The sequence below is a fragment of the Antedon bifida genome, chromosome 7 (genome assembly GCF_963402885.1).
Source record: "Antedon bifida chromosome 7, ecAntBifi1.1, whole genome shotgun sequence".
Classification (NCBI taxonomy): domain Eukaryota; kingdom Metazoa; phylum Echinodermata; class Crinoidea; order Comatulida; family Antedonidae; genus Antedon; species Antedon bifida.
In genome coordinates, this window is record NC_136232.1 from 10225681 (window position 1) to 10716389 (window position 490709).

The 490709-nt window shown below is 33.5% G+C and overlaps 55 protein-coding genes and 1 pseudogene across 81 annotated transcripts; 26 read left to right on the forward strand and 30 right to left on the reverse strand.

Annotated features, from left to right (window-relative positions):
• Nucleotides 1–30155: 30155 nt before the first annotated feature.
• Nucleotides 30156–33669, reverse strand: LOC144847508 (FGFR1 oncogene partner 2 homolog). Of its 2 annotated transcripts, none has more exons than XM_078703909.1 (4): nt 33621–33669; nt 32796–32968; nt 31908–32153; nt 30156–31237 (listed from the first exon to the last, which is right to left on the reverse strand). In XM_078703909.1, the coding sequence occupies exons 2-4, from the start codon at nt 32928–32930 to the stop codon at nt 30965–30967; spliced, it is 654 nt and encodes a 217-aa protein (XP_078560035.1). In that variant the 5' UTR covers nt 32931–32968; nt 33621–33669; the 3' UTR covers nt 30156–30964. The 2 variants fall into 2 exon arrangements, with proteins under 2 accessions (XP_078560035.1, XP_078560034.1); XM_078703908.1 differs by having other exon boundaries at nt 30156–31240.
• Nucleotides 32331–41705, forward strand: LOC144847504 (CD9 antigen-like). Of its 2 annotated transcripts, none has more exons than XM_078703903.1 (6): nt 32331–32395; nt 37807–38022; nt 38116–38292; nt 38955–39080; nt 39220–39303; nt 41219–41705. In XM_078703903.1, the coding sequence occupies exons 2-6, from the start codon at nt 37939–37941 to the stop codon at nt 41393–41395; spliced, it is 648 nt and encodes a 215-aa protein (XP_078560029.1). In that variant the 5' UTR covers nt 32331–32395; nt 37807–37938; the 3' UTR covers nt 41396–41705. The 2 variants fall into 2 exon arrangements, with proteins under 2 accessions (XP_078560029.1, XP_078560028.1); XM_078703902.1 differs by lacking the exon at nt 32331–32395 and adding an exon at nt 34658–35045.
• On the forward strand, nt 39725–40570 carry LOC144848867 (uncharacterized). Its single transcript, XM_078705806.1, has 2 exons — nt 39725–39848; nt 40033–40570. Exons 1-2 carry the CDS (start codon nt 39775–39777, stop codon nt 40544–40546), a joined length of 588 nt encoding a protein of 195 aa, XP_078561932.1. The 5' UTR covers nt 39725–39774; the 3' UTR covers nt 40547–40570.
• A 2700-nt stretch (nt 41706–44405) lies between the features above and the next one.
• LOC144848230 (uncharacterized) lies at nt 44406–45209 on the forward strand. Its single transcript, XM_078704945.1, has 2 exons — nt 44406–44524; nt 44699–45209. Exons 1-2 carry the CDS (start codon nt 44451–44453, stop codon nt 45207–45209), a joined length of 585 nt encoding a protein of 194 aa, XP_078561071.1. The 5' UTR covers nt 44406–44450.
• A 1557-nt stretch (nt 45210–46766) lies between these two features.
• LOC144847784 (myosin-M heavy chain-like) lies at nt 46767–52752 on the forward strand. 2 transcript variants are annotated; one of them, XM_078704301.1, is made up of 11 exons: nt 46767–46916; nt 47226–47572; nt 47795–47979; nt 48288–48503; nt 49118–49236; nt 49489–49559; nt 49868–50034; nt 50385–50585; nt 50747–50965; nt 51274–51450; nt 51675–52752. In XM_078704301.1, exons 2-11 carry the CDS (start codon nt 47239–47241, stop codon nt 51954–51956), a joined length of 1971 nt encoding a protein of 656 aa, XP_078560427.1. In that variant the 5' UTR covers nt 46767–46916; nt 47226–47238; the 3' UTR covers nt 51957–52752. The 2 variants fall into 2 exon arrangements, with proteins under 2 accessions (XP_078560427.1, XP_078560428.1); XM_078704302.1 differs by having other exon boundaries at nt 46791–46854.
• A 176-nt stretch (nt 52753–52928) lies between these two features.
• On the forward strand, nt 52929–55065 carry LOC144847509 (peroxisomal membrane protein 4-like). Its single transcript, XM_078703910.1, has 4 exons — nt 52929–53034; nt 53512–53574; nt 53699–53897; nt 54355–55065. The coding sequence occupies exons 1-4, from the start codon at nt 52940–52942 to the stop codon at nt 54610–54612; spliced, it is 615 nt and encodes a 204-aa protein (XP_078560036.1). The 5' UTR covers nt 52929–52939; the 3' UTR covers nt 54613–55065.
• Nucleotides 55066–55417: 352 nt separating this feature from the next.
• Nucleotides 55418–74558, reverse strand: LOC144847507 (pleckstrin homology domain-containing family F member 2-like). The gene is made up of 9 exons (XM_078703907.1): nt 74316–74558; nt 73751–73815; nt 72612–72749; nt 68995–69058; nt 68347–68472; nt 67733–67839; nt 66959–67121; nt 59171–59271; nt 55418–58707 (listed from the first exon to the last, which is right to left on the reverse strand). The coding sequence occupies exons 1-9, from the start codon at nt 74329–74331 to the stop codon at nt 58669–58671; spliced, it is 819 nt and encodes a 272-aa protein (XP_078560033.1). The 5' UTR covers nt 74332–74558; the 3' UTR covers nt 55418–58668.
• A 79-nt stretch (nt 74559–74637) lies between these two features.
• LOC144847515 (ribonuclease kappa-B-like) lies at nt 74638–77042 on the forward strand. The gene is made up of 2 exons (XM_078703917.1): nt 74638–74902; nt 75227–77042. The coding sequence occupies exons 1-2, from the start codon at nt 74831–74833 to the stop codon at nt 75446–75448; spliced, it is 294 nt and encodes a 97-aa protein (XP_078560043.1). The 5' UTR covers nt 74638–74830; the 3' UTR covers nt 75449–77042.
• Nucleotides 77043–77140: 98 nt separating this feature from the next.
• LOC144847498 (sulfotransferase 1A1-like) lies at nt 77141–83269 on the reverse strand. 2 transcript variants are annotated; one of them, XM_078703894.1, is made up of 7 exons: nt 83243–83269; nt 80094–80224; nt 79524–79750; nt 79081–79204; nt 78634–78728; nt 78314–78497; nt 77141–77948 (listed from the first exon to the last, which is right to left on the reverse strand). In XM_078703894.1, the coding sequence occupies exons 1-7, from the start codon at nt 83257–83259 to the stop codon at nt 77836–77838; spliced, it is 891 nt and encodes a 296-aa protein (XP_078560020.1). In that variant the 5' UTR covers nt 83260–83269; the 3' UTR covers nt 77141–77835. The 2 variants fall into 2 exon arrangements, with proteins under 2 accessions (XP_078560020.1, XP_078560021.1); XM_078703895.1 differs by lacking the exon at nt 83243–83269 and having other exon boundaries at nt 78314–78473; nt 80094–80304.
• A 1545-nt stretch (nt 83270–84814) lies between these two features.
• Nucleotides 84815–88325, forward strand: LOC144847512 (microtubule-associated protein 1 light chain 3 beta-like). The gene is made up of 4 exons (XM_078703913.1): nt 84815–84953; nt 85905–85960; nt 86365–86471; nt 86972–88325. Exons 1-4 carry the CDS (start codon nt 84914–84916, stop codon nt 87129–87131), a joined length of 363 nt encoding a protein of 120 aa, XP_078560039.1. The 5' UTR covers nt 84815–84913; the 3' UTR covers nt 87132–88325.
• A 2841-nt stretch (nt 88326–91166) lies between these two features.
• LOC144847502 (sulfotransferase 1C3-like) lies at nt 91167–94052 on the forward strand. The gene is made up of 6 exons (XM_078703900.1): nt 91167–91387; nt 91844–92070; nt 92593–92716; nt 93043–93137; nt 93464–93638; nt 93881–94052. Exons 1-6 carry the CDS (start codon nt 91237–91239, stop codon nt 93988–93990), a joined length of 882 nt encoding a protein of 293 aa, XP_078560026.1. The 5' UTR covers nt 91167–91236; the 3' UTR covers nt 93991–94052.
• Nucleotides 94053–98012: 3960 nt separating this feature from the next.
• LOC144847482 (uncharacterized) lies at nt 98013–144298 on the forward strand. Of its 2 annotated transcripts, none has more exons than XM_078703871.1 (7): nt 98013–98119; nt 106338–106407; nt 124925–125040; nt 134677–135085; nt 138411–138518; nt 138802–138998; nt 139171–144298. In XM_078703871.1, the coding sequence occupies exons 4-7, from the start codon at nt 134824–134826 to the stop codon at nt 142585–142587; spliced, it is 3984 nt and encodes a 1327-aa protein (XP_078559997.1). In that variant the 5' UTR covers nt 98013–98119; nt 106338–106407; nt 124925–125040; nt 134677–134823; the 3' UTR covers nt 142588–144298. The 2 variants fall into 2 exon arrangements, with proteins under 2 accessions (XP_078559997.1, XP_078559998.1); XM_078703872.1 differs by lacking the exon at nt 98013–98119 and adding an exon at nt 98132–98321.
• Nucleotides 144299–149756: 5458 nt separating this feature from the next.
• On the reverse strand, nt 149757–153021 carry LOC144847495 (PIN2/TERF1-interacting telomerase inhibitor 1-like). 2 transcript variants are annotated; one of them, XM_078703891.1, is made up of 5 exons: nt 152855–153021; nt 152343–152465; nt 151921–152089; nt 150420–150552; nt 149757–150248 (listed from the first exon to the last, which is right to left on the reverse strand). In XM_078703891.1, exons 1-5 carry the CDS (start codon nt 152925–152927, stop codon nt 149799–149801), a joined length of 948 nt encoding a protein of 315 aa, XP_078560017.1. In that variant the 5' UTR covers nt 152928–153021; the 3' UTR covers nt 149757–149798. The 2 variants fall into 2 exon arrangements, with proteins under 2 accessions (XP_078560017.1, XP_078560016.1); XM_078703890.1 differs by having other exon boundaries at nt 149757–150278; nt 150438–150552; nt 152855–153020.
• Nucleotides 153022–153375: 354 nt separating this feature from the next.
• On the forward strand, nt 153376–158307 carry LOC144847486 (serine/threonine-protein kinase PLK1-like). Its single transcript, XM_078703880.1, has 12 exons — nt 153376–153568; nt 154245–154352; nt 154570–154686; nt 154828–155045; nt 155169–155264; nt 155387–155697; nt 155825–155914; nt 156017–156109; nt 156433–156586; nt 156890–157019; nt 157133–157249; nt 157393–158307. Exons 1-12 carry the CDS (start codon nt 153467–153469, stop codon nt 157624–157626), a joined length of 1770 nt encoding a protein of 589 aa, XP_078560006.1. The 5' UTR covers nt 153376–153466; the 3' UTR covers nt 157627–158307.
• A 49-nt stretch (nt 158308–158356) lies between these two features.
• On the reverse strand, nt 158357–160446 carry LOC144847488 (GPI alpha-1,6-mannosyltransferase 2-like). Its single transcript, XM_078703882.1, has 3 exons — nt 160374–160446; nt 158988–160103; nt 158357–158893 (listed from the first exon to the last, which is right to left on the reverse strand). Exons 1-3 carry the CDS (start codon nt 160443–160445, stop codon nt 158654–158656), a joined length of 1428 nt encoding a protein of 475 aa, XP_078560008.1. The 5' UTR covers nt 160446; the 3' UTR covers nt 158357–158653.
• A 209-nt stretch (nt 160447–160655) lies between these two features.
• LOC144847489 (transcriptional adapter 3-like) lies at nt 160656–164227 on the forward strand. The gene is made up of 8 exons (XM_078703883.1): nt 160656–160797; nt 161134–161312; nt 161427–161564; nt 161673–161925; nt 162031–162130; nt 162609–162726; nt 162896–163007; nt 163275–164227. The coding sequence occupies exons 1-8, from the start codon at nt 160713–160715 to the stop codon at nt 163619–163621; spliced, it is 1332 nt and encodes a 443-aa protein (XP_078560009.1). The 5' UTR covers nt 160656–160712; the 3' UTR covers nt 163622–164227.
• Nucleotides 164228–165395: 1168 nt separating this feature from the next.
• Nucleotides 165396–216209, reverse strand: LOC144847485 (uncharacterized). 3 transcript variants are annotated; one of them, XM_078703876.1, is made up of 24 exons: nt 215946–216209; nt 205931–206036; nt 205314–205383; nt 200553–200705; nt 196765–196824; nt 195276–195389; nt 193924–194004; nt 188578–188727; nt 187594–187674; nt 186268–186338; nt 183720–183837; nt 180910–181516; nt 180490–180584; nt 179773–179856; nt 177501–177579; nt 176744–176996; nt 174562–174629; nt 173900–173937; nt 172913–173014; nt 171139–171246; nt 170688–170776; nt 170113–170164; nt 169609–169749; nt 165396–169144 (listed from the first exon to the last, which is right to left on the reverse strand). In XM_078703876.1, the coding sequence occupies exons 1-24, from the start codon at nt 216058–216060 to the stop codon at nt 169004–169006; spliced, it is 2976 nt and encodes a 991-aa protein (XP_078560002.1). In that variant the 5' UTR covers nt 216061–216209; the 3' UTR covers nt 165396–169003. The 3 variants fall into 3 exon arrangements, with proteins under 3 accessions (XP_078560002.1, XP_078560004.1, XP_078560005.1); XM_078703878.1 differs by lacking the exon at nt 179773–179856; XM_078703879.1 differs by lacking the exon at nt 172913–173014.
• Nucleotides 216210–216520: 311 nt separating this feature from the next.
• Nucleotides 216521–219995, forward strand: LOC144847491 (NADH dehydrogenase [ubiquinone] 1 alpha subcomplex subunit 9, mitochondrial-like). Its single transcript, XM_078703886.1, has 10 exons — nt 216521–216622; nt 216999–217172; nt 217324–217421; nt 217617–217708; nt 218018–218159; nt 218384–218486; nt 218615–218682; nt 218982–219058; nt 219332–219494; nt 219603–219995. Exons 1-10 carry the CDS (start codon nt 216571–216573, stop codon nt 219771–219773), a joined length of 1140 nt encoding a protein of 379 aa, XP_078560012.1. The 5' UTR covers nt 216521–216570; the 3' UTR covers nt 219774–219995.
• On the reverse strand, nt 219859–224549 carry LOC144847493 (KRR1 small subunit processome component homolog). Its single transcript, XM_078703888.1, has 8 exons — nt 224503–224549; nt 223781–224006; nt 223421–223555; nt 222349–222615; nt 221775–221945; nt 220696–220773; nt 220426–220581; nt 219859–220314 (listed from the first exon to the last, which is right to left on the reverse strand). The coding sequence occupies exons 2-8, from the start codon at nt 223949–223951 to the stop codon at nt 220249–220251; spliced, it is 1044 nt and encodes a 347-aa protein (XP_078560014.1). The 5' UTR covers nt 223952–224006; nt 224503–224549; the 3' UTR covers nt 219859–220248.
• Nucleotides 223631–281789, reverse strand: LOC144847510 (small ribosomal subunit protein uS9). 2 transcript variants are annotated; one of them, XM_078703912.1, is made up of 7 exons: nt 281694–281789; nt 281532–281584; nt 280817–280918; nt 279253–279349; nt 279010–279057; nt 278269–278442; nt 223631–223640 (listed from the first exon to the last, which is right to left on the reverse strand). In XM_078703912.1, exons 2-6 carry the CDS (start codon nt 281580–281582, stop codon nt 278297–278299), a joined length of 444 nt encoding a protein of 147 aa, XP_078560038.1. In that variant the 5' UTR covers nt 281583–281584; nt 281694–281789; the 3' UTR covers nt 223631–223640; nt 278269–278296. The 2 variants fall into 2 exon arrangements, with proteins under 2 accessions (XP_078560038.1, XP_078560037.1); XM_078703911.1 differs by lacking the exon at nt 223631–223640 and having other exon boundaries at nt 278234–278442.
• LOC144847494 (uncharacterized) lies at nt 227898–230727 on the forward strand. Its single transcript, XM_078703889.1, has 6 exons — nt 227898–228234; nt 228656–228822; nt 229274–229452; nt 229648–229780; nt 229910–230039; nt 230407–230727. Exons 1-6 carry the CDS (start codon nt 227919–227921, stop codon nt 230493–230495), a joined length of 1014 nt encoding a protein of 337 aa, XP_078560015.1. The 5' UTR covers nt 227898–227918; the 3' UTR covers nt 230496–230727.
• LOC144847506 (amine sulfotransferase-like) lies at nt 230769–232897 on the reverse strand. The gene is made up of 6 exons (XM_078703906.1): nt 232621–232897; nt 232252–232466; nt 231812–231938; nt 231407–231504; nt 231088–231226; nt 230769–230887 (listed from the first exon to the last, which is right to left on the reverse strand). Exons 1-6 carry the CDS (start codon nt 232766–232768, stop codon nt 230769–230771), a joined length of 846 nt encoding a protein of 281 aa, XP_078560032.1. The 5' UTR covers nt 232769–232897.
• LOC144847500 (sulfotransferase 2A6-like) lies at nt 232993–236028 on the reverse strand. The gene is made up of 6 exons (XM_078703897.1): nt 235840–236028; nt 235475–235689; nt 235209–235335; nt 234853–234950; nt 234431–234608; nt 232993–233975 (listed from the first exon to the last, which is right to left on the reverse strand). The coding sequence occupies exons 1-6, from the start codon at nt 235985–235987 to the stop codon at nt 233857–233859; spliced, it is 885 nt and encodes a 294-aa protein (XP_078560023.1). The 5' UTR covers nt 235988–236028; the 3' UTR covers nt 232993–233856.
• Nucleotides 236621–237413, reverse strand: LOC144847516 (sulfotransferase 1C2A-like). The gene is made up of 3 exons (XM_078703918.1): nt 237396–237413; nt 236976–237154; nt 236621–236804 (listed from the first exon to the last, which is right to left on the reverse strand). Exons 2-3 carry the CDS (start codon nt 237052–237054, stop codon nt 236686–236688), a joined length of 198 nt encoding a protein of 65 aa, XP_078560044.1. The 5' UTR covers nt 237055–237154; nt 237396–237413; the 3' UTR covers nt 236621–236685.
• On the reverse strand, nt 237801–239024 carry LOC144847514 (amine sulfotransferase-like). The gene is made up of 3 exons (XM_078703915.1): nt 238860–239024; nt 238056–238271; nt 237801–237908 (listed from the first exon to the last, which is right to left on the reverse strand). The coding sequence occupies exons 1-2, from the start codon at nt 239005–239007 to the stop codon at nt 238069–238071; spliced, it is 351 nt and encodes a 116-aa protein (XP_078560041.1). The 5' UTR covers nt 239008–239024; the 3' UTR covers nt 237801–237908; nt 238056–238068.
• On the reverse strand, nt 239276–246509 carry LOC144847501 (amine sulfotransferase-like). Of its 2 annotated transcripts, none has more exons than XM_078703899.1 (6): nt 246227–246509; nt 245892–246106; nt 243223–243340; nt 242598–242695; nt 239648–239780; nt 239276–239460 (listed from the first exon to the last, which is right to left on the reverse strand). In XM_078703899.1, exons 1-6 carry the CDS (start codon nt 246372–246374, stop codon nt 239342–239344), a joined length of 831 nt encoding a protein of 276 aa, XP_078560025.1. In that variant the 5' UTR covers nt 246375–246509; the 3' UTR covers nt 239276–239341. The 2 variants fall into 2 exon arrangements, with proteins under 2 accessions (XP_078560025.1, XP_078560024.1); XM_078703898.1 differs by lacking the exons at nt 239276–239460; nt 239648–239780; nt 242598–242695; nt 243223–243340 and adding exons at nt 244614–244784; nt 244911–245085; nt 245291–245388; nt 245567–245693 and having other exon boundaries at nt 246227–246456.
• On the reverse strand, nt 247059–250779 carry LOC144847503 (amine sulfotransferase-like). Its single transcript, XM_078703901.1, has 7 exons — nt 250611–250779; nt 249255–249481; nt 248941–249155; nt 248446–248572; nt 248144–248241; nt 247784–247952; nt 247059–247660 (listed from the first exon to the last, which is right to left on the reverse strand). The coding sequence occupies exons 2-7, from the start codon at nt 249400–249402 to the stop codon at nt 247542–247544; spliced, it is 876 nt and encodes a 291-aa protein (XP_078560027.1). The 5' UTR covers nt 249403–249481; nt 250611–250779; the 3' UTR covers nt 247059–247541.
• LOC144847496 (amine sulfotransferase-like) lies at nt 253544–256607 on the reverse strand. 2 transcript variants are annotated; one of them, XM_078703892.1, is made up of 7 exons: nt 256263–256607; nt 255449–255675; nt 255120–255334; nt 254613–254736; nt 254309–254430; nt 253946–254114; nt 253544–253822 (listed from the first exon to the last, which is right to left on the reverse strand). In XM_078703892.1, the coding sequence occupies exons 2-7, from the start codon at nt 255594–255596 to the stop codon at nt 253704–253706; spliced, it is 897 nt and encodes a 298-aa protein (XP_078560018.1). In that variant the 5' UTR covers nt 255597–255675; nt 256263–256607; the 3' UTR covers nt 253544–253703. The 2 variants fall into 2 exon arrangements, with proteins under 2 accessions (XP_078560018.1, XP_078560019.1); XM_078703893.1 differs by having other exon boundaries at nt 254309–254406; nt 256263–256606.
• Nucleotides 256640–257711, reverse strand: LOC144847513 (sulfotransferase 2B1-like). Its single transcript, XM_078703914.1, has 3 exons — nt 257611–257711; nt 257343–257481; nt 256640–256977 (listed from the first exon to the last, which is right to left on the reverse strand). Exons 1-3 carry the CDS (start codon nt 257704–257706, stop codon nt 256859–256861), a joined length of 354 nt encoding a protein of 117 aa, XP_078560040.1. The 5' UTR covers nt 257707–257711; the 3' UTR covers nt 256640–256858.
• Nucleotides 257834–259456, reverse strand: LOC144848898 (amine sulfotransferase-like). The gene is made up of 3 exons (XM_078705850.1): nt 259309–259456; nt 258292–258509; nt 257834–257890 (listed from the first exon to the last, which is right to left on the reverse strand). Exons 1-3 carry the CDS (start codon nt 259454–259456, stop codon nt 257834–257836), a joined length of 423 nt encoding a protein of 140 aa, XP_078561976.1.
• Nucleotides 260328–263272, reverse strand: LOC144848309 (sulfotransferase 2B1-like). Its single transcript, XM_078705024.1, has 6 exons — nt 263064–263272; nt 262484–262701; nt 261652–261778; nt 261289–261386; nt 260993–261131; nt 260328–260563 (listed from the first exon to the last, which is right to left on the reverse strand). Exons 1-6 carry the CDS (start codon nt 263209–263211, stop codon nt 260445–260447), a joined length of 849 nt encoding a protein of 282 aa, XP_078561150.1. The 5' UTR covers nt 263212–263272; the 3' UTR covers nt 260328–260444.
• On the reverse strand, nt 266067–267627 carry LOC144848899 (uncharacterized). Its single transcript, XM_078705851.1, has one exon. It carries the CDS (start codon nt 266694–266696, stop codon nt 266067–266069), a length of 630 nt encoding a protein of 209 aa, XP_078561977.1. The 5' UTR covers nt 266697–267627.
• On the reverse strand, nt 267735–270259 carry LOC144847505 (amine sulfotransferase-like). Its single transcript, XM_078703905.1, has 6 exons — nt 270027–270259; nt 269640–269857; nt 268991–269117; nt 268747–268844; nt 268390–268528; nt 267735–267985 (listed from the first exon to the last, which is right to left on the reverse strand). Exons 1-6 carry the CDS (start codon nt 270172–270174, stop codon nt 267867–267869), a joined length of 849 nt encoding a protein of 282 aa, XP_078560031.1. The 5' UTR covers nt 270175–270259; the 3' UTR covers nt 267735–267866.
• Nucleotides 271443–277547, forward strand: LOC144847851 (myotrophin homolog). Its single transcript, XM_078704385.1, has 4 exons — nt 271443–271671; nt 274544–274657; nt 275378–275461; nt 276139–277547. The coding sequence occupies exons 1-4, from the start codon at nt 271603–271605 to the stop codon at nt 276235–276237; spliced, it is 366 nt and encodes a 121-aa protein (XP_078560511.1). The 5' UTR covers nt 271443–271602; the 3' UTR covers nt 276238–277547.
• Nucleotides 281790–281826: 37 nt separating the features above from the next.
• Nucleotides 281827–285203, forward strand: LOC144847492 (thymidylate synthase-like). The gene is made up of 8 exons (XM_078703887.1): nt 281827–281916; nt 282282–282676; nt 282765–282944; nt 283128–283298; nt 284037–284137; nt 284254–284400; nt 284511–284656; nt 284953–285203. The coding sequence occupies exons 2-7, from the start codon at nt 282307–282309 to the stop codon at nt 284646–284648; spliced, it is 1107 nt and encodes a 368-aa protein (XP_078560013.1). The 5' UTR covers nt 281827–281916; nt 282282–282306; the 3' UTR covers nt 284649–284656; nt 284953–285203.
• A 1121-nt stretch (nt 285204–286324) lies between these two features.
• On the reverse strand, nt 286325–293112 carry LOC144847483 (activating molecule in BECN1-regulated autophagy protein 1-like). Its single transcript, XM_078703873.1, has 13 exons — nt 292901–293112; nt 292186–292428; nt 291832–292004; nt 291501–291590; nt 290461–291317; nt 289992–290264; nt 289526–289709; nt 289285–289397; nt 289069–289179; nt 288392–288577; nt 287953–288053; nt 287640–287836; nt 286325–287499 (listed from the first exon to the last, which is right to left on the reverse strand). Exons 1-13 carry the CDS (start codon nt 293051–293053, stop codon nt 286938–286940), a joined length of 3243 nt encoding a protein of 1080 aa, XP_078559999.1. The 5' UTR covers nt 293054–293112; the 3' UTR covers nt 286325–286937.
• Nucleotides 293113–293398: 286 nt separating this feature from the next.
• On the forward strand, nt 293399–300134 carry LOC144847808 (autophagy-related protein 13-like). 2 transcript variants are annotated; one of them, XM_078704334.1, is made up of 12 exons: nt 293399–293509; nt 294422–294518; nt 294630–294710; nt 294955–295074; nt 295418–295649; nt 296238–296334; nt 296756–296860; nt 297164–297343; nt 297584–297743; nt 297870–297953; nt 298769–298885; nt 299183–300134. In XM_078704334.1, exons 2-12 carry the CDS (start codon nt 294447–294449, stop codon nt 299279–299281), a joined length of 1347 nt encoding a protein of 448 aa, XP_078560460.1. In that variant the 5' UTR covers nt 293399–293509; nt 294422–294446; the 3' UTR covers nt 299282–300134. The 2 variants fall into 2 exon arrangements, with proteins under 2 accessions (XP_078560460.1, XP_078560461.1); XM_078704335.1 differs by having other exon boundaries at nt 297587–297743.
• A 1369-nt stretch (nt 300135–301503) lies between these two features.
• On the forward strand, nt 301504–306593 carry LOC144848165 (uncharacterized). The gene is made up of 5 exons (XM_078704864.1): nt 301504–301942; nt 302237–302410; nt 305195–305352; nt 305441–305766; nt 306067–306593. The coding sequence occupies exons 1-5, from the start codon at nt 301559–301561 to the stop codon at nt 306564–306566; spliced, it is 1542 nt and encodes a 513-aa protein (XP_078560990.1). The 5' UTR covers nt 301504–301558; the 3' UTR covers nt 306567–306593.
• A 599-nt stretch (nt 306594–307192) lies between these two features.
• LOC144848166 (uncharacterized) lies at nt 307193–310086 on the reverse strand. The gene is made up of 3 exons (XM_078704865.1): nt 309476–310086; nt 308131–308264; nt 307193–307311 (listed from the first exon to the last, which is right to left on the reverse strand). The coding sequence occupies exons 1-2, from the start codon at nt 309936–309938 to the stop codon at nt 308152–308154; spliced, it is 576 nt and encodes a 191-aa protein (XP_078560991.1). The 5' UTR covers nt 309939–310086; the 3' UTR covers nt 307193–307311; nt 308131–308151.
• A 1731-nt stretch (nt 310087–311817) lies between these two features.
• On the reverse strand, nt 311818–315127 carry LOC144847713 (methylthioribulose-1-phosphate dehydratase-like). Its single transcript, XM_078704208.1, has 8 exons — nt 315003–315127; nt 314741–314832; nt 314496–314544; nt 314258–314375; nt 313623–313758; nt 312985–313045; nt 312529–312635; nt 311818–312046 (listed from the first exon to the last, which is right to left on the reverse strand). Exons 1-8 carry the CDS (start codon nt 315048–315050, stop codon nt 311947–311949), a joined length of 711 nt encoding a protein of 236 aa, XP_078560334.1. The 5' UTR covers nt 315051–315127; the 3' UTR covers nt 311818–311946.
• A 209-nt stretch (nt 315128–315336) lies between these two features.
• On the forward strand, nt 315337–321820 carry LOC144847490 (pyruvate dehydrogenase protein X component, mitochondrial-like). The gene is made up of 11 exons (XM_078703884.1): nt 315337–315465; nt 315848–315931; nt 316288–316388; nt 316777–316961; nt 317277–317375; nt 317730–317847; nt 318974–319045; nt 319451–319588; nt 320058–320216; nt 320493–320557; nt 320916–321820. Exons 2-11 carry the CDS (start codon nt 315859–315861, stop codon nt 321154–321156), a joined length of 1251 nt encoding a protein of 416 aa, XP_078560010.1. The 5' UTR covers nt 315337–315465; nt 315848–315858; the 3' UTR covers nt 321157–321820.
• Nucleotides 321821–323764: 1944 nt separating this feature from the next.
• On the forward strand, nt 323765–331189 carry LOC144847499 (very long chain fatty acid elongase 6 pseudogene; annotated as a pseudogene). Of its 2 annotated transcripts, XR_013613752.1 has the most exons (3): nt 323765–323870; nt 326710–327814; nt 327888–331189. The product of XR_013613752.1 is annotated as a very long chain fatty acid elongase 6 pseudogene, transcript variant X2 (transcript). The 2 variants fall into 2 exon arrangements; XR_013613751.1 differs by having other exon boundaries at nt 326710–331189.
• Nucleotides 331190–331699: 510 nt separating this feature from the next.
• LOC144847484 (myelin regulatory factor-like) lies at nt 331700–366687 on the forward strand. 2 transcript variants are annotated; one of them, XM_078703874.1, is made up of 22 exons: nt 331700–332063; nt 336028–336094; nt 337350–337532; nt 342092–342397; nt 346551–346657; nt 355093–355143; nt 355399–355564; nt 355704–355976; nt 356298–356499; nt 356758–356838; nt 357349–357468; nt 357752–358137; nt 358787–358963; nt 359466–359507; nt 359722–359837; nt 360500–360619; nt 361523–361702; nt 362009–362066; nt 362449–362523; nt 363384–363498; nt 363880–363954; nt 364178–366687. In XM_078703874.1, the coding sequence occupies exons 1-22, from the start codon at nt 332018–332020 to the stop codon at nt 364280–364282; spliced, it is 3051 nt and encodes a 1016-aa protein (XP_078560000.1). In that variant the 5' UTR covers nt 331700–332017; the 3' UTR covers nt 364283–366687. The 2 variants fall into 2 exon arrangements, with proteins under 2 accessions (XP_078560000.1, XP_078560001.1); XM_078703875.1 differs by having other exon boundaries at nt 361574–361702.
• Nucleotides 366688–371867: 5180 nt separating this feature from the next.
• On the forward strand, nt 371868–398060 carry LOC144848871 (signal peptide, CUB and EGF-like domain-containing protein 3). Its single transcript, XM_078705819.1, has 22 exons — nt 371868–372262; nt 376305–376952; nt 388543–388668; nt 388782–388907; nt 389105–389224; nt 389387–389509; nt 389598–389714; nt 390515–390649; nt 391000–391122; nt 391486–391602; nt 391805–391927; nt 392166–392375; nt 392802–392921; nt 393530–393688; nt 393797–394000; nt 394163–394327; nt 394461–394628; nt 395003–395164; nt 395292–395495; nt 395782–395934; nt 396335–396414; nt 396523–398060. Exons 1-22 carry the CDS (start codon nt 372181–372183, stop codon nt 396688–396690), a joined length of 3633 nt encoding a protein of 1210 aa, XP_078561945.1. The 5' UTR covers nt 371868–372180; the 3' UTR covers nt 396691–398060.
• A 910-nt stretch (nt 398061–398970) lies between these two features.
• On the forward strand, nt 398971–404669 carry LOC144848873 (uncharacterized). 4 transcript variants are annotated; one of them, XM_078705821.1, is made up of 9 exons: nt 398971–399076; nt 399833–399992; nt 400141–400306; nt 400586–400695; nt 401039–401205; nt 401469–401488; nt 401934–402070; nt 402174–402349; nt 402599–404669. In XM_078705821.1, exons 2-9 carry the CDS (start codon nt 399844–399846, stop codon nt 403693–403695), a joined length of 2022 nt encoding a protein of 673 aa, XP_078561947.1. In that variant the 5' UTR covers nt 398971–399076; nt 399833–399843; the 3' UTR covers nt 403696–404669. The 4 variants fall into 4 exon arrangements, with proteins under 4 accessions (XP_078561947.1, XP_078561946.1, XP_078561948.1 ...); XM_078705820.1 differs by having other exon boundaries at nt 398997–399076; nt 399837–399992; XM_078705822.1 differs by lacking the exon at nt 398971–399076 and adding an exon at nt 399214–399296 and having other exon boundaries at nt 399837–399992.
• A 610-nt stretch (nt 404670–405279) lies between these two features.
• On the forward strand, nt 405280–412352 carry LOC144848900 (uncharacterized). Its single transcript, XM_078705852.1, has 10 exons — nt 405280–405717; nt 405865–406038; nt 406508–406656; nt 407078–407400; nt 408028–408541; nt 409265–409703; nt 410142–410315; nt 410741–410889; nt 410990–411315; nt 411526–412352. The coding sequence occupies exons 1-10, from the start codon at nt 405343–405345 to the stop codon at nt 412026–412028; spliced, it is 3126 nt and encodes a 1041-aa protein (XP_078561978.1). The 5' UTR covers nt 405280–405342; the 3' UTR covers nt 412029–412352.
• Nucleotides 412353–412500: 148 nt separating this feature from the next.
• LOC144848901 (testis-expressed protein 11-like) lies at nt 412501–426406 on the forward strand. Its single transcript, XM_078705853.1, has 31 exons — nt 412501–412603; nt 413191–413268; nt 413346–413476; nt 413631–413719; nt 413881–413956; nt 414149–414179; nt 414282–414331; nt 414612–414725; nt 414879–414959; nt 415352–415437; nt 415545–415596; nt 415736–415831; nt 416000–416081; nt 416374–416455; nt 416608–416762; nt 417124–417203; nt 417485–417622; nt 418059–418161; nt 418297–418472; nt 418763–418848; nt 419003–419053; nt 419168–419205; nt 419341–419427; nt 419650–419720; nt 420047–420163; nt 420533–420758; nt 421458–421566; nt 421963–422083; nt 422388–422458; nt 423068–423161; nt 425889–426406. Exons 1-31 carry the CDS (start codon nt 412501–412503, stop codon nt 425898–425900), a joined length of 2886 nt encoding a protein of 961 aa, XP_078561979.1. The 3' UTR covers nt 425901–426406.
• On the reverse strand, nt 426035–428792 carry LOC144848902 (carbonic anhydrase 14-like). The gene is made up of 6 exons (XM_078705854.1): nt 428781–428792; nt 428634–428697; nt 427518–427685; nt 426819–426964; nt 426216–426382; nt 426035–426041 (listed from the first exon to the last, which is right to left on the reverse strand). Exons 1-6 carry the CDS (start codon nt 428790–428792, stop codon nt 426035–426037), a joined length of 564 nt encoding a protein of 187 aa, XP_078561980.1.
• Nucleotides 428793–430510: 1718 nt separating this feature from the next.
• Nucleotides 430511–434621, reverse strand: LOC144847598 (uncharacterized). Of its 3 annotated transcripts, none has more exons than XM_078704040.1 (12): nt 434440–434621; nt 434049–434119; nt 433850–433957; nt 433432–433597; nt 433013–433129; nt 432660–432783; nt 432452–432544; nt 431951–432174; nt 431552–431662; nt 431320–431376; nt 431126–431235; nt 430511–430904 (listed from the first exon to the last, which is right to left on the reverse strand). In XM_078704040.1, exons 1-12 carry the CDS (start codon nt 434456–434458, stop codon nt 430782–430784), a joined length of 1323 nt encoding a protein of 440 aa, XP_078560166.1. In that variant the 5' UTR covers nt 434459–434621; the 3' UTR covers nt 430511–430781. The 3 variants fall into 3 exon arrangements, with proteins under 3 accessions (XP_078560166.1, XP_078560165.1, XP_078560167.1); XM_078704039.1 differs by having other exon boundaries at nt 434049–434122; XM_078704041.1 differs by having other exon boundaries at nt 434049–434116; nt 434440–434478.
• A 140-nt stretch (nt 434622–434761) lies between these two features.
• Nucleotides 434762–445540, forward strand: LOC144847381 (DNA damage-binding protein 1-like). 2 transcript variants are annotated; one of them, XR_013613736.1, is made up of 23 exons: nt 434762–434890; nt 435562–435710; nt 435812–435928; nt 436159–436304; nt 436560–437016; nt 437129–437212; nt 437426–437542; nt 437665–437767; nt 438346–438530; nt 438716–438894; nt 439322–439485; nt 439626–439733; nt 439845–440052; nt 440452–440774; nt 441102–441266; nt 441548–441642; nt 441968–442135; nt 442290–442399; nt 442631–442800; nt 443077–443179; nt 443851–443974; nt 444274–444843; nt 444887–445540. XR_013613736.1 is itself a non-coding variant. In XM_078703694.1 (22 exons), exons 1-22 carry the CDS (start codon nt 434830–434832, stop codon nt 444352–444354), a joined length of 3417 nt encoding a protein of 1138 aa, XP_078559820.1. In that variant the 5' UTR covers nt 434762–434829; the 3' UTR covers nt 444355–445540. The 2 variants fall into 2 exon arrangements, 1 of the variants encoding a protein (XP_078559820.1); XM_078703694.1 differs by having other exon boundaries at nt 444274–445540.
• A 1520-nt stretch (nt 445541–447060) lies between these two features.
• On the reverse strand, nt 447061–452430 carry LOC144848200 (meiosis 1 arrest protein-like). Its single transcript, XM_078704912.1, has 12 exons — nt 452367–452430; nt 451654–451811; nt 451166–451339; nt 450700–450813; nt 449992–450127; nt 449696–449779; nt 449272–449360; nt 449063–449182; nt 448575–448688; nt 448155–448382; nt 447467–447595; nt 447061–447290 (listed from the first exon to the last, which is right to left on the reverse strand). Exons 1-12 carry the CDS (start codon nt 452416–452418, stop codon nt 447120–447122), a joined length of 1569 nt encoding a protein of 522 aa, XP_078561038.1. The 5' UTR covers nt 452419–452430; the 3' UTR covers nt 447061–447119.
• A 359-nt stretch (nt 452431–452789) lies between these two features.
• Nucleotides 452790–454422, reverse strand: LOC144848904 (uncharacterized). Its single transcript, XM_078705855.1, has 4 exons — nt 454216–454422; nt 453933–454108; nt 453321–453730; nt 452790–453055 (listed from the first exon to the last, which is right to left on the reverse strand). Exons 1-4 carry the CDS (start codon nt 454374–454376, stop codon nt 452828–452830), a joined length of 975 nt encoding a protein of 324 aa, XP_078561981.1. The 5' UTR covers nt 454377–454422; the 3' UTR covers nt 452790–452827.
• Nucleotides 454423–455274: 852 nt separating this feature from the next.
• LOC144848905 (uncharacterized) lies at nt 455275–456183 on the reverse strand. The gene is made up of 3 exons (XM_078705856.1): nt 455941–456183; nt 455652–455833; nt 455275–455450 (listed from the first exon to the last, which is right to left on the reverse strand). Exons 1-3 carry the CDS (start codon nt 456099–456101, stop codon nt 455275–455277), a joined length of 519 nt encoding a protein of 172 aa, XP_078561982.1. The 5' UTR covers nt 456102–456183.
• Nucleotides 456184–456358: 175 nt separating this feature from the next.
• LOC144847385 (uncharacterized) lies at nt 456359–468013 on the reverse strand. Of its 5 annotated transcripts, none has more exons than XM_078703704.1 (13): nt 467858–468013; nt 465370–465398; nt 464482–464552; nt 464120–464239; nt 463816–463948; nt 462469–462645; nt 460755–460883; nt 460385–460624; nt 459989–460047; nt 458798–459686; nt 457780–458180; nt 457380–457669; nt 456359–457222 (listed from the first exon to the last, which is right to left on the reverse strand). In XM_078703704.1, exons 3-13 carry the CDS (start codon nt 464533–464535, stop codon nt 457105–457107), a joined length of 2610 nt encoding a protein of 869 aa, XP_078559830.1. In that variant the 5' UTR covers nt 464536–464552; nt 465370–465398; nt 467858–468013; the 3' UTR covers nt 456359–457104. The 5 variants fall into 5 exon arrangements, with proteins under 5 accessions (XP_078559830.1, XP_078559829.1, XP_078559828.1 ...); XM_078703703.1 differs by having other exon boundaries at nt 465370–465564; XM_078703702.1 differs by having other exon boundaries at nt 465370–465839.
• Nucleotides 468014–469357: 1344 nt separating this feature from the next.
• On the forward strand, nt 469358–475575 carry LOC144848273 (uncharacterized). Of its 2 annotated transcripts, none has more exons than XM_078704985.1 (5): nt 469358–469552; nt 472246–472423; nt 473314–473444; nt 474043–474157; nt 474666–475575. In XM_078704985.1, the coding sequence occupies exons 2-5, from the start codon at nt 472291–472293 to the stop codon at nt 474710–474712; spliced, it is 426 nt and encodes a 141-aa protein (XP_078561111.1). In that variant the 5' UTR covers nt 469358–469552; nt 472246–472290; the 3' UTR covers nt 474713–475575. The 2 variants fall into 2 exon arrangements, with proteins under 2 accessions (XP_078561111.1, XP_078561112.1); XM_078704986.1 differs by having other exon boundaries at nt 474669–475575.
• Nucleotides 475576–475968: 393 nt separating this feature from the next.
• On the reverse strand, nt 475969–483455 carry LOC144848906 (uncharacterized). Its single transcript, XM_078705857.1, has 11 exons — nt 483145–483455; nt 481580–481688; nt 481081–481269; nt 480589–480752; nt 480122–480281; nt 479619–479767; nt 478573–478711; nt 478256–478456; nt 477110–477276; nt 476506–476719; nt 475969–476191 (listed from the first exon to the last, which is right to left on the reverse strand). The coding sequence occupies exons 1-11, from the start codon at nt 483453–483455 to the stop codon at nt 476159–476161; spliced, it is 1836 nt and encodes a 611-aa protein (XP_078561983.1). The 3' UTR covers nt 475969–476158.
• Between the last annotated feature and the right edge of the window lie 7254 nt (nt 483456–490709).

A 490709-nucleotide genomic window follows, 5' to 3' on the forward strand; every position in this document is an offset into this window, starting at 1 on the left:
TTGGTCTTTACTTTTACAAGAGGAGAATTATCAAGAAAGATGCCACGAATATAGGACAACAACAAACACAGCAGCAGAGTTTGGATCCAATTGGACATTATTATGATGATGCACAAATTGAATCGCAAGAACATCCTTATGAAACCCATATTGAACCACAGTATGACTATGCTGATTCTGGAGCTGTTTGAAACCTCTTGTTATGGTATGATGGTGTCAAGAAATCCATCACATCTTTCTGAATAAACTATTATATCTCATCTTTAATCATGTAAACTATAGTCGATCCTATACAATTGAATAATATTAAATAAACCACAGCTAGTTATAGACTATGATTATTAAACAGTTATGACTACATTATGTTTGTGGAAAAGGAACCGTTATAATGAATCTACAACTACTCGTTATCGTAACATATACGTCACGTAGGACAGAACATATTCGTTAAAATTAATAAATTAAAATTGTTAGGATATTTTTGCTATGATAAATCCACGTGTGTATGTATACTATACTTTTTACCAACGGCAGCATGAATATTATATATAATATAAACAACATAATTATAGGGCCTTTAAAGTTACAGTATTATAAATAATCTTTAGCTGACCGAATTTATTTGTATCGCATTTGCTGTTGTTGTGCAAAAAAGGCGAACTAATAAGGAAGTTAACGTCAACATAACAGAGAAATAACAATTCAATAAGGAAAGAGTTAAATATTTAAAATACTAAAGCAAATGGCAAGTCATTCAAACACACGTATGTACAATGAACTGTTTAAAGTCATACCATTCAGATTCAATACATTTTACGAAATGATTCATTATCATTATCGTTATCGTTTCTTTTTTTAATGTTCTTGTCTTTTGAACAACACACTACTGAAAATAAGAATAACATTTAGTAAATGTTTACTGTTAAAATCATAACGACATGGTGTCAGTGATATTTTAGTAACAATTTGTTTTAAATGTCCGAAAAAGAGAGGTGATTTTTGCAGTTATACGGAACTCATGGTATGGTACGATATGGTACTCAAAGATAATAATGTACCATAGCACCTACCGTACTGTAATAACACATCTCTGATTATTTTCAATAATAGAATATAATTCTGTCAGTATTAACAGTCACTTTAGGACTTTTATCTGTGTTTATTGTATTTTTGTATACAGTCTAGTTCAACAATAATTCTTTACAAGCATAATGAATAGTATTAGTAGGCCTACGTGGTACACATTCCTCTCTATTATTATATTTGACAAACTTGTCAACAACATGCTTTGTGAACTTGCAGGTACGTAAAAACGCCTACGACATTCAAAACATGATATAATAATTGATCCGATATAAATGCAAAACTATTCTACCCGGGTGACGCTTCTAAAATTGCAGATATCTCCGTACAGAGTATGAGTACTGTAATACGTTGTATGCTCCACCTATACTTTATGTTTCTCAAAGACTTTCATGTATCACTGCATATATACAGAATATGTTAAGGGCTCTGTCTAGAATAGGTATAGGCCTATTCTTGTAACAGATTGCACCCCTTCATGTCTGCCTATAAATAGTAATAATTAACTATCTATAAGGGATACAACGGAAACCCAGATTGCACCCCCTTTAAAGTAACAGTAATAATTAACTAAACTATCCATTATAAAGGGATACAATATTTTACGGGTGAACCATTTTACGGGATGTTTAGAATATTAGGTGTCCCCGTGACAGATGCACCCCTATATAGATGCACTCTGTTAGGGGGATACCTGTCATTCTAGAACCCTCGAGGTTCAATTTTCTGGTATTTGTCAAAAATAGATTGTTATTGTTATTCACCAAAAAAAAGAAAATGTTGTTTTAGGATGGTGGTTCAGTCCTCAAAAACATAAAATTGTCAATGCTCGTCGTGTAGGCCTACTAAACATGATTGATATATTGAAAGGATGATCAGTGTGATAAAAAATAATTACGATTTATAATGTTGTGGCCAGCTATGATTGCTATTACTTTAGATAGACATAAGAGAATGGAGAGAATACTAATATCGGTCCTTGTTTATAATTAATTCATGTGTTGTTTATTAAGTGAAATAATGAGTTGGCGCCACATTTTCCGCCTTTTTAACGCCTCACATACCTTTTTTGTTTAATGTATAGATGCTAATAACTTTAGATTTTTAAATGCGCCCTCTATGACTGTCAATAAGATTTATTTTCAAATTGTCATAGCGTCCTCTATTGTTTGGACATGCTTTTATAACCTCTCGATATTTCATTTTTCCAAGTTTAGTTGGAAGTCTTGTGTTTGAATAATAAGAATAAATACAAAAATAGGCCTAACGGAATCAACACACAGAATCAACATAATATAACATAAATAATTTGAAATGGAGGGACGTTTTGTAACACTGTTAGTTGGTGTTTTAAGGCTGCTTATAGTTACTTTAGTTGAAGATGAAACATTGGTTCTATAGCTCTTAGTCAGGCTGGAACAGGCCAATTAGAATGCTCAGTATCAAACATGACAAAATATACAATCTCATGGTATAGAGAAACAAGAAATGGTGACAGAACAATCATTTGCCGAGATGGAATGATGATACTGAACAACTTGGGAAGAGAACAAGAAGCATACAGCCACCATAATGATGTTAAAATAAGACAAGCACGTGGACGAGATCTTGGTTATTTTCTTAATGGTAATAATTTCACACGATTTAACAGTATTATTTTATTGATACATTTAGGGACTATATAGAATATAATATCGAATTGAATTGTTATTATATGCTGACTATAATTGTATTTTTTTTACAGACACTTTATAGGTTTAAGAATTTAGTAAACAAACAAAAGACTCACCTCATCTGTGAAAATTGCATTTTCGTTTTAAAGAATTTAAGTACTTCAAACGTATTACTTTATAACCATTTGTGGCATAATTTTATACCGACATGTTTATAAACTAATTACGATGCTAGAAGTACATATACTATGATTATTGTATCGTAAAGACCTAACATTTGAATTTTCGCTTAAAAGATAAAATAATACTTCAAATTTATTTTTATATAACCCATTTCTGCAATTCATTTTGAATTAATTTGAATGCATTAATGTAATATAATAATTTTATAAACCGATGCTTATATAACATTTATTACGATACTAATGCATATTAATATGATTATTGTATTAAATATTGTTTGTTTCAGAGCCCCAATTTGCATTTAGGCCTACTTTTCTTGCAAACAGATAGGCCTACTAACTCGAATGCTCTACCAAGTTATACACGCCAAAATAGACATAAGCTATTTCTTAATATGAATTTGGAATGTAGTGTTAAATCGTAAGTTTGGTATATAAGTTTAAAGTGTTAATTCATTTTAATACGGTAGGTAGGTCTATACATTTTGAAGAAAGGGAATTTGCTACCCAGTGATAATATTTATGTCAAACCTGTGGATATACTGATGATAATAAGATGATATATCGACCCAGAATTCTAAACGCATTGTTGCTCCAGTCTTTTCTATCGTGAAATTAGAATAACATTACTAAACACGCCATATCTATAAATATATGTTCTTTTATCATATAGAATAATTGATGATTTTTAGTTCGTAAATTTCATGCCGGTACTGTCCTCGTTGGAACGTTATTTCACAACTGGAACATTTTATTTGTAAACAGTTCGTTTCTGTACATGACACAATTTAAAGTTTCATGCTTCATCTGGCCAATTATGTTATTATATTTCCTATTATCAATTTGTTCTCATTCAGGACAACAGGCAAATAAAAGAAACTATATAGTGTCTCTATAGTGTCTTTAAAATCTGCAAAATCATGTATTTGTATATACACCGACATTTTAGTTTTGTTATAAAATAATAAATGCAAGTTAGATATTCTTGAGTTTTTAGTAAACACGTACCTTATTCAATGTATGATAACCCATGTGTGACCCATTTATTCCATTATTTGGCTTACGATAACAGAGCCACATTATGATTATTAAGTGTTTGTCTTTATATTAGAATTCCTGTTATTAAATTCCATAGGGCAAAAAAGTGCTTTCTCAATATTCTTAAACACGTACTGTAGGCCTAACTAGAAAATACATCAGTTTTTAATTCACAGTTGTTAATTTTTACAAACTCTCCATTTCTAGAGTATGGTGGCAAATGAAATGTTCACAACAAGTATGAAAAGAAATGCTGCAGTCGCGTGCTCAAATTTGAGTTAGTTTTTACCGACCGACCGACCAACCGACCGACATAGTGAGCTGTAGAGTCGCGTTGCACGCGACTAAAAACGAACCAACTTGTACTTGAATATTTCAGAAGTTTTGCAAAAGTACACATATTTCAAGTTCTTGCACATTAGGAAATTGATGTGGCAAACGCTAGCAACATCACTATTAGACCTTTTAGCCCAGATTGTCAATATAACTCTGCCTAACGTGTGCTTTATTTGCACTTTGTAAATTGCTACTTGTTATACTAAGAATACCTTTGTGTCCTGTGTTTTAAATTGTGTTCATTTTGAAATTTTTTCTTTTACAACCTATTTTTGATTTTGAGTATCGTATAGCTCGCTGTTATTGCCGTTTTAGCATTTTATTATTGTATTTTATATAGTTTGTATTTTATACTTCTCTTTCGGTAGGTTTTTGAAATAAATAAATAAAATGAACTGTAAGCGGAGGACGCTTTCGAAGTTTATTAGTTTATTAGTTATCATTTTGTTAAGGGAAGCAATCGCGCCGCCTATCACTCATTCCAACATTTTAGGCCCATACCATTTTGTCACTAACAATTACATTTCAGTTCTTCCTCTTGTTGTCAAGATGTATACTTTTGTATACGGCCACCGAACAATATCTGTATCAACCATAATAACTTTAAATATGATTGTCATAAGTGTATGTTTTAGCATAAGACCAATTTATATTACATATGATTATAATTATCATAAATTCAACCACTACATTTCAAATCTGCAAACAATATATTGTTATTTTACAAACAACAGTAATTTTAGTTGCTTTAAACATTTTTATTCATACGTACGTCATTTGCCAATAAACTAGACCTCTGTAGTTATTTCTGACATTATAGTATTATAATAATAAGTATTATACTATTATTTCCGTAGAGGCTTTTAACCTATTTCTGCAATTCATTTTCTTTCAATGTCCATAATAATGTTGCCATTATCGTATTATAATCTGCCATGTAAAGTAAGGCACGCCACTAGTATTCCTAACCCATGATACGCGACAGCTCACTTGAGCCGTAAGGATATAAACGAAATCCAATCAGTCGAGCCGTCGCTTGTCATTGGTCAAATTGTGCTTACGTAATATATGTATAATAACGATTTTACAATTTGTTGTTGATGGTTCTATAAGAAAAGTATAAATAATACAACACATACATAATATTCATTCAATTTGATTGGACACACTGAGTGAACATAATAATTATAATCCTAGATAATATTTAGTCAATCGACCTACTACAATGGAAGTTAATATAATGGAAGTTAATATAGTGGAAGTTCCAGAAAAACCACCTCACCCTGTGACAGTATATACAGGAATACCACATTATCCTATAAATGCTGAGTTTACGTTTTGCTCGAAAAACTACACGTTTTCAACTTATAATTACGGCCGTGGACAAGACGTTGAAATAAAAGAGTGTAGGGACTGGAAGCTGAAGAAATGTAAATCTTCAGATATTATATTTTGTCAAGAATTTACTATGGATGTTATAGACTCTTTTACAAATTTTGATAAGTACTTCAGTAAGGGAGTAAATGGATACACAGCAGTTTTGGTCAAGAAATTAAAGTTTTGTCAAAGTGAACAGTTACCGGTAAATGTTTTAGATGATATTTTACCAAACCACCAAGGCCGTCATTGTACAGTAAAATTGGATGATTTTATCGTTATTGCATGGCACGGCAAGTATAAAGACAAAAAAAAAAAAGACAGTTTTAAACTTCTTCAAAATGGCGCTACTAAGCTAGCAAATCAATACAATTTACAAGTTATCATCGGTGGAGATTTTAACTTACCAGCAAAGGATGCCAAACGCCTAATAGCGGAACGAAAAAGTCGTCAGTTCATCAACAATCCACCATATATAATCAGACCTAATGATTTTGATTATTTCTATGTTGTATTCCCTATATTTAAATGCTATAAAGCTACCCCTCTACCATCACCCCTTCAGATTGAGGACACTATTATAAAAGACATTCAGTGCTTATTTAAAGACGCTTAGGAAGTTTTAATGGACTTTGTCAATACGGCTCTTCGCATCTGGACGGTAGAAATTCTCCGGTTAAAATCCATTGAAAAAACACCACAGTGTATAAGCATGGGAAGTATAAATTTATCTAATTTATAGGTCCATGATATAAGCATAGTGACCGTGACTGCGGAAAAACGGTGATGACAAACACCTATGCTTATACACTGTACTGGTTTTTTTTCGATGAATATTGTTTTCAATCATACAGTGATGTAGACCAATCTTTTACGAACATTTTACAGTCATTTTTTTAGTCGTGACATAATACGTCACGTAGGACAAAAAATAAATTCGTTAAAATTAATAAATTAAAATTGTTAGGATATTTTTGCTATGATAAATTGATAAATCCAAGTGTGATGTATACTATACTTTTTACCAAGGAAGGGCATGCATGAATATTATGTAATATAAACAACAGTTAACGAATCTTTAGCTGACCAAATTTATTTGTATCGCATTGCTGTTACCTATTGTTACTGTTACTATTATTCTTTATGATGAATAAATAAACGGACAAAAATATCGAATGAATTGTTTGTGCAAATATGACGAACTAATAAGGAAGTTAACGTCAACATTCAATAACACACCTAATATAGTTCTATCAGTATTAACAGTCACTTTAGGACTTTATCTGTGTTTATTGTATTTTTGTAACAGTCTAGTTCAACAATAATTCTTTACAAGCATAATGAATAGCATTAGTAGGCCTAAGTGTTACACATTCCTCTCTATTATTATATTTTACAAACTAAAGTCATCTCCTTACATTAATGATATAACAAAGTGCTTGTTTTATATAGTAATTGTATTATAATATAGTAAATGTCTTTCAGGTATGAAGCGTCTCACATACACACAGAGCCAAAATAATACCTTGGACCTGCACTGTGTATGGACTCTAAACTTACGGTTTTCATTAAACACATCATTTTATGCTATCCGTTCTAAACTTCTTATTTTCAAACTTTTGCATTCCTCTCATTCATCTCATCGATTTTTGTCTTGGTGAAAAGGGAGGATATGTTATATTCCTCCCCTGAGTTTATAGCCTCTCTACCCGAACACGAACAGAATAGAATAATGAATACTGTCATAACTACGTTTTTAATCAATTTTTATCATCTTTTATTGTCATTTATATATTTTAGTTAATTTTATTTTCTTTAAATGTAAATGAAGGAAAATGTGGATTTTAACATTGAAAGCAATCATCTTATGTATATACAATGTAAACTATATCAATTTATGGTACCTGCTTTTAACAATGTATCACATAAATTAGCGAAAAAATATGTTTAAAAACAATATTTAAATGTACACACATGTATAAATATGTATTGTTATACTTATAACAGAGCATAATAAAAGTGGGACGAACTAAAGTCATGGTTATTTACAAGAAGCTTTGTGAACCAGGTACGTAAATACGCCTACGACATTCAAAACATGACATAACAATTGATCCGATATAAATGCAAAATTAGTATTCTACCCGGGTGACGCTTCTAAAATTACAGGTATCCCCGTAACAGAGTATGAGTACTGTAATACGTTGTATGCTCCACCTATATACTTTATGTTTTTCAACGATTTTCATGTATCACTACATACATACAGAATATGGGATACAATATTTTAATGACTCTGTCTAGAATAGGTATATTCTTGTGACAGATTGCACCCATGCCTGCCTATAAATAGTAATAATTAACTATCTATAAGGGATACAACGGGAACCCCTGTGACAGATTGCACCCCGCTATAATTTAACAGTAATAATTCACTAAACTATCCATTATAAAGGGATACAATATTTTACGGGTGAACCATTTTACGGGCTGTCTAGAATAGTAGGTATCCCCATAACAGATGCACCCCTATATAGATGCACTCTGTTACGGAGATATACCTGACATGTTTGGACATGCTTTTAAACTTCTCGATATTTCATATTTCCACGTTGGGATATCTGGTGTTATTTGAATAAGAAAAAAAAGACAAAAATAGTCATAACAGAATCAACACACAGAATCAGCATATAACATAATTAATTTGAAATGGAGAGACGTTTTGTAACACTGTTAGTTAGTTTGTTAAGGCTGCTTGTAGTTAATGCAGTTGAAGATGACTTAGGATTTAGTTCAAACATTGGTTCTATAGCTCTGTATGAGGGTGGAACAGGCCAACTAAAATGCTCAGTATCAGACATGATCAAATATACAATCTCATGGTATAGAGAAACAAGAAATTGTGACAGAACAATCATTTACAGTGATGGAATGTTGATACTGAACAACTTGGGAAGAGAACAAGAAGCATACAGCAACCATAGTAGATATGATGTTCAAATAAAACAAGTAAAAGGACGAGATCTTGGCTATTTACTTAATGATAATAATTACACTTGTGAAGTTAGTCTCAAGTCTACAGGTGAGATAGTACGAATATCATCTGGTGTTATTGCGGTCAGTCTAATTACCGAAAACAACCGAAAATAACCGAAAACAACCAAAACAACCGAAAACAACCATAAACAACCGAAAACAAACCTTAATCACTTCAGTATTAACTTAAGTGACGAAAACCGGGGACGAAAACGCAAATTTAGGTAAAATCATTCTTTGTTTTTGAAAAGACGAAATGTGTTTTGTAAGTAAATGTAGTCTACGGTGTATTTCATTGAATTCGTACGATTTTGAGTTGTATTTTGTGCACACTACCATTTCGTATGGTCTTCCTTGGCTTTTGCGCGCGCGGTTTTCTCTTTGTATGGTCTTAGCTTTAGAAATAATAGACATTAACAAAAATATTATACAAATTTGTTTTCGGTATTTAGATTTTTTTATTTTGTTTTCGGTTTGTTTTCGGTTTATTTTCGGTTGTTTACGGTTGTTTTCGGTTGTTTGTGGTTGTTTTCGGTTGTTTTCGGTTGTTTTCGGTTGTTTTCCAATCTGTGAGTCAAGTGACTTTTCAACAGATTTCATTGGTTCAAATATTAAGATGTCCTGCTATTCTGAACCTGGTAATCCAATTATCACTGGATTTGGTCAAAGTGTGAAGCTACAGTGGTTAAAAAATAAAAAATATCAAGAAAGATACAATTATGTCCTCTGGACAACAGCAAATACAGCTGCAGAGTTTTGATCAAATTGGACGTCACGCATAATATTGTATCGCAAACACATCATTATGAAGGTCATATTGTACCAGTGTATGACAATGCACAATGGCACATAATACCGTACCTGACGAACCACACTACATCACCATGGCACATAATACCGTACCTGACGAACCACACTACATCACCATGGCACATAGTACCGTACCTGACGAATCACAATGGCACATAATACCGTACCTGGACGAACCACACTACATCACAATGGCACATAATACCGTACCTGACGAACCATTTAAAACACTACATCACAATGGCACATAATACCGTACCTGACGAACCATTTCAAACACTACATCACAATGGCACATAATCCAGTAAGTACTATTTGTACGATTGGTGAGAAAAGCTACAAGCTTACAACTTGGAATGGTAATGATAATACCATACCTGACGAATCACAATGGCACATAATACCGTACCTGGACGAACCACACTACATCACAATGGCACATAATACCGTACCTGACGAACCATTTAAAACACTACATCACAATGGCACATAATACCGTACCTGACGAACCATTTCAAACACTACATCACAATGGCACATAATCCAGTAAGTACTATTTGTACGATTGGTGAGAAAAGCTACAAGCTTAGAACTTGGAATGGTAGTTATGAAGACGACGAAGAGAAAATAAATTACTGTCAGCGTTCAGATATTATATTTTGTCAAGATTTTACTAAAGCTATGAAGCATTCTATCACACACTACCTTGAGTATTATGATCCGGTACTCTATAGCCTAAGCAGAAGAAGACTCCCTATGGCATTATGCATAAATGGAACGACGTATCCTTTTAACGGAGATACATTGATAACATCACATTATCCTTTAAAAGTGATGCAATTATCAGACAATGAGAGTCGACTTTGGCCTGTAAAGCTGGAAAAGGAAATCATTATCTCATGGAATAGCACATTTTATCGACCACGACAATCACCAGAAGAAAACTTTAAAGATCTTCAGGACTATGCATTTTACCTTGCTGAGAAATTTAAGTTGCCAGTCATCATTGGCGGAGACTTCAACTTAGAAGCAGACGAAGCCAGAATTAACATGATGGATCCACCAGAGGGCCTTGATCGGTACATTCGAAGTCCAGTGAACATCTTTGACAATATGGATAATCATGATTACTTTTATTTTGTGGTTCCAGCGGGAATAAAATTTAAATGCGAAGGAGCAAGTGCACGGCGACCAACAGCACCTCAGCAGATGAGACAGGTGAAGCAAACAAAACACTAGGACGGACCTTGTGTGCGTAAAGAAAATAGAAGAAGAATAGCTCTTATTCGAATTTTTAGTATTCTTAGAATTTTATCATCTTTAAAATAGTGTAATACTTTAATAGCATAAACATTTTGAATTTGATTCAACAGTTTTAAAACTTTTTTTACTGATTATATACTAGAAGATGTTATTTTATTTGTTAGTGTTTTAAAGTTTAATTTTCATATTTTTAGACATTGGCCAGAACTGTTAATTTAAAGTATTATTTATGTGTTTAGAATAGGGTTGTTATCCATGATTCTTGCAATTATCGCAAATAATTGTTTGCACTTTTAGTTTATTTTACAAAAGGGTTTGTATCTATATAAACTTTAAAACGTCTAGATATCAAAGTAACATTGAAATAATTAGTTTATTTTTTTTAATTGTTAAATTAGCTAGGTTTTTGTTGGGTCTAATGATTATTAAGTTGAAACGTTTATAATTTAATCCTGTTATAAATAGATCTTTGACTTTTATTTTAATAGATGATGAGTATTATAATGTAAGGATACTACGGAATGTGGTGTAGCGGGTTCAATGAGCAGTATCGCCTGTGGCTTAGTAGAACTTCTCTGTTTCCTTAAAAAGTGTAAAATTAATTGTTGGCAATAGGCATTCAATGTATTAATTAGCATTCAACATATCTCGTGTTATTTAGATGATTGGTAATAAATTTTATTATAGCTACGTACGAACTATAAATTCATCATGTTGGTATTTGTTGTTGCACTGACAGTAATTGCATTTGTTTATGAACAACCAATCAACAAAGAGATCGGGATGCAGAGCTCCTCTTCGTTTTGCCATTCAGGTTGTTCATTTCTGTTTATTTCTTGAAACAATCAACCAGATGGTTTGTAAAGCTCTACAAGTACAGTAGGCCTATACCGGCGATGTTTTGAGTGCATATTCCGAAGTAGGCCCATGTACAGGATATTAAAATGACCCTGAACATCCATGGACGTAAACATAATTTTGATTTTGTTATTGATGTTTTTGTCGCTTCAGTGTCACACCACTCATTACTCGCACCCGTAACGTTCTAAGGGTGTAAATTAGTTTGCTGTAACTTAGGGAATACCACATCGTTTTAGTAAACAAACAAATATAGGCCTATAGGTGGCCTATTTGAATACCGTTTTGAATATGATATAGTAATAAGTTCCATTAGGTATGAAAAACCGCACAAACCGGAGAAAATAATTAAGGTTATGAAATTAAGTACCGTACTAATTACTAACTAACTAATTAATAAACTTCATGACGAGCAAACAGTGTCCTTAGCTCAGATAGAATTTCGATGTTGAAATTAGAATAACAGTCTACTGTTGAAATAAAAACACAATATCTAAAAGATTTTTACGCTTCATTGGAATGGAATATATGTGTTATAAATAGTTTTGAATTTGCTAGAATTGGCACCATAGCATATTATTATAACTTACTTTTGTCAGTGACAATAGATGATGGCTGTTTGTGCACTTACTAAAAATACCAACGAATCATTGAAAACAAGGAAGTTCATACCTTTAATTTAAAAATGTCAAAATCAAGTCCCCGTGATTGTATTTATGATATGATAATTAGTAATAAACAAATACTGTGAATCCATGAGAAGACGTACACATTTGGAAGTTATCCATGTTCAGGTGACAAAATGACCTCATCTGCCTGCACAATGCCTTCTATAACTCTGTTATGCAAGGTTTCCGTTTCGTATGGAAACACCAATAATAAAATAACGGTGTCTAAAATAATAAGGAAATAATAACATGAAAACAATATTTAAAATATAAGTTTACCCAAAAAAGAAAACAGAATCAACATACAATTCGAAATGGAAAGACGTTTTGTAACACTGTTAGTTGCTGTTTTAAGGCTTTGTATAGTTAATTCAGTTGAAGATGACCTAGGGTTTAGTGCAAAGACAGGCTCTATAGGTCTGAGTGATGGTGGAACAAACCAACTAAAATGCTCAGTATCAAACATGACCAAATATACAATCTCATGGTATAGAGAAACAAGAATTGGTGACAGAACAATCATTAACAGAGATGGAATGTTGATACTGAACAACTTGGGCAGAGAACAAGAAGCATACAGCAACCATAGTAGATATGATGTTCAAATAACACAAGTACATGGACGAGATCTTGGTTATTTACTTAATGGCAATAATTACACATGTGAAGTAAGTCTGAAGTCTACAGGTGAGGTAGTACGAATATCATCTGGTGTTATTGTACTTGCTAAATATACACCATCATTGATTTACCCAATATGTGAGTCAAGTTACTTTTCAACAGATTTAATTGGTTCAAATATTACGATGTCCTGCTATTCTGAACCTGGTAATCCAAGTACTACTGGACTTGGTGAAAGTGTACAGCTACAGTGGTTAAAAAATAAAAAAACAGTTCAAGATGTTGTGCAGGAAGATACAACTACTTTTACTTACTTAAATTACACATTTACACTAACAGTTGATGATTTAAATAGTACATTCATATGTAATAATGGCGTTAACAGTTGTAACTTGACAAGCACCTATGATCAACAGAAAAGCACGATCTCAACAACTGATTTACAAACTCAGCCTACAGATTTACCGTCTTCTAGTTGCTTAAACTTACCAATCATTATTACTGTTAGCATTGTAAATGTTGTATTTTCAACTGTTTGTCTTCTTGTTGGTCTTTACTATTGTAAGAGGAGAATCATCAAGAAAGACGTAACGAATAGTGCTTCTGGACAACAGCAAATACAACAGCAGAGTTTGGATCCAATTGGACATTATTATGATGATGCACAAATTGAATCGCAGGAACATCATTATGAAACCCATATTGAACCACAGTATGACTATGCTGATTCTGGAGCTGTTTGAATCCTCTTGTTATGATATCAACAAATCCATCACATCTTTCTGAATAAACTATACCTAACTATTAGCTATTGTCGATCCTATACAAAATTGAATAATTGAATAAACCACAGCTAGTTCGATTATGATTAAACAGTTATGACTACATATGTTTGTGGAAAAGGAACCGTTATAATGAATCACGATTATTCTCTGTCGTGACATACACGCAGGACAGAAAACAGATTTGTTAAAATTAATAAATTAAAATTGTTAGGAAATTTTTGCTATGATAAATTGATAAATACAAGTGTGTATGTATACTTTTTACCAAGGGCAGCATAAATATTATGTGTATATAAACAACATAATTATTGGGCCGTTAACTTTTAAAGTTACAGTATTATAAATAATCTTTAGCTGACCGAATTTATTTGTATCGCATTGCTGTTACCTATGTTACTGTTACTATTATTCTTTATGATGAATAAATAAACGAACTAAAATATCGAATAAATTGTTTGTGCAAAAAAGGCAAACTAATAAGGAAGTTAACGTCAGGATAACAGGGAAATAACAATTCAATAAGGAAAGAGTTAAATATTTAAAATACTAAAGCAAAAGGAAAGTCATTCAAACACACGTATGTACAATGAACTGTTTAAAGTCATACCATTCAGATTCAATACAGTTTACGAAATGATTCATTATCATTATCATTATTGTTTTTTCTTAATGTTCTTTTCTTTTGAACACACTACTGAAAATAAGAATAAACATGGAGTAAATACTTACTGTCTAAAACATAACGACATGGTGTCAGTGATATTGTTTTAAAGATTTTATTTTTAATGTTTTCTTGAACTCGAAAAAAGAGGGGTGATTTTGGCAGTAGTGAAGAACTCAATTGATAATAATGTACCATAGCACCTATCGTACTGTAATAACACATCTCTGATTATTTTCAATAATAGAATATAATTCTGTCAGTATTAACAGTCACTTTAGGACTTTTATTTGTGTTTATTGTATTTTTGTATACAGTCTAGTTCAATAATAATTCTTTACAAGCATAATGAATAGTATTAGTGGGCCTAAGTGGTACACATTCCTCTATATTATTAGGCCCTATATTCGACAAACTAAAGTAATGGTTATTTACAAAAGGTTTGTGAACACACAGGTACGTAAATACGCCTACGACATTCAAAACATGACATAATAATTGATCCGATATAAATGCAAAACTATTCTACCCAGGTGACGCTTCTAAAATTGCAGATATCTCCGAACAGAGTATGGGTATTGTAATACGTTGTATGCTCCGCCTAATTTTAAGGGCTGGCTCTGTCTAGAATATTAAGTATATTATTGTGACAGATTGCACCCCTGCCTGCCAATAAATAGTAATAATTAACTATCTATAGGCCTAAGGGATACAACGGGAACCCTTGTGACAGATTGTACTCCCTATAATTTAACAGTAATAATTCACTAAACTATCCATTACAAACGGATTTTACGGGTGAACCATTTTACGGGCTGTCTAGAATATTAGGTATCATCCCCGTGACAGATGCACCCGGCCCTATATAGATGCACTCTGTTATTACGTACGTGGATACCTGACATTTTAGAACCCTTTTTGGTATTTGTCAAAAATAAATGTGTTTGATATTCACCAAAGAAAAGAAAATGTTGATGATGGAGGTTCAGTCCTCAAAAAACATCAAAAATGTCAATGCTCGTCGTGTAGGCCTACTAAACATGATTGATATTTTGAAAGGATGATCAGTGATCAAAAACAAATATCTCGATTGTTGTTGTGACCCTATGATTGCTATTACTTTAGATAGACATAAGAGAATGGAGAGCTGAATACTAATATCGGTCCTTGTTTATAATTAATTCATGCGTTGTTTTAATGAATTGGCATCGCATTTTCCGCCCTTTGGTAACGCCTGACATACCTTTTTTTTATTGTATAGATGCTAATAACTTTTTTAAAAGCGCCCACTATGACTTGATGAAGTTTTAAAATGTCATAGCGTCCTCTGTTGTTTGGACATGCTTTGATATTTCATTTTTTCAAGTTGAGAGGTTTTGTATTTGAATAAAGAAAAAGAAACAAATAGGCCTATTACAGAATCAACACACAGAATCAGCATACATAATGATTACTTGAAATGGAGGGACGTTTTGTAACACTGTTACTTGGTGTTTAAAGGCTGCTTATAGTTACTTCAGTTGAAGATGACTTAGGATTTAGTTCAAACATTGGTTCTCCTTGCTCTTAGTGAGGGTTGAACAGGCCAATTAAAATGCTCAGTATCAGACATGACCAAATATACAATCTCATGGTATAGAGAAACAAGAAATGGTGATACTGTACATTCATTTTTTAAATGTTAGGCTATAACGTATATTAGTTAAATCAAATATTACTGTTGTCTTAATCTTTCCAGGAAATTATGTTTAAAAACAATTTTTTAGAAAAACTGTTTACAATTGTGTTACTGTATATATGCAGAACAGAATGTTTGGAGACAACTAGAGACTCGCTCATTGTTATAATGTAGCGTCTTTGATCATCATCTGTATATAAAATATTTGTATGATAACCAAGAATAGGCCAATAGAATTCAATGAAGTTATATTGATAATATAATAACAATTTGGTTGTATATTCCTGGCAAAAGTATTATTGTTTTATAAATCTAAATGTATATATTAGGCCTATTCATATATGGGTAACAATTGTTCCTGTTATTGTAGAATAATTGATGTTTCAATTGTTTTGCATAAATATTGTTCTAAAACCAATGGTTTAAATGTTTTAATTTTCACAACTCAAATATTTCCGTGTTTTAAAGAATATTAAAAATAGGCTAACCCAAAAAAGAACACAGAATCAAATATAATTCGAAATGGAAGGACGTTTTGTAACACTGTTATTTGCTGTTTTAAGACTTTGTATAGTTAATTCAGTTGAAGATGACCTAGGATTTCGTGCAAACACAGGCTCTATAGGTCTGAGTGAGGGTTCAACAGGTCAACTAGAATGCTCAGTATCAAACATGACCAAATATTCAATATCATGGTATAGAGAAACAAGAAATGGTGACAAAACAATCATTTACAGAGATGGAATGTTGATACTGAACAACTTGGGAAGAGAACAAGAAGCATACAGCAACCATAGTACACTTGATGTTCAAATAAGTCAAGTACGTGGACGAGATCTTGGTTATTTACTAAATGGTAATAATTACACATGTGAAGCAAGTTTGAAGTCTACGGGTGAGGTAGTACGAATATCATCTGGTGTTATTGTACTTGCTAAATATACCCCATCATTGATTTACCCAATCTGTGAGTCAAGTGACTTTTTTACAGATTCCATTGGTTCAAATATTAAGATTTCTTGCTATTCTGAACCTGGTAATCCAATTACCACTGGGCTTGGTGAAAGTGTGAAGCTACAGTGGTTAAAAAATAACAAAACAATTCAAGATGTTGTGCAGAAAGATACTACTACTTTCACTTACTTAAATTACACGTTTACACTAACAGTTGATGATTTAAATAGTACATTTATGTGTAATAATGGCATTAACAGTTGTAAATTGACAAGCACACAGAAAAGCACGATCTCAACAAAACAACCTCAGCCTACAGATTCACCGTCTAGTGGCTTAGACTTAGCAATCATTATTATTGTCAGCATTGGAAATGTTGTATTCTCGGTAGTTTGCCTTTTTGTTGGTCTTTACTTTTGCAAAAGGAGAAACATCAAGAAAGATGCAACGAATAGTGCTTCTGGACAACAACAAATACAGCAGCAGAGTTTGGATCCAATTGGACATTATTATGACGACACACAAATTGAATCGCAGGAACATCATTATGAAACCCATATTGAACCACAGTATGACTATGCTGATTCTGGAGCTGTTTGAAACCTTTTGTTATGATGTCAACAAATCCATCACATCTTTCTGAATAAACTATACCTAACTATTATCTATTACTATAGTCGATCCTATACAGTTGAATAATTGAATAAACCACAACTAGTTAGATTGATTAAACAAATATGAATAAATACTTTTGTGGAAAAGTACCCGTTATAATGAATCTACAATCACTCTCTGTCGTGACATAATTCGTTAAAATTACTAAATTAAAATTGTTAGGATATTTTTGCTATAAAACATCCAAGTGTGTATGTATACTATACTCTTTACCAAGGGCAGCATGCATAGTATGTGTAAAACGAAATTAGGGCCATTAGCCTTTTAAAGTTACAGTATTATAAATAATCTTTAGCTGACCGAATTTATTTGTATCGCATTTCTGTTACTTATTGTTACTGTTACTATTATTCTTTATGATGAATAAATAAACGAACTAAAATATCGAATGAATTGTTTGTGCAAAAAAGACGAACAAATAAGGAAGTTAACGTCAGCATAACAGGGAAATAACAATTCAATAAGGAAAGAGTTAAATATTTAAAATACTAAAGCAAATGGCAAGTCATTCAAACACACCTATGTACAGTGAACTGTTTAAAGTCATACCATTCAGATTTAATACATGTTACGAAATGATTCATTATCATTATCATTATCGTTTTTTATTAATGTTCTTTTCTTTTGAACACATTACTGAAAATAGAATAACATTTAGTAAATGTTTACTGTTAAAATCATAACGCCATGGTGTCAATGATAAGTGAGTAAGTGGCCGAGCGGTTAAGACAGTGGAACCGTAATTACGTAGCCATAACATCGGCAGGAGTTCGAGGCTCACTCACTCCATGGTTCTGGTGGTAGAACGAGTCTTCTCGGATAAGGACTATAAACCGTAGGTCCAGTGTACACAACTAGCTCGTGTGCACTTTAAAGAACCTAGTACATCTTTCGAGACGAGTAGGGGGTTACCCCGGTGTATTAGTACATCACAGCCACTGATCACAAACTGGGCCCTCTGGGAGACCAGTCTTTGACTGAAGAGGTTACCCAGTATAAATATATATTTCAATCAATCAATCAATTTCAATCAATCAATTCAATTTCAATATTTCAATCAATTTCAAAAAATGTCCGAAAAAGAGAGGTGATTTTTGCAGTTATACGGAACTCATGGTATGGTACGATATGGTACTCAAAGATAATAATGTACCATAGCACCTACCGTACTGTAATAACACATCTCTGATTATTTTCAATAATAGAATATAATTCTGTCAGTATTAACAGTCACTTTAGGACTTTTATCTGTGTTTATTGTATTTTTGTATACAGTCTAGTTCAACAATAATTCTTTACAAGCATAATGAATAGTATTAGTAGGCCTAAGTGGTACACATTCCTCTCTATTATTATATTTGACAAACTTGTCAACAACATGCTTTGTGAACACGCAGGTACGTAAAAACGCCTACGACATTCAAAACATGATACAGTAATTGATCCGATATAAATGCAAAACTATTCTACCCGGGTGACGTTTCTAAAATTGCAGATATCTCCGTACAGAGTATGAGTACTGTAATACGTTGTATACTCCACCTATACTTTATGTTTTTCAAAGACTTTCATGTATCACTGTATATATACAGAATATGTTAAGGGCTCTGTCTAGAATAGGTATAGGCCTATTCTTGTAACAGATTGCACCCCCTCATGCCTGCCTATAAATAGTAATTGATAGATTGTTATTGCTATTCACCAAAAAAAGAAAATGTTGTTTTAGGATGGTGGTTCAGTCCTCAAAAACATAAAAAATGTTAATGCTCGTCGTGTAGGCCTACTAAACATGATTGATATTTTGAAAGGATGATCAGTGATTTATAATGACCTATGATTGCTATTACTTTAGATAGACATAAGAGAATGGAGAGAATACTAATATCTGTCCTTATTTATAATTAATTCATGCGTTGTTTAGTGAAGTGAAATAATGAGTTGGCACCACATTTTCCGCCTTTTCAAAGCCTCGCATACCTTTCTTATTTAATTCATAGATTCCAATAACTTGAGATTTTTAAAAGCGCCCTCTATGTCTGTCAATATGATGTATTTTCAAATTGCCATAGCGTCCTCTGGATGTCGGGATGTCTGGCATTTGAATAGTAAGAAAAAGGACACAATAGGCCTAACAGAATCAACACACAGAATCAGCATATAACATAAATAATTTTAAAAAAGAAGGGACGTTTTGTAACAATGTTAGTTGGTGTTTTAAGGCTGCTTATGAACTTATGAAGACGACATAGGATTTAGTGCAAAAGCGGGTTTTAGCTCTTAGTGAGGGTGTAACGGCTCAATACTCAGTATCAACATATACAATCTCATAGTATAGAGAAACAAGAAATAGTGACAGAGCTTTTGGTATTTGTCAAAAATAGATTGTTACTGTTATTCACCAAATAAAAGAAAGTGAGTTTCTTTGTACGGTGGTTCGTCGTCAAAAACATAAAACTGTCAATGCTTGTCTTGTACTAATTATAAATAACTCATAAGTGAGTGGATATGTGAAGGATGAGCATATCCCGATTTATTTTGTGGCCTGTGAATCTACTAAAGAACATCGGTCCTTGTTTACAATTAATTCATGCGTTGTTTTAATGAATTGGCATCGCATTTTCCGCCCTTTGGTAACGCCTGACATACCTTTTTTTTTATTGTATAGATGCTAATAACTTTTTTAAAAGCGCCCACTATGACTTGATGAAGTTTTAAAATGTCATAGCGTCCTCTGTTGTTTGGACATTGTTTGATATTTCATTTTTTCAAGTTGAGAGGTTTTGTAGTCGAATAAAGAAAAAGAAACAAATAGGCCTATTACAGAATCAACACACAGAATCAGCATACATAATGATTACTTGAAATGGAGGGACGTTTTGTAACACTGTTATTTGGCATGTATGCTTCAGAAACATGCTAAATATTAATAGGCCTTTTCTATATTATTAAACTAATCTCCAGAATGAGGGACTCAATATTTCATTAGAAAGATCAGTTTCATATTAAAGTGTAGTGTTAATTTATATAGGTACAGGCCTATCATTTTGAAGAAAGGTAATTTACTGCCCATCGATAATAATGTCAAACTCGTGGATAATTAAGATAAGATGATATTATTCTCGACCCAGAATTCTAATTAATAATAAAAATAAATTCGTGTGGATGTAATATAATATTATCCAAGTTGAGAATATAATAAAAACTTAAAATCAGAGCTCGAGATCTCAACTTGGATCATCCAGAAAATTATAAGAAGATAATATATAGGTATATTTATTTTAATAAATACACATTTTCATTTCATTTTCTTTCATTTTACTAATTACTTAAATAAAGTGGAGGAGCCTAAAGTTACTAAAGGTTGAAGTTAAAAAATACTGTAAATGACCACATCTTTTGCATAATTCCCAGCTATTGGTTATACGGTATATTTTGTTGGCTCAGCCAGTGGTACCAGATATTGTGAGCGAGCAAGGTTTTAATGACCACACGATTATATTCCAATATCAAATAATTTTTCAGAGTAGGCCGGTAAAGATAATAGTTATACTCATGTATAAAAATAATGAAATAAAGATCTGAGCAACAACAATCTAAAGCAAAGTTTATATTCGATAATTCTCGTTATATTATCATTTTCCCTTTGCGATTTGGTGGTTTACCGTTTTATAAACGTCATTACATGCTTCAGTACACGTTTAAACAACGGTTGTGTTTGAATAAGGAAATTAATCACAAAATATAACAGAATCAACATAAAACATAAATTTGAAATGGAGGGACGTTTTGTTACATTGTTGGGCTTTGTTGGTGTTTTAATGTTTCTTGTGGTTAATGCAGTTGAAAAGGACTTGGGATTTAGTGCAAAAACTGGTTCTATAGTTCTTAGTGATATTCACCAAAGAAAAGAAAATGTTGATGATGGAGGTTCAGTCCTCAAAAAACATCAAAAATGTCAATGCTCGTCGTGTAGGCCTACTAAACATGATTGATATTTTGAAAGGATGATCAGTGATCAAAAACAAATATCTCGATTGTTGTTGTGACCCTATGATTGCTATTACTTTAGATAGACATAAGAGAATGGAGAGCTGAATACTAATATCGGTCCTTGTTTATAATTAATTCATGCGTTGTTTTAATGAATTGGCATCGCATTTTCCGCCCTTTGGTAACGCCTGACATACCTTTTTTTTATTGTATAGATGCTAATAACTTTTTTAAAAGCGCCCACTATGACTTGATGAAGTTTTAAAATGTCATAGCGTCCTCTGTTGTTTGGACATGCTTTGATATTTCATTTTTTCAAGTTGAGAGGTTTTGTATTTGAATAAAGAAAAAGAAACAAATAGGCCTATTACAGAATCAACACACAGAATCAGCATACATAATGATTACTTGAAATGGAGGGACGTTTTGTAACACTGTTACTTGGTGTTTAAAGGCTGCTTATAGTTACTTCAGTTGAAGATGACTTAGGATTTAGTTCAAACATTGGTTCTCCTTGCTCTTAGTGAGGGTTGAACAGGCCAATTAAAATGCTCAGTATCAGACATGACCAAATATACAATCTCATGGTATAGAGAAACAAGAAATGGTGATACTGTACATTCATTTTTTAAATGTTAGGCTATAACGTATATTAGTTAAATCAAATATTACTGTTGTCTTAATCTTTCCAGGAAATTATGTTTAAAAACAATTTTTTAGAAAAACTGTTTACAATTGTGTTACTGTATATATGCAGAACAGAATGTTTGGAGACAACTAGAGACTCGCTCATTGTTATAATGTAGCGTCTTTGATCATCATCTGTATATAAAATATTTGTATGATAACCAAGAATAGGCCAATAGAATTCAATGAAGTTATATTGATAATATAATAACAATTTGGTTGTATATTCCTGGCAAAAGTATTATTGTTTTATAAATCTAAATGTATATATTAGGCCTATTCATATATGGGTAACAATTGTTCCTGTTATTGTAGAATAATTGATGTTTCAATTGTTTTGCATAAATATTGTTCTAAAACCAATGGTTTAAATGTTTTAATTTTCACAACTCAAATATTTCCGTGTTTTAAAGAATATTAAAAATAGGCTAACCCAAAAAAGAACACAGAATCAAATATAATTCGAAATGGAAGGACGTTTTGTAACACTGTTATTTGCTGTTTTAAGACTTTGTATAGTTAATTCAGTTGAAGATGACCTAGGATTTCGTGCAAACACAGGCTCTATAGGTCTGAGTGAGGGTTCAACAGGTCAACTAGAATGCTCAGTATCAAACATGACCAAATATTCAATATCATGGTATAGAGAAACAAGAAATGGTGACAAAACAATCATTTACAGAGATGGAATGTTGATACTGAACAACTTGGGAAGAGAACAAGAAGCATACAGCAACCATAGTACACTTGATGTTCAAATAAGTCAAGTACGTGGACGAGATCTTGGTTATTTACTAAATGGTAATAATTACACATGTGAAGCAAGTTTGAAGTCTACGGGTGAGGTAGTACGAATATCATCTGGTGTTATTGTACTTGCTAAATATACCCCATCATTGATTTACCCAATCTGTGAGTCAAGTGACTTTTTTACAGATTCCATTGGTTCAAATATTAAGATTTCTTGCTATTCTGAACCTGGTAATCCAATTACCACTGGGCTTGGTGAAAGTGTGAAGCTACAGTGGTTAAAAAATAACAAAACAATTCAAGATGTTGTGCAGAAAGATACTACTACTTTCACTTACTTAAATTACACGTTTACACTAACAGTTGATGATTTAAATAGTACATTTATGTGTAATAATGGCATTAACAGTTGTAAATTGACAAGCACACAGAAAAGCACGATCTCAACAAAACAACCTCAGCCTACAGATTCACCGTCTAGTGGCTTAGACTTAGCAATCATTATTATTGTCAGCATTGGAAATGTTGTATTCTCGGTAGTTTGCCTTTTTGTTGGTCTTTACTTTTGCAAAAGGAGAAACATCAAGAAAGATGCAACGAATAGTGCTTCTGGACAACAACAAATACAGCAGCAGAGTTTGGATCCAATTGGACATTATTATGACGACACACAAATTGAATCGCAGGAACATCATTATGAAACCCATATTGAACCACAGTATGACTATGCTGATTCTGGAGCTGTTTGAAACCTTTTGTTATGATGTCAACAAATCCATCACATCTTTCTGAATAAACTATACCTAACTATTATCTATTACTATAGTCGATCCTATACAGTTGAATAATTGAATAAACCACAACTAGTTAGATTGATTAAACAAATATGAATAAATACTTTTGTGGAAAAGTACCCGTTATAATGAATCTACAATCACTCTCTGTCGTGACATAATTCGTTAAAATTACTAAATTAAAATTGTTAGGATATTTTTGCTATAAAACATCCAAGTGTGTATGTATACTATACTCTTTACCAAGGGCAGCATGCATAGTATGTGTAAAACGAAATTAGGGCCATTAGCCTTTTAAAGTTACAGTATTATAAATAATCTTTAGCTGACCGAATTTATTTGTATCGCATTTCTGTTACTTATTGTTACTGTTACTATTATTCTTTATGATGAATAAATAAACGAACTAAAATATCGAATGAATTGTTTGTGCAAAAAAGACGAACAAATAAGGAAGTTAACGTCAGCATAACAGGGAAATAACAATTCAATAAGGAAAGAGTTAAATATTTAAAATACTAAAGCAAATGGCAAGTCATTCAAACACACCTATGTACAGTGAACTGTTTAAAGTCATACCATTCAGATTTAATACATGTTACGAAATGATTCATTATCATTATCATTATCGTTTTTTATTAATGTTCTTTTCTTTTGAACACATTACTGAAAATAGAATAACATTTAGTAAATGTTTACTGTTAAAATCATAACGCCATGGTGTCAATGATAAGTGAGTAAGTGGCCGAGCGGTTAAGACAGTGGAACCGTAATTACGTAGCCATAACATCGGCAGGAGTTCGAGGCTCACTCACTCCATGGTTCTGGTGGTAGAACGAGTCTTCTCGGATAAGGACTATAAACCGTAGGTCCAGTGTACACAACTAGCTCGTGTGCACTTTAAAGAACCTAGTACATCTTTCGAGACGAGTAGGGGGTTACCCCGGTGTATTAGTACATCACAGCCACTGATCACAAACTGGGCCCTCTGGGAGACCAGTCTTTGACTGAAGAGGTTACCCAGTATAAATATATATTTCAATCAATCAATCAATTTCAATCAATCAATTCAATTTCAATATTTCAATCAATTTCAAAAAATGTCCGAAAAAGAGAGGTGATTTTTGCAGTTATACGGAACTCATGGTATGGTACGATATGGTACTCAAAGATAATAATGTACCATAGCACCTACCGTACTGTAATAACACATCTCTGATTATTTTCAATAATAGAATATAATTCTGTCAGTATTAACAGTCACTTTAGGACTTTTATCTGTGTTTATTGTATTTTTGTATACAGTCTAGTTCAACAATAATTCTTTACAAGCATAATGAATAGTATTAGTAGGCCTAAGTGGTACACATTCCTCTCTATTATTATATTTGACAAACTTGTCAACAACATGCTTTGTGAACACGCAGGTACGTAAAAACGCCTACGACATTCAAAACATGATACAGTAATTGATCCGATATAAATGCAAAACTATTCTACCCGGGTGACGTTTCTAAAATTGCAGATATCTCCGTACAGAGTATGAGTACTGTAATACGTTGTATACTCCACCTATACTTTATGTTTTTCAAAGACTTTCATGTATCACTGTATATATACAGAATATGTTAAGGGCTCTGTCTAGAATAGGTATAGGCCTATTCTTGTAACAGATTGCACCCCCTCATGCCTGCCTATAAATAGTAATTGATAGATTGTTATTGCTATTCACCAAAAAAAGAAAATGTTGTTTTAGGATGGTGGTTCAGTCCTCAAAAACATAAAAAATGTTAATGCTCGTCGTGTAGGCCTACTAAACATGATTGATATTTTGAAAGGATGATCAGTGATTTATAATGACCTATGATTGCTATTACTTTAGATAGACATAAGAGAATGGAGAGAATACTAATATCTGTCCTTATTTATAATTAATTCATGCGTTGTTTAGTGAAGTGAAATAATGAGTTGGCACCACATTTTCCGCCTTTTCAAAGCCTCGCATACCTTTCTTATTTAATTCATAGATTCCAATAACTTGAGATTTTTAAAAGCGCCCTCTATGTCTGTCAATATGATGTATTTTCAAATTGCCATAGCGTCCTCTGGATGTCGGGATGTCTGGCATTTGAATAGTAAGAAAAAGGACACAATAGGCCTAACAGAATCAACACACAGAATCAGCATATAACATAAATAATTTTAAAAAAGAAGGGACGTTTTGTAACAATGTTAGTTGGTGTTTTAAGGCTGCTTATGAACTTATGAAGACGACATAGGATTTAGTGCAAAAGCGGGTTTTAGCTCTTAGTGAGGGTGTAACGGCTCAATACTCAGTATCAACATATACAATCTCATAGTATAGAGAAACAAGAAATAGTGACAGAGCTTTTGGTATTTGTCAAAAATAGATTGTTACTGTTATTCACCAAATAAAAGAAAGTGAGTTTCTTTGTACGGTGGTTCGTCGTCAAAAACATAAAACTGTCAATGCTTGTCTTGTACTAATTATAAATAACTCATAAGTGAGTGGATATGTGAAGGATGAGCATATCCCGATTTATTTTGTGGCCTGTGAATCTACTAAAGAACATCGGTCCTTGTTTACAATTAATTCATGCGTTGTTTTAATGAATTGGCATCGCATTTTCCGCCCTTTGGTAACGCCTGACATACCTTTTTTTTTATTGTATAGATGCTAATAACTTTTTTAAAAGCGCCCACTATGACTTGATGAAGTTTTAAAATGTCATAGCGTCCTCTGTTGTTTGGACATTGTTTGATATTTCATTTTTTCAAGTTGAGAGGTTTTGTAGTCGAATAAAGAAAAAGAAACAAATAGGCCTATTACAGAATCAACACACAGAATCAGCATACATAATGATTACTTGAAATGGAGGGACGTTTTGTAACACTGTTATTTGGCATGTATGCTTCAGAAACATGCTAAATATTAATAGGCCTTTTCTATATTATTAAACTAATCTCCAGAATGAGGGACTCAATATTTCATTAGAAAGATCAGTTTCATATTAAAGTGTAGTGTTAATTTATATAGGTACAGGCCTATCATTTTGAAGAAAGGTAATTTACTGCCCATCGATAATAATGTCAAACTCGTGGATAATTAAGATAAGATGATATTATTCTCGACCCAGAATTCTAATTAATAATAAAAATAAATTCGTGTGGATGTAATATAATATTATCCAAGTTGAGAATATAATAAAAACTTAAAATCAGAGCTCGAGATCTCAACTTGGATCATCCAGAAAATTATAAGAAGATAATATATAGGTATATTTATTTTAATAAATACACATTTTCATTTCATTTTCTTTCATTTTACTAATTACTTAAATAAAGTGGAGGAGCCTAAAGTTACTAAAGGTTGAAGTTAAAAAATACTGTAAATGACCACATCTTTTGCATAATTCCCAGCTATTGGTTATACGGTATATTTTGTTGGCTCAGCCAGTGGTACCAGATATTGTGAGCGAGCAAGGTTTTAATGACCACACGATTATATTCCAATATCAAATAATTTTTCAGAGTAGGCCGGTAAAGATAATAGTTATACTCATGTATAAAAATAATGAAATAAAGATCTGAGCAACAACAATCTAAAGCAAAGTTTATATTCGATAATTCTCGTTATATTATCATTTTCCCTTTGCGATTTGGTGGTTTACCGTTTTATAAACGTCATTACATGCTTCAGTACACGTTTAAACAACGGTTGTGTTTGAATAAGGAAATTAATCACAAAATATAACAGAATCAACATAAAACATAAATTTGAAATGGAGGGACGTTTTGTTACATTGTTGGGCTTTGTTGGTGTTTTAATGTTTCTTGTGGTTAATGCAGTTGAAAAGGACTTGGGATTTAGTGCAAAAACTGGTTCTATAGTTCTTAGTGAGGGTTCAACAGGTCAACTAAAATGCTCAGTATCAAACATGACAAAATATACAATCTCATGGTATAGAGAAACAAGAAATGGTGACAGAACCATCATTTACAGAGATGGAATGTTGATACTGAACAACTTGGGAAGAGAACAAGAAGCATACAGCAACCATAGTATACATGATGTTCAAATAAGACAAGTACGTGGACGAGATCTTGGTTATTTACTTAATGGTAATAATTACACTTGTGAAGTAAGTCTAAAGTCTACAGGTGAGATAGTACGAATATCATCTGGTGTTATTGTACTTGCTCGATATACCCCATCATTGATTTACCCAATTTGTGAGTCAAGTGACTTTTTAACAGATTTCATTGGTTCAAATATTACGATGTCTTGCTATTCTGAACCTGGTAATCCACAAATCTTCCGATTTGAAAGTGTGAAGCTACAGTGGTTAAAAAATAACAAAACAATTCAAGATGTTGTGCAGGAAGATACAACTACGTTCACTTACTTAAATTACACGTTTACACTAACAGTTGATGATTTAAATAGTACATTTATGTGTAATAATGGTATTAACAGTTGTAAATTGACAAGCACACAGAAAAGCACGATCTCACCTAAACAACCTCAGCTTACAGATTCACCGTCTGGCTTAGACTTAGCAATTATCATTATAGTTAGCATTGGAAATGTTGTATTCTCGGTAGTTTGCCTGTTTGTTGGTCTTTACTTTTGCAAAAGGAGAAACATCAAGAAAGATGCAATGATAGCTTCTGGACAACAGCAAATACAGCTGCAGAGTTTTGATCAAATTGGACGTTATGCAGTCACGCATGAAATCGTATCGCAAACACATCATTATGAAGACCATATTGAACCAGTGTATGACAATGTTGACTATGGAGCCAACACTTCTTGATGTACTGATGATAACAACTTCATGACTTCATTAATATAAACATTTTGTAAATAAACATAAATGTATGACCATGTTGATTAACACTTGTTGATGTAGTAACAACGAATGATCACAACTTCAATATAAACCGTGTGTAACAAAGACTAATACAAATAAATAAACATTATATCTTTGAAATAAATATTTAGTCATTTATACGCTAATTATAACTATACAAGGTACGATAAATTGTAAATGTAAAAATTAGGCGTATTGACTGCTGCTGACTCTTTTGAAGCTACCTAAAGTTATCTATTTTCACATAAAGGAAGTATAAATTAAAATGAATATTTGTACATTGCATTGCTGTTACTTATACTGTTGTTTGTTGGTAAAATAATAAAACGAACTAGAAATCAATGAATAGGTTGTTTATTTAGGTTGTTTTACCATGGAAGAATGAAGTAACTTCACACTTCCATGGTTTTACATAAATATTAACAGCGAAATAACAATTCAAAGGGATATAATAGTTAAATTGGCATGTCATTCTAACCCTGCATACCTACTGTGAAAAGTGTAATACAGTACGTCATACGAACGTTTCTTCACAATTGAGCATTATTATTATATTTATATCAATTTTATAAATCCAAAGGCAAATTACTGAAAAAATTACAAGGCTGTGAGTATCAGTGCGTGGCTGGATCTCAATGGAGATACAAAAAAAAAAGCGAAAGCTAGATCAAAACGATAAAGTAAAACGGCCAGAAAAATTAACAGAGCTTTCGGGCAACGCTAGTCCTTCATCAGTGCAATATCAATTTTATATATCTTATGTATTTTTATTGTTTTACTTTTATATGTTTGAAGTGTAGCATTGGAGAGCCAATTCAATAGTGCTTAGCACTCATGGCAATCTTAAGGGTGCTGCACCGTTGTCATATGTATATATATGTTTTTGCCTGAAAATTGAATAAAATAAAAACAAAATAAGATACTCTTATATACAGTAATTATGATTTGTCCTTTTATTGTCCAACTCTGAACTATGACGTAGTACTTAAATACATTTGAGAATAGGACTCGAAACCACACCACTGGCGCCTTTGTATCGCATTGCTGTTACTTTAGGCCTATATAATGTCTGTTGGTAAAATAAACGAAATGAAAATCAAAGAATACGTTGTTCATGACCACTGAGCTTGCGCTGATGACTAGGGTTAGATAATATATATGGTTAAATCATGGACCTATACATTTGTATAGGTCCGTGGTTAGATCAATATTATTCTTTAAAAAATAAAGTAAAATACCCAACCAGCAAGATTCAGATTAACCCCCTGGTTAAGGTATATGTATTTTGAGATATTTATTTTAAGACACGAGAGATGGCATCAATTTAAACAAAACCAAATGTTTTACGATTATCTCATCATGGTTTATTGATATCAAAATAATATATACAACACAAGGATGTTGAGACGTACAGAACAACACTTTATAAAGTTGCAACAATAAACTGACTACCATAACATAAATTATTATCTTATGGTCTCTCTGGGAAGCACACATAGATACAATAAGATAAGGCATTGACAGGCGAATTAGCCTATTATATAACACACATCCAAGGATGGGTAACACCATAGAGATATTATAGTTCACTATAATATCTCTATGGTAACACTGAAGATACATGGCGCATGTATGGCGCGCCAAACTGTCATTTATTATGCAGTCAAAACTGTAATGTATGTTCACTGGGATCATAGAGATATTATAGTTCACTATAATATCTCTATGCTGGGATACACAGATAGACCATAAAGATATTATAATATATACTATAATATCTCTATGGATAGACCCAATGATATGAGGCATAATTGACTAGGCGAATCAGCTTATTACATAACCAACACACAATAAGAAAAGGATTGGTAATAGAGTGAACATACATTGCCATAGACCTGTACATAAACGGGAGAGGTTATGCAGGGTTTATGTAACAAAATACCACAGATAATCACCTAATTTGTGACAGTACTCTGGTTGTGACCAAAATAACAAATTCCTAATATATCATTTGTGCAAGGTTTTTAAATGACCGCAGGAGATCATCTATTTTATATACATCACATACATTATCAGATATATACAATATATTAATTTATACATATAATACATGTATGTATAGAAACACAATGAATTCTTTCTGACGATTTTTACACAAAGTTTGTATTTGACGATTCATTATCATTATCGTTTTTTTCCTTAATGTTTTTATTATTGTCTTTAGAATTCTCATTTTCTTCTTCTTCTATTATCTTCGTGTGTTGACTGTGCATGCGTCTACTTATCTCCAACATCTCTCGCAATCCTTGGTTTTCTATTAACAGACGCGCCATCATTTCTTCCATGGCTGCAGCTGCTTTTTGGTCCAGGTCGTTGTCGGGTGTTACGGGTGAGGTTAACATTCCGTGAGGTTTCTCCTCACACTGCTGAAAAATAACGGTAACAAGCAATAAATGTTTTTTGTGTCAAAAACGATTTTAACTATGACGATTTGGTGCCAGCCAAAATCAAAGACTATTCTAAATCTAAAATCTATAATATAATTTAAAAATTAAGATGAATATGTGGAAAAGGTATGATAAGTAATCAAATAACCTTGCAATACTGTTACATTTAATGTTTTTTTATATGCATTTTTGTATGTTTACATTTTATGTGTAGTTTTGCTGTGAATTTGTCTACTTTCGATTCGTCATTTTTAATGTTTCAATCTTTGTAATACATTTTTAGACTTTTGTCTGCTTTTTGTAAATTTTTTATACCTGAATAAATAAGTAAATAAATAAAAAATCCAAAAACAAATAAAACAATAATATCACTTTAAAAAATGAAAGGGTTTGGGAAACTTCCATTAAAAGGCCTATGCACTAATTAACTTTGCACCATCACACCATTGACTTTTGATATGGATTTCTTCCAAACAATTAGGTTGCCCTACAACCGTACCTCTTACTACTACAGTACCCTAGGATCTGAGCAATTGACTTGACCAAAGAAGATTTCCTTACCATATTAGCCATTACCAGCTTGTTGTTAAAATTGTTATCTATAACTACAGTACTCATAAATAATAGTAAGAAAATGAACACCTACCATATTAGTTGATAATGCTGCAACTTGTTCTGTTCTATTAGCCATCACAAGCTTGCTAACTTGTTCTCTGTAACTACTCATAATAAGCTCAAGTGCTGATTGGTGTTCGTCTAATGCGAGTCGTAGATCTTTGTTCTCTCGTTGAAGTTCACGTATCTGTCGGTTCTCCTGCTGTATTCCCAGGATTAGCGACGATCTGGGCCGGTGCCGCGCGACTTGGTTCATCTCCTCTACTTCCTCTTGATACTATTCAAAGCACATTTATTTTTAAAAATGTACTCAATTTAGAATAACTTAATTCTTAATAAGCTTATTGTATGACTGCATTTTCATGGATGCCAGAAGGGAAGTGCGGGGTGGGTCGACCCAAAACAAGCTGGAGGCGCACGTTAGAGAAGGAAAAAGATGGATTAGGCTGGAGATCTTGGAATGAAGTTAAAGTTAAACCTGGATACAGAACTGACTGGAGAGACCATCTTGTAGGATAGGTAAGTAAGCTAGCTTATCTAATCAATGAATATGGAGAATATGGATAATATGTACACACACAAAAACAATATCATAACCAATACTAATCAAGGTAAATAAATATAATAATGTAAGGTTTCTGGACTGAAACATCTGTTAGGAATAAACTGCCAGTTCAAGCTTAAAGGTCCTTTCACACCTGCTCTGGTCCGGCTCCATCTCCATTCAAGGTCGCACGTACAGCATTAGCAAATTTTCGTGATTTAAACAAAATAAAACAACACGATTTTGTTTGCTATGCGTGGGAACAGGTACAAGTGTAAAAGACCCTTAAATTATTTCCCTTTCAGAGGTGTATATTGTGAATTTACAGTTACAATAGACAGACATTAAAGAATGTTAAACTCATTGTTGAAAAACCTGTTTCATGGCATCAATTTTTTTGTGTAATGTTGTTGTTTGCTCAATCAATGTGTCTGCTGCGTTGTCATGTTCTCTCAACCTCTCCACTAACCGCTTCGCATCATTCAACACTTGTTCTATTGTAAGACTCATTGTGAACTATGTTGTACAGTTTACAGTTTTATTAATTTCTGAAAAGTTAAAAAAGTAACATACTTATTACAATGATATATAAGGCCTAGCCTGACATAAATACTACTACTTACCATAACTAGGCTAGCTATAGATTAGTAGTAAGCTAACTGTAGAAGTAGGCCTGCCAGCCTACCAACCGAACTAAATAGGCTAGCTACTACTCTACCTACTACTACTCTAGGCTAGCTAGGCCTCTATCTATATAGTAGGCCTAGGCCAGGCCTTAGTCTATTATTATCATCCAGTAAAAATTTTAAATGTATTCAGTTCATTCAGATAAATAATTAATTGCAAAAAGTAGTATATTTATGTTCAAAAAGACAAAATGTTATGCATTCCAGTAAATAATATACGAATAAATAAATAGTAAGGGTATCTAAATTCCCTAGGCCACTACTTTAAGTTCCTCGTTAAATTAAAATCAAGCAACTGACCGGAACGGTTGAGTTTCCGTGGCTAACATTTCAAGAATTAAACGTCAAACTGACAACAGTATGAGGCCTAGCATTTGCTTCGAATTCAGTATAAATAATCTAATATTGTAATTGAAATGTCCAAATAATACTTTCTTCATATTGTATATTCAATGATTTCATGAGAATATTATCAAATTATGCAAAAATGTGTAAGTTATTAAAGAAAACTTACCAAAAACAAGAACAATATGGACACACTTTTTCTTCCGGCGTTCGGTGAATAATATGCAAATTTAGGTTGACCTCACTTCCGGGTCATCGTTTCTAATCGATTATGTTACAGCTAGACAAAAAGTATTTTATATTATTTTTCTAATGCAACATTTCACCAATATCCGCATGAGCTGGCATCCCTAATACTATTTTTAATTCATTTAAAACGTTCTATTCATTTGAATTATATTTTGAAATATATTGAGTAGACAACAGTACAGCTTGGTAGCTCTGGTAGATCTTATAGTCGATGCTGCGTTGTCAGGGTGTGTAAGTATTCCATTAAAAGTTATTGATTTAATCATGGACTAAAGAATATTGTTTGGTCCATGATTTAAGTAAGGCCTCTATTATATACTGAAACAGGAAAACATGTCTTATGTTGTTTATTGACGTAAACGATGATAATGAATGCAATATAGATGTTTTATGGATTGGATTGGTTTTTTACGTCACAACAAGTAGATGCCAATCAATATGAATGCGATTTCATTAATTAATCAATCAATCGATATTAGGCCAATTGAGATAAACATAGTAATGATAACATACACTGATATAAAGACACAATACCAAAGATCTATATCTAAATAGCTTATATATGTTATCACGATAACAAATTACATAGTGCCCGCGAACCCTGCATGTCGTCTGTTGATAACAGCTTTGGCGCGTAATAAAGTTTGTACATATTTTGAGCCCTAATCGATGACAAAATCTAATCTTAGTTATTGTTACATCAAGAACAGATGTTACAGTATGCGCGGTCATCAGACCCGACCCGATTAAAAAAAATCGCCTAATTTGAAAGACCCTCTCATCCTAAACAAACATCGAAGGATTTCGCATTCAGAAAAGCCACCTGGGAAAGTGATATGGTACCACACTATTTTAATTACACTGTCTTTTGTACGGAAGCTTCTAAGTGCCATCCACTTGGCGACTTGTCAAGATAATTTATAATGGTCATGTTTATGTCGACTTGATAAGATAAATTATCTTGACAAGTCGCCAAGTGGATGGCACTTAGAAGCTTCCGTACTATACGTGTTTTAAAGGACGATTCCTATTGGTCGAAAATTCACTTGTGCGCCGGGAACCATAGCAAGCTGGATGTTTTCATACTCGAGCGTTTGTGACATAGCGGGACTTAACACGCGAGAAGCAGTAGGCCCACAGGAATGTAAACACTGACACTAACGGGCACTGGGTTTGTAGGCGTGGAATATGTGGGACCTCTGAATTAGAATCCAATTCATAACCGTGGAATTATTGTATTATACTGATTTAAACAAAGACAAATATCGGAGTTGCTATGGCTGTAACCGGGGGATGCAATAATTGTGTAAAGTATCTTCTTTTCTTGTTCAATTTCGTTTTCTTGGTGAGTACACTCTTTCTTCAGATACTTCTCTATTTGTCTCACTCACTCATATATAATATGAATGTATTGCGATAAGCTTAATGTTACATGGCGTGTCTCAAGTATTAAATTGAATAACTTTATAGATTTACAATGAAATTAAAGTATCATAAGAATTCTGGATGGGAACCATCCAGAACTACCCATATCTTTATACGTTGAGTATATTGAATCGCGAGTAGGAGGCCCTACACAATACAATGGGGGAAAGTATATTTAAAATATGTTGGCATTGTTAAGCTGTTATAGTAGATATTAGTACCATATGCCATTTTTTTATAAAACAAATTACACAACGTAGATTGTTTGACACTGACCTATGACCTTTCAAAGACCTAATGGTAATTAACCAGCATTCATCACATGGTATCATTATGGAATTAATTGGTAATGTTTACATACGAATGTTTCAACAAAGTCGTAGTCATCACACTTTGTCGGTTAATTATTTCATAATTAATACGCTTTTCTTAAATTATTATTCAGTATTGACACAATGCGTGAGATCGTTAGGAGATAATTAAAATGTAATGTAATTAGCATACGGTCCACCAAAGTGCTGGCATGGTCCACTCATCACCAGTTCTATCAAACGTGACATGAGGAGGTTACCGTATCCAGCTTAGCAGAGAGTTGCATTCATTCATCAGTATCCGATACATACTTTAGAATATACTATACTTAAAAGTTAGTATACGAATATACTATACTTAAAGTTGTATACGAATATACTATACTTAAAGTTAGTATATGAATATACTATATGCTTAAAGTTAGTATACGAATATACTATACTTAAAGTTAGTATATGAATATACTATATGCTTAAAGTTAGTATACGAATATACTATACTTAAAGTTAGTATACGAATATATATATACTTAAAGTTAGTATACGAATATACTATACTTAAAGTTAGTATACGAATATACAATACTTAAAGTTAGTATACGAATATACTATACTTAAAGTTAGTATACGAATATACTATACTTAAAGTTAGTATACGAATATACTATACTTAAAGTTAGTATACGAATATACTATACTTAAAGTTAGTATACGAATATACTATACTTAAAGTTAGTATACGAATATACTATACTTAAAGTTAGTATACGAATATACTATACTTAAAGTTAGTATACGAATATACTATACTTAAAGTAAGTATACGAATATACTATACTTAAAGTTAGTATACGAATATACTATACTTAAAGTTAATATACGAATATACTATACTTAAAGTTAGTATACGAATATACAATACTTAAAATTAGTATACGAATATACTATATGCTTAAAGTTAGTATACTATGCTTAAAATTAGTATACGAATACTTAAAGTTCTATACAAATATATTACTAGTTAGTATATGACCACTTTATACTGAAAGGTAATATACGATAGGCCTACGAATACAATACTTACACTTAAATTAAGATATTTATACAATACACATTTTGTATTATGCGAATAGGCCTACTTAAAGTTAGTCTTAATGCTACTAAAGTTAGTATCCCAATATCATATTTAGCAAACGACTTTACTTAAAGTTAGTATACGAATGCTCTAACACGATACGATGGTGTTAGAATTAATTATCTGATTACACCATCAACATAGTTTGGAGCTAATTAAAATCAAATCAACGTGACCTGATATTATACGGTACTCTACGTAAATACTACGGAAATATGTGACATCTATACAACTGTGACTATTAGAAACTAAAACAATATTTCGAATTATAAACGACGTAATGGATACTGAAGACTAGTTAAAAGTCTATCAACATAATTGATAATACTGATTTGTAACTCGCACTATGCATGAAGGTAGCAGGTGCGGTGGTACTGAAACAAATCTGAGAAATCTAACCACCGAAAAATATTCGTATCATCATCATGCTTAGAGCTCTGTCTACACTATCAAACTTTATGTGACAAACAAATTTGTGATATGCCCATATATTGACATGATGATGTCATATCACTACCATATTTGGGCACATCACTACCATTTGAGCACATCAAACTTTTTTGTCAAACTAGTTTGATAGTGTAGACAAAGCTTAATGCTGATAATGAATGCAATCTAGATTTGTAGGGTATTTGATGTGTGGATGTTTTATACTGAGTTCTGATTGGTTGCGCAATTTTCACGTCACAAAAAGTACATCAAAATATACGCACATCAGTCACCGCTTCATTCGATTCGCGCGAATAAATTCGCTTAATCGAAAACAGGTACAATTTACGGATGCAAACGTTCCTGCACGGGTTCACTATCCTTTTCAATTGCACTAGACAAATCAAATTATTGGGCTTTATTTTATGTAAAGGTATTCATGATTCATTTTGTGTTATATCTATTATATTAATTATATAAATCTATTATTAAAAAGATAAAATGAATAGTATATATCTATGATGTATCATAACTGCACTGCTGTCATCACTTCTCGTGCACCTGTTTATTTTTATCTCTCGTTTCACCTGGTATGCTACTTGAAACAAAACTTGAATGTTTATTCATCTTTCCATTTTGTTAATTTTCATCGCCTAAGAAAACAAGCATTGGAAATTAAAGATTACTCCGTAATTAAAGTACTCCGATACAGACGTATGGAAGGCAGTCGTCGCCAAAATCAAACCATTTACGAAGATTTGTCATGGACACTTAAAGTTATATGATTTGTTAATGCTTTATTTCAGTGTTTTGGTGTTGGAATTGTAGCTGTTGGACTATGGCTTCGATTTGACCACCAAAATGACATCTACGTACAAGAGATTCAAGACCATGACAGACGAGCTGTTGATTATTACTTTATTGGCACGTACGTCACCATGGCAACAGGATGCGTAATAATGGCGGTTGGTTTTCTTGGTTGCTGCGGAGCAATGCAAGAAAGCATATGTATGCTCGTTTTTGTAAGTTACTAATAATTACATTGATCACGTGTTTCCAAAATTTCAACATGATCTAAACCGTTAATTGATTATCATATATTTCAAAAATTTCAGTATTTCATCGCTTTGTTGACCATATTTGGTTTGGAGATAGCCGGGTGTACGTGGTGTTATGTCAATCGGGAAGAAATAGGAGTTATGTTCAGTGACGAATTGAGTAAAATAATCAAAGAAAAATACAAAGAAAACGACATTGCTGCACAAAAAGGTGTTGACCTTTTGCAGGAGAAGGTGAGTTTAATATATGATATGACATCATCATGTCCATGTACGGGCACATCACACGTTTTTTGTCACATAACGTTTGATAGTGTAGACAGAGCTTAAAGGTACGGTGTCGTGCATGTGCACACGTGTATATGGGGACGTGACAACTCCTTTTTTTGGTATCTCCAATTCGTCATTTTCAATATAAATTGGACATCGTTTTATAAATTTACAATATTCTTAGTAAGAATGAAAGTCATATAGTTTCAATTCTAAATATAAACAATGTCAAAGCAATTTCTTAGCCCGTGTATTCACAAGGAAACCCTGTGAACTTTGATACAGTAATTAACGTTGAAAGTGAACCCAGCGGGTAGTAGATGAGGCACCTGACGCCAACGATGGACTGAGGCTACAAGCAAATACCATGTAAGGGTCATACCTACAATCTAGTCTAGGCCTACAAATCCATCTTTACAAATTCATCGTTGACACCACAAAATTAACACTATAGCCATGATGCGTGATAATGATACTGTATACGATCGAACGATTAGTTTCACTTTCAGCGCACGCTAAAATAGGAGGGATAGACCTACTTTTCCTGCTGTTACGAATGTTTTATCATTATTTATTTAATTATTTATAAAATTTTATTTAGATTATTTTAATATATTTGTTTTTAGTTAAAGTGTTGCGGTATCGATAGCTACATGGATTGGTTCGATTCGGGTCAAATGATTCCTGACTCCTGCAGCTGCAACACAACCGAAGACAAATCAGGTTGTTCTGATAGAGGATTTTATTTAAATGTAAGAAAATATAATGTGTTTCAATTGTATTTAACAGTGTTATATGAATACAAACGGAAACACAAGTTTAGTCATTTAGAGGCCTACATTTTATTTTTGTCGTATGCGAACACTCTTACTACTGTTTTATATGTTTTAGGGTTGTGGTAAAGAGATTGAAGAGGACGTTCTTACAAACATTTTTATCTTAGCCGGTATCGGAGTAGGGATCAGTTTCATTGAGGTATGATCATAGTATCATTCGATTCCTTCATGTAGATGTGCAGAAATAATGTAGGCCTATGTTCTATGAAAGTAGAAAGCAAATGAAAAAACGTTTTTACGAAAGTACTGTAAAATCGTGTGTTTTATGTTTTGTTATTCGACATCTAAACCAAGATAACACCATAAAAATAGAGTCAATAAATAAGTGCACACTTTTTTAACTCACAGCATAGCAACGCGAAGAGAGGAATATGGAGCGCGTCCTTCAGCCGTGTACCACCTACCTACATGATGGTATCATTGGTTACGATTCCATGCGCAGCGTGGTCCAATAGAAATCGACAATACTGCGCAGCTCCATGGTGACGAAACACGCGTACTACACAATACAAAAAGACATGACCATGGTGACAATGTTTATTTTACGTTTCACTGCGAAACTAGTAACAGTGTACTGAATTGTAAGCGTGCTTTTATCGAACCTAAAATCATGTTTGCCTTGTTATTGATTGTTAACGAAATTTTTTCTACGTTTTTGACGTACTCTGGTGCAAGTAGATACATGTAGGTATTTTCTTTTTATTAAAGAAATTAATCAATTGTCTTCTCCTTCGCCTCATATGGCTTGAAATTAAATCAAAACTTGAACTTGAAATAATGTTGCTTTACTGTATGAAGGTAGGCTTATAATAATATTATTAAATGAATAGGACAACTGTTATCTTAACTTTGATACTTTGATTTGTAGAGAACGGAACAAGTTTCCGACTGCTTCTGTCACCTTATCGCTCAGTGGCTCAAATTGGCTTACCACACCAGTTTCAGAATGGTACTCGGAAAATGCAAGAAAATGCCGAGAACTTACGGATGAAATCGAGCTGAACCGCAGCAAGGTTGAAAACCTTCAAAATAAAGTTGCCAAAGAGGAACAAACTGCCGAGCAAGATAAGAATGAAATTGCTGACTTGGAGAAGGAACAAGAAACTCTGGTGAAAACTCACCAAGAACGAATCCAGATTTTTGAAAAGCTGGAGGCAGATGTGGCGATCGTAAGAAAGAAAGCTAAAATGGGTGATGCAGAACTTACCAAACAGAAGGAGTTTGCTGCCAAATTGAAGGCAAAGGGAATGAAGAAGATGAATGAAGTCGATCAGTTGAAGGTGGAGATTGCTACCTACGAAAAACAAATGCAGAAGAGACTTCAATTGAAGAAGGAGCACGTGGAAAGACTGATGGATGCTCTCCAACACACTGACTCCTAAAATGCTGATACAAACAAGACTATTTTTTATATCATTTTTTGATCGAATGCTGCAATATCTGACAAATTAATTTAACCAATACTTACAATTTTCATAATGCTATAACAGTTGACACAGTTTTTACAATAAAAAATCAGCAGAATTTTACTTCTTTGTTTAAAAATTATTTCTTGTGTGATTTTCATCGATATAATTGTGTATGACGCTCAACTATACTATGCCTAAAGCTTGTTTCCTACTAGGACGCACCGCAAAGACGTAGACGCAACGAAAGTGAGATGATCACTTGCGTTTACCACCTTCGTTGCGTACTAGTGGGAACCATTAGCTAACAGATAAATTATGTACACAATATAATGACGTATGCTATATTTAAAATTTAAGTGACGTGTTTTGTTGTTGTAATGGTTTCTCATCTGACATTATGGTACATTTAAGGCCAATTTACACAGACGAGCGGTAACGGTAAGCGGAAAAACCGCGTATCTTGTCCCACATAGAATCTGTATCTAAGCGGAAACCGCCTCCTGTCCGCTCCGCGTTTTGTGTGTACAGTAAAATGATCATAAAGAATAACATTATATACTTCCATTACCGTAACCGATCGTCTGCGTAAATTGACATATGCGTACAAAAAACAGTCAACTGATTGTATTTATTTATTTACTCTAGATTTTGGGAATGCTGTTTTCTGTTGTGCTTTGTTGTGCAATATTTAAGTCATACGACCCAGAAGACGAGGAATACCGCTATATGGCCGCTATACGTCCATTCGCACGACGAAAACCCGAACAGAAACAATCGACGCCTCATGAAACCTCGTTTGGAATCGGTATTTTCCGGGATTGATCGACGGCTTACGTCATCATTGTGTATTGTGAATCCACTTGATTGACATTTTGAAATCGAAGTTTTCCGGGAGTTGATCGACCGTTGGTGGGGTGGGTTGGGGGGCAATATTCGATCGATTTTATTAACCTCGTTTGGAATCGGGGTATTACCGAAAATTTGAATCGATATTTCAGGAACTGATCATCGATAAATGATAAAATAAACAACAACTCCAACCTCATTGAATGGTTGGTTGAAATCAGTAGGTCTATTTTTCTGAATTTTCGTTGTTGTCCAAGGTGGTGTCGGCTACATTACCACGATATGCTACACATGTCCATGTATCTGAACTAATTTTGAAAAATATCATTGGGTGAGGGGTTGGGGGTGTTAGGCCCTATTTATTTTTTATATTACTTGTATAGAGGAGCATAAAAACAAACTATGTTTTTTGTGTAGGGTGTTGCCTAGGCAACAAACGGTCCACTTTAAAACTAAACTATTTCTGTTGCTGTTACATAATTGTAGTTGTAAAATAGAATTATATATTTTGTAATTCAAGGAAGTGAACAAAAAAATAAAGAAGTTGGTGTGTGTCTGTATTGGTTGACAAATAGTTTGATTCTTGTGAACTTTTCTGACTGATTTTAAATTATTAAAATACTTTTTCAATTGGCCTGTTTGTTTGCCGTCAACCGCCGAGTTTTTTAAATCTCCTGCCCACTTTTTGTTATCACCAACACCAATTGATATTTTCAATTTAACATCGCACTAAAAACGTTTATGGTTTTTATTCAATAGAATAATGATTGAGATAAATAATCCTAATTGATTGAAATAGAGTGTACCTTTTGTTGTACACAGTACAATGACATCCATTAATCAGACTATTGGTGGCGCTATACATCTCATATTTCAAATTTTATTGGTGGCGAATTTGAAAGTCAGACGACAAATATTTATTGTTGATTTTCACCAAAAATCTTGGCATTTTGGTACATGGTCTTATAGATATTTTATTAATGAACTTGTAAGAAACTAACAAGATTAAGATTTAGGTAATTTATTTGAATAATATTGTAATAGTACGTCTTATGTAGGTCTAGGCCTATCCGCATTTTGTGTGTTTGGTATTGTAATTCCAATTTATTTTTTATTTATTTTTTTATTTTATTTCATCTGGACTGAATGTACTTGATCATTACGGTGGCCCACAACTGTCACGCACACTATATAAATCATATTCACACAATTAAAGAAGGAATCACACAATTAAAGAAGAAATCACACAATTAAAGAAGAAGGAATCGCATATAAACAAAAGAAAGCATGAAAATATATAAAACGAAATGCACAAATAAAGAAGAAACGCGCAATTAAAGAAGAGCTAAGCACAATTAAAGAAGTCCGCAACAAATTCGAAAGCTCCTCGCACAATTAAAGAAGTTCGCAACAAAATCAAAAGCTCCTCGCACAATTAAAAAGTGGTATAAAATTCAATAAATATACTGTTATAATATAGGGGTGAAATATTTCACGGTAATACCTAATATTCTAGACAGTCCGTAAAATATTGTATCCCTTATAATAGATAATAGTTATTACTGTTATGTTATTGGGGTGCAATCTGTCACGGGGATAAATATTCTATACAGCTCGTAAAATATTGTATCCCTTAAATAATAATAGATAGTTATAGCATTTTAGGATTGCATACATCAATGCATCAATAACACAATAGGCCTGATTAAAAGCATGTATGAGAAAATAAAAACATTTAAACCACAGATGGCCAAAAAGTATTGAACAATTTCTGCAAAACAATTGAAACATCAATTATTTTACAGTAACAGGAGCGATGGTATATTCATACTTATAGATATTGTATGTTTGGTATTGTATTCCAATTTATAGAAAAGACCGGAAACGTAATGTAACGTAATGCCATGGGATTGGTACCATGGGTTTGTGAATATAGGGAAGATAAACATTTAATTTCATGTGTTTGACAGAAACCCGTGCTTCTAAAGAGACAGTGAAGCTCGATAGCTCGCAAGCCAAGTCACATAGGAAAGGTGTGAATTTATCCTCTGGGGACGAGAATATCCTTTCGCATTTTAACTTTTTTTTTTAAATTGCTAATTAATGAGATGTTCTCATCTTTATCTTTTCACTTATATATTTCATTTATATTGATTTATTGTTCAGTATTGTAATGCTTCAGACATAATACAGTCCACACTAAATATAATATGACAATAGCTCTGGATACAACCACTCTTTCTATTATACTATCAACTACATTAATATATGTTATTATTATTATGTATTGGAATAAAAATCGATGAAAGATTTTTCCTAGGAGCTTTGCCTATGCCGTTTATTATACAGGCCATTGGCCCGAATACATCAATATAAATGTATATAACAATAAAATAAACTTATGTGTGCGTTAAATAATGCTTTCTCTTTTTTTTATTCTTTACAACCGGTTATACAACTTAGTTATTTAGAGGCGATACATACTTCTATTTCGGTCGTACGCGCACACTGTTACTACTGCTTTATAATTATGTTTTAGGATTGAGGTAAAGAAATTGAAAATGACGTTCTTACAAACATTTTTATCTTAGCTGGTATCGGAGTTGGAATCAGTTTCATTGAGGTATGAATATTATATCATTCGATTCCTTCACGTAGCTGGATGTGCAGAAATATATGTATGTTCTGTGCACGTATGAAGCAAATGAAAAAAACGTTTTTACGAAAGTACTGCAAGATCGTATGTGAACGTGTATGTGTTTTATGTTTTGATGTAAAAATAGAGTCAATAAATACGTACACACTTGTTTTAACTCACATCATAGCAACGCGAAGAGAGGAATATGGCGCGCGTCCGTCAGTCGTGTACCTACATGACGATATCCTTGGTTACGATTCCAGGCGTAGTGTGGTCCAATAGAAAACGACAATACTGCGCCATGACCATGGTGACAATGTTTATTTTACACTTCACTGCGAAACTAGTAACAGTGTACTGAATTGTAAGCGTGCTTTTATCGAACCTAAAATCATGTTTGCCTTGTTATTGATTGTTAACGAAATTTTTTCTACGTTTTTGACGTACTCTGGTGCAAGTAGATACATGTAGGTATTTTCTTTTTATTAAAGAAATTAATCAATTGTCTTCTCCTTCGCCTCATATGGCTTGAAATTAAATCAAAACTTTGTTGAAATAATGGTGCTTTACTGTATGATGGTAGGCTTATAATAATATTATTAAATGAATAGGACAACTGTTATCTTAACTTTGATTTGTAGAGAACGAAACAAGTTTCCGACTGCTTCTGTCACCTTATCGCTCAGTGGCTCAAATTGGCTTACCACACCAGTTTCAGAATGGTACTCGGAAAATGCAAGAAAATGCCGAGAACTTACGGATGAAATCGAGCAGAACCGCAGCAAGGTTGAAAACCTTCAAAATAAAGTTGCCAAAGAGGAACAAACTGCCGAGCAAGATATGAATGAAATTGCTGACTTGGAGAAGGAACAAGAAACTCTGGTGAAAACCCACCAAGAACGAATCCAGATCTTTGAAAAGCTGGAGGCAGATGTGGCGATCGTAAGAAAGAAAGCTAAAATGGGTGACGCAGAACTTACCAAACAGAAGGAGTTTGCTGCCAAGTTGAAGGCAAAGGGAATGAAGAAGATGAATGAAGTCGATCAGTTGAAGGTGGAGATTGCTACCTACGAAAAACAAATGCAGAAGAGACTTCAATTGAAGAAGGAGAACGTGGAAAGACTGATAGATGCTCTTCAACACACAGACTAAAGCAGATACAAACAAGACTATTTATTATCATTCTGATCGAATTCTGCAATATCTTAATATATCATATTATTAATGTAAAACCAATACTTACAATTTTCATAATTCTATAACAGTTGACATAGTTTTTTCAAATAAATATCAGCAGAATTTTACTTCTTTGTTTTAACATTGAATTATTTCTTGTGTATTTTAAATGGTGTAGAGCTTTAATGATGGGAGAACATTTAACATTCGATTCTCCGCGTGACGAGGGGTTTTTACTGAATGGATGACGTCTTGCTTGGTTCCTCCAGGACGCAACGCAAGGACGTCGTCAACGCAAGCGAGTTGATCAATGATAAAGCTCACAACAGACCGAATAATCCGATCCATCGCTTTTAATTGGTCAAAAATCACTTGCGTTGCGCTTACGTCCTTGCGTTTCTTACTCGGAGAACCAAATTAACACATTAATGTATAATATTATATGTGCAGGCCTACAATTTCAATTGATGTATGTACACGTGCGCTTTCTTTGTGTGGCTATTATGTAATATTTAAGTGACGTATTTTGTTATTGTAATATGTTGCTCATCTGACATTTTATTACATTCTTTAATGCTTATAAAAAAAACAACTAATTGTATTTATTTATTTACTCTAGATTTTGGGAATGCTGTTTTCTGTTGTGCTTTGCTGTGCAATATTTAAGTCATACGACCCAGAAGACGAGGAATACCGCTATAATGGCTGCTATACGTCCATTCGCACGACGAAAACCCGAACAGAAACAATCGACGCCTCATGAAACCTCGTTTGGAATCGGTATTTTCCGGGATTGATCGAAGGCTTACGTCATCATTGTGTATCAATATTCGATCGATTATATTAACCTCGTTTGGAATCGAAGTTTTCCCGGAAATTTGAATCGATATTTCAGGAACTGATCGATAAATGATATAATAAACAACAACTCTAACCTTGATTGGTTGGTTGAAATCAGTAGGCCTATTTTTCTGAATTTTCGTTGTTGTCCGAGGTGGTAACCACGATATGCTACACTGTCCATTTCTCTGAACTAATTTTTAAAAGTATCATTGAGGGGGTGGTGGTGGTATTTATTGTTTATATTATTTGTATAAAGGAGCATAAAAACAAACTGTGTTTTTGTGTAGGGTGTTAACTGGGCAACGCACGGTCCAGTTTAAAACTAAAATATTTCTGTTGCTGTTACATTGTAGTTGTAAAATAGAATTATATATTTTGTAATTCAAGGAAGTGAACACAAAAAATAAAGGAGTTGGTGTGTCTGTAATGGTTGACAAATAGTTTGATTTTGTTTCTTGTGAACTTTTCTGATTGATTTTAAATTATTAAACTACTTTTTCAATTGGCCTGTTTGTTTGCCGTTAACCGCCGAGTTTTATCACCAATTGATATTTTCTTATTAAATAGATTGAATAGAATAATGATTGAGATATAATAATCCTAGTTGATTGAAATAGAGTGTACCTTTTGCATGTTGTACACAGTACACAATAAACATACATTAATCAGACTATTGGTGGCGCTATATATCTCATATTTCAAATTTTATTGGTGGCGAATTTGAAAGTCAGACGACAAATATTTATTGTTGATTTTCACCCAAAATCTTGGCATTTTGGTACATGGTCTTATGATATTTTATTAATGAACTTGTAAGAAACTAACCAGATTAAGATTTAGGTAAAATTGTAATAGTACGTCTTATATAGGCTAGGAGTCCTTATTTGCTAGGCTAAGATTTAAGAAATTTAATCACAGACAGATGGTGAAAGAAGGGAGGCTGTGCCGTGTGACGACAGGAGGTGACATCGGTCGCGTTTGACTCAGCTAGCCTACTACTAGGCCTATTGAAGATTTTGGTCGCCTAACATTGCTAGGCCTAGCTAGTTAGTAAGGAAATCGAGATTATTACCATAATTACAGTTCAATAACAATACATGGACACAAAATATCAACAGTTAATATAAATAAACCAAATTCATTTTCTAGAAATATACAAACAATGTCGCAGCATACACCATCAACGGCTGCATTTCAGAGGATGTCATTAAGAACGCCAAAGTCAACTGGAACAACCCCAAGATCGTCTGTGGTAAGGACAACAAGATCTACTGGGAGGACACCAAGATCTACTGGGAGAACGGCAAAATCTATCGGGAGAACGCCAAAATCATCAGGAAGAACGCCAAAATCATCAGGAAGAACCCCAAAATCATCAGGAAGAACCCCAAAATCATCAGGAAGAACCCTGAATGTATCTGGAAGAACTCCAAAATCATCTGGACAAACGCCAAAATCATCTGGAAAAACACCAAACAGTACAAGATCGAGAAGTGGTAAGAAATGTCAGTGAGTGTATTGTTAATAATAGAGGCACACAGGACGTTGACGAAGAGAATGCATTTGATTAATAATGATGAGAGAGTACTTAAGAGTAATATTCATCCTTTTTTTGTACAGTAATTATTTCAAGCAACAATCTCTCATCCCCAATTATATCAAATATACTCATGTTTCTAGCATCGTAATTATGTTCTAATTTGTTACCTGGACAATAGGTTTGAGGTCTGACCGGCAAAGGAGTCGAACTCCAGGATCAAATGCTATGCAGAGCTGCTTTGACTCCATCCTCCAGACCGGACCTGGGTCAGCTCGCAAGAGAAGAATCAAGAGAGAGAAAATTGTCAGTGAAATATTTGATTCAGAAAAGAAATATCAACAACAATTACGAATGGTTATACAGGTAATGGTATATAATTCTCCTTAAGGCAAACACAGGCAGCATCGTAAGACGAGTGGGAGGAAATTAAACATGTTTAAAGTTCTCGCAACGACCTAAAAACTACACCCGACGCTATCTCAAAACGACTCATCTTGTCTTGTCAGCACCGACGAGTCAAGATGTTTTATCGGGCCTCATCGTATGACGTTGTCTAAGTTCACCTTTAGGCCTTCAGGAAGGGTGCGGGTTCTTTAAAATTATTAGGAGTTTTTTTTTGGAACTACAGTACTTTAATTACTGGATAACCATGACAAATGTTGCTTTTTAAGAATTTTTACAACCCAATACGGAAGACAGGAATCCTACCAGAGGATGTGATTGACATCATCTTCAGCAACATCACTGCCATCAAGGCAGTCAATCAAGAACTTCTTATTCATCTGGAGACTTTCAGTGTTGGCAAAGCATTCCTCCTTCTGGCGCCGTACCTTAAACTGTATTCAACGTACGGCAACAGTTTTGACAGAGCGGCATCAACTCTTGAGGTGTGTGCGTTTGTTTCATTGCATTACTATTCAAACTATAAAGTACTGCTGTAATTTTTCTTTTCCAATTTCACAATTTTTTTCTTTCTTTATTTCGTATTTATATGGTGTTGGATTATTTTGTAATATCACAAACTTGTGTAAAAACAATCAATGTTGATTGAATGAGTTGTGCTGTAGTACATCAGTCTCGTGAATAAATAAAGTTTATATAAACCAATACAGGAGAACACCGCATTGCACATGCTTTATATTGTCTTACTGTTTTAATTAGAACTTTTAGAAGATGCGAAATTTGATTGGAAACGAGACTACCAAGGGAAGCAAACATACCACTACCACTTATATTCTTTCTTTCTTTTATTCAATTTTTCACACTTCAAAAATAATACAAGTTATGTGAAACAATGATAACAGGTATCATAGTGATAAACATTAAAATAATCAAACTAATTTAAACAAAATATATAGAGATACTTGTACAACAAAGAAGTGTGAAAGGAGGTCAAATAAGTATGATACTTTAAGCTTGACCCCCTAACAAGACTGAAGATTGATTAGCACATACACTGTAGATAGTCTAGATTAACTACCATTATGTACTCTTGCTTTAGGATTGGAGCCGAAAAAGTGAAGAGTTTGCGGAGTTCAAACGCATTCAAGAATCTAAACCTTCTTGTCGCAGTTTGAAATTGCATGCTTTGTTGATTACACCAGTACAGAGGATTCCAAGGTAAAGCCTTGTCTACACTATCAAACTTTTTTGTGACAAAAACATGTGATGTGCCCATATATGGACGTGATGATGTCATATCCCCACCATATTTAAGCGCATCACACTTTTTTTGTCAAACTAGTTTGATAGTGTAGACAGAGCTTAAGTACAATATAAAGATAAAGCCATATACCAAAAAAATATATATTTTTATCATTTTATTACCTGGTGTTGTACTTTCTAATTGTGTAAAATTAACATTATTTTCAGATATAAACTTTTGCTTGAAGAACTTTTGGAAAAAACTAGTGAAAGTCATAAGGATTATGAACAGTTAAAAGGTGAGTTTATAATCGTAGAGAGGCAACTAGGCTTGCTCTTTAGCTGTGATTGTGTTTGGAGTTGACTCTTGAGCTCTGTCTACACTATCAAACTAGTTTGACAAAAACAATGTGATGTGCCAACCCAAATATAGTAGTGATATTCCCAAATATACTAGTGGTATGACATCATCATGTCCATTTATGGGCACATCACATTTTTTGTCACATAAAGATTGATAGTGTAGACAGAGCTTAAGGCATATATAATTGAAGTGCATTGCATCACACTATAATAATACGCAATATTTTTGCTTTAAATTGTATAGAGGCAACACAACAAGTGAATACCATTGCGCACAACATCAATGAACAACTAAAAGAGCATGATAACTTTCAGAAGATGCTTAGCATTCAGAACTGTATGGTTGGAGAGACTGCACCAAAGATCTTAGCCCCAGGCAGACGCTTTATTAAGGAGGGAGCACTCAAAAAGGTATGCAAATTGTTATTTCATTAGAAATAAAGAATTGTTATGTCAGGTGGATATGTCTACATTATCAAACTAGTAGTGATATGCCCAAATATGGCAGTGATATGACATCATGTCCATATATAGACACATCACATTTTTTAGTCACATAAAGTTTGATAGTGTAGACATAGCTTTTGAAATAAACAATTATTATGCCAGGTAGATTTGTTAACCCCTGTCTGCACTATCAAACTTAGTGATATACCCAAATGTGGTAGTGATATGACATCATCATGTCCATATATGGGCATATCACATAAAGTTTGATAGTGTAGACAGAGGTTAATACAGTTTTGTACATGTTTTCATAGGTTTCCAAGAAAGGAGCCAAGTACCATGACAGGATGTTCTTCCTGTTCTCTGACATGTTAGTGTATGCCAAACCAACATTCCTAGAAAACACTGACAATGCTACAACGTTTACCTGTCGGTGCATCATTAACTTGTTAGATTGCTCGGTGGATTGCGTCTTGGGCGATCACAAGGTACCAGGAGCTGGCGCCCTCTTCAAAGTGAGTTACTTGTTACCTGCACCTCTGAAATATTTCGCAACCAACTTCTTGATACGAAAAATACAAAATTTCCTTATTGTCCAAAAAAATTGAAAGAGCATTGTTTGTGAAAGTATGTCACTTTAAAATATTAATTAATTTTTCTTAATTTGTGTTTTTAGATATCTTTTGATAATGACTCTTTGCTATTATTCCATGAGGATCAGAATATTGCATTGTCTTGGGTAGAAACAATAAAAAATGCCATATCGCGTGTGAAAAGAAATTCTGCTTCTTTACGCAAGACAATTAGTAGCTCAACTATTTCTCCGATGATCAAAAGAGGGCGTGTAAGAACCAGTCTTCGCTACCAAACAAAACGAAAGAGATCAGATAATGAAGTAAGTTTTTTTCCCTGCAAAGTATGATTTTTGTGAGATAATTTCCCAAATTATCATAGAATCTAAACCGTACTGGGTTTGATCAATAAATTAGCTTGCTCTCAAAACTAATCATGAAGAAATTTATCTGGCTGGTGCCAACTATAGAATGTTCCCCAAAGGGCGGATCTAACATTGTGTATAAGAGAGGGAGCGTGTATACTGATACTTTTATTGTCCAAATAAGCTGGAAATTACATATTCCAGAATATACTTCAAATGTAGCAGTTTTTAATAACTATTCTCTCTCTAATTGTTCACATTTACAGAATAATGCACCAATGCAAGACAGTCTATACCCAATGAGGAAATACCTACAGAGTTTGAAGTTGAATCAACCGCAGGATAGTCAACCGCAAGAAAACCAACCTCGAAAAAATCAACCACGGGAAACACCTTCAAAGCGCCCGCGACTTACCAGAAGTCAAGTTGAACAAAATCAGTCTGTAAGTTTATTCAGAATTTAAGAAATTGATTATTCATGAACCACATGTTTGTGATGTCATATCACTACCATATTTAAGCATACTACCACCATATTTGAGCACATCACATTTTTTTTTCAAACTAGTTTGATAGTGTAGACAGAGCTTTAGAAAAACAAAAATTATGTTTATTGTGTAATAGAAATTAAATATGATGTCAAATAAAATACTTTTTTTTAAAACAGAAAATAACTGAATTCAAATTCAGTGAGAATGATACAGTTTTCCAAACACCAGAAAAAACGATTGTTGACGAACAGCCCTTCTTCACCCCGGCAACCAGCATCGCGAAACGAGGAGAACGTAGAACAAGAAGCGCATCGCGGAACAGATCATTACACGGTGTCAAGCATGGGCGAGTAACGTCTGCTAAGAAAAAGCGACAGCAACGACGTGTGTCACGCCAGAAGGACATCCACGTTAAAAGTAATGACTCCAATCCTGAAACACTTTGCACAATTTTATAAATTAATTTGATTCATTTTGCACAAATGTTTACCACGTCTTTGATATATTTTAATAATAGAGCTATCACAACATTGATTTTATTGTAGGCATGAGCAAATACTTGTTACTTATTTTTTTAACAATACAATTAAATAATGATACAGTAATTGTGTTTCATATTTAATTAAGACAAATAAAATACTGATCAATAACATCAAATTTCTCTGTGATCAAATCTATAGATAATCTTCCTACATTAGGGCGCACCAGAAACATTTATTATTGTACTGTATATAAATGATTTGAATTTAACATAGATTTCTATTTGTATATAAACTCTTATGCACAAAAGAACCATTTTTAACTGAATCAATGAATTTGTTTACCAAAGAAATTAAATGAATTAAAGTAAAAAACATTATAATTAATATAATAATCATGATATATCTATCCCCTCTATCGAATGAAAACCAAAAACTATATTTAAAACTAGATATATTTTATTCCATGTGTAGTCTACTGTAGTGTGTGCAATGTAGTCTGTCTAAATTTGTCTTTACTTATGTTTTCCACCCTTTTCAATGTGTTTTATTACATGCAGTACTTCCATATAAGTTCAGATCAAAAAATAATTAAATGTTTTGTTCTTTGAACAATGTATATATATATATATATATGTGAAATTGTTTTTAATCACCTTTTAATTAGTTTATTTTGATACCGCACTGTTTATTTTATTTGCATATAATGCATTTCTGAATTTCTTTTTTTATAGAAATATTTTATTTTTGTTACTAAAATAACTAAATTCACTGTTAAATGCACTTTTATATAGCAAATAAATCTTGTAAGAAAAGTTAAAAGATAATTTGTAAATTTATGTTATGTTTTAATCAATTTTTATTAATTTTAACTGAATTGTGTATAAATCGTGTATGAAAAAATTGTTGTGATCTTTCTAAAAAGAGCTAGCGCGCCCCCAACTACTACCAACCTGTTCAAGATGGCAGCGCCCATGATCGCATTAAATAATCTCTTGGCTTCAGGCCAATATTCCTCAATTCTAAGCGTTATTAAAGGTTTTCGAAATGGAGTTGTGTAAGTAAATACTATGTTTTACATTTAACTATGCAATTTTTGATTTTTTTTTAAATTAAATGCCTCAAAATTGCAATCATTTTAACTAGGCCTATCAGGACGAGTTAGCAGACGGGGCAGAATAGCAACAAACTAGGCTATTTATGCTTCTGCTGGTGTAGGTCTAGACGCTAGTCTGCCTTTGCCTATAGCTAGGAATATTCTCGTATAAGTAGGCCATGATTCCCTATCGATGTAGAGTAGAATTAGTTACGAAACTAGATATTAGGCTTGTAAGGAAGGCCTAGAGTCTAGGCTAGACAATTAATGCCTGTTAATTGTTATTTTATTATGATATGAATAATTAATTAATAATAATATATTATTTCAATACGACTGACTACTACTACTACTAAGTTACTGTACTAAAGACTAAGAAGTAACTAAAGTACTGAACTTAGAGAGGATGTTAATACTGATGATGTCTTTATTTTTCAGTTATGGTGCTAAGATCCGATTTCCACATGCCTTGGTTATGACTTTTCTATTCAAGAGAGGCCCGTAAGTATACTATAATAAATTAGAAGATGCAAATATTACACAAAGGTGTATGTATGCGGTATTGATCACTGTTAAATTCTAAATAAAAACCATTAATATAATGCATTAAACCTTTTTTTTACAGACTGCTAGACAAAATAAGAGGAATACTACGAGCGACCTACACCCACTCCAGAAATCTGTCGTATTTTGTTTTTATATACAAAGCGTTAACAAGTTTGTTCCGTCAAATTGAAGAAAAGGAACGGGAAAGTCATTCATTCATAGCGGCATGTATTGGTGGTTATTTGGTGTTTGGTGAAAATAATAATATTAACAGTCAGGTAAGACACTGAAGCTCTGTCTACACTATCAAACTTTATGCGACAAAAAAATGTGATGTGCCCATATATGGACATGATGATGTCATATCACTACCATTATTTGAGCACATCACACTTTTTTGTCATTTGGATGTGCTTACTTACTCCTCCATTTCCTCGACACAGTTTTGGTGTCCAGGCGACGACCTATGACACATCAATGCATAGGTCATTGTGAATCAAGACCTTCCTAAAGCTTTGTCTACACTATCAAACTAGTTCGACAAAAAAAGTGTGATGTGCCCAAATATAGTGGTGATATGCTCAAATATGGTAGTGATATGATATCATCATGTCCATATATGGGCACATCACATTTTTCTGTCATGTATAGTTTGACAGAGCTTAAGATTCTAACAATCTTTTAAAATGCAATATATATGGATATTTATTAATAATTTCATAAATTCTTTTTCAGATAAATATGTACCTGTTGTCAAGGATTATCTTTGGACTTTGTCGATTATTGGTAAAGAAGAAAGTGGTGAACCCACCCCGTCGTGACCCCTTCCCCATGTTTGCTATGTTGGTGTGGGGTATTGTGTTATGGCTGTTTGAGTATCACCAGGAAGTCTTACAACCATCTCTACAGAATTCAATGACATACCTGTACCATGATTCTAACACCTGGCATAATATATGGGACTTTATCATTTACAACAAACCCTCTAAATAAATAACCTTTATACTGGAAGGTAAATAATCTGGAGGCTCAGGCTGGATAAAGTTGTTAAACTGTCACAGTAGAATCCCCACTGTGGGGACTCCTTTGGGCCCCAACAGTGTCCTCTTAATTGGGATTGATCATAGTCATAAAATATATATATTATATTGCATCTTGTTCCTTTCAAGCAAAAGTGTCCCCTTAATAGGGAGTGTCTCCAAGGAAATGTTCTACTGTATTACCAGTTGGAGATTATAAAATGTAATTTTCGGACCAGTTGATAATAATACATTGGTAATAAAATAGATCATTTAGATATATATTTAATACTGTAAATTAGCATATTTTTAATAATTTTGTATGCGCTGGTATTGGTTCAATGTATTTATGTAGGTTGATAGTCAACACAATTTGTATTTTGATGTAAAAATATTCTTAATGATTAAATCTGTCTTGTCAATCTGATTACAATTAGTTATGTCAGTTCTTGCTAAAGCTCTGTCTACACTATCAAACTAGTTTGACAAAAAAGGTGTGATGTGCCCAAATAAGGTAGTGATATGACGTCATCATGTCTGTATATGGGCACATCACATTTTTTTGACACATAAAGTTTGAAAGTGTAGACAGATCTTTGCAAATGCATTTTTCATGTCGCATTTTATGCACACAGTGAATTACAGCAGAGTGCAACTCCTAACCCAACATACAAAACACTAATTTTGACATCCTGGCGAGTATAAACTCCGGAGTTTTGCTAGGAATGCAGTAAAGTACGTACTTGACACCTCTAAATATCACCACTAAAGAACTAGAATTAAAATCCTTTTGGTCAACTTTATTTTGAATGTTTATCTTTGCTTTCAATTGTATGCATGCAATTATGAGACAAAGAAAAGCTTATTTCAAAAAAATATAATAGTGTAATACAGTATACACAACCTTGAATACTAGTTGTATGTGTTTTAACAAATTTAGTAGTAATTAACTATTATGATTTTACACAATTAGTTTTAACAATTAGTGATAATACCTCCAACCAATTTCCTCAATATCTTTTAATATAATTTTGCTACATTGAAGTTCTTTCTACTCTTGAATAGGGTTTGATTTCAGTCCTGGCAGGAATGTTCCTCTACCCTTTTATACCTGCCAACTATGCCTGAAAGTTAGCAGGTGTACCCTTTCAAATAATGGTATGTTCCTTTGGAGTATACATCCCATTCAATGAGGGAAAGTATCCAGAGTACAGACAGGTTTTGAACTCTGGCCTCATCACACCTCTTGCTCTATCATGACTAGTAGTTTACAGTTTGAATATAGTGTGTATGTATGTATTACTCTTGCACTTGCTTAATGTATTTTAGTATTGCATGCACTCCTATCTATTCATGCATAGTTGTGTTGAACCACTCGACCAAAAACACCTTGCTATTTATAATATATAAAACATTTCATACTCTTCTTATTCTAGCACTATTTAAACTGAAACAAAATTGAATAAAAGTTATAAATTTCAAGCTAGGCATCTGTTACCCTTGCAATTTCAACAGAACGCACAACTCAATCAGGTGCTGCATATGTCACTACCAATTAGCAACAGTGATTTGACTGTTAAACTCAATTTCAAATAAAAGTGACATTTTGCAAGAGTTAACAGCAGCCTAGTTTGAACTCGTTAATTCAGTTTTTTTGATATACATAATTAGCCCTTTCACATTTTAAACAATTTAACCCAAAATCAACCTAAACAAAAATAAATTATGAATATGCTAAAACAAATTGCGCTTTAAAAATATTGTCAACATCTTATGCCCCTAAAACCCATTTGTCCTTAACCAAAGGCGACCGATTTTAAGAGCGGTTACAGTTGACTGTATAATATGCTAAAATTGGATGGCGTAAACCACAATTTGTTTACTAATTCTTCCTCATGTAAACAAACGTTAAATGCAAAAATATATTCTAATTAAACAGGTTTCACCAATTATATCATACAAACATAAATTGATGAAATACATTATGAAATAATATTTTTATAATAAATAACATTTTTACTACTAAATATTGTATAACTATTACTCTAAACAATTATAGATATTGCCTTTAGGAATAATGTTTACAAAAAAAGAAATAGGACTAAATAATGACGATCTAAACATCTATTAACAAAGAAATTAATTCAGAAAATATTTTAATAACCCAAACATCTTGTATTGAACTGATGAACAGTTTTGTACAGTAAATGAAAGCACTCAGAAACTGAGTGAAAACTTGGCAAAATATATATATATATATATTCACTTGCACTGATGAAGGGCTAGTGTTGCCCGAAAGCTCTGCTAACTTTTCTGGCTGTTTACTTTATCGTTTTGATTTAGCTTTTCGCTTTTTTTATTTGTATCTCCATTGAGATCCAGCCACTGATACCCACAGCATTGTCATTTTTTTCAGTAATTTGCCTTTGGATTTGTATATATATTCAGAGATAGAGGGCTCACTGCTTGATATTTCAGCCCATGTTAAAAGAATACAGATAGTTCTTTTCCTATTTGTAAAGTTATCAATGAACCGATTTTCTTTAAATAAGTATATACCTATTCACACCGAAATATTCAGGATAACTTGAAAATTGTACATGTTAACAAACAAACAAAGCAAGTACTATACTTGGCAAACAAATCATTAATACTGTACCGTATTAAAGTGAGATGTAATATTGATAAAATGAAATTTTATGGTGTTAATTTGTATACAATGCACTAAATAGTAAATTCTTTTCAGTCTGAGAAAAGTACATAAAACAAAACCCAAATTAAAATAATTATAATATACTGTAATTGTAAAAATGTGTATGATGTACCACATTATTTTTATTATACATTTTTATACAAAAGAGGTAATAGAACTTTGTTTTATCAGAGTTTTTACAAGCACCCTTGTATTAATTTTGCACCCAGTTATAAAATAAAAATTGAAGTAACACTGGGGGATGGGCATATGGAGTAGCCATGGGAAGCGACCATAGGGAGTGACCCTGAGAAGTGGTCATAGGTATTTGCCTTGAGAAGTGGGAATAGGTATTTTCCCTGGGAAGTGACCATAGGGAGTAGCCCTGGGAAGTGACTGTAGGTATTTGCCCTGGGAAGTGACTATAGGGAGTAGCCCTGTGGAGTGACCATAGGGAGTATCCCTGGGAAGTGACCATAGGGAGTAGCCCTGGGAAGTGACCGTAGGAAGTAGCCCTGTGGAGTGACCGTAGGGAATAGCCCTGGGAAGTGACCATAGGGAGTAGTCCTGGGAAGTGACCATAGGGAGTATCCCTGAGAAGTGACTGTAGGAAGTAGCCCTGGGTAGTCACCGTAGAAAGTAGCCCTGGGTAGTCACCGTAGGGAGTAGCCCTGGGAGAGCAGATAAGACTACATGCATACAAAGGTATACAAATGTTTGAGTACAATTTTTGGATATGACAAACGTTTAACACTCCAATTGTCCAAAATGATACATTTACTTATACTAAGTAAAATTATTTTCACATTAAGTAGTACGCAGTAAATTCTACATATTTTTTATAAATTCCTTTGAATGAAATACTTAAAAGAATACAAGATCAATGTAAATAAATTTAAGGAAATATATATAATTTTTAAGTATTACTACATATTTCTTTTTGTCCGTTAAACTAACATATCAAATCTTATTAAACATTCCATTAAAAGTAGGAGAAATTTGAATATACTTACAACAGGAAGACACTCGTTTTAAAGTTTGTGAACTTGCAATTTCTAGTACAAAATCTTAAATATAGTATATAATAAAAGTAAGGCAATGCAAGTAACAACTGTTAACATGGTGGCTAGGATTACTATACTGTAGTAACCCTAGATGGTGCATACTAAAATAGTGTGTTTGTGTCAAGCTTACCATACTTAAGCATAAAGCTTAATGCAAACACATGAACATTGCTTAAGTATGTGCCAATCTGTGTGTGTGTGTTTCCTTTTTAAACGTGTTTTCTTGAGATACATGGTTCTGTACACTTTTGAACAATCTTTAAACGTTCTTCTGTCATTGGCCTTCATTATTAGTGCCCTCGTAGAAAGTTGGCTAAAATAAAAAAACACAAATTATTATTAATTACTCTATACCTACACAGGAGCATTCTATGACATCATAAACTGAAGAAAGCATGGACAAACATTGATGATGTCATGATGATGACATCATAAACTGAAAAAAGCATGGACAAACATTGTTAATGATGTCATGATGACATCATAAACTGAAGACAGCATGTGCAAACATTGATGATGGCAGGTAACCAACATGGATACTGTAAGTACAAAGATGTAATGAGAAATATAGAGGGTGGATGTCAAAAAATAAAACACTACTCTCTCAGGTATCCACTGTATCCATTCATCATCTCTCTATTTTGGAATATCATATTAAAATTAGGCTTGGTGGAAGGCCTTAAAGTATGGTAGATTTAGGATAGAAGAGAACTTTTTAAGGTGAGGTCCCCACCCAACAGCCCCGCCCATCACAATGTTATCCTTGTAAAGTATACCTGTTGAATTTCTGTTGAATTTTCCTGTTCATCTTCCATGTCATCATCGTCATCTTCGGATGAGTCGTGATCAAGAATAGGCTCACTTGCTGCTTTGCTACCTAAAAACATTAGAGAGAATGTCACTGCATGTTGAGAGAACAGTTTTACAATAGCCCACCCATCCATCATTTCTATGGGCTAGTGAAAAGTTACCTCCTGTTCTAACCACCTACCTCATTTAGATCTGATTTGCAATTTGTTAATGTTAGGTCAGGCTCATAACAACTATGAGCCCTTTCGGACGTAATAATTTACACATGTAATGGTCGCGTGTGGTGTAAATTTTGAGATACACCAGCTGTTTCAAAAACCCAACTCATGAGGTGGATTTTTCAATTACTCCTTAAACCACAAGCTGATTAACCACAAGATAAGGAGCAATTTGTCCTTACTAGTATAAAAAGATGCATAAAATATGACTGATGGGTAAATTTTTTCAGTTTACATGTGTAATTTTTTTGTAGTCCGAACAGTTCATCTGGTTAGTCGCAAGAGTAATTTAGGTTACACATGTAATTGAGTTTAAAGGGGGGTTCCGGGTTTAAAATGAATAGTAAAAAATGTAAAATATATTTGTTTGTCTCTTGAACGGTAAAAGTTTCAATTTATATAAGCGCCCAGTGAAGCAGAACGAAGGCTGTGAAATGAGGCCAGATTACAAGTGCAGCTACGGCGATATGACACTGTGTTACAGAATAGGAAATTCGTGAAATGGTCAATCTTCCGACGACTCGTTATCATTAACCATATCAATTACTTTTGTAAAATTATACTTATCTGATGTAATTTTAGTCGGTCTTCCCATTTATGAATTCAATTTTCTATGAAAATTTATCAAAACAGTGAAAACTTAGATATGTTTGCACTTTACGTTTGCCGATTTTCGCACTGACTTAGGGAAAGCCTTCAAAATCAATGAAGCGTAACGTATACATTCCTGCTGAGCGAGGGGAGCGAGACGATGATACACGTGCTCTCTCTGCCCATGCTTGGCATCGTCACGTGATAAACAGATACAGTATACAATACCAAACTGGTCGGGTCGAGTATACCCCGTTTATAATCACAACATAAACGATGTACAGTATTTGATTGAAGGTCGACTCGACCTACCGGAATGGTATAGATAACATAGCTCGAATGAGAGAGTTGGAATATTTGTAAACATAAGTATTGCTAATTTTAACAAGTGTAGCCTATAGTAAAAGGCCTGGTAGTATCAATTCGCATAGGGTCTACTACACTAGCTAGCTCAATTTTTAACTGGGCCGGATCGGCCAGGTCTCCTTCCTACTACCTACCTGGTCTACTTGCTTGATGCAGTATCTTATTTTTTGGAGAGTAAACTAGGCCTATTTTAGGCCTACTTAGACGATCGGGACACCATACGTGCGGACGGCGATCGGACCTTGTTTTGCCTTAATATTTACAGCCGATTTTGTAGAACGTTTTAGGTTTAGATTGTTTAGGAGTTTGGTTGATAGGATGGGTTTGGATCCACTGAGTTTTGTTATTTATGGGCCAATCGTTTAGTAGTAGGCTAGCTAGGCCCATGATGGGCCCCAATGTTTTAAAACGTAGGGTAGCCATCGTGGCATGGAATCCCTAGTCAGAATGGCTCTCACCCATGACAAAAAATGATTTAGGCTAGGCCTAGCCTAGTACTTGAAGCCGATATACGATCTGAACTATTCGAGGTATAAAAATAGTATAACTGTATATAATCTATATATAATCTGTACCATGGAGTAATCTGTACTAAATTTTGTATTTCATTAAATCAAATTACACAAACCAGTAGTGGTGTTAGTAGTCTATGAGTGCTAGCTTACCTGTATAAACCGACAATAGCCCGTGCTCTCCAGAGGGAGGGCTTAGATACGAAAGTGAAAAGTTCTTAGAACACCCCTGTATTATAATGGACCAGTCCGCAACCACGCCCTCATGTGGGAACGTACCAACGTACCACCGTCATCATTTTCCGCGTACTTGACTGCGGGGACGGCGGGAGGGAGTTTATACAGGTAAGCTAGCACTCATAGACTACTAACACCACTACTGGTTTGTGTAGTCTATATCGTGCCTAGCTTACCTGTATAAACCGACAATAGCCAGATTAGCACCGGACTAGAACTAGTCGGCGGTGGGAGTAAGTTAACAAAGAGCAGAGCAAGTGAAGTGTACATACCTATAGCCTAGGCTTTAGCACTGCTGCTGCTACTGGCGCCATGGTTGCAGAAATGTCCCTTAAATAATGCGCAGTAAACGTAGACTGTGTCCGCCACCATGCCGCTGTCATAATGTCTGATACAGAAACACCAGCGTACAACGCCCAGGATGTAGCAACACCCCGCACCTCATGCATATGTGCCGGCGGCGAAGTGCTGGACGACTCATAAGCGGCCCGAATCGCTGCCACGACCCAGTTAGCAATCGTGGATTTTGCGGCCGGCCGATACGGGGGCACCGATGTGACGAAAAAGTGAGATATACCCTCTCGCAACGTCTCTGTACGGTGGATGTAGAATTTGAGTGCTCTTACCGGGCACCAGAATTTGTCCTCTACTACCCCCGAGAATGCGGACATTGATGGAACGAACACAGCCGGCGGCGAAAAATTTAACGTCTGGGACTTGGCCAGAAAGTCCTTCCTGAATATTAACCGGACTCCGCCCCGCTCAAATCGTATATGGCCTGGCTCTAGCGTGAGCGCATGCAGCTCGCCTCGGCGTTTACATGAGGACAACGCCACCAGAAACGCTGTCTTAAGCGACAGATTGTATAACGAAGCCTTGCTCATTGGCTCGAACGGCGGACGCGTGAGTGCGGATAGAACGACGTTAACGTCCCAACGTGGGACTAAGACCTTAGACGGAGGTCGCTCTCTGAACATACCGCGTAACAAATGCGTGATTACTGCGGAAGTCGAAACCGTCGAGCCATCCTTAAATGGCGGAGTAATGGCCGCAATCGCGGACCGGTAGCCTGACACCGTGCGTACTTGTAAGCCTGATTCGTACAGGTAGTGCAAAAAGGCGCAGATCTGACCCAAGGATATCGCCTTAGGGTCTACGTTTTCTTGTCTGCACCAGCGAAAGAAGTGTCGTAGACGGCTGTTGTAGACGGTGAGAGTCGACTGTCTTCTAGATTTGGCCGCCAGGGCGGCTGGGCCGTCCGGAATGCCCGAGTTTCTGAGCTGATCCCTGACAATGGCCAAACAGTCAGGTTCAGGGATTGTAGGTTGATCGTCGAGAACCTCGCACGATTTTGCGTCAGTAGATCCGCGCGGACCGGAAGACGCAGCGGGTGATCGTAAAGAAGACTGGCCAGAAGCGGATACCACGCTTGACGAGGCCAGAACGGTGCGATCAACAGAACTCGGCATCGGAAGCGCTGAATGTGAGTCAGAACTATTGGTATGATCGATATTGGCGGGAACGCGTATGCCCATAAACCGTCCCACGACATGGACAGGGCATCCACCGCCCACGCACGTGCATCCCGGTATCGACTGCAGAACGTCGGGAGCTGCGTGTTCTCTGACGTCGCAAACAGATCTATGTGCGGCCGCCCGAAGTGGTCGAATATTTGGTTGGCTATGCTCGGCAACAGACGCCATTCGGTCGGGCGTAAGGCGAGTCGGGACAGCGTGTCCGCGACTACATTCTGGCTGCCCGGAATATGCGATGCAGTCAGCGTTATGCTGTGCGCGATGCACCAGTGTATGAGCGTCCATGTGTGATAGCAGAGAGTCGGAGACTTCGTGCCTCCTTGTCGGTTGATGTACGCGACCACGGTTGTGTTGTCCGAGCAGACATGGACGTGTGAATTTGTTATGTTTGGAAGTAGCGCTTTCAACGTTCGGTCTACTGCCCAAAGTTCTAATAGATTGATGTGGGCTAACGCCTCCTCGGCATTCCAAACGCCGGAGACGTGACTGTGGTTGGAGCAACCGCCCCAACCCGCTTCGGACGCGTCCGTTTCTATTCGGATGTCCGGAATCGATCTCTGAATTGATTTGCCCACTAACAATCGGTCGTCCGTTAGCCACCATTGGAAGTGCGTTATAATGAACGCCGACATCGGGACCACTTTGTCTAGCGAGTCTGAACCTGGCCGGTAGAAGGCTAACAGATGAAGTTGCAGCGGCCGCATCCGTAGCCGACAAAACGGAACTAGATCTACAAAGCTGGCTAGGAAACCTAGCGTTCTCAGCCAGTCGTATGCTGTCGGAGCGGAAGCAGTAATCAGGCCTTGTATAGCAGCAAGGGCTTTGATTACCCGTTTCTGTGAGGGGCACACTCTGCCCGACACGAGATCTATCTGCGCTCCGAGATAAATGGGATGTTGAGTCGGCACCAGGCACGACTTCTCCCGGTTCACTAAGAACCCCACACGTTCCGTTACGAGAAGGACGAAATTGAGACTGCTCACCAGCCGGTCCTTGGACTGAGCCACGATTAACCAGTCGTCTAGATACATGAATATGCGAATGCCGTGCTTGTGAAAGAACGCACCGAGCGCTCGGACGATGCGTGTGAACACGCGCGGAGCCGTTGATAGGCCGAACGGCATCACGACGAACTGGTAGAGACAATTGTTGATTCGAAACCGTAACCAACGCTGGTCTTCTTTTGCGATTGGTACGTGAAAATACGCATCTTTTAAATCTATCGATGCGGCCCAGTCTCCTCGTCTTAGCCCTAACAGGATCGATGAGACTGTCTCCATCCGAAACCTGCGGGGCCGAATAAATCGTTTGTTCAGACGTTTTAGATTTAGAATTGGTCGCCAGTCTCCCGAGGACTTTTCGGTTAAGAATACGGTTGATTCGTGGCCCGAGCCCGCATGATGTTCTTCGACCCTTACTACGGCTCCTTTTTGGAGCAACGCGGCAATCCCGTCCATAAGCGCTCGTTGCTTTATTGGATCTTTGGGGATTGTGGTCGGACGAGGACCTCCACACACTGGAGGGCTCGTAAATTCTATGCGGTAGCCGTAGCTTAGTGTGGAGAGAATCCAGCTGTCTACCATCAGCTTCTCCCACTCTCGGACGAACCGTAGGAGGCGACCTCCCACTGGTCCGGCCCCCGACGGCACGGACCTCGCCTGCACGTCACCGGTACCTGCGGTCACCACGACGCGAACCGCGGTCCCGACGTGCTCCCCTACCCGGCCTACCGCCACGCGCGGGGCGGGAATTACGGGGACGCGACGGCCCAGGAGTCTGCCCAACCTCAGACTGATTATGGACCGACGGCGGCGGATGTGAGATAGCGTGCGATGGCACCACCGGCAGTGGGGCTGGAGGCTTTGGACGCGAGTGCGAACGACTCGCTTGGCGTTTCGGGAAACGCGATCTCGTCTCGCGACGTGCCTCTCGCTCGCGAGCCCACTTGTCTTCCTTCTCGGCGAAATTCCCGAAGAAGAGATCCACAGCACCGAACGACTCGCTAGTTGTGAAGCGGCGGTAGTGCGCGGGCGCGATGTCCGTGGCCTGGAGGCAATTGACTCTCCGCGCGGCGGCTGAGGTCAATGCAATCGTCGCCTGTTGGTCCGCGACCAGGCCCGTAATCTGTTGAAGCAAGCAGATCACGTCCGCGTCAAGGTGCCGTGGATGGTCCGGATCCGCGAGGAACGACAGAAGGTAACCCGACATCGAGACTGTTCTTAATGTCTCGCGTGCGCCACGGTCGACCGCGATTAGCGCCTCCTCTGTCTTTGCGGCCGAAGGAGACAGAAATCTGCCGTTGGCGTCGAGACCTTGATCCTCGCGCGCACGTTCTTTCGCTGCATCCGGGATCGGTGGTGCCGATACGTAGCGTAGAAATTGGTCCTGCGGAAGCGGGAAGGCTGCTGCGAGGTCTTGCGGTGCAGCCCTACGGGTCTTAGGCTCCTTCGCTATAGCCTCTACCCTAGCGACAAGTTCGGGATCCAGCGGCGCAACTGGACAAGTCGCGACCCGCTTCAATGGAGCACGCACTCCAAAGGTAGAGTATCTCTTCGAAGCCGGCGCGGGCGTCGGAGCGTCATAAGCGAACTCTACACCAATGTACGAAAGTACAGCAGGAACCACACGATTTACTAGAGCCTGCAGTCCGTCTCCGCCCTGTGCAGCCTCGGAGCGGTCTTCACTAGGCAGTGAAGTCATGGTCATGTCACTGTCGTACCCACCGGCATCCGGCGATGGGTCCGTCCTTTCTCGACCTTGAAAGTACTGCGGAGGCAGTACTGGCACAGGGGGATAATTAAGCGAGGATGCCGAGGGCACAGCCTCCCTCGGTAGAGCTCGCACCGCTGCTGCGATTGCCTCCAGTACGGCCGGGGACAAACCTTCGTCCTGCGTACTACTCTGCGGTGGAGGCGCAGCGGCCGTTGCAGGCGCGTCCGGCAAAACTTCCGGCGCTTCGGTCTCTTCTACTAGCGGGGCCGGGGGCTCCACCTGAACCTCCGCGGGTGCGGGGTCTACCACCCGCGCACGCCCCGACGGACGAGGCAACGTCCGAAACCGCGAAGCCGTCCAATGAACACAAATGTCGCACGGCGACTCCTGACTGCAGGTGCGGCAGTGAATGCACAGCAAGTGGCGGTCCCACTTGACCATCGCACGCTGGCCCCTGCATTGCAAACACTCAGACTTAGGCATATCGGCGGACACAGCACGCAACCTAGCAAGATAAGGAACAATACAACCTTTGTTGTTGTCTCACGCAACAGTGCGTCCACGCCTCAGGTGAGGCAGGTGACAATGCAAATTCCTTTCCTTTGTGTTTGGTAGCGTGGCCGTTGAGCGGCCTAAAATCCAATAAAACTGGTATTTCCTTCTTTCAATCTTTCTTATTTCTCCCGAAATAAGGAAGACCCCGATTTGAAACGGATCCAAAACAAAAAACGATCTACAGTAGCAAACTATCCAAAGCTGTACTGCAACCGGCGTTCCTATAAGGCGTTCTAAGTAAGTAGGCTAGTATAGCATGTACAATGTACAACAAGGCTAACACTTAGCGTATCCTTTTCTCACACGTCGTAACGTTCTCACGTTACGAAAGAAAATGATGACGGTGGTACGTTGGTACGTTCCCACATGAGGGCGTGGTTGCGGACTGGTCCATTATAATACAGGGGTGTTCTAAGAACTTTTCACTTTCGTATCTAAGCCCTCCCTCTGGAGAGCACGGGCTATTGTCGGTTTATACAGGTAAGCTAGGCACGATATAGACAAATATATGCTACTACTGTTATTATTACACTTTAGGCCTAGCTTAGAAAATCTACAAAAAATGTATTTCACAATGATCGGGTGGTCGTGGTTTGACAGGGGAGAGAGATGTAAATTAGTTGCCAAACACAACGTACATGACGTCGCGAGTTTGGAATCCACTGATGACGTGATTTTGTGAATATCTCATGAATATTAATGAGCTTCCCTAAGCTGCTGAAAAACAGACTTTCCATGAATTTACCCTAAAATGTATATGAAATTTAATTTTTTAATTTCTCGTTATTACTTCTTCATTCTGACATGTCTATATTGTTATAATATTTTTTATTTAATAAATAAACGATATTTAAAAGCAATTTTAAACCCAGAATCCCCCTTTAAGTCTGAACACAGCCTATAGCTGAGTAGCCCAGTCGTAACCAACATAAATCAAGGAATAAATCAAGGGATGCCAAATAAAGCCAAAGTAAATTGTTATGCTCAGTAAAGTTAAATAGGTCAAAGGTTAAACTAAAGTAACATACCAGCTGGAGGATTAACAGCATCCATTTGTGAGGCCTTCCCTGTTGATAGTTGATCATAGCATGTGTCGCATACACGCAGGGGTCGAGATGATTGAGTCGGCAACAAAAACTTTTTAGTAGAGCATGTACCACAAACTACACGTCCACATTTCCTACAATGATGCTGCAATACAAGACAGAAAGTTGTAATTATAAAGCTCTGTCTACATTATCAAACTAGTTTGACAAAAAAAGTATGATGTGCCTAAATATGGCACTGATATTGCCAAATATGGTAGTGATATGACATAATCATGTCCATATATGGGCACATCACATTTTTTGTCCCATAAAGTTTGATAGTGTAGACAAGGTTTTAGGGAGATCACATTGCTGATCAAAAACTAATCTCACACAGCCTTATATTCTGCTAAGTTAAAGATGTATTGCAATGCAGCTGTATATGGAATTTTTAGCAAACCTACACATTTCAAAACATGCTACTAAACTGAGTATACTAACACATGAGCTGTTTAGCTATTTCCAGTGCTGAATAGGCAAATATGTAATATCCAATACAAGTATAGATAAGGTTAAGTTAATTTGCCACAATAGATATTTAACACTCTGTCTACACTATCAAACGTGACAAAAAAATGTGATGTGCCTATATATTGACATGATGATGTCATATCACTACCATATTTGGGAATATCACTACCACATTTGGGTACATCACATAAAGTTTGATAGTGTAGACAGAGCTTAACAGCATTTAGGCGATGATATACTCACTCTTCGATTCAGTGTTGTAAACTTTGTCTTATCACAGTTCATACACGACGAAGCATCTTGATCAGGAACCCAAACAGGACATAAATCTGTAGCTGGCTTCTTCCCACCTTAAACAATAAATTAGTAATGCTAGACTAGTAACATAATCTTGTAAGGCAGACATAAACACCTGTGTTTACATGTGTAATCATAGCTGATTGGCTAAGCATGCATTGTTTAAACCATGTATACTAAATGTACACATTCCTATATTTTGAGTCATGGTTTTAGATCTTATAACACAGATATATATTTAGGTTTAAGTTAGGTAATAGTTATAATTATATTACAAGTATTACAAGATCATCATCAACTTTCTTCTTATAGTGAGCTGGTTAGATGCTCTTAAGCTCTACACTATCAAACTTTATGTGACAAAAAAATGTGATGTGCCCATTATATCGACAAGATGTCATATCACTACCATATTTGGGCATATCACTACCACATTTAGGCACATCACGCTTTTTGTCAAACTAGTTTGATAGTGTAGACAAAGCTTTAAAATAGGTTGCATTGGGTGGAACAAACTATGCTGACTGACCCCCACCAACCTACTATATCAATCAACTTACTTTTAACTATAAGATCTGAAATACATTTATTGATGTGTGCCATCCATTCAGATTTTTCTGTGGCTGTTGCAGCGTACACTGAGAATGATTTATTAGTACTAATAATCTGCCAGCCGTTCCTCTGATCTGTAAACAAATATAAACAATCATCCATCTTTCATTTTCTATTTGTTACAAATTAATTTGATTGGTGTTTTACTGGCTTTCAGCACTTATGTAATAATATGCATTTGGACAATTGCTTTTAAAGCTGTTAGTGTTAACACAAATAACAAAATACTGTACATCTAATTTTTATTGTGACCCTAAAGCTCTGTCTACACTATCAAACTAGTTTGACAAAAAAAGTGTGATATGCCCAAATTATGGTAGTGATATGACATCATCTTGTTCATATACAGTATATGCACATCACATTTTTTTGTCACATAAAGTTTGATAGTGTAGACAAGGCTTTAATGTTCACAATCTTACAAACTAAATTGTCTTCCTTAGTGCATATTACAGAATACGCGATTGTCAATTTATGGATGTAACTAAATAAAAGTTTTGATTACATAGTGGTCGAGGCATATTTTTAATAGGTTCTTTTTAATTATATAGTGTACATTTCCCCGTAATTAATAAACTCTACTATTATGTACTTACTTCCCTCATCTTCAATAGATTTTAGTCGCACATCTTCCAGCGGTAAAATATGTTGTTTGTTATACTGCAAAACATAATAAACAATTAGGCTGTGACATATTTATAAATACTAAGGCTGGTATTCATGAAAGGGGACTAACTTTAGTCCTGGACTATCTCTGGATTTAGTCCTGGACTATTTTGAAATGGTATTCATGAAAGGGGACTATCTTTAGTCCTGGACTAAACCTGGACTAAACCTGGACTAAAACCGGCAAAAGATAGTCCACCCAAGGGGTAGGTTTAAGAAAGTTAGTCCTGGACTATCTCAAGAATAGCTCGAAAAAAATGGCGGCCTAAGGTAAGGTAGGTTACAAGTGTGACAACTTTAAAACCATATTTAAGAAACAAAATATTATTAATCATTTTTATTTGTATCAAATTAGTAAATATAACGTATATTTAATATAATAAAGTACTTTAGAAAGTAAAAAAATTATATTTAGTAAGTTAATTTAGTGTGTTTAATCTAGTGTTGTGAATCGGCCGAGAGTGCGAAGCTACTACAATTATTACACAAGGCGTACCAGCTTACCTTTTAGGCGGGACTGGTCTCTTGCCCCCTGGTAGCCGAGATGTAGTGTTATACACGGAAGAGTACAGTGGAGAACAGTCCACTCCGGTGTGTGGCTGCTGGTAGTGATAAACACACAGGCCAGCCTAGGAGGACTAAACGTACTTTAATTCCGTTGCTGTGTATGTGTGTGGCTACCCGGTGAGCAATCCCACAGTACTAGCTAGGCTAGTAGGGTTGAGCTTGACCCCTTGTGGCTCGTACCTCGTAATAGTAGCAATGAGGCTTAAACTATATATATACATAGGCCTATAACCTATTCAATCACAGTGAATACCTGTTGTTCCACCAATATTACCGTAGAACTGGCTTATATACCGCTCAGTCTAGGCCGGGAAGCTTACACAGGAGACCCTGCTGGCTATAGGCTAGTGTATATCTAACACCAGGGAACGTGCGTATGGCTGATAGTGATACAGCATAGGCCTAGGCCTAGTCACGATTTACGTCCGTTCCGTCCAATGTCATGCGTTCAAAGAGGCCGCTACGGCACCGGTCAGTAACGCACGTGACCTCGGGTCACACCTTGGGTCGACCCATTATTATATAAGGGAGTTTTCACTACACTAGGCCCAAAAGCTAGGCCCACAGTTTCAATTCTGACAGCGCTTGCCTAGGGCGATATTGCCTAGCAACCACCCTATACTGCTAGTGTTAAAATGATTTGTTGTTCATTAAGCGCACATTTAACTTTTTTTAAAGATGTAAATCACTTTATATATCTTAATTTGTAATATATTTTACATTGTTATAATTTTTGTTAAAAATGATGATAGATGGATATAGCCTAGCTAGCTATTAACTAGGCCGCAGTCTAGTATTTAGTAAGCCTAGCTAGCTAGTACCTAGTAGTAGCCTAGGCCTACTACTAATTAACTAGGCCTCTCTAGATTTTTATCATAATTATTCGAGTACAAAAATGAAGTGGAGTATTGTGACAAATTATCTAGGCTTGTAAGCCTACAGTCTTTATTGGCCAGGGCTAGCGATTGTCTATCGTCTACCGCTATTATCTGTACTGTCTTTCAGTTGTAAAGCTGTTTGGATGTAATTGAACATTATTTAAATTTTTTTTTTTTAGATACAATTGCTAACAAACCTGGATGGAGCACAATAATCATGCAGAGAGAAACAGGACTATCAAACAATTGTATACGTTTTAGCAAGTTGTACTTGTGTAGTAATAAATGAAAATAAGAAAATCCATATAAAAACCACATATGAAACTTTTTAAATTACTCTATTGTTTTATTCAAAAACAGTAAATAAATAAATTCAAATACCATATTATTACCAGATCACAGCATTCTGTCCAACTTTTATTTAGATAAATAATTCCTGACTGAAATATATATTATATACAATTGTCATCAAAATAAATAGTTTTGTTACTTAAAGATGGTCATCATGTGACTTGTCTTGAATTATTTATGTCCAATTCTCAATTCTGCAGTTTATACCTTTGCAACCACAGCTCCAACAATGAAAATAGTAGTATAGTCCTAATAACAGTATTTAATTTAATCAGTCTTTAAACAATGTTGATGCCTTGCTGACTTGAAAATCTGTGTAGATAAAAAAAAGGTAATTTACAATAAATATTGTGTTATCTCATTTTAAATCTTATGGAACACAGATCTTCAATTAAATAATGCATATGTTATTGTTATGCCTACTACCAGGAGAGACTACCCTGGTCAGTAGCTAGTAGAAGGCAGGCTATTGCTCTACTCTCTAGTCTAGTAGTAGGAACTAGATGGACAAGGTTGCAGCTAGCTAGGTTAGGCCTAGTTTTTTTTAATTTAATCATATAATATTATTATGAATCAACCTACTGTAACAGATCAATTAATAACAAATGATGCATCCATTTTTTTAAACAAAATATAAAAAAATACTACTACTAGGCCCAGTACTAGCCCTTTGGATAGTAGCACTACTACTAGTAGTAGCAGTAGTAGAAGGAGTCTGCCTATAATCCTCCTATATATAATATAGGTCTAGTAGTTAGCTAGGGCCTAGGCTAGTCTAGATCTAAAGAAAAGAGTAGACAGTAGTTACTACTGGAACTAGCCTAGGTAATAGGCCATATTTTTAGTGAAATTAGTGTTGGCCTAGGACTATAGGTAGAATAGTGGGTAGGAATACTAGGCCTAGATAGTAGTTGCGCCTAGGCTAGTCTAGGTAGGGAGAGGTAGGCTAGGCCAACAATGTCAAGGTAGGCCTACTACTACTAGGCTAGCTAGCTAGGCATATGCTAGGCCTGAAGTTCGCCTTAAAATTCAATTTCAAATAAAATTACACAAGAGTCTTCTTTAAATATTCAAGACTTACTTTGTTTTCCAATAATTTCATTTATGCTTCTGGTTTAATGGCAAAATTGGTTGTTTTATGTTACTATTTATTCATCAGGCATCTGTCACACGTGTACACGTACTGTGTGTGCAGAACCTATAATCTGACCTCTAGTTGAACTTGTGCAGGGTAAATTATACCCTGGACGCGTAGTACGCGAATGCAATGCTAGCGTGTTTAGAACAAGTTTAGAAGGAAACATCATGGACCACCTAGCTGCTGTAATTTTCCATGGCTTAATCCAGGACTAGTTAGTCCAGGTTTCATGAATACGATATCAAGGATAGTCCAGGATTATCCTTAGTCCTGGACTAGATAGTCCAGGACTAAGGATAGTCCAGGACTAAAGATAGTCCCCTTTCATGAATACCAGCCTAAATGTTTTAATTGCTGTTATTGAATAATGCTTATGTGTATACGAAAGAAGAGAGGGGGGGGGAGGTGCAGCGGAGAAGGTGCGGGTTTGACATGTCACCTTCCTAATCTAGACTGACTTAATATAAAGATGAACTACAAGATAGGTAGGAAAACAAAGAGTTGTTTATCACTCCTTGTTTAGTCTGGTGAGGTAGTTGTTGCTATTAATAGAACCTCTGGATACAAGCCTGATTATAAAACTAAAATCAAGCAACATGCTTTTTCTACTCACTTTTTTCTTATTTATTACAATATTTCCGTAAACTAGAATATCATGAAAGAGAAAAAATTGCCTTGCTTTCGCTCGCTTTCTACACATCTTTGTTAGGACGCCCTCACCAACTAGCACTCTGCCAGGAACGGCCAATGTCTACAAAAAATGAATCAAATATTAGCTGGATAGACAGACTATATTGCATTTGATTGAATATTGATGATATAGAATGAGTAGTGACTATTTCTATTATCTATTTTTTTAATAATTTTAATGTAAAGCTCTGTCTACACTATCAAACTTTATGTGACAAAAAAATGTGATGTGCCCATATATGGACATGATGTAATACCACTACCATATTTGGGTATATCGCTACCATATTTGGGTACATCACACTAGTTTGATAGTGTAGACAGAGCTTAACATTCTGCACATTCAAGACAAGCTTGGAATGTGCTTGTAAATTAAACTTGGATGTTTCTAATTTCCTATCATGAAGGTCAGAAGAATTATAGAAATTTATATTTATATTTTTTTATGTAAAAATATTAAAACCTAAGTTTAGTCAGGATACTGATAAGCATTTTAAATTTGCATACTTAAATATAATTTTTAGGTCATGATATAAAATATTTTATTAGAAACTACCACTTTATGATGCAGGAATATGCCAAAAATGTATTTCAATGCTTTTCTTTAATTTAAATTAAAGAAAAGCATTGAAATACATTTTTGGCATATTCCTGCATCATAAAGTGGTAGTTTCTAATAAAATATTTTATATCATGACCTAAAAATTATATTTAAGTATGCAAATTTAAAATGCTTATCAGTATCCTGACTAAACTTAGGTTTTAATATTTTTACATAAAAAAATATAAATATAAATTTCTATAATTCTTTAATTAATGTGCAGCGCATTGAGAGCTTGCTTATATGCGCTATATTAGAATGAACTATTAGTATTATTATTGTATGATACATTTATGTTTACTGTTTGCGTAACCCATGGTGAGAAACTTATATTATACTCATATTTTTTTCCTAAATACATAAATTATAAAGATATAATTTTATATTAAATAGACTAGAATAGAGTACTAAAACTACACAGTCTATGCTAAATGTATACTTAGCATAGCTACCATACTTACTTGTTTTGAGCCACCAAAGCATTGGTCTACATGTGTTATTCGACGTTGATTGGCTTCACTATTTACTATACAACAATGAAAAATAAAAATTATATAATTATTTTAATTTATTTTTACTGTAATTTATTATTTTATAATATCATTTTTGTTTAAAATTTATTTAAAATGATTGTTTTAATGCAGAATAAATGAAACTTGGCCTTGTTGGAATAAAATCTAGGTTAGTGCTTAATATCAATTGATATATTTTGCACAGGCATATAATAATAGGTCCCCTAGAATGCTAAGCCTTGTCTACGGGTAACCAACCCATCATAAACAGAGAAACTGTTGTGGGGCACAAACCAGCAATAGACCGTGAGAACTGTGTGTTTGTGGTAACAACTGTCGATCCAGCCTAAAGTTTACTACACAAATAAAAAGGTTACCTTCTTAGCTATCGCACCCAAGTATAAATAAATTAACACATGCTAACAATACATACATAAGACACGGTTGTTAACTATTGCCTTAATTTGGTTTCAATTATTAAACCCAGGAAGTCCAGAAAACTTCCTAAACTTACCCAGTCGGTCCACCATTTTGGAAAGTAATTATGCAGTCACGTGATTGAACTGATGTTTTTCTCTCAGTTTTCCATCCAACGTAAAGCAAATTCCTACTCTCAATATAGTTAATAAAATAGCACTTTCACAACTTCATTACACTCATATTTTAAAGCAAACTACTGTTTTATTATTCGTCTTTCTAAAGCTATCTTGTACAAAAATTGAAGGGTGTGATTAAAAAGGGAAGTTGCGGAAATTAGGGCAGAAGTAAAATCAATTACGTCACATACACTGGGGATGTCCATCATTGATGACGAAAAAAGAGAGAGGGAGGCTGACACAGTACTGTCACATGATCGACGTAAGGTCAATTTTCTCGAAAGATTTTTCGGTGGCCTAGCTCTGTTTGTGGTTCATGAAACGGCCTAAAAGAACGACCAAACATCTGGTAAACAAAATACAAGTGCAGATTTACATGCCTCATAGGCCAAATTAAGTTTTTGTTTATACAGCTAATTATTTTTTAAGGACAATGGCGAAGTTTTGTGGCCCAAAATTGTCGACGTGCTGTTTGATATTGAGTGTCTGGGGTGTTGTGATGCTGGTAAGTATAGTAAGCGTATGAAGGCTAGGCCTAGGCTAGAGATAATTGTATGTGTTGAGAGGGCTAGGTATAGTCTTGTATGCTTATGCTAGGCTAGACTTAGGGGCTTAGGACGTATGTAATTTGTACTAACTAGGCCTAGGCCTATTACCAATACCAGAACACAATTAAATGTGCCTAATCTAAAGTGAATCTTTAAAAATAATAATAAATAGGCCTAACCTTATAATTAGGAAATTAAGGTTTATGTATTGTTTGTTCCTTCAGGCGTGGAAGCGAATTTAAGATTTAGTTTCTAAAATGTCCTTTTCATGTTTTTTTCAGCTTTTACTTGGTATTTTCTTTGAAATGAATGCTGTAACCTTTATAGAAGACGTCAAAGTAGACTTGAATGGAACTGAAGAATTAACTAAGGAAAAACTAGAAGAAGCGTACCACAAGGTGGCGGTCAACTGCTTTATAGCCGCTGCCTTGTACGTCCTAACCTTTTTCGCATCGGCTCACCAATTTTACTCAAATCGAAAACCACAGTACCAGGTCAATTAAACAAGGATTAGTTTATTTACAGTATTGTGCATGTGTCTTCTTCCTCTTCCAATTTAAGACCACTTTCGGGCAGAAACATTTATGTTTTTTAATTTGAATAATTTCTACAACAGCCTCAGTAAAAGGATTGATAGCTTATGGTATTTTAATTTAGAAAGCACATGTTTTACTGATTGCGAGGAAAAAATGGCTAAAAAATCATTCAAATATTTTTGGTGATTATTTAAATTATAGTAATAGATGGTGCTTGGATAGGTGGCGCTGTTTGTTGTTTGAGTGTGACCAGATTTCTTTCATCAGGACGTTTAATGAATAAAGTAATGGATGGCCATATTAAAATACTGTTAATTAAGTAGCAATATTATGATATGCAGTTATGAATGGAACATTTTGTGGTTGAGTGGTATGCATTCAAATCCCATAAACTAATTGTGGTAAACTACTCTCTCACCGACCTCTAACAAAATCAAGTTCTGTTACTGAACATTTTCATTTTGTTGGATGTAAAAATTAAATATATATATATATGGGTTTATGTTGGGTAAAATCAAAATGTACAATTACCGTAATAATAAACGTTATAATTGTATGAATCTATTATGAAAATGTGTTTTGGTTTAGATTATTATGTTATTTTTTCTTATACAGCAGCAGAATGGTACTGTAATGGTACATTACTAGCCTACCCCACCATTGCACTCAACTAATTTTAAGACATTATGTTAGTCTATGCTTAAGATGATCCAAAACATTCCTTGTTCTGATGACTGATTAGTTATGTATTTTTTTTAGTTTTAGTTTTCTCCTTAAAACTATAAACATTTAGTATAGTCACTATGGTATGCAATCTATTAAACTATAATGTATATTTTGTGTAATAAATAGGTTGTAATAATTAAAATAGTACTGTATATCATTATTATGTAGGCCTATCGAGAGGGTTGTAACGTTAGACAAACCATCTGAATGTGTTTACCTCATTCCATGGTATTTGTAATTACAAAGTTTGTATAGAATGTTTGGTAAATTAATTATATAGCTATATATTTAAGTCGGATTTTAGTTTGAAATATGTTTAATGTAAACGTCATTGGTGAAAATGGTTTGTGATGTGAATGATACTTGTAATAGAGTGCTTGATGGGAACATTATTTTATTCACAACCATTGGTGAATTTACTATGTTACACCAATAACGCATAAAGGTTATATACAATGTTGCATTATACAGTAATTGTAGAGTTTAACCATGGACCTATACATTTTATAGGTCCATGGACCTATACATTTTATAGGTCCATGGTTTAACAATGCTGGGTGGATTAACCGAAAGTTGTATTGTGTTAGTAAACTCTTTATGATACTGCAATCTTTGAGTGGTTCTTTTAACAATAATACAATTCAGTCAGCAAGCCAGATGTGTTTCTGTAAAACTTTGGAACCCATGTTGAGACATCACAACATAAACATACTCAGTTCACTATGTTTTAACCTTGTCTCAGGTGAAATATAATAAATGTAATAATCTGCATAAGTATGTATTATACGATGAATCAAATAAAAAGCCAACACAGTGTTGGTTATATCCAGTATCATTTCTGTTTCTTTACAAAGTTTTATGCTATTTACATTTGTTTGTTTTTCACAGGAATAAGGATTAAAGAAAAAAACAACACTGTACAAGCAAAATACGGAATCCTCGCCACATGTTTATAATAGTATATATTATTACCTTTTTATGATTACATTTGTAATTCTAATAAAGTAGCAGGTACTCAAAATACTGAATCCCGTAATATTACGTAACAATATTTTTAAAAGATATATAATGTATATTGTATACAGTAGTCGTCATCATCATCACGAACGCTGAATTTGCAACATAGCGCATTTTCTATCATTTTTATGACACTACAGCTCACTATGTCGGTCGGTCAGTTGGTCAGTAAACACTAATTCAAATTTGAGCACGCGACTGCAGCCATGTATATGGCCTTGTTGCTGGTATTTAAAGATTGATTTGATTCATAATAATATTGTATATTTCACATGTATAATATGTTTTCCTTTTTTTTTCTATGTATCCATTCCAAAAAAAAACATCGAGTACTATGAAGAGTAACATCAACCGACCAATCCAATAACAATTGACTAACTACACCAACACGATATTACATTTCATATATTATTATATTATCATTATTTGTATTATTTTTTATGTGGTAGTCTTTTATTATCATTATTATTCCATTGTCGTTTTAATTTGCATGGCGAATGTAGGCCTAGATATAAAGTTTGAACGATCTCAAAATTGATCGAAACGTCGAGAAACTCTTCTTTTCAGTAATATACAGTACCGCAAACTTTAGGCCTATATCTAAATATCTTTTATAATTCATAATCAAATACAAGACCTGTGCCTTTCATTTTTTCTTCGTATATTTTATCGAATTCTTCACTCTGCGCAACCGTAAAATAATTCTTCCAATCTCCAACTTTTCCTAAAAGAGAATTCAGAACTATTGGCATTGTGAAAGTCGATTAAAAGATATCATAAAATTATTCTAAAGTGCGAATATCGGGTACAATAACAAATATCATTAAATTATTATTGGGCCTTAATATCTGTCTACACTATCAACCTTTATGTGACAAACAAATGTGATGTGCCCATATATGGACGTCATCATAGTTTGATAGTGTAGACAGAGCTTAACACATTGTAAATTTAACCACGTCCTTATTTCCACCACCCGAAAAAATGTGAATAATAATAGTTCATAATTTGATTCATGCAAACCAGTGGACGAATGTTTGCTGTGGTGTGTAACGTCACACCTTTACTTTGCTGTTAAATTATACCAACCTTTTCTCATAAATGGAGTCGATGCTTTAAAATTTACGCCTACAGTTGTGCTGTCTGAATAGTTTGTTTTTGGATTCTTTTTCATACTAACAAACGAGCAGTGATTCACGATTTCATCTAGTTTGCCATCAGGAATAGGCCAACCGAAGAATTCAGAAACCTTTACAATTACAGATGACAGATCCTAAAGTGTGACACAATCCGAATGTTATTATATTAGTAAAACAAGATAAGTTTGTATTTCATGAATAATTCTTGTATGTACATAATCTTTTTTATTATTTGGTGCAATTTATTTTTATATTTTTCATACGACCTACTTTTTGCATATCTTCGTATTTTATGAAAAGAACATTGTCGTCATTACGGCGACTCCACCAGTACAAATTAATGTCGAACCAACTTCCACGATGAGCTGAAGAAAAAAGAGAGAAATGGGTACAAAGCAACTTATTCGGTACTAAATCTTTATTATCTTTGGCATAAAATAACAGATTTGTCATCATGTTTGTTTACAGTATTTGAACTAGTGCCAACATTAATTCATTTCTTGTTTATATTATTCATTTCTCGTTGTTGTCACTGACCAATTATTGCGGTTTATATATTTTAATGGTACAGTAGTATTATTGTATATTGAAGCCGCCATGGCCATGTCCAAATCCCTCTGTACGCATGCGCGCGTATAAGCTGACACTTTCGATTCGCGCAAACAAATTTCCCATTGACAGGCAAACTACGCTCAAGTTAATTATCAATAGGCCTACCTTTATTGTTACAGAAGTCATGAAAAAACGAATCCCATTCGTAGGTCCGCAGATGAGAAACTATGTTACAGAAATGAAACAGAGACACGGCATTATCCTTTGCATTTCGTCCTACATAAACTACCTACAATTGGAAATAAATGAGAAACTTTAAATATATTGGTGCTGCCTTCTCCATGTGCTAATTTCATTCGACATAATTCATATTGTTTTGAATATTTTGTCGAAAAAGGCTACATCGCGAAGGTGTTCCTAAAATAATGGAGCACGTCTTATACTTTATATAAGTATAATTTAAAAAACGTTACTTTATATAATAATGGAGCGCTACACAAACTTTGACCACTTTTCATCCCAAACATTAAAACTGAATTGTGTGAGCTGTTTCGTGCTTGCTGATCTTAAAATAGACCCATAAATATAATAATGTTGCTTGTGACAACCTTTGCTTTGTTGGTCAACATCTGTTCTGGCATCTGGTGTTGTTGAAAATGAGTCTTGATTAGGCGGGGAGAAGGCAGACTATCTGCTATCTCATGAGGTCCAACAGCGCAATCTGGTATGTGTATATCAAGAAACAGAAATCTTTCTATGATGCTCTTGCTGTCTGCCTTTTTGAAGTCACAACCATAGAATAGAACAGACACTATCTCTTGCATCCACGTAGTTCCTGTCAAGAAATGTGAAGTCTTTGTTAATGTAGCGTCTACTGTCTAAGACTCTGTCTACACTATCAAACTAGTTTGACCAAAAAAAGTGTTATGTGCTCAAATATGAATGATCAAAGCATATTGATCGAAACGTTGAGAAACTTAACAGTTCTTTTCAGAACTATATACGTGGTGTACGGCAAACTTTATATCAACAATCTTATTATATTTCGTTACCGTCAAACCAAATTCTTCCCTCAAAAACCCATAATTCCCTAATTATTCAGTTCAGAGCTGCTTTCGTCGAATATTATTCAAAAGCTCGACAATATGGTATATCCGATTAGTTGTTATAGGCCTTACCTGCTTTAGTGTGTGTCACAACAATAATATCATCATTTCGAATTTCCATCTTTCTAACCGCTTTCAACAATTCGTCTGACGTCAAAGAAGAATGAAGTACCCCGTCAACCATCCTCTCGTCCTCAAATCGCTTATCCGTTACTGACATGTTTTTTAATGTAGTTGTCTTTACTTTACGTCGAATTTTCTTTCGTTCTTCGTTTAACCTACAAGTAGAGACCTGCTTTATTTTTGATTGATTACTGTTTTATTATTATGGATTATAATTAGGTGTCCTTATTGGATGTTTGCCGTAAACGTTAACCAAACCTCATATAATAGACTCTGGTCCGCAACAGACAGTAGTATATAGCCGGCCTGCATTGATTTGTTTCCAAAAATTCATGATTTAAAGCTCAGGTACAGGCATGAATTTTAATTACAATATTTGGTTAATTGTACATAATCAAATATTTGTAACAGAAATCAAGACGAAAAAACATGAATTTTCCTTAATATGGTAAAATACAAAATTTGGAAAAATTCTTCCATAAAAACCAGGAAGACTTTTTTTCAGTAGTTAGGTAGTTAACCTAATGTAATAACATGTCTGGTGACTCCCTAGAAGCTGAAAAAAGATGGTGGATATACGGTGGATAATTTTTGCTATAGCAAGAAAATAAAAATCTGAAGTTGAATAAAAATACCAGAAATGTAATATTCAAGTTATATTACCTATATTTAGTCATCTGATAACATTTTTTACCACATCATTTATTTTTCATAGCTTTTTAAAATGCCTCTCTATTTACAAAATTTGTGTACAAAAGAATAGAGATTTTACTGTGTAATTTGAACTATCCCCCCACTGATAAGAAAGTGCTTATTTTCAACAAGCTCGTGTAACAAAAATAAAATCCCAAAAATTATGAAACATAGGGGAAACTATAGATCAATAATTATTGGAATGTATAATCAATAGAAATTTTTTGCCCGCACCTGGCCTTTAAAGATCTGTCTACTATCTGTCTATTCTCTAAATATAGTAGTGAGACATAACCATGCCTATTATATGGGCACATTACATTTTGTTGTCACATCAAGTTTGATAGCGTAGACAGATCTTTATGTTTTGAGTTGCACGCAACGCAGTGATTGTATGGAGTAAAATAAAACTTCTCCAACAATTACGTTTAGATGATGATTACGATAGGTGGATTTATTCCGAAGGATTATTTTTTGTTTTGGAAAGTAGAATATTAGCCAGACAATAATCAATTGTATAATTGAAATGATTGATAATTAAATGTTTAAAGAAGAACTAACAACATGATGCAGCAGCAGACTTGAACATTTGGAAATGTTACTTCTAGACTATGTTGATCGCCCTCCTCATGAGGTGAATGATCAAAGTATATTGATCGAAACGTCGAGAAAATCAACAGTTCTTTTCAGAACTATATAGGCCTACGTGGTGTACCGCAAACTTTATACTTATATAACACTCTATAATTCAACATTTATTAGTTTCTATCAATGGTAAAACAATACAATAAAAAAGAATGATAATTTATATATCAACAATCTTAGTATATTTCGTTACGGTCAAACAAAACTCTTTACCTCCTTCTTCCCTCAAAAAGCCCATAATTCCCTAATAAGTAAGTTCAGAGCTGCTTTCGTCGAATATGTTAAAAAGCTCGGCAATAGGCTATATCCGACTAGTTTTATATAATATGCTCACCTTAGTGTGTGTCACAACAATAATATCTTTTCGAATTTCCATCTTTCTAACCGCTTTCAACAATTCGTCTGACGTTAAGCACTTTGATGTTTTTGTGTAACCAAGTTTCATTGAAATGCACAAAATGGTCTAAAACGTCTCCAAATACGATTTGAAGCTTCTAAGCAATTTGGTGCTTTTATGTTAACAAGTTTTTTTCGAAATGCTCAATATGGTCTAAAACGTCTCCAAATGGGATAATGAGCTATTGTACACTTTGATGTTTTGTGTGAAAACGTTTTGTCGAAATGCTCAAAATGGTCTAAAACGTTTCCAAATACGATATTAAGCTATTTTGTGCACTTTGATATTTTTGTGTGAAATGTTTTATCGAAATGCTCAAAATGGTCAAAACGGTTTCAAATGTGATTTTAAGCACTTTGATGTTTTTGTGTAACCAAGTTTCATCGAAATGCACAAAATGGTCTAAAACGTCTCCAAATGCGATTCTAAGCACTTTGGTGTTTTTATGTTAACAAGTTTTTTCGAAATGCTCAATATGGTCTAAAACGTCTCCAAATGGTATAACAAGCTATTCTGTACACTTTGATGTTTTGTGTGAAAAATTTTTGTCGAAATGCTCAAAATGGTCTAAAACGTTTCCAAATACGATATTAAGCTATTTTGTGCACTTTGATATTTTTGTGTGAAAAGTTTTATCGAAATGCTCAAAATGGTCTAAAACGGTTTCAATTGTGATTTTAAGCACTTTGACATTTTTGTCTCCAAATGCGATTTGAAGCACTTTGGTGTTTTTTCGAATAATAGGGAGGTTTCGCAACCTTACGAATACGATAACGAAAACGGATACGTCATACATTTGTGAAACTTTTGAGCTGATCCCCATTTCATATTCGTAAAGCGTATTCGTGTTGAGACGAATATCACCAGTCGTATTCGTAACTACAAAACGAGTATAGTTTTTGATCTATTTTGCACATTTTGCATTTGAATCAGGAATGATTCATGATTATAATATAATTATAGATTTATTGAAAGTAATTTACTAAAGTAATTTACTAAAATAGCAGTTTTTAAAGTCCTCACTCGCTTTGATGTTACGCTAGGCCTAGGCAGCCAAGCACCAAGCAACACGTACCTGCGCTTCACTCAAATTTACCGCAGTCATATTTTGGACGCGCCTCAATATTTCGTTGCCATGCGAAACAGATTTTTTTATGGCTTACGAAAACGAATACGTGTGCGTGACGTATCCGTTTTCGTTATCGTATTCGTAAGATTGCGAAACCTCTCTAATAAGCTATTCTGTACACTTTGATGTTTTGTGTGAAAAAATTTTGTCGAAATGCTCAAAATGGTCTAAAACGTTTCCAAATACGATATTAAGCTATTTTGTGCGTCAACCATCCTCTCATCCTCAAATCCTTTATCCGTTACCGACATGTTTTTGTCACTGAAAGCAATGGTCTTTACTTTACATTATTTGGTCATATTATTACCATTGGTCACATCACAGGTTTTTGTCAAACTAAGTTTGAAAGTGAAGAGAGCTTTAGAAGTGTAAATAAATCCGCAATCTGTTGTTGTCTTCATTGTGAGTCACAACCACAGTAGAGAATAGAGACCATCTCTTGTGAACATTGTACCTGGTAGAAGGTAGCCTAGACCATAATCCAACAGTTTTACGTCAGTGGCACTCAGCAGCCACGACTCGGCGGTAATGCATCCGAACAATTTAACATTACAAAATTTGAGAGAAAACAAAAACACAAAATGGGAAACAAAGCAAAGCAATGATATACAATTTAAATATATGAATATTTCACTATTATAGTGTAGCATACTGTTAATAAATATATACATTAAATTTCGTTTACAACGGGCAAACCCCTCTCTCTTCCCCATAAGCCGGGAAATGTTCCGGTTCATTCAGAGGCTTTCGTCAAATATATTAAAATCCTCGGTAAGGATCCGTCTTATAACATAGCTTACCTGCTTTAGTATTATGTCACAACAATAATATCATTCATTTCCCGTCAACCACTCTTCTTTCGTCCCCAAATAGTTTTTACAGTACGTTTGATCTGACGACGTTTCACTGTCACTTTGATACTTTATTTACATTGTTTACTTCTTTGTTGTTCCTCCAAAACTTTTCCAGTCCAATTGGCATGAGTTAAAATTTAAAACTAATTAGGCCTATTTTCCCCAAAAAATCATGCAGGTTACGTCACCAGCATCATGAACGTCCTTATGGAAACCAATTTGCTAAATTTTATTTTGCGTTGTGTTTTATAAGCAAAAAGTTCGTTTTATCACCTTTTTGTACGGGCTGAGTTTGAGGTCAATCAAGGCCGAGATAAAAATAAAAACAATAATAAAATTCTAGTGGCTCAAATAAAAATATAAAATCACAAGAATTAAAAGTTGCAATAAATATTAACAGTAATTTGTGTAATGATTTTATTTATTTTGTTGGAATTAATCATAATTATTGAATAAATTATAGAACGGTCGACAAGTAGACGGTTTCGGGTTCGAATCTCGGTTGGGAACTTTTTTCTCAGACTCCTCATCTTTATTATTTCATTAAATTTATCACCGGGCGGTTTAGAATTTATTCTTTACCTATATATTATGTATTTTATAAATATCTGATTCATTAATTCATGGTTTAAGGGCATTGTTTGAGGATAAAAAGATGGTCTAGTAGTTACGTCAGGCGATTGTAGCTAAAAATAGTACATTACGTAATAGTATATTACCCAAAAGGCTTTGCGCATATCCCCAAACATTTATATATTTTCATTTTTTTTAACGAAAAAAGAAGCTTTTTGATTTCTTTTTCGGAATAGTATTAAAAGGAATATTTTGAAATAGGTTAACTTTACATTATAACACCAAAATATAAAATAATTGTGAAATAGGACGTTGTAAATTATTTGTAACAGGGGGAGAATTTTATGCGTGATTAAAACGGAATAACCAAAACTTCCGGCAGGTTTTCAATACAGTGGTGTTTTCGTTGTTGCGTTGTTGAAGTTGACAATCAAATTCATGGGAATTCCTACATAAAAATTCACTAATAAACGTAGAGATGTTGACACAAAAGACATTTAAGGAAAGAAGAACTCTTGGTACAAGCAGTTTCTGTTTTTGATTACTTATAATACGAGATATATGTAGGATAGGTTTAGGCTTAGGCCTAGCAATGATGAAGAAGAAGGAAATGTTGTGATAGTGCAGTGGTTGTTGTGGTAATCCTGTATGTAGTCTAGGCTAGACCTGGTAGAGTAGTAGTACTAGTAGGCTCACAACAAATACACTGAAACATGTATTGATAATTCACAATGTACATGATAATGATATACAGTATGTAGGCTAGCTATATAATAAATGTGTGCCTGCAGCAGTGAAAACTGTGTGTTGTGTATGCCGCATGCAGCTCTCGTTTGGTTCTTTGTTCCATAAAAGCAGTGAAAATTAATTATTAAACATCTATCCCTATACAAATTTAGGTAAAAATATGCTTTCCATACATATACTGTATACGTAAGTAATAAATAATAATAGTATTAGACTGTCTGTGTTTATATTGCATATAATATAATATGTAATATTGCATTTTAAGCACCTACAAAATTATTATTTTTTTGTGTAACTATTTATTTATTTTAACAATTTTCTACGAGGGTGGTCCATCCAGCTGAAACTGATCATTAGTAGAGACCCTCACAAAAATACAATTTGACAAGAAATTTTAGCATACAAACATTATACTTAAGACTTGTTTTGTGATTTCAGCTGGACAATGTTCCTATTGCCTCACATTTTAATTCTTCTATTTGTTTTCATGTAACAAAGAATAAATATATCTAAAGCTCTGTCTGACCTATCAGACTAGTTTGACAAAAATGTGTGACATGCCCAAATACAAATATGATAGTGATATGACATCATCATGTCCATATATGGGCACATCACATATTTTGTCGCATAAATGTTGATAGTGTAGACATGACTTTTCTCTTTTTCTGTATTTAAACTGTTAACCTTATTATTATTTCTTTTTGTACAATCTTATGTAGACCAACGACGGAAAGATGTCGCTGAAATACGAGAAAAACATCCAAACAAAATTCCTGTGAGTACAAGTCGATTACGTACACACTATATTAACAGTCTGTTGTTAAATGTATGGTGCTAGAGTGAGGTTTTATCATCACCAAGATTCACTAACAATCTGTTTAGGATTGATGATGAAGTGAGATAAAGAAATATTGTAGAAGAAGCCTTATGTTTGGTGCCCTCAACACTCATGACCTCAAGTTTTTTTTATGATAGATGAATGTAATAGCTGCCTCCATATTTGCTTGAAAAGTTAGCAGATGACGCCATTGATGTGTTAGAAACTTGCTGGCAACCAAGATTTAGTATAATTTGCTATCCCCTGTCCACTCGCCCTTAATTACTATCAAAATAAGATAATACACTATAATTAATAGTTGTTTATTAAACTGATAACTGACATTATTATCTTGTTTGTAGGTAATTATTGAGCGGTATGAAAATGAAAAAAATCTACCGTTACTCGACAAGACAAAATTTTTAGTACCAGATCATGTGACAATGGGAGAACTTGTAAAAATAATCAGGTAGACCAATTTGGTTTCATTTTTTTACATAAATAAAACAACCTATAGTGAACAATGAGTAATGATGCCATGTTTGGTATATCTCGAAAAAAGTTGACCTCTTCAGTGTAGGAGTGTGTTCTACCAGAGAGCCCAGCATACTGAAAAAAGGTTACAAAGTTTAAAATACACTAAACACAAGAAATGTAAAAATCAATGTAAACTCACTAACGACAATAAAATCAGACTTTGCAAACTGTATGTGACAAAAAAATGTGATGTGCCCATATTTAGACATGATGGCATATTTAGGTATATCACTACCATATTTGGGCACATCACACTTTTTTTGTCAAACTAGTTTGATAGTGTAGACCATAGAGATAGTGAATTGATATCTCGATGTGTAGACAGAGCTTAGAAATGAATTTGGTACCTCGCCTAGTTGATTTAAGCGTACACTATAGCTACATATTTAAAATGAGTGAATAACACGGATAAATGTTTATTATTTTCGTCAGACGAAGGTTACAATTAAATCCAAACCAAGCCTTCTACCTGCTGGTGAATCAGAAGAGTATGGTAAGTGTATCAACGCCGATAGCGGAGGTTTACGGCCAGGAACAAGACGCAGACGGCTTTCTGTATTTAGTGTATGCCGCACAGGAAACATTCGGTTAATACTGATAAATGAACAAAATGTTAGATGCTTTCTTCAAGACAGAATGCCAATCAAAAACTGATTGAAAATTTTGTAACTTATTAATTTATTGAATTACCATAATATAAATATTTCATTCATAAATATATTTTATAAATTTAATTTTAAAAAGGTGGTTTTTCACATGAAATTAATAAAATTAAAATTAATCAAGTTGAAATAACGATTATGAATTTTGGAAGAATCCTATTGTGATATTATCACATTCAGTTATAATATTATTAATACTACACATATATACTACTACATACCAGATACAATAAAACATACATATTATCTCTAAACAAAGTAAATAAATATATTTTATCAATTTAATTTAAAAAATGTGATTTTTTTTCACATGAAATTAATAAAATTTAAAAATTGCACACCAAGTTGAAATAACGATTATGAATTTTGTCAGAATCCTAATCTGACATTATCACATTCAATTATAATATTAATAATACTAATATACATACCAGATACAATAAAACATACATATTATCTAAACAAGGACCACAGATAAGGGCTTCAGTGGGCTATTGATTTTAACCAAGGCAAAACATTTTACATTTGTGTTTAATTTGAGTGGGGTTAAGCCTTTACAGTGTTGTATTGTCTAAGGCCATTTAATTGACAGTATTCTCGCGGCATTATCTATTTGACATATACTGGTAACCAGCATAAGTTTAATCATGGACAATTCATGCATGGTATACCATACTTCTCCCTTGATTATTTTCTTCAATAAATTCTGTAAATATAAATATATGCAGACTGGTTTTTCAAATTGGTGACACCAAGGTAACACATAGTAATCTCCATCTAACGGAAGAAAAGTGTTGTCTGGTCTAGTTTTCCAATATGACGGAGTACTGTAATCGAATTATAGATAGTCTATCGTACTACTACTACTGTGTTCGTTTAATGGTCTATATGCTTCATAATAGTTTAGCTTTGAATAGCATACTGATCGTTTACTGATCACATAAATATGATAAATGTACCTTTTATTAATCACATAATAATAATTGTTGTCATTTTCAAATCCATAAGAAATAACATAAGAGATAAACTTCTGTTAATTACTAATTATTAGTTTTCGGTATCGTCATCTTGTCCTGTGACCTAGAACATGTACCTAAGTAAAGAAAAATATAAAGTACGATTTACATGTCATTGAAGGTGGGGTGGGGGGGATGTACCGTTTTTTTATTTGGTTGTTGCATTATCTTGTTTGGTATGTGTATTACTTATTATTGTATTACTTATTATCATCTTGTTTGGTATGTGTATTACTTATTATTGTATTACTTATTATCATCTTGTTTGGTATGTGTATTACTTATTATTGTATTACTTATTATCATCTTGTTTGGTATGTGTATTACTTATTATTGTATTACTTATTATCATCTTGTTTGGTATGTGTATTAATTGTGTTGTATTTTGCAGTTCAGTTTTGCTAATGTATTGTATGTGATATTAATCGTTTTATCTGTTTTCATTGATAATTAAGTCATTTTTAATTAAGTTTTAGTCAATACTTCTTTTCACTATAGTTTTTTGATCACTTTAAATATTTTTTAATAGTATAACATGACTTGTTTAACTTGTAATTATCATTACATTTAACATTCATTAATGGAGGCAGTCGCGCCAAGTTGTGAGGTAAAGAGGCAGAGTAATAGTTTGAAAAATTAGATTAGTGCAATGATTGGTAAAGACACAAATGACCGTTTTGAATTACAGGAACAGTAAATAGATTGGCAGCATGGTCTAAAGCTCTATCTACACTATCAAACTTTATGTGACAAAAAAATATGATGTGCCCATATATGGACACGATGATGTCATATCACTACCATATTTAGGCATATCACTACCATATTTGGGCACATCACACTTTTTTTTTCTTCAATCAATGAGATCACACATTTGTCACAATCGTATGCTCATAATGATGACGTAATAATACGCGCGTTCATTTTTAGTTGAAAGGTGTACAGTAGGTAAAATGAATGAATGATTGAAAATGACGTAGAATTGTACGGGGCGCCGTTCTATACAATACTACACTAAATGTCATAAACGGCTCCCCGTACCATGAAACATACGACATGTTACAGCTTTGCTAAAGATAGTATCTTTATTGATCGCAAATAGTAAATATTTATAACCAAGTCGAAGGATAGTAGTGGGTATAATATTTTGTAAATAAAATATGTTAGATTTGCATGAGTAAGAAAATAATTATTTGTCTAGTTTATTATAAAGATGTAATAAATAAAGATGTACCATCTGTATATGGATGCTATATTAATTGTTAATGACTGTATAATGGAGGCTAGATGTGTCTTATATTAAAGTTTGAAAAAAATGAATTCAAAGAGAATTTAGAGAAAACAAAACAGAAATGGAAACAGCGATTTTTAGTCGGGTGCAACACGACTCTACAGCTAGCTCACTATGTCGGTCAGTTGGTTGGTCTGTAAACACTTGAGCACGCGACTGTAATGGCCTTGTTAGAACCTACGTACAGTAATAGGCCTACTTTGAGTGTAGGCGAACTCTGTCCACAATGAAACTTAACCTTTATAATTTGGTACCAAAATCCGGGATTTGACTAAAATAATGATAAAATGGACTTTTGGAATTATAAACAGTTATTATTAATGTAGTTAATTCCTTCCTGCTGTATTCGGACAGCACCCGACTACTGGAACAACAAGCGAGCTGCAACACGCAGTTTGGCAAACGAGAAATACGTTGACAATTGAACAATGTATTTTAAACGAGCAATGGACAACATATTTTTTGACAAACGAAACGATAAAAAATCAGGGAAGAGTGTCTCTGACAAAACGTATTTTGGCCAACGAGGAATATACAACGTATCACTCCAAACATTTATTTTATGACTTATTTTCACTTTATTTTGAATTATTTTATATCACAAATCTACTATATAGGCCTAAGAGTTGTGATAACTTAACCACGTAAACCTCTTAGAAAGTAGGAAGCCTGTTTCCATTTCTCCCCTGACTGGGGGTCCATTGCTTCCGTTTAAGCCCTTCATTTCTTTTTAGCTTAGTCTGAACATGGACCTATAAATTAGTTTTATAATTTATAGGTCCATGGTCTGAACATGGAGAAATGGTCTGAATTAAGTCAACACACACAATCTCTCTTTCTTATCAATTTTCGTCAGTTCTTTACGTTCATCATCTCAGTGTATAGATCAGTTTCTCTTATACGTATTAAATAGGCTATTTAACGTGGATAATAAAACATGTTAAAAACAAGTTTCGCAAAGACTGCCTGCACAATTACAGATGTATCGAAATGATAAGATGCATGCACCTAATAAAAATAAACCCAGGGTTCCATTCACAAGTCACTTGTATGCTTTGGAACATTACTGTCTTGTAGTACTTTCAAAGTCCGATTGTTAATCAGTCATCGGAGTTAAATAGACGTGGTGGGTTGTTGCTGATTTAGATCTGATCAACTGTTTGAAGTTATAGAACTATATTATATTTTGTAGGTAAGTATAGAACTCTGGCAACGGTTAATCAAATAATATGAGCCGAGGCATAAGGCTTTAGTATAACACACCATGTACGCTCGAGTGTAACATATTCCAGAAATAATTTGAATTAGAAGTAGGCCTATAATACAAAACATAGAACCTTCCGTTCCGTATTAGGCCTATAGACTATAACTTTCTATTGTTTCGCAGACATAGGATACCGTACACTTTAATTCTTACCAGAAAAGGCCTAAAGCAATAGCACATAGCCTACACAGTAATGTTTTTGTCCACAGCACAGTAAAACATAGGGATGGACGGTCCCATGATTAGATCCATAATGTAGGGTATGATAGGACAAGGTGTCAGTGTGAGACTTTACCACATTTCAATTTCAAACGAAATGGGAAACACCAACTCATTATTAATATGCATTATGTGTGATAGTGATGAATGTGTTATTTTTATCTTAAATGTTTAGTATCGATCAATATTCCGTGGCAGTCGTCTGCGGTGGTGATCCTTTCAACTGGTTGCTATTCTGGTGAAACATGTCTGCAGTAACGAATAAACGGTTTGAAGATCAGAGAATGGTCGACGGGGTGCTCCACGCTTGTGTGACGTCAGACGAATTGTTGGAAGCGGTTAGAAAGATGGAGATTCGAAATGATGATATTATTGTTATGACACATCCTAAAGCAGGTATAGGAGATAAATATAGCGAGCGGGACGATACAAATAAAGAAGGGGCGGTTAACAGACGGTGTAACATTCTACGTCACTCATCACGTTACATAATACCGTCCCCTTCGTCTATAATAACGTTTATCAATTATAAAAAGAAACAACATACCCGTTCATCATCTAAACGTAATTGTTGGAGAGTACTCCATATATTCATTACGTTGTGCTTTGTCGTTGCATTGCGTTTAATAAAGCTTGGTTCCAACTAGGACGTAACGCAACAACGTAAGCAATTTAACCAATCACAATCGATGGATTATCCAAATTTTCGCTTGTGATTTGTCAACAACTAGCTTGCGTTGCGCTTCTTACGTCCTTGTGTTGCGTCCTAGTGTGAACCAATAGTGTGACTTAAGCATGTGAACTTATTACGGTTAGACGCTACATTAACAAAGACTTCACATTTCTTGACAGGAACTACGTGGATGCAAGAGATAGTGTCTGTTCTATTCTATGGTTGTGACTTCAAAAAGGCAGACAGCAAGAGCATCAGAGATCGATTTTTGTTTCTTGACATGCAAGAGTTAGATTCCGATGTTGGACCTCACGAAGTCGCTGATAGTCTGCCGTCTCCCCGCTTAATCAAGACTCATTTACCAAAACAACACATGCCAGAACAGATGTTGACCAATAAAGCAAAGGTAGGAATTTGTGTCTTGTGCATCAACAATGCATTGGCTTACAGTTTTACACGTTGTGTTGGATATCTACGCGCGCGCGTATGGTCAGGCAGGTATGTATCAATGGGTGGTAGGCCTATTGGCTCTGACGCGTCACACCTCTAATCCCAGTGAGTCGTTGAGCTGCAAAGGGATCAAGTACTAAGCGTACTAACAACAGGACACTGAGCTCGCCTTGCCAAGATAGGAACTCGTAACAGTCCTCTGATCTTATGTATGGCTGCGACAAATACCAATTATTGTACGGCACCGTACCTTACGGCATTCTCCACACGGCACGCGGTGTCTGTTAAGGTGCGTGGAACTGATCGTGTCGCGCACTGCCAAAGATAAACCTTTTGATCTCCGGAGCTCAGCATCCTATTGTTAGATTGCTTTAGTTACACTATCATGGCACATCACGTTGTTCCGTCAGCGTTTATTGAGTCTGAGCCCACCAAATAACAATTATTATTACATTTCTCACATTATATTTTGTATTAGGTTGTTTATGTAGGACGAAATCCAAAGGATAATGCAGTTTCTATGTTTAATTTCTCTAATGCAATTTCTTTTATGCGGACCTACGAATGGGATGATTTCTATACAGACTTCTGTAACGATAAAGGTATGTTACTTAACAATATACACTGGCGCATTTGATAAATAGAACAACGAAATAATACTTAATAGAAATACAAACGTCAGCGCCATAACTTTACGTAAATGTTACGGTACTTCTCCGTGTCAAGCCTTGTGTTTAACTAATGCTTGGTTCCCACTAGAGACGCAACACAAGGACGTATTGCAACGTAAGTGAGTTGACCAATCACAAGCGATGGATTATTCGAACTGTCGCTTGTCATTGGTCAACACGCTTGCGTTGCGCTTACGTCCTTGCGTTGGGTCCTAGTGGGAACCAAGCTTAAGTTTTATTTTGTTTTAATTTTTTAGCCCATGGTGGAAGTTGGTTTGAGCTCAATAAGCATTGGTGGAGTCGGCGCAATGATGACAATGTACTATTTTTAAAATATGAAGACATGCACAAAGTATGAGTTTATTAGGCCTATTGTAACGGTTTCAGAAATTATAATTTTCTGGTGACTATGGAAAGCCAAATCCGCCAAAAACTACATGATACATCTAACAATAATTCATTCGTAAAAAATTCAAACCATCCATCATCTAATATCTACACCATCCAATACAATATGTGACCATCTACCATCCCAATTACACTTTAGCTTTTAGCGAGCCCGAGGCCGGCTCGAGGCCGGCTCCGAGCCAAAAGTGCACAAGTGTAATCACTAGCCCAACAGAATGATGATTAAATTGATCTAGATCATGACGTAATGATAACTTGTTTTTATTTCAGGATCTGTCAACAGCAATTGTAAAGGTTTCTGAATTCTTCGGTTGGCCTATTCCTGATGGCAAACTAGATGAAGTCGTGAATCACTGCACGTTTGGAAGTATGAAAAAGAATCCAAAAACAAACTATTCAGACAGCGCAAGTTTAGATGTCAAATCGACGCCATTTATGAGAAAAGGTTGGTAGTAACTTTGCGAGGATGATTGTGACAGTAATAAAAATTAAATCAAATAAAAAATAAAAGAAAAAATATATACATAATACAGAAATAAAATAAAGAAAGAAAGTAAAAAGATGATTTTATACCATACCTAATAATTATTTACGTTTATGTGAAATCCGATAAAACTTTTCTACAAGATACCTCGATATTTTCGATTGTTTATTGACCATTAAAACGTTTTATCAATATTTGTCTAGGAAAAGTTGGAGATTGGAAGAATTATTTTACGGTTGCACAGAGTGAAGAATTCGATAAGATGTACGAAGAAAAAATGAAAGGCACGGGTCTTGTATTTGATTATGAATAATTATAAACTTTCGATATTTAATATTGAAACAAAACATTGTTTTAAATACTTTTACAAAAGTACTAACATTTATTACTAAAGTATTGTTTTTGGGGTTTTTTTTTTAAATGAAAATAAAGATATGCTATTTACTTTTTAGAGTCGACAAAGCATTGCATTTTAGTACATAAAACAACGTATTGTATTATTTTGCTTTTCGACTATTGTTTTGTGTGCTTAACCATAATGTATGGGGCGCCCTCATTTAGGATCAAAAGTTTTAAGATTCCCATGGACAAAATAGCACTAATATCAAACTTAAGCCAATCAGACTGTAGAAAAGTAGTTATGAATTAAAAACAAAAATAAGCCAATCAAAGGAACACCTCATGGTACCCTAAAACGTCACGTGATGTGTATAGGCTTGTAAAATCCCTTACGCCGTGTTGTTAGTGTGTAAAGTCGGGCTGAGCAGACGTCACATTTTCAAGAGTGCGTAATTTTCAAAGGATTTTTTTATTTTGTTTGAACTTAAAACATTTCATATTATTATTCATTTCTTCTTTTAATAATGTTTCTTATTATGTTATTTTGTATTGTTTGTAAATTTCTTTATGTTGAGAATAAACTTCGATATTATTTATAATTATCTGTAAATTATTAACTGAATAAACTCATTACAGTACAACCTTATTTTTCTTATTGTTATTTCTGTCATTCATATTTTCACAATTAAAGTTCAATAATATTGTTTATGTTTTTCATTGATTGTTACCGTATAGGCCTATTTAAAACAATTTAAGCACTGTCTACACTATCAAACTTTAGTGTTACAAAAAAATGTGATGTGCCCATATATGGACATGATGATGTCATATCACTACCATATTTTACCATATCACTACCGTACCGTATTTAAAAACATCACACTATGTTTTTCAAACTAGTTTGATAGTGTAGAGAGAGCTTAAGACATATTGTCAAACTCTATCATAAACGTGGCAAGCATATTCACATTACAATAATTTCTGATATTATTTTGGCTTTTATAAAATATACTAATTATCATTTCAATAAATAAATGTGTCAGTCAGTCTGAGTACGACGAGAGTTTGACCTCATAATGATCACCAATCGATTGATAAAACATCGATAATTGGTTTATGTTCTTAATTACATCATCACGTGACATGTTCGTTTCTCATGCTTCGGCGTTAAACATTCAATAATATTTGCTAGTAATGCGTCGCTGTTTCATACCAATAAAACACATTCATCGCTTAATGAGTCTGTACTTTATCACATAATTAATATGCTCACTGAGTGACGTAGTGATTACATTGTATAATGATGTATTATACGCCGTGCTAATTTATATAGCTTGCTTATGCTGGCATTCAATCAGACAAGATCGAGATTGATATAAAATCATGGACTTATAAATTTATATTCCATGATAAAACCATGGATCTAAGTTATAGGTCCATGATAAAACTGAGGACCAACACCCATGCGATACACAAACTCATACAATACTCCGACTGAACAGCATAATAACACACAATAATTCACATGTAACTCCCTTATAAAATCAGAACATTGAATTAAACTGTTTTGCCATACACATGCATGCTGTATAGTATACGGTACCTGGGCCAAACTATACCCTTTGAATATATCCGTTAAACGGGTATATAACTGGCACGAAAATTTTAATCGACACAAAATAAACTGCATCCATATACGTCATAAAAACAACTACTTACAACCCCTCCCCCTTCCCCCAACCCTGTTTGCGCGTACATAAACTGGAACGCGTTCGGCTAAAAATTGACACAGAACTACCCATGAATCACAACTTTAACTGTGAAGTTTATACAAAGGTTGTTGGCATCAGATAGTACAATTATGATTGGATGACATCAGCTAACTTCCCGAGTCTTCTTCCCTTTCCTGCGCGCTTTATTTTCATTTAGGCTAACAGAGTCCTTGATTCTACTCTAAGTAAAATATGTAGAGACGCACTTGCTGTATTAGTAGGCTTGTCGCTACTGTCCAATCACAACACGTGATTTTCTCGAGTGAAAGTCGAGGAACGCAAACATTTTCTTTTATCTTTATTATTATGATGGTTCTCCCAGTTTAGTTTATTTCAGTGGTATAACCGTTTTATTACATTTTTATACGAGCAATGGCTTTTCTAAATCAATTTAAAAAATTGAATTTGATCACGTGGATTGCACTACAAATACGCAATGTGAGGCAATGAAAGTCTGGAAGAAAACTATACTGATTAATAATTAAAATAGTAATGAACTAAATAAACAGTGAGTTCAATGTTTTGTAGTATTAATATTAAATTTGACTTGACCTGGAAGTGATTGAAGTTGTAAGTTGTAATCCATTCCTTGTCTTTCCGATAAAAGCGAAAGTTATGAAAAAAATAATATTTGTGAAGTACTTCTTAAAAGTGACGCGTACACATGCATACACACACAACAGGAGGAGAGAACAGTGTACAGCTATACTACCATCTGAATATTATTAATAATATTCAGATATTATTATTACATTAAAGCTCTGTCTGCACTATCAAATGTTATGGGCACATCACATTTTTGTTGTCACATAAAGTTTGATAGTATAGGCCTAGGCAGTGTGCACTTTGTAGTGTGTAGTTTCCACAAAATCTCATGGAAATCATAGTGTCTGTGGTAGGAGGCTAATGAAACATTTAACTTCGTAGATACATTATTATTTAGGCCTATATTGAAGATGAAATAAAATAAAATATGTAGAGGCGAATATAAACAAGGGCCTCGCTAATTAAAGTTAATTAACTAGTTACAAAACAATTTGTAATCTATATTTTTAAACATTTTCCATTAGTTTCAGTTGTCAATTGTGATTTTTAGACAGTGGGACAGAAATTGGCATATTTTAACTATTACAGTAATTTTAGGCCCTATATTCTATGTCAATTTTTGGATGGGAAATTTTAATATGGCATATGCCAATGTACAAAAACCTTTTTTTTTACACTCTCAATTATCTTGTACTCATTATTTCATTACTATATTTAAAACAAAAAAATTGATACAAAAATACATTTTTCGTATTCAGATTGGCTATTAATATTATAAATAGCATTGAAATGAAATGCACATTATTTGTAGTGCATGTCTTTGGGTAAGACGCGTTTGCATTAGGATGTGAAGAGAGGAAAATGCTATAAACCCAATTACTGAATTAAAATCAATTACACCATGAGTGATGAACTACGTTTTTATTTGGCCCACGTTCACTATCAGCTCGGCCATTATCTAAATCATTTAGAATAAGCAGGCTTACTTTTTTTTTAAGGGAATCCTTCCGCAATTGTTGTCACATTTTCAACCACCCCCTCCCCCACCCTCCTCCAACAACCCCCAATCCTTTATTTTTTTTTGGTTTTGGTTTTAGCTTATCCAAACAACTGTTTAAACACTATAAAAGAAAAATTGAATTTGGACTAACTTATAAATAATATTATATGAATCCACCGAGAGTGATTTTGAATCTACTTCATTTTCAGAATAATACACTAACCTATAATGAGTATCTCAATCACATGCTAACGCGGCATAGCCTACTGTGTCTCATAAAATAATTACTGAAGTCCAAAGTTGTGTTTCTGTTTGCTTCATCGTTTATAAATAGGTCTTTTATTTTTAGACGATTTCGGAATTCCATGACCTAAGGGATATAGCGAGTATCGAACTGAGTACAACTTAACGAGTGGCCACTCACCCTTCCTAAGCAAACGAGGGATTCTAAAGCTTCACAATGCATTCACCCCTGTAATCATTTACATTCATTTGTAATAGTTATAAAGCGGCGTTACATTCATATGCCTTTTATACACACAGACTCCCACAGTCTTCAAAAGAAGCCGCTATTATTTACGAAATTTGTTTACTTATTTACTGGTGTCAACGATAATTAACCTTCCTGTAATTGACCAATCAAGGATGGTATTACACCTCACGTGACCTCTGAGTGACCTTGCTTAGCATTTCTCTATCTAAAATGGCGGACCAGCTGCATTGTCTGAATTGAATTTTTAACGTAGGAAATGCAATCGAATCACACCAAAGGATGTATTTTGTAGGTACGTATTGTATTAGTAATATTTATGTAATTATTACGTAAATATCTCTTGTCCTGATAATGGAATGCCATAACGATACGCTATAAAATTGGTAGAAGATTTTGTCTCGAGTTTTCGCAGTATTGAAAGTATTGTTTACTGTGTGTGTGCGCGATGGCATGTTTGACCGAGGCTCAGCTAGCTCTAGGCTCAGTACACATTGGTAGGCTTTTATCATTTTCATTCTATCGTTTTGTTTCAACGATTTTTAATCGATCGAAAGATCAAGTAATAAAAAGGCAAAGTAGTCAACGCTCACAATTAATAAATTATCGGTGTTTTACCACGTATAAAAGTTAAAACATCGAACGAAATTGGTGGGTTTTTGAAATTTGGCAGGTAGCGATTGATGACGAAAACATACGCGAAACTGTCCCGCCGTTTGACTTGACTGATCGCTAACAATCAGCCAGCTATGGGCCTACAGAATTTGCATTTTATTTTATTCCATGTTGATCTGGTTTGCATAAGATAAAACATATTAATGGGATCATATATATTATTGTCTCTTTTTGTCATTTATTTATTTGTATTCTGTGATGATAATAAAAATAAGAGTAGACATCACAGAATTGAATGAATGAAAAATGTGTTACTTTGAAATTTAAGGAGTGATACAAGATATTTTGTAGGTAGGTGCAGGGGTATAACCCTGTGCAGACTAACTACACTATGTTAGTGTACAAGTTGACAAGTTGTCAAAAACTATTGAAAAGTTGTCTACATGTCACTTAACCTATCTTTATAATGTTTAGTAGTGAGTTTTTTTATTTGACAACGGCAACAAGGAGATGACCAAAATGCCAATCAGCCCAAGTCTACTATTTGTATTTGTTATCCTCTTGTATATTTTAATTGATGCATTGCATGTTTGGAAGCTGTCATTGCTACAAAATAGCAAAGAATTGACTTCAGTAGTAGTACTGTAGCAACAGTACAGTAGTTACTGTATATAATTACTAATTCAGTGAAGTACTGTAGTAGTGGAAGTACTTATCAGACAATAGGATACAGGATGTGGGATCTTGGGTGCATGCCCATTCATAGATTCTGGATAAGAGACTGAATCTTTGGTATTCCAGTATCCATGCAATGTCACCATTATTGTAAGACTACAATTTCATTTATATTTAATCTAGTAAATGATAATTAAGAGAAAATATAATTTTAGACCAGTGTTGTCACAGTATAAACTTTACACATGTTTACTGTTCTTTGACCTTTAACCTTTTCATTCATTCATTCATTTTATTTATACAAAGCAAATTTCAAAATATGTTGACAAAATATGAATCAAGTTAATATAAATGCATTGTATCTGGAGAAAACACAAATAAGCTCAAAGAGCTTTACGACAGGTTCCACCAGGAAAAAAGTTATATAAAAAAATTTGGATCAATGTTCATAGACAGAGACAAACAGGGGTTACAGACGGTACATACACTACGCAAGAGACAAAGTATGGACGAAGACAAGACAAACAAACAAAAAAATAAAAAAATAAAAAAATAAGGGTAAAAGAGGTGTTTGAAATAGGTCAAAATTTAGGTGAAATATTAAGTTGGTTTGTATTTTGATATTAGGTATTTTTTGTATTTTGATTTAAATATGATGAAACTATAATCAAATAAAGACTTGTTAAGGGAGTTCCATATTAAGGGGCCTGTGTGGATAATTGAATTTCGGGAAGAGTTTCGATTTAGGTTAGATTGGACGTATTTGTTTGAATTTCGGGTATTATATTTGTGAAGCTCGTTATTTTTTTGAAAAAATCTTTTTAAGGTATTAGGAAGTGTGTTATTGGAAAGTCGATACATGAAAAGGGCTGTCTGTAATTTGTTTATGTCAAAGATATTTAGGGTGTTTAGATCATGGAAAAGTGGTTTAGTATGAGAGAGATAATTTGATTGGGTACATATACGGACTGCCTTCTTTTGGAGTTTGAATAGTCTGTCAAGTTTAGTTGTTTCAGTACTAAGCCATGGACAAAGAGTTTGATGCTTTGAATCTGTTGCTGCCCAGACAGTGTTACAATAGAAGAGGTGAGGCAAGATGAGTGTGTTGTACAAAGAAGTGATGATTTTAGGAGGTAATGTAGATTTCAGTTTATTTAGTACACCAATGGTTTTGGAGATATTATTGGAGATTTTAGCTATATGAAGCTTCCAGTTTAATTTGTTGTCTATTTGAACGCCAAGAAATGATGTGCTTTCAACTTGTTTGATAGGGGTGTGATCGATGTATATATTTGCATTCGGATTGTTATTAGTTTTTTTGTTAGTGGAGAAGTGAATGTAGTTTGTTTTACTGATGTTAAGGGATAACTTATTTAGTTTGAACCAGTTTGAAACATTGCTGATTTCATTGTTGAAGGTTCTTGTAAGAGTGTTGAAATCAGGATGGGAAAGGAAGATATTGGTATCATCAGCAAATTGAACATATGAAAAAGAGTTTGAAGCATGAATTAAGTCATTAACATAGATTAAGAAGAGAAGGGGGCCCAGAATGGATCCTTGAGGAACGCCGCATGTAACAGGAAGAAGTTCAGAAAAGTGGGAGTTATAGGAAGTAAATTGCGTTCTATTATTCAGGTAGTTCGTAAGAAGAGAAAGTGGTATGCCTCGGATGCCATAATATTTAAGTTTTGATAGGAGGATTGTATGGTCAATTGTATCGAATGCCTTAGACAGATCAAGAAATAAGCCAATGGTGTGGTAGTTTTTAGACAAAGCGGAAGAAATTGTGTTTTGGGTATCTAAAAGTGCAAATTCAGTAGAATGATTAGGCCTGAAGCCGTATTGATTGCTTTGAAGAATGTTGTGAGAAGAGAGGAAGTTGTAGAGTCTGTTATAAATTAGCCGTTCAAGAATTTTAGAAAAACAAGATAATAAAGATATTGGGCGGTAGTTGGCAAAATAATGGGGATCGTCCTTTTTGAAGATTGGAATGACTTTGGCAGTTTTAAGAGATGACGGGAATGTACCAGAAGACAAAGAAAGATTGAAAATATGGGAGAGGGGTTTGATAATGAAAGGAGCAATATCTTTGATAACTTTGGGATCGATGTCATCAGGACCGGGGCTTTTTCCGTTTTTAAATTTGGAAGTGATTTCAAGAATTTCTTTACAAGATGTAGGAGAGAAAAAGATTGAGTTCTTAATTGGGTTCTTAAGATAGTCTGAAAAGTTACCAGAGTGAGCATGAATATTAGAAGCGAGGTTTGGGCCGATTTCTGCAAAGTAATGGTTAAATTTGGATGCAATGACTAGAGGATCAGTGAATTTAGTGTTATTATGTAAGAAGAAACTAGGGGTTTTTTTGTGGATGTTTTTGCCAAGAATATTGTTTATTGTTTGCCAAGTTTTTTTTATATTACTTTTATAATTGTTAAATTTGTTAGCAAAATGCTGTTTGCAAGATACCTTGATCAATCTAGTGAGTTTGTTTCGATATGTAACATAATTGGTTTTATTAGTTATATTAGGTAATTTGATGTATTTTTTATATAGTTTATTTCGAGTTTTAATTGATTTTATTATTCCTGTTGTAATCCAAGGTTTGTTTAGTTTCCGATTGTTAATTTTCTTTTTGGTCATAGGCAGGTTTGCATTATATAGTGAGGAAAATTTGTCAAAAAAAATATCATATGATTCGTTAGCAGAATCACTACGGTACACCTCATTCCAATTTGTGGAAATCAAATCGACTCCCAATGATGCAATAGATTTTTCGTTGATTTTCCTAGAATAGTAATTTTCTTTTGTGATGTTTTGTTTTTTACTATTTGGTTGGTGGGAGTTTTTTAGTATTTGGAAAACTGGAAAATGATCGGTAATGTCATTGTAAAGGATGCCTGGGGTGATTTGTTGGTCGAGGACGTTTGAAAAAATATTGTCGATTAGGGTAGACGATTTAGTTGTGATTCTAGTTGGCTTGTCAATAAGGGGGTAGAAGGAAGCTGAGTACATAATGTTTAGAAATTCGTTTGTGGGACCATGTATATTGTGCTTCATAAGATCGAGATTGAAGTCACCACAAATAAATGAATACTTGTTTTCTTTATTTAGAGTGTCTATAGATTTGGAGAGGTTATCAAGGAATGGATGGGTGGGGCTACTTGGTGGTCTATATACAATGCCTACTATACTGTTTTTTGGTTTCGTATCGACTTCTATAAAAAGAGATTCATATGTTGGGCTAGATGGTAGGCTTATGTCATTTCTAACTTTATAATTTAATTCGTTTGAAATGTAAAAGGCAACACCTCCACCTTTACCGTGCAGGCGATCGGATTGTACAGTAGTATAGCCATTGATATGAGTGAGGGGAGGGGGAGTATTATTATTGTCAAACCATGTTTCACTGAAGGCGATGATTGAGAATTTATGGTTTAATGTATGAAGATAATTTGTTATAGAGTTTATGTTTTTAGTTAGACTGCGGGAATTCATATGTATTATACTTAGATTGTTATCTATGTTACTTGTTTTGGCATTGAATGTATCGCTTAGATAGTATTCACATTTTTCGTTGGAGTTTGTTGTATCATTATCATAGTCAGTATCGTTGTTTATTTCAAATGGATTAATTTTTAAATTTTGGAGCTTTAAGAAATTTATGATGTGATCATTTTTAAGTTGATTTACTTCGTGTTTGAATTCGTCTTCCTCGATTATGTGATTGAAAGGAAATATTTCACTGAGACACTTATAGCAATAAAAATCGTTTGGGATATGTCTATATGGTTGAGATGTTGGAGAACAAATTGAGTGGGCGGGCATGTTACAAATAGCGCAGTTGATTTGTGTGTCGTTTACCCTTAAACACTTATTACAAAACATACATAACATTGATATACGTTGATATTGTAAAAGGAAAAAAAATAGTAATTACTAAATTAATGCATATGCATGTACACACATAAAATATATTGAAGATTTTAAATGTACGAGTTATCAGAAGAATGAGTAATATTGCTATAATCGCACATTCAATACATTAAATTGCATAATATGGAAGTTTTGAATTTAGGCATCTAGGTTGGTTGTTTACTATTAATTATACTATTTATTTATATATTTGTAGTACAGTGAATAAAAATTAATTAAATTACAATGAAACAAATATCGTAGTAGTAATAATTGTAATACGGTGTACGTGTTTCATAGAGTAAAATATTGATATTGATAGTAGTAAATATTGCTATGTAGGGCCTTGATAGTCAACAATAAATAGATATATACTATTAGTACAATCAATTATTTACCTTAGTTTCAATATCCAGTTACTACGAGTATTAAATAATACGATCAAATGCAATATTGCAATAAAAAATAGTAACAAAATGTTGGAAAAGTCATTAAAGATAGTACTAGTCGAATAATAATAGTACTACCTTAATTTTGAATAATTACAATGTGAACATGAATTTTCTTTTGGACACATAATATACAGTATAAACTACTTTGTATGTACAGTAGTTTCCCTCCAATTACAGACCATTTTTGTGTGATGTACAGTACTGTATAGTACAGTAAAAGTACTGTCAATTTACTATACAGTAACCAATTGTTAATCCTCTGGTCCTAAAAGTTTACAGTACTGCAGATTATTCATGACATTTTTCAATCACAATCAATTAGACCTACTGTCATTTAACAATTAAACACAATTATTTTTTCCCAGAAATAAAACATTATAATTAGAACCAAACAAGGAAATTAATTGTAAAGTAATTAATGTGAAAAAATAGTTTCATTAATATATCAAGCATAAAGTAGAGTATTGCTGACTGACATACAGTATATTCACTTATAATGCACTGTATGATTGAGTTGCACTACTTGTAACTAGCTTTTTAAAAGTTGCCCTAGTTAAAGACATAGTTTAAAACCAGTTATACAGTAAGTTTCTACAGTACAATGCAGTATTACATGTCATTCTAAAATAAACTAGAATATCCTCAAATCTAGTCAGCAATTTCACGAAAATTGATCGGCACCGAATGCATGAAAGAAGCATGGTTTGCATATAATTCTCATAAAATCTCTTTTCTGAAAGGTCACTACAGTGCCATAAGAGAGCAGCGTACCCTGCAAATTTTCTGTGGCAGCTCCAACCTCAGAAACCCCCTACAGTAAATCTAAATGGACAGCCATTAAAAGCTTGTTGAGGAATACCGAGTTATTTTGGGAGTCCCCTGAACTTTTTGTAAACACACCGGAACACACCCACTACTAAATAAAGGTTGATATACTATAGTAAGTACTACTAGTAAAAGGCTGAGTGAAATCTTAGTTAATAAGAATAGAGAGATGGCAATATTAGTGACCAGTGAAAAATGGCAACAGAGGATGATGACTTAGTACTGTAGAAGACTGAGAAAACTTTACTGTATACTGTAAGAATAGGGAGTACGTTATGACAACATGAAGTGAGTGACCAGTAGAAAATTGGTGAGGATGAAAGCTACAGTAGAAGGCTGAGAGTAGCGTTACATTAAAAGTCTATCGATACAGTATTCTTCAGGCTACTTACTGCACAGTGTGTAACACTAACGACTACTGTATGTGAGCTTGTTCACCATACTCACCTAATAGAAACCTTATCACAATACATTTTTAGAATTCTTCATTGTTACTTGATTTCCAGGAATTAAGTTGTCCTGTGTAACATCTTAATTAACCAACAAGATCTGGTTGGATAAATTTCTTAATTGACTGAGATATTAAATCAATTTAATTAATCTTAAAATTGATGCTAATTACTTAATTAAGTTGTTTTATGAATTGTTCACAACTCTTGGCATACTGCCATTAGATATAGTATAGTAGTAGTAGTGTAAATTATAGGTTTCATGTTTTATATAACTGCACTGGGTTGCATACTGTATGGATACTGTAAGTCAATCCAGGTACCTGATTAATATACTATACATAGGTGTAAAATATAGGCCAACCCCACTACCTTGTACATATGTACTTTAATCATCATATTATACTTCCCCGTACGTACCCATGTATTGTTAGACATGCAATTTTTAGGTGGATGAATTGGTGTAAAAAAAATAAAAAAATACAGTAAGCTCAATTACTGTAGATATTACACTACTATAAATTTATGTACAGTATGTTTTTGATTTTATATTCATGAAATGTGCTTACTTTGTTTTACAGTATATTTTACACAATAGTTTTCGTATTAAATATGTGTTAACACTGGATTACTGTATTTAAATAATTTTCTTATATCATATGTTGTGATATTATTAAAGCGTATTCATATTATTATCCATTCCCTTGGACAAATTCAAAAACCATAGAATTGAATAAACCAGAAGAAGCAGCTGTTGAAATACAAAATAATTGTATTGATCAATATTTATATCAAGCTTTGCATTTATTTATAGTACACAAAACACTGAATACCTACATTCATGTTAATGATATCTACAGTATTAAAACAGCAGGCCCTGCTATAACGTGTGCTTGGGCAAGTTACAGAACACTAAGTAATACCGAAATTCATTTGTTTTTAATGATACTGTTTTGTTATCAGGCAAGTTACACAAAAGTGTGACTCCAAATCATTGAACATTAATTGAATTGAATTCAGTTTGGTCCTGTTTCTGCTGCATAAAAATAACTGGTTAATAACCGTGTGAATAAATTAACCCCAACTTCTTGGGAGCAGAAACAGCATAAATTTTCAAGAACAGCAGCCTGAAAATAAAAACCCCAATCGATTCAGTGTTAGACACCATGGTGTCTAACACCGAATCGATTGGGTGTTTAACCGGTTATTGCTGTGCAACTTTTAGCTGCAACGCAAAATAACGTTTTTTTTTATTGACAGCTGCTGACCTTGTGTCATCTAAACTGCAGTAAAGTTTGAATTGACCGCCAGTGCCCATTGTATTTTGGGTACTGCTAACGATTTCGTTGATGACCACCCACTGATTTAAACGGTTATTTAGGAGCAAAAATTGATGCAGTCAATATAAAAATTATATTTTATTTTTAAACAAACGGCGCTATGCAGCAGAAACAGACCCTTTGAAACAGGCCTGCATCATAACTAGTGTAACTGTATCTAAAAGACCACTGTCTTGTGATGTCAGTTTACTGTACTACTGTATCTCTCTGTTCCTCTGTTAAATGCTCTTCATTTTATTTTTTAGATGCAGGTTTGATCAGTATTATCTTTCCTCTCCTGGATACCTTGATCTGTTAACATTCTAAACTCCTAATGTAAGTACACTAGTCCTTTTAATTAATTTGAAAATAATAGATAGATAACAAAATCAATGCCACTTATTATAATGTTCTTTACTCTCATTGCTTCGTCCTTCGGATGGGATGTTCAGCATGTTGTCCTGTGTACTGAACACACTAATTGTATTTGGTTGTAGGGAGTTTGTTGTGGTTTAGTAAAAGAACACAGTAGCACATGGTCTCCGTGGCTCTAATTATGTAACATGTTCATAAGAACATATTATTAATTTGTCTAGATTTTGTTTTTTTTAAAAATACATTTCTTATTTCCATGCACCTTTGTTACAGAAAAATAGTATAGATTTATCCTACTAATACCCTGTATATATCATTCAATATTTGTAATATTATTTAAAAGTACTGACAATGAGTACAATACTGTCTCAATGCTTACAGTAATTGGATTCACAAAATGCGCTTTAATGTATATTGGCGCATAATAATTACTACAAAATATTACTAATTTGTCAAAATCTATTCCGAACAATTGTACTCGACTAACAACAGCTTAATTTGTAGTTACAACAAGTCTTATATATTTAGTACAGATCAATTATCTGTTTACACACCCAATCAAATTAAACATAACAACAAAAGATAATATTTGCAGAAGAGAAATAATTATTATTTGAATTCATTAGCCATTTGGGAGTGATCATTGAATGAAACATCATCAAAAGAGAAAGATATCCTCTCCGCGGCACTACCACGTTAATTAATGCGTATCTGCTATTCCGTAGGGATGCGGTCTGTATCCCAGTAATGCTCATTGAATTCGTTCGTTGTTCCGAGGACACGCTTATTGCAAACCTTGCGTACTCAAAGAAATGTGCGTTAGTAGATTGGTTTCAGAATTATAAATGCTCGTCGTCGATTTAAATCATTTTAGTGCGCTGTGTATTAATATTACTAACTAATCATTAATAAATGAAACATTCAATAGTCTTTATTATTTGCATATTCCATAAGAAACGTACATTATTAAATTGGTTTTAGAATTAATGAACAGTACATCATTTCAAACAATCTTTTCACGGAAAATAATATTACTGTATACAGTAAAATGGTAAAGAATTTTATCATAATTGTTAGTTTAATGATCAAGAATTTATTTTATTTAAAAAGTAATGTAGTTTTTTAATGATTTTTGTGCTTTTGGTGTCTATTAAATAAATAAAACAACAGATCAATGAAATAATGGATGAACAATAGAATACAAAACAATGAATTCATTTACATACTGTAAGTACAGTATGTGGTAGTTTAAAAACAATGATTTTCCTGATATTTATATTACATGAAATACAATACTGTAGTTACTTTTTTAAAATCATCTTGATCAATTCTGTCTTTTGTAATCATTCGTCCTATTTTTTTCATTTGTTGAACATTCAATTTTTGTACCCAAAAAATAATAAACAAATTATTTGTATTTTTATTTGTGTGAAACGATGAGTTAGATATTTTATCAATACATTTATACAGTACTTCTATTTTTTTTCATCATTTTTTCATTTAATTTTTTCCCAAATATAATTTTACAAAATTATTCTATTTTTATTTGTGTAAATAGAAAAGTGACATGTATTATTATAACATTGTAATTTCTATTTGACTATTCACAGTAGACATGCTATAAAAACTGAAAACTTAAATTATGTTAAATATGTTTAGTTGCGATGCTTAGAATAGACATTTCCAATACAGATTCAGAATTGCTGTTTTACCGAATCTATAATGCATATCTGATCTTTATTTGTGTAGCAGTGACTCATCTAATATAAGAATATTATGGTAAGATAGGTCACTTTGATCTAGTTTTTTAAATGCATTTTATGCATGGATTTTGCTGTAGTTCAAATTCTGTGTTGGTTCTCAGTGGCTTAACAATTTAAGTATAAGCTTCCATAAATAATTAAATTATTCCATTAATTACTGAAAATTACATTTTTATTTTTAATTAGAAAAAAGTTAAAAATTAATGTGTTAAATAAATTTATTAAACAATTTATTTAAAATGTTTTTAGAAGAATACATTAGGTTGCTAATGTAATAATAATCTATACATTTCTTACAGAATTACATATAAATACTAAGTAACTATCCCAATGAAATAATATATTTTTTCAGCAGAGTTTTAATTGCTACTTATGTAGTTGATACTTAGTTTTTAAATCCTAGTTTTTAATTGTTACCGTTTGTTTATCATGTATAAATAGCTAATTAAAGTCAAATCAAATTGCATACAATTAATTACTATTAATCATGCAAAAATGTCATTAATTTCATTGGAAAATAAAAAAGAGTTAATAATTATCCAAATTTATAACTATAATAATAACCTATTTCAGTTAGACTTTTGTTACACACAAAAGCGAAGGATGTTTTTTAATCATTTTACATCGTTTTCATCTCATCTGAACAAACTTTATAGATTATAACATTAACAGCTTTTTGTTTACAATCTTAAAGCTCTGTCTACACTATCAAACTAGTTTGACAACAAGTTATGATGTGCCCAAATATGGTAGTGATACAGTATACCCAAATACTGTATGGAAGTGATATGACATAATACACTATCAAACTAGTTTTAGACAAAAAAAGTGTGATATGCCCAAACATGGTAGTGATATGCCCAAATATGGTAGTGACATGTCCATATGAGCACATCAAGTTCTGTGATACATAGATGTTTTGTACATTTCCTGGTTTTGAATTGATTTACAGTAGTCATCTTCTATAAAGTCTTCCAGTTGCATAATTTAATTTTAACTCAATAATCAGGTTGTCTCTCTTTTCTTCCTTCCTACTTACTTAACATTTACAGTTTGAATTCTTAAGTTCAGAAAAGCTGAATACTTGCTTCAAACTTTATGTGACAACAAAATGTGATGTGCCCATATATGGACATGATGCTGTCATATCACTATCATATTTAAACATATCACTAGCATTTTTGGGCACATCACACTTTTTTTGACAAACTAGTTTGATAGTGTAGACAAGGTTTTACAGACTTATAAAGCAATTTCTGTTAAGGGGTTTTCCCCTTTTATTTCAAATATTATAGGAAAAGGAAATCAATTAAAAAAGTTATTAATGAATGAATAAGATAATGAACAGAAGTACTGTAAGAATGTGTTGAGGTTTAAAAAAACCGCAAGCTTTGTGGTCTAGTGGTGTGAATGCCAAGCTACTGGAGGTTCGGATCTTATCCGAAAAGTACTTTTATTGTAATTTAGTGAATATACAAAGATGTGTAGGATTAGGACAAACCGTTTGTTCTACACTTTGTTTTGCAATTATTTCACAAATATAGAATTAAAAAGAAAGTCAACAAATTTAATTTGTAAGATTTGAATCAGCAGGTCGGAAGCATAAAAAGTCAGAAACTGTGCTGGATAGTCTTATGCATTGATTCACCTAGCTATACGTTGCAAGGGGAAATATGGGGCTTCCTATGCCTGTAAGGGTAAGGGCTATTAAGGTATGCAGTTCGTCAAAGTGTACTGTACAGTAAGCTGTGAGTACATCTGTGTATTGCTCATTTGTAGATTCCACTATCATGTCAATGAGCTAAAAGTATAGAAACTTGTTGAGTTTGTTTTAGTTACTGGCCTATTATTAATTTTGTTTAATTTATAAATAATGTTTACAGACTGTGCCATTACCCAATAGGAGTGTTCAACAGATTTTCTTCTTTTTCGTCCAGCTCTTTTGAGAGAGCTACTGTATGTTGGTTTATCCAGGTGAGCAGTTCTCAATAGAACACCATCACCTCCAACACCACTCTTGGTGTGTGTACTGTAGCTTTATCAGTTGCAAATGTGATATACGGTAACCATTTTAAAAATAAACGCTATAAATTCTTTTATGATGCGTCAGTTGGTTTAGCAATTATTTGTAACCAAAAAATGATGTTTTACCTAAAAAATAATTAGTTAACAAAAACGTTAACTAAAATTGACATACCAAGTTTGTAGTACACTACACGATTTAGGAACTTTTATGTTGGTTCGATGTTTTTTTTTTTTAGGTTTGCGGGGTTTAGCAATACCCATTTTATAATGATAATTGTCACTTTTACAAGACATAAGTCATTAAACAGCTTCCAATAATTCTTTATGAATAATCATTAAAGAAGATAAAAAATAGAGAGTTGAATGGCTGACAGATCAATTATTTCTTTACCATTTTACTGTATTTATCATGCAACAGTAGCGTCATACAATACAAAACAATAGCTTATTGTTATCTACAGTAATCCAACTATTGTTATTTCATAGGGTGTCTATCATTATACCTAATTGGTGATAATCAACAATTTATCATTTGTACTTAACAAGCTAATAAATACCCAAATGACTGCTGCTAAGTCTGAGCCTCAATAAAAGATTTTATACCGGAAGAATCAGGAAATATTCCAATGCAGATTGTCTCTGATGGCGATTTTTGTTCTATTTTTATCAAAACTACACTTCCTATAAGATTAAGATGGTCGTAAGATGGAACAAAAATGGAAAAATTTACTCTCTATTGCTAATGCATAACCTACAGTACATAATTGATAATTTTCTAAATGTATTTATTTAATGTATTTTCTCTGATTCAAATTGATACACTATAACATTCTATTTTTATAGATTTAATTTTTCAATTTTAAGGCCATGTGGTTTTTCAGTGTACATATTTCATGTACTTGTAATATTATTTCATTAACAATCGTTTAAGAAAACAAATAAATTTGTCTTGTTTTATATATAGCCAAACTTACTCAGCGTATTTAAACTGCAACCGCTCTCTTTCCCAATAAAAAAGTATGAAAAGAAATAGATTTATAAAAATCTTTAAAAAAATACTTTGCACAAGATTTGAATGTACCGTATGACCTTTGATTGCAACTAAGCATTGACCTCACCACCACCTCTCTGTTGAGCCTAGGTCACATGCTTTGTAATCTTTATTTTATAGGCCCATTGTTATTTACCACAAAATAACTGCTTATAAATCTGCTATTATTAAAATATTTTTTTGGTTTTCAATTTCTTCATACATCATTTTTATTTCCGTTTACAACAAGGCCTACCTGTATGTTCAACCGGAATGTAAACAAATAAAAAGTCGCTAAAACATAATTAATTGAACAAAATGATGGAACATTGATGGAGCTAATGTTGTGTTATCCTCAATGTCGAAAAAAGATTTTGGATTCATCGTCTAGACTCTCATGAGTCACCAGTCTTTGTTATATCAATGAATTGTCTTCGGTAAACTTTGGCGCCACCTAGTCTTCTTTTCCTAATATTTCCCTTAAATATTTAGTCATGTCATGTACGTTATTGCATTGTTTCACAGTTATCATTTTAACTTTTTTGGTTTTGCGATCCATATCGATTTAGTTGACTCATTCACCGGGGCGATGTTCTAGGAAATGCAGTGAGGAGTTGATCAGGTGTGTGTGTGTGCGCGAGAAAAAACATTTGAAATATCTGCAATAATGTTTTTGTTTAATTTAATTTGAAATAATTAAGGAATGTTATTTCCACTTTTGATAAAAAATGTAATTGTATAATTTCTATGATACTAATGAAGTCAATGATATCTTCAAATCTCTAAATGGGTGAAAATCCTATTTTTGTGTGATTTTCCATTTTGAATTGTTCATTGTATATATACAGGTATATAGAATTTTTTTGTCTGAAATAAAGTAATCAATCAATATAATAATACATAGTTTTCTATCTGATAATATAAATTAAACTGATTTTGGTTGTTGAATATATAATAATCTAACCATACATTACGGTGTTTTTTCATCTTCATGTTTTAAACTAAGCCAAGTACAATTATAGGTTTATGTCTAGACATCATTTTATCCCATAGATAATTTGATTTGATTCCATAGATAAAACGGTAAAAGGGAAAAAACTGTAGAAGGAAGGTTTGTTGGGCTGTTATAATCCACAGGAGGTGGCTCGTTGCTTAGACTGACTTGTAAGCAGTCGCCGCCTCCTTAGCCATTGTCTCATATGGAAGTGCTTGTTACTTGGCCTTGGTGGTATGTTGGTACAGGTAGAACTTGCCAATAGGCCAAGGATATTGAATAAAGACTAGGTACTGTACACATGGTAAAGCATGAGAATTTAATATATATGCAGCATCTTACCAATTGCACACAAATATTATACTGCCATTGGTATACCTTGTGTATTGTTGATATGCTGTAGATTGTAGTAGAAGACAAAGAGAGGATTTGCTCCTGTTTGGCGATGTGCAGTACAGTACATACTGCAGTACTGCTACAGATAAAAAGAAAGGGAAGTTTGAGATACATACATAGGTGGTAACATTTTATATAGGGCCTGTTACTACCGTAAGCAAGAGAATTACAGAATTAAACATATTTTTGAAAGTATGGTATTATTATCTTGTCCACAGGAACTTGTCCATAGGAACCGATTTTGAATATGGTTGTTAAGAACCCCTAATTCCAGTCCCTGACATCAAATAAATTTGTTTAATGGTTTCTGTGGAGCAGTTTTTAGCTGAGTAGTGAAATGCTTTTTTTTTTTATAAATTGTTTTTGTAGACAACCTGGTTTATTTGAAATTTTCCAATTGAAACAAAAAAATACTGGAAACATTCTAGGAGGTTCAAGAGTTTTTTTTTTGTGGATGCTTGATATTGATAACAATTATATTGATTTTTGTTGTTGATTTTTTAAAGAATTTAGCTATTTTTCTATAAGCAGAAGCTCTGTAATAGTTTAATACAGATTTATATTTATGAATTAAATGACAGATTTATAGTTGCTATATTTGTTCTATTCTTAAATTAAAGAATATTTTTACCTTCTTCATAATAGAATACTCCATGTGGTATATTCTCCTATGAACATATATAACAATGGTTGAATTTTCCAGTTATACATAGCTGTGGTCAGAAACACACAATTCCCTTATGTTTAGTTTGGCAAACAGAACTGATATTTCAAAAACAAATATTGTCTTGCACTTTTCTTGAAAGTTAGTTAAGGAAATAAACCAAAAATAATCACAATTTTTAGTGCATTTGTTTTAATATTAAAATCATTTTTTCCCTCTGATAATGTAAAATCATTTTTTTTTCCAATTCTATTTGAACAAACAAAAATTATTAATGTTTGGGTTTACTATGTATTATTAATGTTTATGAATTATAAAGCATTTTTATTTTCTGTGATATGAAAAATAATTTTGTGATCTGTTGAATTTATTTGAACCAGATGTTTTTAGAATAAAATAATTTCTTTATTTTTAAATTATTTATGTTTTTAGTACCTGTAATATTTAATCTTTTATTATTTACTAGGAAAGAATACCTGTCTCAAGATGGGTGGCGTCATTTTGGCCACCATGTTTTTAGATCCATGACAACAGATTCTTTTTTAATTTAAAAAATAAATTTAAAAACATACCGTCTTATGTCCATTTTGATTATTTTCATATCCCATGTGTGTATACAGTACAGATACAGATACAATAGAAACTTTTGAGTTTGAGTGAACTTTATTCTATCAATCATATTTTTTTAGTCATAATTAATAATGATAACCATAATAACGTGTAGTACAGGGATTTTTACCAAAAATATTAATTATAAATATTATTTACAATGATGAACATAAAATGCTCTGATGAATATTATATTAAATGTTTGTGATTTAATGTTATACTAACACACAGTATACACAGGTAAATAATAGTCATAATAATGATAAACATAATAACATGTAGTATACACATGTTTTTTACCAAAAAAATTTTAATTATAAAATATATACAGTGATTATTTATAGGGATGAACATTAAATGCTCTGATGTACATTATATTAAATGAAAAATAATTTTGTGATGTGTTGAATTTATTTGAACCAGACGTTTAAGAAATCTTATTTCGTATAATTTGAGGTTACTTTTTTAATTATTGCTTATGATCTTTGTCTTTATGATGTGAAGCGCCTTTGAGCATGAGTTTTCATGAAAAGGGCGCTATAGAAATCTGGTAAATAAATAAATAAACACACAGTACATAGAGGTAAATAACAGAAACATTCAATATGATGATTGTTACTGTCAGCCACACAACTCATCTCCGATACATTTGGTTATTTAAATTCATTTGCTTATTGTATGATACCTTAGAGATATTAATGTAAAAAACATTAACACGTAGATACAACTAAACGACTGTGTAATGTTACCAAACATACAGTTATAATGTGTTAAAGCTTTCTGACATCATCACGTTGGACATTATAGTCCACAGAGACCCTAAATTAAAATGTCATGTGATGGTTAAGGGTGTTTAAATTTCCCTTTTCTTAAGAGGATGTCACATTTGTCATTATATAAACAAAAGGAAGTCGTGGGCATCGCTAGATTCTTGTATTAACAAAAGACAAATTGGATTTTGGTGTTGATGTTTTGATTTCAATGCTGAATAAATAGTCTAATAGATAGAAATAAGACATTATCTCAAATAAAAGATACCTTAAATTAAAGACTAACTCAAATATTGAATTTTAAAGATATTTTCCAAATTAAAAGACCTCCCAATTAATTAAACCTCCAAATTTCAAACTACTTCAATTGACCCTTTTAGCTACAGACCCATTTAATTAAGCCTTCCTCAATCCAATTTTAAAGACCTCCCAATTAAAAATATAAAATATCTCTATAAAGGCCTCCTTAATTGAAGATACCTTCATTAAAAACCTCCCCGATCAAAGATACCCACCTCCAATAAAGGCCGCCCCAATTAAAGATACCTTCGTTAAAAACCTCCCCGATCAAAGATACCCACCTCCAATAAAGGCCTCCCCAATTAAAGATACCACCTCCATTAAAGACCTCTACAATTAAAGATACCACCTCCATTAAAGACCTCCCCAATTAAAGATGCCACCTCCATTAAAGACCTCCCCGATCAAAGATACCCACCTCCAATAAAGGCCTCCCCAATTAAAGATACCACCTCCATTAAAGACCTCCCAAATTAAAGATACCACCTCCATTAAAGACCTCCCCAATTAAAGATACCACCTCCAATAAAGACCTCCCTAATTAAAAATACCACCTCCATTAAAGACCTCCCCAATTAAAGATACCACCTCCATTAAAGACCTCCCCAATTAAAGATACCACCTCCATTAAAGACCTCCCCAATTAAAGATACCACCTCCATTAAAGACCTCCCTAATTAAAGATACCACCTCCAATAAAGACCTCCCCAATTAAAGATACCACCTCCATTAAAGACCTCCCTAATTAAAGATACCACCTCCAATAAAGACCTCCACAATTAAAGATACCACCTCCATTAAAGACCTTCCCAATTAAAGATACCACCTCCATTAAAGACCTTCCCAATTAAAGATGCCACCTCCATTAAAGACCTTCCCAATTAAAGATACCACCTCCAATAAAGACCTCCCCAATTAAAGATATCTAAAATTTAATTCTTCCAAATAAATTTTGAGTTTAATATTTAGGATGATCACACAATATTAGTAGTAAGTAAATTCCAAATACCTTTTTAAACATTTTAAATAATTAAAAAAAAAATAATAATAATGCAAGAACGATTCTGTTATAAACAATTAGAAACCAGTAGTTGCTTTGACAGTTAAATATTAGTTTCACAAGTTCAAGTTCCAAATGTGTTGATTATATTGTTCTTTTACGATGGTTTCCTTTGTGATAATCTGTACTGTAACAGCAATCCAATACATTCTGACCAATAACCAATAAGTGATCATTCTCTGATTATGCAGTTTAATAGTTTAACACATCTATAAATTAATAATAATATTTATACACATAGTCACTGCAATTAATAATTAATAACAGATTACATTGTCTATTACGTGACTAGCTTACCTGGATGAACCGACATTGGCCTTTTCCCCTTCAAGGGGAGAACATAACCGAAAAGTAACATTTTATTCATGAACTCCCCTCCAAGACAGTGGTATCGCCCATGCGCCACGCCCTCAGGTGGGCGGCAACGCCCATGCATACCTCACCATTTCTTTTCGAGACGTCGAAACGTTAACACGTTCCGACAACAGAGGAGAACAATAGAACCTATTGTGTTTGGACATACTTATAGTATTGTGCGAGACTGAGCCTAGCTCTGCCGTTGGAGTGGATTATACACGAAAGATCTGTTTTGTTGTGTGAGCAGCTACTGCTAGAAGCTAAAGCAACGCTACTCACGTTAAACATATCTGCCAACGAAGCTAAGTATCATAGTTTCGGCCGTTATCCGTGGGATTTCGGTCTGGTTTTTGTGTGCTAACTGAACATCGCTAGCCAAGACCCGGTGCCGGGTTTCCTTGGCCGATTGTTGTGGGCTATACGTGTGCTAGTCACCATGCCCAAGATGGCTTGTGTTGCGTGCGGGGGGCCTCGTGCCACGATAAAGTGGGATAAACATACGAAATGTTTATCCTGTAGGGATTGCAGCCAAGCCGATCCGTGTGAAGTGTGTGTCAGGTGGCCTCCGGCGCGATTCGCCGCTCTTCCAGCACGCGCTGAGAAGACCTCGCCTATACCTGAGTCTTCCGCGGAGGCTCCGCCGTTGCCCCCGATCCCGGTAATTCCGCCGCCGATCCCGGTAATTCCACCGCCAATCCCGGTAATTCCGCCGCCGATTCCAACTGTTACACCGCCGTATGTTGGTCAAAATACGTCAGGTCAAGCTCCTGCGGAGCAACAATTCGACTTGTCTCCCGCCTTTCTACAGGCGGTCGCGGCGGCCGTACGGGCGCTGCCTAAGGATGGCCCTCCGCCGGTGCCATACATGCAGCCACCTCCGACTGTCCTTCTTCCCACGCCGGAACCTGAGGACGTTGACATGGAGGACGATGAGACACTTGTGTCTTTCTCTGATTGCGACGACAGTGCGGGGGCACCCGGGCTCCAAACGTTGGTAAACCGTGTAGTACCGGCGGTGCTATCTTACCTCGGGGTAGACTACGCGTACAAGGAGGCTACGCCGCTTCCGGAGTACAAGCGCTTCACGACGTTCGGGGTACGCACTCCAGTGCGTCACGCGCGAACGAGCCCAATCGTTCCACTCGAGCCTGAACTGCTAGAACGATTGGAGAGCGTGGCCCGGGAACCGCCGCGACGGCCCGCGCCGGCCGAGTTTGCTACGGTATTCCCGGTCCCGCCGGCGCACTTTGAAGAAGTGCTTCGCTCCCCACCTATCCCGGATGCCGCGAAGGGGAGAGCGCGGGAGGACCAGGGTCTGGAATCGACTAGAACTGTTTTCCTTGACCCCACGGCTGCTAAAACCGAGGAGGCCCTCACTGCTTGTGATAAGGCAGCGCGTGAAACACTCCGCGTGCTCTCGATGGCGGGATACCTGCTCTCATTCTTGGCAGACCCGGAGCGGCCAAAAGAACTTGATCCGGGCGTGATCACGCTACTGCAGCAGATCACGGGACTTGCAGCCGACCAGCAAGCGTCAGTCGCATTAACAGCCAATGCCGCACGCCGAGTTAATTTGCTGCAAGCGACGGATATCGCGCCCGGCCATCATAAACGCTTTACTACCGTTGAGTCGTTTCGGTCTACGGACCTATTCTTTGGCACGTTCTCCCAGCGGGAGGATAAATGGGCGCGCGAACGAGAGGTTCGTAGGGAAACGCGCGCGCGCTTCCCTCAGAAGCGTGTTGCTTCTCAATCACGATCTCAAAGGGGCCCCCCGCGGGGGCCACCTCCGCCACCTCTCCAGCCGGCTCCGGTGCGTCCCACGCATCAACATGTACCACCTCAACCTGCTGCGCAGGCCACAGGTGCGTCTTCTTCACAGCCCTTTCGCGCTAACCCCACCCGCGGTGGGGCATCGAGGGGCCGTCGTCGCGATCGACGACGATACGCGCGGCGTCGATGATGCAAGGGGACGGTCCACTCCCAGCGGGGGGAGTGGACGGTCCACTCCCAGCGGGGGGAGTGGACGAGTGGGGGGTCGCCTCCGCGAGTTCGGAGGGGCGTGGGACTCACTCCTACAAGCGGACAGTTGGGTCTGCGCGACCGTACAGGAGGGCTACCGTATCGAATTTACAGCAACCCCGGTGCCGGGGACGATAAGCCACACTCGGATCCCGAGCGATCCACAGATGCGCGGCGCCCTCCTGGACGGCGTTTCCGACCTTTTACGCAAGGGCGCGGTCGTTCCGGTCGACGCTCGACACGCCCCACCAGGACACGAGTCTACGATGTTCCTGGCTCGCAAATCCTCCGGCGGATGGCGACCGATACTAAATCTCAAGAGTCTCAACAAGCGCTACATCCGACCAGCCAGATTCAGAATGGAGACGCTCTCCACGATTCTGCTTGGCCTGCGACGAGGAGACTGGGCAGCCTCAATAGATCTCAAGGATGCGTACTTCCATGTACCCATCTTCGAGGCCGATCAGCGGTGGCTGCGCTTCCGCATAAGCAACCAAATTTACCAATTCGTAGCACTCCCGTTCGGGCTGTCGACAGCCCCACGGGTCTTTACGCGTGTCGTTCGGGCGCTGGCAGCGTTCCTGCATCGACACGGTATCCGTATACACATGTACTTAGACGATTGGTTGGTTGTGGCCCAGTCACGAGATCAGTTGCTGCGCAACATAGATTTCGTCCTCGACGCCACGGAACGAGTAGGTTTCTTAATCAATCGGGACAAGTCGTGCCTGCTCCCGACTCAGTACCCGCAATACCTTGGAGCCCGGATCAATCTGAACACATGCGTGGCTCACCCGACCGCAGCGCGAGTGGTCTCGGCGCAGGCAGCTCTGGCCGGTCTGCTCGCGAGTTCGGCTCCAACGGTATTCGACTGGCTCAGGACTCTGGGCTTCCTCGCCAGCTTCGTCGACCTACTCCCATTCTGCCGTCTCAGAATGAGACCGTTGCAGATCCATCTGCTAGCGTTTTATCGACCCGCGTCAGACTCTATCGACAAAGTGGTGCCGGTGTCCCCATTCGTGGCGACACACATTCGTTGGTGGCTAAACACAAAAACTCTCACTGCCGGCCGGTCGTTCGTCAGGTCCACGCCAGACATACGAATTACTACCGATGCCTCCGAAACCGGATGGGGAGGACACTCGGAGACGCAGCACGCTTCCGGCCTCTGGTCTCACAGCGAGGCCCGTCACCACATCAACATTCTGGAGCTATGGGCGGTGCAGCGCACGCTAAAAGCTCTCAAAGCGTCAGTGCAGGGCCGTCATGTGCTCATTCGGTCCGACAGTACCACCGTCGTGGCCTACATAAACAGAGAGGGCGGCACGCGCTCGCCAACACTCTGCTGCCATACGTGGACATTAATTCATTGGTGCATCGCGCACAAAATAACATTAACAGCAGCCCATATAGCGGGCCGGCTAAACACAGTAGCGGACGCGCTATCAAGGCCTCTGCTTTGCCCGACGGAATGGCAACTCTCGCCGCGTATAGCCACCCTCATCTTCCACCACTTCGGGCGGCCGCTCGTAGACCTTTTTGCGACAGCGCGGAACACTCAGCTTCCGACCTACTGCAGCCGGTTCCAGGAAGCCCAAGCGTGGCAGATGGACGCCCTGTCCATCTCGTGGGACGGTCTCTGGGCGTATGCGTTCCCACCGATCTCTCTCCTCCCGCTCGTGTTGTCGCATGTTCATCGCCATCACTGCCGGGTGCTCCTAGTGGCTCCATACTGGACGCGCCAGTCATGGTTCCCACTCCTCTACAGCTTACTGTACGACCACCCCCTGCAACTACCGGTCCGTGCGGACCTTCTATCGCAGGGCAGAGCACATCTCTCACTAACAAACATCCGATCCCTGCGCCTGACTGCCTGGCCATTGTCAGGGATCGCCTCCGAGAGTCTGGCATACCAGATGGCCCGGCCGCCCTGGCGGCCAAGTCCCGACGAGAATCGACGCTAACAGTGTACAATAGCCGTCTGAAGCACTTCTTCCGGTGGTGCGCCGAGAAGAACACGGACCCCAGGACTGCGTCTCTGGGTCTTATCTGTGACTTTCTTTTTTACCTGTTCAATTCAGGGTTGCAACCCCGCACGATTGCAGGTTACCGGTCGGCCATCGCGGCCATATTGCCGGCGCTTCCCGACGGTTCGACGATCTCTAACTCTTCTGTCATCACGCACCTCTTGCGAGGCATGCATCATGAGCGTCCTCCTTCGTCGGTTCTCCTCCCGCGCTGGGACATCAACGTCGTACTCTCTGCACTCACCCGCGCCCCCTTCGAACCATTACATAATGCCTCTCTTTATAATCTCACCCTCAAAACGGCGTTCCTGGTTGCAGCGTCATCCTGTCGACGCCGGGGTGAGTTGCATGCTCTATCGCTAGAGCCCGGCCATATTAGGTTCGAACGCGGTGGCGTGCGGCTAACTTTTCGCAGGGGGTTTCTAGCAAAATCGCAGACGTTGCATCACTCGCCGCCCGCGATCTTCATCCCCACCATAGCTGCCTCTTCTTCTGTCCGCGAGGACAAACTCTGGTGCCCGGTGCGGGCCTTAAAGTTTTACGTCCATCGGACCAAGGACGTACGAGAAAAGCTCTCTCACCTCTTCTGCGTCACAGTCCCGCCATTCGGTCCGGCATCAAAGGCCACCATAGCTAGGTGGATCATCGCCGCGATCCAGGCAGGCTACTCGGCGTCTCAAACACCTCCACCTGCACACATGCATCAGGTGCGGGGTATGGCTGCGTCATGGGCCCTGTTCTCGGGTGTTCCGCTAGCAGACGTACTACAAGCAGCATGGTGGCGATCGCACACAACGTTCACAGCTTTCTACCTCCAAGACCTCGCTCAAAACATGGCACCAGTAGCACACGCTGTGCTGAAGCCACAGTAAACAGGTATGTTGATCAAATTACCTCTTCTTGTCAGCCCACCACCGACTAGATGCCTAGTCCGGTGCTATTCTGGCCTATGTCGGTTCATCCAGGTAAGCTAGTCACGTAATAGACTACACAAACCAAGAGTGGTGTTGGTAGTCTATGAGTGATAGCTTACCTGGATGAACAACCCTCCCTCCTCCCCACTTGACAAGCGTCTCGTGGAATGGTGAGGTATGCATGGGCGTTGCCGCCCACCTGAGGGCGTGGCGCATGGGCGATACCACTGTCTTGGAGGGGAGTTCATGAATAAAATGTTACTTTTCGGTTATGTTCTCCCCTTGAAGGGGAAAAGGCCAATGTCGGTTCATCCAGGTAAGCTATCACTCATAGACTACCAACACCACTCTTGGTTTGTGTAATTTATAGTAAGTCTGTCTAAACATGTTGAGGTTATTTATTTAGTGTCATCATCACACAGATAAAGCTGACTGTGTAGGATTACCTATTCAATTATCACTATAGTAATAATATACATTAGACAAGAGCAATATTAATCTAGTTGTATTGTATATTGTATACTGTAGTATGCACTTTAGGAGATCACTCAGTCCTGTTTTTAGAACAAAATAACAACAAAATGAGGATAGAATACATTTTAAAATACAAATTGGTATTTACACTGTATAAATGAATCTAAAGCTCTGTCTACACTATCAAACAAAATGTGATGTGCCCATATATGGACATGATGGTGTCATATCACTACCATATTTGGGCATATCACTACCATATTTGGGCACATCACACTAGTTTGATAGTGTACAGTAGACAGAGCTTAAGAAAATATAAAAACATTTTAGTCTGGGGAAAGAGTCGCTGGTTGAACTATAGAATAAAGTGTACACAAATTCTGATAATGCTGAAACAGATACGATAAATTGTTATAAACACTATAGACATCTTAATTGAAGGGACACTATTCTGATGGCAGAATAAAGGAAAAAAATACATTTTTAACATCGCTCCTTATTGAGTTGACCGTCTTTTCAACAATTTTAAGTTCTTGAGATTATCCAGTGTTTGTTTCAGAGGTAAACTCTGTTAAACGTTGACTAAGTTGAAAAGCGCAATTAAAATATCCATGTTTGTATTCTAATAGCGTGATAACAATGTAAAGAAGCGTATCCGCCGTGTTGCAATTGACTCTGGGTCCTTAAGATATAAACGTATAATGAAGTTGTCAACGTTCATGCATGAGACTCGTATGTTATGCAGATAAACTGTATTATTATGATTATTGTAAGTAGGAGTAACCAATTTCTATGGTGTACACTAGTAGTATTAGTACGGAATTCATTTAAGATGGCATACACTATATGCTTATCATATTTATATTTTATACAGGTAGGTGATATTATGATAAATTAACACTAACAGTTCAATTATTATTATATTCATAATTAATATTTTAAATATTTTATTCATTTTGGCTTATGGTTCATTGTGAATTTTGATTAATTTTTGTGCTTTTATTTTGAAGTAGGAAAAATTCCTAATGTTTATTTTATTATCACGGTAAATTATTAAGCATTTTCTATGTAAAAGACGAAATATAGGAATTCCCGAAGTGCCTCGTCATTGTAGCCTATATAGGATTAGTCACTCAAATTCTATTATTTTTAAATAGTTTTCATGTTTTTAGTTTAACTCGGTAGCTCAGTGTATTTTTGTATCAGTTATATCGTTCGGTATTATTTTTGATAGGTACACAGTTTATGACAACTTTGTATGTGAAGAAGCTGATATTGTTATTTGGGACTCCTTTCCTGTTCTTCACTTGGATCTTGGCTTATTGGCTGAATTTTAGGGATAAGCTTAGAAGATCACTTGTAGAGTAAATCTTTTTTAGAAATTCAGTTCATATACGTAATACATTCTTTACTATAGGGCCTATCACTAGAAAATAGTGTAAAGATACTGTATGTCTACACTATCAAACTTTATGTGACAAAAACAATTGATGTGCCCATATATGAACATGATATCACTACTATATTTGGGCATATCACTACCATATTTGGGCACATCACACTTTTTTGAGTAGTAGTAGACAGAGCTTTATGTTCACCAATAAAAAAAAAAAAGTGGCAGATTGTACTTGACATTGAATTTTAACTTTAGTATTTGAACATTATCCCTGAATCAAAGCCTGTTGCAGTGAAGAAGATAGAATTGTTAGGTCATAAGACAAAGTATGGTGTACCTTTAAATATAAAAGAACTTTTAATATTTATTAAGTCATCATCGCGATGACATATCTATGACCAGAATGTATGATTTAGTGACATAATGCGGGTAGTAATATTTGACTTTTCCCTCTCTCGTTTTATTGCTGATTTTTGTTGTGTTAAAGAGTAATGACCTACTCGTTTACATAACTCTTTGAAATGTCAATTAAGGATTACATTAAAACGTAAAGTAATCTGTACACATACATACACTAAATTTGAAATTGCAGAAAATTAAAAATAAAGAAGGGGACTTGATTTGACAATAAAAATTTGATCAAACAAACAAAAAACGATTAATGAGCCTGAAAATTTTTTACAAAGACAGTTTGATCAAGCAAACAAAAAACGACTATTAATGAGAAATGAAATCTACTATGGGGTAGGTACAGTAAATCTATATTGTTAATACGCACCAACCAGAAATTTGTTACCCTATCTTCTTGACCAGTACCATTCAAGCTCTGGGTCACATTCTATCTTCTTCACCGGTATTGTTCAAGCTCCGGGTCACGTTTGATTCCGAAGTTTTAGTCATTATAGCATACTGCACTATGTTAGAATGGACATTTTAAATGAAAAATATGTAATTTCTTTACAAAATGAACAAACGTCACAGCCAGTAAATCTCAATTAGACAAATACTGTATAGTAAGAACGTATAATAAAAAACATTTTGCAGCCGAAAATAGACTGAACTCTGCGAAAAATGTACTGAATCGTTAGTTAAATACAATTTAGTTACATTTGAAAGTGTTTTATCTTATTATTGAACTCAATTTGTTCGTATGTGGACATTAAATTCTCAGAATATCTGATTTATATATCTAGCAAGCTATACATTGTTTTGTTTGTTTAACCTCAAGCTTTGCCTTTGAGAGCACTAGACTGTTTACTTTAGCAAGGGGGAAGAATAAGGAATCTATTAGAGTCAATAAAAATGCTTTACTTTATTCAAGAGCATTTTTATTATATAAATATTATTCAATTGTATTACATTTAAATATTAACTCCAAGGGAAAAAAATATAATTTAACAAAAATTATTAAAAACGAGTTTACGATTTAAAGGTAAAACTTCAAATAATAATATTTCTTTTATTTTATCAACATATTTGCTGGCAAAAAATTGTAAAATCCATGTACAGTGCAGAGAATGTTTGAAAGTAACAATAATAATTTATTCACCAGACTTAAATCAAAATACAAATGAAAATATAATAATATGTCAATTTCATTTTTGCTACTGCAGTTTCTGATCATATGATTATATTTTTTCTGGTTTTATAGTTTTCTTGATATTTTTTCCTTTTCAGTTGCGTTCGTTGGACTATTCCATTCTTTCTGACATTATTTAATGCTTTTAGTTGCCATGACGACGATATAAATTACTATATAACAGGCAGAGTTTATATAATAATCATCATGTATGGTAAGTACAAAATATATTATTGTCATACAATATTATTTGATACATTTCTTGTGTTATTATTTCTCCTTTATCGACTGAGCCTATTTAAACAGCATTTATAATATAAGTCTGGTGTAAAGAGGCTATGTTATAATATAAGTCTGGTGCAAAGAGGCTACTTTAAGGTCATTTTGAGGTCAGTTAGATCCTATATTGATTATGTTTATGGAATGATTTTAGTTGAACCCTCGATATGAAACATAGTGACATTTGATATTTAGCGTACTTAGCAATATTGTATGGTTTGTTTGTATCATTAATTGTTAATTTATTTCCTCAACAGAAAATATTTGGTTTAATTACAACTAGATATTACCTTTAAAGCTTTTTTTGTGCCTTTCATTGGCTTTGTTAAAATGGGTTGTCATTTTTTGTAATCACTTTAGTGGAAGGTGCTACTCTAACTAATTCAAACAATACGATATTTAGTAATTACATTACTAATCAGAATATTAAAGTTCTTCGTCTTCATCAGTTTAACAATCAACAAATTGATTATTACGAAACTTGGAAGCCTACTAAAAAGCCTACTTTAAGTAGTGGCTGTGTATATAGTATTAGTACATCCGGGTAACCCCCTACTCATCTCAAAGGATGTACTACAGTTGATTCTTTTGAGCATTTTGTGTGCATTGGACGGTTTATAGTTCTTATCCACGAAGGATAGTTGATATTATTTGTATTTTAAATGTTTGATTGTTTTTGTATTGTTGTAATACAATTGTTAAATATTGTTCATTGAATTATTTCTAACTAATAATATTGTACTTTATGATTTGTAAGTTGGAAAAACATGTTCACTCAAAATTAAATTTTAATTTTTTTCATAATTGTTTGACTATTATCTCAATTAATGTTATTTTTGGTATGTACACACTAAAGGAAGAAAGCTTTAATAGCCTGGGCCCTAAATGGGTTTTACACCTTGAAATTTATGTTAGGCTGGCATGGTAGTACAGATAGAGTCCTGTACAAGTAGAATCAGCATAGCCTAAACCAAAAGCTACATTGCCACCAGTTTGTCACGCTCCAGTGAACATCAATACACAACTACAAATACAAGCAAACAGTATTAAAGAATCGTTGCATAGTTCTTTACCTTGCCACTTCATAGTATCAAATTTCATTTGTTTATTTGTTTCATTAATAATTTCAATGAGTGTCAATATTGCCATGGTTAGGTCAGTTCTCTGGTACTAGGTCAGAGGTCACGGATGTATGCTATTAAGACGCTAGCGTTAATGTAAACAAAAGTAGTTTGAATGATAGCTGTATTGCAAAATTTATTAAATGACTTTGTATTTCTTGTCGTTGATATCCTCCAGACAGGATTATGAAGAAAATACCCAGTGCATGGAAATTCTCCAAAACATGGAACAAATACCTCTATGCTTACAATAATGTATAGTGGTGATTGGCAGCCTGTAAATCTTGGTCCAAAATTGGATGGGCCCATCCATCGCTGACCAGCGTGATGACATCCCTGAATTACCGATATCATGGTGCCTGGGTATGACAATTTGGGAATTTGGTCGGATAATATTCCTGTACCTAAGCTTTAACAATTGTCTGAATAATATAATATTCTATATAATATTCAGACAATAATGGAATTTACCAAAGTCTTGTATTCAAATTAGCCTATAGATTATACTTGATGGGATTAGAATACATTCCAGTATGGGATTATATTGGAGCATGGGATTATACTCAATTTTATTTACTATACCACAAAGTTTTCGTCAAGACTCTCAGAAAGCAACTCTTCCTTTGCAGATACTATGATTACCAGGCTCCTGTGCTAGCTACTCTGTCCACACTATCAAACTTTATGTGACAAAAACATGTGATTTGCCCATATATGGACATGATGATGTCATATCACTACCATATTTAAGCATATCACTACCACATTTGGCACATCACACTTTTTTGTCAAACTCGTTTGATAGTGTAGACAGAGCTTTAGCAGAATTAGTTTCTTCTGTAAGTTCAAATTATTCCGTTTCATAATAAGACTTGATTATCCCATGAATCATCCTATCAGTTGAAATAAGGGGGAGCTAGTTGCTACCTATTAGTGATGATATCATAGATTTCCTATGCCTGAATCATATAAGGTATTGTATACTTAGCAAGAAGACATTCAGAATGTTAAAACAAACAAATTTGCTGAAGGGCTTAGTATGTGACGTTCATCATCAATTTAGCCTTCAAGATTTACACATTTTTCATTTGCATCTAAAGTACATATTCAAGGATTTGAAATAAAATTAAATTGTGTTTCTTTAGTTCAGTAAATGTACCAGCAATGATAATTTTCTTGTGGTGTTATATAATACAATGCACCAAAAGCAATTTCTAGTTTTAATTATATTCAAATGGACGGAAACTGTATCACGCGAAAGCTTATGTTTACTATGGCTGGAAAAATGGGTATTTGGAAACTTGAACTGCGTATGCGCAAACCCAAAACACTTCTGGGAGAAGAGACTCTATACTATGTAAGACCTGTTAATAAACAATAATCAAAACTGTTTTACGTCGAAAAGTCGAGCAGCATTTTTTTGTAAGAACTATTTCTTTTTACAATTATTGTTCTTGTGTCTTAATATAATTCATGAAATAGTGATTCTTGGTTTTTAAAATCAGTATTGTACTTGTGGCGTTTGGAGTAACTGTTACCAACATAATTTCTTTTTATCCTCAAAGCAACAATAGCACTTTCACATAGTTTATTACAATTTAAGCCTGCAGTTCAAACCATCATTAATAATAATAGGGTGCACAAATTATATAGCCAAAAATGAAAACCGATTTCTCTATTACTAGTCACCGAAATACATACAAACTTGAATCCAATCTGCCCCTTCCTAATCCCTGAATACCAGTTTTCAGTAGTTCGCTTTTATTTATATCGGAATCAGTTTGGGAATATATACTGCATCCTTGCATGGGGTTGCGATACAGAGGTCATGTAAATGTCAAAAGCTGGCCAGGTAATTTTGATGACCTTTTAAAATAGGAAGTCGGGAGTAATTGAATATTCTTTTTTGGCCTCATTTATCTGTAAATTGTATGCATGATTACCAATGCATAGTGCTACTATAATAATGTTTTTATGTTGAATGTTTTATGAAATGTACTTCTATCAATTTATTTTATTTTTCCGATAATAAAGAATTTATTGGGCAAAAAAAAAAAAATCACCCGTTAAAAGTATTGTACAGTATAAGAATACAATTATCTTTAACATTTTTATTAATGGAAAATATAATATTATGAAGTAGGTGAAGTGTAAAAGAAAAAAATATTAAAAATTACAGTATTAAATATTTTTTGTATCTTTATCAATTTGTCAAACAAGAGTTATTTTCAGCAAATTTTTAAATTGTCACATAGACATAGATAAAGTTTATTCGTAAAAAATTGAATATTTTTTAAATACCTTTTGTTCTGTCTCTTTATTGGGAGTTACTGTAGTATTCTGATATAACATCTACAACATTTATTGATTATATTTCATTTTAAAATTTAGTTGGTAAAAGTTTCTAATGAGATCTTTGTTTAGAAGAAATATTTTTTATAAACATTTTTCAATTTGACCACAGCACATTTTGATGCCTAGCGTGTGGTATTACTTGGAAATGAAGCAAAATGTATACTTGTGACTCAAAGGGAATTAATGGCGTATAAATATTTTCATACTTCCATTTGGTCATATGGACTTAATTTTCCAATTTGCAAAGGATATGCTAATGTTGAGATGATAAAAAAAGAAAGAAATCAAATTGAAAACCGTACGTATTAGAATAATTTCAGTTGCGTGATCGGATGTGTTTAGCAGGCTGCGGGTAAAACATTTAAAAAAAAAAAAAAGTTTTTTGTCAGAGAAAGAAACTCTTTAAAAAATATACAGTACTTGACACGGTATAAATAAATTAAAAGAAAGCAGAATGGAAGATACATCGCAATCATTTGATTAGTGATCACTTCCACTCTTGACTGAGCGAGGAAGGGTCAGCTAAGCGGCTTCCTTATTGACCTAGTGACAATTTCCACCCTTGATGTGAGCAGGGGTCAGGAAGGGTCAACTGGCTGACTTCCGTATAGACTTACTGACTGCACTGTATCTACAGTACCCCTAGAAGTGGGTAGGGTTTGAGCAGTGTCGGTTATTTTCACCCTTGGCATTTTCTTTGTCGGGATTTCAAAGCTTAATAGTTTAAAGATTGGAGGATAAAATGACGGTCTTTTTGATAAATTTATGTTTTTTTCTGACTTTCTTCTTTCTAAATTGAAGCAATTAAAGAATTTGTAATTTTGACATTTTATACTGTGGGTTTCTATTGTATGTTTACATTGCTTTACATTATACATGAGAATCAAAATATGTACTGTATTGCGTTATAAAAGAAACAACCTGATAAATATTCATATTCACATCACTTTTGTGGTTTATGTAAATTATTATTTCTTTTTTGGAAAAAATTTGTTTAAAAAAAAACCAACAAAAACTAGAATTAAAATGTATTGTAGCATTTAATTTTGGTTAAAATTCAGTATTTTTTCTCCCAATTTTTAAAAAAGAATTAAGCATCAATGTCACCTTATCGCATAATATAACACATTATTATTATTGGAAGCATTTTAGCAACGAACGTCATTGATCGAATGTTGACCTTTTAAAGCACAGTCCTACGCTTTCTCCCGTACCATATGCCAGATGTTTACACCATTAAAATAATGATAAATGCTAAAATTGATAAAGTATTGCTGAATAGAGAAAAATATCATGATAAGTATACTATACTACTGTGGAATGGGAGAAAGCGTGGTCAAAGGAAAATAATGCAAAAAGGTGGTTTGAGGCACATACTGTAGATAACTACCAGTATTAATTTAAAAAATAATAATAGTAATATACTGTACAGTAATCATCTCAACTAGATACAATACATGTTGGATAGAATTGAATGAAGTTACAGAATATTATAGGATTTTCCTTATGGTAATGGTATACAGTACATATGGTATACAGTTCTAGTGTGTATTATTTTGCTAATTTCGATTGAAAAATTAAGGAGAGAGTTTTAATTCAGAGTTCAGAAATCAAACATCAAACATCAAAAGTGCGACAGGCTATCTTGTATATCACAAATTAAATCCTGAGAATTTAGTTATAATTAGTTTAAAATATTCAGAAATATTTACTTTTCAGTACTTTTTACAAATCTTTGTGATTGGCTAAAAGTAAACTTACAAAAAATCTTTTTAAATAGATTTACTTTTTGAAAATTGTTTGTATAGGAACTAAAAGGCGGTATTACAGTATATACAGTAGTAAGGTTGACAAATGATAGAATTAATTCATTTGAAAGGCCTTCTAAACAACTAAAGCTCTATTTACACTATCAAACTAGTTAGACAAAAAAGTATCATGTGTCCAAATATGATAGTGATATGCCCAAATATGGTAGTGATATGACATCATCATGTCCATATGGGCACATCAAATTTTTTTGTCACATAAAGTTTGATAGTATAGACAGATAGACATCTTAATCTGTGGCAAAGATTTTGTTTTTGATAAGTCTGTCTCTTGGAATCATCAGCGTTTTTAGATCATTTTCCAGCACAGCATCTTTTGATGACAATAGCGACTGTTTGCTGCAATAATGATCACCATGCTGTATATAGTGATTTCATAATGTATGTCATGCTATTAAAGAATGCTGCGTATTCATCGTTTTGCAAAATGAACTCGTAATCAGACAGAAATTCGCAAACTAATTGTATCATTTCTTTTAGACTGCCAACATTTTTTTGGCCATCATTTATATTTTCTGTGATATGTTATGTTTCTTGCTACAATCCAATTTTTCTTTCGGCAAAATTCTTCCTGTTTCTTCTCATTTTTACCCGCTTTCTTTGTTATTTTTTACATTTCATCAGAATGAACAACTACTTTCCAATGTCAATTGATTTATTATTATTATTATTCCAAAAATCAATAATTGATAATATTTATATATATATTTCTTGTTCAATTTGGATTTATTTAATTGTTAAATGCAGAAAGCTGCTCAGCAACAAATAAAACACCTACTGTGTGCGTAACTCACATGACCTTTGACCTATAATTATTACAGAAATCATAAAGTAATTAATATTATTCATGTATGTTTGTATGCATATACAGCTCAGATGACCTTTGACCTATAATTATTACAGATCTCATCAAGTAATTAATATTATTCATGTATGTTTGTATGCATATACAGCTCAGATGACCTTTGACCTATAATTATTACAGAAATCATAAGTAATTATTGATATTATTCAGTAAATTTCTTGTTGCAAATGTACCCAAGCAATTAGGTCATATCGTCAGGTTTATACCATATATATTTTTTATCTCACGGGTAACAAAAGCTTAAAATGAATTGGACTTAATATGATGTGTACTACCTGGTCACTGGATTGATAATTATTACAAGAGAGACGGACGAAGACGACGGCTACGCTTTAGCACTTACAATAGTTGACATATATCGCATCTAAAAGTTGAAGGAATAAACAGTAGTAATTGTAATAAACCAAGTTGTTCTCAAATGCAATGTTCCGTCTTTAATAATAATTTGCAGTGTGAGCGCCAATTGAAATCCATGTAATCATTATCATTATTTATTTATTATTATTTATTTATTTATTTGAATTTACACCTTTAGATTGGTGGCACACTTATAGTACAAAATAACAAATAATATTTAACTTGTATAAATTACAATATTGATGAGTTGAGTTGAAGAATTTAGCACCCAATTATTACCAAAGATATCTGGGTCATGTATTGGGTCATTCAATCATGCTCATTAACCAATTACTGTTTTCTGTAGTCTCTATCAAGCTTTGAAAAATTAAATGTATTTTAATTTTAATTGAATCATTTAATTGGTTTATTTAAATTGTTAAATGTTTTAATATTAACTAATAACTGATCATTTAAGGCTCTTGACAACATATACAAAAAATACATTTAATCATCATAATTTTTATTGGTCCATCATCATCATAAAATATGTGAATATAAAAACGGCGTACAAACAAAAATACATACAATTTATACAAACATAAAATATTGCAATAAAATTTCTCCCCTAAAATAAAATACAATTTTATTATTTAACATTTATTATACTTGTTGTTACAACCAATTAAAATACCTCGTTCTCTGCCTGATTTTTTATCAGATTGTGCAATATTGTGTAGCAATTGTGTTACCTTTCTTGCCCTTTATTGGTGTATTAAGTGGATAATGTTTGTTAACCTATTGCAACAAGTAATAAGCAAAATACAGGTTATTATTACTTGATATACTGATCAATAGAGTATCAGCACAGCGTCCATTCATCAAAAATTAACCCTATTTAAGTACTAACCATACCGACTGCGTGGGTCTATGCCTCCGAACAAAACGTTAAGAAAACCTCAATATGTGTCAACAATGCAGCCATTGTGACAAGCACGATGGCAGGAATAGATTCAGTGTTGTGTAGTTTGTGTTTAGGTAAAAAGCGATTTACAAAGAATCAATTTTCAATAGAGGAGCTTTGTGAAAACAGCATTTAGTATTACTGACATTGCATATAAATTAATTGTATGATAATTGGTGTATCAGAATAGGTGTTCTCATAAAAGAAGTTTAAGCCTATCTATTAAAGCGACCTAGCTAACTGTTGTTAATTGAAATATCACCTACTGTAACAATTCACTGTATCATAATATATTATAGATCTCTTCTGTTGCTTTCTTTATTGTCGATTATATGGATTTTCAGCTTCCCTCCCCCCAATAAAAAAGCTTGGTTCCCACTAAAGATTCAAAGTTGTAACCGCAATATAAGTGATTTGACCAATCACAAGCTACGGTTAAAGTGATTTGACCAATCACAAGCGACGGTTAAAGTGATTTGACCAATCACAAGCGACGGTTTATTCAAATTGTCTCGTCTTTAGTGGGAAAGAAGCATAAACATAGTGGTGACCCAAATTCGAAAGTCTTGTTCTCGGAAAGCATTTTAAAGTTTGGGAGATTTCCAAAATGCTGTACTAAAAAAAAAAAATCTTGAATTGGATTTTGACAAAATGAGAGACTGACTTTCTTGTTTTCCAATTCATGTAATTTTTATATGAATAAATTTGAATTGATAAATTTTACTGGTACCATTAAATTGAATATGTCTGTACAAATAAAACAATAGATTTTTTCAAGGACAGACAGAATCTTTTCTAACAATTAAATATATCGTTAATCTGCAAACTGGGGTTACGACCCCACTGTACCCATGTTACATAGCGCCTAGTACAATGTCAGTATGTGTACAGTGTGTGCAGCAGCAGTACACAGCATAGTGCTGCACATACCATTTGTTGATATATCATATGCAAAAAACCAACACTATTGCAAAATTAACCGCTATGCATGACCTGCATGACTTTTGACCTCTGATAGATACTGTAATTGACAGAAATTATGATGATCTTATGTTGAATGTTTAGGTTTATATTATGAATGAACTAAGCCGCCAAGATACAAGTATAATGATAAAAGTAAAGAAATTATATGACACCTATAAAACAGATAACTACTGTCAACATCAATTATTAAATTGATATCAAGATAATTGTGATATCTTATTTAGTATTGTAAAAATTTAATTATACAAAAAAAGTAATTACTGTAGTTAGTCCATACTTACTGATATTTGTACCGGTAGTCGGTCATAACAACATATTGATTTTTTTTAAACACAAATTTTGAAAGAAAAAAATTCAGAAAGGCAGATACGGTATGCATTTAAAAAAAGTTTTATCCAAAAAATGATCATGGCATTAAATTGATATTATGTTTTTTAAAAAACTTTATTTAAAGTCACAGTTCATAACTAATATGCAAAGTGTTGAGCTGGTAAACTTGTACTTTTCTATCATTTTATTTGCTATGTAAATCAGCCTTCTTGCATTATTGACCATCAAATCAATATTATCCATATAAAAGGTTACCTTTAATAACAATACAAGCATTGTAGCATTGACCCAACAGCACTGTCTCCAATTACAAACTGACTGCACTTCATTTTTTATTAGAATATCAAACTGGTTATAATACTGTTATGTTTAGAGATTAATAATAAAAATGAAATGATTCTTTTATTCACGTTACCTGTCAAATTTACTAACCAATTATCCCATTTTCAAGCTTGAAATAATACTACAAAAACTTAAACCGTAGTAGTGATCTGGTACTTTAATAAGCCCATAGATATGGATATCATTTTTTTGATTGAGTGTTAAGCTCTGTCTACACTATCAAACTTTATGTAACAAAAAAATGTGATGTGGACATGATGATGTCATGTCACTACCATATTTGGGTATATCACTACCATATTTGAGCACATCACATTTTTTGCCAAACTAGTTTGATAGTGTAGACAGGGCTTAAGGGTTTACATTGGATTAATCAATCAATGTAATGAAAGTTATTAAATAGATTAAATAAAAACAATAATTAATAAATATTATTATTTTTCAGGTTGAATCCAATGGAATACTAGGAGTTACATACTGTATACAGTTGGAAAGTCCAAATTAATTTTTTTTTATATTTGAAAATGAGAAAAACAAAGTTGCTATTTAAATCTGAACAAATTGAATAGTGTGTCACCTAGCAACTATAAACATGGGGGAAGAACTGAAGAGGCTTACTGCTTTAGTAAATAACACGGAGAACAAAGTGAATAATGATAATATTATCACGGCAAGTGTCGGATTAAAACAAGAAAAAGACGATGAAAACGGACAACTTGCGAGTTTAATAAATACACATAGACCTTCACTGGAAAATAAAGGAGAAAAACGGAAAATTGATGAAATAAAGGAAGAAGGAACAGAAGATGATGATTCTGTTTTTTTACCAAATGATAGGAATAATGAAGATGGAGGTAATGTATTTTTCCACTTAAAAAAAATAATCCAGATTTAAATACTGATGTCTATTTCATGCCTAGCTTAACTGGATAAACCAACGTTGGCCTATTCTCTCCGAGAAGAGAGCTACAACTCGAATATATAAAACATTTATGAAACACCCCTGTCAGATAATGGTACATTCCATGAACCTCATGAAGCCCTCAAGTGGGAACATCCCAACACAATTTATTTTATTTATTTTAAGCGTCTATTTGGAATAGCCATGGCCTATCAAATTATGAGCCTTTTATATGATGTACAATAAAAGTCACGTTCTGGATTTTAAAAATCCCATCATAGTCCATCAATTTTAATCAACAAATTTTTAAAAAATAGGCAGACTTCAGGCATATGAGGTTTTTGTCTATTTAATAAAAAATTGTCCTTTCGCAACAAAATGAATGCAAGTTGAAATGTCGCTACGGGTAAGGAACAACAAAGCGTAGCATTTTGTAAATGGTTTACAAATGAATGAAAATGAATGAATTCCTTCTGTAATGAATGAATTTCTTCTGTAATGAATGAATTTCTTATGAAAATGGTTTATTAAAATTCATACATTAAATTCAGTTTTTATATTATTCAACTCTTAATTACCCCACTGTGAATTATTTGCAGATCAATTACTGTATGAAACATAAATGAAAAACTGTTTAAATAAACAAAGAAAACAAAAAGAATTGTGCAATATTTATTATACTGTATGAAGTATTCATGCATCCTCTTAGGTATCAACACTATCATGGCAATCATAAAAAGCACTGAACATCCAATTAATTTGTTGCTATTTCTTAGATTAGCTGTGCCAACGTGTAGATGCCGATCTAACTCAGCACCATTATCTCGTACTGTGACGACAACTGTAGCTTGGTCACGTGACTCGGGCACGTTTAGTCTCATGATCACCTGTAAATGCTACGATGTTTTAACAATCAATGTGGCAAATTTATTCCACCAATGATATGATATGTAAACTGTAAATAAATATATATAAATATTTGATTACATGATTAATTAGAAATATAATTTCTATTTTTTTTTAAATTTCCACAATATAATAACATACAGGATAATAAATACAATGAAGTTATCATGTGGGGAGGACGGTCATATAAGTTAGAAAGACTTTTAAGTTTGACCCACACCAAGATTTAACATTAAATATGAAAAAGAAAAAAAAATACATAAACTAATAATAAATAAAAGAAATGAAAGCTACGATTTCTATTTGAACCACTTTATCCGATCTTAACTGGTCTTATGAAATACAGTTATATAATATTTAAAGTTCATCATATCTTGAAAGTAAATAATTCATAACAACATTTACTGTATGTAATAATGTGATTATTATTGGTTAAATGAATCAAAATTTATATTTTTATATCTGCATCATTTCATCGGTAATTTGGTATCTTTTGTATATCTTCCTCCTAAGCGTTCCTTATTTTTGACTGGTTTCACACAGTAAGCCTTATTTACATTTCATCCAAATGATTCAAGTACACATCATGCTTCAACAATTGACATTAAACCATAAACATTGCAACATTTGATATTTAAAGCTTGAAAAACAAGGGCATAGTTCATGTTATGAATTCCTTTAAACAATGATGGATTTGATATCTGCTTTTTAACATTCATATTCTGTGATTTATATTATTTTTATTCAAAATATGATCAGCAATATATTTACAAGAATCATTTGGCATTTATTTTTTAGATATTACAATTATTGGAAAAGTTTTGTTTTTAAATAGTTTGTGAAATTGAACGCATATTGAATTTATCATAGAATCTAATAAATTAAAAATGTAGAAAAGTTAGTAAGGGATCATATCATGTAAATTATTGTACTGTAGTTACTGCAGTAACTCATCTTTCATTACAACAATGTGGGAAAGTGATGTGCCATTAATAGGGGTGTCCCAAAGGATGGGTTCTACTGTAATCATACTGTTGTCATGTGTACTGTAGTACTGTAAGTGTTGAAGTATTTTGTAACTTTCTGTAACGCCAGTTGTAACAGTAAAGAGTTTTCAACAAATATGTCCATTTAAAATTTAGTGTAATTTTTAAAAATGTGCACATCACATTGTGTTAGAACCTTATCTTATTGTACCTTTAAAATAATGTACTCGCACGTTGCTAATGTACTAAGCGCCATGAGCTCCACATGGGTGGGGGACAACGGCGCTATACAAGATATCATTTATTATTATTATTACCTTATATTAGAACTCTATCTTATTGAACCCTTAAAATGCTTAGTTTATTTAAATGCTACAATGAAATAAACAATCGTTTACAAGACAGATTGTTTATACAGTTCCATAATGTGATCACTAAGCATACTGTATTGTACAACACAAACGCACAAACTGATAAATGTCAAATTTAATATTTACAGTACAGATCCATTTGAAATATTTTAAGGATTTGTGTACCGTGTATATTTACTGACATGATACATTATGATTGTATATGCAGTAGCATTCTGTTAGACCAGTGCTGTGTATCATAATTAAAATTACAGTAAACTTATTGTTCACTATAATATTAATTTTTATTCATTCAAATATTATCAGTAAATCTACAATATATTCATTTAAATTATCTTTGTATAATTTCTATTCTTTCTATTTCTGCTGTAGTCTACAGATTAAATTATTTTTCTTAATTATATTTGGTTAAAACTTATTATTATTATTTATACTACAGATACCAATAAGTATCTTTACAGTACAGTTACTGTATCAGTATTATAATTATTTTTGTGACATTAAAATGTGTATGATATCGGTAAATATTGTTCCCACAACTCCTTGAATTATTCACGTCATTTCCCGCGGCACTCAGTCTTCCCAATGCGCGTAACCTTGGATGCAGAAAATAATAATGAATTATCTGTAATAACAGAGAATTGTAGATTATATATCAATGATGACATTGTCAACTTTTATTCCATGTTGATTTTGTTTTATTACATAATTATTGCAATTTTTTTCACGAAAATATTTTTGCATTTTATTATAATGACTGCACACTTAAAGTATAATAAATTTTGTATGTAGCAAAATTCAAGAAAATTGCCTATGATATAAATTTTGAAAATACATTGATTAGCATAGTTAATAACAAGAATTTTAAATTATCACATTTTTTAATTTACACTTGTCTAAGATTATTTGTAAAAGTTATAAAAACAAATTTCTCTACAGTCCAACTTAGAATTCATGTAAGTAATTTTATTACTTCAAGTTATTAAATAAATTGTATTATATTGTAATTTTCCAGATAAATCTCGGAATAAACGGAACCGGCCGACGGAACCAAAGCCAGGAGGCAATTGGGATTTAGTGGATCAAAAAACTGGGAAAAATGGGGAAAATAAATCAACTCCAGGTATGTTAAAGAAAATATCAGTAATTTGTATCATGTAAACATATTAGCTTATTATTTATAAAGACGTTGTACTGCTTCTTTCTGTACACTGCCTTTTTATTGCAAATTGAAACTAAAAATTTTTTTTTAAAAAAGCAACTTTTTAAACCCATATTTTCTGGCACACACAAAATGTTAATTCATCAAGGCTTAAATAGCATTATTAATTTTTACAGTAGAAGCATAATGTGGTATATAAGCCAAAAATAGTATTCTTAAATAAGCTTTATTTTTATTTGTGTAGATCATAATACAATGATGGGGTACCATCCTCGTGGTCAGAGGTTCGGTGACCACACCGGTAACCAACAAGAGGTGTTTGCATTCTCAACGTATTTAGCAAATCAGGCCGCACAATCCGTACTGACCGGCACGGCTAACTCTATCATAAACTACCATCAAACGCAGTCAGCGTCTCGCAAGTTCCTGCAAGCTGATCAGGTGAGATTTTTTTTTTTAATTTAAAAAAAAGAGAATTTGACAAATTTTCAATTGGACTAATGACCAAATTAATCCGATTCATTGATGGATTTATTGTTATTACATTTGAAAGTATAATGTTCTTTTTGTGTAGAAATATTATGATTAATTAATTTAAAATGTTTATTCTCAGGATGCACAGGATAAGACGCCGCCTTCGTCAGCAGATTCTGGTGTAGCACATACGTCAAGTAATAACAGTCCAGAGGATCAGTCAAGCTCACGACAAGGTACACCAATTCCACTAGGAACACCCGATCCTAAAAACCAGGAGATACTTCATAAACCATTAGATTGCATTGAACCTAAAGAATGCCGGACACCTAAAGGAAACACCAGTAATACACCGGAAGCAGGCAACAGCACACCATCAAACAATGTTCACGAAACGCCTGTTAGTAGTGTCCTAGAGACTTCTACGCCAACCCCACCTACAACAACGAAAAAGGTGAACAGGAAAAGGAAAGTGTCGACGAAAGGAGCCAATAAATTGTTGCAACAGCAGCAGCAGCAGCAGCAGCAACAACAGCATTATGGTCCGCACGTTAACCCACCCTTTCAAGGACACTTCCCACCGCAATACAACCCGATGTCAAACCCGTTCCACACCGATATGCAGATGCCGTTCCCGTCTAATCAAAGGATATCACCCGTCGGCGTTCCGCAACCGAGCACCACGGAAACGGAAGATCTTAGTCCAAGTGCATTATGGGAAAATCCACCGTCTAAGAAAATCCCTGGTCCCGGTCCTTGGAAACCGCATGCGACGGACATGATGCCAAACATGCAGAACTCAATGATGGGTCATCCAAGGATGAACACAGCTGGCAAAATGCTGCAGCGACCTCTAATGCGCCCTCAACAGTTTCATCAACCTCCGCACGGACCTATGGCAGTGAACTTGCCATTTGGACCTACGATGACAAATAGCGACGAAAATTTAACTCCGGATCAGTTGCGTCATAGGCAGGAAAAACTTAGGAAAATTACGGATATAAAAAGATTATTCAATTTACAAGAACCTGGTAACCCGATGATGCCACAAAGAATGATGTCACCAGGGCCTATGCCGACACCGGATATGATGATGATGCCGGATAATCCCATGATGGGAATGATGAGACCAACTGGTCCTGGTATGATGGAACCACCTCAGCGTATTATGATGTCTCCAACGGCAGGAATGGGTATGAGTCCGCAGCACATGCCCATGATGCCACAAGATGAATTGATGTCGCCTGAGCAACGGATGATGATGCAGCCTCCGATGAACAACGACTGGGAAAATGCCACGCCTGCACAAAAAGCTTGGGTGAAATTGCAACACGAGTTCTATCAAGAAAAACAACAAACTAAAATGATAACTAAACCAAATCTTATGAACTTAGGTGGTCCAAATATGCCTATGGACTCACACGATCCAATGGGAGATTTTGGATTGAACCAACCAGGGATGCCGGGGGCAGGTAATGTTCCACCTCCTCCACCATATCATGGACCACAAACTCAATTTGGACAGCGACAAAATATGTCTGGATCTTTTCCAATGTCTGGCGGAATGCCATCAAATAATATGCCACTATCGCCAAATCGTTTAATTATGCCTGGCAATAGGACTAATCGTAGCGGATCAATGCCAAATGTTCCGTCTCAAATGCCTTTCCCACGTTCACAAGGCAATATGGGCATGCCAATGTCACCCACACCTACGTTACAAAGTAATAATAGTGGGATTGATTCAAACATGACCGGTAGCATGATGGAACAGTCTCCGAGACCTGGACATTCTGGAACTCCAGGTCTTGAAAACTTCAACACAACAAGAAGTAATAATACTAACAATATAAATCCAATGTCACAGCCGAATGTTCCTAGTCCACAGATGTCAAAACCGAACACTAGCACGACGACGACCGGGATACCGACGCCGTTATCGAATACACCAGAAGCGAGTATGCCAAAAACAACCGCAGAATCAAACCAGCAAATGACGAAAACGTCGGATGCACAAATGGGACAACCTCAAAGACTTGTCAATTTTCCACCTAGCCAATTAAATCGCGACAAAGCTCCAAACTTCCCTCCACGAGGGGAGGAACAATTTGCATCAAATTTTTATCAGAAAGCTTTGGAGAAAAAACAATCTGGACGATTACAGCATTTTAATCAAAGTAATATAGGTGGTGGGCCGGATATGATGCCCTCACCACAACCAGGAATGATGTCAACACATGGAAATATGATGTCACCACAACCTGGTATGATGTCATCAAAAAGCGGTATGATTGCATTGGCCTCACCAGCTGGACAGACAATGGGAGGTCAAGGTGGCATGATGCCACAGCAAAGAATGAACCCTTCACAAGGACAAATGCGCATGATGCAGCAGGATTTAATGCCACCACATCACTTACAAACATCTCAGTCAAATATGATGTCATCACAATCAAATATGATGTCATCACAATCAAATATGATGTCATCACAATCAAATATGATGCCATCACAGTCTGGAACAATGAACTCACAATCAGACATGATGACATCATCGCAAGGAATGATGTCACCGATGGGCATGATGCAACCGCAACCAGGTTTTATGGGTAATCAAAGGAATATGGTTAGCCCTGGAAGTAACATGCCGTCGGCGATGAATATGCCCAATATGGGAAACCATGGACTTATGGGTAATCATGGCAATATGCCTGGTGGTATGGGTATGCCGGATATGGGCATGCCAAATATGGGTATGCCGAATGAAGGAAATATGGGGCATGGAATAATGCCTGATCATTCTATGGCTAACAGCTCATTACCAAATGATGTAATGAGTATGCAGCAACAAGGTAACGCTATTATGAGAAATGCTAATCGACCTATGAACTCTAGTAATAATCAAGTTCCTTTACCGGCAAGTTTACCTATAGATGCCTCTTCGCGTACGACGCCTAATATGCCAGGGCAGAAAATGAACAGTGCTGCCCCTAACACGCCTTCCTCCGGTGATGGACAAAATCCTTTAGCAATTTTACAAAATCGCTTTGAACCGCCCCTTTTACCCGACGGTAAGGGGCCGAAACAGACTTTGCAATATTTTCCAACACCAGATGCGCAAGCACAGTCAGGGAATCCGCACTTAAATCCTGGTTTGAATCCAGGACCAGTATCTCAAGCACCTTCTCAGGGACCAAAACAAATTCAGATGCCGTTTCCCATGGACATGGTCCGACCTGGAATACAAGGTATGAATCAAGGTTACGTGACTCAGAGAATGTCTGGGCCTAGGATGAGTCACGCGGACAGCATGTTTCAACAACAGATGGGAGGTATGCCCAGAGGTCAAATGCCTGGAATGTACAACATGCCGCGACAAATGCAGCCGGACATGTTCGGACCCGGCCCGCGACATCGAATGATGAACCCTAATATGATGGGGCAACAACCGATGGGTATGTTCAGCGACCCCATGATGGGAGGCCCTCAGGGTCCTGGCGGAATGATGCCAATGAACAATCCCATGATGCAATATCAAAACATGCCTAATATGTGAAGATTGTTAATATTGTATTACATGGATTCAACAAGAATGCTGCAAATAGTGAAGTCGCGTAAACGTGCGGTCTCCTGACGCCAAGAGTGAAATCGCGTAAATGTGCGGTCTCCTGACGCCAAGAGTGAAATCGCGTAAATGTGCGGTCTCTCGACGCCATTATATAAAGAGATGCACCCATGATGCATCCTGCTGAAGAAGATGGTTCCTTCCGAGTTGAATGGTAACAAGAGTCGTGAAGTCGAAGATGATTTAGCGAGTATATTTATTTGTGAATAGAAAATAGTCAATATTGTAAATGTTGACAGATTTGGCAGGTCAGGGGTTGAAGGTCATTTATTTCCGTTCACCTGAATGTCAAGTCAGTGGCATATGTCACATAATTTGTTTGTAATTTTTGTTATACTGTATAAAACTGTTGAAATGGCCCTCAGTAGAGTGCCTTCTATTACACTATTACAACATAATCCTCGGACATATTTTGTTGAAAATATTGAATTTTGTTGACCACAAAGAGACTTGTTTTGTAAAATTGTGACCAACACCCATTATGAATATCAAATGTGTTTTTTTTCTGCTGTGCCAATTTCATATCTTTTTTATTTAAATGAAAAAAAAACATACAATAGAATAGTTTATACCAGTTAGTTTTATTAGCATACATTGAGACAATGTTTGCGTACAATTCTAAGATTTATAAAATAGAGTCGATTTTTATTATCAGTCAAAATGTATGTACTATTTAAATGCAGAGATGTGTACAATGAACCAGTATGGACAGAACAGTGTAAGTAGTATGAATACAATAATTCACTATGAGTAAAATACAATTATATATTTTATTTCTGTATGGATACGCCTGTATCGTTTAGGCATCACATTGCCCACAATCAAAAGTATTTTTGTCCATTAAAACAAAAATTACATGATTCAAAATATTACTTGCATTAATCTAATTCATAGTTTCAAATTGATATTCTTTTTTTTTCAAACCTCATCCTCTAATTTATTTTTCTCATTTTCTCGCTATTCATTCTTTTAGTATTTATACAACAATTACCAGCCTATTTCTCTACTCAGGGGAATTTTACAATTTATTTAAAAATAAATGTTGAATATAATAATAATTCAAATTGTTTATTTAAATCGTAATTGTTCCAGATTGTTTTTTATTTTCTTTTTAATCGCTCTTGGTTTACCTTCCTTTGTTCACTTTGTAATTCTGATGATTTAAAATGAATATTTTTGTCATCTTACTGATGGATTATCTAACAAATTATGAACATAAACATTGTTAATATACACAATCATAGCAATATTATTCTTGCTCAACAATCCGCATATTTGCATTCAAAATGATTATGGACATTTTTTAAAAATAGTAATCACATTTGAATCTGCTGTCTCAGCTCTGCCTTCTTAACCTGTCGCGCATCAGCGATTTCTGCATCAAGACCAATCATGCTCAGTGAATTGATAATGTGCTTTAGTGGTGTAAGAATACTAAGACAGTAACATGTTCAGAGTATTGATATACAAATTAATTCTACACATTATTGTTAATACCTTTTTGTAAGGTCAATTCTAAGCACAATTTTATACAAATATTTTTACAAAAATTTAATTAACGCGAACAATTTATTCCGTACTCAATCATTTTAAAGTTAATGAATAATTAATGCATTGACATTTGAATCGTAATATTTTGAGAATGTGAACTAAATTTGATGACAATATTATTTTTGAAATATATTTAGCAATATTATAAATGATAATAATAATGACAGTGATATTCAGTAATGCAATAATGTTTAGCTAATAATTTAGCAATTATAATTAATCATGCATAAGACAATTTAATTTAATTACAAAATAATTTTAATTCAGAAATATTTAATTTCATAGCAATTAAATTAACGAAAATTATTAAGTCTGAAAATAAGAGATAATTAATAATTAAAATAACTGTGTCGATATTTAATTTATTGTACTATTATGGCTCAATAAAAACAATACCAAATTTTCTCCATAATATTAATAATAATATGTACAATATAGGACCAAAACAATTGTTCAAAAGCATTAACTTCTATAAAATTTATTTACTTTTAATTATTTTTTTAAATACAGTTTGATTTATAAATCAATTTACTATACACTCTTGATACCACAGCTTTGTCTAATAAAACATGCTTTATTTCTTCACTCACCCATCCTGTTCTTTCCCTCCTCCCTTGTTTTACTTTAGCCTTATGCCAAATGGTTTTGTATTGGTTACATGTATGAATTAAATATAATCACAATAGGACCTGTATCAAGGTTGACTATAGTGTTAAAACATATAGTTCTCTTTGTTCGTTTTGAAATGGAAGCGCCCCCTTAATATGGGTCTCCCAAAGAAGGTGTTCTACTGTATTATGTTGTGCAAATTAGATAATCAACGAGTTGATATTCGTCTTGACTGACAGAAAGGGCAACTGTTTATTTTTCTTGTACAAACATTTGATAATGCATAATGATAATGTTCACATTATAATACAATGTTAAACTACTTGCTTCTGTCACTGTCTGTCCGTCTTGGTTTCATTTCATTTTTAATATTATTTTTGTGAAAAATGTATCCAACAATTTCATATGAATAAATCGGAGAGTATACTGTTATGCTAATTTAAAATGTTATTTCTCCAATATGGTAGAACCTCTATTAAGGGGACAACTTTGGGGTGTTTCCTTAATAGTATTGTCCCATGAATAAGGGTTGGCTATTGTGTTAAAATATATATTTCTCATTTATGTTGTGGTGTCCCCTTAATAGAGGCGTCCTAAAGGAGGGGTTCAACTAAACATTTATTATCACCAAAAAATGAATTTACAATAATTATTTCTATGTACCAGAAATACACCGATTTTTGCTGATTTTTTTTATCATCAATGAATGTGACTTTATGCTAATTGAGAATTTGGCAGAACCTATCAAATGCATCGAATATGAATACATCAAACAATAGGATAATGTATTACTACTTATGTAGAAGTTGGCAAATGCATAGGTTATGAATAAATCATACGGTATGCTAATTTATGCTAATTTAAGGCATCATTTTTGTGAGTGATGTTGACATTCTAGGTACAAATCAGCATTATTTTAACGACGACATGTGACTTTCTGTCGGGATTAAGACAACTTACACAACATGTATACATTGTACATAGTGTTACATTTTAGATATTCAGATACTGTGTAAGCGTGTTTCATATAAAACGATAATTTAATTATGGTGGCGCAGTCCATGCATACTGCCAATGCTTTTGTTTAAAAAAACATCTTTTTAGTTACAACTATATTTTATTTGTAAGTGAATTATACAGATATACAAATTATACTACACTGTTTTGGGTTGAAAATATCAAATCCAGTTTACAAATATTGGTACAACTCAACGTTGCTTTCTTTCCTCTGTGTTTTGTTGGGGAACACAATGTCGTAGGCACAGCACTTCCTGTGTTATTGTATATTACATGCAGGGCAGGATGTAATTGTTCGGAAAGGGGGAGGGGATGTTATTTTTATGGGAAGTTGAAGCAGCAAACATAAAGCTCTGTCAAAAATATGTGATGTGCCCATATATGAACATGATAATGTCATATCACTACCATATTTAGGCATATCACTACCATATTTGGGCATATCACACTTTTTTTGTCAAAGTAGTTTGATAGTGTGGACAGAGCTTGAAGCTTGTAAATGTTTTCAACTCTTAGTACTTGTTCACACATAAAAAAGTGTGGCAGAAAAATATATAAAATTCACAGCCACCTGATTCTATATTTCACACTGTTTTTATGTGCATATATTATGCTGTGTGAAATATACAATCATTAAATAATGCTGTTTTTTGCGTTTAAGTTTCTTAAATTTTTATTTTTTACCTCTGAATGTTTCAGTATTTTCTTTCCATGTGAGATACCAAACCTCTCCCTGTATTCCCAAAATTCTACAGCAGGGGTGGGGATTTGGGGTCACACTGGGGTAAAGATGAACAAGTGTACTAGAAAATATTTGTATTTTGTTTTTAGAAAATTGGTATTACTCAAAATGTAAAAAGAGGGGTAATTGTTATATATTGTTGATAAGCATGTAGTAGATAGGTATTGTAGACTGTGCGAATTTACCTGTAAGATAAATGGAATCTTCTGAATGTAGTTATCGATAGGCTGTATAATATAATGTTAAAAATACCTATCAAATCATCACGTGATAATGTGTGGTTAAATTGTACAAAACCCTTTGTGCATCACAGAAATTGATGAGTAAAAATAGTTTTTTTTTTACATAAGTGCAACAATTCTGTCGTAGTTTTTGTGTAGAGAAGGAAATGATTCCCTAACTTATTGTTGTCAGCAGTGAAGCTGTTGATATGTTTTGTACTTATACCATTTGGAAATCATGTACATAATATTTTAATTTTGAAACATATGAGATGACTTGCGTGTGATTTGGTGTTTGCTTTGATGATACATGAAGTAACACATAATAATATATCATGACATACAAAAGAACGACACAAAGAATAATTTAAACTTGTCGCTGTTGACAGACAGAAGAACAGAGTTTGGTGGCAGCTTTACGACACAAGACCCTTAAGTCTACACTATCAAACTTGATGTGACAAAAACAATGTGATGTGCCCGTATATGGACATGATATTGTCATATCACTACCATATTATTTGGGCATATCACTACCATATTTAGGCACATCACACTTTTTTTGTAGTGTAGATAGAGCATTAGAGCAGATATGAAAGTCGTTGTCCATGTTGTGCACACTTGTGCTCATTTCAGCCCAGTAGACGCCAAGTTATTCTCCTACATTTACTTACATCAATGTCTAAATATAAATAGATAAAGATGAGAACAAAATATGCAGATGACCGTGGCTTTCATAGTATGGCCAATATGATAGAAAAGCAATAGTTCTTTCCAGGTAATATATAAAATCTCTCCTCTTATTCCCAAACTTGTACAGGGACATGGATTGGGGTAGAACACAATAATTGCCGATGTATGCAGAGAAATCAACCAAGAATGTTTTCACAAATGGAAATTATGGAGTATCGTGGTTTGCGTGTGTATTCTATGAATTGTAATTATACAAACTTGTGGCAGAAATTAGAGCAGACATTTAAAGGAAGTTGTAGAAGCAATGTTAAAATGGTTTACTTTTGGATGAAATCTATTTTGATAAGAATTACACAATTGAATGCGATTTGTGGATGAAACTTAATCTTTGTGTCGCACAAGCGTTATCAAACATCACAATTTGCTAGTTTACTTGTTCATCCATGTTATTTCATTACAAACATGTTTTTTTCATTTTCTTATCGCAACATTAAATTATTAAAGATGTATTGCCCCCTAAAAACATGAAAAATAAAGATTAATAAAATCAGACTTTAAATAGATTTAATCACTTTCGTAGAAAAAAAACTGAAAAAAAATAATGTTTTCACTTATAAAAAGACAAAGCAAACAAACAACTAAAAACCCATTGGCTGGCAGCAAATTTGACTATTTTTTGCTTTATAAATACAGTTTTTTAGGTATATTTGGTCAAAGTAGATAACTATTAGGTGACATTAAATTGGCATATTAAAAAAAAAATTTAAGAATTATTTTTTAAGGGGAACAATACATCTTTAAACATGGTCAAACAAACAAACCCTCGTTATTAAAATGAATTTCATTCAAATATCATTTTCCTATATTTTTTTGAGGTCATAATTTCCCCAATGATTGCAAAATCCAAATGTTACTGGTTTGGTTTCTGCCCCCAAATTGCAAACCATTATATATATAATGCGACATTTATATAGCGCTATTTTGTGAAGATCAGAGCACTGTGGACTTGGATGTTACACCTTTTCAACAAAATTCTTCTCCTCTAAGGGTCACATCGTGTCCCTGGCAGCCAACTACAGCGCCATTATGTCTGTCCACGACAAACAAAGGCACTGACCTCCACAAATATTTTGAGGATACTCCGCTTTCACAAAAGAAAAACGCATTGAGGTTTTAAAGACTATACATCAAGTCTCTACCTCCATTAATAGGATGTATATAATTAGTGTTCTGGTGCTAATGCCATTTCATACTAAAAAAAAAACTATACATTTTTAAAAACCCTATAAAAAGGATGTTGTAAGGCAACCTACAAGTATATTGAATGAAGTATAGAAACGATTTTAAGATTTATATTTATTTATAGATATAATATAAGCTAAAATATATAAGATAAGATACAAGATATATATTTATTCGTCCAATAATAGTTGTAAGGCGACCTATGAATATATTGGATTAAAAGTACAGAAGCGATTTTAAGGGGGTGAGTACGAAGCTGTATTAGCATCAGTGCTCTAACCAATTGCTGTATTTTACAGGATTCTCAAGATTGGGTTGAGAGAAAAACAAGTTGTCTCCGGAAAAACTGTCCATACGGAAATCATCTACCTCACTGGGGATACTAGTCTGGGTTCCAAGATGGAGTTTTGACTTAATATTAGTAAAAAGATAAATATTTTGGCACATATGGCGTTTCATACGTATACTACTTGAGCTTATAAACTGTATTTCAGGCAAAGCCTTGAAATAACTACAGACTTGGGGCAAGTCTACGGGATATGTTTACGCATTTTTCTATCTTCTCTACCAGAATACCAGTCGTCTTGGATATTTTCAATTTTAACAGCCACTTTAAGAAATCTTGGTTACTATAGTAACAGAATACAAATTAATATATCTGGTTGATTGCTGTAACCTAAGGTGGATAGGCAATTATTATAATGGTGTTTTTTTTTGTATTGTATACAAAGGGGAGAGAATATATTGGATAATTTGTATTTCCTAAATTGATCACTGATATAAAGAGCTTTATATTGCTACTATAGGTTTGCTTATTTTAATAAATGCCCCGACAATTAATATCAAGAAGTGATAAAATACAGTAAAATTGTATCAAAATGCTTGGTAAATTGTAGATCATGTCAATCAATGAATTCTACTACAAATGGAAATGCAATAATGCGGCGGGCATTTATTCGAGGGAGGCGCTTATTTATAATACGGTAAATGTAAATTTAATTCAATGTCTAAACACTTTCAAGAAATAATGATGCATAAAATATTTATTCAATTCAGATTAAAACTTTTTATTCTATAGAATGTTTAGCTTTCTTTGCTTTTTTCTTCTTTTTCTTTGGAATGTCTTCATTCATTTTTTCTTCCATTTCCTTTTCTTTCCTTTTCTTTTTCAAACTTTTCTTAGCAATTTTTTCCTCCTCGTCGTTTATCTCTCGTTCATTTTCAGACATATCATTCGTTTCGTTCTCTAAATGTTTTCGTTTCTTAGATTTCTTTTTCTTCTTTTTTATTACATTTACATCTACAGAATCCTCCTCTGATTGGCTAATTTGAAACGATGCTGTTTGTATTGCATCATCTGATTGGTCACTTTCATTCTTGTCATTTGACACTGTACTCCTTGCTTTTTGCATCAACATCATTTTCCTCTGAAAGTATTCTTGTACACTCTCTGTACGTGTGATGGTGGTTACTCCATAGTCTGGACAAGATGTCACACTCTCTGCATCATCATCATCGTCATCATCATCATCCTCTGAGTTTTGTATCTAAAAATTTAAAATACAACATTACACATTCAACTGTAAATTTAATGTTTAATTACAGGCTAGATCTGAACTATCTAACAAGTTCAAAATGAGCAGCTAGCATTCAAACCATTGAAGCTACGGCAGTAGTGCCACAAGAAGTTTATAGGTTATACTTACAGACTGAGATTGAGGAGTTACTGGTTCTGATTTGCTGACCCGCCTTCCCATAATGCAATCCATATCCTTTGAACTATAACCTGTAAGGTCTTTTCCTTTTGTAAACTTCATGTAACTGTGGGGGAAAATACAGTATATCCATAAACACAATGATTATACCATGCATGAAATTACTCTTTGGTCAATTTTCATAAATGTAGTTGTCGACCTCTTTAGCAAACCTGCTGAATAAATGATAAAATGTATTTTCTTTTCCAAGGATGGTGAGCATCATCATCTTTCTTATACAATCAACAGAGCATTACAAGTAATACAAACATTTCTTTTCAATAGTAAATAAAATTTCTTAACTTAAATCATGGGGAAATGAATTAAAATAGAAATCACACAAATAATATATTAAATATTTGATATTTTGCTATGTTATAATATCATTAATTTGAATATACTGTATATACTCTAATAAATGTCCTTTATTGTGGCTGAATTGGGTTATGACACACAGAGAAAATAAGAAATGTTATTTTAGCTTGCAGAAATATTATTAAATTTTAAAAGGATAGAGGTCGTGAGATATCAATCTAATTACAATGTTTTGATTATGCCTCATTGTTCTAATTATAGAATGTCACATTACTTGCTAAAAAAAGTGGTTTAGCTTTTGTCGATGGTCTTTTTAAAATAAACTTTTATATGTGATTTAATTGGAGTAGAATATTTCACAATCTAAATTTGCCTTTTTACCTTTCCCAGTCCATAACAGAATTCAAAGGTTTACATCCTAACTCACCCTAGGCATTTAGAAGTGAAACTAACAAGCTCACGTTAGCTAGTGCCAGTGATTCATAGTTCATCATTTCCCCACATTATTCATGTTTGATTACGATCTCTACCCCATTGGTGGCTGCTGTATCTTAGCAGGTCATCAAGGGGTCACACAGGGAATGTACCACCCACAAGTTTGTCTGCCGCTTCCTGACCTTTTACCTGCCCGACATTTATCTATTCCTTTCAATTGTAATGACATTGTTTTGGTTGTTGCCTGGGAACTGGATGCTTTTAATGTAGGCTAGTGTGCCATATTTTGTCAACAATGTGCAGGGTGCGTCCAGGGTAACGGTAGACGTCTAAAGGAATGTTAAATGAACAGTGCCCTCTATAATTTATTTTTCTTTATATTATTTTCTATTTTTACTTAGTCCACTTAAATAATAAAACACTTAAGAATATGTTTCCTATTTTGACTTTACCGCTGTCTTAATTCATCATCATCATCTCCCTTTACTGTGCAGAACCCTTTTCAAGTCATAAGATTATTATAATTATGGAAAGATGATATTTTTATAAAGATTTCTTTGATTCTACAAACACAATAATGTATGTATATGTACAAATAATTTCATGATGTGAAACAGGAGAAAAATATTCAGCCTCTTGTTGTGTATGTGATTGCTCAACTGTTAACTGTTATAAATAAACTTACTGCACTCTTTTCTTAGATTTCTTAGACTTTTTTTCAAGACTTGTAATAGATGTTTGTTTGGGTGTAGTATCGCCACTTGCGTGGCTTTCATTAAGATTAGCTAGAAGGCTGTTGAAGTCATCCTGGTGAGCTATCCACTTGTCTTCATGTGAAGTGCTGCAACCCAGACCTACAATTAAAAATAAAGATGTTTTATTTCATTTAAAATATATTAAATTATTAAATTATTATTATTAAATTTAAATTATATTTTGTCATCTATTGGTTGCTATTTGACCTGTTGTCTTGTGATGTGCTCATGGCATATATGGACATGACGATGTCATAACTACAATATTTGTGCACATCACACTTTTTTTGTCAAACTAGTTTGATGGTGTAGACAGAGATTAATCCTTTATCAATACAAACATTTCACTTGCCACGAGTATCATTTTTCAGCGTAACTTTGATGTGATCCTGGCAACCATCTTCATTTGCACCCAGTCCTTTTCCATCGGTCCAGCCCATTTTAACCATCATTCGCTTACCAAATTTGTCGGAATCTGAAGAAAATATTTATTTGTATGAAATTCTATATTAAATTTTAAAAAAAATTTTTACAAAATAATTGACAACAAACCAATACTCACTGAGCAATACATTTTTAATTTATGGTTTTGGCCTTTCTCCTGGTGGTTGTAGGGATTGACATTATTGAGTGAGACACTACTAGACTAGGCTAGCTGGTCTCCCTGCTGTAGGATTACTACTACTAGTCTGGTTAAGCCTAGGCCTAACTCTCGGGGTTTGATCCATCTATCTCGGCCGCCGACAATCGGCTAGTACTAGGCCTACTAGTACTACTCTAGAAGCTGCTAGGTAGGCATTTACCATCCATAATCATCATAGGCTATTACTTGTTATTATTAATAATTGGGTTTCTGCATCATACCATTTTTCCATGCTGTGTTCCTAGGATCAGATGAAAGTTTTTGACGACGACGGGGTTCAGCAAGCATAGCCATTTTGGGAAAATCTACACAAAAAATAACAAAACTTCTAAAATAAAACTTCTCAACACGTTTACATTACACACATGGATGACTTACAGCCTTGTAGATACAGACGTGTGTATTTGTACAACCACCAAAAGACGACTGGTGATTGTGGTTATAAATTATCAATCTTTTTTTTATAATTTAAACGCAAAAAGGTATTTTTTTGTTAATTAGCATTAAATACTATTCATTTACATATATTTTGGCAGTATACTATACCAAAACATGTAATATAATGCTGTTTTTTATATATTTTGCGCTAACAGTAAAATATTTAAAGGCCAGTCAAGGCCAAAGGTTATTTAAAATACATCCATTCAACCAATGAAAACAAACCTGGGCAATCACGATTAACCAATCAGGCAACGTACTTCTGTGGAAACCGCCGGTTTCAAAACAAGTGCTCTGCATAATGATCTTGATTGCCTGCGAGAGAGTGAGGCTGTGAAGGAACTTTGTTTTAAAATTATATTATTTCTATATTTTAGTTTAAAAACTACAACATAATGGCAAGCAAAAAAGAAGACCTTCGTGTTAAAGATGTTCCAGATATAATTGTTGATCCATCATCAAGAAAGCGGTATATGAAAGGAAGATTTCTTGGCAAGGTTTGTGCCTTCCCTTTTCAGATTCATTCAAATTTTAGGCAGGACGTAAGATGCATAGGAACAGGGTCATGTTGTCTCACTTGTTTAGTCTGCTGTGTGCATGTTAGGCCTAGGCCTAGAGGCTATATAAGACAATGCTTGCCTTATTGAAAAATATATATATTTGAATTTTAAATGTTGTTAATATAACAGTATAGGCCATAACAAAAAAAGGGCAAACATTTAAACCTGCATTATAGGCTAAATGGCAAATGCATTTGAATTTATTCGTTTAATTGAGAACAAAAAAACACTCAATTTGAGTGTTTTTTAAAGCTTTTGCATCCACCAGTTTTACTAGCCTAAATCAAGAATATAAGATGGTGAACTTAAACTGTTTTTTATTTCTATTTTTATTTTTTAAGTTATTTTTTCCTTTAACCTTTAACAAAATTATTTTAATGTAATGTTTTCTTCAGTTCTTTCAGTTCGTTCACAATCATGCTCATAATTATAATTGGCCTAGGCCTAGCCTGTTATAAATTCAAGTATTTAATAGGCCTAATCATTTATTAACAATGAACATTGTCTTGGTCCAAGAGCAAGACCTTTTAAATTTAGATTAGGCTAGCCTAGGTTAAATCGTCAATAAATTCATTTTTATTCTCATTCCTTTTACATGTGCATTGCTTTTCAGGGAGGTTTTGCAAAATGCTATGAACTAACCGATGTTGACACAAAACAAATTTATGCTGGAAAAATTGTTTCCAAAATGCTTTTGGTTAAACCTCATCAAAAGGAAAAGGTAAAGTTTTTTTCATAAAAGGCACCCTTATATTACACAGTAACTGTTTATTAATTGGATTCAGACATACAACAGATAACCTTCAAAAACACATTACACTACAGTATAAACATTGTAGAATTATTTCCCCATGTTATAATGAATATAAACTTTTATATATTTTTTTTAATGTAGCTAATAATATTAATATTAATATTTTTTATGTTTCATTCTCTAGATGACAATGGAAATAGCAATTCATCAAACTTTAAATCATCGCAATGTTGTTGGGTTCCATGGTTTCTTTGAAGATGACAGTAATGTGTACATACTTTTAGAGATTTGCAGAAGAAGAGTAAGTTTTTCACAAATTTGCTCAACCAATAAAAAATATCAAACAATTTCTACTACATAAATAATCAGTAATATAAAATTTATCTTCATTTACCTTTTTTTCTATTTAATAATAAAACCTGAAATTGTAATCTCTCTCTAGTCGTTAATGGAATTGCACAAACGTCGTAAAGCACTGACCGAACCAGAGGCTCGCTACTTTATGCACCAAACCATCACAGGTGTCCAGTATCTACATGAAACCAAAGTAATACACAGAGATCTCAAGTTAGGAAACCTGTTTATTGATGATGAAATGACTATTAAAATTGGTGACTTTGGCCTGGCTACAAAAATTGATTTTGAAGGTGAACGAAAAAAGTAAGTTGTTCGATTGTTAGTATTTATTATGATGCCTTCCATTCCCCAAGTGAAAGGTGGCCTATGTCACTAATTTACTAAAACACTACCACCAGGCCTAACTAGTCAATTTTTAACCTACAGGACACTATGTGGTACACCTAATTATATAGCACCAGAGGTTCTCGGAAAAAAAGGACACAGCTTTGAGGTTGATACATGGTCTTTAGGATGTATCATGTAAGTATGATATTGGCAATTGAAATTGTGTTATTGTTTCTAAACCGTTATCGAAAATCATGTATAAACAGACGCCATTTTCCATGAACGTAGGTTAAGACTTTATTACAATTACTTTTCAGGTACACACTGCTAGTTGGCAAGCCACCATTTGAAACCACCTGTTTAAAAGACACGTACATGAAAATCAAGAAAAACGACTACTACATCCCATCCAAGGTGTCCTCCCCAGCACGTTCCCTTATTCAACGACTACTCAAGAATGATCCTACCATGAGGCCCTCTGTTGGTGGATTGCTATGCGACGACTTCTTCCAGAGCGGATACCTGCCACCGAGGTTACCCACGTCATGTTTGACGATGGCGCCGCGCTTTGCCAACTGTACATCAAGTGCTCAAACGAGAAAACCACTCTTAGATCTCAATAATGCTGGTGAGATTAATTATTATTCTGATAATTTTCTGGTTGATTCAAAACTATTATAGCTTTATAAAATGTCTTGTTATGTTATGTTATGAAATCTGAAATCAAAATATGCATTCTTTTTTCTATTTAACAGAGGGTTCAAATAAAGAAGCTGTTTTAAAAGAAGGCCAGAAGTCTGTAAAACCCGACACCAAGAAGTCAAGTCGGCCAAAAGAAAATGAAGGTAAGCTTGTTAGGTAGAGGCAGTGATGTATTGTACACAATTTTGTTTTTTAATCTTTATTTGAATCTTTTTATCATAATGTTTATTTTTTTTTTTCTGTAGACGAGCCAAGTGACTATCACCTTGATAAACTACTATCACAACTCAATTCATTAGTTCATAGTAAACCAAGTGAAATAGCCGATCAAAAGATGGGTAAGTATTCTTTTAACCATCACTTGTACATGGTATCAGCAATTAACAGTACATCCAGTAAAGCCCTGTCTGCACTATCAAACTTTATGTATGTGATGTGCCCATATATGGACATGTCATATCACTACCATATTTGGGCATATCACTACCATATTTGGGCACAGCACACTTTTTTTGTCAAACTAGTTTGATAGTGTAGACATAGCTTCCAGATAGTAATCAAATAACATGTAAATCTTCACTTATTTCATACATAATGCCTTCTTGTCCTGAAATAAATTAGTCCAATACAATGTAATAACAATATTGATTTACTGTTTCAGATGATGCTGAAGATCCAGCAGCTATACCAATCCTATGGGTCAGCAAATGGGTAGATTACTCTGATAAATATGGCTTAGGATATCAACTGTGCGATGGCAGCGTTGGCGTACTATTCAATGATTCTACACGATTAATACTTAATTCAGATGGAGAGTAAGTCTGTTTGTGTAATTTTTAATTAGACACTTGAACTTGTTTTAAAGCTCTGTCTACACTATCAAACCTTATGTGACAACAAAATGTGATGTGCCCATATATGGACATGATGTCATATTACTACCATATTTGGGAACATCACACTTTCTTTGTCAAACTAGTTTGATAGTGTAAAAAGAGATTTAGGATGTTTCCTAACAATCTCTATGGCCTTCCAACTAAATTTTTCACAGGGTTTTTGTTTGTTATCAAAGAACCACATCATCCAGTAATTTATATATTGATTTCTTTGTGTTGTAGGAGTGTACAGTACATTGAGCGTGAAGGAGAAGAGTTCTTCCACACATTGAAAGCTTTTCCACATGATCTAACAAAGAAGATAACTCTGTTAAAATACTTCCGCAACTACATGACTGAACATCTTTTGAAGGTACTTAGTAGTATGATTGTTCATAACTTGTATTAAGCTAGACAGAGTTTGAGATGACTTGACACAAGAACAAAGGAGATTTTTCATTACAAATGATATGTACTTTCTTTCAGGCTGGAGGAAGTATGACACCACGTGAGGCCGACACCATGGCACGTCTACCTTGGCTAAGAGCTTGGTTCCGTACCCGCAGTGCAATTGTTCTACATCTCACAAATGGAACACTACAGGTAATCGACAAATTATTGATTATTGTTTGACTGCCTGTTTTTGTTGTTTTTTTTTTTAGTTTTTGATCAGTTTAAAAAGTTATATGTAGGTACATGATAGACACACGCATTTTGTTAACAGAATTGTTGTTTATTTCCCGCAGATTAACTTCTTCCAAGATCACACGAAAATCATTCTGTGCCCTCTCATGTCAGCTCTGACGTACATCGACGAAAAGCGCAATTTCCGTACGATGAGAATGAAGCAACTTGAAGAAGTCGGTTGCAGCAAGGAGCTGTTTAGTCACGTCAAGTACGCACGTAACATGGTTGAGCGACTCATGAGTTCACGATTCTCTGGCAAACCCAAAACATCAGCAGCTGCGCCAACCGTGTGAATTGTTAACACAGAGAGAGACATAGCCATTGTTGTACATAGAGATTATACAATATCGCCTTTCTATAGTAATAATACAGTATATGTAATTCCTCAATCAATTACATTATAGTAATTATACGAATACGAAGTGTTCGGTCCTTTGGCAAAACATACTGTAACTAATTGGCAAGAAATTATGGTTAACAGTTGATTGTCGGTAGGCCTATGGTACGCTTTATATGAATAAATCATGCATGTTCTCTTACTGCTCTTAAATTAACCGATGCGCAAATTTATATTACGCAAACTAAATGTTTGTACAGTATACATGAAATTGGCAAATAATAATTTTTAATAGATGTTTTATTTGCCCACCTTATAAATTATTATTATACGTAAGTGAGTTGCCACTATTTTTATCTAGCATTTTGTATTTTACATTTTTTATGATTTTTTTTTACTGTAGGGCATTCATTATAAGAAGGAATGGCTGTAAGCCTACAGTTGTTTTGTATGGGGTATGGGATGGGCTGCTGCGTTCTCAAACAACAGTATTTCATTACTGTTGATAGAGAAATTTGTATCATTATTGTATATAAACTATGTTAAATGTCAATGTTACAATGTACAGATCACTGTTTTTGAAATCTTATGTGTTATGATTATATTGATGTATTTAGAATAAATTGTAGATACTGAACTAATGTGATTTTTTTTATCATTTAAAATGCAAACATTGTATTGTAAAGCTCTGTCTACACTATTAAACTTTGACAAAAAGTGTGACCAAGTATGGTAGTGATATGACATCATCATGTCCATATATGGGCACATCACATTTTTTTGTCACATAAAGTTTGATAGTGTAGACAGAGCTTTAGAAGTGCATTGAATGAAAACTAAAGCTTCTTCTATTCCAACTCGGTTACTTGCGCAACTTGACGGTTTAAACTTGTTCAGTTTATGTCATTCATCAGTAACACAGATACCTTTTTTTAAAATGTAAAGTTTTTAATACTGTATCATTTTTGGTTTAAATAGATCAGTTAGGTCCATGGAAGAAAATTGCAATGCAATAACACACCAACAACACAATAACTTGTAAAATAAATTAAGATGAGTTTAGTGTTTGAATCATCTATAGCAAAATGTTTATAGAAACTAGAAATGGTATTGTGGTCATCTTTAGCAAGAGCTCTCCTTTGTAAATGTCCTTTTGTTTTTATAACTGAAGCAACGTACCAATAGAACGCTGGACAACAGGAGCAAATTAATCTTGTAGTAACCTGAAAGAAAATATTAAACATTTATGAAATCTTGACAAATGTTTTCATGAGCCAAATGTGAACAATGCAGCACAATTTAAAATGTATACACTACCTCAATATTAATACAAGTTGCTGCAAAAACAACTAAAGTAAACAGATGAACAACATATACAAAGACGCCCTCTGACATGTAACCAATGGTTACTGACGTCCTCTTGCGCAATTCAAGAAACTTGACTGTATTCCAATTCTTCCAACTGTACGTCCAAACAGCGCAGGTACATATTACTACCGTTGGAAAAGCGAGAATAAAATTTGGAATCTTTTTAAGTTGATAGTACTTCAGAAAACCAACATCCCAGTAATGGTTTTGGATGTACGAGTAAAGTAAAGGTGTTTGGTCATTACACCATGTTGGTGCGTTTTTCGTAATTGCTATATTCTTGCCAGAGATGTAGTCGGTTAAAAATGGTAGAATATTATCATAATCTGTACAAAAGTTTAAAAAACCATAGCATTGATAAAAAACAAAAGGCGATACAATTACAACTATACTCAATAGTATAATTAATCCATTTTTAAAACAAATTAAAATTGATTTAAATATTGAAAAATTATGTTTTATGCTTATGTAATGAATAGTTTGCCAAGTAATTTTATACAGGACGAAACCGCATGATACCATTCCGTTCGACCTGGTTAGAGTTGAAAGTGCAAAAGTCAAAGCTGAAGCAGCATACCATCCTTGTTCTATAAGTATCATTCCGTAGAATGTGAGTGCTGCGAATAAAGATTCCGTGTATGAAGACGAAAAGAACACAGAGGCTGGATTTATGCAGAATAGTAATGCGGTGTTATAAGCTAATTTAGCATCATTTAAAACAAGTTCACTCAGAATGTATATCCCATAAGCTGCAAGAGTAAATGATACGACATTAATGAGTGAAGCAGCAAGAAGTAAACAACTATACACCGAGAGAATTCCTTGCAACAGAAGTAGAACTGTGTTGGCAACCATCGACATAATCATTGGTAGCAACGGAAAGAAAGCGTATTGCCTTTCTATTATGTAGCCATTTTCGGCAATCGATAGAAAGTGAGCACCGTCCCATTTTCCAAATCCTCCGAGAAAAAATTGAACAATTTTGTCACCAAAGGATGATTTCTGTGATGATTTGTAGTGGAATGCATCCGCATCATGATCTGGTATTAGGTTATTGAAGACAATCTATCAAAAAATAACGATTTAGAATTAAAAATGATCGAAAATAATATAAATATTTAATAGCATTTAACAGAAAGGCCTCACTTATTATATATTTATGCAATTTAGGCTTACACAGTCACTCCATCATATTTCAACAACAACAAAAAAACCCACTCGCGTATAAACCTTGCTATCTATTAATTTAGACAGAATGCAATCAAATTATAATAACAATTATTATCATTATAATATATATAGGCAATTTCGAATAATTTAAATTAATAATCGTACTTGTAACACAATAATAAGGACCCTTGATACAAGAGCTGTTTTGATAACTTTACGTTTCATGGAGGCCGCCATGTTGAAGCAATTCCAATAATTTGATATTTATTTAAATGAAAAATACATTTTAATTAAAAATTGATAGAAAGTAACATAATATCTTAAATGTATATGACAAATATAATTATTATTTAATTAAAATATATATTTAAGACGCCGAAAATGTAACCAACTTTCTCAAGTCCGTACATATTTATGGGACAGGTTAAAGGTTATTAAAGAGCTTGGGTTTGTTGTGTTTTTGGTCGGAACCTTTGTTTATGTACCTTTATATTTTTGCAAATTATGGCTGATCAAAAAGACTGTCCTCTCCAATTTTCTGAATTTAAAGAAGTAGATCATTGTAAAACATGTCCAAGATATTCCTCTGGTAATTAGGTTGCTATGAACAATTATAAATACCTTTATCTAGACTACATTGAGAGTGAGAGTTAGGCTCTGCCTCGCCCTTTGCGAGCCGGGTGGTACACGTACACAGAACGTATTGATTGTACTCTCTCTGTGGTACACGTAATACGATGTTATGGGCCTAGCACACAATCATGAAATGATATTTTTAAAATGTTGTGGTACGCTAATACAAATATTTTCTTCCTGCAAGACTTCGTTCTGTGTAACCTTTGTTTGGTATTACACCTATTTTGTATTAAAATAATTTTATTCCTGCGAAAAGTTTTTTTTGAAAAAAAAGCGTTTGTTTTTTTAGTTCTTGGGAGACCAGATGAGGAAGGCATTGCAGTGGAGGAGATCGACACATTGCAGCTAGAACTGGAGACACTGTTGGCAGCTGTGAGCCTCCGGATGCAGCAACTCCACACAGAGACGCAGGTTTTGCAAGATTGGCAAGATAAAAAAGACGGCAAGAAGACTGGAAAACCGTTTGGTGTATGATTATCATATTGTTTAATGTCATTCATATTGTTGCCATGTTTAGAAAGTAGTACAGTAGGTGTGTCACACTTCATTTATGTATATTTAGTATATTTTTACTGTTTACAGAAAGAAGAATCCAGTCCTGGGAAGCGTGGTCGCGTTGATGAAAAGTTAGAAAAACCCATGAAAAAAGTTAAAGAATCTGGAAAACTTGGTGTTCCTATGCCTTCGGGTCCTGGTAGACCCAAAGCTAAAAATATTCAGGTTAGTATCGTTCCTATTAAATATTATCACTTTATAGCTCTGCAGGTAGCTTTAGATTATTTGAATGAATTTTCTTCTCTAAAATTTTATTTATTTATTCTTAAACAGCAAAAACTACAAGAATATGAATTCATAGATGAACCTCTTGAAATGCCACGAGTTCCACGGAATGACGTTCCCGACAGATTCTGGACGTCTGTGGAACCATATTGTGGAGACATTACTACTGAACATATGAAAACGTTACACGAGTTAATACAAGCTCACGAGAATGATGCAGAATACTTCAAAGTGCCCCCTCTAGGTAGACATTATTCTACACGGTGGGCTCAAGAAGATCTTCTAGAGGAACAGAAAGAAGGTGCAGTAGTATTCAATTTTTGGGAATTCTATATTTGAATTTGACTACTGATTGTGAGATCTTAGGTTTGTTTAGTGAATCATACATTTGTGGTTTTAATTAAAGGTGGACGGATTGCAGAAAAAAAGAAAAGTTTATCTGGTAACAACACAACTCCTTCACAAGGCAGAGAAGTAAAAGGCATGTTGAAAAGGGTAGAAGCACTGTAAGTACACAACACTAATGATCATAAACAAAGTAAATTATTCATCCTCTGTCTACACTATCAAACTAGTTTGATAAAAAAAGTGTGATGTGCCCAAATATGGTAGTGATATATCCAAATATGGTAGTGAGATAACATCATCATGTCCATATATTGCCACATCACATTTTTTTGTCACATAAAGTTTGATAGTTTGATAGAGCTTTAGTCTCAGATGTGCTGCTCTTGAGAGATAAGTGTTTAGCTGAACCATGTCTTTTATGCTGCATTATGCCCATAGAAAAGCAATGAGTATCCTACCTTCTAACAGCATCCCAAGAGAGTGTACGTACTCACACTTACCTCAATCAGATTATTGATGATTTCTATAATAAATGATATTGTAATTTAATTAAATTAGATTCCGAAATCTTTATTTGATCATCAGGATTCCTGATAAAGATCAAATGATTATGTTTACATTTTATTTTATTTGAAGACGTGAAAGGGAATCTGACGTGTGTCCGTTTGGCCCACTAACTCAAAGGTTGATATCAGCACTTGTAGATGAAAATATTATGATGCCAATTGAAGATATTATTATGGAAACAAACAAGGTTAGTGCAAAGTGAACTAGCCGACAGCAAAGTGATGCCAATATGGCATGGACTCCTTATAATGGGTGACTGCCATATATTAATTAATTAATTTTATGACAGATTAACCAAACTTTTGTTGCTGATTTTATTTGTAACTTAATTTTTGCCGGTTTTCTTTTTATTTCAGGTTGAGACACCAGTTGAAGCCAAAGAGTCACCAAAGCAGAATAACAGGCCGTTCTCAGTACCACACACGAGGGCGCTAGAAGCTAGGATTAGAGAGGAACTCTTCAACCAAGGTTAGTCATAATGATAAATAGCAAATTCTAATATTTTAGATTTGTGAACTTTCTAAAGCTCTGTCTACACTATCAAACTTAATGTGACAAAAAATGTGCCCATATATGGACATGATGTGATATAACTACCATATTTGGGCATATCACCACCATATTTCGGCACATCACATTTTTGTTGTCAAACTAGTTTGATAGTGTAGACAAAGCAAAGGTTTGGTAATTGAAAATGTAAAAATAAGTGTTATTGATGATGATTCATTTATTCAGGCTTATTAGACTTTGACGACAAAGCATCGGAAGGTGAAGAAGATGAAGTATTAGGGGAACTGCAAAAACGTCAAGCGGAGTTACGTGCCCTCTGTGATCGCAACCAAAGTCAGAAACAACGTCTTTACAAACTTGCTAAGGATCAAATGAAACGACAAGAACTACGACAGAAAATGCGAGGAGCCGACAACGAGGTGTTGGAGTGCTTTAGACGACTGATGGCTGCCAGACAAAAAAAACGATCACCGACTAAAAAAGAACGAGACCAAGCAGCGAGAGCGCTACGAGATAGAGATGCTGCAGTGCGCCAACTAGAGGCCATGGGACCTGAATTCTATTCCTGTTAGCACGCTGTCGAAAGAGAGTAGTAGTAAGTGAAGTATTAACAACACTAAATACAAACAACAAAAATAGTTGTAAACAAACTTCACATGTGTGCTAACTATTTACAGCAATAGTGATACTAAACTGATTTTACAAAAATGTAATGTAATGTGCCCATATATGGACATGATGATGCCATACCACTAACATATTTGGGCATATCACTACCATATTTGGGCACATCACACTTTTTTTGTCAAACTAGTTTGATCGTGTAGACAGAGCTTAAGAATGTTGTCATTGTATTGTATTCTGTAATACAATGAGAAGAGAAATCCCCTAATTTTATATTGCCATTGATTAAAAAGATGTTATATTGGATTTATTAATTAATGAGACAATGACCTTATTTGGTCTTGAATTGTGTATATTGTATAAAAAAAACCTGAAAGATTGTGGCAATGAATTAAAATACTTTTACTTTTATTGCCAGAAACTTTACAACAATACTAAATAATTGCACTCTGTGTAAACAAAAACAAAACAGTAACAATGAATTCAGATTTTTTCAATGCTTTTGTAAATATTTGTATATAATTAAATTGTAGTATTTACTAGAAGACATTCTACATTGTCATAATGTGCATGTTACCTCAATTATATATTATTATATACATATTTTAAAATATCCGTATTTGGCCATTTTTCAAAAAAATCCCTGTACTATGGCCAAAAAAACTTGTTACTACTGTATGACTCTATAAGATGATGATAATGCAATATATACGCATATATGACAATATTATTGCATAAAAATTGAATTTTAAAAAGTGGATATTTTGGCCATTTTTGAAAAAATCCCTGTAATATAGTACAGGGAAATTTTCGAAAACAGACCAAATTTCGACCTTTTTATTTTTTGATAAAACTGGTTACTATGACTCTATAAGATGATGATAACGCAATTATACGCATATATGACAATATTATTGCATAAAAATTGAATTTTAAAAAGTTGATATTTTGGCCATTTTTGAAAAAATCCATGTATTATAGTACATGAACATTTTTGAAAAATGACCAAATTTCGACCTTTTTATTTTTGATAAAACTGGTTACTATGACTCTATAATATGATGATAACGCAATATATTCGCATAATATTATTGCATAAAAATGGAATTTTAAAAAGTTGATATTTTGGCCATTTTTGAAAAAATACATGTATTATAGTACATGAAAATTTTTGAAAAATGACCAAATTTCGACCTTTTTATTTTTTTATAAAACTGGTTACTATGACTCTATAAGATGATGATAACGCAATATATACGCATATATGGCAATATCATTGCATAAAAATTGAATTTTAAAAAGTCGATATTTTGGCCATCTTTGAAAAAATCCCTGTACTATATAGTACAGGGAAATTTAGGAAGAATTACCAAATTTCAACCTTTTTATTTTTGGACAAAACTGGTTACTATGACTCTATAAGATGATGATAACGCAATATATACGCATATATGGCAATATCATTGCATAAAAATTGAATTTTAAAAAGTCGATATTTTGGCCATTTTTGAAAAAATCCCTGTACTATAGTACAGGGAAATTTACGAAAAATGACCAAAATTCGACCTTTTTATTTTTGGACAAAACTGGTTACTATGACTATAAGATGATGATAACGCAATATATACGCATATATGACAATATTATTGCATACAAATTGAATTTTAAAAAGTTGATTGATACGAATGAAATAAAATAACAAGAACATGCTAAGACATATCATATTTATATTTTATATTTATTGCGTTCACTCGGTTATATACACGGCAAGAATATAAGGGAAAGAACAACCCTTCTTTATAAAGTAATAATATACACATTGAGGATTTAAACAACCTCAAAATGGATGTTACAAAAAGAAACACTATATTTGATAGCAGCTTGCACTTTCACAACTTTCAAAACCTACCAACAAGTTTATTAATATAGTATTTTAACACTTTTATGGCGCCATATGAAAAAATATGTTTATTTATTAGAGGCTTAAAGATGGAGAAAACCCCTTTACTACAATGTTTAACTGAGAATAATCAAAGAATATTCTTCAATATCTGCTGATACTGACCAAAATCATAATTGATTATTCAGGACTTGCTGCCTGAACTTGATGGTGCAGCATTGAGATATGATGCTCACAGACAACCATTAATAGGAAACTTTCGATTTGTGACCAACCTACGACCTAGGACAAAGTTACATCATGTTCAGTCATGATTGGTGCCTATTGCGATCAGTAGATTCTAGGTCTAGGTGACAACAAAAGTCACAATTATGTAGTCCAAGCCGTCACAAATCTATAAGTACTTCCTAATTGTACAAATTAAGAATAATCAATAACTGTACTATGTACATTACAGTGATGACTAGAAGTACAAGCAATCCAAACTGCTCATATCATATACTATGCTTTTTACAATATTCTTATAAACTTTAATTCAGTTCATCACAATCACTTATGTATCCACTTGCGTCACATTAACATACAAACATTCACAATTTAAAAAATGCATAGATCAACATAGTTGGGTGGTTAAATTTACAAATAGCGCATTGTGTAGGTATCAGATACCTTGCTTAACCTCTCTATGTACAGAAAACATTGCTAAAATGATGATCTTTTAAACCCAAGAAAAGCTGGTGTTAGAGGGCTAAGGAGGACCAGGAGAGGAGGCGGGGGCAGCTTTCTTGCTGGCCACAGTATGACCCTAGACCATCTTTTCACGTCAGTATCTCTCAATAACAAATTTAGTATTAATTTTGTTAATTATTTTAGCAAATTTTAAGTACAGTATAACAAATCTTTGATTTATTATATAGTAAATGAAATATCTACTATAAATCTTTTATAGGACAGAGGTAAAGAAACTCCTTCGCATACAAATCTAAGCATGTAGCCGTAGGCCTACAAATGTGGCAACATTTTGTACATGAATAAACTTCAATTGAATAAAACATTATTTATTCATCCACCTACACCTGAATTACATACAATCATGTTTCAAAATATTACTATTTTAATCGTTATTTAAAATATTTAACAATCATTGATTTTTTCACATATATTAAATGACCATACTGTACAAACTTTCAGTACATAAAATCGATTTTTTACAACCTTCCAAAGATGTTCAATTCAAACATATTTGGTAATTTTGAATTTAATATTAGACACAATTGTTTAAAAGGAAGTATTTAAATAAGGGATACAGATTGTGTATACTGTTAAAAAATATTGCTATTGTTGAAAAAATAATTTAATTTAAAGATCACTGGTTTCAATTTCTGTAAACATCTGTTCAGTGGTGTTTAAAAAAAATCCAGCATAGGAATATTGCACTCCAAACATTTCAATCAAAAAATATTTATAAACACTATTTTAAATATAAAACAACTATAGTTAGAATACTTATCAATCAATCTGTAAAAACAGTTATATAATATTTCTATTTACGAATAAATTAAAAATTTGTTTAACTTAAATTATATAACGATATATAAATATGCCGCAAGCACTGAATTATAAAATACTGTACAAAAAGTTCAGTGTTTAACTGTGTCCTTTATTATAAAACCACTCTTGTCTCAATTAGATCATACATCCCCATATAAGGAAACAAGCAATCCATATAAGGAAAACAAGCAATCCATATATGGAAAGAAACAATCCATATGTGGAAACAAGCAATCCATATAAGGAAAAAGCAATCCATATAAGGAAAAAGCAATCCATATAAGGAAAAAGCAATCCATATAAGGAAAAAGCAATCCATATAAGGAAACAAGCAACCCATATAAGGAAAAGGAAACCAAATAAGGAAACAAGCAATCCATATAAGGAAAAAGCAATCCATATAAGGAAAAAGCAATCCATATAAGGAAAAAGCAATCCATATAAGGAAAAAGCAATCCATATAAGGAAAAAGCAATCCATATAAGGAAACAAGCAACCCATATAAGGAAACAAGCAACCCATATAAGGAAAAACCAATCCATATAAGGAAAAACCAATCCATATAAGGAAACAAGCAATCCATATAAGGAAACAAGCAACCCATATAAGGAAACAAGCAACCCATATAAGGAAAAACCAATCCATATAAGGAAAAACCAATCCATATAAGGAAACAAGCAATCCATATAAGGAAACAAGTAATCCATATAAGACAACTTTCAGGATAATATATCAAGAAAAAGTCTCATTAATTCTGATGATAAAAGAAAAATGAGAAATCCAAATTCATTTGGATCCCATTTATGGAATGTTCAAAATTGTTTTGAAAGTGTGATAACATACTAAAAGTCCAGTTGATTTTTTAATCATTATGACCAGAACTATTTCAAACACTGTACATATTTTGATAAATATAGGTAAAAGTGTGTCATGTGATCTTTAAAATGAGTTGAGATTATCAAGTCCTGAGTTGAAACATTCCAAAGAATAAATTAAATATAATATTTGTGCATCTCTATGAGACAACAGAATATATATTTTTCAATAAATATTTAAAATGTATTTACATACTGCTCCTGCAGTGCTTCACAAATTTTTACTTAAAATATACTTTTGATAAAATTGTTTTATCAGAAATTTGGTCGATCAACAACCATCTGATATTGTTAAAACTACTCAATTTCTACCATGAAAATTTACATTTTCAATATAACTATTGTAAAATACTTTAGAAAATAATTGCTACCACAAAATATGAACATTTCTTTGTAGTGCCAAGAAAATAGCGATTAAAAATGATGCCCTCTAGATGTTGTAGCGGCATCATTCGAATCATGTAATGCAATAATCACTGGAAAACATTACCACAGGAGGCATAGTAGAAAAACCGGCACAGAAAATATTACTTTTCAAAATGAGTAAATCGTGTAGTATTGTAGTGCGGGAACAATAGCTTTGTTTGTGCTATGGTCATCGCATGTGCTACATCTACTCTCTGAGCACTAATGCACTCATGTGTGGTGCTATGCTACACCCATGTATGGTGCTATGCTAAAACCATGTGTGGCGCTAAGCTACAACCATGTGTGGCGCTATGCCACAAAGCAGTTTATTCAACAAAATGCAAGTTGTAAAATTGCATCACATATTCCATTCCTGTATCTCAAACATCTTTTTTGAAAATGGTAAAATACTTTGTTGACAGGCTGGACCAAATGTATTACAGGTATGGACATGCACTTAACTTCTGACCTGAGCACCTTTCCATCAATAAAGACCTGTCTTCTTATAAATCATTCCCACTTTCAAAAGTTGTGCCAACTTTCTAAAGGAACAGCTTATAGCACCGAAATATGCATAAAATGATATAAAAGCAGCTTCATTTGTATATCTCATCACCCCACTGAAAATATTTGTGATGGATAGGAGCAAGGTAACAGTAGGGGTAGGAGCCTCGTTGCCCCTTACCCATACGAACTGTCACCCAGCCAGCTTCCACGTTTGACATTTGAATTGCAATCTGAATCAAAAGAAATAAACCGGTAAAGTTTTACTACTTTCAGTATCAGTATCTACTACATAAGGACCAATAATGAGTTGCTTAGCGGTTAAGGCAGGGGTGCCGCAAACTGTAGCCATACAATCGGCACAGCTTCAAGGATTCCCTCGACCGAACTTTAGATGTTAAAAAGTCTTTTTGCACGAGTACAACTTTAAACTGGAGGTCTAGTGTACATATTTGGCTTAACCCAGTGCATCATTTTCTTGAAGGAAGAAAAAATGTTAAGTTGAATTGAATTGAAATCAGTGAAGGTAGTTACAGTACAACATATTGTACTTTTGAATGCATCTAGCTGTATCCGTGTAGCATATTTATTTGAAGCTAATGTGCATTACCCTAGTATGCCAGACTGAATATTAATACTCTTTAGGACCTCTACAGTATCTATCTCTTTCTAGTTTGTACTAAAGTGCTACACCTACCTGATCACGTCTTAAGTTCAAGCCATCTGGTCTTTCAAGATTTCCTTTATGACATCTCGTCACCCTCAGAGCTCGTTCCCAGCGCTGGATGGGCTCGACGCAGAATGCAGGGAAAAATCCAACCTTATTATCCAATTCACCCTGATAACAATAATATTAAAAAAATGTTATTATCTGTAATTGTTATGTAGAACACAGTTTTTATTGCAAGTTTGGTGGTATACCAGTATGAATGCTACAGTAGGCTATAACTTCTCCTAATTTGGTAAACTTTCTACAATAGTACGCAAGTGCGTTTATGGTTTTAGAATTAGAGTTTTCAAAAGTGAAAATGATCTTGTTAGGTGCGCTACAAATTCTCTGTTACGATCTTCAAATATCTTCACTAAATGGCAGAAAATCCTATTTTCATGTGATTTTCTGTTTTGTATTGTTGTTGTATATATGGAATTTTTATTCTTAAATAAAGTGATCAATCAATAGTAAATAATAATATTGCAGTACCTTCCACCATTCTGAACTTGAAGAATCTAATAAATACACCTTATCTCCAGCCCTGAAAATAATATAAACATGAAAATATTAAACCAATGTTTATATAAATGTATAATTATTAATGTAATCAATCGGGTTTGTAAAATTGAAATTCAAAAATTAAATGTTCACTATAAATAATTAATATGGCTTCCAATTCCTACTAGTGTTAATCTCGCCAGCAGTTTAAACTAAATAATTTGGTATTTAAATAAATGGAAATTATAGTTACAATATATTTTGCAATTGTAAATGAAATATTTATTTGATTTCAATTCACAATCAACAGCGGACTGGAATACATAAAACACAAGACAAAAGAACATCGACAAGGTCCACATGAACAAATTACTAACATGTCTTAATTTTGGATTTAAATAATAAACAATTAAAGAATTAAGGCAAACATAATGGGGAAAAAAGATCTTTTATATCATTATATTTATTTTATTATTAAGGATACTTTCTAAGCACATGGAAACATTTACCCTAAAGTAATCAAATCACATGATGAAAAGGTCAAGTACATCAGAGTTAAAACTTACGAGAATGTCAGGTCCTCGGGCACCGATCCTTCAAAGTTATACAAAGCAATACATTCTGTTGCTAACGGCTGATTTGAAGACATTAAATCCTATAAATAAATAAAGTAATGAAACATACAGAAATGAAATAGAGAAATTACAAGTACTGTAGTAGTAGGAATAGATATTATTGGCTCAACAGTTCTCTCAATAAAGTATCAATCTAAAGCCTTGTCTACACTTAACTATCAAATTTATGTGACCAAAAAATGTAATGTGCCCATATATGGACATGATGATGTCATATCACTACCATATTTGGGCATATCACTACCATATTTGGGCAGACCACACTTTTTTTGTAAAACTAGTTTGATAGTGAAGACAGTGATTAAAGCGCTTTAGAAACACTGTATTAGGCACTATATAAGACTACCATTAATATTATTATTATTATTTATATATAGTTTACCTTGGAAGACACATTAAGGGAATTACTTGGTGACCTGCTAAGTGTCCTGTTTGACCCGTACCCATCGTAGCGACTTGCCGACAGGCTTGTACTTGCCCCTTGTTCTCCCTAAACAAATACAATAATAATACTTTGGATCAAAACAATGCTATATTATACTGGGTCAATAACGCAGATGGTAAAAATTGGTTTGAAAGAAATTAATTAATTTAATAGGGTATACTTTTATTATACATAATTGTTATACGTTTTGTTACCATTATTCTATGCTTATTATTTCTAAATAATACTGTATATTTTAATATTATATTTAGGTTGTTAAAAATAAAATAGAAACAGTAAACTAAAATAATTGATTGTGATTCTAAATTTAGTTGAATAGAATTTTACAAATTCAAATTAGTCTCAGTGTGTGAGTTTAGTTTATTATATTATCATATTTATATTAATCTTGAATGGTCGAGTTCATAGACAAATATAATTTACACTAAAATTAATAATCAACGGCTCACATAAATCATTTTTGATTGGCTAACTAGCATTGCTAATATTTGATTGACTTTCGAATGCTCATATAAAATTCCGGGAGCCACCAATGGACAGTTGACCAATGTGATGTTTGAAGCCGTGTGTTACATTAAAGCTTAGTTCCCACTTGAATGCAAAGATGTAGCCGCAACTCAAGTTAGTTGACCAATGACAAGTGACAGTTGGAGTGATCCATCTTATTGTGATTGGTCAAATCAGTGTGGAAACTAAGCTTAAAATAGACTTTTATAATGTCAACTGCTGTATCCATCACATTGCAGAATTGAGTTAAATTCACGAACAGTTTGATTGAGATGGTCAGTTTGATTGAGATGGTCAGTTTGATTGAGATGGTCAGTTTGATTGAGATGGTCAGTTAATTTTACAGCCATTGTCATTATGACCACTACACTAGAAATAAACTAAATAATGTTCTCAAGTGAAAAGGACAATTATTTCCAATAAGTACAAACTTAAATATACATAAGCCTATCAAATTACATTTTAGTGTATTGGCTGAAGTTTCTATGTAATATATAAACGTCTGTAAAGTGACGGTTAAAAGTGTTTTATTTGTTCACTGACAGATGTGCAAGATCTTTAAATGTCAAACGCTGAAATCAGATCTTTATTTTGTTGATTGGTATAGTTTCCTTAACCCCTATGATGTCACCTACTAAACATAAACAAGTCATTGTATTTTAGAGCTAAATACTTCATGGAAAGACAGAAATGTTTAAAATATCATATATATTTCGCCTCAGAGAGCTACGGAGATGGTATTTCTTTTATGAGACTCCTGCTCCTTCTGTTTTTGTTTTACCATATTTAAATGTATTGTGATTTTGAAAGACTAATTAAATAAAGAATGAATTAATGTATTTATGAGAACGAATGAAGCACATGATAAGCTTGAAATGTTATTACATTATATTTTAAAAGCTGCAAGTAGCACACAAATACAATTAATAATTTTAGAATTGCAAAATAATAACAAATTGAATTCATAGATATGCGAAGCAGAGTACAATTAAGAGTAAATCCATAATAAAAATTACTTACAAAAATGTAATTTTGGTTTATATTTGGTTTAAGACATTTTATTTTTTTTATCAAATTTTACACTAATTTGTAAGAGATGTCATGAAGCATAACAAATCCCCATTTCAGCAGGATTATCAATTGTGACACAAAATGTCTAAAATTGGAAAGATAATCTGTAAATAAGCCAGATAAATATATATACCTTAGGGTCACGGGACAAAACAACGTGACCAATGGGAGAACCTCTAAACATATACGCTTCGGAATCGTCAGCTTGATCAATTTCCGATTGTTGTCTACGAGGCTACAGAGACAACAAGAATACATGCAAAGAATAAAACAGAGCGCAAAGAGCAAGATGATACAGAAATAAAGATAACTGGAAACAATGCAGAATACTATGGCAATATAACATATACAGTACTTGACTTGACACTATCAAACTTTACGTGACAAAAAAATGTGATGTGCCCATATATGGACACGATGATGTCATATCACTACCATATTTAGGAATATTAATACCATATTTAGGTATATGATCACTACCATATTTTGGCACATTATATTTTTTTCGTAGACAGAGCTTTAGTTTAATGACATGGGGCTGATCCAATGTGTAATGTGTCTAAAACTCTGTCTACACTATCACGATCAAACTTTATGTGACAAAAAAATGTGGACATGATGATATAAATACCATATTTGGGCACATCACATTTTTTTTATCACATAAAGTTTGATAGTGTAGACAGAGCTTAACATTAGGTGATGATTGAATTTGTAGATGCAATTTTAGTTTAAGATTAAAACATGCATTTGGGCTAAATTTAAATAATTTATAATATAATAATTATACTTGATGCTAATTATAACACCTTTTTGACATTCATTTGTTTATATTATCATTTTATGGCCTGTTGGATCATATTAGAACTGGGGTTAGAATAGTTAAATACAGTATTAAAGATAAGCACAAGATCTATCAAACAAATATATTATTGACAAAGCTAAATATAGCAAAATATATAATTTCATGCACATATTATTATGAATAATAAATCATTAAAAATAAAACTCAAAAGATGTATTTGCGTCATATATGAAGGCTACACAAACATCATTAGCACGAGTACATTTATCATGCAACATTGAATGATTTAAAAAATACATAATCCTCCACACTCACTCTGTAACCATAGCAACCGCCTCCTCTTGCCGTAGCCTCTGAAAACAGAAACAAGTATTATAATATTTCATGTGTATTTTGTATTTATTATTATGCTATAATCAAAAGGAAATTGAAGGTGATTTATCAAATAATGTATCTAGAAAATTGTTTTAGCTTCGCAAACAGCTGCTCTGTTTCATTTTGAGTGATCATTGAGGAGACGCAACGTGGAATACAGTATACAAATTCAATTCGTTGCTTAAAAGGTGAAATAAATTCAAAGAAAAAAACTATCTGACAATTAAAGGTGAGAAACCTATCTATTATAAACAATTACTGCAATTAGTGTGCAAGAGTTTAAGTTGATACAAACATAAAATGAATCAAAGATATTTAACGCTGTTTGTCCCCAAAAAATATGAATAATAAAGATGAATAAAATCTAACTTTTTTTATTACTACTTTGCCCCACAAAAATAATGATTTGCATATGAAAAAAATAAAATAAATAGTTAAATGTAACCAGAAACTCATTGACATCCAGATGGGATTCTGTTCGAATATTTTTTCTTTAAATTGCAGTTTTATCAGGTAAATATTTTTTTTCGGTCCAATTTTTGGTCAACATGAATAACTATTACTACAAATGGGCGATTTAAAATTAATTTGTGAGTACTCACGAGGCTCCGCATCCAATGACATGCTTTTCCCGTAATTTTTCAGCATCTTGCGTCGAGACGAGGCCGGACTATCAACATTAGGAGAAACAAAAACAAAGTCAGACTCACCTTTTTTATATGTTTTCCATCTTTTAAATGTAACTGGTCTAAAAACCAGGGTTGACAATTATATTAGTTTATTAAATGATACAATATTAAGAATTATTATATTAAAAATTGTAAATAGAATGTTAGAATGAGAGGTCAGAGGTCATGCAAAGAATGAAGGGAAGGTGTTGAAAACAGAAGATGGATGAAAAGATGGATAAGGTTGCAAACAGATAAGTTCAAGATAAAGGAAAGAAGTTTTTACAGATGGTTCCCAAGTTCCATGAGCAATTTAAGTGGAAGATAAAAGAAAGAAAAGATGGTTTTCACATTAGAAGCAATAGGATAAATTGTAATGCTGAAAAGATGAATATCTATCAAAGTTGTTACTAAAAATAATTACTGAGTGATAATGATTAAGTGTTGATGGGTTTGATCCATGTATGATAATGATAATTAAAGATGACAATCTTTAATTATGATAGAGTAGAAGCTGCCTTTGAACTCTTCTATACAAGGAACACCCCTATAAAGGCCAATTTACATGGTAACCGTATGCGGAAAACTACCTATCCTGAGCATAAACTACCCATACGCTCAAAATTGTGTGTAAATGGTCATTAGAAATAACATAGATTCTATATTTTACTGTTACCGCTCATCTGTGTAAATTGGCCTTTAGGGGACACTTAGTTGGGTCCCAAGGGTGTCCACTTTAATAGAGGTCCTACTGTATACATAGCCTAGTACATTAATGAATATTGTTTTTTTTTCTTTGATATGAACATATGGTGACCAACACACAACACTTGTGTAATTTTGCTGTGATAATATCAGGGACATATCTTATACTCCTCACTCAATCAATCTAGACAACCTTTAGTGTTTTGTATTACACACAATGCTTTTTATACCATACTAATCACAATCTAATTAATGCATATACAAGTGTACACAATTATAGTGTAATCAAAACCTAAATGTAGGCTATAGTTTAAATATTTTGGTTAATTATCAACTTGTATAGCAGCAGTGATGGAAAGCCGGGAAAAATATGTATGAAAGATATGCTGTGACAAAACTGTGCTGAATTCTTGCTAGGACAGTGCATGTGATGGACGAATGTACTTATAGCAGCCAAAGACATACAGTACTATAAATAGAACCTTCAACAAAATTACTATATTGACATTATCACATTTTTATATATTCATTTATTATTGGGATAATCAATATATTTGGAATTATATTTTCAGTAAAATTAGTTGAATTCAATTGATTTAACAAATTGTATTTGTATTTTTTTTTAAATGTATGTATTTGTATATATGAATCCAAAGGCAAATTACTGAAAAATGACAATGCTGTGGGTATCAGTGGCTGGATCTCAATGGAGATACAAAATAAAATAAGCAAAAAGCTAAATTAAAACAATAAAGTAAAACAGCCCGAAAAAATTAGTTGAGCTTTCGGGCAACACTAGCCCTTAATCGGTGCAAGTAGCTTGTAGTATGTATTTGTATATATGTATACACTGTATTATATGTATACAATTGTATTTGTATATATGTATACAATTGTATATGTATTGTATAAAATAAATATTAATAATTTATGATTTATGATAGATACAAACTGTTTACAGTACGATATTTATTTTCAAAACATTTAATTGTAATGGTCTCATTTAAAATCTCCATTATAACCCGATAGCCTGACGGAATATACATGTTTCTAAATCTATTTATTTGTTTAAAATGTATTTGTGCTATTATTACTGATAAATTGATTTTGATGACTGTATTATGCTCAGCGCTAATGTCGCTAGTAATATTTCAAATGTAGTGAATATAGAACGCTCCATTGTTTTCCTTTCACATATAATTTATCTATGAAAAAATAGCAAATAAATAACATAAAATACAGAATATAGCTTAGGTTTATAGCAAGTTGTTTTTTTGATAAATAAATAGGTAATTTTCAAGCTTATTTTTGTTTATTTAGCCGTTCTCGATTGAAAACTTCTGGCCGTCATTGACTGAACTTGACATATGCATTGTGGTTAATTTAATAAAAAGATAACACAATATATTACCTATGAGGAGCCGACTTTGGAGTTGCGCCGGTGCTAGAACATCCAGGGCTCAACGAGTCACGACTACTGCTATCAGTGACTGTAGAGTAGTCAATGAGTTCACCTGGTGAGCTTGTAGTATGCCGATGGTTAGGACTAGTAGGGCTGGGTGATGATTTACGACGACTACTACCGCTACTAAATGTATCTGATGGATGGTTACGTACGGACATCCGAGAAGCGGACTTGATAGCTTCATACACAGGATCAATTTCTAGAAAAATAAACGAAAACTAATTTAAATATAACTATTCTATGTTTTTTTACAATAAAATTTAATGACAAAAAACAAGAAGATCGACGTTTCGGAACCATCATGGAACCATTTTCAAGATCAAGTGATCAAATTATACAAACACAACAAACACCAATGGGTGACAGGAAATACTAATTGATTGGTTAATTAACTAATTAAAGCCTACAATACTAAGAACTTAAGTATTAAGCTCCTCCTTCTTAATTAATAAATAAAAAAATAACCTACAGACAGTGGGGTGACGCACAGGGCAAAGGCCCCTGGTTTAGCACTACTAAGGGCCCTTCAAAGCTGGGCAGTTGCATTGGGCTGCTAATGCTCTGGGGGTCATTGAGCTCTGGGGCCTCTGGGTTTAGCCAGTGAGCGACTATACCATATTAAACATAACAGCAAAAAATAATAGTATAATGTCAAAAGATGGAACACATTAAAGAGATAAATGAAGAAGATGACTGTTCTTACCAATACGTGGTGTTTCATCCCGTGGTCCTTCTACTTCTGACGAGCTTTTCTGTCTTCTCAACAATTTTCGTTTTTCAGACTAAAGAACAACAAGATTTATTTTAATTCCATTTCAATTAACATTTCAGATGATCATTGTTTGTTCTGTGCACAAATTAGTTAAGGAACATTTTTTTTAAATTACAGAAAAATTGAGATGTAGACACAAGAATTTAGTTTGCTCTTTGCAGACTGTGCCACGGCTGTAGGATGTACAGAAATAAGAAAGTACATATTGAAATACAGTAGAATATGGTTTTTGAACACCCTTATTAAGGGGACATCTTTTACATGAAACAATTAAGAAGGACAATATTATATGCTTTAGGACTACAGCCAACACTTATTCAGGGGACACAAGGGACAATTTTTTTTTAAAGGTCACCACTTAATTGAGGTTCTAATGTAAATACAACTGACTAGTTATCCCCACTCATGATCTGGGTTCACCTATTAAATTTAATTTTTTTTATGTACCTTCATTATAATAAACCTATAAATCTTCCTAAACCTAATGCCAACGATAGAACACAGTGATCTGCGCATTATAACCCCACGCATTCTGTGTATGACTTGGTTGCAACGTGCCTTATCTAAAGCTTGTAATGATGCTGCGTGAGACCACATGCTATTACAGGCTTTAAAAGACATCATTTCTTCTACAAAAGCCAATTAAATTTGAGGCGTTATAGAAGCACACAGACATTTCTTATATTTTAAATGTGTGATTATTGAGAATAGTATGTATGCAGTCGAGTGTATACCTTTCAAAGAAATGAAAATATAAACATTTTTTTTTTAAGCAATATTTTTTTCTTTTAAATTTCAATAACCAACTTTCTAATTTGAGTTGTGTACCTTACAACATATTAGCTTCAATTTGTAGCACATTTACCAAAGTGACCTTTATGTGACCTGGATGACCTATGGGATCGATGGATTAACGTGAAAAATATAGTTTTGAATCAAACAAATTTCTTCAAAAACCACTAGTTCTGCGCAAAAATTTGTATCTATCTTTTTAAAAACATAAAACAAAATATTCAGGAAGAAGATGTAATCAAATCAAAGTATTTCAGAATATGTGTATACATAATGATGTATTGTATGAACAAGTGAGAATCAGAGCCTACAGCGTGGTAATCTAAACAACACGCACATAATGCAACTTGTACACCTCTTTTTGAACTTTTAACCAGAACACATCTTTGCCGGACACAGACAATCAATTATGCATGTCATATTGTCTGGAACAAAATGTTTGATTCTCATATTTTCTCGTATTTGATTTAAATTATTTATTTAGGTACTCTTATTGTCAATGACAAAAATAACCACCTTATGGTAATCCATCAATTTTTAATTACCACTACGAATAATTTATAAACATAAATAAATATAAAAAAATATTGAAGAAATCAAATAGAATAAACTGGTTTGTATATAAAGCAATGCAAGTAATTGTGTTAGAATAATATTATTATTTTTAGCATATTTCTGAGCAATATCCATAAAACAGATTTATAGGTGGATCAATTTTCAGGCACCAACTGAGAGGTAGAGAGCTATATTGAAAGTGTTTTGGTTACATAAGAATATGGTGAAAACAATCAACGGGAGATTTATAATGAAAACAACAGACGAATTATAGTGAAAGCAAACAACAAAATGATTTATGGTGAAAATAGCCGGGAGATTTCTACACGTGACTACGACAATTAAAGAGCATACTGATAAGCAAAGAAAACCGCTAAGCACGAATACAGTGAAATAAAAAACAAAGAAAATTAATATTCTGGAATTAAAAATTGTTTTTTTTTTAAATTTCTATTTTTTTTTAATTTCTCTAAATATTTTTCAGTATCAACTTATAAAACTAAGGTGTTCATTTGAGAATGAATTTGGTATTTAGTAAAATTTTAAGCTAAACATGGACGTTTTATGCAAATGAGTTTGCCACAGATCTGTAAACTCAAAATGCCTTGTTACAATCAGGTAAAAGTTACGCATTTCTTCGTGATTACACAAATGTATTATATTTTGTTTGAGTCTATTTTTTTTTCTTTAACAGCAATAACTTGCATGTGTATGTAATCTGTATACATCCAAAAAGTCATCATCTATCAATCTTATGAGTACATTCCAGAAGATTAATTCCCTACATGCAACGAATCTTAATGGATGAATGACGAGACGTATAAAATAGGATGTTAGACATATAATTGAACGCTACCCAGGATTTCTTTTCTCCATCGGTTTCCACTTCCGAGAGACTAGAGTGTTTGCGAAACAGCTTAAATTTCTGCCGATGCTCTTGCTAAATTTATAGGAAATGAAAAAATGATTAATGAAAAAGGGAAAAGGGTTAAAATGATACATGAACAATAATACTAATAAATTATAAATATCTATAAATCTAAAGTCTACAACAACATATTGAAGTTTGTAACCACAAAAGGGAGATATTAATATTAGGGGAACGTGTACAACAAATATCAAGCAGAAGCTACAATGAGAAATACGTCTTCTAAATGTAGTTAGTATTACATATATAATCAGTGGCTACTAAGCCCATATACTGCAAGACAAAATTAATGGGTGGGCCCATTTATGAAATGGTAAGCATATATGGGCAAAACAAAATTGGGAACAGCACCCTCTATTCAAGAAAATTGGATGAAGGTCCCAAAAACATATTGCACTTTCCAACGACCTAAAAATTATAATATACTTTAAAAGTTTTAAGTTCAAATACACGAATACCTTGTTTCTGCCATTAATAAGTTAGGGTTAGTTAAATGTTTAAAATGTTGTAAATTCTTTCACTGAATATATTAACTCTCTTTCCAACACCATTTGTCTACCCACACACACACACCACATAACAATGGTGCATTCTCAAATTGATATCATTTTTCTCAATCAATGTGATGATGTGTCAGTGACCTACCGGTGGCGCTCCGCGGCACGCAGGCACTATTTGTTGGCATTTGTGATGGATAGAAACTTTACAAAGCTTGCATCTCAGTCCTTGCTTGATCAACCCTATAAAACAAATAGTTCAATAACGGTTAGGAGGAAAATGGCAAACAGCTTTGGTCATTAAAGCTATCATGTTTTACATAGGCAAAACAATATAGAGTATCTTGTATTAATGGCCCATTGGGACCACTAAAGAATTTCCATCTGATAAAACCACATAAAACTCCAAGAAAGTAGGAAACCTTTTGCCATTTCCCAATCCACCCTCTGCCTGTTATCAATATACTGTTCTTTTTTTTATATTAAATTCATAGCATCACTATTATGTACAGTATGTTTCATTTCATTTATTTTGTCTCCATAAAATGTTTCAAACAAATCGTTTTACCTCTCAAAAGCCCACGGCACTGATCACAAAACGTTGGCTTCTTAAAGTTATAATCCTGGAAAATGTGCTGTCTGCCACCTTTTTCGAGTAACTCGGCAACTGAATCCTTTGATTCCGCTAGAGCACGCTCAAAAGAGCTTCTTTTCAATTTCAGATCATCTGTTTCTACATCTTTCTTTATCCCATCTTCTTTCTTTCGAATTTCAACATCTTTGTCAGTTTTTTTCACATCGTTTTCAGTTTTCTCCATATCTCTTTTTACGCTGAAACTGCTACGCCTTTCCGATTCTTTTTTAATGCCGATGCTTCCCCGTCTTACGCCGTAATCAATTTGTCCATTCATATCTTTTCTTCCTTCGTCAACTTCATTGCGCAATTTCTCTGTGTCTCGTGTACTGCGCCCTCCATTCTCCCTCTTGACGTGTTGATAATCGTCTTGTAAGTCGCGATTTGTAAAGTCTTCTACTTCTTTGCACGTCACCTCAAATTCTTTTCGTATGAGGTCATTCTGCATCTTACTTATATGGTTGGAGCTTTTTCGAACGTAGTCATTTTTTGGGAACCCATTTATTGTCTTCACTCCATTTCCATCAGAAAACAGTTCCAACTGTGAAAGTAAATAAATGTATATTTAGTTCTTCCTTCTAAAGCTCTGTCTACGCTATCAAACTAGATTGACAAAAAAGTATGATGTGCCCAAGTAATATGATTAAATATAGTAGTGATATGTCCAAATATGGTAGTGATATGACATCATCATGTCCATATATGGGCACATCACATTTATTTGTCACATAAAGTTTGATAGTGTAGACAAGGCTTTAAAGCAATGATTTCTTAAGCCCTGTCTACACTATCAAACTAGTTTTACAAAAAATGTGACGTGCCCAACTATGGTAGTGATATGCTTAAAAATATGGTAGTGATATGACATCATCATGTCCATATATGGGCACATCACATTTTTTGTAAAACTAGTTTGATAGTGTAGACAGGGCTTAAGAAATCATTGATTTAAAGCCTTGTCTACACTATCAAATTTTATGTGACAAATAAATGTGATGTGCCCATATATGGACATGATGATGTCATATCATGACATAAAGTTTGATAGTGTAGACAGAGCTTTTAGTAGTCTGTACCTACTGTACAAGTAATACATCAATGGCAGGATTTTAACTACAGACCCTTGGATTTGAAGTACAGTAGGTATAAGAACAAACAAACTACAAAGGCACTACTTAATTGAATCATATAATATTCATAGTAAATATGTAAAAATTTTCAAGAAAAAAATATATTAAATATGAAATATAATTAATAATATTTCAAGAAAAATATAGTAATATGACAATATTTGAACCAAGGAACCTATCTTGTTAACAACCCACTGTACCATGATACATTCTACTTAATATAAATCACATTCAATTCTAATACCATTAAGATAAACAAATATATATTCTTCTTTATATTAATGAAGTAACTAATTATAATTAGTAACTACTACAGTATTCACATCGGTGGTTCTCAGATAAAAACTAAAATTTTTCATGAATAAAATGCCATGTTTCCTTTATGCAATAATTCAAGTCAGCATTAATTCTGCATTTAGCTTAACACCAAGCCTTGGGCTAAAGCAATTCTGTCTCGTTTAATCTATCCTTACCCTGTATTAAAACTGAATACGGACCGACCATATAATTGCACACAGTGAATTAATTCATAGTAAATTAAGACGCAAGGATAGCTATCGTACGTAGTGTGCAATTTGTGACTGGAGTTTGTGGAGATTGTTGAACACTACTAATGAGGTGATTAAAGAAGTTGCACACACTCAGAGTGTGTTAACGATGCTTCGCCTGTTATCAGACATTTGGACCTATTGTAGGGTTTAACCTAAAGTTTCCCTCTCCCTAAAATCCATCAATAGGGCAGGAACAAATCTCTATGTAATAAATATATAACAACAGATAACAAAGAAACAAAAAGCAAAGCCTCTTGAATCAACCTTTTTTTTGCAGGTGATGTAGATTTTTTAATCTATACCTACTAATATTTTTATTTTTTTTACTTTAGCATTCGTTTCTCTAGTTATATAAAAAGTCATATATGATTAATTTAGACATTATTATATACCTCTCACTTGCATAAGCCTGTGGCATTTACCAACCTAATTGTTCTATTTGATAATTAATAAAAGCTTTAACGTGAGTGAAAAAGATAAAGACAACGTATGCATTAATAAAATTGAGAAAACCAATGACAGCAATGACGAAAGCACATAACAGGTGACAGAATGCTTGAATAAGCTACCGGTAATTACGTAAATAATGCGTCAACGTAAATGCATTGTCTAGTACTTCTGCTAAAATTAGCTGACGACATTTGACATTTAAATGTATTATACTGTTTGGTTGTTGTGAGTGCCTGCATCCTGTGAAATCACAGTGCAGTATTTATGAGTAGTTATTGCTATTATAGCCACACTTATCACCCGATTCTGTTTACTGTATCTCCACATATTGCATGATGTGTCCAGTATCATGGCAAATTCTATAACACAGTGTCACATGCATCATAATGTGGTGCGTGGTATTATTAGAGTTAGGATAGGCTTATGGCCTATGATACAGGTATCACATGTGATATTATGTAACACTGTATTTAATACAGAATATGCTTATGATACTGGAGAAACTATAGATACAAATCTACTGAACCACTTTGGAAATCAATGCCTTAGAATAAATAAATAAATATACGATGACTTTAAATGTCAGTTTGTAAGAAAGTATTATTAAACATACCTGAGTCTGTTTTGTCTTGATGATCATTTGAATTTTACGCATCTCATGTCGGACTTTATAAATATCCGTCTGATACTCACTGCTTCTTTTGATTATATTTGATCCTCTTCTGGTATTGCTGTTTAAAAACGAAAGAAATAGCAAATACATTCTAATTAAAGATTTTTTGTCCTTAAAAAAAAGTTTTGTAATGAATCACGTTCACAAACTTTACAATGCACTACAGACTGTTCTAGAAGTGTTAAACTCAATCATGTTCCATAGCGAGGAGATAGATATTAAAGACTAATGAATTTCCAGAAGGTGTACAAAAAGAAGTGGAGAGAAATTTAGTCATGGAGTTAAAGACGAGTATGATCAGACAGAAGAAGGTGAATTTAATCATAAGGTTATTGACTTTAAATGTAGCTAGAAAAAGTACAAAGATAATGTAAAGCTCTGTCTACACTATCAAAATTTATGTGACAAAAAAATGTGATGTGCCCATATGATGATTTCATATCACTACCATATTTGGGCACATCACACTTTTTTTAGTCAAACTAGTTTGATTGTGTAGACAGAGCTTAAGGTTTAGGGCATTGATGCTATGAATTATTACATAATAAAGCTTTTTTTTTAATATTCAAACTTAATTTAACCGCAAACTTTACAAAATAAATTTTTGTTAACCTTCCAGTGTAATTTATGACGTTGACGCTGATTACTCTAATGAACATTGAGAAATCTCAGTTTTACAAAACAGAATTAAATACAAAAAGCTATTAGTGTAATGATGCTTTAGAATGTTACAAGTCCCCAGTACATTACCCTGATCATTCTAGTAATACTGTAATTGCACAACTCCTTTAATCTAGACTTAATGTTTGCTAATGAATACATTCATTAAACTGTTTTTATTAAAAAAAACCAATTTCATTTTTGAATAAATCAATTTGATAAATTGATAAAATATGAAAAAAAGTAGCAAGTACAGTAGTACGTCAGAATTCTAAAATATTAAGATCTTTCTCTCTACGCAACAATACTTGATCACAACAAAATAAAACTATAATATATTAATATAAATTAATTATTCAGTATATATTACCAGGTAGTTCACAGTTCTTCTATGGCTACATTTACAGTAATATATTTATTAAATTATGAACCGATTTCTCAAGTCACGTTTTTTTCTGGTCCTTACTTAAAAATAATAAGCATACACTTACACTTACACAGCAAAGACGGGAATAAAGGTCTTTTATTGGAGGGACGCTGCATGGAACTATTTTACATGGTCCCTGAAAACCGAGTAACACTTTCGTGAAAGTGTGAAAACTACCCATGTATATCTAATTACATTTACCAAATAAGGATATTCAATGATGCGAAACACATATTATTTTTCAAAATGCTGTTATAACTGGATTTGTTCATTTCGCAAATAAAAAAAATAAAATAATGATATAATATATTCATAAAAATCAACTTCCAAAAATAATTTTCGAAAAGGTTCACTTTAAATGTTGTGTTTTAAATGTGTATAACGGAGGAATTACACACTCTATAATAGTACAGATATATTATTTTTTACCTCCATGATTAAAAAAAAAAAAAAATTGTATATGTTAATATACTTTAAAAACATTTATTTTGATGATCAAACTAAAATATATGACTACAACTTGACATACAATAGTACATCTAAAGGGCAACTCACACAGCGCCAAACGACGAGTCGTTTCGTCGCAAGAAAATAAAACATGTTTAAAGTTCTCCCGACAACCTAAAAACTACGGCGGACGCTATCTGAAGGCGTCTCGTCTAGTCGGGATTCAACTTAGACAGCACCGGCAAGTCTGTTTCATCGGGCCTTTTCGTTTGATGCTGTCTGAGTTGGCCTTTATATTGTTTAATTCAATGAAGAGTACAATTTATATAAGCTTCTTGTACACTATATTAGATGTTTAATTAGGTTTAATATACAATTTCTGAGAAATTTGATACCACCGATCATAATTTCTGTGCTAATTATGATTAATATCAAAATTACAATGTTGAAATTGTTTGTTATGTAAATATTTCATTATTTGTATATATATATTTTTTTTATTATTAACAGACTTGTAATAACCAAATTTATCACAAATACAATTAGACTTTTCAAATAATTTAAACTTAAATTTGTTATAATCAATTTAATTTTGAAAATCGAACTATATTATTTATTAAATGTTCGTGCAAGGCCTATTATCTTTGTATATCAGATATAAAATAGATGTAAAATCCCTAATGTCTTTTGCCTTCCAATTATGCTAAATTTGCATTGTAATGTCATTTGTTAAACTTTGTAATTGTTTCATTCCCATCTGAGCGTGTCAGAAATGCTTATTCTAACAAGCTGCAGTAAAGAATTACTACTCTATCAAACTAACAAAATGTGATGTGCCATATATAGACATGATGATGTCATATAACTACCATATTTGGGTACATCACATTTTTTTGGTCAAACTAGTTTGATAGTGTAGACAGAGCTTTAAAGATTAAATAAAGCAATTCTTACCTGTCACAATAACGTTTCTGTTTGTTTAACTTATCATTTAATTCACTTAGTTCATTTTCAAGATCATCAATCTAATATAGAAAGAAAAAAAAAACACCAAATTATTAATTAAAATTCTTCTTCTAAGGTGAGAAAACGAAGGAGCACATCAATTGTCATGGCAATAAAAGTGAATAAATGAAATGAAATTAAAAGGTCATCAAATATTAAGCATCTGTTTTGGTCACAAAAGATATTACCTTTTCTATACAATATCATTTATATTAATTTTTAGTAATCACTAATAAATAATAACTCACATTTTAAAATCATTTCCAGCATATTGACCTTTTGAATTCAGTTTATTGTAAATGTCAGTGCACGGAATAATACAATATTTGAAATTTAATATTAAGGCACACAATTACTGTAATGATTATCTTGAAAGGTCAGCAGTGAGTAAATGTCACAGCATTCATGTTTGTTATGACAACAAACACATTTTAAAATAATATCAACTGACGTTTGTATTTAAAGCTCTCTACACTATCAAAATGGTTTGACAAAAAAAGTGTGATGTGCCAAAATATGGTAATGATATGACATCATCATGTCCATATATGGTCACATCACATTTTTTTGTCACATAAAGTTTGATAGTGTAGACTGAGCTTTATAATGTTCACACTTTAAGCTCTGTCTAAACTATCAAACTAGTTTTAAAAAGTGTGATGTGCCTAAATATGGTACTGATATACGCAAGTATGGTAGTGATATTACATCATCATGTCCATATATGGGCACATCACATTTTTTGTCACATAAAGTTTGATAGTGTAGACAGACCTTTAGATATCCATGTTTCTCAGGGTTGGCTGAGAAGGCCGGAGATGGTAAAGTAAGTAGGAAAGGATAGGAAATGAGAGGAAGAGAAAATGAAGGAATAAAGAACGAAGGAATAAAGAGTAAAGCAGTAAATGAGAAAACGTAAAAACATGAAAATAGTAAGAATAGAGGGCCAAACCACACATAAATATGAAGGTCCCTATAAAGCAATATTGCTTACAGAAGATTACTGTAAATATTACATTATAAATGAATGAATTTAAGCTGCCAATGATGATGATAGGATATAAAATCAAGAGAGTTAAGAACAAAATACAATCTGTTGATATCATAATACAGTAGAACCACTCCTTTAGGCCACTCGTATTGGAACTAAATGAGGGGCCGATCCATATTATGGGGACACTCTGTGGGGTCCTCCTGAAGGTTTCCCCTAAAGATATGATCTCTACTGTATATATTTTCTTGTCAAATCTAAAATGCACTACTGCTGTAGCCTACCTCTTTTATTAAATGACCTTGTGTTTCTTGTAAACTCTGTTCTGTGGATGGATGGTGGATTAATTTACCTTGTGAAAAATCCTGAAAGCAAGAGACAAATTATGACATTTTAATCACTAAAAACACAATAGAAAGAGACCTTGAAACATAGGATGCAAGATTACGATGTATATGTCATTATATATGTATGCATACTGGTATAAGGATTGATTAAGAATAAATGAATATTAAAGATGTATTGTCCCCCAAAAACATGAAAAATGAATATTAATAAAATCAGACTTTAAATAGGCCATTTTGCAGTTTTAATAATTTCACTTCTGTAAAAAAAACAACAAAAATAATTATTTCACTTATAAAAAGACAAATTTTATTAACCAAAAACCATTATCTGACAGACAATTTAAGTATTTTTTGCTTTAAATTAGATTTTTTCAGGTAAATAATTTTTTTTCAATCCAGTTTTGGATATATTGGTATATTAAAAAAAAAATTGAAATGATGATGATATTGATGATAATGATATTAATGATGATGATATTGATGATAATGATATTAATGATGATGATATTGATGATAATGATATTTATGATGATATTGATGATGATGAGGATATTGATGATGATGATGAGGATATTGATGATGTTGATGATGATGATAATGATGATATTGATAATGTTGATGATTTTGATGATTTTGATTACAATCAATTGTGATGAATGTAATAATTATGATGACAAATTTGATAACAATAATGATGGAAAATAGTGCAGTAAATGATGATACCAAGATGAATCAATTTTAAGGCTATTAAGAAAAAATTATTTTTATATACACTCATTATGCCTAAACTATACTTATACTGCACCTTCACCATACACAGGCAGACATTGTCGTTTATACAAAAATGTTTCTATATGACTGATAGGTATATAACAATGTATCTAGTACTTTAAGAATATCAGAAAAAAAATTGTAACTTACACCTGTTACACTTGCCTCAGGTTTGGTAAACATATACTGGGCTATCTTAGGTTTATTGGCGGGGAACTGCATGTCCCCTATGTTCTCTTTGGCATCAACCGCTCTGGTTAAAGTTACTATAGCGTCCATTCTTCTTCCTTGATCACATAACTGTCAATAGGAAATATATAATTTGAAATATACTATGAATTATTAATATCGTTGACTCCTTTAGTTAGCAAGTAAACTATCAGTTAATTGGTACAATTCAGCCAATTTATGTCACGTGACAAACAAATATGTTCAATTGCAACTCAGAATGTATTAAATAAATAATGATATTCTAGTATGGGTTATGTAAATATAATACTTTATAATTATGTTTAAATGTAAAATTTTGTAAAAAAATTGAATAGGCTCGGATTTACGAGAGGTGTATAAATACAGTAGAACCTCAACTCCCGAGGGACACACCCTACGAAGGACACAACCTACGAAGGGGAGTTCCTGTAAAACACAATACTAAGCTGTCCATTTAATAGAGGTTTTACTGTATTTAATACAACAGTGACTAAAGCTCTGTCTACACTATCAAATATCGTAGTGATATGCCCAAATAAGGTAGTGATATGACATCATCATGTCCATATGGGCACACATCACATAAAGTTTGATAAAAAGAATTAATGCATGTATAGTATGTATAAAATTTGATATTAAATATATGAGAGAATAAATGGAGGAATGAGTGAATGAATGAGCAAGTAAATAAATGAAAGAAAGAATACCAAAATGACTGGACGAGTGATAAATGAATGAAGGAACCAATGAATGAAAGGATGGCTGAAACATTTGCACATGAATAAATAAAAAAAGCAAATTAACATATGAAACAAAATAACCGACATGTTAGATGTTTAGTATCTTTGTATAATAACACGGAGTCTATTCAACTTGACAATAGTTGCCGATCGATTGTCTCAATACACAATTATTCTTATTCTAATCAAAAATATTGTAAAAATTGATCTGTAACATGGTAAAAAAGTGCAAATGAACAAAATTTCATTTGTCAGTGTTGTACCAAGATGATGGATTAATCATATTATAATATATGTTTAAGAAGAAAAGAAGAATTGCTAAGCATCATTTTGTATGATCTGTTACCAGTTACTCAGACTTCTACAAAAAATGTAGAATATGATGGCTACCAAGTTTTAATACCATTACCGCATCCACCCCACACCTTGTGTTTTGTAAAAACACTTTATGTTCCCTGAAAACCTGCATTATCTGATATCCACCATACTCTACTCAATCTAATACTAAAATAGTATGGATGTACATTTCTATCTCATTCTAAAATCTTAAAAATCCAACAAATTATAGTTTGTCACTTACATATTTTGCATTGTAAAAACTTCAAATTACTAAACAAACAAACACATCATACTAGATATGCTGTCAGCGATTGTAATATTATACTCCAAAATACTAAACTTGAAATGAATATATCAAATTTAAAATGCGTACATTTAGTAGTAGTTTACAGATCTTATACTAGTGTTCGATGCACTGTGAACCCAGGCCTAGATGCCGAACACAGCCTGTAACTTATTGCAAGTGTTATTAAACTTCATTAAAGAGCATGTTATTAAATTGCATTCGATCACATGAACCAAAGGTATGTAGGTCATGCATCTTCCAGAGCTTTTACTTCATTATTTTTTTTTAAACGTTTTTTAGATTTGAGTAGTAGCTTCTGCATGCCAAGCACATTGTACAAAGACAGTTTTCAATATTTGGGGGGGGGGGGGCAGGTTTGTTCCTCCCATTTTGGAGAGGTGGTTCAAATTTACTAAAACAATGTTCTTCATCTTTATTATTAATATTATCATAAAATATGACAACAAAGAGACACTAATTTGTCATGTTTTATTATCTTTTTGGTATAAAAATGTTTCTTAAAATAAAAAGGTGAAGAGTACAGGTAATTCAATAATGATAATTTAATATAATAGAACAAAATAAGGATTAAATTGTCAATGATCATATTTTTGTTCCTATTATCTACAACAGGAATCAACCTCTGTGTCACTGACGATACTCAATTAGAACAGAGAGTAAACATCTCCCTGACTAGAATTAGTATTTAAAACAAATAATGTTTTATTTTATTGCTGTAGAATAACTGAAACTCACGAAATACGTAAAGGTCAGGCTTGATTTATTAGCCAGCAATTTCAATTTATCTCTTGCAATTGTTTTATATAAATTGTTAGCTTATTGACTTATCAATTGAGTTCAGCAAACCTTTGACTGCTATTCACACATGGTAATGTGCTATTTAATAGTGTTCTGTCCACATTGTGTGCTGATCACTAGTGTGTGCCTTCCACACAATGTTCTATTTAATAGTGTGCTGTCCACACTGTGCGCCGCCCACACTGTGCGCTGCCCACACTGTGCGCTGCCCACACTGTGTGCTGCCTATACTGTGCTCTGTCCACACTGTGCGCCGCCTACACTGTGCGCTGTCCACACTGTGCGCTTCCATATGGTGCGCTGTTTATGTATTGTGCTGTCCACACAGTTTGTTGTTTCTGTAATGTGCCGTTCACATAGTGTGATGTTTACTAGTATGCCATCCATACAATGTGCCCTCCACGCAGTGTGCCTTACACGCAGTATGCCGTTTTTTTACTTAATAAAAAGTAAAAAAAGTGGGGGACTGCACAGGCAATCATGTTCTACATCTAATATACAATATTTGAAATCCAGGTTTATATTTACCAAACAGCTCAGTAGTCATTTAAAAAAATCAAATCATAATCAAATTACTTAACTGTAGAAAATATATGATACCCTAGGTACAAAATCATCTGTCATTAATTTAGTGAAACATATCAAAGAGGATTAGGGCTGTAAATATGAGCAGACTTGCAAAACTAAAAATAACAAAGTTAATTACACGGGCTATTTAACAATATAATGATGGGATAGTAATCTACTGTATCAAAACCTTGTGGAGTTGACTTACTTATAATCTCAGAAAACATAACACATTAGAGAATCGAGAAGCTGACGAATAGCTTATGGTCAAAACAAAGGCTAAAAGAAACTGGAGGGTGTGCTGTGATGGTGTTTATGTGATATGACATGTGGGTGGATGTGATGTGATGTGTGGGTGAATGTGTGATGTGAGGATTACCACCCATCTGATACAGTTGGACAGTGATTTATTTACTATTGGTAATCCTTGGCCACATGTGCCTTAAAGACATAAGATAAAATAAAAAATGTGACGTGTGGGTGTGTTTGGGGGTTATTTACACGAGGTAACGTTCAACTATGTTCAAGGATTCTTCTTTAATGATGTCTCAGAAATATATTGCTTGAATTTTGCATTTTAATCTAAGATCTATCCAAAAGGCACAATTGATAAATAGATATAATAGAAAACAACAGTATTCATCCTAGAGGATAACCATTTATACCGTCTTTGAACAAACAAATGAAATGATGTCATGATCAATAAAGTCCAATTTACAGACGAGTGGTAATAATAATATAGAATAATAAATGAATTCCTTATGACCATTTATACACACACCGCGTACGGGCAGCTTCCGCTTAGGATAGATACAGATTCTACGTGGGACAAACTACGCGGTTTTCTGCTTACCGTTACCGTTCGTCTGTGTAAATTGGCTTTAAATTAAGAAAAAAAAAATTCATACGCTTCTTCATTTTCATCAGGCCTACTACTTAAACACAACCACTACAACAATTGTAATTATTAATGTTACTTGTCTGTCATCATGAAATATATAAACAAATTAATTTCTTAAAATATTATTCTTATATTATTATTTTATTCAATGTTAAACATGAAGGATGAACTTAATAGACCATAAAGCAAACATAAGACATTTTCAATTGTCATTTTAAGAAATTCATTTTGAATTCATTGACTAACAAACCTCATGGGATTTCTGCATTTACCTGAGACACTTCTTATAGAATTTATAAACCAACATGGTTGAAAATGAATAGCATGTTCATATTACAAAGAAATTTAAGTCATTTCAAAACTTTTTATTTTAATTTTAAAAACTGTATGTACAATTGTATGACCCACTATATGACCCCGGGAGAGGTGCGTCATTTAAAAATAATTATTGATGCAGGGTGTGTCAAAAAACTGATGGTACGTCACATCAATGAACAATGGTGTACGTGTCAATGTCCGTCACTTTACCACTCACCATATCATAAACATGGTCATAGTGCGTCAAAATGGGTGCGCCATGGTCACCTAAAGGTAAGTCATACAGGACGTGCATCATGGTATTCATATAATAGGTATGGTGCACATTGTACAAATGACGCACCTCTCCCAGGGTTCGTATAGTGGGTCATACAATTTACAAGTGCATAATGTTGAGCTCAGAATAGTGTTTTTCTGTACTTGATGCTTCAATGATTATATTAGAACTATCTACTCCTACGTGCCCTATATCAACTCACAACCAATGGCTCATCATTTGGTTGTGTATTGCTCATTCATTATCTGGGGTTTTATAGACAATTGTATCAAATAACTGCCTTTATTTTAGCTGTCGATAGAGTGTAATTAGACAATTTGTAGCCAATCGTCATTTGTTATCATAGCCGTCTTCCAGGCTTTCCCAATGCACCCTACAGACACACTTAAGCGCTTAATCACCATATCAGTACAGGCACAGTATAGCACATCTCTTATTTATATATTAACAACATACAGACTACAGTGACAACATGGATTGAAGCCCTTAGGGAAGCTGGTCTAATGGTATGGTGTTCTAAATTTGTCATACGGTTTGCAATCGTTGTAATGTTGCCCAGGATAGTTAAATAAACAATAACTGTCTGAAACCATAATTAGTTTAATTTGATAACATATCCATTAGTTGTAGGTCATGAAGAAGAAACTGTACAGTATGTGACAAATATACAGACATGTTTGTGATACATAAAGCTCTGTCTACACTATCAAACTAGCTTGACAAAAAAAGTGTGATGTGCCCAAATATGGTAGTGATTTGACATCATCATGCCCATATATGGGCACGTCACATTTTGTTGTCCAACTAGTGTATATGATAAATGTATGTAGATAATGTAGACAGAGCTTTACACAGGATAATTTATATATAAAACTACATGAGCTACACAATAAAGAAATTGTACAGCAAAAAATAAAATACAAAATTAGGTTTAAATACTCAAAATTCAGTTTGATTTAGCAATTTTCCAAAAGAAAGTATTAAGTAACGTTGTCAGATGGTTTCACTCCAGGAAGATAAAATAACAAATTTAACTTACCCTCGTTTGAATAATCTTGGCGTGCTTGATAATGGCATGTGCTGTGGAATCTACTACACTGGCTTGAATATTCTGCAAGTCCTGTCATATACAAAACCATACACAATATAATACCCACTTACGTACATTCTGTCCTATAACACAAATCTACATTGTCAAAATAATTACATTAATAATCCGACTTGAGTCAAATCTTTGAGTTACGACGACGACAAAGTTAAGATGACTCGTCAGCTGAAGCAAGTTGGATAAATCTCACCAAAGTGTACATAATCATGTATAGTATTAAAAAGTAACAAAAAATGACATTACCGTTAAATATCAAATACGAAAAATAATGAATTTACAAAATATCTCTACAAGAAATCGCAATAGTTTTCCATCCACATCAATTATTATTATCCGATATTACTCGGAGAATTTAGTTACCGAATGAAAACAACCAATAAAATACGACACTGTATATTGAGCGTACAATACAGCTAATAATGATAATATATAATAAAATCGACATAGTATAAATAATCGCTCAATATTGCAAGCAAAATAATAGTTGAAGGTTGGTATTAAAATTTGTAATTGTTGTTTGGTATAATATAAACGAACAATTGATTGTGATATAAACAACAAGGGACGGATTTTGTTATTATTAATATTTGTTTGTTGTACATTATATATACATACATAGGAAGATTGGAAGTGGAGTTAAAATTAATTTTAATCATCAACAAAAATATTATTTGATTATATTATTTAAATTAATTTTTCTATTTTACCATACAGGTATACATTTTTCAACAACAATTGATTTCATTTACTATTTTGATAATCAAAATAAACAAAAATGGGCTTATAACTAATTTTTTGTTCAGGTAGAGTAAAGCTCTGTCTACATTATCAAACTTTATATGACAAAAAAATGTGATGTGCCCAAATATGGACATGATGATGTTATATCACTACCATATTTAGGCTAGTTTGATAGTGTAGACAGAGCTTTATTATTATATTATTATATTATTATTTAGGTAAGTCTGTAATTAAACAAAAAATAATATTCTCAGTAATTTCAAGATGTTTTAAAGCTCAGTCTACACTATCAAACTTTATGTGACAAAAGAATGTGATGTGCCCATATGGACATAATGATGCCATATCACTATCATATTTGGGCATATCACCCCCATATATGGGCACATCACACATTTTTCTCAAACTAGTTTGATAGTGTAGACAGAGCTTTAGATATTTATTTAGATTGATAGATATTTTGGTTCATCTTGCAAGAAAAAAGGATAGGTACAAGCCTACTCATGTCAATAAAAAAAAATGAAATAAATATTCAAACTTACCTGAACTATATGAGGTAAAGCTAGCTCCTGTAGACTACTGTTGTACTCGTTGACTAGTGAAAGTTGCAAGACGTACGAATTATGTTTCTTATAACAGTCAAATAAGAATGGGTTCTGCTAGGAGAAGAAAATATGTATTAATGTGTCTAAGTGCATTTATGAACTGTGACAAGTACAAGGTGACAAATAGCATTACTCAGGTATGTGGTAAAGTACAGTATAAAGTTATATACTAATTAGCATGCAGGTGGATACTTGTAGCCAAGCAACCCCTACAATATTCATCCAGGTGAGCATATAAAATGCCAACTGCCCTTACATTTAAAAAAAAAATTATCAAAATTAAAAATTTGCTTTGAATAGGTAATTTAAGGATTTTATTCCAATGAAATCATATTTTCATATTCATTTTATGATTATTGCCGATAATCTATTTATTTATTTGTCAACGTTGTAAAAGGGTTGAAATGCCAACAGCTCTTACAATATGGTTATTTTAAATTAAATTGATAAAAAATTTCTTTTAATGAAAAATTTTCTTTTTATGATTCATTGTCTTCTTCTGTTGTTTTAGACTTCTCTCATTAAAATTATTTTAAAGATACAGCCTTGTGTCTCTCCTGCAGTTATAATTAACTGAGTGTTTAGTTGAAGAGGTCTAATCATATTTTCATATTTATTTTATGATTATTGCCCATAATCTATTTATGTATTTGTCAACGTTTTGAAAGGGTTGACAAAAAAGTACAATGATAAGCATTCCGGGGACCGTGCTTAAGATTCCAGCAATTCACCGTAATGTGTCGGTCTCGTTAATTCCTCTGCGACCGTGTGTACACTAGCCTCATTGGAAGCAATAAATGATTCACGTATGTGCTTTAAGTTTGCTTACGTGAGTAAACAGAGGTTAAAACCATTGACAGGTGTTCTGACCGACAACACACATATTTACATGCCAGCGTGTACGTCAATCGCTACAGTACATATTATGTAATAGTTATAAATTAATAATATGTTTATAGATCGTGGCACTTGTGCATTTTATGATTTATTAACGAGAATGTAATATAGGTTTTGAGTTGAAGGTCTTATAGTGAGTGTTTGGTAAAAATGATGACATAATGTATAGGTTTCCTATCAAATACTGTGTACCCATGATTTAGGACAGCTTGAAAACATGTTTAGAAATATTTTTACAGTATTATTTTTATTATTTGAAAAAGATAATGTCTCCAATAACCACACTAAGTGAGTAAAAATAACATTGGCAGGCATGGGTTCGAATCCCTAAAATGTACCATTCTAAAGAGGTGGAAGTTACCAATGCATAATAATCAGGTGAGTGAAAATGAGAAGATTCTGTACTTAACTAATACATAATATGAATTTTTGTGTATTCTTTTTTAAGAGCAAAACCATATAATTTATTTTAATTATTTGGTTTATATTAAAATATTATATAATTATTTATCAAATGTTAATTCTATACCTTAGTAGATCCTTGAGATTTTGTCATTCTCGTCCACGTTTCTGCATAATTTCTTTGACTCTAGAGATAAAATAAAAAAGAATATTGTTTAAAAGACTTGGATTATATTCGATTATCGCAGATGTTAAGTCATATCAAGGGAAAACTTTCTGTGGATTAAAAATACGTTATACACTTTGAAAAATAAAATATTAGAATTTATGAAAGCATTTCCAAACAAGAGGAGGAAATTTAAAATATATATCAAACTATAGAGGACGCTTTCACAAACAAATTTTAGACATCGGTACCTATCTAAAAAATTCTTGAAATTATCTTGAAATTATCTGGAAAGTCTGTATAGTGACCATTGTGATCAAACTTCAGAATTAATCCTTTAGTATTGAAAATATTATTAGATCAATTATTAAAATTATGTTCAAAATATAATGTTCTGAAAAAAATACTAAAATTAATAAAAAAAATATTAATGCATTAAAACCTACTGTAATATTTTGTACTTAAAACAACTGTAGTTCAAAATAGAAGAGAAATAATGTATAAGAATTTGACATTTAATATCCGTCCCCAACCCAAGTGCAACATTGATTACCAGTTGATAATCAGTGTCTTACTAAACAACAACATCTATCAGTCTTTGTCCAACCTAAAAAGCATGCAACCATTTGAGGTTATAATAGTAATACTTCAAAGTACAACTGACATTATCACACTGGTATTAAACCAATAAGTAAGAACATACAATACAAATTAGAAGATTGATGGCAATAAAACTTGGTTTTACAAGACAATTGGGCTTCAAATATTAAAATTAATTAATAACTTTATTTAAGCACAGAGGACCAGATCAACTCAACATCTCAGGGGCAGATCCAGCATCATAGATTAGGGGTGGGGCGGGGGGCTGTTAAATTTTAGAGGTTGCTAAAGCCTGTTCAGCCCCTTCACAAATCTGTGCCTGTATCATGTATCTTCTCAACCACCTCCTTCTCCCACCCCTACCAAATTCACCCTGTACACCATGGATATACCTCAGTAAGTGTTGATTGCTAGTGTGGAAGTGCTGATAAAAATAACGCAAAGTATGATTAAATTTTAAAAACTGTAAGATATTGAAAATAGCTTGAGGGCGCTATACAGCTTATCACCTTCAAGAAACCAATCTATATGTATGATTTGATAATCTGCCGGTAATACAGACACTTCATTAGAGGAGATTACCTTCGGTATAAGATCTTGAATTAATTGTCAACTATAACATCTTGCATGCGTCTAGCAGCTTAACACCACTAATGCATGCTTTGAAATTCTCGCTTGCAACTTGCAGGAAGTCCATTCAAGCTGTTAACGCACGTCATTTTGAATCTATACTCTAAAGGTCAAATGAACATTCTTATCTAATACAAATGTCAGCGAGCGACAGATTTGGTTATCTAGACATCAATTTACCAATACTTTTGCTCATCCGTAAAACCTTATTACGTCGACACAAATTCTATTTAATAACAGGTCATATTAACTTGAAATATGTATATAAATGATGACAGAATCAGATCTGCCGTATCTGATATATTTACCAATACTACAACTCTTCCGTAAACTCCTTTTACACAAACATACAAATTAAATTTTTCAAATCAAACGTTAGATGGCCGTGATTTTCTCGCGGACATTCATTCCAATACTGTACAGATCTTCAATAATCATTTTACACAAACAATAATTTACTAAGAACATAAAGCTCTTACATACTGTAACCCTTTTACACAAACATACAAATTAAATTTCCTTGTCAAATAAACTTGCTATACAAATGTTAGATGGCTGAGATTTTCTCTTGGACATTCATTCCAATACTGTACAGATCTTCAATAATCATTTTACACAAACACTAATTTACTAAGACATAAAGCCCTTTTACGCAAACATACAAATTAAATTTCCTTGTCAAATAAACTTGAAATACATTAGATGGCCGTGATTTTCTTTCGGACATTCTTTCCAATACTGTACAAACACTAATTTACCATTAGACATAAAGCTCTTACATAACCCTTTTACGCAAACATACAAATTCAATTTCCTTGTCAAATTAAACTTGAAATACAAATGTCAGATGACCGATTTACTTGGACGTTAATTGACCAATACTATCAGCACAATCTCTATTAATGCAATGATACAATTTTATTTTGTTATTCTTAAACTTGGAAGAACCTTTCATACACAGATTAAATTAAATCTTTCATTTATATACAGTTATTACAGGTAGGCCTACTATACTTTATATATTTTTAATTTCTTTTACTACAAGTTACAGTTAGAATGCTTTTCTATAGGTTGTTTATTTTTTGGCCTTTGCCTTTTCAATTGTTTCATCTTCATTTTTTTTCCTCTTCCTGTTTTCAATTGAAAGAATAAATGTTTAATTGAATTGAACTGTATGGTCAATTTATTTATCAAAAATGTTTTAGTAGATTCTAGACACACTGGGCTACAGCTTTATTCAAGTTAAATGTAGTATTAAACTGTATTGAGAAATTGTGATGTTTTAATTATTTTTATTTAAAGATATATTGTCCCCCTAAAAAAATATTTAACAAAACAAATGTTTGTTTGTTAAATATGCCATTTTAATGTCACATTAGTTATTCAATTTGACAAAAACTGGATTGAAAACAAATTTCCCTGAACAAAATTTTAAGCAAAAACATAACAGACATAAACATAAATTGTCTGTCAGACAATGGTTTTTGGTTAAAATTACCTGTTTCTTTTGTTTTTTTACAGAAGTGAAATAACTATTTTTTGGGTTTTTTTTACAGAAGTGAATAACTTTATTAAACTACAAAATGGCCTATTTGAAGTCTGATTTTTTATTAATCTTTTTCATGTTTTTGCAATATCTTTGCAAGGTACACCGGACCAATGGCTTTACCTCAACCTTCTCACAGATACTAGCGATAAAGACTCAATTTACAAGAGTGTGTGTTCCTATGTACTTAAGTATGTTGCGTACAGTTTCCATAGCAACTATACTTAACTAACACTCAACCATTAAGTTTACATGAGAATCATAATGAGAACAATTAATTTGAATGCCATCAATTTCCATGAAATACACAAAGCTAAAAGACATTACGACGACATTAAATTAGCCTCTAGCAAGTATCCTGTATTTAACAAAACATTGCCTACTAAAAACATGATAATAAAAAGAGTGGGATGAGTTCCCAGAAGTCTGTGTTCTTTAAAGTACTATGTTTAAAAAATGTTAGGTATTTTAAGATAATAAAAAATATATATATTTTTTTAAAACCTTCTTGTGAACTTTATTCAATCATAATAATTTTTTTAGTCATAATAATTATAACCATATTAACATGTACAGTAGTAGTATTATATAAAAAATTCATTGTGCAGGTGATCCCCAATATTGAGTCAACCAGTGGCCCTCAATCCTCATTCATAAATCTACCAATATATTCCAGATTTTTCCTAACTACAACTCTTTCTATTTTTGGTTTCTTTACCTAGACAAAGTGCTATTGACTCAAAACTCAATAGTAGATCTCCTATAACAGAGACACCTTTAAAAGACCAAAACAAAATTGTACTCTTTAAATACAGTAGGTGTTGGTTGTAGTGTTTCCCCTTGTTCAATACACAGGAAAGTGTCCCCTTAAACAGGAGTGTCTCATAAGAAACAATTATTGTTTGTATACCTCCCTAATTCTACTATGCTGCCAATGAAAAAAAGACACAAAAACTACTAATAATTTGCTTACCTTTAACAAGGCACTGTTCATTTCTTCAGTCTCTTCTTGTAGATCATCGTGATAACCTTTGACCCGGGTCACTAATTTTTGTCGTTCTGATACGATGTCTGAGAGGGGTTCAGCAACATACAAGAGGAGGGAATTTGCTATATCAAAGTTATTCTGTAAAATAAAAAGATTAAAATGACCATCATTTTATTCCATCAACTATCAGTTGTAAGCAATTTTAAATGTTTTAAATAACATAAATATAATAATATTTGTTTATGTTATTTCAATACAATTAGAAAATACTTTTAGTCCTATTACAATGCTCTGTTTGTGTTTTTTTTCACTTTTTGTGTTTGTTAACAGTTTTATTTTTATTTCTTTTTTATTTATTTCAGCTTCTATTTTATATTTATAAGGCATCCTGTAATTGGCTTCTCGCTGTTGGATGTTTTTTAAATAAAACTTTTGAACATAAAATAAATATCGGGAAAGATATTCTGAAGGGGCCTCATTTTACCCCCTTTTGATAATGAACGTGCCAAATTAAAACACACAAATCATCATTTTTTGTTTCTTTATGTAAAACCCACGCAACCTGTTTGATTGAAGAGACACTTTGTAAATGTTTACGAAGGGCACTATTGGAATTGTGTGTATGACATCATAATGTCTAATTAATTTAATCAAATTGATTTTATGGTGTCATTAAACTGGAATGAATATAAAAAGAATTATTTACACCTGTTATCTAAGCCTGCAGAATTTCTTTTCTTTGACATTTAAGATTTACCTGAATCATATAGCTATTATTACCCCATGCTTATCACCACAAGCTATTCATTTTGTTAAGTTTAAACTGGACTTTAAATCGATAATTTAAGGAACTATATGTTGAATGTGAACTGAAAACATTAATGTTTTACGAGGTACTGTAGATAACATTAAATCTTGAAACAACTTTTATGATAGAAATAAATCTTAAAGTACAGAAAACAATTACAGGGTTACTAATATGTTAATTAAATTATGAATTATTCATATGAATTATTACCATAATATCATGAATATTCATAGAGTATTCATATAGCTAAAACTTATAATATATATAACTAATTTCATTAATATGTTTCATTTAGTTTAATATACTATGAATTGTTCAGTATTTATATGCAGAATATAATAAAATATTCATTATTCGTTTATGTCGCTATTACATTCATGTTAATTGTAGACTGTAGATAAACATTTACTAATATTGTCTATGATTATACATTCAAATGTCGTGTTCTTGTTTTAAAATCATAAAATGAAGTTCATAATGTAATTTTCTAGTTTTATGTCTTTTTACAATGTCTAAGTTTGTCCTTTTCACCAGATATAAAATAACATTTGTTTTAGATACTATAGTTTTAGTTCTAACTGTGACAAAAAAAAATTCCAAGTAATATTCCAAGTGATCAAATTCATGCCTATTAGGTGTTGCAGGAAAAAAATGATGTAAATCTCTTGGGACATTGACTAGCATAGGCCTACTGTAAAAATGGCAATTTATTAGCCAACGCTATTCTGTTATAGAGGGCTCTCTTAACGGATGAGTAAATACATGTAGACTGTAATTATATATTATTATCATATTTTGATTGTGTTTGAGGAGAAAAAGAATATAACTATATATAGAGCTTATATATAATATTGTACTGTAACTTATTTTGTATTTTTTGGTATGCTACTAGAGTTAGAGTACCTGGTATTTGATAGACAAAAGGTAATAATAGATTAGAGTGGAGACTATTTGAAGCTTCTTTAACATGTAGTAACTATATCATATAATATATTATATTATAAATATGACAACTCTTTTCTATAGAACTTGCTTTAATTAACTAGCATAGATTTCATCTATGTACCCACTCACACTCATTTTTCTATTAACTATTCAATTTAGAATTATAACTACTGATTAAAAACAATTAACCATTAAAGTTCATTTCATATAATTTAATGATGATTTATAAAGTCTGATGATCTAAAAACTATGCATGACAAATTGGACATGATGCGAATGAGATTGGCGATAATTAACCCAATTCATTGTGTAGGCTTTGACATTTCCTACTTGTTCTCCATAAACAAATCCAGATTAAAAATAAATTATCTGTCATATAATTTCGCCCACAAATACACATTTGCTATAAATTTGAATATATTTGTTTATGATTAGATTTCCAGTGCGATATTGTTTGTAGTGCAATATTGTTTGTAGTGCAATATTGTCTGTAGTGCAATATTGTTTGTAGTGCAATATTGTTTGTAGTGCAATATTGTTTGTAGTGCAATATTGTCTGTAGTGCAATATTGTTTATAGTGCAATATTGTTTGTAGTGTAATATTGTTTGTAGTGTAATAGTGTCTGTAGTGTAATATTGTTTGTAGTGCAATATTGTCTGTAGTGCAATATTGTTTGTAGTGTAATATTGTTTGTAGTGCAATAGTGTCTGTAGTGTAATATTGTTTGTAGTGCAATATTGTCCGTAGTGCAATATTGTCTGTAGTATAATATTGTCTGTAGTGCAATATTGTCTGTAGTGCAATATTGTCTGTAGTGCAATATTGTTTGTAGTGCAATATTGTTTGTAGTGCAATATTGTTTGTAGTGCAATATTGTCTGTAGTGCAATATTGTCTGTAGTGCAATATTGTCTGTAGTGCAATATTGTTTGTAGTGTAATATTGTTTGTAGTGCAATATTGTTTGTAGTGCAATATTTTGTAGTGCAATATTTTGTAGTGCAATATTTTGTAGTGCAATATTGTTTGTAGTACCTTATTGTTTAGAGTACATTATTATTTGGAGTACAATATTGTTTGTAGTTATCGTATGATTTGAAGAACAAATTCAATAATTTTAAAACCAACAGACTAGTTGCAATCTCGTTTATAGAGAATGCTACAACAGTGCATCATGTGACCTCTGCCTTGCCCGAAAACTTACGTCATAATTACACTGAGTAATTTCTTATTTTCGTAAAAGCTGGCGGAGATGCATTCACCTTGGAAGAAAGGTCCTTATTAGCAAACACAGCTCTTTGTCTCTGCTATGTAATTACTCTGTTACAAATCTCAAGTACTTATTTTTTATTTAAGTAATGACGTCAAAAGATCACCCGCCTTATATCATCAAAGACTGGTGTATGTGTGCTTGAGGGAGATTCATCAACCAGCTTATTCCATGGGGAATAACACGGAAAAGATCACTTAAAGGTGTATGTAACAGCACTTTTAAATTTAATACTAAGCACAAACTAGAATATTTCATTTACAAATCTAACTCTACTTCAATTTATTTAATACTCTAATGGCAATAATTTAACAACCCATAAATTTTCAAGGAACATCAATAAGTCATAAAAAACATAGTTTTTAAGTGTTGTATTTGAACAACTGCAAAATGTCATTTACAAATCTAGTCCTAGTTACATTTTAATCATTCCCACGATGACAAATGTCCCAATTCTTGTAATCTCGCCGAGAGGGTGTTACAAACCGCTGTGACACACTTTATAAATAATCTAACACAAATCTAGACACCCATCAAGTCCATCAAAAAGATTTGCCAAATTGATAATCAACCACGCATTTTGTTTGGAGCAAACTGATCAATCAACGTATTTAGTGACATATGCATATCCTGTAGTTGTTGATACAGAAATCAAATCAAAATTGTAAACAAATTTGATAGTGCTACATCAAGCCAGACACAAAGATTTTCAACCGTATAGGTCTTTCTTTAGTGATGCAGAATATACTGTAGTTGTTATTACAAATATGATGAGTGATGCTTAGTTCATAAACATAAAATTAAGGTTGCAAGGTAGTGTAGTGGAGTTGTAGCTGGGTGGTTAACATGCTTGCCTTCGAATCCCAAGGTCCCTGGTTCAATCCTGACCTAGTAAATCAAGACTCTTTTAACTCCATTCCCTAAACCTCAAATGAGACTTTATAAGCAAGATAAATTATAAAATAGTTCATCCATCCTGTAATTGGTGAGTTTGTGCTCATGCCCAAATATGGTAGTGATGTACTTAAATATGGTAGTGATATGACATCATCGTGTCCATATGGGCACATCACATTTTGTTATCACATAAAGTTTGATAGTATAGACAGGGCTTTAGAGTTTCTTCCACAGTGGCCGACTATCATGACGATGACGATGACAATTTAAAATTTTGGTTAAATTTCTTCAATGAATATTTAATTTTCTTATTGACACATTGTGGATTTTAATGTGCGATATCAAATTATGATCATCGCAAAAATTGACTGAAAGAAATTAGCTACTACGCCATTGATCTCAAATGGACTGATTTTGAGTGTTGAAAGTAGCCAGATTTGAGCTATTATTACTGTAAACAATAAAATATGGTACAGTACTATTACTTGTTTCATTATTTCCAAACACATAAATTAACCATATGGAATGTAAGTTGTTGATATTTAACTCATTAGTGGATATTAGTGGATAATTGAGTATAATTAGAATTTTTGTGCTTTCACCATGATTTGTGTTAATCATCGTGGAATTAAAAGATAAATGATTTTACTTTTAATATATCATAATTCTAATCATGTCATATTATAATGTTTGAACATTTGACCCGGAAAACATCTGTTTTTGAGCAAACAGATTTATAATGTAGTCGATTGATTACTATAGCGTAGAAAATAGTGTTTAGTTTGTCGTAATGCTTGTATTTGTGCATGCTTGTATGGTGTTTTACCTGTACGGCAGCCTGGTATTCTTCTAACATGGCGTCCCAACATCTTAGTAAAGGCGTTCTTTCTTTCGATCTACAACAGAAAATAAAATGTGATGATTTCTGTTTAGTCACAATGGGCCTTATAGTAGTAGAGTAATTAGTTACATGTCACCAATGTTCAATGAATGAGTAATGAAGTAATTGTTATATAGAAACAAAGTATAAGCTATGAATAGCATGGAAGCTTCTATTCTTATCTAAGGATTTCAATGTTAATTCTTGATTCAGGTTTTGTTTTTTTAAAGTTTGTTTAATGGTTTTGAATTTAAAAAGCCCAAAAAAAATGAAGCCATCAAATTCAAAGTATGAGGATAGGTCAACTAAACCAGTGTTTGAACTAATATTAACTATAGCTACCAGTGATGTAGCCACGAGAAATAAAGTGTCCGGTTTCGCAAGAAACGGGAACAATCTCTGTTCAAGCCACTGGATTGTCAAAGGAATCTGTGAAAAAGTGGTCAGGTTGAAACCTTACCAACCGTACTGGTGGCTACGGTCCTGGCTACAGTAACTGTCATACCTTGTCATATGGCCAAACATGTATATTAATTTCAACTTATATTTTAACTTATACTGACCTGTCTTTGATTTTGTCATTACTCTGTCTAAACATATACACCACGTTCTGTAGACTATTCGCATGTTGTTTATAAAGATCGGAGATTTGTCGTGTAAATTCTGCAACTGTAAAAGGAGGAGCAATCATTAGGACCATAATTATACATAAACATTCAATCAATCAATCAAATAAAAGATTGTGTGTTCCCCGGCCCAGTGTGTCTGGTATGTGCCCCGGCCCGGTGTGTTCCCCGGCCCGGTGTGTTCCGGCCTGATGTGTGCGTGGGCCTGGTGTGTACCCCGGCCCAGTATGTTTAAAAACTCCTAAGTACAATCAACTTCATTGGTATTAAAGAGTTAGAAAATATTAAAGAAACACTATAATATTGAGTAATCTTTTAATGAATTCAAAAAGATAATTATCCCAGCAAGAAGTACATGATAGAATATCTAATTATTGCATGTAGCTAAAAATAAAAACAAGTAAAATTTATGTACTATAATTTGAATGAGTATTATCCTTAAATCACTTGACCACCTAGCCTACTAAGTTAAATTATACAGCATGTACATTGTGTGAGAATTCAAATGTTCACTGTCACTTGACCACCTAGCCTACTGAAGTTAAATTGTACATTGCGAGAATTCAAATGTTGTCACTTGACCACCTAGTCTACTGAAGTTAAATTAAATTAATTAAATACAGTGTACATTTTGATAATTCAAAAGTTTGTTGACATCATCTTGAGCCCCCTAGATTACTAATAATTTGCTACAGTAGTTGTCTATCCATAGATCTTCCGATTCTAAAATAGATTATGTAGGAGATGTCTGGTTGATTAACCAATTTATATGTCTGATCATGAACGATTGCTTTACTTATTGATTTGCGGACAAAAACAATGTCGTGGACTCAACATGACAGTCATAAATTTACACAATTCTTTGTCTGCGATCCGTAATAAATAAATAATATACAGGATACATAGAAAAATGTCAATATTTCTGTTTACTTTGCTTAAAATATAAGGAAATGTAGAGAAATATTGATTCAAAAAACATAGCTGTAGATGTGTAAGTAATAACTAATATGAACAAAAATGATAATAAATTTGGACTTAAATTCAACATACGATGCATAAAGTAATTTGGTAGTGCTGACTAAATGTAAAAATATTAAATAATAAAATTATAGTTTATCCATCTTGGAATTTGCGAGTTGCTCGCTGTTGGATGCTTGTGAAATAAAAAAAATAGTATTACTAATTTAATATCATAACAATTATAGAATTCATAGAAACTACATTAAAAAAAAATATTGTTGGTAAATTCTTGGATTCAGTGAGTCAGCTGCTCACCTCAAGTCTTAATGGTCTTTTACACCTGCTCTGGTTCTCAGTTCAAGTCATAGTAGTTTCTTTCAAGGGGCTATGTAGAGAGTCATGTTACTATAAAGCTCTGTCTACATTATCAAACTAGTTTGTCAAAAAAGTGTCATGTGCCCAAATATGATAGTGATATACCCAAATATGAAAGTGATATGACATCATCACATCACATTTTTTTGCCACATAATTTGATAGTGTAAACAGAGCTTAAAATGTTTTATTTTATAATAAACCTAGGATTGTTCTCAACTGAGTTTTAAAAAGTATATGATTAGAAACGTGGAGACAATCACAACAAAAGCAATTTTATAGAGTGTTTTAATCTTCAATCAATAATGCATATTATCTTTAATTTGAATGATTTTAAAGGTGTCACATCGTCCGCGTCGTCGCAGTTTAATGTCAAGGACTATGACAGATAGATACATGCCAATGAACTACAGCACTACTACAATTTCTATCAATGAAAATGTTACATCAATTTATTAATGAATAAATAAATAATTTACAGATATTAAAAGTCAATAATTTACGAACATCACTAATACTGGTTTTTTTTTTATATTCTGAACATGTACATACTGTATTATCATTTATAACCTCATTATTTTTACATTTTTATAAAAAATTTTTTGTATTTAAGCATTTGTATGCCTTAACAACATTCGATTGATTATCTTTGATAGCTGTACTTGAAAATAGATTTTAAAATAATGTATATCAACCGCACTTCAGCTAAAGTTTTCTCCTTTTTCTCTCTCTCTCTTTTGTTTCGTTTAGTTTATTTATTTGACCAGCATAAAATCAATACAATATATAAAAAAAAGAGATGAAAAAATGCTGGGCAGGGGCAGCTTAAGCAAACACATCGCTGTAACTCAAATGAATCAGCTACCCCTCTCTTAAAAAAAGTTAAAATTGGATTTTTTTGTTTTAACTTAGTTAAAGGACATTCCAATATCCAATCAGTAGGGTATTTTAACAATTATTTTGAGAATTTCATTTATAACCAGTTATATGAAATTGGTTCTGTTTCTGCTGCCAAAAATTGTGGGTAATTTATTCAAATAGATCAGTTATTTACTCGAAAACGAAACAAGCCCTTAGAGTAGTTAAACAATTCTTTATGTGTATACATTCCTTTCATATTAATAACAATATTAATTTCATTGAATATTGATCAGTTTTCAAGATAATTACAGTATTGGTTAAAACGCACACACGTAGGCGTAAAGTCCAGTTGTTGCAATTGTCAGCGATCGTGCTATTTTCATTTGTTTCAAACCTAAGGTTGGTTTTCGGTTACAAATATTTGCGTCTGGGAGGGCATTGTATTTCATGAATATTTTTTATTTAAACCTCAAACACAATAGATAGTTGACCGGGCTAAAAATAGTTTAATGACACGGTCTAAGAAGTCACTATGATTAAACTTACAGTACATTAACTAAATTGTGCGCATGATACTCAATATACTGTAGTCTGAAGGATTGTTCCTGAAAAAACATGAAATGTGAAGTCTTTGAATATGCCATTTTGCAGTTTTAATTACATTTTTTTTTAAACAATTTTTGTTCCCGATCCAATTTTCTAGTATTATGTGATATTAAAATGGCATTTAAAAATATTTAAATATTTTTTCAGGGGCACAATGTATCTTTATCAAGAATAGTAATTTTAAATTATGTTTCACAACTCTTTGTCCAAATACCACACAATGGAGTTATGTATAGGCTACATATTGTGTAATTAAACACATACTCTTTCGTCAAACGTAGTAGTTAATGGTGTCAGACTACATTCACTGTGTTAAACAATAGAACGCATAAATATCACTTAAAGAAGATCTTAAAACAGCATTTAATTTTATCGCGTAATCTAACACGAAACAAAATGCAATCAGCATCGCAATATTAATGTCATCTGAATGATTTGTATCATTATTAATTCATGTCAGCTGATCAGATGATAAGTATTAGCAATTTGAGACAAATATGAATTGTTAAGACCTGACACCGAACGTGAAGGTTTTTGAAATAGATTAGTTAATTGATTTTACACATTCTTTGCATGCTGAGCACGCTGTCAATGAATGATGATGTCATGCAAGGACTGCTGCAGTACTCTACTGTCTTTATGTTGCTAATCACAAAAGATGCAATAATTGAAAGGAGACAACATTATTGATGAAGACATGATATGATAGTGCTATCATAATGATGACAATTTGTTGATAATATTGATGATGATATAGTGTTATCACATCATAATGATAACAATTTGTTTATGATAATATTGATGATGATATAGTGTTATCACTATAATCACATCATAACGATGACACTTTGTTGATAATGATAGTGTTATTGCATAATAATGATGACAATTAATTTGTTGATGATAATATTGATGATGATATAGTGTTATTCCATAATAATGATGACAATTTGTTGATGATAATATTGATAATGATAGTGTTATCACATAATAATGACAATTTGTTAATGATAATATTGATGATATCAATAGCAGATCCAAGATTTCAAAAAAGGAAGAGCCTTAGAGGATTTATGTTTTAATAATGAATGAATTTAAGGTTTTATTGTTGACAATTTATTTCCTTTGAATTTACTTATATTTTTATCTTCATGTATTGCTAACTGGGTAAGAATGGAACACAGCCCCTTAGCTATAGAGATTCAGTTTTCTCTCTTTTTTATTTCATACGCATCTTACAGCGAGCACAAACTCGCCAATTACAGGATGGATAGACAATTTTATAATTTATCGTGCTTACAAACTAAGTTTCATTTGAGGCTTAGGGAGTGGAGTTACAATCCTGGCACTAGATTAGGATTGAACCCTGGACCTTGGGATTGGAAGGCGAGTTAAACACCAAGTTACAGCGCCAATGACTTATGCTTCTCATGTTTCCTAACAACCTACTCATACGTTGCCTTTGTTATTTCTATTTGGCTTGTTTGTAGTACAGTATATTTTTCTTGGCAATATTAAATAATAATAATATAAAAGATGATGGTTACCAATGATGGTAATTATGATATTATAAACTGGTAGATGACAGCAATATACTGTAGATTCTAATTCCAGAAATTACTTATTAACTTTATTTACAATCAACAGATCTATCGGTTCTATATCAACAATTGTTGAACTCGCCTAATAAACAGGTCATTAGTAAAGTCACATGGTCTAAAGTAGTTACATTTCCAATAAAATGGAATATTATTACAGTTATTGACTTTTAGATACATATATTATGTTCCACAGACCAATTATTATTTAAATAGTATAGTATTTAATGTCCCATAATATAATGGAGTAAATATGGAATTAAAGCGGATAATTACCGTAATACTGTAGCATTTAAAAAATATTTATATATATATATATAGCGGTCAAAAATCATCATGCCTGTATTTTAAAATTATGCTCATTTTATGAAAACATAACATAGGAATGATACCATTAATAACCTAAATCAAGCCGTTCTTATGTAACGCAATTTAAGGGGTCACCTCTACAGTTTTTTTCCTCTCATATTTAAAAATAGACGTTCTATTAATTCACTAGCCTGTGTAATTGCAACAATTTATTTATGAACTTTACTGTAAGTTCAAAGGGGCACATTGTTATTTTAGATTTAATATCTAGCAAGTAATTATAATTTATTGATCAACTAATCAATTAAAATCAATATCACCTTCTCAACTTGAATTGCAAATAAAGCAAGTTGTTATTGAATGGCGTAAAATGAGGGTTTTCCCTGCCCTTTTGTTGGGTCTTTGTTCGCTCATGGAAATTCGACCTGTTTTTGGTTGACAAACTCTTGTAGGTTAATTACTTGTATAATTAATAATTATTGGCTGGTAGAAAACGCAAATTTAAATTTCCATAATCATTTGTATGTGTTACTTTGAGGGTTAATAATGATACTTAAAATAAAACATATTAATAACCTGTACAGGAAACGTATTGATTATTGGAAAAATACTGTTGAAAGGGTATAATAAAAATGCAAATGTATTATGTAATTAGGTCAAAAAATGTACTCTCTATTGACTTGAGTATAATACTGTAACTAAAATTCTAAAATAAATTGTTCAAAAATTGAAGTGAAAAGGTTTTGATAATTAAAAATGAACACATTGTTATACATTCATTAATAATCAGTATAATAATATAACAATATTCAAATTATTTTATATTTCAAAATATTTTTTAACATTTTCTTTTTTATTTATTGTTTTATTCTTTATGTGATGATCGGAAATGGAGATTAAATGAATGACTGCTTATTAAAGACAAAATTTAATTGGCATATGGATAGTCCTAAATTTAATGACAATCAACTATGCTTGAGGCTGACCTATCTAATGTGCCAAAGATGACAGTGTGCACATGGCCTCTAGAATAACCAGAGCATGTCATTTGACGTCAAAACATGGCGCAAGTTGATTAATAAGCCACAATACATGACACGTAGTTGAGAGATAATGCCAAAAGACATGATAATGTCACGGTCTATTATTCAAATGGTAATGTGAACAATTTGGTTGATCAGTTTGGTTTAAGACGTTTGCCTTCCTAAATTCATTATATTAATATTCGTCTCCAGTCTATTACCCCTTTACATGGCCTTGCAAAACACTGGGTCGCACACCATACAAAACGCCCCAGTGGTTGAAAGAGGTAATATCCCCTGCCTGGCTTTAACCAATTAAACTAAAATCAACTAATCAACGATGCGCTCCTACAGTAGGTGGAACAAGTTTTCTCGGATAAGGACTATAAACTGTAGGTCCTGTGTACACAGTTTGCATGTGTGCACTTTAAAGAACCAGAGATGGGTTACCCCAATGAACTGGTTCAAAACACAGCCCCTGTATCAGTGGAATTACCACCCTATCTGATAGGACAGTGATTAATTTACTATTGGTAATCCTTGGCTATGTGCCTAAAGATGTAAAATAAAATAATAATAAATATATGCAATAATTAAAATAACTTTAAATTAATTAATCTATTACAAAATAGTTTAAATAATTATTGTAATATTTGCAATACATGGAGCTGTTTTCTTAGCCCGACCTACAACTCCGGGGCTCCCCTTCTTGATGTCATATCAGTATCTATATACAATATAGCCTGACCAAATGTCTTATAAAAACAATGCTTATGGAGGATATAACAGCTGTAAGAACAGAACATAAGCTTGAGCAATAGAGCTAAGCAGGTGACTTAGTTAATCTAAATCATACTGTGATCTGGTCACAAGGCACGCGACCACCACATTATTCTAAGTATATACTTACATACATTATGAAACCATTAAATAATTTAGCAAAGGTATTTTTTCAAATATTTTACTCAGATTACATTATACGAGTTCTGTAGTATGAATATAATAAAATAAAAGATACATCTGAAGTACCAAAATAATTTGAAATAATTATTTCTAAGAAATGGTACCAATAGAATCAATAATATTGATGTGTGGAACAACAAACAAACTGTACTATTGACAATACAGGTATTCCGTAATGATTAATAAAAATGGAACAATTATTATAATTTATTTATATTCTTAAATAATATCAATCAAAGGCAAATTATTGACAAATGGCAATGCTGTGGATATCAGTGGCTGAAATATACAAATATTATGGACAGAGGGAGGAGGGGTAGAGGCATTTATTTGAGGGGGGAGAGAGTTTAATTCTTGAGGGCATAGTTCATGGACTATACCATTTGTGGAAAGGGGGATTCAATGAAAACTTCTACTTTTCAAGTCTATCTAGCTCTTCGAGGAGAAAAGGCTATTGTTGGATTATCCAGGTAAGCTAGGCACGAAATAGATCTAAAATGATGTTTTATGGGGGTGTTTATTCAAATGAAGACAATTATTCAAAGTGGGCGTTTATTCGAATAAATATGGTATATATGGTATTCAATGATAAACTCATTCTTTCTATTAATGAGCTCATATGATGAAGTACGTAAATCCTGAATGACAAAGTCAGTTAAATTCTACTTGCTCTTATCAACTGCTTGTTCTGCTAAATCAGAATATTGTCTAATTAAAACCTCTGAATGCGTAGCGACGTAAACTTAAGTCTAGGAGATTTAAGCCCGCACTTAAATAGAACTTCATTAACGCAGCGTTAAAAATAGTAAACAAACGACGTTTGTTTCTTGTGTGCGTATCCAGTGTATCATATATTGTATGGATATTAAATGACCGTAGGGTAGCTTACAAATCAATGTTTGGTCAATAGCATTGTGTATTAATAGACAGAATAAAGCTTTTGAAATTAAGTATGAGAAACTACAGGGTACTCTTGTGCATTGGTCTCTATTGCAGTCTCCAATGTCAGGAGTCTATATAGAACTTTCGATGAGACACCAGCAATTTGCTATTAGTAGATTAATAATTGCTAGTTAAACATTTCAAAAGTAGTTACATTTTTTGACTGAAAAAAATTAATTTTTACTATAGCAAGCAAGGTACAGTACTTGAGGTTTGATTGGCATTTCTGAAAATTTTACTTTTTGTAGAATAATTTAATTTGTACAATTTTATTTTAAAATATTGCTTCATTTTTTAAATATTTTGTTTTGCTAGTTTGAATTTTTACAACTAACACATACTTGCTAGTTGAATAAAAAAGTCCTAGCCCTGGACTTGCAATTTGTGGATGGACAATGACACCCATCATCTCAAAGTAGACTTACATCTGTGTCAATATGGTAGTAGTTAGCATGAACTTAAACAAATTGGACGTAGTGACAGATATTGATCTGGTATCATCTTCATTGATATAGTAGTTTATAGTAATGGTCACTAATGTCCAGATATAACTGATTGTAAAAATAATAATAATTTATCATGACCAATTAATAAGTATACTCCCTTCAGATATAGTTGGCTATAAGGCATGACTTGAACTGATTATAAAAACAACAATGTATGACTACAAGAGGATTACTATAATTAATTTTAAAAACCAGACAGACAGATCTGTGGATGAATTAACATTGTTAGATGCCTAGAGTAGTAGTTGAGATGACAGTATGACAGTAGCTTGGTGGTAAACGTGCTTGCCTTCCAATCCCAAGGTTGGAAGCTTATATAAAATATTTTTTAAAAGGAAGAATACATATTTCTTAATCTAATACAAAGTTGATTTTAGGTCACTGTAGATGATGGAAGAATGACAATCTAGACAACTGATGAATAATAAATGGATATAACATGAATGAATGAAAGGTGCGCTATAAAATATTCTGTCCCATATTGACAGCTAAAACTCAAGACAGGAGCCATCAACAATCACATTTTTTGAAAATAATAATAATTGTCTTTTGTAATCATATTTGGATACGTTTGAGACCATTTGAACAATTTCAATAAAACTTTTCACACAAAAACATCAGAGCTAAGAATAGCCTCAAATCCGATTTGGAGAGGTTTTAGTCTTTAAATAAAATAAATTTTCTGTAAAGTGCTACGACCACAAGGCTCGAACAATGTGGAAATTACGTCATTTCATATGCTATGCGAAAGAGATGGGTTTTCACCAACTGTTTGAAAATCAATAGGCTTGTTTTGTAGTACCTATTTACAATAAACAAATTCACCTGAAATTCTGGACTTTTCATGCAAAAACAAGCATACAAAGCAAAATTTATTTTTTCCAAGAAAAAGTAAATAATGCATAGAATAATTGAATGTACAAATGGATGTGATGACAGACAATGAATGATTGATAGATTCATGTGCGTTACTTTTACATTTTGTCTGTTGCTCTATTAGGAACGTTGAAACGCATCGAAAATTGGTATCACGTATGGTATTGATGTATTACCCAAGTTTTACCTCGTATACGGAGGTTGCACAAACTGCCTATTATGAAACAAGGTCTTATACACAATACATTATCTTATGAACTATATTTAATAAAGGGAAATTGACAGACCTAGAATGCATCAGTAACAATCATAATTAATTATTTATTATGCTATTATAAACTAGATTATGGTGTATGAATAGAGAAGGATCGTGAATTTTATTAATTTATAAATTAATAACACTACTTAAAGCCATAAAACGTTCATATTCAAGAAAAAAATATATTGTAATAAAAGTACAAAAAAAACCATAAATAATTACAAAATGAAATGGTTTTACTAAACCTTGAAAAATAAAAAATAAAAATATCTTTTTTATTAATTATTGATACCATTCATTTTCATTCACTTAAATTAAATAACATTGTCAAAGAAATTGAAAGTGGTCTCATTGTATCCTCTGCATATTCAAGCAGGACGTTCCAGGTTCGAATCTCGGTTTGACTATATCACTGGGCCGGTTTTAGAATTTGTTTTGTGTATTTATATTTCAGTTTTCGATATTTTTATTATTATATTTATATTTTGTTTAAATTTTTAAAATGATTAATATGTATAGCAAGAATCTGGAAATAGATAAAAGAGAAAGCAAGAAAGATTTCAAGTCAATTACCATTTTTTACTTTCAATTTACTTATGATTTTCAAAACTGAGTAAGGCCAAAAAATGAGAGAGCAGACTATCCTGAAATCAAGACGCCGCCAAAGTTACTTACCGGTGCGAACGAGGTCCATTCCAGCCTCTCCATCTCGGTGGTCGAGAAGCGGCTCCCCACCATTCATCATCAGACAATTTGATGCTGAATTTATATCCTTTTCAAGAACTGGCATTGGCTACGAAACAACAGCTAGCAGTAGCCTTTATTATGTAGTTAATATTCAAAAATCATCATTTAATCTTTTGATTTGCACCGCGCGAATTAATTGCAATAGGGCACAGGCCAGAATCCAACCGTCTTCTTCTTCAGTTCCTCCGTGTGTTATTGCGTGTGAATCGAACTGTGAAAAAAGAGACCAACATTGACAATCAATACACAGGTCCGAGCTGTCAATCAACATCTGATGATGTCTACTTAGAAGATCATCATCTCATCAATTGTTTCCTATAAAAAAATAAAATACTTTTAAAGGATTTTTTTTTTAATTGGAAAAATTACAAGCAACCCCAAAAAAATCTATAAATCCCGAAATTTAAGTATCAGTGTAGTGCGGTATCAGTTTATGCTGAGCTGTTACTTAGTTTGGTGGTATAGAGAGTATAGAGGGCGCTATGCTCATTTTGATCATCATCACATTTTAATTTTCTTCTTCAATCGCGAGTCGTCGAGTTTCGAGAAGAAAATGGCGAATTTGACGGTTGCTCGAAATTTATGCTGCCGGGTGACAGTTTCTAGTATGTAAAACGGCAGTCAGTTTAAATATTATTAATCTAATCAACCATATTGTAGGGTGAAAAGTATAAAAAATTATATTTTGTAAAGTAGGGATCCGGGGCGGGCCTAAGCCTGAAAGCTAGGCCAGGCTGGTAGTATAGTAGTAGCTAGCCTACCTAGACAAGCTGGCTAGGCCAGGCTAGCTAGCTAGAGGACCTATCAGCCTAGGGCTAGGCTATTATAGGCCTAGCTAGCCTAGACTGGGAAAGCCATCCAGCCAGAAGAAGCTAGCCTACCCTAGGCCTATTTCTGCTTGTGTTTGGCTAGTCATCGCCTCATCATCATGATTAAATTAAATCGGTCTTATTTTTTTTAATGAAAATTCTTTTTTTTTAGATAAAATATCAAATTGTGTTGCTGGTGTTACGGTTGTGAGCCAGCGAAATGCAGGAACATACAATCCATCAGTTGTGCCGAGAGGTAGAGGTGGCCGTTCATCATTTAGCGGAATGTCCGTGGCTGTATTTGGAGCAAGCGGGTTTGTCGGCAGATATCTTATAAACAGGCTAGGTAAGATTCTAGCCTAAGTCTATAGTGATGAAAAGTTTAAATTTATTATCAAAACTAACACTACATGTCATCATTTCTTCTACTTACAATTGTGAATGAACTTCAGAGTGACAACAAACATCTATTTTATTGGTATTTATTGTTTTTTCAGGAAGAGAAGGAAGCCAAATCATAATCCCTCACCGCTGTGATCCTTATTACGTGCAACATATGAAATTAATGGGTGATTTGGGACAAATTAATTTCCAGGTAATCACATAACATAGCACCATTATGATCTATCCTGGGGTAAGGATATCCTCAAATTTGGAATACTATGCAAAACGGCCCATGCTACTAGAATAGGCTTTTTCATTCATTTGTTTGATCATATTGCTGACCTGTAATTAAAACATGATGTGCTCAGTGAAGATATTAAACAGTTTCTGTCTTTGCTTTTCATAGGAGTACACAGTAAAGGAGACAGAACGTATACGAGATATAGTAAAACATTGTAACGTTGTCATTAATTTACTAGGACAAGACTATGAAACAAGGTGAGGTTAAAAAGGTACCCCTGATAATAAGCATGTATCATGAATTGCTGCTATCATGTGTGCCTATGCCTTTCAAACTATAGAAGGTTCCCTGTTGTTTCTGATCTGGACCCTTCCTGGTTGAGTGCATCTTCTAAAGCTCTGTCTACACTATTAAACTTTATGTGGCAAAATAATAAATGATCTGCCCATATATGGACATGATGATGTCATATCACTACCACATTTAGGAATATCACTACCATATTTGGGCACTTCAAACTAGTTTGATAGTGTAGACAGAGCTTTATCTTTTACTTTGATTTTTAGAAACTTTCATTTTGAGGATATCCACATCAACGTAGCAGGAACGTTAGCCAAGATCTGCAAGGAAGAGGGCGTTGGAAGGCTCATTCACCTCTCGGCACTTTCTGCCGATATCACCTCACCATCAAAATTTCTCAGAACAAAAGTAAGTACTGGCTGCAGTTTTCACATTTTTTTTTCAGAGGACATGGGATAATGTACAGTGATATGTACACAATACAAACATACACAAATACATAAATTAGAAATAAACGACCAACCCACATGCAACTATACCCAAATGAGGTTCTGCACAGTATAGGAAGATGATGATATACTATATTGTGGTAATCTATTGTGCCTAATTGTTTTTTTTTTCATTCAACCCAGGCTGCGGGAGAGACCGTCGTAAGAAGAGAATTCCCAGAAGCCATTATTATAAAACCAGCTCAAATTTATGGATCTGAGGACAGATACTTTAATCATTTTGCAAGTATGTAATGATTTCCAGTGCATTAAATTACTAAACCAATGTCTTAATGTCACATCCAGAGGACAAGACTTTTATAAAGAATAGGCTGTTATATAAAAAATTAATATTTTAATTACATTTTGTTATAGATCAGAGATTTGCTGGTGGCGTACCTCTTTATTTCTCTGCATGGAAATCTGTTAAAAGACCAGTGTTTGTAAGTAACTTATTGCATCTTTTATATGTCAAAATTCATAAGGAAAATTGAGAAAGAAACTACATATAACAGTCACTTAGTAGAAATCTGCTACATGAGGAGTATCCTCACTCACAGTGGTATAACGCACAGGGCAAAGGCCTCTGGTTTATAGTATTCCCAAGGGGCCCTCCAACGCTGTGTAGTTGGACTGGGACATTTCACTCCTCATGCTCTGGGGTCTCTTAAGCTCTAGGGCCCTTGGGTTTAGCCAGTGAGCACTCATACCCGTTACTCAAAATGCATTGAATTATTTTCAGGTCACAGATGTTGCTCAAGGTATCTTGATGGCGTGCAAAGAAAAAGATGCTGAAGGAAAAACATATGAATTCTATGGGTAAGCTTGCATAGTGTGTGCAGTAGTTAGTTGCTGAGCTCCGGAGATCAAAGGGTTTATCTGTGGCTGTGACACGATCAGTTCCATGCCCTTAACAGACACTGCGCGCCTCAGAGAATATGTACCTAGTACAGTACGGTGTTTGTCGCAGTCAGACATAAGATCAAAGGATTGTTACGAGTTCGTATCTTGGCAAAGCGAGCGCAGTGGGCTAGTATTTTTGTAATAGTGTAGAGGCAATTAGCAACTTTTAATTTATCTTTTTTTTTTCAGGCCCAAGCCTTACTTCTTGAGTGATGTAATCGAATACATCTACAGAATAACGAGGCGACCATACATAAAGTATCCACTCCCTAAGTTTGTGCTTAAAGGAATAGCAAGAGGATTCGAACTGTACCCTTTCATCCCGTGGTTGACGAGAGATATGCTAGAAGTTGTAAGTGACATATGAAGCACTTATTAAGCTTATTAGTAAAAGTAAAAGAACAGTTGATATCAAAACATTTTGAAGAAACTAATAATTGTTGTATTTTTTAATTTACAGCAACACAGCGCTGAAATCCCGACAGAAGGCGTACCCGGACTCGAGGATCTCGGTATTACACCGAAAACGATGGAAATGAACGCAATCATTGGTTTAAGGCGCCACCGTGCTGACGCATCATACCACTTTGGAATAGATGATATCGAACCAGTACCTGTTGCAAAATCATAACAAAAACTTTTGTAGGAAAAAACCAAGTGTACTATTGCATGTTCTGACATTTGAGCGTGATTTCAACAAGAATGTAAACACAATATAAAACCAATAACAAATCTTTAATTCACGTTTCTGTACATAATAATAATAATTAAAAATGTAAGCAACACACCTGAAATTGATTGAAGTGAACAATAGATTGTGTTCTATACAATAAAAATCGAGTGTTCATTGTTATTGTAGTAGTTTCTGGTTTGTTTTATTTAAAATATATCCACAGGTTTTGAACATGCATTCAACTCTTTCGAAATCTAAAGCTCATTTTTTTGTAGGCTTGCATATCTACTCTGATATACAGTGATGCATATAAACATACTACAGAAGATATCTCCATTGCAAAGGTGTTTTAAAAACCCCTCTGCAAAATACTAGCCACAATCTACACATTAAGGACAAGACGTTCCTTTTAACCACTTTCTAGCAGACGATGTCATGATTTCGAAGACAAGGTCTTTTTCTTCATTGCTGATTTCGACTTCTGTAGATTACCTTTCTTCTAAAACAAAATCAAGATAGATTTAAAATTATTTTTGTTTCCAGTCGAGTGCATAATTCCAACAAGGTAAAATTTTAAAATATATGAACTATTCATAAAACGGAGACTTACTTTTGATTTGTTAATTTTAGCCTTTAAAGCATCAATATCAACATCATTACTTGGGCTAGGCTTCTCTTTTGTTTGTTTGACGGCTGGTTCTTTGGGGGCGACAAACGCTTTTAAGCGCTTCTCTTGTTTCTTGACGACTGCTTCAACCTGTTTCCTCTAAAATATGAAAAAAGACAAGTATCGTCACAATAGCCGAGTAATCCATGTCCATATATGGGCACATCACATTTTTTTGGCACATAAAGTTTAGGCTTAACACATCACATTTACCTTTTTCATTTCTCTTGCTTTTGCCTTTCTTTCATTTTCTTTCTGAAAGTATTCACCTGTTGATATTTCTTTATCCATCTAAAACGTAAGACCAGAGACAATTTGATAATTATCATATGAATTCATGACATTTAAAATATTACCTAACTAGAGGGTACTCCGAGAGTACAAACCTCCGCCTACTGTAAAATTCCCCTACATAAAATTCCCCTGAATATTTTTTTTTTACATTTTTTTTTTTAGTTCTAAGTGTAAATATGTTAACTGCACACTACAAAGTTGTGGATGACAGTGTGGTGTAATGGTTATGTATCCAGCCTCTCACAGTTGAGATCGCTGGTTCAAGTCCCACTGAGGTTTTTTTTTTTTTATTATTTTTTTATTTCTTTTTTTTTTTTTTTTGTGGACCTTGATCTTTGACCCTGACCCTTCAAAATTTAACCACAATTATATGATGTGTCATTGATCATTGTGGCTAAGTTTGGTGAGAATCGGATAAAAACTGTGGTCTCTAGGCAGTAAAATAGTTTTTTGTTTGTTGTGACCTTGACCTATGACCTTTTTCCCTCAAATTCGAACTCGTCCGAGCTTTTGGGGCATAGATCATTGTTGCCAAATTTGGTGAGACTCGGATAAAAACTGTGGCCTCCAGGCTGTTCACAGACAGACAGACACACACACAAACATACAGGGGTGAAAACATAACCTCCTTGGTGGAGGTAATAAAATGCGATGATAAACCAAGCAGCAGTGTGATAAATTCCCAAATTGTAGTTACAGAAGCTATTACTACATAGACTACCTGCAAACTAACGGTCGTTACATTAATTTTTTAGGATTATTCATTTATTAATTATTTAATTTACTCCTTATTCGCATGTAAAAGAATAGGAAATTACAAGGTATCCCCACAAATCGCGAAAAGGCACGATTTTCAAAAAAATTGTACATATTGAAAAATTTTTTTTTTAAATATGAAGTTTGAGGGATATTTTAAAATAACAGTTGAAATGTATGAAAACTAGAAATTTTCCGGGTTGAGCTCCACTTTAATAATGGAAACTAAACATTTAACTAACCTTGCTTTCTGGCTGCGGCGGAGGGAACGGTGTATACTCCTTCTTTGTCCGTTTCTTTGCTGGTTGTTTACGCTTCGCTAGATTCTTTGATTTGAATTTCGGAAGGAATCTATCCCATGATTCATTGCGTAAATTTTCATCTTTCATTAACTCTCGTTTGATCATCATTGTCTAAAAACAAAATACATACTGTGTTACATAACATATTTCTCTTTATTCATCTCATAAAAAAAATAAAAACTCAAAAAACAAACAAGGAGTAAAACATATTTATAAAGATGAAAGGGACCTACAGGGACATGCTGTAAAGTTTGTAAGCGAATTATTTAACCTGAGTCGCACATTCAAATTGGATTTTTTAGCAAGTGTTGTTAAGTTTACTAAGACCATGGTAAGTTCCTACTGGGCAGGCAGTGGTTGGTAAAAGTATCCATTAGACTTGGTTAATTTAAATTATTTGCTTATCATGGGCAGTATCATACTGGAAGTAATGTTAATACAGTGAGCAAAAGAGATACAACATAAATTAATATACATTAATTATAGATTTATAATAGAGAATGTAATAGTTTACCTTGATATTATAAATAGGATGCACGTTTTTCATTGTGTCAATGACCACTTTATTAACATCCCTCAAGCCCCTGTGAGGGCCAACTGCAGCTACAGTGTTACCCTGTACCATCACGTAACATTTTGTCAGCAGTTCAACAGCCTTCAATGTTGAGCCATTTGGACCAATCAAACGCTGTCGTCGTTTTACAAGTCGTTCACGATTTGGAACCATTCGACCGATCTTGATGACCTCTGCGGACATACCGTCTTCAAGAACTCTAATTGCCTGTTTTCAAAGTACATTTCAATTAAATAAAAGTTTCGGTATTAGAAATATTGATACAAACTGAACAACTAAAAAATTAGTTAAGAAAACATGATAAATGGTATGGGAAAAAGAGGAGAAAAATTTCAATTTCAAGATCTGTCTACACTATCAAATTAGTTTGACAAAAAAAGTGTGATGTGCCTATATATATATATATTAGTGATATGCCCAAATATGGTAGTGATATGACATCATCATGTCCATATATGGGCACATCACATTTTTTTGTCACATACAGTTTGATAGTGTAGACAGAGCTTTAGGGCCGTTACAATCCTAGGATGTCTTTCATTTTACCTGTTCATTTTTTTTTCTCTTTTGTGGGGGCAACCCACTTTTATTGCAATGATAAACAATATGGTGAAGGTTACAGTATATATGTCTATTTATCAATGAATATTTAAGTGATATTATACAGACAGACGTTAAAAAATTATATAAAATATTTTGATATTGTGTTGAAATCTAGATAAAACAAACATGTATACAGAGAAAATTTATATTACAGAGCTAAAACGATATAAAGATTGATATTCAGTATTAAAAAGAGATTCGATATAATATAAATATATATGATAAAATGGTATATTGCATTATAAGATTATGTTTTGTTTGAATACTTTGATAAAATTGTATAGTTTTACATTTTGAACATAATATTGCTTTTATTATTTATATGATAAAATAACAAACTAATAAATATTGCAAAGCTAAACCCAAACCGAAGTATGGGGATACGCCCTTGTCGCTAGCCAGGTTTTACCTGTTCATATGGCACACTCCTTGCCAGCAACTTCATCATATCTCTGGCTTTAATGATGATAAATGGATCCCATGTTTTTCTTGTTGTCTGTACTGTCATACTTCCTTCAATAACATCTAGATTAGCTTTGATTCCCTACAGAATAATTCAAACATTAATTGAAGTTAAACATTTTATTATCTTATTATTGTTAATTTAATTGAAATTACTCTGCCTATTCACATAGGAGTAATGCAAAATTTGTCAATTGTATGAACCACTATACGACCCCCCAAAATAATTATTTGTAAATGACACACCTCTCCTAGAGGTTGTATAGTGGGTCATAAAATTGACAAGTGCATAAAAACAATGACTTACATGTTCACTCAATGATTTCTGTACGAGTGGCCAGCAATCACGTAAATATTTTTCTCTGTATTTTGGAAAAAGTGTAGCGAATGAACTTTCTTCAAGTAGTCCTGTGGGATTGTCTTCTTTGGTAAAGGCCGTTTCTTTCCAATCTTTGGGAATCTCAAGTCCCTCATCCATTTTTAATGTAACAGTTTTAATAGGCCTAGTTGTTTATTAAGACGTGTATATGCAGCTGGTGAAATACAAAAAAAATATGCCATTCTTTATCTGTATTTATTATGAGTATACTGTAATCAATATATATAAAAAAAACTGTAATGACAAAATAAAATGTAGTCACTGTCTGTAGGTAATATTAATATAATATTTGTGTTTTGTCTTTTGTTTTTTGTGGGTTAGCCTAGCTAACAGGAAGGGTTTCTTAACTCAGTCTATAGTGTTCATCTACAGTAGGCTAGCTAGGCTCACGGTTAGATACATGCTATTGTACGGCTGATAGCACCCCCGACTCACAAATGCTCTAGTCTAGCCTACTCTGTCGTCGCCTCGCATACTTTTTCACCTCACTCTTTCATAAACGAAGGTAGTTACGACGGGTATTTTAGACTAAGAAATTAGGCTTAAAAGATGTGTTAGTGGACCTTATACTAGACAGTATACATACTACTACACATAATATAGTGAATGATTACAATTTAAACCCAAAAGAAAGCGAAAAAAAAACTCACGTCGTTTTAGTGGCAGCTGCCATCTTGAAAGAAAGTCGAGAAAAATATTATATCTAGCGCCCTCTATACACGTGTTTGAATTGCGCTGCTTAGTAGATATAAAAACGGAAACGCGTATACCTAGTGAAGACACACGCGCGTGTGCGTAAGGCGTTTCTATTAGAGATCTCTTAGCAACGGAATAAAAACATCCGTCCGTTTAATGTCTGACAGTATGTAGTCCATTGTTTTATAAAAGTGACACAGAGCGCATGGTATTGTACCGCTGGTAGTCTTACTAAGTAAAAGTTTTATTGCAATGAATGTTCATGGTAGGCATAATTTTTTATGGAGTTAATTGTATTAAGCGGTTCTTCTACTTATAACGTATTATTATCCTACTGTAGGACGGTGGTGAGGAGAATGTTAAGTTAAAAATAACTTTAATTCAACTTCAATTAACTGTAGGCCTTCTAATAGTAATAGGCCTAAGCTAGCCTGAACAGTATTTATGTGTCGTTAATTAAGCTAGGACCTTTCAACCCTCACACACAGAGATCTCTCATCTCACAAAATATGATGTGCCCATAGGCCTGGACACGATGATGTCATATCACTACCATATTTGGACACATTACACTTTTTTGTTACTAGACTAGTTTGATAGTGTAGACAAAGCTTAACGCAGATAATATATGTTTTTGTTTTAAATAGATACAGATAACGACGTAACTCATGGGTCTCATTCAAGACTTCCACGAACCAAAGTAGAGATCAAACGGAAATGGAAAAAGTCCACCTCCAGGCAGGTGGCACTGGATGAGGACTGTTTGCTGAAAATTACCAGAACGTTTGTGGACGAGAACAAAATCAAAGCGGCTGCTGTGCCGACGACGACGCGGACATTTCTGTTCAGAGATAATGGGGGTAAACTAGAACCGCTTACACACAAGGAAAAGGAAACGTCATTTCAAAAATGTTCAAATCGAAATGGTATGAACAAAATAAAGAAGGTAGGTTGTTAATATTCTTGGAATGCCTGAATGCAGATTTATAGTGTGTACTAGCAAAATGATAAGATATTCCCACTATTTACTATATTTTATTTTTTCCTTATAATATTTTTTTTTTGGTCAACATTTTGATTTATTAGTTTTCTTGTCATGTCGACAACTGCTTAGGTGGTCAATGCTTAAAGTAATTTTTACTTATTTTTATCTCCTTTCACACATTGTCTTCTTTTTTCTTTCATATATCTGTTCCTTTTGTTCAATGTGAGGAAAATAAATAAATGAAACAAACAAACAAAATATACAAAACTTTGCAGAATAAAAAAAAGTAGAAACAGAAAATACATCAAAATACGATTTTTTTTTCCTGTAATCATTGTTTTATTACAGGAAAGAGAATTCAAATTTCAACCACCGAATAATGTACTCGATCTAACACTGGACAATGAGGACATTTCTAACGATAATAACAGTAATGAAAGGAAAGGCACACAAGGTTAGTATAGGTGGTGGTCATATACTTTAGAAGTCTTTTTTTTTAATGGCATATCTTATCCCTTGATTTGTGTTGAAGTCATTGAAACCTAATTAAAACTTACAATCTACTAATCTAGACCGTAATGCCAGTAGTCAATCTGCTCGCCATCAGAATGGAAATGACGTCATGAATGATCCAAAAGCTGTAGCTAACACAACGACAGAGCCAGGACTGGTGATAACAAACATTGTCCATCTAAACGCATATTACAGATGTCTATCGTCACTGTCCAGAACAACGCGTTACAAGAAACGCTATGACAACGCGATTCATTGCGTAAGAAAAAAAAGTAAAAGTTTTCGTACAAAGTCTCCTTATTGGAACTGGATAAGACATGCTTTGGAAGACACAAAAGCAGACAAGAAGTTTATATGCCAACTGTTGCAATCTGTAAAAGATGGTGACGTTCGACTATCATCTAATTCTAAATCCCCGGATGCTCGAAAGACAAAATGCGTTTCTAAATGCCTATCAAAACGCGTTTGCTACAATCTCCACGACAATATAGAAATGATGTCAGTTGATGATATCCTAGACGCAGAAAGAAGTTGTAAAAGAAAAATTGCCGAACCTGTGAGATTACGTAACTCTTCTAAATGACGCGCTGCTTCTGTAGACAAATTTAATAAAGATTCTAATTAATATAACAGTATAGCTGAGTATAGTGATATGAAAAAAACTGTGAAATAAAACCTGTATTCATTTTGATACATCTATCTCGTTGTTGGTGTTATCAAATTGTCTTATTACTATTAGTTGGTTATTTTACTTGGGCACTTTAACGAACAAAAGATGGGTAACCTTTCCCAGACATCTTGACAACGTTGTCATCTGCCCGGCGATTTTATAAAAATTGAGACACGACCCATCTTCTAAAATGTTTAAATCCATAAATCGTGTGGTTTTCATTAGGGAAGAGCGAAATTAAGTTAAGATGTATTGTCCCTTGAAACACAAAAAATGAAGGTCAAAATATTCTAAATTTAAATTGGCCAAATCAAAGTAATATTAAAGTTATTCACTTTAAGTCGAAAATTCGAGCCAAAAACAACAAGTTTACGTAATTAACAGGTAAATTAGTTTGATACATTTCGTCTGGAAAATCGTCGCGAGCGAAAGTAAACAAAGATTTCAAACCACGAGTATGCATTATGCTAATTAGGATTGTTTACAACTCGTCACGGTTGAGAAGGTGTTTTCACAACAGATTGCGAGGAAGTGTTATGATTATGCATACAGAGTAGCCAAACAAGCGTTTTGATCGAAAACTTTGACTGGTCAGTTATTTTTGAACAAAAAAATGTCTGTATTTCAGTTAAATTATTTTTTTTTCGAATACTTTTTGGTGAAAGTTAATAACTATTATGATACTTCAAAATAACCCACTTTTTTTCGAAATATTTTATTTTTAGTCAAAGGGACAATACATCTTTAATTAAGCGTGGTTCCCACTAGAACGCAACGCAGCGACTTATCGACGCAAAGTGCTGTATTGCGTAATCACAAGTGGGAACCGACGACGCAATAGTGCTGCAAATATCGCAGATTTGATTTCACGAAGGCGGGGGCAAACTCAATTATTAGAAGGGCATTTGCGTAGGTAGCGTTACGTTGCGTCGCTAGTGGGAACCACGCTTTAAGCTGTAATTTCACTCTTCATGATCCCCGGCACTGTTAAAGCCTCTCTTAACAATACAGTATTATCATTTTGTAAAAGATATTATAATCGGTTGATGAACCGGAACAAGTTGTATGTACTACACCGAGATTACGTATCAACCAGGAAATAATAATAATACGATGAGATATGTTATATAGCATCGGTCTCATGTGTTCATGCTAGTTATGTTACTACAGAGTAGGCCTACTACTGAGGGATAACTGCCAACATGTTCAGGAAGGAACAGTTGGAAAGAGATCTCCAGCAGGTCTTTAAAGAAGGAAAGGAAGCAGGATTAGGAGCTGTAGAGATTCAGAGATGTGTTCAATCTGTAGTTGGTCGTCGTCGGCCTAGAAGGAAGCCATCGACAATTCTGAAGTGGTGTTTGCTCGCTTCTATTGTCCTGCTGGGTTTAGTTATGTTGTTGTGTTTATACTGTGGACCAGTTAAAATGTTTTTGAAAAGACACATGCAATATTGTGCATACTTGATAAATAGATGTATCAGATTGATGTCTCTCCCACTTTTAAAACAGTTAGGACCAGGTAAGTAAAAAGAGTAATGTGGTAATAATAGTTCATTCTTATATAGCGCATACAGTATATATTATATAAGCAAGCTCTCAATGCGCTGCACATTATTACCCCGGTCATTTTTTTTGATCAAACACGTATAGAAACATACTCCCATAATGCAGCTAGTAAACAGCGCAAAGTTGTGTCTTGATCTAACCGGTACCCATTTTATACACCTGGATGAAGAGAGGCAAATGTAAGTAAAGTGTCTTTCCTAAGGATACAAGCAATGCGGCGAGAGTTGGATTCGAACCGCGATCTCACGAGCAGTAATCCAACGTCCAACACACTGCCCACACGGCTGTGATGAACTACGAGTACAATAATAAGTGACAGTTTTAATCATTGATACTAGTGAAACTAATGGTTTTTATGATTATTAATATTAAAGGTTTTTATAAATCCGACTGTCTTATAAGAAATCCGTGGTTCGTGCAGGGGGATGACGTCTTCATTGATTGTCGTGGCTGTTCTGATGTAATTGCAATCAAACGTTTTAAAAGGTTACACGATTTTACAGGAAGGTTCTTTTATGGTGGAACTCCAATATTAGTTACAGTAAGTCAGCTTTTATTAATCAATCGATCATTCGATAGCTTAAGCTTGGTTCCACTAGGACGCAAAGCAAAGGCGTATGCGCAGCAGCTGACCAATCACAAGCGACAGTTCGGATAATCCATCGCTTGTGATTGATTAAATTGCTTACGTTGCGTTTACGTCGCTGCGTTACGTCCTAGTGGGAACCACGCTTTATATCTTTAAAGCGTGGTTCCCACTAGCGACGCAACGCAAGGACGTAACGCAACGCAAGTGAATTGACCAATCACAAGCGATGGCTTATTCGCTTGTGATTGCTAACTGTCTATAACTTCGCTTGTCATTGGTTAAAACGCTTGCGTTGCGTTTACGTCCTTGCGTTACGTTCTAGTGGGAACCAAGCTTTAATCGTAATTATGGTCAACGTCGCAAATTGCGCATTTACCAGATTATGTGAATAACTTTTTTCTAGGATACCGACGTAAGCAATGTTAGTTTTGATGATATAAAAACCCGATTTCATAAAGTATTTGGTGGAACAGAAAAACATGCAGGAGAGGTTCTGAGTAAAGATGATCGATGGAATACCATCAACGAAGTATTTGCAACTAAAGTGAGCAGTAAAGAGTTGTCTGGTTGCAACATTCAGTGGTAGGTCTTTAAGATATTTGTTTGTTTGAAGTCGAGATGAGAGGGTTGCCAAAAAACTCATTTCGTACGATATGACATAGACTTGCCCCAAGTCTGTAGTTATTTCGAGGCTTTTCGATGTTTCAAGCTCAAGTGTACACGTATGACATATGACGTATCACATGTCAGTACTATTATTTATTGTCTTTCTTTCAGGCATATTGACGAATTACGCGGCCATAACTTTATACGCAATATCACACCTGTCCCGTATTTCTTTCCTATAGAGGAAAATAATTCTATCGACAGAGTGATGCTTATTGACTCATCCGAACATGTTTACAAATTGGTAATTATGACGAATTAGGTTATCATTGTTATGTAAGACTTGTAATAGTATCGTCACCTTTTAATAATCAATATTTCATCAGCACTACTTTTAATTCAAATCTCGCTTGTTTACTTTACTTTCTCGCAGCCTACTTTACCATTTGAAAATGTCTGGCTAAGTCAAGTCCAGGGATCGAGAAAGATTAGCCTCCATCCTAAAGGCGTATGCGCAGAACAGTGCAAAGTTGTGCAAAAGAAAATTGACAGAGGAGAAACATGTAAGTAATAATTTCTGTCATTCTAAAGCTGGGTTCCCATTAGAACGTAACGCAATGACGTAGACGCAATCGAGTTGACCAATCACACGCGACAGTTCGAATAATCCATCGCCTGTGATTGGTCAAATAACTTTGCGTTGCTTTACGTCGTTGCGTTGCATCCTAAATGTGAATCAAGCAGGACCATCAAAGTATATTGATCTAAACGTCGAGAAATCTCAATAGTTCTTTTCAGACTTAATATAATCCTACGTGGTGTACCGCACACGTTATATCACCATATTGAATTGTTATAGATCAGGAAATTATCAGCATATTACATTCAATAGTATGTATTTTTTTAGATTTAATTATTACTTTATTACAGTATATTTCAATGCAGCATATTGGATGGCTTTCTCGCATAATGTTAATGGGGACAGACTCAGTATAAGTGTTGAAGGTTCGGTAATATGATGGCGCCAGCAATTATGCACATTATCAATGACGAGGATGCGCACGCGTCAATATGGAACGCCCACAATATTGTCACTCTTCACAGAATTAATATATACTGTAATATATTTTTTATATGTTTCCATTTAATACTGTTATAGTGAATACATTTAGGCATTCGAATTTCAATTATATTGTATTTTATTTACAATTGAAGTTCATTATCAATTAAATATGATATTCGTTACCGTCATACATTGTATTTTTACTAGAAACATCTCAATATAATATGTCTCAGATTTCAAATACTATCCGTTTTGCTAGCGCTGTTCCTTCCATTCTCTGGTTGCAAATTGCGTCAAAACGCTCATTTTGAGCGACAGTAAAACGAGTCTTCCAATCGCCAACGATACCTATAATAAATAATCATCGAGGAATTTCATTTAGCTTCTATGTTTATAAGATTTTCTTTTTGGATAGAAACGTTTGAGTAAGTACTTAAAGCTTTTTTCAAAAAAGAAATCTTTTATAAAAATATTCTAAATTAAATTTGAAGCAATGCCTAAAATGAATTGTGGTTACTATAATTTCGAAATGTTTTTTAATCAATTACCTTTGCCTTGAAAACACAAGACGTGTTTATTCGCTTTCATGTTAGAAAATGTTGTATTTTCCACAACTTTGTCCACTTGTTCCTCTGACAAAGGACGAGACAGAAACTCACAGATCCGAACAACACATCCTTTGTGATCCTGTAACAATTCAAAAAATTAATATTATTCATATAATACATTCTCTAGGAACATTCAGCATTTTATAAGAAGAACAATAATGTTATTTATTATCTTATTTTATCATGAAAGATGAGAAATGTATACATATAATCTGAATCTGATTAACGATGTCTTGGAATAGAAATTGAAAAAACTCACAAGTTCCATTTCTTCGTAGGTTAAGAACAAAAAGTTCTTTTTATTTCGATGATGTTCATAGTACGGCAGATTGAAATCAAACCAATTTCCATACAACACTGAAAATAAATAAACATATTATTTATATTATATTATTTATTTATATTATCAACATTCATACAACCACGGAGAATGACTGCAGCGTTGATGACGGATAATGTCCGAGGATTGTAACAAAGTTCACGTCAGCTAGTGGATTGGATCTTGATCTTTCTAATCTTGACACACTCTGTTTTATATTATCTTGTACATGATTATTATAATACACGCAATAGAGCTCGTATTAACTATTACATTAGGCTCAATTTTATATAAACATGCAGATTAGAGCTCCAACTCAAGTTCTACATGTTGAACTAAACTTACTGTCAGCCCTCAGAGATGCTTCAAAACAGCTATCCCACTGCTCGTACTCCTCAAGATTCTGTCTGTCTTTCAGAAAATTCCAGTAAGAAACAAGATTGTCTTTTGGATTTCGGATCACAAACACCACCTATTAAAATATTTACCTTTATCATCATTGATTATTCATTCGGACTTTATATTCATATAATTAAACAGTATAAACAGACAAAAGTTACTTAGGGGCCTACTAACCGTAAACAAAAAATCCGACAAAATCATGGAGTCCTGAGGTTTGTAACACTAATTGTTGGCCTATTGAGGGAACATAACAACATGCGTACAACACGTTGCACATGCGTATAACACGTTGCACATGCGTATAACACGTTGCACATGCGTACGCCACGTTGCACATGCGTACACCACATATATACTTTAAGATATCATTAGAGTAAACTGACCTTTCCTTTTCCTTCAAGTAACTGTTTTGGTAGAACGTCAACTGGTGCGTGGGACATTATAACTCTTGGTTTTTCTGTTGAGAAACTTTCATATTTCTTGAAATTATCACCAAGTTCGATAGGTCCAAGAGGATTACTTTCAGAATCTTTCTTAATCTTATCGCTGTTTCCCTCAAACAAAATATTTTCCACTAATGTTTGCGTCCAATGAATCCCTAAAATGAAATGAAAGCAATGAATAACAAGTCTATTTACATTAGGGCCTAAACAAACAAATCAAAATTCTTTTTCTTTTTTACCCCGGTAACGTTTTACAACTAGAACTAAACTAAAATGATTAAAAACAAACACAAAGAAACGAAAACTCACCAGATTTTGGATATGTAAGTACAAAAACATCATCCTCTCTTACTTTGAAATTGTGTATGTTATCAGGTGTGTCATCATGCACATGTGGCGGCCATGTAAAACCATTTATAACATTTAGACCTAGCAACGTTTTGGGGTTTTCTGTCATAGTAAGTTTGGCTGGCAGCAGTCGGTCTTGGAACAATGATGATATAGGCCTTATATATTATTGAGCATAGAGTTTAGGGTGACTCTGGTGCCCGCACATTTAGGTCGTAAATTTCCTATATCTACGAAATTAATTTTAATTGACGCTGACACAAGAACATATGCAAATAATTATAACGGTAAATAAACGCTTAATATTTATTGTCGACAATTTAATTTAACATATAGGCCCCAGGCCTACCCTGTGAAGAGTTTCATGGAAACACGCCCTTCATGACAAACAAAGAATTGGCCGTACTGTATTTTAATTGACACTGATACAGGGACAATATGCGAATAATGATAACGGTAAATAAACTCTTAGTATTTATTGTCGACAATTTAATTTAACATATAGGCCCCAGGCCTACCCTGTGAAGAGTTTCATGGAAACACGCCCTTCATGACAAACAAAGAATTGGCCGTACTGTATTTTAATTGACACTGATACAGGGACAATATGCGAATAATGATAACGGTAAATAAACGCTTAGTATTTATTGTCGACAATTTAATTTAACATATAGGCCCCAGGCCTACCCTGTGAAGAGTTTCATGGAAACACGCCCTTCATGACAAACAAAGAATTGGCCGTACTGTATTTTAATTGACACTGATACAGGGACAATATGCGAATAATGATAACGGTAAATAAACGCTTAGTATTTATTGTCAGTGAAGAGTTGTCATGGAAACACGCCCTTCATGGATTGGCCATATTGTATACTATTGTTGTTCTTTTCTGTATCTCCTCCAAAAAAAAACACGAATTGGAACCTTCTACCGAGTGCATCCGATATTAACCGAGTGACTTGGGCGGGAAAAAAATAATTCTCGCGGATCAGTATGATGTCACGAGGAATTGTCGTGTACAATTCATAATAATATCATTGCATTCAAATTTAACTCAATTTATCTTATTTCATCACAACGTTATGCGAGTATAAATCAATTCTTTGGCAAGATTAAACCGGATTTATAATTTCAATTAAAACTGAAATTATTTTCAATTTAAGCCTATACAGTATACCAAATATTTGTTTTTATATTTCAGATTTTAAACATAATCCGTTTTGCTAGCGCTGTTCCTTCCATTCTCTGGTTGTAAATTTCGTCAAAACGCTCATTTTGAGCGACAGTAAAACGAGTCTTCCAATCTCCAACGATACCTATAATAAATATGTTAAAACCATAGTTAATAAGTTGATAATAATGTATCATTAAACTGAAAACATGTATTTCTAATGACTATACGGTATGAAGCAACTTTTCTTTCCACACCTGTTTCTGTAAAATACTCTACGCCTACACCAAGTATAGTAGTATTGAATTATTTGCATATTTTCAATATATGTTACCGATACTTCTATAGGTTTTTTAATCTTAGTAATTAGTGTTAAATGTTCTGTATTTACTTATAAGAAAATCATCCAAGCAAAATGCATTATAGTGAGCTAATATAAGCATTGCATATACTATAATATTACCCATAAGCATGGTACGCTAAATAGTGTATATGAAAATGAATTTTTATCTCTTGCATATTATTTGGTTTCTCGGTTTGTACTGTACTTTGCCGTTTAATTAAAAATAAAGGTCATTTTCCGTTAAGAAAAACAATTACCTTTCCGAAACAAAGTGTATGTCCGTTTGCCTATATCCTCTTTTTGTTGAAAAAACGATTCAAGATTACTTGCTTTCATGTTAGAAAATGTTGTATTTTGCACAACTTTATCCACTTGTTCCTCTGACAAAGGACGAGACAGAAAATCACAGATCCGAACAACACATCCTTTGTGATCCTGCAACAATTTTAAACAGAAGCCATGTTGAATTTAAAATTCTGAATTATGGTATTCATTATTAGCACACTCTCGAGGAACTTATTCAACATTTTTATACAAAGAACAATAAATGTTGGTTATTTATTATCTTAAATTATCATGAAAGTTGGAAAAACAGATACAATTAATCGGAATCAGACTAGGCCTATATGTAGTGTATTTTGAAAGCAAAACTACATTTGAAATTACAAATAAAACTCACAAGTTTCATTTCTTCGTAAGTTAAGAACAAGAAGTTCTTTTTATTTCGATGATGTTCATAGTACGGCAGATTGAAATCAAACCAATTTCCATACAGCACTGAAAATAAATAAACTTTATACAGTACTAAAATTGCAAAGCGAAAGCTGCGAGTAGAATTATAGCACGACGTAGTTTTGATGACGCAGTGCACTCCTAAATGTCTATATTAGAACGCTTCTCATTGGATAACAAAAGATATCCCACGAACTATGTATACAAGCTATAGGCAGTCCCGAAAATAAATAGCTGCTACGCAGCATTTAATGATATTCATTTATAATATTTACATGTCACGGTGCTCAGAATAAAACTTACTGTCAGCCTTCAGAGATGCTTCAAAACAGCTATTCCATTCCTCATACTCCTTCAGATACTCTCTTTCTTTCAGAAAATTCCAGTAAGAAGCAAGAATGTCCTTTGGATTTCGTATCAGAAACACCACCTATTCAAATCATTTTAATTATGTAGAGGTTAGTAACAGATTGTAGGTTAGGGGAGGGAACACTGGTACAAACCAATTCAATGAAAACATTTCCACGATTGCGACTGGGAAAATATATATCAGATCTCTTTAAACTTACCTTTCCTTTTCCTTCAAATATCTGTTTCGGTAGAACGTCAACTCGAACGTGTGTCATCATTACTCTTGGTTTTTCTATCAAAAAACTTTCAAATTTCTTGTAATTATCACTAAATTCGAAAGGCCCCCGGGGATCGCTTCCATAATCTTCCTTAACTTTATCTTTGCTTCCCACACACACAATATTTCTCACTATTTCTAGCGTCCAATGAGTGCCTAAAAGGAAATCAAATCAACAAATAAGTCTGCTTTATAAATAATCCTCTATCCAATTTTGTGTCTTGCGGAGTATCGGTAACATTTCACAATTAAAATGAATTAAAGAATTAACATTAATCAAATTAGATAAAGAAACGAATAACTCACCAGATTTGGGATATGAAAGTACAAAAACATCATCCTCTCTTACTTCGAAATTGTGTAGTTTATCAGGTGTGTCATCATGCACATGTGGCGGCCATTTAAAGCCATTTATAATATTTACACCCAGGAAATCAGTGAGTTTGTCTGTCATGATGCGACGTGGTTGTCAACAACGCGCTTCAAAATATGAATACAAAAATGTACAAAAGGCAATCTACATAAACACAAAACCTGCCCACTTTATTATTCATGATATTCACATAAAATAAACCGTGCCGATCAAACGTTATAATCTCTTAATAATATTTTATGATCTAAAATAATTCATTTCAATGCAGATTATTAGATTTTCCTCATAAAATGTTAATATGGAAATAGGCTATTCAGTATATGTGTCGCATCGGAAGGGGAGGGGGAGAAGAAGGGGAGGGGAGATGAAGGGAATGAGAGATAAAGGGGAGGGGGAGATGAAGGGAAGGGGAGATGAAGGGAAGGGGAGATGAAGGGAGGGGAAGATGAAGAGGAGGGGAAGATGAAGGGGAGGGGGAGTAGATGAAGGGGAGGGGGAGTAGATGAAGGGGAGGGGGAGTAGATGAAGGGGAGGGGGATAGTGATGGACCTGGGAACTAAACTTATGACAGAGATCCAGAGCCAAAGGAGGAGAAAGAACAAGATAATGCAAGCAAGATTTATGTCAAACGGTGCATATTCCATAAACACATAATTTAAATTGAATTTAACTTAACTCAATTCATCTGATATGATCACAAAGTTACGCCTTTTACAACTAATGAATTATTTCTTATTTCTAAAATATAAGCCTATAAAATAGTTTTTAAAATGTTGATTTTAGGTTTCAAATATAATCCGTTTTGCTAGCGCCGATCCTTCCATTCTCTGGTTGTAAATTGCGTCAAAACGCTCATTTTGAGCGACAGTAAAACGAGTCTTCCAATCTCCAACAACACCTACATTATTATATAATAAATAAGTTATAAGCATTTAATAATAAAAATGTATTTCTATACATTAAATTGAAACTTGTTCTGCAAGGCTTTCTAAGCCTCTCACTCTTAAAATAATCGATTATTTGCAATTCATGAAAAGCCATTTTCCTTTCTAACATGAAATAAAATTACCTTTCCGCAACAAAGCATAAGTTCGTTCGCCTTTTTCTTTTTGTAGTTGAAAAAATGGGACACGATTAATCGCTTTCATGTTGGAAAATGTTGTATTTTGCACAACTTTATCCACTTGTTCCTCTGACAAAGGACGAGACAGAAAATCACAGATCCGAACAACACATCCTCTGTGATCACTGTAACAATTTCAAACATTAGCCATGTTGGATTTAAAATTCTGAATTATGGTGTTTAACAAATGTAATATCACTCTTCCATAAATGTTTCGCATTTGTATACGAATAACTAATTTTCATTCTTCATTATCGTAACTTTATCCTAAAAGTTTAGTTGAGAAATGTATAAAGTCAATCGAAATCAGTCTAACGTATATATCTTTTGAATAAAAGTTACACTAAAATAACCAACTATACTCACAAGTTTCATTTCTTTGTAGGTTAAGAACAAAAAGTTTTTTTTATTTCGGTGTTGTTCATAGTACGGCAGATTGAAATCAAACCAAGTCCCATACAGCACTTAAAATAAATAAACGTATATTAATGGTTAACTTATATAAATTCACTGAACGCGCACAACGATGTCGATGCGAATCTGTTGTTGTTATGACGTATGATGATGTCACTATGTTATCATAGATCATTGTATTTTGTATGACATTAAACGACATTAACGCGAGTGACATGGAGCAATTCCCACTTGTATAATTTAATATTAACTCGTGCTAACTTAGCTATTTAATATACAATAGGCCTACAACATAGGCTATGCCTACAGATATCGAACTGTAATCACATTCAACTTACCGTCAGCCTTTAGAAATGCTTCAAGACAGCTATCCCACTCCTCATACTCCTCCAAAATACTCCTTTCGGATAGAAAATGCCAAAAAGAAACAGCACTGTCCTTTGGATTTCGTATTACAAACACCACCTATAAAACCAGCCACAAATTATGGAATCCTGAGGTTAATTGAAAACTACTTTGCGGCGGTGAGGTTAACGATGAGGAAAGCGCGCGATATATACGACTAGAAGAAGAACAGATAGATAATGTAACATCTCATTACAATCAACTTACCTTTCCTTTTCCTTCAAAAAACCTGTCTTGGTAGTACGTCAACTCGAGTGTGTGTCATCATAACTCTTGGCTTTTCTGTCGAAAAACTGTCATATTTCTTGTAATTATCACCAAATTCGATAGGCCCCCGGGGATCGCTTCCATAATCTTTCTTAACTTTATCTTTGTTTCCTTCACACACAATATTCCTCACTATTTCTTGCGTCCAGTGAGTGCCTAAAATGAAATCACAGTAATAACTAACGGAAATCTGTTTTCCTAAACAAAGAAATCAACGTATTTATTTATTTATCAACCCGTTAATGACAATTAAAAAAAACAACGAAGATGATTCAAACACCACCGCGCACTGTTCCCCTGCAATTTAAGGCGCACGGCCCGCCTGGACAGTATTTACAAGTGCCATAGTGGTGTTTAGCGTCTATGCCTACCAAAAACCTAGTCTATCGGAAATAAATATGTCTTAATAGCTTTCTTAAATGCCGCAGTAGTGTCGGCCGAACGGATATTGTGAGGTAGGTTGTTCCAGTAATAAGGTACAACATAAGAAAAAGTCCGGCGATGTGAGGTTATAAGTGAGTTGATTGGTGCCAAATCCTGAAGCAGAGTATTATCATTTCCAGACCTTAAACCAGTGCGCCCAGAGCAATGCAACAGCAAGCAGGTTGATAGATAGTCTGGAACCAGGCGGTGGATGCACTTATAAACCATCATAAAGACTTTGAATTGACGATTTAGATCGGACCGGTTCGAGTTTTAGCCAGTACGTATTTCACAACCGAACAACTAAAATGAAAAACTCACCAGATTTTATATATGCAAGTACGAAAACATCATCCTCTCTTACTTCGGAATTGTGTATGTTATCAGGTGTGTCATCATGCACATGTGGCGGCCATTTAAAGCCATTTATAATATTTACACCTAGAAACTTTTTGGGTTGGTCTGTCATAGCGGTTTGCCCGGAAATACGGTAGGCCTACTCCGAACCAGTGTTGGTTTGCAACAACCTAGTATAGGCAATGATTATTACACTAGTATTATTTTATGATTTTCTTTTATTACAACACTGATTTATGACCAATGACAAGGGATAAACAAGGGATAAGCAAGCAAGATTCAGCAGGTCAAACGGTGCATTTTATTCAAAAATTCATTTATTCAATAAAATTATTATAACTACAATTCATCTGATGTTATTATCACGCATCTTTAAACTAATTCACTAGTTGTATTAAACTCTATTATTTCTAAATTTAAGTCTTATCAAATAGTTTTTTTGAATTTTAGGTTTCAAATATAATCCGTTTTGCTAAGACCGATCCTTCCATTCTCTGGTTGTAAATTGCGTCAAAACGCTCATTTTGAGCGACAGTAAAACGAGTCTTCCAATCTCCAACAACACCTAATACATAAGTTAAAGGCATTATAATACAGTATTTAAATTGAATTGAAAGTAATGCCTAATCGATGAATTACAGTTACTAATTTATAGATTTTTTTATGCGATATATTTACATCATTTTATTTTCTATATTAATACACAGTGACGATATATAAAAGATCATTTTCCTCTATATGAATAAAATTACCTTTCCGCATCTGTTTAAGATTGCTCGCTTTCATGTTAGAAAATGTTGTATTTTCCACAACTTTGTCCACTTGTTCCTCTGACAAAGGACGAGACAGAAAATCACAGATCCGAATAACACATCCTTTGTGATCCTGTAAGAATTTCAAACATGGCCGAATTTAAAATTCTGGATTATGGTTTGACAAAATGTAAACACAATGTAAATTTTCGAGATAACAAGAAAATAAAAAATATATATATAAATGAAGAACAATTTGTCATTTAATGTAACAAAAATCTGTACGGTGGAAACAGTGTTGTATGTGTCTATAGTTTACACGACTTGACTCAAACAACAAAACTCACCAGTTTCATTTCTTCGTAAGTTAAGAACAAAAAGTTATTTTTATGTCGATGATTTTCATAGTACGGCAGATTGAAATCAAACCAATTTCCATACATCACTGAAAATAAATAAACGTATATGTCTGCCTTATATTACTGATTTTTTGCCAACTCTCTCTTACGAAGGTTTCTACAGTTTGTGTTATTACGGCATGTGTTCTTTTACTCCAGACTCCAGACTACTCATGCTCCACTACAGTCTAATGCCGAGCTTGTGACAACTTTTTCTAATTCTATACGTGGCGCTCCACTTACTGTCAGACCTCAGAAATGCTTCAAAAAAGGTATCCCACTCCTCATATTCTTCCAAAACTTTTCTTTCTTTAACAAAATTCCAATAAGAAACAGCAATGTCCTTTGGATTTCGCATCACAAAAACGACCTATTTTATATCAACAAAATAACATCTTACTTTCATCAGCTATAACACAGTTACATAATTATTACTTACTTACTCTTATAAAAACGCACGAAGGAAAATTAAGCATTTAATTTAAAGCACCACCAATGAGTTCAATTGTCGCATTGTTGATTGGTTTGTACGCATGCGCATTTTTCTAACGCTCTAATTCTTTGTATAGTTGTTCTCAATTACTATAGGCATCAAGATATTAAATACTGTAGGCCTAGATAAAGTCTCATTACAGTAAACTTACCTTTCCTTTTCCTTCAAATATCTGTTTTGGTAGTACGTCAACTGGTGTGTGAGTCATTATAACTCTTGGCTTGTGTTTCGAAAAACTGTCGAATTTCTGGTAATTATCACCAAATTCAAGTTGTCCGGGAGGATTGCTTCCATAATCTTCCTTAAGTTTTTCTTTGTTTCCCTCGCACACATTATTTCTCACTAATTCTCGCGCCCACTTAGTTCCTAAATGGAAACAAGCAACAGTAGCTTGATCTTATTTGCGTCTCTTAGCAGCCGACGAATGAATTGGTTCGAGTATACCGGTACGTTTCATGACTAAAGTGAATTAAACAAGAAACAAAAACTTACCAGCTTTTGGATATGCAACTACAAAAACATCATCCTCTCTTATTTCTAAACTATTTAGTTTTTCAGGTGTGTCATCATGCACTTTCGGTGGCCATGTAAAGCCATTTATAACATTTAAACCCTGAAAGTCTTTGGGTTGGTCTGCCATAGTGTTGTGACGTTGTTTAAAAAGAAATTACATTGTACGTATAAGATCTATATATAGATTGGCATATCAGCCTATCCGATGTACATGAATAAACAAAATGTTATTGGTTGTAGGAAATTTTGTTCAAGCTGAAGTACCGTTTATTTTGGTCTATAATAGTCTATACAGGTCTAAAGCATAGCCAGTATACATGAATAATCACAACTTTTATGACAAAGAAATGTTGTCTCACGTTCAAACAACACAGAGATAGCATAACAACAGAAAGGTCACGCTGACGTATACGTTGGATCTTATCTTTGTAAATGTTTGAACAAAATGTTCAATATTAATGTCAACGTCCTCAGATTTACTCCGTCCTCTGGCAAGTGACCATCTTCATGTAAGCAACTTTTACCGATGCCTTTTTTCAATACTTTTATTGACAATAGCCACAATTAATAAGTTTTTTGTATTTCATCAACCAGCGTTTTGACTATATTCCCAATTACACGCCATGCATGTCTGACTAAAATTAGACATTTTATAAATCTACCTGTAGGTATCAATGCTTGTTTCACAACTTTTCGCAACGGTACATTGTATTCATAAAATAATTTCTATAATCTGATATAAACTTATCACGCATGTTTAAACTCATTAAATATAACATCTTTCTATCCCATTAGTAAGATGAACTCGTTGATTAAAGTTGCAGGCGGTAAAATAAGAAATAACCGACTGAAAACTGAAATTAAATATTCTCCAACAATTGCTTCATTTAAAGCTAGATGTAAATTTCTTTTTTTTCACAAAACTAAACGATTTCTTTTCTATTTAAGACTGGACCACAATGTAAAACAGGTTTTTCTTTTACCTGATTGTGTAATGCTAAATTGAATTAATTAATCATTTCTACTTCTAAAAATGTTGATTTCAGATCTCAAATACTATCCGTTTTGATAGCGTTTTTCCTTCCATGCTCAGGTTATAAATTGCGTCAAAACGCTCATTTTGAGCGACAGTAAAACGAGTCTTCCAATCTCCAACGACACCTACATTATTATATAATAAATCATTTAAAGGCATAATAATAACAAATGTTAATTGAATTGAAAGAAATCGAAGGATTGCGGTTACTATGATTTAGAAATGTTTTTATGCGACCTTATAATAGCTTTACACAATTTCATTTTCTATTTTAATACACAGTTGATGTTGAATTGCATATAAAAGGTTATAAAATTACCTTTCCGCAACAAAGTGAATATCCGTTTGCCTATTTCTTTTTTTTAGCTGGAAAACTGGATTTCTCGCTTTCATGTTAGAAAATGTTGTATTCTGCACAACTGTGTCCACTTGTTCCTCTGACAAAGGACGAGACAGAAAATCACAGATCCGAACAACACATCCTTTGTGATCCTGAAAAGAAAAACTCACAAGTTTCATTTCTTCGTAAGTTAAGAACAAAAAGTTCTTTTTATTTCGGTGATTTTCATAGTACGGCAGATTGAAATCAAACCAATTTCCAGTCAACACTGAAGAAAAATAAAGATAATATTAATATTTAAATTAACTATGACGCGTATGTCCATAAAAGATATGGTTGACGTCGATGAGAATGGCTGTAGGTGTGATGACGTAGCAAGTCACTATAGCATTTTGATAATTATCAATTGGATTGAAGCAAGGCAATCTAACAACAGGAAACTGAGCTCGCCTCGCCAACAGTACTTTTATCTTATGTTTGGTTGCGACAAATACAAACAGTAGGCTACTGTTGTAACATATTCTCTGCTGCGCGAGGTGTCTGTAGGGGCGTAGAAGTGATCGTGTCACAGCCACAGATAACCCCTTTGATCGCTGGAGCTCAGCATACTTTGGCGAGATCGCCTTGATGGGAGCATGTGGATATCTCCAATTGTCCAATAGGACCAACAACCTGTAGACTAATATGCAATTATCTCGGTATGCAATCGCAGTACAGTACTACGTAAACACTAGGCTACATCATCGAGCACCAAAACTCCACTAACTCGAGTTTCACATGTTGAACTAAACTTACCGTCAGGTCTCAGAGATGCTTCAAAACAGCTATCCCACTCCTCCAGATACTGTCTTTCTTTCACAAAATTCCAGTAAGAAACAAGATTGTCTTTTGGATTTCGTATCAGAAACACCACCTATTAAAATGATTTTACTTTTATCAGCCATTATCAGAATCCTGAGGGTTGTAACATACGCTAGCTATATGGATGGAAGAACCTACTTCTGAGCATAATAAACGTTGTAGGTCTACTAGTCTGGGTTCCAGGCGGAGTTTTCACTTAATATTAGTAAAAAGATAAATATTTTGGCACATATGGCGTTTCATACGTATACTACTTGAGCTTGAAGAAAAAATCGAAACGCCGACTGGTGGACTAACATAAAATAAGACAATACATACTTGGGGCAAGTTTATAGGCCTATGTGCATAGCCAGTAAACTTACAATGAGGACAGATTCAAGTTAGGCGACTGGGAAAATATTACGTATAATATCTATAAAGATCTCATTACAATAAACTTACCTTTCCGTTTCCTTCAAATACATGTTTTGGTAGAACGTCAACTGGTGCGTGGGTCAATATAACTCTTGGCTTTTCTGTCGAAAAACTGTCGAATTAATTTCTTGTGATTTTCACCAAATTCGAAAGGCCCCCGGGGATCGCTTCCATAATCTTCCTTAACTTTATAATTGTTTCCCTCACACACAATATTTCTCACTATTTCTAGCGTCCAATGAGTGCCTAAAAGGAAATCAAATCAACAAATAAGTCTGCTTTATAAATTATCTTCTATCCAATTTTGTGTCTTGCGTAGTATCGGAACATTTCACAATTAAAATGAACTAAAATTAATCAAATTAGATAAAGAAACGAATAACTAACCAGATTTGGGATATGAGAGTACAAAAACTTTGAAATTATGTAGTTTATCAGGTGTGTCATCATGCACATGTGGCGGCCATTTAAAGCCATTTATAACATTTACACACAGGAAATCAGTGAGTTTGTCTGTCATGATGCGACGTGGTCTGTATTTCAAAATATAAGTTAGAACGTACGCTTTTAGCCTATAGTCTAAATCATGCGAAATCTACATAACACAAAACGTGTACCCATTTAATGCATGTCATTAAACATTGACTGTAGAATAACACGACTGATATCTCTTAATATTTTATTCTCTAATATCTAATATTTATTTATATTCTTTTATTGTTGTATAGGCTATTTCAATGCATCATATTGGATAGCGTAGGATAGAGATCCAAAGGTGAAGGAATATACAAACAAGTAGTGAAATAAGATTCAGGTCAAACGGTGAAATTTATTCATAAATAATTTAAAGTGATATTAATACAACACAATTCATCTTATACAAAGTCACATAATTAATGTTTTTAAATTAAAACTCTATTATTTCTAAATTTATATTATCAAATAGTTTTTTAAATGTTGATTTTAGGTTTCAAATATAATCCGTTTTGCTAGCGCCGATCCTTCCATTCTCTGGTTGTAAATTGCGTCAAAACGCTCATTTTGAGCGACAGTAAAACGAGTCTTCCAATCTCCAACGATACCTATAAAATACGATAATATCATGTTACAGGATAGAGTACTTCGGGTGTTTTCACAAAGGTCCTTAGATACTTTACTTATAATGCTATAGGAAAAAAACATTTTCTTTCTACATAAAATAAAATTACCTTTCCGCAACAAAGGAAACGTTTTTTTTCCTATTTCTCCTTTTAGCTGAAACGATATTGGATTTTTCGCTTTCATGTTAGAAAATGATGTATTCTGGACAACTTTTTCTACATTTTCTTCTGACAAAGGACGAGACAGAAAATCAGAAATTCGAATAACACATCCTTTGTGATCCTAAAAGTTTGAAACATGACCGAATTTAAAATTCTGTAATATGGTTTAACAAATGTAAAAATGACAAGAAAATAAAACGTTTTATATATATTTTATAAACAATTAATGTTATTTATTTAATATTTAAAACATTCCTAACGGTTACATCCAATCCTATATTGGAATCGAACTAACAGTGTTTTAGTAATAACACAACAAAACTCACAAGTTTCATTTCTTCGTAGGTTAAGAACAAAAAGTTCTTTTTATTTCGGTGATGTTCATAGTACGACAGATTGTAGTCAAACCAATTTCCATTTAACACTGAAAATAAATAAACGTATTATGTCTGCCTTATATTACTCTACCTGATGAAGGAAGCTAGGCCTACAGGTACTTGAGCTACACAATGATCGGTCTCTAAAGTTTGTGTTTTACGTCACCGACTCCAGACTACAGTCTAGTGCTGAGCTTGTATTAACTTTTTCTAATTCACACTTACTGTCAGACCTCAGATATGCTTCAAAAAAGGTATCCCATTTCTCATATTCCTCCAAAAACTGTCTGTCTTTTATAAAATTCCAAAAAGATACGGCAATGTCCTTCGGATTTCGCATCACAAACAACACCTATTGTACCAAAAATTAAATCATGTTGGTTTATATATATATATTGGTATATAAGTACTCTAGGCGTTGTTTTCTGTTCTGATGAGAATAGTTTCTCGAAACATGTCTCAAGGAAGCCCTCCACATCACGTGGAGAAAACCTTCCTACGCTCCAATGCTTTGTTAGTTGTTCTCACCAAAGAGTACGCATACACTTACCTTTCCTTTTCCTTCAAATATCTGTTTTGGTAGAACGTCAACTGGCTCGTGGGACATCATAATTCTTGGTTTTTCTCTGGAAAAATTGTCATATTTCTTCCAATTATCAGCAAATTCAAGTTGTCCAGGGGGATTGCTTTCATAATCTTCCTTAACCTTTTCTTTGTTTCCATCACAGACAATATTTCTCACTAATTCTCGCGCCCAATTAGTTCCTAAAATGAAACCAGCAATAGACAACTTACACTAAAAATGATTTTATTTGTGCTTCTCTTTAGCTAAATCGGTTCGAGTTTAAGTACTATTTTCACAGCAAAAAAAAAACAAAAACTCACCAGCTTTTGGATATGTAAGTACAAAAACATCATCCTCTCTTATTTCGAAACTTTGTAGTTTTTCAGGTGTGTCATCAAGCACCTGCGGTGACCATGTAAAACCATTTATAACATTGACACCTAGAAAGGTTTTGGGTGTGTCTGCCATGCTGCGGCGTGGTTCGAATAGAAATTACAATTTATATTTTGGTATATAGCCTTGGCACACACAGGTCAAAATCATGCCAGTCTACATGAAGTAAACAAAACGATATTGACAAGTTGTAGGAAATGTTGGCTCACGTTCAAACACAGATATCAATAACAATGAAAGGTCACGGCAACGTCGTTCACGTTTGATTTTTCATATCTTTTGTGCGTCATCAAATTTGTTTAATTATTTATAATCTCTTTTACTGATATGATTTCTAAATTTCCTTAATTTTGCTTTTGAGCTATAATAGCGGTCGTTAGAACCTCTAACTGAGACATTTTAGAAATGTGCCTGTAGATAATTATAGAAGCTTGGTTTCCGATATGACGCAGTGAAAGACGTACGCGCAACGCAAATAATTGGCCAATCGCAAACGAGTATAGATGATCCGTCGTTTGTGATTGAACAAGAACATTTAAATATAATATTACAAGGCCATTATTAAACTACCGAGGTGTTTTAATGTTCTTCCGGGTTTGTTAACACAGAGAGCACACTATGTTCCTATAATCATAATGTTGCGAATTGTTTATCATCTGGATTGAGCTGATCAGACTTCGTCATAAGTTGACACTGTTGTGCGTTGATCGACTGGTCTCCAACACAGCCACTACGAGGTGTTCAGAGTCGCTCTTTAAAACTAGTCGAACATAGTCAAAACTACTGATACTTTTACAACAATATGTAATTTTTTAAACACTTTTTTTTCAGTGTTTAACATTGTTGGCATATATATTTATATAGCTTATAGGTATTTAAACATCTCTAAATGTTTATCTGTTTTTATGTTTAATTGTATTGAAGTTTTGTACCACTTTAACCTTCCTAGTGTTTAGGCTATTCTTTTGCAGTACTTGTATTAATTTGTTATATATTGTTATTGACATTTTTTTACCAAAATTAATGAATACAAGGAATAATAAAATAGCAATTCTTGTAGCGTAATTGTTTATTATTTAATTATTGCTGTAATCGTATATTTCTGACAGAAAATCATCAGAGCTTGCATAACAGTTCAACGTATTTTTTTCACTGTATCAATGGTTCCAATTTTCTTTTCTTTTCTGCTAGCTGTGTATAATTTTTGGTAAGGAGAATGGCGATAAAAAAAAGGCCTCCGTTTTAGGTTTCAAATACAATCCGCTTTGCTAACGCTGATCCTTCCATTCTCTGGTTGTAAATTGCGTCAAAACGCTCATTTTGAGCGACAGTAAAACGAGTCTTCCAATCTCCAACGACACCTAAAAAATGCGATAATATTTGTTACAGATAGAGTACTTCGGGTGTTTTCACAAAGGTCCTTACATACTTTACTTAAAATGCTGTAGGAAAAAACATTTTCTTTCTACATAAAATAAAATTACCTTTCCGCAACAAAGGAAACGTTCTTATTTCTCCTTTTATCTGAAACGATATTGGATTTTTCACTTTCATGTTAGAAAATGATGTATTCTGCACAACTTTTTCTACATTTTCTTCTGACAAAGGACGAGACAGAAAATCAGAAATTCGAATAACACATCCCTTGTGATCCTAAAAGTTTGAAACATGATCGAATTTAGAATTCTGTAATAATGGTTTAACAAATGTAAAAATGACAAGAAAATAAAACGTTTTATATTTATAAACAATTAGTTAATATTTAAAACAGTCATTAAGGTTACATCTAAGCCTATATTGGAATCGAACTAACGGTGTTTTAGTAAAAACACAACAAAACTCACAAGTTTCATTTCTTCGTAGGTTAAGAACAAAAAGTTCTTTTTATTTCGGTGATGTTCATAGTACGACAGATTGAAATCTAACCAATTTCCATACAACACTGAAAGTAAATAAACGTATGTCTGCCTTATATTACTCTACCTGATGAAGGAAGCTAGGCCTACAGGTACTTGGGCTACACAATGCTAAGTCTCTACAGTTTGTGATATTACGGCATCATGTATTCTTTTGAGCCGAGTAACCGACTCCAGACTACAGTCTATAGTGCTGAGCTTGTGATAACTTTTTTCTAATTCACACTTACTGTCAGACCTCAGATATGCTTCAAAAAATGTATCCCATTTCTCATATTCCTCCAATAACTTTCTTTCTTTTATAAAATTCCAAAAAGAAACGGCAATGTCCTTCGGATTTCGCATCACAAACAACACCTATTGTTGTACCAAAAATTCGTCATTATGCATCCATAATAGAGAATCATGCCTCACTCTGAACATTAAGCAATTAAACCACCGACAAACTTGATTTTCCCTATCTTGTGTATCGTGAAAGCTAGTCTATGAGTCCTACCTTTTATTTGAACTTAATATAAGATAAATAAATATTTTGGCACACATGGCGTTTCATACCTATATTACTTGAGCTCGGAATATTTGCAGATTGGTGAACTCACAAACAAAATTAAATACAGATTGTTGGCATGTCTACGCAGACATGCGCAATGTTTTTACACTCCAATGCTTTAGTTTTTCTCCATAAGATTTGATCACTGCAGAGTAGGCTCTCACTACACAATTACCTTTCCTTTTCCTTCAAATATCTGTTTTGGTAGAACGTCAACTGGCTCGTGGGACATCATAATTCTTGGTTTTTCTCTCGAAAAATTGTCATATTTCTTCCAATTATCAGCAAATTCAAGTTGTCCAGGGGGATTGCTTTCATAATCTTCCTTAACCTTTTCTTTGTTTCCCTCGCAGACAATATTTCTCACTAATTCTCGCGCCCAATTAGTTCCTAAAATGAAACAATGAAGCAATAGACAACTTACACTAAAAATGATTTTATTTGCGCTTCGAGTTTTAGTACCTTTCACAGAAAAAAACGAAAACTTACCAGCTTTTGGATATGTAAGTACAAAAACATCATCATCTCTTATTTGGAAACTTTGTAGTTTTTCAGGGGTGTCATCAAGCACCTGCGGTGGCCATGTGAAGCCATTTATAACATTTACACCTCGAAAGGTATTGGGTTTGTCTGCCATGGTGCGGCGTGTTTCGAATATAAATGTAATGTATACTTTGGTCTAGCCTTGGCACACACAGGTCAAAGTTCATGCCAGTCTACATGAGTAAACGAAACGATATTGGCAAGTTGTAGGAAATGTTGGCTTACGTTCAAACACAGATATCAACAACAATGAAAGGTCACGGCAAAGTCGTTCACGTTTGATTTTGCATATCTTGTTTGAACGAAGTGCTCATCAAATTTATTTAATTATTTATAATCTTTTTTACTGATATGTTTTCTAAATTTCCTTAATTTTGCTTTTGTTTTTAGAAATTTGTCTGTAGATACAATTATAGAAGCTTGGTTTCCGATATAACGCAGTGAAAGACGTACCCGCAACGCAAATAATTGGCCAATCGCAAACGAGTATAGATGATCCGTCGTTTGTGATTGAACAAGAATATTTAAATACTAGAGGGTACTCCGAGAGTACAAACCTCCGCCTACTGTAAAATTCCCCTACATAAAATGCCCCCTGAATATTTTTTTTTTACATTTTTTTTATTAGTTCTAAGTGTAAATATGTTAACTGCACACTACAAATGTGTGGATGACAGTGTGGTGTAATGGTTATGTATCCAGCCTCTCACAGTTGAGATCGCTGGTTCAAGTCCCACTGAGGTTTTTTTTTTTTTATTATTTTTTTATTTCTTTTTTTTTAGTTTTTTGTGGACCTTGCTCTTTGACACTGACCCTTCAAAATTTAACCACAATTATATGATGTGTCATTGATCATTGTGGCTAAGTTTGGTGAGAATCGGATAAAAACTGTGGTCTCTAGGCAGTAAAATAGTTTTTTGTTAGTTGTGACCTTGACCTATGACCTTTTCCCCTCAAATTCGAACTCGTCCGAGCTTTTGGGGCATAGATCATTGTTGCCAAATTTGGTGAGAATCGGATAAAAACTGTGGCCTCCAGGCTGTTCACAGACACACACACAAACACAAACACACACACAACAGGGGTGAAAACATAACCTCCTTGGCGGAGGTAATAATATTACAAGGCCATTGTTAAACTACCGAGATGTTTTAATGTTCTTCCGGGTTTGTTAACACAGAGAGCACACTATGTTCCTATAATCATAATGTTGCGAATTGTTTACCCCTTATGTATCAATTTCATCTGGATTCAGTGTAGTAATAAATAATTGTTCATAAATATATAAACCATTAAACTTACAGCACTTTCAAGACAGAATTGTTGAGCTGATCAGACTTCGTCATACGTTGACACTGTTGTGCGTTGATCGACTGGCCTCCAACACAGCCACTCCGAGGTGTTCAGAGTCGCTCTTTAAAACTAGTCGAACATAGTCAAAACTACTGATACTTTTACAACAATATGTAATTTTTAAACACTTTTTTTTCAGTGTTTAACATTGTTGGCATATATATTTATATAGCTTATAGGTATTTAAACATCTCTAAATGTTTATCTGTTTTTATGTTTAATTGTATTGAAGTTTTGTACCACTTTAACTTCCTAGTGTTTAGGCTATTCTTTTACAGTACTTGTATTAATTTGTTATATATTGTTATTGACATTTTTTTACCAAAATTAATGAATACAAGGAATAATAAAATAGCATTTCTTGTAGCGTAATTGTCTATTATTTAATTATTGCTGTAATCGTATATTTCTGACAGAAAATCATCAGAGCTTGGATAACAGTTCAACGTATGTTTTTCACTGTATCAATGGTTCCAATTTTCTTTTCTTTTCTGCTAGCTGTGTATACTATTTTTGGTAAGGAGAATGGCGATAAAAAAAAAGGCCTCCGTTTTAGGTTTCAAATACAATCCGTTTTGCTAACGCTGCTCCTTCCATTCTCTGGTTGTAAATTGCGTCAAAAGGCTCATTTTGAGCGACAGTAAAACGAGACTTCCAATCGCCAACGATACCTACATTATTATATAATAAATAAGTTATAAGCATATTTAATAATAAAATATATTGATATTGATATCAGAATATTGCATTTTTTATAATATTTAAATTTAAGAGGAATCTTTAATTGCCTCAATCATGACAAATTGCAGTAATTGGTGTAGGCCCACTGAAAGACGTTACAATGCATGTTCCCAAGTGTGGTTCCCTTTGCTATTCATCTCGTCTGGGTTCCAGACGGAGTTTTGACTAAATATTTTAGATTTTTAGATTGTATTTAGACAAAAAACGAAATTAAAAAAAATAATAATTTAATAGGTGGTGTTTCTGATACGAAATCCAAGAGACAACCTTGTTTCTTACTGGAATTTTCTGAAAGAAAGAGAGTATCTTGAGGAGTATGAGGAGTGGGATAGCTGTTTTGAAGCATCTCTGAAGCCTGACAGTAAGTTTAGTTCAACATTTGAAACTCGAGTTAGTGGAGTTTTGGTGCTCGATAATGTACTGCGATTGCGATAGTCTGCATGATTGCCTATTTGGCTTAGTGGCTGGATTCCTTCGTATTGACTAAGGTCAACGTTTTCGGTAGGAGGAAGTCCACTTCTGTCTGAAGTTTTTTTTATGTAGTTATGGAGTACGCAGGTTGCCTTAATGACCTCGTCCACGTTCTTTGGATGCATGTTGATTACACGAAAATAAATTCGGTATTTCGCGGCCAGCTGCTGTCCAAATACGTTTTCAGAGATTCTTCTGCCCCTCGACAGTCTGTAGTTAAAAAGTCGGATATGGCCTCATAATGTTAGTTTTCAATGGGAAGGCTTCATCACCTAAGATGACATGTGGCATTGGCCCAAGCTCTGGGGCACCGGGTAAATTGACATCTTCTGGTACTTCCAAGGTTTTGTTTGTAATAGCTCGGTTTAGGTCGGATCTAGCGAAAATTCCGCCATCGCTGTTTGACCCGTAGTTCCCGACATCAATGAAAGAAAAGCAGTAGTCAGCATCGAACAGTGCTAGTAGCACAACTGAGTGTGTCGGCTTATAGTTATAAAACAATGACCCCGATCTATCTGGAGCTACAATCTGTACATGTTTGCCGTCTATTGCTCCAATGCAATTTGGGAAATTCCATTTTGAATTAAACTCCTCCGCGATTTGCTTCCAATCGCTACGTGATGGAATAGCCATGTAGGTGTTTTTTAAATTTTCCCAAATCGCCTGGCAGACTTCTGGAATAATTTTACATAGGCCTATAGTCGACTTCCCAACACGATATGCAAAATACATCGGATATGAAACACCCGTAGCAAGATACCTAAAACAAGACATAAAAACAAGTTTCAAAATTACTCCAATGTCTTTGTAAACGGCAGTTAGGCTATTTAGTATTACTAATTTGGCCTATAAAATATTATTTCAAAAAGCCTCATTTACGATGTAAAAATCTCTTCGTAAGACGTTCTACTAAGTTCATGCGTATTCATGAACTTTGGTGGAGTTAAATACTAAAACTGTATTATATTAAATTATTTAATAATAATAATGTTGGTGAAAATGATAGGCCCTAATGCCCGTAATTGCCTATAATCATATACAAGACCTACTACTATACAATGGCCTATTTAAGTTTGGTGACAACTAAGTAGACGAATATAATTTTAATTAATAAACCTCGGAGCATAAACGTTCTTCCGCGGAGATACTCTCTCTGAATCTCGTGTCCCGTTTTGTAATATCATCTTTAATTAAACTGACAAGATGACCGTATTGGTGAGGCGTCATTCTAAAATAATTGAAGAATTCGTCTTCATTGGTCGCCAGATTACGTTATACCAACGTTTCAAATTGACCAAATTTCTTTCTTTCGGAACAGACCTCGTTCACCCATTTTCTTTTCCTTCTTTTGGCTAAAATTATAGCGGAAAGAATAATTTGTTCCTCACTATCATCCGATGATCATCCAGAAACGGCTGCCATTTGAACGTTTGCCCGTTGTCACGGAATACGTCACAAAACGGGCGCGTCACGTTGAAAGAAGAAACGGCGCCGTCTTCCGTTCCGCGAAACGGAACAGGTGTGAATGCCCCTTTAATCTCTAACATATAAAATTTAATTATATTTTTTTATTGTTGTATATTTCAATGCATCATATTGAATAGCTTCCACACCAAACGTAGGATAGAGATCCAAAGGTGAAGGGATACAAAAAAGGTAAAGAAACAAGATTCAGGTCAAACGGTGAATTTTATTCATAAATGATTTCAAGTGATATTATTACAACACAATTCATCTTACACAAAGTCACGTAATTAATTTTTTAAATTAAAACTCGATTATTTCTAAATTTAGAACTTGTATTATCAAATAGTTTTTCAAATGTTGATTTTAGGTTTCAAATATAATCTGTTTTGCTAGCGCCGATCCTTCCATTCTCTGGTTGTAAATTGCGTCAAAACGCTCATTTTGAGCGACAGTAAAACGAGTCTTCCAATCTCCAACGACACCTAAAAAATGCGATAATATTTGTTACAGATAGAGTACTTCGGGTGTTTTCACAAAGGTCCTTACATACTTTACTTAAAATGCTGTAGGAAAAAACATTTTCTTTCTACATAAAATAAAATTACCTTTCCGCAACAAAGGAAACGTTCTTATTTCTCCTTTCATCTGAAACGATATTGGATTTTTCACTTTCATGTTAGAAAATGATGTATTCTGCACAACTTTTTCTACATTTTCTTCTGACAAAGGACGAGACAGAAAATCAGAAATTCGAATAACACATCCCTTGTGATCCTAAAAGTTTGAAACATGATCGAATTTAGAATTCTGTAATAATGGTTTAACAATTAATGTACAAATGACAAGAAAATAAAACGTTTTATATTTATAAACAATTAGTTAATATTTAAAACAGTCATTAAGGTTACATCTAAGCCTATATTGGAATCGAACTAACGGTGTTTTAGTAAAAACACAACAAAACTCACAAGTTTCATTTCTTCGTAGGTTAAAAACAAAAAGTTCTTTTTATTTCGGTGATGTTCATAGTACGACAGATTGAAATCTAACCAATTTCCATACAACACTGAAAGTAAATAAATGTATATGTCTGCCTAATGTTACTCTACTTGATGAAGCAAGCTAGGCCTACAATTACTTGGGCTACACCATGCTGAGTCTCTACAGTTTGTGATATTACGGCATCATGTATTCTTTTGAGCCGAGTAACCGACTCCAGACTACAGTCTATAGTGCTGAGCTTGTGATAACTTTTTTCTAATTCACACTTACTGTCAGACCTCAGATATGCTTCAAAAAATGTATCCCATTTCTCATCCTCCAATAACTTTCTGTCTTTCTTAAAATTCCAAAAAGAAACGGCAATATCCTTCGGATTTCGCATCACAAACAACACCTGTTCTTGTACCAAAAATTGCATTTTACTTTTATTATGCATCCATAATAGAGAATCATGCCTCACTCTGAACATTAAGCAATTAAACCACCGACAAACTTGATTTTCCCTATCTTGTGTATCGTGAAAGCTAGTCTATGTGAGTCCTAACTTTATTTCAACTTAATATAAGATAAATGAATATGTTGGCACACATGGCGTTTCATACCTATATTACTTTAGCTCGGAATATTTGCAGATTGGTGAACTAACAAACAAAATTAAATACAGATTGTTGGCATGTCTACGCAGACATGCGCAATGTTTTTACACTCCAATGCTTTGTAGTTTTTCTCCATAAGATTTGATCACTGCAGAGTAGGCTCTCACTACACTTAGCCTACCTTTCCTTTTCCTTCAAATATCTGTTTTGGGAGAACGTCAACTGGTACGTGGGACATCATAATTCTTGGTTTTTCTCTGGAAAAATTGTCATATTTCTTCCAATTATCAGCAAATTCAAGTTGTCCAGGGGGATTGCTTTCATAATCTTCCTTAACCTTTTCTTTGTTTCCCTCGCAGACAATATTTCTCACTAATTCTCGCGCCCAATTAGTTCCTAAAATGAAACCAGCAATAGACAACTTACATTAAAAATGATTTTATTTGCGCTTCTCTTAAGCTAAATCGGTTCGAGTTTTAGTACCTTTCACAGAAAAAAACGAAAACTTACCAGATTTTGGATATGTAAGTACAAAAACATCATCATCTCTTATTTGGAAACTTTGTAGTTTTTCAGGGGTGTCATCAAGCACATGCCGTGGCCATGTGAAGCCATTTATAACATTGACACCTAGAAAGGTATTGGGTTTGTCTGCCATGGTGCGGCGTGTTTCGAATATAAATTTAATGTATACTTTGGTCTAGCCTTGGCACACACAGGTCAAAGTTCATGCCAGTCTACATGAGTAAACGAAACGATATTGGCAAGTTGTAGGAAATGTTGGCTCACGTTCAAACACAGATATATCAATAGCAATGAAAGGTCACGGCAAAGTCGTTCACGTTTGATTTTGCATATCTTGTTTGAACGAAAATTTATTTAATTATTTATAATCTTTTTTACTGATATGTTTTCTAAATTTCCTTAATTTTGCTTTTATTATTAGAAATTTGTCTGTAGATACAATTATAGAAGCTTGGTTTCCGATATAACGCAGTGAAAGACGTACGCGCAACGCAAATAATTGGCCAATCGCAAACGAGTATAGATGATCCGTGATTGAACAAGAATATTTAAATATAATATTACAAGGCCATTATTAAACTACCGAGGTGTTTTAATGTTCTTCCGGGTTTGTTAACACAGAGAGCACACTATGTTCCTATATAATGTTGTGAATTGTTTACCCTTTATGTATCAATATCATTAGGTTAATACTGTGAAATTTCATCTGGATTTAGTGTAGTAATAATTAATTGTTAATATATATATGTTCTATGCCTAATGTGTTATATATATGTATATTATAAACCAGTAAACTTACAGTACTTTCAAGACAGAATTGTTGCGATCAGACTTTGTCATAAGTTGACACTGTTTTGCTTGTTCGACTGGTCTCCCACACAGCCATTACGAGGTGTTCAGAGTCGCTATAATTAAAACTAGTCGAACATACCGGTATAGTCAAAACTACTATACTTTTACAAAATATGTAATTTTTTAAACACCTTTTTCAGTGTTTATATTAACATTGTTGCCATATATATTTATATAGCTAGGTATTTAAACATCTCTAATGTTTTTCTGTTTTAGTTTAATGTTTAATGGTATTGAAGTTTACCACTTTAGCCTTCCTAGTGTTTAGGCTATTCTACAGTACTTGTATTAATTTGTTATATATTGTTTTTGAAATTTGTTTTTACCAAAATTAATGAATACGAGGAATAACAAAATAACATTGTTTGTAGCGTACACTGTTTATTATTATTATTGACATAATCGTATATTTCTGAAAGAATCATCAGAGCTTGGATAACAATTCAACGTATTCTTGATTTCACTGAATCAATGGTTTCCAGTTTCTTTGTTAGGCTATCTGTGTATCCTTTGGCAAGGAAAATGACGAAAAAAATCTTCCGTTTAAGTCTCAAATATAATCCGTTTTGCCAGCGCCGATCCTTCCATTCTCTGGTTGTAAATTGCGTCAAAACGCTCATTTTGAGCGACAGTAAAACGCGACTTCCAATCGCCAACGACACCTATAATAAATAAATAAATAATTTTGATATCAGGATATTGGATTTTTTATAATATTTAAATTTAAGAGGAATCTTTAATTGCCTCAATCATGACAAATTGCAGTAATTGGTGTAGGCCCACTGAAAGACGTTACAATGCATGTTCCCAAGTGTGGTTCCCTTTGCTATTCATCTCGTCTGGGTTCCAGACGGAGTTTTGACAAAATATTTTAATATGGCGTTCCATACGTATACTACTCGTGATTGTATCTTTATACAAAAATCGAAATAAAAAATAAATAAATAAACAAGACAATAAATACAGACTTGGGGCAAGTCTTCATCGTACTACGTTATAAGTGTATTTCTAAAATAAACAAAATTACCTTTTCTCGTGACATTAAACTTCTGTTTAATCGCTTTCATGGTAGAAAATGTTGTATTTTCTACAACTTTGTCAACTTGTTCCTCTGACAAAGGACGATACAGAAAATCAGAAATCCGAATAACACATCCTTTGTGATCCTGTAACAATATAAAAAATTAGAGGAGAAAAAAACATTGACAATTATTTTATATATAAGTCATCAAAAGTAAGTTGCTTTAGGCTATAATCATCATCATAACAATTACTCTACAACGAACTAAACTTACAAGTTTCATTTCTTCGTAGGTTAGGAACAAAAAATTCTTTTTATTTCGGTGATTTTCATAGTACGTCAGATTGAAATCAAACCAAGTCCCATACATCACTAAAAATAAAATAAAACAGCTGTAATAACAATTAAATAACACACAGTGTATTACTGTCATTCTTTAAGTCCCGCATAGACATACATTAAGACGAGAGTGATAATAATGACGTCATTATCAAGGTTCACTTACTGTCGGTCTTGAGATATTCTTCAAAAAAGCTATCCCACTCCTCATACTCCTTTAAAAAGTTTCTTTGTAACATAAAATTCCAATAAGAAACAGCACTGTGTCCTTTGGGTTTCGAATCACGTACACCACCTTTATTTTAATGAAAAGTTAGTTCAGGTAGGTAAAGTTTTAAAAAGTGTTCAGGAGTTCTCCTGCACTAAAGAAATGATTATAATATAACGCCACAAACTGTACAATAATTGCATCTTTTTTAATCTGATGTCTTTAATAACAACTTTTCTACGCAAGAAATGTTACGCTTCAATGACTTTGGTTTGACCTATGGTTTTTACGCGTGTCGATCGTCATATTAATGACATGTTGTTTCAGTACTGAACAAACTTCTATAGGCCTACCACACGTATGTTCTCAATTAATATTATGTCTATAATCTAATTACAGCAAACTTACCTTTCCTTTTCCTTCAAGTACCTGCTTTGGCAGTACATCAACTGGCACGTGAGTCATCATAACTCTTGGTTTTTCTGTCGACAAACTATCGAATTTTTCGCAAGTATCAACAAATTCGATAGGTCCACCAGCAGAGCTGTTAGCATAATCTTCCTTAACCTTATCTTTGTTTCCCTTACACATAATGTTTCTCACTAATTCTTGGGCCCAATGAGTTTCTAATGAAAATGAGAATACGGATGATCATTGCATTATTGTTTATTACTATAACTGTGTATAGAGTGGGTTATTGAACAAAATTTGAAAGAAGTAGGAGCTAAAGCTCTGTCTACACTATCAAACTTTATATGACAAAAAAATGTGATGTGCCCAAATATGGTAGTGATATTCCCAAGTATGGTAGTGATATGACATCATCATGTCCATGGGCACATCACATTTTTTTGTCACATAAAGTTTGATAGTGTATACAGAGCTTAAGTCCTTACTTATATTTTACTAATAAAATGCATCATTTATTTCCCATGATAGAAAACACGCATAATAAGGACAAACATGAGGATAACTTCTATTAAGAATAACAAAAACAAACACATACCGATTCGGTATGAAAATTAAAATTTCGTAAAATAAATTAACCGTAAATACAAAAGATCATGCTCGTTATTTATATAGCGGAATGTCATCTCTCATTCGTGGAAATGAAATAAAACACATGACGATTAAGCATTCGTTACAAGAATTCACAACATAGGGTATACCACGATACGATACATTATCTTACCATGTTTGTTAGCTCTGTTATTTGTTTTAAAAGACAATAACAGTGTTCGGATGTTTGTTTTATGATTATATATTTTGCTAAGCTTGGAAAAAAAATTTAACGTCTTGAATAAAAGAGGTAATAACGTTGAAATGATAAACTATTTCACAGTCTTGTCTTGTTTCATACCGTCCCAAGATACGCCGATCGGTTACATTTTTTACTCCAATTAATATCAACATGATCATACTCACCAGCTTTTGGATATGTAAGCACAAAAACATCATCATCTCTTACTTTGAAGTTTGCTACTTTTTCAGGGTTGGTATCACGCACAAGTGGCGGCCATTTAAACCCATTTATAACATTTACACCTAAAAACGGTTTTGGTTTGTCTGCCATTTTGTTTTGTCTTGTCGGTCGGCACCGCGTCAACATAAACACTAAAGTGTACTTTGCCCCTAAAGTGGGCAAATTAGAGGCTATTTTTAGGTTAAGGTGACAATGGATTTAATATTTTTGAAAATACAGGTCTTGGGAATTAAGGGACTAACTCAAAATTACCCAGAATCCCTTTAGGGAACATCCCAAATCGCACAATCAAAATGGCCGTCAGTTTTTGAATAAAAATGATGGTTTTCGGAGAATTTAAGTTAAAATTTCTTTTATCCAAACTATACTCGCAAATAATGATTGAAACTTGCTGGTATTGGAAAAATGAAGCTATAGTCTAGGATATTTCACGTTGATACATTGGTAAAAAGATAAATAAATATTTTGCCACACATGGCGTTTCATACTTATAACACTTGAGAGCCCGGAATATTTCCAGGCTGGTGGACTAACATAAAAAATCCAATAAATACCGACTTGGGGCAAGTCTACGTAGAAACCATACCTTCTTTTATTAGACATTTTAGAATCCTGCCTGTAGGAGAGGAGGTTGATTTCACTCTATGACGCATCGCAGGGGCGTACGCGCAAAGCAAATAATTTGACCAATCACAAACGAGTACGTTTATGATCCGTCGCTTGTGATTAGACAAACTTCTTGTATCGCTTTTTACAACTCTGCGTTACGTTTTAGTGTATTTTTCTTTTATATTGTTATTGAAATTGTTTTTACCAAAAATATGAACGGAATAAAAAGGCAAAGGAATAAAAAAAAAAAAACATTGTCAACTTTGCAGTATTTATTATTACTGCCGATGGTATATTGTGACAAAAGTATCTTCAGACATTGGTGGTCAGAAACCATAACAGTTTACTAATTCTTGTATCATTTTATTTTGGTAAGTAGATGATATAAAAATAGTCAAATATATCAAAAGTATATAAAAATTGAATGAATTTGATTTTTTGTTTATTAGTGCATAATTTAGCATCCATTTTAGGTTTCAAATATAATCCGTTTTGCTAGCGCCGATCCTTCCATTCTCTGGTTGTAAATTGCGTCAAAACGCTCATTTTGAGCGACAGTAAAACGAGACTTCCAATCTCCAACAACACCTATAATAAATAATTAGTTAATTGATATAATGAAATTGAATTTTTATAAATTAATTAAATAAATTTAAATCAAATCCTTCTAATCGCCTTAAGTTACAATTAATTATTGCAGTATTATAGGCCCTCTACTAAATAAAATATTATCGGTCATAATAAAGCGTGGTTCCCACTAGCGACGCAACGTAACGCAACACAATGACCTATTGACGCAAAGTGCTGTATTTCGGTGGGAGAACCGACGATGCAAACATCGCAGGTTTTATTTCACTCAGGCGGGAGCAAACACAATTATTGGAAGGGCATTTTCTTACGTTGCGTAGGTTGCGTTACGTTGCGTAGGTTGCGTTACGTTGCGTCGCTAGTGGGAACCAAGCTTAAGCCTGGTCCTATATGCATCGTACTACTACTACTATCAATAAACAAAATTACCTTTTCTCGTGACATTAAACTTCTTTTTAGTCGCTTTCATGCTAGAAAATGTTGTATTTTCCACAACTTTGTCCACTTGTTCCTCTGACAAAGGACGAGACAGAAAATCACAGATCCGAATAACACATCCTTTGTGATCCTGTAACAATTTCAATATTATTTTAGAAAATATGGTATTCGCGAAAAAATGCAAAGCAATGTAAAAAATTAGAAGAGAAAACTAAATGTTTTGATATTAAATTCCTCGTCATCAATCGTAATCATCAAAATTACTCTACAATAACGAAAAAACTCACAAGTTTCATTTCTTCGTAGGTTAAGAACAAAAAATTCTTTTTATTTCGGTGATTTTCATAGTACGGCAGATTGTAATCAAACCAAGTTCCATACATCACTAAGAATTTAAAAAAAAAAGGTTAATGTTAATATAAGGCCTATACAACGTACTACTACTGACACAACAAATGTGATGTGCCCATATATAGACATGATGATGTCATATCACTATCATGGCCACATCACACTTTTTTGTCACATAAAGTTTGATAGTGTGGACAGAGCTTAAGTTGATCTTATTTTCCTTGTCAAGTACATGAGGATAAACATAAACAAACTTGACAACAGTGATGATAATGACGTCATTATCAAGGTTCACTTACTGTCGGTCTTTAGATATGCTTCAAAAAAGCTATCCCACTCTTGGTACTCCTCTAAAAAGTGTGTTTCTAACAGAAAATGCCAATAAGAAACAGCAATGTCCTTTGGGTTTCGATTCACGAACACCACCTTTATTTTAAAGAAAAGTTAGTTCAGGTAGGTACAGTTTAAAAAAAAATATTCAGGAGTTCTCTTGCACTAAAGAAATGATTATAATATAACGCCACAAACTGTACAATAATTGCATCTTTGTTTGATCGTCTACCGTAAATCTTCTAATTGTAACCCTGTGTTATTATTCTTTGATTGTTTTTTAGGATGGGTTACTATTAGAAGCGGGGTTACTGAGTAGTGGGTTACTATTACTAATCTTAAATTAGGCACCTGAAAATAGTAACCCACCCCCTAACTTTTCCGGTCAGCAACTCATTACATTACATAGCAAAATAATAATACAGTACGAATAAACAAATTTGGTTGAACTCTAACTTTATTTTATAAACTCAAAAACATTCAATCCTCCCCCACACCCGAGATCAACATGCATATCTCCTTATTTTCAAAATACGGCTGCATCATAAGTTTTTGTGACTCTAATATAGTAAACCTCCATGGGTTACTATTAGAGTAGTGGGTTATTATTAAAAAATTTACGGTATTGCTTTACGCAAGGAATGTTACGCTTCAATGACTTTGGTTTGACCTATGGTTTTTTTACGCGTGTCATCGTATTAACCTGAGATGTTGTCTCAGTATGAACTAACTTCTTAATACCACAGTCACGTATGTTCTTCAATTAATATTATGTCTATAATCTAATAACAGCAAACTTACCTTTCCTTTTCCTTCAAGTACCTGCTTTGGCAGTACATCAACTGGCACGTGAGTCATCATAACTCTTGGTTTTTCTGTCGACAAACTATCGAATTTTTCGCAAGTATCACCAAATTCGATAGGTCCACCAGCAGAGCTGTTAGCATAATCTTCCTTAACCTTATCTTTGTTTCCCTTACACAGAATATTTCTCACTAATTCTTGGGCCCAATGAGTTCCTAATGAAAATGAGAATCATATATTTTTATAATTGTGATTTTTTTAATATACTAAGGGAACATGAAATACGAAATGAAATAAATACATGCGCACAACACAACATAACATAATAATGGTACATTATTTAAATTTACCAGCTTCAAGATGATGGTGTTCGGCGGTTATGCATTTGATGATGATGTTATTTTGCTAAGTTCGGAAAACAAATATAATGTAAATTTTATCTGAAAATAAATTGAATCTTGAATAAAAGAGATATAAATGACGTTGAAATAACTATTTCACAGTCTCGTCTTGTTTCATACCGTCCCAAGATCGGTTACAGTTTTACTCCGATTAATATCAAGATGATCATACTTACCAGCTTTTGGATATGTAAGCACAAAAACATCATCCTCTCTGACTTTGAGGTTTGCTATTTGTTTAGGGTTGGTATCACGCACCATTGGCGGCCATTTAAACCCATTTATAACATTTACACCGAAAAACGGTTTTGGTTTGTCTGTCATATTTTAAGTTTTCCTTGTCCGACCGGCACCGCGTCAACATGAAACTAAAGTGTACTTTGGTAGGCCCATAGGTTAGCCGGCAAAGATGGCTATCATAAAGGTCAAAAACTGTTGGTCTAGCATGAGTAAGCATTTAAAAGGGTATAACAAAGGTTTGCTTGCTGAAACAAGGAAATGTTGTTTGCTTTGCCGTGACGACACGAGAATCTATTTCGTTGTTTCCAAGACAGTAGGCCTAATCAAAATGACCATGAAGAATTTAAATCAAACCACGTATCCTGGTCTTGGAATTGAGGGAAGGCTAAATTTAAAGATTAAAAAACATTTTTTTAAAATAATTCCTAAAACGTTTATGTTGAATATATACCATTAATGTCACATAATAGTTATTAATTGTTGACCAAAAACTGGATAGAAAAAAAGTATTTACCTGAAAAAAAAAATATATAGCAAACAGTAAAATTGGCTGACAGCCAATGGGTTTTTGGTTGAATTTAACTATTCATTTTGTCATTTTATAAGCATTTTTCCCCGTTTTTTCCTACGGAAGAGATCACTTATTAAACTTTGCAAATAACCGTATTTAAAGTATGATTTAATTAATATTAGTCATTGTTCATGTTTTTGAATTTTTAACAATAAAGAAAAATAATAGCCTCTTGAAAATTGTAAACTTCTGAAGAATTTCGATGATTATTATCCCCGGGCCTAAATTTTGGAATGATCGAATGCGATCGGTGGGTATGAGCATGGAGGAAATTATTTTTTCCTCCATGGTATAAGGTCCGACCGCCGATAACGCGACTCTACAGCTCACTATGTCGGTCGGTTGGTCGGTCGGTCTGTCGGTAAACACTAACTTGTATATGGCCTTGTCTTGATATCAGTTTCATCTAGCTAAGTCAATTTTTCAGAGTATATTCCTTATGGCCAGGACTCGATGTGGTTATGTTTTTCACGGTGCGCAATCAAAAATTACGCGGTCTACGCACGATTTAACGAAATCACGTTTGTAATCATATCTTCTTCACAAACATGAATCACAATTAAATAACATTTGGTACTCATAAATTTCAGGTCATATTTCATCATATGGCAATACAATTACGTGCGTAGCGCATATAACGCATGCGTACGAGTGCTTACAATTTTCAAAATTGTTAAATTTATTTTCGATGAAATTACGTAGAGTACGTTTCAGGTAATTTTAAGCGTTTAAAAAATTGCAATGAGTGCGCAGATTTGTGCACGCGCACTGCACGTTAAACGTTAATACGCACTCTTTTTGCCCGATTTCTGTTTTACAACCTTTATTTAATAATGTAATCATATTTGATTCACTTTCCAACTCGAAATTACGTTATACGAGCACGTCAAAAGTGACAGGCTACACACGTTTAAACATTTTCAACATTTTTAAACATGTTCAGCAATTTCGGTCGGTCGGTCGGTTGGTTGGTCGGTAAACACTAACTTGAGCACGCGACTGCAGCCATGTATATGGCCTTGATTATATGGTTTTGACTATTTAGTTATTAGTACTCTCGACTGCTTATTTAGCAGTAGGCCTATTTTTACAGTATAATAACTTCTTATTAGTATTCTTCTGAGTTGTTGACCCAAACGTTCTGTGTGAATTTATTTGACCCAATTTGAGTGAAAATTACTCCAATGAGGAGACACACCCATTTTGTTTTCAGAGCAATTTTCATTGAGCCAACCACTGCGCACACTCCACTTTAATTCCGTATTTACGGAAAAGATTTTGGAAACAGTTAGGCCTAGAGTAAACTATTTTAAGACATTAAAAAAGAAGGAAGAATACAACAGTATTGTTCTAATTTGCTCACTGAAATCATATTTAAGACACGTCTGTAAACATGGCTGATCAAGTTAGATGGAGCTGTCAAAACGGTGATAATTCTGACATAGGCGAGCACAATGGAAAAACTTCGGGACAAATCTCTGCCTTGGATACCAACATGATCTATCTCAGATGTACCGTGAAATGTAAATTCGAAAACATTAGTTTTCACTATTACGATATTGTTCCATATTTCTATCTTAGGCAGATATTATGGCTTTAAGAGAATTTAAGTTAAAATTACTTTTCTCCAAAACTATACTCACAAATAATGATTGAAACTTGCTAGAAACATACTGGTATTGGAAAAACGAAGCTATATTCTGGGGTATTTCAAGTTAATACTTTGGTAAAAAGATAAATAAATATTTTTGGCACACATGGCGTTTCATACTTATAACACTTGAGCCCGATTTCCAGGCTGGTTTAGTAATTGTCGGCGCAACGGTAAAATAAAACAACTACTAAATGTATACAGTAAACTATGCAATTTATTCCAAGTGAATCAAGTGAGGATTCTCAATAAATAGATAAAATATACAATATACAATATTTTGATAAGACAATGCAATAAACGGTGTAGCTAAGATGCTGGTTGAGAAAAGAGTGTGTTAATAATGTGGTCAGTGCATGGTAATATTGGGCTTGGCCCATCTCATCTGACCAATTAGGATTAAGATAATTAATGTGGTTTTCTGTTAGAGTCATTAACATTCTTAAAATCCATTAGCTAGAAAAGTGAAGGTAACAGGAAGGTAACCTGTCAATGTGAGGTTAAATAAAGAGATATATAGAGGATGTATAAATAATCAAATTAAAAGTAAATGTTGAATTGTTTAAAAGCTATGTGGTAGGTCTGCTACAGGAGCCCCCTTCCAGTGAAAGAATTAATGATAGAACGAGACAAAACGTTGAGGGAAATGAACATGTCTACCAGAACGAGTAGTACGGGGAGGAGTTGCCAAAATGGGAGAAGGGTTGTTTGGTTTGACTAGGGGTGATGCTTGTAGCTTGGAGTGAGGGTTTGCTCTTGGGATACTTCAATAATTTTTTCAGCCAATGATGTCAAGCTTCCCAGGTCCAACTCATCCTTGGTTGAAGCTAGGATAAACTGTACATTAGTTGGGAGGCGACTTAAGAATAGTTGTTTCATAATTGATGGTTCGAGTGGCCTGTCGCCTAAGAGTTGTAACATCCGTCGGTATAATTGCGACGGTTTCCTATCCCCCAACTCCTCGGCTGTTAGGAGTTGGCGGAGGCGCTGTTGGTCGGAGTCAGTTGTCCGACGTATTAAGGTATCTTTCAAGTTCACATACCTGTTATCAGTAGGCGGGGTGAGAAGTAGATCCCGAACTTCCTGCGCAATTTCAGGTTGCAATGATCCGACTAAATAAGCATATTTTGTAGCATCTACTGTAATCCCACGCGTTGTGAACTGTGCTTCCACTTGGGTGAACCATAATATCGGATCATTGGGCCAGTATGGAGGCAGTTTCAACGCTACAGAAGAAATTGGCCTGTTGACGATTGCTGCGTCAGGAGCGGGCACCACAGGTTGTTCCTGGTTCTGGGGTTGTGCTGGAGGTTGCGGTAGCTGTCGTTGTTGCTGTTGTCCTTCCATTTTAAGTTTAATTCGGTATAAGAAAGTCGAGGGTCACCACTTTAGTAATTGTCGGCGCAACGGTAAAATAAAACAACTACTAAATGTATACAGTAAACTATGCAATTTATTCCAAGTGAATCAAGTGAGGATTCTCAATAAATAGATAAAATATACAATATACAATATTTGATAAGACAATGCAATAAACGGTGTAGCTAAGATGCTGGTTGAGAAAAGAGTGTGTTAATAATAGTGCATGGTAATATTGGGCTTGGCCCATCTCATCTGACCAATTAGGATTAAGAGAATTAATGTGGTTTTCTGTTAGAGTCATTAACATTCTTAAAATCCATTAGCTAGAAAAGTGAAGGTAACAGGAAGGTAACCTGTCAATGTGAGGTTTAATAAAGAGATATATAGAGGATGTATAAATAATCAAATTAAAAGTAAATGTTGAATTGTTTAAAAGCTATGTGGTAGGTCTGCTACACTGGCATGGACTAACATAAAAACCCAATAAATACAGACTTCGGGCAAGTCTACGTACCATACTACTATATCTTGTATTAGACATTTTAGAATCCTGTAGGAGGAGGTTGATTCCTCTCTATGACGCATCGCAAGGACGTACGTGCAAGGCAAATAATTTGACCAATCACAAACGAGTACGTTTATGATCCGTCGCTTGTGATTGGACAAACTTTTTGTATCGCTTTTTACATCCTTGCGTTACGTTCTTGGGTTAGTGTCTTTTTTAAACAACCTTTTTGACTTTTTTTTATTGTTGGGATTTTAATATATATTTTTTATAGCTAGGTATTTAAAAAAAATCTTAAATGGTTTTATTTCTAAAGTTTATACCACTTTAACTTCTCCTGTGATGTTGTTCTTGATCTTGTTTCTTGCTGTATTTTCTTTTATATTGTTATTAAAATTATTTTTTACTAAAAATATGAATGAATACAAGGAATAAAACAAAATAACATTATCAATTTTGTAGTTTAGTGTTCATTATTACTGTTGTTTATTACATTATATATGTTAGGCCTATATTTGTATTTAGGCCTATATCTTCAGACGGTTGCGGTCAGATACTCAAAAGATACTTGGTAAGTAGATGATATAAAAAAGTCAAATATATCAAAAGTATATAAAAATTGAATTAATTTGGTTTTATTTAGTGCCATTTCAGGTCTCAAATACAATTCGTTTTGCTAACGCCGATCCTTCCATTCTCTGGTTGTAAATTGCGTCAAAACGCTCATTTTGAGCGACAGTAAAACGGGTCTTCCAATCGCCAACGACACCTATAATACATAAATAATTAGTTAATTGATATAATGATATTTAATCTTTATACATTATTTAAATAAATTTAAAGCAAATCCTTCTAATCGCCTCAAGTTACAATTAATTATTGCAGTATTATATGCCCTCTACTAAATAGGCCTAAACTATTATTATTAAGGCATGCATCTAAAGCTTGGTTCCGACTAGATACGCAACCTACGCAGCGTAAGAAAATTGTGTTTGCCCCCGCCTGCGTGAAATCAAACCTGCGATATTTGCAGCACTATTGCGTCGTCGGTTCCCACTTGTGATTACGCAATACAACACTTTGCGTCAATACGTCGTTGCGTTGCGTTCTAGTGGGAACCACGCTTAAGCGTGGTCCTATATGCATCGTACTACTATCAATAAACAAAATTACCCTTTCTCGTGACATTAAACTTCTGTTTAGTCGCTTTCATGCTAGAAAATGTTGTATTTTCCACAACTTTGTCCACTTGTTCCTCTGACAAAGGACGAGACAGAAAATCACAGATCCGAATAACACATCCTTTGTGATCCTGTAAAAATGTCAACATTATTTTAGAAAATATGGTATTCACGAAAAAAAGGGGGGATGGGCAAAAAACAATGCAAGAGAAAAAAACATTAAAATATTTGTACAATTCATTAATATTATTATTGGATGTAAAGTCATCAAAAGTAAGTTGATCATAACTACTGATCGTACACGAAGCCGCCATATCATCATATTTACACTATAACAAACAAAACTTACAAGTTTCATTTCTTCGTAGGTTAGGAACAAAAAGTTATTTTTATTTCGGTGTTGTTCATAGTACGGCAGATTGTAATCAAACCAATTTCCATACATCACTTGAATAACAAAAAAATAATGATAATAATAGTACTACTACTGACACATATTACGGTGTTATTATTGTCCTCGTCAAGTACGAGGATAAACATAAACAAACCTGACAAGAGTGATGATAATGACGTCATTATCAAGGTTCACTTACTGTCGGTCTTGACATATTCTTCAAAAAAGCTACCCCACTCCTCATACTCCTTTGAAAAGTGTCTTTCTAACAGAAAATGCCAATAAGAAACAGCACTGTCCTTTGGGTTTCGAATAACGAACACCACCTTTTTGTTTAAAAAAAGTTAGTTTAGGTACAATTTTAAAAAAAAGAGGTGCTCTTGCATTAAAGACATATAATTTAAATAAACGCCACAGATACACAATGAATCTGTTTTTCTTATTAGCAAGAAATATTACGCTTCAATGACTATATATTTTCGCGTGTCGACGATGGCCGTATAACTATTAACTAAACCAAGGCAATCTAACAACATGATGCTGAGATCCGGAGATCAAAGGGTTTATCTGTGGCTGCGACACGATCAGTTCCACGCCCCTAGTAAGCTCGGTTCTCACTAGGGCACAACGCGAGGAAGCAAAGGGAGAATATATCTATATTACAGTTACCAGGGAGTATCCCTGAGTATACTGTGGTATTTTTCGCAACCAAACATAAGATCAAAGGACTGCTACGAGTTCCTATCTTGGCAAGACGAGCTCAATGTCCTGTTGTACTGTTAGATTTCCTTGACTAAACTATCGTTCTTCAATTTATAATTAATAGGAGGTCTATAATAAACACTTACCTTTCCTTTTCCTTCAAATACCTGTTTTGGTAGTACGTCAACTGGTGCGTGGGTCATCATAACTCTTGGCTTTTCTGTCGAGCAGCTATCGAATTTTTCGCAAGTATCAAAAAATTCGATAGGTAGATTAGCAGAGCTGCTTCCATAATCTTCTTTAACTCTGTCTTTATTTCCCTCACAAAAAATATTTTTCACTAATTCTTGTGCCCAATGTGTCCCTAAATGAAAATAATTGAATACAGATCAATTATTATTTATTGTTGTGTCTATTTTGTAACTTGTATTCAAAAATAATTTGAATCTTGAAAAAAAAAAGTAAATGCATAAAATTCCAAAATACGGATCGGTTACAGTTACTCTGATTAATATCAACATGATCATACTCACCAGCTTTTGGATATGTAAGCACAAAAACATCATCCTCTCTTACTTTGAAGTTTGCTACTTTTTCAGGGTTGGTATCACGCACAAGTGGCGGCCATTTAAACCCATTTATAACATTTACACCTAAAAACGGTTTTGGTTTGTCAGTCATGATTTTTCTTGTCCGCCCGGCACCGCGTCAACATGAAAACTAATGTACTTTGGTATGTTAGCTCTCGGCAAAAAAGGCAAAAGAAAATGGCTATCATGAGGGTAAAACTGCTATTGTAGCATGAGTAAGCATTTAAAAGGGTAACAAAGGTGTGCTTTCTGGACCAAGACAACATTGTTTAATTCCTTAGCTAAACCAAAGTAAACACCAGAGAATCTATGACCCGGTCTATATGTATCATTTTTCGTTGATCAGCCAGAGGACAGTTGTATCCTGGTCTTGGAAGAGGAAAGAGTAGGTCCTTATATATTAAATTGAAGGGCGCAGATCCGTATTTAATAATGGGGGAGGGGGTGGGACGTATTAAAATGAAAACATTAGGCTGGGGCCGCCAAGGGCCCCCGGTCGGGGTCCTGGGGGAGAATCGGTCGTTTCAATCGATTTCTCTGAGCACATAAAAATTCCGCCTGGAAGAATACAATTATTTTGGGTTACGCACTGGTCCTGATGCGCGACTGGTTATATTCACGCAAAATCTATTCTTCTTAGATAGGACTACTGTATTTTCTGAAATTACATACGATTCGTCATCGTTTGTCATTGAAGTCTTACTTTCTATTTTATTTTAAACAATTTAATGATTTGCTCTTGAAAAGTGAGGGAACAATCCTCCACTAAAAAATATGTGGGAGTGGGGGTATCATGTCATCGTCCCCCTCCCCACCCAAGAAGTGGTAAATATCGATGAGTTAATTACAATGAAGAAAAATAATATAATAATAATAATTTTGAAAACTGTATAGGCCTACACCTCTAAAGAAATTAAGCTCAGTCTAGACTATCAAACTTTATGTGACAAAAAAATATGATGTGCACATATATGGACATGATGATGTGATACCACTACCATATTTTGGCATATCACCGCCATTGGGCACATCACACTTTTTTTTGTCAAACTTAGTTTGATAGTGTAGACAATGCTTACGATAATAATATCTCCACGGAGAATAATTGGGGGATGATTGAATGCGTTAGGTAAGGGGTAGCCTATCTCACCAACATATTATTATTATAAGCCTGATAAGTTTTTGACAAACTATTTAATAGTTTTAATTTAGTAAGACAGTAAGTTATTACAGTAATGTTCTTATTTATTATTAATATTCTTCTGAGTGTTTGACCCAATTGAGTGAAAATTATCCAATGAGACACACCCATTTTGTTTTCAGAGCAATTTTCACTGAAGGAAGAACCAACCACCACACACAGTCCACACTCTACTTCCGTATTTACGGAAAAGATTTTGGAAACGAGTTAGGCCTAGGCCTAGAATAAACTATTTAAAACCATTAAATAAGAAGGAAAAATACAACAGTATTGTTCTTATTTGCTCACTGAAATCAAATTTAATACACGTTTATAAACATGGCTGATCAAGTTAGATGGAGCTGTCAAAACGGTGATATAGAGAACTTAGAAAGTTCGGTTAGCGTGGTAAGTATAAACATTTCTTTCTTTGAATTTAAACGATAGGCAATAACGTGCTCGCTCCCGGCGGCCGGCCCAGCCAACAAGCCCGATGTAATCTGTATCTCTAGTAGGCCCAGGGGCCTAGCCTAGGTAAGTAGAGGCCTAGACACGTTTGTGTTACCAAGCCTCTAATAATTCTGTATTTATGCTGAAAGCACGAAGGAAAGGAAAAATATTAAAAAAAAAATAAAGGATCAGGTGCCGTTTTCGGCCACCTCGACTTGTATGGACTATACCATTATAAAAAGATGGGAAAATAGGGGTGTCCCATTTATTAATTGAGTGTGTTAATGTGTTAAAATACTGCTGCTTTTGTTCTTTTGTTTGTGCATTATGTTTCAGCAACAAAGGGAAAACAACTACGCCCTGCATGCTGTAGAATTAATTTCAGTTTTCAAGTTAATGCAGTATATTATGGCTCTTTATTTCTATATAATTTTTACAGATTTATAGATACAGAAAGTATATAAAGAAAGTTTTTATTCCAGTTACAAATAAAAAATATAATTTACCTAACGATAACACAGTAGTACATTTCATAAAGATGACAGTAGTACACTTAATAAGATCTATCACATACTGATTATTAGGTAATCAGTAAAACAAATAAACATTATAATTTTGTCAATGAATCTGTACCATTTTGTTCCCAGAAAACACAGCATTTTGACATTGCGTGTTTTTAGGTTTGGTTTTTCTAAAACGTTTTAAACACGTTTTTAAACGTTTCTGTGTAGAAATACATGTTCTAATTGAACAACGTTTGCATCAAAACGTTATAATAGCGAATGCAAAACGGAGCTGATAATGTCGCCATGAAGAGGATGATTGGTGTCTTCCAATATAGCATGGAATACATCGGCAAGCCGTTCGCTGTAGAACGAGTCAAGCATTTGCATAGACAAACCAATTACTTTCCACGCTCTACCCAGCACCTTCTCAATTCGGTCTTTATCCCCCTTACATTCCCTTACTGATATTCCTAGCCCAATATACAACATGCCCAAATAGAACATCACTGATTAGTAAAACATAAACATTCTATAGTACAAATATCCTGCTTTACCCCAAAGAACCGAGTTTCCTCAAGCAGTACGTCAGCAACTTCATAACTACGATCAACATGTCCACCCATTTAAGCTTTAGTCAAACACTACTGCCAGATACTTATAATTGTTAACAATCTCTACTTCCTTTACTTTAATTAATGTATACGATCAGACCATGGAGAAATAAGTTAGGAATAATTAATTATTTCTCCATGGTCAGACCAATTATGTTTTCGAAAATCAATCCTTATTTCTTTCGTTTTATTTATGTTTAGTTCAAGAAAATAAAAAATATGATTTATCTACCGATAGGATTGGGCCGATTAGAATGCATTTGCCAACATTCTTTTACATCTATCACAACATTATAGAGTTTAGGTAATTTAACCGATTGTAATGTAGTATTTAGGATGTTTAAATTCCGATTGTATTGTAGTATTTAAGATTTTCTAATTTCGAATCCGATTGTACTCAAATTTAAAGTGTTTAAATCCAGATAGGAATAGGCCTAGTATTTAATATGCTTTACTTTTAATTATACTGTAGTGTTTAGTTTAGTTTTTATATATAATAAGTAAGTATACCTACTTATATAGTTTTTATTTATTTATTCATAGGAATCACCTTTATATCGGTGTCACACATTTATCAGTTAATGGTGCATCCAATTTACAGACAAAATTACAAATAACATAAGCCACAAAGTTCTAAATACTAATACATAACAGCAAAACAAAATATAAACTAATTAATTAATTAGATCTGTATGAAAATACATAATATGTAAATTGTACAATATATATAACTACAAAAATAAAAACAGAACAACAAAAATACAGGATAGGCCTAATAAATAAATAAAACTTACAGATACATCCTTATAGAGATGTCTGTAGCTTGTTTACTATATTAATCAATTAGTTGAGAGAGGTAATGCTGATAACATTGTAGATCTAGTAACCCATGCTTTCATTAAATATTATTTACAATAAAAATCAAAGATTTTTCCTAATGTTTCATTTTCAGTGAATAAATTGTCTAGCATAAAGTGGTGTTTTAATTCCTGAGATCCACAATTAAAATTATCCCAGTACAGACTTAATTATTTTCTAACAGAGTTTAATGAAGGACATTTAAATAAAAAATGGTTTACTGTTTCTTTTTCGTACGTAATTTTAAATTGATACTCTTAAAATTAGTTTTATCTAACAAATATTGTTCAAGGTTTGGAGTTCCTTTATACATAGTATATTCCGTTAACGTTGTTTTGCATGGAATTTCGTTTTGCATTGGGCCTTTAAAAACCACTCGTTATGATCAACTTGTTTATTATTTTTCCTAAATGGCTTTTCCAGTTAGTAATAGTAGATGGTTCTTCATTAAATTTGTCTATAAAATTTTAAATTTGTCTATAAAATTTGTTTTATTTAAAATATCTTTAGTTAATATAGTAATATTGTTACAAAATCTTGGCATTTCCTAACACAGTACCTAATAATAACATGCCTTATAAAAAGTACATGCATTGCTAGTTTTTGATGTTCTGTATTGTTCCTTGTACTGTAGGTTACATAACAGAACAATTGTATTGTCTTCCCATTCAATAGACACCCTTCTCTACATAAAACATAATACACCACACCCCTATCATAATAATGGTATAGTCCATATAAGTCGAGGTGGCCGAAAACGGCACCTGATCCAAAATAAAATTTAAAATGCTTTCATTACTTATAAAGTTATTAGTTAGGCCCATGTTTTAATTTCATGTTTTTTTTTCTTCTCAGGCTGGTTTTGATATCAATGCTTTCATTGGACAGCGACCACCTCTACACATTGCGGCTGATTATGGTCAGCTAGATGTCATCAAATTCCTTGTAGGGAAAGGTGCAGACATTAATGTATGTATAAACTAACTATCCATCCTACAATCTTTAACCATGGAGGAAATATATAGAATATTTATTCTCCATCATTTCCTCCATGATTTAACAAACAGACAGCTTAAGTGCTTTTTATCAAAACAAAGCCAATAATAAAGCGATGATTTTATATTTTTTCCATGGTTAATTTGCAAATTTTTTCAGTATGCTGTATGTGCAGCTTTAATAAGATCATTTAAAAATATTAATCAAAAGCTTTGATTTGCTACAAATTATTAGGACCTAGGAACTATTTACATCATGTTAATATTCATTGCACATGCATGACAATTGGTCTGGCATGCAGAGATATTGGGACAAGTGACCTCACTCCGCACCTCAACACAGGTTTTAATGGTTTGTAGGTCCAGGCAACGACCGACACATTGACCTGACCTAGGTTGGTCATCGGTCATTACAAATCGAAAACTCCCTATTATTAAATGTAAGCATTTCGGCTTTGATCGCGTTGTTTCTTAATAACTTGGATATCACTCTTTATCAGCTATCCTGTAACAATTAATAATGATGAAATGTATGTAGTGAACTTTGCACAAAGAATCAAATGAGAGGAATTACCATATATGTTTGCTACTAATTATAAATAATTAATAAATGTTACTTAACAAAAAAGTGAAATTGTTGAGCACAACAATTTAAATTAATTGAAGTTAATAAAAACTGTTTTCATTTTCACAGAAAAAAGATAAATTGGGAATGACTGCAGTCCTAGCCGCCATCTATGAAAACCATTATGAATGTGTTAAATATCTGTTAGATAATGTAAGTTTAGGATGTGAATATTTATTTTTTTATTTATTCATTCTGATGATCAAGAGGATCAATCAAGGATAAAAACACAGAAAAGTACAAAAAGCAACTTATTTCAAATGTGGTCCCTAGATAATAATAATGCCCTTGTCAATTGTATGACCCCCGGGAGAGGTGCGTCATACCTTATGAATACCATAATGCACCCCTGAGTGAAAAAATTTACTTATCTTTAGGTCACCATAACACACCCATTTTGACGCATTGTGACCATAGTGACGGACATCGACACATCAGTGTTCATTGATGTGACATACCAGATTTTTTTACACACTCCTGCATTATAATTATTTGTAAATGGCGCATCCATGACGCACCTTCGCCGAGGGTCGTATAGTAGGTTATTCAATTGACAAGTGCATAAGAGATTCATCATTAGATGATTACAAGGTGTTTGGTTGGTAACACATTCACCACCCACTTTTGTTCACAAAGTTTTGTGGGGAATGTTCAATTTGACCAAGGGCAAGAAAAATATCTATATAATATACCACTACTAAGATAAACAATATTATGGATACAGTAACTAGACCCAAACTACATAATCTCAATTTCAAACATTTATTTTGATGTTACCATAACCAATATTGCTTTAAAATTAAATCTGAATCTTTAATTTTTTTTTCTAGGGAGCAAATACAAATGAAAAAGCACCCAGTGGAGAAACTCTCTTAGAATGTGCTGAGAATGATAAATTAAAAGAACTTGTGAAAAAATATATTAAGTGATCTGAGAAAAACAGCCAAACTCTACTGAATGTATGTGTCATGGAAAACCTCGTAGCATGGCTTACCTTTTAGGACGGCAAATGTTGATATCAAGGTTTTACTGACATGCATCACTGATTTCATTGTCATGCATCACTGATTTCATTGTCATGCATCACTAATTTCATTGTCATGCATCACTAATTTCACCTAGGAATGATTAAAAGGCTTTTGAAAATCAATTTAGAGAAACTCGTATTCAAAAATGTTTTGAAAGAGTAATAATTTTATAGATGATTCACTTTTTATGATATTCAGCGTACTTATCACAAAACAATTATGTTTGCTTCAATTTGTATTTTACTGATAGTTAACTCAATAAATTTATCCAAAGTTTATAATTTATATAACAATTTATATTTAGTTTGCAATTTAATATTGTACTGTGTAAAGGGCTTTTAAAACAGTAATATTAGTTATATGATGAATGCATATACTGTACTTTCTTTACACACACATGTTTATCCTCTACTTTCATGATAAACTTTTGTAAAAATAAAATGGTATTTTTAAGATATTTGTTAGTATTATAAATTATAATTAAAATGTGGTCTTTGGGAAATACAGTTTAAAATTTCTGTTTAAAAATCTGTTAAGCTATTTACTACAAAGTGTCTAATAAAGTATTATATTGGTTATGGTATCTAAAAAAGGACAACATATACAGTGTATTTGCACCTTGTTTTTGATTTTTTTCTGGTTATTTTATTCAAACCTTGAGAAGCTTTTAAATGATTGGTCGATGAAGTTTGCCCGATGTTTGATCCTTTACTATGAATTACAAATAAAATTAGCCTTAAAAATCTGCCTTATGTTTACCCCTTCAGATCTAAACTGCTTTTGGCCAGTTATTACAATATAAAGTATCTTTTATTCATATTTATGTACTTTTGTGATTAATTTTAGGGTTCTTGCATTATTTTTGATATTTGAAAAAGTCTTAGTGGTTACAACCAGGGGTTATTGAACTTTTTGCTTAAGCTCTGTCTACACTATCAAACTAGTTTGACAAAAAGGTATGATGTGCCCAAATATGGTAGTGATATACCCAAATATGGTAGTGGTGACCATATATAGGCACATCACTTTTTTTCACATAAAGTTTGATAGTGTAGACAACTTTCAATACAGATCTTCCAATTAGTATTTCTTATATTTTCTGAGCCTAGAGTGAGAAGTAATTTGTTTTTGTACATTCACCTCTGTATCTTTCGTATGTAGCTGTAATCATGTTTAAAACTTTATATTGCATTAAAATAATAATTATCTCACATTAATGTGTTGGTGTTATTATTGTTTTATTCAGGCAAAAAAAAAAGAAATTAAACACGACGCAATGAAAAAATATATATAATCATTGTATAGTCACTAGCAGCCAGGAAAGCAGAAAAGCAGCTTAAGCCACTGTGTACCTAAATGACTACTAAATAAGTAATAGAAATAATATAAATAACATACATGAGTTAATTGCTTATTATATCTCACATTAATGTTTAGCTTAATATATCTTCATATCTCCATTATAACAGTTACCTGTTTGAAATGAGAGACTCGTCCAAGTTGATTCTAGACAGAGATTCGGCTTAATATTTGTAAAAAGCATTTTGACACATGTTATACCAAGGTAATGCAACAACAGGACACTGAACTTGCCAAGACCCATCCACAGATAATGGATTGATCTCCGGAGCTGAACATCATGTTGTTAGATTGCCTTTTTTATATTATACAGTTGAGCTGGAAGAAAAAAAATCAGGACACCTGCTGGTGGCGCAATCGGAAAGAAAACAAGAACTAAAAGCTTGTATAGTTCTACTCTTAGACGGATCAGTATTTTGCAGACAGAAGATCCTGTTTCACGAGATGGATGAAAGGCTATTGGGAAGGTCAACCATAGCTGTAATTTTTTTTCCATCAAACTTTAATTTAAAATACAACAAAAAAATTCAACAAAATCATCTTTTCTCAACGTTATTTATTCATTTTTGCCTATTCAATGATGTACATAGCCATATATAATTTAACGGTATGACTTCTGGTAGCGTGCACGAGCACCTGGGCCGCCAAACTTCTTAGGCTCACAGCGACGTGGATCAGCGACCAATAAGGACCTGTCGTATTGGATTAGGATGTCCTTGATCTCTTTCTTAGATGCCTCATCAACATCTATAAAAATAAATTGCAATAAAGTAGAAAATCAACTAAAAATGAGCACAAACATTTAAAAATATTGACATTATAATTAAATGTTGATATGTTTGTAGTACATCATGTATATATATATAGTTTTGAAAATAATAATTGTTATTATATATAAACAATATAATCAAACACGGACATATCTCAATGGCTCATCTTTATTTGGATTAAATAACAATTCCAGGAAAATGACAGAAAAAAGCTGAGTTGAACTGTTTTGAACATGAATATTATCAGAAGCTTGTTGCGGGGTTGGAAATTTGGTAGAAAGTGACATCACTATTGAAAAAAAAATTTCATACGCATCCAACAGCAAGAAACTCGCCAATTACAGGATGGATAAACTATTTTATAATTTATCATGCTTATAAACTCAGGTTTAAACTTTAAACTTAAGTCTTATTTGGGAGTGGAGTTGAAAGAGTCAATCAGGATTGAACCCTGGACCTTGAGATTGGAAGGCAAGCACGTTAACCACCAAGCTACAGCTCCACTACTCATTTCTCAAACATTAAGAATTATAAAATTACTTACATTTTTGGTAATATGCAACGAGAGACTTTGAGATAGCTTGTCGAATAGCTACAAGCAAGATAAAAAAAAATTTGATTTTTAAAAATTGTTGTTTAACACGGATGCAAAACACAATTTGAAGAATGGTTGTGTATCAGTAAAAAGTAAAAGTATCATCATCATCTTTATGAAGACCATCGTGAGTAACATCATTTACACATGATTAATTGTTTCCATCAACTGAAAATAAAAGTGTTGTCTTACCATAGATTTGCGCGATTCTTCCTCCACCTTTAACGCGTACTCGGATATCTACACCAGAGAATCGCTCAGCTCCCAACAAAAGTAGAGGTTCCTGCACCTAAAGTGGCAAAGCAAATAAACATTTAACAAGATAATGAGAAATTAATGTGCTGTGTTGTTTAAGCACGTTATTTATCCACATTTTTAAAGTAGTGATTGTGCTTCCCCCTTTTTAACTCTATATGACTGTGGTAATTTATGTTTTAAAATGTTACATAAATGTCATACCAATAGATGACCAGAATTGTTAATCAGTAAATTGATTGAAGAGTTTTGATAAACAGGGCTCAAGTTGGCATAATTAAAGATAGGGATAACGATGTAAAATTAAAAGTTAATATTTTTCAAACAAATTATACATTGGCTGTTAGTATTTTGTATCAATATTATAATAAAGAAAGAATTATGAAAATATGACTTGTAGTTTTCGAAATATAGGGTTTAAAACATCGTCGAAAATGATCGTTTTTAGCCACGAACGATGTAAACAAATTGCGCCAATTGACAATTGTATGAACTAGCCATTTTTCGTAAAAATAATTAAATAAAATCATGGTTTTAAGTAATATAATTTGTATATCAACATTGTAAAATTCAATAAAATATGATATTACTTATTTATTATATAAAAAAAAGTGTTAATTTAACTTCATTCGAAGAATTTCAATGCATTATTTTCACGTGTAATTGGACAGGCCTTAGACCATGTGACTTCACGGCACTCGCGAGAAAATTATTCCGCTGTGTGTTGATTCGCGTCAACCAATCAAAGGGCGAGAATCCAAAATCGTTCAACCGTGAGACCTGCGGAGCGGTCGAATGCAGAGGTTTGATTGGCTTGCAATGACATCATACCACAAAATGGCGTTTTTGTAGTTGAGCCTCTCGGAATTTTCCAAAAATTATTTTAAAAATGGACAAAACGGATATTTTTCATGGTATATGGGTTGTTACTATGAAATATTCGAATCATAAAGGCCTCATATCGGGATAAAACTGTTTTTTTAGCACTTAAAATTAATATTTTTCTTAGTAACAAGCACATGGTATGTGGAACTATATTATCTTGGTGTAGGAATAAAAAACATTTTGAGGTCATAAGAGGCTCAACTACAAAAATAAGGTTGAAAATGGTAGGTCATTGAGCCTTCCGAGGGTTTCGTAGTAAACAAAGTCTATACGCGCTAGGCGATAACGATCTTTTAACCACTATATTCACATTTTTGGTTGAATGAAATGGAAATAAATAATACTTTATCTTATAGATTAATAGGTAAATAAATATTTACTCAAAAGGATATTTTCGTAATTAATTTATTTTCAGAATAATTACCTAATAAAAAGTGTTTACCAAAGTAAAAAAACACTGCGTCAATGACATTGCGCGCATAGTAACGTGCGCGCTGTTTAATCGTGGTAATGAAAATGGAGTCAGCTCTCGGTATCCCTATTAAAGAGTTTAATTGTAGTTTAGACTTGATGGAATCAACCTGTAAAGGATGGTGAGGGTTGGTGATAGCCTTACCTTGAACCTGAGGGCAGCTGGCTCAACAAGATCTAATGGTCTTCCATTGACTTTCACCATTCCATTTCCCCTCTTACAATGGGCAACTGCGGTTGCAGTTTTCTATTGAAATAAAATAATTTATTATTACAGGTATTTACATTTATTTAGTATACTGCTTGTGTGATGTTGACGATTCTTTTTGTTGGTCCAATAAAGTATGATAAAAAAATAAATCACAGGATAATTATGTGCATCAGTATAAAACAAAAGTATCATCATTATTAGTTTATGAAGACCATCGTGAGTAACATCATTTACACATTATCGAAGGAGCTACATTGTCATTGTATTCTAAGTAAGTAAATTGATTGAATTTGTGTAGGCCCCTAGATAGCAGAAACATTTGCATGTTATTACTAAGATTTATTTTATGTAGGCCTCCTGTCCAACACACTGATATTGATATTAAATAGGATGGATGATGGCAAAAATAGAGAATTATTATTTAGATAATTTGGTTTATTTCAATTTAACATCTGTAAAAACATGTAATTGTACGTTAAATAACACGAACGACCCATAAAATACACAATCCCAATCGCTCAAACCACCCTTACTGGCACTCCATCAAAGCAAGAATGGATGCATCTCTCCTGCCACATGCAGCAGGCCGCGTCGCCAACCAGTGGACCAGTTGTAGGCCCAGCTCGACTCATCCAACATTTCTTCTTACCTTACGACCGAACACTTGAACGGATTGTTGTGGCTGCCGGGGGGTAGTCATTTCTATAAAGTAAATGAGCAATTAATTACAATACATTAGATTTAATAGAACTCAAAATGTATCTGAATTTATTAGAAATAACCCTATAAATATGTGAATAAAAACACTTACTTTTTTCACGAGGTTACCGTGCAAGCCCGAAGATCGAAAAGAGCGAGAAACATGGCTAGCCTCTAGTCTTTTTCTGCCAGCCGTTTTAGAAAATTTTTGAAAAACGCCCTCAAAGGTTTTCGCTCAAACCACACGACGCGGGATATGGCAACCAATCGACCAAAAACGCGCGAAATATTAATTGTGTGGTGGTTTTGGTGTATGTTGTTGTTGTTGTACATTAGTAAGTATTAATTGTCATATTTACCGAATTAGACTTATTTTACCAAATTGGTTTAGTACATTATTATTACATAGTATGTCAGTTAATTATACTCATTTTGCTGCTGTCAATGATGATGCAAAATGAGTTGAAAAAAGTAAGTAAGGTATATAATTATAAAAAAATAGATTAGAGTACATGTAGTGTGGGGAGAGAGTGTGTGAGATCAGCTGCATGCAGTGATGGATACAGAAAATTTAAAATTATAATTAAAGTAAGACCTTTATTATGTGTGAATTTAAATAACATTTAAAATATATTTAATTTAACTATTGAATTAATAATATAATTATTATTATTATAGTTTTTGATTGTTTTAATGTTAGTTTGTTTCCAAGTTGAAATACCAAGATGTCTGTTTTGGAAGAAGTATCACCGTCAAAATTAAACGAACAAAACCACAAATTAAAATCTCCTGAAAAGAGGACAGATGTATCATCAAGTGTTGACCAACAAGGACTTGAAATAGCAATAAAAAAGATGAAGACGGATGATAATGAAGATTTAGAAAATGCTGAAAAGACGTCAAATACAGAAATAAACGGAGGCGAGGAGAAGATGAACATCGACGCTCCTGGTAACCATGGTGAACCGAGACACGAGGAAATGCAGTATCTTGAATTGATTGACCGTATTATCAAAACTGGTCAGCTCAAAGGAGACAGAACCGGTACCGGTACCATAAGCATATTTGGTACACAGAGTCGGTACTCATTGAGAGGTAATTTAACAACCCAAGTTGAAAATAAATATTATCTCAAAATGTTAAATTTGAAACAGATTTGAATTAATGATTGTTTTTTTTATAGATCAATTTCCACTGCTAACAACAAAGCGTGTGTTTTGGAGAGCTGTTGCAGAAGAACTGCTCTGGTTTGTCAAAGGCTCTACAAATGGAAATGAACTACGAGAAAAGAACATCCACATTTGGGATGCTAATGGCTCTAGAGAATTTCTTGATCAAAGAGGTTTACCACACCGTGAAGTTGGTAGGTAGAAACAATTTCCTAGTAAGCAGGGATCGTTTTAGCTAGCATAGCTTGAAGGTCCAAGAAATGTAGTCGATTCTGGCTAAGTTTCTGAAATCTTTAAGCACAGAACAGGACCTTCTTTGAATCTAGTTTCACATAAAACATACCCTCAAATTTTATAACAAATTATCTTCATTTTAGGTGATTTAGGGCCAGTTTATGGTTTCCAGTGGAGACATTTTGGCGCTAAGTACACTAACATGCATGCAGACTATACAGGTCAAGGAGTTGACCAATTAGCAGAGGTCATTAAAACAATCAAAGAAAATCCAAATGATCGCAGAATAATTATGTCTGCTTGGAACCCAACAGGTATGTGCTTTTGTTTGTTTGGCAAATGTATTTTAAGACATTTCAAGTATAAATTCTGTGGAGTTAATTGTTTCCATGGTGACAATATGTATGATGTATGCATTAATCCTTATCAATAATAAACTGATTTTGATTGAAAGATGTTATCTAGTATCAACAATATGTTGTAAATCCATTATTTATCCAAAAAATTATAAAATAGTTATTTTATATTATCTTTAATTAAACTAAAATAATTTTACTTTTTTTCACTGCTTGCAGTTTAATGTAAGGTAAGTGGTCAATGGATAATGACCCCTGACCCCTATTTTCATGAGGTGCCAAGTTTATATAATAAAGCAATTGCAATATTATAATGAAAGCTATAGCCTAGGCCAAAGACATAAAAATAGTAATTCTGATATTATTTATTTAAATTTCACGCTTGGCCACTCTTGATTTCACATAGTAAACACTTCATCTATGTTATGTCTATGTCATATCATATACTTTGTATTTCATATAATTTATTATTTATTATATAAATAATTTATACAATATACTGTATTCCAAATGTATTAAAATCCTCTTTGCATGATCATTTCTTTTTTGTTGTCATTTTCTTACCTTTTCAGAAAACACTTTAAATTTATATTGAATGTTTATAAATATATAGAGGCACTTGTTACAACATTTAATTACATAAACTTTTTTGGGTAGAGTGTGTTTTATCTGAAATTTCTTCCATTCATTTTGTAGATCTTCCCAAGATGGCCCTTCCTCCATGTCACGCCTTTGTACAGTTTTATGTGTCTAATGGGGAGTTGTCATGCCAACTCTATCAACGATCTGGTGACATGGTAAGTCTGTTGTTTTTTCACACCAAACTTTTAGATACTTTGTATTAATGTTCAGAAACTATACAGAAACTTAATTCTTGTACACCTCTTATCTATAATCACCTTCTCTTTTATAGGGGTTAGGTGTACCTTTCAACATTGCCAGCTATTCCCTATTAACGTACATGATAGCCCATGTGACCAAGTTAAAACCTGGAGACTTTGTGCACACAATTGGAGATGCTCATGTTTACAGCAATCATGTTGAGCCGCTTAAGATACAGGTAATTGCCGTTTATTTTATATGCCAATTTTATTTTATGATATAATTTTTAACATACATTTTGTTTTTATAAAATAAAACTATAATGTTTTTGTTTTCCCTTTTTTTCAGTTGCAACGGGAACCAAAACCATTCCCAAAATTGGTAATTAAAAGAGCAGTTGAGAATATCGATGACTTCACATTTGCAGACTTTGAGATTCAAGGCTACAAATGCCATCCAAAGATCGCAATGGCAATGGCTGTATAAATACTATTCTATCTCAACTCTTTAAAGATATATTGTCCCCCTAAACAAATCATTTTTAACATTTTTTTTAATTTGCCATTTTAATGCCAAATAATAGTTCTGCCTTTTTGACCAAAAACTGGATCGAAAAGAAAAAAAATGTCCATGAAGAAAATTTTATTTAAAATGTTTTTTTGGTTAAATTTAATCATTTCTTTTGTCTTTTTATAAGTGAAATATTTTTTTTTCTACAGAAATGAATAACTGACTATTAAAACTGCAAAATGGCCTATTCAAAATCTGATTTTTTATGTTTTAGGGCGACAATACATCTTTAAGTATATTAGATATGGGAATTATGTTATGTAGTGCATAGTTTAGCTCAATAGGTTTGTGTTTATACAAAGTTGAGTTGTGAGAAGAATCTAGTTTATTAATAAGACAGTACTTAGTCAGCTGTAGCTGGTGTCTCAACTACAAACTGAATCTTTGTTCAACCACTGCCTCAAAGTATTTATATTTTGTGAAACTGTTGAAAATTTCATACAACATGTAAATAAAACATATGTAAATAGATTGGATTCGTTGTTTTTGTATTACAGTAGGCCAGAAAAAACAAAATACTTCCACATATTGTCTTTTCCTTACTAACACCAGCAGCGGGTATTTTAATTTTGTCAAGTATCGGTAGATATGCAATATGTGCCTAATTGATTTGTTAAGTCAACACTATCAAGTTTATGTGACAAAAAATTTGTGATGTGCCCAAATATGGACATGAAGATGTCATATCACTACCATATTTAAGCACATCACTACCATATTTAGGTACATCACACTAGTTTTATAGTGTGGACAGCCTTATGGTGTAATTAAATGAATTGATTGCAGTGAATTCAACAGAAACACTCTAGAAGTAGTTTAGAATTTTGTTTTATTATCTTTAATATTGTATTTTAATAAAAGAATATAAACATAAAGAAAACAAATATACATTGAAAATCTGAGAAAAACAAAACTCTAATTTAAAAAATAAATTGTAACACTATAAAAGTTTATAGCAACGATTGAATTACTTTGTTTTCGAAAGTAGAATTTTAAACATAATTAGGACTCTACACCGACTCTGGTATAAGCCCACCTCCGCACAACATTTTGGTAACAGGTCAAGGGTCAAGCTACCCCTAAACTAATCTGCTGGATATACCCTGGTTTAAATTCAAAAGAGGGCTTATACCAATTATTAGCACCATAAATAAACAAAAACAGCACATAGTGTTAAAAAAATACAGTAGGCCTACTTAAATTTTTACAAACTAAAAAATGATAATACCTTTACTGCACTGCCTAGTAGTATAGGCATATTATACAAATATAATTTACTTAAGGGAAAAAATAAATTGTAAGAGCTCAATCTAAAGCCCTAAACTAAAACAAAAATAGAAGAGAAATTTTAAAACAAAAATTATTGAATAAATGAAAGTTATTTTTCAAGTTATAAATCACTCTATCTTTCAAACTGGTAACATTAAAAGTAAAGCCCTGTCTACACTATCAAACTTTATGCGGCAAAAAAATGTGATGTATCCAAATATGGTAGTGGTATGCACAAATATGGTAGTGATATGGGCACATTACTTTTTTGTCACATAAAGTTTGATAGTGTAGACAGGGCTTTACGCTATCATTTTCTTTAAAAAAAACAAATTGCACAGTCTTTGTCTGAGGCAGGAAATGATCGGTATTTGCTTCAATTACAGTAGTATTTTCTATAGAAATATCAGAGAAAGAACAAAACATGATCATATGTTGATAAATAGATTAATCTTGTGTACCAATAATCTCAAGGAAATTTACAAATGGCAGTCTAAGTTTATTATAAAAGTTTAAAACTAAGCACTTTGAAGATTGTGTCTAAAACTAGAAATTGATAAAACATCTTTTTTTCTAAATTAACACTTGTTCAATTATTGAAAAAGCAGTATGGACTTAACATGATCATGGGTGTTTATTACAAAATAAGTCGAAAGTAAATCAACAAAAGAAAAATCTTTTTTAACCTGTTCAATTTAACTGGTATAAATCCGCTTTTGCCTGCTAAATTGGTATTGGCACCTTACTTTGACATTGGACCTATATCTGGTACAAACATTTTTGCGTTGATCAGGAAAGGCTAACATTTTAGTCTACCGCATAAATTGGTAGGTGTGTCTGTTGGAAACTTTGCAGGTGCTACTAGACAAGACAGAGTTGTTCTGCTTATTGTTGAAAACATCTTGGAATGTTAGATCGGTACTACAGACTTTTACGCTAAACACTTTCACCAGTCTCATGGTCTCGGCTTTCTTCCGTATCTGAATGATGTTGGTTTTCAGCACCACCAATTACTACCTCCCCCAGTTCAACATCACCCCTTTCATCAGCATTTACCAACTCCCCCATTTCAACATCACCCCTTTCATCAGCATTAGCCTCTTCCCCAGGGTTTTGCTGTTCTTCAGCTGGCTGTTCATCAGCTAAGACAGGAACTAATGGCACACCTTCCTGACTGGAATTACTATCTCCATCTTGTGCTGCTTCAATCACAAGCAGCTGTTCCGTTTGTGTTGATGTACTTGACATACTAGATGTACTCCGTCTTTCCATTGGTTCGTCATCATCCTCACCAGTTTGTGTCGCCCGTGCTACCCTAGGAACTCGAGCTCCGGCCCTTTCGCTACCGGGATCGTCGGGGAATTGGATTCCAAGAGCCATTAAACTGATGTCATTGTAAAGACGAGCTCGTTGTACAGGGTCGATGCTGTATCGACTGTACATGTCTCCGTTACCGTTTGATTGTTGATTTTGGTCCTCATTTATTGCTACAGATGGGCTAAATAAATATAACATATTATATAATTATAGTAATTTATTGGCTGTACTGAGAGCCTATAAAAAATGGGCTCTTAAGCTTGGCTTGAAGAGTCTCAATATACACACATAGTAAGTAAAGGATGAAAGAGAAAAACTTACCTGGCAACACAAATACGAAGATCACCTTTAGTGGTGCCATAGGCTATGCCTGCTCCTGGGCTTGGAATCCATTTGACAACGTTCACACTAGCATGCTGCCTTTGATCTCCATCTCCGTTGTGTAATATAGAGTTTACTTGTACAAGTGAATTCTCCCCACCATACGGCGCCTGCATTTTGAATACCTGTGCCATAGTCTGCAGAAGACAACAATTTTATATAATAAAGTGTTCTCCCAACGCAGGTTGTCTTATATAGCAATTAGCACCTACTTCAAGAGCTAAAATATCAGTTTCAAAGGTCATACACTTACCCTTCTAGATGTTTGATTCAAGCAGTGTAACCGTCTAGCTGCCAGGCCAACAACTACATAATTACCTAATGGTGAAAGACTTGTACAAATTGCATTTGGACCTGAAATACAAATCATTAAATATTATCAATTCTAGATCTGAATATACCTTATATCAATGTATAACATTAAGTACTGTATACTTAATTGATTACAGCAATTACATATTTTTATCCATTTATAGTTCTAGTATAATTATCAAATCTGATTATTATTATATTATTATGTAATTTGAGAAAAAAAGTGTGATGTGCCCAAATATGGTAGATAGTGATATTCCCAAATATGGTAGTGATATGACATCATCATATCCATATATGGGCACATCACATTTTTTTGTCACATAAAGTTTGATAATGTAGACAGAGCTTTAATGGAAAACAATATTAAAATAACATACCAAAACTTTTAGTATATAAAACATCACCAAAGTTGTTTGGCATGAGTGAGTATATTGCTAGAACACCATTGTCAGGGAAACCAAAAGGACTTGGAACAAACGTTGCTAAGAGTCTACCATCCTGGGACAGGTCACAGCTGTTGTCATTGTGAATCTTACAGTGTGGGACGATAAGACACGATTTGGCTGTTAAAACAAAAGATTTTAATTAGTCAATTGAAGAATGTGAAGCATTATTATGGGATGGTACGATATGCCTGATATATATATTTACATTTTAAATTGTAGAACAAGTTACTGGAAGTCGTTTCACTCCTTTTCAACTTAGGCTTATTGCCAAGTGCTCAAAGGTGGCAACCATGTTCACAAAATAAACCCAGGAGTAAATGGGTACCTGGTAAGGTCAAAACACAACTTTGCACTGATTACTAGCTGCATTATGGGAGTATGTTTCCATACGTGATTGATCCAAATAATGATCGGGGTAATAATGCGGTAATAATGTGAAGCATTGTGCAATAAGAGCTACATAAGAACGAATATTATTATTTTTATTAAGAAACTGTACATTACACGTCTTTGGGAGTGGAGATGATTTTTTTTAAAAAGATCCTGACAGGATTTGAACCTAAAACCTTGGATTTGATGCGGATTTAAAATGGAATATTGATATTTACCATCGCTGATATCTGGTAACTCTTGTTTTGTAAAATCCCACCACTGCAGACGATGTGTTGTGCTCTTGATGTTATTAGCCACTGCTGTTTCTCCACGTACTAAAAATGCATCTATGATATTAAATTATGGTAAGACGATTAAGTTTGATTAAATTAAGTAATCATCTACAGAACATATTCTTGTTGAAAACTTTATAAGTGGAAAATAAAACTTACCAGCTATGGCCCTGTTGACAACAGCATGAACATTCCGAGGAGGTCTGCCAATTTCCTCATCAAAAATACTCACGTCATAGTGACGATGTAGAGGCTGTTGGGCTGGACGAACCCTAATAATACAATTGAAAATAAATCAGTAAAAGTGTCAGTAGAATGATATTAATTATCTATAAAATACTTCAATTTTTAAAACATAACAAATATTAGTTCTTGGTAAAAATCAGCATTTTTTTGTCACCTTTCCATTCCTCGCGATAGTCTATGAAACCCAAGCCTTGATCTTCTTACTTCACGGTGCGTATCATCACCGGACACGCCTGCTAGACGTTGTCCACGGTATTTGCGTCTTGACGTCCAGCTCCGTGTTAGTGGTCCTGGATTTTGTATCCTTCTAGCTATTCTTCGTATGTTAGAGAGGCCAGCTGTTTTGGTGAAAATAATGCCAACTTTTAATACAATGATATCTCACAAATTTTGGGGTAGATTTCAGATGGTGTATTGTTAATTCTGTGATCAATATGTCATACAATACATCTAATAATAATACGAATTTGTAATGCGCCAATTCCAGCAGTAAGTGATCAAAGGAGCGGAGTATGAGAGAGCTCAATTTGAAAGAAAAAGATTAGTTTTCAAGGCAGATTTAAAGGCGATAGGCGATCTTTTAAATATAGTCTGAACAATTGAGGGCACTGTGTTCTTACCTGGATCAGTTGGTCTTGACCCATCCTGTTCCGAATACCGCGCCTCTACACGCTCCCGAACACGCTCTCTAATAGATTGCCTAACACGATCAATGCGTTCCATTCTACGAACCAAGGCTCTATTTTGGTGATGTAAACAATGATGCCGTGAGGAGGATGATGAGGTTGACGGTAGGAAAGTGGAAGCCATGAAGGAAGATGATGATGAAGACTGAGAGGTCGATGGCCTTTGTGTCTGTTCTCTTGATGTACTAGCACTACTACTTTGGAAATCTGTAAAAAAGAAAAAACAACTATGAAAAAAGATAATAATCTATCTCTATCTTCAAGCATGCATGCTGCACTTCTGATTCCAGGAACAATACATACAGGTGGGTTGCAAGATAATCAATATAAGTAAGTCATGAATATAGATAACTCTGAGGGGGACATTCAATAAACTGTGCCTTTGCCTTCCATACCAACTTACTTGGGTTATTCGAGTTTGAAGTGGTAGAGGTAGGTGTAATTGTACTACTTGAGGGCAGCAGGTCGTCAGAGGACGGTTGCTCATTCAGTTGTGATGACGATGTTTCACCTGGCGAACCAGTAGATTGCATAGATGAGTTTGAATTAACATTGGAATTTGCATCAGATGCGGTCGTCGTCAAACTAAGCTCTGGGTGAAGGATAGTCCTCAACTCTAACGCAGTTGGCGTTCTACTTTCGTTATTTTCAGTACGAGAGTCTGGTGAACGCCAAGCGTTTATACGTTGCCTAAAAGGCCGATGTTGTATTGCTGTACCAAAAACTGAATTCGTTCTTCTTTGAGTTAAGATACTATTATCCTGATTACGAGGAATTTCTGCCGATTGATTCTGAAGATTTGATAAAACAGAATCAAGAATTTGTCTGTGTGACATAGCATCACGACCAGCGGCTCTGTGAGCTTCTCCCGATACTAATGCATCGGTTGCACGATTAGCTACTGTTTCCAACGTCACAGAAGCGGCATAATTTCTGGCTTGTGACAATAGTGATCTGCTATTAATTTCCTGGCTATCGGTGGATACACTTTCATCCGATCTTGATAATAAATTGTGAATCTCCCTTGATTGGTTGGATGCATGCGCCAATGTAACTTCTGCCGTGTTCAATCTGTCTCTACGTGCATTTGCACGTCTCACGCGATATTCAACAGTCTGCGTGTATGGTATTTCATTACCACGCCTTGGAGGGCGCTGTATTTCAAAACTGTCCGAATCATCTTGTCTAAATTGGAAAAATCTTCTAGAGAGAGGTCTTTGAAAAGAGCCAGCAGAAATCCTATTATCAGCAAACATTGAACTGAAAAAAGAATTGATATATGGTTTAGTATCAATTATTTATCTGTAATAACAAAATGATCAGTATTTATCAATGACTGTAAATGACCAGTATATATAATGCAAATAGAATTTTATCAACTCTGACAAACAGAATATCATGAATTGTTATTGTTGATAGTAAATTAAGCACAAACTGACTCACCTATGTGCGGCATCTACATCATTCTCCTCTCTTGGTTTGTTTGAAATGCCAGTTAAAAGAAAATCTCCATATGTACTGAACCGTATCAATCTAGAAAACAAAATGTCACACATATATATCATTCCTTATCGTTCTTTTTGGTTCCTATGAGCCGCCTAGCCTGGGAGACTTCAATGCTGTAGAGATGGCTTGCAACCTTGTTATATACCTGAATGAAGGCTGTAGTATGCATCACACTAGCAGATAACCACATGAACAAGAATTACTATTTAAATTGCTGTCAATTCTCCAATATCTTGACAACTTTATTTATTATACTGTAATTACTAACCTGACTCTTTCATTTAGGCATGCTGTTTTGACAGAAGCAAATGGCTTTGGCTGACTCCAGTTCCAAAGAGAGATTTGATTACTAGTAGCTATAGCAAGAACTTGATCTTGTGGATGGAATGACAATGATGAAATAGCATTATGATGCTCTGATACCCACACTTCACTACCACCCTAGGAAAACAAAAAACATGTACAGTTAGTTAATGCTAATATTGTATGCGCACTACTACAGGTACTGTATACAGTACACCATAGGTTGACATTACCATTGAGCACTTATCATCAAAGCTTGGGCTTATATCACGAGTAAATACGCAAAGTAAGTCATGAGCTAAGTTTTAAATCTACGTACATGTAAATCCCACACTCGGACTTCACCACCCAAACAGCCGGATGCCAGGATCTCATTCGATGACGGATGAAATGTCACACACCACGGCGTCCTGGGGTGTCCGACCAGCGTCATTATACATTCTTGTGTACGGACATCTGTGATTCGAACATTATGGTCCCCATGTGTTGACGCCATTAATGTGTCATCAGAACTGAATGCTACGATAATTGTTGCTTTTACATTTTCTGTTAATGTCACAGGCTGAAAAAAAAATAAATACATATATAGGAATTAAGAAAGTATAAGTTAAGAAGCATATTAATTATTTTACAGTAATTATCTCTTTTATTTATTTAATTCAGAAATAAAAATAAAACAAGATATAAAGGAGCATCAACGAAACAAATCATTCGAACAGATAACAACTAGTAAACTACCGTAAAAAATCAATTATAAAATATCATTTAATATTATTATTTTATTGATTTTTATTTAATATAAATTTATAAATAAACATTAACAATAATGGTATAGGCCTAGGCCTATCTATATGTAATGTTTTCCTATTAACATTTCAATAGTAGCCTAATCCTAGAATTGATTTTCGTTAGCAAATCCTATGATAAGTCTAGGCCTACCCGCAAGATACGTGGGTCCAGGTCTGGTGCTAGCCTACCGGGGGTGAATGTCATCTTCTCTACCCTTACAAAAACAAAAAATAGGGCGAACCTACCTTATTGACGCTGGGTGATTCTGCTGTCTTTTTCTCGGCAAATCTTCTTATACGTGTCGTTATTTTATTGCAATGTTTTCTTGATCTTTTAAATATCTCATTTGTGATATTAAAACTTTCACAAGTAGACTTCATATTTGAATTTTTCGACATATTTGAGGAACAAGTAAATAACAGCTGTTTTACCTACATCTATCAAAGTGGCTTTTCTCTTGTTTCGCTTGTTTTTCATGAACCGTAAACAAAATAGGGGCGGAAGTAGTAAGTGACCTTGACCTTTAAATATCTAATTTATAAATTCAAATCAAAGATTATTCGATTAAAACAAAACTAATAGTTATAAAGAAACCTTTTAAATAAGTAATTCAATTTATTTAATTTTATTTAAATTTGTATTAGTTTTTATTTTTAAAATAGCTGCAAGAAACTATAAAAAAAATAAAATTATAAAGTGTTCATAAAATACTTATGTAATACAATTTGACCTCTAAAAAAAAGAAAACAATAACAAAGTAGGCCTAGAAATCTGTGTCGAAATGATAAAATGCTTTTCAAAATGAAATAATCTACAATGTTTACATTTTAAATATTCATCTTGCTTGAAGATTGGTAAGAATTGTTTATTGTTTTAAATTTTTTAAGAATAAGATGTAGTCTATGGTTGGATAAGTATGAATATTTGACTGTATTTTGTTAGCCCTTCATTTCATCATCTCTTCATTTAATCATTCTTCCATTCCATACACGCGAGACCAGAAACAGACAACAGGCAGTGACTTCATTTTATATGTCGTGTGGTGTGACAATCATCATATCTATTTAGAATAAAATAGCCTATCCTGTAATAGTGTGGTTTTTATTGTATTGATTTTCACTGTGTATTGTATTTTGGCCTACTAAAATTACTTAATTTTTATTAATTATTAAATTGAATAATAAAAAGTGACAAGAAGTGATGATTAAATGTAGTAAATAGTTATTAATAGGCCTAGATCCTGGTTAAGTGACATAGATGATTTGTATTGTTGTATAGTAGTGTAAATTAAATTTTGCTGGTAGTTACTAGTGATAAGGTGGAAGTCTACCCAAAATATATAATGTATGTACAGAAGTAGGCCTACTGGTACCATCAAATATATAAACACCTTGTATGTAGGTTTTAATTAAAACATTTAATTTAAGATCTCTAAATTAATAATGTTGTTAGACTCTATGTCAGTTTAAGTTCACTTCTAAAACTATTCTTAATTTTTAAAATAGATGACATCATTCAAAGAGTCTTGGAATATATTTCAATAAAATATTTTGTAAAATTGGCTGCAATTTTTACAAAATGTGTGACTAAATGAATTTAATAATCCGTATTGTTTATAAAATATTAAGTTATGTCAAAATAAATTTAAAAACCAATGAATTTTGCAACATTAAAAAGTGTTAAGTAGTGAATTCATTGTAGTATTATTCAATATCAATATTTTTATTTGTTGTTTTCACATGATTTTTTTTCTTAAATTTTTTCAGATAATTCTAGTGATTTATCCTTAAAATGGCTCAGAGCATTTTGACAGATAAAGAGATTAAAGGTCTTGACCAGTTTACAAAATTCTTTGCATTAAAGGTACATTTATATCTTTTTTGGATTGCATATGAATAATATATAGGCCTATATATTGTACCGTATACATTTATTATTAATAAAAATATAAAAATTAACTTTAACCAATTTCAGTGTATTCAAGTGATAGTTCAAGCAAGACTAGGAGAAAAGGTCAATACGAGGTCAGGAAGTACATCATCACGGTCAGATTGGGTAAGAATTAATTTTGTGTTTGTTTCATTTCATTTTATTTATTTCATCATGAAAAAGGACAAATGCATAACAAAACAAAAAACAAAAGAAAAGAGTGTAAAATCTAAAAGACTGGTTAACCAAAAAGCTCACCAAAATGGAAATTGAACAGAGTTATATCAGATAGTTCTACCAATTTATTTTTTGGCTAAAATAAAGCAATCCCCTTTCCCTTGCTTAGATATTGTCGTATTTGTTTTTACAGTTTAACTTATCTGTGATTGATAAAGCAGGAGTCCAAGCTGAAGCGAGAAAACAATTAAATAATCGTCTTCCACAAATTGACGAACCACTATGTATAGAAATATCACTCAAGACCTCAGAGGTTGGTATTATGTTTTAAGCTCTGTCTATACTATCAAACTAGTTTGAAAACAAAAAGATATGATGTGCCCAAATATGGAAGTGATATGTCCAAATATGGTAGCTCTGTCTACACTATCAAACTTGTTTGAAAAAAGTGAGATGTGTACAAATATGGTAGTGATATGTCCATATCTGGTCACATCACATTTTTTTGTCACATAAAGTTTGAGTGTAGACAGAGCCTTAGAACATACTCAGCATGAGATTGAGATGTTCTAGGCTTCACTCACTCACTTTGCATCCTGATATATTGGAGTATTTTTTCTTTTCGTTTTATCACATATTTGTAAATTTATTTGTAGGGAGATTCAATGATCCTGGAGACTTGGAAGTTGGCCATGACAGAGAAGAGTGACCCCAGTGTTCGAATCTATTATAAAGTCTACAACAGAATGTCATTGCTGTTGAAATCTTTAATATGCCTTGCACGCACCACGCCCGCATACCGGGTTTCGCGTCATCAAAGTCCAGACGATTACAAGATATTCTATAGGATATACTTTGGTGAACCAAACAATAGTTTACTTGGTGAAGGTAATAGACATGTTATGCCTGTCATTCTTTTTCTTGGGCCTCTGACTTCCTTTGAAATTAATAAAAATAATAATGATAATATCCTGGATTTATATAGTGCCTAATGTTGTGAAACCTCTAAGCACTGAACATTATTACCCTATTCTTTTTTTTTTATTATCAAACACATATGGAAACATACTCCCATAATGCAGCTAGTAATCAGCGCAAAGTTGTGTCTTGATCTAACCGGGTTCCCATTTATACACCTGGGTGGAAAGAGGCAAACATAAGTAAAGTATCTTTCCTAAGGATATAAGCAATGCGCCAAGAGTTAGATTTGAACCTCGATCTTACGATCAGTTTTCGAATGTCCAACACACTCCGCCACATGCCCTTATTTACAGTATCAGATATTTATTAGGTAAATTTATCTAAATTTGGCTTCATTTTCATACATTTCAAATTGTGTAAATAACATTTTAAATATGACATAAGAAAAACTTTATTATCTCCAATCAGAAGAAATTACAGGAGCTGGCATTCCAACATACAACAAAATGTATAGATATAAAGATATAATTATTAATAAACAATTGTTTTTTGTAGATTACAAGAGTATTCAAGTAGGATCAGTATTAACCCCAGTTGGCTCTCTGGTATTATCAGCCTCTTATAGAACAAACCTAACACTCACTACTCAAAGGTACTGTATGATAACTTTTTGAAAATAAGAGGTTTTCGTTCATGCTGCTGAAATTATTGAATAGAATATTGGTTCCCTTATTTATTGATATGCTAGTTAATCTACACTATCACACTAAGTTTGACAAAAAACATGTGTTGTGCCCAAATATGGTAGTGATATGCCCATCTATGGTAGTGATATGACATCATCATGTCCCATATTTAGGCACATCACATTTTGTTGTCACATTAAGTTTGATAGTGTAGACAGAGCTTTATTCCAACTCTGTAAATCATTATACAATAGACTTGATAGCTATAATTGCGTGTAACTGATTACTAGACTAGGTTTAAAGTGAACTCTGGCAAATCAAAAGACTTTTAAATTTATAGCTCTCTAAATCAAAACTTGATTATTATTTGATCTGTTTGATTTTTAGATCATTGCAAAGAAGTAATTCAAATCCAATGAAAGTTTCTGATGATCATTATGGAAACTCTAAAAATACTACGGAATGTAGGCCTTGCACATCTACCAAAAACAGGTATTTTAAATGTTTTATGAATCGAGGACGTTGGGAAAGTCCTAATAAGGAGTTTCCAATTTGTGAGGACCTATACATTGTGTGCATGCAGGGACATATTTGATGTCCTTCTTTGGACAGTTTTTTGGATTGTACAAGTTCAGACGGTGACACAATAGGTCACTTCAATTCGAAAGTTCACTATTCTAATTTCTCATTTCTTCAAGAAAGTAATCTCAGTGATAAAACACTTCTATTTCTTTAGAAAATGCTAAATATAAAAAAAATGTAATAATAATGTCATTTAATATGATTATCTTTTAGGCAAACTGAAACATTTGTACCAGCACAGGATTCATATTCAGAGTATATCACAGACTTTTCTACCTCACCTCCTGACAAAGGGAACTATGACCTCTATGACATGTCTTCAAGACCTATAACCAATCCTCTTGCAATAGCTGACCTACCAGAAACTGAAGATGCTGTACTTGAAGGCCAAAGGTTAGTGTATTATTATTAGTTTTATAACTTAAAGAATCTTATTTTATAGTTGACCATTGACCTTTGAATCAGCCGCAGTCACAAAAAGTAATTTGAACAACTTAAAAAAAACCATCTTATAGCAAACCGTATAAGGAATTATACAGTAAATCTACATAATAAGTAATACAATATATTTTTGTTAAATATCAATCTCATAGTACTCTCATAGTAATATGTCATATAAAATTGTTCTTTTAGTAGTTTGAGTGGAGACCACAAACTTGGAGCATTTGCAAGCTTGAACCAGTCACTTGAGATTTCAAACAGCCAAGCTGATATACCATTTGTATCACTTTTATCAGATGTCCATGTAGTTGAATCACCTAAACATCAACATGTTCTTACAGATACAAAACAGGTGAGAAATAAAAAAATGAATAGTTGTAAAAATAATTCTACTATTCTTCTATCTAATCAGTTCTTTTTTTTATAAAGACTCCCAATGCATTATCATGACTGTGTTTTTTTTAAATTTGAATTTTAGGAAGATTTAGTGAATGTCCCTTCAACACCTTCTACGCTGCAAAAGTCCTCAGAAAGTGTTGAAGATTTTGTGATGGTGGATCTAGTAAGTAATACAGATATTAATTATTAATATTATTTTACTTTACTTTGTTAGAGAAGCTATCCTTTGCATTGTCATCAGCTTTAAGCTCTGTCTACACTATCAAACTTTATGTGACAAAATTATGTGATGTGTACATAATAATGGACATGATGATGTCATATGACTACCATATTTGGGCACATCACTACCATATTTGGGCACATCACTACCATATTTAGTCACATAACACCTTTTTGATAGTGTAGGCAGAGCTTTAGCAAACAACTACTAGGATGTCAGTCATATACCATATTATATAACACCTAAATAAATTCCTGTCGTTTGATTGGACGATTGTGGGTCACATGGCGTGCAATAGTACGCACTATTAAACGATCGTTTAATAATACTTTTTTAAACATTTTGTGTACGAAAAAAAAAAACGTTTCGCGGATGAAAAAAAATTTAGAATACAAAAATTACATTGAAATACAACAGCGCCACCTGTCGTCCTGCCTCTGTTTGTAAACACCACCGCGAGATATAACCTTTCATCATTCACCTCATGCCATTATTTGTACCATTACACTCATAAACATTCATTATTTGTATAATATGAAATGCTGAGAACTAGCAGCTTAAAGCAACTACGGTGCTGTAATTCAAATGAGCCAGCTACTCTTTGTATTAAATGATATAATACATTAATACATTAAACAAATTTTAATAAGTAAAATGTCAATAAATTGCAATAGTTTTACTCAAATTTATCTACTTACAAGAAATACATTTTTTTTTAAGTGTACTAAAGTAAAACAAAGGTTACTCTTTTTTAGAAACCAGCATTTGCTCGTTCTGATCCAACAAATGATTTTAGTAGTTTTTATCGGGATTTGCAATCTGCTCCAGATTTAGAGATGTTTCAAAATCCCAGAAGCCTCTCAGAAACACTGGTAAGCTTGTTTTACTTTTTTTTTTAATGTTGTAAAAACGTTTTAAGCTTTGTCTACACTATTAAAATGTATGTGACAACAAAATTGATATGCCCATATATGGACATGATGATGTCATATCACTACCATATTTGGGAATATAACTACCATATTTGGGCACATCACACTTTTTTGTCAAAATAGGTTGATAGACAGTGTAGACAGAGCTTAAGTTTACAGTACTTGCTTATTTTCATAAACAACAATGTAAAAGATATTTCAAAATGAATAATCATCAAATATATATATATATTGCAGGGGGAAGTACCTAAACAATTAGCAAAATATGAAGCAAGTGCGGGTGAAATAAATGAGTTTGTGGAAAGACTATTACAAACAAAAGAAGAAAATGAATAAAAGTTAAGTTAAGATATGATTTTTAGTGAAACTTATGTTGAATCTTGTCATGCCGAACTGCTTAAAAAAACTTATGTACTACCTGCTGCATAGAGAATATAGGATATAAGAATGAAATAATTAAATAATAATAATGAAGTCAAGTCAGACTGCAGAAAATATCTAATTTACCATCTGCTTAGCAATTATAATATCCATCAAAACAGACTGCCGTAATTTCTTGTTTTACAACTCGCTGCATGATATCACCATATTACAGTAATTAGAAATTTCAAAACCGGAGTTAACTTTTAAGTTCAAAGTATCTAACTATATTTATTAAAGGGTTAAAAGCTAATGTTATTGAGTTATTTATTTGTATTTCAAGTTTTATTTATTGGATATTGATTGTTATTACGTTGCTTTTTGAAGATGCAAATATCTGTTGATATGCAGGTTCTGTTTTTTCTGTTTTTAAATGTTAATTATTGTGTGATCATAAAATAATAGTATAAAATGTTGTGTTTGGTTTTGTTAATGTCTGAAATGTTGATACTGTACAAAATAAGCTCTACGAAGAAGAGCAGTAATAGAGGGCTCATTGTTGTCTTGTTGGCGTCGGCGTTTAAATGACTTCTAACCAATCATCTGCCAGTATCGAAAGTGACGTCTGTCTTTTGAGCGTCCCAATCCATGACACCATTTTACCAGAGCAGATAAACAAAATTGGCAAAATACTGCAAGACCAAAGTGTCCTTTTCGACACTGCTACATCAACTTTGATTATGAATTATCAACAACCAAAACAATTAATCATATATTATTATTTTATCTCGTTAATCGTTCAATAAAAACAAATAACGCAAAAACAAAAGTAACAGTATCGTTCGTATTTACACAGCATTAAATACATTTAACATTTTCAAGATAAAACACTTAAAATCGTCGTGAACACTAATGTAAACAAGTGTGACGCCAACAGTTATTACAGAATAAACATAAAATATTATGTTCTGTCTACACTGTCAAATTAGTTTGACAAAAAAAGTGCACCAATATGGCAGGCAGGGATATGCCCAAGTATGGTAGTGATATGACATCACCATGTCTATATATGGTCACATCATTTTTTTGTCACATAAAGTTTGATAGTGTAGCAAAGAGCTTAGAAAGAACTTTATAGAAAATTATAAAAAGACGCTGATGACCTTCCCGTGCCCAGTGCTAATGACCTTCTCGTGCCCAGTATCATCAAACTCATTCGGCGCATACGATCCTGTATCATCGCACCATTAGCGTCCTAATGAATTTTAAATGAAACTGTATAAATGATTTTGCCTCATAATGACAACATAACGACATTGGCTGAGTTAAAATAGCGATGTTTGCTTTATATTCTATACAGCAAGAACAGACAGATTACATTTAAAATGTCATTTGACTGATAACGTTATCTCTGACGTATCGAAATGTCAGCTAGTGGCTTGTTTTGTGTAGCCTAATTCACAATGTTGTTATCAATTTAGTCCCGCGATTCATTCATTCGGTTTATTTATTCATTCATTCCTCAGTGGTGTTCATGCAGTACATCATGCAGTACATAATTTGAATATTGACAAGTAGTATGTATACAACCATATACCGTAATACACGTGAGCATGAATCACGATTAACGTAAGGACGCAACGTAAGGACTTAAAAATAGGTTGTCCAATCACAAGCGACGGATCATCCAAATGTCGTTTGTGATTGGTCAAATTACTTGCGTTGCGCGTACGACTTCCGTTGCGCGTACGTCTTGCGTTGTGACATGGGAATCAAGCTTAAAGCTCTGTCTTCACTATCAAACTTTATGTGACAATGTGTGATGTACCCAAATATGACATCATCATGTCCATATATGGGTACATCACACTTTTTTGTCACATAATGTTTGATAGTGTGGACAGAACTTAAGTACTCGTTGACGCCCGTATTCCTATATGTTATGCAACTGACGACGCGTCGTCTCGACTCTCACGTAACCACCTGCCATGTATCATTTTAAATAATCTATGATGTAATGACTTTTAAAAGGCCATGTATTTAGAAGTAAACAGACGTGTATTGTTATACAGTAGTAATGGAACACGTTCCTAACAGAAAGCAAACAATGATATAGTGCAGTGTTTATCTTTGTTATCAAGTTCATTCTAGCTTTCATTGTGGCGAGGTTGTTTACTGGTTGGTGATAGAACATTGTAACTCACAATAAATTAGACTTCCTCAAATTATACTTAGTACGAAACAATATACAAAATGGATTTATATTTAGTTATATTCTTTGTAAGTGTTTCTTTTATGGAATGTTTAAGTCAATCGGTTGAGAACCCAACGTCTGTGTTGATCCTCGGGGCAGGAGCAACCGGCTTACAGGCAGCTCAGACTCTCATTGACAATGGAGTTGAAGACTTTTTAATCCTGGAAGGTGCAGACTATATCGGTGGCCGGGTGCACGATGTGGAGTTCGCTGGTGTTCAAGTAGAACAGGGCGCCAATTGGGCTCAACCGAGTAAAGGAAAAATTGAAGATTTGGTGAAAGAGCTTCAAATGGAAACTCATTTGACCAACTGGTACTCATTCGTAGCTTACAATAGCACTGGACATAATATAACGGATGAAGCAACCCAAGTTTTTAATGTGGTAAGTCTCGTTACTAAGGCTAAATTGTGGCAGAATTGTCTATTTCATTGTTCTTATTAGTGGCGCAATTGCCCATGTTTCATAGATAGGCTACATCAAGGCAATCTAGCAGCAGGATACTGAGCTCGCCTTGCTAAGATAGGAGTTCGTAACAATCCTCCTCTGATCTTATGTCTGGATCTGTGTACTGTACTATAATATTCTCCGCGCGGCACAGTGTCTGTTAAGGGGCATGGAACTGATCGTGTCGCAACTAAGATGTTTTTTCTAATAAAGTTAGGCCTAATTTTCTAGATGGAAGAAAAGCTACGAAAAGCATTTAACATTGCTGAAGATCTTTGGGATCTTGGAGACACCGATATGTCAATTCGATCTGGATTGAGAACGGTTGGTTGGTTGCCAAAGACGCCACTTGAACATACAATCGAATGGTCATACACAGATTACGAATTAGCAGATATTCCAGAGGTAATTTACCGTACTAAAATGAATTAGTGTGTAACTAAGCTGGTTGAATATGGAAGGAAAAGGCTGTTATATTAGTTAGTTATTAATCTGCATTAAGCTTTTGTTATACATAACCACAAGTTCAAAGTATCATGGATTTTTATCTTTTTGAAAAATATTTTCAAATTTCTTTAACACAATGAGCCCGACAATCAGTCATTATGGAAGTTTGACTCCACCAGATACACCCTTCTATGTACCCCCATTGATTGTCAATGGTGCATTCAATTTGTATTCATTTCCATACAAATACTTTTCAAAAGCATATTCGTTCTATCTCAACAGGCCCAATGGTGTCTGCCAGAAATCTATTGCGCGACACTCTATCTTCTCTTTTGAACATTGTAAATACTATTTGCTTTAAATAGTTAATACCCCTGTTGGCATTTTTGAAACATAATACTACAGTATGTCAACCGGGATTTAATATCAAAAGCATTATTCATGCTTGACTTTTGCTTGAAAAGGCTGAGGTGTGTTCTACGAGGTGACGGATTACCCTAGTTTGACAGAAAAAGTGTGATTGCCCAAATATGGTAGTGATATGCCCGAATATGACATCATCATCATCATAAATGGGCACATCACATTTTGTTGTCACATAAAGTTTGAGTGTAGACAGGGCTTAACTGCTTGTGATTTGTCAAAATTACGTTGCATTACGCATACGTCCCTTCATTGCGTCCCCCAGTGAATGGGTTTTTGGTAGACAGCAAAAAATACGTCAAATTGAGCGTACTAATGCTTTGGCAAAATGATGACGTATTTTCCCTAAACTTCTTCACCATGCTCACTGACCCTATTAGTCAGGTGGCTTAACAACAAAAAATGAGGAAATCGTTACACGGTGGACAAAAGCGCCAAATTTGGCATGGAGCTTCGTTGGGACCTACCAATTGATTTTTGCCTAGGAGCCACTCTAGTCGTAATTTATTTTTCAAGATGGCGGCCAAAATCCAAAATGGCCGCCAATAAATTGGAAAATCTCATTTCATTTGTTGCAGAAGTCACATATAGGCAAATGAACTATCAAAACATAAGTATTCATGGTCATTGAAACATATTTTAGACATTTTGCATGACATGGGTCATTTGTTGTTAAGATGGTGGCCAAAATCAAACATGGCTGCCAGTAGCCTAAACTGGAATATCATTCTGGTTGCAGAAATCGCATATAGGTATCAAACGAAGTTGGAAAACATGGAGTAGGCCTAATCATGGTCATTGAAACATATTTTAGACATGGTACATAATAGGCCTATAGGTCACTCGTTGCAAAGATGGTGGAAAAATCCAAAATGGCTGCCAGTAAACTAGGAAATCACATACAGTATCTGTGGACGGCAGACGTAATATGTAAATGAAGTAGCTGTAGTAAATGGTAGAGGTGGTATGTAAATTACAAGTAACTGTAAAAAAAATCTATAAAAAAAAGTTATAACCAGTTCAGTTTCTGAAAATGTGGTATTTTTGGGAAAATAAAGATTGAGGGCGCTGTTCACATAAGTAAAAGTACACTTTTTTACCTGTAACTAACTAAGTTTTTGTCAGAATATTTTTTAAATGGTCTTATTTGATAGATAATTACATTTTCTTTATATTAAAGAAAACAAATTTTACATTAAATATCCATAGTTCAGATAAATTTACGTTAAGTGCCTAAAATCAGCAAATATAACACATTTTAATACATAACAAATACTATTGGATGTTAACAAATTACAAATTTAGTTATCATAAATAGGATTCTTTTACATTTTCATAGAAACTGTTTTATTATAAAACATATAAATATATATTTTTCTAACAATTTCTCATAAAAAAACTTTTACGACCACTAGTTTTCGAGATATAGAAATGTGTACTACCAGTACAGGTCAAAGGTCAATAACAAGAATCTGGGTGATTTTCTTGGAAAAGTTTGTATTAGACTGAATAGAAACATCCATCTTCTGATTAATTTGAGACCTATTTAAAGTTTGTCCAACTGTTAGTTACCAAGTTATATGACATGTAGGTCAAAGGTCAAAAATACCAAAAATCATACTTCTGGTCATTTTTTGACAAATGTTTCCATTAGGACGAATATTAATATGCATCTTCCAAATAATTTGACACTAAAATTATTTAATTTAATGTAAGCGTTGCGGAGATATGGTTATTTTGTTTTCAATTGGATTAAAATATTCAAATTGAGGTCAAAGGTCAAGGAAAAACTTTAGAAATTTGATAACGTGGGTTTTTATAACTAGCATGGTTAAAAAATTCATAAAATGCAATGCTTGCACTTTCCTTCTGATTTGCAGACTAAAATACATTAGGAATGGGCTATTTGTGACTTTGTATACGATTATATGTATTTCAATTTCAATGGCTACCATTTTTATTTTTGGGCGCCATCTTGGAACTCACTTTATATAATATTTCCTGAATCGGTTTTACTGACCTCAGAAATTCTCGATTCAGTACATTATTTGTCTATTTGTAACTTTTACAGCCAGAGATATATGATATACCAATTTACTGGCAGCCATTTTGGATTTTGGCCGCCATCTTGGAAAATCGGAAGCTGATCGGGTGGCTCCTAGGCAAAAATCAATTAGTACGCCTAAAAGAAGCCCCATGCCAAATTTGGTGCTTTTGTCCGCCGTGTAACGTTTTAGTCGCTAAGCCACCTGACTATATGTACTAGTGAGAACCACGCTCTGAAACCTGTTTGTGCCATTAATCCATGTTTTTATTTAGCTTTCATCTTTGAAATTTCACTCCACTGAAGTTGGCGAATTTATTAAACGTGCAGCTGGCAGTACAGATGAAGACAAACCTGTATTTGTTAAAGATCCACGTGGATACAAATACATTTTCAATGCTACTCTGGACTTCTTATCAGACAAAACTCACAGGTAAATGTATGGTTAATTATCAATAAATTAGAAACGTTTTCAAATATTTAGAAATTGTTTATTTGTTTTCAATTTTTTTATTGCACAGCAACAAGATTCTTCTAAACAAAGTTGTAACAACAGTCGACCAAAGGTCACCAGATCACGTGATTGTTACTTGTAGTGATGGGACACAATACCAAGCGACCAATGTCATTGTGACTTTTAGCTTAGCCGTGTTACAAAACCAAGTTGTCACTTTCAAACCCGACTTGCCAGGCTGGAAGATGAGGACGCTGAACCGTATCGAAATGGCGTCGTACAGCAAGATTTACGTGAAATTTCCGAAGAACTTCTGGGGTGACCGTGAGATTATCATGAGAACTAGCGACCAGCGGGGAAAGTATCCATTTTTCATAAACTTGGAAGCAGAGGGTTAGTAAAAACAAGGCAATCTAACAACAGGATGCTGAGCTGCGGAGATCAAAGGGTTTATCTGTGGCTGCGACAGACACCGCGCTCTGCGAGGAATATGTACATAGTACAGTACTGTTGGTATTTGTCGCAGCCAGACTTTATCAAAAGTCTATTACGAATTTCTATCTTGGCAAGGCGATCTCAGTGTCCTGTTGTTAGATTACCTTGGTAATGATAAGTATTTTTTTAACATAAACTATTTTGTTTTACTAATTTTGTTTTTCTTCACATATTTTATCAATTATTATCTTTCCCTAGGTTTGTATCCCGAAGGAACAAATGCATTACTTGTAGAAGCGACTGGAGATGAGTCTAAAAGAATCGAAGCTCAACCTGACGAAGTGACGAAAGCTGAAATCGAAGAAATGTTCAGAGGAATTTTTGGTGAGGAGAATGTTCCAAACATAACGAACATTTTCATTTCGGGTTGGACGCGGAACCCCTTGACGCTAGGAGCATATTCTTTATGGACGCCAAACCTAGAAGAAGAGTGTACTAGTAAAATGCAGTCACGTGTTGATAGATTGTTTTTTGGTGGGGAACACACGAGCGAAAATAGTGGTTTTGTAATTGGCGCGATCGAAAGTGGCGAGAGGGAAGCTTTGAAAGTTGTCGAATGCCAAGCGGGTAACGATTGTCCTCAATGGGAGGCGGAGCAATCGTGTTACTGTGGAACTAATGCGGTATCTAAAAGTTCTGCTAATATTTTTGTAATTTCATTATTGGTCTTGTTTGTGTCTTGTATTAAAACTCACTGAAGCAAATTAAAGGTGTATGGACGCGCATTGCTCATCTCTTATTATTTCTAACATGGATTCAAAAAAGCGTTAATTCTAATAAAGCAATGTCTTGAGCTATTAATTAATTTAACACCGTGGTTAGACTTTCAATTGACCAATCAATTACGTTAATTCTACCGGAATCCTATGCACGGCGTTAATCGAACATATTTAACTGGTCTAAAAATATTTTAGTCGTCCGGTGTCTTCTTCTAACTTGAATCGGACTAATTACCATATAGATTAACACTGTGTTGATTAGTGTGTCAATAATTAGTTTATTTAATAACGGTATCATCAATAAAAAATTATATACTCTTTTGATGATTCATGAAACATACGTCATAGTTGAATCCAATCCTAAATGATTAAGACAGTAGCCTAATACACAAAACATTGTCTCGAAACAGACTCCCCACGTCAGTAGAGTGACACAACGGGAAAACAAAAAGTTTACGCGCAAGCCATCGGTTGTTGAACGCGCGAGCCATCGGTTTTTGAACGCGCGTTCAAAATGATGTATCTATCCGTGGTGTCACTCATTAAATTAACTGGCCTTCTTTTTGAACATGTTTGTCTACGATAACAAATTGCAGAAATTTTGCTGATTATTCTCAACTGGCTTCGATCAGCAAGAAAACGGCTGCGGTACCAGTAGTAATTTTGAATAGCGTACGTTTCTGTTGGCACTTACACGTCATGTTCGTTCAAGATGTTACTCTCCCTAAAATGAAATGAGATATAATTTAAGGCATGTATTTTAGGACAATGTGCACCCCGTATCCACCCTTTATTTGGGACTTCGTAGTGTATGATACATTATAGTTTCATCATTTACTGTATGAATTGTTTATTTCTTCTCTGTAGTACAGCACTTATTATATGAAAGTATTTTAATTTTAAAATCAAGCATTGCAATTAATACTAGATATTCCTTTTAATCTTTCATTACATCATTTTGATCACGTAAAATTGAACATTTTAATAGATATTATCTCAAGCACCTTTCTTGAACATTAAAAACAGCGGTGATAATTGAGATATTGTATACCGTACACGTTTCATGCATCGTTGTAAATATGTTTCTAAATATTTGCGAAAACAGTAATGATTAAGTCTGACAATTGCAAAAGTTGGTGTCACATTTAGTTTTAGATTTGTTTTCAATAACAATTTTAACATTTGCTTTTGAATCTACATTTTGATCGCCTAGAAAAGAGTAATTGAAAATCTTAGTTATAACTAAATATGTGTTGTCTATAATTAAACGTTATAAATACCAGAAGATTATTATTATTATTAAGTATAAATTTAAATCATAATTTTAAGCTAAGTAAGCTTAAAGCTTGGTTCACACGCAACGCAAGGACGTAAGTGCAACGCAAGCGAGTTCGACCAATCACGAGCGAAAATTCGGATAATCCATCGCTTGTGATTGGTTAAATTGCTTACATCGCGCTTACGTCGTTGCGTTACGTTCTAGTGGGAACCAAGCTTTAGTATTTAAGAACAATGAGGAAAATACAATAGATACTAAACTAACCGTTTTATTCTATCCATTGTTTTAACCAAAAAGAAAGTGACACCATTCGGTTGTTTGTTCCGTCGAGTTGACGTCACCAAGCAGATCTTGACACGGGTTTTTATTTTCACTTTTATCGTCTTTAAATCGTTTACCTATTGCAAACAAAAATAGTTGTTAGTTTTATATGATACTTTATTTTTATGATTGAAGATGATGATGATGATGGCGATGATTACGCTGTGAAAATACAAAATATTTGATAAGATTAAGATGTATTTTCCCCCAAAAACATTAAAAATGAAGATTAATTAAATCAGACTTTGAATAAGTTATTTTGTAGTTTTAATAAAGTTAATCACTTCCGTAGAAAAAAAAGAAAAAAATTAATGTTTTCACTTATAAAATGACAAAATAAATGGCAGCCAATTTGACTATTTTTTGCTTTAAATTACAGTTTTTTCACGGTAAATACATTTTTTTCGATCTAATTTTTGGTCAAAGTGGATAACTATTATGTGACATTAAAATGGTATATTCAACAAAAAAATGTTTAATAATTATTTTTTCAGGGGGACAATACATCTTTAACTATAATGATGATACCGACAGATTGAGTATGCGGGGTGGTTATTTATTTCATTTGAAGTCCGTCTAGGCCTACTCAACTTCCAGTTTTCAGTTTGATTATGAGACCAGTGATGATGCTATTATGAACATCAGAGTAATAGTGGTAGGCATGCTGATCATGATAAGACAAGGGATGACAAAACGGATATGATAGAATGGATATTGTTTATGATACCAAAGATGTTGATAATGAAAGTGTGGTTGATTTTTAAATTATGGTACTGATAAGACAGAGTGATGATACAACTGAAGAAGATGATTATGATACCAGTGATGATGCTATTTATAAAAATGAGAGTAATAGTGGTACTGATAATGATAAGACAAGAGGTGATAAAACGGATATGATGGAACAGATAATGATGGAGATATTGATTATGATACCAATGATGTTGATGATGAAAGTGTGGTTGATTTTTAGATTATGCTACTGGTAACACATAGATAATGAGACAACTGATGATGAAACTGATGAAGATAATTACTGATACCAGTGATGATGCTAGTTTATGAAAATGATCAGAGTAATACTGATAATGATAAGACAAGGGATGATACAACTGATATGATGGAACGGATATTTGTTATGATACCAATGATGTTGATGGAAAGTTGATTTGAGTAGATTATGGTACTGATAAAACATAGATACATGAAACAGATAATGATACAGAATGATGATGAAACTGATGAAATTGGCATGGATGATAAAAAAACAATATATCAATTGTCTTACCGTACGGCCCGGTCCACCATCCACCACGTGACTGTTCGCTAGATGCTCCTCTCTTCATATCAATATTACCAATAGACCGTTGAATCTTCCCTAATAAATGTCCTTGATTCCTCAATCTATCAAAATACTGCAGAAATTCACCCGAAGGCTGATTACGTATTCGAATCAGCAGCTGACAGAATGTTCCGCAATCTGTTAACCGTAAGATGGCTGGCAAATTGACGTCTTTTACAGAACTTCTTCCGTCAAATGCAGCGTTAAAGTAGTTATCTGCTGTGGAAGGTAAGGTTTCTAATGGCAAAGAGTTTGGACGTAGTTGTCCTGTTAAAACGGGATGGTTATTATTTGAAGTTCGCCTAGGCTTACTCAACTCCCAGTTTTCTGCATTTTGCGACACTAAAGACTTTGGTTGCACCACCACTATCAGTAAAGGAATGACCATTAACACTGTAATCATCTCCATACCTAGATTGTTATCCAAATGTGTGTATCAATTTAAGTTACCTGACAGTATTTATACACTTTTGTCTAATTTGAATTCAAATTATGCTTTCATACTTGTGGGCGTCCTGAAACTTGTTGTTGCTAATTATAACCTAGTGAATATTTGATGGGGATATTATAACCTGCACCGTGTTATTACTAAATATTAATATTCAATTTCTGCTAACAAAAATAAAGTACACATATCACTTCTCGATTACAAGTATCTAGCATAGATTAGTTTCTCCTTCCTAGAAAGTGGGATAATTATGACGTCGCAATGTTGTTGATTGGATAAGAATACATTTAGACAGATAAATGTTGTTTTCTCTTTAGTGGCCATGACGTTTACATAACATTATGTAAAAAAAACATTACAAAGTAAAACAATAAATGAAAGACAATGAAATGAAAAGTTATTCTGTGTAATATTCTTGGACTTCTCACTTCATTTGGACAATTCTTGTTAATTTACAAAGTATTGGTAAACCATAAACTTATTTTCAATATTAAAATCTTATTATTTAACACGTCATGGAGATAAAATTGTCCGTTACCTCTGCCTGACGACTTTATAGAAATTCCGGAATGAGATTTAGTCCATGCCTGGACGCAGAGGTGGCACTCGAGAGGGTGGAGTAGGTATAAAGAAAGTCACGTTATGGAAATTGAAACATTTTGTAAAATTAAAAGCTTGCGTGGTACACATTCCGCTCAGTTTGTACCCACGTGTAATATCTGTCCCTATTTTGTTGTTTTAGTGACAATTTTCTATTCGTCATTTAGGCTTGACAGAAATTAATACTGATATAATTACCCAGAATCAAAAACGGAATCTCCAGAGGTGAGGCAGTATTGCAATGCAGTATAAACGCCTACGCAACAAGCGAAATATGTCATAAAATATTGTAATTTACACGTTACACGAAAGAAAATCATTAGATTTATATTAAAAAACGAAAATAAAAACCATTAGATAAGTAGTACTAATGTACCGGTACACAATATTCACACGTCCAAATGTCTTAATTGAAATGATACGTATACTATTTTTATGATGACGTCACTGATAACATTTTAAATAAAAATATCTTCGAATGTTGGTTCAATTACAGTACGTCAATTCGATTCAGTTTAGTTTAAATTGAAAACTCGTTATGAAAATGATGAGGAGAGACAGAAAGTTGACGCGCGCGTACTATCATCGTAGTTATCAGTTCAAACGCGCGCGTAACATTATTCAACTATATAATTTAATTATCTTCGACCGTTGGTTCAATTACAGTACGTCAATTCGATTCAGATTATTTTTAGTTTAAACTGAAAACTTGTTTTGAAAATGATGAGGAGAGATAGAAAGTTGACGCGCGAGTAGTTCATCATTTTAAACGCGCTCGTCACTATTATCGTAGTTATCACTTTAAACGCCCGCGTAACATACATTATCGTTATCATTTTAAACGCGCGCGTACCATTATCGTAGTTATCAGTTTAAACGCGCGCGTAATATTATTCAATTATATAATTTAATACTTTCCTGGGTTATTATAGTTTGAATTTTAATCTTATACAGTAATTATTCAAGTTCAAACACAGTTTAAATCTTTTATATTAATTTATTTAATTACCATAAATCTCATACACCATAATAACTTAACAATACCGGTAATACAATTTTAGGATACTTTTCATTGGTTCAACTCTGTTATTAAAATATTTTAAGGTTTAAAATAATTAATTCTCTAACCACAGATTTTGCAATCAATTTAATTATCCATAGGAGATAATTATTTTAACACAATTTCCAATTTATACATCGTCTAATATGTTACAATAATTTAATACATTTTTTTAAGGGGGGGGGGGGGGGGGGCGTTGAGGTTACATAAAAGTTGTTTTTTACATTTGTATTTGTTACATTTCCAGTACTAAATATTACTTGTATATATCTATAGAAAAATAGATATTTAATTTATATGGTAATAATTTTAAACTATTCCACCCTCATTTTGTGGTGTTTTTGTGGGATCCAGTCCACATTGCTTCATTTGCACTGCAATCGAAAATAGGTAGTCATAGCATTCACACCTACAGAAGAAAAAATAAAATTATATAACTGTATAAATATATATTTTTAAATAAAAAAAATATACATTTAAAAATGGCGAACACTGAACTTGCATTAATAAAATATAGTAATTTACTAATAATAATAACTTTATTCACAATCTCAGATCAAATTAAAAGTATACATTATTAAATATATTATAATTAAAATCCAATACAAATTACTGTTAGAATTAAGAATTTTAAACAAAAAATAATTTTCAATATTCACTTTATATATCAAAATTGACAGGCAAATATCATATTCATTCATTTTATTATTAGTCTAAATTTACAATTGATATTTACATTGATTTTGATTTCTTCAAAATAAAATTATATAATTGTATAAAAATATATTTTAAAATAAAAAAATTTACATTTAAAATGACTAAACTTGCATTATTAAAATATAGAATAAATAAATTAATCTAAAATGTTATTAATTTAAAATTGATATTTACATTGATTTTGCTTTCTGCCAAGATTCACCCCACACGTATACGCCATGTCGCCTCACAAGAACCGCACAGGATTCTGGGTATTCATTCATGGCTCTTGCCATACGATCCTGATTTAAAATAAATACATAAAGTGTTTTGCCCATATATGGACATGATGATGTCATATCATATTTGGGCATATCACTACCATATTTGGGCACATCACACTTTTTTTTTCAAACTAGTTTGATTGTGTAGACAGAGCTTTACATGTTTAATATCAATCATAACATATCATCAAGATTCAAGTGGCCTAATGGTAAGGCATCTGCCTACTAAGTAGAAAAGACGAAGTTCGAATCACAATTAGCCCCAAGACAATATTTATTACCTCTGCTAGGAGGTTATGTGACCACCTTGTTTGTGTTTTATTGATAGATTGTTTAAATCCATCACAATCTATAAATGTTACATCACCTTTAAGTCCCGTTCCTCTGGTGTGTTTTCAATAATTGGTACAATTAATTCTTCATCATATCTGAAATATTTAAAAAAATTATAAAATGTAATCGTCTAAAAACCCATTTCTTAAAGTGTGTTTTCAATAATTGGTACAATTAATTCTTCATCATATCCGAAATATTGAAAAACACTATGAATTTGTTCAAAATGTAATCGTCTAAAAACCCATGGAGTAAACATAACTCTATAAATGTATATATCAAATTTCTTATCAATATGTAGCACATTTACTGATAATATAAATTAAACCATGCCTACATACAACATTATATATAACAAGAATGGGGTTAATAGTTATATATGTTATCTAATATTGGAGAAACATTCATATATAAAATAATTGGTTGATAGGTGGGAATGTACATTATACATTTCAGAGTTTTAATTTATCAAATCTAAAATTAAGGTTTTTTCTTTGCACATTAAGTTTTGCTGTGGCTCTACTACATTACCATAGATACTTGCAACATAAAAATCAAACTAACAAATATATTTTTAAATAGCAAAATTATTTCCAATAACAACTTTAGGAATCACTTTTTTCATCTTCTGTAGAATTAGTTTGTCACAAAACTTGTTTTATAAAATGTTACCTATAATTTCCCCCGCTTGAGCATTTCTTAATGCCTTTGATCATTTCCTGGTGCGTGATACGGAACTCGTTTCCGAGATACATCAGTGTTGCCATGACAGCCGCTTGAGAATGGGTGTGAATTACGGCACCAGCTCCTAAAGCACGACAGAAATCAATTATGCAAGAAGTTCTGCCATAGTTTTCAAATTTGTTTTTTTAAAATAATTTCTTCTTTTTTAAAAATAAATAATTCATAGTGTTTATGTAGCAGTTTTGTGGTAAATTATTGTGGGGGATATATTCAGTGTATCAAGTGTATTCAAGTGTTAATAGAGATGACAGTGAGGCATGAAGTTTGAATTTGAAACTGTCCATATGGCCATTTTATCTATACTAGCTTCCCTAGATGCAGAGAACGTGATAGCATGTGTGATGTATAATAATTAAAGCTCTGTCCACACTATCAAAGTTTATGTGACAAAAAAATGTGATTTGCCCATATATGGACATGATGATGTCATATCACTACCATATTTGGGCATATCACTACCATATTTGGGTACATCTATAGAGATATTAGTGAATAATATCTCTATGGTACATCACACTAGTTTGACAGTGTAGACAGAGCTTAACACAAAATATATGAGTTACCTCTCATAGTGTAAGCATTCATAAACAAAGGAGTACATTGACTTTTTTTTAGTTTCTTCTCGGGAGGAGGGCAAGATATATCCACATTCTCAATATCTTGCACAAAAATGTCTTCTGCCTATAAAATAAAAAAAAAATTAATTGTTGAAGACGGAAGATGACCACTCTGACCGACTGGATTATTGTGATCATGCCCAGAAAATGGTTCTGCTTCGTTGCTTTTGGAGTGAATGCTCACCTGAATGCGTTCCTTTTGGACCCCTGATGGTGCGATGTAGATTTCGGATCTGTAAGAACATTAAATGTATTTCAAATTTGAATCTTACTGAATGTCTATGTGGTTTTTATTCTGACTGTACTGGCAATTAACAGTTAAAAATCGACCAATCAAATTAGGACCTACATTATTCTTTAGAAGGAAAAAGCACACTTCTTTTCACTATACATCATATGATATAATTTGTAATTTTACAATTTACAAACCCAGACTTGATAGTAAGTCCTCCACCAGTTCCTGTGACCCAGCCCAGGTTATAGAACAACCTACATAATTCTGGAATCAATTTTCTGGGATCCTGGAAAAAAATCAAAACATTCATTCAGCAGTTTGTCAACATCAGTTTGGCCTCAGACCATAGGTATACCTATTTATGCTCAGACAGTGGCCTAAAATAATAGGATGTCCATATATTGACTATGATTCATTGTACAACCGTTATTCTAGATTATTGGTACTTGCCCCTACCTTTTCATTTTGAAAACTAATATTATCTGAATTATTCATTCTTATCATTATTCATTATTTGCTTTTATAAACCAGTGAAGCTGTTTCACCAACCTCTACTTCGACTAATAATGGCAATGTGTCATTCGTCTGCTGTCGTTTTATTACATTTATAATTACGTTAAATGTTAAAAAATGTATATAACACTAAACAAAATATTTATTTTATAATACAAAATAATTTTTAAACTCAAATACATATTTTTAAGTTATAATTTTTATGAAACAATACTATTTAGAAATGTTATTTCTAATAGTAAGAAAAGTTTTAAATATGCAATAACAAACATGGCGGCTATTCTGCGGGTAGGAAGCCGAGCTTTGAGCCGGGGAACAAAATGTGTAATTTCCCCGGCATTTTCGAGTTTAATAAATTCAGATGCAATACTAACACGATATTTAAGTTTATCCGGTACCATTCAAGGTATTTATATAGAAACATTTGTCATACGTTATTAAGCTAGGCCTCCCCAATAAGTCTTCATCATGCATAATATATGGCCCGATTCGACTAGCTCCTGCCCGCCTGGACCGTTGATACTGATAGCCAACCACATGTTGGGCCTGGCTTAGAAATATGTTAATATATTATTATTTGACAGGCTTACTTAAAGTAAACTTTTATCAATTATTTATTTATAAATAAATAAACTACCATCTACTACTATCGACTATAATCTTAATATATAAAATTATTTAAATTTACGCAAATTTATTTAAAAAAAGATGATGATTTAAGAATACACTTCTTCTTGACAAACAAAAATATATGCAATTATTAGAGCCTACATTATTCTTTTTTTCAGGAGTTACGCCAATGGAATTGCTCATGCCGGCCCTTTCTCCAACAATGGAAGTTGGAACAATTAAAAAATGGTTGAAAGAAGAAGGTTTGCATTGTATTTATTTTTATTGAATGAAGATGATATGAGCTCAGATTCAGGGTTCACTCAGATCCAGGGTTCACTCAGATCTAGGGTTCACTCAGATCCAGGGTTCACTCAGATCCAGGGTTCACTCAGATACAGGGGTCACTCAGATACAGGGTTCACTCAGATCCAGGGCACACTCAGATCCAGGGCACAATCAGATCCAGGGTTCACTCAGATCCAGAGGTCACATAGATCCAGGGTTCACTCAGTCTTGGTGGCAAGTACAGTCATACAATAAACATTTGTAAAAATAACAAATTTTGCCAATGGTGTAGTTTGTACTGTAACAAGGTTTTTGTTATACTTTTTTGCAGGTGAAGCCGTGGCAGTCGGTGATGCGTTATGTGAAGTGGAAACGGACAAGGCAACAGTTTTCATGGATGCAGATGAAGATGGGGTAATGGCTAAAATATTGGTAAGACGATTTGATTTTCATCATTGATGTCAACATTTAAAATCATCATCATTGTTATGATCATCATCATTTTTATCATCATCATTGTTATCATCATCATTGTTATTATTGTTATCATCATCATTGTTATCATCATCATCATTGTTATCATTATCATCATTATCTACATTGTTATCATCATCATAATCATTGTTATCGTCATCTTAATCATTGTTATCATCATTGTCATCATCATCATCATCATTGTTATCATCATCTTCATCATCATCATAAACATTGACATATTATCTGCATCCTCATCATCATTCTCATTTAATAGCGGTTCTAAAATAGTCAGGAACTGTAGGATTACTTCTTACCAAACTTTAAATGTTATTTTATCTCATAGGTAGCTGAAGGCACCTCAGATATAAAAATAAATACATTAATAGCATTAATGGTTGCTGAAGGGGAGGACTTCAAAGACGTTGACATACCAGTGTCAACAACTCAACAAGACTTGTCACCAACTCAAGAGGTGACACCAACATCCAAGAGTCCCACAGGTGTAGATACAGGAGGAAACGGTAGTATGTGAGTCTTCTTTTTCAACAACTTTACCAGCCTACTATTTTTAAAATTTATGTTCTATTATAATTAATTGTCATTACCATCATCATCAATTTTTTGTATTACCGTATAATAAAATAAAAAAAATGTCAAACAAAAAATCATCTTTTACCCAACTGACTGAAATATATTAATCATAACTGATGATTATATTGCAAAAACAAAATGAAAAATAAAATTATAATTATGTGTACTGGAGATTTGATTGAAAATACAATTTCCTCAGAGATTTATAATATATACATTTGAAATTGAATATTTTGTTTTTATTATTTCTAGACAAAGTTTATCTCCAGCTGTCAGGTATCTGGTAGATACGCATAACCTGGATTCTGGCAAGATTCAAGCAACTGGTCGAAATAACAGAATACTTAAAGGGTATGCATTGTGGTTTTGTAGTTAGAGTGCTCACCTTCTAATCCTAGTATCATGGGCTCAAATCCAATGTTGTGTTAATTCCACTTAATCAATAGATTCATAATTTTGATTTTGGAAGAATTAATAAAAGTGATGTCAAAATATGGTATGTAGGCCATATTCTAAGTTAATGGCTAGAAGGGCAAGTTCAAGTCATGGGTTCGAATCCTTAATGATTCATAAGCTGGAGGCTGTGTATAGAGCCTCTCCACATTATTTTTTTTATAATATTTAGTTGATCCTCATTGTTTACTATGCTCTGTTTGCATTTTTGTTATATAAATGATATAATATATAATAAATTCTGGTTTGTAGGGATGTTTTAAAATACATGTCAACTAAACCTAAAGAGGACAGTGTACCAGCTAAATCAGCGACAGCTACAACTCAAACAATTTCACCTCCACAAATGTCTGGTGTCAAAGGTCATAAGGTAGTTTCTTCATTTCTACTTACAACACCACTCTGCAAGTAAAACAGATACAGTATTAGACATCACACTTTTTTTTTAAACTAGGTAGACAGAGCTTAAAGCCCCCTTCCCTACGTTTTTTAGATCTAATTTAAGATCACAAACTATATTTAATGTAAAAATAATACTATATGGTCCTATTGCGATAACTTTTTTCGTCTTTAAACGGTTAAAAATGTGAAAAATAAGTCGATTCTAATAATTATAGCGGCCCGCTATAAATCCCAAAATGCATTGCGCGCGGATTGATATTTTTGTTTTTCACCTGTAATTCGCCCACTTTTCGATCGATCGTGCCGGCCAAAACAAATGGAAGACTCCTAACTTTTCAGCGAAAATACCGGGTTTTCCCCAATTTGTATCAACGGAGTCTGGCAAAAATAGAAAGACAATTAATGCAGCAACTATACAACGTCAGGCTAGGTATATAGCTAGCGTATGATGTTCGTACGTTACCGATGTTTACCAGCTAGGCCTACAAAACTAAGCCTAGCTAGGCTAGGCCTAAGACCGTCCAAGAGAGGTCGATCGCCGCGAGCTACTTAGGTAGTGCATTGTTTCTCACTTTTTATCATAATTTACCATAAAACGTACATTTAAGACAAGGAATGACATGGTTTAATGTTTTTAAAGTGATATATATGTATTATTTTCCAAAAAACGTCCAAAATTGCAGGGAAGGGGTCTTTAATTCATATAAATTAATTAAAGTGTTTCACTGAAGTGATTTTAATGACCACATTACCAAGTGACCTAACCTACATTAATGTAATACTATACACACCTGAAGCAATTAGTTGATTACTTAATGATTATTCATATCAATTATTAAGATATAATGATAAATTACGTTACTTATCAATTAAAATTTGTTTATAAACATTAGAATGTTTACACCATGAAGAATAATGTTTGCAGTATTGTTGCATAATTTCTTGAACATAATCTATCAACTGTTTGGACAAAGGACGTTGACCGATTAATTTTAGGAGACTGTCAACCACTTTTGTAGGACTCTGATGCATCACCTGTAGTAGAACTAATGTGGTGTAAATTTCCTTAAAATTGTTTTTTTTATTTATTTTAGACTCCAGCTTATGAGGATTTAGAATTAAGTAATATGCGGAAGATTATTGCGAGACGTCTGACAGAATCTAAGGTTTTTATTATTTTAATATATAATCTATTATAGTGTTAGCCCCTTCCCCCCCCCCCCCACTTTTCAAATTAAGAAATAAGATATAAGATACCAGGAGGGAATGTTTAGTACATTTAACATGTACAGAAGCTGATGCATACAAGGTCAGAGGTCACCATTCCTTTTTTTTTATTCATCTATATTTTTTCTAAATAAGATACAAGGGAAATGTTTAGTAAAGCTTCTGTTTGATATGCAGATGTCCTAACCATTAGACCACTGGGGCTTTCATAGTATTGTTCAAACCCGATTGGATAGCGACTCTTTAACACTCTTGGCATGGTACGGCGGAAAAGCACTAGTCCTATATTAATTATATATATATATATATATATATTATTTATTTTGAATATTTGTATATTTCAGAGTACTGTACCACATGCATATGCTACAATAGAATGTACAATAGACGCAATATTAAAACTAAGGAAATCATTTGCAAGGGACAAAACCAAGCTATCTGTCAATGACTTTGTTATTAAGGCGGCTGCTATGGCTCTTAAAGTGAGTTTAGGTTTGAATCCTACGTCAGTTCCTTTGGCTTATGCTCTGTCTACAGTATCAAACTTTATGTGACACAAAAATGTGATGTCAAATCACTACCATTTTTGGGTATATCACTACCAAATTTGGGCACATCACACTTTTTTTGTCAAACTAGTTTGATAGTGTAGACAGTGCATTACACCTTTGGTCAAGATCTTTAAACTTACTTTTAAATTCTATTTATTTTTTAATATAATTATAAACATCTGCAACTCGTTGATAGGCTAAATAACTTGTTTTTTGGCAGTTAAGTATTTATTATTTATTTATATTATGTAAAACTTTTTTTTTAATCAAATAGTTGAAATATTGTTAGGTGCTCTGTTCTTGGTAGGACATCATATAAAGCCTAAATAGAATAGAATATTTATACATATTGTTATCTAGATATTTAAACTTTTCTTTGATTTCTTTTCCCCGCAAAAAGGAACACCCAAAAGTAAATTCACAATGGAAAGATGAGGGCATTGTACAGATGGCCAATGTTGACATTTCAGTTGCTGTGGCAACAGAACAAGGACTGATTACACCGATTGTGACAGATGCTTCAAACAAAGGATTAAAGCAGATATCAGAAAATGTTAGGGTAAGCATGTCTTAAGAATTAGTCAGAGAAACCCAGGCTCTGGCCCAGGCTATGGCTCAGGACACTGGTCCAAGCTATGGCTCAGGCTATGACCCAGGACACTTTCAACAGAGGTCACGGTTCCAAGAAGTAAAGCCCTGTCTACACTATCAAACTTTATGTGACAAAAAAATGCGATTTGACTTTTTTAGTTTGATAGTGTAGTGTAGACAGAGCTTTAAACCCAGCACACTGGCCTAAGCATTTTAAATTCAAAGTTATCTACTTTTTTTCCAGGATTTGGCTTCTAGAGCCCGTGAAGGGAAGTTACAACTTCATGAATTCCAAGGTGGATCATTCAGGTAATGTTGAACCCCTTCTTCACCCCCTTAAGACATTAAATTTGAATATTGATGCCCTTGAGTATAATATAACTTATGTCATATTGTTTGAAAATTACGGTTCAGCCTCCATCTAAAGCAGAGCGGCTCTTGCTTAGGTTTTAATTAATGTTTCCTTTTATTTAAAATCAGATCTGTTCTCTTTGTATTAAGAATAGAGGCTGAACTTGATTAGTTTTAACTCTTTTTTAGCTCTTCCCTTGATATATTATGTTTTATTTATGCTACTATGTTTATACTTTATATTTGTGGGTAAATAAAAGAAATGAAAAAAAAAAGAAAGAAAGAATCAATAATTATTGTCTATTTTCTTATTCAGTATATCAAACCTAGGAATGTTTGGCATTGGAGAGTTTAGTGCTGTTATCAACCCACCGCAAGCGTGTATCCTAGCCGTGGGAACGTCAAAGCTACGATTATCATCCTTGAACCAAGCACAAACTGTAATGACACTGACATTATCCAGCGACGCTAGAGTTGTGGACGATGCCTTAGCAGCTGTCTTTTTGCAATCCCTCAAGTCTAACTTAGAAAATCCAATGAGATTAGGATTGTTATGATTTTGGCATCTTTATAGCACTCCAATTTTGCAATGCTTATGTAACCAATACCAGCAAGGCGTATTTTTTTAGTTGCCATAGCCTCCTTTGTGTGGATTTTTTTTTTAAATATTCCATCTACAGTATGTATACAGTAAGCAGACATGCTCATTGCTGGCTCATGCACTGTGAAACATTGCGAACATTATTAATCATTTATTTAAATTTTATTTAAGGTACCATACCAAAATAGTTCTACTGCAGTTACTGCAGTAACTGAACTTTGTTTACTCTTTAACCTGTTTGTACAATTATTATTTAGCAAGCTCTTTTGGGTAATCGTACATTCATAAAATATAACTGCAGTAGAATAATTTTCAGTAGAAAATATTATCCCTAAATCAAACCAAGAATATAAATTTATTCACTGCTGCATTCAATGGAGTAAATATGGCATGTATGGGCGGGCATTGGGGTTATAATTGCTGCCAATATGGAACGTTGTCGAGCATGGTAGACTAGCCCGACCATTATCTGAAGCTCACTTAGCAACTTCTTTGTGAGATAGATATTACTAATTATATTTACGATATATGCGTGGCTTGCTTCAACAGTTTGTGTTGCAGTGAAAATAGCTATGTCAAATTTTATGTAAAATAAAAATAATTATATCAAATTTATTTGTAGCAACATATTATATATTTGTACTTTATTTAATTTTTGTTACAGTTATTAAATATTGACTTGTTTTAGTTTTAAAATGTTTGAAGCTAACAGCTAGAAGTCCTTTTTTTTGTTAGGTAGGAGTGAAGAGGATGGGCATCTTCCTCGCATTGCTTTATTACATTGGCATTGTGACTGACTCGCGTTTGGGACTGGTTGTAAGTTGTCATTTTGTAACTTTACGACGACGTGACTGGTCAATATGTTCTTTTAAACAATTCGAGTTGCATAACTATAAACAATTAAACTAAAGATAATGTTATAATTATTATAAAATAATATAATCATTTCTCGTTGTTAATTAATATAAAGAAAATGCCAATTCGCACGTTTTTTTTCCAACATTTAAAAACCAAATCGCTCAATGTTCGCATCTGCTGAAGAATATATTACTGGGGAGTCAGAGATATCGTTATGGTTCAGTGATTTTCATTAACCTATACTGTACTAGCAAAATCTTACAAAATTACAATTTACATATTTTTGTTGCTGGTAGCTACAGACTCCGTAAAGTATTCTGATGTTATCATGAAAACGCCCGTAAATTCATAATTCACGTAGCCTATGCCATAACGCGATTCGAGTAGGTATAGATGTATTATTGTCTCCCAATAAACATGAATGAAGATTAATATAAGACTTTAAGAAAAAAAAAAAATGTTTTCATTTATAACAAGACAAATAAAGAGTTAAATTCAATTCCAGCCAAACATTTTTTTGTTTTAAATTACTTTTTAAGGTATAATGTTGAATTATACATTGAATACTGAAAATGCTTTATTTGTTCATTATCATAATACAATAACAACAGAAATTCATTTCATCTTAAAGATTGGCAAATATTAGTACGATGAAAAAAATACCAGATAACTATAAAATATAAGCAAACATTATTTGTAAATGCAAATGATGAAAACAAATTAAGTTTTATATTAGGAGGAGAGTCTGTTCCTTTTTCTAATAAATCATATAACTCATTTGATAAATTTTGTAAAAAATATTTAAGTTTGCATGGGAGAAACGATCGTCTTTAAAGTACTCCCAATGATTAATTTATTGTATTGTTGCTTGTAAATACTGTAGTTTCTAGTTAATTTTGTTTTTGTTTGCTTAGTTTAGTTTAGTTATTCATGTATTTTTATTTTCTATAATGTTCTGCTTTGTTGCTGGACCGCACCGCATATTGTGAGTGTCACTGATACAAAGGTGTATATGGTCAACAAATAAATAAATAAAAATACACATTATTGCACAAAACTTATAGTTTTACAATGCGGTTCAATTAGGAAGTTAAAATACGAAAAACTTTTATAAAGAGTTAAAAAATTGATAAAAAGTTGTTTAAAAAGTTTCATTTACATAGTCTTAATTTACAATACAGTATTTTATCGATGGTGACGTGAATTAATATGGATGGCATTTTTTAACAAATACATATTTGCTCTGTTCGTATAACTATTATGTGACATTGAAATGACATATTAAAAAAAACATATAAACAATTTTTTTTTTCAGGGGGACAATATCTTTTATGAACAGTATATGCGAAACTGATAAAATAAAATGCTTATGAATCAGATGGCACACTCATCTTGATAAACCAATCAGAATTGCGGAATTCACACTGTAGCTCACTTAACGCTTCATTGAGCAAAATCAGCATGATCGAATCGCCCGATCGCTTAAAACGTCATATTATGGACTACAAATTAAGAATAAATTATGATAAATTACAAATTGAAACTATCTCTGATGATATCATTTAGAATAATAATTAATTGTAATTAATAAGATTCGCTATATTGCCATACATTTGAAAATTATTTATGATTTATTTCATTTTATGTTAAAACAAATTGAAATGTAGATTATTTTTAGCCCCACAAAGACGTACAAATTATTTACGGTTCGCGACAGTTCATGAGAAAAAAGCAGTAGGTCAATTGCCGGCTAGCTAGAAACTCTCTTTTCTTTATCTGTACATCAAACAAGACAGCAGTATACTCAAAGAAGTAAGTATTTCATCTTTTTTTACATTTTTCAACAAATAAATAACGAATACACTTATTTAAATGCTGATGTAGTCAGTGAATGTGTGTGTGTGTGATTGATGGTGGTAGGCCTAGCTGCTGTGTAGTAGAGTGTGTCGTGTGAGAGCTAAAGAACTGATATTGTTGCATCCACCCGCCTTCATCATCATTCGTAACCGGGTGGCAAAATTGGATAGCATAGGCTCAAGATTCTTTTTCTTTGTAAGATAGGCCTACTGCAATAAATATTTTTTAAAGGAATAAAAATGTGTTTCTAAATAATTTGCTTTTAGTGTTTATGGTGTAGGAATCGGTCATCCATAAAATGAGATTGATTTTTTAATTTCTCTCCATTTATTAATTAATAAATCGGATTGAATTGAATATCAATAATAAATAAAACGGTAGTACACAGATGTTTATTATAACATTATTGCATATTTTATGAATTTATGGGGTTCGTAAACAATGTAACTGAACGTGTGTTTTATTGACTAATTAGGCCTAATATTATTAATTGTTTGATCTAGTACACTAAAAGTATTTTTATAGTACAATATACTGAAAATCGGCAGCCTATAAAACAATTTAGATTAAATTTCACCAATTTTATTTGATGGTTATTTGATTTATATATATATATATATACCAGTGTTAATTGTCTCTACCGAATGGAACATGTTTTTCTTGTCTCTAGTATGAAAACAATGTATATGGAAGAAATATATATAGGCCTATATATATTTCCTCCATAATGGACTGTAATATAGATAAATAGATCTTTATTATAATTAATGTGTCCTCAATCACTCTGTGTGCCACCAGATAAGCTGTATTTTAGGCTTATTATAAATAAGTAGAAATGGTCTATTGTGAAAGTCTATTAAGTATTAGTACTGACACGGACATATTAATTTGTATTCGCATTTAAACCACATATTCATTCATTCAATCTTTTATTTCGGAATCTCTGGTCCATAGAAAGTAAAATCACATATAAATTAATTAAAAATAAACAAGACTGTACTAATTACTACTACTCATCTCAGAATGGCATTCCACCTGTGGAGAGCATCTTTGTCTTATTTATAGGCCTATAAGACGTTGCCTATAATCGTTGAGACTAAAACATTTTCACTTGAATTGAGTCTACATTACATTATGTAATGCTATTGTCTTTATTTAATCTCTCGGTAATACTAAATGCCCCGGGAAACCATAGACTATACTGAATAGTTCTTTCTTTATGTTAGTTGGTGAGTGAGATTGATTGAATACGGTATATCTTGCAGTTAGTTAGTACTGTAATAATACTGTAATATCAGTGTTAGCACCACACTGTCAACGAGTGAGTCATGAATCTGTCAACTCATCAGTGACCATGCCAATGTGTTATCTATTATTATTAAAAGCACATAATGATATTGTCATCCTGATATGTTATCTTTTGTTAAAGGTTAGGACAACAATCTGAGTATTATTTGAAACGGTATGCAAACATAAGAGATATGTTATTATAGATTGTATATCGGATATATTAATGATCGGATATTATGAAATCTTTATGCGGTGGTCTATATTGTCCATCTCATTGTACTTTCGATTTTGTCTATAAGGCCAACTCAGACAGCGTCGTAACGGTACGACGAGTCCTCTCGTCGGGAGTCCCAACTACCTAAAACCTACGCCCGACGCTATCGCAAGACGATCGTCTCGTCAGGATTCAACTCAGACAGCACCCGACGAGTAAAGACGTTTCGTCGGGTCTCGTCGTACGATGCTGTCTGAGTTGGCCTTTACTGATCCCAATGGAAATAAGCTAATAAGCTTTTTGGGCTATCCTGGAAAATCTTTTATAAATGTATTATTTGTAATGTCCGTAATTAATGTTATCACTTTGTATGTATTTTTTATGATGATTTTCCTAATAAATTCAAATCAAATTGATTTGTCACAAATCAAATGATACCCACCCTACCCCGAAGTACTGTATTCGTTTTCCAAAGCCTTAAGTGTTTTAAATCAGGTTTACCGGGAAAGTACTTTATTCAATAATACAATACAACAGTCCGTGAATTAAAACTCATACGTAATCCAAATTCAGTGGGTACAGGCGAACAATAGACTGGGTACGATTATGTGTACTATCTCTGAGCATGCAATTAAAAATGTGATAAATCTATGCCCTGAGATTGCATGATGACCCCATTGTCAATTTACCAGCTGATTACAGATAATGCGGGTCCGGGTTCTTTGGATGTAAAATAATCGAGGCAGTTTTCTTCTGAATATTTTGTCTAGTGCACATGCAAAGCATTGTCAAAATACATGCGAATGTCTAGTGCACATGCAAAGCATTGTCAAAATACATGCGAATGTCTAGTGCACATGCAAAGCATTGTCAAAATACATGCGAATGTGGTTCCCACTAGAACGTAACGCAATGACGTATCGACGCAAAGTGCTGTATTGCGTAATCACAAGTGGGAACCGACGACGCAACAATGCTGCAAACATCACAGGTTTGATTTCACGCAGGCGGGGGCAAACACAATGATTAGAAGGGCATTTGCTTACGTTGCGTAGATTGCGTTACGTTGCGTCGCTAGTGGGAACCACGCTTTAGGACGCAACGTAAAGGATGCAAACGCAACCCACGTAATTTTGACCAATCACAAGCAATGGATTATTCGAACTGTCTCTTATGATTGTTCAATTCGCTTGGGTTGCGCTTACTTCTTTTACGTTGTTGGAACCAATCTTACGAATGCCATTTTAATATCATCATATTTAATTCATTTGTTGTCTTTATTTTCTTCAGAAATGGTGAATGTATCTCAGGACAGGATGCATTTGTACGAGTTCGAACGGACGTTTGACCTGTCGTATTACGTCAACTTTTTCGGGACATACTGGCCGTTTGGAATACTGATCAGTATTATATATTTAATAACAATATTCTCGATACAGAAGTGGATGAAAGATAGACCAGCGTTTAGTCTCCGTCCACCGCTCTTCGCATGGAACGTAATGCTGGCTCTTTTCAGTATAGGTGGAGCACTAAGATGTTCGCCATTTCTTTTGTATGCCGTCTGGTACGACAGTTTCCATGACAGTGCGTGCAATTCACATTACTACGCCAACAATGGGTTTTGGGGAGCAGCTTTTGCTTTTTCGAAAGTAGTAGAACTCGGCGATACATTGTTTGTGGTTCTTCGTAAACAAAAACTTATATTCCTGCATTGGTATCATCATATTTCTGTGATGATATGCACGTTTATCGTTTTCGGAAACCAGAGCTCGGTTGGGTTTTGGTTCTGTGGTATGAATTACGCAGTTCATGCTATTATGTACCCGTACTACGCGTTACGCGCAGCTGGTGTACGCACTCCAAGATTTGTACCAATGTGCATCACTACTATACAACTCGTACAGATGTTTCTAGGAATGTTTGTGGTAGGCTATGTGATTGTTATGCGAATGACGGGACAGAAATGCGACACGACGGATGGCCGACTTATATACTCGTCTCTAATGTACCTTAGCTACACAGTTCTCTTCGCACAATTCTTCTACAACGCATACGTAAAACGAAAGGATGGCAAGACTAAGAAGGTTGATGGTCCCCCTGAAAAGACCCACGTCATATCTAACGGAGTAAACGGCACCCATACAAACGGACTAAAACGCCGTCCGGTGTCAAACGGAGAGTAGAGTACATCAACCGTCAGTTGACGTCATCACCACGCTTTCATATGCGCGCGTTTTCCGACCGTTGACGTCATCACCGACGCTTCAATATGCGCGCGTTTTCCGTCAGTTGACGTCATCACCACGCTTGCATATGCGCGCGTTTTCCGTCTGAGTTAACGTCATCACCACGTGCAAGTTCCCGTTAGTTGACGTCATCACGCTTACATACGCGAGTTTCCCGTGAGTTGACGTCATCACTACGTGCAAGTTCCCGTTAGTTAACGTCATCACGCTTACATACGCGAGTTTTCCGTCAGTTGACGTCATCGCCACGCCCGCATTATACACGCGCGTTTAAAAGTAGACCTCTAGTAGTTATAACATTTGTATTCAGATAGATAGATGCAAGATAGGGAAGATTAGAATGTTATACTCTATAAAAATGTTGAGCAACTCCGCTTTTCGCTCGATAAATTTGTTAAAACATTATTTCATTATAAAAATGCTGAATAACTCCGCTTTTCGCTCGATAAATTTGTTAAAACATTATTTCATTATACAATATACTTCATGTGCAAACGTCTATATAAGGAGGTTGGGTGAAGAAATATAGAGAGAATACACATGGAGTGATACAAATTATACACAGAAGGAGCGACTTGTTTGTTTGTGACATGGTGCTATATGTTGCTCAAACAGTAACATATCAGATACCTGTACTAAATGTTAACTTTACTGAATATATTATATTGAGTGTACTAATGTGACTCATATGTTGTAACATTTACTGATAAGTGAAGATAGTGTGTGATTATTTCCCCCATAATACAACTTGCATTGCGATGGTACATTCATTGCCATAGTATTAGTAGCACTCTTTGCGAGATTAAAAAAATAACGGAATAAACACATTATACGGAAGTTTCTCCAATAAAATAGATCTTAAAACTCGCTCTGTGAAAGATAGTTCTTCGCCTAAAGGCCAATTTATACAGACGAGCGGTAACGGTAAGTGGTAAACCGCGTAGGCTTGTCCTACGTAGAATCTGTATCTATCCTGAGCGTTGTGTATAAATGGTCATAAAGCGTGGTTCCCACTAGCGACGCAACGCAAGGACGTAACGCAACGCAAGTGAATTGACCAATCACAAGCGATGGCTTATTCGCTTGCGATTGCTAACTGTCTATAACTTCGCTTGTCATTGGCTAAAACGCTTACGTTGCGTTTACGTCCTTGCGTTACGTTCTAGTGGGAACCAAGCTTTAAGAATAACATATCGTAGATTCTATATTATTACCGTTTCCGCTCGTCTGTGTAAATTGGCTTTTACACTGTGTATTAGTATTGGTGAGATGGCCCCTTTCCTTTTCTCTTAGCACTGCCTATTTGGTTACCGTATATTACCGCCGATATTCGAGAAATTATCAGTCAGTGACTTAAAATAAAAATGTACAGTATACCGTACTTAGATTTGGGAAAATTAATGAATTAAGATTAACAAATTTGTTAACTGTTATATAATATTATAAAGTGTTATCAGATACTAATTATAAATGAAATGGTGTTGAGTAGTGTTTACTGTTAGTTGGTAGTATGCTCCTATATGCAAATAATCCTAAAAATATTACGGCTGAAAAATGTGGAAATAGGTACCAACCCTCTATTATGATATCCACTCTCTAAAGCTTGGTTCCCACTAGAACGTAACGCAAGGACGTAAACGTAACGCAAGCGTGTTGACCAATGACAAGCGAAGTTATAGACAGTTAGCAATCACAAGCGAATAAGTCATCGCTTGTGATTGGTCAATTCACTTGCGTTGCGTTACGTCCTTGCGTTGCGTCGCTAGTGGGAACCACGCTTTAGGACGTAGACGCAACGCAAGCGAGTTGACCAATGTCAAGCGACAGTTCGAATAATCCATCGCTTGTGATTGATCAAATCACTTACGCTACGTTACGTCGTTGCGCTGCGTCTCTAGTAGGAACAAAGCTTTATCGTCCCTGGAGAAGTCCGTGTTACCAATTTTCTTATGTATATATATCAATGCAATTGAATTTAGCCTAATAATGCAGTATGTAGTGAACAATATGTGTTGAGCTAACGCACAATTGATATGTTTTGTTTACATTTTTTGACAATATGATATATCTGAATTGTTGTGAACGGTGTACAAGAGTTAATTTTACTTTTTTTTATTTGAATGGTAAAAAGGTAATTCCTATTATTATTGGTGATTCTTGGTACTGTATCTGTAACTTGTCTAGTACTGTATAAGGTAAATTATGTAATACATATGTGACGCCTGTATCTTAGGTCATACCATAATACAGACGGTACATGTTACACTATATTATGAAATTTGCCATGATACTGCTAGTCCATATGTGGAGATACAGTACAAAGAATCCGGTCTTATTTAGGGGTTTTTAGGTTATAACTGTAGATTTTTAGCACATTTTAAATTTTACTATGTTTTATTTTACTCTATACTATGCTATGTAAATTGTTAAAACAAATCATCTTATGACGACATTAATAATCACTTCTAACAATAGCGTCATAGTTTTCGTCACCATCAAATCATATCGTCACAATCATAAATTATCATTACCGTATCAACAAATTATATTATATTACAATATTACGGTTAAGTTAGAATTATTATTTTCAGTTTATTATTAACACAGTATAATAGTATATTATTGCTGAATATTTATATTTCTAAAGCTCTGTCTACACTATAAAACTAGTTTGACAAAAAAAAAGTTTTATGTGCCCAATTGTAGTGATATGCTCAAATATGGTAGTGATATGACATCATCATGTCTATATGTGGGCACATCACATTTTTTGTCACATAAAGTGTAGACAGGGCTTTAGAAGAATAAGTTTAAGTATTATAACATGAAATATATGATATTTCTTCGTCGCACCTGAAACTTTAAACCATGTTTGCGCTTGCAGAGTCTAGTAGATTGTTATAAAGTTATCTTGTGGTGTTTCTGTTCACAAATATATTGTGGAAATAAATGTTTTAATACGTTTCTACTTTATTATTTATTATCAAGGGCTGTGAAAATATGATAATATAATATTATACCACCCCGTCCCCCACATATCAAGTTGCTTGCATGGGTCCGGCAATTGAATGTGAAATACAGGTATTCATTGAAATATTTTATTTAAACTGGGCGACCGCTTCAGTCAAAGACTGGTCCCTCCGAGAGGCCCAGGTATTATTCATTGGTTTATTTCCCTCTCCCCTCTCCGCGCAAAATTTAGGAGGGCGCTAAGTCATAATATACATGACACAGTATACTGTAGTAGTAATAGCTCAGACAGCAGCCGGCCCTATTTGAACGTCGTTGAGTCCCGAGGGTGTCCATACCTCTTCTATCTCAGAGATAGACATTTTGAATTGAAAATTGAAAATATTAATAATACTGTCATAATAGAATGGATCACCTGAATTATATTTTAATTATGATTATATTTTATATTACTTTACTAATTGGCATGAACACGGACATTCTTCTATTTGAATTGAAATAATAGATATTGAAAAATAAAACAAACGAAACTCCAAATAAAAAAACAGAACACATCTTTACGTCTCTTTATTTTGAGTTAGTTTTCCTTGCTTTATCTTTATTGAATATTTATTTGGATCGTTGTAGTATAGTTGTAGTTTAAATTGTATTCTATTATTCCTCCACAAAACCTCAATATAATATCATTGATTGTGTGTCAACTTATTTTAGTAGCAGGACGCCCCCACGTTTATCTCGTTTCACTGGAATTCACAGTTCACTGAGCACATACTTAAATGACGTTGTCTCTTGGTTTTCTCATCAATAAGTGTAGTAATTTCTCAATTTTAATCTTTTAAAAGGGAAATGAAAATATGCACAAAAAGACTTTCAAGTAGTTTTGATTAATATGTGTTGATAATTTATATAGATTAAGTTAACTTTCCGTGGATGGTGTATAGAAACGTCGCATGGCCAAAGGTCATACGAACCACTTCGCGATGTCACTGTTTACGTCACTTTTCTCTGTGTGAAAAAGAAGACACTTTTTATCAGTTATTTCTTTCTGTTTGTAAACATAATTTTCATGCAAACGTTCTTCCCGAATGAAAAGAATGCTCCAAAATAATATTTAACAACCGTAATAACTTAGTGATAGGATTTGGTCATAATTTTAAAACCTGTTGCTGTAGCAAAATGTACGTCAATATTTGATCACGTGACCACTGACTCATTTATCAGTCATGTATCGGCAATAAATACTGATTCCGCCTATCTAACATGGCCACCATTTGTTTTGACGTAAAGTTTGGCGTACTAAAGTGATAATAATTGCAATAAATTTGACAATGTTAGCAACGAATTATCAATGATCAAAATTTCATATGTTCCACGGATAATTAATGATGGAAGTTGTTGGAGAAACGGAAGCTTTACAGCAGTTTTTTGGTGAGTTTCAAACCACATAAATACTTGAAGTAAAATAAAGTACACTGTGTGCTAACCACACAGCGTTGCCCTTACGTCATAAGGGCCATCTTCCCCTCCACTGGTTATCTCGCATGGCTCCTTGAATTTAGCAATGCGAGTACCAGGCCTAGAAATTCATTATTATAATAATTTACATGTCATGATTTAAAATAATACAAAAATTGGATGAGCAGGATCAGGTGCCGTTTTCGGCCACCTCGACTTGTATGGACTATACCATTATAAAAAGATGGGAAAATAGGGGTGTCCCATTTATTAATTGAGTGTGTTGATGTGTTAAAATACTGCTAGCTGCTTTTGTTCTTTTGTTTAGTGCATTATGTTTCAGCAACAAAAGGAAAACAACTACGCCCTGCATGCTGTAGAATTAAATTCAAGTTTTCAAGTTAATACAGTATATTATGGCTCTTTATTTCTATATAATTTTTAGGTATCCTTCCCTAATATATTAGGTGGATTCCCTAAGGTGGATATTGAATAGTTTTTACGGATTTATAGATACAGAAAATATATAAAGAAAGTTTTTATTCCAGTTACAAATAAAAAATTTTGTCAATAAATCTGTACCATTTTGTTCCCAGAAAACACAGCGTTTGACATTGCAAGTTTTTAGGTTTGGTTTTTCTAAAACGTTTTAAACACGTTTTTAAACGTCTTCTGTGTAGAAATACATGTTCTAATTGAACAACATTTGCATCAAAACGTTATAATAGCGAATGCAAACCGGGGCTGATAATGTCGCCATGAAGATCAGGATGATTGGTGTCTTCCAATATAGCATGGAATACATCGGCAAGCCGTTCGCTGTCAGAACGAGTCAAGCATTTGCATAGACAAACCAATTACTCTCCCCGCTTGTATACTGTCAGATCAATTATGTTTTCGAAAATCAATCCTTATTTCTTTCGTTTTATTTATGTTTAGTTCAAGAAAATTGTAGCCATAATCGGTAAATCGAATAATATCAGATACAGAGAATAATCGTTGTTTTAAGTCCAACTATAGCAGAGTCGTCGTAAAATAGAAACACATATAATTATGTCTTCAATGAATCTGTTACCATTTTGTTTCTGTATCTACAATCGTTTCGTTTCTGTCAATGAATCTTCAATTGTGCTTGTCTAATGATTCCAGGTTCTTGGGTTTAAATCCATGTTGTTGGGATTTATCCCTTGCAAATAAAAAATATGATTTATCTACCGATAGGATTGGGCCGATTAGAATGCATTTGCCAACATTCTTTTACATATTTTACAACATTATAGAGTGTAGGTAATTTAACCGATTGTAATGTAGTATTTAGGATATTTTAATATCGATTGTACTGTAGTATTTAGGATGTTTTAATTCCGATTGTACTGTAGTAACATGTTTTAATTCCGATTGTATTGTAGTATTTAAGATTTTCTAATTTCGAATCCGATTGTACTAAAATTTAAAGTGTTTAAATCCAGATAGGAAAACATAGGCCTAGTATTTAATTAATATGCTTTAATTTTGATTATACTGTAGTGTTTAGTTTAGTTTTTATATATAATAAGTAAGTATACCTACTTATATAGTTTTTATTTATTTATTCATAGGAATCACCTTTATATCAGTGTCACACATTTATCAGTTAATGGTGCATCCAATTTACAGACAAAATTACAAATAACATAAGCCACAAAGTTCTAAATACTAATACATAACATCAAAAAAAATGTGAACAAATTCATTAATTAGATCTGTATGAAAATACATAATACGTAAATTGTACAATATATATAGGTCTAACTACAAAAATACAGAATAGGCCTAATAAATAAATAAAACATCCTCATAGAGATGTCTGTAGCTTGTTTACTATAATTATTAATCAATTAGTTGAGAGGGGTAATGCTGATAAAATTGTAGATCTAGTAACCCATGCTTTCATGAAATATTTTTTACAATAAAAATCAAAGATTTCTCCTAATGTTTCATTTTCAGTGAATAAATTGTCTAGCATAAGTGGTGTTTTAATTCCTTAGATCCACAATTAAAATTATCCCAGTACATACTTAAATTATTGTCTATGAGGTTGTTCTTAGGATCCAAGTATACATCATTTCTAACAGAGTTTAATGAAGGACATTTAAATAAAAAATGGTTTACTGTTTCTTTTTCGTTAGTAATACACATCTTACATAATCCTGTGTTATGATTTGACCAGGGGAGGATTGCCTACGACCCTCAAGATCTAGAGAGTTTGATGTTGCTTTAAATTTTTAAATTCATACTCGTAAAATTAGTTTTATCTAACAAATATTGTTAAAGGTTTGGAGTTCCTTTATACATAGTATATTCCGTTAACGTTGTTTTGCATTGGGCCTTTGAAAACCACTCGTTATGATCAACTTGTTTATTATTTTTCCTAAATGGCTTTATCCAGTTAGTAGATGGTTCTTGATTAAATTTGTCTATAAAATTTGTTTTATTTAAAATATCTTTAGTTAATATAGTAATATTGTTACAAAATCATTTCCTAACACAGTACCTAATAATAACATGCCTTATAAAAAGTACATGCATTGCTAGTTTTTGATGTTTTGTATTGTTCCTTGTAGTTTGTACTGTAGGTTACATACAGAACAATTGTATTGTCTTCCCATTCAATAGACACCCTCCTCTACATAAAACATAATACACCACACCCCTATCATAATAATGGTATAGTCCATATAAGTCGAGGTGGCCGAAAACGGCACCTGATCCGATGAGCATTTTAATTGTTGATTTTACACAAAGATATATTTTAGAAAGTTAGAAACTAACGTTAGAAAGTAAAAGTTTGTTTAAGTACATGCTTATGGAAGTTCATTGGCTGAGAGTACAAATAGAGAGAGAGAGAGTACATCCACTCTTACTGAGCCCTTTCAATCTGACTTAAAGTTATCATTTTGATATATTTGGTCATATTTCAAGTTTAAGTTTAAAATGATAAAGATAAACATTTCGTCACTGACGCCATAATCAATAATAAAGTTTTCAGTTTTTAACCAATTTCATGTTACAAGTTAATTACAACTTTGCACTATTTTGTAAATTTTTCAAATGAATTATATTTAATCAGTTTTGTTTTGCTCAAGGGTTAGGCAATGGTTAGTGAATTTACTGTATAAAACAATGGGTAGAAATTTTAAAAGTACTGTATAATGATTTTAAGAATAAAAATACATTAAAATACATTTTACCAGTTATTTTAATTTTTTTTCTCCAGATGAATAAAAAAGGTTTAGGGCCTACTCCCATTTTTTGTATTTGCCCTTAAGTGAAGTGTTAATAAAAAAACTTGCATTAGTATTTTCATTTTACCTTGAGGCAAGTGTAAAACATTCCAAAAATCTGCTGATGGCTTTGTGGTTTTTCTAAGGATTATAAAATTCTTACTCATTTCTACTGTATGTTAGAATAGTCATTTTAGTTACGCTATATAACATAATATTATAATAAACCGGTATTTTCAGTATTTACATGATTATAGAAAAACCATTTTAAATGTATTCATCTCTGTATCTAACTGTCTTCTATTGTACCATTAAAAAAATGTATGTTTGTTTTTTCTCTTAATTTAAACTTTTTAAATATTTATTGAATATTAAAGTAATGTAAACAAAGCTGAGGAGAATTGAGAAACAAAAATAGAGCAGTAAGAGAATTAGGAGCAAAGTTTCATAGAAGGCATTGATAAACATAGGATTTACGCCCCCCCCCCCCCACCACTATTTCTTATTGCTTATCTCTTCCCTTTACTTTTCTTCCTCTCCCACCTCTTATATCTTCTTGTACCCTTCCAACCAACTAATACTGTACACCGGCCTACATACAGTATTCATTAATTATTCATTATTTTCATTTCATCTTATTTTTACCAATTTTTAATAAATAAACTGTTTTACAGGTGGTGAATTTGATGATTTAAACTTCCAACTTTTAGAAGAATTAATTAGTACAGATGAACCTGAAATGTAAGTACCTTTTCACAAACTATTTTATTAAGTTCACCATCGTCTTGGTTCAAGCTTATGGCTAAATCCAGGGGTTTAAGGGGCCCCAGAGCATGAGACTTCCAATGCAACTATGCAGCAACTGAGGCCCATTAGGAGGTGCTACTGGCTTTTCCTCCTGTGTTACCCCACTAATTGTGTGCAATCTAAACTGTTCTTTAATAGTTTTTTTAAATAGCTAAAATATATATGAAATGCTTCATACAGTTACAACTAATTCCAGGGTTCCCCACCCCCCCACCCAAAAAAAAAACCACATGGTTTTAAGGCTATGGTTCTCATCTCTGGTTTTTTTTTTTCAATACTGAGATTGATGGTTAAAAATAAAAATCTGGTGATATTTTTCATTCTCTCTTGTTGAGGTTGATATTTCCACAACTACCAGTGATATTTTCCTTGGTAAAAAATAATTATCAATTATTATTAAAACCTGACTTTCATCAGCTACGATACATTGTTCAGTACTTTTACTAGAGCTGAGACAATTAACTTATTTTACATAAAATGTGGGTTTTGTTATCTTGTTCTATAAAGATCAACGCAAATAAACATTGTAATCTTATCGGCAATAGATGCTGCTCAGGTGAATAACTTTGAACATTGCACAGTTGAAATAGTATCAGTACTTTATAACCTGGTTGGTATCTTCCAAATGACCTTCATATGTTATATGACCTGTGAGATAACAATGCATAAGGAACCACAAACAAATATACTGTGAGATGCAAATATTGTAATTTTAATATTAGCATATTGAATGCGTTTCGTTCACTGTTTACGTTAAATACATAATAATACGGCTCTGTTTGTTTGTTTTTGTTTCTCTGCACACATAACATTTACAATGAAAGAACAAAATTACACTAGTAAAAAAAGAGTGTGCAGAAGGAGGTCAAAACGACTTCAAATCGTTGATTACTGACACTTAGAATTGGACTTTGTTTGAATGCTCTGGCATAAACCTAGTCCTAAAATTTAGACATTGGATCTTGTTAATGTATATAAAAAGCCCACCTGTAAAAGTATAAACATTTGGTGTCTCTCTCTCTGGAAATACCACCACTATTTTTTAGGCCATTTTTCTTTGTTGAAATTGGGTAAATTATATTAATTGCTAGCTTTAGAAGCTGTATATTTTAATGTAAACAAATGCCATTAACAATGTAATCCTGTTTTCTTTAATTAATCTAAAGTTTCAAAATATTTATTCTTTCAGAGTTCTTCCAGACATTAGCCAACAGGCAGTAGCATATTCCCAAAATGGACATAATCCAGTAAATAGTTTAACACAACAACAGACTCCGCAGCAGATACAGACGACAGTGACGTCAGCGACCGGGAGACCGACGTACGAGTACACAAATGGCGGTTTCCATCAAGATTTTTCTGTACCGTTAAGGTAAGCAATGTTAATTTCTATCATACAGCAGGTGAGCTGCACGATACCAAATGGTATGCAAAACAGTAGAGCTACAAAATTGGTGTTGTGATAGCTTCAGCAACTACACCAATTTTACTGCATTTGACGTCATGCCAAAGCTTTCACAGTTGATTGGTTTGTAGGCCATTTGGATGTGGGCTTGTTGTGAAGGATTTTAGTATCAAATCAAAAGTAGCTCAATTGACCTACTACATACATACTGTAATCTATCAACTATCATCACAGTATCAAACATATTTGTGAAGTAGATAAAATAATGCATGCATGAATATGGTATCTGATACATGTATGTATACATTTACAAAGTTATCTTCAATTGAAAATGAAGTAAACGAAACAGATTTATGTCGTACTTAAAATGCCCTGTGTGGAAGTCTAATTATATTTGTCCAAGTCAAATTAAGCCACCGACAACGAGGCCAAACTTCACTTTGTTATCTACAAAGTAAATAATAAGGTGGCTATTGCTGGGCAATTTAGGCACTTTACTAAGCTTGTGTCTACCAACACACTCAGATTAAGTTAAAGTGCTTTGTCATTAGTGTGAAGTAAGGGTTTTTATGTTTTGAACGTCGGAGAACGATTTGTTGTGGGTTTGTTGCTGAGAATGAAGAATGGAGTAAAAAGTCCAGAAAATGTATGTAATGATTTTGTTTATCACAAGTAATTGTGTAATTATTTATTACAGTGTAAATCTGTCACATATAGTATTTGAACTGGTAGTTAGTAAGTGTGTTCTTAATCAATAAAAGGCCATAAACCACTTTACAGTGACTGTATTTGAGGGGTGGTAAATTTCATCCATTTGTACAGTGTTATTTATTATGTAAAAAAGAAACATATTCAAGAATAGTTCATGCAAAAACTACTGTATATTACTGTATGTGAAATTATGTACAGTATCATACCAGCCTACTTTTTAACTGTATCTATACCCATCATGGAGGAAATTTCCTCCATGTACCCATGTACAGTAACTTTACTGGCAGACATTGTTAGCCAGCCCAAACTAATGTTTTTGTTTTTGGTAGACAAAACCTTTAGAAAGTCTTATTTGGGAGTGTACAGTATTGTCGATGTTTATAGGCCTATGCTGTGTAAAGCTCTGTCTACACTATCAAACTTTATGTGACAAAAAAATGTAATGTGCCCATATAGACATGATGTCATCACTACCATATTTGAGCAGATCACTACTATATTTGGGTAAATCACACTTTTTTTTTCAAACTAGTTTGATACTGTACCTGTAGACAGATCTTTAGCTTATAGAGAAATGATAGTGAATTCAATTGTTAAGTTTCTTCAGGATGCCCAGAAATCTATACTTAGGCTGAACTTCTTTTCTACTGACTTCCAGGAAATAGGACTTTATGGGTAGTCAATTTTTACAAGCGTTGACTATTAGTTTGGTAGGCCTAGCAGTAAAAATGCTATTCTGTACAGCTCCAGACTCCTCTTATTGTTTGGGACATAGCCAAGGTATTGGTGACTCACCTTACTAAATGAAAAGGAAGCCAATCTCTGTTTTCAACCTAATTATCCTACTATACTAGATTCAATGTACTACTCAATTGTGTGTATTTTACCACATAATTCTTTGTACTTCGACGAATCAGTCATTGTGTTATAAAAAAAAAGTTAAAGATCATACATCCTTCTAATGTCGTGACATTTGTAACTTTTTTTTCAGCAGGTTTTCTTGCCGTCTAGGGTACAAGTTGTGAGTAACTATATGGGGTTGTTAAATGTTATGTCGTGTCTGGCCTGTCCAAAATGAAATGACATCAAACTATTGGCTAATTCTATTATTGTATTGAAATATTATTTATTCTTACAGCGTATAATGCATAATAGTCTACTCATTGTCCAGTTATGATGAATTATTTCTATTTTAAATTTATAGGGAATATTTATTAATTTATTATTAACCAAAACCCATTTAATAGTATTTTAATAAAAATCAAAGGTCTGCTAACAATATAGAAATATGGTGACTTAAAATTTAATTTACAGAAAAAAATATCTCATTTTTATCAACTGAACCACTATTATAGTTTGAAGTTAAACCTTATAATAACTAGATATATTTTCTAGTATCTCTCAGCATAGGTTCAGTATGTATCTTTAGATTTCCCTGGGTACAGGCAATATGACCTGTAGTGAGATATGAACAAAAAAATCAAATCATTTTCCCAGATGGCAACCTTGGTCGAAAAGGAAATCACAGATAAACTACCAACTCCATAGCTTTTTTTTTGTTTTTTTGTTTGTACGGAGCAGGATGTTAAAAAGAGTTGGTTCTATGTTGCAAGACCTGTACCCCTTGACAAGGTGGTACAAGATGTTGAATAGGTGTAAGACGGAGTTAGGAAGTTGTTTGGGAAGGAAGTATCTCTCTCTTCCCAACAGGAATGTATCAAAAAAAGGAAACATGGAAGTAGTTGGATGGTTTTAATTACACCATCTTGTTCTAAATTTAATCTTAAGATTTTGATTATGACGTGTTCATAGACGTCATACAGTCTTGGAGGACTTTATATTAACAACTTAATCTAAATTTATGTCGGATTTTGGTCGGCGAATCCTTTTCAGTGGTTATTTTTAGGATTGTTTTCTACCAGATTATCTATATTGTCCATCCGAATTGATGTTTTGATAAATTTTATTTTTGTTTGAGACAACAATGGTACTAATTACAAAAGGTCCCAAACGGAAAAAATGATGCTACCCTTGGCATGAAATGCCGGTTGTGACTCGTGGATAAACGTCAGCGAGTAATATAAGCAGGAATTGCGATAAAATCAGAGATTCTGCTAGAACACTGGCAGATGATTTAAATGTTAAATATAAAGTACATAAATTTAATGTTGAATTCGAAACTGTAACAATGTTTCAATGATTTTGTACAGATAAAATTAACTCATACTCAACACATTTGTGTGTAATACACCTCTTCATAACTTGTTTGTCTAAACAACCTAACATCTTTTTTTCTAGACTTTTAGGGATAATGTTTAGAGGTTGAGTTCGGTCACCTAGCTAAACTTTTCTGCTATCATAGTCATTGTGTTTTTTTTTATTTAAAAAAGGAATTCAAACAAATTAAAATTATTAAAATGTTATAATTTCATAGTCTCTCATAAAATGCTGTGAGTTATTGTTAGCATGTAATATCAAAATGTTTGTGATTGTGAACTTGGTAAAAAATTAATGAGAAAAAAAATGATATAAAAAGATTTTTTAAAAAACATCCCTGGATTTTGTGGTTTCAAAGTGTTTCCTTGATGTCACAAAATTTGATCAATGATCAATCAATCAATTTGTAGACCACCAATATCCTGTAGATGCACCTTATATAAAGTTGTGTAACCCATGGTGATAAGCAACATAACTTGTTTGTTACTATGGGAGGCAGTGCTTAAAAACATACTGGTAAGTTTGTTAAATTCCTACTCAATTTTGTGTGTACCTACAATACAATAGTTGTCTGGTACAAGCCTTTAGTTATTCAGGTACTACAGTACACCTTAATTAGAAGGTGATATAGCTCAGTAATCATGAAAAGGAGGAAGGGTACAGTACAATCAGAGAAAGAAGTAAATAAAGTAAAGAAGTTTATAAAAAACAAGTTGACCAGCTGTAGTGCAAGAAGGAGAGAGGGATCAGCATCATATCCTATTTGCCAATACAGGATATTCAAACTTGTTAGACTACATTCAGTTGTGATAATACCGTAGGCTCAAACATCCTACTACTTTAATGGGCCAGTGGTACTGAGAGAAGAGAATGGTACAACAAGGATATGAGTGGGTGGGAGGCATTAAAACACATGCTGGCATCCTGCAACCTGAGTTGACCGTCTTCCTATAGTCAGGACAAGTCCATGGTTGCGTGCCTATAGACAAATTAATGATATTTTAGAAATGGTAATTGGCCTACCATTCATAAACAAACACTTTGCATAATTTTAGTTTTTAAGGTCATACTACTAGGATTATCATACTATTATTTATAATACCTTCTACAGACTGTTTAATGCCTATTGTCTAGTCAACTTATCTTTCCGACATTCCATATAAAATATTCTTATATTTTAAAGGATTAATAACTTAATTGTGATCTGGCTGTCATGACTTCATATTTGTAATAAAAGTATGTTTTACTCATAATAAAGTAAACTTTAATATAGAATTTATTTATAGAATTTTACTGTATACTTCTTTATTAATATATTTTATACCTGTATATCTTTGATTGCTAATTTCATCTACATGAAATTAAATGTGTAATAAATTAATCACTAATATCAATAATATTGGCAAGAAAATTTCACTGTACTGTACACTAAAGTATGATCCTACCACAATTACAGTATACAATGTACAAATCATTTATGATATTTTTTAAGTAGTTTATATCAGCTGCTGCTTTTATGGATTTTTTCGCGGATTTTTCCAACTTTATGATATTTGTTTTCTATTTTTATCTGACATTTGAAACATTTTTCTTCACAGTCATATACCAGACTCTCCACCAAACTCCGAACCTTACTCGCCTCCAGAGCAGAAGCCGGTCATTCCAGGCCAGTTACAACCAGATGCTGGCAACATGTTCCGACCAGGTGTTGCCAACGGTATTCACGTCCCGACGGCAGCGGCGATGATGAATGGGCAGGTTCCCATTGAAACGCCATCATGTAGCTCGGCAGTGGTCTCGCAGCAGTTGGTGAACTTTATTCAGAGCAATCCAAATCCTCCGATTCTTGCGAATATCACGTCAGCAGATAACCAGCAACCTCCACCTCTACCAAGGAAAGATAGGTTTGTTGCATTTTACTATTAATAGCAAACTGTTTTGCCTAACTTCTGAAAAATAGTTTTCTAAAGTGTTCTGAAGTGTTTTAACTAGATTACATTAGAAAACTTTTTTCCTAAATTCTGAAAACTATTTTTCTAAAGTTTGCTGAAGTTTTTCAACTAGTCTACACTGGCAAACTTTTTGCCTAACTTCTGAAAACTAGTTTTCTTCAGTTTTTCAACTGGTCTACACTGGTAAATGTTTTTGCTTCAGAAAACTTCTGAAAACTAGTTTTCTGAAGTTTTCTGAAGTATTTTAACTAGATTACATTAGCAAACTTTTTGCCTAACTTCTGAAAACTATTTTTCTAAAGTTTTCTGAAGTACTGTATTTTAACTAGATTACATTAGCAAACTTTTTGCCTAAATTCTGAAAACTATTTTTCTAAAGTTTGATGAAGTTTTTCAACTAGTCTACACTGCCAAACTTTTTGCCTAACCTCTGAAAACTATTTTAAGTTTTTCAATTGGTCTATACCGGGAAACTTTTGTGTCTTTTCTGAAAACTTTTTCAACTGGTTTACACTGGCAAACTTTTTACCTAACTTGAGTTTACTAAGTTTTCAAACTTAGTTTGCTAAGTGTAAACTAGCTTTTGTGAAACCTCCACAGGAACACAAACTTAAGGACCAACATTGACCTATGACAACATTTTGACAATTTTGCATGAAAATGCTTGTAAACTAAAGGTATTATTTTTCTGAATGATGTACTTTAGGAAATAATTTACTTTTAAATATCTTTTACAAAGTTCACTTACCTCTTTTATAGAAATACATAAAATAATCCTTTGTTAATATCATTGTTCATATTGTATCAAAAGAGAAAGTTTTTGAATAGTTGACGTCGATAATCCGTATTTATTTTGAGTCGGAAAAAGAATGTACATTATTTGATAATAGAAAGAAAGAATAGAAGTGTTTTGTGTATTGTCCTGCATTATGTTCCTGTAATTCATTCTGTGTACCCTGTATTACATATTGAGGAAGTGTTAATATTTTATATAATATTATGAAATAACAATTGCAGTTTAGTATAGTCATTCAGGTATCTGTTGTTCAGGGTCTTTCTCATAGTATATAATATTTAGTTTATGAAAGTACAGGGAGACCTGTGGAAAAATGGGAAAGGCTACTTGGTGTGCAAGCCCCTTAGCTTAGACCCAACCCAAAAAAATAGCTGAAACAAACAAAAATATCTAAGTAAAAATCTCTGGGTCTTTGCCTTTAAAAAAACCATGTACATACATCAAAATACAATATGATATACGATACGATAATATACACTTTACTGTCAAACAATAATCGTCTTAGATGCATTGTATTGCAAAAAACCAAGTGCATAAACAAACAACAGGAAAAAAACATACAGTACTGAAATCATGAATGAGGGGTAAAATCACATGACAACAATCACAGTTAAAAGGAGTCATTTTACCAGGTACCAGTCCAGGGATGACCTTTTACAAAACATTATGTTGAGCTATCACACCAGGAGTCCCAGCAGAAGGTTAGGGGTAGCTATGGCAGAAGCAGCAATGTAAAAAGCATAAACAGCTGTCATACTAGTGGCTATATTATTTGCTATTCTTTCCTGGAATACATAACTTGTGAAGTATAGTTTTCTGCGTCCAGTCTGGGGATTATATACTTTGCGGGTGGTCACATTATGGCCAGTGATTCTATGAATAACTTGATTATACTACCACAGAGCGACACAGAATACCAAAGTGTTCATTCTGTGTAATAGTGCACATCACCTTATATTATTATGTTCATTATCATAATGTGAATACTGCTTTTAAGGGATATATGTATTTCTTCTTTATACTTGGTAGCCTCTTCCATACAAAGATTGTTCTCCAAGAATATTCGACATACAGCAAACAAAACATATAAAAATTAAGCAAAAAATAAAATAATATATAAATATAAAAATCCGATGCCTGCCACCCTCCAAATCCAGCAAACCAGAATCCAACTAACTACAGTCTGTGGACAAGTATATTGTATACCTTTATGAATGTTAGATACAGTAGCTATGAAGGATGGATGATGACAAAAAAAACAGTTATATAATTAATTTTTAGAATATATAAACTACTTTCAGATTATCACCAAACTATTATAGAAGGGACACCCCTATTATAAAAAGATCTATTTATTTAAAGAAAGCCCACTGTGTCTGTTTACCAAGTCAAGTACAGTAATCTAAATTCAGGAGAATTTTGCAATAACCAAATATTTAATATTCATAAAACAATCCAATATAAATCGAAACTGCCCTTATTTCTGGATTTACAGCATTTTGACCAAACTTTTGGCACAGACTACGGAAAAAGAAACCTCGGCCTAAACTCAAATTATGATCAAGGAGGTTTTTAATTGATTATTTCCATACATTTCCATATTTGGAAAATTTATAACAAATATTATCACTGTTATGTAGTGATTGATACATTAATTGTGCACTAATTTATGTTCATGAGCCATAGACAGGGCCATCTAATTAACGGTAATAATGGTCCTACTGTAGCATGACGGTTAGGGTAATTTACTCATAGAGGGGTTGTCATCATCATCATCATAGTCGGCCATTTTCAGTCCATTGTTGGATGAGAGTTTAGTGTAATTTCCAGGTTACTGTAGGTCTTGATCTCAGACTTTATGCGACAAAAAATGTGATGTGCCCATGGACATGATGATGTCTTACCATATTTGGGCATATCACTACCATATTTGTGCACATCACACTTTTTTTTTGTCAAACTAGTTTGATAGTGTAGACAAAGCTTTACTCTGATACCATTTGGTGAATCAACAATATGGCTTTTTCGTTTCTCCATCATTTCTGCTGTCTTCCTTTTCTTTCCATTGGTGTCTAAACTGTCAGTTACACCATCTGTAGAAGGTAGTGATCTGCAATACCTGCCTGCAATACATATTGTGTCATTGCACATCTTCTGGACCTAGTATTCTATAAAAAAAATAAAAAGGATCAAGTGAGAAAGCACGTCCAATGTCCCCGCAAGCGCACAATGAATTACCAGGTCCTAGGTTGTTGTCATTTGAAAGCTTCCTATAACAAAACATGGTAGTCATTCTTTATTTGTACCATTAAGGTCGGAAGACTTCTGTGTAATAAATATAGGTACAATTCTGGCAGTTAACAGGAAAAATTAGCAACCATGATAAATTAAATTTCTTTAAATATTTAAGAAAATAAAAGCAATTTTATATTTAAATGAAATATCAGTTGGGAAGTAGTTTATACATAAGTCTGCATTGTGCACATTTTGAATTATATTATTCTATATACTTTATAAAATACTACTACTGTATGTAAATTATAGGCTTCTTCAGAAAGGTGAAGGATACTTGAATAAAAAGAATTTTAAAGAATAAAACAAAAAGAACAGTATCATCATATTAACTATATTTGTAAAAAAACTTTTAGTTAAAGGCAATATGCCTAATGTTAGATCAGTACAGTACATTACTAATGGAGGAAGTATAGGCAAACTTGTATCAATTTTTACTAAATGACTCAATTTCTATATCATATGATATGTTGAGTGAGTCACACATTGCAAAAATTGAATGAGAATAAGACGTTGGTGATTCATTGTGTAGGTTTGAAGATGTTTCAGCTTTGTCCATGTTATTACATTATATCAAATATGTAATATGCCCATATATAGTAATCGTATACCTATATATGGTCATGATATAAATCTATCCTTCCTAAATATAATGCTGTGTGCTTTATTTAGATATGTGCTAATTAAATCATTATCAGACATTGAAGTTTTTGAGAATGCGTGCGACATTCTAGAGTAACAATTTTTAAACTTAATTCAAATATTTTATTTTAAACAGATTTATAAAGCGAATCAAATTAAAATGATTTTCCTTTCTTTTTCATTTTTGCTACAATTTAAATAAATTCTTAAAACTTTATTTTTATTTTATTTATTTCAATTATTATTTTTAATGTAAAGCTTTTAAAACCTATAATTAATTACTTCACAAAAGTTATAATCTTTGACTTTATCAAATTATTAATGAAAACTTGTTGATAATCTTAATCTAAATGAGTCATTTAATTGCCGTTTCAGTATAATTTCTCATCAAGCGAAAAAGAGAAAGCATTCTATAACGCCAGACAACTCGATGAAGAGGAGTATGCTGCCCCCAAGTATGATGCAGATCAAACAAGAGCCAGGTAAGTCGATTACGAACATAAGCCACAAAAATAAATGCTCAATCAAAACGTCCCTGCCAGGAGAAAACGCCAAAGTTTTAGAGAGCAATATTTCTTTTAAAAGGCTCAATCAAAACGTCCCTGCCAGGAAGAAGCGCTAAAGTTTTAGCTAGCAATATTTTTTTTAAAAGCTCAATCAAAGCGTCCCCGCCAGGAGAAAGCGCCAAAGTTTCAGAGAGCAATACTCATTTTAAAATCTCAATCAAAACGTCCCAGCCAGGAGAAAGCGCCAAAGTTTCGGAGAGCAATATTCCTTTTAAATACATACACCTATTGTTTGTATAATTAGATTTGTTGAAAAGGGTACCCTATCATATCCTGCAGTATACCCCTAGCTACTGCAGCACTTGACCCTGCTCTTATGACCCACAATACAACCTTTTTTTAATTTCCTATATTCAGGGTCTCTTAGTTGTCATGTGACTTCAGTTGCATAACGGTTGCCAGGAAGTTTCCTTTTGTAATTGTCAATTAGCGCCCTCGTCTAACGTGTGATAAATTTGACGTGTGATTGAGAAGATGAGTATGTAGACTGAATTATCAATTATATACAGACTATATAAAGTTAAATTTAGTTGTCAATTAGTAGAAATCTGTTTTCAATGATTTTGTTCATGTTTTATCAAAATTATTCAAGTATTTTGAGAGAAATTAATATAGTTTTTATAGTTAAATTTTTGTTGTTGCATATTCTGGCTTTTTACGACTACAGTACTGTACTTGGTTTTCCCCTTTTTTTTTCTTTCATGAGATTTATTGTGTTAAATGTTGATAGTGAGAATACAAAGTGTTTCTATACATTTCATTATGAAGGAAGTGATATAAGGACAGATATTTTATTTAGCTCTGTCTACACTATCAAACTAGTTTTTACAAAAAAAAGTATAAATTTATTTGTCACATAAATTTGATATTGCAGACAGAGCTTTATAGTTTAAAATTTGTTTTAAATAAAAGGTACATTTTTAAAAGTATTTATTTATTCTGTCCATTTTAATAACACCCAAAATGCAAATTAAAACTATCAATACAACTTCAGGCCAAAATACACAATTAGGTCAAACAGGATGAACGACCATTACTGTAAATACAGTAGAACCCCACCTTTGGAACCCCTATTCAGGGGACAAACTATTTACTTTTCAATGGCCAATATATTTATTTTAACACTAAGGCAAACCTGTTCAGGGACAGTTTGTTTTGTCCAGAAGGGATAATAAAAAAACCTAGTAAAAGTAAATATTTTACAATAGTTATTACAAACATTTTAAAAAGTATTTAAAACAAATATCAGCTTTGACTATATAGTATGTGAGACAGCTTGCTACTGTGATATAATAAAGGCATGATTCATATAATAGTTGGTGCATTGCTTGTTAACAGTAAATTTGCCCTTCAGACTAGAGACGTCGGCTTTAAAATCATAATAGAAGAATCAAATCCCTGACATTTTTTTTACGCTGGATTGCCTCCAAGGTTTTTGATTTTGACAAAACATGTCAAGATTTTATTTTCTCACAATCATGGTCTACCTATAATCACTCTTTTAGTTTCAAACTTTTTATTTGTAAATAATTGGCTAATATTGGTTTATCCAGGTAAGTTGCGCCAACATAACAGTGATGTAGCCACAAGAAATATAGTGATCCGGTTTTCGCAAAAATAGGGAACAATCTCTGTTCAGGCCGCTGGGTTATCAAAGGCCTCTGTGAAAAAGTGGTCAGGTTGAAACCTTACCAACCATACTGGTGGCTACGGCCCAGTAACATGTGTGTATACTGTACTAAACTTGGTATACATCCACAACTGGTTTCCCATCATCCACAACCCCTCCCAAAGACTCTAGAATCATTTTGAGCTTAAAAACAGTGACACATTGGGGGTTAAGTACTTGTTGGTGATAGGTACTAAATTTTGTGTTTATTAACTAGAAATATTATAAAAGGCTTTGTGTAATCACTGTGAAATTTGATTCTAAACTTATTTACAAAAGATTCAATTGTAAAAATAACCATTGCATTTGAGGAAATACACTACAATGGTATATAAATCGACATTGTGAAATAATGTACAAATTGAATATAGCAAGGCAATCTAACAACAAGATGCTGAGCTCGCCTTGCCAAGATAGGAACTCGTAACAAGTCTACTTTGATAGTATGTCTGGCTGCGACAAATACCAACAGTACTGTACCATGTACATATTCTCCACATCGCGGTGTCTGTTAAGGTGTACGGAACTGATCATGTCGCAGCCATAACTAGATTTGATCTCCGTAGCTCAGCATCTTGAATATAGCATACAGTATATTATAATAAAGAAGAGAAGTGATTTAATTTTATAGAAGAACACCTATTAAGTTGACATCTTCGGGACTTTGGTTCCCTTAATGTGAGTTTCCCCTGAATGGAGGTTTGCCGGAGTGTCAAAACATTTATTGGTCCTTGTTTGTCTCACAGGAAAGTGTCCCCTTAATATATACAATGTGCCACTTCAATAAGGGTCCACCCAAATTAGGAGTTACTACTTTAGTGTATAAATCAAGTAATATTGTTGATATTAATACTTGTTTATGTCTTTGACAATATGTACACAATATAGATTCCAACTTTGTGAAGCGGCGGCATACTATTCTATTGATTTTTCCATGCATTACTCATCTATAGAATAATTGTATAAAAAATGGACCCGCCTCTATGTAAATAATAAACGCTGTGTGAGATTATTTTCCACCCGGATGAACATACACAGTATACCTCAAATAGTATCATAAAGTGTATAGTAAAGTGTATATGGTATCAATAAAAAGAAAGACAAATTGGTTTTGTATTAATTTTTCAACATTACTCTACTACTGTACAAATACTGTCTGTAAACTTCATTTTGTTTTACTGTGAATACTGCAGTAATTTTACTACAATAACGCATGATTTTTGTTTGTTTCATTGTAGAAGCTTATGAGACAGCTACTGCAATATACAGTATGCCGGCCTTGTCTTTTTAAAATCATAGGTGTGCTACAAATTGCACTCCTCAATACATTCAGGGGTGCTGTAGGTGTGCTGTTTGTATTTTCGTGTGTAGAAGTTTACCAAATTTAAGCGTGTTGTAAATCACACTCCTCAAGGGCAGTTTAGGAGTGTGTTAGGTGAGTGATCACACTCACTCGCCTTAAAAGACAAGGCCTGAGTGATGATTACCCAGAAAATCTTGCTAAATAATTACATAAACTGTTTATCATTATCAATTAAAAGATTATCAAAGTATAATTACTGCAGTAGAATCATTTTTACATGTTTCCTAAAGCCTTGTCTACACTATCAAACTATATGTGCCGAAAAAAATGTGATATGCCCATATATGGGCATGATGATGTCATATCACTACACTACCATATTTGGGCATATCACTACCGTATTTGGGCACATCATACTTTTTTTGTAAAAGTTTGATAGAGTAGACAGAGCTTTAGATAAAGTTTATTTGGTATTTTTAGGCTGTATGATTACGCATTATTATTTTTTGTAAGAAATCCTTGGATGTACCGGAACCTGTTTGTTCCTAATTCAATTGTGGTTTTGTCAGTTTAAAGTAATTTTCATTTTTGTGAATATAAAAAGGAAATTCACACAGAAAAAAATAACTTGAATCACTGAAAGCTATCGATTCATTTAGAATATTTTAAGTGCGTCAAGACTTAGACTTTATTTTTTAATAATAATAATCCAAATTAGTTATTGATACATGTTTTATAATTGTTTCAATAGAATCTGATGATGGTTTTAAAATAGGATGGGATTTGATGTTGTAGTGGAAAATATGTGGGTATATTGCCGTGTGAATCACCCTTAATCTTTCTGTGATTATGTGGTTTCTTTTATTCATTAAATTGTGCTGTGTAACCCTATAACACAAGACTTGAACAATTAGTGGGACATTGGGAATTAGGATATTGGTTGTAACAAATTACAATAGTGGAATAATGTGAAAATTGAAATTCACAAATACCTCAATTGAAAAGAGTCCTGGGAAGAAAATCCATTCAATGGAATTACGTATGGCATGCCGCTGAGCATCCATTAATCGAATAAAGTGTGAATCCACCCTTAAAATATTAAATGATGGAACATCATTGGTATGTGTTCAGTGTGGACATACAGTAAAGCACTTTTTTTTGTCTGTATTCATACTAAGCAAATGCTCAGTGCCATGTATCCTAAGATATTTTACTCTCATTGCCTCATCCTTCAGATGAGACGTAAAGCAGTTGGTTCTGTATTCATGTGTACAATAAAGTTGGTAAACTGTTCATGGTTCTCAGCCCTCGAGAAGAACAGTCTTTGTGAAAACCAGTGTGAAAACAGTCTTAAAATATTAAAATATGTAATACCATTAGAATGTGGTTGAATGCTGTATGACCTTATTACCTTAACCAAAACCATTATTTTCCGGATTCTGTTCATCCAAGCATTCTACTATGTACATATACAGTAATAATAGGAAATATAGACATGATGTAATAAGCATCAATATCGTTAAAAGTACTTCCTTGGAGGTCAGCATAGGTCATAATGCACCTAGTAGTAGTAATAATGTACTTTTCAAATATATAATTTTTTATATATTTTATTAAAATATAATATACTATATATATTTTTCTTACTGAACTAAAATATAGAAAATCAAATATACTATAGGCATACAGCAACAGTTTGAAGCTTAACTTAACTTTTAGTACTTAAGACAGCAAATAACATAAGTACATTATAAGTATATAATGACTGTAAAAGAACAAAACAAATTCTCTTTACAATGAACATTAAAGTTGTTCTGTAAAAAATATGATTTTTAAGTTATGCAGCATGAATTTAGATTGAAATTCTTGAAAGCGAAAGGCAACTTTTGATTTATCGATAAAATGAAACCCATAGAAATTTCTGGATTAAGCTGAAGTAACAAACATCTATGTGAAACAGATGGTATGTTCATTTGCAATTTACATACGAGAGGAAAGATGTTTTTAAAATATGTAACTTGGCATGATATGATTTCAACATAACATTGGGGCTACGGTTCAAGAATCATTAATAGAAAATATGTTAGAGGACATTAAACTGTACTACATATTGATATACAGTACATTTTACCCCACCCATATTATAAGTAAAAGTTTCATTTTATTCATATTATTACACTCGTGTATTTTACTATGAACCTATGAACTATATACATCTATCCATTTTAGTGTATCCATTGTACTATACTGTACCAATTCTGTACTCATATTAATTATTAGTGTCCTACAGTATTCCATGTATCATATGTACTATGTGCATGATATTCTGTTTTTAGGACTCTTCCACAATGATAAATAAGTGCCTAGTAGACAGTGGTCTAACGGCTATGACCGCTCACTAGCTAAACCCAGGGGCCCCGGAGCTTATGGGAGCCCCTGAGCAAAGTCTAGAGGAAAAAACAGGCATTAAAATATGTTGAAAAAGGCTAAAAATGCATGAGGCCTCCAGGCGTTAGAGGGCCACTTGGGGTTCCTAAACCAGGGGCCTTAGGTCTCTGCGTTACGCTACTGCTAGTAGGTTAGAAAACTTGTTCAATACTTTTTTGTATTTTAAAAGTCTTTTTGTGTTCTGTACACTCTGTTATATCGGGTGGAGCTGCCAATTGGCAGTAAGGGGTTAAGTAAGGTATTAGAGAACTAAGACTAAAAACACCGGGGAACCCCCTACTACTTTTTCAAATTATTAATTTATATAGGCCTAGTGTTCATAGTTTACTTTGTGTTACAAAGTGTACATAGTATGTGTATAGAGTGTTTAAAATTATTGATCTTTCTATTCTATGATGTTTTTTTTAAGTTGACTTCAATGAGCAAGGGATTTTAGTATAAAGCTGGTTGTAGTAAAACAGGAGGGCTATTACATGTCCATCATATGACAATTCTAGGTGACAGATTTGTGCACCAAACAGACTTCTAAATAGCGGTAGCCTTCATAGTTTATGTGATTATTTTAAATAAAAAATCTACTAATAATTGGCATAATTATTATTAACCGTTGGCGTTTAAGTGTTATTTATAGTATATCTCTAATTATTATTATTGAAAATAATCTGACCTGATTTCAGTGGACTTTAATACCAACCATTGTAAAAGAACATGTGTTGAATTCATATAAACACAATCATACAAATCCACTACTTTTAATTATATTGAACATGCAGTGGACAGCTGATCCTTGAGGTCAAAAGTCATGGTTAGGACATATCGAATGATTTTTTGTTATCAACATTAAACCCAGCGTTAATAAATACTACTACTACTACAGACCTGTACTACAATACTATGAAATCATCTTTGTTTTTCTACATAATTTTGTTCAGATTTTCTGATTTCTACCGGTTGTGCAACTTATGCTGAATCTCCTGTGGTGCAATTTTTGTAGCATAGCTTCCCTAAATACCAAACTCTAAATTTTCAATTAAAGACATTGTTCCTTCTATTTCTTTCCCAGAAAAAATCTCTAGTCTAATGCCATTGGTTACAAATCCTGAAAATCTTGTTTCTGATTGGCTTTTAACATTTATTTCATTTGCAACAAAAAATATATTGATTCTGCTATTTTGAAGAGTGTTTTATTTAAGTAGAGGAATAGGCCTGTGAATGAATGAATGAATTAGAAGTGTTAAACATAGCATGAATGACTCACTCTACTACTAGGAATTCTTTTATTTTTTAATAGCACAATTCTCAATTTGCTATAATTAATTTTGTTGATCTTAATGAACTTTTTCCGTAGTAAAAACAAACAATTTCAGCAGTTTTTAAGCACAGCATCAAATAGTCGTTCTACACATGTTTCTGAGCGCGACAGTGGTATAGTTGATGAAGTATAATGAAAACAAATTCATCTTATCTGGAAATAGGGCTTGCGTGGTGCGGGCAGTTGATTTGCCTAAAAATGATTGTGCTTTTGTTGAATGTGATGAAAGCTAAATCATATTTTTGTGTAGTTTGTATTGAATCCATTTCTGTATGTCTGTATTTGGGCAGAATATCTGTATATTATGAATGTTGGAAAGTACATGAGGATCTTGGAATGATAATTTTTGTTAATAATTTTGTGTGACAGATTTATAATGAAACGAGGATGATATATTAGTATGTTAAATTGTTTCATTGTCTTCACTTGCAGAGTAATAAACAGCCAATTTGCAACTTCCCATAAGTTGACCTTTTGACCTTTAAATATAAATATATACTGTATTAATAATATGTTACAGTTGTGTTCCCAATTGATCTTGTTTCTCCCCATAACAATAGTTCGTAAAACACTATCTATATTTTATTGTGTGATAATAGATAGATAGATTACAAGGAATGGTTTTACCTATTCTAGTGCACTTGTGTAAAGTGTAAAAAATGCATTCCAAAGATCTAATCAGGGAAAAATTTCAACTTAAAATTTTGTTTAGCAATATTGCTAATCAAACCGATTTCTTAGTGGAGAAACATAGTTTTATTGTTTTTTTTTGCTACACAATTTTAGAAATGTGTAGCAATAAGGTTGTTTTGTATAGTTTTTTGCTATGCTATCACTGCCGAAGTTATTCCCTGATAATAGTTGATAATATAATTATTCAAAGTGATGAGCATTAAATTAATACTATAAAAATATTTTACAATTTACTAAAACAACATAAAAGATACCCAAGGAGTATATTACCCATTTTAATAAATTGTGTGTTACAAAAGAGCTTTACTAAATACAGTAATTGCCTACTGTAAACAGGTTTAAAAGAGTAAAACAAAATATAGTTACTGCAGTAACAGCAGCAGTAGAATCATGTTGACATGGTCCCTTACAAGATGTTAATGTACAACAATATAATCCTCTGTTTAATGTTTTGACATTCTTAAAATAATTTGTTATTTAACCAATTAGAATCCACATCCTGATTCAAACGACGTTATATTATTTTATTTTTTTTAATAAACTGCTTGAATGCAGCATGTTTTGCATCATCTTGTTGTTGGTGTCAGTTTGTGCTATTTTAGACCCTAGTATCCCAGTTCCTGTTTCTGGATCCTAGCACTTATAAGCACCACATCGTCTTTGTATCCCTGTTATTTGTCCATGAAACACTCGGAAGTACCTTTCCGGCTCTTTTTCCGCTAGGCGATAATTTTTCTATTCTTCAGTTTGCTACTTGGTTTTAAAGTCGTTTCGATCGATTGCCCATTTCAACCCTGTCAAATCTCTTTATCTATATTATGTAAACCTCTCAATATTGTATTACGTAACATCTCAATAAGATATAACAGTAGTCTTTACTTCAAATGTTAAACTTGCTTATAATTGATTTTTATTTATTTTTACAGGGAGTGAATCGTGTACAAAAATGCAGGACCTTGACTATGCATTGGATAATTGTAAGTTGCAACATGTGACTTCGTTCTTTCATCATAAGATGCTATAATACATCCAAGAGGTCACTCCGGGGGTCACTCGATATGTAAAGTATTACTTGCTTTGTCCAGAATAAACATATTGCCTAATTTTTTTCCTGAGGGATCTCTTGATATGCAGCGCCCTCTATTGCCTTTTTTGGTACCAACTATAAATCTGTTGAGCTTAGAGTTTATCCTGTAACAGCACAATAATACACGATCTTGTTATTTTTTTAGCGTCTTTATTCAATGACAGCAACATGTATGACATAGAAATGGGAACTAGTGCCGGTGGTGGCAGCGACAACCTCTCATACACCGAATCAACGTATCAGTGCATAAAATGGCAGCAATATCAACCAAATAAATGGCATACGCTATGTGACGCCAATGGACAGAATGTGTAAGTATCATTTAGCGATATATTTCAGACAATTTAAAATCGTCAGCGACACATAACGGTATGTTGTGGAAAGAAACTCTAGATTTCTTGAGAAATCAAATGAAAATAACTTTTTCTGATTTTATATGTTGCATTGCAGATTAACACCAGAATTCAGAGTTGAAGCGGACAAAGGCTTCAATTTCTCCGTTCCTGACGATTCATTCGTTTGTCAGAAGAAGAATCATTTTCAAGTTACAGTCCACGTTGGATTATTAGGAGTACCGAAGTTTGTCCGAACGACCAACGGTTTAAAACGAATTGATAGTTACTATGTACATTTGAACGGCGTTAAACTGGAGTCGATGGACTCGTATATTCGTGTTGAGCAATCGCAAGCGGACAGAAGCAAAAAACCCTTTAACCCTGTCAAGTAAGTCAAATAGAAAATTAATTTATTAGTTAAAAGGTTTGCGGTACACCCTTGTGTCTCCAAAATGGAAATAGTAAAGTTGAGAATGTCTTGATGTTTTGGTTCGTATACAACATCTTGTGAAGTAGGCAGGTATTCTCATTTTGGATCACAAACTTTACTACAAACATTAAAGTATTATGTGTTCATACAGGTACATATACAAACATACATACATTACACACAAAATTCTACACTACAGAAAGACAGTAGAATACAAAAATCATTTGTTTAGTTAAATAAATGTTGACAAATAGTTAATATTTTAATGTTCTTTTACAGGATTGACATTCCTGTAGATCAAGTTACCAAGGCAACCGTTGGTCGGTTACACTTCAGCGAGACTACGTCGAATAACATGCGCAAGAAGGGCAAACCGAATCCAGACCAACGATACTTTATGTTGGTTGTCGGAGTTCATGCTTATTGCGGATCAGAGACTTTCATGATTGTGGCTAGTGTTTCTGAGAAGATTATTGTTAGGGTAACTATTCAATCATTTTTATTTTTTGACTATTATGAAGCTTAAAGGCCAATTTACACAGACGAGCGGTAACGGTAATAAAATTATAGATTGTATGTTATTTCTTATGACCATATCTGCTAAGGATAGATACAGATTCTATGTGGGTCAAGCTACGCGGTTTTCAGCTTATTGTTACCGCTCGTCTGTATAAATTGGCCTCTAGAATTTGTTTTTAAAGTATTATGTTTGCTTAATTTTGCTTTTTATCTTTGCCAGGCGTCTAATCCAGGGCAGTTTGAAAATGACGTTGATGTTCCTTGGCAGAAGGGCCAAACCCCAGACTCGGTTTTTCATTTAGTAAGTAAAAACATTCAACTGATCATTGCTTATCACTTACTTCAGATACACTAGGTGTGTTCGCATTAGCTATCATGAACGATCATCATGATAAACTGTTCACATGGACATCAGATCATGATCTGTTTATGCTGATGAGATAATATGTTGCATGAAATCGGCAGCTCAACCTAAGGAAGTGTGATATGGTCTAATTAGGGTGTGTGTAATGGTTGGAAAACTAAACTAAATGCTAATTGGTTGAATTCAAATAAACTAATTTAGCATGTGAACTAATGTTATACAGGGTGCTTCATCACGCTCCCATACATTAGGGTGATTAAGCTGATCTTATTAAAGGTTTACATACAATGTCTGCCTTAATCATGATCAGTGAAAGAATGATGCATGTGAACTTTTGTCCCACTTAATACTTTAATTCTAATTTGTTTATATTTACTTTTGTGTGAAAACATTGATAATAAAATAAAACAATTAAAAAATACTATTATTTTTTGTTTTTACTCATAGGGAAGAGTTGGTGTGAACACTGACCGGCCAAATGAAGCACTTGTAGTCCATGGAAATATTAAAGTGACCGGTCAGATTATGCAGCCATCTGATAAGAGGGTCAAAGAAAACTTCCAAGAGGTAAAGAAACTTATCAAACATACCGGGAGTGACGTTACAATACATACATAGCTTTTGATACCTTACATGGTAGTCTCTCAATCTACGGGATTAATTCCTGTCAAAATTCTTTTTCCAAGGGTTGTTTCTGCTGCCAAATAAATATATAGGTTTACTGTACAAAAACATTTTTTTTTATGCTTTATATTATGGTTTTGGAGTGTGTAGGAGAAACAGTGCTCATAAGAAATATACCGTATAAAAACTATTTGTGATTTATATATTGTAATTTTACCAAATTAAGGTTGATCCAAAACATCTGAAAGAGAACATCGAAAAAATGAAGATATATCGCTATGAATACAAAGATAAATTTGCGGAAGTAATGGGGATAGTTGACGGGGAGCGATGTGACACGGGCGTGATAGCCCAAGAAGTTCAATCCGTCATGCCAAACGCTGTCAAAGACACTGGAAACGTAACCTTATCCGACGGCAACGTTGTAGATAACTTTTTGGTTGTAAATAAAGACCACATTTTCATGGAGAATGTTGGCGCTGTGAAAGAACTTTGTCGATTGACTGATAACTTAGAAACGAGGATAGATGAATTGGAAAGAATGAATCGTAAACTAGCCAAGTTGAAGCGTCTTGACAGCATGAACTCCACATCAAGTATAGGAACGATAAGGTAGCCGCCTATCTTTATTCAAGTCTCAAACTTTGTATATATTTTTTTTGTTTGCTTTTCATCCTATCTCTCATAGGTTTTCCTCGCTTTTTCTTTTTGTTTTGATCTTGAGAATTTAGAAATTCAGTTTCATTGCTATAGCTCTGTCTACACTATCAAACTAGTTTAAAAAGTGTGATGTGCCCAAATATGGTGGGATATGCCCATATATGGTAGTGATATGACATCATCATGTCCATATATGGGAACATCACATTTTGTTGTCACATAATGTTTGATAGTGTAGACAAGGCTTGACATAATGTACGCATTATTAATGTTCATAGCTATGTTAAAGCCAGATCTAAATCACACCTAAAGAACAGAATAATCAATTAGTTTACAGTTTGCTTTTCATCCTATCTCTCAGGTTTTCCTCGCTTTTTCTTTTTGTTCTGATCTTCAGAATTTATAAATCAAGCAGTTTCATTGCTAACATAATGTACACATTAATGTTCACAGCTATGTTAAAGTCAAGCCTATAGCCTTAAATCACAATCACAATACGAGAATAATCAACTAGTTACCAGTAACGCACATTTGCTACATATGAAATTCCAGAACTTGTCTTCAATTACTTTACAACGTTTTAAATAATTTCTTTTTACAGCCGTACAGCAAGCAACGTTTCCAAAATTAGTATGCAACCAAGTAGTTCGCACCAAAAGCATCGGGATAGAAGGAGGATAAGGTCAAAACACGCCGCCCCACCACCTGATGAGACGTGTCTATCACCCAGGTTTATGCAATGGACCATAGTAGCCCTAGTTGTCATTATGCTTTTCTGGTACGTTTCAATATTTTTATTTTCATAATCAATCAATCATCGACATTTTTATTCCATAATTAAAATAAAAACATATACAAATACAATAAAAATGATAATAGAATGGGATACAAAATAAGCACAAGTGCTTTAAACATGTAACATGTACAAAACAAACTAAAATAGAAAAATGGGTTCCCACTAGGACACAATGGAAGAACCAGACGTTAAGCGCAGTGCATAGAATTTGACCAATCACCAGGTGATGCATCATCATTTATCATGTTGTGATTGGTCAATTTCCTTGTGTTGCATCAAAGTAGGCAACTTAAGTTCTGTTTACAGGTTGTTAATAGTGCGACTAAGATATAAAATATTATGGTACTGTGGTAGAGATGTGATTGGCTATTTTTACTATATGTATTCATGTTGGAAGATACTACAGTACACATATTTTATACCCAAAAAAACAAAAATTTTAAATAAAAACAATTAAAGTAATGATTTTATTTTTGTGTTTCAGCGTTGTTTGTATGGTTACACTTTATGTGATGCAAGAAAAAGAGTAAGTAGATATTCTTTGTTTGTCATTTGTTTCAGATAGTAGAATTCGAAATCAACTCATAAAGAAATTGAAATATAACACTGATATCATATTGTATTCATATTGAAATGACTGTTTTATTTTATTTAGCTGTTGTTGTTTTGTTATAAAGCTAATAAATTAATAGAGGCAAAAGTTTTATTTATATTCAATTTTGTATTTAATTTCGTTATAGCTCTGGTACTGCGGATAAAACGGCGAAGGGAGGCCCACCAAATACAACCACAGGTATTCCAATATCATCCACTCTAAATCCCAACGTGAATCCAACGATGCCTAACCCTACTATGTGTAAGTATACAATCAATTCCATCTCCTTCATTACTCTGACAAATTTGTTTCTATTTATTTCAACAATGCCTAACCCTACTACGTGTAAAGCTCTGTCTACACTACCAAACTTTATGACAAAAAAATGTGATGTGAAGTGACACTTTTTTTGTCAAACTAATTTGATAGTGTAGACAAAACTTTAGTATAAAGTCAATTCCATCCATCATCGCCTGTGAGGTAATTTCCCGATTGATCGTAAAATCAAAATGGTACTGAATATGAGCAGAACATACATCCATAGAAGCACTGATCTAGCCTATCTAGTGGTACGGTTAACTGTAGAAATGTACGAAGACATGACTATACTTTGGCCTTAGTAGATAGAAGATGATGTTTAACTATATTAGTGTTAATATTTTGTGTAGCTATATTAGTGGTGGGTAGCCAACTTCCTGGGTATGGTCCCTCTGACAAATCGTTGCTATGAGTTTCATGATTTCATACTTACAGTGGTCGCATTTTTTCGTTGAATCCTCTCTTTGGAACAATCTCCCACTTTTTGTCAAACATTGACCACTTTTGAACTTAAAAAAACTTATTTGTTCAGAAAAATACAGAATACATCATTTTTTTTAATCTGTGCATTATTAATGCTTATTATTATTGTCTGTTATTAATAGCTGCACCTCCTCCACGTAACACAATAACACCACCGAAAAATGTTGGAGAATTGACGTCAAAGCTGACAATAGCACCGCAGCCGACGTACTGCTGCAATCTTGCTCCAAAAAGAATGTCAAGTAAGTGTGTTACATTTTGCATCTTAAAAATTATTTTAGTTTCTTGGATTGTAAGATAAAAAAAATTAGTACTAATAATTCCTGGTTTCTCATTCAATTGAGTTTGTTAAAGCCTTTCTGCTTCACTTGTAATTAGTTCATTCATTTTGAAATATATCATAATTGTGCAGTGCACTGTGAGTCAGTCTTTAGTGAGGTTTCTATTTAAATTACTTGATCAGTGTTCAATGACTGATCCAGTATTTTCAAATAGGTGGGATGGGCCTAAAATAACCTAAAGTTTGTAGTGGAGACTGACACCATTTCTTATGCTGTTTTTTTATTATTCAATTTCTTTTATTTCGGAAATATTTCATCCATATCAACAAATGTACAAACAGAAAAAGAAAAACTCTTGTTTTATGGGGGTCAAGTCCTAAAGATCATTGCTTATTTGACGTCCATTTTTTTTCTTCATTATATCTGTATATTCGTGGAGAAACAAATAAAGAAACGATTTAACAAACCTTTTTGATCATTTTTAGAAACATCCAGTTGTCCATTAATGAATTCAATTTGTGTTTAGAGTTTAAGAGTCGTTTAAGCTGTCCAAGGAGTTGGGTAGTCGAGGGGTTACGACACACAGAGAGACCTGGGTTCAATTCCCAACAACTCCCAGTCTACTCAGCTGTAAATGAGTACCTGGTTGAAAATACTATTGAGGATAAGGTGGCGTGGAAAGGAACTGGCCACCCTACCACATAATGCACAGGCTTTTCAAATGAGCTCCTAACAGCTCATTACCTATGTTCAGAATTGAATGCGGGACCTTTACCTTTTTACCTTTTAAACCATCTTAGAGTTAGCTCCCCAGATTCAACCATGATGCTTTGCAAAAGTCAGCATGGTTAATTTTCCTTATAGATCTAGAGACTTCCACCAGTCGCTTTATGAGTGTAAACATTGCTTCGACAGTTGAAGGAGGAGGCGGTCCCTCGTACACGATATCACAGCCGCCGGAGGAAGACGAGGATCCAATGATCAGTCACAGAAGAAGACGTAGGCGACGTATGTTTCGTACAACTTTGCCGGCATTAACACAAGGTTTGTAATGTTGTTGAATTGTAGGTCAACTTTTGTATTGAATTTAATTTTGTTTTCCTTTGATTTTGGCACTTATTTTCATCGATTTGAAAACTTATTTACAAATACAGTCCTGTCATCAACAATCAATTTAAATGTCGTTTTAGAGTGTATTTTAATATGTTTACTTTAAATTAAAAGTTTGTATGTAACATTTTCATGTATCCCATTATAGATGAATTGGTTTATTCATGCTTTCTTTCACTGCTTTTAATTACACAACAATTTAACAGTACAATAAATTTAGAATTGTTTTCTTTTTTTCAGTTGTTTCATCTATCACATTCGACACAGGTGTTGATTTAATGAAACATCACAACATAACGTAAGTTTATGTTAATGTAAAGTTCTGTCTACTCTATCAAACTTCATGCACAAAAATATGGTAGTAATATGCCCAAATATGATAGTAAAATGACATCATCATGTCCATATATAGGCACATCACATTTTTTTTGTCACATAAACTTTGATAGTGTAGACAGAGCTTAAAATTGTAAATTATATTGTCAAAATGATCATCCAGTCAAGTTCCTTCAGTATTTTTATAATGTTACCAACCTATCTTGATTTTTTTTTTTTTTTTTTTATGAAGTTTCTTTTTTTTTCTAAGCCAAAAAAAAAGTATTGTTACATATTTCCTACCCATGCATCCTCTTTTTGACAACTGGATTTTTATTATGTCTAAACCATATTTGTATTTCTAGTGAGTCTAAGAATTACTCGTGTTATACAGAAGTGCCAGAGCAGTTTCCTTTGACAAGTGGAGTTATGGAAATAAAGTAAGTATTGATGTCAGTGTATGTGGCTGTGAACATTGAAACTGAAAATCAAAATACAAAAAGATAAAAGCATAGTAGGCCTAATTTATAAAATATATACAGAACAGTTAAAAAAATAAAATCTAATGTAATCTAAGTGATCCTACATTTTATTTATTTATTTTTTTTTTAACTGTTCTGTATATATCTTTTAAATTAGGCCTACTATGCTTTTATCTTTTTGTATTTTTATATGTTATAATTTTTCTTTACTTTTAAACTTGTAACTGGACCATTTTGGAAAGCAGTACTGCGTTACTGAAAATGTAATCCAGTCAAAAGAAAGAATAAATAAATAAAAATAATAAGAATATTATAAATAATAAGAATTAATATATAGATTTTATAGTTTATTACAGAATCTGTTTTATTTTCCACTGCTGTGTCAGTCCTTTTTTTGGGAGGGGTGTGGTTATGTATATTATATAAGATAATAAAAAAATGTGAAAAGTATTGATGTTAGAGGTCATAATTAATTAGCTAATCTTCTATTCATATGAACTTTAATCTCTTAATCCCTAAAATCCATTTAAGCCAACATTTACCTAATTAGTTGAAAAGAAAGTAATTTATTAAAGATAATTGCTCAGTTCATCTGAGCATAATTTAATCAGATGTTTAAATCAGTTTATCAATTAGTTTGTTTAATTTTATAGCTCCATGGAGCAACAAAACGATCATTTTAGTTTCTCCATGGTTAGCCTAAAAAGATCTTCATTAGCCATTTACTTTATTGTTAAGTCATTTTGTAATCATTTAAGCATTTTAAATATTCAGATTAAAATAATTTATCAGATAATTTCACGTTCTTAATTTTTCAGCACTACCGTTGACTGCCATGTGTTTTACTGTTCGTTAAACACACAAACAGGCGCCCTCTGTAATTCTTCTATAGATGCTAAAGCACCTGAGAAAGTAGTCGGAACTAGCCTTAGGGTATGTATTTGAGATGTCATAACATTACTACCCCGTAATAGGGCTTTTGCAATGACCGACAACCTAGGAACAAGTTAGATCATATTATAACACACCTGATTTTATTCTTTAATTTGATTGGTTTATTATGCATCATGTGTCATTTGGAATTAGCCCTACCTAACGAAAAAGTGATATTTAATGGTGATAATTAACATGCTCTAATGCACATTCAGCTTTCTGTAAACATTTTGAGAATTTTTCTCATACATAGGTCATAGGTCGTCAGTCATCTCAAAGCTTCCTATTATCAAACAGACTTTACTCTGCTAACATGACATAAACTACATAAACAGGTACACCAACACATTTGCATTTAACAATACATTTTTTTTATTACAGAATTTCCAATGGAGTTTACCAGTTGGATATTATGCAAGTGTTTCATACAGATTTCGAGTAACATCAAATTTGACAGTAAGTATCCTTTTGTGTAGTATGTATGTTGGTTTCACACTTGCGATTATTTGTGTTATTATCAATTAACAATGATGTTGAGGTAACAAGATAAAACATTAAAACAAAATCGCAAACATGCATCAAAGAGTGAAATATTACACCTGTATGCTAAATTGGTTTATTTTGCATAATTTAAAAAAAAAGATTGAATTTGTCTCACATAATTTTCTATTTTTTTTAGGCAACTGAAGGGGTAACATGTTCGCCAACATCAAAACTAGATTTTTTGGAGTACAACCTACATTTTAAAAGAGTGTTCAGAAACTGTCCTCCTTCTAATCAGTGACCTGTATCTTCAAGTTCCTCTTCGGAGTTTTAAAACGCTGTTGCATAATACAAATGCTTACTAAGTTTGTGGCGTATGAGGATTTTATTGGAGGAAAGTGTGAAAGATTGAATTCACTCAATGGTTGCACAATTTGCGATTAACTCCCAAGCCCACGCTTCTTCTTTCTAGATAAAAACAAAATCTGTGGAAAATAGTTGTCTAACAATTTGTTGAACCAATTGCAAACGGTTTCTACATAGAATTCTATGAAAAGAATCTGTTTTTCCACAAGGCCATTTCTGGCATATTATTCAACGTTTAAAGAAGCATCATCATGAAGTTCAACCCTTGTGTAAATTTGCAGACGATGAAATGAAGCTTTGGAACTATGTTCATTAAATGAACTTCAGTTTGCATGAAGTCAGAATGAGATGTTTACGTTGTTGAAACTTCCACCAGCTTCAAGTCAGCTGTACCGCTGTAGTACAGTTGTTAGAGCTACTCTTGTAAAACAAAATTAAATAAATTAATAAAGATTTGAGGTTTGCAATTCACAGTGGATTGTTTCCATAGATGACCAGTTTTTAGACCAGGTTTTTTTTAATGTTCTGGTCTAAAATTAAAATGACTAGTTACTTATAAGTTCTAGGTTTTTAATTTGAGGTCTGTAATTTGGGGTTAGGGTTAGGCTTAGGCTGTGTCAATGATTCAAAATATTATTATTTTGTGGAATTATTATAATTTACTAAAATAAATTTTATGTTAAATAATATAATTTTAATGTTTATATATTTATATAGTTTTGTTTAAAATCTATTTTATGTTTCATATATCAAAAAGTAGTATTTTTGTTGTTGTGTAGTAATATAATTTGTAAACTTAAATGCAAAGAAAAATGTAATCTGTTTTGGTAATTGGGGCAAAAATTTGTAATTATAAATTAGAGATTTATTTTTTGTTTGTACTTAAGGTATTATGATATTGAAAACATATCAAGAATTTTATTATAAAAAAAGGAAAATCATGATTTTTAAAAAAGCATGATTGAAGTTTGAAAGCAACTAAATGCATCTTAAAATATAAATAATTCTTAAAAAATAATAAATTTTAAAGATTATTTCTGGAAATCAATAACAACAACCACTTCTATTAAGAAAAAAAAAGTTAAGTTGGTTTATTTATCTTATAATTCTTGTTTCTATGCAAAAGATTTATAAACCAGCATTTAAACACACAATACTGATTTGGATGTAGGCCCTCTGTTAGTACATTAAGCGGCCACCTCATAAGTTAAGCTCACCTCCTGAACTTGACATTGCCTGTAAGTGGGTGGGCTTATGCTCGAGCCAGTATTGTTTATTTGTAAGATTCTTTTTAATTAATCATCAGTTTTTATGATAATTGTACTATTATTATTTCTATTAATATTGTTTTGTCTGTAATATTCTTTGTATAAAGATTGTAAATAACCCAGAAAGTTTGAACCAAAGTTCATTGAACTTTAACTAATCAAGCAAAGTGAATATGTAAATAAGGTTGACCTCTGAATGTCAATGTTTCCTAATCTTGATATTATGTTGAACTAATGCAAGGAAAAATTGACTAAGAATTTGTACATATGTTTAAGCGGAAATAGACTGAATTGGATCCTTGTAAAGCGAGTGGTTGTATGGTTCTTGTGTGGGAGTGCGTGGGCTTTTGTGTATTTTCTATTTTCACAATTGGATCTTTTTTAAACGGAAATGTCTGTAGAAAAAAAAATCTATGCAAATTAAATTTGGATTTTATTAAATTTTTATATTTCTGTGTGTGAGAGAGTTGAATTTACGAGTGTAGAGCAATATTAATACCGTAATTTTTAAAAATACTACTGTTAAGATAAAAATTTAATTTTTACAAGAGCGCTATTTGACGTTTTAAAAATGAAATATGTTTTAACCAAACATACTGAAGATGATTTCATTATGTATGCATATATTATGTATCGTACTGTATTTTTGATCAAATCTATTGGAATACATCGTTATACATATCTAGATATGGTGTGTCCGCCGTCTTTACCTGAAATACATTCACAAACAATGCACAAATCAATGTGAATTCTGTATTCGAAAATTATAAATATGCAAATTTGTTTTAAGGTCACAACCTTTCAACTATCACCTTGTTTAATGTTTTTCAAAAGCTGTGAAATTCAGTGTACATTATACAAATTTATTATATAAATGTATATGTATACCAATATGCTGAATTTATACTTAAATGATACTCTGCAGAGATAACATAATTATACAACACATTTTATTTAGTGTATTATAACTGTGATGTTATATAAGGTCATCATGTTCTATTATATAATTTAAAGATCTAAGCATGGGGGATAAAAAGTGTGTGTTTGTGAACAGTACTTAGAGGTTTTTAGGGAGGGGAGGGAGGGGGTGGGGGTTGAATAAGACAGATGGGAGATGGTACTAAGCTACAGCTGATTAGCACATATCTGCCATATAAAAGTCCCTGTTTTTTGTTACATAAATTTTACATGTCAAATTAAATATTACAAAGAGGTTGGAATAAATGCTTACCACAAAGGTATCATTGTATTACTGTATCCTTAAGTTGCTGTAAATTGTATTACTGTATCCTTAAGTTGTTGTAATTTGTTTTAAATAAGTAACATAAAGGGGATGTTATTTAGATAATACATAGAATATTGTTTTATTGGAACATGCTTAAATGAAGTGAAATATTTTGATTTTAGGTATGTAAAGATGAAAATTCTCTTTATCACAGAATGAGATTATATTTTTGATAACGTGTAAAAAAGCAAATATTTGGGGATAATTTTCTATAATATTTGTATCATCAGGATTGTTGTATATAAAAGCATGTCATTATTGAATGTTGCCAGCTTCTTGTTGTCATGGCAATATATTTTCCTAATTGCCATGACATGTTTCTGTTACCAAGACAATAACATTGTGTTTTCATGACACCGTCACAAAAAAAAATGCTGAAAATATTTTTTAATTTTTTAAAAATTAATCATCATTAGTATTTGTATGGGGATTATATTTTGTACAGTTGTCACTATACCAGGCTGATTCGTTTTTAATTTTGACTTAAATAATATAGTGTTTATTTTATATAACATGCAATGACTTTAAGCGGATACCTTTGTCGATCTTAAGACAATATTTCAATAAAGGCATTACTCAATGTTCGTTTAAGTAATTTTTTTCATTGTCATTATTGTAAACAAAAAATTATTGATTTAAAAAAAAGGATTAATGGCCAAGCATTTGATATTTCCATTTTCTTATGCATATCCATTGTCCTAACATTAGTTGTATTATTTAATATTTTTTAATATTTTCAAATATTGATAATTATAGAAATCAAATTTTCGTCCAATCGTCTGTGCATTGATTAATGAATATTCATTAATCCATGATCCGTGTCAGTGACTTGTGAGCACCTTTCGTTGTGAGGACCTTTCGTGACGTCATAAAATCCTTGTCCAATCAAATGTGATCTTTGTCAATTACCTGATAACTGTTTAATTAATTAATGAAAGCTTATTTTGTAACGAAAACAAGTTGAAATCTTTAATTGTATACATGTACTGTATTACAGTATGTAGCTCTAAAAATTATCAATTCAGGCTACACTTTAACATATACCCGCCTGGTATAATAGGTAACGCTGTTTTGCTGTAATGTGACTCTAAACCTCTATTGAAGTTTTACTTATTGTAACCGCTTACTTTTCTGTAACATTAATAATGTGCAGACGGCGGCTTGAGGAACATTATTAATTTTGGTATTATAAAATGTTAGATTACAAATGTAACAACGTCACGTACAACTATTCCTGTTAATTCCCAAATCACTCTTACAAAATCACTCAGATTACATGATTTAATAAAGTTTTGATCTTTGGCAAACATTCAATAAATCATCTTTTTTTTAAAAAGAATAATGTTATCACTTTGAATAATAAATAATTGTAAGCTGATCAAATAATGAATTGAAATACTTTTAAAAACTGAATATTATTTAAAACCTTTGGCAAACTTGAACTAGTTTTCGTTTTACTTCATTGTTTGTCAGCGGATCCGTTTGTCGAAATAAAAGAGTTTATTCTTGGCGATTTGCCTCGATATTTTGATTGAATCTGAAATCGCAGGATTATTACATGCTCTTTGGTAACTATAAATAAACAGACAAACACAAATTAAAATACACTAGGCTGAAAACAACTAAACTGAAACAAGGTTTAAATTGTAGGACTATTGGTGTACGTGACTTGGTCCTTTAGTAAAGTTATAAAGCATAAAATAACATTTTAGTAATAAAGGGAACCGTATTCTAACGTACGTAACTTCTCTTTTGTACGGAGGCCCAAACCGTTCCGGCAAACTTTACAATTATATTAAAGGAAAACTAACAGTGACAATGACTTTTCACTTAGGATCGGACGGCCACCATACTTTTGTTTATTTTTACTTTGCAGGGCACACATTTTTTTCAAATTCGTGTTCAAGTGTCTCCCCCTTTTTGGGGATATGGTAGTCATACAAGTTTTGTTTTTTAAAGAACTTGAAATCAAGTTTATTGTATACTCTTATTTCGCACCAGACTTCTAATTGTACCGTAACACAAATCAGCAGACCATAGGCCTAATATGTGCCTATGAGTCGGAAATTGTTCGCATAAAATAGTCCAATAATACTCATTCTAAACTTAGAGCTTAATCTGACGGCAACAACAGCTAGTCTTGGGTGCAAATTCTAAAATAAAATAACTGTAGAGTCCAGATTGTGGCTTTATCATTATCTTGGTTTCACCGTGTGGGTTTATCGAATTACCTAATTCTGCTGACGTGTTCCAATCAATATCTCATTAATTAAAAGATTTTTTTGATATCTGTATTTTTTGAATTTTTTTTTAAAAGATTTATGTGTGAAGCCTATTTTTATACGTTTCAAGTTTAGCGACTTTAGCTAAATCGTTCGTAATGCATAGTGAAATTCTTATAAAAACTTAATTTCAATTGGCGATTTTCTTCTTTTTTTGATTAAGAAAGGCCTATGTGAAACTAAAGAGTTAGTAAGCGATCACTATAGGTATAAATATATATATGTTGGCCACTATTTAAAGTACCCTTAAAAATCAACTTTATAACCGAATACGGCGAAAAGGGGGTCAGTATTAGAAAAAAGTGGAAACTGCAGTCATTTTTACCCCCTGCGGCTGTATCTAAAGTGAAGACCAACCAATAGGTCCGCAAAAAATGATGGGATTAATAATATTTTTGTCACCGTTCATATTATTTCATTTTGACTTTTTAACAGCGAATATTTACGTTAGCTGTCAAAGCTGATTAATGTCTTCAAATGATGTTCGTCTTGCGGTCTGGCTCGATTTCCACAACTGACGATTACCAAGATTTTCATGTTTTTCTAAGCAGTTGGTGGTTGTCTAAACCTTGCTTTATCTGTATGATTGATGCTTTGATTGACAGACTGTTCTTCGGATGATGACGTCACGGTTAGTTTCGTACTTTATTCTAACTTCACAATGTCCCCTAAATTGACAAATTTAAAGTCACTTAATTAAAGCAATTACCGGTAATGTATATATATCATATCATTGCAATCGTTTTTAACAGTAAAACAAGCTAAAATTCCTAACACTTTTGAAAATGCATGAGGCTCTATTAAACAGATACTTAATTAATAATTGATAGATACAAATAGATGTACTGATTATGTTTGATGTGTGGCTAATTGTTATTTATGCATATGTAGTTATAATTGTCTGTCTTTGCAATCCATGTTCATTCCTGATGATGATGATGATGATGATCAGATCGAAATGTCGAATCGTGGCTTGCCTCTCGTTATTTGGAGTCAGTTTTATACAAATAATATGCAAATATTAATACACATCTGTAATATTTATAATGTAATATTATATCTGATTCGCTTTGCTTGTACCTTAATGTATCTCCTGTAATGTTTAAATCACTGTAATGTTTCGTTTTCTTTCAGCTCTTCATTTCTTGTCTAAACTACATCACTATCCGACGAGAACCAAGTCTCTTCTCCTTGGGTTTGCGTTGAGCATTGCGTCAGTGTCTGTAAGTAGCAATTAAATAAGATTTAATACTATATTGTTGTCTTTGTATTACTATGATAATATTAGGCAACGCCACCAAACCTAATTACACGTTAGTTCATTGTCTACGCTGAAACAAACCCACGAAATGTGTCTTGTATTTTAACAATATATAAATATATCCTTCGTGGTTTTATTGTTTATTTGAGTGATCGTATATTTCACCATTAATGATCTATAGCACGTTTACAATTTTGAAAACGAAATTAATGGCATGTTGTCGAGACCAGTATTACTGTTAACGGGGTTTAGCGAATCATGATCAAATAAACACATCAAATGTAGTATAAACAAACGGGAAATATTATGGGTTTCCTTATGGGGTTAACATCTCAACCACTTTCCATTCTCTGATGAAACAATAAAAAATAAATAGTTCAGTAAGATTACACAGTGACTTGCAGTAGCATCATTGTACCCATCAGACAAGATGTACTCTTCCCTGTATCATATCATAACTATCATCACCATAACTATTTCTTAGAAAGTCTAAACTAATTGTATAATTATGTTTAGTGAATCCGAATTAATTCATTCATGCGCAAACGTATTTCTTTGTATAGTTATTGTTTGGAAAGTTAAATACTGTATAACTCTATTTTAGTTTTAGTTTATTTTAATCATTTTCGTTCCACGTAGGCCCCAGTTCTCATGACCAATGTAAAGACTCACAAAATCGAATACCACTTTTCTTCGTGTTCTCTCCATTTTACATCCGTACCATATTATTTCCAAGCCCAATTAAAAAAGGATAAGAACTTTAATGTGGATTTAATGTTGTCTTCCGTTGAACTAAAACCTCACCGCTGCCGCCGTCCTTAACATATCAACGACGCGGTATTTATTTTGAATCCCCTCAAGTTCAACCATTATAAATACATTATTGTCTTTGTCGCCGTTTAAGGGGATCTGAAAATTCTTATTACTTTCATTTTACATGATTTATCGGCCATTTTGCCGTATCTGTTATGCATTGTTTGTGTTCGCATTCTAGTGGTTTATTTTCATAGTTTAAACGCAAAATGTGCCGTATTTCATGTTTTCTTCACACCTCATTTAAATCCGCGACGGAAATGCGCAAGCCTTGAGATAAGAGGTATTTTTTTAGTAAATTAGCAAGCAGGGTTACTCCTGACCGTAGTTGCAAAGAGGTGCTTAGTTTTTGACAAGGTCTATGCGAATTTATACATAGTGACTTTGACATTTTGATTGGCGCGTATAAGTTTGTTGTCTGACAACGTCAACCAATCCCAGGAGAGCATCAGCCAACTATTCGATAGGGTTTCGTCGTATCACTGGCGTAGGAGAGCATTCTGTAAAACCACGCTACTCAAACCTCGTCATTTTCTAGATTTGACACTTAAGTGATAGGATAATTACCCTTAGGGAGTGTCAATTGTATACTGGAATTTTAAACAAACATCATGCTATGTCACTGACAGCCCTAACTGCTTTTCGAATCATATTCAAGTCGATTTCTATTGCTTTCGTTCAATCAAACATTGATATACAACCATGCTGGAATACATATTGAGATTGGTGGAAATAAGCAAGTATTTGTGCATACGGAAGTTTGTCACAACCGAGTGTTAGCCAAGAACTGAGCCACTTCAAAAGATGCTTAACATAGCTGCAATCAAGTTATCAAAACGACTTATTTCCGTTGTGTAAACACGTGTAAAGGCTTTATTAGTAGGCCTAGACAACTGTGATATTACTACACATTGATATTTAAGGATGCTTAAAAGTAGGACTACATTTTTCAACATGGCTTGTCGCAGTGGCTTATTTTCTTTGAGTCTTATAATGCTTATTACAGGTAAGTGTATCATCTTTCGTTGTACGCGATTCACCCTGCATACCAACTTGATTACACATAAACGAAGATGCTCACACCTAATTTGACGCGCGCGTTCAAAATCTGATAGTAATTTATAAAGTGACGCGTGTGTCAACATTGTGTTGATTTCGTCACGCACTGATGATATGCCTGGGTCGTTCGCAACAGCCAACAGTGTGGTTAATATGGCCGTATTTTGCGTAAAATACTGTTCTCTTTTTAAATCCATTACTTTTTTATAGATATAATTATGTATATTCCCAACATGCAATCATGATTGAGTCCTTACGATTACGTTTGCAACGTTGTTTTCGTTGAATTTAAAAAATATATATTTTTTTAGATAAACAAGTTATATAATTTTAACAATAAGGCTGCACTACGCCACGGTGGCGTCACTGTTGCGTTTATCCACCTTAGGTGTTTATATAGTCAGTGAATTTATGCTGGTAGTGATTCGAATCGGATAATATCGGATTAATTTTTTATTTGTGCTAATCTGTGCGATTGTTAATATATTCTATAAGAGATTAGGTGATGTTTAAGAAATTAACCCACTCAGCGTGGAGCGCCATGAGGGCAGTAGTTGACCACTGGATGCACAATAGCAAAGTTACATAACCGCTGAAATTTTACAATATGTCTTCTTTGACGTTCCATAACTCACAAAGTATAATCCATAACCCAATTCTCAACCTACTCGTTGCGTAGGCCATGTTGTTGTGGGTCTGTACTGAGTTGTCCTTAATCATCAAATTCTAAAAAATTTAAACTTGTTGAAACGAAAGTAAGAATTTCATATTTTGTTACCGTCTTTTGTATTGTTAAGCGGTTCACAGAGCGTTTCTTAATTCGCTTGATATCTCATTTAATTGCGTAGGTTTATGTTGTTTACAGTAAATCATCAATTTTGATTTCATAAAACTATTTTCACCTGAATTATTTAGTTTTGCCAAAAGCCTACTCGATTTTCGCTCCTTTAGTTGGAAGATAAACCTTATGAAAAAGACGTTACTATAAAGCTTGGTTCCCACTAGGACGCAACGCAAGGAATTGAACAATCAAAAGCGATTGATTATTCAAACTGTTTCTTGTGATTGGTCAATTCGGTTGCGTCGCGTCTTAATGGGGAACCAAACTTAAAGGTGGTTTACGCGTTTATAAAATTATGTTGACAAGGAATAACAAGAGGGGCACATGTTAGCATGGGCAATCAGCGTGTATCAACCCCGTGTAAGCATTGACTGAACCACGGAGCAGCAGGACCCTAACCACTAGTAATTTGTTAGCTATGACGTCATCAATCAATCAAACGTATATACTCCATGTCTTGGAATTATGTATTTTGACATGTCATGTTGTTAATTCGACAAGAGCATGTTGATGGGTCGTCAACGTATTTCTGAGGTCTGTGAAAAGACGGACCGTGGTGTTTGATTAAATGATGTTTAATTAAAATGCAATGGGGCAATGTTATTAAGGAGTAACAGATCAGTTTCTTCAAAATATTATTGGGCAAAACAAAATTAAGAATTCAACACTGACGCGCGCGTCCTCATATCCACTAAACTTTTGAACGCGCGCGTCCTAAGTCCACTAAACTTTTGAACGCGCGCGTCAACTTGTTGAGTTCGTGATGCCACTGCCGATTAGTGTTACAATGAAATATTTAACCAAATTGAATGTTTAATACGTGATAACATCTAGTATACTCTTGGGTTGTAAGTTGCAATAACTTACGACTTCTCCTTTGTGTAAGGGTCATGTACATACAATACCAGATTTTGATTGATAGATTCTGTTTGACGTATTGCCAATCTTAAGGACATTCCTTTATTAAAACTGTATAATACTACATATTAACATATTGGTAGAGTTTAGATAAATTAATCATCCATTAAATTCAAACTATATGAAACTATCGTGTATTCAACTATTATTAAATAATACGAATAAATGAAAATGTATAATTGTTTTTGTATTGTAGTAGATCTGCACCGATGGTTGCGTCGTAGAGACGGAATTGAATAATTCAGCTAATTTTATCTTAAATGAATGTTAACGGTTGTTTTTTCATGAAATAAACAACTAACGAATCGAAAAGACAAAAAATAGTGACATTTATCTTCTTAATTAATGATAATTAGCCAAAAGAATATTTATTGCGAGGTAGTAACGACGTGGTTCTTGGAAAGGTCGACGTTGGCTCGATATTTCATCAAATAAATTATATTTCAAAACTCTATATTCGTCGAGGAAATCTTGTTAACATTTATTACATAGTCAGAGTAGAGGGAATTCATTGTAAAGTCTACTAAATGTGATTATTCCCTGGTTGCATGTTTTTATTTAAGCTGTACTGAATGTTCGTATTTTCTCTCTTAAAATAGCTCAATATATTAAGTTTCTATTCATATAACAATTATTATAGTTGATAGAAAAAACAGTTTCCAATAATGTCCCGCATCTGCTTAATAAATTCTTGAATTATTTTACCCACGTTGGTAATATTTTAATAATTTAACACTCTCTTCGAACCTATCCCAACATTTTTGGAAATAGTGTTTCGTAGATTGTTAAATGTTACACTGTAACCATTGGACCTATATTTCATTAAAAAAAAGTGTCTAGTACTTTGACGCATGGTTCTTAAGCACGTATACTGTGTCTACTCTTCTATATGCTATGTCGCTTGTTTTATTGGTCAAGTTTAAGTTAGTTGCGTGTTTGCGTTGCGTCCTAGTGGGAACCAAGCGTTATTGAGTTGCGTGTACGTGTTTGCGTTGCGTCCTAGTGTGAACCAAGCTTAAGTAAGTTGCGTGTACGTGTTACGTTTCCGTTTCGTCCTAGTGGGAACCAAGCTTAAGTTAGTTGCGTGGCGGTATTTGGGTTTCGTCCTAGTGGGAACCAAGCTTAAGTTAGTTGCGTGTACGTGGTTGCGTTCCGTCCCAGTGGGAACCAAGCTTAAGTTAGTTGTGTGTACGTTTTGGGTTTCGTCCTAGTGGGAACCAAGCTTAAGTTAGTTGCGTACGTGTTTGCATCCCAATGGGAACCAACCTTAAGTTATGCTAATGCAATTCAAACCGGAAATATTCAGGTAGCCATATTATTTATTAGTATAAAATGAAATTTCATAACTCGGAAATGTCAGAGTAAATCAGTCAACAAGTTTTCTTTAATATTTATTGTTTAATATTTTATGGCAGTACACTCCTTTAAGAATGTGACTACATACTTGTACATACATAATGCATAATGTATCTTATCTACTGTTGAAGGTCACTGATTATTATACATTCCGTGATTTTCGTAGACTCCCATCTGACTAATGAATGATGACTTGAAATGACATCGCGTAAACTAGGGCATCTTTGTATAGGAGCACACTCCAGTTCGTCGTCATATGGTGGTTATAAATTAATTTTTTCATGCATTTCTTGTTTATTAAAACGTTCACAATGCCGTGATGATGAAAGATTAACAATTTAAGGAGACAAAAAAAGATTTTCTAATAAACCATTAAAAATATTCTATTTTGAATTACAAACTTAGGCAAGTATTGATTTGCAGAAAGTCGTACTAAAGGGAGGTTTAAAATCATTTACTGTGTGTCAAAAACGGAATGTACTGCTAGCAACTACATCTTTTCAACAACTTTTTCCGTTACTATACTGGAGACGCAATACATGGACGTAACGCAACCAATTTAACCAATCACGAGCGACGGATTATTCAACCGTCGCTTGTGATTGGATAACTCGTTTGCGCGTCTACGTTCTTGCGTTGCGTTTCTCTATACTAGAGTGAGAACCAAGCTTTAAGTTTAAGTGATGATACGCGCACGAATTGTGCATATTGAAGTACACCATACCCGAGAAAAGTGATATTATATATAATCTTACTTTTGTCTAACTATACCAATATTATTAGTCTAAATGTAGTACCAACTGAGACATTATTCAATTATATTCTTATTAATCACCTTGTTTTATCTTCATTACTCATTTTTATTTTCATAAAGTGTTACTACCAAGTACGTCGTCTCGAAGAGAACCAGGTGTAAAATTAGACCTACGGAGCGGCAATGTAACAGGTTCAAGTGATTGCATACAGATAGTCGTGCCTCCAATGCCGTCGAACAACGGACTATGTGACTCCCAAGCTGTAGTAAAGGTCGACTTCTCTGGAATATGCAAGTCTGTCAAGTTTGTCTTGATATACGGGGATAATCCTACGTTATGGACAGTAGATATATCTGACTCGCAGACGGGGGACGGGTACGGGGGAAGCCGAGATCAAGTAAGAGCGTCAAATATCGCTGAAACGCAAATTTTCAATAGGCAGATGCGTATTTACAGCAATAGTCTCCCGGGACACACAGACGCTACAATCGATGGGGGCTTACTGCTTAAAGTTATTGACAATATTGCAGAAAAAGGAAGTAGATTAACTTTACAAATAAGTGATGAGAGAATACAGTGGAATAATCACAAATCTGAGAAGGGTGTGATGAGGAACAAGTACCTCTACACTTTAAGTGGTCAAGAACCCATATTTGGAGATGAACTAGAGTATAATATATATGCAGGGTTTAATAGAGTTCCCGGAGGAACGTTTCGATCGGGAACAGGTCTCTGTGATGTTAATATTTATCCAATAACAAATGAAGGTAAGCTCCATCATTTTACTTTTTGTACAGCTGATAGTTACGTTGTTTCAGCTAGTTAGATTGCTTTGGTTACAGTGAAAAATCAGGAAGAACCACGCAAGAAAACGTATCTTTGTTAAGCGCGGTTCCCACTAGAGACGCAACGCAAGCGAGTTGACCAATGACAAGCCACTGTTCGAATACTCCATCACTTGTGATTGATTAAATCACTTGCGTTGCGTCGCTAGAATGGGAACTAAGCTTAAATGCGTACGCGCAGCGCAAGTACACGCAATGCGATTAATTTTATCGTCGATTGTGATTGGTCAAATTATTTTGTTACTGGTAAATTGCGTCCTATCAAGCTTAAGATATCAGTAGGACTACATAACATACTCTCGGAGATGAGGTGCGGTTATGTGTGCGAAAGAAAGGGGGATGTTTTTGTTTTCAATAAATATACCACGTTGTTAACCGCTGACAATTAATATATGATTGACTGCGGTGGTTTGACCAGCATGTTACCCTACCGTACCAATATGTTCGTTGATTGTAAAGTAGTGTTGCCGTTGATAGGTCTATGACCGAACTCTTTTTTTTTCACGTAGAAACATTCTTTTCTGAACCGAGGTAATAAAGTATACAGGTGAGACACTCCTAAACCCGAATACACACCTAAAAAAACCCCGATCTACGGAATTCCAATAAATTATTAAAAACCAGGAATGCAGGTAACTGGAACTTGAGATTGCAATTCTCAAATCTCATAGTATATCATGTTGTTGAAATATTTGTCGGTTTTTAACAAAGCTAAATTTTTATGAAATATTCCAAGTCAATCGAGTATTATGTAGGTCACAGATTCGATTCAACTTTCTATTATGGTCATATTATCGTATGAGGGCGTAATTTAAGTGCAACAGTCGCTCGGCGGTATTTTGACAGATTTAGTCACGTGCTTTTAGTACCATTTAATGTAATGTAAAACACTATTTATACAGAGCGCCACCTACGTTCACTTAATCCATTCTTGAAATGTCTGAAGTCGGTGTCCTCATCAATTTCATTCCAGAAGTTGTATAATGTAAATATTGATGGGGTCTTTTTTCTGAACTAAATGGTTTATTTCTCTCTCTCTCTCTCTTTTCTTTTGATTTATTGATTATTTACATTATAAAATAGTACGGTACCCTAACGTATAGGTCCATTTTCAATTTAAGCAATTTGTATGCTACAAGCAGGCGTGGTTACAAGTAGTCTGACGGAGTTTTGACTTAATAATATTTAAGAGATAAATATTTTAGCACATATGGCGTTTCATACGTATACTAATTGAGCTTGAAAACTAATTTCAGACAAAAATCTAAACGTGGGCTGGTGGACTAACATAAAAAAGACAATAAATACAGACTTAGAGCAAGCATAGGTTACAAGGTATAATTCATCCAGTGAGTAACAAGTTCTAAATGTAATGATCCAAGGGACTTGTCTCAACAGATCCAGGAAACAATGTATTCAGCCTCCTAACTCGACATAAATTGTTATTACTGATGTTTTCAGTGTTTATTTGACATGTGACTGGATAGGAATTTATTGCCATCACTTTATTTACTATACAACTAAATTCTGTTGTAGTTTGATTTATGAAGCAGTTACCGTCAATTTAAGCTCAATAATACGGTATAACAGTTCACTTCCCAGCCTGGTTCTAAGTAATAGAGTACATCTTTAAAGTGTAGTCGGACTAAAATAGGACAAATAAATTTACAAATTAAAAGCAAAAACAGTAAATTAATAATTATTGGTAGAAATAGGTTTTACAAACGATAGTGTATTTTCTATAAATTGCGCCACCAACCAAGGTGCGGGGAATCTATCTTTGGTAATTCCTAAGATTAAATTCGATTCTAAACCTGAAATGTTGATTACTAAATAAACTTTAATTCTTAGGCCTATTATTAATTAACGTATCGCAGGCACCGCTTGTGATTGGTTAAATTTCTTGCATTGCGCTTACGCACGTACGTGTGTTGCGTCCTTGGTAACCACGCTTAATCTTTGCGACAACCAAAATACAGGACATCAAATGACGAGATCACAAACTAAAACATAACATTCGGATTGTTTTTACGTTGAGCTGAGTGTGTATATTGATAAAACTCAATAATGACGAACTTTAATATTAAACATCAATAAAACGAATCGCAAACACCGTGTATGTAAACTGTTTTGATTTGAAATTCTCTAGGCCACTAAAATAACATCACTCAACAATTATATCTCTTTTGAAAGTACCGTAAAACACTTTAGAAGACGGCGATGAAAGGTGGCTGTGGTATATTTTGTTTTAAGTGATGGGTCAGCCTAGGTGTTTGTATTACAGTTTCTCAATTCTTCCTGGAGGCCAGAAAACATAAACAATATTGTACCTGGATGAGATGAGAAACCTGTCAGACGATAGATTGTTATTTATTGTCTGCTTTTACATCCATAATTACAACATGCGCGCCAACTTCTACCATTATCATGTCTCCGCGCCGCGACTTTTATTCTCGCATAAACAGTATTAGTCATGACGTCATTTCCTGTGTTTATGTTATTTTTAGCCTCTTAAATTCTAATAAACTGATTTACACTCTTGTTGTCAATACATCGCCTTAGAATTCGTTAAAGTGGCATCGGTGGTAATTTGAGATTGTCCACCTAATGTGTTGAAATATTTGATCATCTCTTTCCTATTCAAACAAACCGATTTATAGAGACTTCAAATAAACCAATAACAAAATTCCTTTCGCTAAAGTACAATCTCCAACACCACTGGGGAGTTTTCTTTTTTTGACCAGTTCTTAACTTCAGTTCTTTAACATCTGATCTTATTTTAGTCTTCGTACATTTCAAACATTTAACAGGCATTTGTTACTTATTTTCTAACGTTACAGACTTAAACTAATCTCAGTAGAATAAAAACTAAACTTGATTTAAATGATATGAATTATTATTAATGTATCTTTCAGTTCATACAATCAATGTAGAATATTATCTTTTTGGTTAACTTTTTCCATGAATGTTTTTTTTTCTTTATTATACCAACATTTTCAGAATTTGCTCACATACCTTTCTCTTTTATGTATCCACATATTGACAGTTATTCTTTGCTGATGAGGAGCTTAGAATTAAATCAAAAGGAACGTCGGTTTTTGCCCCGAGCCAATTGGTATTAATTCGAGCGTTAGTAGCTAGCTTTATTCGCTGTAAAATTGTTTAGCTGACAGATCTCAACGGGACCCCAAAACAGAATGATTCGAACTGGCATGACATGTTTAGAATGTTCATTCAACAAGGCTATGACAGATTGTTTTTGTAACACCAATATTGCTAAACGTTTTTTCTGTCGAATATAATTTTCATTTTATGAAACACAATCCATAATTTTTTTCATTTAAACATTTAGACCTAGTAATATTTCGTGAAACATAGCCTAGTCGAAGCGGTACTTATATTGCTGTTTTTGTTTTTATGTTTGTGACGTTTTAGTATGTCTTTGAAGTACAGAGAAAATGCCATTTTCTTGGTAACAAATATTATTATTAAAGGGTTGCGAACACGAATGTGTTATTGTGCTTTGTTTCTGACGCATCCCCTTGACCGATTGAGTCGAATAAATATATGAGAAAAAAAAATTCCATGCAATTGCTAAATTAAAATTTAATTGAATGTTATCAATTGCAGAGAGATGGGAGGGGTTCTTACAACTAGTTAAACATGTTATATGAGAGATACAAGCCAACAAAAACAAACATTGTTATACACGAATATTTAATATTCTTTTTAAACTAAATTAGAAAATTTACAACAAAACCATATGTTATAATTAAACCCTTATGTTTATTTATACTTTTACAAACGATTTAAGATTTATCAGTTGACTGTGTCGTAAAAGTTTATTAGATTAGCACATGGGTAACACGTTCAATCGCGAAGTAACATGGAAATGTTAAAGCTCTGTCTACACTATCAAACTAGTTCGAAAAAAGATGTGATGTGCCCAAATATGTTAGTGATATTCCAAAATATGGTAGTGATATGACATCATCATGTCCATATATGGGCACATCACATTAACTTTGATAGTGTAGACAGAGCTTAAAAGAACATTTGGCAGCAAAGGACAAAGCTAAAATTCATACAAATGAAAACATAACTTAAAACAGAAATGAATCCAAATGTATCTTATCTTTGGAAATGTGTACATACAGAATTAGAATGGCTCTGGTGTATTTCGTCTCTTGTTGACTCATTCATCATATCTATTCTTTGGATATTTCTTCTGTTGAATGTAAAACCTGTCTGTATCTAAGTACCGTAACTAGTATATTTTCTTCATAAAAAATCATGATTATACAGACGTAGAAAACTAAAATGTGTCTTTATCCATTTTCCCATACTCTGTGATGTATTTTGAGACTTTTAAGATGTATAAAATAACAGAGACCGGTTTTCAAAGTGCAGAAGTGTTTCCCCACAGTACCAGAAATCAAAGATATGCAATTAAATAAAAGGAAGTTTATTTATTATTTAATCTCTGGTATTTCGTGTATATGCACGTAGTAGTCTGCTGCGAGTCAGTGTTCATTATATATCCGTTAGCGATTCTCTTGCTGAAATGAATCCGACACTAATTCCAAATTAAATACAGGTGATCGGCGGTGATATTTCCTGCAAAATTCGACGTTTGCGCCGAGAAAAAGTCGTCTGCAAATGTGTCAGTTTTGACATAACTTGACCGGCAGACTTTATAAAAGGGGAATATTAACCCATGAGTGTTCTACAAAAACTAAAATCAATTCACATCGAATGAAATTTAATATTATTATAGTATCTTAGTATCGTTTGTATTTACGTTATGACCTCGGATAGTTACTACGTAAGTTGTGTAGCAATGATGGGCTATACCATTTCTTTAATTTGCACCTGTTGAGAAAATGGTAGAATCTTATTGATGACTTTGTTCACTCCCTCTTTGTGATGTAGAAAACCTTGCCAACTTTTCGATGGAAGAAGAGCGATATATTTTTACCTGAGTGTGGATTTAAAGTAGAAAATATAGTATGCATGTTGGACGATACGACGCAATCAGTCATCGCGCCTTTTTCATTTTATTGACTATAAAACGATGAAGACTGTTCGTCTGTTTCATGTTATGTGTTTTTTTCTTAGTTACAACATCTGTCAAGGTAAGTTAGATCGTCATGAAATACTAATTATATTTTTTTCAAATAACTATATTTATAACACTTTTGCATCAGCAGAACATAATACCTACGGTGCATCCAAAGAAAGAAAGTAAAACTAAGCATACTAGACTAATAATTAAACTAAATAATGATTGGTTACCAGCGTCCATTGATTAGTTTGATATAACAAAATCTGTAAATAAAATTAGGCATGCCATTCTGATTCAAAATTTCAAACTTTACTATTGTTCATCTTCGGTTTGTTAGCTCTTAAGATTTGTCTTTGTATTTACCACGTGATCATGGAAGCTTGATGGTCGATGCATTTTTATCAACGTTTCTCAAATTTTTTTTTTTCCTAAGAGTGGAGTTACCCAACAATTATTATGGTTGTTTTATACATGCTTGTCTTCTTAAACATTATAATGTGCTAAGAAGAGGCCACGGTACTTTTATGTACTAAATACTGACAGATCACAAAGGCAATGATTAGGTAGGTTTATCAAGAATTTCCGTGAGAAATATGAGAATTGGTACAAAGTGGTATCCAACGTGTTTAAACTCGTTTATTTAGCCTCGTAAGGGCCATTTTGCTATGGGTACAGAGGCTGTGATGATCGTATTCCCCGCTGTCAGTATTTGTATTGTAAAACACGGCCCTTAATCCACAGTGGCAGGCAACTGCGCGGCTCATTGTTGATAAATAGGCCGCTTAGTGAGCTTGCGGGGACATGTGATATATCTGAGTCTGTATAAAACATGATTATATTACGTTAAAAGTCACATTTGGTTAAAACTGAGTGAATTTTACACTGAATTCGTCCTGACATTTTGACTCCTGTTTGACGCAATGGATGATGGCTGCACAGTTTGACGCAGGCGAGAACAGTATGTGCATAAATGCACGCAATCCGTCGCGTACGTGTTGGTAACGCGCGCGTACACTTTGTTAACGCGAGCAATTCAACTGTGGCTTCAAATTTTGACGATACGATGCGTACACAGGCACATATTGTCGCAACCCATATCGTTGCGAAGAAGTTACCGGTATAAATAAACTCATTGTTTAAATTATTATTAAACAGTTCATTAAATACCGACAGATTTAGCTTGATCATCCCATAGGCCCAAACAAGACCTTGGTTTAAATCAAATTAAGATTGTAAGTTTCTCAAGAGAGATAACAAGGTAATTACTGTTATTTGTTACATGAATTTGGAATTATGAACATCTCTCCATTGTTACGAGTTATCAGACAACGGAAAACTTTAATTGTCAACAATAAAAAAACAAGCAATTAAAATACAACACGTGCACATTTGTACCTAATTAATAGATATGTACCAATAATCATGTCTGGTGATGATTGGTCATTTCCGGTCACTGTTCTTCCTTTCTTACATCGTAAAAACAAGTAAAACCGTGAATCGCCATTGCCGTCATCTTCATTGTTTTCATGTTTATGCTGAAAATCTTTTAAGATGATTAAAATCATCAAAATTAAAATTGTTATTAATTATACTTCGAAAGTTACAGCATAATTTTACCTTAATAATGGATGTCTATAAATGGGTATAAAATGTTGCCTATGTTCCAATCCCAGACATGGTTCTATCAAATGTTTACTTACAGTGCTCTCTGTAACTATATTTATCATTAGATAATATTTGTGCATCCTCCCAGAGGTGTGCAAAATGTGCCAACATTAGCACTCATCGTTATATATAGTTTTATCAATCTCATGAGAATTCTTAAGTAAACGTTGGTTCACATTATTGAGTTTGGATAAGACTTCAATTACGTCATTAACATGCTTCATTATGTTGTGATTAGTTCAAATTTAACATTTTTAAATTTATGTGTTGACACTTTAAACAGGTTAAATTCTCTGCTGGTTCTTTTTTTTAGTTTCGTGACTTCGATATCTATAAATGTGCTAACTTAATGCTTGGTTCCCACTAGGACACAAGCAACGCAAGTAATTTGACCAATCACAAGCGATGGACTGTCTCATTGATCTGCACGCTTCTATGTCCTTGCGTTTCGTCCAAGTGGGGACTAACTTAATTCTTGTGAGTTTCATACAGAGCCTGGCAAACCTTTTGGATTGTGTGCGATATGTTTAATATACTTTCAACGACGCATGTGTATACTGATTCTGCCGGCCTGTTTCAAATCAAATTCAGACTATAATTGTATCACTATTTATAAACATGTTTCCTTGTTATCGTATTTAGAACTAAATTGGATATTATATATTCCATCCATGCCCCACGGACAAAGCAGAAAATAAGTTGGAAGTTTTTCTTGTTCCTTAAAGATGTATTGTCCTCCAAAAACATGAAAAATCAAGGTTGTTAACAACTTTGAATATTAATAAAGTTAATCTCTTTCGTAGATTAAAACATTAACAAATAAATGTCACTTATAAAAGAAAAAATCAACGGTTAAATTCAACCAAAACCCCATTGACTTCCAGTCAATTTTACTATTTTATGCTTTAAATTAGTTTTTTTAGGTAAATAATTTATTTGTCGATCCATTTGTTGGTCCAACTGAATAAATATTATGTTACATTAAAATATGTAAAACTTTTTTTATTTTAATGAATGTTTTAAAAAAAAAGAACATACGCCGAAGTGCCGCTTATTCAGTTTGAGATGTAAAATATGATGGTTGATGTAGCCATTATCAGTTACGGTTGTTTTACAATAATTTAATAAAAATGTAGGTCTATTAATATTGCCCTTGTAATATTATAATAACCGCATATTATTTCTTAGAAACCCAGTTTTGGTATTCATATATTATTACACATTCACAGCACCAGCAAACCGATTATGTTTGACTTTTGGCCAACTTGTTGGTGTAAGTTTGTACTCCAAATCTAGGAAAATTCAGTCAGAAAACAAAAGTCAGTCAGTCTCCTTAGAAGACAATAAAATGTTGTTTTTTTAATGGAAATATATAAATCTTTAAAAAAAACTAGGAGAACAACAATAGCAGCTGGACATTTAAAAGCGATAATTAGAAAGTACCGAAAACAAATAGTCTTTAAGCTTTGAAGAAAACGAAATTCAGGATTGAGAGCGGTTTGGTAAAAAGTCGGTTCATTTTTGTTATAAGTTCAGAACTTGTTCACGCGTCAATAACGCGAAGGTGCATTTTGAACTCGTTAATTGATTCGCAGACGGTAACAGCCGCTTTCTCAACATGCGTTTGCTTGTCTCTGCAGTAGCGTTACTTTGAGTACAAGCGTTTTGACACGATATGTACTTGCTCTGTCTGTACATGTCAATATTGATTAACCTTAGCTATACTCTTCAGTGTAATTATCATTCTCTTTCCTTTTATTAAATTGTGTTGACATGGTTCCTTATGACACGCTCCAGGTTGTTGTTTTCTTCCAGCAAAATAAAAATCTATGGAAGGTCTGTATAGAAAACTTTTCAAAAAACCTTTTTAAATATGCATTTATAGAAACCATTTTAAGATGATCAACTTCATCCTGTTAAAACTTTCTAAAGTTCTCGTCTGCCTTTTCTGCTTCTTTACCGCGGTTACAGCTTTCAGGCGACGCGCGCGTCAGTTGCGTGTATTCCGCCGGTTGTTTTCAACATCTTCGTGTAGTACATAGCCTACGTTAATGATACTCTTATTTTCTTGTATCTTCAACTTGCTGTTTATTATAGTTCAGGTAATTTATTAAATGGGTCAACCTTAATGATATAATAGTTCGATAAAATGTTATCCATTTATTTATCTTGATGAAACACATTAACATGTCATATCCAACATCGGAAGTGTGACGTATCGCCTGACTCGTCGCCGTTCTGGCTAACTGACGTGCCCCCGCTGTTTTTGTCGGCGCACTTGCTCTCAGTCGTACATCTGGCACGATTTTAGCGTCAGCGTGTTTTAACACGTTTATTCGACCAAAGTCAAAAGGCCAAGTTGGGGTTTAAATTATTTTCAAAGATAATTAGAACAAGCAGCACGAGGGTTGAATGTCAATTGTGTTTGTTGGATGATTCGATGAAGTAAAGCAGACGACACAAATCAGGCGCGGATGCAGCATTTAATTTGTCACTTGCGTTGGTGCGCGCAGAGTCGCATACGCAGACCAGACGCTAGGAGGAATTGAACCAGGTTACTCTCGGTCCACAACCAGACAAAATGTCACGTTTCTCTGGTATAACCAAAGGTGAAATTTCGATTAAAATCGTCACATGCTTTGTCAGTCAATATCCCTGTTAATGAAATCAACCTAACATATATAATGGGGGTACAGTGTCGTGTACATGGAATGGCCATTAAGATCTGAACTTAATTGAATTAGAAATTTAGAAACAAAGGTAGACTGTGTGAATATAGGACGGCAACTATCATAAACTTTGTCATAAATATTCGTAAGATTTTTTGAACTAGTTAGCATACTCAAACTAAATGGAATGGAATAAGTATGTTATGACGAAATTAGGTCTATATGATCAGAGCTCCTTTCGTTGATTTTTCATTCGTATAAATTGTTCGAATTCAATTACTTGTTAAGATCTACTTACTAAACGTGTCATTTTTGTTTGTGTGCTTTTGTTTTATTACCAGTACCAGTACGTTTCAGGGTCAACATCCTGGTGCCTCAATACAACAAGTACAATCCATGGAATAAATCATTGCTCCCATGTGCAAATTAATTACCACATGTTACGGCACTTGTAACTAATTTAAAACAAATCGAATTTGTAAATCAATCAACATAACACCTTTAGTTTATTTTTGGCCTTTAAATGTGTGACTGCAATTATGAGGCAGCCCTTGTTTTTGTAGAATATTTGTCTGGAAGTGAGGGCGTAGAACGAAGATATTGATTGGTCAAACTTTTGGCCAATCATCGTATATGAACAGCGTGTTGAAGTTATGCAAATGAGTTGACCATACGTTTGGGTTTTTTGTTTACAGATTTTGTGACCAGCTATACAGTATTACTTTTTATTAGCATAAACGCATTGAATACATAGGCTGTTACGCCACTGTAGCCTTTGACGTCCAGGGACAACGAGATTATTTTCTACATTTTATATAATGTTTTCATTCAAATTAAACATGTTTTCTATGTAAATTTCTGTCTTTTTCGTCTTTAGGATCAGGAGGTGGTGAGGTTACTACCTACACCTCCATTTTTCCTGGTGAGTAACAAGCAGCCAATCAAAAATCTCCATTTCAATCACGTGCTGCCATTATGCAAATTATTATTATTATTAAATAATAAATACACTTATTATATGGCATTGCTTGTGCACACAATGTATTGGCAATAAAAAAAATCATAGCGTTATGCTTCACATCATTTAATTTTTAATTCATTTTTTAAAAATGTTAATTTATTTTTAGCGATGCAGCAATGAAACAAATATATGTAAATAGTTAATCACCGTGTGAACATATAGTTTGCACCGACACGATGTTGTGAAATTGCATGTTTTATAGCAAATATAAATTAAGGAGTTTTAGCATGGTTTACAGGAAGTTAAATAAATTGTTTAAAGCAATAAAAAAAAGGGATTTTTTTTTAATCTTTGAAATTTATGTTGCTTGAAAATGTACTGTTTTGTATATATATATATCCTGTGCAAGGGTGTTTTGTACTCATTGCTAATGTTGTAAATTGCATTTCATTTGAGTAACTTATGATGGGTTTTTTCTTCACAGTTTTTCACGAATGCATGCATAAAGCTCTGTCTAACACTATCAAACAAAAAATGTGTGATGTGCCCAAATATGGTAGTGATATGACGTCACCGTGTCCATATATGGGCACATTACATTGTTGTCACATAAAGTTTGAGTGTAGAAGCTCGGTCTACACTATAACCAGTTTGACAACAAAAGTGTGATGAGCCCAAAGATATGACGTTATCGTATTGTCACATGTTTGTCAGTGTGGACAGAGTTTTACACTGAGCCCATACATCGATGCATGATTTATTCTGAAATTTATTTTCTACAAATATTTTTTTTTAATACAGTACACAATTTTTAAGTTTACCATCATTTTTCTAAATATTTATTAAGATTTAATTCCATTTTATTGAACAATATTATGCATGTATATTTATGATATCAAAAATTGTTATAAATCACTTTTGCCAAACACACGTTACAAGTAAAAACCAATAATGTACTTCATATTATATATAAAGCTCGGTTCCCACTAGAGACGCAACGCAAACGAGTTGACCAATGACAAGCGACAGTTCGAATAATTCATCGCTTGTGATTGATCAAATCACTTGCGTTGCGTTACCGTACGTCTCTAATGGGAACCAATAAGCATTAAAAGGAGTATCATTTTGTTTATCCAAACATTTTTTTCATAGGTGTGGACGAGTGCAATGTAGATACTAACGAAGGGTGCTCGGAAAATGAAACTTGCATCCCCACAAGTGAGAATCAAAAATGCTCATGTAAACAGGGCTTTAGACGGACTCATTTAAATTGTCAAGGTAGTGTATACGTTTCTGGCTTTATTGCGTTGTTCATAGTTCAAGAATTATTATATTATAGGGATTTTTGTTTCAGACTTATCAGATTGGATGATTTATTTTTGTCTTTAAAGATATTGACGAATGCAGTGGTAGCCTGGGTGAGGCGTGTGTCCACAGGTGCATCAATATACCTGGTAGTTACCATTGTTCCTGTTTTAATGGGTTTGTGTTAGACATTGATGGCACAAATTGTATTGGTAAGCAAACCATAATCTTAATTATATTATCATGATCAACTACAGTAGCCTATAAACGATCCTTCATCAATATATTTTAGAACATCTCCATTGTTTTATTATTAAAATCAGTAGGCCGATTATGTTATATTGTATCATTTCTGAAACAAATCATTTATTATGATTATCAGCATCTTTTTATATTTGTTTTTATTCAGATAAAGACGAGTGTGCATTAGGTGAACATAGGTGTGAGGGCCAATGTGTCAACACAGTTGGTAGCTATGAATGTATTTGCAATAATTCTTACTTGAATGAAGATGGACTGACATGTTCAGGTGAGCTGCTTTACAGTTTTTATGAGGCACACCCTCTAGTGTATCGGACTCCCGTTTTACCAAAACCTCTTCACTCATGTTTGCGACAGTGGAGTGTGGTACTTTAGGCCGACTCTAACCTACAATTGCTGTACTAACTGATCCAACTTATTCTTTCTTCAGATGACCCAGGGTGCGTAAGTCATGACCTGAACTGCGTACACTACTGCGTGGACACGAGTGCGGGATCGATATGTCAATGCCGCGCGGGATACTCACGTTCGATAAACCGGAACAACTGCATTCGTAAGTGTTTCAGATTAATTCTTGAAAGACCTTTTCTTGAATTACTTTATTTACACCCAGACTAAAATTGTAATCATTTTTTTGACAGCTAAGTGTTCCCTTGGTAACGGAGGATGCCAGCACATATGTGTGGACTCGCCTCCAGGTCCCATATGTAGCTGTCGTCCTGGTTTCAACCTTAACACAGATGGCCAGACATGTATAGGTGAGTTTTACTAAAGCCTTCTAAAGATGGCGTTTTAATGAAGATTCTAGATAGTGTATGTTTGGCACATATGGCGTACCATACCTATATTTAAGTTGCTGGAACCTAGTAGACAAAAACGTCCGCTAGTCTGGTGGTGCCGAAAAATAAATAATTAACTTCTTGAGACTTGTGGCAATCCTAAGAAATTGGAAATTGTTGATTTGTACTGGGACACTTTTTATGGACGCGAGTCGTGTATCATTGTTTCTGTTTTGGATGCGGCCGGCGTCTCTGAAATATACCAACGAAGCTTAAACCAATCACGATGCGATGGATGATGACCAATCGCGTTGTGATTGGTCAACTTACTTGCGGTTCGTCCTATAAGTGGGAACCAAGCTTTACTAAAACAAATCACTAAACCATAACACTTTGATTGTATTGTAAATAATTGTATTGTATAATACTAAGTGTCACTTAATAGTACAATGCTGTAATGTAGACCATAACATAAGTTGCACTTTGGCGACATAGTATTGTGTTAATTTGTTACCGTATGTTAAGATAATAATTGTTGCATTTTTTGATTAATTTTAACTTTTGTTTAATGCTTTTAGTTACTACAGTATAATGACTGGGGGTTCTTTACTTTATACAAATTACATATCAAAATAACTAAAGATTAATTTATTTATAACAAAAATTTAGAAAACTTGGACTATTCCATTATATGTAAACAGGGGTAGCACCTTGGCATGTTTGCATGATGTAGTGTATGTTTATGCAGTGCTAGTTACTGTATATGTCGATTTATATAGTTGATGAATCTTATCCAGAGACATGCGGACTGAACAATGGCGGATGCTTAGGGAAGTGTACAGATACAGACGATGGCGTAGAGTGTAGTTGCCGTGCAGGATTCTGGCTCCAACTCGACAATCGGTCTTGTAAAGGTAAACGTTCATTACAATTTTCTTCTCGTAATACATAGTTACGAGATTATTGTGAGATTCGAGCCTTGCACATGCGTAGATCAGTGAGAATCCGCAAAGTTTGCTGTTGACTAAAAGATGTTTGGGTGCTCCTGATCAAACCTACCTAAGTTTGGATGACAGCATATTTAAGTTATGGGGGTATACGTCTGTTGGTGACAATCGTTGCTTGTTGGTTGACAATTTTCTTAGAGAAGGTGAATGAGACAGTAAGTAGTGACAGAGCAATCGACAAGAACGTAATTACAGTTAAAAGAAAAGTAGTTGTAAGAAAGTAAACGTTAATATTATTTATTAATTTTATTTTGTAGACATCAACGAATGTTTAAATAACAGAGGAGGATGTACCAATGAATGCAGGAACAAGATCGGAGGATATGAGTGCTTGTGTCCAAAAGGTTATACACTATCATCTAATAAAAAAACATGTGTTGGTACGTATTTAGAAAGACCATTCTTCACTAAAGTGAATTTAAAGTTTCGTTCTCACTAGAACACGTGCGTATTGTAAGCGCAACGCAAGTAATATTCATCACTTGCGATTGGTCAAATGTTTGCGATGCGCTTACGTCATTTCGTTGCGTCTTAAAGCTTGGTTCCCACTAGGACCCAACGCAAGGACGTACGCGCAACGCAAGCGATTTGACCAATGACAAGCCATTGTTCGAATAATCGAACGTTTGTGATTGGTCAAATAACTTACGCTGCGTTACGTCGCTAGTGAGAATCAAGCTTAATTGAGAACCCAGCTTATTTAGCAAGACACATAAAATTATCGTAAACTTTTTTTATTTCAGATATTAATGAATGTGAGGAGCGAGACGCCTGTCAACATACATGTGTAAATACAGATGGAAGCTACCATTGTTTATGTAACCAGGGTTACCAAGCGTATGGCATCACACATTGTGGGGGTAACGTTTTTTTTTTCAAATAATTTAGTTAAGGTTGTTTAAGTTAAGATGATGACAAGTTTTCAAGACAAAAATTAACAGAAAAAATGACAATTATGATATAGGGAGATGATGACAGTGAATGTAATTCAAATACATTTTTAAATCCTAAATAAATACATCTTTCTATCGTGACCATTTACACTCCTGATTTCTTCTTCAGATATGGATGAATGCTCCGTAAACAATGGCGGATGTGAACACAATTGCATCAACTACCCAGGGAGTTACCGCTGTACTTGTAACAACAATTACAAGTTGCACCCCAACAGCAAAGACTGTGTCGGTAAGGATGACGTCATTCAGAAAGTCTGCCCCAATAGTATTCAGTTTTAGATTTTATTTCACACAAAATATAACACAATACATACATTTTTTTTCTATTCGCGCGAACAAATTCGCCAAGGGAAAAAATAGAGGTTTTCTTGGCTTTACCTGCTTTCTTTTCTCATTTGGTTTCGTTTGTATTGCCCGTCTTTTTGTATTATAATACCTGACTACCATCATTCCTGTCTTTAACTTAGAATCGACAAGTTGTCTGAGGTTGCGACCACCACCAAAAACGATCGTTGACTGTGACAGCAGAGGACTTGTATGTACGATCACTTGCAATTCAAACTCGCATTTCTCAACGTCTATGAAAGGCCGTAATATGTTTGTTTATCGTTGCAATAAGAGCACACAATTTGAGTGGTACAACAATGATCTCAACCAGACGATGCCTTCCTGCTCAGGTACATGATTTTCTAATCAAGTTCACGTTTTATTTAGTAATTGCATGGATTTTATATATATATTTTCCTGTAGTTATAAGAACCTTCCTTTAAAGATCTGTCTACACTATCAAATGTTATGCGACAAAAAAATGTGATGTGTCCATCTATGGACATGATGATGTCATATCACTACCATATTTGGGCATATCACTACCATATTTTGGCACACAAACTAGTCTGATAGTGTAGACAGAGCAGTACACCAAAAGCAACGAAGTGGTACTATGGCTTGTTGACATGCTTGCTTACCAATCATATTTTCATTGCTGTGTGATTTTCTGTCTTTACCATATCATCCATTTATTTAATTATGCTACTTTTCCCAACCTAATCATAGTTTATTAATTTATTTTTCACATTTTTATTTCTCCCTTTTTCGAGTAGAGGCCATTGCGGCACCAACGTTCCAGCGAAAGGCAACGTTTTCTTTTAAAGCCGATAAGTGCCGGTCAAAACCAAGAGTCAAAAATCGTTTTCAAGAAACTTTAAATAAGAAAATTTCAGGTACAAATGCTGTTCTGCTTTTTAAACTCACCCCCTCATTATCATTTTCATTTGCTTACTAACGTACTGCAAACTAAGAGCAAAGAGTTTTACACAAATATAACTTATCATTACAGTAAATTGTCGTAGTATACATTAAATTTCATATATTGGTAATATGTTTTGTTGCGATATGTCATAAAATATATGTAGATAACATTGAATTTGTTATTATTATTATTATTATTATTATTTATTCAGGCAAAAGATACATTTTACAAAATATAATACAAATCAACAAATTAAACAAACACAACGCAAAAGAAAATATAAAATCATAGTCACTAGCTGCCAGGAAAGCACAAAGGCAACCTAAGCCACTGTCACCAATTACGTGTGTACCTCCAACCAGTGACTAATTATATATAGATTTGTTATAGATTTGTTTACAACTTCATATTTAAGCTGTTGTATACATAATAATATGAGAGTCCTGGCTTGTGTGTAAGCACATATGTTAAACCCAAGTCCAAAATATACAGATTTTCCATAAAAAATAACGGTGAATTTCAGAAGATATAGGTCATTATTATAATCTAATCATTTGTATGACTTGTTGTTTTCCACAGAAATTGAAAAGGGTTCATGTACAAACCAGTGCCAGGTGAACTCAGTTGAATTGCGTTGCAAACACAACAGAAGTAAAAGAGCACGTCGTGCAGATTCCAATCGATCGCTGGTTATAGAGGCAGATTTTGAAATACAAATTATCCCAGAAGAGCCTACAGGTGGGTAGAATCAATCAATCGCTCTTTCCTTCCTTCACATACATGTTAATAATCATGATACATTTGTTAATTCAATCATTCTTTTAATTCATCATTTTATTTGTTTAGCTTCCTGTAATATTGAATGCGTAAGAAAACTTAGCGAGAGAACGTTGAGACGAATGGTAAATGAGCTTCGGAGGTCAATCAACAGGAAGCTCTTCTACGTTGACTTTAATGGCAGACAATATGAAGTCAATAAAAGGTCATTGTTAACTAAAGAAACGGAAATGATCTGCACTGTGGGAAAAGTGATGGTTGCTGGGAAATGTGGTAAGCCACTTAATTTTAAAATTCTATTATGTTCATTATGATTTTTCACACAATGACGACATCATCTTCTTTTTCCATTGCTCTGTTTGCTTTTTTGTAACTAAAAAATTACTAAATAATAAACTTAAATTGCTAAATTGATTTCTTTTTAAATAAATATAGTTGCCTGTAGCATGGGTACATTTTATGACCAGGTAACCACACATTGTGTTCTGTGCCCAACTGGAACGTACCAAGATATGGAAGGCCAATTGAACTGTAATCCATGCCCATCAAGGAGCAACGATTTTGGCATTGTTGGCGCCAGGAATGTAACTGAATGTGGAGGTATTATATAATGTTAAGTTATGTTACTATACATCATATTAATTGACAAAACAAGTTATAATGTCAGAGTTAACATTTAATTCTTTGAAAGATTAAATTAATAATTTTTTAATATGTTTATTAACCATTTTAGGTCAATGTAGACCCGGTGATTATTCTAAAGATGGCTTCCATCCATGTAGGCCTTGTCCTGTCGGTCATTTCCAGCCTGAGCCAGGTAGAGCATCGTGTCGTCCATGTGGAGGTGACTTAAGCACTGCAGACGTTGGTTCAGCATCATTCCAGTTATGCCAAGTCAAAGGTAACTTTACTTGTTTTGTATGTTTTCACAATAACTTTCTTACACGATTTTCAAGTTATTTCCCTGAATTTGAATTTGAATCTAATAGCTATATCCCAACAGACTATGCATATTGAATTTCAGAAAAATCGGTACATTGCTCACGTCAGAAAAGCTTATTGAAATCTCGAGTAATCTGTATCTTCATTATGGCCGAAAGCACGCCCTCTACATTTTGCCAAAGATCTTAGAAAGTCTTTTTCTCGGTAGCGCTTAATTCTATTAGGAAAACCCATTTTTAAAAGAAAAAAACCCATAGAATTTGACTTAGTGCGGATAACCAAATATGAAAACGATATAAATTCTATTATTTAGTTTTTGTAATTTTGATTTAGATAATTGCCAAACTGGGAAGTATTACGATACAGGAAAGCACCAATGTCAGCCTTGTAAAAAAGGATTTTATCAAAATGAAACTAAAATGAATTATTGTATTCGTTGTCCTGGCAACACTACAACAGACTCAGTCGGTGCTGATGATGTTAGTTTATGTAAAAGTAAGTGATTATTGTTTTACCTTTTTTTAATGTTTGGTAAAATTCGTTTTTAAGAATATAAAAAGCAGGTTATTTTCTTAATAAATGAACTCAGTAGTCTAACTTTAACTGAACTTAAATGTTTTAGGTCACAGGTGTGGTGGTGTTATAAGTGCAGAGAAGGGTTTTATTGAGAGTCCCAACTACCCAGGCGACTACCCTACGGACGTAGAGTGTGTCTGGACCATAACGCCACCTTCGAATCGACGTATATTGATTGTCCTTCCTGAAATTTACATTGCAAATCAAATAAGTGATAGGTGCGAAGATTTCTTAGTCATGCGCAGAACAGGTGAGTGAAAATGATTTTTTTTTGATAATTACTAGGTTTGTTTTATTTTATAATCAATTTAGGTCTTTGAATGTTCTTTTTGTTTGATTTTTTCTTCTTGTTCTGCATATATATATTTTTTTACTTGTTTTTTCTTATGTGCTGCAATAGATTGTGTACCTATAAACGTGAATCCGAAATAAAAGCAGTTGAAATTGAATCATCTTAATATATCGAGATTAGTGGTTGAAGTCTTTATTTAGTATTAGTTTTTCCAAATAATACTTTCTTTATTCCATTTTTTTAGAATCTCCACACTCCACAACAACCTTTGAGACATGTGAGACATACAGAACGCCACTTGCATTTACAGCAAAGACGAAAAAATTATGGATTCAGTTCAAATCAAATGAAGCCAGAACGGCAAAGGGATTCCGAATCCCTTACGTAACTTATGAAGGTAATATACCCTTTTGTTTTGTGCCTTTTTACGTATTACGGGGCGCCGTTCGGGACATTACTAATTTTGTAGACATAATACAATAGACCAGACAATTATTTTAGACTAAATTAAACCATAATCGTACAGACCACATAAGAATGAGCTAAAACGTATGAAGTATTTACAGTATGCTAAAAATGGAATGTATACAGAATGATGAAATTAAATTGGAATTCATTAATTTAAAAAAGTGTATGTTTGGCTTCTGCGTGTAAGGTGATGTCACTAGGCGTGGTCATGTGACGGTAGTAAGTTACGTACAAATACGGTTACACAGCAAGTATTATCGTTTAGATTACGTCACATGTGTGTACTGATGTATCTTACAGTTATTCATTGATGTTTTTAACTTTTTCAGAAGATTATGAATTTCTGATTGAAGATATTGTCCGTGATGGCAGGCTTTATGCCTCTGACCAGCATCAGGCAATTCTACAGGTATAAAACGTTATTGATTTTTTTAATTTTTTCATTTTTCTCTAAATACTATTATTATGATGGACAATTACCGTAGCTATATATCATAATTTTATATTTTATTTTCAGGACCAGAAAGTTGTCTCAGCTCTGCTAGAAGTTTGTGCAAATCCACAAAAATATTATCAATACAATACTGAATATCAGTCTATTTTACCAGACTCCTTTGTCAAGTTTTTAGAAACAAAAATAGAAATATTTCTTGGCATCCCGAAGAAAGCGCCTGGACGAAGATAGCCTAACATTTGTAATACTTGTATATATTAAAGCACAGAATATTTTCTGTATATTTTGAAGTTGTACATATTTTTTTAAATAAATATTTTGTGTGCAAAACCTTGATATGGTGGGGGCGTGATGAAATCATGACTATTGAGAATTATTTATCTTGAAATGTTGGTCCAAAACTTATTGCTGTATTTACAAATAATTGATGATACCATTAAATGAAATTTTTAATTTGAATGGTGACTTGAATCAGTTAAAGTCCTAGTTACATTCATGTCGCCATGGTACGTACAAGTTGGGGAGGGGAGGGGAGGGGTGTTGTCTGTCCTTGATTAAAGCAAAGCATTCTAACAGGATTTGTATGGAGATCTATCGGGTTGTATTCATCAATAACACTTATGGATATTTATACTTAAAAGATTATTTCTCTTAATAAATATACATTTTATTTAATTATTATTATAAATTATATTAAATATTTAAGGATTTCTTGCTATTTACTTAGATTGGATATTTTTTACATTTTAAGGGGAAATGTTATCGGTGAATATACAACACACGTACTGATCTTTGTGCAAGAATCTTTCCATGTGGAAATGTGTGTACCCAAGAGGGTCTGACCTTTTTTGTGACGCCTGCTATCCTGTGTATAATAGAGCTTGTAAATGCTGACGTAAATGTGATTAGTTATAATATGTTGTAATTGCACTGTTAACTTATAGTTACTTTATCAAGAAAGAAATTATTTAAGGATACTGTACTGTTTAAATATAAAAGAAGTCAAGAAAGGAGTCTAGACACTAGGCAAATCTAGACGTTCATAACAGTGCCTAGGCGATTAATCCATCCATGTGGAGAGACAACTTCACCCATTGGACAACAAACAAAGTAAATGAAGCCTTGGTTGGTGCAGAACACGATGCCACACGGGAGTGAGTCATCTAGAAAAGAAAATTATCAATATTGCAATTTTAATTATTGCAATTTTCCCTGTTCAAGAATTGTATTTATAATATTTAACTTGTTAAAAAATGAATTGATTAATTATCGATATATTTTGCGAGGAGGCTAAGAAATAGCCTGGCTCCAGGGGGACACTTTGTCGCCGTGCCCATAACACCAACAGCTTTGTTCTGAAACGTTACAAAGGGTAGGCCTACAATATTGTATATAATATAGCAATTCTATATTTTTTTTATGTAATTGTGAACTTGTAAGTTCGACAAGCTCCCCGCTATGTTTTTGTTTGTATAGTCTAACTCTAATCTCTTGTTTTTAGTTTAAGAGAGAATTCATTTTATCTACAATTAATATGTTCTGCAGTTAGACTGTCGAATACACGTGCTATAAGCACTACTAATGAATTAACTGCGAATCTGGTGGCAGCGTATTGTAAGATAAAAATAAATTATGTAGATTAATATGTTTTGTTTTTGTTGTTTTTTCGTTTGCATCTTTTAAAACTTGTTACATCGATTTTGAATCTCATGCGAAATCAATAAATTCTGACAGTTGATGATAATGATGAGACGACTGTTGATGATAATTTTAGGCAAATTACTTAAGGAGATCTTCTTATCCCTCGTCCTTGCCTTGAAATCCTTAAACTTTCTTTTAGTTTCAATGCTCCTTCTTTCTTTAATTCTCTACCTTTAAGCATTCGTAACTCTCACCAATTTCTTCTCCTTTAAATCTCTTTTGAAAAAACACCTGTTTCACTCTCTGATTTTGTGTTTTTATAGTTTATTTTGTATTTACTGTTTGTATTGTTTGAGGGTCCCTAATGATCAGCTGATGCTGGATGGACCACCCTCGTAAAATAGTGTTGAAATAAAATTATGATGACGATAATAATAATGATGACAATGATGATGATGATGATAATAATAATGATGACGATTATGATGATCATGATGATTATGACGATGTTGGTGATGAGAATTATGATGATTATGACGATGATGATTATGATTATGACGATGTTAATGATGACGATTATGATGATGACGATGGTGATGATTATGCGATGTTGTTGATGATTAATAAATAGGCCTATGATGATGATGATACATTGATAAATACTGTACGTTGTTCCCTGTATCGGTGGGTTCTTTTGCTTTATAAATGCCAAATGACCGATCAAAATATGAAACCAATTTAATTATAAATGTAATATTTTTGTTGTTTTTATACCAAATTCTGTCGCCGTCGTCTTTTTCAACGGACCGACAATTGATGAGATTCACAAATTTAAAAGGGCGCCAACTACGAAATGAAAATAGGCGCCATGTTTCGTTTATCGAAAAAAAGAACGATGGTTGCCATTTTTCAAAAAATGATTTTGAAATGTTTGATAATTAAATTTACGTGTGCCGACTAACAACTAATATTTAAGGTATGTATTTTGTCAAATATTTTTGAAAAATAATCCAGCAGTCAACGAATGTTAATTTTTGTTGTTTGTCTTTTGTGTAAACCGTAAAAAAACAATAATATCTCGAATGTTCCTGTAGTAGTAGATCGGAGCTTTGGCTAGGCCTTGACAGGTCGCGCCCAACAAGCAGTTACAAAAATAACAATATTTAAGATGTTGTCATTCTTTTAAAACTACCTGGGTATGAAGTGAAATTGTCTTGACATATTGCAATGTTTATAGTTTTATAAGCATTCTAAATGTTACAATAATACCGCTTTTAAAAAAAGTATGGACATTTAAATTATGAGTAGGTAGGCCTAGCCTGTCTGTTCGGTGCGATAGGCTAGGCGTAGACTCCGTGTGGAACACCGGGAAGGAACAGCGCCAGCCTTGGGGCTAACTTCGAGTTGTTCCGCCGGTTGATATTATTTTTAAATCAAAATATTTAGATTTTAGTATATTTATACCTGTTGGTCACGTTTAAGTCGAGTTACATTCATAATATTTATAAAGTGTAGATAAGGTAGTGTAGTGATTGTAATGTTATCATTTTTTATCATTTTGCCGTATAGGTAGGTAGGGGGTTAGAGGGGGTGGGGGGTTGTTGGGTGGTCGAGACAAAAAGGTAGAGGTGACATCCATCCTACTGGATTCTTTTATTTGTATGCCTATTGCATTTTTTTGTTGGCTAGGCATGTATGATATTTAATTATTACTATTTTTTTACTCTTACAGACAGGGCCATCATGGTGGTGGAGGGCCCATCTGGGTTGATATTGTCGTTGACATCAGCTGTGTCAATGAATGCGAGGGAGCTCAGCGAGAATGATGACCTGGCCACTAACTTGACCCTTGACCCCTACCTTGGGTTTACCACTCACAAGATGAACCCTAGGTATGTAGGCAAACAAAAAACAAATTGTTTTCATTTAATTCATTCCTGTTGGTTGTGTCATAAGCAAGCAACAACATTCTTCTGTTGTCATGTGACTACCTATTCAATCATCCCATTCTAACACTATCAATGGTTTTTTTTCTTTCAGATTCAGACCTATTGGCCCAAGGCCTGACGTTCTCCGAGCCGTTCTAGAAAAGTTCAAGAGGGACAACGACTATGAAGCGGCATTTGACAAGTACATGTCTGGTGAATGGGCAAAAGTGTACTTTCTAAACAAATCCAAGCAACAAACCAGAGCTACTAAACAACATGTATGTAAAGCTCTGTTTACACTTTACAACTTTATGTGAAAAAAATGTGATATGCCCATATATGCCTATATATATCATTTCATATCACTACCATATTTAAGCACATCACACTTTTTGTGTCAAACTAGTTTGATAGTGTAGACAGATCTTTAGGGATCATCAATAAAAAAAAATTTGCGTTTTTGCAATGCCGCAGTACAAACACTACTTATGAATGTTGGGTCTAATCCCACATTTTTATTTTTAATGTATTAATTTGGGTTTTTTTTCTACACACAGGTTTTTCGTTATTTGGCTATGTTTGATGATCTTGCTGGATTTGAGGTTGTGCCTTGCTATCGTTATTCTCTAGAGGGCGCTGGTGGTAAAATAATCGCAACTAGGGAATGGTATGCATCTTGAGACTTTGTTTTTATTTTTATTTTAAACACTCCACTCTATGAGAGTATTCTATAGATGAGGATATATAAGAAACCAAATCATTGCAACGAGAGAATTGAATGCATTAATTGTATTCTGAAGACTGGCCATGTTTAACACTTAACTATGAAAGTGTAAATCTCCGTCTACACTCTCAAACTTCATGTGACAACAAAATGTGATGTCCCCCAATATGGTAGTGATATGCTTAAATATGGTAGTGATATGACATCATCGTGTCCATTTATGGGCAAGTCACATGATTAGAAAGTTCATTTAATAACCAAAATATTTTCTTTCCAATCTCTCAAGGTGCAAAAATGACAAAATTGAGTTACTAGTTGGTTGCATTGCAGAGCTCACTGAAGAAGAAGAGAACACATGGTTGAAACAAGGAATAAATGATTTCAGTGTCATGTACTCCACAAGGAAAAACTGTGCCCAATTGTGGTTGGGCTCGGCTGCATTTATTAATCATGGTAAGGGGTTATAATTACTATGTGCTATCAACTTGTTTTATCTTTATATCTATCAAAGCAGGATGTAAAGAATCCTTCCTTTGTTCAGTGTACAGTAGTTTAATACATTCATTCTGTTATTTCCTTAAAAACAAACTTTGTATGCGAGTGATCCATGAGTGATTTATCACCAATCTTTTTGTTTCGGTTCAACAAGCATAAAACAACAATGACTTAAAATAATATTGACTTATTAAGAACATTTATTCTATATTTTTTCCCAGATTGCAGACCAAACTGCAAGGTAAGTAATCTATTGTTTATTGAAATTATTTTACCTAAATTGTATAATAAGTATATACAGTATAAGTATACTGTAGTGCCGGTAGTGGTCATGCCTCTTGAGGAGCAGCTTCAATGATTGTTCTCTTGCAATTTATTGGGAAAACACTTGTCTAAATTTTGCCTCTATTCACATCAGGTATCCACTCTGAGTAACTTGCAATTAGCATATAAAAAAACAAAGCAATAGTTCTGGTGGTGAAATAAGTCTTCTCGGATAAGGTCTATAAACTTTAAACTATAAACCCTGTATCAGGGGGATTACCACCTATCTAATAGGACAGTGATTTATTTACTATTGGTAATCCTTGGACACTTGTACCTAAAGACTTAAAATAAAATACAGACCCTCATCCCAAACAGGTAAATACAAAATATTAACTACAATCATTCTTATTTGTTCACAGTTTGTATCGACTAGTCGTAACACGGCCTGCGTCAAAGTTTTACGCGATATCAAGAAAGGGGAGGAGATTACTTGTTTCTATGGCGATGGCTTCTTCGGTGAAGATAACTGTTGCTGCGAATGTGAAACTTGTGAAAGGTGATAAAATATTTTAAAACTAACTTATTCAATATTTGCTCTTATAAAATGTGATTGACTTATTGTTAAAATAAAACTTTTTTTATAATATTTCATACAAAAGGAGACACCAGGGTGCGTTCAAGCGTAGCGAATCAACAGAAAAAACGCCAGATGGAAAGAGTAACTACCGCTTCCGAGACACAGATAATCGCATCATGCGAATGAAAAAAGAACAGCATCCAATCAGTCCAAGGCGGTCTTTAAATGGCACGATTAAAAAACCTATCAGTAAATATGGTATGTAACGTTTCATTTAGTTGACAGATGTTGAGTTTTATAAATTGGCCAAAATCACCTTAATTGCTTAAACAGTATTGTAACATTGCCTTTTGTCTTGATTATGCCAAGCAAAACAAATTTTCATTTTAAAGTGGACCAATAAAATTTCTTTCTTCTTAAACACAGAGCATCATTTAACTGAATTAGTAAATGATTAGATTTAAGCAAAGTTGAAGTAAAGTTGTTTATTTTTTACAATTTTATTAGATACATTTAGGAATAGAGGTGAAGTGGACGTACCAGATATGTCAACGTCCCCAACGTCAAAAGACCTTGTAGATATCGTCGCAGAACGCAAAGGAATCGCACGATGTGATGCTCAACTCTTATTGGCCGAAGGATATAAACTCCCAGAACCAAAGCTTCTCATTACGCCAACAAAAATTATTCCATCTGACAGTGTTCGCATCGAGGAAGCCGACACCTACCTTCGAAAACAAAACTCAAAATTAGACTCTAGGTTACAGACAGTTATGGAGCAAGATAGCGGATGGCAGTCAAGCGGCTCCGATAGCGAGATCAGTTTTAAATTTACCTCTTCAAAACATTTAAAGCAGCGCAAACTAAAGAAAGCAAAACATTCTCGATTACACATTACCTACGAATCTGAAATCTCAGATTGCGAGACAAAACTTAAAATTAAAGGAATTTCAAAATTAAAGTTTTATAAACCAAGTAATTCGTTCGGAAGTTTAAATCAGGAATTGGGGAGGAATGACAAGTTGTTTGACGGTCACTTGGATTCTGATTGCGAATCGGAAGGGAACAACGATATAATATGTGAAGATGATGTGAAAAAACGAGAAAATGTTCGTTACAATGCTGAATTAATTAATCAGACCAGTACTAGAATTCCAAGATTGCGGATTACAATGAGAAACACTGACTCTACAAAATCACAAAATAATGATAACAAACGAATTACCCGAGGGAAAAAGATTCTGACACCCGGAATGAGAAATTTACGGAAATCAACAGAAGATTCAGCAATTGAATTCAATTTAAAAACACAGTGCACAAATAATAGCAAGAAGCGATCATCTTTTCATTTGAACTCAAATCCGACTCAAAACAACTTGGGGCGCAGTAATTCCGACGGATGTAGGCTGTCGGGAAGGACGTTAGATATCCATGAACGAAATCACTGCAACATTCGATCGCGATCAACCTCTAATGATGAGAAAGCAAAACTTGTAGGCTTCACGTATTCGTCGTCGCCTGTTGACACACAACGCGTCATTAAATGTTCGTTAGAATCCCCAACAACGCCAAAGAAACGAAGAGCTATACATTCATATGAATAATTTTATGCTTTGTTGGTTCATAATTGCAATTTAGAAAAGAAATATTTTCTTTATAGATTAGGAGTTAGTAAATTTAAAAATTGTTATATTTGCAAAGGTCCCATGTTCACCATTTCCGTAATATTCACTCTCACACTGCAATTTTAATTTAATTTCAAACACTACATTTATTTTTATAAAAGGAAAACGTAATTTAAGTTGTTTTTTAACTCTTAAAAGTTTTGAAAATTTTTGATGCAACAGAGATTAAAAATGATAGCTACTGTTTGAGTAATTCAATAGTTGCACACTAATGTAGATTCTATTCTTCATCGTATCTGTTAGAATTTAATATTTTTTGCCAATATGACAATTTTTATTTAGGCTCAAAGTGGATGACACAACAGAAACAATAACATCCGTACCATTATAAGGTGTTTAAACGTGTGCGTACACAAGTTTATCAATAGTCGGTCGTGCGCCAAAAAGCGGTGCCGTTACATGGTTACGCGCGCGTACAAAAGCTATAACATCAGTTTTTTACGCGCGCGTGCAAAAGTTGTAACATCAGTTTTTGGACGCGCGCGTACAAAAGCTGTAACATCAGTTTTTAACGCGCGCGTACAAAAGCGGTATTATCAGTTTTTGAACTCGCGCGTACAAAAGCTGTAACATCAAGTTTTGAATGTGCGCGTATAAAGGTTTTTTGGTTGTTTTGGTGTTTTATTTGTGACGTCATTGACAAGATGTGGAATAGTTTACTTATCGGTCATTCCTATTTTTAGTAATTTTATAAATGGGTTTTTAATTAAGGGAAACAGTCGCTTAAATATAGAAACTAGATGTATGTACATTGTTTGTACTTCCCAACCAGCATCGTCGTACGTTCCATTTAAGCAAATTATTGTTTTTAAATTCGCTATGCTTCGATTCAGTTTAAGATTGTTTGCGTTCAAATGATTTTGAAACATTAAATAAGGAAGTAGTGCATAATGTGTCGGCATTTATAGTTTATTCAGTCTTTATAAGTTTACAGAACATTCTGTGTTATGTGGGTGTTGGACGGAAACTTAAGCCCTGTCTACATTATCAAACTAGTTTGACAAAAAAAGTGTGATGTGGCCAAATATGGTTGCGATATTCCCAAATATGGTAGTGATATGACATGTCCATATATGGGCACATCACATTTTGTCACATAAAGTTTGATAGTGTAGACAGGGCTTATGTCTTTGTATTTGTATAGCTCTTGTTTTTGTTTTGACCCACGTGACTTGTCTATAAACTTTACAGTGAATCAAAGTTTGTCTCACTTCGGTGCTTACCAAAGCGGAAGTTGTTTTTTTGTCCGTTAATACAAATTGCAGAAAAAACACCATTGCCAATGTAAAACTTTCTATTATTTAAATGCCCTTGTTGTAAGGCCTACCTCGATTCTTTTATGCGGATTCATATTCTGAAACGGATTAATAATGAAGTATTCGAATCACTGAACAACAATACTACTTTGTTTTCGTCCGGTTTTCGTCCAAAAAAAGTAGTTCAGTTAGAAATATGCAGGTGTGGTGTATAGTTGGCATTCATTAGTGAGCCGAGAGAGAATTACCATATTACAGGTAGAGGTGAATTATTTTTTATATTATACAACTTTAAAACAAGCAGGTAAGAATGCTTGGTATATGGATGTTTCTTTTTATTGGGTCCTCATGTTCTGCTGAGCATGTAGCTGACCATGCCTCCGTGATTATCATTGGGGCTGGAGCTAGTGGACTGCAGGCAGCACAAACTTTAGTGGACAACGGTATTGAAGACTTTATTATACTCGAAGCAGCCGATTATATCGGCGGTCGTGTGCGCGATGTTGAGTTTGGCGGAATACGTGTTGAAATGGGCGCACATTGGGCTCAACCAGTTGGAGGTGTGGTGCAGGAGAAGGTCTGGGAACTTGGGATGGAAACACACCAAAATAATTGGTACTCGCTTGCTGTTTATAACAGTACGGGGCACAATGTCACAGAAGAAGCGATTCCAGTTTTTGACGAGGTATGTCCATAATGTTTACTCAATTGTATGCCATCAACATATTCGTGTTTTTTTTATTTACCATTAAAAAACGACATAATCCTAACAAACCACATACATTCATTTTGTTTTTATCGTTTTACCAAATTAACTGTATTTTTTTAAAAGGTATCTGACAGTATTCTTGCTGCCTTTAGTATTGTTGACGAACTTTATGAGCTGAATGATCCAGATATGCCTATCCGTTCTGGGTTGCGTACAGTAGGCTGGCTCCCGAAAACCGACATCGAGAAGTTGATAGAATGGGCCAGCTTAGACTTTGAAAACGGTGAAGACTCATACGTAAGTTTAGTATTTAGTATTTTGCTAAACTCTAGTAGGATGGAACATGGCGTCGTGATTTGTCAAATTACTTTCTTCGCGCGACGTATGTCGTACTAGTTAAGTTGCGTACTGGTTACGTTGCGTACTACTTAACGTTGCGTACTAGTTAACGTTGGAATTGAGCTTTTCGTTCCATATCATCAAAAAGAAGAAAAAAAAATGAAATAAATATTTATATTCTGATATGATAAAATTTTTAAGTATTTAATATACTCGGCTGGTATCACCCGATATTTTAGCATTGGTAACAAAATATTATTTTTTTTATTCTGTGTTATTCCTTTTCATTTACAATAAAAAAAAAAGGCGTGTTGGATCACCAATCACGCGTATACTGATACTGGTGGCAGATAATATTTTCATTTGTTATTTTTGTAAGCAAGTGCAATGGTTTGTTTACTGGTCATTTCTATTATTTATTTATTAGTATGCCTCACTAAAGGTTCACTCATACATAGCAGGAGAGTATGCTAAACGAGTTCCTGAAGCCGATCGGTCCACTATGATTACAGATGAAAGAGGCTATGCGTACCTGTTCAACGCAACTATGCCGTTCTTGAGCGACGACGAGCTGAGGTATGACGACCATGGTAGAGTCATCAAAGTATTAAAGTCTTTAATTACCAGATAAATATATAGGTCAAATGGCATACAATTGATACAGTAAAATCATGGTTAAACTCAATAGATAATCGAAGGTCATACAGTTTGTTTTTAAACTTTGTCCTTATCCAAAGTGAGCTCAAGCTTTACAAGAATCCATTCAGTTTCTTACATGGTTTTCAGCAATTGATAGTCTGAACAAATAGTAATAGTTTTGAATGTATGTTTCTTAAGTCTAGTCCACACTAGCAAACTGTATTTTACAAATGGCGAAAAGTTTTGCTATAGTGTAGCCCAGTTGATAAACTTCGGCAAATTGCCAAAAATGGTTTGCAAAAGTTAGGACATGCCATAAAACAATAATAATAGTATTTGATTATAATTTTGTATTTAGAGCAAAAATTGTACTGAACCAAAAAGTACAAACTATTGACCAATCTGGTGAGGACGTCGCTGTCACGTGTGAAGATGGCCAGGTCTTCAGAGCACCACGTGTCTTAGTTACAGTCAGCTGTGGCGTGTTGCAAAATAAAATGATCGAGTTCATACCAGAACTTCCCGGATGGAAGGCGAGAACCATCAACCGATACGAGATGGCGTCTTACTGCAAGATCTATGTTCAGTTTCCATCTAACTTCTGGGGTGACAATGAAATCAACTTGCATGCCAGTAGTCGTAAAGGATACTATCCGCTATTTACCAATCTGGAAGCAGAAGGTACGCTGGTGGGCCCTGGTGCATTGTGTTACAGTTTGATAACATAAGATAAGAAATATATATATATTTGTTCAATAATTACAATCAACTCAACTCCCTTTTAATTTTTTTGTCATTCTCTCTTAAAATTAATCGTCCAAACTCTCGCAACACTGACCCTTTTTCCCTTTTCCCTTGTCGAATCAACGTAACTAAAAATGGGTTTATTCAAAGATTATCCAAGCTAGGCTATACAATTCAATTTCTATAAGTATAAGACTATTTTTTAAACAGTTTTTCAGTGTTTCAATTTTTAAATCTAAAGTTCTTAAATCTTTTTTTATTTTGCAATTTTTTGTATGTTTCATATTTTTGTATTTTACTGTGTTTTTATGTCTATATTTATATTTAAATATTTTTAAGGCATCCTATAGGCCTAATTGGCGATTTTCACTGTTGGATGCCGTTGAAAAAAAAAAAAGTGGAAATGTTGTTGCTCTTGTGGGCACTGGTGTCAGTAGTCCTGTCACCAGGTATCGAACAATAGTAAACCGTCATGACGTAATTTGTCTTGTTCAAAAATTGTGTGGAAGGGATAAAAATACAAATATTTGAGACTTAACTTAACTGATTGATATCATCTTTCAGGATTGTACCCAGCCGGATCCAACATTCTGCTATGGGAGCTAACTGGTGACGAGGCTAGGCGAGTAGAAGGTCTTACTGATGAAGAAGTTCAAGCCGAAATACTCGCAGTTTTACGGGTGATTTACGGAAGTAACAATGTACCAGAACCTATTGATATTATGGTGTCTCGTTGGTCCAAGAATCCATTAACCTTGGGTTCTTTTTCAATTTGGGCACCAGCTATGGAAGAAGAATGCTTCGAGAAGATGGAGTCCCGCGTCGGAAACGTTTTCTTCGGTGGAGAATATACAAGCGAAGATAATGGTTATGTACAAGGGGGCCTAGACAGTGGTAGACGAGAAGGGGAGAAAATTGCGCAATGTCAACAAGGAGGAGAATGCCCTGAATGGGATGCGAATCAGAGCTGTTTCTGTCCAGCCGAGGAAGAAGAAGATGATGACCCAAATGATGTTAATATTTATAAGGCTCAGCCGTTATTGTTATTGTTTACTTATTTTATGTACTTCATATCATTGTGAAAACTACGATGAAATGTTTAATTAATATGTCGTTTAAAGTTATATTTTCATATCCACACAAATTAGATTAGAAGAAATTAATATCTAAAAAATAATTTAGCGTTTTCTTTATAATTGTAATGTTAATATTTCTTATAAATTGGAAGCATCTGTGTTGGATATCAATTTACTTTCATTTTTCATATTGTTTCGTAGACTTTCGTAGAAACAGTGCAGCGAACTGCGCGTACTTACACATCAGTCGTCGTTAGTGCATGCACGTTCTCTGTTACACATCCGCATTGTAAGCACTTAGTTTGGCGGCGCATAATTCCCTTTTCTGCTAAGGGCAGGTCATCTATAATTTGTAAAAAAGCAAGTTAACTATAATATTAAACTTCCAAATAGGAAATTGTTTTGTTGCTTTGTTGTGAATTACAAGCGTATCGATCTAAAATATGTCTGACAGTTCGTGGAATGTCGCATTGCAAACAACAATCAAATTTGAATTTCCACTCAAAACTCAAATTTGTAAACAATGAGGAGAAAGTTTAAGTCTTTTTTATTGAATTGTTCGCAGTCACGTGTGTTGTATTGTTAACCAAATTATATTTATTGTTGGTATTTCACAATCTAGCATTATTTTGTAATGCGACAATCATTTTCACGGTCACCGATTATTTGAGTTGACATGTTCATGTCATCGGACTACATTGTCATTACTGCTGTGGCGCGTAAAGGCCTACTACTTCGCAGTATAGCATGCAGTTGAGTGACCCAATGCCCGTGTGTATTGTATTCTTTATGTTGATAGTGCGGATATGTTCCGAGACAACCACAGACAGACCAAAAGACCGTGATGGTGAACCCATATCGGTTTTAATCATAGGGGCTGGAGCATCTGGGCTAGCTGCAGCCCAGACACTGGTCTATAACGGTATTGAAGATTTCGTAATCTTAGAAGCAGCGGATCGTATTGGAGGTAGAGTCCATGATGTTGAGTTTGGAGGGATACGTGTTGAAAGGGGTGCGAACTGGGCCCAGCCTGTGGGTGGGTTTGTACAGAAATTGGTCTGGGAGGAAGGCATGAAGACCCATCAAAGTAATTGGTTTTCAATGGTTGTTTACAATAGCACAGGTCACAATGTTACAGAAGAATCTCTTCCGGTATGGAACCAGGTAAGAGTTTTGTAATCATGGAGAGGAAATGTTATTATTTCCTCTATAGGCCGCCGCCTTAGCCTATGTTATATATCTTGCTTGCTTAAAATTACGCAGGGTCCGCGGTAAAACTGCGATAAACGTTTAGCATACGGGCATAATTTAGTGTATTCAAGTTGCCGTGATATTTTGGAATTTACGTGTGATTTTCATAATTACGACCATTATGGGCCTCCGTACTTCGTAATATTCGCCCCTGGACTTTACTATTTTGTTTAGGTTAGACAAAGGTAGCAAACGTGTGTTCAAGCGGGCCTTATTGAATTTACCGCCAAATTAGGACGTCTGACCAACAATAATGTCTTATATAATACATTTAGGTCTACTATTTTAAATGTAAATAAACTGCTGTATATGGCCTATACTAGGCTAATGTTTTGTTTATTTCTTTAACAGACGACTGAAGCAATTACGAAGGCTCTTTCGATTGCTAGTGACTTAGTGGCTTCACATGATACAGACATGTCAGTAAGAACTGCTCTTAGATCCATAGGATGGAACCCGATGTCAGAGATGCACAAGACCATTGAATGGGCGCTGTTGGACTTCGAAAATGGCGATATACCAGAGGTAGAGAGAGAAATATTAAGCTTGGTTTCCACTAGGATGCAACGCAAGTACGTAACGCAAAGCAAAGTGATTTGACCAATCACAAGCTATTGATTATTCGAACAGTCGCGTGTCAACTCGTTTGCGTTGCGTTAATTACGTCCTTGCGTTGCTTCCTAGTGGGAACCAAGCTTTAGGCCTACATACGCCGTGCGCAGACACCATGCACATTGGAGGCCTTGATAAAACTTGGTTCCCACTATAACATACGACGTACATGTACTTATAATCAAAAGCGACTATCCGAACTGTTGCTTGTGGTTGGCCAATCTATTGCGTACGTCCTTGTGTTGCGTTCTATAGAGTGAAAATTAACCACATTTTAAAAACAGAAAACACAACATACTAAAAAAGAATATGAGTACGAACTTCTTTGGTTTTCTCAGTTTACATCCTTAAAGGCGAACGAAATGATGGCAAATGAATTTAAGAAACGTGTCCCAGACGACGAAAAACCGACGTTGGTGATCGACCAGCGTGGATACAAGTACATATTCAATGCAACAATGCCGTTTCTAAGTGACAAGAACTTAAGGTAGGTCAAACGAGGTCAAAGTTTGCATTTGAGATATTTTCGATATTTGTTAATGTTGATATCCGACTTAAAATTGTTACTCGTAATTTTACTTTTTCAGTTCAAATATTTTTCTAAACAAGAAAGTACGAACTATTGACCAATCGTCTGGTGATGACGTCATCGTGACATGTGATGACGGTCAGGTTTTTCGAGCATCCCGTATCTTAGTTACCGTTAGTCTGGGCGTTTTACAAAATAGTAGAATTACATTTATACCAGAACTTCCTGATTGGAAAATTAGAACTCTGAATCGTTTTCGTATGGCTGTTTATAGTAAAATTTATCTTAAATTTCCAATCAATTTCTGGGGAGACCGAGAGATTATTTTTCACACCAGTAATGATAGAGGACGGTACCCGATCTTTACTAATTTAGAAGCGAAGGGTAAGTTGCTTTTTTCAAAATCGTTTTACTGTATAAAAGGAATAATAGATTGAAAATAAATGTTGCATAGGCCTATCTACTATAGCTATATGACCGAACATTTAGCTTACGATCAACTCGACATCAATAAAGAGATCAGCGACAATAATAAAGATATTATCTTTCATTCTCCAAAACTTTTTTTTTTAATTATTATTTTTTTAATATCAGGATTGTTTCCAGCCGGTACAAATATTCTGATGGCCGAAATTACCGGCGCCGAAGCTGAACGAGTTGAATCCTTGTCAGATGACGTAATCAAATGTGAAATCGAGGCTGTACTACGCGGAATGTTTGGAGAGGGTATTCCCAATTCTACCGACATCCTAGTATCTGGTTGGTCACGGAATCCTCTGGTGTTAGGTTCCTACTCTCTTTGGCCACCGGAAATGGAGGTAGAGTGTTTCCGAGCGAAAATGAAGTCACGTGTCGATAACATCTTCTTTGCCGGAGAGTGTACAAGCGAGGATAATGGTTATGTCCAGGGCGCCCTTAAGAGTGGAGTAAGAGAGGGACTTAAGATCGTAAACTGCCGAAATGGGGAAGATTGTCCACAGTGGTCTGGCGGCAACCAATCATGCTTCTGTAATGCAGCAAATATATTGTCTTTTGAATTACATTTATTCATCAGTATACTCTACATTGTTGTATATTTGATGGAAGAAACATTTTAATGAGTATCGTAATTAATTGATGAATTATTCGACTTTTAGTTTGACTATACCACCCGCAGAAGCTTGTTTTTATTTTTGTTTTTTTAACGTAGTGTATGCTACAAACACGTGGTGGGGGAGGGGATATTTTGAAGGCTATGAATAGATAAGTATTTCCATGCTTGAGAAGCTTAATGATCAACATTATAGGCTAGTAGGCGGACAGTAGTCAATTAATTATAGTTGTTTCGAATCGTCAGTATAATACATACATTTCTCAATGAATTGTCGCGTGGTGGTAATAAGTAGGCCTAAGTTTTAAGAGCAATGACGTTTATATTGTTCAGATGTATATTAAATTGTAACGTTCTATATAATATTGTTCTTTTTGATTTATCTTATCAAATCTTGATAAATAAGTAATTAATTATATATGGTTTAATATTCTGGAGCGCAGCATGTTCGGATCCTCTGGGTTTCCTGCTCTATTAAAATGTCTAACGCCCTCTATAGTGTAAAAACTTTTTCTGACTTGGAGAAACTAATTACACACACAAATCAGAAAAATCGAGGCACACACACAAACAAAAAGTTATGTAAGTAGGAGGCCTAGGCCTAGGCCTAGGCCTAGGCTAGATTTATAAGATTATTCTGTTTGTATTGAGTAGTGTAGTTAGTGGTTTTTAATAATTCTTTACTAGATCATGGATTTAGAAAATTAACCCACATTTATGTTATTCCACATTCTACAATCGTGACCAGTAGCCTCCTCTACTTTAGGCCTAGGCTAGCCTAGCTAGCCTAGCTAGTAGTAGTAGGCCTAGCTAGCTAGGCTAGGCCCGTAGGCCTAGAGCCTAGCGGTACTCGTGCCGGCCCGACCCAACCAGATCTTTTGCAGGCGATGTGGCTGAGCCTAGTAGAACATACTTCGATATCTAGGCTTGGCTAAACTAGGCCTATTTCCTTTGATTGTAAATGTGATGGATAATAAATTTTATATTCATAGCCTAGGCCTACTAGGCTAGGCCTAGGTTATTTATTTTTTTTTTTTAATAATAGGCCTATTTTAGGCCCCTAGGCGTATCAGATCACTTTTTACTTTTACTAGTAGGCTAGGCCAGTAGTAGTAGTAGGCCTAACTAGTAGTAGTAGATTTATTAAATATTACATTTGTTGTTTGCAGTCAGCCAACCACGCAGGATGAGTGAAGCAGCAACCACCAGTTCATTCCTGTCGCAGTCACATTCAAAGATTGCTGAAGGTAAGGCTTAGCCTTTTTCCTACACCATTTATATTAATTGTATAATAATATTGACAATGAATATTAATTTATTTCAGAGTTAATTGAGGAAGTGAAGAATGACCCTTCTGACCTTGCCTCTTGTAAAGCGTTGGAAAGACTTTGTGCATATTTAGATGATTTATTCAAAGAAAATACAACAATTGTTCCTGCCAACATCACTGATGAGGTAAATCTGTCCATTGAGCTCACCCCCTCCCCATCATCACAAATTGAGTCAGTAGCCTACACACTGGTGAATATATGAATGAATGAAATTAATGACCATAATACCACTATTATCAACATTTCAACAACTAAAAGTCTTCTTTTTTTCATTTAAGCTACAAAATTTAGCAGTCATACTGTGGAATATTGCTGTTGCAAGAAAAACTGGAAACAACCTGGAGAAAAATGCTAATGCAAAATGCAAGTAAAACAATCATAATCATCATCATTTTATCCTCACCACCTTTTGCATTGTCATGAAGTTCTTATTGCCATTATCTTTACTACTATCTACACTACTATTAATTAATAAATTATTAAATCATATACTTATATTCATTTAATTATTATTTAAATCACAGTGAGGCATTGTTCATGTCTGCTCTCATTCCAAGAGCAGACTTTGTCCAGCAATCCTGTACTCCTAAAACGACAGATCATGGTAGGTTTTTCTTTTTTAAACTATCATTGTTTCCAATTCCAACCTCCAGTAAACTGAGGATCTTCTTTGCAGCTAATTTTTTAGACACGAGTTTGATTACTGGACAATTTTAAATGGGTAGGCCTAATTGTTTTTTATTCTAATGAATAAATAAAAGAAACACATTTTATTTTATTATTTTTCCTTTTTCAGATGGCTATCAAGACATCCAGAGCATGGATTGGTCTGTACATCATGTTTTAACATATTTTAGAAAATGGCATAGAAATAATTGTATTATTGAATATTAGAAATGTTTTTAGGTGTTCATCTCTGTTTTTTGCAGATAGTGATAATCCAATGTTAGCGGATACATCTCTCAACTGGGCTATGCAGGTATGAACTTACTTTTTTCTACCAGTTACTAATTTTTGCACTCGTTACTATTTTTGCACTCGTTACTATTTTTTGCACTCATTACTATTTTTGCCCCATAACTTTTTTTGTACTCATTACTATCTTTGCACTCGTTACTCTTTCCCCCCTTTTTCTTTTGATTCCGCCGTTACTATTTTTGCACTCATTACTATTTTTTCCCCCATTTCTATTTTTGCACTTGTTACTATTTTTGTTTTTTTTAATTCAATAACTTTTTATATTAATATTTTACGGATAGAGCATTGAAAAGTTCAAGTCATTCTTAGAGAATGAAGTTTCTGACAGCACAAAATCTGAAATGGAGGAATTACAAAGAAATATGTTTAAAATGTTAACATACAGAGTTGAGTCAGTAAGTGTAACAAATTTTTAATTATTAAATAACTCAAATTGTATATTTTAATTTGTATTAATTGTAAACACTTGAGTAATTGATTAAAATTGATTTAAATATAAAAATATGCAATATAAATTTTTTGTTTTAAAATTTTCAAACAAATTGTAGGCTTGTCTGCAAGGAAAAACTGAAACTGCGTTGGAAGCTCTTCAAAGCGCTAAGGACTTGATACCAAACATGCCAAAAGAGGTAACAGGTTAATTTAAAGATGTATTGTCCCCCAAAAACATGAAAAATGAAGATTAATAAAATCAGACTTTGAATAGGCCATTTTGCAGTTTTAATAAAGTTATTCACTTCAACAACAAACAAATTATTTTATGACAAAAGAAATGTTTGATTTTAGACAATTTAAGTATTTTTTGCTTTAAATTACATTTTTTCTGGTAAATATTTTTTTTTTTTCGATCCAGTTTTATGTGACTATGTGACATTAAAATGGCATATTCAAAAACAAAACTTAAACATTTTTTTTAGGGGACAATATATCTTTATTAACATTGTCTATACAATTTTTAGATGTAACAAAAGAGAGTGGTGGAATGGAATGATTCCTAAGCTTGCCATTACTCTATTTTCAGGCACCTTATTTATGTGTCATGTGTTACAATGCGGGTTGTGAAGCCTACAAAAAAAATGACTACAACACATCTGCCACATGGTTACGGTAACACACAAACTCTTACAATATTTATTAACTTTTAGCGATAACAGTATCACTCCACAGATTCTGGAGGCAAACAATTTATATTCAGTTTTTATTCTATCCCTTAGTGAGAGTGTTGAGCTTGGTAAAAGTGATAACTCAATTGGCTCTGAAAACCAGGTAATGAAACCTAATGTAACCAATTTACTTCATGTTAAACAACCATTTTATAATAAGCTATATCATACAGTATATTACTCAACATTATTACAATAACTTCTGCTTTAATAGATTGTGTTTTGTTGAATATTATTTTCAGGCTAAAACGCTTCGTCTATTGGCTACAGTGTACATTGACTGGGATATTAAACAATACATGCAGAAAGCGTTGAATGCTGTTGGCCTTGCAAATGCTGTGAGTAGGGCAATTGTGTATTAAGCTCTGTCTACACTATCAAACATGTGACCAAAAAATGTGATGTGCCCATATATGGACATGATGATGTCATATCACTACCATATTATAAGACCATAGTATTATAATAACTTAAGTGTAAACAGTTTACAAATGTCTTAACTACAGGAATATTGCCATCCAGTTGGGTTATACCTAAAGCTGCATATACTGTTGAAAGGAGACTATAGAGATAGCAGAATACAGTCAGGTAAAACACAATTTTCTTTTTGCTGCAAGTCAATAGCGTAACGGCTATGAGCGCTCACTGACTAAACCTCAGGCCCTGGAGCTTATGGGAGCCTACCCTAACCCTGAGCAGTGCCCAGAGGAAAAGACAGGCATTAAAATATGTCCAAAAAATTAGAAAAAAAACTATATATGCATTTTTCATATTCTTTTTCACTAAAATAAGTTGTGAATTTACCTATTGCACAATGTGTTACAGTGTAACTTGATTGCATAATGTTTGGTTTTTAAGTTATATTATTTTTATTTTTTAGCCCTTGATGATATCATACGTCACAGTGATCTTGGAATAGATACAGCTATACAGACAGTGAATCTTCTTGCAACTAATACTAGGTGAACATATTCTTTATACTTACTTACTTAGTCCATGGAGGACTCCAAGCTTAGTCTGGGACATACCCACAGTTGTATGACTAGATTCTTCCATAATATCAAGTTTTTAGAAATGTTCCACTATTATATGTAGTTTTAAATTATTTTTAAAGATTTGATTCATTAGCCTTTGATGCTTGCAAGAAATTGACAAGAAAGTTTGAAGGCTCACATGTAGTAGGACAGATAGTGCTGCTACATTTGGACATGCTATTAGAAAGAAACATGAACCAGCCTGCTAAAGACATGATAGAGGACTTTCTTACTGGTACGTAATAAGCAGCATTGGTGTGAAGCAGCATATCTGTCAGTGTAAATCTCTTATTCTTTATTGCCAATCAAAACAACAACAACAAACAAACAACTACAAAGTAAGTGGCAGGAAACACAAAAGGGAACTAAATCCCTATGACAAGAGCCTGTGAATCCTCTTACCAAGTAGCACATAAGGATAAAATATAGCATTTCAATAAATATAAAAGAAAATATCCACACAAGAAATATAAACCATTCATAAAAAATAGAAAAACAAGCAGAAAAGTAAAAATGCTTTACTCCGAGCAATCTAAGCAATTCAAGTCACTTCTAAAATTGAATTATATATTATTAAATTATATATTTAAACTTAGGTCCTTTGAATCTTCTGGACATTGACATCAAAACAAGACTTCACATACTGCTTTGGTCAAAGGCTGCAAATTCTTTTGAGGTGTTGTATTTTTTGTATTTTATTTCAAATTAATTGAAAACCATTAAAACAAAATTGGTAGTGAAGGTGTCCCTTTATATAGAGATGGAGGTGTTTTTATTTTATTTCAAAATAATTAACTTCAACAAAGTGGGTACTAAATGTGACCCTTAGGTATCCCCTGAATAGGAGTATTCCAAGGCGAGTGGGTTTGCTAGTTCTATGGTTCTAAAGTGGTTTTTAATTGAAAGTGTCCCAATGGAGTAGGTTAGGGGCCAATTTTTTACTGTACTTATTTGCAGAAGAATGACTACAATGACTCGCTGACTTGGTACAACTATTCACTCAGTTTGTTTAGTTCAGATAAAGGCAGTAAGAACCTTGCTAAACTACAGCGTAACAGAGCATCTTGCTTTCTGGCTCTCAACAACATTTCAAAGGTAAACCACACCATTCCAACAGAACCACTTAATGTGAACACACATGCTTTCTAAAACCAAGTCTCATGTGTAGGCTGTATTGGGCATTGGGAAAAACCCAGGATTTGAACCATGTGATGTATTAGTAGTAGTGGAGCTGTACCTTGGTGGTTAACATGATTGCTTTCCAATCCCAAGGTCCAATCCTGACCTAGTGCCAGGATTGTAACTCACAACTCTTTCAACTCAACTTCCTAAGCCTCAAATGAGACTTAGTTTATAAGCACGATAAATTATAAAATGGTTTATCCATCCTGTAATTGGCGAGTTACTCGCTGTTGGATATCGGAAATTTTAAAAAATAAATTTAAAAAAAAAAGAAAAGTATTTGTGTTATTATAGTTCCCTATGTTACAGTTGAAATTTCTCAAACACTTTCATTTCAATTTCTTTAAAGGCTGAAGAAACAATAGAAGAAGCAGCCAAGCATGATGGAACAAACTCTTACACTTATTTTCTGATGTATAAAGTAGCACTTATGAAGGGGCAAGATTCTAGGGGTACGTATCTATGTATTTACTTTTAAACCTGTTTAAAATCGAAAAGAAACTCCCTTATTTTGCACTTCATAGTGAATTAGGTGCCACAGAATATTTTAAAAGTCATTTGATGTTTTCTGTATTAAAATTCCCAAGCTATTGAATCTGTTAAGAAGATGTGTGAAGAAAAAAATGATAAATCATTGGACAACATTACGGATGACATCACTGATGACATCATTGAGGTCACGTCAAATGATGAGAAAGAACCTGAGGAGGAGGTGCAAAACAAACATGGATTGATATGCATCGCTGCACAATTAGCATTTGAGGTAGATCAGTGTACAACTTAAATATATTAATGATTTGTGAATACTAAGATATGTAAGGTTAATGGATTCTTTGACCAACGAGACACCAAAATGATTTTTGCATAGTAAGATATGTACCATATTATAATATGTTCTGAAATAATTTTAATGGATTAAATATTGATAATATGTAGACCTATTTACCAACGTTTTTAATCATGGTCTAAACCCAGGTCCCATAAAATATCGTCTTCAATTTAATCATGATAGAAATGATACAATATTATCATATTGATGGTTGTTTTATGTAGAAGAGTAACAGAGTAGTTGCAGTGAAGGCATTGGAAGCGTTGGTGTCCAGCTCAAGGGATACAACCCAAGTGCTTACAGCCATTAGGTAAGGAAGCTTTGGTGTCTCCCTGAAAAAAAAAACATAACCAAAGTGCTTACAGCCATTGGAAAAATGTTTTATAGCAAAATGTTTAGAGAAAAATTCAATATTTTAATTGATATCCATATTAATCTGTACTGTACTAATTTTTTTTCTCCAGATGTTTGGTCCGATTGAAAGTTACTTTGATGCAAGGCTTAGATGATAAGAAGTAAGACTTGTTAATTAGCTTGTTTCAATTTCAACCATTATTTGTAAAACTCAAAATAGTTCAAAACTCAAACTCAATTTCAAACTCTGAAATATATTACTTTTTTATTTTCAGGTGCGAATATGAGACAATTTTATCATATTTAAGAACTGGTACGTTTTCTATAATAATTAATTGTTGCAAATAGCTGTAGGCCTATATCATAGAGAGTAAAGTACACAGGGAAAAGACTTTTAATCAGAAATCAAATTCATAGTATTGATGTCTGTATTAAACTTTATTTACAGCGGTGTCAAAGGTCTCAATATTGTCAAAAGATACAAGTTGTGATAATCAACTGGTAACCAGGGAATCTACCTGGTTTATGAAGATAGGTACCTGTATGATTTTTTTGAATTTATTCAAATTAAGATTGTAAAGATATAAAAATATAGACAAAAATACTTCCAAAAACAAAATTTAATCAAAATCATAAATGAATATACAATTAAATTAATTATATTATTATTGAAATAAATACAGTTCTTTTCTATTACTATTAGATATCAGGTTGTTTTCTGTTTATGATGATATGATGTTTTCTGTTTTTCTTTCAGCTTGGAATTTGGCTTTGCAGTGTACAGAAGAAAACCGTCTAGTCAACTGTTTCTTTACACTTTGCAGCGAGGTAAATGCATTATGCTGTAATGTAACTAATTACATATTCATTATGTCTTATTACATATTCATCATAGCTTTTATTACATATTCATCATAGCTAATTACATATTCATTATGTCTTATTACATATTCATCATAGCTTTTATTACATATTCATCATAGCTAATTACATATTCATTATGTCTTACTCTTAATTATTACATATTCATAATACCTGATTACCTATTCATTTATTTCTTACTACAGTCATCATCTAATTAGATATTCATTATGTCTTATTACATATTCATCATGGCTTAATACATATTCATCATACTGATATTCTGATGTTAGTTTTCCAGCTTTGGTGAGGAGGATGCAGGAAGCCTGGTTTGCCAGAAGACTTGCCATTTGATGTCCGCAGCATCCTGTCTACAAGCTGCCAGAGACACCACTAACAAGACTGAAAAGGTATCCATTAAGGGAACACCCTTTGGCAACTCCCCTGAATAAGGGGTCCCCACAGAAGTTTTTTACTTGTTAATTGTATTCCAGGAAAGTGTCAGTATTCTGTTCTCCTGGCTATAGAAGCCAAGCATAAATGTTTATTCTTATATCTAACTTAACATGCTTTATGATTCTGGGTTCAAAATATGGCTCTTAGTTAAGTTTTTTCTTGAAGTTAGTGAAATCTTGTCTCAAAATGTGTTGAGCTACAGTGTCTTCATCGTCTTGCTCAGTTAAAGCTCAAAGCTATAAAAAACTCTTCCCAACAGTAGGCCTAAGTCTAAGTAGGTCTAAGAGAAAAAATAAAATTAGATTACTATTATCATTTCATAGATGGACTTCTTAAGCCTTGCCCTGAACCATGTTAATGATTGTCAGAGAATTTGTCAGAAGCTGCCAACCAGTGACAGAGCAGCTAAAGACAACACAGCAGTACTGATGCTACTCTATGAGTTTGAAGCATTAGCAAGGCTAGGACAAGCAGACAAGTTGATGGGGGTGCTTGAAAAGGCTGCAGCATTGCCTTATAAACAGACAAAAACCTTTGAAACCATAGCAGGTATTTAGACATCAATTAATTTGCTTTTAATATTTTTGCTGTTAACTTGTTGTTTTTGTCTGCACCAGAAGGAGAGTACTCACATAGTGACTTCGTCACTTTTCTACAATCCGCCAGACTGGTGTTAGTTTTCTTGTGTTTGTATTTTTTATTGTATTATGTATTATATGTCTTCTGGAAAATAAATGAATTGAATTGAATTAATTCATTCTTGATTGTGATTTCTCAATTAAGCGTGGTTCCCACTAGCGACACAACGTAACGCAACCTTCCAATAATTGTGTTTGCCCCCGCCTGCGTGAAATCAAACCTGCGGTTTTTGCAGCACTATTGCGTCGTCGGTTTCCACTTGTGATTACGCAATACATCACTTTGTGTCAATACGTCACTGCGTTGCGTTCTAGTGTGAACTACGCTTTTAGAGAGACGTTTCCGTAATTCCGACATTATGCTTTCCACGATTTGTTTCCATATTTTTCTGTTTTGGGAAGAACGGTTTGTTATTGTGCTAAAGTCTATATTTTTTCCTTTATCCAGTTTACTTCTGGTCTTTCTAGTAGTTTCCTTCTCTCATTGTTTAATTGGTGTTTCATCTGGCAGTCTAATTGGATTGGATTGGAACACATGAAACAAGTAAATCACCATTATTTAATTGTTTTGAAATCTTACATAACAACAAGATACTATCCAATGTTTCAGGCTTGTGTATGGCGACATCCGTTGGATATAAAGATGTAGCTTTAAAAGCTCTTGACATTGCATTCCAAATGCATATGGCTAACGACAGCATCGACTACAAGAAATTCAGGTGAAATTACAATGTGACCTTTGTCATAAGGCTAAAATGTACTTTTTCTATATTTTATATAGATATAAATCCAAAGGTAAATTACTGAAAAAATGACAATGCTGTGGGTATCAGTGGCTGGATCTCAATGGAGATACAAATAAAATAAGCACTGAAAAAATGACAATGATGTGGGTATCAGTGGCCAGATCTCAATGGAGATACAAAATAAAAGAAAGAACAAAAAGTTAAATCAAAACGAGTAAAACAGCCAGAAATTAGCAGAGCTTTCGGGCAACACTAGCCTTTTATCAGTCATATATATTTTTTTTTTCATACACATCCAACAGTGGATAACTAGCCAATTACATGATGAAAAAAATAAACTTTAGCATTATTTCTTTTATCACTTTTCAGTAAAGTTATACACAGTCTAGTGGAGTTAACTTTACAAGAATCAAACAAACAAACATCAACCAGTAAAGAAAGATCATGGGGCATCTTAGAGAAATCGTTGGACATCATTGAACGAGCAAAGGTTTCATACTTCATTATTTGTTATAGTAATTGTAAAGCTCTGTCTACACTATCAAACTACTTTGACAAAAAAGTGGGATGTGCCCAAATAATGGTAGTGATATGACATCATCATGTCCATATGGGCACATCACATTTTTTTGTCACATAAAGTTTGATAGTGTAGGCAGAGCTTTAGAATTGTTTTTCTCAAAAACTGGAGTTTCGTTTCATTTTTTATTTATTTGTTTGAAAAAAACTGGGATCTCTGAAGAGTCAATGAATGTTGTTGAACCAGTTAATTCATTGTGTGTTATTTTTTGAAGGCTGATTATCCAGAAATAGAAGTGCAGTGGTTGATGACAAAGGCTTGGAATACAGGCATTCACTTGTACAGGTATGTCAATGTATACTTCCAATTAAAGGCCATTCATTCTCTCCTATTGTTTCTAGTTAGAGACCATCTGGTGGTGAAGTGGAGTTGTGGCTTGGTGGTTATGATGCTTGTCTACCACTCCAAGGGTCCTGGGTTCAAGTCCCGTCATATGTCAGGATTTTTTCTAAGGACCAAATTACTCCACTCCCAAAGACTTGTAATAAGACTTTGTTTATGTAGAGCATCTTGTGTATATGTTTGTCTTGTGAACCTCGGAGGGTCCCTAATGATCAGCAATAGCTGGATGGATCACCCTCATTAAATAGAGAACCTTTTTAACTAATTACTTTAGTGGCACACTATAGCTAGTTTTATAAAACCCAAGGTTGTACTGTAGGTTCAATTCTCATAAAAGTCATGACAGATTTTATGAAACTTTATCTTAAGTTCTGTCTACACTATCAAACTAGTTTTGACAAAAAAAAGTATGAGGAGTACCAAATGTGGTAGTGATATGCTTAAATATGGTAGTAATATGACTTAATCGTGTCCATATATGTGCACGTATCAAATTTGAAACATAAAGTTTGATAGTGTAGACAGAGCTTTATATATGTGATTTTCTAATAGTGCTAATCAGCATATTGAAGCTGAGAAGTGGTGTTCAATGTCTATCAAGTACCTCATTCACTTGCCAACAATCAGGCCTAACTATGAGGCGCATGTAAGTATCAACATTCTTTTATTTTTAAGAACAAAATGTGATTGAAATGTGTTTTTATAAAAGAATGGCAAAATCAGGACTGTAGTCATGTTACCAGAGTTTTCAAAACAATATAGATTATCTGATAAAACTCCTAGAAATAGGAAGCCTGTTGGCATTTTTCCCCTAACTGTTATGTAACATTGATAAAGCATAAAAAGAACAAGCATGTTTTCCACTAAGTGTTGAAAATGTTATGCATACAACATCTTCCAAATCACCTCCTGAGATGAAATCTAAATTGAAATACTGGAATACACAAATAAAAAAGTTGTTATCATTATTGACAGTGCCTGCAAATTATATTTCAAGCATGTTTTCCATTAAATGTAGAAAACCTATATGCATGCAACATCTTCCAAATCTCCTCAAAATACTGGAATATAAGAATGGAATAGTTAATTATTTATAGTACCTGCAAATTATGTTTTAATATTTATTTTTAGATGCAAAACATATATGCTGAAATTTTAACCAGGATTGAGAATGATCAGGCAAAAGTAGGAACAGAAGAATAGGTTGTCAAAAATGAAAGATATAAATAATAGTTATATTGCACTGCTTAATAGTTTTTAATTAAAATTTCACAAAGTAGGAACAGAGGAATAGGTTGTCAAAGATGAAAGATATAGGGCCTAAATAATAGCTATATTGCACTGTTTACTAGTTTTTAATTTAAATTTCACAAAGTAGGAACAGAGGAATAGGTTGCCAAAGATGAAATATATAAATAATAGTTATATTGCACTGTTTACTAGTTTTTAATTTAAATTTCACAAAGTAGGAACAGAGAAATAGGTATCCAAAGATGAAAGATATAAATAATAGTTATATTGCACTGTTTACTAGTTTTTAATTTAAATTTCACAAAGTAGGAACAGAGGAATAGGTATCCAAAGATGAAAGATATAAATAATAGTTATATTGCACTGTTTACTAGTTTTTAATTTAAATTTCACAAAGTAGGAACAGAGAAATAGGTATCCAAAGATGAAAGATATGAATAGGGCCTAATAGTTATATTGCACTGTTTACTAGTTTTTAATTTAAATTTCACAAAGTAGGAACAGAGGAATAGGTTGCCAAAGATGAAAGATATAAATAATAGTTATATTGCACTGTTTACTAGTTTTTAATTTAAATTTCACAAAGTAGGAACAGAGGAATAGGCGCCAAAGATGAAAGATATAAATAATAGTTATATTGCACTGTTTACTAGTTTTTAATTTAAATTTCACAAAGTAGGAACAGAGAAATAGGTATCCAAAGATGAAAGATATAAATAATAGTTATATTGCACTATTTACTAGTTTTTAATTTAAATAGTTTTACAAAATAGATACCACCACCTACCTTACCCTTACCCCAACACACAAAGACACACCCTCCTGAGATCAGGACCATTACAACGTTATGAGTTAGTACCAATTTTATTGTTCAATTGATCAAAGTGTAATACATTTAGATGTAATAAAAATAATTATAAATAAATAATATATGTGCTGTATATAATTTTAGTTATATATTATATACCTAATTGTTATAAATTATGTAAATTAGCCTATTACCCTGAAAATAATATATAGTTTAGTGTAGTTAACGTTATTTAAAAGTTTTGTAATAGTGTAAATCACCTTTATATATATATATATATATATATATATATATATATAAATCAATGATGTTGCGTAGCACTGTGTAAATTATATATAAATCATACTGTAAATTATAGAAACAGTGCTCATATTCGGAACATGATCTCATAATCGCGTCGAGCATAGCTCATTGGCGAATCGTTAATGATATTGACGATAATATACAGCAATATAATATACAACAAATTTACTCCTTTATTTTAAAGTCTACCTGGATCCGACCTTTTTGTGAGCACCGTTACTCGGAGCACTCATTAATACCCATCCACGACAACTCAGTGTGACCCAAACAAACTTTCATTCTGTGTATGTGCATTAAATAAAACGATTTATATTGCGAACGTTTCTCAAATTGTTGGAACAGAAATATTTCAATTGTTAAGTAAATCAAACTTTGAATTGGTTGTTTTATAATTTTAATAAAGTTAATCACTTCCGTATAAAAACAAAACGAGAAAAATAATGTTTTCACTTGTAAAATAACAAATAAAGGGTTAAATTCAACCAAAAACCCATTTTCTGGCAGCCAATTCGCTTGCTTTAAATCACAGTTTTTTTCAGTTAAACACATTTTTTTTCGATCCAATTTTTGGTCAAAGTGGATATCTATTATGTGACATTAAAATAGTATAATCAACAATATTTTTTAAGAAATATTTTTTTCAGGGGACAATACATCTTTAAATGTTTATATCTATGGTTGATGTGCTGTAGATTCAACGCCACCGATCTCTTGATAAATAACTTGTCTATCCTGGCTGCTGGAGCCTGTTGGCGGTCGGAAGTTGTTAACTACTCGTTGCGGATATCTAAGGTTGTTAAGGCTACGGAATTGCTCCAACTGTGAAAAATGTGTTAAGAAAAAAAAAAAAAGATTGACAAAATATTTAAAATTATTGAAACACGTGTTAAAACTAAATTACAAACTTGTAATTGGTCGAAAGTGCGCTTACGTCATTGGGTTGCGTCCAATGAGAACCAAACTTTATGCTTCAATTAACTACAATATGATCATATTTTACCTGTTCAACAGAAATCACGATAGGAATCTGGAAAATGGTCCAAACGACTGACTCGTAACAAGGGGGCGTGGTCAAGGAACCCTGATATGTCCAGTAGCTGCTTTGGTCAAGTGATGGTAGAAGTGAAAGCAGGTTTACTTCACTCTCTAGGTCCTTGCTAACATCTATACACAACATAAATTCGTTTATTTAATCTTTTATACTTTGTGTTTATTGACACATGCATCGTTGTCATGCAACGTTGAAATCATGATCATTGCGTCATCATCTTCATAATCAACATGTCATCCTAATCGTCATCATCAGTAACAAAAACAATAATAATAATAATAACATACTGTAAAAACTTACCAAACTCTATATTTTTAATTTCTTTCACTATGTGCTCCATGACGGGGTTCTTGTCACCGAGGCTGATAAAGAAGGCAAACACTGCCACACCTTGGTCGCTTTCCATCGCCTCTTCCACACTGTTAAATTCAGACGAGTAGTGGACTATATGCATCTGGTGGTAAAAGATAGATTTATTTATTAAACCGTTAAACAATTTTGTTGTGTAATGATTTTTTTTTATTTCTTAAGAACTATTAAAAAAAAGTATTCCCTTCCTGTGACACGGTATTAATTTTAATATCGTTCATTTTTATTCTACAAGGTATCACCAACAGGTGAACAATTTAATAAGCAAATAAATAATTTTGCGTCATACAAGATCATACGTCACAACAATAATAATCTTTTATTTTCGCAACCCCTCTCCCCGAATATTCCCCTCTCCGAATATCTCTCCAAGCCCTTCTCTCCGATCTTACTCACTCGTCATTTTGTTCTTTAATCCCTCCCAAGTCGCTCTTGTATATAACATTATCCACTTAATCTCAGTCCCACTATCAATCCCTTATCATTTAATTGCCTTCGGTTTAGTTCACTCGTTGCCTTACCTCTGCTGGGTAGCTAGATTTAGCTATGGTGTGCTCGGAGCCAATATCATTTGAAGACCCCCAATGGAAGTGAAGCTGCTCGGCTACGTATTCCGACGGTAACATTCCCCCCGTGGAACGGTATGTCCCATCGAGCATTACCTTAACTGAAAAATAAATAAAATATTTACAATAACGGCGCTTTTTTTTTTTACATACATAAGGGCATACGTGTATGCGGAGGTAAGCGACAGTCGGAATACTAGAGTAATCCATTCACGTAAATTTACTTGCGTACTCTTACGACGTCCATGCGTTGCGTCATATTGCCCGTACCCACTGGACGCAAACGAAGGAACATAAGCGCAACGCAATCACAAGCGATATATTATTCGATCTGTGGCCTGTCAATTCGCTTGTACTGAGTAACGTTGAGTGGTTATAGAACTCGACTTTAAGTATAGTACCAGATTGATGTTGGTATGCATGATTGCTAATGAAAAGTGTTATCACATCTCCACACGGCAAAACTAATAGGTATTAAGCTCTGTCTATACTATCAAACTAATTTGACAAAAAAGGTGTGATGTTCCCAAATATGGTAGTGGTATGACATCATCATGTCACATTTGTTTGTCACATAAAGTTTGATAGTGTAGACAAGGCTTTAAACAAGAATCGTTTGTCCATGGTTTAACTAATAATATAATTCTGAATTACCTGTGTGTCCGTTATATATGATTGACATCGGTCGGATGACGTCCCAGTCACCAGTGCATTGGATTGGTGGTAACGGAACGTCAGGTATAACGACTTCTCTTATATCTATCGGTGACTGTTTTGTTTTCCCACAGTCCGGGTATCCAATCTCGCTCCAATGTTCAGGCCCTGATAAATTGATATACACACAACTAATTAACATACTTTAATGCACCTATGCTTTATTTATTATAAAGCTCTGTCTGTCTACACTATAAACTTTATGGGACAAAAAACATCTGATGTGCCCATATATGGCATATTTGGGCATATCACTACCATATTTGAGCACATCACACTTTTTTTGTCAAACTAGTTTGATAGTGTAGACAGAGCTTTAGACATAACTAAAATTCAAGTTTGGTTCCCACTTGGACGCAACGCTGGGACATAAGCGCGCCGCAAGTAGCTTGACCAATCACGACGCGATAGAGTTGCTTGTGATTGGTCAACTCACTTGCATTGTGCCTACGTAGTTTCATTTGCACGCGCACGACGTGGGAACCAAGCTTTAAATAGTTACTAACATTTTTAAGAATAGGACGTTTTGTAAGAAAAAAATACACTGAATGATCTCAATGATATCCCAATCAAAGTGACGCTAGCATAAATGTTAAAATTTAAGTATAATTAAAAAATATAAAACCTTAAATCTGAGGTGGGTGAGTCCAAATAGGTACTCTATTATCAACTATCAATAATCTTACCTGTTGATCCGAAATAGCTCCAATCAGGTTCTACTAAAACAAGCGACACATTATTTAAATTGTAAGTTAAAAGGAACATAATTAATGTGAGATTTCCAACATAACAACATAACGAGATAGGTTAAATTGCTATGGTCATTGATAACTAGGGTTACCAGTTTTGTTGTTTAAGTTTTTACATAAATACGACCTAAAAACTACGCCTGACGCTATCGTCGGGCCTCGTCGTACGACGCTGTCTCATCTGGCCTTTATATCGTAAATATCAAAGAAGAAATTGATATGATTGTGTGTTCATTTTCTAGTATACTATATTAGGTTGTTAATGAGATTAGATTAGGGAAGGTTGTGTTTATTTATTTCAACTTACCAGAAGAGCTTGTACTCCTAACTGTGAAACTCAACAGAACAAGCCCGATAACACGAAGAAACATCTAGAAATAAAACAAAATGAATAACAAGTAATTTTAAATTATTTTAACTTGTCGAGAGCAAATAACGCGATATTGTGATATACTGTCCCCGCCATGGTCCGGCATGTCGATGCATTGCTGGCACCGTATCGATTTATGGTTGATAAAAATAGTATGATATTGTGAAATGAAAATAATCTACAGAATACAGTTTCGATCGATTTTTAGCTATAACATCTGGTGGATAATTTTGATAATCGTGTACTATAAAGTATGATTATTAATGACACAATCGATTTAAAATGCATAAGTTATGCAAGTTATAATAAGTTATTCTACAATTGCTGAACTAGGCCTGCCTTTATGTTTTAGCTTAATCAGGAGTTGGTTTATAGAAAGTGCGGAAGGGTCGGTAAAAGGTTTTACGAGTTAAGGCAAATTTGCACGAGCGGTAATGGTAAGCGGAAAACCGCGTAGCTTGTCCCACGTTGAATCTGTATCTATCCTAAGCGGAGAGTGCCTGACCGTGTGTAAATGTCATAAAGAATAATCTCTATTTGTATTACCGTTACCGCTCGTGTAAATTGGCCTTTAGTAGTAACGGACAATTGAAGGATCTGCTATACCTCATTGTGCTTAAAGGGTGGCTCTGGGTTTAAAATTCTATTCTGTTTATTTTGCAACAATATTATTACAACAACTTATATTGCTACAGCGGTAAAGCAGAATAAACTTCGTGAATTAAACTTCTATTTTTTTCAAAAAGTGGTACTACAGATGAACTTCTTTTGTAATTATAAGATAGGAAATCCACCAAATTTTGGGCGAAGGTATATAAATCGAAAGAACAATACATTTTACAGCTTGCAAAAATGCGTTTGTAAATCATAGAAAATCAGAAAAATTCTTATCTTAACATGAAAAAATCCTGTAACACCACTTTGCCAAAAGGCAATATTTCACGATACTCGTTCCACTTTACAGCTGACGAAAAATAAGTGGTATTATTATGAATGTCAAAGTTTTATATTTTATAACAATATCCGTCGCTCCTCGTTGCAACAAAATCATTGTACGTTTGTTTTATTTTAAAAAAATCATCAATTTAAATTTAAAGAATAATGAACGAATATTAAACAATAAAAAAGAAATTCCAACCTTGAATTCTAGCAATGTAGATACCATCAACATTTAACTGAAGTAGCCGTAGGTGTTTTGCGCGTCGATAAAATGTTGTATTGAGGAGTAATGGAAGAATAATGTCGTCACATCATCCAATGCACGCCGTTTAGTACTTGTTGATCGACAGATGTACAGTTTTATTAGGTAGTATCATGTGTTGTTTATTTTATTGCTTGTTTAAAATTCAAATCATCTGTGAAAATTGTATATGCAGTTACAATTGACTTGTTTTTATATCATTTTTTTATATTCGTTTCAAAATCGTTTAGTAGCTTATATCCTTTACAAAACTCAATTTTCTTTAGTACGGTCTTATTCATAATGCTTAAAAGTTTTAAATCGTTTAGTAATAGTGGCTTATATCCATTTTTACGCTCTTATGCATAACGCTTACAAGCTTTTTTCAAAACTTATCAAACGTCTAATGTACGTTTATTTTCAATTAACAGGTAATAATCAGAATCGGATCAAAGTCTAATATTTTGTGGGCCACGAAATTGAAGATTCTAAGATCTATTTGGTACACGGACAGACAGACAAACAGTGGTGAAGGTAAAATATAGAAAACGTATAATTTTATTTGATTTTTTATAATCTAGGCCTATGTGAATAAATAATATAAATGTCTTAAATATATTATTGGAATGTGATTGTGATTTATAGGCTTATTGTAACAGTTCAGTTTTAAATTTACATTTTATATTTTTTTCATATAAATTCACTTTAGAAAATGTTGTCATATACTTATAATGTTTCACTGCGTTCAAACTCGTATAACATAATATTATCATCATCATTTTAAAATAACGAATAAAGTTATAGCGTTTTAATTGATAATTGAAAACAAAATAAAATTTGTTTTCACTAATCTTCACAAACATAGCTTTATTACACAAAGTATAGTTTATCAGTTATAATTATTGTTATAATAAATCTTCTGCAAGCTTTTGCAAACATTCTGCTAGATATTGGTATTCAGACATCTGGTTGTAAATGTGGCACGATATCCTGACATAAAGCACGCCATCAATGCTTTTAATTGGTACCTGTGGAGTAAACAAAAATTTAATTAGAATATAAGGTATAAAGTTTCTCAAATCTTAAAAAAAAAATAAATTGGATCAAAATATACTTTCATTTTTAAAAATATTTTTTAGGTTAGAATAAATGTTTAAAAAGAAGTTTATTTAGTAGTTTTTCCAAGAGGTGTGTTTTACCAAAGGAACCCTCAACCCTCACCCCATTAAATATAAAATTATACATTTACCTCTATGCGAAATCTACTGTACAATTCCTTCTGTATCTGTTCTGCTAGGTCATAGTTCACTTCCAGTTTGGCATAAAGGCTTCTGGGAAGACTAACTAATGCCATAGTTCCTGATCAATACATAAAATAATGAAATGTTTATATATAATTTCACCAAAAAAAAAATTGTTTGTACGTTGTATCGGTAAACTCACCAAACATATCCTTAGGAGCGGCTAGGCTTGTCCCTAACTTCTCTACAAGCATACTTGCTGAAAAAACCCCAATAAACACCACCAAATCAGTAAAAACATAACAAATAAAAAGAATGTAATAAATATAATCAGAGTAATTGCATCGGCTAGGGTGGGTGGATTTGCAGCAGTGAGGGTGGGTGGGTTTGCAGCAGCGAGGGCAGGTGGGTTTTATTGGTAGAATTGACAGTACCTGCTTGATCTGTTAAGTTGTACATATATTGTCTCATCTTCTGCACCCCAACTGTCTCCCAGAAATCAATTATCTTTGGTAGAACTAAGAATGAACTATAATCCTTCAAACCTGTTGAATTGAATCATATATTAGGTAATTTCCATTTATTTTTCAGAATTGCTTTTATAACGTATATCATGTTTACCATTAGTGATGCCTTAAAAAACTTTGGTGCAAGCTAATTAAGAACTTAAGTACATGAGCACATAAACTCAGAGAATGACTGACAGTAAACAGGTTGCAATGTGCACAAGGTGCAAGCTAAGTAAGAACTTAAGTACCTGAGCACATAAACTCAGAGAATGACTGACAGTAAATATGTTGCAATGTGCACAAGGTGCAAGCTAAGTAAAGTACCTGACCACATGAACTCCGAATTGAAACCACTTCCAAATCCATGTGATATGATGAGTGGTCTGACCGAGGATTGCAGCCTTTTGCTTACATACAAATAAGCAGTTCCTTTAGGAGCACAGAACCACTTGTGAGCATTGCTGGCATAGTAGTCTGCACCAAGCTCATGAAGGTTTACTGGTAGAGCTCCGAGAGAATGAGCGCCATCAACGTACACTGGGATTGACCTTAAGACGTGTATGTATCATAAGAAAAAAAAAGTTTTTATATAAAAATTGTATAACCAAAATAATTGAACCACTGTCACATCAGCCTTTCTTTTGTGACTACTGTACCTAGGACCTATGCATTGATGTGTCTTTGGTTATGAACTTCCCTGCATGCACACAAATGAATTGACATGACACAACTTGACCCAGGTCACAAGTCAAAACCCTATTATCAATTCTTGATTCTTTTTATTGAATATATTAATCAAGTTTATGTGAATACGTCGCCTCTTACCTGTCATGACAGAGATCTATCAATTCTTTTATAGGCATTATGAACGGTGCGTTGCTGGGAACATGATCAAATATGGCTATCTTTGTACCAGACCTGAAAATTACAATAATAAAAACATATGTCAAAGGTTATAAGTAGCATGCACAAACATCAGGAAAAAATAAAAGGAGTGAACAAATGAATGATAAATAAATGCAATACATCTTACTTGATTGTAGATTTTACTTTCTCAATAATCTGTTGTGCGCCCTCTACTGGTATCGAGATAGCCTCCTCTTGTATTACAGCACCAGTTTCCGAAGCAATGTGTTTTAGCAGTTTTTTAACAGCACCTAAAATCAACCACCAAATGCTGTAGCACATATGCATAGTGAAAACAAAAGAAGACACACATATATATATATATATAGTCTCGGTTGGGGCGACTTTTTCTCATTCTCACAGATTTCCTTATCTTTATTGTTTCAAATTAATTAATTAAAATTTCAGTATATCACCGGGCGGTTTAGAATTAATGTTCTTTGCCTGAATTGTTTATATATATAGGAAAACATATTTTACCATAAGTTACATTCAAACAATAGATAACATCTCCAGGTTTGAATTTAATGCCTCGTAAAACACTGTTAGTTGCCGTAGTAACATTTGTCACCAAGAGGAGGTCAGTTGGGTCACATCCTGGGAAAAATGAAAAAAGCAACAGAAATGTTATTGTAAATTGTATCCTTTTATATTACCCAACTCTTCCTGTAAAAGCACTGAACTAAACCTAATGTATCTTTTCTATCTAGTTCAGACTGGGATCTGTGACAATGACTAGACAGGGAGGTTATTTTTATACCTTCCTGGACTAGCTTTGGCAAGAAAAATAAACTACAGGGGCTAGAAGGGCTGGTCATAAGTCAAGTGTTTCAAATTTAAATACTTTACTATTTTTTTTCTCATCAACTATAAGGAAGTCATAATAATGAATACCGTACCAACAAACTTAGCTAGACGTCTTGTAGCATATACAAGGTGAGGGAACACTTCTCTGTCTAAGAAACGTAAAGGCTGTCTTTCAATGTATTTCTGCCATTTATGAGCCAAGTCAAGTATATCACCGAGTACCGCTCCGAATGCACCATGGTTCAGAAACGTACATTCCTGCAAAAGTGGAAATATTAATCAACAATAAATTTGTTTATAATGCTTTGAGCCCTAAAAATAGAATAAGTCAATCTCTTCGGAGGTTGTTCAGACAAGAAGGAGACCATTAAACAACCAACTCCATATCTACAGTATCATTTGTTATATTATCTTATGTCAAAGTTCATACGTATTCTGCGAGTTGTGTGTGTGGGTGTGTTGCAGCATGAGAGGTGCTCAGGATTTAATTACTATGAAATTGTTACATACTTCTTCTAATAAAAAGTGTCTTTTCTTAGCTTCATTGCCAAATACAACAGATTTACTGCTTATAATATCTGGAAGATCAACTGGAATTTCTGGAGGTGTATATTCTTCCTGAAAAGAAAAAAAAAGAAAGTTTTTGATATCAAAATATATAAAAGCTGATATAGATGATGATGATTGCAGTAGCGGGAAATGACATCACCTCTGGTAATTGGAGAAGCTCTTGAACATTTGATGATTGAAAAGATCCAAAATCTCTCTTGTTTACAGCTGCTGCTAGGAGTGGAAAAACAAGAAGCAAATTAAAATTTCACACAATATACAATTAAATATACTAGTTTTCATGATTCATTCATAATATTATTATAACACTACATTTACAAGAAAAGTCCTTAGTCCTTGCGACAGGATAGGGTAGGCCTTGACCTGGTTATCTAGGGACTAATTAATATTCAATGTCAATGAAGGAGAGGCCTACCTAGGCTCTAGCTACAGTAGTAGTAGTAGGCCTAGGCTAGGCTAATTTAAAATTTAAAAGTTATAGGCCTGGCCTAAATCATAATTTATTTGGAAACAATTCATCTTAAACTTACATTTTGTGTTACTTTCCATATTCTTTAAAATTAAAAATGATTTATTTAATTATTATTATTTTTAATAAAGACTTCTATTGTTTTAAAAAAAACATAAAATTGTATTGTGTGCTACCACTGTAAAACATGCTTTTCCAAATAATGCTTTCAGTAGTAATTTGCGTTTATAAGTAAAAATTCCCAACAAAAATAATTTTTCAACATTTGACACCCCAGGTGTACTAATTCTCTTATATCAAAGTTGACGCAATAAATCTCAATCCAACGCGTTTAAGTTTAATCGAAAGCAGAAGAAAAATAGCGGGCGCCTTTGCATGTTTAGAAAAAAATTCATTTGAAGAGGGAGGCTTGCAAACTCTGCAGGTTTGAATGTAAAAAATAGTAATCAAGATGTCGAACAACTATGTTGTTACTGCCCATAAGCCAACTGCAGTTAATGCATGTGTAACAGGTATTATTAATTGCAATTATAAATTCATTTTGTAGTAGTTATTGTTAATCAATCCTAGCTATTTTGTTTAGGCTCACATCCCACATGCGCGCAAACTTCAATGGGGGGAAAGAGGGCGATTTGATTGCGGGCGCATTTCATTTTCTTCCCTGTTAAATGTTGTGTTGAAGCATAATATGGAGGAATCATCATTTAGATCCTTCCCTGACTAATATGTTATGAATAATTACCATTTTTACCATTTTCCATAAAAAATATTGCGTGTTCCACCGTGTGTGTAATTAAATATTAATATAAATATTAATTTAATTTAAATTATTTAGGCTATTGTATTATTATTTTTTATTTTATGATTAAAAAAAAAAAATTAATTCCTAGCCTAAGCTTACAGTTTTAGAGACTACTAACTAGGGCCTATAGTAAAATGATCCAGTAAAACTACCCTCTAGCATATGATGCTGCTATATAAAATTATAAGCCTATAAGCAGGCTAGCAATTTTCTTTTTTGCATTAAGTCTCAGAAGGCCCAACCATAATTCCACAAATTTTTGCTTAATCAATTAATCTGTGTTGAGTGCAATTTTATACATTTTTTTGCAAAAATAATTATTATTCAGTACAATTTTACAAAGTTAACATAATATTTAATTTTTAAAATTTTTTATCCCAGGTAATTTTACCGGACCTAATGACTTAAATCTGATAATTGCTAAGAACACGCGTTTGGAGATCTACCTGGTCACGCCCGAAGGCCTGCGTCCTGTCAAAGAAGTCTGTATGTATGGACGAATTGGTACCTTAAAGCTTATCCCATCAGAGGTGAGAGTAATATACACTTAACGCCAGTACATTATACTTTAATCTTTATTTAATTAATTTAATTCCTGTACTAATTTAATTAATATGTTTAATCTCCTCAGAATGGTACGAAGAGCCAGCTTTTTGTTTTGACAGCCAAGTACAATGCTGCCATCTTGGAGTACAAGCAAGAAGCAAATGAGGTTGACATCATTACAAAGGCTCATGGGAATGTACAGGTATACATGTGTATTTGTGGTATCTCTCACTTATGTGTCTTTAAAAAATAAAAAAAGTTTGTGCACTAGAGAGAGTTCATAATTCAGAGGTTACAAAAGCAAAAAAAAAGTGAAGGTATATATTCTATTATATGAGGGTGACTATGCTTATTTCTAAAGATGGGTCCATAAATGTACTAGACATGGTTAAAATTCCATACTAAATAGCAATCTACTTTTTTGTTTTTCAGGATAGAATTGGTCGGCCATCTGAGACTGGACTTATCGGAATCATTGACCCCGATCGTAGAGCCATAGGTCTGCGGCTTTACGACGGACCTTTTAAAGTGATCCCATTGGACAAGGATAACAGAGAACTGAAGGCATTTAATGTCAGGTATACAATACTAGCATATTGGAAATATTAAAAACTATCCCATTCCTTTTGATGATGTTCTGTACTTAACCTTTTTTAAGTTTTTTGGAATAAAATTGATTTGATTGATGGATACATACTACTATTTTGGAAATATACAAATCAATATAATTTTATTTTTAAGGTATAAATCTGTCTGTCATTAAAGTTTATTAATCAATTAAAAAAACAAAACATTTTTTTTTTATAATAACTGAACCTGATTGATGTTTGTAGGTTAGAAGAATTGAACGTAATTGACGTGCAGTTTCTGTATGGATGTCCTAAACCTACCATCGCTTTCATACATCAAGACACGCAAGGACGTCATGTTAAAACTTACGAAATAAAAATGGCCGAACGAGAATTAGCCCAAGGACCCTGGAAGCAAGATAACGTAGAAACAGAAGCAAGCATGGTCATCGCAGTCCCACAGCCATATGGGGGTGCTCTAATCATAGGCCAAGCATCGATAACATATCACAAAGGAGAACATTACGTTGCTGTAGCACCCTCTATTATTAAGCACAGCACACTTGTGTGTTACGGCCGTGTGGATTCAAATGGTTCTCGTTATTTGCTTGGTGATATGGCCGGCCAATTATTTATGTTGTTGTTAGAGAAGGACGAGGAAGAGCCTATGGACGGTGCTTCCGCGATTGTTAAAGATCTTAAACTTTCACTACTCGGAGAGGTAACATTTTTTGTTTGTATTAAAGTAATAGTTTTAATTTTTTATCTGTATTATAATAATTAAGGACTATCTGTCTAATCTGCTCACTTTTGACCTATCAATTTCATTCTAGGTTTCAATCCCAGAATGCATCACATACCTTGACAATGGCGTGGTTTACATCGGATCCCGTCTTGGCGATTCACAGTTAATTAAGGTAATCTGCTTTTTTAAAATTTCCTAAAATTTAAATTAATGTTGACTATTATTTTTTAATGTTAAAGAAATAAAAATGCCATGCCCAATGTGAGAAATAAATTCTACCTTCATGCAATTCTAGGTTTACTCTATGGTAAATAAATAAAATATAAATATTGGAAGAATCGACCCATAATTTAGAAATAATTATTAATTTGATTTTTGTGTTTAGTTGACTGTTGAGCCAAATGAGAGTGGTTCTTACATACAAGTGATGGAGACCTTTACTAATCTTGGTCCTATTGTGGACATGTGCGTTGTTGATTTAGACAGACAAGGACAGGGTCAGGTAAGTTGCAACTGTTGAGCTGGTTCAATTAATTTCTAATGACATTTTTAGTCCTATTATTGTTTAGGAAAATCTAAAATAACTGCTGATTTAAGTTATATATTTGACCTTTTTGTTCGTAGTTGGTAACATGTTCTGGTGCTTTTAAAGAGGGCTCCCTCCGAATTATTCGCAATGGAATTGGTATTCATGAACACGCTAGTATTGACTTGCATGGAATTAAAGGTAAGAAGAAAAATCAGAAATCAAAGATAATGAGCATGTCACAAAGCCAGGTAGTTTTCAGATTGAGTGATAGAAAGAAGTCAGCAACTCAACTCCTTACATTACATTATCACCAAGCCAGCTTAACAACTTAAAATTGTAATGTAATGTAATGCGACATTTATATAGCGCTATTTCATGAAGATCAGAGCGCTGTGGACTTAGATGTTACAGCTTTTCAACAACATTCTTCTCCCCTAAGGGTCACATTGTGTCATCGGCAGCCAACTACAGCGCCATTACGTCTGTCCACGACAGTGTGTGTGTGAACTAGTACACCGGGGTAACCTCCTACTCGTCTCGAAAGATGTACTAGGTTCTTTAAAGTGCACACAAGCAATATGCATACACTGGACCTACGGTTTATAGTCATTATCCAAGAAGACTTGTTCTACCACCAGAACCATGGAGCGAGTGAACCTCGAACCCTTGCCGATGTTATGATGGATTACGGTTCCACTGTCTCAACCGTTTGGCCACTCACTCATTTAATATTATTTATGTTGCTTATTGTATTTAAATTACTTACTCTTAATTAGGTCTGTGGCCACTACGAGTACAGTCGCAGTCAGACAAGGATGACACGCTTGTGTTGACCTTCGTTGGACAAACACGTGTATTGATGTTAAATGGAGAGGAGGTCGAGGAAACAGAGTTGGCAGGGATTGAGAGTGAACAACAGTCGTTCTTTTGTGGAAATGTCTGCCACAATCAATTGCTCCAGGTAACAAAGAAACAATACCAGACTAAGCCAAGCTTAACATTCTATCTCAAATTAAATATTCATATTGTATTGTATGTAGGTTTTTCTGTCATAAATAGGTTGATTATAATTATATATACACACCAATAAATATTATTCGCTGCAATGCACTTAAACAAAAAAAACATTATTTTCCCGTATTATAGGTGACAGCTAGCTCTGTTAGACTTGTTAGCATAGAATCCAAAGCACTTGTAGCGGAATGGAAAGCGCCCTCAGGGAAGAACATAAGCGTTGCCGCTTGCAACTCTCTTCAGGTCATGTGTGCAGTTGGTAGCAATCTGTTTTATTTGGAAATATACGCTGGTGAAATTAAACAAATCAGGTAAGCTTTTTAATTACTATTGGAGATAACTATAGTGTCAAATTGTTCTTGTTTAATATTTTTGGTGTTACACACCAAGGATAGCCCACAAAGTCCTTAGAATTGTTTCCGGTGGGGTCCTTCTGGTGGTGAATTGGGCAGTACACCAGGAGACAATCCCCTACTCTTTTTCAAGAGTGTACTGTGCTCTTTAACATGCACATGCTTAACGTCTCATCTGAAAGACGGTGCACTATATACATGTATTCAAACCAGCAAGTTGGATCATAGAGAGCAGCAATGGGATTTGAACCATGGACCCAAAGAAAACCTAAGGTCTTCCACGGTTCAGCGCACAACAGAGTGATTACCACCAACTGCGCTATGCCGCTCTCTCAAAAAAATTATTTTTTATTTAAACTTCAACTTACATGTTTTTTATTTGCAGCTCTGTACAAATGGAACATGAAGTGTCCTGTCTGGATATCACACCGATTGAAGATGGCAGTGAAAAGGCAGAGATCTGTGCTGTTGGACTCTGGACAGAGATCTCTGCAAGGTTGTTAAAGATTCCTTCCATGCAAGTTCTGCACAAAGAGATGCTTGATGGAGGTAATGATATGAGAAAAAATGAAATATTGAGAAAAAACTGAAATATTTAGGAAAAAAAATTTAAATAAAAGAATATTATCTTGTAGCAATAGTCCAAGTGTAGACTACCAGTGTTATTAATTATATTTTTTTTTTCACAGAAATAATTCCCCGCTCAATTTTGATGACAGTGTTTGAGGGTCAACCATACCTACTGTGTGCTTTGGGGGATGGTTCTCTTTATTATTTCCAAATGAATACAACAATAGGTAAGTTATTTTGCCATTCAAATTTTTTAAAATGTTCTACATTTGCTTATAGATTCACTTCTAGTAGCTTTAATCAACCCCTAATTTTTACATTTTTTTTTACTTCTCCAGGCAGATTGTCAGAAAGGAAAAAGGTTATTCTTGGCACCCAGCCAACAGTTTTGAAAACTTTCAAGTCTCTATCGATGACAAATGTGTATGCTTGTTCGGACAGACCTACAGTTATTTACTCCAGTAATCATAAGCTTGTTTTCTCAAATGTTAATCTCAAAGAAGTGAACTACATGTGTCCACTTAATTCTCAAGGCTACCCAGACAGGTAAGCATTTGTTTGTGTCTTGTCCTGAATGTTCTTTGTTGTCTAAATAATGATAGGTACCCAAACTGAAAAGCACCCGTTTCTTTCGGTGCCTTTTGTAAATGTGTCAAATTATGTCAATAAATGACCGTGTTTAATCCATGGTTGTATTTGCCTCATGAATTATTCATGAATCCAGAGGTTACATGCGCGATAAAAGAACAAGGCACCTCATATTTGTTTATTAGTGTGCAGTGAGGATTAGAGGGTTAGTCTTAGGTGTGTGATAAGAGTAAAAGGGATACAAGGTCTGGTAAAAAGTTAAAAAAATTATTCAGTTCAGTTTCACTGAATAAAATAACATGAAGAAAAAGACATGAAATAAAATTTACTTTCTATCATTATTTGTTAATTTTGTAGTCTGGCACTGGCCAATGATACATCACTGATGATCGGAACAATAGATGAAATTCAAAAACTACACATACGCACAATCCCTCTAGGGGAATCCCCTGCCCGAATTGCTTACCAAGAATCAACACAGACGTTTGCAGTCACTACCATGCGGACAGAGATCAAAGATGGTTCAGGGTCCACACCGGTGCGTCCAAGCGCAAGTACTACCGCCCTCAGTACCAGCTCCAGCACGGCAAAGATGATTACGTCGAGGGATGAGAGTAACATGATGGAGGATGAAGTTGATTTGCATTCATTGTTGGTCATTGATCAACATACCTTTGAAGGTTATAACTCAATTCTTGTTTAAAGCTTTGTCTACACTTTCAAACTAGTTTGACAAAAAAAAGTATGATTTGCCCAAATATGGTGGTGATATGCCCAAATATGGTAGTGATATGCCCAAATATGATAGTGATATGACATAATAATAAATTTGAAAAATATGTCACAATAACATCACGTGACTATGCCATGATCAGTGTCGGCACACCAAGCTGACATCACTACCTTGAAAAAGTGCATGAAATGTTGGGTAAGTTTCAACGTAACCTTTTCCTTATAAACAAAATTTGTTTCAAATAATAATAATTGTTCAATTTTCAATCCCACAGTTCTTCATGCTCACCACTTCCTGCCAAATGAATTCACCACTAGCTTGATCTCTTGTACCCTTGGTAACGACTCAACCGCATACTACATTGTAGGACTGACAATGGTTTATCCAGAGGATCCGGAACCTAAAATTGGAAAGATAATAGTATTTCAATGGAGTGATGGTAAGAAAATAACTTTAATCTTTTCTCATGTAGATGTATGTAAAGTTTGTTAAAACATTTTTACTCTCGACGGTTATTTTAATTTCTAACTTTTAGGTGATCCTGCCTCATTGATTTACTTTTGTACTGTTTTTATGTCTTACTTTGTACTGTATTTGAAATTTGGTGAAATAAATGATATGATATGTCAGATCCCATTCATGCTAAGATTAAGGCCTAGTTTGAATTTACTCTTTTAAAGTGTTTTCCTTTTAAATCAATAATTCAATGATTGTTGACAGGTAAACTGGTTCAGATTGCTGCAAAAGAAATCAAAGGTGCTGCCTATAGTCTTGTTGAGTTCAATGGAAAACTACTTGCGTCTGTTAATAGCTATGTAAGTATCTTATTGAAATATAAAATCTATAATTTTGACCTTATTGTCATTTCTTACATATGTTGTATTTCTATAGGTTATGAATCTATGTATGGAGTACATGCATCATTGTCATTTCTTTAGTAGCGTTACTGTAAAATTATTTACATTAATTTTGACCTTATTGGCATTTCATACATAGGTTGTATTTCAATGAATCTATGTATGGAGTACATGTATGAACATTGTCAATTCTTAGTAGAGTTACTGTAATATTATATTACATTAATTTTGACCTTATAGGCATCCCATACATTTCATGAAATATTTTCTTCCTCTTGCATAGGTTGCATTATATAATTGGATAGATCATGAACTACGTATGGAATGCTCACATATCAACAATGTTATAGCACTATATCTTAAGACAAAGGGTGACTTTGTACTGGTTGGCGACCTCCTTCGGTCCATCACGTTACTTGCTTACAAATCTATGGAAGGTTGTCTGGAAGAGGTTAGTCAAGTAGCAATAATGATATTAGTCAATTCTTATATAGATCATAATAAGCAGGCTCTCAATAAATTGAATTAAACAGAAATTTGTTGGAAACTCTTTTGTTTGTACGGCTGACTATCATTCATGACTACATTTTTTCTTTGTATTTTAGATTGCTAGAGATTACAATCCAAATTGGATGTCTGCAATTGAGATTCTTGATGACGATACATTTTTAGGAAGTGAAAATTCATACAACTTGTTTACCTGTCAGAAAGATAGGTGAGTTTACAATAGTACATCATCATTGTTATAAGATGGGTGAGTTTACATCATCATTATATAAGTAGCAAATTACAACACTATTTGAATTAACTGAACTATTGTTTTAAAACATTGTTCCATACACATGACAATATAAAAATCACAATAATTGTTATATGCCTTGGGATTTTTTACCCAGGATTTTATAAAAAAGTTGATATAAATTATTTATTTTAACCTGCGTTTAAGTGCTGCTACTACTGACGATGAACGACAACACTTGCAAGAGGAGAGTTTCTTTCATCTTGGAGAATTCGTAAACGTTTTCAAGAAGGGCTCCCTCGTAATGCAGAATATAGGCGAGAGCACCATAAATACTCAGGGAAATGTACTGTTTGGCACCATCAACGGCACTATTGGTAAGGCATCTTAAAGAACTTTGTTTTAATACTTAATACTACTTATAAAGCTCTGTCTACACTATCAACATTTATGTGACAAAAGAAATGTGATGTTCCCATATATGGACATTATGATGTCATATAACTACCATATTTGGGCATTTCACTACCATACACTTTTTTTGATATTGTAGACAGAGCTCTAGAATTTGACATGTTTTTAACTATTTTAAATACACTTAGGCTCAGAATTGAGTTGTGGTGTTATTTGATTTTTCCTTTTATTTCTTGTAGGTCTTGTAACGAGGCTTCCAGAAGAATTCTTCAAGTTCTTGTTGGAGGTTCAAAACAAACTGACAAAAGTTATCAAGAGTGTTGGCAGGATAGACCACTCTTTGTATCCTTACATAGTGTGTAGTGTGGTCAGGGATGAGATATTCCTCTGTCTCATCCCTGTATGTTACTAAACCTTAATACAATAATACAATCCAGAGGTGCTAATATACACAATAGGGGTAAAGATAAATACGTCCATGATTACAAATTCAACATTTTATATTGTTGATGTTGTAGTGCTTATTCTCTAGTATTCCTAGAGAGCGTGGTATGACATACGTCATGTGATGTACGTCATGTGATGTATGTCATGTTACAAACATCATGTGTCATATGTCATGTGAGAGGCTTGTGTCCTTAGGTAAGATACTTTATTTCAGATTGGACGTAAAACCATTGATATACATAAACACATTTTATGATAAAGTACTTTTCTAAAGCTCTGTCTACACTATCAATCTTTATTTGACAAAAAAATATGATGTGCCCATATATGGACATGATGATGTCATATCACTACCATATTTTGCCATATCACTACCATATTTGGGCACATCACACTTTTTTTGTCAAACTAGTTTGATGTGTAGACAGAGCTTTATCCACTTTTGTATTAAATTCAGTATTGTACTGAAGACTTCACCCAAAATAAAAACTACTCTACTACTGTACAGTCATAGTGCTGTGTGGTTCTGCTAACTCGTATACTTATATTCCTTAATTTATTACCAGCTGGCGAGCTTTTAATACAGATAGGAAGACAGAACCATCAAATGGGTTTATAGATGGTGATCTAATAGAGAGTTTTCTAGATCTTAGTGCTGACAAGATGGAAGAGGTGGTGAAGGGATTACAGGTATGTAGTTATCATTTTAGAAATTGCATCAAAACTGTAGAAAACTGGGAAAAAACAATGATATACAAACCTTAAGCTCTGTCTACACTATCAAACTAGTTTGACAAAAATAGGGTGTTGTGTCCAAATATGGTACTGATGTGCCCAAATATGGTAGTGATGTGTCCAAGTATGGTAGTGATGTGCCAAAATATGGTAGTGATGTGCCAAAATATGGTAATGATATGATATGATCATCACATACAGTGTGATAGTGTAGACAGAGCTTTATAATTAACCAGAAAGGGATTTATTTACAGATCGAAGATGGGGGAATGAAGAGGGACGCAACTTCAAATGATTTGATTAAAATTGTTGAAGAATTGACAAGAATTCATTGATTGACACGCTAGTTACCATAGTTGTAAATAATAACAAATTAATACGCTTGTAGTTTTACCTAACTATGTTTGTAAAGAACACTTTTGACTGTTAGACACACCAATTGCATCAAATACTAAATTAAAGATTATGTCCTAAGATGTGATTGTCTCATATAGATATCCTTAATATATGATAGTATGTACATGAATCCTATACTACATGTAAATGGTAAATAACAGTTTTTTTGTTTTTAAGATTTGATTATCATTTTTCTATTAATTTGCCTAAAATCTTGATTGCAAGTTCATATACTATTTCAGCAACTAAATATGAATTTATAATACTACGGAAATGCATTAAGTACGTACTTAAGCATGGTTCCTACTACTACTTGTGATTGGTCAAATCACTTGCATTGCGTTACGTCCTAGCGTTACGTCTCTAGTGGGAATCACGCTTAAAGGCTTAGTATAATACTAAAGCAAGGCATTAAGTACATACTAAAGGCTTGGTATAATACTGCAGCAATGCATTTAGTTCACACTAAAGGCTTGGTATAATACTACAGCAAGGCATTAAGTACACACTAAAGGCTTGGTATAAATACTACAGCAAGGCATTAAGTACACACTAAAGGCTTGGTATAAATACTACAGCAAGGCATTAAGTACATACTATTAAAGGCTTAGTATAATACTGCTTTATTTGAGGTGCTATAGCTTCAGAAACATTTAGCAAGTTTGTAGTATACTAGATGTTTAAATTGTTCAACATAATGTTAGGGTTTACTACAAATCAAATTGACTATTGTTGCAGTAATACTGTATATCTAAATATGTAACAATTTGTAACCAATGTTTGGATATTATATACCGTATGAGAAATCATAATATCTTTTTTTTAAATTGTTTTCATTGTATTTGTAGGTAACTTTATATATTTTGTAAAGGAAATAAACGTTTCGGTGTTCTGTTATACATATACCACTCTCAAATTCCCAAATAAACGCTTCTTATATTGGAGAGTTGTCGATTTGTGATGATCGACATTTAAACTATATCATAATTCCACTGTGCTCAATTGTACACACAGTTCTGATATAATTCACTAACCAATTGATGTATTCCAAGTACCTAATTTCCTGGCAAATTAATATGTGTCATTTTTTAATACATTGTTCAATTAAATTTAATTTGTAGAATATATTGAAGCATATTGTACTATAGACTTTTTCAAAAAATGGCCAAATTTCGACCCTTTTCTTTTTCGACATAACTGGTTATGAACACTCTATAAGATTATTATAACGCAATATATGCACATATATAGCAATATTATCGAATAATAATTGAATTCTAAAAAGTGGCTATTTTGGCCATTTTTCGATAAAATCCCAGTACTATAGTACAGGGATTTATTCCAAAAATGGCCAAATTTCGATCCTTTTCTTCTTCGACATAACTGGTTATAAACACTCTATAAGATTATTATAACGCAATATATGCACATATATAGCAATATTATCGCATAATTGAATTCTAAAAAGTGGCTATTTTGGCCATTTAAAACAAAAATTCCTGTACTATTAGTACAGGGATTTTTTCCAAAAATGGCCATATTTCGACACTTTTCTTTTTCGACATAACTGGTTATAAACACTCTATAAGATGATTATAACACAATATATGCACATATATAGCAATATTATCGCATAATAATTAAATTCTAAAAAGTGGCTATTTTGGCCATTTTTCGAAAAAAATTCCTGTACTAATAGGGATCAGGGATTTTTTCAAAAAATGACCAAATTTCGATCCTTTTCTTTTGCGACATAACTGGTTATAAACACTCTATAAGATGATTATAACGCAATATATGCACATATATAGCAATATTATCGCATAATAATTAAATTCTAAAAAGTGGATATTTTGGCCATTTTTCGAAAAAATCCCTGGCTATTTTTTCAAAAAATGGCAAAATTTCGATCCTTTTCTTTTTCGACATAACTGGCTATAAACACTCTATAAGATGATTATAACGCAATATATGCACACATATAGCAATAATATCGCATAATAATTAAATTTTAAAAAGTGACTATTTTGGCCATTTTTCGAAAAAAATCCCTGTACTATAGTACAGGGATTTTTTTCAAAAAATGGCCAAATTTCGACCCTTTTCTTTTTCGACATAACTGGTTATAAACACTCTATAAGATGATTATAATGCAATATATGCACACATATAGCAATATTATCGTATAATAATTGAATTCTAAAAAGTGGCTATTTTGGCCATTTTTGGAAAAAATCCCTGTACTAATAGTTCAGGGATTTTTTCAAAAAATGGGTAAATTTCGATCCTTTTCTTTTTCGACATAACTGGCTATAAACACTCTATAAGATGATTATAACGCAATATATGCACACATATAGCAATATTATCGTATAATAATTGAATTCTAAAAAGTTGCTATTTTGGCCATTTTTAGAAAAAATCCCTGTACTATAGTTCAGGAATTTTTTCCAAAAATAGCAAAATTTCGACCATTTTCTTTTTCGATATAACTGGTTATAAACACTCTATAAGATGATTATAACGCAATATATGCACATATATAGCAATATTATCGTATAATAATTAAATTCTAAAAAGTGGCTATTGCATAATAATTTAATTTAAATAGTCCAAAAAATCCCTGTACTATTGTTTTTCGACATAACTGGTTACTATAAGTCCATAAGACCACTATCTTTTGTCCGAAGTGAAGTGTTACAATTTATAACTCTGTTGGAAACTCACGACTACTCACAGCAGCTTCTTTATAACCTGGGCGTGTGTTATTTGCTTTACTTCCATTGGATGATGAGTTGGTCACATGACCGGATTTTAGTGATGCCGTCATAATCACACCTTTTGTTCGGCCTTTTACATTCATCACTTTAGCTGGCTGCAATATTAAACAAATAATATTAGACAAGTTTTTATATTATTGGTAAGATGTTTTTCCCCCAACTCTAATTTGAACTTTATACTTTATACCAAGCTAATGCAATTTAATTGTTGTTTAATTATTATCAATTAAGTTTAAAATGAAGTCCTGTATATTTAAACATCTCTTATTACCTTATTTTGATCTTTATTGTTGCTTTTTCTCTTCTGTTGCCATTGACTACCTTTCATCAATTGTGACATTAATGTTTGGTGTAGATTAGACACATAATAAAGTGGATTGAGTACATCACACACTTCTAGCTGTCAATACATCAAGGAGTAACATTTATTAACATTAGAACATTAGATTATTGCCGCGCACACACAACACACTTCCTTTCAAAGGATCCCGTCCTCTTTCCATTTAAAAAAAAATATTTTATTCACAGGATTGCAAATAACTTTAATTAAAATCAAAGGAGAGAAGCATCAGTTAAGTTAAAGGAAGAATCAATTTAAATAACAATACTAATAAAACAGTTAAAACTCTCATATGAATTACAATAGGCTAATTGCTACGAAAATCACATTTTCTTAAGCTCTGTCTACACTATCAAAAGTCAAAAGTGTGATGCGCCCAAATGGTAGTGATATGACGTCATCATGGACACAGCACATAAAGTTTGATAGTGTAGACAGAGCTTTAAGCCTGGTCTACACTATCAAACATGCAACAAACAAATGTGATGTGCCCATATATGAACGTGATGATGTCATTCACTACCATATTTGGGAATATCAATACCATATATGGGCACATCACATAAAGTTTGATAGTGTAGACAGAGTTTTAGAACCCAACTAATCATTTTTTAATTACCTTTTCAAGATGAGAGCCGACTGCTTCCATAGCATCACTAACAACCCTGTCAACTCTATTGGAAGAACCATGTGGTAACAGAAGCTCTTTACTAGCTACAGGCTTTACTAGAAGACTTGAACCCCCTTCTGATGGTAAAATAACAAAGTGCCCTCTAGGGTTTGGTGTCTTGCCTGCGTAACTTGGCTGATCAGTGGTTGAGTTCTGGCATGTCAGTAATACCATATCCTGAAATATAATAGTTAGGAAAATAATGTTTAGTATCCAAAGTTTCAATTTGTACATTAATCTGTATATTTCAAGGGCAAAATATACATTGTACTGTACGTATATAGCATTTAATATAAAGAAATTGCATTTATTTATTTGACATTAGTAATAAATGATCAGTACATCAATAACAGCTTTTTGTTGTCGAACCTTTTCATGTAAATGTTGACAAAGAGCAGCAAAGTGTTGCTGATTGGTGTCCAATTCTTCCCAATCAAGTTTCCAACACAATGTGGGCTGCAACGCAAATGGCATTCCAAACACCTGAAGAAGAATAATATTCACAATAATAGGTATGATACATAGGTTAGGCCTTCTACATACCAATTGCAACCACAGTGCCATTGCAACCACAAGTCAATTGCAACCACACTCTGTTGCAACCACAGGTCATTCCAACTACAGTGTCATTGCAACCACTGAGTGCACTGCAACCAGAGTATTGCGACGACAGCACAATTGCAACCATACTATTTGCAAACACAGGGTCATTACAACCACAGTGCCACTGCAACCAGTGCATAACAACCACACTCCGTTGCCACCACAGTGTCATTCCAGCCACAGTGCCATTGGACCCAATAAAATTCCCCTTAATAGGGTTTCCCTGAATAGGTGTGGGACTGTACAGTACTTACAATAGACTCACAGAGACCATTAGCTCTTACTAACTTGATAGCAGTAAGTTGTATCACTGACACTGAGGCTGACTGCTTCTTGCTACCACTTGTAAAGGAATTCAATTCAGGTAAAATATTCTAAAACAGAATAAAATTACAACAGTTACACTCAGTAAATACACACATACACAAGGAAACTGATAAAAAAAAACCGAACAGAGACTTACATAACACGATGCAGTTGGTGGTAGGAGTGATGGGCTTAGTATCTGTTCTCTAATATCACATTTTAAAGTCATCGCACCTGAACCAATATCTATTTATAGAACACACAACTATTGACTTTACATAATTATATGATTGAAAGTTTAACAGTAGAACCACTATTAAGAGGATACCACTGGTACCTAACAAAGTGTACTCTTAACAGTGTTTACCCTGAACAGCAGCTGGCTGTGGTGTTAAAACATTTTCCTGTTGTTCATTTTACAGCTAGCATCCCCTGAATAGGGAATTTCCCCTGAATATTGGTTGGTGGCTGTGGTGTTTATTACTTTTTTTTCATTTCTTAGTAAAGTGTAGGAAAGGTGGGGGTGGGGGGTCCTTCTAAATAGGGGGGTGTCCCAAAGGAGGAATTTTAGCAGTTCTTACCATTTAGTATCAGATGTAGATATTCTTTATCTGTACCACAATCATACAGCCAGTGTTTGAAGTGATCACTAATGCTTAGTGTATCTAATAAAAAAATAAATCAATGATATATATAATATAGTTACATTTCTTTGTAAAAAAAAGATTTTCCTATTACTGACTGTACTATTACACTTATTGCAATTGCTTACTGTAGCCATTAGGTTGGCAATTCAGTGTAGTTTCAGTTTGGTATATATATTTTAAATCCAACAATAGTAAGATTTGTTTGTAGATATATAATGAAATAATGATACCATTTGGCAAAAATTTTCTTTGTATGATATCCATCATGGTCGCCATGTCTTCACTTGAATCAGTGCTCTGTGAGCTGTCATTCTCATCCAATGGTACCCCATTCTCTGTCTCATACACAGTCACTACTTCAATTTTCTGTGATAAAGTAAATTGAAAATAAATGTTCTACTATTAAAGAGGCAACATCAGTCGATATTTAAAAAAAAATCTTAAGCAACATCTTTTTTCTTCTTATTTTAGATGGATAGGATAGACAGATGCCTTTTTACTAGAGCTCCTGTGAATACTGTTCCGGCGAGCTCTCATATGGCAGCTTCAAAGTGCTGCAGAACGAATCAGAGTAAATGTTTTCTCTGCTTTTCTCCTTTTTTTTTTGTTATCTTAGTGCCCATATATACATCATATCACTACCATATTTAGGCATATCACATTTTTTTGTCACATAAAGTTTGATAGTGTGAACAGAGCTATTGGATATTTGATGGATGGATTTGTGTGTAAACATGCAATACAAACTAAATAATGGCATAATACTCAGATTGAGCAAATAATGATTGATGACTAATTTAAGTTCTGTCTACACTATCAAATTAGTTTGACAAAAAAAAGTGTGACATGCCCAAATAAAATATATGACATCATCATGTCCATGGGCATATCATATATTTGTCACATAAAGGTTGATAGTGTAGACAGTGTAGACTCACCCTGATGATTTCTAAGTCTATACTCTGAGCAGCTGCCTCTATCTGTCTCGCAATGACATTAACATGTTGACATGAAAAAACAGTAACCTCTAACTGTGTGCTAAAGCCACTCATCTTAAAAGAAAGAAAAACAAGTCAATCGTAAAATTGGTTTAGCTCACATTATGTTTCCTTGTAATAACGATGCTTTGTGTTGACAGATGAGTGTAAAGCTCTGTTTACACTATCAAACTTTATGTGACAAAAAAATGTGATGTACCCATATATGGACATGATGATGTCATATCACTACCATATTTGTGCATATCACTATCATATTTGAGCACATCCCACTTTTTTTCTCAAATGAACTAGTTTGATAGTGTAGACAGCTGAGCTTAAGTATAGAGTGTAAGCTTTGTTTTCTGATAGCACCTGTAAGAAGATAGACAGCTTTTCTCTGCAACAAAAATAAATATTGAATTACCTGTCTAATATGTGTTGACTGCCTATTGAACTGTAAAACAGCATCTCTTAATCCTTGACCAAATGATGTCGTACTCTGGTCCTCATGCATGTCACCTTTTAGATGTTTTAACTCCAACAAAGCATTGTAAATCTGTTGAAAGTTTCCTCTAACATTTTGTAACGGAAGCAAACACTAAAATAAAAAAATTAAATATTGAGGTTGTAGTTTATTTCAAATAAAAGTCATAATAACAGATGCATGTTGGGATTTATAGCGGGCCGCTTAAATTATTAGAATCGCCATATTTTTCACATTTTTACAATTTAAAGACAAAAAAGGTTATCGCAATAGGACCATTTAGAATTTATTTTTTCATTAAATGTAGTTTGCGATAGGGATACGTAGGAAATGGGGTTTTAAAATATGAAGTATTTTTTGGCACACAACATTATGAACAAACAAATGAGCTTAATACATTAATAATAATAATACTAATAGCCACATACCTCTGAGTACCTATGAATGGCTGATATACTGAAGTAAGGTACTCTTGGAGGGCCTGCTAAGCTGCAAACAAGAGCAAAAAACTCTTCCAAACATGAGTGTATGTTTGCACATATTTTGTTGTTAAAAGGTGGTGTAAAATCAACTAGCAACACATGTGCTGGAAAAGAGAAAATGTGGTTATTGACAGCATGTTTCATGATGATTGATACATCTACTAGGCCCTAGGCCTATCTATTAGTTTATTATAATTATATAATAGTTGGGCTAAAATAGTGCTACACTTCATCATTTTCATATTTTATTCTTGCAAAACAAACAATAAATAAAATAATCACAATTTAATTTGCCTTATATTAATTATTATATTTTATTTATTCTTTTGGATATTTGATGGATCATTTTACTAGCCTAGTAGTACCCTTAGTTACTAGGACTTGTCTGCACTAAAGTCTGGCGCTATCTAGGCCTAGCCCTAGGCTAAGTAAGTGGAGAGAAAGTAGGCTATACAGGCCTACTATATTAGTAGGCCTAGGCCCTAGTCTAGGCCTACTAATAATATAGGCTAGTAGGCTAGCTAGAGAGAGGCCTCTAGCGGCAGTAGGCTATCTAGCTAGCTAGGCCTGGGAGCTAGCACAACGCCAAATCTCATTCATAATTGAATTCAAACATCTGTACATTCATTTTATTTGTATTGTAATACACAAACTGTTACCTGGTTGTCTGTGAAATAAGATTCTTTTGTTTGTTTTGTTCGTCTGCTGCATATTGCATGTGCATGGCCGAAGTTTCACAAGTCGCCTGCCAGCCGCTCAGCAACAGGAGCCAGTCATATCGCGAAAACCGACCGGAATCCCAAATCAAAGACGACTGGATTCACGACTAAACAAACTTTCTATCAAAGTTTGACGACTATCGCCGCGCTGTGAGTGTGTACTTTTTTTTAGTATACGATTCTTTTTTTCATTTGCATAATTAATTTGAAACGCTTTTATTTTGAAAATCAGTTACTATTTTGTCAATATGCATTCTAGTTTATGTTATAATTAGAATAGTTTTACTAATATGATGAGGACCTGAAAACTAAGAAAATAGAATTAGAGTTCCTTTTTACCAACATTTCTTTATTAAATATTACAAAATTATCATTTATCATTAATTGTCATTTTAGTTGATTTAAAAATAGACATCGAAATCACAATCGGATGCGTCGCTCGTTTCATCATGCTGTTCAGGAATAGCAAGTAGAGGTTGTGCGACAGAAAGACGACGGGTAGTAATCGAGCTGCGACGTTCACCGACGACGGCGACCGGGCTCTCTGCACCGTCTCGATAACGTTGGTTGAAATCACGCTCAGTGACAAGTTCGACAGACAACACTTTCTGAAGCTTTGCCTGTTCTTCCTACGAGAAAAAATGTATACAGCATAAGTACAGAGCTATAAATTAAATTACTGAACAAATGACAATGCTGTGGATATCAGTGGCTGGATCTTAATTGAGATACAAAATAAAATAAGCCAAAAGCTAAATCAAAACGATAAAGTAAAACGTTGAGTAAAACAGCCAGAAAAATTTGCAGAGATTTCGGGCAACTAGCCCTTCATCAGTGCAAGTGAGAGTACTTAGACAAAGTTGAGAAATATGTATATTTTAGTGTAGGGCGTACCTCACTCTTGCCTTGTTGTTGTTGTTCTTGTTGACACATGACACAAGTAAGGTCATCTTTCTTCACGTTTTCGTTCATGGGCGTCGTTTCCTCCACACTCGACTTTTGTTCTTCAAGCGATATATCATCATTTGTTTTTTCTGTACCACCTGTAGGCCTACTGTTATTCTTATTAACACCACTCGCGTGGGGTATATCGTCGCGTGGTTTTATCGTCTCGTTACTTGTGGACGGTTTATTTTCAGACTTGATCGCACTACTCGGCTTGGTGTTGGTGGGAGGTGGTGGTACAACAGGGAACTCCAAATCTTCGATGACAAGGTTATCTTCAATTATAGGTCTTCTTATTACGCGTTGATATGATGTTGTTTTTTTCTTTTTTCTTGCCTTTTTCAATATCATCTCTGGATCTAAACATTTTACAAAATAGTAATTTACCATCCTGATCTTTGATCATAGTCAACGTTATATCTTCATATTCAATTCAACATAAACAAATCATAGGCAAAATCAATTGTCATATTATTTGTTATAATAGTTACCCGTCGTCATAATCAAAATTACTATCGTAATCACCGTATATTTATAAAAAAAAAATCATTTCATAGTTACCATCAGTATGTGCTTCCTTGTATGCCTGACGACGTGGAACCAATTCTTCTTCATCGGAACTGCTGACGTCAGAATCACTAGTACTCAACATGTCACACATTTCATCATAGTTCTTGATAAAGTTGGCGATATATATCGCAGCAGCACTTCTTTCACGTTGGCTGTTTGGGTCATCCCTAAAAGATACCATGTGTAACGGTTATTCAAAACAAAATACTGTAACTTGTGGTTTCATTTATTTAATATCCACAAAAATTAACGTAGGCCTACGGAAGTGACGTACCTTTGTCTATCTTGGTCTGCATTGATGGATGTTTCGGGCGAAGCGGGTCTTTCAACGTCGTGGCGGTCCTCATGACTTTTTCTTTCTTCAAAATTCGCGCACTTTTCTTGTTCGGTTGGCTCGTTCGGATCAAGTGGTAATTTCGATCCTGGGCACCCCATTACATGTTTTTAACCCCGGCTACATCACCATCGACCAATTCGACATGGAGGTCCGGTGGGGTGTGGTGGGTGAACAAGATCAGAGAGCTTGCCGTTTATTGTACTTAGCAACTAAAATGACGCGTTTACTACCGGGTTTACGCGCGAACGCGCAATTTAAGTACGCGTGTAATAACATTGCATGCTGGATACTACACATATCTTTAGCAATACCAAAAAACAAATAATTTTAGTATCAAAAGCTTTTTTTTGTCTAATCAACAATGATTATATTCCCGGTCTTTGAAATGAAACACTCGTATTAAAATTATACATTCCATTTTTTACAACTTAATTCAATTATAACAAAACAAATTAATAATAGGCCTATGAATGCAAAATTAATATCATTAAATTTCTAAAACTGACAATTATGTAAAATTATATGAATAATTAAGTCAAATGGGTTGAAATAACTAGGCCGAATCTTATTACAATTTGACATATTTAATTTACAGTTCAGTCAATTATAATTATTGATAACTAAAACTGCTAATAGTATTTAGTATTAGGCCTAGACTTTTCATGATTTTTATTATCGTTTTAATTTACTTTACCACCAAACAATCAACAACATGCAGACATTTTGCATAATTTAACTTTGGTTGAGCCTTCTATAACGTGTATATTTTGTTGGGATAAATATAGTTAACGCTCATGCCATTAAGCTTTATTTTCTATATTTTATGGAAATAACAAATTATATAATAGTCAATAATATAATATTCAATTATAGAAACCACTTTATACAAAAACAAAATATTAATAATGTCAATTTTGATAATGTAATGCATGTATGAAAAAGCAATATAAATTGTTTTGCAAATAATTTAGCTTCTAAGAAACTCTTGTTACATTATTATCTATTTTCAGACTTGATCGCACTATTCGTCTTGGTGTTGGTGGGAGGTGGTGGTACAACAGGGAATTCCAAATCTTCGATGACAAGGTTATCTTCAATTATAGGTCTTCTTATTACGCGTTGATATGTTGTTTTTTTCTTTTTTCTTGCTTTTTTCAATATCATCTCTGAATCTAAACATTTTGCAAAATAGTAATTTACCATCCTGATCTTTGATCATATAGTCAACGTTATATCTTCATATTCAATTCAACATAAACAAATCATAGGCAAAATCAATTGTCATATTTGTTATAATAGTTACCCGTCGTCATAATCAAAATTACTATCGTAATCACCGTATATTTATAAAAAAAAAATCATTTCATAGTTACCATCAGTATGTGCTTCTTTGTATGCCTGACGACGTGGAACCAATTCTTCTTCATCGGAACTGCTGACGTCAGAATCACTAGTACTCAACATGTCACACATTTCATCATACTCATAGTTCTTGATAAAGTTGGCGATATATATCGCAGCAGCACTTCTTTCACGTTGGCTGTTTGGGTCATCCCTAAAAGATACCATGTGTAACGGTTATTCAAAACAAAATACTGTAACTTGTGGTTTCATTTATTTAATATCCACAAAAATTAACGTAGGCCTACGGAAGTGACGTACCTTTGTCTATCTTGGTCTGCATTGATGGATGTTTCGGGCGAAGCGGGTCTTTCAACGTCGTGGCGGTCCTCATGATTTTTTCTTTCTTTAAAATTCGCGCACTTTTCCTGTTCGGTTTGCTCGTTCGGATCAAGTGGTAATTTCGATCCTGGGCACCCCATTACATGTTTTTAACCCCGGCTACATCACCATCGACCAATTCGACATGGGGGTCCAGTGGGGTGTGGTGGGTGAACAAGATCAGAGAGCTTGCCGTTTATTGTACTTAGCAACTAAAATTACGCGTTTACTACCGGGTTTACGCGCGAACGCGCAATTTAAGTACGCGTGTAATACATTGCATGCTGGATACTACACATATTTTTAGGAATACCAAAAAACAAATAATTTTAGTATTAAAAGCTTTTTTTTGTCTAATCAACAATGATTTTATTCCCGGTCTTTGAAATGAAACACTCGTATTAAAATTATACATTCCATTTTTTACAACTTAATTTAATTATAACAAAACAAATTAATAATAGGCCTATGAATGCAAAATTAACATCATTAAATTTCTAAAACTGACAATTATGTAAAATTATATGAATAATTAAGTCAAATGGGTTGAAATAACTAGGCCGAATCTTATTACAATTTGACATATTTAATTTACAGTTCAGCCAATTATAATTATTGATAACTAAAACTGCTAATAGTATTTAGTATTAGGCCTAGACTTTTCATGATTTTTATTATCGTTTTAATTTACTTTACCACCGAACAATCAACAACATGCAGACATTTTGCATAATTTAACTTTGGTTGAGCCTTCTATAACGTGTATATTTTGTTGAGATAAATATAGTAACGCTCATGCCATTAAGCTTTATTTTGTATATTTTATGGAAATAACAAATTATATAATAGTCAATAATATAATATTCAATAATAGAAACCACTTTATACAAAAACAAAATATTAATGTCGTCAATTTTGATAATGTAATGCATGTATGAACAAGCAATATAAATTGTTTTGCAAATAATTTAGCTTCTAAGAAACTCTTGTTACATTATTATCTATTATTCTAATCACAATTTGGAATGAGATTAGATAAATCAAAACATATCACTTCATAGAATCACGCTTCGCTATTTGCATTGTTAGGTTGACCTTTGACATCTAATCATTGAGCAACGCATCAATTTCATCGAGTAAAGCATCACTGCCGACGTCATCATCGTCACCAACAGATGAGCTTTCTAAAAGGTCATCAAGGTCATCATCATCTTGATCCAAACTGAAAAAAAAATTAATAATAAAAGAAATACATAAATAATATTGAGAGTAGACAATTTATTGATTTCTAAATTAATTTAAAATTAATATATATTATTTATTTTATTTCAAAAATGTTTCACGAGGGTGGTAGATCAATAAATCATAGTAATTCATACCTATTTTGTTCAGTTAATGACTTCCTACTTGAATGTCTTCGGCGACCCACACTTGACCTTCGACTTGGTTTGACCTTTGTGACATGCTCCTGAGTTGTAACATCAGCAGAACTGGATAATTTACCGGAGGTAGTAGTGTTACTCAGTACTGCTTCTGTGGATGTTGGAATGTCAATGTTGTCTACTTCTGGATTTTGGAGACTAGATTTAGTGCTGTCAATCACATCTCGATGTTGGAGACTAGATTTAGTGTTATCAATGTGACTCTGTTCTTCTTTTGATGGTTCATCCTGGAATTAAAAGTACATAAGTTTTAATTTACTAGATCAATTTTAAGTATATAAGAATACTAGAATATGTTTGTTCATATATTTAGTTTGTAAAAACAATCAATAGTTACCTCAACTTGTGAAGATACTACTGCTTGTTGATCTGTGGGCTCTTTTGTCATTGTTTTAACTTCTAGACCTGTACCTGCTGTCCTCTCTACAACGTTTGCTTCTGCTAGCCTGGAGTCTCCTAAACTTGTATCAGCTGGACTTGCATCAGCTAGACTTGCATCACCATGGCTAGCATCAGACCTGCTTGCTTCTGCCTCTTTTGTACTTGATAGAGCAACCTTTGAATCGCGTTGGTCTGTGTCTGCTATGACTACTTCAGCTCTGGAATGTGTTGTAGAATCTGGTGTTGTAAGTTTCATTACCTTATCAACGGAAGCTGAGCTCACAATTGATGACGCTGGCTTGCGTTTTAATCGAGGCCTGGTAGTTGAAGAGGCCTCCATTGAACGCTTTATCTTAACTGCAAAAAAAAAAAAAAAATTATCTTTACAGTTATTTTTTTGATAGTGTAGACAGAGCTTATCATTTTGACAAATGTAATTACTAAATGATTTAAACTAGATAGATTTAATTTAAACTTTCCAAAATATGTGAACATTGCAACCTGTAGGTCTGCTAAGCTGTCTAGACACTATCAGTAACTTGTTAAAACGTAAATGCTATCCGCCATTGTAATTACCAATACAAATGAAGTTCATTACAAACTGCCAACATATTATTATACAACAGAGTAGGAAGATGTATGGATGATATTAAGATTTAATTAAATACAGTAGATGTATATTGGTTGTTACTGTTGTCTCCTATTAAAACAATCTGGGTTCAATCTTACTTTCACAGACAGAAAATCAAAATTACATAGTACTGTATTTAATTGTGGTTCCCACTAGCGACGCAACGCAAGGACGTACGAGCAATGCAAGCGAGATGACCAATGACAAGCCACTGTTCGATTAATCCATCGCTTGTGATTGGTCAAATCACTTTCATTGCGTTACGTCCTTTTGTTGCGTCGCTAGTGGGAACCAAGCTTTACAGTACTTGTTTGATCAAATTTAATATCTAAAAATGTTTTACCTTGTTTTGTTTGACTTTCTTTTGTCTTCTTTCCTTCAGTCGTTGATACATCTTTCTCTTCCTTATCCTTCGTTTCATCATGTTTCTCTCCATTCTTTTCACTTTGTATTTCTTTTAATGATTTAATCTTAATGTTTTCCAATTCTGTTGTTTTAGGTTCAATGTCTCTTTTCTCTTCAGACGCAGGTTCTATTATTGATTGTGAAATCGATCGTCCCGAAATATTTGTTTCATCAATTTCACCGATTACTCCTTGTTCTTTTAACAATTTTAGTTCTTGTAATCGTTTTTCCTTTCGCATTTCCACAAACGATTTAGATTTGGGCTTTGCCGTTTCTTGTAGCATATTACTAACTTCTGTATCTGAATGTTTAGGAGAAGGTCTAGGATTTGGCCTAGCTCTTCCTATCTTTATGCTAGGCGGCTTGGAATTTGACAGTGGTAGCTTGCGTTTCACATAAACTTGTTCTCTATCTGCTACAGTTTGTGAACTATCTACCAGTTCTTTCTTTATTTTACCTTGTAGCGCTATTTGTTTTTGCTTTTGTTTCTCTCTCCAGCTTAGCTTAACCCCAATGTTGGCGCGTTTCTCTTCTACAATCTCCTCAATTTGATTCTCGGTTTTTTCTTTTTCTTCTTTTTCCAGCAATTGTTGATATTCTTCTTGCTTTTTAAGTTGGTTTTCCTTCATTTTCTCTCTCCATGTTTGTTTCTTTGATATTTTTTTTGCTGTATTTAAAGTTAGGGCTGGTTCTACAGGGAGTGGATCTACGACGGGCAATATATTTCCTAATTGTTCTTTAATTTCTTGCTGTTTCTTAAGTTGCTTTTCTTTCATTTGTTCTTTGAATTTTTTAAGATTTGAATATTTTTGTATATCATTTTCACTCTGAAATTAAAATAAGTTAGAACATGTACTATACAAAAAAAAGAAGAAAAAACAAATATATTTGAATAGTCCTGGTTACAAAATTTGGGGAAAAAATAGAGGGGTAGGATTATACTTGGATTCTTGAACAATGGATTTACTAAAGTCCTTTGTCTCAATTTAGCCTACGTTAGGGTGCCAGATTATACTTGTATGATATAAATTTAACAGGCATATCGAAACCTCTAAATGCCCAGTAATATACAGTAAAATATATATTTTTTAATTATTAATTTATTAACAATGAATGAAAACAACAATACCTGTAGATTTAGGCTGACCTGTGTGTTGCTTTGACTCTGTTTTAACCTATCTGATATTCCTGAAAAAGAAAAAAAATTAGTCGATCTTTTATTCACTAGAAGTGCAATAGATGCACTACAATTATGTCAAATAATGAATTAATTGTGTAGAATCATTAACTTCTTTTACTGTGCAGAACCTTGTTTCGCACATAGGTCGGTCACAATTATGCAGTTTCTTTCTTTCATTCCACAAAATGTTTTATTATTCAAAATAATAGATTTCTATTTTATGTAAACACAAACACACAAAATTGGATACCAGAACAACATTTTTACTCATCAGGATCGTACATTAATTATTATTTTAATCCTTCAAAAAGGTTTTGGAGCTTCTCGTAGATCTTTTAAACTTACTATTTTGTACATTGTACACAGCATTGTTTATTTTTCTTCTTTTTATTTGTGCACCATTCATTTCTTCGTTTGTTTCATCTTCTTCACAAGTTTCTGGCAACAAAATTTGTTCACGACGAGTCTGAAGACTCTTTAGCGCCCTCTTTCTTTTCATTTCCTCCACAGTCTGTAGACTTGTCTGTCCAGTTGTTAAATCATCTATGTCAGTTACACCTTCCATCTTGCTGACACATTTTTCGTCTGAAATTTGAAATTTTAAAATAATTTGTACTAACTTTTTCCTTAATTTTATTGTACAGTACTTTGATAAATTTTGAAGTTTTTTACTGAATTTCATTGTTTTTAAATAAATAATAAATAAAATAATAACCATGTGTCTGCTGGTGGATGGGTTTCATAGTTGCCGACACTGCATGACGGACTGGATGCTTCGTTGGTGACTGCACGGTTCGTGCTATCGGCTTTGTTACCGGTGAACCTTCAACACTACTGGTTTCATCTTTGAAAACAAACAAATTTAATCTATTTAAATGATTATAAAAACCAATGGATGACTGATTATGTTGCAATAGTTCCTGATGATTAAATAAAGATCGAAAAGTTGAATCATTGCCTGCCTGTCGTTTTTTGGAGTTAGTTTTAAAAATGATAATATAAAGAATAAATACAGTTTTTAGTTTTATTCTAACAAAATTTATTTCTTATGTTTTGGCAATTTGCAATGTAAAAATATGTATATACGTATATACTGTATTACACATTTTATAAATAAATTTGAAATTTATACAGTATATTGTTAAAAAATCATTTGATGAGGTTATGCTGCATCATAGATCAATATAGTGTTTTTTGTTGTGACACTGCGCTGGCTTCTTAATAAATAGTGTTAATTAATTGTACAGTGATTGTGATAGTATTATGGTCTAAATAAAAAAGTAATAATTATACTAATGAGATGGAAGTTAGCCCTTGTATTGTATAATTAATAATAATGTTTATTTAATGATGCATGAAAAAGAAAAAATAAAATACAGCAGTGTAATAAATGAATTTGATAAATAATGTATCACGTCAGTATCGTCTGACATTCCACATTATCTAGCAAGTTTAATGATAACATGAAATTGTTTTGTCTTTTTTTTCTCAAAAACAGCTCATTTGTCAATACTAAGAAAATGTGGCCAACGTTATATCAATAATACTCTTTTAATCTGTTTTAATAACCTATAAGAAACTCAATTACTTTATGGCAAGCAGGAGGATGATAGATGGTGCAAGGATATTCTTTTGACTGGATTGCATTCTCAGTAAATACTTAGTAAAACTGCTTTTCAAAATAATCCAGTTAAAAGGTATAAAAGTATAAAGTAAAAGAAGTAAATAAGATAAAAATAAAAAGATTAATGTTTTATTTATTTTTATTTAAGCAAACAATCAAAAATATAAAAAGTAGCAAGAAGCAAGTTCTGGCTACACTATCACATTTTATGTGACAAAAAAATGTGATGTGCCAATATATGGACATGATGATGTCATATCACTACCATATTTGGGCATATCACTACCATATTTGGGCACATCACACTTATTTTGTCAAACTAGTTTGATAGTGTGGACAGAGCTTTATTGTGCTAAGAGGTGGCAAAACATGGAAAAAGCTTCTGACACAATAAAGCTGGAACATCAGTCAGCCAGCAGGCCATTTGTAAACTTGTACTTTTTATGCGATGAACAGGGTAACGCACTGTAATAAATAAATACCTAAAGCCTATTTACAATCAAGTCACTATTGCAAATTAAAATTCATTCTGCACGTAAAACGACTGACTGATTATTAGTATTAAGGCTAAATTCGCATAAATAAACTTCCACTATACTAATTCCTCAATTTATAATTAGGTATTTCCCAGGTCATGACCTTTTAAAAATGCTTATTCACAATGGAATACATTTTGTATATTACAGCTGAATCTCATTGAAATATTTTAAATAAGTTTAGTGTCTCGGTTTCTTGGTCGGGGATGCTTTTTACACCTCACAAATTTTCTATACTCATCGTAAAAATAACTATTCACAATGGTTACCTTCACTGTCATTGGGTCGTACTACTACGGGATCTATGATAGGTGTCTGGATTGAGAAGGCTACCTCCATCTCGTCAGTCTTGATGCTGTCATCAATCTTTGGTTTTGGAACCATATGATTGGTCAAATGGGTACGATGGTATTTGGATGGTGGTGGCATCATGGGACTTTTTATGCCTATTTAATAATAAATGAACAAAAACAAAAATATTATATCAATGATGTGATGATGATGGATGACCTACTGTAGAAATAAGTCAGGTCATTTTAATTCACACATACCAAACTGTAAATGTAGATCGTACAAATGACATTTCATTGTTATAGCTCATTGTTACGTAATAAGTGAATGAAAAGTTTTAAATTTCTAAATTACGCATTCAAGAAGTCATATGTGTTTAGCGCACACTTCCGATAGCTCCTCAGTTAAGTACGTACAACTTATCAGTGGGCAGAAGTGTTCAATTACCGTGTACTTAAGAAGGTCATATACTGTAGTGGCACAATGAGTTAAGTACTATGTATGATGCATGTCATTCTTTAGAATAGCCTGAATAAAACTGGATTAATTGAAACTGTTCACTTATAGTTTTAGTCAACGCAAGGTCTTTGCTAGGACATTCATTTATTATGGTTTAGATTAACTCGGTTCAATAACCTTTTTACTTAATTTTTAAGTGACAATTGAATGTTGAAATGACTATTCATGAATGTTAAAATGAATATTCATGAATGTTAAAATGAATAATCATGAATGTAATTGAATGTTAAAATGAATATTCATGAATGTAATTGAATAACATATTTGGCATTCTTCAATACACAATAGGATTCATTGTCAGATCATTTTTGGTTCAGTTTTTCTCTGACAGTCATTTATTATGGTTTAGATTAACTCGGTTCAATAACCTTTTTACTTAATTTTTAAGTGACAATTGAATGTTGAAATGACTATTCATGAATGTTAAAATGAATATTCATGAATGTTAAAATGAATAATCATGAATGTAATTGAATGTTAAAATGAATATTCATGAATGTAATTGAATAACATATTTGGCATTCTTCAATACACAATAGGATTCATTGTCAGATCATTTTTGGTTCAGTTTTTCTCTGTCTTTCAATCCCATTCACATTTTATTATGTTATAAAATGTCACCGAAAATCGGTTAGTGTACATTCTTTAGTTACGTTTTTTCTCCTTTTGATAAACATTCTTCAATTGTGTTTGTATAATGAAAAAAAAAATGTCACTTTGTATTATGGTAAGACTCGGGCAAAAGCTGTACAAATGTTTTTACAAAGGGTTAGTGAACAGCTGTATTACATCTAGTAATGACTTACCAACTGGTTGAATTATCTCTTCTAATGATAAATTTGTGTAATCTTGCTGTGACGAGTGTTTGAATGGGCAATAAGGCTTCTTACATCCTCCAGGTTTACTTTCCCAAAAACATGCTATGGTTGCCCGATTTTTCTAATAAAAAATGCCAAAAATGTTTTATCACAACATATTAATAATATCATAAATCAAGTTTTTGGAAGCTGTGGTTTTATACATCACATCATACGCTGGAATAGAAGTACAGTAAAACATTAGTATTTTTACTGAATGTTCTAATTTCTAGATTAATTATTACTAGCTTACACTTAGTTCCATATGCTTGTAGGGGCAGGCTTTCTTATAGCAGCGTCCAGCTCTCCACAAGGTGCAAACAACTTCCACGCCAAGGGCTGCCTCACAGTGTCGAAAGGGACAGCCATCACCCTAGAAAAAAAATAGCAAATTTAGAATGTTTTCTTTAGGATTATGTTTACAATAACATGATTGCATTTAGCTGTCAAACAAAATATTGACTACTGTGTAGCAGTCAACGGTATCAATGGAGCTTAAAATAGTATTACCTGTAGTGAGACAGAGATTATGTTATAATATGGTATTACTGCAAGTTACTGAACATTTCACAGCAATCACAATAACTATTAAGTTTATTTATAAATTAAAACTACCTTTGTGCACGTGGAGTAATAAAAATAATAACAATCTTGTCCAGATGGATCCATTCTTTATTTAAACAAATCTAGAGAAAAAAATAATAAATTTTAAAGAAAAATTCATTGTTCTACTGCATACAAATAAATTCATGTAAGTGTTGTAACTGTATTTAAACTAATTATTCATACTGTAGAACCCATCCAACTGTACCATGGTAGGACACACATGGAAAGAACAAAGGGCAAAACATAACAATTTTACAGTAAATATAGAAGTGGATGATGGTGTTGGCTAGTCTAATGGATCAAATTTAAAAAAAATTATTTGGTAGTAGGCCAAAATAATTAATTTTAAAATATAAAATTAATTTCTTCAGAGTACAAATAAATGCTGCTATGGTAAAATAATTCTTCATACTGTCATTGTAATACCATAAAACTCATCTTTTGGGATACCTAAGGTACTATACAAGACATTTTCCCATGAAACAAACAATTTAATTATTTGGTAGGCCATGATTCAAAACTTGTAGCGTCTACTCAATACTGAATATTAATCATTATAAAAAAAAACCATTGATTGAACAACATAAAAAAAAGCATCAATAAATCAATGGAAAATTACTACAAAATATATTGGATTCACTTTTCTATTTTTGGCAATATCAATTTAATTTTTAATGAAATAGTTAAATTGAGTATCTGAATTTTCTAGATAGATTGCGAGTATAAAATTCCTTGGAGAATTATTAAAGTGTGCTTGTTGCCATAAATCAAGGTTTTTGTGTATTCATAATCAATTTAATTTGTCATCAATTTACGCTGACTGCATGACAATGAATGTCACCTACGGGTTTAAGGTCATTCCGTTATATGAAGTAGTGAATGTAAACAGGGTCTTACCTTGTCAATGATGTTCCTTTGACCGTTAACTACAAAATGACAAACAATTACAATCAAACGTTCTATTTATCTTTTTCCATCAAAATTCAAAGTCTTTTTCCAGGACAGTTTTCTTCCAAATTAAATTAATTGTTCATGAATCTCTTCGTCGCTTTTAAACTTCTAAAACTGTTGCTTAATTTTGGAATAGGGAACCTTGTTGTCCCAAATAACAAATATTATGACGATTGAATTGATTATGAAGTTACTATGAAAATAAAAATTACTAAGGAATAGGTGTTGGTGCTAGGTATTTAATTAAAAAGGGGTGATTTATTTTTGCTCTGTACTGCAGTTAGAAAGCAACTCTTTGATAATGCATAAACTTCTAAAATTGTCTTTTTTTTTGGTAAAGTTGTTTCGCAATGAAGTTAAACAAACTGGAATTAAATGAATGGCAACAATCTTCGTAGATGAATACTGATCAGCTTCTGATGAAATTTAATTTAACAGAAAAAAAATTAAATCTTGAATAAACAAACTGGTCATTAAATTATTGAATCCTTTCTACTACGCTACGCTGTCCTTGCTACTAGAAAACAAACTGCTACAAAACTTGTTGACAGTTCTGTACTTCTATGTAAAATCAATAATCAGTTTACACAGTCCACATTTTGAGTCCACATTAAAAGAAAACGTCACACATGTACTGTAGTCCAAAGTTGATCTCAATCCTTTAGCCGTTTTACTTGCAAACTTGTTGTGGCGTCAACCACCTTAATATTTCTTAGTATTTTAGTGCGTTTGATTACACAGTGAAAGAACGACCACCACCAGATTTGACTTTTAGTAAGGATTATTTTGGGTTAAGTTTAGGGGGATTTAAACAAAACAGTCAAGAGATGTTTTAAATTAAATGATTTATGTATTAGGTCCTATAGTAAAAGGAGGTGTAAATAAAATATTGTACATTGAAATACACATGACAATTTATGAAACTAACTTTCACTAACTATCACTAATTACCAGTGATATTTGTTATTTTGTTTGCTTATTATTGTTTTGATACTGTTCTGTACAGTACACTTAAATTAAAGACCCCTTCCCTTCAATTTTGGACGTTTTTTGGAAAATAATACATATATATCACTTTAAAAACATTAAACCATGTCATTCCTTGTCTTAAATGTACGTTTTATGGTAAATTATGATAAAAAGTGAGAAACAATGCACTACCTAAGTAGCTCGCGGCGATCGACCTCTCGTGGACGGTCTTAGGCCTAGCCTAGCTAGGCTTAGTTTTGTAGGCCTAGCTGGTAAACATCGGTAACGTACGAACATCGTACGCTAGCTATATACCTAGCCTGGCGTTGTATAGTTGCTGCTTTAATTGTCTATCTATTTTTGCCAGACTCCGTTGATACAAATTGGGGAAAACCCGGTATTTTCGCTGAAAAGTTAGGAGTCTTCCATTTGTTTTGGCCTCACGATCGATCGAAAAGTGGCCGAATTACAGGTGAAAAACAAAAATATCAATCCGCGCGCAATGCATTTTGGGATTTATAGCGGGCCGCTATAATTATTAGAATCGACTTATTTTTCACATTTTTAACCGTTTAAAGACGAAAAAAGTTATCGTAATAGGACCATATAGTATTATTTTTACATTAAATATAGTTTGTGATCTTAAATTAGATCTAAAAAACGTAGGGAAGGGGGCTTTAATATTGTAAAATAAAATAGTGTTTTTTTTTATATATGCCTAGGCTTGATACATTTGTTCAGGTGTATATGGTTACTGAACTGAAGATCTGTTCTGCTTCCTATATAAACTGTAAATATTTTATATATATATTGACAAGTACTGTGCCTCCACAACTAAACCAGTCAAGAAACCTAAACAATTTTGTAGACAATTTTTTTTATTCCTGCCTAGGCCCATAGAGATATTATAGTGAACTATAATATCACTATAATAGGCCCCTATCTCTATGCTAGGCCTTATCATGTGTCATAAATATTTATATATTACATATAAACACACAAGCACAGCCAAGCCAGCCATCACTAGGTTAGTAGTAGCCTGTTGTGTTCATTCTAAATAGATGTTTGGGTTAGGGTTGAACTGAATCTAATCGTAAGAAGTCCAACTTTTTGTTTACTCTCAGTACTTGCGTTTGTGATGAAAACTGAATCTAGGCTATTCTTACAATACATCCCTCCAAATAAAACTGCATGCCCTACCTTCTATCTATTTCTAGCTAGGCCTAGATTAGGCCTAAGTAGTAGTATATTATAATAAGCCGACCCAACTGCAATTTAGACCAATAACCCTAGGCCTAGGTAAGGCAACCCGAGACCGCCAAATCTCTTGAACTGAACGAGTGGCTCCTCCTCCTACTACTACTACTACTACTCTAGCTCGGCTAGGCCTTATCCTAGAACACAACGAAACAGCCTGGCCTAGCTTAGCCTCAGCAAAAACGGTACACGAATCCATTATTCCTACCTTTTTAACACTATATTGGGCATGGGTATTACCAAATTGTGTAGTACTATATTATAAAGTTACAAAACCATGTACTTTTGTTCTAGAAAATGGACAAAAAGCGAACAAAAACGCAAGAGAAAATTAAAACTTGAAAGTGTCACATCAGCAGCTCTCTTCGCTCGAGTTTTCTGAAATATTGATGACGTCATAAACTAATTGCCAGGTTCTTCTTGACGAAATAGCCCAATTTCGAATATAGGGAACGAATTTTGGAAATTAATATTATTACAAACACTTTATGACAAACTCAACAGTATACATTTGCACTAACAGTACAGCTATTATATGTTATATATAGGTTTAGTGCTGAAGAAAAATCCTCGGATGGGGTTCGAAAATTTCACAGGTAGGCGCGGCCTACGTGAAAATCTTACCTTACGGTGTGAAAAGTTTATTCTCATTATATACTGTAGGTTTAGTTTGTGTAATTTTCAACGGTAATTATTTTTGCCTCTAACCGTCTGTCAATCAACGATTAATAAGAATTTCAATCAATTCGAAATAGCTAAAATATTGTGACTAACTTTGTTATTTTGCTTTCTTGAAATTAAAACTTCGACAACACTTCGTTCTTCTGATAAGCAAGCTGAATTGATATTTTTAAAATAGTTAAACCAAAACCCATGAGACATATTGATCATATTTTCAAGTAAAACTAATTTGTCTGGGTATGTAAAACTAATGACAAAATGATATATGTCTAAACATATATCATATTTACCATTTGTGGTAAACAAAGGTATATAGCACAAAATGAATACGTCTTCACCAAAATATACGAATATCTATGATTATGAAATAGAAATATATGTATAGAAGGCCTATATGTGGCGCAATATATTATTACATGCATGTAGGCGCGCCTCTTAAGTTATTATTTCTGTATAAAACAGTAAAAAGTCTCAAATAGAATTAGATTAACATGTTTAGAATTTTGGCAGCTAGCAAATGAACTACTCAATCATTTGCGCGCGCAAAACAAACACACACATAATTAATAGGTACGTTAACGTGTTTCATTGGTTAAAAACAGGCCAACTGCGTCTCTCTCTCTAAACAATGACAAATGTTTCTTTTGTCGAGGAATAATGCCAGGAAGCGCGTAATGCCCTCCTAGCGCGCGATGAGCAACCTATAAAAATGTCGTCACAAAATCGAAAGGTCTCTAACATACGGACACAATTGTGCTGGAATTGCTTTGAAGTGAACCAGACCTTAGATAAGTCAATCAGCACTTTGTTCAACGTGACGAGAATCAATTACGGACCAATAGACAGTTTACTATAGAACGTACCTCTAGAGACTCTGTTCGTATATTAATGCGTTACTAATAGCTAATTAAAAAAGATACAGCATCGATCTATAGAACGATAAGTTATATCGTATGACGAAATCTGAAAGAACAATACTGTAAAACCTTTCAAAGCACGTGTTAAATATGCAAATGAGGAGGTGGGAGTCTTATCTGATACTTAAGATCCATCTAAGTTTTATTGGTGTCCTTTAAGATCTAACAGTCAATCGTACCAACAACTGGGTTTGGATACAACTATTAGGAGACACGATTTGAAGCAACAACCACTGAGGCATCCTACTACCTGTGATAGTTTTCTTTTCAATATTGAACAAGCTTAAACACTGCTTCATCAAAGGGTAAGTTTACTTTTTACAGAATCGTGATAAACTTTATTATTATATTATATTTCGATGATTGTTCAGTGAATAGTATTTTTACACGTTAAATGTATACGTCGTAAAATAATAATACAATTACGGTACACATTAAATTATATCTGGGAATGAAGCGTTTAATAATAAAATTAAACTAAACTAAGATTGAATACAATCTTCAAAAGAAAATGTTGGTTATTGCTTTATAAATTAGATACACGTCAGCAGTATGTTAAATGTCTAAGGACCCCAATAGAAGCTAATTCTAGATTAATTGGGCCTTATGAGACTTAGTTATATATAAGCACCATAAAGTTAATCAATCATCCTGTAGTTAATTTGCTATTATGTATATTTTACCATTTATAGGTGTGGGCCCCGGAAATTCAATTCACACTGAATAATGCAATTTTAGCAATATGTAATGAAAATCAGCAAATATATGTGAATAATTATGTTAATTTTTGACAAAAACAATCAAAATATTTGTTCAAATTGCATTTATAAACAATTCTAGAAGAAGAAACTAAAATCTTTTTATTAAATCAGTATAGGCCTCCTAAAACTTTGTTTTTAAAAATGCTATCGAGCAAAATAGCATTAATTCCCAAATAATCGATAAAAAATAAATATTTATACAAAACCTCATTAAATTAATTCTTAATTCTGAATTTTCTATTTCTAGGGAATACAATATTTGATTAGAATATAATATAATTAATAGTGAGCGAAATTTACTTCTAATACATGATTTATTATATTATAACACCTAAAAAATCTATATACTTTTTGTGAGTATTATATTAAGCTTGGGTCCCACTTGGTTGGACGCGCAACGCAATGACGTAGGCGCAACGCAAGTGAGTTGACCAATCACAAGCGATAGTTCGGGTGATCCATCGCGATTGGCCGAATTGATTGCACTGCACGCTTACGTCCTTGCGTTGCGTACTAGTGGGAACCAAGCTTTAAATTGATTATTCAAAGCATGGTCAAAATGTTATTTATTGTTATTTTGAATTCAAATAGTGGACTAAAGAATAAAGGACTAATACAAAGTTATTAAAACATTTTACAATCAAATAAAATCGCTAGATTATTATAGCTTGCAGGCTATACGTCCTTAAAGTGCTTTCCGGTTGTATAGATCGATCCTATCATAAGCATGATCGCATTGGTTACGCTAACTTATCTTAATATTGCCCTTGATTATTTCGCGCAATTTATGAGAGGATTCTGTTTTTGGCGCGAAATCTCCAGAGTCTGGCGAAATACCGAAATTTACGAGAGTGGATATAAAGAAGGATGTTCCCAGACGTATTGCCGGGTTTTTGATGTTTTCCCTTATTAGTAAATGTGTCCTCGTAATAATTACATCGTTCGGAGTTTATGATTTGATAGAAATTCATTCCTGAATTTGATCGTCTTCGTTTTCTCTACAAGATAAACAATCATTCGTTTTTGATAAGTAATTAAAATTGTAATTCATTTTCCAATTTGTCTATAAATCAAGATCATTTCTATATTTGCGAAGAGAACATTCAACGGTTCTACTTGTAAAGAAATGGCGCTTTATTAATCCCATGGCCGTCTGTTCGATCTTGATTGGGTTCTCTTGCAATAATAACATTCTTACTAAGAAACATTAGTTAATTTTGTTATGAACAAATTGCAGGTATGGAGGTATATTACACAATTCGCTATTTCAATCAAACACAATAACTTTCAAAATACAGGACAGACAGACTCAAACGAGAAGCACCACAAAATCTCCATTTTTAAGCCTACTTATTTATTTCAAGAATTGCCCAAAATAACTTACTACGAGCAAAAATCGGTCGATCCAAAATAATAATTATTAAAAGACTAAAAAAAAACATTTATATGTAAAGAGAAATGAATATATGAAAATAAAAGTGGGACGAACCCACATAAGACACAACAAAAAACAATAACTTTTACCCATTTTTCCATTTTAGAAATTCTTACATTAACCGGAGGTCACTCAGAAAAAATAAGTATGATCTTCCGTAGTACATAACAAATTCTGCACGACAAGGATCCACTTACCAGTAGCTTAACTTAAGATAGTGACCATGAATGTACTTACGTGTAAAAATGGTTATGTAATGCTACCTGAAGGCACTACTGAGCAAACATTAATAGATCTTAATTAATTAGTCTACTTCAAGTGCTTAAATCAATAATCTTACTCTGACTGCTTATTTGCATGTTAGGTTGGTAGTTAAGAACAAAACAGACCAAGCTGGTAGCTAATCACTGCATAAGAACAAGACAAACTACATCAATTAATAACATAGCTACATCAACTATTAATTTTAACAGCAATTGATCGTTTAGCGATTTACCTCCTGTATTTGATATTTCTAACATTTTTGTTTTTAATATTTTTTAATATTAATATCTCATGAGGTTAACCAGCACTAAACAGTTTAAATTCATTTTTATTGGCCCTATGCCCAATATTTCAGATATATATATTTGTATAAAGGACAGAAATGTACTTTTCATTAGTCACCGCGGTAATGTCGTCAGTTAAGCATGAAAGAGAGAAGGAAAAGGTTTGTTGCAACTAAAATGGTCCAAAAGAACGCGACTACCGGCAGATATGATGGCACAATTTAATTACTAATTTCTTTCTTGTATTTCTTTAGCGACATACCGAGTGAAACACCGTATACAGTTGACTTTAGTGAGATATGGAAACGTTCAGCTTAAATAGACCTTACTCGACAATAGCAGTATTAATACTGACGGTATATATTGCAACAGTATCAACGACAGGCATAACACACCTTAGGTTAGACAAACGAGGATCCAATGGCCCCAGAGGTAAACTGGTCTTCTTTTTTGTTGTCAGTAGTTTATGTCTATGGAAGGTAATCGCCGCCAAAATCAGAGTAACAAACTTACATTTCTGCGATTGCCTTCAACAGACGATCCCAATATTTGGCAGGTAACGCAAAACAATCAAATTAGAAACTAGAGAGTAAAATGTTAACGTTCGTAAGAGTTCGTGGAATTAGATTCATTTTTTGTTGTTGGTATAAGTGTTTTTCTTCTCTCCAGATTGTCAGTGGCATCAATTATAATCATTTCCATTTTCAAAAACAAATTAACATTTGAAAAATCGTGGAGTAGCCTAATTAGCTTCTCAACAAATTCTTTCATGATGCGACTTATTAATAATGTTATTAAAAACATTTCTTCGAACTAGTGATAACCTTATCATGAATACGAATGACGCTGAATAGTATTATATTAAATTCGGTCAGTGTTGGAAGAAGACGATAATAGTTACGTGTGAATTGATATATTCTTCCACTGGGAGTGCGCACCACAATTCAATAGTTTGCATTTGTGACGTTGCTTGTTCATAATGATTGATTTGTGATGTGTGGGATAACAAGAAATACAGAACCAACTACGTTTTTAATTATTTTTTTCCAAACTAATTTAAAAATTGTTAACTTTCGATCACTATGTTTTATTGCTTTAGTTTACCAATTAATATATAACTGTTAGGGTTAGGGTTACCGTTATATGTTCTTGTGTTAAGCCGATTTTCCACTTTGCGAATTTATTCGCGCGAATCAAAAGCTTATACGCATGCGTAGAGAGGGATTCGGAAGATGGAAACATGAACGCATGCGTATAAGCCAACGCTTTGAGTGGAAAATCAGCTTTAACTGTGTTGAAGATGTTTGTTTAAAATCTTTTAGTTCAAGTTTGTCAATGTGGTAGCATGGGTTTGCAGAAATGCATGAAGGTGTTTCTTCCCGCCTGTTGTATACAGCATTCATCACTTGGTAGCAGTGTAGTCTGCGCACCAATGGGTAAAAAATCTATGGATGTAAGTATACTCTACAGTTAAAGCATACAAAATAATAATAATATTCCCCCAAAACATACAAAATAAAGCTGAATACAATCGATACCAATCAATAAATAATTGATTGATTGATAATTGATCAATAAATAAACAATCGAATCATTTTTTAGTTCCAATCAAGTTAAAGATGAAATTTTCATTTTTGAAAAAGCTATCAAAAACGGATACTTACTAGGACGTTTCTATTTCTATCAGAGATCTTTATAAAGAATTAATTAGTAGGCGAGCGTAAGTAATTCCGTTTATCTTTCAAAAAGAAAGAAATTTCATCTTTACAAAATTAGAAGCTAAATGGAATTTTTTGAAGTTATTGACTTTTGCAGAAAAAATTATTGATTTTTTAAAAACAAAAATTGGTTTCCTGGTGACTATTTTTTTCTTAATTTTTTTCTAATTTTTGGTCAAAGCGCCATTAAAATGACCTATTTAACAAACTTTTTGTTTTCAAGGAGACAATTATTTTCAAGTGAAAATAATTGAATTTCTACAATTACCCTATGCATTAGCTTTCTGTTATAGTAAAAATATGTTTATTTTATTTACTTTGTGAAACTTTTAGGAAGAGTTATTTTTGGAACAGAGCAGTCAATATGAAGATAATATGAACATATATAAGAAATTTAATTTCATCAAAAACTTGCTTTCATCAAATGAGCTTTTAAATTCCGATACAAGTAAGTCGTTTTGTGCTTTTTGTTAGTATTATGACAGATGATGAAATGCATTGGAAAATAAAACTTTATTGATTTTAAACAAGCTAGAATTATTTCAAAAGTGTACTAGTACTTTAAAAGTGTTATTTGAAAACGATTACGGGTGTACGAATTGATTTTTTTATAGATTTAACAGAGCAGTTCGGCTCTGTATAAACTCTACAAAGTAAAATCCGAATAAAATGATGATTAGTTAAAATCATAGAATTCCACAATATTGATATATCTGATTTATGACAACATAAATGTACGATACATTTTAATGATGAAAACATCATTCCACTCTCACAAAGAAGAGTTCGGCTTCTGATAAAATCAGATTTGTTGATAAATGAACAAATCATACGTCATCAATCAAATCATACGTCATAAATCAAATCATACGTCATCAATCAAATCATACGCGTACATTCAATCAATATTAAATTTAATTTAAATAAATATTGATGCTGTGTTTTTTTCTTTAAAGTAGTTCCACATCTATTACAAGACGATAGCAGCGAGGAAAGGTTTTGAGAGGGAATTATTGTGGAATCAGCAAGACACCAAACATGGCAGATAAAACAATTTAAGTATGCTGTATAAAGTTCAACAAAACAATCATTTTTGTTTTTAAGAATTTGTCGCCGGATATTATTTTTAGTTATAAGTGAAATAATTAATAAATAATTAATCTATATCTCGATTTATTTAAATTGAAACGGAATTCCATAAAGAAAAAATATGTAATAAGCTAGTACGTGTTTATATGTGAATCCTTGACAACTGAATAAAAAAACAAACCGGTATTTAGTAGAATCTACATTACATAGTTTCCACTAGGACGTACGGGAGTATTTGAATTGTCGCTTATGATTGGTCAAATCGCTTGCGTTGCGCGTACGTCCAATGCGTTGCTTTCTGTATAGTGGCAATAAATCAAGATATTAACATTAAGATTAACTAGATTTTAGAAAAATGTTACCACTGCTATTTTCTTAGGAGGCTAAAGAAATTACTTTATTTTAAATACTATTATATTAATTTAGCACTTTAAAATAAGTCTTCCCAAACGAATTACTTTTATTAAGACATATTTTACAAAATATATAATTTAATATCGCAGGGGGAAAACGGTAAACAAAACCTCGGCAAAAGCGCGTAAGCTTCTAATTTTAAAATAAAATTTTAGTTATGAGGAAAAGAAATGAAGGAAGGTGTTATTAGTTATGCATGAGTGCCCTCTACGATATATAAGTTAGATGGTAGACTGTTTAGGGTGACGTAACGACTAAGTTTAAACATTGTACTATTAATTAATCAATATTTTCTTGTATTTTTTGTTTTGATTGTACATAACTTATTTAATACACAGAGTGATAACAATTCTGAAAACAGAAATAAATGCTAAGAAACACGAATTGTTTATTGATGTATATTTTCTTTGTACTATATTATTTTGTATATATTACATACGCTTATTTGTAGTTTTGAGGTTTTAACCGTGGGCATGCTTACAACAAGTACACATACTTAAAACAAACATAGAACGTTTATAACTGATGTGCGTTAAAATGCATAGTAAATTTAATCCTTATTGCAATTTGTTTAAATACGCCGAGTTTTAAATTTTCAACTGAGTTGATAATAAAGACATACTCAAGCAACTTATATATTAAATATATGTTTTAAATGTTCCTTTAAACTGGTAAAGAAACTTCAAATTTCTTATTTATTTAGAAAGAGATAAATTCGAACCACCAAGCGACCTCATCTCGCTCTGCTTCAAGTGGGCCTATAACTCTTTAGTAATAAAAATGGAAAAGACATTTGGCATCCTATGTATTTTTAATAAAAATTTCTTTGCCATACTTGGACAGTTTAGACCGACGTTAAAAAGTTCATCTAGACTCCAATAACCAGACAGCAGTTTAAGATTCTAGGTGGCGCTGTGTTTCATTTAAATGAACAACTCGCAGTGCTCTATCTCGATTGCCAATGACTGGAAAGATGCGACTAAAGAAAGAAAAAATAATGAAACAAAAATATACGCAAAAATAGCCAGATTAATTTTACTTTTCATTTGTTCTTGGTAGTAAACATGCAAATTGTCATGTGACCACTTTATCGCATTTTAAAAGTTACAGCGCGTACAAAAAAACGTTTACATTCGCGTTAAAAGTTTCTCCAGAATATTCAAGACTTTAAAAGTTTTTATTATGATCATATTTCCTCCATAATTACCGATGAATAAAACTAAAATCGGATGCTTGGATGTATTATAGCTCAACTTAAAAAAATCTTCACATCAATAATATTTTCAACCATACCTCAGTCTTTGATCTGATCAACGTATCCGAGTTCGTCTGGCTTTGGTTGCCAGGCCACCGTGACCAGGCAGACGACCCTTTAGCTGTAGCTGGTCTCGACAAGATCGATTTCCCGCATTTTTCATCATTTAACGTTTCAACAATGTTAGATTTGTAAGTTTGCCAATTAATATCTGATAAATATTTCATGTACAGTTCCTCGTCAGATGGTATACTGCGCAAGAAAAACAAAATGAATTTTACGTTGATGAATCGTTAAGCTTGGTTCCCACTAGGACGCAACGCAAGAACGTAAACGCAAGCGTGTTGACCAATGACGCCCATATATATTTTGGACCCCGTTGGAAATAAGTTATTATAATACTTTTACGGGTTATCTTGGCGAAGAAATCTGGGTTTTGTTTCTGTTCATGCCTTGCTGTTTGTAAATTGTTTATCGTTTTTTATGCCAAATTAAAGAATAAAGTATCCCAAAGAGAGTAAGTAAAGGTAGGGCTAAATTGGACACTTTTAGTATCTACAGAAATAAAATGAAGATTTCAAAACCTGGTCAACCTGAAATAGTGTAAACTTTTACAACATTGATAATAACTTTAACAATCACCTCGAAGCGGGTTCATGATTTCTCGAATAATCATCCAGTAACTGTTTTGGCGCGTATTCTTGTAATTTTCTTTTCGACACGCACATCAGACGTACACCGTTACTGACAAGTATTACACCAGTTGGTTTATGCTTCCCGTCATCCGTTTGCTTCACTGACGTCATTTCCTGTGAAATCAAAGCGTTAATGTCACTAATGTATTGTAATTCTATTGTGCTAGATTTGAGTGTGTTGGATTATTGAATGCTTTCATGAACTTTCCAAAAATGGGTCGAATGTAATTAGTTTTGAAAACATTTATTTACTGAAAACATTTTATGATTTGTAGTTTTGGGTTAATTACGCATTACCAGTTTATAATTCAATATCGAGAAACATTCGCACAAAGGCGCCAATCAACGGCTGCTAATTAAGCGTTTCTCGGTGTCTTACATGTTAAAGTTTGAACTTAAGAAAGTACAACACAGTGGTATAATAAACAAACCTACATAACTGGTAATTACGATACATACATGATTATCTACGAGGTAAATCTAGAATAGTCAAGATGTAAATAAGTTGGTTTATTCTTCTCTTCTACCCTGTAATCTGAGACCTTTATCAGAGTTGATGCTTGTTGCTTTACATTTTCTTTCTTACATATCATTATATGGCGACTATAATATACCATGGAGATATTCTCATTCTTATACGTAAATAATAACAAATGCATTGGGACACACATATAGCGTTGTAAAGTTTACTGCAAATTGAAAATGCTTTATTGCATAAGATATCTATACAAAATCAATCAACTAAAGAAGAAATTCAAAAGAGAGAAATTAAGGCTAAGCATTTAACCAATTCTTATCAATCAATTCTCATCAATAACCAATCAATCATCAATCAATTCTCATCAATCAATCAATTAATCATCATCAATCAATCGTCAATCATCAATAAATCAATCATCAATCAATCAATCAATCATCAATTCATTATCAATCAACAATCAATCACCTAAAATCAATCACCTGGACTCGCCATTCTCATCAATCAATCAATCATCAATCAATCAATCATCATCAATCAATCGTCAATCAATCATCAATAAATCAATCATCAATCAATCAATCATCAATTATCGATCAACAATCAATCACCTACCGTGGACTCGCCATCTTGTATATCTCCAATCTTTATGTAGCATTTATTGTGCTTTGTAGCATGAGGAAATGTTTTTGTATTTCCGCCACTGGACCTTGGTCGAGGTGGAGGAAGGTGTCTATCTGCGCATGCCCTTAAAGAATGACTGTCGCTCCGCATAAACTTGGACAGATCTAGTTCCTTTAACATCACTAATTTACCCTGCGATATATAACATTATAATATTACCATCACGTGTTATCATCTACATAACATTATCCAATGTTTTTTAAGTCGGGGTCTTTTTTAAAATAACATTGAGAATCACCAATAGTTACCTTAAGAACGAAATATAAATAATCCGTGGCTATAGTATCTCTATCGACTATTTTCCCGTACGAAACTTCTCGGATCTGTGACTCGAAGCAAAGTCGATGCAGATTGGCTTTGGGCCACTTTCGGAAAAAGTCATATTTTCTAAAATAATAAAGAATAGTTATTGCAATGATACGATGATGATGTTATTTTTGTTGCTAAATCTTGGTTTCCACTAATTGGACGCAACCCAAATGACATGGCGCAAGGCAATGAGTTGACCAATCACAAGCGGCAATTCGGATGACGTGTCGTGACTGATCATTGTCATCATCAGTAAATAAAACGTTTCCTAGATTGTGTTGTTTTAGTATGTTTATTGTACTTCTGTCTGTTTGCTTCCGCGTCATAACATACCAAAAATAGTTCCATCAATTTTTACATAATAATTAACTGAATTAATGACATAAGTGTGTGACGGTTTAATTCACATTTTCCCAATTACGTCACAATGTCGTTTCCTGACGTAATATAACAACACGTGTTCTTCCGTAAATAATTGATAGTCACGGTCAATAGAACAAGTCGAGTGGGTAAAAAAAGGATTCTGATGAGGATCTTAAAATAAAACACACAGATAAAACACATCAATAAACATTGTCATACGATGGAGGAATTGTTTAGAAGAATGGACAAACTAACGCATATTGAGACGAGTTAATGACGTAACTATATCAAAGGCTTGGTTCCCACTAGTGCAACTTAACGCAACCTACGCGCGCAACCTAAGAAAATGCCCTTCCAATAATTGTGTTTGCCCCCGCCTGAGTGAAATCAAACCTGCGATGTTTGCAGCACTGTTGTTGCGTCGTTGAACCGCGCTTAAAGCCTGTTTTCCTGTCGACGTTATTCGACGCTGTCGTTGTTGATCGTTAACAGTTCAACGACGATAGCGATAGCTCTGGATAGATACAGATTATACGTGGGACAAGCTACGCGGTTTTCCGCTTACCGTTCCCGCTCGTCTGTGTAAATTATCCTTAAAACGAAACTGGCGTTCCATACTTACTGAGTAATGTCGATCTTCTCAGTCAATTCGCCTTCATAAATATACGGGCAAGATTCCAGAAAAGTATCTTTCTCGATTTCGAATAACTCTGTTGGCTCTCTGCATATAATTGAAGCCGTACGCCTGCCATCGCCTAAAAGGGCCAACTCCTGTAACACAGTGAGAGGGAGAGAGATTATTATACCAACAATTATACATATCCGACACTAACATAATAAGTAATTGGGTAATTACAGGAAAAGTCTATGGTTTGAGGCTTAATGTGTACAGTAGATTTAGTCGTGAGTTACAACCCTGGCACAGGTCAGGATTGAACCCCGGACTTTGGGGTTGGAAGGCAAACATGCTAACCAAGTAGGCCTACAACTCTATAATAACGCCCGGTAGCTTTAGTTCATACAACAACATCACATTCTCAAACCTCAAATCGTAAAACAGAATGTAGGCCTAAATGTGTTTATAGAGACGATAATGAATGAATGATAAAAGTGTAAATGTCTGACCCCAAAACATGCTCCTTTGCCGATGATATTGACTGTTTGTGCCATTACTACCCCAGTCTGGTCTTCTATGTCTAACTGCACAAACACCGACCCAGAGTAGATGAAGTAAAAACCGAAACCAACGTGGCCCTGTCTTACGATCACTCGACCCTTACCACAACTAAAATGGAATTAGTAACACAATAAAATATTAATATTATTGGTAATTATTTATAAGGAAAACTCTCAAATAAATACCGTAAAGCTCTGTCTACACTATCAAACTTTTATGTGACAAAAAATGTGATGTGGCCATGGACATGATGATGTTATTTGATCATACAACTACTATATTTGGGCACATCATACTTTTTTGTAGTTTGATAGTGTAGACAGAGCCTAACATAAACTATGCGCGCACGCGAACCACTTATTTTGCACGCACGAAAAAGTTGATATGGTTTCCTTGATTTTGAAACTAATTTTACCTCATGTATCTGGCCACTCGACAAAGTTCCAATCGCACTTTGTTAGTAAAACGTTCAAAACTCTTCATGTCATTCATCACTCCGTATATCTTGTAAATTGATTCGGGCGTTCGGTCCTTCGGCAATGTGTCGGCAATCTGTGGCAACCAGCTGGGGACTCGTAACTAATAATTATATAATTATGGAAAAACAATATCAACACAAAGTAAAATATTATTAGTTTATCCATCCAAAATACTAAATTTGAATTTGTTAATGTCATTGTTCGTCTTGGATATATATGGGGTGCTATACGCGGCAAAGTGTCGTGCGTGTGCGTCCCATAGATTAGTACAGGTACAGTATTTTTGGGGTCCTCATGAGACAAGGGGATACGCTTCTATTGCGAGTCCCATAAATATTATTATGTGAGGAATTGAATTAGATTTAAAATGATTAACGGATTGTAGGCCTATTGATGTTACCGAATCCAAAATAAAGTTGAATGTTTACCGAGTAGCCTTTCTGGAATGTGTTTTTATTAAACCGTAAATTTTCTTTCTCTTCAGAGGTACGCGTAATGTAGTGTAGTTGCGCCACGAATGTTTCAGTTGTAGAATCCTTTGAACTGCGCAACATACACGACGCTATCAACGATACAACTTTAATGATCCGCATGGCTCGCTTCAAAGTTTCTCGTAGCTGAAAAAGAAGAACAATCAAATACATATTTATAATTTGCTGAATTTAATGCCATCTGATTGGTTGATGAGGCGCGTATAAATATAGTCAATCGATTATGTAGGCCTATCTAATCATTGATTGGATAAGGTTTATCGCAAATAGCTTGATTACGCGAGGAACGGCATCGCACAATGCATGATGGGAAGTGTTCGGAAGCAAACGTCACGACGCGTACGTACAAACAACAAATCACGTACGTACGCGTCGTGACGTTTGCGCGCTCCCAAACCCTTCCTATTTGCGATAAACCTCAATGGATAGTTCTTACTCTTGTTTTTCGTGCAATCGGGTCTTCGATTTCCGCGTCACTCAATCGGTGCAGAATACGTGGTTTCCGTGCAGTCACAATCTCTCCGTGAAACCCCAGCGACAAAGATCTACAATGACGACAAGTAAACTTCAAAACACAATATCTATTATATTAATTAAATACCATAGCACATCAATTAGTGGGTAAACGTTTTTCGTATTTCAACATTACGTTTTTATTCATAATTTATTTCGATGCTTCAGTATAGTTAGACAAATATAACCAGAAATTAAAAAAAAACGTATTAATAACAAATGAATCATTCTGTACATTAATGGTCGTACGCGCGCGTTCACTGAGCATTCAAGGTTGGTCATTATTACGTATTATAAAACCATTAATTCATCATGGTAGTAATAAACACTCAGCACATAGAAATAATTAGATATATTACTTATTGTGTATGGTAAGACATTAACAGACACATGTTAATGAAATAGCATTAGTATAAGTACTTTGTTTGATCGTTACCCAGGTGATAATGTTGCCTAAATAAGTATGTTTAACCATGTGTGACCATGTTTGATTACGCGTACATCAGGGACACATTTACAACAAGCTTTCATTACTCAAAACACTCAAAGTTAGAAGAAGATAAAAACAAAAACATCTGAGTGTCATCAAACCAAAAAATATATTTTACTGTATAATGAATTGTTCACTCGTACAGAAATGATGTATTGTTTACCTGCTGATGTATTGACTAATTCAAAAGAAAGTCTCTAGTATCCACTTAAGTAAAGAGTAGGCCTCATAGTCATTCTCAAGTTCTCAAGTTGTTATCGAATAAGTATTGTAAACTCAGTAAATAAATATTCTTTCAAACGTTGTTTAATTTAGATGAATAGAATCGAATACTTACACGGAGTTAGCCGACAACTGATACATAATCAGTATAAAGCCTAACATAAAGCCTAACATAAGCAACGAGGTTTTAAATGTCAATTAAGGTACACGGAAATAATTCATGAATCCATTTAAAAATGAAATTGGAAAAAAAAAATTAAAGGCGAGAAAATTATAACAGATAATCAATGGCACGATCCGTCGATGTTCGTAAACATGGTGTTTAGTTACTTGCTGTATTGTTCGAGATCTTAAACTAGCAACGGCAAAAAAAAACACAAACAAAAATCAACTAATCGTAACAATCAATTCAAAGCTATGTGCCTTGAAAACCTATGTGTAGATGTACTCAATTATGAATTTGTATTACTGTATCGGCTGATTAAAACACAATGAAATAAAATAAAATGTATTTTTGATTGTACCCTATATTAATCTGATCTTAATAGCTAGGGTAATTGATTAATAAAAATGGCCTGGTATAACTAAGCTATATGATACACATACATACTATGTTGTTTACGTTTAAGAAAAAATTATGATTATGAAAGGCCTACTTATTAGATCTTAGATAATGCCTGTGTTAGTGCCATAAATTATGATTTTGATATTAACATCTTTTCGATAAATTACATATAAACTTTAACCCAATCATGGAGGAACCAATAATAATTTACCTGCGCAGTTTTCTGCACCGTAAATCTGCTGTGGATACCTTTCTTGATGGTTTTGGTGTCGTACCAGTACCTTTACCTATACCATTCTCCTCAAGTATTCTGTCATCGATAATAGGCCTACTCAACACAGGAGACGAATACGATATAAAGCGGTCCGATGTTTTTCTTTCTCTTTTGACTTCGCTTGTACCACCGTACTTATTTTCAAATCCATGATTGTATAAAGGAAGCGACGTTCTTGTCCGGCAGTTTGTCGTTTCGTCCCGAATTGTAATACCGCTAAATATCGGACAGACTCGCTGGTTGGACATTTCGTCTGTTTGAGTTTAAAACTGAGGATCGTTTGTTCCAGACAACGCGTACCTTCTCATCCTCCGCCGGGAGTAAACGCTGTTTTAATTGGCTAATTTTACACAATTGATTATGTGCATTGTGTATTGTTCCTGTATTGAGGTTTTATCAACATAAACTTTTCGTCTCACGGAACAGGTGGTATATAAAACTTCCAAGTTGTTAATGTTTATACTGTTTTCAAAAAAAGGAATTATTTTGTTGTTGTAATTAATTTTTTTGCTACCATCGTACCTGGAAGTTGTAAGTATCAATCAATTTAATATTTTTAATCTCATAATTTTAATAGCGTGTGTAACAATAATTCGAAAGGGAAGATGACATTTTGTGCAGTCGGTAACTATCTAACTAATAACGTACGCATCAAAGTTTGAGCGCGCGCGTACAATTCTTTGTGGCTAGGACGCAACGCAGCGCAATTGATTCGAATTATCCGTAGCTTGTGATTGGTCAAATTACTTGTGTTGTGCGTACATCTTACGTTGCGTCCTAGTGAAAACGCAGCTTTAGACCTGTTATCAACTGTTGTGTTACGAATCTAAGAATTGTCAATACTTTAGAAGAATAAGGAGACTGGAAATACAATGAACATTTAATTTCGCAGATAGCTTAACCCTCTTACGATAATGACATAAAACATGACAAGACTGATGTATGGCATTATCACACGGATTTAACATACATTAAAGTAAGCTATTAATTACTGTTATGGTGTTTTCTGTAAAACACAGAGTTGCTCAATCTTTTAAATCAAGAAAGTGTGGAACAAGAGTAAGGATGTCTAGAGGTCTTGGAAGAAGAGTGAGGATGTGAGAGGTCTTGGAAAAAGACTCGTTTTAACATTGATATAAAATGGTTGTGACGAACTTTGTTACAATTTTGGAACAAACAAATTAAGGTAGGTGGTGAAAATACGTTTTACATTACGTACATATAATCAAAGTAATGCGCACGCGTACAACAGTTGTAATAAAGTCATCACTGTTTTAAGGCCTGTTTACACTGGGACGATATAATTAGTTCCGGGACTCGAACATTTCTTCTGTTTTTTTAGGTAAATGTATATTTATCTACTTGTATACTAACTGGTCTTTATGATGGCAATAAATATCATATCATACATTGGACTATTCGTAAATGTCAGTATGTTTAGAATTCATAACACAAGAATAACAGCGTGTTGTTTACCTTAAAGTTTAATAAGAATTTTAAACAAAAACAACAATTATATTTAATTAAATAATTCAATTTCCACGAACGTTAAGGACAGTGAAAAAATACTTTGACCTGATCAATAAAACAAAAAAAACTTTGTGCAGTGATGTTCATGAGAAATGTATACGTGATGTCTAGTTATTTAAATAGCGCCCTCAGCGATGAATGGGTTACATTAATAATATTAATGTTTGGTTGATGTAGAAAAAAGGAGATGTGGAACAAACATACAAATATTAAGTTAATTCTATTAATTTTCGAGGCTTTTGGCACATATTTTGAAGTGCGCCCAAACGTTGATAAAATATAACCGCATTTGTACGCGCGCGTTACTATTTCTCTCTGTATGATGTCACCGATGCATTTTTGAATTAGTATATCATTATCTATTTCATTCGACTAAAAATGTTATAGCCTATAGACAAATGTATCTGGCTCATTTGTCAAGAGTCAGTTTAAATAGTAAATCACGTTAATATAATAGATAAAAGCTATGGATTAAATCAAGGATACTGTTGTACTTTGATTGATCGTATATTCATGCAAAGATACTAAAGCATCTAACCATGCTTTAGGTGGGTAAGTAGTTAATTCATTATACAAAGTTTATGCATTGCTGGCCAGGTTAAATTTGAAGTGGTGGGGGCGGACTGAGGAAGGAGGAGATAAATATACATTGTGTAGATGTGGATAAAGAGAAGCATTCAATCCATCTTCTTAAACTTTGAAGATGTTTGTTCTTAAAGTAAATCATTAGGGTTCCAATACAACGATAATATTTTAACAGTACTGTATAATTATTTTACTTTAAGCAATGACAATTAATCAGGTTGTACAATGCAAATATTGTACAGTATACCTAAGTTCGTATGGCGCGCCAAGTACGCCTAAAATTATGTAATAGCATATATGGTAGAGTACAGTAAATGTAAATGTTTATGACACATGGTATAGTATTAACCCCCTATTAATCACAAATGTCCTCATCTAAGTTTATTCTGTGCTGCTCGAATCACTGGATTGTTAATGCTGAAGGATATCCACCCAATAATTATTTTAAAATATTTTTATTTTGATGAAATTGATATTACATTTTCAAAAGCACCCAAGGCACTACATTATATTTAATCTTAAGCCATTAAAATCATCATTGTATGAATTCAAGGTCTAGTCCTTGGATGAGTTTTTGAAAATAATTTCTTAATGTTAATTGAACTTCCGTTGTAAAGGTCACGCACGTGAAGATGGGCATTATTGTATTGATGTTGTGGGTTGTTGAAATGCTAAGTTAAAATTAAATTTTTTTTCTACTCTCGCAAATTTACTCTCCGCATAAGCATTTTGCATTTATTACAACATTGATAAGCAGCACACTCTACAAAGAGTGACAATTAACCATGCTTTTTCGCGTTTCGTCACGTGTGTGCGCGTACGTGCGTGCGTGCGTGCGCCAACTCACCCAATTGACTCTATCGATACAGTAGGTGAACTCCGTGTCCTCTCACTCGATACTGCGTATCGTCTTTCCTTTACTCTGCCCTCTGACGACAGGTTGTCCACTGTACCGACTGATATACTGCCCATACTTCCAGAACTTTGGCAGTTTCTCTCCCGTCTGCACGGTAATTGTTGAAAAAAAAAGAAATGAAAATTACTTTCCCCCGTGAAACATAACAACATTTGTATAAAAGTTTGAAGAAGTAAAACTTTATAAGGATTTATTTCATGGCTTAAATCTTTTCTTTCAACGATGCTTTCAATATACTGTATTTTGAAGTCATTACCAACAAAATGTTTGTTGATGGCATATATTTCTATTTTGGAAATAGGCTAGAACATTTATTATTATTAGATTGAAGAACTTACAAATCAAGTAGGTGATTACCCCAATTGTGGTACAACATATCAGACGTCCAAAAGCTACTCTTCATTTGCATTTGAAAGATGACGTCACTGGTTATACCAATATTCTTACGCGCTGTGATTCTTCTATGAAGATCTTTCTTTAATCTACCGCTAGTTCGGTGTTTAATGTTTTCATGCGAATCGTAAGCTGCTGCTGAACTGTCTTCATCGTCACTACAGTAGCTGCAGCTAGCACACCGAGACATTGCAGGTGAGTTGTAGGTACCAGATGTGGGACACTTTGGCGTTCGCATGTACTGAAGACGATCATTTCCATCATCAATGTCTTTAGGCTTACCAAGTATCAATCGGTCACTTGTCTCAAATAAAGATTTGATGTAGGTAGGAGGTGATCTTGGCGGTAATAAAGGGTTGGCAGTAACCGGTCTAGTTCTAATTCTTTGGCTAGCCTGTTTACCCTCAACTTGTTTTGTGCGTGATTTTGGCGCAGGCGCAGTGAGTGGTCTTATACGTCTGTTGGGCGTCATCATATGCTCCATCCTACATATCGAAAATAATGAAGATATTGGTTTTAGGAATTAAGTTCACTTCATATGGGAGTAAAAAAAAGAAACAGTAGTTTCCTCATTGGTTACCATTGACAGAGAAAAATTGATGTATTTTTCTCAGAAACAAAGTGCGCCCTCCTTTAAAATAAAGTTTTTCTGATACTGTAGTTGGTTCTCTAAATGTGATTTAAAGAAGTAAATCATAAAAATAACTATTAGTTTTATTATTACCTTGTTAACTAAAATGCTGGTCACATTCTTGGTCTTTGGCGTAGATAATTGTAATAAACGTCACCGGCCGTTGACTTAATCTCACTACAGCTCAAATAGGATTCACTTTTTCATTCGAATAATTAAAACACACGACGGCACCAGACAATGTAATTAAGAAAACAAATAAACCTTAGTTAATTTTCTCTGAAATCTGCTACTTCTTCCTAATTAAAAAGCACAGTTAGTGTCTATTTCTACAGTGTATATTAAATATAGATTGTCTAAATGAGAAACGAGCCACATCCTTGATTAACTGTTAATGACTTGCTTTTGATGTTGTTGGTAATAGTGGTTATTGTAACATTACGATAAAACATAACATAAAGGTCGTGAAGGGCCATCAATGTGTTCAAATTATGTAGACACACTGTGACGAGACCTATATGATGGTAATAATGATGATAATTTAGAAAGCAACTCAACAGCACACATTTTACAAGGCTAAATTTAATACTGTGAGTAGTTTAACACAAATTTGACGCACGCGTACGAAAAGCGTTGATTATTATCAGCTTTTGAACACGCGTGCGTACCAAGTGCGTGTATATCTTGTGATGTCACTAATTCTATGATACAATGTTAAATGGCTGGTTTAGATTAATGTTCAGCCTTCCAATATACGGTAATAAGCACGTTATATAAATTATAATAACACTATAGCGAATAGTTATTCCCATGCATACAATTACAATGTTTGGAAACGTTATTAATCAAAAAGTTCAGTATTTGCTGATAAAGAATTAATTTTGTATTAATGTTATTCACCTGCATAAATCTAATTTTTTAATTTGTCGTCAGCACATTGGACTTAATTATGGTTTATGCAATGTGGCTTATACCACCTATCGATTCTTTACATGATTATGTTAAGTCGCACTGGTTACGAGTACATTACGTCCAAATTGTATGTTTATTATTTTGTGATAATGGTCTAAAAGCAAATTGGGAGATAATCACAGCAATTTGTCCAAAACACACACTCGTAGCGTATGAAAACTACCTACTAATTAAGCCCTAGATGCATCTGAGCAACTAAATTAATCACTTCCAAATTAACTCGACTAATGTACACGAAGCATGTCCTCTAACATGGTAATTGAAATCAAATAAACTTACAAAATCTTCTCTAATTGAATGAAAAAGAAAATGCTAAAAAATGTCCACAAGCTTACAACATCGACACAAAAGAAATAGGAACTCATAATAATAATTATAACCAGAATCATACTTAGGCCTACTCGTAAAACCAAATCAAATGTTTCCTTATTTGCTTAAACAACATAAAATGTATCGTATAATGTTTGATTAGTGAGGCTATACGAGGCCAAATATTGACATCTGTAAAAAGGAGGACATTGTATAAAATAGGCTTAAAATAAATTAATATTTGGCTAGGCCTAGAAGTGAGTCGATGGTGAGCACTGGTGTGTGTGGACTTACCCTTAATACTTGCTACTCAGCAACAAAACTTGTAGCCTATCTTGAGTGACTGAAAGAGAGGACAATAAAGCAAGCAACAAATATTATGTTAACCACTTCTTTGATACTTAAATTCTACGTCATAAATCATACATTTTTTCTTTGACAATACCGTGCCATAACCAAAGATGTTAATAAGTCTACCAATACAGTATGGCCTACTCTATTTCATACTGAGTTTTAGCTTTGATACTTAAATAACTTTAGGCCTACCAATACTTGTTCATATTGACTTTGACTTTGACACTTAAATTATTCTAGCATTACAACAAATATATTTACTTACCTTGTCTTTCTCCTCCAATTCATCAATTGTGTCATTTTGTACGTGTTATTTTTCCATATATCCATAACTACCAAACCTCTGACATAATACCGTTATCATTGAGTAAATGTAGATAGCCTTAACCGTTACTTAATCGATCTAAAACCTATACACACAACAAAGTATTGAATTTGATCTTTAGACTTTTGATAAATAGAGGGCTAGACATATGGCATTTAACTAATTAGCTTATTGGGCAATCATAGAAAATCTTTTATAAATGTATTTAATTTGTTAACACTTTAAGTGTATTTTTTATAATGATTTTTCCTAATAAATTCCAATCAAATCAAACTGATTTTCCGAATCGTATGATGAACACAACAGCAACCATTTTATTTATAACGTCACAGACGCATGATCCAAGAGAATTTTCTTTTAATTATTAAAACAAATATTGTATACTTATAATTATTTCTTCATTTTATAAAGATGGATACTTATTCATGATTTTATTACTTCATTTTATACGCGAGAGAGAAACTCGCCTATTATAATATGAAGGATAAACTTTAATCTATCGTGCTTATAAACCGAGTATCGCTTGAGGTTGGAGTGGAATAGAAAGGGTTTCAATCCTGGCAAAGGCAAGCACGTACCACCAAGCGCAACAACATTGTTGGAGGTTTCAATATATAGATTGAAATCAATTGAAAACAAATCATTTGTTGTATTCACATCTTAATAGTCTAAATAAGAACACTTCATTGATTATTAAAGGGTACTTAGAATATCGATTGGGCCACTTAAGCACCATGCTGCTCTTATTGGAAATCGATACACTACGTGTCTGCGTCTTAATCACCCTTATACGTGGTTCCCACTAGGACGAAGAGATTTGACCAATCACAAGCGATTATTCGAACTGTCGCTTGTGATTGGTCAGCGTCCTTGCGTTGCGTCCTAGTGGGAACCTAGAAAATAAGAAGGTATATTTACGCTACTTTGATATAGGCCTATGTTATATCGAAGAAAAGAGTCTTTCCATGTACGATGGTTATGGAATAAATAAAGTTGATTTGATTTGTCATGCGTTCGCACAATAAAATATATTACAAGTGAAGTGATACTCGACAATAAAGTTCATAGCCGAAGAATGAGGACGGAGCTGCTCGGTAGATTCTCATGCCGGAGGGAGGAGGAGATGAGGGACTAAAACGGTAGATTGGTGCGTTCTATTTCCATCACAGATAATTACAAGAGATTAGTGAGATACATTTGACAATAGTACATAATGACCTCTCGATATCGATATTGTATTATCATGGAAATCATAGTATTATCAAATACTAACAAACTTCTAATCAAATAAATGCAATTATGTATTTGTTATCTAAATTTTATTTAGGTTATTAATGTAAACATTGACAAATAAGAATACATGTTAAGCTCTGTCTACACTATTAAACTTTATGTGACAACAACATGTGATGTGCCCATAGAAACGATGATATTACTAGCATATTTTGGGCATAAAACTACCCTATTTAGGAACATCATTTTTTGGT

What these genes read in the sequence shown, in the direction of transcription:
- LOC144847508 (XM_078703908.1), bottom strand. Translation starts at nt 32,930, where the DNA reads ATGAGTCTTACAATAGAACAAGTGTTGAATGATGCGAAGCGGTTAGTG. An exon ending in AAATTGATGCCATGAAACAG is followed by an intron (nt 32,154 to 32,795) that starts GTTTTTCAACAA and finishes TGCTTTGAATAG; the next exon opens with TATCAAGAGGAAGTAGAGGA. An exon ending in CAGCATTATCAACTAATATG is followed by an intron (nt 31,241 to 31,907) that starts GTAGGTGTTCAT and finishes GTTATTTTTCAG; the next exon opens with CAGTGTGAGGAGAAACCTCA.
- LOC144847504 (XM_078703902.1), top strand. Translation starts at nt 34,977, where the DNA reads ATGGCTGTAACCGGGGGATGCAATAATTGTGTAAAGTATCTTCTTTTC. An exon ending in GCATATGTATGCTCGTTTTT is followed by an intron (nt 38,023 to 38,115) that starts GTAAGTTACTAA and finishes CAAAAATTTCAG; the next exon opens with TATTTCATCGCTTTGTTGAC. An exon ending in TAGGGATCAGTTTCATTGAG is followed by an intron (nt 39,304 to 41,218) that starts GTATGATCATAG and finishes TATTTACTCTAG; the next exon opens with ATTTTGGGAATGCTGTTTTC.
- LOC144848867 (XM_078705806.1), top strand. Translation starts at nt 39,775, where the DNA reads ATGTTTGCCTTGTTATTGATTGTTAACGAAATTTTTTCTACGTTTTTG. An exon ending in TCTGGTGCAAGTAGATACAT is followed by an intron (nt 39,849 to 40,032) that starts GTAGGTATTTTC and finishes TTTGATTTGTAG; the next exon opens with AGAACGGAACAAGTTTCCGA.
- LOC144848230 (XM_078704945.1), top strand. Translation starts at nt 44,451, where the DNA reads ATGTTTGCCTTGTTATTGATTGTTAACGAAATTTTTTCTACGTTTTTG. An exon ending in TCTGGTGCAAGTAGATACAT is followed by an intron (nt 44,525 to 44,698) that starts GTAGGTATTTTC and finishes TTTGATTTGTAG; the next exon opens with AGAACGAAACAAGTTTCCGA.
- LOC144847784 (XM_078704301.1), top strand. Translation starts at nt 47,239, where the DNA reads ATGTCGCAGCATACACCATCAACGGCTGCATTTCAGAGGATGTCATTA. An exon ending in AATTACGAATGGTTATACAG is followed by an intron (nt 47,980 to 48,287) that starts GTAATGGTATAT and finishes TTGCTTTTTAAG; the next exon opens with AATTTTTACAACCCAATACG. An exon ending in GAGCGGCATCAACTCTTGAG is followed by an intron (nt 48,504 to 49,117) that starts GTGTGTGCGTTT and finishes CTCTTGCTTTAG; the next exon opens with GATTGGAGCCGAAAAAGTGA.
- LOC144847509 (XM_078703910.1), top strand. Translation starts at nt 52,940, where the DNA reads ATGGCAGCGCCCATGATCGCATTAAATAATCTCTTGGCTTCAGGCCAA. An exon ending in GGTTTTCGAAATGGAGTTGT is followed by an intron (nt 53,035 to 53,511) that starts GTAAGTAAATAC and finishes TTTATTTTTCAG; the next exon opens with TTATGGTGCTAAGATCCGAT. An exon ending in TTTCTATTCAAGAGAGGCCC is followed by an intron (nt 53,575 to 53,698) that starts GTAAGTATACTA and finishes TTTTTTTTACAG; the next exon opens with ACTGCTAGACAAAATAAGAG.
- LOC144847507 (XM_078703907.1), bottom strand. An exon ending in TTCAGATCTTATAGTTAAAA is followed by an intron (nt 67,840 to 68,346) that starts GTAAGTTGATTG and finishes TTATTGTTTAAG; the next exon opens with GTGGGAAGAAGCCAGCTACA. An exon ending in TTACAACACTGAATCGAAGA is followed by an intron (nt 67,122 to 67,732) that starts GTGAGTATATCA and finishes CTTGTATTGCAG; the next exon opens with CATCATTGTAGGAAATGTGG.
- LOC144847515 (XM_078703917.1), top strand. Translation starts at nt 74,831, where the DNA reads ATGGCGAAGTTTTGTGGCCCAAAATTGTCGACGTGCTGTTTGATATTG. An exon ending in TCTGGGGTGTTGTGATGCTG is followed by an intron (nt 74,903 to 75,226) that starts GTAAGTATAGTA and finishes TGTTTTTTTCAG; the next exon opens with CTTTTACTTGGTATTTTCTT.
- LOC144847498 (XM_078703894.1), bottom strand. An exon ending in TGTGACACACACTAAAGCAG is followed by an intron (nt 79,751 to 80,093) that starts GTAAGGCCTATA and finishes ATTTCTTGACAG; the next exon opens with GAACTACGTGGATGCAAGAG. An exon ending in AATACGAAGATATGCAAAAA is followed by an intron (nt 78,498 to 78,633) that starts GTAGGTCGTATG and finishes GTCACACTTTAG; the next exon opens with GATCTGTCATCTGTAATTGT.
- LOC144847512 (XM_078703913.1), top strand. Translation starts at nt 84,914, where the DNA reads ATGTTGACACAAAAGACATTTAAGGAAAGAAGAACTCTTG. An exon ending in TAAGGAAAGAAGAACTCTTG is followed by an intron (nt 84,954 to 85,904) that starts GTACAAGCAGTT and finishes AATCTTATGTAG; the next exon opens with ACCAACGACGGAAAGATGTC. An exon ending in AACATCCAAACAAAATTCCT is followed by an intron (nt 85,961 to 86,364) that starts GTGAGTACAAGT and finishes TCTTGTTTGTAG; the next exon opens with GTAATTATTGAGCGGTATGA.
- LOC144847502 (XM_078703900.1), top strand. Translation starts at nt 91,237, where the DNA reads ATGTCTGCAGTAACGAATAAACGGTTTGAAGATCAGAGAATGGTCGAC. An exon ending in TATGACACATCCTAAAGCAG is followed by an intron (nt 91,388 to 91,843) that starts GTATAGGAGATA and finishes ATTTCTTGACAG; the next exon opens with GAACTACGTGGATGCAAGAG. An exon ending in AATATGAAGACATGCACAAA is followed by an intron (nt 93,138 to 93,463) that starts GTATGAGTTTAT and finishes TTTTTATTTCAG; the next exon opens with GATCTGTCAACAGCAATTGT.
- LOC144847482 (XM_078703871.1), top strand. Translation starts at nt 134,824, where the DNA reads ATGGGGGAAGAACTGAAGAGGCTTACTGCTTTAGTAAATAACACGGAG. An exon ending in TAGGAATAATGAAGATGGAG is followed by an intron (nt 135,086 to 138,410) that starts GTAATGTATTTT and finishes GTAATTTTCCAG; the next exon opens with ATAAATCTCGGAATAAACGG. An exon ending in GGAAAATAAATCAACTCCAG is followed by an intron (nt 138,519 to 138,801) that starts GTATGTTAAAGA and finishes TTATTTGTGTAG; the next exon opens with ATCATAATACAATGATGGGG.
- LOC144847495 (XM_078703890.1), bottom strand. Translation starts at nt 152,927, where the DNA reads ATGGCTATGCTTGCTGAACCCCGTCGTCGTCAAAAACTTTCATCTGAT. An exon ending in GAACACAGCATGGAAAAATG is followed by an intron (nt 152,466 to 152,854) that starts GTATGATGCAGA and finishes TATTTTCTTCAG; the next exon opens with ATTCCGACAAATTTGGTAAG. An exon ending in AAATCTAAGAAAAGAGTGCA is followed by an intron (nt 150,553 to 151,920) that starts GTAAGTTTATTT and finishes TTTCCCCCACAG; the next exon opens with TTACATGAAGTTTACAAAAG.
- LOC144847486 (XM_078703880.1), top strand. Translation starts at nt 153,467, where the DNA reads ATGGCAAGCAAAAAAGAAGACCTTCGTGTTAAAGATGTTCCAGATATA. An exon ending in TCGGCCAAAAGAAAATGAAG is followed by an intron (nt 155,915 to 156,016) that starts GTAAGCTTGTTA and finishes TTTTTTCTGTAG; the next exon opens with ACGAGCCAAGTGACTATCAC. An exon ending in TCACAAATGGAACACTACAG is followed by an intron (nt 157,250 to 157,392) that starts GTAATCGACAAA and finishes TATTTCCCGCAG; the next exon opens with ATTAACTTCTTCCAAGATCA.
- LOC144847488 (XM_078703882.1), bottom strand. Translation starts at nt 160,445, where the DNA reads ATGGCGGCCTCCATGAAACGTAAAGTTATCAAAACAGCTCTTGTATCA. An exon ending in TCCTTATTATTGTGTTACAA is followed by an intron (nt 160,104 to 160,373) that starts GTACGATTATTA and finishes ATTTTTTGATAG; the next exon opens with ATTGTCTTCAATAACCTAAT. An exon ending in CAACTTGTATTAATATTGAG is followed by an intron (nt 158,894 to 158,987) that starts GTAGTGTATACA and finishes ATTTTCTTTCAG; the next exon opens with GTTACTACAAGATTAATTTG.
- LOC144847489 (XM_078703883.1), top strand. Translation starts at nt 160,713, where the DNA reads ATGGCTGATCAAAAAGACTGTCCTCTCCAATTTTCTGAATTTAAAGAA. An exon ending in TCTAGAGGAACAGAAAGAAG is followed by an intron (nt 161,926 to 162,030) that starts GTGCAGTAGTAT and finishes TTTTAATTAAAG; the next exon opens with GTGGACGGATTGCAGAAAAA. An exon ending in TTATTATGGAAACAAACAAG is followed by an intron (nt 162,727 to 162,895) that starts GTTAGTGCAAAG and finishes TTTTTATTTCAG; the next exon opens with GTTGAGACACCAGTTGAAGC.
- LOC144847485 (XM_078703876.1), bottom strand. Translation starts at nt 216,060, where the DNA reads ATGCCAGTTCTTGAAAAGGATATAAATTCAGCATCAAATTGTCTGATG. An exon ending in CTTTACCTCATATAGTTCAG is followed by an intron (nt 194,005 to 195,275) that starts GTAAGTTTGAAT and finishes TGTATATGACAG; the next exon opens with GACTTGCAGAATATTCAAGC. An exon ending in TTTTGTCCCGTGACCCTAAG is followed by an intron (nt 171,247 to 172,912) that starts GTATATATATTT and finishes GTATTTGTTTAG; the next exon opens with GGAGAACAAGGGGCAAGTAC.
- LOC144847491 (XM_078703886.1), top strand. Translation starts at nt 216,571, where the DNA reads ATGGCGAATTTGACGGTTGCTCGAAATTTATGCTGCCGGGTGACAGTT. An exon ending in ATATCTTATAAACAGGCTAG is followed by an intron (nt 217,173 to 217,323) that starts GTAAGATTCTAG and finishes TTGTTTTTTCAG; the next exon opens with GAAGAGAAGGAAGCCAAATC. An exon ending in CTGTTAAAAGACCAGTGTTT is followed by an intron (nt 218,683 to 218,981) that starts GTAAGTAACTTA and finishes AATTATTTTCAG; the next exon opens with GTCACAGATGTTGCTCAAGG.
- LOC144847493 (XM_078703888.1), bottom strand. Translation starts at nt 223,951, where the DNA reads ATGGATGAGGGACTTGAGATTCCCAAAGATTGGAAAGAAACGGCCTTT. An exon ending in ATCCTATTTATAATATCAAG is followed by an intron (nt 221,946 to 222,348) that starts GTAAACTATTAC and finishes TTTTGTTTTTAG; the next exon opens with ACAATGATGATCAAACGAGA. An exon ending in CTAAAATTAACAAATCAAAA is followed by an intron (nt 220,315 to 220,425) that starts GTAAGTCTCCGT and finishes ATTTTGTTTTAG; the next exon opens with AAGAAAGGTAATCTACAGAA.
- LOC144847494 (XM_078703889.1), top strand. Translation starts at nt 227,919, where the DNA reads ATGTTCAGGAAGGAACAGTTGGAAAGAGATCTCCAGCAGGTCTTTAAA. An exon ending in TCTGGTTGCAACATTCAGTG is followed by an intron (nt 229,453 to 229,647) that starts GTAGGTCTTTAA and finishes TCTTTCTTTCAG; the next exon opens with GCATATTGACGAATTACGCG. An exon ending in CCGAACATGTTTACAAATTG is followed by an intron (nt 229,781 to 229,909) that starts GTAATTATGACG and finishes ACTTTCTCGCAG; the next exon opens with CCTACTTTACCATTTGAAAA.
- LOC144847506 (XM_078703906.1), bottom strand. Translation starts at nt 232,768, where the DNA reads ATGACAGAAAACCCCAAAACGTTGCTAGGTCTAAATGTTATAAATGGT. An exon ending in TACTTGAAGGAAAAGGAAAG is followed by an intron (nt 231,939 to 232,251) that starts GTCAGTTTACTC and finishes ATATTTTAATAG; the next exon opens with GTGGTGTTTGTGATCCGAAA. An exon ending in AGCATCTCTGAGGGCTGACA is followed by an intron (nt 231,505 to 231,811) that starts GTAAGTTTAGTT and finishes ATTTATTTTCAG; the next exon opens with TGTTGTATGGAAATTGGTTT.
- LOC144847500 (XM_078703897.1), bottom strand. Translation starts at nt 235,987, where the DNA reads ATGACAGACAAACTCACTGATTTCCTGGGTGTAAATATTATAAATGGC. An exon ending in AGCATCTCTGAAGGCTGACA is followed by an intron (nt 234,951 to 235,208) that starts GTAAGTTTTATT and finishes ATTTATTTTCAG; the next exon opens with TGCTGTATGGAAATTGGTTT. An exon ending in CTTACGAAGAAATGAAACTT is followed by an intron (nt 234,609 to 234,852) that starts GTGAGTTTTATT and finishes AAATTGTTGCAG; the next exon opens with GATCACAAAGGATGTGTTGT.
- LOC144847516 (XM_078703918.1), bottom strand. Translation starts at nt 237,054, where the DNA reads ATGAAAGCGATTAATCGTGTCCCATTTTTTCAACTACAAAAAGAAAAA. An exon ending in TTATGCTTTGTTGCGGAAAG is followed by an intron (nt 236,805 to 236,975) that starts GTAATTTTATTT and finishes ATAATAATGTAG; the next exon opens with GTGTTGTTGGAGATTGGAAG.
- LOC144847514 (XM_078703915.1), bottom strand. Translation starts at nt 239,007, where the DNA reads ATGACAGACCAACCCAAAAAGTTTCTAGGTGTAAATATTATAAATGGC. An exon ending in ACTTGCATATATAAAATCTG is followed by an intron (nt 238,272 to 238,859) that starts GTGAGTTTTTCA and finishes ATTTCATTTTAG; the next exon opens with GCACTCACTGGACGCAAGAA.
- LOC144847501 (XM_078703898.1), bottom strand. Translation starts at nt 246,374, where the DNA reads ATGGCAGACACACCCAAAACCTTTCTAGGTGTCAATGTTATAAATGGT. An exon ending in TATTTGAAGGAAAAGGAAAG is followed by an intron (nt 245,694 to 245,891) that starts GTAAGTGTATGC and finishes TTGGTACAATAG; the next exon opens with GTGTTGTTTGTGATGCGAAA. An exon ending in CCTACGAAGAAATGAAACTT is followed by an intron (nt 245,086 to 245,290) that starts GTGAGTTTTGTT and finishes TCAAACTTTTAG; the next exon opens with GATCACAAAGGATGTGTTAT.
- LOC144847503 (XM_078703901.1), bottom strand. Translation starts at nt 249,402, where the DNA reads ATGGCAGACAAACCCAATACCTTTCGAGGTGTAAATGTTATAAATGGC. An exon ending in TATTTGAAGGAAAAGGAAAG is followed by an intron (nt 248,573 to 248,940) that starts GTAATTGTGTAG and finishes GTACAACAATAG; the next exon opens with GTGTTGTTTGTGATGCGAAA. An exon ending in GTTTCCTTTGTTGCGGAAAG is followed by an intron (nt 247,661 to 247,783) that starts GTAATTTTATTT and finishes CGCATTTTTTAG; the next exon opens with GTGTCGTTGGAGATTGGAAG.
- LOC144847496 (XM_078703892.1), bottom strand. Translation starts at nt 255,596, where the DNA reads ATGGCAGACAAACCCAATACCTTTCTAGGTGTCAATGTTATAAATGGC. An exon ending in ACTTACATATCCAAAATCTG is followed by an intron (nt 255,335 to 255,448) that starts GTAAGTTTTCGT and finishes GTTTCATTTTAG; the next exon opens with GAACTAATTGGGCGCGAGAA. An exon ending in AGCATATCTGAGGTCTGACA is followed by an intron (nt 254,431 to 254,612) that starts GTAAGTGTGAAT and finishes AACATTAGGCAG; the next exon opens with ACATATACATTTATTTACTT.
- LOC144847513 (XM_078703914.1), bottom strand. Translation starts at nt 257,706, where the DNA reads ATGTATGGGACTTGGTTTGATTTCAATCTGACGTACTATGAAAATCAC. An exon ending in CCTACGAAGAAATGAAACTT is followed by an intron (nt 257,482 to 257,610) that starts GTAAGTTTAGTT and finishes ATATTGTTACAG; the next exon opens with GATCACAAAGGATGTGTTAT. An exon ending in GTTTAATGTCACGAGAAAAG is followed by an intron (nt 256,978 to 257,342) that starts GTAATTTTGTTT and finishes TATTTATTATAG; the next exon opens with GTGTCGTTGGCGATTGGAAG.
- LOC144848898 (XM_078705850.1), bottom strand. Translation starts at nt 259,456, where the DNA reads ATGGCAGACAAACCAAAACCGTTTTTAGGTGTAAATGTTATAAATGGG. An exon ending in GCTTACATATCCAAAAGCTG is followed by an intron (nt 258,510 to 259,308) that starts GTGAGTATGATC and finishes CATTTTCATTAG; the next exon opens with AAACTCATTGGGCCCAAGAA. An exon ending in TACTTGAAGGAAAAGGAAAG is followed by an intron (nt 257,891 to 258,291) that starts GTAAGTTTGCTG and finishes AACTTTTTAAAG; the next exon opens with GAGTATGAGGAGTGGGATAG.
- LOC144848309 (XM_078705024.1), bottom strand. Translation starts at nt 263,211, where the DNA reads ATGACAGACAAACCAAAACCGTTTTTCGGTGTAAATGTTATAAATGGG. An exon ending in GCTTACATATCCAAAAGCTG is followed by an intron (nt 262,702 to 263,063) that starts GTAAGTATGATC and finishes CATTTTCATTAG; the next exon opens with GAACTCATTGGGCCCAAGAA. An exon ending in CCTACGAAGAAATGAAACTT is followed by an intron (nt 261,132 to 261,288) that starts GTGAGTTTTTTC and finishes AAATTGTTACAG; the next exon opens with GATCACAAAGGATGTGTTAT.
- LOC144848899 (XM_078705851.1), bottom strand. Translation starts at nt 266,696, where the DNA reads ATGGAAGGACAACAGCAACAACGACAGCTACCGCAACCTCCAGCACAA.
- LOC144847505 (XM_078703905.1), bottom strand. Translation starts at nt 270,174, where the DNA reads ATGACTGACAAACCAAAACCGTTTTTAGGTGTAAATGTTATAAATGGG. An exon ending in CCTACGAAGAAATGAAACTT is followed by an intron (nt 268,529 to 268,746) that starts GTAAGTTTTGTT and finishes ACATTTTTACAG; the next exon opens with GATCACAAAGGATGTGTTAT. An exon ending in GTTTAATGTCACGAGAAAGG is followed by an intron (nt 267,986 to 268,389) that starts GTAATTTTGTTT and finishes TATGTATTATAG; the next exon opens with GTGTCGTTGGCGATTGGAAG.
- LOC144847851 (XM_078704385.1), top strand. Translation starts at nt 271,603, where the DNA reads ATGGCTGATCAAGTTAGATGGAGCTGTCAAAACGGTGATATAGAGAAC. An exon ending in TAGAAAGTTCGGTTAGCGTG is followed by an intron (nt 271,672 to 274,543) that starts GTAAGTATAAAC and finishes TTTTCTTCTCAG; the next exon opens with GCTGGTTTTGATATCAATGC. An exon ending in TTAAATATCTGTTAGATAAT is followed by an intron (nt 275,462 to 276,138) that starts GTAAGTTTAGGA and finishes TTTTTTTTCTAG; the next exon opens with GGAGCAAATACAAATGAAAA.
- LOC144847510 (XM_078703912.1), bottom strand. Translation starts at nt 281,582, where the DNA reads ATGACTACCCCCCGGCAGCCACAACAATCCGTTCAAGTGTTCGGTCGT. An exon ending in CAGCTGCCCTCAGGTTCAAG is followed by an intron (nt 279,350 to 280,816) that starts GTAAGGCTATCA and finishes TTGCCACTTTAG; the next exon opens with GTGCAGGAACCTCTACTTTT. An exon ending in AAGAATCGCGCAAATCTATG is followed by an intron (nt 279,058 to 279,252) that starts GTAAGACAACAC and finishes TCTTGCTTGTAG; the next exon opens with CTATTCGACAAGCTATCTCA.
- LOC144847492 (XM_078703887.1), top strand. Translation starts at nt 282,307, where the DNA reads ATGTCTGTTTTGGAAGAAGTATCACCGTCAAAATTAAACGAACAAAAC. An exon ending in TTTACCACACCGTGAAGTTG is followed by an intron (nt 282,945 to 283,127) that starts GTAGGTAGAAAC and finishes TCTTCATTTTAG; the next exon opens with GTGATTTAGGGCCAGTTTAT. An exon ending in GTCTGCTTGGAACCCAACAG is followed by an intron (nt 283,299 to 284,036) that starts GTATGTGCTTTT and finishes TTCATTTTGTAG; the next exon opens with ATCTTCCCAAGATGGCCCTT.
- LOC144847483 (XM_078703873.1), bottom strand. Translation starts at nt 293,053, where the DNA reads ATGTCGAAAAATTCAAATATGAAGTCTACTTGTGAAAGTTTTAATATC. An exon ending in GATGTAGATGCCGCACATAG is followed by an intron (nt 291,318 to 291,500) that starts GTGAGTCAGTTT and finishes TTCTTTTTTCAG; the next exon opens with TTCAATGTTTGCTGATAATA. An exon ending in CTATCGCGAGGAATGGAAAG is followed by an intron (nt 289,398 to 289,525) that starts GTGACAAAAAAA and finishes TTGTATTATTAG; the next exon opens with GGTTCGTCCAGCCCAACAGC.
- LOC144847808 (XM_078704334.1), top strand. Translation starts at nt 294,447, where the DNA reads ATGGCTCAGAGCATTTTGACAGATAAAGAGATTAAAGGTCTTGACCAG. An exon ending in CAATAGTTTACTTGGTGAAG is followed by an intron (nt 295,650 to 296,237) that starts GTAATAGACATG and finishes TGTTTTTTGTAG; the next exon opens with ATTACAAGAGTATTCAAGTA. An exon ending in CTAACACTCACTACTCAAAG is followed by an intron (nt 296,335 to 296,755) that starts GTACTGTATGAT and finishes TTTGATTTTTAG; the next exon opens with ATCATTGCAAAGAAGTAATT.
- LOC144848165 (XM_078704864.1), top strand. Translation starts at nt 301,559, where the DNA reads ATGGATTTATATTTAGTTATATTCTTTGTAAGTGTTTCTTTTATGGAA. An exon ending in TTATCAGACAAAACTCACAG is followed by an intron (nt 305,353 to 305,440) that starts GTAAATGTATGG and finishes TTTATTGCACAG; the next exon opens with CAACAAGATTCTTCTAAACA. An exon ending in CATAAACTTGGAAGCAGAGG is followed by an intron (nt 305,767 to 306,066) that starts GTTAGTAAAAAC and finishes ATCTTTCCCTAG; the next exon opens with GTTTGTATCCCGAAGGAACA.
- LOC144848166 (XM_078704865.1), bottom strand. Translation starts at nt 309,938, where the DNA reads ATGGAGATGATTACAGTGTTAATGGTCATTCCTTTACTGATAGTGGTG. An exon ending in ATGGTGGACCGGGCCGTACG is followed by an intron (nt 308,265 to 309,475) that starts GTAAGACAATTG and finishes TGTTTGCAATAG; the next exon opens with GTAAACGATTTAAAGACGAT.
- LOC144847713 (XM_078704208.1), bottom strand. Translation starts at nt 315,050, where the DNA reads ATGATAAGAATGAATAATTCAGATAATATTAGTTTTCAAAATGAAAAG. An exon ending in GGACTTACTATCAAGTCTGG is followed by an intron (nt 314,545 to 314,740) that starts GTTTGTAAATTG and finishes ATGTTCTTACAG; the next exon opens with ATCCGAAATCTACATCGCAC. An exon ending in TCCAAAAGGAACGCATTCAG is followed by an intron (nt 314,376 to 314,495) that starts GTGAGCATTCAC and finishes TTTATTTTATAG; the next exon opens with GCAGAAGACATTTTTGTGCA.
- LOC144847490 (XM_078703884.1), top strand. Translation starts at nt 315,859, where the DNA reads ATGGAATTGCTCATGCCGGCCCTTTCTCCAACAATGGAAGTTGGAACA. An exon ending in AATAACAGAATACTTAAAGG is followed by an intron (nt 317,376 to 317,729) that starts GTATGCATTGTG and finishes TCTGGTTTGTAG; the next exon opens with GGATGTTTTAAAATACATGT. An exon ending in CTGGTGTCAAAGGTCATAAG is followed by an intron (nt 317,848 to 318,973) that starts GTAGTTTCTTCA and finishes TATTTATTTTAG; the next exon opens with ACTCCAGCTTATGAGGATTT.
- LOC144847484 (XM_078703874.1), top strand. Translation starts at nt 332,018, where the DNA reads ATGATGGAAGTTGTTGGAGAAACGGAAGCTTTACAGCAGTTTTTTG. An exon ending in GATTTTTCTGTACCGTTAAG is followed by an intron (nt 337,533 to 342,091) that starts GTAAGCAATGTT and finishes TTTTCTTCACAG; the next exon opens with TCATATACCAGACTCTCCAC. An exon ending in CTGAGAAGATTATTGTTAGG is followed by an intron (nt 356,500 to 356,757) that starts GTAACTATTCAA and finishes TATCTTTGCCAG; the next exon opens with GCGTCTAATCCAGGGCAGTT.
- LOC144848871 (XM_078705819.1), top strand. Translation starts at nt 372,181, where the DNA reads ATGCTTAAAAGTAGGACTACATTTTTCAACATGGCTTGTCGCAGTGGC. An exon ending in CGACAATCGGTCTTGTAAAG is followed by an intron (nt 390,650 to 390,999) that starts GTAAACGTTCAT and finishes TTTATTTTGTAG; the next exon opens with ACATCAACGAATGTTTAAAT. An exon ending in TGGCATCACACATTGTGGGG is followed by an intron (nt 391,603 to 391,804) that starts GTAACGTTTTTT and finishes TTTCTTCTTCAG; the next exon opens with ATATGGATGAATGCTCCGTA.
- LOC144848873 (XM_078705821.1), top strand. Translation starts at nt 399,844, where the DNA reads ATGGTGGTGGAGGGCCCATCTGGGTTGATATTGTCGTTGACATCAGCT. An exon ending in ACTCACAAGATGAACCCTAG is followed by an intron (nt 399,993 to 400,140) that starts GTATGTAGGCAA and finishes TTTTTCTTTCAG; the next exon opens with ATTCAGACCTATTGGCCCAA. An exon ending in GGCTGCATTTATTAATCATG is followed by an intron (nt 401,206 to 401,468) that starts GTAAGGGGTTAT and finishes ATTTTTTCCCAG; the next exon opens with ATTGCAGACCAAACTGCAAG.
- LOC144848900 (XM_078705852.1), top strand. Translation starts at nt 405,343, where the DNA reads ATGCTTGGTATATGGATGTTTCTTTTTATTGGGTCCTCATGTTCTGCT. An exon ending in TACCAATCTGGAAGCAGAAG is followed by an intron (nt 407,401 to 408,027) that starts GTACGCTGGTGG and finishes ATCATCTTTCAG; the next exon opens with GATTGTACCCAGCCGGATCC. An exon ending in CTCTTCCGGTATGGAACCAG is followed by an intron (nt 409,704 to 410,141) that starts GTAAGAGTTTTG and finishes TTTCTTTAACAG; the next exon opens with ACGACTGAAGCAATTACGAA.
- LOC144848901 (XM_078705853.1), top strand. Translation starts at nt 412,501, where the DNA reads ATGTCTAACGCCCTCTATAGTGTAAAAACTTTTTCTGACTTGGAGAAA. An exon ending in GACATCCAGAGCATGGATTG is followed by an intron (nt 414,180 to 414,281) that starts GTCTGTACATCA and finishes TGTTTTTTGCAG; the next exon opens with ATAGTGATAATCCAATGTTA. An exon ending in CTTCTTGCAACTAATACTAG is followed by an intron (nt 416,456 to 416,607) that starts GTGAACATATTC and finishes TTATTTTTAAAG; the next exon opens with ATTTGATTCATTAGCCTTTG.
- LOC144848902 (XM_078705854.1), bottom strand. An exon ending in TAGGAGTACAAGCTCTTCTG is followed by an intron (nt 427,686 to 428,633) that starts GTAAGTTGAAAT and finishes TCAATTTATCAG; the next exon opens with GGCCTGAACATTGGAGCGAG. An exon ending in CATATATAACGGACACACAG is followed by an intron (nt 426,965 to 427,517) that starts GTAATTCAGAAT and finishes TTTATTTTTCAG; the next exon opens with TTAAGGTAATGCTCGATGGG.
- LOC144847598 (XM_078704039.1), bottom strand. An exon ending in TTCGGAGTTCATGTGGTCAG is followed by an intron (nt 431,663 to 431,950) that starts GTACTTTACTTA and finishes TCAATTCAACAG; the next exon opens with GTTTGAAGGATTATAGTTCA. An exon ending in CAACTTAACAGATCAAGCAG is followed by an intron (nt 431,377 to 431,551) that starts GTACTGTCAATT and finishes GGGTTTTTTCAG; the next exon opens with CAAGTATGCTTGTAGAGAAG.
- LOC144847381 (XM_078703694.1), top strand. Translation starts at nt 434,830, where the DNA reads ATGTCGAACAACTATGTTGTTACTGCCCATAAGCCAACTGCAGTTAAT. An exon ending in GCGATTCACAGTTAATTAAG is followed by an intron (nt 437,213 to 437,425) that starts GTAATCTGCTTT and finishes TTTTGTGTTTAG; the next exon opens with TTGACTGTTGAGCCAAATGA. An exon ending in CACCATCAACGGCACTATTG is followed by an intron (nt 442,801 to 443,076) that starts GTAAGGCATCTT and finishes TATTTCTTGTAG; the next exon opens with GTCTTGTAACGAGGCTTCCA.
- LOC144848200 (XM_078704912.1), bottom strand. Translation starts at nt 452,418, where the DNA reads ATGCAGCAGACGAACAAAACAAACAAAAGAATCTTATTTCACAGACAA. An exon ending in ATGGTCTCTGTGAGTCTATT is followed by an intron (nt 448,689 to 449,062) that starts GTAAGTACTGTA and finishes ATTCTTCTTCAG; the next exon opens with GTGTTTGGAATGCCATTTGC. An exon ending in GTCAACATTTACATGAAAAG is followed by an intron (nt 448,383 to 448,574) that starts GTTCGACAACAA and finishes ATTATATTTCAG; the next exon opens with GATATGGTATTACTGACATG.
- LOC144848904 (XM_078705855.1), bottom strand. Translation starts at nt 454,376, where the DNA reads ATGGGGTGCCCAGGATCGAAATTACCACTTGATCCGAACGAGCCAACC. An exon ending in GCAGACCAAGATAGACAAAG is followed by an intron (nt 454,109 to 454,215) that starts GTACGTCACTTC and finishes GGTATCTTTTAG; the next exon opens with GGATGACCCAAACAGCCAAC. An exon ending in CAAGGAAGCACATACTGATG is followed by an intron (nt 453,731 to 453,932) that starts GTAACTATGAAA and finishes TAAAATGTTTAG; the next exon opens with ATCCAGAGATGATATTGAAA.
- LOC144848905 (XM_078705856.1), bottom strand. Translation starts at nt 456,101, where the DNA reads ATGGGGTGCCCAGGATCGAAATTACCACTTGATCCGAACGAGCAAACC. An exon ending in GCAGACCAAGATAGACAAAG is followed by an intron (nt 455,834 to 455,940) that starts GTACGTCACTTC and finishes GGTATCTTTTAG; the next exon opens with GGATGACCCAAACAGCCAAC. An exon ending in CAAAGAAGCACATACTGATG is followed by an intron (nt 455,451 to 455,651) that starts GTAACTATGAAA and finishes CAAAATGTTTAG; the next exon opens with ATTCAGAGATGATATTGAAA.
- LOC144847385 (XM_078703705.1), bottom strand. Translation starts at nt 464,535, where the DNA reads ATGGATCCATCTGGACAAGATTGTTATTATTTTTATTACTCCACGTGC. An exon ending in ATTACTCCACGTGCACAAAG is followed by an intron (nt 464,240 to 464,481) that starts GTAGTTTTAATT and finishes TTTTTTTTCTAG; the next exon opens with GGTGATGGCTGTCCCTTTCG. An exon ending in CATCCACCAGCAGACACATG is followed by an intron (nt 460,625 to 460,754) that starts GTTATTATTTTA and finishes TTCAAATTTCAG; the next exon opens with ACGAAAAATGTGTCAGCAAG.
- LOC144848273 (XM_078704985.1), top strand. Translation starts at nt 472,291, where the DNA reads ATGGAAACGTTCAGCTTAAATAGACCTTACTCGACAATAGCAGTATTA. An exon ending in AGGATCCAATGGCCCCAGAG is followed by an intron (nt 472,424 to 473,313) that starts GTAAACTGGTCT and finishes AAAATCTTTTAG; the next exon opens with TTCAAGTTTGTCAATGTGGT. An exon ending in GCTTTTAAATTCCGATACAA is followed by an intron (nt 474,158 to 474,665) that starts GTAAGTCGTTTT and finishes TTTTCTTTAAAG; the next exon opens with TAGTTCCACATCTATTACAA.
- LOC144848906 (XM_078705857.1), bottom strand. Translation starts at nt 483,455, where the DNA reads ATGTCCAACCAGCGAGTCTGTCCGATATTTAGCGGTATTACAATTCGG. An exon ending in CGGTGCAGAAAACTGCGCAG is followed by an intron (nt 481,689 to 483,144) that starts GTAAATTATTAT and finishes TCGTCATTGTAG; the next exon opens with ATCTTTGTCGCTGGGGTTTC. An exon ending in CGAGTGGCCAGATACATGAG is followed by an intron (nt 480,282 to 480,588) that starts GTAAAATTAGTT and finishes ATTCCATTTTAG; the next exon opens with TTGTGGTAAGGGTCGAGTGA.